The 576,716-nt window shown below is 47.6% G+C and overlaps 1 protein-coding gene, 1 long non-coding RNA gene and 2 pseudogenes across 2 annotated transcripts; 2 read left to right on the top strand and 2 right to left on the bottom strand.

Moving 5' to 3' along the window:
• Window positions 1-112,638: 112,638 nt before the first annotated feature.
• LOC146172006 (uncharacterized) lies at window positions 112,639-114,714 on the top strand. Its single transcript, XR_014702694.1, has 4 exons — window positions 112,639-112,825; window positions 112,926-113,021; window positions 114,002-114,145; window positions 114,249-114,714. It is a non-coding gene; the product is annotated as an uncharacterized LOC146172006 (long non-coding RNA).
• A 21,872-nt stretch (window positions 114,715-136,586) lies between these two features.
• On the top strand, window positions 136,587-139,435 carry LOC146172007 (uncharacterized; annotated as a pseudogene).
• Window positions 139,436-157,707: 18,272 nt separating this feature from the next.
• Window positions 157,708-475,031, bottom strand: LOC146172008 (ADP-ribose pyrophosphatase-like). Its single transcript, XM_084586232.1, has 8 exons — window positions 474,835-475,031; window positions 467,926-467,941; window positions 389,191-389,201; window positions 380,883-381,011; window positions 318,088-318,174; window positions 289,656-289,749; window positions 241,791-241,889; window positions 157,708-157,914 (listed from the first exon to the last, which is right to left on the bottom strand). Exons 1-8 carry the CDS (start codon window positions 475,029-475,031, stop codon window positions 157,708-157,710), a joined length of 840 nt encoding a protein of 279 aa, XP_084442358.1.
• A 44,892-nt stretch (window positions 475,032-519,923) lies between these two features.
• Window positions 519,924-576,716, bottom strand: part of LOC146172009 (transient receptor potential cation channel subfamily M member-like 2) — a 765,506-nt pseudogene continuing 708,713 nt past the window's right edge.

The following is a 576,716-nucleotide window of genomic DNA, read 5'->3' on the forward strand; positions in this document are numbered from 1 at the left end:
CATGGAGGCTAACCAAGAGAGTTCTACTTAAGTTGAGGACAACCCAGAGGGCTATGGAACGAAAAATGGTAGGGGTAACATTAAGAGATAGGAAGCGTGCACAGTGGGCCAGAGAAATAACTCAAGTTACCGCATTCTAGTGGAAATTAAGAAGAAGAAATGGACATGGGCAGGACATGTAGTGCGAAGCGAGAATAACCGATGGTCGCTGGGGGTAACAAACTGGGCTCCAAGGGAAGGAAAGCCTAGCAGGTGGCGGCAGAGTTAGGTGGGCCGATGAGACTAAGAAGTTCGCAGGGGTCAAGTGGATGCAACTAGCACAGAACCGGGTTAAGTGGAGAAATATGGGAGAGGCCTTCGCTGTGCAGTGGGTATAGTCAGGTTGATGACGATGATGACGAAAAGTTACGACGTCATGTAACGGTTTGTCGCTCTGCCAGTGAAGAGAGGATTGCACCTTTAGCCGCGCGTGTCGTCATTGAAGGTCTTTTGTACAGTGTCGAGTTCGTAGTTTTGTCGTCTTGTTCCCACGACGTGATCCTCGGATGGGACTTTTGTCTAAAAATAACGCCGTGATTGATTGCACCCGAGCTGAAGTGGAATTTTCTGCACTGTGCGACACACTGCCCGACGACAACCGTTCAGTGTGTCCTCAAAAGCTCACAAATGCTGATGATGTCGACGTAGCACCAGAGGCTTGTGCCCTTGTGCCTCTTTCGTGGCCTGCTGTGTCAGCCGTTAGTGTTTTATTTACGCCGTCTGCATCCTTCATCCGCCGCAAGCACCTGCCGCTGCCGTCTGCTGTTCTGGATGTTCCAGGTCGATTCACGAATCTACCCATCTACAATCAGTCTCCGCGCCCGATTACCCTGCTCCGTGAGGAATCTCCAGGTTCTAACAACCAGCCAACCTTCTCTCTGACCTGGACGCCTCCGAGACCTACCACAGTAACTACATCGATGTTCTGCAGTCCGATATGACATCTGATTCGTTGCCAGACGACTTCTTCCGAACCGCCATCGATGACGCTCTTCCTTCCACTTACCGGACGCAGCTTGTGGCCCTTTTACAGACGTTTAGCTTCGCCTTCGACGCCGCCCACACTCCTCTCGGCCGCACTTCCACCGTCGCGCATCACATTCACACCGCCTCCAACTCGCCTTTTCTACAGCGCCCCTATCGTGTGTCAGCGGCAGAGCGTCGCGGGATCAATGAGCAAGTTCAGGACATGCTACAACGTGGTGTAATCAGTCGATCTCAAAGCCACTGGTCTTCACCAGTGGTGCTAGTAAAGAAGAAAGATTGTTCGTTTGGTTTTTGTATTGATTACCGGCGCCTCAACAAAATTACCCACAAGGACAATTATCCCCTACCGCGTATAGACGACGCTCTTGATTGCCTCCAAGGTGCAGAGTACTTTTTCTCTCTTGATTTACGTTCCGGTTACTGGCAAGTGCCAATGGCCGCCTGTGACAGAGAGAAGACCGCATTTGTGACGCCGGATGGCCTCTATGAATTTAATGTGATGCCCTTCGGTCTGTGCATTGCGCCCGCCACATTCGAGAGGATGATATATAACATCTTGCGGAAGTTGAAGTGGCACATCTGCCTCTGCTACTTGGACGACATTGTTGTCTTTCCCGCCGACTTCCCTGCGCACCTAGAGCGCTTGCGGCAAATTTTGGTTTGTCTTTCTGACGCTGGCCTACAACTGAATCTTAAGAAGTGCCACTTCGGTGCCAGGCAGTTGACAATTATGGGTCACATTGTCTCTAAGGAAGGCGTTCTTCCTAATCCGGCCAAGCTGCGAGCGGTGGCAGAGTTTCCTAAGCCGGTCTCACTCAAGCACCTCCAAAGCTTCATAGGTCTGTGCTGGTATTTTCGGCGCTTCGTACGGAATTTCGCTTCTATTATTGCACCCCTCACGAAGCTACTAGGGGGAAACAGTGACTTAACTGCTTGGTCGGCGGATTGCGACGAAGCGTTTACCGCATTGCGCCATCTTTTGACATAGCCGCCAATCCTTCGAAACTACGACCTGACAGCACGCAGGGAGGTCCATACTGATGCGAGCGGCGCTGGCCTCGGAGCTGTCTTGGCACAACGGAAAAACGGCTTTCATGAATACTTCCTCGCGTTAGCGAGTCTTGTCCTCTCTAAAGCTGAATGCATCTACTCAGTTACGGAAAAGGAGTGTTTGGAAATTGTGTGGGCACTAAAGAAATTCCGACCCTACCTGTACGGTCGCCAGTTTGACGAAGTCACGGACCACCACGCGTTATGTTGGCTGTCCTCTCTTAAAGACCCGTCCGGCCGCCTCGGATGATGGGCTCTCCGCCTTCAGGAATTTGACATCCGCGTTATATATCGCTCTGGCCGTAAACGCATGGACGCCGACACTCTGTCTCGTTCTCCCCTCTCCAACGAACCTGCTTGCTCTACGGCGGCTGATCCCATCCTCGCGTCTCTAACAATCGCTGATATGCCTGCGGAGCAGCGCAAAGACCCTTGGCTCGCGCCTCTTATCGACATCGTGTCCACTTCTAACGCTGCTGCGCCTTCTCGAACTTTACGCCGTCAAGCTCCCCCCTTTGCCCTACGAGACGGTCTTGTCTACCGCCGCAATTATATGCCTGATGGTCGACGGTGGCTTCTCGTCATTCCTCGCCATTTACGGCATGAAATTTGTGCCTCTTTTCATGCCGACCCTCAGTGTGCCCATCCTGGTGTAGTCAAGACGTTTCAAAGAATTTCTCAACGCTACTATTGGCGTGGCATGTACGGTTATATTCGCAAATACGTCCGCTCCTGCATCGCCTGTCAGCGCCGCAAGTCATCCACAGTAAGATGTGTTGTCGGCCTAGTTGGTGCAGTACTTCAGACATCTTATAGTAGCGCGAACAAAAACACACACAAGACAGGGTACAGGACGAGCGCTAACTGCCAACTGTTTATTGGAAGGAAAGAGGAACGTATATTTAAACCCTCGCACCCTCGCATTTAATCGCACTCACCCCGGGGTGGGGTGAGTGCGATTGGGGCTATGAACACCTGAGTGGCCGAGGGTTTAAATATACGTTCCTCTTTCCTTGCAATAAACAGTTGGCAGTTAGCGCTCGTCCTGTACCCTGTCTTGTGTGTGTTTTTGTTCGCGCTACTATAAGATGTCTGAAGTCATCCACACCTTGTGCTTCTGGCCCTTTACAACCCCTTCCATGCCCAGCCCGTCCTTTTGATCGCGTTGGCGTTGATCTTTACGGGCCACTTCCCTGCACGGTCTCTGGGAACCACTGGATTATCGTCGGCATTGACCATTTCACCCGATATGCGGAGACCGCCGCCCTACCTGCCGCTACTGCCCGTGAAGTTGCCCTGTTTTTGCTTCATGATTTTGTTCTTCGCCACGGCGCGCCGCGTGAGCTACTGAGTGACAGAGGCCGAGTCTTCCTTTCCAACGTCGTTGAAGCTCTACTGGCCAAATGTCGAATCATACATCGAACCACCACAGCCTATCACCCTCTAACTAACGGGCTGACTGAGTGCGTCAATCGTACTCTCGGAAATATGCTCACGATGTACGTTGCCGCCGATCAGACTAACTGGGACCCTGTACTTCCTTTCGGGACGTATGCTTGCAACACCGCCACGCAGTCAACTACCGGATTTAGCCCTTTCTTCCTCCTTTATGGCCGTGAGGCATCGTACATGATGGACACTATATTACCATATCGTCCCGACTCCTCCGAGTGGACTCCTTTTTCCGACGTTGCAAAGCACGCGGAGGAATGTCGCTAGCTGGCCCGCAGTTTAACATCGGAATCTCAAGGGCGCAAAAGCATCGTCACGACAGAGATCAGACGTCACATGTTTTCCCTACAGGATCCCTCGTTTGGCTCTGGGTTTCTGGCACCCTACGGGGTGGTCATCGAAATTTCGAACTGAGTACTACGGCCCATACCGTATCGTTCACCAAACCTCCCCTGTAAATTATTATCGTGGAGCCACTCCCTTCCTCTTCGGACATGCGTCATCGCGGCCGCGAAACTGTGCATGTGAGCCGCCTCAAAACGTACTACAATTCCCTCGTCTTGTTCTCGCCATAGGTTGCCAGGGTGGCTCCTCTTCACTCCAGGGGGAAATTGTAGTGAACGAAGAGCGGTTTCACGAAGACGAGGAAAAGAACGGCGAAGTGCCGCTGCGCTGCTCGAGCTCGCTGGGTTTGTGCCTTGACGGATTGTGTTCTTGTGCTGTTCGCCGTGCAGTTTACAGAGGGCTATATTCCCTGTTGAACCCCCAGTAAAAACCCTTTCAGTTGTTACATGTTTTTTACCCAGAAAGGAAGACCGGTGATCAGTTTAGTGACACGCGGCCGTTTTGATTGAATGTGTGCAGAATTTTGAATGTACAGATTCTCTTTGATGTGATTCGGACGTTAAGATTTGGTGCCAAAATAAACGAGCGTGGCAGCGGTCACCGGTCTCCCTTTGCCATGTATAGGTTCGAAAGGACAGGAGCCAGGCGAGGAGGCATTTGTATCGGGTCGTGCCTGGCTCCTGTCTTTTCGAACCTATACATGGCAAAGGGGTCCGCAGCCTAAAACCTGAACTGGATAGCAGGAATGTTGTAGCATGCTTTTGATACGTAGATTAATTTTTGCTTTGTTTTAGTACAGAAAGATCTGGTACTGTCGACGCGGATATGATGGTCGCGCTTTTCAAGTGCAAGTTCAATGGGCTTGACTTTACCTACGAAGTACCCTATAAAGGGATGATTAGGTACCTTGATCTACAAATACAGGAGACCCCCATGCACACATGCTAGTGGTATCATACCAAAAACAAAAAAAAAATCCTCATGAGATTCGAGTCCAGCTAGTCCAAGCTTGTTAAAAGGACTGTTGCCCACTCGTACATGTGCAGAGCATTAAGAAATCCTGCGATCTCAAAATGACAAAAAGCATCGGCATCCAAATAACCCGGCTGAAAGCCAGTGGTTTTCCAGATAGTGTCATTTCGTCTGTGGCAGAAAAGCGGCTGAAAAACATAACGAAGAAATCGCAGGTTCAGAGAGAAGAGGGCAACAGAGAGCGATGTGTTGTAACAGCGTATATACATAAAGTGTCACATGGATTTAAGAAGGTAGCAAACAAACATAATGGGAAGGTGATATTTAAGGCGCCAAAAAAGTTTATAAGCCTCTGTAATGCAGTAAATGAGCATGACAAGCATGGCAAGAGGAAGGAATGGGAAATTGCACACCAAAACAGGTTCATACCTTGCCAGGATGAAATCATTTACAAGATACCGATTTCGTGCGGAAAACAATAGATCGGACAAACGGGAAGATGTGTTAATAAGAGGCTCCTGGAACATAATAATGACTGTGGGAAAATCAGCCACCCTGGAAATCTTGCGCAACATTGCTTGCGGTGCGAAACTGGCCGCAAACCATTATTCCACAAGATTGAAATTGTAAGCAAACAAAAAGAAAGAATTGAAAGAGAAATCGTAGAAGCCTTCTTAATTGAGTCAGCAGAAAAAGATACGTGCGTTAATACATCATCTGTGCCTCTCACAACAGATATGATCTAGATATGATAGCTGCGCAGATGCGGAGTTGTGGTCGAAGTGATAACGTGTAATACGTACGTGATAATACGTACGTGTTTTGTTGATAAAAATAAACAGTTGTAAGTTTGCGCTTCGTTCGTGTGCCGTCTTTCACTTGTCTCTGTATATCAAGTAGCGCAGTATTCCCCAGTAGTAACCGTTCTTCTAGCCGGGGAACATTCTGTCACTACCTATGTTGCTGTCGAGACCCTGAGAACAATATTAGACACCTCGTACGAGTTCCCAAACACCACTTGACAAATCTCCCAGTAACTATACCATGTACTGCCTTTTCGAAAACCATTGAAGCTCGCCGCACTTATTTTCCCTTGCAATTCACCCCTGCTTCAAGACCATGCACGTGTGCACCCGTATGGAGCCTACATGAACCTCAGATTCACATATCCATTCCTGGCATAAAGAAGAAAGCTGGGGTATAAATGCTTGCCTTGCAACAAATGAGCGCTGGATCACATTCACTCTAAGCACAATCGCCGAATACATGTGTACACGGATGGCTCAGTTACGTCAGCTAGCTCCGCGGATTCAGGGGTAGTGCCGGAAGGTCCGTCTTGACAAAGCTAAAGACTACACATCTCACGTCTTCGACTGGAGCGGAAGTAGATGCCCTGCGGGCTGCAGTCGATTACATCAGCCAGGAACCCCCCAAGAATTGTCAGTTTTCACTGACTCCAAAGTAGCGCTTCAAGGCATGCAAGCGACACTACGCCATGGCTCAAATCAAAAACTAATTGCAGAGATCCACACGCTGCACCACGCCGCGATATCAAAAGGCCACGACATCATTTACCAGTGGTTGCCAGGACACTGTGGCATTGCAGGAAATAACCAGGCGGACGACGCTGCCCGTTCTGCCTACAAAGACGGACTTCCAGTCCAAATTCGGTTAACGAGAGCCGACGCAGCGATCGGGCTTCGCTGTTTGGCTGTGGAGCTGACACATTCAGCGTGGAATACTGGAGAGTTCTCCAACCGTCGCCTCAAGGCATTGGACCCCGGACTGCGCCTGCGTATTCCCCACCACACAACACGCAGTGAAACAACGTTAATGTGCCGCCTATGGCTTGGCGTTGCTTTCGCAAACAAATACGCCTTCCTGATCTGGATGGCTCACAGCCCTGCTTGTGAAAGAAGTGGAGTTGATGAAACGATTGAACACGTCCATTGTGATTGCCCTGTTTTTGCAACTGAACGACATACGCTGCGTACTGCATTGGATTGTCTGGACGCTCACCCCTTAACGGAAGGGAAGATCTTCGGACCATGGCCACAAAGTCATGTGCGCTCAAAGCCTACAAGGCACTTCTTCACTTTTTAAGAGAGTTTAGCCTGGTTGACAGACTGTGAATTTCTCACATCCTTTCATCTTCTACCCTACCCTTTTAATCCCCCATTCCCCTTCGCCAGTGCAGGATAACCAATCAGAATTCATTCTTTCTGGTTAACATCCCTGCCTTCCAACCCCCTTTTATCCTCCTCGTCCACCTAAATGCTAGATCATTCAGCAATAAGCGCGATGAATTATCTATCTTATTAAGCAGCTTTGCTTTTTATTTTGATGCAGTTATGCTTTCGGAGACCTGGCTGACTGACAGTGATAATTTTGAGCTGCCCTTGTTTTCAACATTGCTTTCAACGTACGTGCTTGTTGGTGCACACTTACAATGTGAAATTATTCCCGAATTGTGTTACATGCAGGATGATGTTGAAATTGTTTCAGTTATATGGGCGAACACCTTACTGACTGTGGTTTATAGGCCACTGTCGGGTAATTTGGGATCATTTCTTGAAACCATGGAGTCTTATTTAAATATTGTAATGAGAAATAAGGTTGACGTTTTACTCAGATGTTATTGTGTTAAAATATGATGACCAATGCAACTCGTATAACCGCCGGCTCTCAAACAGGTATTGATCTGTTTCTCACTAACATTGACTCTTCACTCGTTCACTCATGAGTTGCATGCCGCGACATCAGTGAACATATGGGTATTTATCTATTTTGCAAGAAGGTGGTACCGAAGCAAGGCCTTCGTGAGAAAGTTATAGTCCAATGTGTACCAGAAAGTCCTCTAGAAAGATTTCGTTCCAATGTTCTCTTTGTTGACTGGTCAGAAATATACAAGGCACTTTGTACGAATAGTGCCTACATTTATTTTTTCCCAAGTTAATTCATATTTATAACATGGATTTTACTCCAAAGCTGAAGACCATAAGATCTGGTACCATAAGAAGTCTTCAATATCGCATGAATTGTACTCGCATAATAAGGAAAGGACAAATTATATCAGCTATTTACTAAAACCAAAGATGTGTTTGTTTTTCAACGCTTTAAGAAGTATATAAATTGAATTCCGACATTGCCTGAATGCACCTCAACGGCAGCAACTGTTCTTCCAGCCGGAGAACATCCTGTCACTACCTATGTTACTGTCGAGACCCTGAGAAAATATATCAGACCCTGAAAACACAAAATTACTTTCAAACTGCATCAAATCGACCTGATAAACTCTGGCGCAAGTTTCGCTCACTCGACTCTGCCATCTCGCAAGTTAACAACCCGAGTACGATAACTAACAATGGCATAGAATATTCAGGTAATCATCTCGCAGGAGAACTAAACAAGTTTTACACACACGTTGAATTCCTTAACCCATTCACCTAACCTAGCAATAGACATATGCTCTTTATCTTTGTTTCTAGAACCTGTCTCCTCACATGAAAGTTTGTCAATGGTTAGAGACCTGAAGAACAGTACCTCGTGTGATACGGATAATATCCAGATACGTCCAGTTAAGCACGTCATCAACATTATTGCTAAGCCATTAGAACACATATGTAACTCATGTATTGAAACTGCCACTTTTCCCTCGAGGATATAGGTTGCTAGAGTGGCAGTCGTATACAAAAAAGGGGATAAAATAATTTTGGGAACTATCGACGAATTAGTATTTTGCCTGGCCTCTCAAAAGTGCTGGAGAAACTGATCTTTAAATGAGTAGAAAGTTGTTTAAACAAACGCTGTGTAATCACTGACTGCCAATATGGCTTCAGTAAAAACCGTTCAAAAGAACCGGCCCTTCTGCACCAGAAGGAATATAGATTGTTACGACGTTTATTTACACAGATGGTAGGATACGCTGGAGATTAGCACACCACAGCGGACAGACCCAGATTCCTCGTCCTCTTCTCCTTATTCCGCCAAACCTCATCTTCCTTCAATAAGGACCGCGGGAAGTGCGTGGCACTGCCCCCTTCGCAGACGATGCATGCCGGGCGAGTCGAGGTTCGTCACGTTGATAGAAGGGCTTCATACGGGCCACGTGGACTACTTGAGTCTTCCGAGAACGACGTCCTTGGGTGGTCACGCGAGAGACTACAAAGTTTACTGCGCTGAGGCGTTCCAATACAACGAAAGGGCCAGTATAGTGGTGCAACAGTTTCTGGCACAAGCCGCGCTTACGCAACGGCGTCCAAAGCCACACCAAATCACCAGGGACATAATTAACATCTTGATGACGCTTGTCGTAGCGTTGCTTGTAGCGTTCCTGGGAGGCTGGAGTGCGAAGTCTAGCGAGTCGACGAGCTTCTTCGGCCAAAGAGAGAGTATGCGCTAGTGAAGTTTCAGCAGGGAGTGAGAAAGGGAGAAACGTGTCCAAAGTGCTTCGTGGAGGTCGCGCATAGAGAAGAAAAAACGGACTGTAGCCTGTCGTTTCGTGCTTAGCAGTGTTAAATGCATATGTTATAAACGGAAGGACTTCATCCCAGTTTTTGTGGCGGGAGTCGACATACATTGCGAGCATGTTGCTAAGCGTCCGATTGGTGCGTTCGGTAAGACCGTTTGTTTGTGGGTGGTAAGGAGTTGAATGGCGAAAATGGGATGAGCAGAGGCGAAGAAGTTCTTCTACAACTTCTGCCGTAAACTGTCGGCCACGATCGCTTATTAACGCACGAGGAGGCCCATGTCGAAGAATTATGGACCGTAGGAGGAACGCCGAGACATCAGAAGCAGTGGCTGACGGTATAGCAGCAGTTTCACAGTACCGCGTAAGATAGTCTACGCACACTATGACCCAGCGGTTGCCGTTGGAGGAACGGGGAAACGGTCCTAGAAGATCAATTCCCGCCTGTTCGAATGGGGTCCGTGGTGGCGTTATAGGCTGAAGATGACCCGGCGGTGAGCAGGTTGGGTGCTTGAAACGCTGGCACTGGAGGCAGCTGGCCACATAACGTTGGGTAGTTTGACGCATCTTCGGCCAATAAAAACGTTCCTTAGTCCTGTGCAATGTTCTTGAGAAACCCAAGTGTCCAGCTGTGGCATCGTCGTGCATTACCCGAAGAACCTGACACCTAAGGCTTGTAGGAACTACCAGAAGAAGCCGCGCACCTACTGACGAGTAGTTCTTCCTGTATAGTACACCGTCACGAATGCAGAATGAGGTCGTAGGGTTCCGGGAACTTGCTGCCTCAAAAAGCGGCGCCAACTCGTTGTCGTGCCTCTGCGCAATCTTGAATTCACCAACATCAGGGAAACTTCTGGAGATAGCAGCTATATATTCATCCAAGACCTCATTGTCGCAATCAGTAGTTTCAAGTGGCAACCGTGACAAGCAGTCAGCATCACCGTGCTTACGACCACTCTTGAAAGACACAGTAAAATTGAATTCTTGAAGGCGCAAAGCCCACCGCGCAAGGCGTCCACAGGGGTCACGAAGGTTTACAAGCCAACATAAGGAATGATGGTCCGTCACAATTTTAAATGCACATCCATAAAGATATGACCTAAACCGTTGCACACCGAATACAACAGCTAAGCATTCCTGTTCAGTTACAGTGTAATTACGCTCAGCCTTGCTCAAAGAACGGCTTGCATACGCAACGACATGTTCATCGCCATTATGGCGCTGTATGAGCACAGCACCAATTCCAACTGCGCTGGCGTCAGTGTGAAGTTCTGTTGGAGCTGATGGACAGAAGTGGCGTAGTACTGGTCCTGATGTCAAAATAAACTTTAACTGACGAAAGGCGGAGTCACAACCGGCAGTCCACTTGAAAGGCACATCTTTTTGCAGAAGACAAGTAAGGGGATATGCTAGATCAGCAAACTTCGGAACAAAACGCCGAAAATAGGAGCAAAGGCCCAAAAAACTCCTGAGCTGTTTTAACGATTTCGGCGGTTTAAAACAAGTGACAGCTTCGATCTTTTTCGGATCAGGCCTGATTCCATCCTTGTCTATAAGATGTCCAAGTACCACAGTCTGGCGTTCTCCAAAACGACATTTCTTGGAATTGAGTACCAGACCAGCTTTCTCGATACACTCCAAGACAATCTCTAATCGACTGTTGTGTTCATGGAAAGTTGTCCCGAATATCACTACATCATCCAAATAACACATACAAATGTGCCGCTTCAGCCCGCGCAAAACTGTATCCATGAATCTTTCGAACGTGGCTGGAGCGTTACATAATCCAAACGGCATCACATTAAATTCGTACAGCCCGTCTGGGGTGATGAATGCCGTCTTTTCTTTATCTTCCGGGTGCATGGGGATCTGCCAATAGCCTGATCGCAGGTCAACTGAGGAAAAATAGGAGGCGGAAGGTAAGCAATCAATGGCGTCATCAATACGTGGCAGGGGATACACGTCCTTCTTGGTAACAGTATTCAAACGTCGATAATCAACACAAAATCGCCATGTGCCATCTTTCTTTTTGACTAGAATCACAGGGGCAGCCCACGGACTAGACGATTCTTGAATGATGCCCTTATGCAGCATGTCACGAACTTGTTCTTCGATTGTTTGGCGCTCTGATGGGGATACACGATAAGGCTTCTGGCGGATTGGATCAGCAGTTCCTGTATTGATTCGGTGCTGAGTACGGGACATGGGGATCCGTGGTGGCGAGTCCCGAGAGAAATCGAAAGCCGCAGTATGTTTCGCCAGAACTTCCACTAAACTGTGACAGTCACTTGTTGGCAGGGATTTGTTAATCATGGCAAGAAATTTTGTCTCATCTTCTTCTGAGCATGCGGTAGGCTGGGAATTGTCTGTGCTGAGCACGGCCACTGGTTTAAAAGTGTCTTCGTCAAAGTTGGCTAGTTTTAGACCACGTGGTAATACAACAGGTTCGTTAGAGCAGTTAGTCGTCCACAAAGAAGAATGGCCATTAATGACTGAGATGATGAAGCGGGGAATCAGAATACTTTTCTTCGCGCAGTTGAGGGTGAGTGGTTCAACCACAGCGTCGAACGCATCACTGGCACAGCTGGAACTAACAACTCGTATTAACTCTGCTGACATTGCAGGAATGACTACGTCTTCCGAAACCGAAAGCGTGCTAGGATGGGTCCGCGAGTTTTCACGCAAAGCAGATTCAATTCGAGTGCTCACAGAAATGTCTCCATTGCGAAAGTCGAGAGTGGCCCCACATTGCTCCAGAAAATCGAGTCCAAGAATTACGTCATGCGTTGATCGAGTAAGTACTGCGAATTCAGTTCGGAATGTGTGGCCGGCGATAACAAGATTCACGGAACAGACTCCAAGTGGGTTAAGCGGTTCGCCACCAACACCACATAATGTTGTCGTACTATCCCAAGCAAACATAATTTTACGACCAAGGCAGTTTTTAAAAGCGAGACTTATAATAGAAATAGTTGCACCTGTGTCCAACAACGCCATAGCACGTACACCGTCCACAAACACTTCAATTCTGTTCTTTAACATCGAAACGGGCAGAGGTATGGGTAAGCTGGAATCATTTGCGACCTCACCTCCATCGGCCGCACTCACTAGTTTCCCGGAGGTGGCGAACGTCGTCGGGGAGAAGGGGATTGTCGTAGGCGCCGAGATGGTGGTGTCAGGCTACGGTCAGAGGCCGGTGATTCGTTTCGGTTCAGCACCATTCTGCGTTCTTGTCGGCTCGCTGTTGATCTGTACTCATTCCGGCCAGGTGTTCTTCTATATGAATCATCATTTTCAGCAGGAAGCCTTGTACGGGAGTTCACCCACTGTCGGCGATACTGCTGGTACGGACGACGGTTGCGGCAAAAGCGGGAAATGTGGCCGATCATCCCACAGGCATAACACACTGGCGGCTCACGTTCATTGGATGAATAAGGTTCGTCGTCGCTTGTATTAAACGTTTCAAGCTCTGGATGTGGTCGACGAGGAGGACGAGAGTGCTCGCTGTTGTAGGCGTTGATGTTGAGAGGCTGGGTGTTCGGGCGATGAGCAGCAGAGCATCGGGTGTCCGAAGGAGACGTAGCAGAGGGATCATAACAGGTAGAAGATGGGCTGTCAGACGAAGAGGTGCTCCTGTAGACGGGTGTGACGTGGCCCCCAATACCTTGATGCCTCCGAAGCTCTTCGCGGACGATCTGGCGAATTGTATCTGCCAGGCTTGTCGTTTCAGACACATCCACACTAGCGACAGTTGTCACATTAGGCAGCCGACCAAACTTCGGAATGATACGGCGTCGCTTCAAAGATTCAAACGTGCGGCAGTGTCGTCTTACATCAGCGGTGGTATTCAAATCGTCCTTGCAGATAAGAAAGTTGTACACGTCTTGTGCTATTCCTTTCAGGAGATGACCCACTCTGTCTTCCTCAGTCATCCGAACATCAACTATTCTGCACAGCTTGAGGACTTCTTCTATGTAAGTTGTGCAGGTCTCCCCCGGTACTTGCGCTCGTTGAGCCAGAGTCTGTTCGGCGCTTTTTTTTCGAGCATCGACATCACCAAATCCCGCTCTCATTTCTTCCATGAAGCAATCCCAGGTGGTAAGAGATGCTTCATGATTGTCAAACCATGTTAGCGCAGTTTCTTCAAGAAAAAATACCGGATTCGCTAACTTGGTAGTCGCATCCCAGCGGTTGTATTTGCTCACCCGATTGTAGTGGGTGAGCCAGTCATCCACGTCTTCCCCGGGCTTGCCATAGAAGTGCCGGGTTCCCGATAAGGCTGTGCGGTGGTCGGATGAGCTGCTGGCGTGTGCTGCGTTGAACATTCTGCTTGCGCCATCTACGTCCGAAGGGGGGGGGGGGGGGTAGCCCAGTAATTCTTCTGCTCCGGCGAAGTAGGAGAGGTTCCGTGGTAATCTGTACCCCGCACCTCCACCACACTTGTTACGACGTTTATTTACACAGATGGTAGGACACGCTGGAGATTAGCACACCACAGCGGACACACCCAGCTTCCTCGTCCTCTTCTCCTTATTCCGCCAAACCTCATCTTCCTTCAATAAGGACCGCGGGAAGTGCGTGACAATATATATATTAAGTTTGAAAATAGGAAACTTTGGAAACTTGGGAATTTTGCTAGAATATAGCAAAGCATTTGACCGCATAAATCACAGCATCCTGTATCAAAAGCTTTAATGTTGTGGAATAAGAGGAAAAGCATTACTTTTAATTAAATCATATTTAGCATTTAGAAAACAGTACGACCAAATAAATGAATACCAATCACCTCCGCGAATAGTGTTCTACGGGGTACAGCAAGGGGGTATCCTGGGGTATTGCTACTTGCAAGGGGGTATTGCTACTTGCCCTATACATTAATGATATTATCAGGTGCTTCGGGGCGTCAGGAAAGGAAGAAGAGGCTGGAGAGAAGAAGATTGCGGCTGTAAAACAGGTTACAGCCGCAACCTTCTGAGGATCCGGCCGAACACCATCTTTATCGACTGAGTGACCAAGAACAATTGTTTGGCGTTCGCCAAAGTGGCACTTCTTAGAGTTGAGGACGAGGCCTGCTCTCTCAATGTAATCAAGAACGATAGCGAGGCGGCTATTGTGTTCCTGAAAGGTCTTGCCGAAGATCACAACGTCGTACAAATAGCACAAAGAAATTTTTCACTTCAGTCCGCGCAGAATGGTGTCCATGAATCGTTCGAACGTGGCAGGCGTATTGCCCAATCCAAAAGGCATTACGTTGATCTCATAGAGACCATCGGGTGTCACAAATGCCGTCTTTTCTTTGTCGCTTGGGTTCATCGGTATCTGCCAGTTCCCCGATCTCAAGTTTACTGAGCAGAAGTATGACGCCGAATGAAGACAGAACCGGGTTAAATGGAAAAATATGGGAGAGGCCTTAGCCCTGCAGTGGGTATAGTCAGGCTGATGGTGATGATGATGAAGACAGTCGATTGCATCGTCAATGCGTGGAAGCGGATATACATCTTTTTTGGTGACGGCGTTAAGGCGACGATAGTCCACACAGAAACGCCATGTGTTTTTTTTTAGCGAGAATAACTGGAGCCGCCCAAGGACTTGAATATTCCTGGATAACGCCACGTTGGAGCATGTCATAAACTTGTTCGCCGTTAAGCTGACGTTCGGTCGGAGACACACGATATGGCTTCTGTCTTATCGAACGAGAGATTCTAGTATCAATCGAATGAAGGTTGCGAGAATTTGGAATCGGTGGCTGATGATCTCTGGCGAAGTCGAAAACCGAAACATGCTTGGAAAGCCGGTCAGTGAAAATTCGGCGCTCCTGTGCTCCCAAATATGTGTTTATCATTGCCTGGGTTCGAGACTCTGCAAAATGCGATGTTTTCTCTTCAGCAGCATGGTTACTTAGTGCTGCCACGTAATTCGACACACCATCCTCGTAATGAGTGAGCCTCATGCCACGAGGCAACAAGGCTGGCTCGTCTGAACAGTTTACAGTCCACAGGAAGGTGTAGCCTCTGGCGAATGAAGCTATGCAACAAGGCACCAAGACACTCTTCTTTGCACAGGCCAGTGTTGTAGGTTCCACTACGGCGTCGAAATCCTCGCACAAATTCATAGATAAAATAACTTGAATTAATTCTCCGGACATCGCAGGTACAAATGTATCTTAAGACACAGAAAACGCTCCTAAATCAGGCGACGAGGTTTCTACAAGACCCGACATCAACGCTGCATTAAGCGAGATCTGTCCACTACGGCAGTCAACTTTGCACCACACTGTTGCAAAAAGTTTATACCTAGAATTACTTCATGCGTGGAACGAGGCAACACTGTGAATTTGGTTTCAAACACTTGGCCACCAATCACAACTCTCGCATAGCACACACCCAGAGGCACCAATGATTCACCGCCAACACCACGGAGTACCACAGCTTGATTCACGCTAAACATCACTTTATGTCCTAATCGATTCTTGAATGCTAAACTTATAATAGAGACTGCTGCTCCAGTGTCAATTAGTGCTATGGTGTGGATGCCGTCAATGGATACTTCGAGTTTGTTCTTTAACATAAATACAGGCAGAGGTATTGGGAACATTGATGTTCCGGCGACCTCACCTCCATCGGCTGCGCGTTCTAGTTTCCCGAAGGGGAAGAACGGCGCCGAAGAGACGGTGATTGTCGCTGTCTTTGGGTGGCGGCGTCAAGCTGAGGTTCGAAGCAGGCGATCCGCTTCTTATCTGTGCCGGGCCGTATGTATCCAGAGTCAGTGTCGGATAAAATTCAGTGTCGAAATGATCAGAAACGTTGGGCAGCGGGCGATGATCTTGTGATAGCAGGCCCCGCTGACGGCAATACCAGGAGATGTGTCCAGTCATTCCACCACTATAACATACAGGTTGCTGGCGCCACCGGTCCGAGTAAATGCGGGCGGAACTCGTTCTGGTTGGCGGTAGTAATCGGGACGGCGTTGCTGACGAACCACATGGCACGTGTAGGTGGTTCTACGGTCCATCTGTGTCTGAGAAGTGCTTGAATCGTTATGCTGTCTGCTCTCGTCAAAGCGTGACGCATTTAAGGCTGGAGACCAGGAAGTTGATGGGGTCGCGAGTTCTGCTTGCAGCGCGCAACCGTTATACTGGTGTTCGTCCCGGCACGAAGAATCTTTGTCACGCAGGAATTCTTCCCGCACGATCCGGCATATCAGATCAGCTATGCACTGTAGAGGGGGATAATATGGCTTGAGGCTGGCCACGTGCACTATTTCGGAGTAGAAGCGTGGGCGAGTTGGTGATGGTTCGATTGGTGCATAGCGCTATAAAGACAAGGACACAGCGAGACACACAGGACGGGCGCTACACAGGACGGGCGCCCGTCCTGTGTGTCTCGCTGTGTCCTTGTCTTTATAGCGCTATGCACCAATCGATCTATTTCGGAAGTGGGTGTAGCGGACGGTGACTTTGAGTGGAGCGGCGTAATCTCAGATGTTACGTCAGTCATTAGGCGTAATACACGATACGGACCTGCGTAGTGGGGCAGAAGTCTTTCGCACAACCCCACACGGCGGGACGGGAGCCAGAGCAATACCACAGATCCGGGAGAATAATGAACATTACGGTGGTAAGCCTCGTAGTGGCGTTTTTATGCTTCTTGGGAGGCAGAGAGCTTTCGACGAGCAATCTGCCGTGCGGCATCGGCTCGGGCGATGGTATCGCGGGTATAAGTAGTGACGGCTCCAGTTGAGGGAAGCAGTCGAAGGGCAGTAAAGGGTCTTTTTCAAACAGAAGATAGAATGGCGAGTATACAGCAGTATCATGGCGTGAAGAGTTGTATGGGAAGGTTACAAATCGCAATCTAATGTCCCAGTCACGGCGACCTTCGGAGACATAGATGTCGAGCATGTCGGTGAGTGTGCGTTTAAGACGTTCCATAAGGCCGTTCGTCTGAGGGTGATATGCGGTCGTGAATTTGTGACGAACGAAGCATGAACGAAGTATTTCGTCAACAACTCGGGAAAAGAAGCAGCGGCCACGGTCGGTAAGTAGTGGACGGGGAGCGCCATGGTGAAGTATGATGTCGTGCTGAAGGAAGTCAGCAACGTCAGTGGCGCAGCTGGTTGGAATAGCGCGAGTTACAACTTACTGCGTGGCATAATCGGTGGCCCCAGCGATCCATTTGTTTCCTGACAAGGATTCCGGGAAGGGTCCTAGGAAGTCGAGGCCAACACAAGGAAACGGCTCAGTCGGGATGTCAATTGGCTGTAGATGTCCAGGAGGCAGAACAGGGGATTTCTTCCGGCTTTGAGAGAGATCGGAAGCGGCTACATAACGTTGGACGGATCGATAGAGGCCAGGCCAGAAGAAACGCCGGCGCACGTGATCGTATGTGCGTGAGAGGCCAAGAGGACCAGCAGCAGGAACATCATGAATTTGCTCGGCAACATGCAGAGCGAAGGTGCTGGGAAATGACCAGCAAGTGCAGAGCACCATCAGTTCGCATGTTGCGGTGGTACAGCGTGTTCTCATGCAGCAAGAGCATGACGAGGGAAGAGTCACGGCTTTCTGCGCGGAGGCGGTCGATGATAGAGTGAAGGTTTGGGTCCAAGCGCTGCTCGCCGGCGATGTGGGAGAAGTCGGATATAGAGAAGATACAGATGTCCGACTCATGGTCTGTAGAAGAAGGGGGATCGACGGGATAACGTGACAGGCAGTCTGCATCCTAGTGGAGCCGACCGGATTTGTGCACAACGGAAAAGGTGTACTCCTGCAAGCCTAGTGCCCAGCGGCCGAGGCGGCCAGCAGGATGTGAGGGAAGATAGCCAACAAAAGGCGTGGTGGTCGGTAATAACAGTGAAGGCTCGGCCAACAAATAGGGGCGGAATTTTACAAGGGCCCAAACGAGAGCCAGGTACTCCCGTTCCGTAATAGAATAGTTCTGCTCCGCTGAAGAAAGGAGGTGGCCGGCGTACGCAATCACGCAGTGTTGGCCGTGTTGTCGCTGTGCAAGAATGGCACCAATCCGGCGGCCGTTGGCGTCGGTGCGTAATTCCGTCGGGGCAGACGGGTTGAAATGGGCGAACACAGGAGGATTGGTAAGAACAGTGATGAGGCTGCAGAATGTGTTAGCCTGTTTTGGTCCCCAAGAAAAAGGAACGCCTTTCTAAAGCAGATTTGTGAGAGGGCGAGAGACAGCTGCAAAGTTCGGGACAAGCCGGCGAAGATATGAACACAGTCCTGAAACACTGCGGACATCACGGGGTGAGCGGGGAGAAGGAAAGCGCGAACAGCGCGAACTTTGTCAGGAACGGCGGACTGGCTGGGAAGGAGAGCGACTGGACACCGGAGGAAGCGGAGTGGTCTCGGTGCGGGGCGGGGCGGCTCACAACGAGGTGAGAAATGGCGGTGGCCGTAGTCGGAGTAGCGGTCAACGTAAGTGAAATGTCGAGGTGGGGAAGACCAGCGGCCGCGGCAGTGGCGAGAGATGTGACCGATACGCGAGCACGTGAAACAGATCGGCCTATCGTCAGGAGTGCGACACTCATCAGGATTGCGGTATCGGTAGCGTGGCGTGTAGGCGTTGCGTGGCGTAGCGGAGGTGGTCATGGAGGGACGGGGCTTGAACTCTGGTGTTCCACGGTGCGGTTACAGGGTTTGCCCAAGTTGGCAACCTCTTGACGGACGACGGCTGGAATGAGAGATATCGTCGCTAAGTTGCTGTCCGAGGAGGGCAGATGAGATGCACCAGGAGCTAGCGCTTCCAGTTTACGACGCACGATGCGAGGGACGTTTTCAGTGTTGGAAGGCTGCCTTAGGGTCGGCTGATCCTCGCGCGTGAAGCTAGGGGTGGTGTTTGGGAGCCGGTCTAAGCGATGTGAATGCGTCGCTGTTTGGCCTGTTCAAAACGTCGACAAACCTGCAGAACGGAGTCAACCGTAGAACAGTCCCGACAGAGTAAAAGATTCAAGGCATTGTAGGCTTTGCCTTTGAGGATGTGCCCCACCTTATCAGGTTCTGATTTCTTTATCAACCTTTCGGCACAGGGTCAATACGTCTTGGATATATGTGATATAACGCTCGGTAGATGTCTGGGTCCGAGGGACGAGGTCCCTCTTGGCGGCAATTTGACGGCCAACAGGATTTCCAAACATTCCAGGAGGCAATATCTGCTTCGTGCGTTTCGAACCACACGAGTGCCGTGCTTGTGAGGTAGAAGATGACATTGACCAGCATCAGTGTGGCGTCCCACCTGTTGTGCTGGCTAACACGCTCATAAAGCGACAGCCAGTCCTCGACATCCACCTCATCTGTGCCGCAGAATGAGCTAGGGTCTCGGGGGTGGGCCACGACGACAGTGGGCGTTGTAGAGATATCTGGAGCTACGTCGGTAGTCACTATGACAATTCCGAGGTAATGACTGCTAAAGAGATCCAGCCAGGAGTCGTCTCAAACCCTCGACCTCCACCAAAGATTTTACGGGGGTGTATTAGGTAGGACTTGCGCTGAGAAGGGCAGAACTCGGCGCATAGACTTCAAGAGCCGTTGAGCCTTCCCACTGTCTGCGTCGTCGTCTTCTGGAACCGCTCTTTATCTTTCGCGCGCTCCTCGGTGGTCGTCGTCGTCGTCTGCGATCACACCCCTTCGTCGTCCACACATTCTCCGGTAACAATGTTGAGGGACGACCACATAACCCATGTTGCCTAAAAGCATCTAGAGTCATTGGATTTATTTCGCGTTTCAGAAGTTGTCTCCCGCAACAGGTAAAACTAGCTGCTTTTCCATGCATTATTTCGCCCACATTCAAACTATTGTGGGGAACCGCGACACATACCAGTCTGAAAAAACAAACTCTTCTTGAAAAGCGTACTCAGGGTTGTTTACAATCTGTCAAATAACGTTTTCAATAAATAATAATTTTCCAGGAATAAGTTTATTGATGTTTTCAGTATTCATGATTGCAGAATGCTGCGCACATATATGATAGAGAAGCGAAAATGCATAACAAATATATCAGACATAGCCAACATTGTCATTTCAAAGTACATATCCCCGCCGTTACAGTCCACATTGGGTATTGCCGCCCACGAGAACAAATTATGGAGGCCAAATGACTGCATTCTAACTCCTAATTGATGCGAATATAACAATAGAGTGCATTAGCTACACTAACCTCCTCGACGTCTTTCTCCGTGAAACTTTCTTTTCTTAGTGTCCATTCATAATGCATGTGTAAACGTTCATTTGTATAATTATTGGTTTACAAACGTGGTTTTAGTTGCAATAATTGGTGTTGTTTTGATGTCCGTGTTCTGTTTTTAAGCGAACTGCTTTTTCATGCTTACATTGAAGTGAACTTTGTTTTTATTTAGCACTCACTCTGCTATTTTATATAAGTGTCGTCGCATGCCACTGCTCACTTTATGTAAAGGGGTGGGAACGTTGTCAAGCGTTAATCGCTTTTATTCCCACCTCCTCCATCAACTTACGGTGATGGAAATAAAAATTATGATAATAATAATTATTACTATTATTCGAGGTCACTCGTTCGCGTCCTCGTATTGCATGTTGGCTTCGGTGTTCGGTCTCCGCTTCGTCTTATGCTGAGGCCGCGACCGGGGCACATCACTGTCACTTCGCTGGGCGGCAGTGTTGGCTTGGAGCCTGGTCGCGTCGTCTTGGATGCTGACATCGTGCGGAGCGGCTGGGCCACTTTGAAGTCTGAGCGCGTCGAGGGCGTCTTCATAAGTGATGTCTGTGTCATAGCGTTGTCATCGTTACTCGTCGTCGGCGGCGGAGGATCTTCTTTAGTTCGCCGTATAGCAACCTCACCTCCAAAGGTTGCTACCTTTAGTTTCCCCTACGGGGGCTTGGGGACCTTCCTCGCACATTGTCATCGTAGCTACGGCCTGGAGACAAAACGCGGGCCCGGTACGGTGATGGGGACCTAAACCGACGGCGGGGTGAGGAAAACTCACCGCCACGCAGGTAGTTCTTGATTTCGTGTGGTCGTTCACCGGGGTGGGGGCGTGGGGCGTCTACTGCAAATCCTCGGAGGCCCATACGTCGGTACGGGCAGTGGTGTAGAATGTCGCCGGCCTCCCCGCAGTGGAAGCATAATGGCCTGTTCGCAGTCCTCCAGGCGTCGCATTTCCTGGGGCTGGGAGATCGTTGGTAGGCTTGACGGGCGGGGGCCAAGGGGCGGCTTTCAGGAAGAGGACGGTAGAGACGAGGGCTTGGAAAATCACGTCGGGGCGCAGGTCTACGTAATGCTGCAGCGTAATCCATCGCCGTCGGTTCTTGTGCTGGTGTTGTCGGTGCTGTCGCTTTAGGAATGCACAGCGCCTGCTTGACTTCTTTACGGACGACGTCCTAGGGCGTTGCCACCTGGGGTAATGGGGATGATGGCAGCAATCGGCGGAGCTCCTCTCGCAAGATCTCCAGCATGAGCTCCCGAAGGCTTTCTCCGCTTGTAGATGCGCTGCTGTAGGGGCTTGCGCTGATATTTTGCAGTCGTCGATCATTGTGGCGCATCCGGGTGTCCATCGTCTTCTCGATGGTCGACGCTTCACTTCCAAATTCGTCCACAGGTTTCGGTGGATTCCGGACAAGTCCGACTCTTTAAAACCTCGCATTAAAAATTTTATTCTCTCACCTTCGGTCATGTTAGGGTCGGTGCGGCGAAACAGGCGCTTCATCTCCTCAAAGTAAACCAGAACCGGCTCATTTGGGACTTGAAGCCTTGATTGAAGTATGGCCTTGGCCCTTTCCTTTCGAACGACACTTGCAAAGGCAATCAAAAAATCTTTCTTGAAAATATCCCAGTCCTTCAAAGCTGCCTCGTGATTTTCAAACCATATACGGGAAGATCCTTGAAGAGCAAAATAGACTTGCCTTACCTTCGCTTCGTCGTTCTAGCCGTTGAATTCTGCGACACGGTCGAAAAGGTCCATCGAGTCTTCCACATCTTCAGTGGGATGTCCTTGGAAGATGGGGGTCTCCCGGGGCTGCACGAAGACAACCAGTGCTGTTGACTGGACCATTTTCAAAGTTGGTGCCTTCCCTTGTCGAACGGGGTCAGGCAGCAGACCGTGTTCGGGTTGTAGCCCTTGAGGTCGCCGGCTGGCTCGCTGACCTGTAGGCGGGGCCCCAGCGCTGCAGGAAAAAGGCTGGGGTCTTGGCTTAAAGGATCGAAGGCAGCACCTCCACCAGATGTATCGTGGTGGTGACAAGGTCCATGAGACTAATGAAGAGTTGGTGATTGCACTGAAGAAACTTTATTGGGCTGACTTGCGCCCGCAAAAGAACTAAGCGATTCGGTGGTGGCGATGGTAACAATTGTGCTCGTTGATCGGCGAACTAAGAATGCCAGTTTCGCTTGTCAGCACTGCATTTAAAGGCGACGAGAAAATATCTAGATAATGCCGCAAACGGTACTTATAATGCCGCAAACGGTACTAGTATAGCCTGGAACAGCCCCGCCGTGGTGGCGCAGTGGTAAGACGCCCGACTACTGTCCGGAGTTCCCGGGTTCGAGCTTGACCACGGCGGCTGCGTTTCGATGGAGGCGAAACGAAGTGGCGTCCGTGTGCTGTTCGATGACAGCGCACGTTAAAGATCCCCAGGTGGTCGAAATTACACCATAGCCCTCCACTACGGCTCCCTTTTCTCTCCTTCCACTTTCACTCCCACCTTCCTTCCCTCCTTTACGGCGCGGTTCAAGTGTCCCCATGCAAGTGTGACAGATACTGCGCCTGTCCCTTCCTGTGAACCAATTAATATTATTATTATGACCTGGAACATTGTAGAAACACACGCGGGCGGCTGGAGTCTTCGAGACATGTCCCCACGCATCTTTCGCGATAAAGAAAATGATAACGCGTCGCATCACGACAACGAGCTTGAAGAAACACGGAATACAGAATTGATAAGCGCACCAGACTGGGTGGTGGTAATAACTTTATTAAAACAGAGGAGTTTGGGGTATGCATTCCCCTGGGCCACCGCACGGCCCCACTACACTCAAACGTTCATGTTCCTATGGTTCATGACGTCGGCAGCCCAGTCTGTGGCGATCTTCTGTCGAACCGGGTCCTCAGAGTGCAGCAGGGTCTCCCAGTTCTTCCAGGTGGTAAGGTGCTCTAGACCCCGCGGGGGAGGATCCGCCGGGCATTGGAACAGGATGTGGGCGAGGGTGGCGATGGGGTTGTTGCAAAGGGTGCAGGAGGGATTGGTGAGGGTATGGTGGTAGCGAGACGCACTATAAAGGGACGGGAGGGTGCGTGTTTGTAGTCGTCGCCAGAGCGTCTGGTGGTAGTTGTCTAAAGATGGGTGAGGTGGAGGATTGAGTAGTCGCTCGGCCCGATAGGCCTGCGTTAGCTCACTGAAGGAGTGCATGCGATCGCGCGTGAATCCCGGATCGGAGGCCGCCGGCGCCCGGTTTAAAGAACCTCGGGCTAACGCATTGGCGGTCTCGTTACCGGGATTACCGGAGTGCGCAGGCACCCATATAAGCTCCACATAGTGGGGTGGGTTAGTGGCGGGCGAGCTCAATATGCTGAACGCAGAAATGTGAACGCTATCACGCGCAAAATTTAGTAGCGCAGTTTTCGAATCGGAAATTATGTAGCGTGCTTCCGTGTGTGCAAGCGCGTAGGCGATGGCTGCTTTCTCGGCTGCCTCCGAGGAGGTGACCGAGGGGAGGGGAAGAGTAGCAACAGGCTGCAGGAAGGAATTTGTGACGGCCAATACCGCTCCCTCATTCGTGCATGCGGCGTCCACCCACAAGGCGTCAGTTTCGGAGCCGTAGTACTTGTGGAGCGCCGCTGCTCGGGCTCGGTGGCGTTACTCGTGATAGTGGGGGTGCATGTTGCGAGGGAGAGGCTTGATGAGAAGGTCTTGGTGGGTAGGGTCATTCGCTGGGACACGAATGTTTAAAGGCTCCAGGATATGGCGACCGGTGGAGGTCTTAGTGAGACGCAAGTATTGGGCTTGACGATGGGCCTCCACAAGCTCCTCAATTGTGTTGTAGAGGCCAAGCTGTAGAAGGCGTTCTGTGGAAGTATTAATTGGTAAATGTAGGGCCGTCTTGAAAGCGGTGTGCAACATGACGTCCAAGGCGTCCGTTTCCTGCCTGTTGAGTCGGAGATAGGGGACTGTATATAAGAAACGGCTGAGGACGAAGGCGTGAATTAAACGACATAGGTCGTTCTCCTTCATGCCTCTGTGATGGCCCGAAACTCGTCGGATGAGGTGCAATATCGCGTCTGCCACCCGCTTTAGTTTCTTGAGAGTTAAGGTGTTTTTGCCATTGTTCTGGATGTGAAGTCCCAGAACCCGGAGCGTATTCACCTCTGGGACGGGACGGCCATCGACTTCGATGACAATCGGTGTGGTGGGGCATCAGCGGGTCGTAGGGCGAAGTATAAGTAGCTCGTGTACTTGCGTGAGGAATGCGGCGCTTTGCAAGGTACCCTCTATGTTGCCATCACTACCAGACTAACAATGGTAATGCCACATGCCAGCGGCTGCCGAAAGAGAAAAAAATAAAGACTTAAAGAATTCGCGGCAATATTGCTGCCAGTGTGAAGAAGAGAAGGAAGAGAGGCAGAAGACGACGAAGTTCCCGTTTCGCGCTCGCATCGTTCATCCCTGGACCGGCTCTGCGGCCTTCACACGCCCTTTTGCTACATGACATCTGGTGGAGGTGCTGGGTAGATCTTTCATGTCGAACACTCCTTTCAAGCCGCGACTGCAGCCAAGGATGCACTCCTAGGGTAGAAACGCCTGTTTACTAGGGCAGCCGGCGACTACGTGGCCTATCTCCCGAATTCGGTCCGCTTCCTGCCCTACGGTCCACAAGTACACAGACTATGAGCACACAAGAGATTCCTGCCAATGTCCTGCTTCACAGGCGAGACCGCCCTAGCTTTCATGCTCTTTCTCATGAAGACGCCGAGGACTGACTGCACCAGTTCGACCGGGTGGCCACCTTTAATGCCTGGGACGCGCACGCGAAGATGCGCCATGTCTACTTTTCTCTGGAGGACTCGGTGAGGATCTGGTACGTCAATCATGAATCTCGTCTGCGCAAACATGGGAAACTTTCAAAGCAGAAGTTCTTCAGGAATTTATAAGCACATTTCGTAAAGAAAAGGCCGATCTTCTACTTCAGAATCACATCCAGCATCCGAATGAAAGCGTGATGGTGTACGCGGAGGAAATGAAGCTCTTGTTCAGCCGCGCAAATCCCAACATGTCGGAAGAGTGGAAAGTGCGATTATTGAATAGAGGTGTGAAAGAATAGCTCTTCTCCGGCCTCGTTCGCAGTCCGCCAGTGACCGTAGATGCTTTTGTCACGGAAGCTACGTCCATTGAGAGAGCGCTTGACATTCTTGCACGTCAGTACGAGCGCACGACCGTGTCGATGCTGTCAACATATGCTGAGAGGTCCACCGACCATTCGAGCCATTGTGCGCGAAGAACAGGCGAAACTTTTGCCTACGCCGGCGCAGCCGCAAGTTGCATCAGTCACCGATATTGTTCGCGAAGTGCAACAAGCTTTGGTTGCTGCGCCGCTTCTTGCAAGCCTCCACAACCACCTACAATGAGTTACGCCGCCGTCGCAAGCCGTTTTCTGCCGCCTGCAACACCCCATTACGAAGCGCCTACGCCGCTTGCTCCCCAAATGCCACTGCTACCTTCCCAGCCAACTTTCCTCCAACGACCGAGGCGCCGCCGAACTGACATCTGGCGAACCGCGGACTACCGGCCGCTGTGCTGCCATTGTGGCGAAGCTGGGCATGTCTGGCGTCGCTGCCAGTACAAAGAGATGGGTCTTCACTGGTTCCCCTTCGGTGCTCGCTGTCCGCAGCCGGGAGAGCGCCCACAGGAGATTGCCGACTACCTTTCTAACCCAGACTCAGTTCAGCGCCACCGATCACATTCGCCCCGCCGCTACAATTCCTCAATTCCTCTAAGCAGCGGGAACAGTCAGAAATCCTGATGCTGAGAAAACTGTTGCCATCGCAAATTTTCTACCGCCATGAGACCAGAAGGAACTTCGGTGCTTCCTCGCGTTATGTGCGTACTACCGTCGCTTTGTGCCAAATGTCTCCAAGATCGCCGCGCCCCTTACGTACCTCACCAATACAGATGTACAGTTTTAATGGGAAACACCGAAGCAGGCATTTCAGGACCTTCAACGCCGCCTTCAGTCACCACCCGTTCTAGCGCACTTTGATGAACAGGCTGATACGGGGGTACACACCGATGCGGGTAATTTTGGTTTGGGCGCTATTCTAGTTCAGATCCAAAAGGGTCAACAACGTGTACTGGCGTACGGAAGTCGTTCGTTATCGGAGACTGAGGGCCATTATTCTGCCACTGAAAAAGAGTGCCTCGCCATTGTGTGGGCAATTATGAAGTTCAGACCATACCTGTATGGGAGACCTTTCAAAGTAGTGAGGGATCATCACGCACTTTGCTGGTTAGCCAGTATCAAGGATCCGTCAGGGCGCCTTGCACGAAGGAGTCTCCGCCTACAAGAATATGACATCACAGTGTCCTACACATCTGGTAGTAAATATTTGGATGCAGATTGTCTTTCCCGGTGTCACGAAATCGGCGCACATTTTCATCATGCCGGTACGGCGCGAGGCCCGCACGGCGTCGCGTGGAAGGCGTGGAGAGAAAAGCCTCCTTCACCGCGCGGGAGAGCGCGTAGCTTTGTACGCGTTGCCGTGACCCTCTTTCCCATTGCCCTGGGAGGACGGTGGTTCATCGGCCTGGAATGTGCCAGGCCTTTCGAGAGCTTTCTATGGGACCTGGCCAATGACGACATGCGGCTCGATTGGAGGAAGAGAGGGCGCTATAACCAGCGAAGCTAAGTGTGTGTGCGCGCTAGCTTTGGTGCGTGCTAACAGACAGACGCGGCGCGCCCTATTTAAAGAGGCCGCGCCGCTTGTGAGTCAGTCAGTCAGACAATTCGTCAGTGTTTGCGACGTGTTCGCCTGTGCTTCGGCTGGACTCCCGGGGATCACCCGCTGCTGGCAAGCCCACGTACCTACAAGGGAGCGGCGCTCGTCTCGTATGGCGGCCACATCGTGACTCTTGAGGCGTCGGACTGCAACAGTGCCCGGTGAACAATTTGGTGTTTGTTTATGTAACTCTCTCGTGTTTCATCTGTTGTAAAGCCTCTATGTTATTGAATACCTGTGTAATTGCATGCTTAGCGTTTGTTATTCTGTGAACCTCTCGCCTTTGCATTTCAAGTTATCTTGTGTGTTCCTTTGTATCGTCTCTTGCTGTGCATAAATTGTGTTTTGTTTGTTACTTCTGACTCCGATCCTTACTCTGGTTTGAACCGGCGACCGCTGGGCACCAAACGACCACCCCCTTCTGTCACTACAAGGTAGTTGAATTCCGGCTGAGCTTGCCACGCAGGTCGAGGGCATCTCCTTTGCGACCGGAACCGCTACCCCCACTCACTCTAAGGGTGTCTGGGAGTGTGCGCACCGGTAAGGGCGCATCGTTAATAATACCCCATAATTATTAACGGGTGACACCCGGGCTCCCGGCGATCCTGCCCCAACTGACGACTTCGTCAACGCAGTAAGCTCTACAGACTTCGGCGTGCAACAACGCACCGATCCTGATCTTCAGGCAATAACTGATTATCTGCGAAGTTCTAGCGGCAGAGTTCCTGTAGCTTACCGGCGCGCTTTACCATCTCTCTGCCTACGCGGCGACGTGATGTTCAAAAACAATTTTGCCGCCAACAGTCGACATTACTTGCTTGTCGTTCCTACGAATCTACGCAACGAAATTTTGCATGCCTGCCACGACGAACCAGCTTCCGGCCACCTTGGAATCATTAGAACGCAAGCCAGAATAACAGAAAAATACTACTGGCCTCATTTGGGACATGACGTTACGAATTATGTTCGCATTTGCCGTGACTGTCAGCGCCGAAAGATTCCTCCTGTCAAGCCAGCCGGTTTCCTAAAACCCATAGAGCCTCCTTCACAGCCGTTCCAACAAATCGGCATGGATGTGTTAGGACTATTCCGCACCTCAAGCTCCGGGGAAAAGTGGATAATTGTCGCCACCGACTACCTGATACGTTACGCGGAGACAGCGGCTCTTTCGAGTGGAACCGCCTTAGAAGTTGCAAAATTTTTCTTAATGCAAATCGTCCTGCGCCACGGTGCTCCCCGGGTTGTGACCCCGGGCCGAGGTGCTGCCTTGTCTGCTGAGCTTATGCAGCATATTCTTGACTTAAGTCACACAAGTCACCGCAGGACTACTTCCTACCATGCACAAAGCAACGGATTAACCGAACGTTTAAACAGAACGCTTGCCGACATGCTTTCAATGTATGTGGATGTTGAGCACAAAACGTGGGATGCAGTCCTACCTTACGTACCTTTCGCAGTACAATACAGCCATCCAAGAAACGACCAATATGACGCCGTTTAACCTTGTTTATGGCCGCCAAGTCACCACAACACTCGCCGCTCAGCTGCCTCATATCGACGACCATCCCAATGATGACGTTGGGTACTTTTTGTAGGGTATACTGCTGGGCTAGTTGGTGGTGGTTATCAAACATTATGGTGTCGCAGCGCTAGCAGACAAGGACAAAGGACTAGGGACACACACAACTGCGCTGAACTTAAAACTTTATTTTGGACGCTTTTGGTCCGCGCATTTATAATTGACGGAAGGAACTGGACACGCTAGCGCACGCACAAGACAGATATAGCTATCTCAGTAGAAGTATTGTAATATCTCGCAATCTCAGATACCGAATCGCAATCCCAGTAGCCGTATCACAATCTCAGTACGAGAAGGCCGCCCCCCAAAAAATGACCGTGGTGCAAAAAACACAGAAGAGGCTATAAAAACAAGGCATAGAAGCAAGAAAAAAACACAATGCAGATGATAAATGAAAAGTGACATGGAAGAGCCAACCATAAACGAGGCAAAATTATGAAAATGTGAAGATGCATGAAAAACGGCCAACAAAAAACATGCCAGAAACTGCAATCTGGCGAAAGATAAAAATAGATAAAATTTCATCAAAGAGGCAACAATTAACAGCCAAAAATTCAATGAGAGTAAAACAAGGTGAAAAGAAGACGTCAGTGAGGTAAGAATTACCAAAATGAGGTAACAATTAACAGCAAAACCTCAATGAGTAGCTAAAATCAGGTGCATGGATATCGTAAATGAGGCGAAATCAGCAGGTCAAAAAACGAAAGAGAGGAGAAAAGTCTTTTGCATGGCTGAGATACAGAGCACTCATAAAGAACCGGACAAGAAAGCGATCTCTTTCTAGGACGGCTACTGAAGGCACGCTAACGCAATCTGCTTTCAGGTTGTTAATGAAGGCGGCTTCAATTATTTCTCGCGTCAGCTGATTCTTGTTTTTTGCCAAGATTCTGGCGTTCGCAAATTTTGGAGGGTCGCTCTTACAGGGTGAGCAGTCTCGACAGTACATAGCCAGGTTGCTTGATTTCTTGTCTTTTACGTTCAATTTATGCTCCTGTAGTCTTTTATTCACACAGCGACTGGTCTGCCCAACATATTCTTTGCCGCAGGAAAGAGGAATAGAATGAACAACTCCTGTGGCACATGAGTCAAACGGTTCTTTATGCTTTACCCGCCGGGGTGGCGCACAGGTTACGGCGCTCGACTGCTGTTCCCAAGGACGCGGGATCGAGTCCCGGCCCCGGCGGCTACTTTTCGATGGAGGCGAAAAGCAAGGTGCCCGTGTGCTGTGCGATGTCAGTGCACGTTAAAGAACCCCAGGTGGTCGAAATTTCCGGAGTCCTCCACTAAGGCGTCTCTCATAGCCTGAGTTGCTTTGGGACGTTAAACCCCACAAACCAAACCAAACCAAATCTTTATGCTTTGTTGTGCATTCTTTCCTTCTCCCGGCTAGCTCGTTAACGCGCTTACAAAATCTGGAAAGGCGGTCAGGGGCAGAAAAGACTACCTCTACTCCAAATTTTTTCCCAATTCTTTTCAAATTGTGGGATACCTGATGAATGTACGGAATGACGGTGAATTTCTTGTTCCGATCTTTTTCTTTCGATTAAATGGATTTTTTGTTTTGCATGACGCTGAGCATTTTCTTGGCTATTGAAGAAAGACATGTTGCCGGGTATCCGGATTGAAGCAATCTCTGGGCTTGGTTTTGAAAAATGTCTTCTAAAGAGTGCTCACAGGACTTAGTTAACGCGTTATTAAAGGCGGCTTGCACAATGTTTCTCATGATTAACTTGGAATGCGCGGGATCGTAAGATAAGACCGGCTTGTTGGCTCTTGGCTCAAAGGACCAGCACACACTTTCTGGAGAAAACCGCAACCTGAGCTCAAGAAAGCGAATGAAGCCGTCCTCCGGGATTTCAGGCGTTAAAGAAAATGGATATAAGCATTGACTAAAATTTTTCAAAACACTGCCAACCTGGGGCAAGAATTCATCCTCGTGGTTGTCTAAAACTACTAGGTAATCATCCATGTATCTGAAGATTTTGAGAACCTGTGAATTATCTAGCTTTGTGCTTGGCAAGGTACAGATCGCTCAAGATGGGGGCGATACAGATACCCTGTTTTTGTATGAAGAGTGAGCCCTTCCACTCAGTGCGGGTGGAGATAATTAAACAGTAGTTCGAGAAAGCCGCTAACTGAAAGGCCATTCTGAAAAGCTACGCAGCTATGCTGGTCGACGCACTCGGTAACACATTGGAGCAATTCAGCATGACGGATTGAAGATATTTTACGTCGACAAGGAACCCCAGAACTCAGGAAGAGAATGACGTCTTTTGAATTTTTAACAAGAAACGGCTCATCTGTGGCCAGCAGCTTTAGTTTTTCTGGTAGAAATAAGGCTACAGATTTTTGCCAAGTATCTTTTTCTGAGGCAAGCACTCGGAACGGGCATTCATCTTTGTGCATTTTTGCTGTGAAAAACATATCGAGGGATAACTTGCTGCTTTTACTGATGGAGCGAGAGAGCCTGTCTAAGTTTAAGCGCTCACACAGCTTTTTAACTATACACTTCTGACTTTAGATAGATGAACATCTCATTTCTTGAAAGAAGAATCAATTGCTGCGCTAGCATGTACTGTCGAGACTGCTGACCCTGTAAGAGCGACCCTCCAAAATTTGCGGACGCCAAAATCTTGACAAAAAACAAGAATCAGCTGACGCGAGAAATAATTGAAGCCGCCTTCATTGACAACCTGAAAGGAGACTGCGTCAGCGTGCGTTCAGTAGCCGTCCTAGAAAAAGAGATCGCTTTCTTGTCCGGTTCTTTGAGTGCTCTGTATCCCAGCCATGCAAAATACTTTTCTCCTCTCTTTCGTTTTCTGACCTGCTGATTTCGCCTCATTTACGATATCCATGCACCTGATTTTAGCTACTCATTGAGGTTTTGCTGTTAATTGTTACCTCATTTTGTTAATTCTTACCTCACTGACGTCTTCTTTTCACCTTATTTTAGCTCTCATTGAATTTTTGGCTGTTAATTGTTGCCTCTTTGATGAAATTCTTACCTGTTTTTATCTTTCACCTCATGGAATTTTTTTGACGTGTTTTTTTTTTGTTGCCGTTTTTCATGCATCTTCACATTTTCATGATTCTGCCTCCTTTATGGTTGGCTCTTCCATGCCACTTTTCATTTATCATCTGCATTTTGTTTTTTCTTGCTTCTATGCCTTGTTTTTTATAGCCTCTTCTGTGTTTGTTGCACCACGGTCGTTTTTTTGTGGGGCGGCCTTCTCGTACTGAGATTGTGACACGGCCACTGGGTTTGCGATTGGGTATGTGAGATTGCGAGATATTGCAATGCTGCTACTGAGATTGCTATATCTGTCTTGTGAGTGCGCTTGCGTGTCCAGTTCGTTCTGTCAATTATAAATGCGCGGATCAAAAGCATCCAATATAAAGTTGTAAGTTCAGCGCAGTTGTGTCTGTCCCTAGTCCTTTTGTCCTTGTCTGCCAGCGCTGCGACACCATAATAAGCGTATTTTTTGCAACGTGCCGAAGAAGCCCGCCAGCTCGCTAAGCTGCCCATCTGTGAGCAGCAGGTGAAGGATGCGCGGCGCTACAACCTGCGGCACCGCGAGGTTGAATATCAGACGGGTGATCTTGTCTGGGTTTGGTCTCCGATTCAACGACGCGGACTTAGCGAAAAGCTCTTGCGTCGCTACTTCCGTCCTTACCGAATTCTGCGCCGCTAGAATAGCAGCTTGGGCATGTTGGTTATGCATCTTAATTGAGGTAACAGCGCAAAACGTGCCGCGTCGGCGCTCTCAACTACGAAGTTGTTCCCCACGAGGCCACACGATCAAGTCGTGCCGCTCGTGCAGAGATGGTCCACGTCGTTCGCCTCAAACCTTATCACGCGAGGACGCCCTGCCTGTGAGTCTGTGACTTGCCTCGCGCATCGGGTCGGTGCTTCCTCACCGGAGGAGCTAAGGCTGCCAGTGTGAAGAAGGGAAGGAAGAGAGGCAGAAGACGACGCGTTTCGCACTCGCATCATTCATCCCTGGGCTTCGTCAACACCGAGCTCTCTGTCTTAGCGGCTCTGCGGCCTTCACATGCCCTTTTGCTACGTGACAATATGTTCAAGCGTCTTGGCATAGGAGTATAGTAAAGAAATGTGCCTGTAAGAACCAAGAAGTGAGGCGTTCGATGATTTAGGTATAGGTGTTATTTTTCCAGTCTTTTGGAATGTTCGCTCGCACTAACGTTTCATTAAACAACACGCACAGGTATTTGAAACACCATTCAGCTTATCTGATAAGGAAGGCGGCAGGTATGCCATCTATAGCTGATGATTTTTTTTTCATCTATTTTTAACTGAAGCGAACACACGCCTTTCTGAGATATTGTAACATCATAAATCGGAGGGGGGGGGGGGGTAATATTCAGATCGAAACTTGGCCTTCTACCGTCATTGTCCGTAAACACAGAACAAACAAACTCGTTAAACGAATCTGCGACTACAGAATGGTCAGTTACAGTTATGCCATTGGTGCTAAGGCTTAATGCTGGCTTCTTGTTAGTCCTGAAGTGCCGCTAAAATTTTGCTGGCGACGATAGAAAAAAATGTTTCGTTGACACATTATGGTAGTACTCTTTGGCGTTTTTTATAGACTGCTTTAGCTGCATTCGTATCTCAGCAAGTTTGCAAGCATTATGCGCGAACTGAAGCTTCTAGTGCGGCTTTCTTATCTTTTACATCTTTCAGCCCAACCTCACGACTTCCTTCGTTATCCACGGGTTTTTGGTTCGCAGTATCTTGTGCTTCAAGGGAACAAAAATTTTAAAACACTTCAAGACAAGATTTCTAAAAAAAAACAACACCATAAACCATACACTGATATTCTGCTAGAATGGGAAAGGGCAACAAAATCAGTAAAAGATATGACAAGATCGTCCGAATTGCGACATCATCAGCACGTGTAAACACAGGTACCGTGCGTTGCTCTGGGTTGTTTTTCTTCACGCATTTACGAGGCACGGTCATATATACCATAGTGTGGTCAGATATGCCTTTAAAAATATTTGCTTCTGGGTCGCGATGAAAAATCCTGTTACTAACCAGGAAAAGGTGCAGATTAACCCGGGTAGGTTCCCTCACCAGTTGTGTGAAGTTGTGAAAAAACAAAATATCAAGAAAAGCTTCCGCCGCAGTACAGAGTGGGTTGGGAAATTTCTTGTCCCATTCAATTGATGGAACATTAAAATCACCGCCGAGTACAATGTTGCTAGTATTTGTCATAAGAATTTAATAATCCTACCAAAAAACGCAATCGGCGGCCAGTAAAACCCACCAGGCTGAGCTCGTGTTTATTGTCTACAACGCAGCACTCGCCATAAATGTATATCAGGCAGTCCAATAACTTGCAGTGATTCCCGGGCCATTATCGCGACCCCACCTCCTCGGGAATTTGTATCGTTACGGTAGACGCTGTAGCCAGGTGGCGTTATTTCGTCGTCGCTAATGTCGGAGTGGAGCCAGGCTTCGGTAACTATCAAAATGTGTGGCTTGAGCGTTGTGGCAATGCTTTCTATTTTCTCTGATTTATTTACAATGCTGCGAGCATTCAGGTTAAGGCACCGGAATTCCAGCACCTGCCTCGATACATTATGTGTGACTACCGGCCTTTTTTGTTACAGGAATTCATTCATTTTGGTCGTCATTCCATTCAAAAAGCGCGCCGTCCACTTTTATTTGGTCCTAAGCAAGGTGAGCTTTACCTCCTGCCAGCCTAATTGCGGAAGTGCTGTCCCAAAGATTCTTTCGTCTTTGTCTGATTGTTGCCTAAAGGTCTTCAGACACTGAAATAATTTCGCCTTTTAACTTGCGATAGTTTTTTAAATATTCTGAAGAGGGGTTTATTGGGAGTTATTCGGAGGACTGGACACAAGGCGATCGTAGAGCGAGGCACAATATCGTCCGAACAAAATGGTCCGAGCTCTCAGTGCGCGCGCGAGCTGATCGGCTTCTGCATTGTCGTTAGCTTCGGCGCTGTATCATCTTCTTCCTTACAATTGCCCGGCGGAAAGAGGGAGCCATCCTGGCGACTTTGGGCGAGGGTATGACAAGGGGGTATGGGGTAGCATGGCTTAAGTCGACTGACGTGAACAACTTCTCGACCCCGGCGACGGTGGTCTGAAGAAGGCGTTGCCGGCTCCACGACGTAGCTAACTGGTGATGTACGCTCTAATACACGATAAGGGTCATTACACTTTGCAGAGAATTTTGAATCAGCCGGAACACGCACCCAAACGAGGGTGCTGGTACGAAAGCCAGCAGCGGGTTTTCCGCGATCGCTCTCATGTCGGCGAAGATCTTGAATGTCCGACGTGAATGAGCGCGCCAGCTGACGGCACTGCTCAGCAATACGGGCAACAGAAGAAGGAGAACTGTACTCTGAACTGTCGGGATGGTAAGGAAGTATGGTGTCCAGTAGACAGGAAGGCTCACGGCCGTAGAGGAGAAAGAATGGGGAAAATCCAGTCGTTGCCTGAGACGCTGTGTTGTAGGCATATGTGATGTATGGAAGCACCTCATCCCAATTAGACGCGTCAGAAGAAACGTACATGGCGAGCATGTCACCAAGCGTTCGGTTAAACCTTTCTGTGAGGCCGTTGATTTGAGGATGATAAGCTGTGGTGGTTCGATGTATTGTTTAGCAAGCTTCCAACAGCTCGCTGACCACTTGAGATAGGAAGACGCGGCCGCGGTCACTGAGAAGTTCAGGAGGAGCCCCGTGACGTAGAACGAAATGACGCAGGATGAAGGAGGCGACGTCACGAGCACTAGCCGTAGGCAGGGCTGCAGTCTCCGCATAGCGAGTTAGGTGGTCCATGGCGACTATTATCCAGCGGTTGCCTGATGTCGAAGATGGAAGGGGACCATAGAGGTCGATGCCGACACGATCAAAGGGTCGCGCTGGACAAGGCAAAGGCTGTAATGGGCCGGCACAGGGGCGCGGAGTCGACTTCCGCTGCTGACAAGGAGTACAGGACCGAATATAGCGGCGGACAAAGTTCTACATTCCCCGCCAGTAGTACCGCTGGCGAAGACGCTCGTATGTCTTCAACAGGCCAGCATGCGCGCTTTGCGGGTCGGCATGGTGATGGGCCCAAATTTCTGTGCCAAGATGGCGGGGAATGACCAAGAGCCATTTGTGACCATCCGGGCGATAGCTTTTGCGATACAGAAGACCACCCCGGATCGTAAAATGGGAAGCTTGGCGACGAAGGGCTCGCGGGAATAAAGACGTTGAGGAGGCGATGAGGACGCCTAGGAGCAAAGATATCCAGGGATCCTGGCGTTGTTCAAAAGGCAAGTCGCCGGAGGTGAGAGCTGCAACTGAGGGTTCGGATATCGATTGCGAGGGTGCAGGAGAAGGCAGCATCGAGCGCGACAAGGCGTCAGCGTCGGAGTGTTTGCGTCCCGATCGATATATCACTTCAAAGTCAAAGTCTTGAAGGCGAAGAGCCCAGCGGCCGAGGCGCCCAGAAGGGTCTTTCAGGGAAGCCAACCAGCAGAGAGCATGGTGGTCGGTGATGACGTTGAAGCGGCGGCCATATAAGGACGAAACTTCGTTAAGGCCCACACAATTGCAAGACACTACTTTTCTGTGACGGTGTAGTTAGATTCAGCTTTCGTTCGCGCTCGGCTAGCGTAAGTCAAGCACATATTCGGAAAAACCTTGCTTGCGTTGAGCGAGGACAGCACCGAGGCCGATGCCGCTGGCGTCAGTGTGCACCTCTTTAGGAGCGGATGGGTCGTAATGGCGGAGAATGGGCGGTGAATTGAGTAGACGTCGGAGCGCAGTGAAAGCATCGTCGCAGAGTGGGGTCCATGTAGACAAGTCGGCGGGACCATTCAGCAATTTTGTAAGCGTTGCAATGATGGTAGCGAAATTGCGGAGAAAACGGCGAAAATATGAGCATAGGCCGACGAAGCTTCGCAGCTCTTTAGCAGACGTCGGTTTCGGGAATTCAGTGACCGCACGTAGTTTGTCAGGATCGGGCAGGACGCCATCTTTGGACACGACATGACCCAGTATTGCCAGCTTGCGGGCGCCAAAACGACATTTCTTCAAGTTAAGTTCGAGACCGGCGCCAGTGAGACAGCTCAGGAGTTGGTGCAAGCGCACGAAGTGATTCAGAAAATTGGGAGAGAAAACGACGATGTCATCTAAATAACAAAAACAAATCTTCCACTTGAGGCCGCGTAATATGTGGTCCATCATTCGCTCAAACGTAGCATTAGCGTTGCAACGACCAAACTGCATCACAGTGAACTCATATAGTCCATCAGGGGTAACAAAGGCGGTCTTGGGTCGGTCAGACTCAGCCATAGGGACTTGCCAATAGCCAGAACGAAGGTCCAGGGACGAAAAGAACTCGGCTCCTTGTAAACAATCGATGGCGTCGTCAATGCGGGATAGTGGGTATACGTCTTTACGAGTAATTTTGTTACGACGGCGGTAGTCAACGCAAAATCTTATGGAGCCATTCTTCTTTTTCACAAGTACCACAGGAGACGACCACGGACTAGATGAAGGCTGAATTACACCACGTTGTAGCATGTCGTAGACTTGGTCAGCAATAACACGGCGCTCCGTAGGCGAAACACGGTAAGGGGGCTGGCGAAGAGGGGCATGACTGCCGGTGTCGATGTGGTGAACAACCTCAGTCGCACGGCCCAAGAAAGTCGTCTGAGCATCAAACGAAGAACGGAACTGGTTGAGGAGAGCAAACAGTTGTTCACGGTGAGTCGGGTCGAGGTCAGTGGCCACAGACGATTGAAAAAGGTTCCAACTTGGTATATCGGAAGACTCGGTAATCGGCGTTACGGAGACTACGTGGGCACTCTGTGGTAGATGCCCATCAACCTCAAACTGCGAGATGAGGGCAGCAACTTCAACATGACCAAGGCATTCTCCACGAAGTAGCGAGACCACAGCGGTGGAGGCATTCGCAACAACTATGTCAGCGGCACCGCAGTTAATATCAATGATAGCAAAGGGAAGAAGGAGGTGACGGCGAGAGGCGAACATGGGAGAAGGCGAAAAAAGAACAGTCGCATCGAAAGAAAACGGTACACACACGGGAACAATCACAGCACAGTTGGGCGGAATGTCAGTGTCGTCGGCGACAAGTTTGGCGCAAGAAAAAGATTGCTAATGGTCAGGAACCGCATCACAGAGCGAAGAGAAGGCGACGTGGGCGCGGGCGCAGTCAATAACAGCATTGTGGCGGGAAAGGAAATCCCAGCCAAGAATTAAGTCATGCGAGCATGACGCAAGCACTAAAAACTCGGCGACGTATAAGACGTCCGCGATAGCTACACGCGCTGTGCAAGCAGCAGACGGACGAACGGAATCGGCGCTGGTGGTGCGAAGAGAAAGTCCAGAAGGCGGGGTGGTGACTTAATGAAGCGAGCGGCAAAAACTTTCGCTAATGACTGACAGAGTGTCCTCGGTATGGACGAGTGCAAGGGCACGAATACCGTCGACAAAAACTTCGAGAATGTTCGACGGAGACAGACGAGGACTTGTGGTAGGCGAAATGTGCGCAGTTCGTGCCCCAGGAACTGCAGCTGCTAGTTTTCCGAGTCTTGTGTCACGCTGCGACGCCGCATTGGCGAAAGGACCGACGGCGAGGGGACGGCGAGCGGTGCAATAGAATGTGCTGGCGGCCCGATGAGCTGTGCGGCTGCCCTGGAGACGTCCCCGAAGGTGGGCGTAAAGGGTCGTACTGGTAATTGCTGTCAGCCATAGTGCGCGCAGGGGCAGAACGCAGAGTACGACGGCACAGGCGGGCGACGTGTACCTGGAATACCGCAGGCATAGCAGATAGGCCAGTTGTCGTTCGTGCGCCATGGATTGTAGGGAGGCGTCGTTGATAGGTACCGTGGAGCGACAGTCGGTGGCGCCATAGTCGGCACGTACGCTGCTGTTCATGCTTTATATTGCTACGAAGATAACGAAGCGGGCAGTGGCGCGAGGCGGGGCGCTCGCGCCAGGCCCGCTGGCCATTAAAGCATATTTCATCGTCATGTCATCACGTCGTTCTGTTTCTGTTGTGTCGCCGTGTTCCATCGCTTGTCATGCCACCCCGTAACAATATGATAAACCTGGAACGGAGGATACAAGAGAGTAACCTAGGTTTTAAACTATCAAATAGATTAGGTGGAAAGGCGGTAGAGCAGCGCCTCCACGGTTTGATGTATGCAGACGATATTGTGCTGCTAGCTGAGAGTCTGGAAGAATTGCAAACTCTAGTTAATTATTGCGGAGACAAAGGGGGCGCTCTAGGCTTCAGTGTCAGCGCAGTTAAGTCGGGTCTGATGATTTTCAACGGCTCAACTGACCAGGGTCTTAAAATACAAGTCCATGAAATACCTAGAGTAGCAGAATATAAATATCTGGGGGTATGGGTAAACGAAGGATTGGCATACATTGGAAAGCATGAGCAATCACTTAAGGCCAAAGGGCGAAGGAATGCCGAGATAATAAAGCATAAGGCATTGTGGGAATACAATAAGTATGAGGTTTTGTGGGGTACTTGGAAAGGAATTATGGTGCCTGGACTTACTTTCGGAAATGCGGTTTTGTGCTTAAAATCAGAGGTACAGTCGACATTCGAAATAAATCAGAGATCCGTTGGACGATTAGCACTTGGTGCCCACGGCAAAACTACAAATGAGGCGGTACAGGGAGAAGTGGGCTGGGCATCTTTCAAAGTACGGGAAGCTCAGAGTAAAATATTATATGAGGAACGCCTGAGGAAATTGGACAGTAACAGATGGGCAGCTAAAGTATTTAAATACCTGTACTTAAAACGCGTTGACTCACAAAGGAGGAAAAGAACTAGGAAACTAACTAGTAAGTATGCTAGTCACAAGGACGGAGAAATAAAAAGCATTAAGCAACAGGTGAAAAACACAGAATGTAAAAATTGGATAAATTCGATGAAAAAAAAAAAAAAAAACAATGTGTGGAATTATGCCGAAAGTGGAAAATGCAGATCAGGAAGGAAGATATGTTTGATAACTCAAGAGGCAGTGCCCTACTTTTTGATGCTAGATCAGGGTGCCTTAGAACACGCCGCTACAAAAAGAAATTTAACAATGCAGATGACGCATGTGCTGTATGTGGAAACTCCAGTGAAACAATTGACCATATTATACTCGAATATAATGGTATCCATCCGGAAGTTGATGCAGGCGCAATCACTGTTCCTGAAGCTCTGGGGCTTAGCGATAACAGTGGCCGGGTGAATAAACCGGCGGTGGAAACTTGCAAAAAACGACTGGAAGATTGGAAGACCCCGTTTCAAAGGAGACGCTCCTATATTCCATCCATTCATCCAACCTAGTTGACAGTTGACAGCCGTGTGATGGGGACGTGTGTCCCATCGCTCTCCCGATTGCGCGTGGCTACCGGAAAGCGGACGAACTGGCGACAGCAGGAGCTTCCGAAAGCGTCAAATAAATGAGTTCTTTCTTTTATTAACTTTATTTCTTTTTCAGGTAGTTAGTTTAGGTGCAGCTTAAAGAATATAGTTTAGCTCTTTTCCTAGCGGCCTGGTTTTTTGTGCCGTCAGCTAGGTTTTCTCGGCGTTCATTCTTTAACTATTTTGTTTAGATAAATATTCTTTTTTTCTAGGCTATTGGCATTCGCAGAATTAATTTATCGCGTGTTTGCTAGTAATTTTTGTATCTTCCTTTGCAGTTTGTATATTCTGAGAATTCGTAGTCGAAATAGTTCAGTTGACACATGCTTAAGATGTGGAATCAAAAGAAGGTAAAGTTTACTCAGTGTGAGGCGCGTATAATCTCAAGGAAACCCGCTTTGACTCTGTAGATGAAGCGGAAGGCAGTGATTTGTTGTGTCCGTGTTCCGTTCTGAGTGCGTGCCTAGATAGATTTGAACGAGAAAAGGACGGTTTAGTGTCCCGTGTGGATGCGTTAGAAAATGAGGACACAGATAACCGAAAGCAGGAGCCAACAGTTGGGAGAGAGAGAGCGAATGCCCCGGTGCTTATCGCCGGAGATTCCAACACGAGCAGATGCAAACGAGATATCATGGAACGAGTAAAGGGTGATAAGAGAGTGTTAGTTGGAACCTTCCCAGGGATGACACAATGAGGGCAGTGCTGAAAGGGAGCAAAATAGGCTGTTGAAAATTTCGGCAGAGCTCAATATGGTGATAGTAGCCGCGGGGCTAAACGATGTTCGAAATGGTAACACCGCAGGAGGGGTGGGAAGTTTAGCCAAGGGAGTTGACGATATCAGGGAGATAGCACAGCAAGCGCAGATAGTTGTATGCACAGTACCGGAGGAGGTAGGATCGAACGGAAATCTTGAAAAGGACGTGGTGACAGTTAATCAGGACGTAAGAGAATTACTTAGCCTGGAGAAGAGCTTCGAAGTCGTTGAGGTAAACAAGGAGGTGCATAAAGCAGGTTTTGGCATTGCTTTGCAGCGAGATGGCACCCATTTTAACAGAAGGGGGAGCAGAGACCGGCTGGCGACTGGCAGGCAGGGCTGAGCTTTTTTAGGGGGTCCGCGAAGGCTCCGTGCACAGGAGAAGTTAAAGTGAAGCAGATGAAAGCGTAATAACGGCGGCTGAGCCACAAAAAATGGAAAGGAGGAGGTCGAGAAAGAAAAGCACAAAAAAGAGTTTTAACACTAGCATCAGCTACATAAACATGCAAGGAGGTGAAAATAGAGCGAAATGGCTAGATATAGAACAGCAGTTGAAGGATGACAAAGTAGTTGCGCACGCTCTATGCGAGACTCATCTCAACGATGTAGAAGATACGCCGGTTATAGAAGGCTACGTCTGGGAGGGGTGCAACAGAACGAGAACAGAAAAAGAGGGTGGAGGGGTATTTATGTTGATACACCAGGGACCAAATTGGCAAAGGATAAAATCATCTTGTAAAGAACATATCTCGGTATCAGGAACAATTGCCCGCATAAGGACATTGATAGGGGTACGTAGTTTATTTGGGAAAAGGACACCAATGCAGGCAAGAAAACAAGGATCTCGTTGAATGTCTCAGTGACGATATAAGCCTGTTTGGAGACGGGGTCGATATTATTCTGCTGGGGGACATGAACGGCCAAATTGACGATCTGGATGGATACACGGATTGTAACGGGAAGCTAATGCAAGATTTCTGTGAGCGACACGATCTAGTTATAGTAAACAGAGGAACAAAATGTGAAGGCCAAATCGCGTGGGAATTCCGCAACAGGCAGGCGACCATTGAATACTGTCTAATGCCATAGGACATTTATAGCAAGGTCACAAAAATGGAAATAGACGAAGAAGGGGAGTGTAGTCTGGGAAGTGATCATAACCTTTTAGTCTGCAGATGGGGACCTTGATGGAAAATGAAATAGAACTTAGTCAAAAAGTAAACGCAAAATTAAACAACGATCAAATAGCGCAGATAGCAGCAAACATAGAGGAAGCAAAGAAAAAAGCCCCATGGAAGACTGGGATTATGAAAAGGTAGATCTACTCATAAGAAGGAAAATTAAGGAGGTTAAAGTAGCAATCCGCTGGAATGGAAAGAGGAAGCCACGGAGCTGGTGGAATAAGGAAACCAGGGCAACCATTGAACAACGGCAGGCTGCTTCAAGGGAACACTGAGAGGCAAAGAAAGCACCGGTATCTCAGGAGGAAATCGACCAAAAATGGGAATCATATCGACAAAAGAAACTTAATTTACAGACCCTCGTCCAAAGTAAAATAAAGCAGTCCACCGATCGCTGGATGGCTGACATACGCGCTGCCACAAGAGGCGGACCAAGAAAATTCTGGAACCATATAAGCTGGCTAGGGAAGAAGAATCAAAGAAAGCAGAACCGGATTCATGATAAAGAGGGAAATTGTTTAAAGGGAGACAACGCGCTGAACTACATAACATTAGTTATAGCCGAGTCATTTAAAAGCGACGATAGGGTGATCTTCGCCAATCAGGAAGCAAAGCAGCTTAGAACTGACCAATCTAAACCAGAAAAAGGCAGAAAAAAATATACCTAAAAACACATTACAGAAATAGATGGAATTCCGATCAAGCTGATTAATGAACTTGGTCCAAGAAGTAAGGAAACTTCGCTAAAGCTTTGCAAACAGTCATAAAGTATAAGCAAATTTCAGACAGCTGGCGGCAGAGTAAAATAAATTTGATTTATAAAGGGAAAGGAGACAGGATGCACATAAAATCCTACAGGCCGATTACCATAACATGTGTTACGTACATGTTGGCCATGAAGGCGATGAAATGAAAGGTGCAATCATTGGTAAAAAGTAACAAGATACTCGGAGAACCTCAGAACGGCTTTAGAAATGGGAGGCGTTTAGAAGATCGCCTGTTCGTGCTTACCCAATGCATCGAAATATCTAGAGTGGAAAATAGACCTTTGTATTTGGCATTCCTGGACATAAACAAGGCGTACAACGTCGTGAACAGGGAACTCCTCTTGAACATATTAGAAGAAGAAGGTGTCGGTTGTGAGATCACAGAGTTCCTGCTGGAAATATACCGGGATAACGAAGTAGAAATTACATGGGAAAAGATAAGAAGTACGGAAGTTGTTAAGGTATGCAAAGTATTAAGACAAGGTTGTCCTCTATCACCGCTGCTGTTCATGCTTTATATGATAAACCTGTAACGGAGGATACAAGACAGTAACCTAGGTTTTAACCTGTCATACAGATTAGGTGGAACGGCGGTAGAGCAGCGCCTCCCCGGTTTGATGTGTACAGACGATATTGTGCTGCTAGCTGAGAGTCAGGAAGAATTGCAAAGTCTTGTTAAGTATTACGGAGACGAAGGGGACGCTCTAGGCTTCAGTTTCAGCGCAGTTAAGTCGGGTCTGATGATTTTCAACGGCCTAGCTGATCAGGGTCTTAAAATACAAGGCCATGAAATACCCAGAGCAGCAAAATATAAATATCTGGGGGTATGGGTAAACAAAGGATTGACATACATTGGAAAGCATGAGCAATCTCTTAATGCCAGAAGAATTCCGGGGTAATGAAGCATAGGGCATTGTGGGGATACAACAGGTAGGAGGTTTTGAGGGATATTTGGAAAGGAATTATGGTACACGGACTTACTTTCGGAAATGCGGTTTTGTGCCTAAAATCAGAGGTACAATCGAATTTAGTAACATATCAGAGATCCGTTGGACGATTAGCACTATAGGTGCCCACGGCAAAACCACAAATGAGGCGGTACAGGGAGATTTGAGCTGGACATCTTTCGAAGTACTCGAAGCTCAGAGTAAAATATTATATCAGGAACGCCTGAGGAAATTGGACAGTAACAGATGGGCAGCTAAAGTATTTAAATACCTGTACTTAAAAAGCGTTGACTCAAAATGGAGGAAAAGAACTAGGAAACTAACTAATAAGTATGCTAGTCACAAGGACGGAGAAATAAAGAGCATTAAGCAACAGGTGAAAAACACAGAAGGTAAAAATTGGATAAATTCGATGGAAAAGAAACAGAGTGTGGAATTATACCGAAAGTGGAAAATGCAGATCAGGAAGGAAGATTTCTTTGATAACTCAAGAGGCAGTGCCCTACTTTTTAAAGCTAGACCAGGGTCCCTTAGAACACGGAGGTACAAAAAGAAATTTACCAATGGAGATGACGCATGTGCTGTATGTGGTAACTCCAGTGAAACAATTTACCATATTATACTCGAATGTAATGGTATCCATCCGGAAGTTGATGCAGACGCAGTAACTGTTCCTGAAGCTCTGGGGTTTAGAGATACCAGTGGCCGGGTGAATAAACCGGCGGTGGAAACTAGCAAAAAACGACTGGGAGATTGGAGGCTTAAAAGCAGAGAAGTGACATAATGTTTGTATTGTAGAAAAATAATAATAATTAGAATGATGGTTTAGTTAACCAATATAAATCAATAACTAAGATATAGGTCGAAAAATGAGTAAGATAGCTACTGCTACCACCCTGTTTCAAAGGACGCTCCTATATTGCATCCATCCTCCCATTCTAGGACTGCGCGCGCGCCCGAAGAGGGAAGTCAAGGCTTTGCGCTCCGTGCCCATTCTTGCAGTTTTGTTCTGGTATTTTCACTTGCGCCTTGCATCACTGCAACTATGACATCTCTTCGAAAGCGCCATGTGCAGTTCGAAATGAACAGGATGAAAACCAACTCGCAGTGTTTAGTTCCGAGATGCCGAAGCGCTGCTAACCGGATGCTCCCTAGTCATCTTTGTTTGCTGCTCCGAGGCACAAAAAACATCGCAGAAAGTAGGAACGAAGCTTGCTAGAGGGGAGAAGCCTCTCACGAAACATCGCCAGTGTGAGCACCATTGCGAGCCGGATCTCATCCTGCGCGACTATGCGCATATGATCAACGGCAGAAGTGCGGATGCCACGTAAAAGCCATGCCTGGCACCGGTTGTCCGGCATATCTTTCCGTCAAGCCCGTGAAGACAAGCCTGGATGTGGGCATTAATAATGCTGCAGAGCTGTTCTCAGTGCTTTCTGGCCATTCAGTCTGCATTGTGGCTAAAATGATAGCTAACTGATATTTTTGACCGCCTTTCCAGGCTAACTTCAGCCAGGGGCTGAAAAATATAGCTTTCGAGGCAGGCGAGAGAAACTACTTGTATAAAGCTGCCAGCCATCTGGCGCACCGCAGGCAATTTTTGTTTTCCAAATATCTAATTAGTATATAAGATAGTTTTAATTTACTATGAAAACTGCTTTTAGAAAATAAATTTCAACTGCAGAGTTAGACAGCACCTTCTGAAACCCCCCTTCCATATATTTCCGATAAAGAAAACTTCGCATGCATTGTCTTTCCAAGCTCTATAGAAAGCCCGCAAAAAAAAAAAAAAGAACGTACGTCACTAACGCATTTATGCGCCACGATTGTGGTGCTCTGCAGTCGTACGCGCTTTGAGTGACCGAAATTAGCAGCGGCTGTGACTCAACATCCCATTCCCAGCGGTAGGCTGATAATTTTTTGTATTTCATGGGCTGAAAAACGGTGAAGATTTCTTTATCGAAAATAAATGTAATGAAGGTTTTAGAAGGCGCTCTCCAACATTGCAAATCCACTTACTGTCTAAAAGCAATATTTAGTAAATTATAAAAATAATTTTATTAATACTTTCCTAATCGCAAAACAAATATTGCCTGTGGTGCGCCAGATGGCTGGCAGCTGTATACATGTAGTTTCTCTAGCCTATCTCAAATGTTTCATTTCTTAACTCTTGGCTAAAGGTAGCTGGACACCTTGTATAGGAAATGCATCCGTGTGAGAAATGCTTTAATCTCCTTTTGAACAGCAAAGTAAATCACAGGTATTAAACTTGTCTAATTTTACTCATCTGAAGGACAACGGAGGCTTTTTGTACCCTTCGAGTGATACCAGTTTGTGGCTGACCTTGAGAATGCGTTTATAACCTGCTTCAGCCTAAATTCATGCAAACAGTGTTTTGAATCTACTCAGCGTGCTCCATAGCAAACCTTTCCCTGACCACTTTCAAAGGGTAGCAGCTTAAATAACTGGTTCCTACCTAACTACAAGCATGCACGTTTTCATAAAATGTATTAGCCAGAGCAGCGACAAGAGACATAGAGCTGCAAAGCGCCTGAAGTTAAAAGGGGTCAGATGGATGTTTTGTGTTTTAAATTCAGGAAAGCTTTCGATAAGGTTATCACAGAAAACATCTAATAAGTTAAAAGCTATTCTTGGCAATAACTGCGTAGTTGACTGGGTGGAGGACTTTCTCAGCAATCGCAAGCAGTATGTTAGCAGTGGAGAGAACAAGTCAGGGTTATGTGAAGTTACGTCTGGTGTGCCCCAGGGGTCAATTCTTGGGCCGCTTTTATTCCTGATATATATAAATGAATGACCTGATTCAAGATTCGCCATTAAAAGTAAGGCTATTCGCAGACGACTGCATTATCTACAGTGAAATCAAATCTGCTAGGGACCAAGTCAACCTTATAATTTTTCATTTCAAATAGAGAACTGGTGTACAGAATGGAAGATGAGCTTAAGCCCGTAAAAGACAGTATGCATGAATATTACTCACAAGGCTGAGCCGCTTCACTATGTATATAGTGCTCAGTTATCGCCACTACTTCCGTGTGAGCGAGAGAGCGAATGATGACTTCTTTTATGCTGTTCACCGCGATCCTGTTGATTATAAGCAGATGCCACCGATTGCAAGTAGAGCTGACGGATACTCCTTCCGGTCATGCCGGTTCTCGACTACGGTGCGGGGGGGGGGGGGGCGACAGAGGGAATATAAAAGCTGCAGCTTTTGCAGCTGCACTGCAAATATGCAGCTGCACTGGACGGCGATCTGCATCAAAGAGAGAGCAAGCGCTTGGAATGTGTTCAGTTGTCGCCACCCCTGCCACATGAGCCAGCCAGAGATTGACTAAACAAAAAGCGCACTGGAAACACACACAAGAGAAGCAGACACAGGACACTTGGTCTTTAAGGGGTGGAAGGACAAATTGCAGCAGCACATTGCGCGGACTGCACTGCGTGCGAGCCGCGACTGGGAGATATTAAGATTCTGAGCAGAGGCCGGGATAAGACAGCGCGTGAACTTTTGGAGGCATTTCGTATCGGGAAAAGGGGTTTTTTTGAGGAGGTTAAGCTCAAGGAAACGCGTTTTGACTCTGTAGGTGAAGCGGAAGGCAGCGACTTTTCGTGTCGGTGTTGCGTGCTGAGTGCGCGTCTAGATAGATTTGATCAAGAAAGGGGCAATTGGATGGATGATTTAGAAAATGAAGTACGTTTGTTAAGGGCAGAAAATCAGAAACTGCTTAGACAGCTTCCTCAAATGAAAAAAAAAAGTGGCCAACTTTATCCTTGGAACCAACGAGGACGAACATTCCAGTGCGGCCCACGTGGCTGGGACCAGCACTGGTATGGAAGGCATAAGCAAAGTAGGTCAGGCGGATCTGAACCGACAGAGTTATTTAGGAGCAGCTACTAAGAAGCCGGAAAAAAAGGAAGAAGTAAAGAAGAATGAAAATCCCAGAGAGATGGACACAGATAACCTAAAGCAGGAGCCAACAGTTGGGAGAGGGAGAGAGAAGGCCCAGGTGCTTATCGCCAGAGATTCTAACATGGAGCAGGTGCTAGCGAGATATCTTGGGACGTGTAAAGGATGATAAGCGAGTGTTGAAGCCTTCCCAGGGAGCACAATGAGGACAGTGCTGGAAGAGAGTAAAAATAGGCTGTTGAAAAATTCTACAGAGCGCAGTAGGGTGATAGTAGCCGCGGGGCTAAACGATGTCCTAAATGGTGACGCTGCAGAAGTGGTGGTAAGTTTAGCTAAGGGAGTTGACGATATCAGGGAGATAGCACAGCAAGCGCAGATAGTTGTATGCACAGTACCAGAGGTGCTATGGATTGAACGGAAAGCTGGAAAAGGACGTGGTGACAGTTAATCAGGATACAAGAATGTTAAGTCTGGAGAAGCGTTTCGAAGTGTTTGAGGTAAACAGGGAGGTACATAAAGCAGGTTTTGGTAGGGCTTTTCAGCGAATGGCATTCATTTTAACAGAAGGGTGGGAGCAGAGATCGGCTGGCGCCTGGCATGCAGGGCTGTAGCTTTTTTAGGGGGTCCGCAAGGACATCGTGCACCAAGGTAGTTAGAAGTGAAGCAGAAGAAAGTGTAATAACGAAGGCTTAGCCCCAAAAAATGACAAGGAGGAGGACGAGAAAGAAAAGTACAAAAAAGAAATTCAACTCTAGGATCAGCTACATAAACATGCAACGAGGTAGAAAAAGAGCGAAATGGCTAGAGATAGAACAGCAGTTGAAGGATGACAAAATAGGTGTGTACGCTCTTTGCGAGACTCACCTCAGGGATATAGAAGATCCGCCGTTTACAGGAGGCTACGTCTGGGCAGGGTGCAACAGAACGAGAACGGAAAAAAAGAGTGGAGGGGTAGGTATGTTGATACACCAGGGAACAATGCTCTTAACTAGGCTAGTTGGTGAACGAATTCAGGCATGGTGCTGAGTTGTTACTCAGAGGTTGGCGCGTGAATAATAGCTGTACACGATTTCCGTGGTTGCATTAAACGAACTTATTCAAAATAACTGTTTATGATAAAAGAATCTGCCGAGACGGTGGTGATGTCTCGTGCCTCGGCGGACCCAGCGGCATAATCTGAATTACCCTCGCTGGCGTTCTTTAATTATCGTTTTTCTGCACATTTCATAATGCATTGCTAGAATAAGCTTGCTCATCTAGCACTTTATAGCACTTACAGTGCTGGAACAGAACTTTAAATAACGCATATCAGGCCTGAGTGGATAGGCAACATCGGATATAAGAACTGCTAAAACATTCTTTTTGCTTTCGTTGGGTTATTCATGAGCTTACAGAGATGATTATGATCGGCTTTGTAGATGCTTACTACCCGCCATATATTGCTAGCAGCAAAGGCCAGTTTAATGTATGCGCATTCAGTTGTCACTTCAGATGTTGTGCAGTGTGACATGATTTTTTCTTAATTGCTTCTAATGCGTCATGCAGCTTCCTGAACAAGCCGGAGTTCTGGCACCAGGAAAATTCCCAGCCTTGAAAGAAAGTACTAGCTGATTCGAGAGCGTAACCAGAACTTCAGCAGTGCATACATGGGAACCATCGAGTTGCTTAGTTATTTTCAGGGCATACGTCAGTCGAATAAAGAGTTAATTGAACTTGAGTCTCACTGGTTGTTTCTTTTGACTTTGTCACCACCACATTAGAACATAGCTGTAGGAGTTGCAATAAAATGGCGATAAAAACTAACTGAAATGGCGATTTGTAGCTATATTTATATAACACAAATGCTAGCTCCGCTAGCTTCCTCCGTCGCCGTCACGTGGCAAGAGCATTGAGCTGGACCTGGATTTATGTATCCAAAACTGACTTTTCATTCTGCAGTCAATGATCTTGAGTGAAGACATCCTGTAAAAGAAGAAAAGAAGGCATTGCTGACAGCTTCTCTTTCATCACTCTCTCCTGCATGTTAGAGATTTATACTCACGTGTTCCTAAAACGTAAACATGTTTTGGCAGTTCCAAACCTCATTAAGCAAGTTGCTGTGGCCAGAAGGAAGCTTGAGAAAGAGATCATCAGTCACATGCCTCCACACAACATTTGGCTGCAAAGGAAAGAAAATGCACATTTCAGTTAAGAGTTTGTCATCGCCAGCCAAGCCAAAATAACATGTTCATAGCACTAAAACAAAAATGTATTACCAGCGACTCGCAATAAAGGTGTGCACATGTAAACCGTTTTCCATGACACATATTAAACGGTTGCGTATGTCTGTCTTCTGAAAATACTGTCCAACAATTTCAGCTTTTACTGTACTTGTAAACAACCAAATTGTGCAGAGACACGTTGTCGTAAGAAATAAAAATTCGAGGGCACTTTGGCGAATGAAGCGATAAAAGGCGGAAGCCTGAATGATGCATCCTGCTACGCGACTGTTGCGCATGTAGCGCTGAATGCTGCTACGAGTCAAGCGAGCAACTACTTTTTCACATCTGCGAGTGCATATGTATTCAGTCAATTCTGCTTGGCAGCGACGAGATCACGCTCCTCGTAACTTCGCAGTTCTACGTTTACTTTTGTGTGGTTGATTTTACCGGGTGTGCGGCATTATTGAATAATTGATTATTTACTCATGTGTGACTAATTAGCAGGTACTAATTATTAGTCGTTAATAATTATTCAGTATATAATGACTTAGGCATTAATTAGTAATCAGTGTTGAGAGGGCACGGCGGCTTTCTTCAGGGCAGCATGGCTAATCTTGCCTGGCTTGTTGTGCAGGTTAGTTTATACAGTCCATATCGTTCCCTCCGTTCTAGCGATTATGCACTTAGGGTCCTGCCGTGCCCTCGGAAGTGTCTATTTATGCTTGTTGACTGTTGGTCCGTTCTCCTACTTCTCATGTGCGGGGATGCTGAGGCCAACCCCGGTCCATCGCAAAGGGAGCAACTGGAGACTATTCTGGCTGAGCTCAAAGAGATTAAAGAAACTAATAAGTCTCATGATTCAACACTCTCCGCGATAAACTCAAAACTATCAAAATTGGACGAGGTTCTGGAATTGTGCAAAGTTAACAAAGAAAGGATAAGGCAACTTGAAGAAAATGTGAAATGTTTGGAAAAAGCCCTGGCTGCGCAAGACAAAAAAATGACAGAGTACGAGGATCGCGCACGCCGGAATAACGTCATAGTGTTCGGTGTAAAATAAAGTCCAAACAAATCAAGAGCTGATTTAGAGGAAAAGATAATCCAGGAAATATGCCATGAAAAACGGCGTGTCGGTTAGCTCGGTCGAACGTATACATCGAAGCCTCACAGGGATCGACTTCGGCCAATCATTATTCGCTTTTTTAATTACAACGAAAAACTTGCAATTTTCCAAAACTGTTCCAAACTGAAGGATTCTGGGGTGTGCGTGTCTCATGATTACTCATACGCCACACTGCAAAAAAGGAAAAGACTATGGCAATCCGTTGAAGCCGATGGCCAACCTGGCGATAAAGGAAAGTTAGTCCACGACAAACTACTGATAAGCGACTAACTGTATGCCTGGAAGGATGCTAAGAACTGCAGAGTGCTGTTGCGCAGAAAGAAACAGCAGAAGGAACCATGACGCCGTTACGCTGAAGGAAGTCGTCGGTGAAAAAGATTTTCGATTTCTTTGTCTAAATGCGCGAGGTGTGTGCAATAAACAGGAAGAGATTGAACATGCTTTACTTTCCTACGATCCTCACGTGGTGGTACTCTCTGAAACATGGCTACAGCCTGATATACCTGACTTGTATTTTTCCGCCTTCATATACTTGCCACCGCAAGGAGCGCTTGTCGAAGCGAGGCGGTGTTGCGATTTTAGTTAAAAGCGGATTGTCATCTCACGTACTCCCATCAATCGACAGTGATTGTGAAAGCGTGTTGTGCCGAATCGACTTTTACGGTAACACCATCGTTATAGATGGTGTCTACAGGCCTCATTGGAGTTCCCCATGGCTTTACGTTAAAACAGTAGATGAGCTAGAAAGATACAGAAGGCATAAAATGATAATAGCTATCGAGTTTAATCTACCAGATATCAATTGGAAATCGCTGGCACCAGGCGGACGTGAAGTACAGAGTGCAGAAACCCTGCTCGACTAGCGTATAATTTAAACAGGTTGTTTTACTCCTCACTCGTGTAACCGAATCAACGGCGTCAGTGTTAGACTTAATCCGTTGTTCAAGTGACATAACAAATTATGCCACTGAAGTGCATCATGGAATATCTGACCATAAACTAGTAGTTTTCAGTCTTTCCCTCCCGCGCAGCGCTGAGACGATTGCTTCCAAGTTTCTAACAGTAAAAAATGCTGCCTTAGCGGATCATCCAAGTATTGTTTCCTATTTAGAAGACTCGCTACAATCATTTGACACCGGGGATGGTAACACACTTTGGGCAAAGTTTAAGTCTCTATGCCAATGTTGCCTTCACAACTTCGTTCCAGACAATAAAGAGAGGGTAGACAGAATGAACCCGTGGATAACAAGAGAAATAATCCACATCAAACGTAAACGTAAACGTTGCAGAAAAAAAAGCTGCCCACCACTTCCATCATTACCAGCCTAAAAGCTACACTTTCAGCAAACTTACGTGCATCTAGAGAGCGCTACTTTAACCAGACACTTACCCGTTTTGTTACCGAACATCCCAGTAAATTTCAGCAGTTTCTCTCGAACAAAGCAGATCGAAAATTTGACAAAATAGTAGTCAATGACTCCCCTGTTACAGACAAAAAGCAGATCGCAGATGCTTTCAATACGTATTTCCAAAGCGTCTTTACTAAACCTAATGAAGCGTTCGACCACCGATCCTCCAATGACTCTCAAACGGCTATAACTATTAGCATGGCAGAAATCCTAGAACTGCTATTGCGCTTAGACCCAAAGAAATCAGCTGGTCCCGTTAACATTCCTACTGCTTTTCTCAAAACTTACGCTCAAATAATAGCGCAGTTCTTAGTAATAATATTTAACAAGTCTCTTGAATCTGGCATTGTGCCAGATGAATGGAAAATATCCCGTGTGGTTCCGATTTTTAAAAGTGGTAGCCGAATTACCGCCCTATTTCTATAATTTCTTCTTGCTGCAAATTACTCGAACACGTTTACAACCTACCTGAACAACTCCTTAGAGCAATCAAGGATTCTAACTAATACTCAACATGGCTTCCGACGAGGATTTTCAACTACAACCCAACTGGTGGTCACTGTAGATGAACTTGCTGAAGTACTTGATAGTGGGGGTCAGGTGGACATGATTTTTTTAGACTATTCTAAGGCCTTCGATAGAGTTCCCCATAATAAGCTGATAACTAAAATGAAAACGATAGGCGTCTGTCATCCGTTAATAATTAAGGGGTATTATTAACGATGCGCCCTTAACGGTGCGCACACTCCCAGACACCCTAGAGTGAGGGGGGGTAGCTGTTCCTGTCGCAAAGGAGATGCCCTCGACTTGCGTGACAAGCTCAGCCGGAATTCAACTACCTTGTAGTGATAGAAGGGGGTGGCCGTTTGGTGCCCAGCTGTCGCCGGTTCAAGCCAGAGTAAGGTTCGGAGTGAAAAGTAACAAACAAAACACAATTTATGTACAGCAAGAGACGATACAAAGGAATACACAAGATCACTTGAAATATATAGACGAGAGGTTCACAGAATACAAACGCTAAGCATGCAACTACAGAGGTATTTAATAACACAGAGGCTTTACAACAGATCAAACACGAGAGCGTTACATAAACAAACGCCAAATTGTTCACCGGGCACTGTTGCAGTCCGACGCCTCAAGAGTCACAATGTGGCCGCCATACGAGACGAGCGCCGCTCTCTTGCAGGTCCGTGAGCTTGCCAGCAGCGGGTGATCCCCGGGAGTCCAGCCGAAGCACTGGCGAACACGCCGCAACCACTGACGAACTTACTGACTGACTGACTGACTACACAAGCGGCGCGGTCTCTTTAAATAGGGCGCGCCGCGTGTGTCTGTTAACACGCGCCAAAGCTAGCGCGCACACACACTTAGCTTCGCTGGTTAGAGCGCTCCCTTCTTCTCCCATCGAGCCGAGCGTCGTCATTGGACAGGTCCCATAGAAGATTCTCGACTTTTCTGGCGCATTCCAGACCGATGAACCACCATCCTCCCCGGGCAATGGGAAAGAGGGTGACGGCAACGCGTACAAAGCTACGCGCTCTCCCACGCGGGGAAGGGGGCTTTTCTCTCCATGCTTTCCACGCGACGCCGCGCGGGCCTAGCGCCGTACCGGCTTGATGAAAATGTGCGCCGATTTTGTGGCACTGCTCCTCCCTTAAAGAATATTGTCCCACAATATTCACAACAACCACGAACATCGCGCGCACATGCATGCGCTCACAAGTATATGGGGCAAATGTCCAACTCACGCACATACATTGCACAAATTTCACGAACTGCAATCACAAATACAATGCACACATCAGAAGTCTCACAAGTTTCTCTGACTCTGATGACAATTTTTTTTTTCACACTTCAGTACCTGATATTCACAAACATAACAACGCACTGTTGTCGGATACACATAGGAATCAACCATACAAAAACACACAGTTATTCAAATGTGAAACGCACGAACTCAAGGCATGCTTTCGACTATATTTCCAAAAACCCAAAAACGGCTTGTGGCTCTTCCTTGGAATAGGTGAGCTCTTCTCAAACTACCTAGCGCGCCAGTTCTCTTTCTTACGAAGCACTGGTACTTCTTTCTTACGCGTGTCCTGGCTCTTTTTCTGCTTCTAATGATACTTCTCATTTGCGATTTTATCTCGCTCCTCCCTCTACTCTTGAGTTCTGCTTTCCGATCGGAAGCTTGGCCAGAACTAGCGCTAACATGCCTAGGACCGCTTCCATTAGGCAGTCTCATTCCTTCTCGGCTTCTGATACATTCTTTGCGCTTGCGCTTCCAGTCCTTCCTGAACTTCTTCCTTGTTTTTCTTTGGGACTCTACCCGCTTGACTTTGCCTACATCCGTAGTGTTGAGTTTTCTTTTCTTTCTTACTTTCGCCCGTACGGCTGACCGAGGCAGATTTGCTCCGGTTTCCCTCGCATAGTCAGGACATTGTTGTCTCGACGGAGCTTCTCGTTGAGAATCAATTGGTTCTGCCTTAATTATTTCCATTTTCTTCCTTTTCTTTACGACCTTCAGTCGTAACGTCTTAGAGCAGGGCTCCTTTTCTACCGGGAGGTCATTCTCCTCACAATTTTTTACTTCTTGTTCCTCAAAATTTTCTTTGAATTCTTTCATCGCAGTGCAGTCCTCGATTTCTTCCATATCTGAATCCTCAAGGTTAGGATCTGTAGTGCCACCTTCATCCAAGCTTTCGTGCTCACTGCTATTCGAAAGCTCCTCATCCCGGTCACTCATGCACTCAGCCATCGTGTCATTTAATAAGGAGCTACAATCCTGCCCTTGTTCATCTTCAGGCGTTGAAAACATGAAAGAGGTTTCTGGCTCGATAACTACCTTCACAGTTTCGCCGCAACCTGTCATTTTGGAGGGGACAATCTCACTTTCCTGAGAAATTTTAGTTCCAGTAAAGTCTTTTCTTTCTGAACTTTCTGTTGCGGGAGCGGACTGTCCCACAACCTTATTTTGGCTGCTAGATCTAGTTCCTACAGCACCGGTGGCTGTCAACGAATCGGTTGTTTCACTGTACCTCCTAATATAAGGAAAGGTAACCTCCAGAGGCTCGGTGATGCCTTTCAACTGCTGAACTTCAGCCAGATTCTTCAGAAGCATATTTATTTCTTTTAAGTATTCTCTTTCTTTCTCAAGCCTACGCTTGTTCCATTCTCTCTCTTTTTCGGCCTGCTTCTGCAGCCATTCCTTCTCTCTTTCTGCTTGTTCCCTGAGCCATTCTTTTTCTCTTTCGGCTCGCTTCCTGAGGCATTCTTTCTCTCTTTTAGCTCTCTTTCTGAGCCATTCTTTTGCTCTTTCTTCTTCTTGTCTCTTTGCCTCTGCTTGTTTCCTTTGCCATTCTCTCTCTCGTTCTTCTCTTTGCCTCTCTCTTTCTTTCTCAGCTTCTTCTAGAACCTCCCTTTCTTTTCGGTCCACCCATTCTTGCAGTTCAGCTCCTTTAAGACCTTCCTCTAGGCCCAACGCAATAATCTCTTTGAGATTCGTCTTCGATCTGAACTGCCTAATGCTAACACATAGCACTCTCAATGGACCTTACACAACCGCTCCAGCGCGGTACCTCTCGTTATCGCTCTGCCGTTACACTGTTTACGACCTCTTCGTAAACTCTTCTAACTCGTTCTTCGTCCTCTGAGCTTGAATGCACCAAACGTCCTGTCGCGGACGCCAGAATAATTGTCACCCGTTAATAATTAGGGGGTATTATTAACGATGCGCCCTTAACGGTGCGCACACTCCCAGACACCCTTAGAGTGAGTGGGGGTAGCTGTTCCGGTCGCAAAGGAGATGCCCTCGACTTGTGTGGCAAGCTCAGCCGGAATTCAACTACCTTGTAGTGACAGAAGGGGGTGGCCGTTTGGTGCCCAGCTGTCGCCGGTTCAAGCCAGAGTAATGTTCGGAGTCAGAAGTAACAAACAAAACACAATTTATGTACAGCAAGAGACGATACAAAGGAATACACAAGATCACTTGAAATGCACAGACGAGAGGTTCACAGAAAAACAAACGCTAAGCATGCAACTACAGAGGTATTCAATAACACAGAGGCTTTACAACAGATCAAACACGAGAGCGTTACATAAACAAACACCAAATTGTTCACCGGGCACTGTTGCAGTCCGACGCCTCAAGAGTCACGATGGGGACGCCATACGAGACGAGCGCCGCTCCCTTGCAGGTCCGCGGGCTTGCCAGCAGCGGGTGATCCCCGGGAGTCCATCCGAAGCACTGGCGAACACGCCGCAACCACTGGCGAACTGACTGACTGACTGACTGACTACGCAAGCGGCGCGGTCTCTTTAAATAGGGCGCGCCGCGTCTGTCTGTTAACACGCGCCAAAGCTAGCGCGCACACACACTTAGCTTCGCTGGTTAGAGCGCTCCCTTCTTCTCCCGCCGAGCCGCGCGTCGTCATTGGCCAGGTCCCATAGAAGATTCTCGATTTTTCTAGCGCATTTCAGACCGATGAACCACTGTCCTCCCCGGGCAATGGGAAAGAGGGTGACGGCAACGCGCACAAAGCTCCGCGCTCTCCCGCGCAAGAAGGGGGCTTTCCTCTCCATGCTTTCCACGCGACGCCGCGCAGGCCTCGCGCCGTACCGGCTTGATGAAAATGTGCGCCGATTTCGTGACACTGTCCCGCCCCAAATAAATAAATGGATTACATCATACTTAGCAAACCGGAAGCAGTTTGTTGACATCGATGGGCCCAATTCTCGCTTCTTAGAGGTCTACTCAGGTGTGCCTCAGGGATCGGTCTTGGGTCCAGTACTGTTCAATATTTATATAAATGAGCTCGTTAAAGCTCTAGAACCGTCGTTGTGCGTTAAGTTGTTTGCTGATGGCTGTATTCGTTTTAAATCAATCAAAACAGGTGATGATCAGTTCGTTTTGAACTCTAACCTACAGCTGTTAGCAAATTGGATCGACAAATGGGAAATGGTTATCAACTTCGATAAAACTGTTGCTATCCTTGTGAGTAAAAAATTAACCAATTAAAGTTTGAATACCATATCAATAATAATGCAATCAAAGAGGTTAACGAGTATAAGTATCTAGGTGCCACAATATCCTCCTGCATGAAATGGACAAATCACATGGACAATAGATATGTTCCTCCGCCCGTAGGAAGCTTTGTTTTTTCAAGTCTCGTATGGCCAGCTGTACTAGTGCATTGAGGTTGAAAGCATACAAATCTATAGTAAGGCCGAGCCTTGAATATGCTTGCATCGCATGGGACCCCTATACAACAGACGACGTCCAAAAACTCGAAAAAATACAACGCCTTGCAGCTCGCTGTATCTTCAATCGGTATAGGCGCCTCGACTCTCCCTTTCCGCTATGTTGTAGCTTGCATAATTGGAACCACTGGTAGATAGAAGAAAGAAAGCACGTCTCAGATTCCTGCAGTCACTATATTTCTCTCGACTAGGTATCCGACCCGAAAACTATATCGCCACAGATTCCACGCGACCCTCACGCCATAAGCACAGCTTCTGTCTAGCACCCATTTTTGCGCGCACCGACACATATAAATACTCTTTTTTTCCACGAACAGTGTTTGAATGGAATGCTCTACCCCCAAGTTCTGAATTCTTTCACCCTTCTTGATTGATGTACTGTAGCTGTTTGGCGCTGTGCATTTTGTTATTTTATCTCATTGGATCATGTACTTGCTGTGTTATTCGAAATTAATGCATATATTGTATAACTGCTTGCTCTTGCTGGCCTTTTTGCGCTTGCTGGTGTCTGATATACTGTAACTTATATACCCTTCCTCTCCTGCTTGGACATGCGACATGTTCGCAGTATTTCATAAATAAATAAAATAAATAAATAGTGCTTAAATAATTATTAGTTCCATAATTGGTAATTGATCATTGATTGGAATATGGCCAATAAGGCACGCATTCGCGCATACTGTGGTGGTGCTCTGTGATTGATCGATACCTCCATGACGCCACCCCGTCTCGACCAATCAGTGCCGCAGCAAAAACGTGGCACTTTTGCTGACGACAAAGATGAGGCAATAAAGGCTTTTGCCTTAAAAAGATTACGCTCGCGCAAAATGAGTAATCGGAGTACAGGTGCACTCCTTGTTTTGCAGTTTTTAGTAATAGCCTCATTAAATTTCTAGCGCCTGTTTACGCTTACCAGCTTAAAAGTATTGTTCCCTCACATAACCACATATTTGTAGGTGTCATCGATGTTAAGGCAAGCGCAAAATGCAGCCGTTATTATCTTTCACTTTGAAGTCGCTTAGAGTGCTTATTTTCGGCCTTCCTTTTCAAGGTGCTGCCACGAGAGTTCATTTCCTTATGCAAAACCCATAGGAGGATATGTACTGTATACATTTTATTTACTGATTTGGCTGTGGCAGCCGCGGCGGTCCATGTTAAAGAAGCGACACGACCTAGTTGTAGTAAATAGCGGAACAAAATGCGAAGGACAAACCACGTGGGAATTGCGCAACAGGCAGACGACTATTGACTACGCAGGGAATTTATAGCAAGGCCATAAAAATGGAAATAGACGAAGAAGGGGAGTGTAGTCTGGGAACTGATCATAAACGTATTAGTCTGCAGATGGGGCCCTTAATGAAAAGAGAAATGGAACTTAGTCAAAAGGTAAACGCAAAATTAAACGACGATAATACAGCGCAGATAGCAGCAGACGTAGAGGAAGCAATAGAGAAAAGCCCCATGGAAGACTGGGATTATCAACAGGTCGATCTACTCATAAGGAGGAAAATTAAGGAGGTTAAAATAGCAAACCGCTGGAATGGAAAGAGAAAGTCACGCAGCTGGTGGAATAAGGAAATTAGTGAAGCCATTGAACAACGACGGGCCCCTTCAAGGGAACACCGAGAGGCAAAGAAAGCACAGGTATCTCAGGAGGAAATCGACCAAAAATGGGAATCATATCGACAAAAGAAACTTGATGTACGGACCCTCGTCCAAAGTAAAATAAGGCAGTCCACCGATCGCTGGATGTCTGACATACACGATGCCACTAGAGGCGGACCAAGAAAATTCTGGAACCATACAAGAGGGCTAGGTAAAAAGAATCAAAGAAAGAAGAACCGTATTCAAGATAACGAGGGAAATTCTTTAAAGGGAGACAACGCACTGAACTACATTACATCCGTTACAGCCGAGTCATTTAAAAGCGACGGGAGACAACGCACTGAACTACATTACATCCGTTATAGTCGAGTCATTTAAGAGCGACGATAGGGAAATATCCGCAAATCATTAAAAAATACGATAGCAGAATACAAACCAGCTTAGAACTGACCAATCTAAACCGGAAAAAGGCAGAAAAAAATATTCCTAGAAACACATCTGCAGGAATAGATGGAACTCCGATCAAGCTGATTAATAAACTTGGTCCAAGAAGCAAGGAAACGTTGTTAGAAGTTTTGGAAAGTCATAAAGACTAAGCAAATTTCGGACAGCTGGCGGCAGAGTAAAATGAATTTGGTTTATAAAAGGAAAGAGAAAGGAAGCACATAAAATCTAACAGGCCGATTACCATAACATCTGTTATGTACAGGTTGGACATGCAGGCGGTGAAATTAAAGGTGCAAGCATGGGTAGAAAGTAACAAAATACTCGGAGAACTTCAGAACGGCTTTAGAAATGGTAGGCGCTTAAATGATAGCCTGTTCGTGCTTACCCAGAGCATCGAAATATCTAAAGTGGAAAATAGACCTTTGTATTTGGCCTTCCTGGACGTAAGCGGGGCGTACGAGAACGTAAACAGGAAACTCCTGTAGAACATATTAAAAGAAGAAGGTATCGGTTGTGAGATCACAGAGTTCCCACAGGAAATATACCGGGATAACAAAGTTAACAAAGTAGAAATTACATAGGAAGGAATAAGAAGTATGGAAGCTGTTAAGGTATGCAAAGGATTAAGACAAGGTTGCCCTCTATCACCGCTGCTGTTCATGCTTTATATGATAACCCTGGAACGGAGGATACAAGAAATTAACCTAGGTTTTAAACTGTCATATAGATTAGGTGGAAAAACGGTAGAGCAGTGCCTCTCCTGTTTGATGTATCCAGACAATATTGTGCTGCTAGCTGAGAGTCGGGAAGAATTGCAAACTCTAGTTAAGTATTGCGGAGGCTTCAGTTTTAGCGCAGTTAAGTCGGGTCTGATGATTTTCAACGGCTCACATGATCAGGGTCCTAAAATACAAGGCCATGAAATACCCAGAGTAGCGGAATATAAATATCTCGAGGTATGGGAAACGAAGGATTGACATACATTGAAAAGCATGAGCAATAACTTAAGGCCAAAGGGCGTAGGAATGCCGGGATAATGAAGCATAAGGCATTGTGGGGATACAATAGGTATGAGGTTTTGAGGGGTATTTAGAAAGGAATTATGGTGCCCGGGCTTACTACTGAAAATGCGGTTTTGTGCCTAAAATCAGAGGTACAGTCGACATTAGAATTAAATCAGAGAGCCGCCGGCCAATTATCACTAGGTGCCACGGCAAAACTACAAATGAGGCGGTACAGGGAGATATGGACTGGACATCTTTCTAAGTACGGGAAGCTCAGAGTAAAATATTATATGAGGAACGCCTGAGAAAATTGGGCAGTAATAGATGGGCAGCTAAAGTATTTAAATACGTATACCTAACAAGCTTTGACTCACAATGGAGGAAAAGAACTAGGAAACTAACTAGTAAGTATGCTAGTCACAAGGACGAAGAAATAAAGAGCGTTAAGCAACAGGTGAAAAACACAGAAGGTAAAATTGGATAAATTATGAAAACGAAACAGAGTTTGAATTATACCGAAAGTGGAAAAGGAAGATGATGAAGGAAGGTTTCTTTGATAACTCAAGAGGCACTGCCCTACTTTTTGAAGCTAAATCAGTGTGCCTTAGAACAGTTCAGTTCGGTCGTTCAGTCGTGTCCGACTCTTCGTGACCTTATGGACCATGTCACGCCACGCTTTCCGGTCTCTCACTATCTTCCTAACATCCCATAACTTCATCTGCAGTGCCTCGATGATGCCATCTAACCATCGCGTTCGCTGCCTACCCCTTCTCCGGCGACCCTCAACCTTTCCCAACATCAAATCTTGGGAACGGTTGAGGGTCGCCGGAGAAGGAGTAGGCAGCGAAGGGTAGGCAGTGCCTTAGAACACGCAGCTACAAAAAGAAATTTAACAATGAAGACATGGTTTAAATGTGCCAGAAGCGCACTACGCCTCAGTGGGTACAACAATTATTTTATTAACCGGCCAAACAGACAAGATGGCAGTTTTGCCGCATGCATCGGAAACGTCAATGCGATCCTTTCCGGAGGTCGGCCTTTCATCTAGTGATTATGGAATGTTGACCTTGAAATGTCACTTATAAGTGATAACAGTAGTATACCGGTCTTCTAGTGGCAGTATTTTTTGCTTCCTAGACTTCTTTGAAAAATGCTAAGGCTTGTTAGCGCAAAGAAGTTTCGCCTCATGGATGGATGGATGGATAGAATATAGGAGCATCCCCTTTGAAACGGGGTGGTAGCAGTAGCTATTATGCTCGTTTTTCTCCCTATATCTGAATTATTGATTTAGATTGGTTAACTAAACCATCAGTCTATTTATTAAATTTTTTATTTATTTTTTTTATTTATTGATACCTCAAAGGCCCCATTTAAGGGGTATTACATGAGGGAGTGGTTGATGAGTACATGAATCATTCGATGGATGATCTGAAGGTTGATGGGTCGGTATGAAGTACGACGGTGTTTGGCAAGTCATTCCAGTCCCGTGGGGTGCGAACAAAAAAAGATGACAGATGCGCAGATGTCCGGGCAGGTGAAGGGTAAACGGTCTTTTCATGGTGCGTGCGGCTGGATGTATGGCGGGCAGGGCTGATGACAGACTTGAGCAGGGGGTGATGATAAAACTTGTGAAAAAGGCAAAGTCTAGCAGTTTTGCGTCTGTGCGCTAAGTTAGTAAGGTGAGCATTTTGTTTTAGTTCAGTGACACTTACATGATAAGAATAAGCCGAGTATATGAATCTTGCCGCGCGATTTTGTGTTGCTTCTAGTATATATGCTGGAAAGGTTATTTTGGTAAGGATCCCAGACAGCGCATGCATACTCTAGTTTGGGGCGAATAAATGTTAGATAAGCTAGTAACGTAACTTAACTGATGGGGGAGTTGCGCGCAGTGTTCGCCGAAAAAAGCCGAGCATGCGATTAGCATCGTTTGTTACCTGCGTTATATGATAGACCAATTTAGATCGCGGGTTAAATAAATGCCTAGTTATTTATACGTTGATAAAGCGGCGATTTCGGTGTTGGAGATAAAGTATTTTGATGATGGCAGGGAGCGACGACAGTGGAAAGATAGTAATGATGTTTTCTTCGTGTTTAATGACATTAACCAATTATTGCACCAGGTTGTTACGCTTTCGTTGTCCAGTTGAAGAGTTTGGGGGTCATTGCTATTAATTATAGGACGGTAAATAACGCAGTCGTCTGCAAACATCCGGATGTTAGAGCGCATGTTAGATGGGAAGTCATTTATATAAATAAGAAAAAGCAGAGGCCCCAGGACGGTGCCCTGGGGAACGCCGGACATAACTGATGTACGTGAAGATGAATATTTATTCGCTAGAACAAATTGCTGCCGGTTAGTGAGGAAGTTGCCAATCCATTCTAAAACAAAGGAATTAAGGTTCAGGCGGGTAAGTTTTATTAAAAGCCGTTTGTGAGGAACTTTGTCGAATGCCTTTTTAAAGTCTAGGAACAGGGCATCAACAGGAATGTTAAGATCAATGTTAGAGCTTAGGTCGTTAATGAACAATGCTGAGTGTCGAAGGATAAACCTTTGAGAAAGCCGTGTTGACTGGGGTGAAAAAAGTTGACCGATACTAGGAAATTCATAATATGAGAAAAGAGGACATGTTCCATCAACTTTGAAGGAATGTTAGTGATAGATATGGGTCGGTAATTATGACGTGAAGATGAAGAACCCTTTTTCGGAACTGGAATGACTTTGCCTACTTTGCAGTCTTGTGGTACAACCCCTGATGAAAAGATTGTTGAAAAATATGAGACAGTATGATACTAGTAGTGTGCTTCGTGTTTTTCAATACCTTTGCATTGATTCCGTCAGTGCCTGCTGGACTGACGGCAATTTTTGTTTCTACATTACTAACATTATGTCACTTCTCTGCTTTTAAGCCACCAATTTCCAGTCGTTTTTGCTAGTTTCCACCGCCGGTTTATTCACCCGGCCACTGGTATCTCTAAACCCCAGAGCTTCAGGAACAGTGATTGCGCCTGCATCAACTTCCGGATGGATACCATTACATTCGAATATAATATGGTCAATTGTTTCACTGCAGTTACCACATACAGCACATGCGTCATCTCCATTGTTAAATTTCTTTTTGTAGCTGCGTGTTCTAAGGCACCCTGATCTAGCTTCTATCATTTTATCTTTCTTCCCTTTTATAGACTTCAACGGTAAACCTTTCATACAAAAGACGGGGGTCTGCATTGGTTCTTGCATTGCGCCTGTTTTAAGCACCATTTTTTAGCCCAGTGTGACAAGCGTATTGACATGTGCATTGACGCAGCTATTATAGCTAAGATTTTCAGATATGTTGACGACTACCTAGTAGTTATCAGGGCAAGCAAGTTTCAGTGTAGGGAGGCCGTGGTAAAAACAGTCCTTGACGTGTTTGAGGTTTGCTCGAAAGGGCTTCGTTTTACTTTTGAATTGCCAGAGGACACCGGACTTCAGTTTTTGGATGTGCGTTTGATCTTTAGGGAGGCGAATGTGTGTTGGAGCTACAGGCCGCGGTCGAAAAAAGAAGTGTTGAGGTATGATTCGGCCCACTCAAAATTGGTAAAAAGAGGGATCGTTGTTAATTCTCTACGTGCTGCTCTCGCAAAGTCGTGTGCACACTTTATGACCATCAGCGTGCAGGGCCAGATCGAACGCCTGAAAGCCGCCGGCTACCCGAATGAACTCCTGGCTTCGGTAGCGAATAAGCTGTTGCGGGAAGTGGAGAGTGAGGAACGAGGGCGATCACAACAATCCAGACGCCAGGAAGCAAGGCCTGTTGCCGTTCCTTACATTCATGGTTTCTCCCACCGTCTGAAGAAGGTTGCAGGGAAGTGCGGCGTCCCTGTCGTATTCTCTGCTCCTGAAAAGTTGTCGCGGCTTTGCCCTAAAATGAATGGGCATAAGAGTGGCATTGATGCATGCACGAAGAAGCATGACACCTGCTTCGTCCCCTGTAGAACGGGGGTAGTCTACAAGATTTCTCTGTCATGTGGGAAAACCTACGTCGGACAGACGGGCAGGTGCATAAACGACAGATTGCGAGAGCACCGAAGAGCAGTAGGATCCCTTGCAAAGAGCAGTCATTTAGCCTTGCACTGCAGCCGCTGCCCTAGCCCCACCAGTCCATCATGCACCCCTGCGTTCAGCGACACACGTGTGCTGCGCAGCTTCAAGCAGCAGTTGAGCAGGGAGATATTTGAGGCCCTTGAGATTCACAACCAAGGTGATAATTGTGTTAGCAGTAGCTCAGTTATGCTGTCACCCAAAGAGCTGGAATTTTTAAAGAGGAGAATGACACGTGGCCATAGGTGATGAGGCTCTAATCTGTTCGATAATGCAGAGGCGAAGGCTTGGGAGCATGCGCTCAAGTGATTGCGTTGAAAAACTTTTTGTGTATATTGATGTTACGTCCATTAAACTATCAGTTGAAGTTCAGCGTTTGTCCCTTGTCTTTCTCCTTTAGTCGTGTCTTTAATTTTACGCTGCCAAAATATGCACTCTACTTATCAAGTCCAACTAGCCCGTCTTTCTACGTTAACCTTAGATAGATAGATAGATGGATTTATTGATAGGAAAAGGCAGAGAGGTTGGCCCGAATAATTCAAATCTGGCCTGCTACTCTGCACTGGGGAAGGGGAAGGAGAGAAGAAAGAAGGTCATGAGGGGTGACGATGTGGGAGAAGGCATATGAAATATATATACAGACACAGCAGCTTGCTTTACAAACGTGAATCAAGTCCACTGGCGCTCAAATAACGGCAAAGAGCGCGCACTGCCTGGATGCCCTTCCCCTTGTCCTGCCAAGCGCCCAGCAGCAGTTCCTCCGACAGAGGCCTCTTGTCTAAACGCTTCAAGGAAGCAGCTAGCACATTTCTTTCGTTCGCATACTCTGGGCACACCAATAATACATGGTCCACAGTCTCTGGGATGCCACAAGTTAAACATTCCGGTGAGTCCATCTGTCCAATTAAATGTAAGTACTTGCGCGTGAAAGCCACGTTTAAACGAAGTCGATGTATCAAGCATGCCTGATGACGCGGAATATCACGCGGAACAGTAAATTTAAATGTTCGATCAAGCTTTCTTAGACGCATGTGTCGGGCGTCTGGTTGAGCCCAGTAAGTCGCTGTAGCAATATTCATACAACTCTTTAGAAGACACGTCGTATCCGCTCTTGAAAAAGGCACAGCTGTTTGGAAGCCATTGATGAGAGCGCTTTTCGCTTCAACATCGGCCTGCTCATTCCCATGGAGGCCGCAGTGGGCAGGAATCCATTGAAACATTATCATGTGGCCTTGCAGTTGGGCAGATGTGATGAGCTCCGTAATGTTTAGTGCCAGGGACTGATAGGCAGTGTGGCGTAAGAAGTTTTCCAAAATTTGTAATGCAGTCTTCGAGTCCGTGAATATACACCATTTTTGAGGTGGTTCCCTTGTAATGTTTTTATTCCAGGGCACCCAATCAGTGATCTTTCCTTGTCGATATTCAATAGGGTGAAGAGCTGTGCCAGTAGGTACATATTGGCAAAGATTCAAACCAGCGAAAAAACGCATATAGAGAGAGAGCCACACAACACAGCGCTGGACTGACAACTGAGTTATACCTAAGAAATTGACATTGATACAGTCACGTGGTGGTGACAACGCCGTAGAAACCAAAAGAGCGCAAAAGAACCAAGCAACTCGGCGACGGCGATAGCAACAAAAGTGCTAGTCAATCGTCGAACGAAGAATGCCTATCGCACACATCAACGCTCAATTTGAAGGCGGCTCAGAAACGTCTAGAAAACGTCAAAAACTGTCTCTAGCCCGACCTGGAACATCGTAGAAACATCCGCCAGTGGTCGGAATCTTCGAGATAGATCTCGGCGTATCTTGAGCAACAAAGAAACTGATCAGGTGCGTCTCGTGACATCGAGAATTAGCAAACAAAATATACAGAATTGGTATGGGTGCCGAAATCACAGTGATAATGGCCGCATGCCGCTGGCTGCTAAAAAACAACAAATACAGTTTTGAAGAATTCGCGGCACCACTCGCACCCCCCCCCCCCCACCCCACCAAAAAAACAAAAAAGCATCCCACCTCGATGTTCCAAAATAACAAAGCAACTTAACAAAAACATTACAAAGTTTAAACACCATGGATTTATTTAATGCGCGTAATAAGGCTTCAGACGAACAACATAAACGATGTCTGGGTGCGCGCATGGCCGTTGTGATACTGTCGTACCGTCAGGAAGGACTTCATAGTCGGGTTGTCCGATGCGGCAAAGGATTTGGTATGGCGAGAGTATCGACGCAGTAATTTTGCACCTAGTCCATGGCGGCGCATTGGAGTCCAATCCCACACTTGGTCTCCTGGATTGTACTCTGCGTGGCGTCGTCGTAAGTTGTATCGTCGGATATCGGTGCGCTGTTGGTCTTTAATACGCTCCTGTGCGAGTCGTCGGGCTTCCTCTGCACGCTGCCGGCAGGCGGCGACGTCAAAGGTGTCCTCGTTGGTTACGTGCGGCAGCATTGCGTCCAGCGTCGTCGTGGGCTGCCTTGAATGAGGTCACTCTGGTCGTCTCTTGGCCTGCAGTGTTATATGCGAACATCACGTACGGCAAGTTCGCGTCCAAGGTCTTGTGTTCAGCCTCGACATACATGGCGATTATGCCAGCGATAGTTTTGATCAGGCGCTCCGTGGGTCCATTGGTCTGGGGTTGGTACGCAGTTGTTCGTCGATTGCTTGTATGACTGTATTCGAAGATGGCTTCCGTCAACTCTGCCGTAAGCGCCATTCCCCTGTACGTGATGATCACTTCTGGGGCGTCTTGTCGCAAGAGAACTTGTTCGACAAAAAATTTGGCCACTTCTGCCGTGGTACCATTGTGTAATGCGTTTGCTTGGGCGTAACGGTTAAGGTAGTCGGCGGCCACGATGATCCACTTGTTACCCTTAGATGAAGATGGAAAGGGGCCAAGGCGATCTGTCCCAATTTGTTGAAAGGGCAGGGTTCGGGGCGGAATCGGGTTCACTAGTCCCGCTGGTCTGATCGGCGGCGACTTGCGTCGTTGGCACTCACGATACGTCTTTATGTAGTGGGCAACCTTGGCCGTCAGTCGCGGCTAGTAGTATAGTGTTCTAGAATTGGGAAGTGTGCCGTCTTCGGCGCGCGGCAATGGGAGCGACGTGGTCGCCAGAGCTATGAAAAGCGTAGGTGGCGCTGTCAGCCGTAGGAGCGCCACCTACGGAAATCGGACAGTAACAGATGGGCAGCTAAAGTATTTAAATACCTGTACCTAAAAAGCGTTGACTCACAATGGAGGAAAAGAACTAGGAAACTAAGTAGTAAGTATGCTAGTAACAAGGACGGAGAAATAAAGAGCATTAAGCAACAGGTGAAAAACACAGAAGGTAAAAATTGGATAAATTCGATGGAAAAGAAACAGAGTGTGGAATTATACCGAAAGTGGAAAATGCAGATCAGGAAGGAAGATTTTTTTGATAACTGAACACGCAGCTGCAAAAAGAAATTTGACAATGGAGATGACGCATCTGCTGTATGTGGCAACTCTAGTGAAAAAATTGACCATATTATACTCGAATGTAATGGTATCCATCCGGAAGTTCATGCAGGCGTAATCACTGTTCCTGAAGCTCTGGGGGTTAGAGATAACAGTGGCCGGGTGAATAAACCGGCGGTGGAAACTAGCAAAAAACGACTGGGAGATTGGTGTCTTAAAAGCAGAGAAGTGACATAATGTTAGTAATGTAGAAACAAAAAATTTAAGAAATAGAATGATGGTTTAGTTAACCATTCTAAATCAATAATTAAGTTATAGGGAGAAAAATGAGCATGATAGCTACTGCTACCACCCCGTTTCAAAGGGGACGCTCCTATATTCCATCCCATTTGTAGTAGTTCCGTAGTAGCACAGTAGTAGTTCCGTCCGTCTCGTATGACTTTCTCCCCCCCCCCCCCCCCTTTTTTTACTGAATGCTCTTTTCCTTCCTTTCGTTCTTTCTTCTTGCTCATTGCGCACTCTTTCTGCTGCTTTCCCTATTCGAACCCTTCCCTTCTCGAAATACACTCAAAGCATGGTTTCCTAAGCAACAGCACCGCGGAAGGCCTTCGGGTAACTTTGCAGTCCATAGTCGACCTCATTGACTACTTATCTGCAAAATGCGGTTTTACATACGTTATCACATCGGGAATAAGCCAAGACCAACTAGAAAACCTCTTCGGCATCGTGAGGCAATTTAATGGCTGCAACGATCATCCCACACCGGCTCAATTTTTAGGGACAGTTAATATCTTGGCATTTTACAACTTAGCGAAGCCCCCAAAGACGGGATATTGTAATGCTGAAATTGCAAACTGCCTTACTTGGAATTAGCCGTACAAGCGAGAAACCTATCTAGCTTCTTTCAAATCCTATTGATGAGCTTGGCCGTTTGGTTGATGAGGGAAGGCTCGAGGACGTCGAAGCTACTTTTAATTCCCTTCCTTCAGATTACCACAGATACGTCAATAGGCACAGTTCTAGCCGTCTCATAGCTTATATTGCAGGATATGTCGCTAGAAAGTTCATGAAGAAGTCAAAATGCAGTACTTGCTCCGCTTATCTCATTTCAAGCATATCGTGCGCGGCACAAAAAGAAGAAAATCAATTTATCTCAAACTTCGACCACGGAGGTCTTCTTTATCCGTCCTTGGAGCTTGCAAAGCTCGTGCACACGCTGGAAGAGTCTTTCACGTTTTTTTTTTAGTTCAGGAAAGATTAACGCAAATGGCATGCGTGAATTTGCTTTGTTTTTGTAAAGCGCAGAGGTTTCCAAGTTTGGTTGCCCTACTCATGACAAAGAAATTACACTTAACATGGTGAAGTTCTACGTCCTCATGCGATTGCGTTTTTATGCCAAGTTGCTAAACCAAGAGCACACCTCTAAAGCAGAGCAGGTAAAGCAATTAAAGCTGAGGAGGTGCAAGTAATCGTGTTTGAGGACTTTAATCATTCTGCCTTTCTCGTGTGTTTTCAAATTTAGCAGCTTAATTTATTCACGGCCTAGTACAGTTTATTAATATTCTCATATAGTTTTGTACAGTTTTATACGTTTGTACCATATTCTTGCACTAAGTCGCGATTTTTTTTTTCACGTCGTCCATTATGTGGTTTCGTTCATTGCTATGTGCTCTCATTCATTCATTTCGTTTTGAGTAGGACTGCCAGTTCATATGTATTCGCCCACATTTAAATAATGTCATCAGTAAGCGCTGGCATAATTTCTGTCTTCAAGCAATCTTCGCATACCTCTATTTACACGTGGCGCAAAAAGTACGCTAGCCTAGCCTAAAACACCATTCACTGCGTTTTCAGTACGTGCGAGCGTCGATGGAAGACTTCAGTCTAGCCCGCATGAACCGGTGCGTCCAATATTAAAAATTTACATGATCATAGAAATACGTTAGACATTCGTCATTGAACCTCCCGCTAGTGTTCGAGAAATAAAGCATCCAATACGTTCAGGAAATATATCTTGCCGTTGCTTGTCAGTTCGTCGGCAATCTGTATCTTACATTGCCTGTATTTGTATTGCCGTTCCCTGACGACGGCCGCTTATTTCACAGGGAACTAGTTGTTTGGTTCATGAACATAACATGAACAAACATTTAGACAAGCGTGTGGGAGCTAAAGCGCCTTCGGAGTCCGATGGAACTAGCGGCGACGGTTCACCCAGCTGTCTGCTCCGCGCTCACTGCGCTCCTCCTGCACACAGCGCCCTCTCTCCTGTCATCGCTGAAACGACCAGCTCGCCGGCGGCAGACGGCACACTTCTCAATTCTAGAACACTATACTAGTAATGCTTCTCCTATATTCGACGCAATGTGCGCGCAAACCGGAGATGGCCTGCTGTGGGCTCATCGTCCAACGACTGCAGACTTTCCTGCCAAAGGCTTTTAGGCACAACGGGAAGCTACGCGCTCCTGTTGGGTGCGAAGTTCTCCACGAGAGGGCCATTTCTTATTGCGAGCGATGATAAATGACACCTGAATACAGCAGGAGGGGAAGCGGTCTTTCCTTCTGAGTAATCGGCTAACGCTTTGAGCTTAGGGTTTGGTCAGTGTTGTTGTGCGAAACTGCTGGCGCTTACCGGTCCCAAAGAGGCGTCTTCGTCGTCTTGTTTCACCGGCGCATTAACGGGGGCTCGCAAGAAGCAGTCTGCATCAAAGTACCTGTGACCTGACTTGTAGACGGCTGCGATGTCGAATTTCTGAAGACGCAGGCTCCATCGAGCAAGGCGGCCGGAGGGGTCTTTCAAATTTGCCAGCCAGCATAGCGCGTGCTGATCGCTTGAAGCGGGCCAGATGATCGCGAGGCACTCCTTCTCGGTCGCCGAGTAAATGGCTTCGGCTTTCGAGGGGACCTGGTAGAGTAGGCGATTACGTTATCTTGTTCGGCATTCTTCGGAATGAGAATGGCGCCTAGTCCCACACTGCTCGCATCGGTATGTATCTCGGTCTCGGCGTTGTTGTCAAAGTGGCCTAGCACAGGAGGGGACTGTAGGCGGCGGGTACGTTCCTCGAAGGATTCCGCTTGCCGTGCTTCACATTGAAATGGCACATCGTCCCTTGTAAGCTGCGTAAAAGGTTGGCGAGGTGCGAAGAGTTCTTGACGAATCTCCGGTAATGCGCGCACAGTGCGAGAAATCGGCGCTCAGCTTTGTTGTCACCTGGCAGGGGAAACTGCGCTCGCAGCTGTTTTATGTGGGTCGGTGCGAACTCTCTCCTTACTGAGGATATGACCCAAAATCATCTCTTCATAGGCGAAGGGACACTTCTCTGCTTTCAACGTTAAACCTGAGGACTCGACTCCGTGAAGTACTGTTCGAAGCCTTCTGAGATGGTGTTCAAATTTCGAAGAGAAGACGACAACGTCGTCTAAGTAGACTAGACAAAATTGCCACTTCAAGTTAGCCAATACGGTATCCATTACACACTTGAACATCGGTGGTGCAGAGCAGAGGCCGAATAGCATTGCCTTGATGTCACGCGTTAATAATTAGGAGGGATTATTAACAATGAGGCCTTAATGGTGCGCACACTCACAGACACCATTAGCGCGAGTGGGGGTAGCTGTTCCGGTCGCAAAGGAGATTCCCTCGACTTTCGTGGCAAGCTCAGCCGGAATTCAACTACCTTGAAGTGACAGAAGGGGGTAGCCGTTTGGTGCCCAGCTTTCGCCGGTTCAAGCCAGAGTAAGGGTTGGAGTCAGAAGTAACAAACAAAACAAACTTTATACACAGCAAGAGACGATACAGAGGAATACGCAGAGAACACTTAAAATCCACAAACGAGAGACTCACAGAAAAACAAAAGCTAAGCATGCAACTACACAGGTATTCAATAACACAGAGGCTTTAAAAAACAGATCAAACACGAGGGTCACCATAAACAAACAACAAATTGTTCACCGGGCACTGTTGCAGTCCGACGCCGCGAGAGTCACGATGTGGCCGCTGTTACATTTGGGCGCGCGAGTGCCGGGGTAGCGTACCGCTGCGGCGCGCGGCCTCTCGGTAGCGTTGGCCTGGCGGCTCCGTGGACGGCGGACGGCATCAAAGGTGCCAGCAAAGACGAGGCGTCTTTTAACGAAACAACCTTTACTGTAACATCAGGAAGAAACGGGCACTGAAGCTGACCCGGAGAGATTACAGACACTCTCACACAGCTGGTGTCTAGCGTCGTGCCAACGGCGCGTCAAAGTAGTCTCTCTCTCAGCGGAGTCGGCCGCTGCTTTTTATAGTTTTTCCAGTTCACAGGGAAAGGGTAAACCCTCACAGGAAAGGGAGAGCCAAACATGTTGGTTCACGACGAATGACTCAATCGCAGATGTTCCGACCTCATCTCCTCCACCTCCTGCAGACAGGAGAGGGCGACGCACTTTCCCTCGATCTCCAGGCTTGGCCAGCTTGTGCACACACACGCACGCACACACATTTGGCGCGTGGCAGGAACACGCTGAGACTTGTCGGCGGGAGGAAGCGTTGCGCGGCCGATGAACGGCGTCGAAATGGCCGATCCGCTCGCGGTTCTGCCTGTTGCTATGCGGTGGCCGCGTCAGCTGTCCCACTTCTCGGGGGAGAAACGTAACACCGCCATGCAAGACGAGCGCCGCTCCCCCACGCTCCGTGGGCTTGCCAGCAGCGGGTGATCCCCAGGAGCCCAGTTGTCGCACTTGCGAACATGCCGCAACCACTGACTGACTGACTGACTATACAAGCGGCGCGCCGCATCTGTCTGTTAAGAGGCGCCAAAACTAGCGCGCACACACACTTAGCTTGGCTGGTTAGAGCGCTCCCTTTTCCTCCCGTCGAGCCGCGCGTCGTCATTGGCTAGGACCGGTAGAAATTTCTGAATATCTCTGGCATATTCCAGACTGATGAGTCACCGTCATCGCCGGGTGACGAGAAAGAGGGCGACGGCGACGCGTAAAAGCTACGCGCTCTCTCGCGCGGGGAAGGAGTTTTTTCTCGAACTTTCCATGCGACGCCGGGCGGGACTCGCGGAGCACCGGCTTAATAAAATGTGCGCCGATTTCGTGACACTTGTTTTCCCTTAAAGAATATTGTCCTACAATATTCGCAACAGCCACGAACATCGCGCACACATGCATGCGCTCACAAACTACATTGGGCAAATGTCCACGTCACGCACATAAATTGCACATATTTCACAAATTTCAATAACACATTTAAAATTCAGACATCAATGCCATGATGTTCACAAACATAATTCACTGTTGTCAATATACATGCCAAACATCAGCAACCTAGAAACACACAAATATTCAAATGCGAAGCACACAAACCTAATCCATGCTTCCGCCTATATTTCCAAAAGCGGTCGGCGCCTCCGCTCTTTGACAGATTAGTTACTCTCGAACTATCAGACACGCCAGTTTTCTTTCTTACAAGGCACTGCCTTTTCTTTCTTTCACGCGTCTTGCTTCCCTTTTAGTCTCTTCTGAGTTTCTCTTACGGGCGCTGTTCCCAATTCTCCTGCTGTACACACCTAAATATGATTTCCGACTGAGGGTTTGGCATTGATCTCTCATAACGCCCTGGGATTGTTGCTCTCTGTCAGCGCAGGTCATTTTACGCTTACGTTTCCAATCCATCAAAAACTTCTTCCTTGTCCTTTTTGGCAAATCTTCCTGCTCGACTTCACCTGCTTTGGCCGATTAGGCTTCTTTTCTCTTCATTTTTTATTTCTTTCTTACTTTCGCCCTCACAGCTGGCGGAGGCGCGTTTGTTCCTGTTTTACTGGCATAATCAGAACATGGTTTGTTGGAAAAAGCGTCTTTTTGAGAACTTTGTCCTGCCTCAGTCGTTTTAATTTTCTTTCTTTTCTGTACGACCTTCAGCCGTACCTTCTTAGAGTAGTGCTCATTTTCAACTGGAGACTCATTCTCATTTTTTATTATTTCTTGTTCCTCAAAGGTTTCGTTGAATTCCTTCATCGCAGTGCAGTCCTCGATGTCTTCCATTTCTGAATCTTCCAGTCTGGGATCTGCACTGGCGGTCTCCTCTGAGAAAAAGGCTTTCTCATCTTCCTCAGTGGGAAGAACCTCCACGGTATTCGAGCCAGCGCTCGAAACCGGCTCTTGAATTTTTGGAAGAGTTCTTCCTCTGGGTCACTCACGTACTCAGACGTGGTGCAATTTATAGTGGAGCTAGATTCCTGCCCTTTCTCTTCAGGCGAAGAGTAAATGAATGAGCATTCTGGCTCAACAACAACCTCTGCAGCATCTGTGCAGCCTGTTGCCTCGCAGGGCACATTCTCTCCTTCCTGAGACATCCGAACTCCAGTTAAGTCCTCACCTTTTGAAATTTCAGTTAAAGGTACAGACTGTTCTGCAACCTTACTCGGACTTCTGGAGCTGGTTTCACAGCACCTGTAGCCTGTCAACGAATCACTCGTTTCGCTGTACTTCACAATAAAGGGAAAGGTAACCTCCAGAGGCTCGATGATGCCTTTCAACCACTGAACGTCAGCCAGCTTCTTCAGAAGGATATCTCTCTCTCTTTTAAGCATTCGTTTTCTTCCTCAAGCCTACGCTTGTTCTATTGCAAAGGCCGGTTATCGGGGGTCGGTTATTAATGAGGCCAGTTGCCGGGTACTGAAAAGCCTTAAAAGAACGCACAGACTGAAATCCCTGCCCAGCATTTGTGAGAGAAAGAGGAACGTTGCGGTGGTACCATATGTGCACAGAATTTCACATGGCCTCAAAAATGTAGGCACGAGGTATGGTGTTGACGTCGTATTGATCGGCCCGTTCAAGGTGAAGAGGATTTGCCCGGCTATTCAAAGGGAAAGAGAAGCGAAGAAACAAGAATGTGGGGTGCAACATAGAAACCCATTTGTTGGATGCAAGACAGGTGTTGTGTACAGGCTTCCCCTCTCTTGTGGAGCCTGTTATATAGGACAAACAGGACGATGTATTAATTAGAGACTACAGGGACACCGGAACAACTTGGAAAGTGGAAAGGACAAAACTTTTCTGGTATCACATTGCCATTCATGTGAAACAATGACGAAGCAGAAGAAGTGCACTCCTAAGTTTGACAATTGGTTAGGATTTTGTATCGCGACAAAGAGAATATGACGAGAGAGATAGTGGAGTCAAATTTTATTTTCACGGACAATAAGTGAGTCAGCATGACGTCTCTGGCTTTTTCAAGCAAAGAGGTGTCTTTTTTGAGTGCTTTTTTTGTGCAGCAGGTGAACCCAGGGGTTGTTTCACGTGATTGTTTCGTTTTCTTCATGTTTGTTTTTTCTGGGCCCTGGAGAGTCAGCGCTTGTACTTTGGCTTTCTTTACCTTGTTCTTTGTCTTCGTGCTCGCACTGTTTAAATTAATAATGAATAAGCTTGATCCATCCTCTTTTTCTGCCTGCTTCCGGAGCCATTCTTTTTCTCTTTCGGCTCACTTCCTGAGCCATTCTTTCTCTCTTTCTTCTTCTTGACTCTTTGCCTCTGCTATTCTCTCTTTCTTTCTCAGCCTCTTCTCTTTCCTTCTTAGCATGTTCTAGAACCTCCCTTCCTTTCGGTCCACTCATTCACGCCATTCAACTCCTTTAAGACCTTTCTCTAGGCCCAACGCAATAATCTCCTTGAGATTCATGTTCAATCTGAACCGCCTAATGCTAACACATAGCACTGCTTAATGGACCTTCACAACCGCTTCAGCGCGGTACCTCTCGCTACAGCTCTGCTGTTACAGTGTTTACGACTTCTTCGTAAGCTCTTCAAACTCGTTCTCCGCCCTCTGAGCTTGAGTGCACTAAACGTCATATCGCGGACGCCAGATTAATTGTCACCGATTAATAATTAGGAGGGATTGTTAACGATGCGCACTTAATGGTGCGCACACTCCCAGACACCCTTAGAGTGAGGGGGGTAGCTGTTCCGGTTACAAAGGAGATGCCCTCGACGCGTGGCAAGCTCAGCCGGAATTCATCTACCTAGTAGTGACAGAAGGGGGTGGCAGTTCGGTGCCCAGCTTTCGCCGGTTAAAGCCAGAGTAAGGGTTGGAGTCAGAAGTAAGAAACAAAACAAACTTTATATACAGCAAGAGTCGATAGAGAGGAATACACAGGAACACTTAAAATCCACAAACAGAAGTTCACAGAAAAACAAACGCTAAGCATGCAACTACAGAGGTATTAACTAACATAGATGCTTTAGAACACAGATAAAACACGAGAAAGTCACATAAACAAACACCAAATTGTTCACCGGGCACTGTTTCCGTCCGACGCCTCGAGGGTCACATTGTGGTCGCCGTGCAAGACGAGGCACTCGTCTTGCATGGCGGCTCCGTAGGCTTAACAGCTCCGTGGGCTTGCCAGTAGCGGGTGATCCCCGGGAGTTCAGTTGTGTTCGGTGTGTCGTCGATGCGGGGAAGCGGGTAGACATCCTCCTTCGTTATGCTATTAAAGCGGCGTTAATCAACGCAGAAGCGAAGTTCGCCGTCTTTCTTCTTCACCAAAACGACTGGTGCCGCCCAGGGGCTGTTCGATGCTTGATCACGTCATCCCGCAGCATTTCCTCAAATTGATCTCGTATGGCCTGGCGTTGTAGCGGCGATACACTGTAGAGGCTTTGACGTAGCTGTCGAGCGTGTTAGTTCGTGATGATGCTATGCTTTGCCAGCGGAGTTTGCCGCACTTTAGAGCTGAAGAAAAGCCCTTGCTGTAGCTTTCAAAAAAGAGTACGAATCCGGTCTTGCGTGTCTCGGGCAAGCGCTGGGTTGATGTCGAAATTGGGCTGCTTCGCTCGGTTGGGTGCATCGTCTTCAAGTTGGTTGGGGAGGGCGAAGGCTTCTCGGGTGTCCGCTAACTCGTCCAGGAAAGCAATTGTCATGCCCTTGTTCAGGTGCCGGTATTTGTCGATGAAGTTTGTGACGAGCACTTGAGCTTGCCGATGACGGAAACGGGCGACGCCTCTTGATTATTAATATAAACAGCGCGAACACGAAGACACAGGACAAGATAAAAGACGCCACATCAGTCGACACGTCCCTTCAGGATCATGTGGTACCGGACGCCGAGGATTTCGTTATCTGGCGAAACACTTAGATAATGAAATTCAAAAGCACAAATAAAAACGCCATAAAACAGCGTAAAGAAATAAATATTTTAATGCCACGTTTTATAAAATAGGTAAACTATTTCAGCGAAACATTACGCCGCATTTTTAATTTTTTGCAACGTTCTTGTTACGCCCCCTGTTGATGAGTGTGCGGTGCACTTGCAGCTTGACTTTGCAGGCCTTGTTTCGGCACCCGGCCACAGTGTTCGCGGGAGCTAACGAAGCGGTTTCTTATCGCCAGCTGTCTGCAATAGCGCGCCTGATAAAGCTTATAAGTTTAGCTCGCCGGTCTCGAAATGCCCCCTTTGCGAAGTTTTCGTCGTCCTTGCGTATCGTTTCTCTGTCACCGTTTTGTAAAATTTGCACCCCGCCGCACCGCTGCGGCAGTTTTCTCGGTTTTGTCGTTTCCTTCGACGTGCGGCCAGTCTTTGCACGCTTTTTCCGTCTTTTCCGTCTCTGCACGCTTCGCGCTGTTCTTTTGAAGCGCATAGCGCTTTGTTTCAAGATGAGCTTGCGGCGTGTGAAGAAACGATGCGCCGTGGCACATTGCGACAGCATGGACAGTACCGTCCGTGTCAAGCTACACCGCTTCCCGGTGGACTTTCACAGGTGAGCTCTTGTCAGTGTCGTCTGCTCTAGGTATGCTCCGAATGCTTTCGTTGGGCTGTTCGCTTCTGTTTCTGTAACCAGTTCGTGCGCACGTGGCTTCATTTTTTCGGGGATATTTATGTACTGCACTACAGGGCACTTTAAGTGCTGAGCTGTGTGAAAGAGGCCCACCAATTGTCTGATTTATGGTGAGTTTCATGCAGCGTTAACTTGATACCGGGCTCTCAGGAGCAACCACGCGCATGCCACTGACCGGAAGGCCAATTTAAAACCAATTGTGCTGCCTGACAAGTCTGAGCACAACACTGTTTAGTTTTCCAACACCGCGAAGCCATTTGACCCTCGCAACTGGTAGTATCAAAATTCAGCCACGTGTATATGCGCAGCCTTAAGGGTGCTTTGACCGAATTCACTCAGCAGGAGTTACTGCCTGTCTTGTTATTGCTATTCTGCATATGCATGACCGTTAGGGTAACTTTAAACGCACTTCATTCCTTCATTCTCGTCAATCTTAACCATAGAAAAGTATAGCTACCCGCATGGCATGAGGACGAGCGTACGTAATCGCACTCTTGGGCGCTGAGAGCTTGGGGCGAGCATTTACTACCATAGTTCAGATATAATGGAAGTATATTGCACTGCAGTTAGCATTGAATGGAGAATGACTCATTGGCGTTTGGAGTATGCAGTATTCCTTACGGCGCAATTGTGAAAACGTGCACGTGCATCACGTCCAGGTGCCGAGCGTGGGTGCAGTTCTGCCACAACGTCAGCCTAGAGAAGACACCATGGCAGCTGCGAGACTTGCGGGTTTGTTCCAAGCACTTCGAACCGTCTGCGTATCTGTCGTCAAAAAGGCTGCGACCCGTGTTGATGCGCCTACTTATGTCATGTCATGTTTGCCTCAATTGAAGCTGTCTTAGCACTGTCTTCTATTCTTTTCAATTTCCTACCTGGCAAAGTTCGTGGAACTGCAGGGCTTTTTTCTATCCGCAGTGTGACCATTGAAATGAATAGCCAGCTTAAAGAAACTACTGCTTGGGCTGCCTGTGGCGCGTATTTTTTGTTGGTGTGCATTATCACTGTGACTGGCCATAGGGTTTTCTTGGCAGGAAATACTGGAGTGGGTTGCCATTACCTTCTCCAGTGAATCACATTTTGTCAGAACTCTCTGCCGTGACCTGTCTATATACCATTATCGATATGGCTCCGGAAGATGAGCCCCCCAGGTTGGAAGGCGTCCCACATGTTACTGGGGATGAACAAAGGGCGATTCCTAGTAGCTCCAGGACGAATGAAGCAGCTGGGCTAAAGCCAAAAGGACGCTCAGTTGTGGATGTGTCGGGAAGCGACCGGAAAGTCCGATGTTGCAAGGAGATATATCACATAGCAACATGGAATGTAAGATCTATGGCGCGCATTCTCGAGGCATTGCAGATGAAGCTATGTGATGTTAAGAAGATAGTGAGAGACCGGAAAGCGTGGCGTGACATGGTCCATAGGGTCACGAAGAGTCGGACACGACTGAACGCCTGAACTGACTGATTATCACTGTATTTGTTTGGTTGCTGTAATAAACCATGAATATGAAAACCATACTTGCCGTACACTGTATTGCAAACTGTGCACTTGAGCCTGTGTTTTGTGCATCATACCTTGTACTAAAATGTACTAGCACCAGTATTTCCACCAAGGTTTCCACTACGAATCATGCATGATTGCATGCTGAGCCAGCCAAGGTAAGCCAGCGTCTTAAAGTGTTGCTGCCTTTCTATGCTGCCTTCTTTGCTAGTCACTTTCATTGGGTTCCGATTTGCACATTAACAAGGCCATAACTAGCAGGAACTCGAGCACATTTGACTGGCAAAGGTTGGCGCGCACTGAAAGGCAACCTTCATGAGATACCGGCTTGAAAATGCGGGTTCTATAAAAAGACCTGCAAACCCAACATAAGACGGTTGTGATCACTGATCTTGAGCCGGGCATCCTGATCAGTGAAGTTGAATGGGCCTCCTGAACAGTGAAGTTGAATGGGCCTTAGCCAGCCTTGCTAAGAACAAAGCTAGCGGAATTGACAGCATTCCAGCTGAGTTGCTTCAAAACCTCAGCCATGACGCTGTTAACATTCTGCATACATTACGTCAGAAGATTTGGACAACCCTGCAGTGGCCACAGGATTGGAGGAGGTCAGTTTACATCCCCATTCCAAAGAAAGGCAGTGCCAAAGATTGTTCCAACTACCGCACGATCGCGCTCATTTCGCATGCTAGCAAGGTGATGTTGAAAATCCTCCAAGGCAGGCTGCAGCAGTATGTGGATCGGGAGCTTCCGGACGTGCAAGCTGGGTTTCGCAAGGGCAGAGGAACTAGAGACCAAGTTGCCAACCTTCGCTGGATCATGGAAAAAGCAAGAGAGTTCCAGAAACCTATCTACTTCTGCTTTATTGATTATGCGAAAGCGTTTGACTGCGTAAATCACAGCAGATTGTGGCAAGCTCTCCAAGAGATGGGAGTTCCAATTCACCTCATCTGTCTCCTCAGGAACCTGTATGAAGGGCAAGAGGCCACAGTCAGAACTGGGCATGGTCTTACTGATTGGTTTCCGATTGAGAAAGGAGTGAGGCAAGGCTGCATACTGTCGCCCTGCCTATTTAACCTATATGCAGAGTGCATCATGAGGAAGGCTGGTCTGGACGAGTCTTCAGCTGGAGTGAAGATTGCTGGAAAACGTATCAACAACCTTAGATGTGCGGATGATACCACTTTAACGGCAGAAAGTGAAGCGGAACTCGAGAGACTTCTGATGCGCGTAGATGAAGAGAGTGAGAAGTTTGGGCTTAAACTGAACATTAAAAAGACAAAGATCATGGCGTCTTGCCCTATCATGTCCTGGAGCATCAAGGGACAAGAAGTGGAAGCTGTGACAGATTTTCTCTTCTTGGGCTCCAAGATTACCTCAGAAGGAGACCGCAGCCATGAAATTAGGAGACGCCTGCTTCTGGGAAAGAGAGCAATGGTTAGCCTTGACCGCCTAGTAAAGAGCAGAGACATTAGTCTGCCAACCAAGATCCGTATAACTCGTGCTATGGTCTTTCCAGTTGTAATGTATGGAGGCGAGAGTTGGACTGTGAAAAAGGCTGACCGCCGAAGAATTGACGCGTTTGAATTGTGGTGCTGGCGAAGACTCTTGAGAGTTCCTTGGACTGCCAGAAGATCAAATCAGTCAATATTGTCGACCATAAACTCTGACTGCTCATTGGAGGGTCAAATTCTAAAGTTAAAGCTCAGCTACTTTGGTCATCTGATGAGAAGAGAGGAGTCGCTGGAGAAAGATTTGATGTTGGGAAAGGTTGAGGGTCGCCGGAGAAGGGGTAGGCAGCGAACGCGATGGTTAGATGGCATCCTCGAGGCACTGCAGATGAAGTTATGTGATCGTTAGGAAGATAGTGAGAGACCGGAAAGCATGGCGTGACATGGTCAATAGGGTCACGAAGAGTCGGACACGACTGAACGACTGAACTGAACTGATAAAAAGACCACTTTAAAATTCGCGCTAAAAACATGTATGCGTAACGTCATTCAACGTCACTCATACGTATTGCCCCCAATATGGCGGTGCCCATGAGCCGCCATTTTTTGGACCAATGGGCGTCTATGGAGCCTTCGCTACCATGGTATATCTACCTTGGTTATTCCACTACATTTAGAAGTGACTGCCGCGGACTTTTGGTCCTGCCGTGCCCACAGCGCTGCGTTAGCATTGTCAAAGATGGGTTTTGTGTTTGCACGCTACTCTTATGTGGCGATATTGAACCAAGCCCTGGACCCGATTATTCCAATGGAAACGCTTCAGAACTACTAAAGCAGTAAGTCACAGCACATACTAAGTCAACGGCCGAGATTGTAGCCCTCAGAGCGCAGCAAGGGAATTTAGAGAAAATATCAGACTTGAGTACGCGCTTTGCTGATTTCGAAAAACAAACTGAGCGAATCGATCACATGGAACGCGCTATTCAAGACTTAAAATCAAAACTGGTTCATATGGAAGATTACAGTAGGCATTCCAACTTGGTCGTTTTCGGAGTATGTGAGGAGCCAAATGAGACAGATTCTGACCTAAAACAGAAAGTCCTGACTTGGTATCAATTACCCGGTATCAATTTGGATCTAGCTTCTGCTGTCTCACGCCACTGCGCACATTTTGGCCATTTGTTTGATATCATGCTGTGTATCAATTTAAAACAAATAGTAGGACAAGCTACACGTATTCATGGTTCATCTAATTCCGTTCTTGACTTGATTTTTGTGAGCCGTTCTCTTGAAACATTTACCGTTTCGATCCATCAAGGATTGTCTCATCATAAGATGGTGTATTTTACTTGTGATTTTGTTGCTGATAAACTTGCCGGACAGTCGAAAACCGTACTTGTAAAAGATTTCTCGCGTGCCAGGGATGAGACCGTGCTAGAATATTTAGATCTGTGTCTTAGCAGCTTTGAAGGAAGTGACCCGTCTGTTCTGTGGTCTAAATTTAAACACATGGCCACACATTGTATCAATCAATTTATTCCATCAAGAATAAAGAGAACTGGCAAATCTAATCCCTGGATTACGCGGGATATCTTGCATCAAAAAAGAAGACTCAAACGCTTAAGAAGAGCACGTGTTCCCCGCAGCACCATCGAAATGAAGCAGGTTTCTTTGACTAAAGCAGTACCAGCGCCTAAGCGCCATTACTTTCAAACTATTTTGCCGAAGTTTATACATAATGCCCCTCAGAAATTATGGAATTTTCTCAGCAAACAGAAGAAATTCCTACCTTCGATGAGCACAAGGGGGCGCTGCTCAGCAACAAGACAGATATTGCTGTAAAGTTTAATTTACATTTTCACAGCGTGTTTTCCACACCTGCAGATAATTTTGTAACTCCTGTTTCTTGTTCACAGCCCATACATGATCTTGTGTCTCAACCTGGTGTGTTTGCAATGTTGTTGAATCTTAAAACAAAAGCAAGTCCTGGCCCTGATAATTTACCTAATGCTTTTTTACATCGTTATGCTGAAATGATTTCTCATTTTCTTACGATGATTTTTCGAGCGTCTCTCTTGTCTTCAAGTCTGCCTTCTGACTGGAGGATGGCTCGTGTAGTACCCATACATAAGAAAGGTGATGCTGCATTGTTTAATACTTATCGCCCCATATCGTTGACCTCTTCATGCTGCAAACTTCTTGAACATATTATAGATAATTACATAAAAACCTTTCTTGACGACAACAACATATTATCGCCATTCCAGCATGGATTTCGAAAAGGCTTTTCCACAGTCACCCAGCTTACATCTGTCAATCACGATTTTGCTCAGGTTCTTGACCATTCCGGCCAAGTAGACGTCATATTTCTAGATTTTAAGAAAGCCTTTGGTTTAGTTCCCCACAGTAAACTTATCCATAAACTAGAAACAATTGGTCTCCCTTCATTTATTATTAACTGGGTTTCAGCTTATTTATCCGACCGATTTCAATATGTCAGTATCGATGGTCACTGTTCCAGCCAACTTCCAGTAACCTCCGGTGTCCCGCAGGGCAGTGTCCTTTCTTATCTATACTAATGATATTGTGTGCCAGCTGGTTCTGGAATAGAACAGACGTTTTGTGCCCATATCTTGGATGCAAGACAGGTGTTGTGTACAGGCTTCCACTCTCTTGTGGAGCCAGTTATATAGGACAAACAGGACGATGTATTTAATAAGAGACTACAGGAACACCAAAACAACTTGGAAAGTGGAAAGGGCAAAACGTTTCTGGTATCACATTGCCATTCATGTGAAACAATGAAGGAGAAGAAGTGCACTCCTAAGTTTGACAAGGTTAGGATTTTGTATCGCCACAAAGAGAAGATGACCAGAGAGATAGTGGAATCATATTTTATTTCAACGGACAATAAGTGTGTCAGCAAGACTTATCTTGCTCTTTCAAGCAAAGAGGTGTCTTTTTTAAGTGATTTTTTGTGCAGCAGGTGAACCCAGGGGCTGTTTCACGTGACTGTTTCGTTTTCTTCATGTTTGTTTTTTCTGGGCCTTGGAGTAAAGGGCTTAGGCATAGTTGTGAGTCAGCGCTTGTACTGTGAATTTCTTTTATCTTCTCCTGTGTCTTCGTGTTCGCGCTGTTTATATTAATAATGAATAAGTACCAACTCGCCCAACAAAGTATCTTTGACGCCTCTTGAAACTTCTAGTCCTCTATCCAGTAACAGCCAGAGGTGGGCAAATGCCCTCATTTTGGCCTTTCCTTCCTCGCCCTCAATTTCCAATCGGCAGCCCTCCCTCACCCTCAATTTAAAAACATTTTTGCCCTCCCTCGCGCTCATCCTCACTTAAAAATATGGCTGGTCCGCACTCACCCTCACCCACATCTCATTTGCCCTCCCTCAACCTTGTTATTTTTCATTGTTTTCGATATATGACAACGTTACAGTGAGTCAAAGTAGGCGCAAACTATTCTTATCTGCGTCTGTTTTCGGCAGTGGCAAGCCGCGTTGATCATTTAGCAATCCGAATTTCTCGAAAATAACAATAGACCTAAGTAAATGACGTGGCTACGTTCATGCTGTAGCGTATCACTGTCAAGAGCCATCTGGTACTTGTTCCGACAGTTGCTGAGAGTAAGATATACACTGCACATAGAAACCAGAGGCTGTGAAAAGTCCTAAGAATAATTCTGGCAGTGCCCTAAGCATGCCAATCAAAGGCGAAACTTCGAAGAGGAAGGAAAATAACAACTGCCATAGTTTACCGGCCAATCCTGCCCACCGGTTCACACGTCATCTGATTGAAGGAAATAGAGTGACGAAATACGTTTGCACCGCGCTTGAGTAAGGAGGAGGTTCTCACTTCTGACCAGCCGCAGATGGAAGGCATGAGGCGTATACGGCATATTAGACACAGAAAAATGTAATCTGATTCAAGTGACTGAAAAACGCTATCACATCGAAGCGTAAATTTCAGGGGAGTCAGGGGGTGATGACCCTCGATCGCTTTGCAAAGGGATTTGGATGGGGGGACATAGGAGGCGAGCCCGGGGCCAAGCGCGACAATTTAAGACATGTACATGTAGTGTCATTTGGGAAACGCCGCGTAAAAAGCGGTCGTTAGGACACGGCGCCGTAAATGCTACCGACGATGTGCCCCGACCACGTCCAGCCTTCCAAGAACAAACCGAAAACGCAAAGTGAAACACGTAACTGTATTGCGCTTCTGGTTTTCACGAACGGCGCCTCGTGTTGCGTAAAATCGTTTTTTTTTTTTTTCAGTTTCTCTTAAAGGTATACGAGAACAGGACGAGACATAGCCTAACTAGAGCAGTATACAATGTGCAAAGTGAGCAGGCCATAAGGTTTGATTATGCTTCCTGAATAGTGTGCTTTAATCTAGGATCACTTACGAAAAAAGCAGTGCTTATAGAACGGGAACAGAAGGGTAACATATATGCTCCAACTAGCCGGAATCAGCACTCTGCATCAGTTCGCCTAAGTTCACATCTCCTAGTTGATTTGCTTCATTCCGGACAGAACCCGCATTATGCAAAAGCCGGAGAATGGACTGTCTGCACTATGAAGGCAAGAGCGGCAAAAGAATGAAACTCACCTGAAAACTGCGTGACGTCATACACACCTTTCACTTGGACCGCACATTTCCCCATAATATCCGAGGACACTGCCATAATGGAAACTTATTCGCGCACATAGTACACGGACGTCCTTGAGCATATTAGAATTTGCAATAGCGCACCAAAGGGTTATTTCAACAAGCGCCAACAACTTGAGTGGTCCGATCGGAAGGACCCAGTAACACAAACTGAAGGGACTGAAGGGCTTGCTCAGCCGTTCCTGCCTTTCGCTGTTTCTTTTTTCTTTTTTGAAGGGGGGGGGGGGGACTGAGCTGAAGGAAGACCCTTTCTTTGAACAGAGAGAGCGAGAAAGGAACGCATGCTGGTGGACGCGTGTGTATCCTTCTGAGAGAAATGCTGCCATGTCTCTTCACGGTGCCGCTCGGATATTTTTTTTTCTTTTTCGAACAGCTTTCCTAATGACCGCTCCCTCGCTGGGAAGGGGGGGGGGGGGGGATTGAAGCGCCTTTCGTCGGCGCATTGCCACAAGGTGCGAAGCCAGGCGCACACCGATTGTTTTGTGTGTTATCTGTTGCCCTCCCGAGCGGTCTTCACACGAAACGCCACCAACTAAAGCTCTCGAGCATGCAGGCTGAGGTGCGTCCCGGCTAAGTCCGTTCCAGCTTACAGCCTTGTAGTACACTGTAGCCCGCCGAACACTTCCCGCGGCCTAGTACGAGTAGTGGCGTTCGTTGCTTCATTTTTAGTTTGCAACACACACATGATATACGCGTGTGTTTGGCACAAGACAGAAAACGTAGCAGGCATCTCGCTGATCATTCCACTGCTTCACAGGAGATGCGATCAACCGCTTGCACAACAACACGGGAAATCCGCGGAAGAGATGAGGCCTCTTTCTTTCCAGAGAAATGGCTAAGCACAATCAGGTCTACAAAAATCAGTGCTGTCATAGTTTCAACCTGCCAGCTGGAGATCCTAGGACATACCATGACTACAAAGAATTGGGTTTATTTTCTCAGCTGTCTGCTTTATTAATATTGAGTCAATCTTAGAGTGAATGTGGGGCGCTGAAGCTGATGTGGTGTTGCGCGTTCGAGAGCAGGTATCACGCAAACCCTTGAAGCCGTCTTTCCTGAAGCCTTCTTCTTGAGACCCGGCAGACGTTTTAACCGTCTGCGAGAGAGGTGCTTTCTGGTGCGACTCTAGCCTTAGCGGCATGCATAAAGGTACTTCACCTCAGCATATGTTAAGAAAATGTCAGGATACTTATTAAAACGTTCTCATAAAGCCCGAAGCTACAATTACAGCCCGCTTCAATTAAACCCAACAAATGTACCTGCGTAGCTTTGGGGCAACGGGTCTTACTTGAGGTCTAAGTGTCCTGAAGGGCTGGACTTCGACGTCACCCTCTCATCTCATACTTCAAAAACACTCAGTGCGGACCTCTATAATTTAATGTGAATTGATCTTTTGTAGCTTTCCTAGAATCTAAACCCTGCTTTGCGTCAGTTAAAATTCCAGTTTAGCGGTTGCCCTATTCTGCAGCATTGAGCCTACATCACTTTTTCGCTTTATATCGTGACGTACCAAGCACAGGAAACCATGCTTTGGATAAGAAGCTGTTGAAAGCCAACATAAACGTGATCCATAAAAGTGAAGCTGATCTTGGCAAAATAAGAACACTGGCACGTTGCCGTACGTGCGACTCCTTAAGTTATCGGATAAGGCCACGGAGGATTCAATTCCTACAACAAGTGGTGAATTACATCTTGCTTCGTATACTTTTCTGCTGAGTTGGAACGCGAAGTTCTTCAAGATTGTTGTTTCACAGAATCGAGGAGCACGCCTTTGGAACAGAACCACGACACTGACGACGTAGACGGCCAGTTCCCCGCCACTCCGCCAGTGCGTCTACTGCGTGGGGCTCTGAAGTGGGATGTTTCTACAACATCCAATTTGTTCTGTGTAGCTTCTGATATGGTAAACGACGGCACTCTACCTCGGGACGAACCTGCCTAAGTGTTTGACACTGCATCCTTAGCTGCCTGTGTTTTCCTCGCACTATATTGCACAAGCTAGCCAGTTTTTCGGGTACAGTGATGACTACCAATACGTCACCTTTCTGAGTCACGTTTTTTATGCGGTGGGAGATTTGATAGTTCTATGGAATGACAGCGGATCTTGTACCTTGCGCTTCTTCAGCCCAGCGATGCTGCTCTACATCCATAGGATCCCTAGCACGGTCCTCTAAAACTGAGGTGACCACCTCAGAGGGAAATCCTGCCCTGGTCAGTGTTTGCAGCCAGACATACACGCTATACGTGTCATTTCACGTAAGCAGGATTTGTCAAGAGCGGCATGCAGGTAGTTTTTAGCAATGCTCTTGGGAACCTTGGAATGAGCTAACTGGGGGCTTAAAATACCTTCTTTTTTTATAGCGAGGCTGATACCTCCAGCACGCTTTGATTTTGCAAACAGCAACACATGTATCTAAGAACTGCCAGTGCCCTCGCGCACAAAACCCGAAAGCCCAATCGGCAAAAAATTAAACCAGGTATAGCATTCTCATGCGTGAGTCTCTGAAAACATACGGCCTTACGATCGTCGGGTATTCGTCGGGTATTCCGATGCTTTAACTTATTCTGAATACAAAACAGACGCTAATATAAAAGAATAATAAAGAACCTTACTCTGGTACAGGACTTCAGCAGGTTAACACGAAATGAGAACACTCTATAGATTTTGGATACTGCAAATAAAACAACTTTTTCGCGAAATTGCGCTCAATGCTCACACGCTGTATATATTACTTTGAAATCGATGTTATGTTAAAACCCATCTCAAGAAAATCGTCTTAAGAAAAGAGAAAAAGTAAAACGTAATGCTATAGAAATTGCAGAAAAAACAATGAGCTGTAATTACAAGCCGCACGTATTAATGCACGATATGACAATTTCACTAATTCAAAACAAAGCGAAAATGATAAAATAAATAAGAAATACTTCTTATTTCTGCAAACACATGACTAAGATTACAACGGATATTGAACTGCGGTTTATTTTATTGCAGCTATTATCAACACGAATTGACTGCTGTTTGGTTATTTTCCTTTGGTTTTGTTGCAAATTGTAATTTACGCCGCTTATGAAAGTTTTATGTAAAACCTTGCTAACCAAACTGTCAAGTAACACTGTCAAGGCGCAAGTCGCATGCGTCGGCTACTGATGCAAGCTATCTGGACGAGAAAAAAAAAAAAAAAAACATGTGGCAGGGTCCCAGCAGATAAGGTCTTTTGTGTTAAACGTTTCTCTGCGCGTCCCCTCTATTTTAGACGAGCTTGTTTTTCTGAGCTTGATTTTTCCTAAATGGCAAAGAAACGTTAGCAGCTAGAAACGGTGGTCCTGTGTATTTTGCCGGTCCCGGGGTTATTTTGACACTTTTCTTCACCGCGAGCGTCGGGGCAATTTTGTGGCTTTCATTCCTGCTCCTTATATAGCTGCAGCGCCTGTGTCCCGTTCCATTACATCTGTTTTTTATACAACACATGCCCAGTGGAGGAAAACGTGTATTGTCACTCATGCCTTTCGGGTTGTCGCGTGTTTTTTCTTACTGCAGAAACTACGCTTTTCTTGGAACATTTGCCCTCACCCCTCAAACTCTATATCTTTCCCTCCCTCACCCTCTCCTCGCCACCTCTGGCCTCCCTCACCCTCGTCCTCAGGAGTTTTTCAGAGCCAATCCTCCCTCGCCCTCACCTCACTGAGTTAGATCCTCACGAAGTGAGGGTGAGGACGCCCTCCTGAGGATTCACCCTCGGGAGGATGCCCATGTCTGGTAACAGCTGAGTGTTTCCTATGACAACCCCTTCCACGAGTACGACTTCGTTTGTACACACAGGGACGAGGTTGCTTGATCGGGGTGGTACGGTCAATTCTCCGTCGAGGCCCTTGAGAGCAACATAATGCGTCTAAGTGGTCGTAGCAGGTATGGCTTTTTCCGTCGAGAGCTTGAACTTGTATCGGCGATCAATGATCGCCCGATGTTCGTTCAGAAAATCCATGCTCAGAATAATGTCACGGGAACACTGCTGTAGGACGACAAAGTTGGCAGGGTAGGTACTTTCATTTACCGTTAACCTTGCTGTACATCTTCCGGACGGTGTAATAAGGTTACCATCAGCGGTGCGGACTAGCGGGCCATCCCAAGTAGTTGGCACTTTCTTGAGCTGGGCGGCGAAAGATCCACTGATGACAGAGTAGTCGGCACAGGTATCCACTAGGGCGGTAACCGTGCGTTGGTCGACAGCAATGGGAAGCTCATTTGTGCGTTTCCTTTTACTGCATGTTGGCTTCAGTGTTCGATCTCTACTCCGTCGTTCGCTCAGGTCGCGGTAAAGGCACACTATTGTCCCTTTACTGGGCGTCCGTGTTAGTTTAACATGTGGTCGCGTGGTTGTCGGTGTCCTCGTCATGCGTAACGGCGGGGTATTGGTTGATGCATCGTCACTACCTTTCTAGAAAGGTAGGCCTGAAAATCAATGTGCGGAAGACTAAGGTAATGTTCAACAGCTTCGAGAAGGAACAGCAGTTTACGTTAGGTAGCGAAGCACTGGAAGTAGTAGGTAAATATGTCTACTTAGGACAGGTAGTAACCGGAAATCTGGACCATGAAAAGGAAATAACAAGAAGAATAAGATTGGGACGGAGCGCATTTGGCAAGCACTCGCAGATTATGACTAGCAGCTTACCGGTATCGCTCAGGAGGAAAGTATACAACAGTTGGATCTTACCTGTACTCATTTATGGGGCTTAAACGTGGAGGCTATCCGAGAGATTTCTACTTAAGTTGAGGACAACGCAGAGGGCTACGGAACGCAAAATGGTAGGGGTAACATTAAGAGATAGGAAGTGTGCAGTGTGGGTCAGAGAAATAACTCAAGTTACTGACTTTCAAGTGGAAATCAAGAAGAAGAAATGGGCATGGGCAGGACATGTGGTGCGAAGAGAGGAGAACCGATGGTCGCTTAGTGTAACAAGCTGGATTTCAAGGGATGGAAAGTGGGCGGCAGAAAGTTAGGTAGGCGGATGAGGTTAAGAAGTTCGCAGGGGTCAAGTGGATGCAACTAGCACGAAACCGGGTTAATTGGAGAAATATGGGAGAAGCCTTCGCCCTGCAGTGGGTATAATCAAGCTGATGGTGATGAGCCATGCAGTGGTGGCGTAGCGGTAGAAAAGCCGCCTCGCATGCAAGAGGACCGGGTCTCAAATCCCGGTACCGCTCAATTCTACACCGGATAAAAACCCGCGTGTCGATGGAATCGCATAAACAGGCATGGGGTGCGACCTGATGCCGGTGAACACCTCCGACAACGCATTCCCTCACCAGAACAGCAGTCGGGTACCCTGGTGCAGTAATTGGCCGCAACCTCTCATGATTAATTCCATAAAACCCCGGCTCTCAGTAACCAGCGCCTGCCGAACAACTGACCACGGCGGCAGTCAGACCCGTGACGCAGCAGGGGGTGCTAAGAATTCCTGGCTCCGCTGGACAGGCCGCCATTGGAAACTGACCCTGGCAACGTTTAACGCTGGAACCCTAGCTAGTGAAGCTAGTTTAGCAGTGCTGTTAGGTGAACTAGAGGGTAGAGGAAATGAGATATCATAGGGCTTAGTGAGGTTAGGAGGCCGAATGAGGCATATACTCTACTGAAGGATGGGCATGTACTGCGTTATCGAGGTTTACCAGATAGGCGACAGCTAGGAGTAGGTTTCCTTGTCAATAATTAAATAGCGGGCAATATAGATCAACTCTATATTATTAATGAGAGGGTGGCAGGCATCGTAAGTAGGCCTAATAAGCGGTATAAACTGAAGGTAGCACAGGCCTATGCACCTACATGTACTTATGAGGACCAGGCAGTTGAAAGCTTCTACGAAGATGTACAATCGGCAATGCGAAAAGGTAAGACGCAGAATACTGTACTAATGGGCGACTTCAATGCCAAGGTAAACCCCGCCGGGGTGGCGCAGTGGTTACGGCGCTCGACTACTGTTCCCAAGGACGCGGGATCGAATCCCGGCCTCGGCGGCAGCTTTTCGATGGAGGCGAAAAGCAAGGCGCCCGTGTGCTGTGCGATGTCAGTGCACGTTAAAGAACCCCAGGTGGTCGAAATTTCCGGAGTCCTCCACTACGGCGTCTCTCATAGCCTGAGTTGCTTTGGGACGTTAAACCCCACAAACCAACCAACCAACCAACCAATGCCAAGGTAAGGAAAAAGCAGGCAGGAGACCAGGCAGCAGGTGACTATAGCATTGGTTCTAGGAATAGCAAGGGGGAGTTACTAGTTGAGTTTGCAGAGCGTAATAAGTTAAAAATCATGAATACATTCTTCAGCAAACGAAAGAACCGGAAATGGATATGGAAAAGTCCTAACAGGGAAACTAAAAATGAAATTGAGTTCATACTGTATTCAACCCCCCGCCATTATGCAAAAGTAGAGGTAATCGGGAAAGTGCGATGCAGTGACCACAGGACGGTGCGGTCCCGAATTAGCCTAAATCTGAAGAAGGAACGCAGCAGATTAGTAAGAAAGAAACCCATCAACGAATTAGCGGTGAGGGGGAGGGCAGAAGAACTCAGGATCTCGCTACAGAATACATATTCAGCTCTAACCGAGGAAGGCAACATTACCCTAGAAGCAATGAACAATAATTTCAGAGATATCATTACTGAGTGTGCTGTAGAAGTAGGCGGTAGGATAGTTAGAGAGGATACCGGTAAGCTGTCTAAGGAGAAGAAATATTTTATTAAGAAATGACAGAGTATGAAAGCTTCCAATCCAATAGACCAGATGGAATTGGCCGAGATATCAATGCTAATCAATAAGTGCAAGGAGGCCGATATAAAGAAGTATAACATGGAGAAAATTGAGCATGCTGTAAAGAACGGGGGATGCCTTAAAACGGTAAAGAAGTATTTGGGCATTGGCAAAAACCAGATGTATGCGATAAGGGACAAGGCGGGCAACGTCATCACGAATATGGACAAGATAGTCAATGTAGCCGAGGAGTTCTGTACAGATCTCTACAGTAGTCAAAGTAGTCAGGACCGTAATAAGATTGGCGGTATGGGAAAATAGTCAGATGTTCCACTAGTGACGAAGGATGATGTCAAGAAAGCATTGAAAACTATGAAAAGGGGGAAATGAGCTGGAAAGGATCAGTTAACTGCAGATTTGTTGAAGGACGGGGGGGGGGGGGGGGGGAGGGGGATATTGTGCAAGAAAAACTGGCCACCCTGTATGCGCAGTGCCTGATGTCATCGACGGTACCGGAACCATGGAAGAATGTAAACATTATCCTCATTCATAAAAAAGGGAAGTCTAAGGACCTTAAAAATTACAGACCAAAAAGCTTACTGTCTGTTACGTATAAGGTATTTACTAAGGTAATCGCTAAAAGAATCAGGACAACCTTAGACTGCAATCAAGCAAAGGATCAAGCAGGTTTTAGGAAACAGTACTCTACTATGGATCATATCCATACCATCAACCAGGTGATAGAAAAATGCTCCGAATATAACCAGCCCTTATACATAGCAATACATTGATTACGAAAAAGTATTTGACTCAGTAGAAACCTCGGCGGTGATGCAGGAATTGCGAAATCAGGCGGTAGACGTGCCGTACGTGAAAGTGCTGGAAGATAGGTATATAGTGGTGCACAGCAACCATAGTTCTGCATAAAGGAAGTAACAACATTTCCATAAAGAAAGATGTTAGGCAAGGAGACACGATCTCCCGAGTACTATTCACAGCTTGCTTAGAGGAAGTATTCAGAGACTTGGAATGGGAGCAGTTAGGGATAAGGGTAGATGGAGAATAGGCCAGTAATCTGCGATTTGCTGATGACATTGCCTTGCTATGTTACTCGGGGGATGAACTGCAAATAATGATTAATGACCTAGACAGGAAAAGTAGAAAGGTAGGCTTGAAAATCAATATGCAGGAGACTAAGGTAATGTTCAACAGCCTCGGGAAGGAACAGAAGTATACGTTAGGTAGCGAAGCACTGGAAGTAGTAGGTGAATATGTCTACTTAGGACAGGTAGTAACCGCAGATCCGGACTATGAAAAAAAGGAAATAACAAGAAGAATAAGATTGGGATGGAGCGCGTTCGGCAAGCGTTCGCAGATTATGACTAGCAGCTTACCGTTATCGCTCAAGAGGGAAGTATACAACAGTTGCATCTTACCTGTACTCACTTATGGGGCTGAAACTTGGAGGCTTACCAAGAGAGTTCTACTTAAGTTGAGGACAACGCAGAGGACTATTGAACGAAAAATGGTAAGGGGTAATATTAGAAGATAGGAAGCGGGCAGATTCAGTCAGAGAAACAACTCAAGTTACCGACATTCTAGTGAAAATTAAGAAGAAGAAATGGACAAGGGCAGGACATGTAGTGCGAAGAGAGGATAACCGATTGTCACTTAGGGTAACAAACTGGATTACAAGGAAAGGAAAGCGTAGTGGGGGGCGGCAGAAAGTTAGGTGGGCGGATGAGATTAAGACGTTTGCAGGGGTCAAGTGGATGCAGCTAGCACAGAACCGGGTTAATTGGAGATATATGGGAGAGGCCTTCGCCCTGCAGTGGGTAGTCAGGCTGATGATGATGATCGTCACTCGTCGTCGACGGTGGAGGATCGTCATTACTTTGTCGTTTAGCATCCTCACCTCCAAAGATTGCTGCCTTTAGTTTCCCCTACTCAGGCTAGGGGACCGTGCTTGCACTTACCGGGGCCCGGCGATGCAAATCGCGCATTGTACGGCAATGGGGAGCGTAACAGACGTCTCTGCGACAGGTGTTTTCCACTGCGCACGAAATCGTCGATTTCCTGTGGTCGCGCGCCAGGACGGGGCCGTGGGTTGTTGACATCAAAACCATGGAGGTCAATCCGTCTGTACGGGCAGTGACGGAGGATGTGTACTGCCTCAACGCAATGGAAGCAGAGCGATCGGTTATTAGACGTCCTGCAGGCGTCGCATTTCATGGGGCTTGCAGATCGTTGGTAGACTTGGCGGTCGGGGGCTAAGCACGATGGTAGCTACGAGTCGCGTCGGGGTGCAGGACAACGTAATGCAGCAGCATTGTTCTTCGCTTCTGTTTCTAGCACCAGAGCCATCGTTGTCGCCGCTTGTTGAACGCCCAGTGCCTGCTGAACTTCTTGACGGACAACGGTTTGTTGAGATGATGGCAGCAATCGGCGAAACTCCTCTCGCACAATCACCTGGATGAGGTCCAGAAGCTTCTCTCCACTTGAAGATGCACTGGGGTAGCGGCATGAGTCGTCCGATTGGAGTGGTCGTTCGTAATGGCGCATCCAGGCGTCCAACGTCTTCTCGATAGTAGCGGTTCGTCTTCAAATTGCGCCACAGGTTTTGGCGGATTTCGGACAAGACCTGCAAAACCGACTATTTAATGGGTCGCAATTAAAAATTTGACTCTTTCACCTTCGGTCATGTTAGGGTCAGCGCGGCGAAAGAGGTGCTTCATCTCCTCAACGTAAACCAAGGACAGGCTCATTCTGGAGCTGAAGTCTTGAATGAAGAATGGGCAGGGCTCGTTCCTCGCGGATGACACTTGCAAAGGCCGTCAAAAATTTAGTCCTGAAAATCTCCCTAACTTTCAAAGCTGCCTTGGGATTTTCAAACCATATACGGGCAGATCCTTCAAACGAAATTATACTTTCCTTAGCTTCGCTTCGTTGTTCCAGGCGTTGAGCTTTGCCACGCGTTCGAACCGGTCGAGCCAGTCTTCTGCATCATCGACCGGTGGACCATGGAAGTATGGGGGCTCACGGGGCTGGACGAAAACCAAGTGTGGTTTCTACTCATGATTACTGGGAGGCTTAGCGCGGAACAGACAAGGACAAGAGGGGCACACAGGACGAGCGCTAACTTACAAGTGAAAATTCGAAGGGGAAAGTGTACGAACTCGAGGAAAAATATATGTGCGCATGCTCTATAAAGCGCTGACTTTGCAAGACTGGAAAGATAATTTGAGATAATCTAGGGCCATCCAAAGGCAGATAAAACAGAACAAATAGAGAAGAGAAATACCGGAAGCCTAAAAAAAGACACTTACACAGCATTTAAAAACGATGCTTCCTTTTTCAACGGAACAACCGACGTTTCACTTAGCAGTTATCGGTTCCTAGTCTATGGATGAATGACGCCTCAAGAAGCTCTCTTGCTAATTGCACCTTAGACCGACAAAGAACTTTTGTTTGCCCAAAAAGTGGATGGCATTTGCAACTTAAACAATGCCTAGGCAGGTTATTAAATTGGGACGATTTAAACGATGCAGCATGTTCCCTTAAGCGCTCATTTAGACATCGGCCAGTCTGGCCTATATAGGCGCGGCCACAGCTTAGAGGGACTTCATACACAACACCCACCTTAGAGGCAACGAACTTAGTTACATGCTTTACACTACATGCCGGTTTCTGGTGGCTTAGGCTTGTCAGAGCGCACATACTAGACAGTTTTCGAGGTGCCGTGGAAACAACGTCTACACCGAACTTTCCCGCTATTCTCTTTAGGTTGTGCGTTACACGGTGAACGTAAGGCACCACCACCTATTTCTTTTTCTGTCTAATATCAGAGGCAGTGCTGACAGAAAAAGAAATATTCATATCATAAAATAGTTCGCATAATTTATGATAATGTACAAGAAACTATGAGGTGTAATGCAATTATATGCTATTTGTATGTGATTTCTTATGCGAATTGAGTGAGATTGTGTGAGAAAATGTGAGGTTATTGCCTGATAAAATTTTTCAGTAGGGTGTGCATGAGTAAATGAACTAGTTCCCTATAAAAGCCGCCGTCGACGGGGAACTTGTGTATAAGCGGCGAGACATATACCTCCAAGGCCTCTTCTCTCCCACACAAATGACTTGTCTTAGGGAAAATCAGGTGTTGAAAAAAAAATGTGCTGTGTTAGGCGGAGATCCAGGCGCTGGTAGCGGGCACTGGTAGCGAGCAGAACCGCAGCGGTGGCGCTTAACTATGCGTCAGCTGGTCCGCAAAAGCCTTTCTCTTCCTCTTTCTCAGCTATCTGTCCGCTTAATCGGAACTTCTTCTTTACAATCTGGCCTCCGCAGAAAAGAGGAACATCCTGGCGACTCAAAGAGACAAAATGATAGCAGGATCGTAATAAGGCTTTAAGCGGTCGACATGAACAATCTCACACCCACGGCGGCGAAGGTCAGTAGAAGCGGCTAGCGGTTCAACTAGGTAATTGACGGGAGAAGTCTGTTGGAGCACTAGATAGTAAATATGCTGTTCAGACCTGGTGGTGTCGATGGGACCCAGAGCCATACGTGGGAACCGGGAGAGAATTGGTGGACAGAGTGGCTGCTGTCGCTGTGCGCTTTCTTCTGGGCTTGCTCGTCCGAAGTAAGCGAGCGAGCTACCTTGCGACATTTTTCAGTGTGCCTGGCAGCTGCTGAAAGTGATGTATACTGTGAGATTCAGGACGGTAGGGGAGGATGGTATCGAGTGGAGACGAACGGTCGAGCCCGTACAGTAGAAAAAATGGCGAAAATCCGGTAGTTGCTTGAACGGCGGTGTTGTAGGCGTATGTTATAAATGGGAGAATGTTGTCCCAATCGGAGTGGTCGGAGGCGATGTACTCGGACATCATGTCACCGAGTGTGAGGTTGAAGCGCTCTGTGGCCGTTGGTTTGAGGGTGCTACGCGCTGGCTGTCCGGCGGATGGTCTGACATTCACGTAGGAGCGCTTCGACAACCTCGGATATGAAAGGTTGGCCTCGATCGCTTAGAAGTTCACGAGGGGCCCCGTGCCGCAGAATGAAATGATGAAGAAAGGACGCGATATTAGTTCCGGTGGCATCCTGAAGTGCTGCTGTCTCCGCATAGCGAGTAAGGTAATCGACGGCCACGATGATCCAACAATTCCCTGTAGGAGTATATGGCAGAGGTCCATACAAATCGATTCCAACACGATAGAATGGTCGGTGTGGGCACGGAAGATGCTGTAATGGAGCCGGCTGATAGATAGGAGGAGGCTTGCGATGCTGTCAATCGATGCACGAACGCACATAGTTACTGACGAAGGTATACATACTGCGCCAGTAGAAGCGCTACAACCATCGGGACTTCATCCGGGAGATCGTGCGAGAGGAGCTCCGCCGATTGCTGCCACTATCACAACAACCCCAGGTGGCGACGCTCGCGGACGTCGTCCGTCAAGAAGTCCAGCAGGCGCTGGGCGTCCCTCAAGCGACGACTCCAATAGCTCGAGTGCATGAATCACAAGCGATGAACTATGCTGCTGCAGTACGTCGTCCTGCACCCCGAGGCGACCTCCCAAGCCGACGGTACCTCCCAAGCCCTCGTTGCTACTATCCTGCCCCCGAAAGCCGCCAATTGGACCCTGCTCGCCAAGTCGACCAACGATCTCCAAGCCTCAGAAAATCCGACGCCTGGAGGACATCTAACAACCGACCACTCTGTTTCCATTGTGGTGAGGCAGGGCACACCCTTCGTCACAGCCCATACAGGCCGACCGGCCTCCGTGGTTTCGCTGTCGACGCTCCCGCCCTGGTGAGCTACCACAGGAAATCAACGACTTCCTACGCAGCGGAGAGCACTCGTCGCCAAGGCGTCACTCCCCATCACCGCACAATGCCCTATTTGCGTGGCCGGGCCGCGGTTACGTGCAAGGACGGTTTCCTAGCCATCGTAGGTGGTGGTGGAAAGCATTTATTACAAAATGAGAGCTTGCTTGGTCAGCCATCCATAGTGGGCCGCTCCACTTGCAATACTAGGTGAAGTCCCTTATTCCTGGACTCCATTGGTCTGGGGAAAGTAAAGGCAGCAACCTTTGGATGTGAGGTTGCTCAACGGCGAAAAGATGAAGATCCTCCGCCGCCGACGATCACTAACGACGACGCAGCCATTTCACCGCCGCTCCACACGAAGACATCGACGACAACACGACCAAAGTGCAAACCAACCCCGCCGCCCAGCGAAGTAACAATGGTATGCACCGGCCATGACCTGAAGAAACGACGGAGCCTAGATCGAACACCAAGGCCACCGTGCAATGCGAGGACGCGAACAAGTGACCTTGACGTTGAAGTAAACTTTTACAGAGTCACTGTCCTAGTAGATACCGTAGCTGACAATTCAGTTCTCATTGGACCGTTAGCCTCTCAGCTCAGGAAAGTTACGACCGCTTGGGATGGCCGGCTGATTCGCACCGCAGGTGGCAACCTGATTAATCCGTCTGGACGATGCACTGCAACAGTAACCGTAAATAGGCCTACTTACCCCACCAGCTTTGTAGTCATGCAGGAGTGCTCTCGCGACGTGATTTTAGGCATGAACTTCCTAAATGAACATACGGCTATCATCGACCTGCGATCCAAGTTCATCAAGCTCTCTGCAGACAAAGCCATACCTGCTACGACGACTTCGACGCAACACGTCGCTCTAAACGTCTTCGATGGAGAATTGACCATGCCGCCCCGATCAAGCGTCGCAGTCTGCGTAGGTAGCGCAAACATCGAAACCGCTGGAGGCACCGTCGAGATGGCTTATAGTCTAACTTGTAATATGTATTAGTCATTCATAATTCAAATAGAAATAATACAGGTTTTCATCACAACTGCGAATTCTCTCCTGTGAAGGATTATTAGCATTGTAAGTACAATCAAAAGCACTTTTAAGAGACCCCTGCCATCACATGCTTACCACGTCGTATTGCATACAAGAGTCACCTGATGAAGCACTGGTAATGTCAAGATTGGTGAAGTGTGCCATTTGACTAAGCACCCTGCTGCAGTGGACCAGCAGTGCTTTATTAGATGGCTCTTGCAGACAGCTTGGTGGGGTTCAGCATGTGCTGGCAAGGGGTCTCTCAACCTTCTCATGCATGCTAGTACCTAACATGTTCTTAATGTCTGGAATATATAAATCTGAGACTGCTTCAAAAGAAAAATTTGTCATATTGGCTTATCCTACAGGCTTCTGAAGGTGGGTAATGCAGTTTAATAGTGCTTTAAAAATTGCTGTAATTTGCTAGCCAAGTTTGAAATGATGTAATAATTTTAATGCTTCTGAAATTAGATTTACCACGTTGGTTTGGAGAAAATACTGCTGTGTTTCAAGGTTCATGCTGTGTAAATGTAATGCCTTCAGCTACAGATGCTAACGTTTCATGCATTAAACATGTGGCACTGTCAGTAGACACTCTCATTCATAGTAGACATTCTGAATAAATCCAAATTCTTATTTTTGCATTTCAACTTAGCCAATATATTTTTAGTATTCGGATCTTTAGCAATTCAAAGTGCTCAGACTGCCTGCCGCTATAACAATTACAACTTCTTGAACACTTGAGCTTTCTGCCGCCGCTTGAGGCTCGCCACTGATGTTCTGGATATATACGCATACAATGTGCTATGCGTGGAAAATGTTTTAACATGCCATGCCTCAGTGCTCACATTTTTGGAGCTTCTGCTGTTTGGTTGTTTGGTAATGCTCTGCTGTTGCACACGTAAATGTCGCCTAAGTCAAAGCTCCAGTGTGCACTTTTAATGAATAATGTGTGATGAAGTTTCAGAACTGCCACATAGAGCAGCGTGAACAGTTTTTCCTTGTAACTAAAACCTAAATGTAAACAGTTTTTCCTTGTAACTAAAACCTAAATGTAAACACTTCAGGAAGCATGCGATGACCTAGGGCTCGGCTGGTTCATACTTACCACAAGGAGTGAAAAAGTTCAGAAACGCATTATGAGTTATATATTACACGCACTTTGTTTTGTTTTTTTTTTGTAGTGCCCCATCGCTATGTACGCTCTTTCCATATTTTTTTGTTTGGTTCTGCAGGATCTACTTGGCCAGCGCAGGGTATGCTGCAGGCCTTGTGTGTGAAGCCTTTAATTGAGATAACCTATTATTATTTTAGTAGTAAACACTGTGTTCCAGTGCTGTCAACAAATCCTTACAAATTTTGAAGGTAGCTTATAACTAATTTCTTTTTCAGTTGCAAGCTATTCATCATCATCATCATCAGCCTGATTATACCCACTGCAGGGCGAAGGCCTCTCCCATATTTCTCCACTTAACCCGGTTCTGTGCTAGCTGCATCCACTTGACCCCTGCGAACTTCTTAATCTCATCCGCCCACCTAACTTTCTGCCGCCCCCTGCTACGCTTTCCTTCCCTTGGAATCCAGTTTGTTACCCTCAGCGACCATCGGTTATCCTCCCTTCGCACTACATGTCCTGCCCATGTCCATTTCTTCTTCTTAATTTCTACTAGAATGTCGGTAACTTGAGTTATTTCTCTGACCCACTCTGCACGCTTTCTATCGCTTAATGTTACCCCTAGCATTTTTCGTTCCATAGCCCTCTGGGTTGTCCTCAACTTAAGTAGAACTCTCTTGGTTAGCCTCCATGTTTCAGCCCAGCTATTCACCAGTGAGTAATGTGAGGATCAAAACTGCACCGATCGTGGTTGCTTATGAAAGATGCCCTCCCATTAATGCTAGAAAAAAGAAACTGCCTTAATTTTATAGTCAAGTGCACATTGAGTTCCAAGAAAACAGTGCTTACTGGGGCACTGTTATTCATTTACCCCATTTCTCTGCCCATTTCTAAAATGATACTGGGACCAGTGCAGCCTCAGCATTCATTCAGCAATTGTTTCAGTGGATTGTGGGATACCAGCAATGCCCTGCGTCGTTGTAAAGTAAATGTCAGTATTTTGTCCCATCATACAAGTGCAACTTGTGTCTTCGCGTCACAGCTTCGATGAATCTTGCAGGCCACCAGCGTACCCAACAGAAATGTGTGAAAAAGAATTGGTTTCGCACTAGAAGGTGCTGGTTTTTGTAATAGGGTTGTTCAATTTACAAATGCTGGTAAACCCTCATGTAAAATACAAGGCAGTATTTTGCCTTTTGGCCTGCATTACGAATTAAGAATATTTTAATTTGTTATCATTTTTGAAAAAAATTTTTTCCGGTTGAAACAATTCGAATGCTGTTAGGGGTGATAGAAATCCAGCTAGTATTTTTTCCTTCTGCACACTTTAACAAGCTATTGGTTATTTACACTTTTAACTATGATATTAAGCATTCCAGTTCATGAGAAATGAAAAGTTCATGGGGCAGCATGGAATTTATCTAACCCAGGTGCTTTTGATGAGTGTAGTCATTTTTATTTGACAAAATAGGTTGCATAATCTAAAACTACCATGCAACAGCATGCTGCATAAATAAAAATTGGTTGATCTTACGTACTCTCATTTATGACTTGATCAAGGACTGCCAGCTTTGTGCCTCCTGAACCAACCGTAACATTATACTCTGCATTGTTAATTGTGAGATAACCACCAGATGTTTCCGATGGGGCCCTTTTCCAGCACACTGCTGTACACTAATGGGGCATTGGTGCATTCTAAATATAGAGTAGAAAATGTGTTGAATTTGCTTTTTGCCAGGCACAGTCCACATTTATACAGCTGCTGTCTTATGCACTGCTTACACAATTTTATCAAGGAACAGGAATAAAGGCATGCCACGCCGTGCGTCGGATATACTGGGAGCAGCATCAAAAAAGCTGAAGAGCATTTCGCCCTCATTGAGCAGCGGAAGCTTCTTCGAGTCATCCACTCTACTTAGGGTATTGGTTCAATAATGGATGGATTTTGGCTGTTCAATATGCCATATGAAAGGGGTCCGATAATTTGTGCTCCTTTATAGAGCACCTCTTTTTGGGCGTCTGTGTGTCGAATCCAAGGTGCGCTGCACGACGCTTTATTTCATCGCACAGGACCGAATTTTATGCAAGTGCGCGCTTTGACACTGCCAAAGCGTAGGAATAATATTGTGTACTCCGATTATTGTTGCATACGACTAAAAGGTTTGTTGTTGTTTTTTAAGAAATGCCACCATGCTGTTTTGTGCATTGTTCGGTTTTGTTTTTCACAAAGATTGTATACTTTGTTGTCTGCATTTGTTGGAACTGTTTTGCTTCTTTCATTTTTTAGGTATTTACGTACATAACATGTATGTTTTTGCCCGTCTGCTAGGCTCGCGTTTGAGAGCGGCATTATTGTTAAATAAATCAGGTTCCATAGCGCTCATCAGTGAAGGAACAGAACACAAGGGCCCCCCTGACTCCCCCCCCCCCCCCCCCCCCAATAGCACCCGAGCACCCACTAGCCTGAACCCTGACCCTTCTATGCCGAATAAAAGACTTCCAGTTTCCTTCTGTGTCTGAAGCTGTGACATTTTTTCGTAACATGCTCTGTGAATTTGAGAAAACAATCATACTGGTATGGGCCATTCCAGATGTCAAAATAATGGCATGCAGCATCTCTTTACCTGCTCATGTGGCATTACACGTTGGTACCAGGTATACCAGTAAGCTTGATTGCAAATGTCCACATAGGAAAAGCATTAAAGAACGTGTAGTGGCAAAAGTAATTCCTAATTAAGGAGTGCAATATATGCAGGTTATCCGCACTGATTTTTTTCAAGGGGTGCAAGGGTGCAATGCCACTACTCCCACCCTGCAATAGGATGTAAAGGTGATGAAAACACCCCAGTGCATTGGCCCCATAGAAGGGTGTTATGACCAACCCAATCACCATCTCTGAGGGTGCACTGGCAGTCTGAAGCCACTTTTTTCAAGGGTGCATGGTTGTTAGTTATAGACATGCGAAAACACCTAATAAGCTGTTTTTGTTTTTACTGTGTAGCTACATTCGATCCCGACCGCCGGTGGCTTCGTTTTAATGGAGGCGAAACGAAGAGGCATACGTGTACTGTGTGTGCTCAGGATACGTTAAAGATCTCCAGTGGTCGAAATTACTCCGGAGATTTCCACTACGGCAACTCTTCCTCTCTTTTCACTTTTAATCCCACCTTTCTTTTGTAACATTACTGTGTGGTGCAGGTGCGCACAGAAACCAGTGCGACAGATAATGCGCCTTTCCTTTCCTTTATTATTGAGAAAAAGTTTTGAAAGAAGCACGGACTGAAAATCCGGTGCTACCGAAGCTATCGCTTCAACGATTAAAACTTTCGCTATTCCAATCTTTTCAAGCTGTGATTTAACTCTCACAATTTTTTGTGTTTAATTTTGGCGACATTTTAAAATTAATAAGTATTGCTTTGTACATATGTGCATTAGTAACTTACCTGGAACTTATCTCCAAGAGTTTCGTTGGTATTGTAATGAATTTTCCAGAGTTCAACCTCCCTCCAGCAGTTGTCCGTGTTCATCGGGTCGTCCATGTAGCCGCGTCGTATAATAGAACATTCCAGCGCTGAGTTCGAACCGCTCCTCTCATCCGGTTCCTTGTGGATGCACGCCGAGAAGTACTGCAATAGATTCTCTTGTTTCATCACTGACTGTTGCATTGCATCGGGTTGGGGTAAGGTTAATTGGATTGAGCGAGACCTCGAGGATTCAGGCATGCTCGTTAAGCCGTTATGTTTGTTCTACATAGATGCCAACACAAACATTCATATTGGACAACAAATTAAAATACACTACTTTATCCTCCTTGGGAGAAGTTCATTGAACGACCACATAATGGCTACTAAAACTCAAGAGAAAAACGAAATTAGCTTTCTGCTCAAAGCTTGTGAATGTCTCACCACTCAAAAAGTCATGTAATGAAGTAAAAAAGATGGCTTGTGGGTTTTCTGTTTCTCTGGGTCACTATGTATTGCGGAACTCTGGAGCAAAACAGATGGTGCAGGATCTGAATTGAGGTAGGGCTATAAACTTTAGTTGATGGCTGTATGATGTCGTCACAGTTGTTCTGGCTTGCTTAAGGATGGACGCATCTTTCAAAAAGCTTCAGTGGCGCATTATTACTTTATATGTTCTCGATGCCATGATTTGTGACTCAAGCATGCTGTCAACACTACACGGGTCTAGATCAGAGTACGGGGTGAATTTGTAATGTTTGTCTTGGTTCGACAAGACTCTGGCCGATATAAAGGAAAGCCAACAGTCGGCGAGGCCAAGGAAAGCATTGGGGATTGTATTTTATGTCTATTTTTTAATTTTTACCTAATCAAATAAATCACAGAATTTAGAAACGTAATTTGCTTAGGGGAAGATAATTAAACACAAAGTAGAAGAAAAAACAACGTGCCGATGGTGGGAACCGAACCCACGACCTCCGAATATCGCGTTCGGTGCTCTTCCAACTGAGCTACATCGGCCGCTGTTCCCCCTGCTACTTTCTTGGGTATTATTGTTGTCTGTATACGAACCTTGAGAGGGTTCACTAGCGCCACCCTCAACCATAGCGGCGGACGTGTAACGTCCTGTGCTACCGCCAGCGTCCGTAGAACGTGATAAAGAGCGAGGGCGAAAGCTGTGCTAGAACCCTCTTACGCTACCTATGGCTTCAAGACTGCCAGAACCGAGACCCCCGTAAGCTACAAGCAGATAAATGAAGGGAAATGAGGGTGCTCGCAATACTACATGAAGGAAAGCCAACAGTCGGCGAGGCCAAGGAAAGCATCTACATAAAATGCAATACAATCCCCAATGCTTTCCTTGGCCTCGCTGACTGTTGGCTTTCCTTCATGTATTATAACGAGCACCCTCATTTCCCCTTCATTTATCTGCTTTGGTCGACATAAGTACGATCACGTTGAGTATGCCTGCGTGCTCCGTGAGGTGTTTGTTCTGGGCGTTCTCGTCGAGCACGGTTGCTTTCAACCGTGTTAGGTCCTTTGTTGTTAAATGATCCTAAGTGTTTCATGGCAGGAGGTTTTTCATTGGTCTACCGAACAGCCTTTCATATGGTGAGCTTTCTTTAGGTGCTTTTGTCTACTACAGAACATCAGATATGTGTCGAGTTTTAATTTTATATCAGTTTTGGCAAGTTGATTCGAATGCACATGCTTCTTCAATGTTTTCACGAACCCCATTACCTTGAGGCCATACAGGTAGGCAAGGAGGCCATACAGGTAGGCCATACAGGGCAGCGGTGGCGTAGCGGGGCAGCGGTGGCGTAGCGGGGCAGCGGTGGCGTAGCGGGGCAGCGGTGGCGTAGCGGTAGAACATCCGCCTCGCATGCAAGAGGACCGGGTTTCAAATCCCGGTGCCGCGCAATTCTCCACCGGATTTAAAAAAAATATCCGCGTGTCGATGGAATTGCATAAACAGGTTTAGGGCGCGTCCTGATGCCGGTGAACACCTCCGGCAACGCACTCCCTCACCAGAACAGGAGTTGGCCACCCTGGTGCAGTAATTGGCCGCAACCTCCTATGATAAGCTCCATAAAACCCCGGCCCCCAGTCACCAGCGGCTGCGGAACAACTGACCACGGCGGCGGTCAGATCTGTGACGCAGCAAGGGGTGCTAAGAATACCTGGCTCCGCTGGCCAGGCCGCCATTGGAAACTGACCCTGGAAACATTTAACGCTAGAACCCTAGCTAGTGAAGCTAGTTTAGCAGTGCTGTTAGAGGAACTAGAGGGTATGAAATGGGATATCATAGGGCTTAGTGAGGTTAGGAGGCCGAACGAGGCATATACTGTACTGAAGGCTGGGCATGCACTGTGTTATCGAGGTTTACCATAGAGGCGACAAGAGTAGGTTTCCCTATCAATAAGTACATAACGGGTAATATAGATGACTTCTATAGTATTAATGGGAATGTGGCAGGCAACGTTATTAGGCTTAAAAAGCGATATAAACAGAAGGTTGTACAGGCCTATGCACCTACATGTAGTTATGATGACCAGGCAGTTGAAAGCTTCTACGAAGGTGTAGAATCGGCAATGCGAAAAGTAAAGACGCTGTATACTAACGGGCGACTTCAATGCCAAGGTAGGGAAAAAGCAGGCAGGAGACCAGGCAGTAGGTGACTATGGCATTGGTTCTAGGAATAGCAAGGTGGAGTTACTAGTTGAGTTTGCAGAGCGTAATAAGTTAAAAATCATGAGCACCTTCTTCAGCAAACGAAAGAACCGGAAATGGATATGGAAAAGTCCTAACAGGGAAACTAAAAATGAAATTGACTTCATACTGTATTCAACCCCCCGCCATTATGCAAAAGTAGAGGTAATCGGGAAAGTGCGATGCAGTGACCACAGGACGGTGCGGTCCCGAATTAGCCTAAATCTGAAGAAGGAACGCAACAGATTAGTAAGAAAGAAACCCATCAACGAATCAGCGGTGAGGGGGAGGGCAGAAGAGCTCAGGATCTCGCTACAGAATACATATTCAGCTCTAACCGAGGAAGGCAACATTACCCTAGAAGCAATGAAGAATAATTTCAGAGATATCATTACTGAGTGTGCTGTAGAAGTAGGCGGTAGGATAGTTGGAGAGGATACCGGTAAGCTGTCTAAGGAGAAGAAATATTTGATTAAGAAATGCCAGAGTATGAAAGCTTCCAATCCAATAGACCAGATGGAATTGGCCGAAATATCAATGCTAATCAATAAGTGCAAGGTGGCCGATATAAGGAAGTATAACATGGAGAAAATTGAGCATGCTATAAAGGACGGGCGAAGCCTTAAAGCGGTAAAGAAGAAATTGGGCATAGGCAAAAACCAGATGTATGCGATGAGGGACAAGGAGGGCAACGTCATCACGAATATGGACAAGATAGTCAAAGTAGCCGAGGAGTTCTATACAGATCTCTACAGTAGCCAAAGTAGTCAGGACCGTAATGAGATTTGCGGCAGGGAAAAACAGTCAGACGTTCCACCAGTTACGAAGGACGAGGTCAAGAAAGCATTAGAAACTATGAAAATGGCGAAATCAGCTGGAGAGGATCAGATAACTACAGATCTGCTGAAGGACGGGGGGATATCGTGTTAGAAAAGCTGGCCACCCTGTATACGCAGTGCCTGATGTCATCGACGGTACCGGAATCATGGAAGAATGCAAACATTATCCTCATTCATAAGAAAGAGGACTCTAAGGACCTTAAAATTACAGACCAATCAGCTTACTGTCTGTTACGTATAAGGTATACACTGTGGGGCCTCACAGCCCCTTTTAGCGTTTCGAACCGCGCACGCTTTTTTCTGTTTGTGTTGGTGTCCGCCCGGGCAGCGCGAGTACGCATGAGCGAGCTGCTCGGAGCGGGGGCGGCATGTCATCGGCGCGAGAGAGAGGGTAGATAAGCGCGTTGGAAGCAGGGCTCGGGGCTTTTTCGTCGGGCGGCCGGAAAGAGCAGGGCGGCGTGGCAGCGTCCCAAGCCCGCGGGATGTACACGGACGACGGAGCGGAGTCCTGCGAGGCGAAGACGGAAGCGGCGCCTTCAAGGAAGCCTTAGGAGTGTTAGCGTGAGTGCTACCACGCGAGTAGCAATGTTTTTGTACCGTGATCAACGCTTTGGCCCTATTACTCGCCCTATCCGCGCCGCAGTGTGTTTTGTGTTGTTGCGGTGAAGCCCTGACCCATCCCAGGCAGCACATTTCATCGGCCCAATAATGGGGATTGATTGGGGATTACTGGCCCACAAGTGGCCCAATGGTGCCATTGAGCTACCAATAATGTGCAGCCACGCTATACTATAATCATTACTGGCCCAGTGAACTTCACCCATATCCGTTATTGGCATTCAACCGGCTAAGAGCGGTCAATAATGCCCATTCATATTGAACAGTTTGCCATTATTGTATACACAATGAGGCAGCCTGGTCATTATTGGCCAACCAGCTGCAATTGTTTGCCAATATCTTCCACACCATGGTATAACCTGGTAAATATTGTCCGGTCAATAACAACGGCTTCTCAATATTGAATATATCTAGGCATACAGTGGTCAATAATGTCCAACCAACTTTGGCGGCTTCCTAACATTGTAATATCTTGGTTTCTAGTGGTCGATATTGTCTAATGAGCCTTGATGGCTGACCAGCATTGCACATATCATGGCATAGCTTGGCTAATATTGTCCGGCCGTTATGGTTGCCTCGTCAACATTGAATATATCTTGGTATACATTGGTCAATATTGCCCCACCAGCTTTGGTGGCATCCTAACATTGTATATATCTTGTATTATAGCGGTCAATATTGCCTAATGAGGTCTGATGGCTGGCCAGCATTGCACATATAATGGCATAAATAGGTTAATATTGTCCGGCCATTATGGTTGTCTTGTCAGCAATAAATAAATCATGGCATATATTGGTCAATATTGACCCGCCTGTCATGGCGGCCTGCCAACAATGTATACATATGCAATATATTGTTCAATATTGTTCGATGGACTGTGATGGCTAGCCAGCATTGCACCCTAATGGCATAGGTTGGGCAATAATGTTCTGCCAATATGGATGGCTTGTCAACATTGCATATATCTTGACATAGATTGGTCAATATTGTCCCATCAGCTTTGATGGCATCCCAACATTGTATATATCATGGTTTCTAGTGGCCGATATTGTCTAACGAGCTTTGATGGCTGGCCACCTTTGCACATTTCAGGTTGCGGCGGCGCTAAAAAAACAGTACAAGCAGCTCTGACCGACAGAGACATTTCTAATACTTGCATCTCAATATGACAGAGTGTTGGGGCTAATTTCGTCGCAACTAAATTTTTCGCTGTCCCGGACGTCAGTTTACGTTGAACTGTAGAAGATATTCATATGCCATACGTAATTTGGGCCACCATCTATATAATGTTTATTGGGATTAATGTATAGAATGTATAGATTGTCCTAAAATTGTTTGACTGAGTTGACCAGGCAAAATGAACAGAAGTGCCTATCACGGAAAATGTAGAATATATTTTTCTGAGTACATTTTTCGTGATTCGCTAATTGTTGTGGATGATCTGCGATTATACTTGACAATTTTGGTAGAGAACTCTTTTATTTACGACTTTAGGCACGATTAATTGTTATGTAAAATTCTGCATATAATATCTTCGAGACAATTCATGCAGACTAGAGGCCCGGATGTCGATCACGCGTGGACGTAGCTAACACAGATAGCGTTCCAAACTTTAGCCAAGTGTTGAAAAAATTCTGACAGCACGTGGAATCTACACTGCAGAAATTAGCGAAGGCGAGATTAATGCTACTGCATACGGTGCATTAGGTATCATTATCGTTATCAACTAAACGCAGCGTCATTACCATTGATTCTGTCATCATTGTCATTTTCACTAATTGTAGCGTCATTCTCGTCGCTATCCTCACGGTAGACAATGAGAATTACGTATGGTGCTAGTTTCGCGATCCAGGGTTTAGCGCAGTTGGTTAAAGCGTTAACTAGGCTAGGAATTCGATTCCCGGGGGAGACGATTTGTTTTTTTGATCTCGTCAAATCAGGATGATTGAAAGTGATTGACACATCAATGCACAGATCCGATGCACAGATATATCCATGCACAGATCTCGAACACATCTCGCGCACAACTCTCGCGCACGGGATTTCGTTCCATGGGCCTATTTATACGCATACGAGTACAAGCATATGCGCGCGCTCGAGCACACATCTGATCTGACAAGCAAATGTTTAATAGATGCGTGTCCGCGAAAAAAATCCTGCGCAGTCAAGAAACGCAAGGTACTCAAATGCAAAGAACGCAACAGAACGTGTGTGTCGCTTGAACAAACACCAGGGGTTACGTTTGGATAGTAAACGCAGAAACGATCGAATATATCCGGTGAATCCAGATCCTATAAACGTTTTTCCATGATTGGAAACACGCACGCGTAGCATCATTATTTCCGCCTTTTTTTTACGTGATGGAAAGAAACCGAACATGTTCAAGCTAAGCAGAGGTGGGAGAGATCGATCGCGCTAGCCAATCAAACACGCACTGCATGATTCGCCATTACCCTAGCTGTTTCCGGCATTCAGCATAAGCACCGACTATACCACGCCTCAGTACTAGCTGTTCTTATAGACAGATATGTTGGGCTGCTTTCAGGGCCTTCGAGTTCTAATATCTACTAAACACAAATTTGTACTGTACTCTTTTGCGCTCCGCTGCGGGCTTCAGCAACAAAGACTGAACGACTTTGGCCATCGGTGCAGCAGCGCATAAAATATTTCAGCTCAAAGAAAAAATACAAGCAACATATATTCTACGTTTTGTCTAGCTAATTCACTTGACAAGAAAACAAATCTGAACTGTCCTGGAATGGTTCGTATTCTAATGCGACGTAAATCGCACACTGCCAAAAAGTAGTGTACATGTAAAAGATAATAAAAAAAATCAACAGCACTGCATGGGGCAAGGCAAAGGAAAAAAAATTAAAACAATTACCTACAGTGTAATGAATGCGCGCACATGTGTCGCCAGCATATATGGTAACAAAATTGAAATTGCATAATAACGATGTTCTTTACGGAAGTTATTTTTGTTCGAAAGCTGTAATATATGGCTCATAATGATGCATTTGACCACAGCGTTTGACAGCGCTCTCCTAAACATTGTTCAGAAACTATTCTTCAAACATTCATTGCCTTATTATCCAACCATATAATCACTGCACCGAAGGCGTTTCCCTTCAGAGAACTAAATAATTCTATCCCATCATGTCAACCAGGCAGCTAATTGCAATTCATATATATTAAAAGTAATGCGAGTGCGTTACTTTAGCAGTTTTGAGGCATTTTTAGAGAACACCACTCTCGAAGAATTTAACACATGATTGAGAATTACGGTTCCTTTGTGAAATATTCTGCCGCTTTCACAAGTGCTGCTTCCGCGGGCTGAAAGATGATTATACCGCTCTTCTTTCTGAGGACAACCTTGTCCCAAGTTCGTAGATATAGTTTCAATGTTGACCCTTGCTTTCTTTCTATTTTTTCTTTACTGCAAATTTAGTTCTTCAGATCTTAGCTCGTCGAGTATTTTGTATTTCTTGATATGCCCACGGTTAGTTCTACGCGGATTTTTTCTTGCTCTAAATGTCCACCTGATTTGAAAAAAAAAAAATGAATAACATGGGAATTTTTAACCTTGAAGTGCTCGTAGTTATGGTCGTTTTCGCTTTTCTTTTCCTTAATAGGAATACAGCAAGTATACGGGCTGTTGAATCGCTCAGTTGCGCGTGATGACGTTTCAAGAGCACTCCGTCATGAACAGCGACCTGTGTGTCATCTTTAATAAAAAAAGATATGTCCATTTGTTCGAACCGAGGACGATTCCGTGAAAACTGAAGATTGTTTTACGTATGTGATTATTATTTGAAACTATGAGGTAAAACGTATTTTGCATTAACAAAAAAATATAGCGAAATTATCATTCCACTGAAAATGTTACCGAGCCAACAGTCGAGGCGACCAAAGAGTTCCGAACGCACTCCTCGTTGTTTTAGCGAAGCCAAGGGTAAAACTGCGCATTCCTCCTCACATGCTTGGCGCAAAGAACATATGGTTTTCATTCTCTCGTCCTTTTGTCGCCTCTTCGCCCGAGGGCCTTGACTAAAGCAATTCTCAAACCGTTTTCAACTTCCCGTCTTGTAGCCTTTTCTCCCCGTAAAACAGTCATCGCGGAGGGGCAGCGACCTTCACTGCCCTCTCTTTCCTCCCGGCTAGGCAGGCGTTGCTCACAATGCCCCCCACTCTACTCCTCCTCACTCTTCCCTTCCTTCCCGCCAACTTTCCTGGCCGGCAGCCTTCTGGGCTCACGTGGTCCTGCGGGACCTGTTTCATTTCTCTCACCCCCTTTCGAGCTTTATGCCTACTCTTTCGACAGATCTCAAGCAAAAAAAAAAAAAAAGAGGCAGAGAAAACACAACCATCTTCTGCCCTCTTCCAACCGTGCCTCAAAACTCGACACAAGCCGCTGATTCAGAGGCGTCTGGTCGGCCGCACAATCCCCACCCGCTCGAGCTCCCGCAGCTTTGGACAGCAGAACCGAAAAACCAAGCCTTGTGAAAGTTCCGATTCGTCTTAATGGCCATGCCTGAAAGAGGATATTTCGATTCGTCTTAATGGCCATGCCTGAAAGAAGATATTTGTGAGTACCACCGGCATTTTAAGTTGTTTGTTCATAACTGAGCTCTCTGAGATTATTTCTTGCTTTGTCTCCTTGTAAGATCGCTATTTTTTCTTACCAGGTGTATAAAGCATCAGATCCCTGGGATGTACTTTGCGTGGCAGCATTCATTTTGGATTGTTGCAACTGAGGTCTGCAAATCTGCGCTAGCCGTATGGTAAGATACTTTTTTTTGCATTATTTGGTGCAGTATGTTGTCAGCCTTGATCATCATGTCAATAACCGATATGCTTGCGAGAACGGAAAGTCATTTATTTCGACCGCACCACGCCAGTCAGTTCTGAACTGTATTTTCAGCGCACTATTTTGTATGCATAAACTCTGGTCATAATGACAAAATTTACGGCGCAGAGGTGGCCAATTTGTATTGCAAAAGAAAAACGTGGTCCTGTAAAACATGACGCGTGTTTTGTGTGATTTTCAGGTTACAACTTCATCGCGCGTGTGTTGTGTGTCTGAAGTGGTAATTTTCTTTTAAAAACTGTATTCAAAACTCAGAGTTAAGTCTAGCTTTCTGGGACATGATTTTTAGTTGCGAGCGAATATTTAATATTGTAATTTGCCGTTATGAATGCGCTATTGGAATGGTCTAAACGACGCGTTGCTTATTCACGTGTTTGATCTTTCTCTTGCGCTAATTCCGAGTAGTAGAAGTGTCATAAAATAGCCGCTTAAAATAGGTTATTTACAGTTGCTACCACAGTTCTTATACTTTAACACACGTACAAAGTTGTTCCCACAACAAACGTGATGCTAAGTTACGGATTTCTTTATTTTTTTCAGTTCGAGTGTATCATACAAACCCCAAAGCATCTGTGTCGTACGTTGTTTTGGCTGCAGCTTTGACAACTTTTAAAACGATCTGTTTGCAGTAATGATGCGGTGCACACTAAATTTAGTAGCCGCGGTCGGAGTGCGACTGCCATTTTTTGTGTCTGTTTTTTCCTTTGTAGTTACTTTTTAGTTCTTGCGGCAATCTATTCAAAGGAAAGCTATTGATTTGAAGCTTCCAGTTATGACGACGTCTTTCTTCTACAGGTGTTCGATCACAAAGGCACTACAAGTATAAGGGGGCAAGCACTGACTACCGTTTAACGAATATATAACGGCAAATGTCATTTTGTTTTATGTTTCCAGCGTCAACAACGCATCCACGTGGGAAGCCGTGCACTGCCAGATGTGCAAACCAATGTAACCAAGTTAATATGGCCGGCCTCACTGAGCATGCAGCTTATTTCAACCTGAGTAAATCAGACAAGAAAGTTGCCTGAGGGCCAACAGGTAGTGCTTTATTTTGCATTTTTACTCCACGGTCTAGCTGCACTTCCACTTTCCAAAAGTTTTCTGTCTTAATGGGATTTATGAATGTTGCTTTTATTTCCAGGTGCCATCTGCGAAAGGAAATACATTGTTATGCACGCTGCTCAAGTCCATATCTTTCAAGGCTGCATGGAGCTGCTGCCCCTACAACCGACCACAAAAGAAGCTGCGATGAACGCAGCGCCTTCCTCCAACCTGGGACCTGAGAACACCTTGCCAAGGGACACAAAGACAGGAGGAGCACTGAAGTCTAAGAGTTCTGCCTAAATGTTTCCATGCCCTGTAACACGTGCACACCTAATAAATCACCATGCAGTGAACCTTTCAGCTGTATTATTTTCTGTGCATGGATATTCTCAGCATGCTTTATTTAAATGAAAAGCTGCATGAAAAATATCTTCACTGCATAAGTAGGGGATGGCTTTGCAGGTGCCTATTAGTCATAGCACGAAAAAGCAACTAGCCGGATTGCCAATTGCTCTGGCTGGATGCCAATAATGCAAAACCACTGGGCAAGATTGGATTGGAAATATTGGGTAGCCGATAAATCTGGCTGGATGCCAATTGTGAATATCCAGTGGATAAGCATGGATACAAGATATTGGATGGCCAGTGAGCTTGGCGGGATGGCCGTGATATAACAACCAGTGAGTGAGCTTGGGTGGAAGATATTGAGTAGCCATTGAGTGCCGTTGAATGCCAGTAAACAAGGTAGTATGCCAATACTGGTTTTGATAGGAGAGCCGATCAAATTGGTTGGCATATATCTTGGCTCTTTGTACGCCCCAATCAGATGCCAATATTGACCAATATTGGGACCAATATATCCCAATATTGGACCATTGGCGGTCCATTGACGGCGTGCTGCTTGGGATGTTCCGTTTTATTCTGCATAGTCCATTGTCGCGAACTTCGACGGCATGTTTCCAGCGCAGTTTTGACCAATGCTGTTTCTTTTCTATTTTATACTTTTCTGTTGATCCGGAATAAACCGGTGTGTTTTTAAGAAAGACTTGGTTTTCACTCGTCGGGCGAGACCATCGCTCGCGAACCCGTATTCAAGAAGGCGGAGCCTTCATTTGGCGCCCAACGTGATTTCTACTCGAGCTTTGGCTTGCCCCGCGAGTGTACCAATTTGAGGTTCATGCAGTTTCGTGCGTAGCGATGTCGGACTTACCGGGTGCAAGCGCCCAGTTAACGGAGACAGTTCGGCCTCCCACACGGGCGGGTTCGGAGCATGAGCACTCAGAAGAGAGGAAAAGCAAACCGTCGGACATTTGTAGCGGAATTCTTGGCCTCCTGAACGAGCTACTGGAATCAAAGGCACATTTCAGAGAAATGGTAGGAAGCGAGGCAGTTTCGTTAACGCCCACTCCCTATCGCGATAATCAGCTGCGGCTGAATTTGGCCATGCCAAGGTTTAAAGGATACGCCGATAAGAAATCTGTGTGCGATTTTCTGTATGAAATCGACGATTATCAGATGGCAATGGCAATTTCGGACAGCGCTCTGGTCACGCGTGTGGTTCCCGTAGCTTTGGTAGGTTCCGCAGCAACCTGGAGGCATAGACAGCTGCCGTTCACAACAAAGCAGGATTTTATAGACCGTTTTCGAGAAGAGTTTTTGCCGCCTGACTATGACATCCGTATGAAAGACGAGCTTTGCACCAGGACGCAAGGCGAAAGCGAGGGTTTGCTAGAGTTTTTGCGCAGTTTTCAAGAGCTGCATGAGCGGGCAGATCCTGCAGTTCTGGAATCAGAGAAGGTGGCTTATGCTATACATCGGTGCCATCCAAGGTACCAGCCATATCTCCGGCGTCGCCAGTTCGCGGACTTCGATGACATGGCTGGGGAAGCATCCCGCACCGAGGCATCTTTCCTGGCGGAGCTCCAGTACAAACCACCTCCCCCTGCAGAGACTTGCCTTGAGCCGTCCTGTGCGTGGCCTGGATCATCGGCAGCACGCAGCCTGGAGACGCCAGGCTGCTGTACGGGGGCTGGCGACTTGCACGGAGTCACAAGCCCTGATGCGTCTACTCAGGTGACGAGCCGATTTCATGGGGCGACAGGTCAGACGGGGCCCCGTGTGTTCTTGCCATACGCAGGCGCTGTTACCCCGTGTGTGGCAGCAGTTGGGACACCCCACGTCAGAGCGCGCAAATCCCGGAGATCTCCTACAGCGGCTGCCGGCTACCATTCACCTACGGGTGCAGCGTGGGTGTCACCATCGGGTGCAGCGTGGGTGTCACCATCGGGTGCAACGTGGACGTCACCTACGGGTGCAGCGTGGGTGTCACCACCGGGTGCAACGCGGACGTCACCGCCGGGTGCAACGTGGGTGTCACCACCGGGTGCAACGTGGGTGTCACCACCGGGTGCAACGTGGGTGTCACCACCGGGTGCAACGTGGGTGTCACCACCGGGTGCAACGTGGGTGTCGCCATCAGGTGAGAAGCGGGCGTCGCCCCCGGGCACAACTTGTCCTCCGATTCGCAGATCCAGGACAACACAGGGGAGGTTGTTTTGGTCATCGCACCATCCAGCGGCCAGGCCGCACAGACGTGGCCAACCACCGGGAGAGCTGATCCTGTCGCTACCTTTCCTGCCTGAATCGAACCAGGTGCCACCGACCCAGGTGTCTTCGACACAGGTACCATTGTCACCACCTGCTATGCATGAGGCAGACCCCGAGAAGCCCTACAAACACTCGGTGAGTGCAGTCCCGTCAACTTCTTTTGAGGAAAGCCAACCAGACAAGACCCCGCTGGTCTTGGTCAAAATGGCCGGACTGGAGCTTCCAGCCCTTTTAGACACAAAGTCTACAGTGTCAGTCTTCGGCGATCAGGTGAAAAATTCATGCGAGACAAAATGTGTCCGGTTGCGGAGTGTAAACACTAACCTTCGTATGGCGTCGACTCACATAGTACCCGCAACATCAGCAGCCCGCCTAACAGTTGCTATAAATGGTCGAAAGATTAGACAGCGTTTCTTACACCTCCCCGGACTATCCTGGCCAGTCATACTAGGCCGTAACTTCATAGTGAAGGCAGGAATCGTGATGGATCTCAGTAAGGGAACCTACCGGTATGGCACCGGTACAGAAGCATTTCAGTTCAAGACTAAGGCCGCTGAGCCACAGCCACAGTTGCTTGCCACGAACGGCCATTCGGCCAATATCACAGGCTGTGGTATTCTAACCGTTTTGAATTCCTTCACGGGGTCACCAGCGGAAAAAAGCAGAATCGAGACAATGCTAAGGCCCTTTGCAGCAATGTTAACGGAGGCTCCGGGGAAGGCCAACGTACTAACCCACAGGATTGACACCAGCGATGCTCGTCCTATAAGATTCAATCCAAGACCCTTGAGTGTCCACAAGCGAGCGCTGCTGGATGAGGCCCTCGACGAAATAGTGGCTACCGGTGCGGTGAGACCATCAAAAAGCCCCTGGGCGTTTCCTGTTGTTCTCGCGCCTAAGAAGGATGGAACAACACGGTTGTGCGTCGATTATCGACGTCTGAATGCTGTGACAGTGCGAGACTCTTACCCTGTCCCGTCTGTTGACTCTGTCATGTACTCCCTTGGGTCAGCAAAAATTTTCACAACTCTTGACTGCAGTAGGGGATTTCTGCAAATCCCGATTGACCCCTGCGACATTGAGAAAACGGCTTTCACTTGCCACCGGGGACTGTTCGAATTTGTGCGCTTGCCTTTCGGGTTGTGCAATTCACCTGCTACTTTTCAATCGGTAATGGATATTGTGCTCGGAGACGCTAAATTTAACTACGCTATGGCCTACATGGATGACGTAGTAGTGTTCTCAGAAAGCTTAGAAGAGCACCTCCGTCATCTAACGAATGTCCTTCAACGAATACAGAAGGCGGGCATCACCATTAACCCCGGCAAGGTTCAGTTGGTGACAAGCACAATCAATCTTCTTGGGTTCATTGTGGAACAGGGCACAGTTCGCCCGGATGAAGAGAAGCTTCAAGCCATTCTGCAGCTCCCCCCACCAAACAACATAAAGAGCCTCCAGCGTTTCTTGGGCATGGTGGGATTCTACCGCCACTTCATCCCGAACTGCGCTGACCTGGCGCGACCCCTCCATCAGCTCCTCCGGAAGGGTGCCCGCTGGTCATGGACAGAAGCCGTGCAGGGATCATTCCGTTCACTGTCTGCAGCCATCGCGGATACTGCACGCCTGCGGCTTCCAGACCTTAACCGGCCATTCACGGTACAAATGGGTGCAAGTGAGTACGGAATTGGGGCGGTATTGCTTCAAGAACATCAAGGAAAGCTTTGCCCATTGGCGTTTGCTAGTCATACACTGACGGCACCGGAAAGGAACTATACTGTGACAGAGAAAGAGTGTCTCGCGATTGCGTTTGCCCTCAAGAAATTTGACATGTATTTGGATGGCGTAGAATTCACTATTCAGACCGACCACCAGGCACTATCGTGGCTTTCGAGGTTGTAAAATCCAGCTGGCCGTCTGGCCCGCTGGTCACTCGCTCTCCAAAAGTATAATTACAGGGTAGAATACAGAAGAGGCACTTTCAACAAAGTGGCCGATGTCCTGTCACGAGATCCACTTCCGGGCGAGGGAGAGCGAGCACCCGTGGTCCATGCTGTGACAGCTCCTGCCGACACCTGGGGCACACTGGTGTCCCGTCAACAGCTCCTTGACGCTCAGCTTTCAGACGACCAGTGCAACCAGATACGCCAAAGCCTGAACAGCGCCAGCCCTGCAGGGAGCCGGGCGCTTAACGGAAGCTATGACTGCTACGTGGAAGCAGAAGATGGTTTGATCCTGCGGTATATACCTGCTGCAGACACCGACAGTGGTGAGTCCGCATTTCGTGTGGTCGTTCCTACGTAAGCATTTTCTAGAGTACTTCCACGATACACGCCTCGCAGGTCACAGCGATGGCAAGAAAACATATGACAAATTGTGTCGCGTTGCAACATGGCCCCGCATGAGAAGGGATGTCCTGACATTCGTCCGCACTTGTCATACCTGCCAGACCGCGAAGCCAAGGGGAGGAAAACCACCGGGCCTCATGCAACCTGTAGAGAGCCGATACACATGGAAAATTGTAGCTTGCGACATAATGGGTCCCTATCCCAGATCAGTGAAAGAGAATCGCTACTTGTTAGCAATTACTGATCTTTTCCCGAAATGGGTAGAATTGTATCCCCTGAGTAGGCTAGACTCGAAAATAATTTGGGATAAGCTACTAGAAACATTCACTCGCTTTGGTTTCCCAGCTCAGCTTATCACTGATAATGCCACGTATTTCACCGGTAGGATATTCTCTGCCACTTGCAAAGTTCTTGGCGTGCAGCACAAAAAGACCACACTCTACCATCCTCAAGCAAACATTACAGAGCGAGTGAATCGAAATCTCAAGACTATGATGGTGGCATTCACGGAGCGGCACAAGGACTGGGACGCTCGTATCCAGGAGATAGCCTTCGCCACAAGAACCACGGTAAACCGGTCAACAGGTTTTACGCCAGCGGCCATTCTCCTTGGTCGTGAGCTCAGGTTCCCTATTGAGCATGCTCTGAATGGCTCTGATTTACCGGGTCTTAGCCATTCTAAATTTGCTCATGATCTTTTCAGCCGCTTGGCCGAGACTCTGAAGGAGGCAAGGGAAAACCTGGACCTTGCCCGCCTGGAACACTGTAACCAGTACAACAAGGGAAGGCGACCTTTGGAATTCACAGTCGGCGACAAAGTTCTTCGCCGCACGCACCCACTAAGTGATGCAGCAAAAGGGTTTGCTGCTTCTCTCGCTCCACGATAGACTGGCCCTTACACGATAACAAAGCGCGCGTCTCGGCTTTCTTACTTTATTCGCCATGTACAGGGTGGTCGAGAAGCCGGACCAGTCAACGTGGCTGATCTCCGAGCTTACCACGGCCGTCCACTAGCCACATAGAACCACTTGACCTACCAGGCGCTACAGCTACCCACGCTCGGCGGATACCTCCAAGCATGCGCCCCGCCAGCAGCAGTACCAGTTCCGTCCTTATCCCGCGTTATTGTTGTTTTACACGTCGGGAGGTGTCCCGTCTTGAGAGGGGTGAGTGTGGGGCCCCACAGCCCCTTTTAGCGTTTCGAACCGCGCGCGCTTTTTTCTGTTTGTGTTGGTGTCCGCCCGGGCAGCGCGAGTACGCATGAGCGAGCTGCCCGGAGCGGGGGCGGCATGTTATCGGCGCGAGACAGAGGGTAGATAAGCGCGTTGGAAGCAGGGCTCGGGGCTTTTTCGTCGGGCGGCCGGAAACAGCAGGGCGGCGTGGCAGCGTCCCAAGCCGGCGGGATGTACACGGACGATGGAGCGGAGTCCTGCGAGGCGAAGACGGAAGCGGCGCCTTCAAGGAAGCCTTAGGAGTGTTAGCGTGAGTGCTACCACGCGAGTAGCAATGTTTTTGTACCGTGATCAACGCTTTGGCCCTATTACTCGCCCTATCCGCGCCGCAGTGTGTTTTGTGTTGTCGCGGTGAAGCCCTGACCCATGTTCCGTTTTATTCTGCATAGTCCATTGTCGCGAACTTCGACGGCATGTTTCCAGCGCAGTTTTGACCAATGCTGTTTCTTTTCTATTTTATACTTTTCTGTTAATCCGGAATAAACCGGTGTTTTTAAGAAAGACTTGGTTTTCAGTCGTCGGGCGAGACCATCGCTCGCGAACCCGTATTCTAGAAGGCGGAGCCTTCAACATTAAGGTAATCGCTAATAGAATCAGGAAAACCTTAAACTGCAATCAAGCAAAGGATCAAACAGGTTTTCGGAAACGGTACTCTACTACGATCATATCCATACCATCAATCAGGTGATAGAAAAATGCTCGGAATATACCCAGCCCTTATACATAGCATTCATTGATTACGAAAAAGCATTTGACACAGTTGAAACCTCGGCGGTGATGCAGGCAGTGCGAAACCAGGGGGTAGACGAACCGCACGTGAAAGTGCTGGAAGATATATATAGCGGCTGCACAGCAACCATAGTTCTGCATAAAGAAAGTAACAAAATTTCTATAAAGAAAGGTGTTAAGCAAGGAGACACATTCTCCCCAGTACTATTCACAGCTTGCTTAGGGAAGTATTCAGAGACTTGGAATGGGAGCAGTTAGGGATAAGGGTAGATGGAGAATACCTCAGTAATCTGCGATTTTCTGATGACATTGCCTTGCTAAGCAATTCGGGGGATGAACTGCAAATAATGATTGATGACCTAGACAGGAAAAGTAGAAATGTAGGATTGAAAATCAATATGCAGAAGCCTAAGGTAATGATCAACAGCCTCCGAAAGCAACAGCAGTTTGCATCAGGTTGCGAAGTACTGGAAGTAGTAGGCGAATATATCTACTTAGGACAGGTAATAACCGCAGATGCGAACCATGAAAAAGAAATAACAAGAAGAATATGATTGGGATGGAGCGCATTTGACAAGCACTCACAGATTATGACTAGCAGCTTACCGGTATCGCTGAAGAGGATAGTATATAACAGTTGAATCTTACCTGTACTCACCTATGGGGCTGAAACGTGGAGGCTAACCTAGAGAGTTCTACTTAAGTTGAGGACAACGCAGAGGGCTATTGAACGAAAAATTGTAGGGGTAACATTAAGAGATAGGAAGCGGGCAGATTCGGTCAGAGAAACAACTCAAGTTACCGACATTCTAGTGGAAATTAAGAAGAAAAAATGGACAAGGGCAGGACATGTATTGCGAAGAGAGGATAACCGATTGTCACTTAGGGTAACAAACTGGATTCCAAGGGAAGGAAAATGTAGCAGGGGGCGGCAGAAAGTTAGGTGGGCGGATGAGGTTAAGAAGTTCGCAGGGGTCAAGTGGATGCAGCTAGCACAGAACCGGGTTAAGTGGAGAAATATGGGAGAGGCCTTCGCCCTGCAGTGGGTATAATTGTCACTTAGGGTAACAAACTGGATTCCAAGGGAAGGAAAATGTAGCAGGGGGCGGCAGAAAGTTAGGTGGGCGGATGAGGTTAAGAAGTTCGCAGGGGTCAAGTGGATGCAGCTAGCACAGAACCGGGTTAAGTGGAGAAATATGGGAGAGGCCTTCGCCCTGCAGTGGGTATAGTCAGGCTGATGATGATGATGATGATACAGGTAGGATACTAGACTGCTGAATGGCAAAGCGGGCGAGTTGGTGATATATGGCTTAAAAAATAAAACAGCGCAAAACACACAGACGAAAGAATAGAAACAGACACCACAAGCACTGATAGCGCTCGTGGTGTCTGTTTCTATTCTTTCGTCTGTGTGTTTTGCGCTGTTTTATTTTTATCGACTGCTGAATCCCAACTCGTTTGAGAGTGAAGCAAATACTTTGCCTTGCAATGACAGTTGCTTTCTGTCTTTACCTAGGCAGGGATTCGAAAATTGGCAAAGCAGCTGCCGCAAGGAGGGAAGCACCATATTCGCACATGTGAAGTTTATGCTTTGTATCACTTGGTATCAGAGAAGCTATTTATTATCACCATAGGATATCACCCATTTGGGAAAAGCATTGGGTGGTTCAGCTATAACAAGTAGTTCTTGCTTGACTTAGGAAACCGCTGCTTGATATGGTAGGTGTTAAGAACCTGTGTGTGGTTAGGAACCACCACACTAGGCAGCACACCAACATTGCACCAACCCCAGCCCAACGTCGAAAAAAATTGGTACCAACAATGGCGTAACACTGGTTTTTTGAGAAATTACTACATTTTTCTATATTGGTCCAGCTTATGTGTCAACATTGCACCTGTCTTGGCACTGCCAACATAGGCGATCAGCTGGCCGCGCCGCTAGTGTCACATATTGGCATGCCACTAGTATTTATTGGCACACGTAGCATTTGCAATAAGCCGGCCGTGCCACTAGTATCACATATTGGTATTTATTGGCATGCAGCAAGTATTCATCGGCACACGTGGCATTTGCACTGCCACTGTTACGCCACCTTTAGCCATGCAGTTATTTCACCCTTACCCTTACTGCTGCCATTTGCTTAACTGTCAGTCTGACAATTGTGGTTTTCTTATGCAGTCATTTCCCAATACAATCTTGCATGTCATCTCTTTAAGGAGCCATAAAAACCATGCAATTAAATGAGACAAGCAAAACATTTTCCAAAAACATTTTATTGAGAGGTCATATGTATAAACATGCCACAAGGACATCAGAGGGCCAAAATGCACTGCAGGAGGCATTGGGTATAAGGTTAATATGGGAGGGGCTAGTAAGTGGAGTTGGAAACAGAGCACTAAGCAGCACATGACCAGGTAGTGCAGGGAGAGGTGATGGGGTGTAGTATGCATTTGGTCATGATGGAAGGAGCTGGACATGGGGAGCAGGGTTAATGCACTATAGCACTGTAGTGCGAGAGGTGTTGCAGGAATAGGAGGCTGAGCATGGGTGCAATCCAGGCAGTGTCCATCATGGAGGGAAAATGGCAGTGGACTGTGTTGAGCATGGTAGTAGTGAAGGGTCGATGAATCAAGTGATGACTTTGAGGGGCGAGGGAAGCGCATGGCCCAGGCAGTAAGCTGGACACCCCACAGGAAACAACCATTTAGGAGCAGTTTGTTAGGAGATTCAGACGTGGGTCTAATTGCAAATGGCATCTGCACATAAAAGAAACATATATCGCCATAAGATTCAAACTCACCTTCTCAACACTTATCTAAACACATATTTGAACTCTGGGTCCCTATACGACTGAGTACAAAATACAGAACCCCGCTATAGTAAACTCGGATATAGTAAAAACTGATATAGTAAGTCAAACTGAAGTCCCAGTTCATCTACCATAGGCAACTGTACATTTTTCCCCCTTTATAGTAAAGGTGTTCTTGGTAAAAATCGGTTAAAGTACTTCTGGCCACGCCGACTCCCTCGATGATATCGCCATCCACGCACTATCTAGAATCGCGAGATCAAGGCTTTTTGTATTTGAAAACAGGGAAATAACCCCGAGTGTTCGTTTAAGTGGCTTTACCTCTAGGCTGAGCAGCAGTCAGAAGAAGCCTACGTTACAGAAGCATTTGTCTGTGCGGGAAAGCGCACAGCACGAAGAAAAAAAAAGTAAAGCTGTCTACAAACATAGCAAGGAGGCGGCGTGGTCCATACACAAAGTAAAGGAGAGTAAAAATGAAGCAAGAAATAGGGAAGGGGAAGAAATTTGTGAACATTCCCTGCAATGTGCAGCACAAAGCATGAATCAGCGGAGGCAGAAAGTGGAGGTGCAGATATTACAGACTTACAGCAATTGAGTGCCACCTGCATTCATCATTTATTTCCTTTTAAAAGACAAATAGCAAAAAGGGGCACCATGTTCATGCAGAGCTTTGGTTTTCACATTATATCGAACTTGGTTACATTCGCAATCATGTTGTCCTCATGCTTAAGAGGTACTTCCACAAGATGTAGAGAAATTTTATAATGAAAAACTCACACAAAGACGTGATAAAAGCGAGATGGAAGGTATTTCGTTTTTTTTTTTCATTAAGCAACAAGACGTGTTCATTAAGTGCCTATTTAACTACTAGACAACATTTTTAGGACCAAGTCATCACAGACCACAGATATAGTAGTAAAGACCCTTATGTAGCAAATATTTTTGCTGGCCCCAGTGGCTTTACTATAAAAGGGTTCTACTGTATATATTTAAGGCCTATTGCCACACATTCTTCTTTTAGAGAAATTTGCGACAGGTCTCTGGGCCTGCAAGGACATGCAGCATCTTATAATGTAGGGATGATAAAAATACATGCAAAATAATATGCATCCCACCTACAAAACAAAGATATTTGGAAGAAAACACCTGCTTTCGGCAAACCGATAACTTCAGGTGGATGCATAGTGTTCATATAGAATTACAGTCCCTGCAAATATGACGGCTCAGGCTCCAGAAGTTATCAATTGTTAAAAAATGCTTAAAACATCCTACAATAAACATTATAGATTACTAAGCGTGCAAAACCGGATAATAATAAAGAACACATTAAAGAATATGTTTCTGCAGTACACCAGTTACAGGCACACATAGATTACTGCGGCCAGAATAAAGAAAATATTGCCCTGCCAGAATCAATCAAACTACCTTCAATCAGCTAACTGAGGGAGATGTGTACATTACACATATTCTCAAGGCCATATATGCATATCATATTCTCAAGACCAGTGATGAATGAGACACGCCTGTTTGGTTTACAAGAACCATACCATTTCAAGTTCCGGCTTTTTAGTTTTCACAGCTTTTATTGCATGCTGCATTCTACTATAAACAATTGCCTTACTTGTAGTGTATCAAAAAATAGTTTTCATACAGTGCTCATTATACATTAAAGGAACCAGAAAAACATGCACGCACAAAAGAAAAGAACGGCACAGAGCGCCACTCACAACTGATTTATTGAGAAGAATAAAGTGCATATATATTTCACTGCCGGCGCATGCGCAAGGAACACGTTCTGCATGATGTAGTCTAAGATATGTTCAAGAAACGCTTTCTCATCATTATACAGATTGACCGACGTATCACTGACGCACAAATTACCTTTCTTTCCAATATAAAACGGTTCAATTTGCTCCCTGGCAATCGCATTGCCACTCCTTGCAAGAATGCGCAATTCAGAAAAACATGGTTCACAAGTGTCTGAGGGGCAGGATCTGATATGCTTCGGAATATTAGGGCCATCTTTATTTTGCTCTGTTACGTTCATGTTCCTGGATTCGCTCATTAACACATCAGCTGGTTTGTCCGATGTAGGCGCAACTACAAGAGAGGGGAACTTCATACACAACCCCTTCGGCCCATTTTATGATTTGTCGTCCATGCCTCATACCATAGCCTCTTTCTCTGAGAAAGCGTTCTTATCTTAAACTACATGATGCTGAATGTGTTCCTTGCGCATGTGACGGCAGTGAGATATATATGTACTTTGTTCTGCACAATAAATCAGTTGTAAGTGGCACTCTGTCCCTTTCTTCTTTTGTTGTGTGTTTGCGTGTTGTTTTGGCACCTTTAATTTATAATGAATAAACACGAACAAGCCAAACAAGAAGTTCTCTTAATCATACAGTGCATGCTTGTTCAGCTAAAACTATTACAGTCAGCCTGCAATGAGCAATTGAGCAAGTACTAGAAATTTACTTTGCATAGGCAGGAAAATGCTATGCTAGATCTTAGTACAATGATATCGTACTTCCTTATCAGCTAGCAGCCTACCAGGTATGCATTTTCCCTCATCACAGATAGTCAGATGGCCATACCATCGGCAACCTTCCACGTGCAAGATTATTTTCAGTTAGGAATGCATAGGTGATTTTATGGCCAGGTACCAGGTGTGGTGTTCGGGCATCTGATTTCTTCAAACCAATTCATTGCAGTTGTAGGTACAGAGAACAGTAATCTGCCTGAATATCTGAGGCGAAATATTATTTTCATTGCTTAAGCAAACCTCAAATACAATGCTTTATGTGACTATGGGATCACAAAAAAAAAGATACATCTAGCATGACAGTGTTTTTTCATTTTCACCCTATCACAAGTTACTTGAAACACCAGTTCAATCCAGAGCTGAAAAGTTGTTTCGCACACATTTTATATTTCAATATATATTGCTACGAAGATGACGAAGCGGGCAGTGGCGCGGGGCGGAGCGCTCGCGCCAGGCCCGCTGGCCATTAGAGCATATTTCATCGTCATTTCATCACGTCGTTCTGTTTCTGTTGTATCGCCGTGTTCCATTGCTTCGTCATGCCACCACGTAACATTTGGTTGGAGGTGCGGTTCATCCCCATCCTCGCCTTGCACCGTCGAAGCCAACCGTACGCCGGGTCCATCGGCCGAGAGCCCGTGGAGATCGCCGCCCAGCTTTGTCTCAGCCCTTTGTGTTCAGACCAGACCAGCCGCTCTCCCCAGCCCCGTCCCCAGCCCTGACCATAACACACGACTACCAGCAAGAGCCCAAAGCTGACTCGACCGACCCCACGACGAAGCGACCTCACGACCACTAGAGCGAAGACAGCACCCCCGCCCAAGCCGTTCGGCGTGTCCATGAGACTTGGCCTTCGGCAAACGGTGGCGATTGGACCTGATGCTCCGGGGCAACCAGTCATCCCATCTTTGCATTCATTGTGGTGTCCAGCGTTTCATGTCCTAATCCTGTGTCTGTGTTCATCGTCACTTCATGCAATAGATTTCTAGCAATCGATCGGGACGATCGCTCGGTGGCCCCGGGTAGTGCTACGAAGATGACGAAGCGGGCAGTGGCGCGGGGCGGAACGCTCGCGCCAGGCCCGCTGGCCATTAGAGCATATTTCATCGTCATTTCATCACGTCGTTCTGTTTCTGTTGTATCGCCGTGTTCCATAGCTTCGTCATGCCACCACGTAACAATATAAAATGTTGCTATTTATTTCGAAATCAAATTTTCTTAGCAGCCTCACAATTTTTTTTCAAAAATTGACAATATTTTGTACTCAAACTAAAAATAAGATTGTCTGGAGAAATAGCATTGTTTGCAGAACAAAACAGCACATATTCAAAAAAGCACCGACATCGCTCAAATGTAATGTGCAATGCATGAACTGCGAGTTCACCCGGAGTTCACCTAAAGTTACAAGTACAATAGCCTTGTATACATGGACTCGTTAGCACCGGGTCGAATCAGCGTTGTGTAAGCAAGGTCACCATTACTCGACCCGGTTGGTGTCTACATCGCGCTTTCTAGTAAGTAAGTATCGCAGCAGAGCGTAGCGTCGAGATTCGAAGTTATTGTTCGAGTTTCTTACTCGCGTTTGATCACATTCCTTTTTACTATCGAGAGCTTCGATTATTTTTTATCGTTGATGAGCGCTGAAAAGCATTCAATTTCACTGACGTTCGTCACCGCTCCAGAGGCCTTTTCATATTCCAGAGTTCCCCATACTCAACTCCCTGTTCATTCTAAAACAGCGCAAAAGAACAGGGACGAGAGAACGAAACGTACAACACGAGCGCTGACTTAGAACTCAGCTCGTGTTGTACGTTTCGTTCTCTCGTCCCTGTTCTTTTGCGCTGTTTTAGAATGTATACATACCAACTCGCCCAGGCTTCTATTTTGGCTATTTTGTCAACTCCTTCACTGGACATCGTCTACATGCCTTTAGATAAGCGGCTCAAGCGAATTAACCTACCCCCTGCAAGCGAGTTAACGCGAACCGCTCTGCCGCCTATTTTACTCGACCTGACTGTGTATACATGAACCCCACACTGATTTTTTACTCGACAGACGTATTCGACCCAATTCTGCCGAGTTCATGCATACAGGGGTGGCACGCACGTGTAACAAGTAACAATGCAGCTAAGGATCCAATCTATTGCATGCACGTGTAACAAGTAACAATGCAGCTAAGGATCCAATCTATTGTCTTCTGGCTCATCCAGTTTTCTAAAAAAATATCTTGTCTGACAAAGGAGAATATTTGGAGTTAAGCAGTTGAGCAACACAAGATCCATATGCGTGCTCCAAGGCATGACTCCTGCTTGGTCATGTGGCAGTTCACTAAACCGTCTGACTAGACATGACAATTGAAAAAGGAATCGGGGGATGATTTCTACTTTTATTAAGACATACAAAAGCCGTCTGGCATGGTTTTTGTTGTTGGCATGCCATTCAGAGACTGCGGGAGTTCAGCAAAGTTTTATACGTCTTATTTCGTTTGGCAGTAGCAAGTGGATGCAGAAAAATAAATATGAGTAGGGAATATAAGGGGTGGCAACATGAAGAAAACATCTCGAGCTAGTTGGTTCATCACAGAGCAAAACAGCGCAAACTTCACAATGGACAGAGAAGGGCAGACGAGACACAGGCGCTGTGTCCCGACAACATCCCGAAATTTACCTAATGGACCAGTGATGCACACTGCGTATCTTAAATGGCGTCACTGGCCACATCAAACACAGAAAATCGCACTTGAGTATGACAAATTTGAAGCCCAGGAGGGGGGCTGGTTGTGGGCAGGTAGTTGGAAATGGGCAGTCCCCCTGAGAAGTGGGCGGCAGGATCACTGCCACCCATTATGGGGAAAGCCCTAGCAAGCATTCAGGCAAAGCTGCACATATATAAGAACAATAAAAGCACAAGCAATGCACCCCTGAATGAGCAGCTGCACTAATAATTTTCTTTTGTCTTCAGCCCACCCCTCCTGCACTGTAAGCAAGTCTGCTCAGTTTTCCCGAACTCAGAAGAATATGTAAAAACAAACACTGTTCTCTAAAATTTACAAAATTTGAACGAGTACTTCATGATGATCTCCTTTCTGTAAATATCTTCCTCTAGGGTGAAACAATAAACTCGTTGCAGCCGAATAAAGCGAGTTGGGAGCTAATGGTAAATCTCAATGGTTTGTAGTGAGAACTATTTATAATTGTCGTTTTGAGCAAAGTAAGTAGCCTGGTTTATATCAAAGTAATATTACATCTACATGCCTGAAGCCGGTATAGGCAACCAGCAATTAACAACCAATCAGTAACTGCATATCTGTATGAACATATACATACAGTGCATGCAGCAGTAATGAAGGGAGAGTGGAAGGCAAATAACCTGAGCAATACTGAATGGGTCTTCTTCCTTGCAACCTGAATACATGCTTCCTGCGAATTCTTGTAATGCAAACATAATCAAGTATGCTAAATATTCCATCGCTTAAAGCACCTGCACTTCCCAAGTCGAAAGTTACGAAAATGACAACTACTTTGTCATTTCAATAAGCTATGTCTGTTATTGTGCTATTACACCACAGGTTCACTCAATCTTGCCTCAACTTGATATAGTCACATACTGTTTAAATAAAGCAGCGAAATATAGCTCCAGCTATTAAAGCATTGCCAAGGACACGAAAGATATTATTTTCTGCATACTATGGGCAAGACTCCTGAACAAGTCGAGCTAAAAAGCCAGAAAAAGTCATAGAGCACGCAATCATACAGCAAAACGCCAGCAGAGCATTTAAAGCCAATATATGAATGCAAAAGAAAGGCAACATGTCATACGTACCTACCGAGGCAATGTTTCCTTACACGCAGCATGTTTCATGGCAAGGCTCCCAAAGTTGTTGACAGGTTATGCAGCACCAAAATGATGATGATGTTGTCTGCCTCACATTCAGGCAGCACCCCTTTGATGGCGGATGATTGCTGGTGCAAAAGCAGTGCGATAGTACAAGTGGAGCAACTGTACTGCGGGCGTTATAGAGCAACGAGCCCTAAATGCAAGGAAAGAAAGTCTCCATTAAATCGATGCCTCTAAAACATGATAACAGCATACCACGGCTCTTCTCTGTTTATTTAACCTGTAATTGCCATTTAAAGCTGCGTCAAAAAATGGACTACTCGCAACTCTATGTTACACATGGTATAACATAGCTGTGCCAGGCCGGTGGGGCGATCAGTTAGCATAACGACCGGAAAATGCATACTGATGTTCCATGCAGTCTTGACGCTGAAGCATTGTCACGGTGCGAAGAACAAAAATAAAAGCAGGCATGGGAGCCAAACGTGCGCCACACAACCGACGCGACTACAGGTGTGCACGGGCATAAATTTCGAGCCCGACGCGGGCCTCATGCCACAAATCCGAGCCCGACCTGGCACTGAAATTGCCTGAGCCCACCCGGCGCTCACACTTAAGGCTCTGGTCCTGCTCAACATGCTATAGTAGACGAGTTGCAAAACCTACAAATCGGCTTCCCTGTAAGACAGGAATTCATGCCCAGTGGCGACAGAACCAGATTCAGGAATAATAGGTGCAGTACATTCATCTACCACAGTCCACGCTGCTTGGGATGCAGTTCCCCACGCACAGGCCATTGTCAGAGAAAGGTTTTCGGGCATCTTAACGCTGGAATAAAGGGGGGAGCACTGTCACCCTCGGGGTGAAGAAAGAAGATTTAGAAAAGGGACACTAACCGGAGAGGGTAATAGTGGGGCGACAATGCGCACGCGAAGAATGCTGTGACCAATGGGAAAGAGGTGCGGGAATTGCACTAATCGCCAGGCGATGTGCTAGCACTGTGCCCAACTATTACCCCAAAGTTTATGCCGCCATTGTGCAGAACGTTTTGCCGCACAGGGAAGCTGACGTGTAGGTTTTGCAACTGGTCTATTGCAGCTGAAGCAACGATACAGAAAGAAAAAATAGACGACAATTCCTGGCGATGCATGGCGCGACGACGACGCCAACGCCTGTCGCTGCCGCTGGTGCACATTGCACAGAGCGAAGGACCTCAGCGACAGAGACGCTTTTTCAGCCTTGCTTTGTTAGCGCCGCCTCTTCGTTTGGTAATTGAGTACAGTCACGCTATATCCAGTTTCTTGCACTAAACAGCAACACTGATAAAATTTCTTGAAACGCGTCGCGTCCAAAAAGAAAAGGTCCCAGCTCAGCGGCGCGTTACTATATTGTGATGCAGACATGATTGCAAGCAGCGACTTTCTCCTGCAACTTTCGAAAATTAGCAATATCTAGCCACACTGGCCTTTTTTTTGCATTACTGCCCTACCAATCTTTTACTAAACCGTCTCGACGCGCTCATATATGCACGGATCAGACGAAATGAGCGTCTGCAGGTTCTTCGCTCATGCCAGACTAGGGAAACAAACTTTGCATGCAAAAAAAAAAAAAAAAACGAAGGTGAGTACCCCGAAGCCTTTTGCGATTGGCTGTCTCGCGAGCTGGTTCCGGCCACATGAGAAATTTTCTAAAAACCCAGAACCTGGGCGACAGCGACGAGCGGTCCTCAGCCCACCGCGCATCGTGCGTGCTGCAGCGCGACTCATGCGGTTAGCGCTTTATCGCACCATGACCGCATCCGCGCCTTTGCAAAAGTTGCATGATCTCGGAATAGGGGCGCCCGGCTGAGCCCAACCGACACGAGAAAATATGCTTTTGCCCGGACTCCGCCGACTCCGCCCGAGGTCACCCGAGGGAAACCGAGCAGCCGAGCCACGCGAGCTTTTAGGGCTACGATGCCACGCAGTCGTTTACTTTAAGAAATTAGTACTCAGCAAAACAGTAACGATTTAAATTGAAATAAGCTGCAAAATGATCGGAATCAAGTCGCGGACACTTAGAACCCCTTTTTAAAAATGAACAACGTAAGAAAGATGCTAAAAGAAGACAAATCTCCCTAGCACATTGCTGGCGCAGCCTGCAGCAGCAATGAAATGTAAGACAACGCTTGTAACTTAAAAAATGCTAAATCTAAGAGGTTAATATTTTGCTCCAATATACACAAAGGCTTTATAAAATCTGCATGAAAAATTTCAAAACTTACATGGAATATTTCCTGAAGAAAAGTCTTTTCCGTGCGCGGTGCCACCGAGCGTCTAGTCGAGCGTACGAGCGGTCGTTGGATGGATGGATGGAATGGATGGATGGAATATAGGAGCGTCCCCTTTGAAACGGGTGGTAGCAGTAGCTATCATGCTCATTTTTCTCCCTATATCTTAATATCTATATCTTAGAATGGTTAACTAAACCATCATTCTATTTATTAAATTTTTGTTCCTACAATACTAACATTATGTCATTTCTCTGCTTTTAAACTACCAATCTTCCAGTCGTTTTTTGCTAGTTTCCACCGCCGGTTTATTCACCCGGCCACTGTTATCTCTAAACCACAGAGCTTCAGGAACAGTGATTGCGCCTGCATCAACTTCCGGATGGATACCATTACATTCGAGGATAGTATGGTCAATTCTTTCACTGGAGTTTCCACATACAGCACATGCGTCATCTCCATTGTTAAATTTCTTTTTGTAGCTGCGTGTTCTAAGGCACCCTGATCTAGCTTCAAAAAGTAGGGCACTGCCCCTTGAGTTATCAAAGAAATCTTCCTTTCAGATCTGCATTTTCCACTTTCGGTATAATTCCACACTCTGTTTCTTTTCCATCGAATTTATCCATTTTTTACCTTCTGTTTTTTTTACCTGTTGCATAATGCTCTTTATTTCTCCGTCCTTGTGACTAGCATACTTACTAGTTAGTTTCTTAGTTCTTTTCCTCCATTGTGAGCCAACGCTTTTTAAGTACAGGGATGGACGAAACAACGGAGCGCCCTCTGAAACAAAATGGCAACTGTCGCCGTCATGCCGGCAAAGCGATTGTCGCTTCATTATTCGGGCTTTGCAGTAATCGCTTTTTCAGCAGCTCTGCGACCTCGGTTTTGTACCTTCCGTTTAGCAAGCGTTTCCTAGATGGTAGGACTTGAATCATCCTTGAACGATGCGCTGCTACTGCTGCTCATCTATGAAGGGCTCTGGGCCAGCAGCGAAGCGCATCGTCGCCCCGGAGAGGCGCCTAGCTGTTTTGGTTTACAACACCCAAGCCTGTTCAAGTTGTATTTTGTGAATGCTGTGTTCTACTACGAATATTTTGCTCACTTGTAGCATACTAACGAAAATGTTTTCATACAGTAGTGCTCAATCGAGCGCAATATTTCAGTCACCCTGAAATCAGGATTTGAAGCAAATTTGTTGAAAATTATTGAGCTAAACATCTCAGTACCACGACTTGCCACCTCCTCATAAGCTAGTTGCCTACAATCTTACATTTTATCTCATAACGGTTAGTTCTCTATCCGCACCGTCATCATCATTCTATCTGCTAGATTAGTCGTTTGTTGGGCCGATTCATTAGGCACTTGTTTCTTTCTCAGAGTTTAGTTTCTTGCGTATATTGTATTGGCCATGAAAATGCACTAAAAGCACATTTCTCTATGCAACCTGTTTTGAGAACTCGAAAATGTTTGAAGGAAGTCTCCAGTCTGTTAGCGATCGTCTTTTTATTACTACGCAATTCCTTCCCCTGGGCGGCGGCCGTCCGGCCCTTGGACCTTGAGTGGTGCGTCGACCCGACCACCGCTTTGGCGCACGTGTGTGGATTTCGACGCGCGCTTGCAACCTCAGACCTTGCTTGCATCACACGCGTTGAGAGAGTGCTATCCGGGGAACGCCAGGAGTGCGAAGTGCGCGAGGATGGGGTTGAGCGGTGCGTCAGCACGGAGAGCGGGCGCTGAAAAACTGTGCGCGAACGAGTGTGTGCGAAACAAAGGTATATAATTGTAATCCTGTTAATTGCACAAACATACAATTACCCATTGTACTTTTTCGTATGATATTTGTGTGTCCAGTCTTTTCTTTCACTTTTTTTCGTTCTAATGCTAACAAGTCAGTTTACATGGGTGTCTTCTCTCCATGCCCAATAATTAAAAAAACAACTACCTTCCACGCGCACGCCTTTAACTGTTCCACTAGAGAGGTAGTTAGAAAATAAATAAGCTTTGAAAGCGAATTAAGCATAATTTATTTTTGAACTCCTTCCTTCTTGCCATACTATGTAGCGCAAGCATTGTATTGTAGTGAACGACGACGGAATCTCAAAATTGGGCGGCTGAAGAAAAGTGGAGAAACGTTACAGACTTCTTTTTGGCACTTGTACAAAAAAAGCAGAAATTCTAAAATTATGCTATCCATACACTTGGCATGCCGTCGAATCAGAAGTTGTTCTGATGAGCTGCCGTTCTTATATACTGGCTGCTACAGGAAGCTATTTTGTCTTCATATGAAATTCAGTGGGACAAAGCCCCACGCGGATATATTTCGCGTTTCAAGCTCTTGTAAAATATGGAAGCCGGCCTGCCACCGTGCCTCTGGCGATTCTAGCTGGCTCTGCGATCATTTTTGCCACTGCAGTGATTTGAATATTCGCGGCTTGTTTAGCAAATAACTGACGTACTCGTTTGCAATATGAGTGTTTCTAGATCATCATAAAGTTTTTACAAGCACCGTATGCGCGCGATATTTTATCAGTGATTAATGCGCCATGGTCATTGCAGTCGTACTTTCGATTATACACGTACACGATGGTCCAATCGCTTCCAAAGCCTAAGACGTACGTTACGCGAGCTCTACGTTTGTCAAGTATGTATATGAAAGAAATAGCGCCTTAAAGTATAGCGGCTGATGCACTACGTTGTAAGCACCCGCCTGAACGGCGGCCGTGTGCACCTGGAACCACACGTGGAGCGTCAGGGCCTGCGTCTTGGATTGCATTGCGCAACATGTAACCCGACAACCCCACCTGCAGAGCGCATCCACTCGGGCAACTCGGCGCCGCTGTTGCTGGCTCCCTGCTGTTCATGTTTGTATTCCTTTGTAATGTTTTCAACGGGCCTAGTAAGCAGCGAACAGAGCGTCCATATTTCGGCGCGAGTGTGTGCGATCACTGGACTCGAACAGAAGTGCGCAATGTCTCCTCAGCAAGAGCGGACTCTTGAGAAAAAAAAATTGCGAACGAGTGGGATGAAGAAAAGTGAAACCGTAACCGAGTTAATTTTTTTGCAGCATAACCTTATTATTATTCAGATTGTGATTGTACGTGAAGTGTTTTCTCTCCATTTTATTTTATCTAATACTTCTTCGAGCGACAACGAAGCAGGAAGCGTCGATACGATTTGCCATAAGTGGGAACGTCCATGCATGTGCGGACCGACATTTAATTTACCACTAGTATCCCAGCTTTAATTCAGATCACCAATGGTAAATCGTTTAAGCGAAAGTATGTGCTGCGACGCTTCGTATTCGTATAGCTTAAACGGCCTAGTTTATTTTTAAAGTGTATTTCGATGGAAGCGCGCCCTCCATAGTCGATCTGAGTCGCGCATGAGTATTAACAGGCCGACGCTTATCGCTCAATAATTACATCGCACCGCATGCGCATCCTGCGGTAATCGTCTGTTTCAAGCCACTGATGTTAAAACTAATACGCTCGGTGGCAAAAAAATTTGCTAAAACTTTCGGAATTCTCTTCATCTGAGCAGCAGGAATCACCACGGGAGCAGCCACGGAAGAACCTGGAGCATTGCCGAATAGAATACAAAAAATAGCAACCATGGCCTATGCACGATATATAACATGTCGTTTTAATTATTTCTAATCTCCCGGTGGGCGTGCAGCTAGTTATCGCCGCCACCGCCCTGACGGGCCAGCGAACTATTGTGATCTTATTGATAGGTGACGCCGTCGACCAATCGTCGGTCTCATCCAAATTCGTCACAGTATACATGTGGATTGATTACAGTGCCAGATTAAGTCAATGAAGATCTATAATACAACACGGTGTAATCCCAAGCGACATCAACTACAGCTAGGTGGGAATAAAGCAAACATGACGGAAACCAGCATCGCGGAACGATAATTACTTGGACACAAATTTAGACACAATACCGGAGCAGAGCAGTACTAAAGTCAGGAAACATACGTGGATCGATTGGTCTGCTTTCAGAGATAACAGAAATCAGGAAGCGGAAGAGACCGAAACCGACGACACCGACGCGTGGACCAACAAGATCCTCCAAGATGTTCGAAACTCAACCAAAGACATAGTAACAGACTTCGAAACGAACAGAATGGATAGCCGACTGGCCCACCTTATCGAGGCCGAGCAGTCCATTCTCAACAGATGGAAACAACAACGCCTTAATCGTAGGCTACGAAAGAAAGTCGCAGAACTCAACAGAGCAATCGAGGACCACTGTCGAACGCTATGTGCGCAACAGTGGAACGAGATATGCAACGCTGCTGACGGCCAGATGCACAACGGGAAAACATGCAAACTTGCTGAAACATCTGCTCGACGAAACCAAGACTAAGTCACCCCAAAGGGACCGACTGGCGAAACTCATCCATCGAGAAGTCACTAAACACGGCGCCGATAAGGTGACGAAACGCATCAGTGACAGATACCTGCCGACTACGCCCACGGAGTGCCATGGGCCGTACGGGGGGCTGCCCAACGCCCGTCTCGACAGAGATATAGAAGTAGAAGTTCGCACGGCACTGCAGGACCTCAACAGCAGGTCGGCGGCCGGGCTGGACCGCATCACCAGCAAGGCGCTTAAGAACCTCGACGACAAATCCATAGAAAGCCTCACGAGTTATTACAACAAATGCTGGAAAACGGGAACGCTGCCGACGCAGCGGAAGAAGGCCAAGATCATCCTAATCCCCAAGCCGGGCAAGCCATCCGACATGGATAACCTCCGACCCATATCGCTCACATCTTGCGTGGGCAAGGTGTTGGAGCACGCCCTGCTCAACAGGTGGCAAGAATACCTCGAGAAAGAAGATCTCTACCCGGAAACGATCATTGGCTTCAGGCAGCATCTAAGTACCCAAGACGCCATGATACAGCTCAAGCACCAGATCATCGACGTCAAAACTGGCGACAACAAAGCAGTACTGGGACTCGACCTACAGAGCCCCTTCGACAAGGTGAAGCACTCAGCGATCCTATCCCAAGTCTCGAAACTCAACATGGGAGAGAGATCATACAAAAACATCAAAGACTTCCTCACGGACAGAACGGCCGAGCTCAGAGCGGGGGACCTCCAAGCACAGGAGAAGAAGCTGGGAAGCACAGGCACACCTCAGGGATCGGTCATCTTGCCGGTGCTTTTCAATCTCGTGATGATAGGAGTGGCCGAACGGCTCAGGAACGTCAAGGAAGTCCGAAATACGATATACGCGGTTGACATAACGCTGTGGGTGGAAGGGGGCAGCGATGCCCACATCGAACCCACCCTACAGGCGGCTGTTGATACAATCGAAGACCAACTCGCCGGAACGGGGCTCAGATGCTCGCCGAGCAAGTCGGAGCTCCTCGTCTACCCGCCCGTCAAGCACCGCAAACCTAAGAGCAGCCCGAGAGAGTACGAGGCAATCAAAGTCAAGAACAGAGAGGGAAACGCGATCCCAAGAGTCAACAAGATCAGAGTGTTGGGGATGACGATCGAGACGCACGGTAGAAACGGCGAGTCCGTCACCCGGCTCATTGCGAAAGCGGCGAACGCCACTAGACTACTCAAACGAGTCACGAACAAGAAAAGTGGAATGAAGGAAGAGAGCCTGATCAGACTGATCCACTCGTTCGTCATATGTCACGTAGCGTACGTGGCGGCGTACCACAAGTGGAACAAGAGCGAGAGAAACAAGATAGATTTACTCATCCGCAGAGCCTGCAAGACGGCACTGGGACTGTTCGAAACAACGAGCACCAAACGCCTCCTGCAGCCAGGGGTGCACAACATGCTGGAGGAGATAGCGGAGGCCCAACGTGCCGCACAGCTCGAAAGACTGTCTACGACCAAGGCCGGCCGGAAAATCCTGGACAACCTGGGAATTGGATATCAAGGCAGGGAGCAGACGCAGCTCTCCGTCCCCGATGAGATCAGGCGCAACATCAGAGTGGACTCGGTACCGAAGAACATGCACCCGGAGTATAACAAAGGGAGGAGAGCAGCGAGAGCCAAGGCGCTGATAGACCAGCACGCGGCCGACACACACGCACGCTACGTTGACGCGGCTGAGTATGCCAAGATACACGGGTTCACGACGGTCGTCGTCGACGCGACCGGCACCGTTCGCACGACCGCCAGCACGAGATGCACCAAGGCAGAGCAAGCGGAGGAGGTGGCCATCGTCCTGGCCATCGGCGACCGCGACTGCCACACAGTGCTATGCGACTCGAGGCAGGCGGTGAGAAATTACGCCAAAGGCAGGATAGCGAAAGAAGCTGTGCGCATACTGCAGGCAACCAAAAACGACGATGACAGCAGACAAGTGAGAATCAAGTGGTTCCCGGCGCACACGGGCGAGGCGTCAGACCGCAACGCCAACCACAACGAGACGGCACACGCCGAGGCGCGCGCGCTAACGGACCGCGCCTCGGTTGACTGGCCGCTGTGGTTCAGCACCAAAGACCGAATGACGGACTACAACGAAATAACCAAGGTGTTCCGCCTAGCCCGCAGAACTCTTCCACCCCCTTGCTCGGGGTTCAGTCGAGAGCAAGCCATTTTATTCAGACAGCTACAGACGGGCTCACTCCCCAGTCCGTTGCTGATGCATAGAATGTACCCCGAGACGCACCCGACAGACAAATGCAGAGTCTGCCGAACGGAGACTGCCGGCTTCGCACACATGCTGTGGAATTGTACCCAGTACCAGGAAGAAGCTAAGTCTGGGAGGATCCCGCCGCGACTGGAAGCAGCCGCAGGGAGCGACAATCAAGAGGAGCAACTCTAGGCCGTCCAGCAGGTCATCAAGGCGCTGGCCCGGCAGGGAACCAGCGAGCCGGCCACGGCGAGCGGGGACCCAGGCCGCGCGGCCGGTGCCCAGAGGACGACGTAGGCCCCGTCCGGAGCGCGCACGCGCAAGCGCGCGTTCTACTGCAGGCCCTGAATAAACGTTTTACCAATCCAATTAGACACAAGATTTCCGAAGCATTTAAAATTGCAAAGGTAACTTCAAAGCACCGATTAAAACAGCACAGCTAAGAATCCAAATAATAAATGAGCCTGCTAACCGCAAAAGCACGTTAATGCGGTTTCCCACAGAATAACACCAGCCACATGCTAGTTTGCACAAAATATTCACTAGTAGCTGAAATAGAAAAGACAATGTTGACTAAAGTATATGCTAATGCATCTGACTTTGGCGGGGCATGATAAAAGAACTGACAGTATTGTCCAGTGTATGCCATATATTGGCCAACATCAGTGGAGTAACGGCTAACACTGATGGCTATAGCCATCCTTATGAAATGGCAATGCCAATACAGGTGACAAGTAAGGTATGCCAGTGTATATCTGACATTATCGGGCCATTGTAACAGAGCTGACATTATTGTCCAGCATATGTCATATATTGGCCAACGTCAGTGGACTGACGCATAACACTGTCCGTTATAGCCATCCTTATAAAATGGCAAAGCCAGCACCGGTGATACGCTTGATATCCAGGCCCATCATAGCCATCCGTCCATAATGGCACCACCGATATCGGGAGAACATCCGATATGACGGGCCAATGTTGCTATCTTATAAATAGGTACGACCAATATTGTTTACCAATGGAGTTCTTAGGGCCAGTCTTGGATGTGTTATAGATAGGCACAACCAATACCAGCCATAAAATGGCAGCGCTGGGCCTACATAGGGCTGATCTCTACCAGCTCACTGACAATATTGGCCCAGGCTCTTGTGCTGCCTGGGACTGGCCTGAACGTTTCACGTACGGCCGCCGACCTCCGACTTAGCGACCTCCGGGTTTCGGTTTTGAATCAGGGCCTCGGCGACAGTAAGAGCGACAAAGGGAAATCTGCTGCCAAAAGCCGGTACACCTGATTGTCAAAACTTGCCTGCATGTTATGCATAGACAATTTTTTGAGAGCTGCATCCATGAATGAAGAAGCTATTCCTCTTTTCACTATTTTCGACTGTGCAGACTTGAACGGAAGCAGTTTATTGTTTCTTGGGAACACCAAACATGCGCAGAAAAAGAACTGCAATTCAAGTCTGCTCATTCCAAAACAGTGAAGAATAAATAGAGTCTTCATGCATGGAATTTGCTGCATGGAGTGTGTCGAAAAGGCGGTTTCTGCCTCTTTAATTAGACATTAACTATGACAGGTATCAACGTCTTACAATGGAATTGCTGCTGAGTACTCTCTTCTGTACCGAATCTAGCTAAAACTGCTTATTCACTAACATAACCATAATATCGTAATGTTATAAGAAACTGGGTTATCACACTGTAAATTATTTTCAAGGAGAAATTTCGAGATCTGAGTAGATCAGGGAAGGCGGACTGGTAATAATGCTATCTAAAATGTTCTGTAATGAGATATCTATATATAAGAAAATTGAGCTTTCTGTCTGCGAGATTTTGGCGATTGACAGTCACTTCCGCAGTTTGCTGATGTGACCGTAGCTAATGTCTATTCTCCTTTAGGTGTGCACTGCGCGGTCTGTTAAGATAGCTTACTCCTTGGCGTAAGAAATGTAGAAACCGCAGGACATTTGAACTCCCACCATAGCGACTGGAGCGTTCTTACTGATTCCTGTGGCCCAACTACTCTGGTCGCGGCTATCTGAAAATGATGTACGCTGCTGTTTTTCAGGAGAAATCTCATTTATGTGAGATATCACTCGCTCAGTAACTGATATAACAGTATAGAAGCAGATAGACTAGAGGTAAATGATTGGTCTACAGATGATTCGGCCACATATAGTGACCACTTTCCTTCGATTGTTTATTCCATACACTTTGAAAGACGTCTGTTTTGTTCTTCCGTCAGTCCTGGGTCCATTTTGTCTGGGTCCCTGAACATGCAGGTATTTGTTCAAAGAAAGTGGCTAATTTCTTAGCAAGATCGAGTCCTAATGAGCTAGTGACATATCCCGTCCTTCAGCCTTGGTGGAATATGCAGCCGAATAGACGGCAATGCACAGAAGGGACGCACACCCCGCCAGCTCAACGTTCTACTGTATGACTTCAGCCTGTTGGTGATTTGCCTGCATTACTTCAGCCTGTAGGGGTGCAGTGGTGAGGTAAGAGTAGGCCATCCCCCTCGCATGCAAGAGAACCGTGGTTCGAATCACAGTGCCTAGCAATTCTGCACCGGAATAAAAAATCCGCGTGTCGACGGAATTGCATTAACAAGTTTGGGGTGGAACCTAATGCAGGTGAACACTTCCGACAACGCACTCTCTCAGCAGAACAGGAGTTGGCCCTCCTAGTGCCTTAATCGGCCACAAACTCTCATGAATGGTCCAATACAAGCCCGGTCGTCAGTCGCCAGCACCTGAGCAGCAACTGACCACGGCGGTGGTCAGATCTGTGACACAGTGGAGGGTGCTAAGAATTTCTGGCTCCGAACAGGCCGTCATTGGAAAGTGAGCCTGACAACGTTTAATACTAAAGCCCTAGCTATTGAAGCTAGTTTAGCAGTGCTGTTAGAGGAACTAGAGGGTATGAAGTGGGATAGCATAAGTCTCAGTGAGGACGACAAATGAGGCATATACTGTACAATCGGCGTTACCCTTGTGTAGAGCGCTCGGGAGACATATGTCCTTGCAAATAAGGCCAGATATCGCCGCAGCTGGTAGGTTCTTTTGGCAGCAATTGAGTGACCCAGATTGCCTCAACCAAGCACCCAGCTGAGAAGTCTGGAGCTGGAGTCTATTTTTGGCTTTTGTAGCCCAATATGTCTTCTCGAGCGCTCTACACAAGGGTGATTCGATTTTACTGAAGGGAGTGCATGTACTTTGTTATCGAGGATTACGGGAGAGACAACTGAGAGTAGTTCTACTTGTCAATAAGGATTCTTAACTCTAACATTCAGAAGAATCACTCATGGTGCAGTCGATATGACATGAAACTTAAAAATGGCAAAACAGTCTTTATGAAAGTGACAAAAAAACGAAATAACATATCATTTCCGTATGCCCTTGCAAATCATCCACTTGAAGTCAGCGAATATAAATACCTAGGTGCTACCTTATCCAATAATCTGAGTAGGAATAAGGATATAACGAACTTATGTACGCCATCCTTTCGGAAACCGCTTCCTTAGGCATAGATTAAAATGTGCCTCTTCTCATGAAAACGTTTAGCCCACACATATCTCATCAGAGCAAAATTTGAATATGCAGGTACCGTTTGGGACCCTCACACAAAACATAACATCGAGGCACTAGAAATGATCCAGAGAAAATCTGTACGATTCAATTTCAATAAACATTTTCCTACGGACTCTCCAACCACCTTATGCCACAACACAATATACAGACATTACAAACACTAAGCAAAGTTCAAAAATGGGAACTTCTTTTCTTGCTCAAAAATAACAAACTCTATATGAGCCCTGATTTATTTTTTTAAACCACTCACAACGCGACTAACACGAAATCGTCACACGGAATCAGACACCGTACAACGCTAGAATCAATGCCTTTAAATACTCTTTTTTCCCCCACACAATAACTGAATAGAATGAACTCAAGCCAGAGGTCGTAAACAGTCTCGATGCTATTGCGAAATTGCTTATTGATAGTTACCGAATTATGTTTTCTTGTTTTTTTGCTATGTCCTATTACTCATGTTTTCTGGGATGTAATTTGCCGCATTTCTTTTATGCTTTTTGCCCATACTGCTTGAACCCATTTCAGCGTCTGCAATTGTATAAATAAATAAATATAGCTCGTAATATAGACGAATTTTATAGCTATAATGAGAAGGTGGCAGGCATTGTAACTAGGCGTAATGAGCGGTATAAACTGAGGGTTGCACAAGCATATGCGCCTACATGTATTCATGATGACCAGGAAGTCGAAAACGTCTATGAAGATATAGAGTCAGCAATGGGGAAAGTAAAAACACGGTACTCATGTACTGATGGGCGGCTTCAATGCCACCGTAGGCAGAAAGCAAGCCGAAAACAAGGCAACCAACACATATGCCATTGGATTAAGGAATAGCAGAGAGGACGCATTAATTGAGACTGCAGAACGCAATAGCTTAATTACGTATCATGAATACCTTTCTCAGCGAACGGAAGAACGGGAAGTGGACATGGAAAAGCCCTAACAGGGAGACTAAGAATAAAATTGACTTCATATTGTATTACAAAGTGCAGCGGTGTCGTAGCTATAGAACATCCGCCTCGCATGCAAGAGGACCGGGGTTCAAATCCCGGTGCCGCGCAATTCTCCACCGGATGAAAAAAAAAATCCGTGTGTCGATAGAATTGCATAAACAGGTTTGGGGTGCGACACGATGCCGGTGAACACCTCCGGCAACGGACTCCCTCACCAGAACAGGAGTTGGCCACCCTGGTGCAGTAATTGGCCACAACCTCCTATGATAAGCTCCATAAAACCCCGGCCCTCAGTCACCAGCGGCTGCGGAGCAACTGACCGCGGCGGCGGTCAGACCTGTGACGCAGCAGGGGGTGCTAAGAAAGCCTGGCTCCGCTAGACAGGCCGCCATTGGAAACTGACCCTGGCAACGTTGAATGCTAGAACCCTAGCTAATGAAGCTAGTTTAGCAGTGCTGTTAGAGGAACTAGAGGGCATGAAATGGGATGTCATAGGGCTTAGTGAGGTTAGGAGGCGGAATGAGGCATATACTGTACTGAAGGATGGGCATGTACTGTGTTATCGAGGTTTACCAGAGAGGCGACAACTAGGAGTAGGTTTCCTTGTCAATAAGTATATAGCGGGTAATATAGATGAATTCTATAGTATTAATGAGAGGGTTGCTGGCATCGTAATTAGGCTTAATAAGCGGTATAAACTGAAGGTTGTACAGGCCTATGCACCTACATGTACTTATGATGACCAGGCAGTTGAAAGCTTCTATGAAGATGTAGAATCGGCAATGCGAAAAGTAAAGACGCAGTATACTGTACTAATGGGCGACTTCAATGCCAAGGTAGGGAAAAAACAGGCAGGAGACAAGGCAGTTGGTGACTATGGCATTGGTTCGAGGAATAGCAGGGGGGAGTTACTAGTTGAGTTTGCAGAGCGCAATAACTTACGAATCATGAATAGCTTCTTCAGCAAACGGAATAACCGGAAATGGACATGGAAAAGTCCTAACGGGGAGACTAAAAATGAAATCGACTTCATAATGTGTTCGACCCCCGCCATTGTGCAGGATGTAGGGGTAATCGGGAAAGTGCGATGCAGAGACCACAGGATGGTGAGGTCCCGAATTAGCCTAAATCTGAAGAAGGAACGCAACAGATTAGTAAGAAAGAAACCCATAAACGAATTAGCGGTGAGGGGGAGGGCAGAAGAGTTCAGGATCTCGCCACAGAATAGGTATTCAGCTCTAACTTAGGATGGCGACATTCCCATAGAGGCAAGGAACAATAATTTCAGAGATATCATTACTGAGTGCGCGGTAGAAGTAGGCGGTATAATAGTTAGAGAGGATACCGGTAAGCTGTCTAAGGAGACGAATGATTTGATTAAGAAACGCCAGAGTATAAAAGCTTCAAATCCAACAGACCAGATCGAATTGGCCGAGATATCAAAGCTAATCAATAAGCGCAAGGTGGCCAATATAAGGAAGTATAACATGGAGAAAATTGAGCATGCTGTAAGGAACGGGGAAGCCTTAAAGCGGTAAAGAAGAAATTGGGCATAGGGAAAAACCAGATGTATGCGATAAGGGACAAGGCGGGCAATGTCATCACTAATATGGACAAGATAGTTAAAGTAGCCGAGGAGTTCTATACCGATCTCTACAGTAGCCAAAGTAGTCAGGACCGTAATGAGATTGGCGGTAGGGAAAAACAGTCAGACGTTCCACCAGTGACGAAAGACGAGGTCAAGAAAGCACTAGAAACTATGAAAAGGGGGAAATCAGCTGGAGAGGATCAGATAACTACAGATTTGCTTAATGACGGGGGGGATATCGTGCTAGAAAAACTGGCCAACCTGTGTACGCAGTGCCTGGTGTCATCGACGGTACCGGAACCAGGGAAGAATGCAAACATTATCCTCATTCACAAGAAAGGGGACCCTAAGGACCTTAAAAATTACAGACCAATCAGCTTACTGTCTGTTACGTATAAGGTATTCACTAAGGTAATCGCTATTAGAATCAGGATAACCTTAGACTGCAATCAAACAAAGGATCAAGCAGGGTTTCGGAAACGGTACTCTACTATCGATCATATCCATACCATCAATCAAGTGATAGAAAAATGCTCGGAATATAACCAGCCCTTATACATAGCATTCATTGATTACGAAAAAAGCATTTGACTCAGTTGAAACCTCGGCGGTGATGCAGGCGTTGCGAAATCAGGGGGTAGACGAGCCGCACGTGAAAGTGCTGCAAGATATATATAGTGGCTGCACAGCAACCATAGTTCTGCATAAAGAAAGTAACAAAATTCCCATAAAGAAAGGTGTTAGGCAAGGAGACACAATCTCCCCAGTACTATTCACAGCTTGTTTAGAGGAAGTATTCAGAGACTTGGAATGGGAGCAGTTAGGGATAAGGGTAGATGGAGAATACCTCAGTAATCTGCGATTGCTGATGACATTGCCTTGCTAAGCAACTCGGGGGATGAACTGCAAATAATGATTGATGACCTAGACAGAAAAAGTAGAAAGGTAGGCTTGAAAATCAATATGCAGAAGACCAAGGTAATGTTCAACAGCCTCGGGAAGGAACAGCAGTTTGCATTAGGTAGCGAAATACTGGAAGTAGTAGGCGAATATGTCTACTTAGGACAGGTAGTAACCGCAGATCCGGACCATGAAAAGGAAATAACAAGAAGACTAAGATTGGGATGGAGCGCATTTGGCAAGCACTCGCAGATTATGACTAGCAGCTTACCGGTATCGCTCAAGAGGAAAGTATACAACAGTTGCATCTTGCCTGTACTCACCTATGGGGCTGAAACGTGGAGGCTAACTAAGAGAGTTCTACTTAAGTTGAGGATAACCCAGAGGGCTATGGACTTTAAAAATGGTAGGAGTAACATTGAGAGATAGAAAGCGTGCAGAGTGGGTCAGAGAAATAACTCAAGTTACCGACATTCTAGTGGAAATTAAGAAGAAGAAATGGACATGGGCAGGACATGTAGTGCGAAGAGAGGATAACCGATGGTCGCTGAGGGTAACAAACTGGATTCCAAGGGAAGGAAAGCGTAGCAGGGGGCGGCAGAAAGTTAGGTGGGCGGATGAGATTAAGAAGGTCGCAGGGGTCAAGTGGATGCAGCTAGCACGGAACCGGGTTAAGTGGAGAAATATGGGAGAGGCCTTCGCCCTGCAGTGGGTATAATCAGGCTGATGATGATGATGATGATGTATTACAAATCTGAATTGTTCAGGATGTAGAGGTAAGTGGAAAGGATTGATGCATTGATAACAGTATGGTAAGGTCTCTAAATAATCTGGGTTTGAAGAGGGAAAGGAAGAGATTAGTGAGGAAGAAGTGCATCAACAAATTAGCGGTAAGGGAAAAATTAGAATTCAGGCTCTCACAGCAGAATGGATACTCAGTACTCACCGAAAAAGTCGACATTAGCCTAGAAGCAATGAACCATAATTTCGGGAATAGCATTACTGAGTGCGCGGTATAAATAGGCGGCAGAATGCCTAGAGGGGATACCGGTGAAATATCCAAAGAGGCGAAAGATTTGATCAAGAAACGTTGAAGTATGAAAGCCTCAAACCCAATAGACATGTAGAATTGGCAGGGATATCCAAGCTAATCAATAAGCGTAGAATGGTCGACATGGGAAAATTAAGCATGCTCTAAAGAACGGCTGCAGCCTTGAAGGGATGAAGATGAAATTGGGCATTCGTAAAAATCAGATGTAAGGTCAAGGCGCGCAATGTCATCACGTATATGGACAGGATAGTCAAAGTATCCTAGGAGTTATATACTAATCTATTCTGTAGCCGATGACAGGGCAATAATGAGATAGGCAGAAGTGAAAAGCAGTCAGACTTTGCGCCAGTGACGAAGGTGAGGTTAAGAAAGCTTTAGAAAAGATGAAAAAGAGGAACAGAGCTGGCAAGAATCAGGTAAAAAAAGGTTTGTTGAAGGACGGGCGGGTATCGTGCTATAAAAACTGGCCACCCTGTATACGTAAGGCATGGTGTCATCGAGGATACCGGAATCATGGAAGTACGCTCACATTATCTTAATCCACAAAGCTGGGGACGCTAAGGACTTAAATTACTGACCAATCAGCTTACCCCCCGCAACGTACAATGTACTTACTAAAGTTATCGCTACTACGATCAGCACAACCTTAGACATAATCAATTAAAGGACCAAGCAGGTTTCCGGAAAGGGTACCCTACAATCAATCATATCCATGCTATCAACGAGGTGATAGAAAAATGCTCGTAATGTAACAAGGCCCTACACATACGTTCACTGACTACCAGAAAGCATTTTACTTAGTCGAAACCTCAGCAATCATTCAGGAACTGCGAGATCAGGGTATAGGTAACGCATATGTGAAAGTACTGGATGATATCCATAGTGGCTGCACAGAAACCGTGGTTCAGCATAAATAAATTATTAAAATTACAAATAGAAAGGTTTTAGGCAAGGAGACTCAATCTACCCAGTACTATTTACAGCTTGCTTGCAGGGCGTATTCAAATAGATGAAATGGGAGCAGTTAGGCACCAGGGTTGATGGAGAATATGTCAGTAATCGGTGATTCGCTGATGATATTGCCTTGTTGGGTAACTATGGGAACCAACTGCAACTAGTGAATAATGATCTAGACTGGAGAAACAGAAAGGTAGGCCTAAGGATTAGCATTGTAATGGGCAGTAAAGAAGAAGATGCGCTAGGGAAGTAGAAAGAGGAAGTGGTGCGCATGCTGAGCCACAGATGACTGACTGCGGGCGATGTCGGTCGTACCCAGCAAGCCTCCACGAAGTCAGCTTGAAAGCCTTCGTGGAAGATGGGTCTTCAGGAACACGGGTCAGCAGTCAGTCATATCTGGCTCAGAGCGCGCACCACTTCCTTTTTCTTATTCCCTACCACATCTTTATTTTATTTGCGGCCAGTTAGAAGTGGGACGCGAATGCCCAACTTGCCAACGTGGTGTTCGCGCTCACAGGCACTGCTCTTACGGGCTACGAGAACCACGAAGACTCTTTCATGTCTTGGTTGCGTTTTGTAGAAGAGCTTAGCAAGTGCTTCGGTAACTCCGCTGCAACGAAGTGCGCAGGACAGACACTGGTTCACCGAGCTCAGATTCCTGGAGAGACCTGCATCAAGGACATAGACGCCGTCCTGAAGCTTTGCAAAGTCGCTTCCCCTCGCATGTCGGACAGGACAATGTCGGTCATTTGCTGAAAAGCTTCGCCAAGGACATTTACCTGATCAGTAAAAAAAGCCTAGCATCATTGTCGAACGTGACTGAGCATTGCCGACCTTTGAAAACTATAAGATGCGTATTACTTCCAAGTTTGGTCGCTTGGCTACTGTTTCTACGGTGGCAGCCATTGAGTCCACATTCACAAGTGACATTGCCGCTACCATTCGCCAGATTGTGCGCGACGAACTCATCCGCTGGCAAGATCCGACGTGCGGTGATATTCAACAACCATATACGTATTCGCTGGCTCAGCCCCTGTCTGTTAAGGCAGCAGACTATTTTGGGTACCAGGTGCACCAGTAGTACCAACACTGCCTAGACTGTCATTCCCGACGATCGCACTAAGAAGCACGCGGGGGCTCGAACGAACCGCCGCGAGTCAATTTCGAGGAGGATGTGACATCTGATGCCTTCCATTAGGATCGTGGCCGCGATGATGTCTTCACGAGGAGCACTTATGTCCGCCCCTCCTTGGTTTGCTACCAGTGTGGTAATCCTGGCCACGGTTTTGTCATTGTCTCTGGTCACCTCGCCACGGTACCACTACCTATACTGCAGAGCCAGCTACCGCAGGAGTGTGATCCCCACCGTCCACCTTTCAACTCACCCGCTGATCCGAACCATTTCCAGGCCAGCATGAGGACCCCTTCACTGGCATCGGATCCAAGCGTTACTCCTCCTCCAGAGTTTCGCACACGCCGGTCTCCATTGCCACGCGGGCGCTCATCACCTCATCCGAAAAACATCAGCGCAACCGATGGAGGTGAGGCAGCTGAAAATTGTACCTAGCGTACCTCCACCTGCTTAATGCTCTAAAACAATGTTAAGGTGTCTTTGGAGGGTGTAGTCACATCGACTCTTGTGGATACCGGTGCTACTGTTTGAGTAATTTGTTTAGGATTTAAACAGTTGTTAGGGCACAAAGTGATGCTTCAGAGTGCCCATACGTCAACATTTTGTGGATCAAGCGGTGACTCTTTTGCAGCCTTTTGGAGTGTGTTCTTAAAATCTTGAACTGGGCGGATCAGTTGTTCAAGCGAAATTTATCGTTATTGTCCGTTCCTTCCATGATGTGATTTTCGGCTAGGACTTCTGAAAATGTGTGACTCTACACCGTTGACTGTCGAAGTGGGGAGGTCTATTTCGAGCAGACACTTGGGCCTAAACTCTTAGAACGTTTGTGCGACGCGGAAGTTGTATTTAGTGTCTCCTGACACAGTCGTACCATCGTGGGCTGCAGTGTGTGTCCCAATGCAGTTCACCCATCACATCATAATCATCGCATCATCGCTCCAGTTTTAGTGCGCTTCCTTTCGGCGGGCATACGTGACAGCTGGCTGGCAAAGCGAAAGAATCTGGAATCTCTGGCGAAGGAAAATGAGCCCTCGGTTTTCTTTGTCGAAAACTTGACGAAATACAACAAAGAACTGTTCTGGGAGACAAAGACGAAGGCCAAGGAAGCCGAATTCAAGTTCGTATGGGTGAAACATGGCAAAATTTATGCCCGTAAGAAGGAGGGCGACCCAGTTGTGCGCATAATGAGCCCTTGTGACTTGTCTCGGCTAGTCTGACCTCTTCTATTCCCTGCTTTGTCTGTTGTAATCTTTTTCCTTGATTCATGGCTTCGTGCGAACAATTTCGAGACTTTCCTTCTTTTTCTGTTCTTTTAAAACCAGGTGGAGGCACATTTACTGTTTTTCCTGTAAACGTGCGTAGTATTTGCAAGCACTGGAATGAAATTTGTGTCCACGCTGGTGCAGTACGTGATATAGCTGATGTTTTCGTCTTAACTGAAATTAATATTGGGCAGGAACATACTGGTTTCTTTCAACTCCAAGGTTATCACAATCATTTTTTGACGCGCAAGGACGGCCGTGGCGGTGGAATTATTGCCATTTTCATTAAAAATGGTTGGATTTCCAGTCCTCTAAACATAATTTTCACAACTGCTGAATCGCTAGCCCTTCGTATTCACACACAATCTTTTGCCATCACATTGATCGCTATTTATAGGCCGCCAAATCAAAGTGTCAGAAAGTTTGTGGACGAATTGCGTCTAATTGCTTTTCCATCTGGTCACGTGTGCATGATAGGTGATGTTAACATTGACGTGCTGAAAAAAGAACGACACATTGTAGCTGATTACTTGAACACGCTTGCTGACGTTGAGATAGAATCTATTATCAACCTTCCCACACGTGTCGAAATTTTGGGTACATCACTTGTGTCTTCATGCATAGATCACGTCAACGTTCGCACTGAGAACGACCAGGTATTTCCGTTTATTATTGAGCAAAAGCTATCCGATCACTTCTATGTTGGGTGTAGCTTTCGATCGTCTCAGCATGCTGCGGCTAACAACCCAGTATCGCAGATAGAGGTTGTTGATAAAAGAAAGCTGGACTCGTTGTTGCAACGCTACGAATGGAAATCTTTCCTAGCAGAAGTTCCTGCCAGTCACCTCTATAAATCTTTTATTGCCGTTTATACGCAGACAGTGCACTCTTGCAAAAACGTAGTCGTCGTAAAGCAACGAAAGCCGGGATGCCCGTGGATAAATGGAAATGCTCTAACCGCGATAGCTGAAAAAGAACTAGCCTGGGCGCGTTGTCGTCGCTCACCTAATAATCAGTATCTTCGTGAAGCTTATAAAATGGCTCGCAATAAAGTCACTGCTGTGCTTAGGGGTGCCAAGCGACAACACTTCCAAGATAAATTTTCTGAATTTAGAAATAACCCGTCCAAGGTTTGGTCCGTGGCTAACGAATTAAAGGGTCGTCCCCGGAAAGGCGCATACCAAACTATTGCCAAGAATTTCGGTCCACCATCTATAACGTTAGCAGACCAATTTAATTCCTTTTTCTCGTCTACTGCAGCAAGTTTGTCCGGTAATACGGCTAGTTATTGTATGCCACAATCGGTAGTTGAGTCTGCCTTCCTGCCTGAGTGTACCGAGGATGATATTCGCTATATTTTATTTAACTTAAAACAGCTCAAGTCGGTTGGATTAAATGGTGTGTCTGTGGACGTCCTCCGCAGAAATTTCGAGGCCCTGAAGAATGTTCTTTTAGCAATTATAAATAACATTATAACCACGCAAGAAATTCCACCTGGCCTCAAGGAAGCGCTTGTAGTTCCTCTCTTCAAAAGCGGACAGGTCAATGTTGTCACAAACTACAGGCCAATTTCGATACTTTCGTGCATTGCTGTTATACTTGAAATGCATATTTTTTCACGTAATGCAGAGCTTTATTGATGCGCACAACATACTGTCGCCTAATCAGCACGGATTTACTTGTGGGCGTGGCACTAGCATAGCATTAGATGAATTAACCGATTACCTTAACAGTACTCTTGAAATTAGTGCATTCGCTTGTGCATTATTTCTAGATATATCAAAAGCTTTTGACTCCGTAAACCATAAAATTTTACTTCGTAAACTTCATAGCTATGGCTTCCGAGGGCCTTTCCTAACTTTCCTTGAGAATTATTTGCACGGTCGAATCCAAGTAGTAGTTCTCGGAAACATTAAAAGCAAACCTAGACACTTGAGCGCTGGAGTACCCCAGGGGTCGATTTTAGCTCCCCTTTTATTCAACTTGTACGTTAATGATCTCATTCAAGCAACTTTTCACTGTCGGGTGTTTCAATATGCAGATGACACGCTTTTAGTATCTCGTCATACTAATTACCATCAAGCCGTGGCTGAATTACAAACTGACACTACAAATGTTATCAGTTGGTACCGTAATAACTTAATTTCTATTAACGAAAATAAAACTAAATTAGTATGTTTTCACGATCCGCTGAAATCTATTCCTGTCATCACTCCAGTGTTTCTTGATTCTCCTCTGTGTAAAATTGTTCTTGCTCTCCTATTCCATACCTCTTAAGTGTCAATTATCTCGGTGTTCATTTCGATTCTAACATGTCCTGGAACACTCACTTGGCTAACGTTTGTGAAAGGCTGCGCAAAATAGCCTGCCTGCTGTATTCTATTAAAGCACTATGCCCAATTTACGTAAAGAAAACAATAGCACATGCATTGGCGTACAGTGTGCTGAGATATGGAATTTGTTCTTTTTATTTCTGTTCAGTGTTTTGGCGCAATAAAGTTTATTCTTTACTAAAACCCATAATTCGGGCGGTGATGTGTGGTGTGCACATTACTAACAATCCCGGTCTTTTTTCATGCTCGCACATGCCCTCGTTCAGGCTGTTATTCAAAGAAACAGTAATCCTTTCCTATATATGGAACAATGAGTTCTGCCTCCCGTATGTCCCCGCCAGAACATTACGTCTACGCGACCGCTTTTCCTTACCAATTACGGACAAGATACGGGAAACGTGTCCGTGCCTGCTATGTACCTGATGTGTTGAACGACCTGCCAGATAATGTTTTATCTTCCAGCACGCGGAAAGAAGTAAAATCTTATATCTTTGATCTGTATGTGTAATTTTGTTTCTTTTCTTTCTTTCTTTGTTTTTTATTTGTTTTTTATTTTATTTTCTTCCCCGTCATTTCTTCCTGCCTTTCTTTAGTTTTTAGTTTGAGGCTTGTGCAATTGACTTACTGTGCCGCCCCTGGGCTTGCTCCATTCTGCCGAGCGCTGCCCCACAAGCCCATTGTTGGCTTGGGCAGGCTCGTATTTGTATGTAATTTTTTGAAATAAATAAATAATTTATATATATATATATATATGACACCTTTCAAGCTCTAATACAGCCTATTTATTCAACATGTGTTAAGAGGAATGTACTTGTGCCTGATTATTTAACTTCTGTGGTGAACAGTCGTACGTGGGTGTGGACAATCACTTTCCTCCGCTGGGCCTGCTGTTCTGCCAGATGGATTGAAACTTGCCTTCTGTGGACATTAATTGCCCTCCGCTATGGCATCGGTCAGAGTTGCTTCAACTGAACATCTTCCGCCTTCGTCACCGGAGTCGACAATCGCTCGTATGATGAACTCCCGTTTCAGAAGTACTGAACGCAAAGCCCCGGTGAACCTCCTACTGCAATGCTCAACTGTTTTCGAATTCGCCCAGCCCTCTGGACCTGCTTCTATCCCTGATTGTCGCATTCGTCACATGTACGACACTGGTTCTTCCCACCCGCTCTGCCAGAAATTTTATGAGTATCAGCCTCCGAGCGCAAGATCATCAATGAACAAGTCCGAAAAAAGGGTCATTCATGAGTCTTGGAGTCCATTGGCGGGGACTGTAATTATTTTGTGCAAGAAGGACGGTAGGTGGTAGCTCTGTGTGATTTATTGACGTCTGAACGCCACTACCAGGAAAGACTTATCCCCTCTCTCGCATCGATGACGCCATAGATTGACTTTCTGCCGCCTCTTACTTTTCTTGCGTCGATTTATTATCCGATTACTGGCAGATTCCAATGCACTCGGATGATGAGGCAAAAACGGAATTGGTAACTCCAGGCGGTCTTTTTGAATTCAGTGTTACGACCTTCGGATTTTGCAACGCGCCTGCAACTTTTGAAAGGTTATGGACACGGTGCATCGGGGTTTAAAATGGGACATTTGTATATTTTACCTACATGATGTAGTTATTTCTGGAAAAACTTTTAGCGAGCACCACGAAAGCCTAGCTGTTGTCCTGGCCTTATTCTTATTTCCAAGAAGTTCCGGCTTGGCGACCGGCAGGCACTGGTACTCGGGCATCCTGCTGATCTCCTGATCTCGTAAAAACGGAGGCTGTCGAATCGTTTAAGCTACTCCAGGCTGTCAAAAAGCTTTGCAGCTTTTCGGGGTTATGTCATTTTTATCGTTTTGTACACCGTTTTCCTGATATCGCCGCCCCGCTGATGAGCCTGTTACACACAAAGGCGCTTCTTTGGAATGTACCTTCGAATGTGAAGCCGTCTTACGTCAGCTGAAGGTTCTGTTAAGGCAGCATGCCGGTGGCTGTAAAACAAAACAACCAATACAGTTTTGAAGGTTTCGCGGCAATATTCTAAACTACTTCGATCCTGCAGCGCCGAAAGAAATCCACACGGATGCGAGTGGTATTGGCATTGGAGCTATTTTGATTCAGCGCTGCAATGAGCAAGAACATGTTATTGCATACGTAAGCAGATGTTTAGCAAGCCCGAGCGGAACTACACATTACTGAGGAGGTATGCCTAGCAGTCGTCTTCAGCATCCAGCGGTTTCTGTCGTACTTACATGGCCACCCATTCAGAATTGTAACCAACCATCACTCTCGGCTGGCTTGCCAACTTTCATAATCCCAATGGTCGTCTCGCCCTAGGGGCTTTTGCCTCCAGGGGAGTACCCTCAAGGTGGTCTATAAGAGCGGCCGTACGCTAAGCCGACGCAGACCGTATAACACCTCTTCCCTCAGCCACCACTGAGTGTGACGCCGACATCTTTGATGATTACATTTTGGTTGTGATTGCAGTTTCCGGACCTTCAAGTCTTTAAACCGGAGCAGCAAAAGATCCGGACCTCACGCTTCTCTACAACGCCGCGTAGACTCAAGGCCGCTTTTGTGTGCTCGATGGTACCCTGCGGAAAAAACAATTATTCTTCTGCGGGCCCACGTTTACTGCTTTTAGTTGCCCAAAGCCACTATGTATCGGTTTTGCGTGTACTGCACGATGATCCCACACCCGGTGATCTCTGATCGGCTCGGGTGCTCAGCTGTGCCGAAGAACGCTTTTATTGGCCTAAAATGCGATCGACCATTGAGAGTTGTGTGACCAGTTGCAAACAATGTCAGCAGGTGCTCTCGCCGGGCTGTTGCACCCTGTGCCAACTCCCAGCGTGCCATTTGAGCAAGTTGGTATCTATTTGCTGCGTCCATTTCCAAAGGCTTGCTTTGGCAACCGCTGGATTGTCGTTTGCGCCAATCATCTTACTCGGTTCTGCGAAACAGCGGGTATCCCTTAAGCATGTGTTTATTACAAATAAACTGCTGTTTTTTAGTACGGGGTAAGGCAACGACAAGAAACGTTAGAAAACTGGCAGAAATGCAAAATAGGGAATCCGGATTAATACAAATTCCAAACCAGACTGTTCCGCAGATAGTTTGCTCAAGAAATTTAGACTAATTAACATGTTGATCCTGTTGCGAATTTGCAGGGTCGCAGCGGAGCAAGATGACCAGCGTGGCAGGCTTCTCATTCTCAACCGCTCGTGCCGTGCTTTCGCTACAAGCACGCGCTGTACATCTTTGTTTTCCTCTAACACGGGCTGGTAATGCTGATCTCGGAGCCTCCGCTTTATAGCGTCGGTGGGTGCTGTAGGGCCCCCCGCCTAGACGGAACGGCGAAATCTACGCGCCGACGGGGTAGATATGGGGGTGCCACGGCGGCAAGCAGGTCTGCAGATAAGCCGGGAACATCTTAGGGGAGCTCCTGAGGACGTGTCGCGAGGTACGCGGGTTTGAGGATATCTAGAGAGACGACCTCTTCGACCATCCAGCAGGATTGTCGCTGACTTTGTCGCCCTGTGGAGGACGCGGTATGGGCTGTCGTATGAGGGGGTAAGAGGCGCTTTACAGCGTCTCGCCTGAGAAACACATGCGTCGAGGAAGCAAGGTCTGGGTGCACAAAGACTTGATGGGCAGATGAGCGAGGCGGCACTGAGCGCAGATGCTGAAGACAGTCTTGTAGGCGATGAAGGTATTGTAGAGGCTGGGACGAGGGAGTGGAAGGTACGAAGAAGTCTCCGGGAAGCCGCAGGGATGTACCGAAGGCGCGTTAAGCCGCCGCACAGCCAAGGTCACGACGCAGGACGGCACGTAGGCATAGGAACACCATAGGGAGGTGGTCGACCCAGTGCTCGCGATGCAGGCGCGCAGTGAGGGCAGCCTTGAGCTGGCGATGGAGTCGCTCGACCATACCATTGGCACAGGGATGGTATGATGTGGTGCGGCAGTGTTTAGTGCTGAGTAGCCGTGTGAGCGAAGTGAAGAGGGCACATTCGAACTGGCTGCCGGGATCCGTGGTAACGATGCCGGGGCCGCCGAAGCGGGAAACCCAAGCTGAACCGAAAGCTCTGGCAACTGTTTGCGCAGTAATGTCCGGATTTAACACGGCTTCGGGCCAACAGGTGAAGCGGTCAACCATCGTCAGAATATACGTGTACCTCTGGGAGGGGGGAAGCGGTCCAACCAGGTCAAGATGAATATGGTCAAAGAGCGATCCAGGCAGCAGGGAAGACTGAGGGGGAGTCTTGGTAAGGCATGTCACTTTGGCGGACTGGCAAACAAGGCACAAGCGGGCCGGGCCCGCTGGCGAACGTCGGTGTTAATGTTCGGCCAAACGTACCGCTGGGTAACAAGGCGCTGCGTGGCTCGAATGTTAGGATGGCAGATGTCTAGAAGGGAATGGAAAATGGCCCGACGAAAGGCGCCCGGTATGAAAGGTCGCGGTAGAGCCGATGATATGTCGCACCAGAGCGATCCGGGTACAAACAGATGAGGCAGGAGCTGCTGACGAGCTGCAGCTACACGGGGTGGGCACGCAGGGCTTCCAGCTCAGGGTCTTCAAGCTGCGCCCGGGCCAGAGATTGCCAGTCCACAGCAGGTAAAGACACGCCGATTGTGAAAATGCGTGAAAGTGCGTCAGTTGCCTCGTTGTCGGTGCCTTTGATATGTCGAATATCGCTTGTGAACTCCGATATGTAAGCCAGCTGACGAAGTTCACGAGCGACGTACTTCGAAGAGTTCGTACGGAACACATACACCAGAGGCTTATGGTCCGTGAGAACGTAAAATGGCTAGCCCTCCAAGAAGTGGCGATAGGGCTGAATGGTGGAGTAGACTGCAAGCAGCTCACGGCCAAATACGCTGTAGTGAGTCTCGGCAGGCTGGAGCTTCCGAGATAGGAAATCCAGTAGGTGCCACTCGGAGTCGACCTGCTGCTGGAGAACCGCACCAATGGCCACGCTAGAAGCATCCACCATGTGCGAGTGGGCGCGGACGTCCTGGGGTGGATGAGGGCGACTGAATTGGCGAGGGCTTGTTTTGCAGCCGTGAACGCGGCCTGAGCTTCGGGAGACCAGGAAATCGCGGAGGATGAGGACTTGGTGGTGCGGAGAAGGTCAGTAAGGGGAGAAAAGCTCGGCGCATTGCGGAATAAAGCGCCGTGAAACATTCACTAGGCCCAAGAACTCACGGAGCTTGCGTAGGGTAGTGGATGCTGGAAAGTCCTTAACAGCCTGGACGTGAGAAGGAAATGGACGAATTCCCAGCGCCGAGATGTGGTGCTCCAAGAACTTGAGCTCAGAATAGCCGAAAACACAATTCTGGCCATTGACGACCAAGCCAAACTCTTGGAGGCGTTGAAAGAGTTCCCGGAGGTGACGGTAGGGATCCTGTGGAGAACGGCTCGCAACGAGGATATCGTCGATGTAGGCAAATACCAAAGGGAGTCCCCGCGTCACTTCAGCCATGAATCTTTGGAAAGTTTGAGCTGCGTTGCGTAGCCCAAATGGCATGCGCACGTACTCAAACAGTCCGAAGAGTGTAGTGATGGCCGTCTTCGGAATATCGGCCTGCTCAACAGGGATTTGGTGGTACGCCTTGACAAGGTCGACTTTGTTAAAAATCTTGGAGCCTTCCAGATGTCCAGTGAAGTCTTGGGTGTTGGGTATGGAAGGGGATAGCTGTCGTGGGCCGTGTGAGCGTTGAGAGCTCGGTAGTCGCCGCGCGGACGCCGGTCACCCGGTTCTTTCTTGGGCACCAGATGGAGTGGTGAGGTCCAAGCGCTGGATGAAGGGCGAATAATACCCAGCTGGAGCATGTGGTCGAATTATTGTTTTGTAATAGCCAGACATTCACCGAAGAGGTGGCGCGGACGAGCTGCGACAAGTGGACCACGCGAGGACATGTGGTGGGTTATAACGTGCTTGGGTGGCTGATGGAGATTACAAGGCCTCGTAACCTCGGGAAAGTCTGCGAGGACTTGGGCGTACGGGTATGACGGAATCAGAGTTCGGATGCCAGTGGAAGCGACAGCAGATATAACGCCAGTGATGGAAAGGCGCGTCTTGCTGTCGATGAGTCGACGGCGACGCATGCTGACGTCCAGATCAAGAAGTCGGATCCGAGGATGGGTTGATATACATCAGCGACGATGAAGACCAATCGAAATGTGCGCCGCAGGCCAATGTCCAGAGTGGGGGATCGGAGACCATACGTTGCGATGGAGGTTGAGTTGGCGTCATGGAGAATAGGTCCATGTGACTTGGAAGCATTTTCAGCCTTGGAGGACGGCAGTACGCTGACTTCAGCACCAGTGTCAACGAGGAAGCGCAGGCCAGAAATGCGATCCAGGACGAGGAAAAGGCGGCCAGGCTGGAGAGCGAGGTCACACGCCGCCGTCAGTGATCTCGCGCCGCATTTCCTGACGAGTTGCATGGTGGAGCGCAGTGGCGGGCGCGGTGCTGGAAAGTGCGGTGATACCAGCAGAGACGCGGACTGCGAGGACTGCACGTGTAGGGACCGCTCGGCGAAGACGAACGGCGCAGAGGTTTCGAGAAGAAACCTTGCTCGGCATGAGAGGACGTCCGAAGGCCATTGATAGAAGCGGCCAGCTGATCGATCCGGGCCTCTAACCGTGAAATGACGGTGGTCTCCGGTGGAGAAGAGAGGGCTGCGACGGAAGAAGAATTCGCGTCGTGGACTCGATCAACAAGCTGGGTGAGGCGGTCAAGGATCAAGTCCCCCGCAGCAGCCAAGATGAGGCGGGTGGACTGCGGCCAGCGTTGAAGGAAGAGCTGCCTCAACAGTGCTCCATTCGAGTCGGCGTTGCTTTCGCCCAGGAGCTGCCGCATGCTAGTGAGTAGCTGGGAGGGGCGGCGGTCTCGAAGCTCTTTGTAGGTGAGCAGCTGCTGGAGGCGCGCACTCTCGGACGCCGTGGTGCGGTCCAGAAGGCCCTACTTTAGTCGCTGGTACAGGGCATCGCCCAAGGGTCCAGCGATAGTATCCGCCACCTCTTGAGCCACTTCAGGAGGCAGGTTGGAAAGTAAATGACGAAACCGAGATGCCTCCGAGGTGAGGTGGTGCAGATGGAAGATGGCTTCCACTTGGGCGAACCAGATCTGCGGAAACTTGGGCCAGAATGCTGGTAGGCGGAGCTGGAGAGCTACAACGTCCCGTTGGGGCACGGTAGCGTCAGGCGAAAGGTCGCCTGAGGGCGGTAGGTTGCTGGGGTCTTTCATTTCTTAGACCGGAGTCATCACTGTTGCGTATTTGCAAGGTGGCAGCGGAGCAAGATGACCAGCGTGGCAGGATTCTCATTCTCAACCGCTCGTACCGTGCTTTCACTCCAAGCACGTGCTGTACATCTTTATTATCCTCTAACACGGGCTGGTAACGCTGATCAAAGCGCCTCCGCTTTATAGCGTCGGTAGGCGCTATATTCCTATATAACTATCGCCTTTGTAAAATGCTAAGAGATGAAACAAAACAGAACGTTAATCTTATCACTAATCTGGCAAACTTACGAAGAAACAGGCATTTTTTATACAACTAGGCATCTTGAGCCCTGGGTAGTGCGGCTCAGCCGAAGTAACTATGGCGACCGAATGCAACGGCAGACAATGTTTCAAAATCAGTGCTAAGAGATTTATTCCTTCGGTAAACATTTCTGTAGTTGTTCGTAGTCGTGTTATGTGCGCACGATACTTCAGGAACGTTTTTTTTCTGTTCTGACTTTTGTATTGAAAGGAAGTGAATTTATTCTGCTCAAATATGTTTTGTTTTTCTATTGTTGTATTATGCTCTGAAATGACAGGGTCATGTTGAGCGTGAATGTATGCTGTTTGCATGTGGGTTTCTCGGAGGTTATTGTTAATTCTCATTGCTTAAGTACCGTATAGTTTTATCACTGTATGATTTCTGTATGAATGATCTGTATGGGCACGTCTTTTGTGCGCTCTGCTGCTGTCTGTGTGAATACGAGGAGTGAGAGATTATCAAGCTGCTACCCAGCAGCTTTTTCTTTCATCTGCCCATGTTTTGGAAAAATATGAAATAAACAGTATCTATCTATCTATTGTTTATTTCATATTTTTCCAAAACATGGGCAGATGAAAGAAAAAGCTGCTGGGAAGCAGCTTGATGAGTGGCTGCCCAGCATCTTTCTATCTATAACTAACAGTATATATCTATCTACAAGTGCAGCGGCGGCGTAGCGGTAGAACGTCCGCCTCACATGCAAGAAGACCGGGGCTCAAATCCCGGTGCCGCGCGATTCTCCACGGGATTAAAAGAAAAAAGAATCCGCGTGCCGATGGAATTGCATAAACAAGTTTGGGGTACGACCTCATGCCGGTGAACACCTTCGGCAACGCACTCCCTCACCAGAACAGGAGTTGGCCACCCTGGTGCAGTAATTGGCCGCAACCTCTCATGATAAGCTCCATAAAACCCCGGCACTCAGTCACCAGCGGCTGCGGAACAACTGACCACGGCGGCGGTCATACCTGTGACGCAGCAGGGGGTGCTAAGAAAGCCTGGCTCCGCTTGACAGGCCGCCATTGGAAACTGACCCTGGCAACATTTAATGCTAGAACCCTAGCTAGTGAAGCTAGTTTAGCAGTGCTGTTAGAGGAACTAGAGAGTATGAAATGGGATGTCATAGGGCTTAGTGAGGTTAGGAGGCCGGATGAGGCATATACTGTACTGAAGGATGGGCATGTACTGTGTTATCGAGGTTTACTAGAGAGGCGACAACTCGGAGTAGGTTTCCTTGTCAATAAGTACATAGCGAGTAATATAGATGAACTCTATAGTATTAATGAGAGGGTGGCAAGCATCGTAATTAGGCTTAATAAGAGGTATAAACTGAAGGTTGTACAGACCTATGCACCTATATGTAGTTATGATGACCAGGCAGTTGAAAGCTTCTACGAAGATGTAGAACCGGCAATGCGAAAAGTAAAGACTCAGTATACTGTACTAATGGGCGGCTTCAATGCCAAGGTAGAGAAAAAGCAGGCAGGAGGACACCAGGCAGTAGGTGACTAGGGCATTGGTTCTAGGAATAGCAGGGGGGAGTTAATAGTTGCGTTTGAACAGCGCAATAACTTAAGAATCATGTATACCTTCTTCAGCAAACAGAAGAACCGGAAAAGAACATGAAAAAGTACTAGCGGGGAGACTAAAAATGAAATTGACTTCATAATGTATTCAACCCCCTGCCATTATGCAAGATGTAGAGGTAATGGTCCCGAATTAGCCTAAATCTGAAGAAGGAACGCAACAGATTAGTGAGAAAGAAACCAATCCACGAATTAGCAATGAGGAGGAGGGCAGAAGAGTTGAGGGTCTCGCTACAGAATAGGTATTCAGCTCTAACCGCGGATGGCGACATTATCCTAGAAGCAATGAACAATAATTTCAGAGATATCGTTGCTCAGTGCGTTGTAGAAGTAGGCGGTAGGATGGTCAGAGAGGATACCGGTAAGTTGTCCAAGGAGACGACAGATTTGATTAACAAACGGCAAAGTATGAAAGCTTCGAATCCAACAGACCAGATCGAATTGACCGAGATATCGAAGCTAATCAATAAGCACAACGAGGCAGATATAAGGAAGTATAAAATGAAGAAAATTGGCCATGCTGTAAAGGACGGGGGAAGCCACAAAACGGTAAAGAAGAAATTCAGCGTAGGCAAAAACCAGATGAATGCGATAAGGGACCAGGCGGGCAACGTCATCATGAATATGGACAAGATAGTGAAAGTAGCCGAGGAGTTCTATACAGATCTGTACAGTAGCCAAAGTAGTCAGCACCGTAATGAGGTTGGCGGTAGGGAAAAAGCGTCAGACGTTCCACCAGTAACAAAGGACGAGTCCAAGAAAGCATTGGAAAATATGAAAAGTGGGAAACCAGCTGGAGAGCTTCAGATAATTACCGATTTGTTGAAGACGGGGGGGGGGGGGGGGGGGGGGGGGATATCGTGCTCGAAAAACTGGCCACCGTGTATACGCAGTGCCTGGTGTCATCGACGGTACCGGAACCATGGACGAATGCAAACATTATCCTCATTCATAAGGAAAGGGAATCTAAGGACCTAAGGTATTTACTAACGTATTCGCTTATAAAATCAAGACAACCTTAGACTGCTATAGAGCAAACGATCAAGCAGGTTTCCGGAAACGCTACTCTGCTATCGATCATACCCATACCATCAATCAGGTGACAGAAAAATACTCGGAATATAACCAGCCCTTATACATAGGATTCATTGATCACGAAAAAGCATTTTACTCAGTTGAAACCTCGGCGGTGATGCAGGCATTGCGAAATCAGGGGGTAGACGAGCCGTACGTGAAAGTGCTGGAAGATATATATAGTGGCTGCACAGCAACCATAGTTCTGCATAAAGAAAGGAACAAAATTCCCATAAAGAAAGCTGTTAGGCAAGGAGACACAATCTGCCCAGTACTATTCACAGCTTGCTTAGAGGAAGTATTCAGAGACTTGGAATGGGAGCAGTTAGGGATAAGCGTAGATAGAGAATACCTCAGTAATCTGCGATTTTCTGACGACATTGCCTTGCTAAGCAACTCGGGGGACGAACTCCAAATAATGCTTGATGACCTAGACAGGAAAAATAAAATAGTAGTCTTGAAAATCAATATGCAGAAGACTAAGGTAATGTTTAACAGCCTCGGAAGGAGCGGCAGTTTACATTAGGTAGCGAAATACTGGAAGTAGCAGGCGAATACGTCTACTTAGGACAGGTAGTAACCGTAGATCCGGACCATGAAAAGGAAATAACAAGAAGAGTAAGATTGGAATGGAGCGCATCTGGCAAGCACTCGCAGATTATGACTAGCAGCTTACCGGTGTCGCTCAAGAGGAAAGTATACAACAGTTGCATCTTGCCTGTACTCACCTATGGGGCTGAAACGTGGAGGCTAACCAAGACAGTTCTACTTAAGTTGAGGACATCCCAGAGGGCTATGGAACGAAAAATGGTAGGAGTAACATTAAGAGATAGGAAGCGCGCCGAGTGGGTCAGAGAAATAACTCAAGTTACCGACATTCTAGTGGAAATTAAGATGAAGAAATGGACATGGGCCGGACATGTAGTGCGAAGAGAGGATAACCGATGGTCGCTGAGGCTAACAAACTGGATTCCAAGGGAAGGAAAGCGTAGCAGGGGGGCGGCAGAAAGTTAGGTGGGCGGATGAGATTAAGAAGTTCGCAGGGGTCAAGTGGATGCAGCTAGCACCAGAGGTGGGCAACCTCATGAGGTTTCGACCTCATGAGGTCGACCTCAACCTCAAAATGACCTCAACCTCACGGAGTGAGGTGAGGTTGAGGTGAGGTCGGTGACAGCTCGAAATTTTTTGAGTGAGGTCACGAAATTGGACCTCAACCTCACGCGTGAGTTTGAGGTTGAGTGAGGTCGTCATTGTGTGAGGTCGAAATTGTGAGGTCCAGGCTTTTTGCTGTTGCCGCGGCTTTCTTCGAAGAGCGCCCCTTTCGACGCGGAGCTCGAGCGTACTGCCGCGGTGTGCCCGCCGGCTCTCGGTGTTTGGTTACCCCCTGTTCGGACGACCGGATGCCGTAGCCCCTGCCCCAGCTTTCGGCATTCCACCGTAATGTCCGCAGCCCGAGGACGCTTCCCTCTGGTCTTCTTGGAAGGAGATATTTTTTTTTGTTTACTTCACGAACTCCCCATGCCCCCCGCCCGCCACCCCAGTTTCCTCTGACTTGTTTTTGCCGATGCTTGCCGCCGGCTCGAACACCCAGGAGCGCGCAAAGCACATAACTCACGTTGACCTGCGGTGCTTTTGTCGGATGCCGCAAAGAAACAAGCAAACTGTCTTTGCGCAGACGGCGCGGAGCAGAACTGTTTGTCGTGTGCATGCCCGTTTCCAGGCGCTAACGTCACGGCTGCTGCCTTGCATTCGATAAAGGACCCCGCTGTACATTACACGGAAACTTAACAGAAAATGGTGCAGCGAAATTGTTAGAGCACGTGATACTGACAGATAAAAAAAAGGAAAACATGAACAAACCAGGAAAACAGGCACAATACCATCTGAGCATTTTATCGAAGTCCTCCCTTTCTAATTGTACGCCATCGTTCTATATTCCGGTCCTGTAAATTTATATTCTTGTATTCTCCAAAACAACCTCGCTTTGGTCTTGTGCTGCTTGTTCCTTCTAACAGATTCACAGGTGGCCCCGAACAACTGCAATGGGATGAAGGTGCTAGCGTTCCGTATATAACCAATATAGCGGTAAAACATGCAAGAGGATGAAACGGACGGCACATCTTATAAGACGCAGTGGCATACAGGAAAGAAGCCTGCACATGTTAACTATTTGCCGAGATAGAAGAGACAAAAAAAATATATGGGGCTTGCATACAGTGAAGCCCATTAAAAAAAAAATGATTTCGCTCCGCTAAGGCCCCTTGTTTCTCTCTCAAATTCTAGTGAAATCAAGCAATGCAGGAGAAAGGAGGAGAATAAGGGATTCTTAACTTCATAATATCAGGTTTCTCTTGAAATCTCTTATTCAGGCGCAGAAAACAAAAAGAAAAGAGAAAAAGCGTTCTCCTACATGTTTTTGTGAGCTAGAAAGTATTGAGATGGTTTCCGGCTAGACATTTTGGTGTCTAGACGGAATTGGTGAAGCGAACTGAGCGTGTCTCTTTTGTGCTCCCGTCTGCTCCAGACGGACAAATCAATCGGATGAAAATTTTTGTGGCCAGATGTCGGAATAATTTCTTCAGACACTTGTCTCTTTCTTTAAAAATCAATTTAGATATACGTGAATGAGGCCAATTACATGCTAGCACTGAGGAATGCAGTACTAAGTCGATGTCTCAAACCTTCTATACGCTCTGGGAAGCGCAGTTCTCTTCTGTGTTTAGTGTGCGACATTTGTTATTACTTTCATCAACATGGTATTTCTTCATATATATTTTCTTGTATGTCAATTAAGTTCGTACACTGCCGAAAAGAGAACAGGCTTCTTCCCTCACATTTCGCTCTTTCTTTGGCATCTATTCAGAGGCCCATAGCACAACCCTCCTTTCCACTTACCGGCGCTGTCATTTGGTTTTTTTCTTTTTGCAAGTATTGAAAAGCGCGATGCAGTCTCTGGAAGCGGAGCTGACACACATACCCCACTGCCTTTGGTGTGTATTGGTGACAGTTCGGCATTCACTGCATGAGCAAAACCAGATGCCATGGAGACGGACTGCGAAGGGAGGAGCGCGTGCACAGCAGGGAGCGCGGTCCCTCCGGGCTGCTTGCTGGCCTCCTTTCTGTTGGCCTTTCTTTATTTTACGTTTATGTGCTGTAACTATACGACACTAACGGGGAAACGGTTTCTCTAGATTCACGTACGGTGTATGCGGCGAAGCAGCTTCGGAGACACCGCCGTGCAATTTATTAGTTTAGTCTTTAAAGGAAAACAGGTGAATACTAGAAAGAAGCTCGTCTCAGAATTGTTGGCGAAATGGCATCCAGTATTAAGTTAAGACGTACAAGTATTTATATCATGTTTTTTTTTTCTTTTTTCCTTTTTTTTTTTTTTTTTTTTTAAGGCGGGTACGAGTTGGACATTTGCACCGGCGAAATTTGACGGGCGAGCCAATGTTCGCGACAGCAAAGTGGTTCACATATAACCCTTTTTCCTAGCAATTCCGACCCTTGTAATTCTTTAATGTAAGCGTGGTGTTCGAAGAAGCAATTCCGCCAATTCTTGCAATACGCCACGGGATCACAGAATTATAAACAAACGTCCAGGAGTGGCTGGTTGGGACCTCATAAGATAAACAGCATTCCTCTTGGAAATTTTCTGACGGTTTATTCGGCGTTGGCCGAGTTTTATGATTAATTGGTGTTTTGCTGTCTTTTCCTCTTTTGTTTGTTTTGTTGGCGATTTAGTCTTCATAAGTCGTTTCATGAGTGGCTATTGTGAAAAATTTGTGCCCCGTTAATATGACATCCGTTAATATGGAGGACCCGAATTATGGACAGTTTTCTGGGGCGAAGATTTTTCAATGTATTTATGCCTCGTTAATATATAAACTCGCTCTCTGAACAATGGACAGGGGATGAATGCACACAGCCTATTCGGCCCATGTATTTTTATCGCGTTAATATGGACATCGTTTGAAAAAATCAGGGGAGTCCGAACGCAAGTTAAAGAAGGGTGCGCAGGCCGGGAACCTATGCGACAGCCGATACGGTCGGATGCCTGAACGAGTCCTGTGGAGTTGGAAAGAACCAAAGCGGGCGTGTCGTCGTATTAGGAAGGGGGGGGGGGGGGGGGGGGGGCAAGAGCGGAAAGCAAGGGAGGAGGCGGAGGAGAAAAGGAGGGTGGATGGCAGGGATCGTACACAGCAAACCGGGGGTCAGCTAACTAAGAAAGACCCCAAAAGGAGGGAACCGGGAGATTTCTGGGTGCAGCGGCAGCGCCGCAACTAAAGGCCGCAGTCGGGAAAATAGCAACATGTAGTCGCAATAAATTCTGCTGAACGTGAACAGAAGAGAGGCTGGTAAAAGCGTAAGAAAGAAATAATAAAAAGAAAGACAAGCGCCAAAATTGGTGGTGGGAACTGAAGTTTTTCTATCCCAGAACACAAAGTGTGTTCCATGAAGCCGTTAACGCTTTTCGGTCAGGGTTAAGACACACTCACGAAGTAGAGCGACGAAAGAAAGGCGACGAGCAAGCAACCAGGACCGGGCGTCCTATCCTGGAGGCCCTTCCTTCTCATGCTCCTGGTTTTCGTCACTGTTAGGCTGCCGAACTGCCCCATTTTGCACCCCGGGAGGTCCGCATGTCGGCTTCGCCTTGAGTCAACGATGCGGCCTTGACAAGGTCTGAGCTCTTCGTAGTCGGCTAGCCGTCGTTCTAAACTGTACTTCAGCTTGCAGTGTTTGTTTCATAGGAACACATACAAACGGCACTGGAAAGGGCTGTTTGATAGCCCTCTGTATAGTAGCCTGCCAACTTGACTCCCTCGCTTCCTTACGGAAACAGTACAAGGCAAGAAAGAGAATCAGAAGAACGGAGTCAGGGAGGTTAACTAGGGAAAAAGAGTGCGAAGAAGCAGGAGCCTGTAACTTTCAACTTTAGTCTGATTTTTGGCATGGCGGGAGTTAAACGCAAAAGAATGGAGCTGAACTTAGGCGCGAAGCGGGAAATCTGAATACAAGCGGCAAAAGCCATCTCAGTCAATCCAAGCCATGATAGACTGGACCCAAGTTCAACTAGGCCTCAGCCTCGCCAAGTCGACGGTATACCATCTATATATACACTACAGGACTCCGATAAATGACTCAACGTCGGCATCGCAGCGAAAGCCACAGTCCGACAGCGCCAAGCACAGTTCGAAGAAATGGATTCAGCCTTGTTAATGTGGTTCGGGAATGTGCTCGCGAATGGCGCTGTCGTGAGCGACGAAATGCTTCAAAAGAAGGCTCGCTGCCTCGGCAACATTATGAGTGCTTCTTCTCCTCCGTCTTGATAGGTTTTACCTGTGATGACTTACGGAATATTTGTTCAGTAAAACAGTGGGATGTTTACTGAGAAATATTATTCTACGCTCTGTCTAGGCGTTACTGACTTCAGCTACTCAAGAGGATGGCTGACAAGGTTTAAGAACAGACATGACGTTTCGGGTCGACGGATCTATGGAGAAGAGGGTAGCATCGACATCTCGGCTGTGTTTATATACCCAAATTAATTAAAACAGCAGCCATTAATGATAAATTTTTTCTCAATTATATACTTTTCGTTTTTATTCATGAGTCGTTATTATGGATGACTCGCTTTATGGACAGCTTTGGTCGGAAACCAAAGCATCCGTACTAACGAGGCACGAATGTATTCCTATTTTTTCCTAATTTAATGTATTCTGTCACAAAACAATGTACAGTGTATTAAAAAAAAGCTCGGCAATCATCAATTTTTTTTTTTCGGATTAAGAAAAAGAGCAAGAATGGAAGCTTGGGCGAGTTGGTGCCGGCTTTCTTGCCTCATAGCGCTAAACAGACAGGGACACAGCCAGACATACTGGACAGGCGATAAAAAAAAGCGCCCGTCCCGTATGTCTCGCTGTGTCCCTGTCTGTTTAGCGCTATGTGGCAAGAAAAGAAAAAGAGCATATCGTCATTGTTGTCGTCGTCACTAGGGTCAACAGCGTTTGTCTTTTCAGTTTATAGTAAGAACTGGCTTGTTTTATTTATAATACGAATCTTATTCACGTGGGTCAGATGGGATAAACTCTTTGTATTGCGTTATGGGCCTATGCGTAGTAACGTGGTACCCATGTAGGCCTTAGAATGAAACTGACCACAAAATGGTAGGCGAGGAGGGATATATGATTGCCACTTTTGTGCAGAGTTAGACATGCAGTCACCGGAGCTTTTCTGCTTTTATCCGGGATATTAATTGTTGTATAAAATTAAAAGCAAAAAAAAAGCCTTCATACGACAAAGTTCTTGCTTGCCTATATATCCCAGGATTACCAAGAAATGTATATTTGGTTTGTGTTACGGTTTAATTTAATGATTTTTTTTTTTGAGGTCGAGCGCCCGACCTCAACCTCACATTTTGAGTTTGAGGTGAGGTTGAGTGAGGTCGCCAATGGTCACCTGAAAAGTGAGGTGAGGTTGCCTGGGGGACCTCAACCTCAATTTATGAGGTTGAGGTTGAGTGAGGTCGCCAAATATTTTTTGAGTTTGAGGTGAGGTCGAGGTTTTTGAGGTCAAATGCCCACCTCTGGCTAGCACAGAACCGGGTTAAGTGGAGAAATATGGGAGAGGTGTTCGCCCTGCAGTGGGTATAGTCAGGCTGATGATGATGATGAATCGAAACAGGGGCGTTTTGGAGGAAGCGAAAAGAGATGGATGTGATGCGCCCTTTCGCAAAATTGCGAATGGCTGTTTTAGAATCGCTGAATATAATAATAGCGGACGTGTTTTGCTGGAAGGAGGTGGTTTCGATCGATGCTGCCGCCAACAAAGAACAGTTCCCATTCACCGCGACCAGTTCGAGCTCGTGTCTCCAGGTTTGCCGATATTCAGCCGCATCCGCGTACGCTAGTGTTGGCGTGTTGGCCGTATTCGGCTTGCGGGGCGCGAGCCCTCACCATGTGCCGTCCTACTTGGTGCACGAGGTGCATATTCTTATGTAGGTGTTTACTTAATAGACACAGGGCCATTCTACACAGACTAAACACAAGTTTAGTCTGTATAGGATGACTTTTCCTGTGTTCGTGCGAGTGAGGCGTCCGAGATGGAAAACAAGGTGCGCCTCACAAAGCTCCGAGAGAGTGTTGTGAACCCCAAGGGCCAGCCACTGTTCCGTGGATATGATATGCTGTGCGGGAGCCCAAGGGCCGCCTTGTCTTCCTGAAGGATTAGTTCTCGACCTTGATTCTCTCTGTGATTTGCAGTTGCAGGTACGGGTGGGAGTAGATTACCCTATTGGTTTCACCGCGCTAACACATTGAACAACAGAAAAGACAAACACCACGCGCTCCGTGGTGTTTGTCTTTTCTGTCGTTCAATGTGTTAGCGCGGTGAAACCAATATGAATAACCAACTAGGCCCAATTCTCGCCATTTTAGATTACCCTGATCGACACAAAAGCTTGGACGAGTCGACAGAGATTTTTACATTTTGTCGTTTGTTGGTGATCCTTATGATGAACTGTACTTTTTGACTGGCCGTGATGTGAGTTTTGTTGATTGTTTCGGTGTTTTTCTAATTGTTCTGTATGTACATGCATAGTATGCTTATGGTTTGGATCTCCGTGATCGGTAGTCCTCTCACACATTCATTCAGGGGGCTCGGCGGGGTCTGATTTGCGTTCTTACCGCGCGGCTTAGTCCTGAAAACCAGCCGTTCCGATTTTGGGTGATAGCATTCAAAGCCCACCCCCGACGACTTAGTTTCGATGATGTGAATAGCTTGCTGGAGTGTATCCGCTATTTGGCCATCATTCCTTGTTGCTTACCACAGGGTAATATCATCCGCGTAGGTGCGCTGTAGCCCCGGCAGGGGGGGGGGGGGCGAGCTGGGAGGAAGTGTAACGCGTTGAACGAGAGGACAGGCGAGAGCACGGAGCCTTGTGGCGTGTCTCAGCTACCCAGACGAATTGGGTCCGATTTGAGGCTACCTAAAGTGAGGCCTGCAGTCCGCATGGATAGGTATCATCGGGCGTAATAGAACACCCGCTCTCCCGAGGCCAATTTAGAGAGATCTGTGAGCATAGCCTCATGCGAGCACCGTCTTCGTTCCGACTCCGGCATTCCTTTTTTAAGCTGGAGCATAACGTCCTGCGTGGACAAGTTTGTCCTAAAGCCAATAATTGTTAGATGAAGTAGGTTGTGCTCTTTCGCTTAATTTTGCAGTTGGCTAAGGATGGCATATTTCGTTTCATGTGTTGAAATTTTCGTTTCTGCCTAAACAGGCATTAAATAGAATAACCTTCACCAACGCGTATTTGAAAAAAGCTTGTTCTTTGGAAACTTTTGAAGAAGTGTTGGAAATTTGTCATCATCATCATCATCGTCAGCCTGATTATACCCACTGCAGGGCGAAGGCCTCTCCCATATTTCTCCACTTAACTCGGTTCTGTGCTAGCTGCACCCACTTGACCCCTGCGAAATTCTTAATCTCATCCGCCCACCTAACTTTCTGCCTCCCCCTGCTACGCTTTCCTTCCCTTGGAATCCAGTTTGTTACCCTAAGCGACCATCGGTTATCCTCTCTTCGCACTACATGTCCTGCCCATGTCCATTTCTTCTTCTTAATTTCCACTAGAATGTCGGTAACTTGAGTTATTTCTCTGACCCACTCTGCCCGCTTTCTATCTCTTAATGTTACCCCTACCATTTTTCGTTCCATAGCCCTCTGGGTTGTCCTCAACTTAAGTAGAACTCTCTTGGTTAGCCTCCATGTTTCAGCCCCATAGGTGAGTACAGGCAAGATGCAACTGTTGTATACTTTCCTCTTGAGCGATACCGGTAAGCTGCTAGTCATAATCTGCGAGTGCTTGCCAAATGCGCTCCATCCCAATCTTATTCTTCTTGATATTTCCTTTTCATGGTCCGGATCTGCGGTTACTATCTGTCCTAAGTACACATATTCGCCTACTATTTCCAGTATTTCGCTACCTAATGTAAACTGCTGTTCCTTCCCGAGGCTGTTGAACATTACCTTAGTCTTCTGCATATTGATTTTCAAGCCTACCTTTCTACTTTTTCTGTCAAGGTCATCAATCATTATTTGCAGTTCATCCCCCGAGTTGCTTAGCAAGGCAATGTCATCAGCAAATCGCAGATTACTGAGGTATTCTCCATCTACCCTTATCCCTAACTGCTCCCATTGCAAGTCTCTGAATACTTCCTCTAAACAAGCTGTGAATAGTACTGGGGAGATTGTGTCTCCTTGCCTAACACCTTTCTGTATGGGAATTTTGTTGCTTTCTTTATGTAGAACTATGGTTGCTGTGCAGCCACTATATATATCTTCCAGCACTTTCACGTACGGCTCGTCTACCCCCTGATTTCGCAATGCCTGCATCACCGCCGAGGTTTCAACTGAGTCAAATGCTTTTTCGTAATCAATGAATGCTATGTATAAGGGCTGGTTATATTCCGAGCATTTTCCGAGCATTTTTTCGGAAATTTGTAGCACTGTTTAAATGTAACTTGCTCACCCTGTATACCTGTATGAAGTAGGATGGACAGTTGGGCGAGTTGGTACAATTGCATAGTGGGTGGAACAACGCGAAAAGACGAAACACACAAGAAGAGACGTCCACACACTATATACCTGTATGAGCCCGACAGGGCTAACAGTATTTAAAAAAAAATGAGTAAAATTAGTTTTCGAAAGCAAGACGTGAAGGAGATGGGCCGCAGATCCTCGATCGAGAGCTGCTTGCCTGTTGCTTGCTGTTGAGAACTGCTTGCCAAATGCCTGTTATTTTTGATGGCCATGATTAGCTATACTTCCGTTTTTTTTTTGGCGTCCTTTCCGCACCCATCGCGGCGAAGCGAGCATCTGTCTCATTGAACTTGATAGTGAACACATTTAGAGACGCTTTGATTGCCGCAAATTTTGCAGCTCTCTCCTAAAATCATTCATCGAGTTTCTGATTTACCTTCTGGTCGATAATTCTACTGACACCCTTTAACGTTATGTTTTGATCCTTCAATACTTCCGCCTTCCTCTTAGCTGGAGGCGGGGCATTCTGTCTCCTATCCTGCTTCGCTTTGGCGTTCAAGCTAACCTGCGTTCCAAATACTCTGTTGATGTGCTTTAGCGTTCAAGCTAACCTGGATCCCAACTGCGCTTTTTTGCTTTCTAGTTTTTCAACCTTTTTTTTTTAAGATTCCCGCTTTCCTTGAGTAGCCTGTTTATCAACTGCCTAAGTTTTGTGAGGTCTTCGGTATGCTGTTTATTCTTTAGGGAGACTATCTGCCAAGCTCACCTCATTATCATTTGCGTTTCCGGTGGTTCCCGGCCCCTGGATTGAGTCCTAGATCTTGTGCGACCCCCCGGATCCGTTGCTGGAACTCGACCAGCCCTTATTTGGTTCCTCCGGTCCCCGAAACCGGATCTTGATCGGGATACACTCCTCCCTAGTTTCGGGAAAGCGCTCGAGTCTGAACGGCTGTTATGCGTCCGCGAGTTATCGATCTGCTTTGTTGGCTCGCCAACGTCACTGATGTCTTCTTTGATTATTCTTCCTTGGCTTGCAGTTTCACCTCCCATTGTCATTTCTTGATGATGTAGGGGGTTCGGTAGTGTTAATTGCTGTTCTTGGCGCCGCTCAGATACCCCTTGCCTCACAGCTGAAACTTTGCGTCCCACCGGTGTTCCTCGAGAGGGTTCTGTAGGCCACATACTAGGCATACAGGGTTGTTCGGATCCGTGCAGACGTAAGCTTGGTGGCCAAAGCTTCCGCAGATACGACAAACTTCATACTTCATATATAGTACGCTGCGGTGTGGCACGTACGAGTAAATCACGTACAGTGACACCGTATCCGTCACAGAAAGTGCGATTACGGATTCCGCCTTACCCATACGTCTAGTGCCGGGAATCTCTGGTTTTCTGTCGTGTTGAAAACGTCTTTCGATTTCTTCCTGCTGTGGTCTACCTGAACGCAGTGGATGACTCCTTTGCCGCAGTTCTCCGAAGCGGTGAGATACGATGACAACTCGTAGCCCTCTTTTTCGCCCTTAACTTCTTTGATCAGCAAATAGCGGTCTGCTCTTTTCCTAGTGGGCGTGCTAACCAGAATGGCGTTTTGATTCTCATTCTTGCAAATGGTGTCTGCCTGCATTTCTTCGGCACAGAGCGCAGCGGCGTTCCATATGGCCTCTTGAATTCGCGCTCCTGTAAGGAGCACGAGATGTAGTACACCTTTCGGGAGAACAACGACTTTATAGTCTTCTGTAGGCAAACGAAGCTTTTATTATGTTACCGAGCGTTCTGCTATCTTCCTCCCGACTCGGAGAGCATCTTGGTTTCCTCGCTGCCTGCCTCACCTCCATCTTGACTTCCTTGGTTATCTCCGCTGACGTGCTACTTCCTCGCATTCTGGCTCGCGTCAATCCCTTCTGCGGTACTAGCTCTTCTGGCGAGATGTCCTCGCCATTCACTTCGACGATATTCATCCCAGGGCGAGACACGGCCGAGCGGGGGCCCAAGCGACTGCGATCGTCCAATGGTGGCTGCCGCGGCAGCCGGAGTGCTAGAGACACAGTTTCTGAAAAAGTGCCCAAAATTGGCTCACTTGCCATATCCTGATGTTCGTGGAGGTCAAGGGGAAGAGGCATGTGCAGGGCGGCTCGAACGGCACGAGTCACGAGAACAAATGAGCGGAGGTACTGGAGAACAGGCGGAGGTCTGGCAGAGCGTGTTCTACGACCAGAGTGACCAGACCTGGGGCCTGTCTCCTGCCCTGGTCCTGGGAGTGGCTGACTGTTCCCTGACTACAATTCTTCGGTACCGTGCTGGGCTCAGGTGCGCCAGGAAGCCTGACGCAATTTGAGGCCTAACTCGACCCTTTCTTGTGGCCAATGCGCCTGCTTACCTCTCCGACCGTGCGTATCTCGCCGACCCTCTACACCCGACTGGGAGCCTCTGCAAAGTCCCCTTTCTCCTCCTATAGCACCCATTGACGTTCCACAATTGGTGTTTCATCTTAGTGTTAGAGGTTAGTCTCACTCTTGTCCCGTGAATGTGTGTCGATAAAAATATTTATTGCTAGCTTGGTTGGTCTGGTCGTGTGTTTTGATTCGTACTACCGAGGAAGGCACTGAAGTAGGCGGTAAATATGTATTAAAAAGAACCTCCGCACAGTAGAAAACATTTATTCAATGTTTTTATAACGTTATCCATGCCAGGAAACTAGACCGTTTCTCGTTTAACGATCCCTTGATGATTCTTCAAAGCGAGTAGCCCTGCTCGTTTCTGCAGGAAAGAGCGAGGCGAGTTCCTCGAAGGAAAATTCTCTCAGGTGTTGTCAATTCTTTCGTAATTGATGTGTTTGTTTATCTTAATACCTACGGTGCCGCAAGGGCATTACAGTGGGGGGAACAAAATACCATTTATATCACAAACATGTAGAAAACAAAAAAGAACAGAATCCAAACGCAACAGGCCGTACATCTCATGAATAAAATATTTAGAGTATCAGCAAAAGATTCACTGGAGATAATTAAAACTACTTCTTCAGACATCCTATTCCGGTGTCTGATCTGTCGTGGGAAAAATGAAAAATTATATATATCAGGTTTACAGTCAATTTCATAGACCTTTAATTGATGGTTAAGCCGTCAAGATATATAAGAACACGAATAAACAAGTCACGGTTAAGGCCAGTCGCCCTGTGATAAATACAATGAAAAATTTTAGGCATCACGTATATCGGCGTTTAACTAGCGTGTGCCATCTCAAAGGGTATTTCGCGTCTGAAAGACTGAGGTGTCCGCTGTAATCATCGAATACATATCGCACACCAAGAATTTGTACCACTTCAGTATGTCTATATCTAGCTTAAGCCAAGGGTCCCCACACCGATCATGCGTACTCTAATACTGAATGGACGTTAGCCTTGAATAGCAGTTCGTTGACGCTGAAGGAAATGTTTGGTGTTACGCCTGAGGAAACGAAGAACCTGGCAAGCTTTTCCAGTCACGTAGTCAACATGGCGTCGTCAAGTCATATTGGAAGTTATGTATACGCCCAAGTATTTGTATTCGGATACCAATGAAATATGAATTCTATCGATATGATAAAGAAATTCACGTCATTTTGTTTCCATTTTTTTACGCAAATATATACAAATTTTTGCATTTTTATCGCATCCCCCATTTTTGTTCCAATCGGCAATTCTGTTTAAATCATCCTGTAATACATCTCATTAATTCTGACAGCTAGTAATTTATTAAAAGGCTAAAGTTCAACTGATGTCCAAATAGTGAGTATGGGTTAATGGGTAGGACTAAGTATTTGTAGCTGATGGTCGGCCTTGCTTTCATCAGCGGCTTCTTGAACCGAGCAGGCTTTTGGAATACTGTGACGCATTAATACCGTTTCTTGGGCTAGTTGGTCCATTCTTGTACTGTGAAAACCGCGCCGAACGTAACACACCACAAGAAAGAAGACGAGACAAAGGCGCTTGTCTCGTCTTCTTTCTTGTGGTGTGTTACGTTCGGGGCAGTTTTCCCACTACGAATACTGTGACGGTTGAGGAAGCTAACAAACTCATTTGGCACTTTGTTGATGCGGGCGGGTATTTTCATCTCAGGAACTGCATGTCTGGAAAAGTCATCGGCAGTATTGCTACTTCCTTTTCTGTGTTGTACGTGATAATTAAGCTGCAGAATGCGTAGAGGTATGCGCTCGATACTGGCGGATGGTGATGATCTTGGGTATCCCAGTCTGCTCAATGATGGCTTGCGATCAGTCAGCAAAGATAACGACAAAAGAATTCCGAAGCCCATACAGCTGCGAGCATTTCTCGTTCTGTTTGCGAGTAGCGGCTTTCACTAATGTAAGTGCTCTACTTGCATAAGCTGTAACTGCAATGCAATGTGCTCAGGAAACTCTGTTTGAGGAAGACACTCAGTTTATGTGAAGTTGCATCTTCCACCAGTCATATTGGTTTTACGGGCTCAAAGTAGGCAAGGGAGAAGATATCGTGCGAGGCAACCAACGTGCTTACTCGGCTTACTAGATAGAAGGCGGACGATTGAGAGAAAACATTTGCTGGGGGAAGCCACGTAAGTTGCGAAAGGAATAATAGCATGGCTACGCTATAGTTCCGTTGCCGTTCTTCTGTTTCCTGAACGCGAAGGGTCGAAAATGGGAGCAGTATTGCTTTCGCAATAAAAAAGGCAACATTGCTGAAGTACTGGCCCCCGGCCGACACCTTCCGTCGACGGCTCAGGAAAGCAGGGCAGTGGCCTGTCGACTTTTTTCCGGAGTTTTCTAATAATCTGAAGGCATAATCGTCAGGACTATACCAACTACAGGGCAAAAACACCTGCCATATTCTTCCAATTAACCTGGTCCTGTGCTACATGCATCCACTTGGTCCCTAGAAATTTCTTAACTTTATCCGCCCATCTAACTTTCTGTTCCCCCCTGCTACACTTGCCTTCCCTCGGAATCGAATTTGTTGCCCAAAGCGACCATCGATTATCGTCTCTTCGCACTACACGCCCTGCCAAAGCCCATTTCCTTTTCTTGATTTCCACTAGAACGTCATTGACTTGAGCTATTTCTGTGAAACACTCTGGATGCTTCCTCACTCTTAACGTTACACTTGAGATATTTCGCAAGATTACTGCGTTGTCCTCATTTTAAGTAGAACCCTTCTCGTTAGCCTCTCAGTTTCAACCCCAAAGGTGAGTACATGAAAGATGCGACTGTTATACTTTCCTCTTCAGCGATATCTGTAAGATGCTAGATATAACATGCGAGTACTTGCTAAATGCGCTCCATCCCAATAATATTCTCCCAGTTATTTCCCTTTCATGGTCTGTATCGGCGGTTACTACATTTTTACGGTTTTTAGACTGCCGGACAGTAATGTAAGAGCGCAACAAAAACGTGACAAAGAGGAGAAGTGGATGACGACTGCGCATATTTTTTTGGACAACTAATTTAATGAAAGAACGCAAGACCATATATACACACATACCTGGTGGACGCACATGCGCATAGTCAAAATTTGAAAATACAAAAGTACATATAAAACGCCCCCACACGCGCACTTGGTGAAACCTGCCAACACACTATCCATTGTGAAGCATGGTCATCTCTTTTTCTGTCAACGCAACGGACGTTTTACGCACACAAACAGTTGGCTTAATTCATGTTATTATGGAAAGCCTCGGCGAATTCTCGAGTAGTCTGGTCATTGTGAAGGAATAGTATGTTAGCTTCAACAAAGAAAGGTACGCACTCCCACGCGTCACAATGTTTTGTCAAGTTAGTTTTTCTTTTTTAAAGACTGTGCATGCTCCATCAGTTTTATGTTGATGTAACGGCCTGTCTGCCCAATATACATACGGCCACAGGACAATGGGATTTGGTACACTACACCGATTCTACAGCTATCAAAACTCTTGGCGTGATTTACCTGGCATCTGTTCTTCGGTTCAGTCGTTCAGTCATGTCCGACTCTTCGTTACCCTGTGGATCATATCACGACACTCTTTCCGGTCTCTCACTATCTTCCTAACATCACATAACTTCATGTGCAGCGCCTCGAGGATGCCATCTAACCATCGCGTTCGCTGACTACCCCTTCTCCGGTGACCCTCCCCCTTTCCCAACATCAAAGTTTTCTCAAGCGACTCCTCTCTTCTCATCAGATGACCAAAGTAGCTTAGCTTTAACTTTAGAATTTGACCCTCAAATGAGCAGTCAGGGTTTATGGTTGACAATATCGGTTGATTTGATCGTCAGGAAGTCGAAGGAACTCTCAAGAGTCTCCGCCAGCACCACGATTCAAACGCGTCAACTCTTCGGCGGTCAGCCTTCTTCACAGTCCAACTCTCGCATCTATACATCACAACTGGAAATACCATAGCACGAGTTATACGAATCTTGGTTGGCAGTCTGATGTCTCTGCTCTTTACAAGGCGGTCAAAGCTGGCCATGGCTCTCTTTCCCAGAGCCATGACGTATTCTTGCAGAATGATGGGACGTTTTTTTGTCGGGTGATTCTATTCAGTGTAAGTTGTAGCTCTGTCCTGTCCTCGTCTCCCTTGTCCCGTGAATATGCTAGTTGTTTCACTGAACTAAAGTCACTACTTTGTCCCATGTAGGCATATTTGCCTACCACTTCCATTGCATCGCTACCTATTGTAAACTACTGTTCCTTCCGAATCTGTTGAACATTACATCAGTGTTCTGCACTTTGATTTTAAAGCTTATATTTCTGCTTTTCCTGTCTAGGTTATCAATCATTCTTTGTAGTTCGCCCCCTGAGTTAGATAGCAAGGTAATATCGTCAGGAATTTCTGATAAGTGAGGTATTCTCCATCAACCTTTATCCCTAACTGCTCCCATTCCAAGCCTCTAAAGAGTCTATCTAAGCAAGCTGTGAATAGCACTGGGGAAATCGTGTCTCTTTGCCTAGCACCTTTCATCACTGGAATTTTGCTACTTTCTTTATGCAGAACTATGGTTGCTGTGCAGCCACTATATATATCTTCCAATACTTTCTTGTACGGCTCGTCTACACCCTGATTTAGCAATATCTGTATGACCGCCGTGGTTTCTCTGAGTCAAAAGGCTTTTTCGTAATCAACGAATGGTATATGTAAGGGCTGGTTATATTCCGAGCATTATTCTATCACCTGGTTGATGGTATGCATATGATCGATACTAGAGTACCCTGTCCAAATACCTGCTTGATCTTTTGTTTGATTGAAGTCTATGATTTTCAGCATTCTGTTAGCGATTGCCTTAGGAAATACCTTATACGTAACAGATACTAAGCTGAGTGGTCGGCAAATTTTCAAGACCTAAGCGACCCTTTCTTATGAATTGAAATAATGTTAGCCTGCTTCCATGATTGGCATCATGCATTGTTTATACAGGGTGGCCAGTTTTCCAAGAAAGATATCCTCTTTCCTTCAACAAATCTGTAGTTACCTGATCCTCCCGATATGCCTTTCACCTTTTCTTCGCCCATATGGCTGTGTTATGCGTATAAAATGCAGGGTGTGGTGCAATAAATTTGAGCTGATATTTGCGCCAGTCTCGTTTATTTACGTGACTTTTTCTCCCTGTTTCATTCGAGCAGGATCTATGATTCTGATGTGGAGGAAGTTATCGCTTATGCTAGCAGGCCTCCCTCAAAAGCCGAAACAAATTACTGACCACTAAAAAGGAGTGCTTCACGATGATTTGGGCCACGTACAAGTTATGTCAGTACCCATATAGTCGACCATTCAAGGTAGTAGGCGATCACCATGCGCTCTGCTGGCTCACCAATTGGAAGCAGCCTTGTGGCCGCCTTGCCTGATGGCGTCTGCGTCAAGAAGTTGACGTGACTGCAGTCTATAAATCGGACCGAAAGCCTTTCGACGCACACTGCTGATTCCATGCCCCGTCGACACTCTCCCGAAAGACGACGACGCCTACTTGGGACCGGTAAGCGCCAGCAGTTTCGCGCAGCATCAGTGCTTGGACCTGAAAGATAATTGCATGGAAGACCGCATCTCCTCCTGCTGTGTTCAGGCGTCATTTGTCGTCATTCGCATTAAGCAATGACGTTCTCTCGAAGAACTCTGCTCCAAACAGGAATGGGCAGCTAAAAACCTCTGGCAGGAAATTCTGCTGCACGATGAACTGAAATCAGGGCATTTTGGATTTGTGCGGACATTGCCGCGAATTCAGGAGATGTACTACTGGCCACGAGTACCTGCAGAAGTTGCTCATTGCGTGAAAACATGCCGTGAGTTTCAGTGATGCAAGACGCCCCTGATCAGACCTGCCGGCTACAGAATCCCATACAACCTTCGCATAGGGCATTTCAGCAGATTGAGATGGATCTCTTTGGCACGTTTCCATCTTGATCCATAGGTAATAAGTGAATCATCGTGGTTACCGACTACCTTACCCGCTACACCGAAGCGAAAGCCCTGTCTAGTGGCACCGCGGCTGAAGTCGCCATGTTCTTCGTCGAACGCATTCTACTGCGCGACAGCGCCACCTAAGTGCGCATCACAGACAGGAGAATATCATTTACGGCAGAGCTCACTCAGCCATCTTGACTGGTCATACATGTCGCCGACGTACAGTGTCAATCACACTTAGCATGAACACGGCTCCACGTGGCACCGCGTTTCGCGCAACGCCCGCTGTTGGTGGCGGCGGCACCTCGCGCAGCGGCAGAGAGAAGAGAGTTCAATCGGCGAAACCACCAGCTCGTCGTCTGTTGCCATGAGCAGCGTCGCCGCGAAACTCGTTTGCCTCATGCGTTGAGAGGAAACCGTCGACTGCTTAAGATAGATCAAAACGATTGTTACGCGTCACACGGTTCTATAAAACGGCAGCTCAAAATTACTAAAGCTCTTCCGGCGTGTAACAAGGCAGTAGCAGCGCACTAACTTCATTCTGCAGAAATGCAAAATGGTTGGTGAATGGCAGTCGCAACTGAAGGCCGCTTTCGCTTTTCCGCAAAAAAGCAGCGAAGGAGAAAAAAAAAGATATCGGGCATTGCTGCAAGCACCTACGCCGAGGCATGGTAATTTATTTATTTGCAACAAAAAGAATGCATGACGCTGTAACACGAACAAAACTCGTTCCATGACGAAGGATAGCTCAAAGTGGGCAATTAAAAAAACCTTATCGATGTCGATAGTGGAAACGATGGCGATTCGTTTCACCTTAATATTTCGTCATGTCGCCGTTTGCTTTGATGACGGCCCTGATTTTGAATGGCAGGGAAGTATACAAAGATGCACAAAACACAGTGTCTTTCTTCAAGCGCTCCCATTCTGCGACGATAATATCCCTGAGGAGGTCTGCTGAGAGGCCATGTGTGGAATAGCGCGTAAAGCGATGCCTTCACCAAGGCCCTTACGTTCTCAGTTATGTTGAGGTCCGGAGACTGTGGTGGCCAATCAAGCAATATAACGGCGCGCTCCTCAAGATTATCCTGCACAACGCGTGCGGTGGGAATTGGGCACTTGTCTTGTTGAAAGATGGAATCGGCTTCCGCAAACTGGCCGTTCTGAACGTGGGGAAACTTTACATCATCGATAATCGCGCACTATCTCTGCGCGGTGAACATCCCCTTAATTTTATCTCAAGGTCGTCCTTGGTCACACATCCCCAGACGCTAACAGCTGAGTGCCCTATCGGTGCTACTCTTCGGAGGTGTTCAGGGTGGTAGCTGGGGGAATAAGAGTTAACAATATTTATTCAGCGATCAATATATTGAAGTAGTGACTAAAACGGATAAAATTTCAATGGCAACGAATTAGTCACTGAAGTATTTCTGAATGATTAAAGGACTGCTATTGCTCACAAGCAGATCACAAAGCTGCCTTTCGAGCCTCTTTGCTGATGGGAGTTTTCTGAATGTAAATTATTGCCACGTTCCTAGCGCCGCGCGACAGCCGTGTTTGGTGCCGACGACGACGAAGCGGTGGTTGGCACAAGCGGCGCGCTGGTGCTGGATTCTGTGACTGTGTTCGGAACTACAAGCCGAACTTATTCTCGGGTCCTCGGCTACGTGTACTTTCACGGCTCCCTCTGACTTCAGTCGTGACACTGGTGGAGGTGCCATCGATGATCCCTTCTCCTGCGGACGACCCTACGCAGCCGCCTCTCGTGACCACTCCTGTTCATCGTACCAGCCGACGGCTCTGAGGCTTGTCCCCCGAGGCCTTCCCTCTTGACGAAGAGACTCTGGCTGTGGCAACGACACCGCCCGCCCGTACCATGACTGTCCCTTCCACCCCTTCGTCCTGTTGTCTCATCCTTCAGACCCCACGTACCCCCAAACCATTTCACGGTGAGCAGTTTGAAGACGCCGAGGACTGGCTAGCTCACTATGAAAGGGTCGCGACGTTTAACGGCTGGGACGACGCTTCGAAAATGCGGAACGTCTACTTCAGCCTTGAAGATGCTGCTCGGACATGGTTCGAGAACCGCGAGGCCACATTCTCTACGTGGCCGGCCTTCCGAAGTCAGCTCCTCGGTACGTACGCCAACAGTGACCGCCGAGAGAATGCCGAGCGTGCCCTGACCTCTTGGGTCAGCGTCAGAACGAGGGGGTCGCAATGTACGTTGAAGACGTCATGTGCCTTTGCCATCGCGCCGACCCGTCCATGAGTGAGGAGAAGAAGGTGCGGCACCTGATGCACGGCGTCAAAGAACAGCTTTTTTCCGGCCTCGGGCGGAACCCGCCCACCACCGTCGCGGCGTTTCTGGCTGAAGCTGTGACCATGGAGAAACTGCTACAGCAGCGATGCAGCCGATGCACACTACCGCCGTCTGACCGAACCGACTAAAATCCCGGGGCGGATATGAGCTCCCTTCGCGACCTGATTCGCACCGTGGTTCGCGAGGAGCTCCAGCAACTTCATGGATCATTTACTCCTGGCGCAGCTTCCCTGGCCAGCATCTTCCGTGAGGAGGTCCAGAACGCACTCACGCCACCGACAAGTACAGTCGTTCCACCACCACCCCCGGGCCCCACCCAGCGGATGACTTATGCTGATGTCACACGCCGCCCAGCCCTGCTACCTGCCCCTTCGCCTTACACGCAACCTCAGGTCGCTGTGCACGCTGCGGCACCGCTGCCCCTTTGGGCAGATCGTCGCCAGGCGCCCCGGAAGACTGATCTCTGGCGCGCTCCAGATAACCGCCCTCTCTGCTACCACTGTGGCGAGGCAGGTCACCTCTACCGGCAGTACCCTTATTGTCAGATGGGCCTTAGGGGATTTTCTCCCGACAGCCCTCGTCCACGGCCTGGTCAGCGGCCTCAGGACATCGCCGAGTACGTCACCCGCCAGCGTACGTCAACCGCCAGTCTGCCACATTCTCGTCGCGAGTCGCGCTCGCCTTCGCCTTGCCGCTCTTCGCCCTCTGGGCCACGGTATACCGCTGGACGCCATGGTTCCTCGAGCCCTCATCGGGGAAACTAGCTCCGGCGACATTTGAGGGTGAGGCCGCCGCACACCGATTCGCCGTAAAGCTTCCACCGCCGCACCGCTCGATTCGCCCCGACGTCGAACGCTGAATCCCTGTCCAGTTTTCGCCGCACAGACCAGATCGCCCCGACGTCGTCCGCATCTCCGACCAGTTATCACCGCCGTGTCGCTTAAATCGCCCCGACGCAGACCACACAACTGCCGCCCAGCTTCCGTCGCCGCACCGCTTGCTTCACTCCGACCTGCCGTCGACATTGAATTGTCCCGACGCCGACCACCCAACCGCCGTCCAGCTTCCGCCACCACACCGCTCACTTCACTCCGAACCGACGTCGACAGGCCCTGGTCTTGGCCGGGTCTCCCTGGACATCCCTATTATCGTCGACACGAAGGAGGTCAGCGCTTTAGTTGATACGGGAGCCGATTATTCTATCCTTAGCGGGTGGCTTACAAGGACACTGAAAAAGGTGATGACGCCATGGAACGGACCAGACATACGTACGGCAGGCGGACATGTGGTTGCACCACTGGGTATGTGTACAGCCCGGGTTACGGTGCGAGGCTGCACATTTGTTGCGACTTTTCTTGTTCTACGCGAATGTTCTCGTGATGTTATTCTTGGCATCGACTTCCTTCGTGAGCACGGTGCCACTATAGATCTACCGAACCGCTTGGTGACGTTTTCCGCCAAACTGGCCACTGAAAAGCATGAGTACCGCGGGTCTCACTCCACGCTGCGAGTCGCCGATGATAGCCTCACAGTGCCACCACGCGCCAGCATGCTCGCCAGAGTTACTTGCGACGAGCCACATCACGGCCTCCGAGTTGTTGAGCCTAATGTCTCCCTCTCACTCGCCTTGGGAGTTTCTGTGGCAAGAGGTCTTTGTTTCCTTCGTGGAAGAGAGACGGAGGTACTTGTCACCAATTTCTCCAATGAATATCGACATCTGTTCCGTGGCACTGTCATTGCTTACGTCGATCATCTGCACGAAGTCGCCGAATGTTTTGCTTCAGAGGAAGCTACGCCTAGCACTGAACCGGATGATGCCGTACACGCTGTCGACATCAATTCTAGCCTTTCCTTCATTGAAAAGAGGCAACTCCAAGATCTATTGCTGGAGTTTCGTGTGTGCCTCACGTCTTCATCTAAAGTGCAGCAAACGTCGGTCATTAAACACCGGATTATCACGCATGAAGGCACTCGACCCATCCATCAGCAGCCCTATCGTGTGTCTCCTCGGGAGAGAGACGCTATCCAACAGCAAGTCAAGGAGATGCTCGCCGATGGCGTCATTCAACCTTCAAGCAGCCCATGGTCGTCGCCTGTAGTCCTCGTTAAAAAGAAAGACGGAGCACTTCGTTTCTGCGTTGACTATCGGAAATTTAGCAGTATGACAAAGAAGGACGTCTATCCGCTGCCACGGATTGATGACTCTCTCGACCGCCTTCGCCGAGCCAAGTACTTCTCCTGCATTGACCTCAGGAGTGGTTATTGGCAAATTGAAGTTGATGAGAGGGACCGTGAAAAAAACTTCCTTCGTAAACCAGATGGGCTCTATGAATTCCGCGTCCTCTCATTCGGGCTCTGCTGTGCTCCCGCCGCCTTCCAGCGGATGATGGACACTGTGCTCACAGGTCTTAAGTGGCAGACACGCCTTGTTTATATCGACGACGTGATAATTTTTTCACCGACGATCACGGAACACCTGCGCCGCCTGAGAACTGTTCTCGAAGCTGTCCGGTCTGCCAACCTTTCTCTCAAGCTTCAAAAGTGCCACTTCGGGTTCACCGAATTGAAGTTTTTGGGCACATCGTGAGTGCTGATGGCATCCGAGCTGACCCTGAGAAACTTGCTGCCGTTGCTGCCTTTCCCGTCCCCGCCCACAAAAAAGCCGTCCGACGGTTTTGGGGGCTGTGCTCCTATTATCGTCGCTTTATCAAAAACTTTGCACAGATGGCCAGACCTCTGACTCTCCTGACTCGGGATGACGCATCAGCTTCCTGGGGCGCCGAGAAGCAGATGGCTTTCGACGAGTTACGACGCCGGCTCCAGTCATCCCCGATCCTGGCACATTTCGACGATGATGCCGACACAGAATTGCACACGGATGCGAGCAACGTCGGCCTTGCTGCCGTTCTAGTTCAGCACCAAGACGGGGTCGAGAGAGTAATTGCCTACGCCAGCCGTGCACTTTACCGTGCTGAGTGTAACTATTCCACCACTGAAAAAGAATGTTTGGCGGTAGTATGGGCCGCTGCCAAGTTCCGCCCGTACTTTTATGGCCGACGGTTTCGCGTCATCACTGACCATCACTCGTTGTGTTGGCTGAAAAACTGAAAGGGTCCTTGTGGCCACTTAGCACGTTGGGCATTGCGCCTACAGGAGTTCGATTTCGATGTTATTTATAAGTCTGGCCGGAAGCACACCGATGCTGATAGCCTGTCCCGCGCGCCCGTCGGCCCTCCTTCGTCAGATGCCACCGACGACGATAGCTTCCTCGGAGCAGTCACTATGTTCGATCTCGCCTCCAAACAGCGTGCTGACGGCGACCTGCGACTGATTTTTGACCATCTTGAAGGTGGGCATCCTGCAATACCCCGGTACCTTGCTCGGGGGCTATCGTCGTATTGCCTCCGCAATGGGGTGCTTTATAAGAAGAATTCTACGTCGAGTGCGAAAACATACCTGCTAGTCATACTGGCTGATCTAAGGCACGAAATCCTCTGGCCTGCCACGACGAACCAACTTCAGGGCATCTTGGCTTTACACGCACCCTAAACCGAGTCCGGCAGAACTACTACTGGCCACATCTTTCTCCGAGCGTTAGACGTTACATGCAGACTTGACGACAATGCCAGCGGCGAAAAAAAACCACGCTCAAGCCATCCGGTATGTTACAATCTATTGAACCACCCCTCACACCCTTCGAGCAAGTGGGCATGGACCTTTGAGGCCCATTTCCTTTATCCTCGAACGGACACAAGTGGATCGTAGTCGCCACAGACTACTTAACACGCTACGTTGAAACGAAGGCCCTTGCCCGATGTACTGCCGGCGAAGTTGCTCGATTCTTTAAGAACGACATTGTGCTCAGACACTGTGCACCGTCGACCATCATTACTGACCGAGGAAAGGCATTTACAGCTCGGCTACTGCGGGACACCTTAACTCCCAGCCATACCGAGCATCGCAAAACAACAACGTATCACCCTCAGACAAATGGATTAACGGAACGACTAAACAAAACTTTGGCGGACATGATCTCAATGTACATCGACGTTGAGCATAAAATGTGGGACGAGATCCTGCCGTATGTCACCTTCGCCTACAATACGGCGCCGCAGGAAACCACGAAGTTTACGCCGTTCCGTCTCGTATATGGCAGAGAGGCCCGCACGATGTTGGACGCGATGCTCCCGTGCGGAGAAGAAGCGGTCGAACCCGACGCCGCCCATTTCGCAGAACAGGCCGAGCAAGCCCGTCAGCTGGCCCGCTTGTACATCAAGGAGCAGCATGCCACCGACGCTCGACACTATAACCTTCGGCACAGGAAGTCCACTACGAACCAGGGGACTTAGTGTGGGTGTGGATCCCCGTGCGCCACAAAGGCTTGAGCGAGAAACTACTCCACCGCTATTTCGGACCCTATAAAGTCCTGCGCCGCTTAAACAACGTTAATTACGAAGTCATTCCGGATGGAACTGTGACCGTCAGAGTTCGTCGCCAGCGGCCTGAAATTGTGCATGTGGTGCGCTTAAAGCCGTACTTTTCGCGTGACTGAGCGTTCCCTGCAAGTGAAACCTTGCGTTATTGTACAGTTTACCTCACGCCTAATTTCGTTTCTTCTCTCACCTTGTCATCGGGACGATGTTTTCTTTCACGGGGGGGAATAATGCCACGTGCCTAGCGCCGAGAGACAGCCGTGTTTGGTGCCGACGACGACGAAGCGGTGGTTGGCACGAGCGGCGCGCTGGGGCTGGACTCTGTGACTCTGTGTTCGGAACTACAAGCCGACCTTATTCTCGGGTCCTCGGCTACGTGTACTTTCACGGCTCCCTCTGACTTCAGTCGTGACAATATTAACGTTACCTATTCTACTACATACCGGGCGTATTTCTTTATAAGCCAACTCTAAAGCCAGTTATCCTTCCCATAGCCTCCTTTATACTCTCTGTGCCTGTCAACGCGGCGAGCGAACAATAGAGTGGCGCCGTCCAATAAAGTTGCGCGGCGCAGCCGCTCCCCTCGCTGAGGGCGCCACTGACGTAGTGATCGAGGCGCACAGGTACGAACATCGGCGCGGGGCGGGAGCGCTGTTATTCGCAAGCGGGATAACTGTTCCTAAGCATGAATCGTGCCTATTCAACATATTTACTTTTAAGGCCAACATCCACTAAGCATAACAAGTGATCATGATACTTGTTAGGCAATAACACCAACGCTATATGACATTTTATGTGAGGCAGTTTCAAGAAATTGCGCATGGCTCGAAAACCTGCATGACTGCTCCACAAGCACACATGCTAATAGAAAAATTACAATGCTAGTCTATGCTGCAATAAAACAAAATTTAATAAGAAAGGCACCAGCATTTATTTGCACATTTCACAACAGCAATTGTGCTACAAGAGTACGATGTAGAAGTGGTGTGATGAATAGTTGCCGCAAGTAGAGAAAAATGTTCATGGTGCCTGCTGTCACTGATAGCACTTCAGAAGCCAGCTTGATTTACAGATGCCTGGAACCACTGCATCGCAGTATGCCATTGAGATCTGTAAGGAGACCAATTTTGGTATCAGCTGTTAAATTCAATGATTCAGCATATCGTACAAACTTTTTTTTACTTGAAAAGCAAGGAAAGACAAATATACGCGTTGCATCTTTCTGTTTCGATCACTCCAAAATAATCGTCACAAGAGGCAAAGATCGTGTTTTTATTTTTTCACAGAATTGCGCAGTTAGCGAAACAAAAAAATACTGCGCTGGAGCACATGTAACCTACTACACAGACGGGCTAACCAGGGAGGAAGTTAGCATCGCAGTCCAGAAAATACACGTGCACATTTAATATTATTATTACCTTACTGACGCGTAATAAACACACTTCTGGTGCTGTCATTATTTCTCACAGGCCGTAATGCGGTTGGGTACGAGTTTTGCGGTTTCCGATGCTAGAGAGGGACAGCGATTTAGTTGAGAAGTAAAACTAATATACGCTTTGCATGATTTGGTTTAACTCACATTAAAGTAGTCATCTCCACAATAGGTAAATCTTGTGTTTCTGTTTTATCTCAAAATGTCGTAATTAGCGCATACTGCAACAAAAAAATGTTCGCAGGTGCACATCTAACACACTACGCAGACGAGCTAGGCAGGGAAGCAATTAGCATTGCAGTCCAGAAAGCACAAGTGCGCATCTAGCATTACTATTGCAATATTGACGCTTAATAAACACAGGTTTTGGTGCTGTCACTATTTTTTACATGCCTCAAAGCAGCTGAATACTACGCAGTGATCGCCGGAAGGGCAAAGCAAAGCTGGCACTTACCAGTTGGTGCAACGCTGTATTCCTACAGCACCCGAAGGCCGATTGAAGTAGAAGCATGACCTTGCACACTGAAAAAGTCCACGAAACAGCGATATAGCGGCAGCGCGTGGCTATCCGAACCGCTTTGCAACACGGCGCGCCCGGCACTCGCCTGGCGAGCGTGACCCTACGTCGCTGTCGCCATCTCTCGGCAGCCAGCGGCGTCACTTGTCAACGGAGGAGGAGCGGCGGCGACGGCCGCGGAGCGCGGAGTTGCCAGGCACACAGCGTATAAAGGAGGCTATGTCCTTCTTTAAAAATTTGGGCCGAAATTTTTAAATAAGGGTACCCGGCTTTACAGGTACCTTATCCCTGGGACTGCATTGAGCATTACGGCCATGAGGTAAGAAGCAGAATACTTCAGTAAGTTCGGGAGTTACGTTACTTAGCTGCTTAAATTTTATTCTAGCCACTATGCTGTATTTCTAGAATTCTAGCTCGCAATTGCAATAATATAGCCGACAAAGTTAGTGCACTACAAATGTCCTCTGATAATCAGCTTCACATCTAACACGACCCGCGTGAGGCTCTGCCTAGAGATTTCATCATTGTGCTTTCATCACCTGCTGGCCAGACGGGCCCTTGTAAGTTTCACTTCGGCCTCCTTGATAAGCGTCGATGCTCAATGTGCGCAGTGATTGCAGTCCGGCCTCAACGCGCTAATGTTGGTTGGTTGGTTTGTGGGGTTTAACATCCCAAAGCGACTTAGGCTATGAGAGACGCCGTAGTGGAAGACGCCGAAAATTTCGACTGCCTGGGGTTCTTTAACGTCCACTGACATCGTACAGCACACGGGCGCCTTGCTTTTTGCCTCCATCAAAAACCTGCCGCCGAGGCCGGGATTCGATCCCGCGCCCTTGGGAGCGCCGTAACCACTGCGCCACCCCGGCGGGGTACAACGCGCTAATGTGGAGCGACCTGTGCTGTTGTGCGTCGATATCAGGCTGATATCTCTGAGCCCCGCAACGCGTGCTAGTTTAAGATCATTCTCCTCTATAGTATTCACAGCACGAGCTCTACTTCTACAAATAGACACCAAAAGAGAAAATCAAGAAATCCATTTGTCTTCAGTTAAAGAACCAACCGAAGCGGCTTTCTCTTACCTGATGTCCGTTGTAGCTAAAAGTATATTTCTATAGCCAGGGCTAAAATACATCTATAGGTAGTTGCTTCTAATTAAAAGGTATTGACGTTAAAAACAAAAAGAAAAAAAAAAACATTCGGTATATTGAAATATACTGGTAGTCATTGGTGATGAGGCCGAACATTGCACAACTACATATATTTAACGTACTTAGTTGGGGAAGACATTTTGCCACTTGTTCTAAAGAGAGCAGCGGAATATATTGCCGCGTGCCTCTCTGAAAAGAGGACAAAGAGGAAGAGAGGACAAAGAGGACGAAACTGAATGTAGTACGTGGAACTGTTCCGATCAGTGATCGATGCCTTGTACTCGTTACATTTTCTGGTGAAGCAGCCGGGTACGATTTCCCTTTTCGCTGAGTTCTACTCCTCAAGGGCAACCGAGAGCCACCACGGATTTGACACCGGTCTATCGCAGTTGCAGCCGCCGCCTTCGAGGTCAGTCGCCAGAGTTCGGGCCTCTTGCCTGCACGCGTGATTCCGTTCTCTCAACGGTAGGGTCCTCTGAGCGGCGTCACCTGGCGACAGATAGCGGAAATATTGTAAAAATGAATAAGAGCGCATTTAAAGCCTGCTGTACTCGTTGCCTCAGTGGCGCAATGGATTAACATTACTTACCGGGCCTGAGCTTTTAGCGAATAACATATAGTTCGAATGCGTGTATGTAAATTTTTTTTCAATTTGTTTTTTAAATTGCAACATTATTATAAGCTATCAATATCTTTTCTGGGGGGGGGGGTGTTCCCCTTTAGGTTGCATCATGTGATGTTTTTATTCCTTAATAGCCACAAAACCAGCCGTGAACACAGCCACGAGACAACAGCATGACAACGCTAACACTAATTATTTTCACTGTAATCATTTCCTGCCTTTATAGAGTGAGTGTATGTTACCTTTAGGTTGCGTTCAGACACACCTCTCGGTAACAATCGCTCGGTAAGACACACCTCTCGGTAACAAAGAGGCAACCAGTGACGAGAAAGAAGTAGCGGGACCCTACCGTTGAGGAGACGGAATTACGCTTCCTGCACGCCTGTCGCCAACATGCATAGATCTAACATGAACACGAGCAGCTAACGGAGAGTCTTCACCCAAGTTCGTTGTCCTCCAGTCTCGAACGCAACCGTCCTTCCATGGCGAGCTTTATGAGGACGCTGAAGATTGGCTGGGCCAATTCGAACGGGTCGCCAAATACAACGGCTGGGATGAGCAAAGGAAGCTTTATAATGTGTACTTTGCTCTGGAAGATTCAGCGAGGACGTGGTTCGTGAACCACGAAACGACACTGTCATCATGGGACCTCTTTCGTCGCCAGCTGTTGGCTACCTACAACGCCAACGACCGAAGAGAGCGTGCGGAGTCGGCGCAGCAATCTCGCGTCCAAGCCCCTAACGAAAGTATTGGAATGTACTACGAGGACATGATCCGCCTTTTTAGGCGTGCTGATCCAAATATGTCAGAGGAGAAAAAAGTGCGCCACCTAATGCGCCGGGTGAAACAAGAACTATGTGCTGGCTTATGCGCAATCCACCTGGCACAGCAACATATTTTCTAACGGAGGCCACCATGATAGAACAAACACTTCGACACAGGGCTCAGCACTATTACCGTAACGTGTCCGCCATGTCACCGATCGTCTACGGTTCCGGCGTCAACGGTTGTGATGATGCTTTAAGGGAGCTTATTCGATCTGTGGTCAAAAAAGAGCTGAGACACATTCAGCTACAGGGTCTAACGTCGTCGTCGAGGCTTCCATCACTCGCGGAGGTCGTTCGCGAAGAAGTTAGGCAAGCCGTCCCGGAACCGTCTGTGCCTGGTGCGCCCCCACCACCACCGAGTGTGCCAACGTACGCGTCCGTGCTTCAGCAGCACACCCTCTGCGATCCTCCAAAAGTGAACCCCACTGTGCCTCATCCCAACCAGCATCATAGTGGGTACGATTCTCCCAGAGCCATCGTGGACACCCCTACTCGTGATCCAAGCCCGCGCCGTTCTCCTCTTCTAGCCGAGGCACGGTTTCGGAGGACTGACGTCTGGCGTGCCTCTGACAATCGGCCCCTTTGTTACCACTGTGGTGAGGCCGGTCACATGTTAAGGTTCAGTCCGTACCGCCACGCCGGACTTCGTGGCTTCCATCCGCATGCACGATGTCCTCGGAGTGGTGAGCGACCACCCGAAATCGAGGAGTACCTGGCGACGCATACGAATCCTCCAGGCTTCCTACAATACGGGTCCCGCGTCATTACCCCTTCCCGTTATCATTCTCCAAGCCGCTCGCCGAGCCCCCGTTCCCTGAGCCGTCGGGAAAACTAAGAACCGCGACCTGCGGAGGTGAGGCCGCTGATGAGTGAAGTGTCGAACATCCTTCATCAAGTTTAGTACAAGATAACGGCTATCAGACGGCGTCATGTAACCATGAACCTGAGTGCGTAGCTTCGGACATACCGGCTTCTATCGACGATTTGCTCATTACAGCGTTAGTTGATACGGGGCTGGACTGTTCAGTTATGAACAGTGGGTTAGACAGGAAATTGAAGAATGTTTTAACCGAGTGGACTGGGCCTCAGATCCGCGCTGCAGGGGGACACCTTATTATCCCGGCTGGAAGATGCGTTGCGAGAGTTGAAATTAACGGATTTGTTTATGTTGGCGACCTTGTTGTACTTACCCACTGTTTGCGAGACGTCAAACTCGGCTTGCACTTCTTACAGGCTAACGGTGCGATAATTAATTTGCGAGAATCACATGTGGTGTTTTGGCCGAGCCAAGCCATTGCGAGATCTAGCGTCGACGGTTCATCAGCGCCCGCCTTACGTATTACAGCTTCTGACGTTATGGTCACGCCAAGGAGCAGCATTATGGTCTTGGTAGAAAGTGACTCACCATGCGACTGCGACGTACTGGCCGAGAGGAACGTGGGCATGCTTCTTGAGAAAGGGATCTGCACTGAAAGAGGACTGGTTCGCTTGCGGGACGGTTGTGCGAAGCTCTGGATTACAAATTTCGGGACCGAGTTTCAGCACATTGCGAAAGGAACGGCCATCGCGTATGTTGCCGAATTTATTGCAACAGCGAACATCTGTACTCTGGCGCCGCCGTCGCCAGCCGGATGCGATGTAGCGACATTTTATCAACTGTAGACATTAATCCCAATCTGTCGGTAGTTGAGAGGCGGTGACTCTTAGAGTTCCTTCAGGATTTTGCTGGATGCTTTGCAACGTCTTCGAAAGTTGGGCGCAACCCAGTAGCCAAACACCGCATTATGGGTAACGCGGAGACCAAGCCGATTTCACAACACCCATACCGCGTGTCGCCAACGGAACAAGAGGCTATTCGGAACCAGGTGCAAGAAATGCTTACTTACGACGTGGTACAGCCGTCTACCAGCCCCTGGGCTTCGCCTGTACTGTTAGTGAAGAAAAAAGACAACACCTTCCGATTTTGCGTCGATTATCGTAAGTTAAATCAGGTAACGAAACGGGACGTATACCCGCTCCCACGTATCGACGACGCATTGGACTGGTTACGCAACGCCAAATATTTCTCGTCGCTTCACCTCAAGAATGGCTACTGGCAGATAGAAGTGGACGGAGAGAAAACAGCATTCGTCACCCCTGATGGCTTTTATGAATTTAAAGTGCTTCCTTTCCGTCTCTGTTCTGCGCCAGCAACCTTCCAATGAATGATGGACACCGTTCTCTCTGGACTGAAGTGGCGAGCGTGCCTAGTGTATCTTGACGATGTCGTCATTTTCGCGTCTAGTTTTGAGGAGCACCTCAAGCGGCTACGAATGGCACTACAGGCGATGCGTTCAGCCCAGCTGACGATAAAAGCAGAGAAATTTCATTTCGAATTCCAGGAGCTCCGCTTTCTTGGCCATGTTATTAGTACTGAGGGCGTGAAACCGGATCGCTACAAGACTGCTGCTGTGAAAAACGTCCCGCGCCCAACCGACAAAAAGTTCGTTAGAAGGTTTTTGGGGCTAAGTGCCTATTACAGGCGTTTCGTCGAGAATTTTTCAGCGATTGCCGAGCCCCGTACGCCTCTTACCCGAGACAATGTTTCTTTTGCGTGGCAAGATGATCAAGAGGGTGTCTTCAACGAGTTACATTGACGACTGCAGACCGCCCCGATACTTGCCTACGGATATTCATGCCGATGCCAGTAATTTTGGACTCGGTGCCGTTCTGATTCAGTGGCAAAATGGCACTGAGAAAGTTATCGCTGACGCGAGTCGCTCTCTTTCAAAAGCAGAGGCAGAGACGGAAAAGGAATGTCTCGCGATAGTTTGGACGATAACTAAGTTCCGACCCTATCTTTACGGCCACCTTTTTAGGGCTGTCAGCGACCACCATTCGTTATGCTGGCTAGCCAACCTCAAATACCCCTCTGGACGGCTTGCAAGGTGGAGCCTCTGTCTCCAAGAATACGACATTACGGTTGTATACAAGAGCGGCCATAAGCACAGCGACGCCGATTGCTTGTCTCGTGCACCAGTTGATGCGGCCCCTCTCGACAGAGAAGACGATGACTTCCCGTTTCTTGCTGTCGTCACGACCACCGAGATGGCCCAGCGTCAACGGGCTGACCCCGGTTTACGCCCGCTTATTGAGCATCTCGAAGGCCTTGATGTAGCTGTCCCACGTGCATTTTCACGGGGTTTATCCCCGTACAGCATTCGCAATCGCGTCCTATATAAGAGAAACTTTCAGCACAACAAGGAAACCTTTCTTCTCGTTGTGCCATCCGACTTCCGGCCAGAAATCTTGCACGCATGCCACGATGAGCTTTCGGCTGGTCATTCAGCAGTCACGCGAACATTAGCACGCATTCGGCAAAAGTACTATTGGCCTAAGTTGCTGCCTTCAGTCCAGCACTACGTGAGAACTTGCCGAGATTGCCAGCGGCGAAAGACACCTCCGCTGAAGCCTGCAGGACATCTTCAGCTGATCCCTCCACCAACAGAGCCTTTCCAGCAAGTGGGCATGGATCCTCTGGGCCCTTTCCCAACGTCTGCATCAGGGAACAGATGGATAGTAGTGGCGACGGACTACTTAACACGATATGCCAAGACACAGCCACTTTCCAGTGCAACTGCTGCTCAAGTAGCCCAGTTTTTTCTCAAGGCCATCGTACTGAGCCACGGTGCCCCGTCGTTTATTATTACTGACCGCTGTACAGCCTTTACGGCCGAACTAATGCAGGCCCTCTTTAGTCTTACCCGCACAAGTCATCGTAGGACTACTGCTTACCATCCGCAAACAAACGGACTGACTGAACGCCTCAATAGAACGCTTGCAGACATGATTTCCATGTACGTCGACGTTGAGCATCGCACGTGGGATGAAGTCCGTCCGTATGCAACTTTTGCACACAATACGGCTGAACAGGAGACTTGCGCTATTCCAGCTAGTCTACGGTCGTGCCGTCACCACAATGTTGGACGCTATGCTACCCATACGTCATAGCGACGATGTCACCAGCGCCTATGCAGACGTCGACATATTGCCGCGAAACCTGCAAAACAGTATTTGTTGTTTTTTAACAGCCGCCGGCATACAGGCTTATCACTCTGATTCTGGACCGCGTATCAGTTCTGTAATCTTTGTTTGTTACTGCTCGATGTCGCGAGTCACACCTTTATCAGTTTTGTCGTAGCGCAAGACGCACCGAGATCTGTCTGGAAGGTTCCGGCCACTCGGGTGTCTTTCCACAATGTTCCAGCCCGTGCTGGTAGCTGTTTGCGACGTTATCTAGATTGTTCTGTGCAGCCTTTAAATTGAGCGCTGCCGAGTGTGACGGGCATTCTTTGTTCGACGATCGACGAGCACGTTTGTTTCTATCGCCGCCGCCGAGTTGCTTAGTTCTTTTGCGGGCGCAAGTCAGCCCAAATAAAGAGTTTCTTTAGTGCAATTATCGACTCCTTCATTTGTGTCGTCGACCTCGTCACTACTACGTGACATCTGGTGGAGGTGCTGCCTTTGATCCTTCAAGCGAAGACCCAAGCCGTGTTCCTGTCGCCCTGGAAAACCATCCTACAGGTCAACGAGCCAGCCGCCGACTTCAAGGCCTACAACCCGAACACGGTCTGCTGCCTGACCCCACTCGATCTCGGAAGACATCGACGCTCACAATGGCCCAGCCTACAGCACCGGTTGTTTTCGTTCAATCCCGTGAGCCCCCCTGCTTCCATGGACGACCGGATGAAGATGCAGAAGACTGGGTGGACCTTTTCGACCGTGTGGCTGAATTCAATGGCTGGAACGACGCCACGAAACTCAGGCAAGTCTACTTCGTTCTTCAAGGACATGCCCGAGTTTGGTTCGAAAATCATGAGGCAGCTATGAAGGATTGGGACATTTTTAAGGAAGCGTTTTTGACTGCCTTTTCAAGCGTCGTCCGAAAAGAAAGAGCCCAGGACCTCCTTCAGTCAAGACTTCAACTTCCTAACGAGCCTGTGCTGGCGTACGTTGAAGAGATGAAGCGCCTCTTTCGCCGCGCTAACCCTAACATGACTGAAGCTGAGAAAGTCAAATTTTTAATGCGAGGCGTCAAAGAATCGCTTTTTGCAAATCTTGTCCGAAATCCGCCAACAACAGTGGCGGAATTTGAAACGGAAGCGTCTGCCATCGAGAAGACGTTGTACACCCGGATGCGCCACTACGAGCGACCACTTCAACCAGACTACTCATGCCACTACCCCAGCGCATCTGCAAGCGGAGAGAACCTTCGGGACATCATCCGGGAGATCGTGCGAGAAGAGCTCCGCAGAATGCAGCCATCATCGCAACAACCCCAGGTGGCGACACTCGCGGACGTCGTCCGTGAAGAAGTCCAGCAGGCGCTGGGCGTTCCTGAAGCGACGGCTGCGACTTTTCCAGCACAAGAGGCAACAGCGATGAACTACGCTGGTGCATTACGTCGTCCTCCGCCCCGACGTGATGACTTTCCGAGCCCTCGCCGCTACCGGCCTGTTCCTGAAAACCGTCCCTTGGCTCCCGCCCGCCAAGCCTACCAACGACCAACAAGCCCCAGGAAGTGCGACGCATGGAGGACAGCGAACAACCGCCCATTATGCTTCCACTGCGGTGAGGCCGGCCACATTCTGCGGCACTGCCCGTACCGACGAATCGGTCTCCGCGGATTTGCAGTCGACGCTCCACGACCACGCCCAGGTGAACGACCGCAAGAAATCGACAACTATCTGCGTAGCGGTGAGATTGCGCCACCAAGCCGTCGATTCAGGTCTCCATCGCCGTACAGGGCCCGCTTTGCGTCGCCAGGACGTAACTATGATGGTAGTGTGCGCGGAAGGTCTCCAAGCCCCCGTAGGGGAAACTAAAGGCAGCAACCTTTGGAGGTAAGGTTGCTCAACGGCGAAAAGAAGAAGATCCTCCGCCGCCGACGACCACTAACGACGACGCAACCATTTCATCACCGCTCCACACGACGACATCGCCGACAACACGACCAGAGTGCAAGCAGACACCGCCGCCCAGCGAAGTAACAACGGTATGCCCCGGCCATGACCTGAAGAAACGACGAAGCCGAGATCGGACACTAAGGCCCACGTGCAATGCGAGGACGCGAACAAGTGACCTTGAAGTTGATATCGACGGTCGCAGAGTCACTGCCCTAGTAGACACCGGAGCTGACTATTCAGTCATTAGTGGACCGTTAGCCTCTCAGCTCAGAAAAGTTACCACCGCTTGGAATGGCCCGCTGATTCGCACCGCAGGTGGCAACCTGATTACTCCATCGGGACGATGCACTGCAAGAATAACCGTAAATGGGCGTACTTACCCCACCAGCTTTGTGGTCTTGCAGCAGTGCTCCCGCGACGTGATTTTAGGTATAGACTTCCTAAATGAACATAGGGCTATCATCGACCTGCGATCCAAGCTCATCAAGCTCTCTGCAGACAAAGCCATTCCTGCTACGACGACGTCGATGCAACACATCGCTCTAAACGTCCTCGATGAAGAATTGACCGTCCCGCCCCGATCAAGCATCGCATAATAACGGACGAACACGCCCGACCTCTGCGCCAAAGCCCTTATCGTGTATCGCCGCGAGAACGCCAGGCCATTCGCGATCAAGTTGAGGAAATGCTGCGTGATGACGTAATCCAGCCATCGAACAGCCCCTGGGCGGCACCAGTCGTTTTGGTCAAGAAGAAAGACAGCACACTTCGCTTCTGCGTTGATTATCGCCGCTTGAATAGCATAACGAAGAAGGATGTCTACCCGCTTCCCCGCATCGACGACACTCTCGACCGGCTCTGCAATGCAAGGTACTTCTCATCGATGGACCTGAAGAGCGGATATTGGCAAATTGAGGTCGACGAAAGTGATCGCGAAAAGACCGCATTCATCACACCGGACGGCCTTTATGAGTTCAAGGTGATGCCATTTGGGCTCTGCTCCGCACCAGCCACGTTTCAACGAGTAATGGACACAGTCCTGGCAGGCTTGAAGTGGCAAATTTGTTTGGTGTATTTGGACGACGTTGTTGTCTTCTCGTCAAACTTTGAAGACCACCTAAAACGACTACAGACAGTGCTGGAAGCCATCAAGTCATCGGGACTAACGCTAAAAGCAGAGAAGTGTCACTTCGCCTACGAAGAACTCCGGTTCCTAGGTCACATCGTTAGCAAGGACGGTATTCGCCCAGACCCGGAGAAAACAGCTGCAATCGCACAATTCCCACCGCCTGCCGACAAGAAAGCTGTGCGCCGATTCCTTGGGCTGTGCGCTTATTATCGACGATTTGTCAGAAACTTTTCGCGGATCGCCGAACCGTTGACGCAGCTTACAAAGGCTGACGTACCTTTTAAATGGGAAGCGCCGCAAGGAGAAGCCTTCGACGAACTTAAGCGCCGCCTGCAATGCCCTCCTGTACTTGGCCACTTTGATGAAAACGCCGAGACCGAAATTCACACCGACGCGAGCAGTGTGGGCCTAGGCGCCGTTCTTGTCCAGAAGAGTGCCGGACAGGAGAAAGTAATCGCCTACGCTAGCAGATCCCTCACAAAAGCCGAAGTCAATTACTCGACGACCGAGAAGGAGTGCCTTGCAATCATCTGGGCCACTTCTAAGTTTCGTCCATACCTATACGGCCGACCATTCAAGGTGGTAAGCGACCATCACGCGCTCTGCTGGCTGGCTAATTTGAAAGATCCTTCCGGCCGCCTTGCCAGATGGAGCCTACGACTTCAAGAATTTGACATGACTGTAATCTATAAGTCGGGCCGGAAGCATTCAGACGCAGACTGCTTATCCCGCGCTCCGGTCGATGCTCCCCCGAAGGACGATGACGACGACGCCTTTTTGGGACCGGTAAGCGCCAGCAGTTTCGCAGAACAACAGCGATCAGACCCTGAGCTGAAAGCGCTAGCCGATTACTTGGAAGGAAAGACCGCTTCCCCTCCTGGTGTGTTCAGACGACATTTATCATCCTTCACGTTAAGCAATGGCCTCCTCGTGAAGAAGAACTTCGCACCTAACAAGACCGCGCAGCTTCTCGTAGTGCCTAAAACCCTTCGGCAAGAAATTCTGCAGGCGTTGCACGATGAGCCAACAGCAGGCCACCTCGGATTTGCGCGCACGTTGCGTCGAATCCAGGAGAAGTATTACTGGCCGCGACTGCCTGCCGAAGTTGCCCACTACGTGAAGACGTGTCGTGAGTGCCAACGACGCAAGACGCCGCCGAACAGACCAGCAGGACTACTAAACCCGATTCCGCCCCCAATCCTGCCCTTTCAACAAATTGGGATGGATCTCCTCGGCCCCTTTCCATCTTCGTCTATGGGTAACAAGTGGATCATCGTGGCCACTGACTACCTTACCCGTTACGCCGAAGCAAGAGCACTACCAAATGGTACCGCGGCAGAAGTCGCCAAATTTTTTGTCGAACAAATTCTCTTGCGACACGGCGCCCCAGAAGTGCTCATCACGGACAGGGGAACGGCGTTTACGGCAGAGTTGACGCAAGCCATCCTGGAATACAGTCACACAAGCCATCGACGAACAACTGCGTACCATCCCCAGACCAATGGCCTTACGGAGCGCCTGAACAAAACGATCGCGGACATGATCGCTATGTACGTCGACGCTGAACACAAGACCTGGGACGCCATCTTGCCGTACGTGATCTTCGCGTATAACACGGCAGTCCAGGAGACGACCAGAGCGACCCCGTTTAAGCTTGTGTACGGCAGGGAGCCCACGACGACGCTCGACGCAATGCTGCCGCACGTAACCAGCGAAGACAACCTTGACGTCGCCGCCTACCTGCAGCGTGCAGAGGAAGCCCGACGACTCGCACGGCTGCGTATTAAAGACCAACAGCGCACCGACAGCCGACGATACAATTTACGACGACGCCACGCAGAGTACAATCCAGGAGACCAAGTGTGGGTTTGGACACCAATTCGCCGTCGCGGATTAAGTGAAAAGTTGTTGCGTCGATACTTTGGGCCATATAAAATCCTTCGCCGCGTCGGACCCCTGGACTATGAAGTCATTCCCGACGGAACATCAGCATCACAACGGCGACGCGCACGCCCAGAAATTGTACATGTTGTACGACTGAAGCCATATTACGCGCGTTAAAGAATCTGTGGTGTTTATACTTTGCAGTGTTTATGTTTAAGTTTCTTTGTTTTGAAACATCGAGGCGATGTTTTTTTAAGGGGGGAGTAATGCCGCGAAACCTGCAAAACAGTATTTGTTGTTTTTTAACAGCCGCCGGCATACAGGCTTATCACTCTGATTCTGGACCGCGTATCAGTTCTGTAATCTTTGTTTGTTACTGCTCGATGTCGCGAGTCACACCTTTATCAGTTTTGTCGTAGCGCAAGACGCACCGAGATCTGTCTGGAAGGTTCCGGCCACTCGGGTGTCTTTCCACAATGTTCCAGCCCGTGCTGGTAGCTGTTTGCGACGTTATCTAGATTGTTCTGTGCAGCCTTTAAATTGAGCGCTGCCGAGTGTGACGGGCATTCTTTGTTCGACGATCGACGAGCACGTTTGTTTCTATCGCCGCCGCCGAGTTGCTTAGTTCTTTTGCGGGCGCAAGTCAGCCCAAATAAAGAGTTTCTTTAGTGCAATTATCGACTCCTTCATTTGTGTCGTCGACCTCGTCACTACTACGTGACATCTGGTGGAGGTGCTGCCTTTGATCCTTCAAGCGAAGACCCAAGCCGTGTTCCTGTCGCCCTGGAAAACCATCCTACAGGTCAACGAGCCAGCCGCCGACTTCAAGGCCTACAACCCGAACACGGTCTGCTGCCTGACCCCACTCGATCTCGGAAGACATCGACGCTCACAATGGCCCAGCCTACAGCACCGGTTGTTTTCGTTCAATCCCGTGAGCCCCCCTGCTTCCATGGACGACCGGATGAAGATGCAGAAGACTGGGTGGACCTTTTCGACCGTGTGGCTGAATTCAATGGCTGGAACGACGCCACGAAACTCAGGCAAGTCTACTTCGTTCTTCAAGGACATGCCCGAGTTTGGTTCGAAAATCATGAGGCAGCTATGAAGGATTGGGACATTTTTAAGGAAGCGTTTTTGACTGCCTTTTCAAGCGTCGTCCGAAAAGAAAGAGCCCAGGACCTCCTTCAGTCAAGACTTCAACTTCCTAACGAGCCTGTGCTGGCGTACGTTGAAGAGATGAAGCGCCTCTTTCGCCGCGCTAACCCTAACATGACTGAAGCTGAGAAAGTCAAATTTTTAATGCGAGGCGTCAAAGAATCGCTTTTTGCAAATCTTGTCCGAAATCCGCCAACAACAGTGGCGGAATTTGAAACGGAAGCGTCTGCCATCGAGAAGACGTTGTACACCCGGATGCGCCACTACGAGCGACCACTTCAACCAGACTACTCATGCCACTACCCCAGCGCATCTGCAAGCGGAGAGAACCTTCGGGACATCATCCGGGAGATCGTGCGAGAAGAGCTCCGCAGAATGCAGCCATCATCGCAACAACCCCAGGTGGCGACACTCGCGGACGTCGTCCGTGAAGAAGTCCAGCAGGCGCTGGGCGTTCCTGAAGCGACGGCTGCGACTTTTCCAGCACAAGAGGCAACAGCGATGAACTACGCTGGTGCATTACGTCGTCCTCCGCCCCGACGTGATGACTTTCCGAGCCCTCGCCGCTACCGGCCTGTTCCTGAAAACCGTCCCTTGGCTCCCGCCCGCCAAGCCTACCAACGACCAACAAGCCCCAGGAAGTGCGACGCATGGAGGACAGCGAACAACCGCCCATTATGCTTCCACTGCGGTGAGGCCGGCCACACTCTGCGGCACTGCCCGTACCGACGAATCGGTCTCCGCGGATTTGCAGTCGACGCTCCACGACCTTGTACTCGTTACATTTTCTGGTGAAGCAGCCGGGTACGATTTCCCTTTTCGCTGAGTTCTACTCCTCAAGGGCAACCGAGAGCCACCACGGATTTGACACCGGTCTATCGCAGTTGCAGCCGCCGCCTTCGAGGTCAGTCGCCAGAGTTCGGGCCTCTTGCCTGCACGCGTGATTCCGTTCTCTCAACGGTAGGGTCCTCTGAGCGGCGTCACCTGGCGACAGATAGCGGAAATATTGTAAAAATGAATAAGAGCGCATTTAAAGCCTGCTGTACTCGTTGCCTCAGTGGCGCAATGGATTAACATTACTTACCGGGCCTGAGCTTTTAGCGAATAACATATAGTTCGAATGCGTGTATGTAAATTTTTTTTCAATTTGTTTTTTAAATTGCAACATTATTATAAGCTATCAATATCTTTTCTGGGGGGGGGGGGGGTGTTCCCCTTTAGGTTGCATCATGTGATGTTTTTATTCCTTAATAGCCACAAAACCAGCCGTGAACACAGCCACGAGACAACAGCATGACAACGCTAACACTAATTAGTTTCACTGTAATCATTTCCTGCCTTTATAGAGTGAGTGTATGTTACCTTTAGGTTGCGTTCAGACACACCTCTCGGTAACAATCGCTCGGTAAGACACACCTCTCGGTAACAAAGAGGCAACCAGTGACGAGAAAGAAGTAGCGGGACCCTACCGTTGAGGAGACGGAATTACGCTTCCTGCACGCCTGTCGCCAACATGCATAGATCTAACATGAACACGAGCAGCTAACGGAGAGTCTTCACCCAAGTTCGTTGTCCTCCAGTCTCGAACGCAACCGTCCTTCCATGGCGAGCTTTATGAGGACGCTGAAGATTGGCTGGGCCAATTCGAACGGGTCGCCAAATACAACGGCTGGGATGAGCAAAGGAAGCTTTATAATGTGTACTTTGCTCTGGAAGATTCAGCGAGGACGTGGTTCGTGAACCACGAAACGACACTGTCATCATGGGACCTCTTTCGTCGCCAGCTGTTGGCTACCTACAACGCCAACGACCGAAGAGAGCGTGCGGAGTCGGCGCAGCAATCTCGCGTCCAAGCCCCTAACGAAAGTATTGGAATGTACTACGAGGACATGATCCGCCTTTTTAGGCGTGCTGATCCAAATATGTCAGAGGAGAAAAAAGTGCGCCACCTAATGCGCCGGGTGAAACAAGAACTATGTGCTGGCTTATGCGCAATCCACCTGGCACAGCAACATATTTTCTAACGGAGGCCACCATGATAGAACAAACACTTCGACACAGGGCTCAGCACTATTACCGTAACGTGTCCGCCATGTCACCGATCGTCTACGGTTCCGGCGTCAACGGTTGTGATGATGCTTTAAGGGAGCTTATTCGATCTGTGGTCAAAAAAGAGCTGAGACACATTCAGCTACAGGGTCTAACGTCGTCGTCGAGGCTTCCATCACTCGCGGAGGTCGTTCGCGAAGAAGTTAGGCAAGCCGTCCCGGAACCGTCTGTGCCTGGTGCGCCCCCACCACCACCGAGTGTGCCAACGTACGCGTCCGTGCTTCAGCAGCACACCCTCTGCGATCCTCCAAAAGTGAACCCCACTGTGCCTCATCCCAACCAGCATCATAGTGGGTACGATTCTCCCAGAGCCATCGTGGACACCCCTACTCGTGATCCAAGCCCGCGCCGTTCTCCTCTTCTAGCCGAGGCACGGTTTCGGAGGACTGACGTCTGGCGTGCCTCTGACAATCGGCCCCTTTGTTACCACTGTGGTGAGGCCGGTCACATGTTAAGGTTCAGTCCGTACCGCCACGCCGGACTTCGTGGCTTCCATCCGCATGCACGATGTCCTCGGAGTGGTGAGCGACCACCCGAAATCGAGGAGTACCTGGCGACGCATACGAATCCTCCAGGCTTCCTACAATACGGGTCCCGCGTCATTACCCCTTCCCGTTATCATTCTCCAAGCCGCTCGCCGAGCCCCCGTTCCCTGAGCCGTCGGGAAAACTAAGAACCGCGACCTGCGGAGGTGAGGCCGCTGATGAGTGAAGTGTCGAACATCCTTCATCAAGTTTAGTACAAGATAACGGCTATCAGACGGCGTCATGTAACCATGAACCTGAGTGCGTAGCTTCGGACATACCGGCTTCTATCGACGATTTGCTCATTACAGCGTTAGTTGATACGGGGCTGGACTGTTCAGTTATGAACAGTGGGTTAGACAGGAAATTGAAGAATGTTTTAACCGAGTGGACTGGGCCTCAGATCCGCGCTGCAGGGGGACACCTTATTATCCCGGCTGGAAGATGCGTTGCGAGAGTTGAAATTAACGGATTTGTTTATGTTGGCGACCTTGTTGTACTTACCCACTGTTTGCGAGACGTCAAACTCGGCTTGCACTTCTTACAGGCTAACGGTGCGATAATTAATTTGCGAGAATCACATGTGGTGTTTTGGCCGAGCCAAGCCATTGCGAGATCTAGCGTCGACGGTTCATCAGCGCCCGCCTTACGTATTACAGCTTCTGACGTTATGGTCACGCCAAGGAGCAGCATTATGGTCTTGGTAGAAAGTGACTCACCATGCGACTGCGACGTACTGGCCGAGAGGAACGTGGGCATGCTTCTTGAGAAAGGGATCTGCACTGAAAGAGGACTGGTTCGCTTGCGGGACGGTTGTGCGAAGCTCTGGATTACAAATTTCGGGACCGAGTTTCAGCACATTGCGAAAGGAACGGCCATCGCGTATGTTGCCGAATTTATTGCAACAGCGAACATCTGTACTCTGGCGCCGCCGTCGCCAGCCGGATGCGATGTAGCGACATTTTATCAACTGTAGACATTAATCCCAATCTGTCGGTAGTTGAGAGGCGGTGACTCTTAGAGTTCCTTCAGGATTTTGCTGGATGCTTTGCAACGTCTTCGAAAGTTGGGCGCAACCCAGTAGCCAAACACCGCATTATGGGTAACGCGGAGACCAAGCCGATTTCACAACACCCATACCGCGTGTCGCCAACGGAACAAGAGGCTATTCGGAACCAGGTGCAAGAAATGCTTACTTACGACGTGGTACAGCCGTCTACCAGCCCCTGGGCTTCGCCTGTACTGTTAGTGAAGAAAAAAGACAACACCTTCCGATTTTGCGTCGATTATCGTAAGTTAAATCAGGTAACGAAACGGGACGTATACCCGCTCCCACGTATCGACGACGCATTGGACTGGTTACGCAACGCCAAATATTTCTCGTCGCTTCACCTCAAGAATGGCTACTGGCAGATAGAAGTGGACGGAGAGAAAACAGCATTCGTCACCCCTGATGGCTTTTATGAATTTAAAGTGCTTCCTTTCCGTCTCTGTTCTGCGCCAGCAACCTTCCAATGAATGATGGACACCGTTCTCTCTGGACTGAAGTGGCGAGCGTGCCTAGTGTATCTTGACGATGTCGTCATTTTCGCGTCTAGTTTTGAGGAGCACCTCAAGCGGCTACGAATGGCACTACAGGCGATGCGTTCAGCCCAGCTGACGATAAAAGCAGAGAAATTTCATTTCGAATTCCAGGAGCTCCGCTTTCTTGGCCATGTTATTAGTACTGAGGGCGTGAAACCGGATCGCTACAAGACTGCTGCTGTGAAAAACGTCCCGCGCCCAACCGACAAAAAGTTCGTTAGAAGGTTTTTGGGGCTAAGTGCCTATTACAGGCGTTTCGTCGAGAATTTTTCAGCGATTGCCGAGCCCCGTACGCCTCTTACCCGAGACAATGTTTCTTTTGCGTGGCAAGATGATCAAGAGGGTGTCTTCAACGAGTTACATTGACGACTGCAGACCGCCCCGATACTTGCCTACGGATATTCATGCCGATGCCAGTAATTTTGGACTCGGTGCCGTTCTGATTCAGTGGCAAAATGGCACTGAGAAAGTTATCGCTGACGCGAGTCGCTCTCTTTCAAAAGCAGAGGCAGAGACGGAAAAGGAATGTCTCGCGATAGTTTGGACGATAACTAAGTTCCGACCCTATCTTTACGGCCACCTTTTTAGGGCTGTCAGCGACCACCATTCGTTATGCTGGCTAGCCAACCTCAAATACCCCTCTGGACGGCTTGCAAGGTGGAGCCTCTGTCTCCAAGAATACGACATTACGGTTGTATACAAGAGCGGCCATAAGCACAGCGACGCCGATTGCTTGTCTCGTGCACCAGTTGATGCGGCCCCTCTCGACAGAGAAGACGATGACTTCCCGTTTCTTGCTGTCGTCACGACCACCGAGATGGCCCAGCGTCAACGGGCTGACCCCGGTTTACGCCCGCTTATTGAGCATCTCGAAGGCCTTGATGTAGCTGTCCCACGTGCATTTTCACGGGGTTTATCCCCGTACAGCATTCGCAATCGCGTCCTATATAAGAGAAACTTTCAGCACAACAAGGAAACCTTTCTTCTCGTTGTGCCATCCGACTTCCGGCCAGAAATCTTGCACGCATGCCACGATGAGCTTTCGGCTGGTCATTCAGCAGTCACGCGAACATTAGCACGCATTCGGCAAAAGTACTATTGGCCTAAGTTGCTGCCTTCAGTCCAGCACTACGTGAGAACTTGCCGAGATTGCCAGCGGCGAAAGACACCTCCGCTGAAGCCTGCAGGACATCTTCAGCTGATCCCTCCACCAACAGAGCCTTTCCAGCAAGTGGGCATGGATCCTCTGGGCCCTTTCCCAACGTCTGCATCAGGGAACAGATGGATAGTAGTGGCGACGGACTACTTAACACGATATGCCAAGACACAGCCACTTTCCAGTGCAACTGCTGCTCAAGTAGCCCAGTTTTTTCTCAAGGCCATCGTACTGAGCCACGGTGCCCCGTCGTTTATTATTACTGACCGCTGTACAGCCTTTACGGCCGAACTAATGCAGGCCCTCTTTAGTCTTACCCGCACAAGTCATCGTAGGACTACTGCTTACCATCCGCAAACAAACGGACTGACTGAACGCCTCAATAGAACGCTTGCAGACATGATTTCCATGTACGTCGACGTTGAGCATCGCACGTGGGATGAAGTCCGTCCGTATGCAACTTTTGCACACAATACGGCTGAACAGGAGACTTGCGCTATTCCAGCTAGTCTACGGTCGTGCCGTCACCACAATGTTGGACGCTATGCTACCCATACGTCATAGCGACGATGTCACCAGCGCCTATGCAGACGTCGACATATTTCTACAGCGGGCCGAAGAAGCGCGCCAGCTCGCACGATGCCGTATTCATCATCAACAACATCGCGATGCCAGTCGGTTTAACCTCCGACACCGAGACGTTCACTACCAACCTGGCGATCCTGTACGGGTGTGGACACCAGTGCGCCGTAGAGGACTCTCCGAGAAACTACTTCGCCGTTACTTTGGGCCATACGAGGTCATTCGGCGTCTTAGTAACGTGACTTACGAAGTTGTTGCTCGGGGCCAACGACCTTCAACACGGCGGCGCTCAAGTGCTGAAACTGTTCACGTAGTGCGGATGAAACCGTATTATGAGAGGCAGTGATCTTTTGCGCGTGTGCAGCTTTGTGTTCCCTACTTCTCCTGTGTGCATAATTTGAGGACACTCCCAGCGTCGAGTCGCCGATTTGAAGAGGGGGGGGGGGTAATGCCGCGTGCCTCTCTGAAAAGAGGACAAAGAGGAACAGAGGACAAAGAGGACGAAACTGAGTGTAGTGCGTGGAACTGTTCCATCGCTGCCGCTGCCTTGTACTCGTTACAATAATATGTTTTCCGCTCTATGGTTACTAGGCTGAATTGAAGCATTTGCAAAACACACAGGAAGAAAAAAGCAAGCCTGGTGTCTTACTGTGTTCTGTACGGGCGCCAAACTTGTGCTCTTTGGTCACACTTGGTAGTAAACGTCGATTCATAGCTTAACAAGATTTTCTTCTAATTTTCAGTGCTCCAGGGTTCGGGCTCGTATAAGCAAACTGCAGCCTTTTTTGTCTGTTTTCTTCCCGCAAGAGCAGTTTTTTGCAGCTTTACAACTTTTAGGACCCGCTTCATGTAGTCGCCTCCTCACAGTTACCATTGAAGCCTTGAGATGGAGAGATTCTTTGACCTACCCTGCACGCGGGTCATCAGCTACCGCACCAACAATGGTCTTCTTCCACTGTTGTAGCCCTCTGTGGTCTCTCGCGAGGAGCATCCTTGATACGCTTTCCTTCACGATATGCTGAATCATCCTATTCATACTTTTGAGTAGGCTTCCTGGGATTCTTAAAATGGCTCGCTTAAAGTAGCCCTTTAAGTTAAACTGCACAATTTAAACTCTTCGCTCCTTAGGGACACGAGACATTCTGCTCAAAGACGGCTGCTACATTTGGCTGCTGCCGTTCCTGACTGAAAGCAACCAGTGATAAGCCATATTTCTGGACCATTCCACTGCGCTGACTCGGTTACCAGCGGCGTTGAGGCCAGATCAGTGGACTATTTGTAGTGCCTTCATTTGAAAAACTTATTATCTCTTATGTGCAGGTGCACTGTACACAATGCCACTGCGGCTTTTGCAGTGATCTCCATCGGTTTCGACCGAGACGGTGCAGACACGTGATGACAGCCGCGGTGATTTTGGGCATGTTTCATTCATTCATTTTCTTGTCTTCCGTGGCTTCGTGTCCGGAATCGCATGACGACGAATAAACTCGCGTATATTGAGCACTGAGATGCAGTAGCGCAACACCGAGATACATATGCTTCGAGTTTGTTCGTGTTGCAATTTCATGCACCGTTCTCGTTCGAAATGGATTACTGTGGATCAGCATATGTGACTGAAGCAAAGCTACGATCTGCTTTTTTTTCGTCGCTGCTTTTGAAAGAGATGCGAGTAAAGGAGCACAGCTTTCGGTTGCGCCGGCCGTTCATCAGCCATTTTGCATTCCAGCAGTATGAATTAGAGATTGCAATTGCCTTTTTACATGCTGCAAAAGTTTTATTCATCTACCATTTTATAAAAGCGCATAACGCGAATAACCGTATTATTCGGTCTGAAAGAGTCAGCGAATTCCTATCAATGCTTGAGACAACCGCCTTTCGCAGCAAGGCTGCTCACGGCCGTAAACGACGCTCTGGTGTCCCCGCCACTCTGGGCTGCGCGAGATTCTGTCTGAAGTGAGCCAAGGTGATAATCGAGAAGATGAGGCAAATATGTCTGTAAGTAGTATGAAGTAGAATGCACAGTTGGGCGAGTCGGTAACAGTTCATAGTGGGTTGTACAGTACAGTCCACTTTATAACAATAAACTCAATTTGGATTCCGGCTTGTACTTGCGGCCGCCTGGGAGACTGTCATCTCGCACTAATCATCCATTTGCAGTGATGTCGTATGTGCCAAGAGTTGAAGTATTTAAATTTCCGTTTCTGCCTAAAACAATCATTGAATGAAACAACCTTGACCGAAGCGTATTTGAAAAAACTTGTTCTTTAGAAACTTTTGAGAAAGAGTTGGAAATTTGTTGTGCCGCTTAAATGTACATTGCCCACCCTGTAACAGCCCGAAAGGGCTTACAGTACTTGCAGATAAATAAATAAAATAAAAAGACACGAAGGAAAAAAAACGGCAAACACAACAAACGAGCGCTGACTCGCAACTAACTTTTTATAATGAGGAAAGCGGATTCCTATACAAAAAGATCACATGACGCGACCAAGAATAAAACCTTCGGACAGGCAAATTCAGGAAGCATCTTTTTCTCTCATTAGCCACGTGGGAAGCCCTATCAAGCAAAAAAAACAGACACACAAGCCTCTCCCTCGCAATGGCCCGTCTACGCCAAGGCAAAACAATCTCCAAAAATTGTCCACAAAAGAAACTGCTTTATCAACAAGCAAAAGTAAGGCTGGCTGACACACTGCGACTGCTTCTTGCTGATGTAATAAGCCTCAGTTATATTTCTGGTCGTTATATGCCTGTGGCGAAACAAAATCTTTGTTTTAAAACCAAGGGGCGGCAACTTTTCTTTCTATTTTTTCCTTCTTTCCCGCAAGCACTGCAATAAGCTTTCAGGTGAGAATATCGGATATCCGACAGCGAATTGAAATGTTCACACAAACGAATGTTTATACCTATGTATATATCTCGAAAATTGAAAAAAATGGAATTGCCAGTACTTGAATTCACTCAAACGTACTGAGCCATCATTGCATTCATGATAGTGTATTGCTACAAGTTCGCAGGACTCCCTATTTGGTTATCGTTGCAACATGTGAAAATCCAGTGTGAATGGTAAGGAAAAAAGGAAGAACGCACAAGAAGAAAACATTAGCAGTTATTCTCTACATTGATAAGAAAACTGTAGCAGGTTGATTTGAAGAAATGTTTTTACGGCACCGTGTAAGTTGGGCGGGCTCTGCTGTGTTATTAGAAACCGCCAAGAGAAGCTAACGAACAGTAAGACATTTACGTGCCAGGTTTCGCACAGGTCGAAATTGGTAGATTGCACCTGCGCTGTTGTCCATGAAATTCCACTGTCATGCAATAAGCTATACATAGGTCAAATTAGTCGGTGTATAAGCATTCGTCTGCGTGGACACCTCCATTCGCCGTCGAATACTCAATATTCTTACTTGAAAGATAAATTCAGTACTTTCAGTATTTCAGTAATTTCAGTACCCTTCATGAATTTATCCGAATAGAGGAGATTTCGTCAAACCTTTGATTTCAGCCGGCTTTCATTCAAGGTGAACACACAGGCCGGTACCTTCATTTTAATTCCGTTAATCCTGCTTGACACAAGCGCTCTGTCGTTGCTTCCCTGGTCCGAAGTGCAGAAAGAATCTGATCGAGACCTGAAGATAAGGCCTCTGACATTCGCCGCGTGCGCCGCGAGCTCAACGAGTGCGGCTACCACAAGCACTTCGGGGATGCCGTGACCCGGCCGTCATCGAGGCCATCTGAACCCGTTCGTCCTTTTTGCCGTGCCAGAGCTGCCATCCCTTATGTGCCTGGTATGAGTGAGTCTTTGGCGCGTGTTCTTCACACATATGATGTGCAAGTGGCTCACGTTTAGTAGTAAAGCGGTAAGCTGAGCTAGTTAGTTAACATTAGTCTTTTCCACGAAGGGGTTACTGCGCTAAAAAATACACGGACAAAAGAAGAAGGGGACAGAACGTGCGCAGTCCTGTCCACTTCTTGCTCACGTTCCCGCGTGCAAACTAAGTCACCAGTTGGTGGTCCTCAAAGACAGGACAGATAACGAAAAGTTTCCCAGCGTCCTCTATGAAATCTCTTGTGCAGAGTGCGATTACTCATATTGTCACGTCCTAGCCAAAGGATGGGACAATGACCGCGACCGCAGGTCAGCAGGACGGCAGCAGGAACCAGCGCGATGGCGAGAATACCCAGAACACTGAATTGATCGCCCCGCATCAGCGTCTTCTTTCTTCATGGAACGATCGCACTTCCTCTTCTTCGGCTACACTGCCTCCTTCCTAAAAGAAGCATCGTCCTGATGCTAAACATAAAATCATTTACCCGCTGCGCAGAAGCACACATGGTCTCGGAAAGTTTGCTAGTAGAATGAAGGGTTTTCGGTGATACTGGTAATACGGCTCAAGCCGCACTACGTGCACAATGTCAGGACGCGAGGAAAGGCGTGACGACGGTTGCATTACACAGGGCAGCACCTCGAAATTAAGTTCACCAACACGACGAACAACTGTGCATGCTCCGAAATACCGCTTTATAAATTTTTCTGAAAGCCCTCGACGGCGAACCGGAGTCCCCACCCACACCTTATCTCAGGGACGGAAATAGACGTCACGTCTCCGGAGGTTGTAGTGGCGAGCATCGGCACGCTGTTGCTGTCGTATGTGGAGTCTGGCCAGTAGCCGAGCCTCCTCCCCGCGTTCGTATTCTTGCCGGGCATCATCAGCTACGTCGTCTGGCGGTGCGTGAGGCAGCATAGCGTCAAGCGTGGTGGTGACTTGCCTTCCATGGACTAGCTTGAAGGGGGAATTACGAGTGGTCTCCTGGACTGCGGTATTAGAAGCGAACGTGGCATATAGGGCAGTACCTCGTCCCAGTTCCTATGGTCGACGTCCACGTACATGGCGATCATATCGACTATAGTTCTGTTGAGCCTCTCTGTCAGTTCATTAGTTTTGCGGATGATAAGCTGTGGCTCGGCGGTGGCTGGTGCAGCTTAGGCGCAAGATCTCCTGAATAAGTTGCGCCACAAACGCGGCGCCACGGTCAGTAATCAGCAGTAAGATTTGTTGTCGGCCTAGTTGGTGCAGTACTTCAGACATCTTAAAGTTGCGCGAACAAAGACACTCACAAGACAGGGTACAGGACGAGCGCAAACTGCCAACTCTTTATTGGATGGAGAAAGGAGCGTATATTTAAACCCTCGGCCACTCAGGCATTCATAGCCCAATCGCACTGACCCCACCCGGTATCGAAGTTCATCAATGACAAGCCTAGGCATGTATGAATAAACACAACAAGGTTAACGATAAATAAACGATACAGATCTTAGCATCAGTCAATCGTAGCAAAGCAGTGTCAAGACTTCGAAGAAAAAGTGGTCAAAACCAAACAACGTAAAAAAAAAATAAGAACACATAACAAGGTAAAAAACAGAGGTAACTAGCAAAAAAGCAATAGCAGTCAATCCCTCGCAGCATAGCGAAGCAAAAGCAGTCTAACAAAAAGCCGTAAAAAACAAGAACAAAACAAAACAAGAACAAAAAACAAGAACAAGGCAAAACTAAGGTAGAAACCAAATCCAAGGGTAACTAACAAAATATTCTAGCAATAGCAGTCAATCTCTCGTAGCAAAGGCATTGTCATGTATACGAACCAACAGCAGTCAAAACCTAAAATAATAATCAAGGTAAGAGAAAAAATAAAAATTATAAAAAAATTATAAAAACTATAAAAAATATAAAAAGCCACTGCCACCAAAGTCAGGTCGTCAGAAGCAGGTTACAAGCAGTAGACACTGGGACACTCAATTCAGATCATTTTATCGAGGAAAGATCTCACGGCTGTACAGCGCAACAGAAGACTCACTGATACAGTCAGTCCCTCATAAAATACGCTTCCATGATCTCGCGTGCAATCCGTGAGTTATCGTTCCTCGATAAAATGATCTGAATTGAGTGTCCCAGTGTCTACTGTTTGTAACCTGCTTCTAATGACCGGTCTTTGGGGGTAGTGGCTTTTTAAATTTTTTATAATGTTTTATAATTTTTATTTTTTATCTTACCTTGTTTAATATTTTGGGTTTTGACTGCTTTTGCTTCGTATACATGACACTGCCTTTGCTACGAGAGATTGACTGCTATTGCTACAATTTTTTTGTTAGCTACACTTGGGTTTGGTTTTTGCCTTGGTTTTTACCTTGTTGTTCTTGCTTTTACGGCTCTTTTGTTAGACTGCTTTTGTTAAATTGTTGTTCGTTCTTGTTTTTTACGGCTTTTTGTTAGACTGCGTTTGCTTTGTTATGTGATACTGCTTTTGCTACGAGGGATTGACTGCTATTGCTTTTTCGCTAGTTACCTTTGGTTTTTACCTTGTTATGTGTTCTTATTTGTTTTACGTTGTTTGGTTTTGACTGCTTTTGCTTCGAAGTCTCGACACTGCTTTGCTACGATTGACTGTTGTCGCTAAGATCTGTATCGTTTATTTATAGTTAACCTTGTTGTGTTTAGTCATACATGCCTTGGCTTGTCATTGATGAATTTTGATACCGGGGGGGGGGGTGATTGCGATTGGTCTATGAACGCCTGAGTGGCCGAGGTTTTAAATGTGCGTTCCGTTTTTCTTCAAATAATCAGTTTGCAGTTTGCGCTCGTACTGTACCCTGTCTTGTGTCTGTCTTTGTTCGCGCAACTATAAGATGTCTGCAGTAATCAGCACTGCTGGGGCACCATGCCGGAGGACAATGCTCTCGGTGAAAAACTTGCCTGCCTAAGCAGCCGTTTCCGGCGGAAGTGCGCGGGACTCCTCATAGCACGTTAGATAGTCCGTCGCTATGATAATATACTTGTTGTCTGATTGCCACTTCAGAAATGGGCCCAAAAAATCCATTCCAATCGTATGAAACAGAGCACTCGCTGGCTCGATTGGCTGGAGAAGACCCATAGGAGGTGTTTTTTGCCTTTGGCACTCGCGATAGGTTCCTATATATTGACGTACTTAGTTTGCGAGTTTCGGTCAGTAATATGTTTCTAGAATACGCGAATGGGTTCTGGTGTATCCTAGATGACCAGCGGTAGGATTGTCGTGGCAGCTTCAGTGACCTCACTGCGCAGGTCTTCCGGCACGACAAGAAGCCACGATTTCTGGCTGCTGTCGAATTCTTCTTGTACAGACACCATTCCGGATCTGAAATTCAGGGAGGATACGTAGGAAATCCCTAGGTACTGCATCTTCGTCTTCTGCGAGATGCGCCAACAATTGAAGCTGTGGATCATGTCGTTGATGATCTGCAATATCGTCAGGCTTCAAGGCACCAAGGAAGCTGTCTTCCTCATCTGCGCCTCCTGGCGGTGGTCGCGTGGATGCCCGAGACAAGCAGTCAGCATCATGATGTTTTCTGCCGGATTTATGCACGATCGTGACTTCGTCCTCGTGGAACTTGCAAGTCGGCCCGCAGGATCCTTAAGATTGGCCAGCCAGCAGAAGGAATGGTGGTCGGTGACCACACGAAACGGGCGGCCGTACAAATAAGGCCGAAACTTGATTATGGCCCAGATGACAGCGAGGCACTCTTTTCTGTTGTCGAGTAATTTCCTTCCACCTTGGAAAGGGTTCGGCTTGCGTACGCAATAACCAGCTCAGCGCCATCCTGGATTTGTACAAGCACTGCCCCTAGACCTTTGTTGCTGGCGTCCGTGTGGAGTTCATTGTCGGCATTTTGATCTAAGTGGCCTAATATAAGTGGTGACAAAAGGGCTTGCTTTAGTTTCCTGAATGCTAACTCTTGCTTTTCATTCCACACAAGTCGACGCTGTTTTTCGTAAGGTGGATTAGCGGCGCTGCGATCTGGGCTAAGTTGCAAACGAAACGTCTGAAGTAAGCGCAGAGACCAAGAAAGCTTTTGACAGTTTTCGAGCCCGATGGTGGTGGGATGGATGCCACGGCCGGTGTTTTCTCGGGATCTGGTTTCACGCCTATGTGGCTGACTATATGCCTAAGAAACTTCTGCTCACCATATGTGAACCGGCATTTCGAAGACTTGAGTGTGAGTCCGGCGTTCTGTATAGTACGAAGAACCACTTCGAGGCGTACAAGATGGTCAGCGAAGGTGCTTCAAAAGATAACAATGGCATCCCGATAAACTAGACACGTCTGCCACTTCATTCTGGCGAGCACAGTATCCAAGACGCGTTGAAATGTCGCGGGCTCTGTACATAAGTCAAACGGCATCACCTTGAACTCATTAAAGGCTGTCCGGTGTTATAAACGCGGTCTTCTCTCGGCCTCACTCATACTATTGATCTGCCAGTATCCACATTTACAATCATCATTATCATAATCATCATCATCATCATTATCATCATCATCAGCCTGATTATACCCACTGCAGGGCGAAGTCCTCTCCCATATTTCTCCACTTAACCCGGTTCGGTGCTAGCTGCATCCACTTAGCCCCTGCGAACTTCTTAATCTCATCCGCCCACCTAACTTTCTGCCGTCCCCTGCTACGCTTTCCTTCCCTTGGAATCCAGTTTGTTACCCTCAGCGACCATCGGTTATCCTCTCTTCGCACTACATGTCCTGCCCATGTCCATTTCTTCTTAATTTCTACTAGAATGTCGGTAACTTGAGTTATTTCACTGACCCACTCTGCACGCTTTCTATCTCTTAATGTTACCCCTACCATTTTTCGTTCCATAGCCCTCTGGGTTGTCCTCAACTTAAGTAGGACTCTCTTAGTTATCCTCCACGTTTCAGCCCCATTTACAATCATCATCATCATCATCATCATCAGCCTGATTATACCCACTGCAGGGCGAAGGCCTCTCCCATATTTCTCCACTTAACCCGGTTCTGTGCTAGCTGCATCCACTTGACCCCTGCGAACTTCTTAATCTCATCCGCCCACCTAACATTCTGCCGCCCCCTGCTACGCTTTCCTTCCCTTGGAATCCAGTTTGTTACCCTCAGCGACCATCGGTTATCCTCTCTTCGCACTACATGTCCTGCCCATGTCCATTTCTTCTTCTTAATTTCCACTAGAATGTCGGTAACTTGAGTTATTTCTCTGACCCACTCTGCACGCTTCGTATCTCTTAATGTTACCCCTACCATTTTTCGTTCCATAGCCCTCTGGGTTGTCCTCAACTTAAGTAGAACTCTCTTGGTTAGCCTCCATGTTTCAGCCCCATAGTTGAGTACAGGCAAGATGCAACTGTTGTATACTTTCCTCTTGAGCGATACCGGTAAGCTGCCAGTCATAATCTGCGAGTGCTTGCCAAGTGCGCTCCATCCCAATCTTATCCTTCTTATTTCCTTTTCATGGTCCGGATCTGCGATTACTACATGTCCTAAGTAGACATATTCGCCTACTACTTCCAGTATTTCGTTACCTAATGTAAACTGCTGTTCCTTCCCGAGGCTGTTGAACATTACCTTAGTCTTCTGCATATTGATTTTCAAGCCTACATTTACAATCAATAGACGTAAAATAGCGGGCGTGACGGAGCCGATCAAGTGTGTCTTCGATTCGGGGCAGTGGATATACATCCTTCTTTGTCACCTACTTGAGTCGCCTGTAGTCCACACAGAACCGAACCGTCCCGTCTGTTTTCTTTACCAGCACAACAGGTGCGGCCCACGGACTGTTTGAAGACTGGATGACATCGTCATGTAGCATTTCCCGCAATTGTTCCTGTATTGCTTCTCTTTCCTTCTTGAAAACTCAGTACGGTGGTTGGCGAATCGGGTGGGCCGCGCCATCGACAATAATTGTATGTTTCGCGAAGGGCGTCTGGCGAACCCTTGATGTTGTTGAAAAACACCCGCGTTAACGATACAAAAGTTCGAGTAATTCGCTTGTCTGGGACGACTCAAGGTTTTCTCGATGACAAGTTGCAAGGGTTTTTCCTTGTGCTGTTCGGGGGGAATATCCCTCTCAGGCAACGCAACAATCTCACGAGCGTCGCTTATCTCTTCTATATGGGCTATAACTGCCCCTTCTGTCACGTGCTGCGGCTCGTTCCTAAAGGTCGTCACGAAGATGTTGGCACGTCCTTCCTGAACATCAGCTATTCCTCTCGCAACACCAATTTCCTTCGAAAGCAACATTGGTACATTTCCTTTCAGGAGGCCTTCGCCACATGCGGAGGTCTCGGCCCGAACAAGTAGAAATACTGTCGAGAGCGGTGGCAAGTTCACATGCTCGGTATCAACTTTAAGCGCAACTGGGGTGGCTCTACGGAACCTCTGCGATGGAGAACGTGCTCCGAGGGTCAACTTATTCTGCCCTACATTGATAACTGCACCATATTCACGGAGAAAGTCTATTCCGAGAATAAAATCCTTGGAGCAATCCTTTAGGATCAAACCTTTAGCGGGGCATGTCTCACCATGAATTTCTACGCGTGGCGGTGCATTTCCCAGCCGGCATTATGAGGTGACCTCCCGCGGTTCGTATCGGAGGCCCATTCCACTGGGAGGTCACCTTGCGAAGTCGGCGACGTAACATTCCGCTGAAAACCGAGTAATCGGTGCCAGTGTCAACGAGTGCAATGACCGCGTGACTGTCGATTATAACGCTTACATTACTAGGGGCCGCAAAACCGTTTTCGTTTCCGCGTGTGCCGTTGTCCGCGGCGTCAGATGTTACCGTACGTGGAGGCTCTTCCTTTGGCCGATTTCGACAACGCCACCTCAAGGCGTCGCCGTACTCAGTTTTCCCGACGAGGAACAGGAGACAAGTTCTCACGGCGAGACCCCTGAGGAGGCGTGGAAGGGCGGCGTGACGGCTCAACTGATCAGGGTCTTAAAATACAAGACCATGAAATACCCTTAGTAGCAGAAAATAAATATCTCGGGGTATGGGTAAACGAACGATTGGCATACATTGTAAAGCATGAGCAATCACTTAAGGCAAAAGGGCGAAGAAATGCCGGGATAATGAAGCATAGGGCATTTGGTTATACAACAGGTATAAGGTTTTGAGGGGTATTTGGAAAGGAATTATGGTGCCCGGGGTTACTTTCAGAAATGCGGTTTTGTGCCTAAAATCAGAGGTACAGTCGACATTAGAAATAAATCAGAGACCCATCGGACGATTAGCACTGGGTGCCCCAGGCAAAACCACAAATGAGGAGCTACATGGAGATATGGGCTGGGCATCTTTCGAAGTACGGGAAGCTCAGAGTAAAATATATGAGAAACGCCTGAGGAAATTGAACAGTACAAGATGGGCAGCTAAAGTATTTCGATACCTATACCTAAAAAGCGTTGACTCACAATGGAGGAAAAGAACTAGGAAACTAACCAGAAAGTATGCTGGTCACAAGGACAAAGAACTAAACAGCGTTAAGCAACAGGTGAAAAACACAGAAGGTAAAATTGGATAAATTCGATGGAAAAGAAACAGAGCGTGGATTTGTACCGAAAGTGGAAAAGGCAGATCAGGACGGAAACTTTCTTTGATAACTCAAGAGGCAGTGCCTTACTGTTTGGAGCTTGGTCAGGGTGTCTTAGAACGGGCAGCTACAAAAAGAAATTTAATAATGAAGATGACACATGTGCAGTACATGGTAAATCCAGAGAAACAATTAACCATATTATATTCGAAAGTAATGGTATCCATCTGGAAGTCGATGCAGGCGCAGTCGCTCTTCTTGAAGCTCTGGGGTTTAGAGATACCAATGGCCGGGTGAATGGACCTGCGGTGAAGCTAGCAAAAAATGTTTGGAAGATTGGTGGCTTAAAAGCAGAAAAGTGACAATGTCAGTAATGTATAAAGAAAAAATCAAAAAATAAAATGATGGTATAGTTAACCAATCTAAAATAATAATTAAAATATAGAGGGAAAAATGAGCACGATAGCAAATGCTACCACCCCGCTTCAAAGGGGACGCTCCTATATGTCATCCATCCATCCATCCATCCAGCGAGTGCGAGCGGGATACGCGGCCATCAGTGTGCATCGGCGATGAAAAGCGTGGAAGATATTCACAGTCATCGGTTCGCATCAGGGATGAATGCGTCGAAGATCCTCCTGGATATCTTAGGTTGTTCACCGTAAAGAGGTAGCCGGTCGCCCCGCCTGAATCCTCGCCGGCCGAGATCTCGGTATTCGCAGCGGCGGTACATGTGATCAGGTTCACTACAGTGGAAACACAACGGTCGGCTGTCCGCAGTCCTCCATATGTCGGCTTTTCGTCGTCTCCGCGGCTCCGAGTGTGTGTCATGCTGCGCAAGGAATTCACGGCGTCGAGGCCCAGAATCCGTAATCCTTTGGTACTGGTGAGGCCCGGGCGGACGCCGACGGAGAACGGCAGCATAACTTTTAGCCGGCTGTTTTTCTGCAGCAGCAACCATTGGCCCAGTAGAGATGGCTTTCAGTGTGAGCACCTGTCGTACTTCCTCACGAACGGCTGTAGCAATGGATACTGGTGAGGCTGCTTAGAATTTGGGAAAAACCTCCTGAGCTCTTCGCGCATGACTTCGCGAATGATTTCGCGGATGTCGGTGAGGCCAGCACCACTAGGTCCAGACGAGGTGTCATCCCTAATAATTAAAGGGTATTATTAACGATGCGCCCTTAATGGTGCGCACACTCCCAGACACCCTTAGAGTGAGTGGGGGTAGCTGTGCCGGTCGCGAAGGAGATGCTCTCGACCTGCGTGGCAAGCTCAGCCGGAATTCAACTACCCTGTAGTGACAGAAGGGGGTGGCCGTTTGGTGCCCAGCTGTCGCCGGTTCAAACCAGAGCAAGGATCGGAGTCAAAAGTAACAAACAAAACACAATTTATGCACAGCAAGAGACGATACAAAGGAATACACAAGACAACTTGAAATACACAGACGAGAGGTTCACAGAATACCAAACGCTAAGCATGCAATTACAGATGTATTCAATAACTTAGAGGCTTTACAACACAGGGGAAACACGAGAGAGTTACATAAACAAACACCAAATTGTTCACCGGGCACTGTTGCAGTCCGACGCCTTAAGAGTCACGATGTGGCCGCCATACAAGACGAGCGCCGCTTCCTTGCAGGTCCGTGGGCTTGCCAGCAGCGGGCGATCCCCGGGGGTCCAGCCAAAGCACTGGCGAACACGCCGCAACCACTGGCTGACTGACTGATTGACTGCACAAGCGGCGTGGTCTCTTTAAATAGGGCGCGCCACGTCTGTCTGTTAACCCGTGCCAAAGCTAGCGCGCACGCACACTTAGTTTCGTTGGTTAGAGCGCTCCCTTCTCCTCCAGTCGAGCCGCGCGTCGTCATTGGCTAGGTCCCATAGAAGGTTCTCGATTTTTCTGGCATATTCCAGCTTGATGAGTCCGCGTGATCGCCGGGTGATGTGAAAGAGGGCGGCGGCGACGCGTACAAAGCTACGCGCTCTCTCTCGCGGGGAAGGAGGCTTTTCTCGGGCTTTCCAAGCGACGCCGCGCGGGCATCGCGCCGTGCCGGCTTAATAAAAATGTGCGCCGATTTCGTGACACTGCCCCTCCCTTAAAGAATATTGTCCTACAATATTCACAACAACCACGAACATCGCGCGCACATGCATGCGCTCACAAATTATATGGGGCAAATGTCCGTATCACACACATTGCACAAATTTCGCAAACTGCAATAACACATTACAAAATTCACACATCAATGCCATGAAATTCACAAACATAGCACCACACTGTTGTCAGAAACACATAGCAATCAACTACACAGAAACGCACAGTTATCCCAATGTGAAGCGCACAAACGCAAGACATGCTTTCGCCTATATTTCCAAAAACGGCTTGTGGCTCTTCCTTGGAATAGGTGAGCTCTTCTCAAACTACCTAGCGCGCCAGTTCTCTTTCTTACGAAGCACTGGTACTTCTTTCTTACGCGTGTCCTGGCTCTTTTTCTGCTTCTAATGATACTTCTCATTTGCGATTTTATCTCGCTCCTCCCTCTACTCTTGAGTTCTGCTTCCCGATCGGAAGTTAGGCCAGATTTAACTCTACCTTGCCTAGCGGCGCTTCGAGCAGGCCGTCTCATTCTTTCTCGGTCGGGGCGGCTCTCCGTGCGCTTGCGCGTCCAGTCGATCAGCCGCTTCTTCCTTCTTTTTCTATGGGGCATTTCCCTGTCGACTTTGCCTGACTTGGCAGGTTTGGATTTGTTTCTTTTTGTTTCCACTTTTATTCGCACCTTTGGCCGAGGAACGTTTGATCCAGTTTTACCCGCATAATCATAACATTGTTGTCTGAAAGGAACGTCTTTTTGAGAACTTTGTTCTCCCTCAATCCTTTTCATTTTCTTTCTTTTCTTTACGACCTTCAGTCGTACCTTCTTGAAGCAGAGCTCATTTGCAACTGGAGACTCATTCTCTGCACTTTTGGTTACATCCTGTTCTTGAATTCCTGGAAGAATGCTGTCTTCAGTTTCAGCTCTATCTGAGCTTTCGGGCTCGCAGTTATTTGACAGCTCTTCCTCTAGGTCACTCAGGCACTCAGGCATGCTGCAATCTGACGTGGAGCTAGAATTCTCTTGAGGCGAAGAGCACATGCATGAGCCTTCTGGCTCGACAACTGCCTTTGCAGCTTGCATGCAACCTGTCATTTCGGAGGGGACAATCTCACTTTTCTGAGAAATCTTGGCTCCAGAAAAGTCTTTTCTTTCTGGACTTTCTGTTGCGGGAACGGACTGTTCCACAACCTTACTCTGAACCCTGCAGCTAGTCTCACCCTCTTCAGTGGTTGTAAGGGAGGCAGTCGGTGCCCTTTCAAACAATGTAGCCGCATCCAGCGGCGGTTCCGCAGCCGGGCAGTAAGCAGTAGAGCACTTAGCAACATTTTCTAGTTCGTCAACCTCTATAGTGATGCACATTTTCTCTCCATAGTCAGATAGTTGGAACTTTGTGTCCTGAGACTTCACTTCTGTCTTTGTAGGCATACCTAGTGTACACCACTTATCTGGCAGCGCTTGTTTTGCTTTGGGAGGAACCATTTCTTCAGCCTCGTCGGCGTGACAAATTTCAGGTGATCCCGCGTCCTTAATTCTACCCAAGATTAGATATCGCAGTCACAACGCTCACAACGCCGGTGAAAATCGGAGTCTTCACATGCACTTTGGCTTCAGGAAACAGTTTAGCGGAACCATCGAGGAAAAGCACGAGTCATTTCTCCGGTAAGCTCTTCATCAAGAACTAATTCTCTTTTGATAAACACTGCAGTGCTCCCTGTACTTGTCAGTACAGAAATCGATTTGTCTCGAATGTTTCCACTGAGAACCGGAATTCCAGCACTCTTGGACCCCGGCGCGGTGCACGCAACTCTGCATAGTACTGGAGGTTTCTCCAAGCTCTTTTGTTGCACGTTGTCCAAGTGTCGCAGACGCATGACGGCTGTAGTAATGGCTTCCTTGGACAATGCACTGCTTTATGTCCCTTACCACCACAACTAAAACAATTACCTATTCCTTTGTGCACAAGGTTGCAACGGCAATATAAGGCATAGTGCCCTACCATATTGCACCTGTAGCATTTCACTTGGGGCCGGAATAATTTCTCACTATCGCCTCTTCCTTTGCCTAGCGCTGGCTGCTGCCTCTCACTCTTCATAGGCGCTTCGTTGACGTTTAAAGGAAGCATTTTCTCCTGCTGGTCAAATTTTGTTTCTTGCGCCCTTTGATATTGCACTGCCCTTCCTCGGGTGCGTTCGTTTTCTTGTCCCAAAATGGGTTCTTTCGGTGACTTCTCGGGCTCTTGCCCTTTCTTTTTCTCTTGGCGCCCCTAATCGGGAGCTACTCGAGCGCTCTCTGCCTTGTATCATTTCCTCTGTTCTTCATTCGCAGAGGCTTCTACATAAATCGGCCTTTGCCTTTCATTTTCTTTTCGCTGACTCTCTTTCCTTCTCAGCCTCTTCTAGAATCTCCCTTTCTTTTCGGTTCACCCCTTCTCGTAGTTCAACTCCTTTAAGACCTTTCCCTCGGCCCAAAGTAATAACCTCCCTGAGATTCATCTTCAATCTAACCTGCCTAATGCTAACTCATACCACTGCTTAATGGACCTCCACAACCGCTCCAGCGCGCTACCTCTCGCTGTCGCTCTGCTGCTACACTGTCTACGACCTCTTCGTAAACTCTTCCAACTCGTTCTTCGTCCTCTGTGCTTGATTGCATCAAACGTCCTGTCGCGGACGCCAGAATAATTGTCACCCGTTAATAATTAGGGGGTATAATTAACGATGCGCCCTTAATGGTGCGCACACTCCCAGAAACCCTTAGAGTGAGGGAGGGTAGCTGTGCAGGTCGCGAAGGAGATGCTCTCGACCTGCGTGGCAAGCTCAGCCGGAATTCAACTACCCTGTAGTGACAGAAGGGGGTGGCCGTTTGGTGCCCAGCTGTCGCCGGTTCAAACCAGAGAAAGTATCGGAGTCAGAAGTAACAAACAAAACACAATTTATGCACAGCAGGAGACGATACAAAGGAATACACAAGATCACTTGAAATACACAGACGAGAGGTTCACAGAATAACAAACGCTAAGCATACAATTACAGATGTATTCAATAAATTAGAGCCTTTACAACACAGGTGAAACACGACAGAGTTACATAAACAAACACCAAATTGTTCACCGGGCACTGTTGCAGTCCGACGCCTCAAGAGTCACGATGTGGCCGCCATACAAGACGAGCGCCGCTCCCTTGCAGGTCCGTGGGCTTGCCAGCAGCGGGTGATCCCCGGGAGTCCAGCCGAAGCACTGGCGAACACGCCGCAACCACTGACTGACTGACTGACTGCACAATCGACGCGGTCTCTTTAAATAGGGCGCGCCGCGTCTGTCTGTTAACCCGCGCCAAAGCTAGAGCGCACACACACTTAGTTGCGCTGGTTAGAGCGCTCCCTTCTCCTCCCGTCGAGCCGCGCGTCGTCATTAGCTAGGACACATATAAGGTTCTCGAATTTTCTGTCGTATTCCAGCTTGATGAGTCCGCGTGATCGCCGGGTGATGGGAAAGAGGGCGGCGGCGACGCGTACAAAGCTACGCGCTCTCTCGCGGGGGGAAGGAGGCTTTTCTCGGGCTTTCCAAGCGACGCCGCGCGGGCCTCGCGCCGTGCCGGCTTGCTCAAAATGTGCGCCGATTTCGTGACACGACGTAAGGCTCGATACGTTAGGGTAGGTTCCCAGTCGCTGATAGTGGTTTTTTCGCGTGGCCAATGCGCGCACAATGTTAGTCGCTTCGGCCACAAGACTGGCTACTGTAATCGGCGGATCGCGTATAAGTCCGCCAGAGATCTCGTTTCGGACGCCCTGCCTCAAGGCACGCACTTGTTTTTACTCCGTAGCCTGTGGGTCCGCGCGAGCACCTAGGCCCAGCACGTCTTCTACAAAGCTTCCCGCAATTTTGGTAGGGTCCTGAATTCGAGCTTGGAGATCTTCGGCGTGCTGTTGCCGGTGCTGGTTCGCAAAAGTGCGCACCAAATCGATCTTGCAGAGCTCCCAAGAGGTCAACGAGGCCTCGTGGTTCTCGAACCAGTACCGTGCCGTTGCCTCCAGAAAGAAGTAGATATTCTGAAAGCACTGCTCGGGGGTCCACTCTTTGTGGCGCGCAATCCGCTCGTAATGTTAACCCAATCTTCAATATCGTCCAAGCCATCGCCAAGAAATGGGGTAACAGTCCGAGGGGTCACCGGCACGTAGATGATCCGCGCAGCATCCGCACTGTAGGTTTTCTGCGGCGGGAAGGCCATGGTGATGTTAACCCTGGCGATCTTCCCCTCGGGAAAGAGTCCGAATCCCGGAGCCTGGCTTTGTTGACGTCGACTGGCGCGGCTTTCAGGTGCTGTAGCAGACTAAGCAAATTCGGCGGCCTGGACGTAAGACCGGGCTCTAATTACACGTAGAGCTGCGCTGCATGGGATTCGTACCTCGCACCCCAACCAAATGTCATGTCCTAGCCAAAGGACCGGACGATGACAGCGACCACAGATCAGCAGGGCGGCAGCAGGAACCAGCGTGATGGCGGGGATACCCAGAGCACCGAAAGGATCGCCCGCATCAGCGTCTTCTTTCTTCAAGGAACGCTCGAACTTCCTCTTCTTTGGCTAGAATATATAGAGGAGGGCGGGAACTTTGTAAGGCGATAACGACGTCAGAAACGAGAAAGTCCGTTCTAACGCTCTTGCGGAACACGTGGAAGCAACGCAGCATAAGATCGCTTGGAACGATGCTTCAATCATCGGCAAAGAAAAGAGCTGCTCATCACGCCAATATCTTCAATCCCTGATGCTGCAAACGATGAAACACATGCTTAATCGCTACACCGGTAATCATCCGCCCATGTACGCGAGATGCCTGGGACGATTAGTGCGACGGACTTAAGCTTCGTGCTTTGAACGTTCCATCCAGTGAATAAGGCTTCCATCTTGTTTTTTGAAATTTACCTTTGTGGTCGGCGCCCGTAAACTCTTGATGAATTTTAGTACTTGTAGGAAGGAAGGAAAAAATAAAAAGAAAAGTTTCTCCATATCTACAGCGCGGTAAGCAAGACAAGAGAGAAAACATATGACAACAAACACATTCTCTTGTCTCGTTTATCGCCCTATAGACATAAAACATTGTCACCAACTCGCCCAACAACTGACCTTGTCGAAAGGTTGCTCCCCCTTGGTTCCTAAAACAAAGATTTTGTTTCGCCATAGCGATATAACTGCGAGAAATAACTAAGGCTTATATATCAGCAAAAGCAGTCGCAGTGTGTCAGCCAGCCTTACTTATTGCTTGTTGATAAAGAAGTTTCTTTTGTGGACAATTTTTGGAGATCGTTTTGACTTGGTGTAGACGAGCCGTTGGGGGGGGGGGGGGGGAGGCATGTATGTCTATTTTGTTTTACTTGACAGGGCTTTCCACATGGCTAATGAGAGAAAAAGATGCTTCCTGAATTTGCCTGTCCAAAGGCAAATTCATAATTCATAATTCATTCACGTAATGTGATCTTTTTGTATAAGAATCATCTTTCTTCTATATAAAAATTTAGTTCCGAGTCACCGTTCGTCTGTCTCGTTTCTCTTTCTTCTCCTTCACGTCTTCACGCTGCACCACCCACTATGTAAGCACTGTAAGATGGAGAGGAAATTGGCAATGCTGTGCCAGCGCAAGATCTTGTCAGAACGTTTTCGGCAGTTGGAAAAACAAATGCAGACTGAGAATGATGAGAGAGCTACGGTTGAACTGATTTTAAGAAAGTCGAGGTCAAGTTAGCCGGACATGCTGTTTGGTTCCGAAATGGAAGAAAATGGAAGCAGAACAGCGAATTTTCCGCCTTCGGCAAGCCTGAACAAACAGGACAATCAAGAATCTTTCCCTGGGCTAGTTGGTTGGTGGCTAAATGGTGAAAGAACACCGGAAATAAACGACGACGAAGAAACACTTGAACACTAGACGGGTGCTGACTACCAACCGTTTATTTTCTAAAATCAACCAAGGTAAATAATACACTAGACCACGAAATAGGCCACATGAAAAGTTCAAAGGCGATACCACATGCAAAATTTAAGAACGCCATTTCAAGGGGTGCAAAACAAATTTACATCGGCTCATGTTCGCTCCAACCGTAGAAGGAATGATGAATCAAAAAGGAGCACAAAGCCTAAGGAAAGAAAAACCAGAAAAAAAAAATGGCTGAGGCTTGGCTTGGTTAAGCCTGGTCAGATGCGAAGCATATTGATTGCTAAACTCGGCTTTCCATGGTTACACTTGGCTAAACTTTTCTTTCCTTGGTTTAAACGGTTTAAACTTGGAATGCACAATGTTTTCCCATCGCATAAAACTAGGAAATAGCATGAGCGCAATCGTCTCCCCTTTATATATAAACCTGCGCTATGCCACGTGGTCCGCACAGCGCACAACCGCAGCCGACGCCGCGAGCCGGTCCCCGTCTCTCCTCTGTCGTGACGTAAGCGTATCACGTGGTGTGACATCACCATACCACGTGGTCCGCACGGCGTGCAACCGCGGCCGATGGCGCGAGCCGGTTCCCCGTCTCTCCTCTGTCGTGACGTCAGCGTATCACGTGCTGTGACGTCACCAGACCACGTGGTCCGCACGGCGTGCAACCGCAGCCGACGGCGCGAGCCGGTCCCGCGTCTCTCCTCTGTCGTGACGTCAGCGTATCACGTGGTGTGACGTCACCATACCACGTGGTCCGCACGGCGTGGAACCGCAGCCGACGGCGCGAGCTGGACCCCTGTCCCTCCTCTGTCGTGACGTCAGCGTATCACGTGGCGTGACGTAGCATTCCACATTCTTTGCACGGCGTGTAACCGCCACGAAAAACTGTGGTTTACCTCTAGCAATATGCTTCGCATAAAAGGAATGTACTAAACCATCGCAGCAAAAAGCCGAGTCAGAAAAGTAAATATATTAAAAACCGTAGCAGCAAAAGGAGTAGTCAATCTACTAAACAGCCAACCAAGAACACAGTGAAAACATAGATAAAACAAAAATAAATATATAATAAATAGACTGACAGCCACAGTTAACACGGCAACACAACGAAAAAAAAACAAGAAATCAGCGCGGGAGCTTCGAAAAAAAAATTGTTTTGTCAACGTTTTGCGCCGGGTTCCTTGTTGGCTGTTGCTGCGAAGGCTTTAAGTCCGCGCATATTTTTGACTCGGCCCTTTGCTGCGATGGTTTTAGTCAATTCAATTTTCTTTCTTTTTTCCTGTTTTTCTTTCCTTCGGCTTTGCGCCTTTTTCAGTATTCATTGTGCCTGACTTTAGAAAATAAATAGTTTGTAGTCAGCGCCCGTCTTTGAATCCACGTGTTTTTTCGTCCTCGTTTACTTCGCGCTGTTTTTTCAGCATTTAAAAAGGGCAAGGCGATAAGGAGAGCGAGCTGAAAAGTAGTCGCGAGGACAAGCCAGGGCGAGGGCAAATGACCCACATAAGACAGGAGAGCACCTGAAGGAGGATGACTCACAGTAAGTAGGTCAGGAGACCGGAAACGGCTATGCCATTGTCGTGGGCGATTCCAATATGCTCAGATGTAAATCAACTATAAAGAATAACTGCCTGGGGGGCGAGTTGGTGCATGATGGAATTGAACGGCGGCGCAACACGGAAACGGACACAAAGAAGGGGACACCACATGCGCACACTACCAACTATTTATTAAACGGAAAGGTGGCATATTTATATGTCCATCTCAAGCATCACACTCATCGCCACAGTCCGCTCCAAACCCAACACGTGAACTCCGGGCAGCACCAACAGGAAATCAGACAAGATATTTCTAACCTCAGTAGATAAACTATCAAAAACGGGAGAAAAAAAAAAAAAAAAAAAAAAAAAAAAAAAAAAACTTTTTTTTTTCTCATTTTTTTTTTTTTTTTTTTTTTTTAAAGGAAGGCAGGCCATATCTCATAGCAAATGCATTCTGGACCGAAAACAGCAGAGTAAGACATTAGAAGCGACCAGCCCGAACCCTAACAAATAAAAAATAAAGCGATAAAACAATCGTAGCAAAAGCAGAGTCAAAACAGTTAAGCAAAAGCAGTCAGAACCCTAAGCCAACAACAAAAGATGATCGTAGCGAAAGCAGAGTCAAAACAAATGAAGCAACAGTAAAAGAAACTAGGCCAACAACAACAAAAGACGATCATAGCAAAGGCCGAGTCAAACAAAGGAAGCAAAAGCAGTCAAAAACCTAAAGCAACCCCAACATTTGTAGCTCAAGGAGAGTCAAAGAAATGAAGCAAAAGCAGTCAAACAAAATCGTATACCAAAGGCATAGTCAAAAAAAAAAAAAGGGGGGAGCAAAAACAGTCAAGAACCTAAAAGCAACTAAAAACGATCGTAGCAAAAGCAGAGTCAAAACAAAAGAAAACAACAGCGGTCAAACCTAAAACAACAGCAACAAAAAGACTGGTAGCAAATGCAGAATCAAACGGGCGACGAAATTAACAGCCCGCCTAACTAAACATCACAAGGCCGGTAAAAAAATTTCGGGCTTAAAGTCGCACAGTGCATGCCGTCACAAAAAATTATCAAGGAATGAAACTTCATTTCTACGGAGGGATACAGACGAGTCGCTAACACAAATGCTACCCTTCTTTTTGATCATGAAGGCTTCAAGAATTTCCCGTGCCACCTGATCGCGACTCCTGCCCAGAATCCTTATACCGTTAAGCATTGGCTCACAGTTACAATCTTTGCAATGGGTAGACAAATTTAACCCGCCTCCGTTTTCTAACGATTTCTCATGCTCCCGTGCTCTGTCGTTAATACAGCGACCCGTCTGGCCTATATAGACCCCTCCACACGTCAGTGGGATTTCGTAGACCACTCCGACGGCACAGGAACAGTAAAGCTTGCCGTGCCTCTTTTCGCACAGGGGTTTCTTCTTCTGCCCGATTTTCGAGCACAAACCGCTCAGCTTTTTGGGCGCGGAGAAAACGACAGGTACGTCGTACCGGCCGGCGACTTTCTTCAAGTTATGTGCCACTCGGTGAATATAGGGGACCACTTGTGGTCGCCTGGTTTGACCGCTGGTTTGAGGTTTGACCGCTGTTGTTTTCTTTTGTTTTGACTCTGCTTTTGCTACGATCGTTTTTAGTTGCTTTTAGGTTCTTGACTGTTTTTGCTCCCCCTTTTTTTTTTTTTGACTATGCCTTTGGTATACGATTTTGTTTGACTGCTTTTGCTTCATTTCTTTGACTCTCCTTGAGCTACAAATGTTGGGGTTGCTTTAGGTTTTTGACTGCTTTTGCTTCCTTTGTTTGACTCGGCCTTTGCTATGATCGTCTTTTGTTGTTGTTGGCCTAGTTTCTTTTACTGTTGCTTCATTTGTTTTGACTCTGCTTTCGCTACGATCATCTTTTGTTGTTGGCTTAGGGTTCTGACTGCTTTTGCTTAACTGTTTTGACTCTGCTTTTGCTACGATTGTTTTATCGCTTTATTTTTTATTTGTTAGGGTTCGGGCTGGTCGCTTCTAATGTCTTACTCTGCTGTTTTCGGTCCAGAATGCATTTGCTATGAGATATGGCCTGCCTTCCTTTAAAAAAAAAAAAAAAAAAAAAAATGGAAAAAAAAAAGTTTTTTTTTTTTTTTTTTTTTTTTTCTCCCGTTTTTGATAGTTTATCTACTGAGGTTAGAAATATCTTGTCTGATTTCCTGTTGGTGCTGCCCGGAGTTCACGTGTTGGGTTTGGAGCGGACTGTGGCGATGAGTGTGATGCTTGAGATGGACATATAAATATGCCACCTTTCCGTTTAATAAATAGTTGGTAGTGTGCGCATGTGGTGTCCCCTTCTTTGTGTCCGTTTCCGTGTTGCGCCGCCGTTCAATTCCTTCAACTATAAAGAAACGACTGAAAGAATATGCTCGCGTCAAGGTCACAGCCCTTTCAGGCGAGACCGCAGGAGCAATCATGACCCATGTAAGCTGTATGATAAGAAAGGTTGTAACCTTGTAGTTTCCGCAGAGTTAAATGTTCTTCGTGGGAAAGCTGGCGGGCTGGTAAAGCAGATAGCGAAGGGAGTTGAAGACCTCCGAGAGATGGCTCCACGGGTGACAATCGCCGCGTGCACACTAACAGAAGTTACCCTGGCGTCAACGTGGAAAACGCGATTTTGGCTGCAATACGAGATATTCCGAACTTTGCATGTGCATTGCGGTTTGAGGTGGTAAAACCAACAAGTGCTGTGCCGGACGCAAAAATATTGTTACGAGGTGAATGAAGCCTTCATAGAGGACGGGGAAGCGCCAAACGTTGGTCTCGTTCCGCACAGCACTTCCACTTCTTTCACCACGCACACCTCTGTCCTTCCGCCCCACCGGGGTCGCGCAGTGGTTACGGCGCTCGACTACTGTTCCCAAGGACGCGAGATCGAATCCCGGCCTCGGCGGCCGCTTTTCGATGGAGGCGAAAAGCAAGGCGCCCGTATGCTGTGCGATGTCAGTGCACGCTAAAGAACCACAGGTGGTCGAAATTTCCGGAGTCCTCCACTACGGCGTCTCTTATAGCCCGATTCGCTTTGGCACGTTAAACCCCCTCTGTCCTTCCACTGCTTCGTCTTGTTCCTCCGGGACAATTTCCCCGAAATGCTGCCTCCCGAGAGTGGCACGGCTTCAGGCAACTGACGTGCGACAGTTACGGTTTTGAGAAACTGCGACCTAGTTGAGGTAACGCGTGCTGTTTCATAGCTGATATTACTAATTCTGGCCTTTATCACCTAAGGGCCATCATAGTGGGCGAATAGCTTTTGATGAAAGCCGCGACACCGGAGGGGATAGCGTGGCAGACGAGCATACAAGAGGTACAATGGCCTGTATCCGGTGGTTTCATGAGTTGCAGTATTGAAATCGTATGTGATATAGGGTGGTATGGTATCCAAGTTCTTATGCTCTGAGTCCACATACATGGCAAGCATATTGGTCAGTGTTCTGTTGGAGCATTGAGTCAAACTGTTTGTCTGTGGGTGACATTGCTGCGAACTGTGTAAATCTTTATTTGTTCCTGTTCGACAGCCGCTGGCATGCGGCCTTATCATTGTTATTCTGGCGCGCTTATCAATTCTGTATCCCGTGTTTGTTCATGCTCGGTATCGCGATTCGACCCGTTATTATTTTCTTTGTTGCAAACGATGCGCCTAGATCTGTCTCGAAGATTCCGATCACTCGAGTGTGTTTCTACAATGTTGCAGGTTGTGCTACTAGCAGTTTGCGACGCTATCTAGAGTGTTCTGAGGAGCCTTTAAATTGAGCGTTGACGAGTAGGACGGGCAGTCTTTCTTCGACGATCGATGAGCACGTTTGTTGCTATCGCCGCCGCCGAGTTGCTTAGTTCTCTTGCGGGCGCAAGTCAGCCTAATAAAGAGTTTCTTCAGTGCAATCACCGACTCTTCTTTTGTGTCATCGACCTTGTCACCACCACGTGACAATACGGTGTTGAGTGCCTGTAGGTGACTGCATAGACGTAGGAGCTCTTCAACGACATCGGCAGTGAAAATTGGCGGCCTCGACCACTGATTACTACACGGTGCTATCCATGCCACAGGAGGATCGAGTTCAAAAGGAACAGCGACACTTGATCCCTAGCGAAAAAACAGTATGAGTCACAATAACCTCATACAGGCTTCTCATACGAAACTCATACTAACCTCATACAACTATCATATATTCTCATATATTTCTCATAAATTGAATGCTATTTGTATGAGTTTGCGTTGTAGAATGCGCTGTAGCCGATGATAGAGGAGCTGCTTCACAATAGCGAATAAGGTAGTCGGAAGATATCACAATCCACCAATTGCCGTTTGGAGATTTGGGAAAAGGTCGGAACAGATCAATTACAACCTGCTCAAACATACTCCTGGGAGGTGCCACAGGATGAAGTAGACCACGTGTATCGGATGTAGGACGTTTCTGACGCTGGCGCTGCGTGCAGAAGGCTGCATATTGTTTATTTGCAGAACGTATTCTCGGCCAGTAAAACCACTCTTGAACTCGACGGAGTACGAGCCGATCCCAGATGTCCAGATGCGGGGTCGTCATGCATCACACGTAAAACAGAGGAGCACAGAGCCTTTGGAAAAACAAGCAGATATTGTTGGCCCATAGGAGAGTATTTCTTTTTCCACAAGAGATCATCACGGATACAGAAACGGCCGTTAACTCCATGGTTGCGTGCGGTGGCAAACAAAGCCTGTAGAGCAGGATCTTCGCGCTGCTCACTCTTAGATACCTAAACGCCAGGGAAGTCTGGGACGATGGCGGAAATGTAGTGGTCGAAATTGTCACTATCATACTCTGTTGATGGCAGCGGCATTCGCGAGACACAGTCTGCATAGGCATGTCGGCGCCCACTCTTGTAGACAACATTGAAGTTATACTCCTATAGACCAGCGCGAGAGGCGGCCGCATGGATCTCGAAGATTTACGAGCGATGGTCAGTCGCAATGGTGAATGGGCGCCCATACCACTACACCGGAACCTCTGTACAGCGAAGATCACAGCAAGGCATTCTTGTTCTGTGCCGGTATAGTTGCGCTCTGGCTTGCTGAGGGAGCGGCTCGCATATGCAATAACGTGCTCCTAATCATCTCTGCGTTCAGACAAAACAGCCCCGATGCCAACACCATAGCATCAGTATGAACTTCAGTTGGTGCGGAGTGGTCGAAATGCCGGATAATGGGATATGAGGTCAGTAGAAACTTCAGCCGGCGGAATGCGGCATCGCACTCAGCAGTTAATTCAAATGAAACTTCTTTGTGAAGAAGGCTCGTCAGCGGGTAGGCGATATCTGCAAAGCGATGAATAAAACACCGGACATAACCCCAAAAAACTGCGGACCTCTGTCCATGGTGCTTGACCTCTGTCCATGGTGCTGTCCATGGAGCTTGGTGCTGTCCATGGAGACCCACAGTTTTCTGTGGGTCTCCCGCCCTCCTCATCAACGAGATGGCTGAGCACCAACGCTTGACGCTCGCCGATGCGGCACTTCTTGGAATTGAGGACTAATCAGGCGTTATGCAAATAGTCTAATACGCGCGCTAAACGCTTGTTATACTCTTTGAACGTTTTACCAAAAAATACGACGTCATGAAGAGAGCATAGACATTTGTCCTATTTCATGCCGCTCAAAACAGTGTCCATAAATCTCTCAAACGTCGCAAGCGCACTGGAAAGCCAAAACGGCATCATATTAAATTCAAATAGAGCATGGGCGGAACAATAGGATAATTAAAAGTTGCTGTTGGTTGAGTTGGTTCATACTGGACAGAAAAAAAGAATATGCAAAAGGGACGATAACTTAAAAGGACAACACAGGACAGGCAGTCTGTGCCTGTCCTGTGTTCTTCTCTTAAGCGATTGTCCTTTTTGCGCATATAATTTCTCTGTCCGGAACAATTGGATGGCGTTTTGCGGGTACAGCTGTAGGTTCTTTCGGGGAACCGAGCACGCTTATAAAAAGGTGTAAAGTTAGACTGACAGCTTCTTGCACCTAAGGGCTACACTGAAGACAATTTCGCTGAGCACACAAGATGCACTGAAGAACCATGCAACCACAATGAGGCTGAGTCGAGTCGTAAGAAAAGAGTGAGGAAGTAGAATAAAGCCAACTATATCACTTACTTATTTAAGGAATAACAGCGCTGAGACGAAGGACAAGAAAGAAAACACCTGCGTTGTGTTGTCTGTTATTCCTTAAACATGTACCAACTGCTCAACTCTCCGTTTTATAAATATCACTTACATAAATATGCGAGGAGGAAGATCAGAAGTAAAGTGGCTTGAAATCAAGCAGCAGATAGAAGCAGAGGGTATTGCAATGTATGGATTTACAGAAACGCACCTTGGTGTAAGGTAAGGTAGGCTTGAAAATCAATATGCAGAAGACTAAGGTAATGTTCAACAGCCTCGGGAAGAAACAGCAGTTTACAGTAGGTAGCGAAGCACTGTAAATAGCAGGCGAATATGTCGGCTTAGGACAGGTAGGAACTGCAGATCCGGACCATGAAAGGGAAATAACAAGGTAGGGGAACATTAAGATATATAGGAGGCGTGCACAATGGGTCAGAGAAAAAAATGAGAAGGGTTCAACGCTGCTGAAGCGAATATGCAGCGAAAGAATTAGCTGCAGGTGATCTAGCGTTCTTCTTCGCCAGCCCACTTATAAAGCCCCGCTTTAACCAAGCCACATGAACATGCCTTAGCGGCCTGTAGGGGTAACGTGATTGCCAGGGTCATAGTATGCTCATTCTAGCATAGCCGTCTCATGTGAAACGAGAGACCCAAGTTGGCAGCTCCTGCCAGGGGACCACCGACACGTACACGGGCACGGACTCGGCACACAACGACGAGCGGTTAGTTCTGGCGTAATATCGCTTTCGCAAAAATAACGCAAGTTACTGATGTTCTAGTACAAATCAAGAAGAAATGAGCATTGGCAGGCCAGGTAGAGCAAAAAGATAATAACCGATGGCCTCTTATGGTAATAAACTAGATTCCAAGGGAAGGAAGGCGTAGCAGGGGGCGGCAGCAGGTAGGTGGGCGGATTAGGTTAATAAGTTCGCATTGATCAAGTAGATGCAGCTCGCACGGGACCGGTTAAATTGGAGTAATATGGGAGAAACCTTCGCCCTGCAGCTGGTATATTCAGCTGATGATGGTGATGGCGATGATGATGATGATGACCTTTGGGATCTGCAAGAAGCTCCACTTATCCCAGGTTTGTGAAAGTTGTATTAGACAGGGTGGAGAACGCAAAGTTGGTGGCGAGGAGTGGTAATTAGACATGCAATTACTTGGCAGCGAGTAAACAAAGGGTGTGAGGAGGATGCTTTAGGATGAGTTTGTGTGCGTCCTGTCTTTCCTTCGTCTTATTAGCGCAGCTTTTTATTGCATTGATGTGAGGAGCATGTGTTGGTTAATGGTAACGTGGCTGGAAAAGAGGTAGTGTACTTGTAGACAGGAACAGCACGTTGAGAAAAGAAGCTTTTGAAATGTCTATTGGAAAATATCAGGCTAATGCGAGGCAAAGGGGAGGCACCATACTAGGAGATATGAATGCTCATATAGAAGAATTGGATCGATTTGTAGACTGCTTCGGAAAATTGGTTAGCAATATGTGAGCAGCACGACCTTGGTATCGTAAACAGAGCAGCAAAATGTAATGGCATAATCACGTGGAAATCTGGCGTTTCCCACTGCAGTATTGACTACTGCATAATGCCGGGAGATTTATATTAAAGACTTAATGCGATGAAAATTGACGAGTCAAACATAAATAGTATTTGGAGCGACCATAAATGGTTAATAGTAAGGTTTGGGCATAGCGGGAAGGGTAACGCTGGACCGCGGATGCGCGTCGTCCAGTGCGGATTTCGGTATGTGAACGACCCACATTTGATGGCCATATGAAAAACAAAAAACAAACACATAAAAAATGAGTAAATATGTCATGGACGTATATTGAAGTGGTGGAGGTAATTCAGATGGAAGTAGATTTGGTGCTAAAGAAAAAACAGTGGAGAAACAAAAAGAAACCAAAATGTTAATGAGACATAGATGTTAAAGAGGCAATAGGAAGCCGCCAAGCAGCTTTCAGGGCCCATCGAAAATCAAAAGAGGAAACTTGACCCTTGCCTGAACTTCAGCAGATATGGGACGAATACAAAAAACAAAAGAGCCATGCCCCTTTTTGGTACAAGAGGGAATTAATGCTATATGGACACGTGGATGGCAGATATTTGAAAAACAATAAACAGGCACCTAGAAATTCTGAAACCATCTGAAGGCACTTGGCGAGAAATCAGAAGAGACGCGCTGCCATATAAAGGGCGATAATGATAATGTACTGGAAAATGGAAGAGGCCCATGCAGTTCGGTTGCGAGCAGCTAGAAGAGGCTTTTAAAGGATATGTCGATGGCAATGTTATTAACTTTGATGTGGGTCATTACAAAGAGGAATTATTTAACATCTACATTGACAAATTGGATTTCGAAAGAGCGGTTGAACGAAATGACAATGAAACAAATTACAGCGTTAGGTAAAAAAAAAAAACGACCTTGTATGCTGCTCTAAGTGACGCACTAAATAATAAAGATATCCCAGCAAGCTGGCGAGAGAGCAGAATTTGAGCCTTTTATACAAAGGCGAAAAAGATTGCATCAAACCTTATAGGCCGTTAACAGTGACATCGGTATTGCATAGAATAGCAATGCAGGCAATAAAAGATCAATTACAAAGTTGGACTGAGGAGGGGAAGATAATAGAACTGCAGAACGGCTTCAGACATTGTCCGAGACTAGACGGTCATTTTTTTGCAGCCACACAATGCGTTGAAATCGCGGCAATTGAAGAATAACCACTAGAGACGGATGGCGTTTTTAGATATCTTAATGGGCTTACGATAATGTAAATCACGCTCTGATGTGGCAAATTCTGGAAAAGGAGAGTATGGGCAAGGTAGCGATAGGTTCATTGAAATATATTTACATCGAAAAGAACATAATAGTGATGTGGCAGGCCATGGGTGGTGCAAAAAGAGTTGCTGTTAAAATGGGACTTGGGCATTATCACCACTTCTATTCATGGTCTACATTAGAGGGATAGAATTTAAAGTTTGAATCGAATAGATTGTGTTTCACGATGTCATGGCGGAAGGGGGGAGAATTGAAAACTAGCTGCTTACCAGGATTGATATATGCAGATTACATTAATCTTGTAGCAGATAGCCAGAAAGGCCTGCAAGTTTTGGCAGACAGTTGTGGAAGATAGACAGATGATCTGAGAATAAAATTTACCGCTGAGAAATAAGGAGTCACAGTTTTTAATGATGAGCTCGGAAAAATCACGTACAGAACTTAGAGTTACCTATGGTTAAAGCGTACAAGTACATGGTATTTGGATAAGAGACGACACAAACTACTTACGGGAATACAGAGAGGAAATCGTAAAGAAAGCAAAAAGAAACACTGCTGCCATGAGAAAATGCAGGGTGTGGAAATATAATAATTATGAAGTTTTAGAGGAATCTGGACAGGCGCAATGGTATCAGACTTGACATTTACAAACGCTTTGCTGTGTTTGGATCTGCCACAACTTCGGCGCTTGGAATAAAGTAGAGAATGGTCGGCATACTTGCGTTGGGTGCACATGGAACCACCACTGAGACAGTTGAATGTGATATGAGATGGTCGACGTTCGGAGCACGGGAGGCGAAATGTAAGGTGCACTATGAAGAACGGTTGAGGTAAAAAATGACTAGAGCTAAGCGCAAAGATTTTCTGCTACCTGTACCGGTGCAGTATTGATACGACATAGAGGCGAAGAACTGGATGATTGCAAATGAATAAAAATGCGATGGGAAAGAAAACAATAGAAAAATCACCTTGAAGCAAAAAGTAAAATCCTCGGAAAAGTCCCACTGCAAAAGAGAATGCTGAACAAACCGACTATGGAGCTTTATAGTACGGCTAAGACGAAAATCAAAAGGAAACTTTTTTGACAATTCCAAAGGGGTGATTTACTTTTCGAGGCAAGGGCTGGGTGCTTGAGGACGAAATTCTGCCGGTCAAAATTTGACAACACAGATGACATTTGCTGCTGCCCCATGCAAATCAGAGAAACGATTGAGCATATTGTAAGGACGGGCTTGATAGTCCAGGCTTATAGAGACCTGAAGCCCTGGTCGCACACCAAAGCGAATCACACTACGCGATGACGATGGATCTCTTCTAGAGAAGGATAAAGATGAAGCAGCACGTGCACTGCAGTGAAAGGTGGAGAGCCATACAGCGCTCACACTATTTCCCCCGCGGTGGTTGAAGCGGCCAGCCTGGCCGCATTTAGTCCACAGTATTGCGCCGAATAAAAAGCTTCATGCGTGAAACGTGTACAACTTCAGTTCCAAAGTAACGGCTGTCCGGAGGATCGCAAAAGGGAAAACACGATAATTGACGGAGGAGGTTTGTCCAATAACTGCGTACGGATCGATGAAACGGCGCTGGAACTTATCCCAATGGCCAGGAGTACGTAATGGTGTCCAAAGTAATCCCTCGTTGCCGGGACGGAAAAAACTTGGCGATGAGTCGCATCGTAGCGATACTTGCGGTCTACCTGATTGTCTTCAGTGTTGAGGCGAGCAAGTCGGCGACATCTGGCCACTCGGGAAATGAACTGCTCAGGAAGAGACGACGAGGAGCTCGGAATATAACCAGCCCTTATACATAGCATTCATTGATTACGAAAAAGCATTTCACTCAGTTGAAACCTCGGCGGTGATGCAGGCATTGCGAAATCAGGGGGTAGACGAGCCGTACGTGAAAGTGCTGGAAGATATATATAGTGGCTGCACAGCAACCATAGTTCTGCATAAAGCAAGTAACAAAATTCCCATAAGAAAGGTGTTAGGCAAGGAGACACAATCTCCCCAGTACTATTCACAGCTTGTTTAGAATAAGTATTCAGAGACGGAATGGGAGTAGTTAGGGATAAGGGTAGATGGAGAATACCTCAGTAATCTGCGATTTGCCGATGACATTGCCTTGCTAAGCAATTCGGGGGATGAACTGCAAATAATGATTGATGACCTAGACAGGAAAAGTAGAAAGGTAGGCTTGAAAATCAATATGCAGAAGACTAAGGTAATGTTCAACAGCCTCGGGAAGGAACAGCAGTTTACATTAGGTAGCAAAGTACTGGAAGTAGTAGGTGATTATGTCTACTTAGGACAGGTAGTAACCGCAGATCCGGACCATGAAAAGGAAATAACAAGAAGAATAACACTAGGATGGAGCGCATTTGGCAAGCACTCGCAGATTATATTTAGCAGCTTACTGGTATCGCTCAAGAGGAAAGTATACAACAGTTGCATCTTGCCTGTACTCACCTATGGGGATGAAACGTGGAGGCTAACTAAGAGAGTTTTACTTAAGTTGAGGACAACCCAGAGGGCTATGGAACGAAAAATGGTAGGGGTAACATTAAGAGATAGAAAGCGTGCGGAGTGGGTCAGAGAAGTAACTCAAGTTACGGACATTCTAGTGGAAATTAAGAAGAAGAAATGGACATGGGCAGGACATGTAGTGCGAAGAGAGGATAACCGATGGTCGCTGAGGGTAACAAACTGGATTCCAAGGGAAGGAAAGCGTAGCAGGGGGCGGCAGAAAATTAGGCGGGCGGATGAGATTAAGAAGTTCGCAGGGGTCAAGTGGATGCAGCTAGCACAGAACCGGGTTAAGTGGAGACACATGGGAGAGGCCTTCGCCCTGAAGTGGGTATAATCAGGCTGATGATGATGATGATCGCCGCCGTCCATCCGCTTACTTCTTTTGCGGGCGCAAGTCAGCCCAACTAAGAGTTTCATTCAAGTGCTGCCAGTGTCTTGATTTGTGGCTACCTGGCTTGTCACCACTACGTGTCAATATGCATGCAATTTTTGCTCGTAGGCTGCTTCAACGACGCAGTGCAAAAGAAGCGCTTTCCTTCGTGCATATGGCGCAATATCATAGGCCGAACCACTTGGTCCATGCGTGACTGCTGTCTTCAGTAGTGCGATCGAGGTTCAAAACTGAGGATTCGCTGTTGCCCGCGTGCCATACTGAATGGCTGCTGAAGGACGATACGAACGATGGACTTGGTACTCACACATGGTAAAAAACCACTTCTGACACCACGGTGGATTCTGATGGGTAACATTTGTGTTGTTAATTAGGGCGCCCTTTTTGTTCCACATAGTTGCTAACACAACACTAATATTGGACTACCTGTGGACATACGACACGAAGGTGAAAAATAATCGCGGGGTAGTGAGATACTGTGGCGGTGTAGAGTGTCGAAGGCAATACCGAGAATCACTTTCTCGTTCTTCACTAGGGAAGTTCGCGAGCTGCACAAGTAGTGCGAGCGCTTACCGCTTTCACCTTGTCCTCTGTCGTCACCGTAACACCGTCGTTAATACTGAAGCACACTCGCATGGCGCTGTCATATTTCTGCTCTCCAGGAACAAAATCCTGCCAGCAAAAAAAAAAGAAATGCACAACAGTGTAAACTGGTCTGTGGAACGAACGTCAGCCACATCAACGCACATATCATTACGCCCGCAGAATAGCGACCCCCCCCCCCCCCCCCCATAGCGTTACTATCGTGTACAAATGCTGCCCAAGTAAACTAACAAATTTTCTCTGCACGCTGGTTTCTCACTTGCAGGGTCTCTAAGCAGATCACCATCTTTTGAAATTTATGCATGAAGAATGTTTTAACGCATTAAAAGGGTGCCGTGACGTTCGCCAGACCACTAATTCCAGCCGGCCTCTACAGTTCATTACACCTTTCCGATACCCCAAAGCCCTCCCATAACGGCGAAATTGTAGCGCCCAATATTTTAATCCGCTTCAATAATCAGCATTTTGGCCCTGATGTGAGCGACACACGACAGCGAAGTTCGTTAACGAATATGACGTTTCCTTCTCTCTTAGGCGCTGCTTCGCTGATTGGTTGGGCACGCACTTTATATTTTACACTATAATGTTCATAAAGTTACTATGCAGGAAGTAAATATAAGGTATTTTAATTCCGCGTGTGTTCGTGGAGTGCTTGTTTAAAAATGAGGACATTAAACTCAGGTGTTGTCAACAACCCCTTCATGGATCACTGCCTTGTCGTGGCGGAGGGGCTTGCGAAACTCGATGAAGTCGTGAGCTCTGCTGTGTAGGGCCACCCAAGATAGACAGGTCACGGCAGAGAGTTCTGACGAAATGTGATTCACTGGAGAAGGTAATGGCAACCTACTCGAGTATTTCCTGCCAAAAAACCCTATGGCTAGTCACAATAGCAATAATGATATGGCGCCGGAAGATGAGCCCCCCAGGTTGGAAGGCATCCCACATGTTACTGGGGATGAACAAAGGGCGATTCATAGTAGATTCAGGATGAATGAAGCGGCTGGGCTAAAGCCAAAAGGACGCTCAGTTGTGGATGTGCCGGGAGGCGACCGGAAAGTCCAATGTTGCAAGGAGATATATCACATAGCAACATGGAATGTAAGATCTATAATGCAAGGTAAACTGGATGTCGTCAAGCGAGAAATGAACAGATTGAACATTGATATCTTGGGTGTCAGCGAGCTCAAGTGGACCGGAATGGGAGAATTTAATTCCGGCGGCCATTATGTCTTTTATTGTGGCCACGAATCCAGGAGAAGGAATTGGGTCGCTCTTATAGTAAACAGAAGAATGGGCAAAGCAGTGCTAGGGTACAACTCCAGAAACGATCGAATGATTTCACTTCGGATCCAAGGTCACCCTTTCAACATAACAGTTATCCAAGTCTATGCTCCAACCACTACTGCTGAAGAAGCTGACGTTGAGAGATATTATGCTGACCTGCAATGCCTTTTAGACCGCACTCCATCATCAGACGTCTTTTTTCTCATGGGAGACTGGAATGCTAAGTTGGGGAGAGAAGAAATATCCGGAATATCAGGCAAGTTCGGTCTTGGTGAGCCAAATGAAGCTGGGCAGAGGCTAGTAGAGTTTTGTCAAGAAACCATCCTGACCATAGCGAATACTCATTTTCAACCGCACAAGAGGCGCCTGTATACATGGACTTCACCGGACGGTCTGTACAGGAATCAGATTTCTTATATTATTTGCCGGCAGAAATGGAGAAGCGCTATACAAGCAGTAGAAAAGAGCCTGGGGCCGATTGTGGCCCCGATCATCAGCTTCTTGTTGCCAAATTTAGTCTTCGAATGAAGAAAACGTAGAAAATTAGAGGGCCTTTCAGGTATGATTTGGATCAAGTTCCATCAGAATATGCTATGGAAGTGAGGAAACGATTTCACAAATAATATCTAGAAGACAGAGAGCCTGAAGAGATGTGGACTGATGTTCGTGATATAATACAAGAAGTTGCTACTAAGGTAGTTCCAAAGCAAAAGAAATGCAAGAAAGCAAACTGGGTGTCTGAAGAGGCTTTGCAAATAGCCGAGGAAAGGAGGATGGCAAAAGTTATGGGGGAAAGGAAAAGATAAAAGGTTCTCAATGCGGAGTTTCAGAAAATAGCAAGGAGAGATAAGAATGCCTTCCTGAACATACAGTGCCAAGCAGTTGAGGACAACAGCCAATGGAGGAACACAAGAGCTCTGTATAAAACAATAAAAGTTATCAAAGGAAGCTTCTGTGCAAAGCTGGGCATGATAAAGGACAAACGAGGCAGGGACCTCACGGAAGCCTCAGAGATAAAGAAGAGGTGGCAGGAATACACAGAAGAACTGTACAAGAAGGACCCGGATGTGCAAACCCAACATAAGACGACTGTGATTACTGATCTCGAGCCGGGCATCCTGAAGAGAGACGTTGAATGGGCCTTAGCCAGCCTTGCTAAGAACAAAGCTAGCGGAATTGATGGCATTCCAGCTGAGTTGCTTCAAAACCTCAATCATGACGGCGCTGTTAACCTTCTGTATACATAATGTCAGCAAATTTGGACAACTCTGCAGTGGCCACAGGATTGGAGGAGGTCAGTTTACATATCCCCATTCCAAAGAAAGCAAGTGCCAAAGATTGTTCCAACTACCACGCGATCGCGCTTATTTCGCATGCTAGCAAGGTGATGTTGAAAATACTCCAAGGTAGGCTGCAGCAGTACGTAGATCGGGAGCTTCCGGACGTGCAAGCTGGGTTTCTCAAGGGCAGAGGAACTAAAGACCAGATTGCCAGCCTTCGCGTGATCATGTAAAAAGCAAGAGAATTCCAGAAACCCATCGATTTCTGCTTTATTGATTATGCGAAAGCGTTTGACTGCGTAGATTACAGCAGATTGTGGTAAGCTCTCCAAGAGATGGAAGTTCTAATTCACCTCATCTGTCTTCTCAGGAACCTGTATGAAGGGCAAGAGGCCACAGTCAGAACTGGGCATGATCTTAGTGATTGGTTTGCGATTGAGAAAGAAGTGAGACGAGGCTGCATACTGTCGCCCTGCCTATTTAGCCTATATGCTGAGTGCATCATGAGGAAGGCCGTTCTGGACAAGTCTTCAGCTGGAGTGAAGATTGCTGGAAAAGGTATCAACGACCTTAGATATGCGGATGATAACACTTTAATGGCAGAAAGTGAAGTGGAATTCAAGAGACTTCTGAGGCGCGTACAAGAAGAGAGTGAGAAGTTTGGGCTTAAACTGAACATTAAAAAGACAAAGATCATGGCGTCTTGCTCTATCATGTCCTAGAGCATCAAGGGACAAGAAGTGGAAGCTGTGACAGATGTTCTCTTCTTGGGCTCCAAGATTCACAACTTTCGCACAAGCAGCGCTCGAGTGATCCGTGTCAGCAACAGCGATGGACGCAACATCAAAACGGTGACGCAGATTTGCTGACTGTCGGGTCCACTTCGTCGACCCCAATTGGATTGGAAAACATTATTGTCAGCACTGGACGATATGTCAGCACTACACTTAGATGACAAAGATAGTTTGGAGCAGCGTTTGGTGGGTCTAGCCTTGAGCGGACGAAGAAGCCGGTCCTCATAGCTGTGCTTCGCAGCGTTGTTACCATGGTAATGACGCTGCCAAAAAGTGCTGCTGCAGGTTGGGTTGGACAGGCAACCATGGTGGGTAGCTTTAGATACGTGAGCAGAAAGCTGCGTTTCTCATAGGCTCCACCCATGTCGAGCGCTGGGCGAGCGAAATGGGAGAGGGGCTTCCTCTCGCACCAGCTCAGACGCGCTGTTTTCTTTATCTTGTATTTAGAATTTTATAAACCCAATACCTTTTGTTTCCGTGCGCCGAGTTTTGTAATTCTTTTTTTACTGACATCAGCACGGCAAAAAGAACCTAGAGGTTGGATGGAATTAACGGCTTTACGCACGTCACTGTGCCCCTTTAATACCCCTGTGCTAGCACAAACTTTATGAAGGCGTTGAGAGTGTGAAGCCTCACGAGCAAGCCTCTAACCTGGAAGACATTTCGACAGTTATAAGACATGCCGTGGTCTCTAAGAAAAGTGCATCTGCACAATAGCATGTACGATAACTTAATTATGTGGCCTGTCTGGTATATTCTGTAAAAGTCACGTTATCTATAAAATCTGGCGTTGTCGACGTTAGCATTGTGAGAGAAAGAACGTAGCGTAGTTTCAAAGCAGTAAAATGCTGCGCTATCGGGACAAGGACGAAGAAACGGCAAGGCGATCACAAATGCAGACTTGCGTTGTTCCTTGTATCGCTTTGTTTAGTTTTTTTTTGTTTTTTAGTTTTGGTTCTGGTTGAATTTTGATTTTATTCTGACTAGGTCCTTTTTTCACTCTATCTGTTATTTCTGACGAGGTTTTGCTGGGTTGTGGCATGGTTTTATTCGCTTTTTTTCTTTGACGTAGCTTGGTGATGATGTTCCGTTTTACCTTGCTTGTTTTTTTGTGTCTTGTCCTGCTTTACAGATTTTTAATCGTGCATAACAGCTTTCCCCTTTTCAATGGTTGTTACTCTTCATCGTGAGATTGGACGAGTTTATAGATTCCTCTTACTTAGTGAGCCGGCCCTGGTTAATACTATCTTCTTTGCCATATAATTTTGTTCTTTCGTGTGCTGGTTTCATTTGACGATAAGATTGTAGCGGAGATCACGTATATATGCCTTGAATTTTTTCATGTAGTAGATTTGTTAGCCCGACTTTGCGTGCGTCTTGCCTTTCTTTCTCCTTGTCTCGATAGCCCAGCTTTCCATTGCATCCAATTATGAAGCAACTAGCCCGACAGGTTCTAGCGTAGTGTATAGGCAGGATATAGATAAGTGACGGCTAAATGGATGCTACACTTGCAACAGAAACAAAATGCTTGCGACCAGTGGCAGACGATTTGACTTCACCAACCGACGTATTTTTGCTCGAAAGCGCCAATATCGCGACTGTTTATTCACATCTTAGGACTTTCCGAACTAATGTTTGGGCGAGGCAAAGTTCCATAGTCTCTCAGTTTAACAAAGTGTGGATGACGATACATGCAAAGCACATTCTCGAGTGCGGCAGTAAAATGCACGGGGTTCTTACGAAAAATACCTGGCTCCGACGGGTCTAACTTTTGTTTGACGGCGCCTACGAGAACCTTACAAGATGGCTTTAGGCTATAGCGAGGTTAAGATGGCTACAGGGTATAAAAGAGCACTGAATAACAGGGAAAGCCTCAGTTCCCAGGTCGAGCAATGTTTTGACAAGTGGACTTGTCAGGCGGGGACAAGACAAAGACGCCCAGACGAAGACAAGTCCACTTGTCGAAACGTTGGCTCGACCTAGGAATACTGAGGGTTCCTCCCCTCCAGCCTTGTTTAGTGCTCTTTTATAAGGTGGCTTTTAGGACGAGGAGTCAAACCTGAATCACGATTTAGTACCTGGCGCTGTGTAGTGTGCACGCACGCCCCCCCCCCCCCCCCCCCCGCCCCCGCACACACACACACACACGGATCGCGATAACCAAATCTGACGGTCTACCAATGAAAGAAAAAGATAATTAAAGTGCAAGAAGGCTCTCATTTGAGATTATATCGGTACGTTTAACAAAGTTCTAGAATTCGAATATAAAAAGAAAACGTACTGATACACTCATTGCCTACGCATTTCGTGATTTAATGGGCTGCCAATATTTCTTTTGCAAAACGATTCTGCCACGCCCTGAAAGCCGAGCGTTATACAAAAAAAGCCCCTGCAATACACCGTTGGTGTTCAGTGCTTTTATGCGAATGGACGAGGCATGCTTTTTTGCCTTGCTTTGAGGAATTTGCGAGGCACATATCGCCGCCAGCGCGGTTAACAGGAACGTTCAAAAGCGCGGCCGAATTTTAAAGTCCCTCAGCGCTTGCCGATGATGCGACATCATGTTAGGGCGGGCACCCGCTATCATCCCCTGCCACGAACACATCATCTTGTTCTGACATTGAAGCTTTTGGAAGTTAGTACTGTGTGTGTGTGTCCTCTGGCTCTGTTGCACTACAAGTAAACACCATGGTCTCGACCACTCCTCTTGCTGGCTGTACACGCTGACGGAGTGTGCATGTATGCCCCTGGCGTAGGAAGGCTTACCCAATCCGTTGTGCTGAATTGTTCACCCTGTCGTTGTCTGCAGAGAATTTAAAGCTTGAGGGGCGCAGGAAAGTTCACATCCACTCCAAATTTTGTGGCCACAATTTTAAAGCGCGCGGAAGCTTGTGTGCATAAGGCTCGAACGTTTTGTTCTGCTCTCTGCTGGCACGCTTGGTGCTGAGCGAGTTCTTTACGCCACTTTTTGTTGCCTGCGACTATTGCAAAAACATCGACGGCGAACCTTCTAAAATGCTCAGAGTCGTGAGGCTGCAGCGTGTTGTTCTAACCATGCTCGCTTGTTCATCAAGCTTGGCCCGCTCTCTGCTGGTGTTCATTGAGTGTTTAGGGAAAGTAATTCATAGGTTTCATTTGGAATGAGCTGGAGAGAAAATGGAAGCCCTTCTAACAATCTGACATCTGCTGATGGCCGCTCAATACCAAGGCAAGAATCGCAACGCAGCGCATGTTTGTTTGCGTTTGTGCTTCCTCGTGTCACTGTTTCCCGTGCCTTGCGCTGTTCCTTCTCTTTTTATTCGCTTTGAATGCTTTCTTTCTCCCGCCGCGGTGCCCTCTGGCTCGTTGCTATTGGCGATCAGCGTCACGTGGGGCAAACCAGTAAGGGCGCGCCTTTTTTGGTTTGTGTTTTGTTTCTGCCAGCCAAAAAAGCCTAACTCGCAACCTCAACGCCATCTAAGCTGATCCAGAAAGAAGCTGCGACGGCGTGAGCTATTTGCGTGCGCGTACTGAACAGTGTGCTGAACAAAAATTGCTTTGGCGAGGGGTTTGAGCTTTTGCGAACGTGTATCTAGGCGGCGGTCAGCTGCTTCTGTGGGATTGCTTTTTGTTTTTGTTTCAACGCCTGGTAAACGCCCCTCAAGCTTACGGAGTTTTAGAGACTTCCTAAGTTGCCGCTGTTCAACTTGGGTTTTGTTTTCTGGACGCATTTTCATTCGATCGTTAGTCCTTGCTAGATTCGTCGCCTCGCTTGTGCATCTTATGGGCTAAGCTGTCCAAGCAGTTTTTTCATAAGCGCTCTGCGGAGAGACAATTCGTGCTGTGGTTCGCCTCTGTGTAGTCGTATGTGTGCCTCTCCGTTTTGAACTCACGCAGATGGGTCTTTATTTTGTCAATCTTTGCGCGAGTATATGATACGCTGCATTCAGAAAGACAGCAAAGCTTCAGCGCACGGTCACATTTACGAGGTCTGTCTGTGGTTATGTCGGCCAGTGGCCGTGCGGGACCTGTGAGAAATATCCATTCTTATGAAGTCTATTGAAAGGCTTCCTTTTGATTTCTATCTACAGGCGAAACAGTTTTTTGTGACAGAACTCAGCCGAAACTCCTGCACCTACGACTGAATGCAAGTGCGAAAACTCTTGTAAATACCGCCAAAAATACACCATCAACTTTATTGACGGTTGTCGTCTGCTACAGCTGCATCAACGGAATAAAGAAAATGAGGAAGGAGAGGAGCTGGACAGAGAGTCCAGAACAACGCCTTTTAAGGCCAAAGCCTGTCTAGGCTACGGAATGAAATCTCATGTGCGAGACCTGTGTGCGAGATTTCGCGAGATGTGTTCTTGTCTAGTGTTCCTGCCATCTGCAATTCCACATTTGAACGCGCGCCCAGGAACGCCACGCGACAGGATCGAGGGAGTACCAACCAAACTCAAACTTGCAGTAGAAAGTATGACAGATAGTGCGCCTTTCTTTTCCTGTAAAGCAATTGTTAATTATATTTAGCACTGAAACTAACGCCGATACGAGGCAATTTATAGGAGAGGAAGGGTCGGCTTTCGCCAGTTGGTGCATGACTTTGCTGTTAATCACGAGTTGCGAACATATAAAAGACAAGCACAGGAAGAGAACGATGGAAATGGAAGTAGCGCTCTTTTTTAATCCATTGTTCTCTCTCTGTGTTTACCTTTTATGTGTGCGCAACGCATCGTTACCAACGTAGCGCATAGCTGCCGCTACTTTACGAAGTTCGAGGGACTTTATGTGTATTATGTGTAAGTGTTACTGAGACGAAAGCTAACGTAATGTTCAACAGTCCTGACGGGGAAAAGTATTGCTGTACTCAAAACGGCACAAATAAATACATCAATCTATATGGCACGCAATGGGCGCAGACCTGGAAAAAAAACTTGTGAGATATGAGGCCGAGAGTCTGGTATTTTTACGTGTATTTCTCACAAGCAAATCTGGATATCGGTCGAAAGTGGGACTTCGGAAATTGGAGGCTAACAGCAGCAGTTTAAACGGAAGAGTGCGCAATAACCTTGGCTGACTACACGTAACTGCGAACTTTGCGCGCAGCAGTCGTGAGTAGGTCGCAGGGAACACGCAGTGCCAAGTGGGCGCAAAGTTCTTCAGCGCAGCACCGCTCTCACCATCCTTTTCAGCTTCCCTTCCTCACCCTCTCCTCAACATTGTCGTAGCTCCATCCTCGGCTGTCTCTGTGTCGGGATATTGGCTTTGAGTTCGGGAACGTGGGCCTAAGGGCTGCGCTCTAGGTGAATGATTCTGATACTATAGGACACGGGTTAATTTAGCAAGCTTGCTGCTGGCGTTAGACAAGGCTGATTAGGAAAGGCCAGCCATGGACGACCTTAGGTTGACGCTAGCTTTCTCCTCTCGGTCTCATTTGTCCTCCCTATCTTCCTGCTGTGCTACCTCGGCCGTCCAAGGAGAGAGAGGCCGTCGCCCATCTCTGAGATTTCCTGCTGTTTTACCTTAACGAAATGCGATCCAACAACGTTGTTATTGAGTTGAGCGAATCTATATTAAAATTGATTTACATCTAATTTCCATCAGAACTTGTTGTTGGGCGATATTTTTACAGTGCATGCTTAATATTTAAAGGCGCGAGAAACGCTGGACGAAGCGCCACTTCGAACTTGCTGACTGTGCATAGGAAGCGTGTTTTATTTTAACATGCGCAGACACGTCCCCTAAAGAGCATGTATAATAAGATAACACACAGATGTTTTGTTCGTGCTTGCTAGTATCAATTTCTTGAAAACATAGAGCGAATATAGGCAACGGTGACACAGATGTAGACGGGACAGGCGCTAATTTGGAAATTTATTTTGGAAAAAATATCCCGTGCAATATATACGAGCCAATGCCGCTATCAGCCGGTGGAAGAGTGCGCAATAACCTTGGCTGACTACACGTAACTGCGAACTTTGCGCGCAGCAGTCGTGAGTAGGTCGCAGGGAACACGCAGTGCCAAGTGGGCGCAAAGTTCTTCAGCGCAGCACCGCTCTCACCATCCTTTTCAGCTTCCCTTCCTAATCAAGATAATAATTGGTGGAAAACTTTAAACGAAATAGAATACGAATGCACGATGCCAGGGGTCACGAAGGAAAAGGCGACAAACCTTGTTAAACGAATCACATTTAAAAGCCCTTGATCCTAAATGTCGTCCCTAACCAGCAAAACGCAACAATTAACACTTTTGAAACAAAACAAAAAACAGAATGAGGATGAGGTGAAAAGAAGAAAGAGGAAAAGATTGTGCAAGTCTCCTATGCCAAAACAATCATAAAGTGTAAACTATACCCAGCAAAAGAAGAAAAAGGCAAGATATACAATCAAATAAAAGAGGAGTGAACGAGGCTCCATGCTAAGACAAGGACAAAATATGAAGGGACAAAAGATGGCAAAATGGAGCATAAAAGCCGTGCACACTCTTTAATCTCATTACTTTTCAGCTATCCTCACATTGTTTGTTTGCTTCGCTTCACCCGTGCTAATAGTTCGTTTTTGTTATTTCGTGGGCAACATTTACGATCAAGGGCTTTTAAATGTGATTCGTTTAACAAGGCTTGGTTCCTTTCTGTTTGTCACCCCGGCAGCGCGAATTTATATTCTATTTCATGTTCTTTTTCCTTCAAGATTTATCTTGACTGTGCTCTTCTGTGCGCATGCTCACCGACAGATAGAGGCAACTGCTCCTATACAGGGTGTCCAAGCTAACTTTCATCATCATCATCCTCATCACCCTGACTATACCCAATGCAGAGCGAAGGCCTCTCCCATATTTCTCCAATTAACCCGGTTCTGTGCTAGCTGCATCCACTTGACCCCTGCGAACGTCTTAACCTCCCTATGGGGCTGAAACGTGGAGGCTAACGAAAAGGGTTCTACTTAAGTTGAGGACAACGCAGAGGGCTATGGAACGAAAAATGGTAGGGGTAATATTAAGAGATAGGAAGCGTGCAGAGTGGGTCAGAGAAATAACTCGTTACTGACATTCTAGTGGAAATCAAAAAGAAGCTAACTTTAGCTAAGAGTTAATAAATGAAACATTTGAGATAGGACAGAGAAACCACCTGCGCACAGCTCTCAGCCATCTGGCGCGCCACGGGAAATTTTTGTTCCACAATTAACCAATCAGTAACTAAAATAATTTTTGTAATTTATTCATTATTGCCTTTGCACAATAAATTTGAATTGCAAAGTTGGATAGCACCTTCTGAAACCCCTATTCCATTTATTTCCGACAAAGAAAATCTCACGTGTGTCGTATTTCCATACTCTTTAGAAAGCCCGCGAAATAAAGAATATATCACGTGACTAACGAATTCGTGCGCCGCGATTGTGGTGCACTCAATCGTGGCTTGAGTGAACGAAAATAGCTACGGCTGTGGCTCGACAGCCCAGTCCCAGTGGTAGGCTGTAAAGATGCCTCGATAATTTGAAAGAAGCGACACTCTCCTCCCCTCTGGCACTTTCCTCCTCGAATATCCTCGCCCGCCGGCTGCGCGCGCTGCACACGGAACACTTTTCGGGCAGAGCTCCTTCGCCGTCCGGGAAATTGGATGGCACGCGCGCGCACTCTTGAGTTTGTACTTTTTCCACGCTCTGTTATCGAATAAAGACACGATTAAGGCATGCGACTCGCTTGACTGTACCGCGAGTCACTTAAGTTAGCGTCTTGTACGCGCAATATAAGTGCAGACTACAAACGCTCTCCGCATGAACAAAAACCGCTTGCTGCATACACCTCACATTCCTTTTGACTTTTCAATACCGTGTCTCTCAACACGGCATAATATATTAATTATGTGAAGAGGAAGAAGTACACGAGTGGATGAATGAAAACTTTATTGAATATTTCAAGGGTTTCGCGGTTGTGAAGTCTCCGTCGTCTTCTCTGGCGCTGGCGACTTGAGGCTTCTCGTCAGCAAGGGTGGACCTCTATTTCAAGGCTCCACTGAGTCGTGCTGCATCAGTCGCGTGCTGCACTAAGGCCCTTTGGGTCGCGAGCTCGCCACTGGTGAGCCGACCCTCCCATTGCTCCGCACTCGGGTCTTCGTGTTGGTGGAATGCTTTGTTGCGTTCGCATTCCCACGTGATATGATAAAGTGTAGGTGTGGCATCGCACCAAGGGCAGGTGGCTCTGTATTGTGTCGGGAACATTTTATTAGGTATGTGTAGGTTAGGAAAGGAGTTGGTCTGTTATATGCGCCAGCCGGTCGCTTCCTCCTTTGTTAGGGCTTTGTGTGGTGGTGGATATCTTATTCTAGCTCCCCTATGCAAGTGCAAGATCTCTGCGTATCCCCCCTCGCAAGCCTGAAGGCGGAGCTCCGTAGCATTTGACTGCCCTGCTCGGAATGCGTTACCTAGAGCTAGGCTGTCTGCCCTTTCGTTCCCCCCTATGCCCGTGTGGCCCGGGATACAGATTAGGTTATGCCTGGGTTTCTCCTGGGCGGAGGTTACCCTGCTGAGTATTTTAAGGGCTGTTCTGCTGACCCTGCCCTCGTGTAGTTCCTGCACGTCTCCTTCAAGTCCGTCAGTATGTTGAGAGATCGGCCCGTTCTGTAGCCTTCTGTTGCCGCCAGCGCAACGGCAATTTCTTCGGCCTCCGCTGTGCCGGCGACCTTTGCCGTCGCACACGTGATCATGTTTCCTTCCTTGTTTACCACTACCGTCGCGGCTACGCGTTCTCTCTAGCGCGGATATACGGCAGCGTCCGTGTATACGGTGTTGTCTAACTGGGCTAGCGTTCTCTCAACGTACCCGGCCCTCGCTTTTCGTCTGTTTTCGTGAAGATTGGGGTCCATGTTTTTCGGCAATGGTCCCACGTTAATGGTTTTCCTAAGGTGGTCCGGTACGTCCGCGTATCTGTCTACCAGTCCGCTCGTGTCCCGACCCAACCTTCTTAGGAGCACTCGTCCCGTGGGGGTGCCTCTGAGTCTCGTGATTTGCATTCCCAGCAGAGCTTCGGCGAGCTCGCTGAAGGTGTTGCTGATGCCTAGCTGGAGCAACTTTTCGTTCGACGTGTGCCTGGGTAGGTGCAGAGCAGTCCTGTACGCCTTCCTGAGAATGATGTCGGCTTGCTCTCTTTCTGCCTTGGTCGTCGCGTGGTACGGCAGGGAGTACGTGACTCGGCTGACCATTAGGCTGTTAACTAGCTTGAGAGTGTCTCCTTCTCTCATTCCATATCTCTTTTGGGAGACTCTGTTGATTATACGGCCCACCTGCTCTGCCGCCTTACTCAGCAGGCTGATGGTGTGGCTTCATTTCCGGCTTCCTTGCAACCACATGCCCAGGATCTTTATCATGTTCTTTTCTGGGATGTTCTGTCCCTCGAGAATGACCTCCAGTGTCGCTTGGGTGGGATGCTTGCCGACCCTGAGGAGTTCCGACTTCTCCGTCGAGCATCTTAGGCTCCTCTCTCCGGTGTAAGTTTCTACGCAAGTTTCCTCTTCCTGTAGTTTTTCTTGCTTCTCCCCGAGTGATCCTTGGGTGACCCATATCGTGATGTCATCGGCGTACATCGCGTGTTGGATGCCCTGGATCTTCTTGAGCCGTCTTGCAAGTCCAATCATTGCCACGTTGACGAGGACGGGCGATATGACGGATCCTCGGGGTGTGCCTTTGCACGGCGTGGGGAAGACGTCGCTTCTCAGCTCGCCCAGCCCCACGGTCGCCGTTCTGTCGCTCAGGAAAGCTCTGACGTAATCGTGCGTTCTCCTCCCGCAGTTGGTGTTGTTGATGCCTTCCATGATGGCCGCGTGGCTTACGTTGTCGAAAGCCCCCTTTATGTCGAGGGCCATGACGACGTTTTCGCCTGCCTTCAGCATCGCCTCGAGCACTTCCTCCTTGAGTTGGAGCAGCACGTCTTGCATAGAGGTTGGCTCTGAACCCGTACGTGCTGTCCGGGTACCATTGTTCGTTTTCCAGGTGCGACTGGATTCTTTTCGTGATCACTTTCTCGTACAGCTTGCCCAGGCACGACGTTAGAGATATCGGCCTGAGGTTCTCGATCTGCAGCTTTTTGCCTGGCTTCGGAATCATCACGACGACGGCGTGTTTCCACTCCGCCGGCACTCTTCCCTCTTGCCAGAGCTTGTTGAGGTAGGTCGTAAGCTGATCTATCGCCTCGTCACTGAGGTTCCTTATTAGCGAGTTCCGGATCTTGTCCGCCCCCGCCGTCGTGTTCTTCGTGGCCGATCGTATCGCCTCGACAACCTCCTCTCTCGTGATGGGTCGGTCCATGACCGGGTTCTCCTCGCCACGGTATTCTTCTCGGTAGCTCTCGACCTGATCTTTGCCGTAGCATTTGATCCGGACCTCTTCGAGTAGTTGTTCGTCCGTGCCTTCGTATTGGTGCACCAGCCTCTGTAACGACTTGCTGCCTTCGGGTTTGTTTTTGCTCGGCTCCAGGAGGGCCTTGAGGATCTGCCACGTTCTGGCTGTGCTGAGGGTGCCGTTCAGCGAGTTGCTGAATTGCTGCCACCCCTGCCTGGCCAGCTGCGTCGCGTACTGCTCCGTTTGCTTGGTTATGTCGGCAATTTTCCCTCTTTAGCTTCCTGTTGAGTTTTTGTCTCTTCCACCGCTTGGTGAGCCCGCGTCTCGCCTCCCATAGCTTGAGGAGCCGCTTGTCCACCTCCGGCGTTTGTTCCGTTCTGTCTACTTCTTTCGTGTATAGGTCTTGGATTCGTTTGAGTTGTTGGCTCCACTCTTCCGCAGAACCGATGTCGCCGTCGAGCTGCTTGCAGTGCGCTCTGAAGGCGTCCCAGTCCGTCAGCCGAGCCGTGCCAATCTTCCTCCTGACGTTGTCCGCCACTGTGCAGATTCTTATTATGTGGTGGTCGCTTCCAATGTTCTCGAGTAGGTTTTCCCACTCCGCTTGTTTGGCGCCCCTTATGGAGGTTAGGTCGGGACTCGTGTCTGGACTGACGCTGTTCCCCTGCCTAGTCGGTTGATTCTCGTCGGTTAACAGCTCGCATCCTACGTTCTCTGCCGCTGTGCAGATGCTGCGCCCCTTTTTGTCCTGTCTGTTATAGCCCCATCTCGGACTCTTGGCGTTAAAATCGCCCGCTATGATTAAGGTGTTTTGTCCCGCCAACTTTTTCGCCTCCGCAAAGAGCCTAATAAAGTTCCCATTTGTTTGCTTGGGTGGGCTGTATAGATTTACGATATAGGTGCTTTTGGAATTTGTTTTCTTTTTGGGAATTATCTCTGTAATTACGTGTTCGACCTGGGTGTCCTCTATTTCTTTGTGTGCTATGGCTACTACTTGTTTGCTTATGAGGGTCGCAGTGCGTCCGCTTTCCTGACACATGTAGCCCCTGAGTGTTGGGGTGTTGTCTGTTTCTTGTAACATAATTACATCCGGTGGGGTTCCTCTGGTGTATATGAACTGCTGCAGGAGGCCTTGCTTACGCTTGTACCCCCTGCAGTTCCATTGCCAAAGTTCTAGTTGTCGGTGGCGTTCTGCCATGTCTTGTTATTGTTGTTTGTGGGGTCTCTGCGCCAAACCTGCGTTCGTTGTATAGTCTGTCTCTGGCGTCGTTGGTGGTTCTTTGCGTGGTGTTGTTTTTACATAGGTTCTAAAGTTCTGTTCTTGCAGGGCAAACTTTTGTTGTGCCTGTTGCAGTTCACTTTGCATTTGCTGCATCTGTCCCTGTAGAGCCATTATGAGGTTTTTTATATCATCAATTGGGTTTCCCCCTTCGTGGTTTTGTTGCGCCGTGTCCAGCGCCTGAGGTGGTGGAGTCGGCGTTCTAGCCGGCGAATAACCCGCCCTCATTTCTTGTTTCTCTCTGATGAGGAAAATTCCAGGCAGTGACATCGTGATCGCTGCGCGTGTTGGACCTGACGGTGTTCGCGTCACTGTGCTCACCGCTGATCTGCCCAGTCTTGCTGATCGAGTTCTGCTGATCTGCTCAATAAACCCCCATCTTACATTTGGTGGAGGTGCTGGGTGAGATCTACTTTCTCGCCCTGAAACTCCGCAGCCGCACATTACTACCTCCTGCGATGCCTGAGGACGTTAACCACCAAGCCGTACAAGTTGGCTCGGCCGTCATCTGTCCCGGCTCCCTCCTCCAGCGAGACCCCGCCATCTTCAGCGGAACGGAAGACCATGACGTTGAGGACTGGCTCACATCCTATGAGCGAGTGAGCGCTTAAAACAAATGGGACGCGGAAACGAAGTTAAGCAACGTGATTTTCTATCTCAACGGCGTTGCAAATCTATGGTTTAGGAACCGTGAAGCGGACATTCCATCATGGTCCGTGTTCAAAGCCAGCTTCTCTGAAGTTTTCGGCCATCTGGCTGTGAGCAAACTCCGCGCTGAACAGCGCTTGCGTGCGCGGTCTGAGCAGGTTGGCGAGAATTTCACGAGTTGGTTGGTTGGGAACTTTGGGATATTCACGGGGGGTGGGGTGGAACCGGACACGGGTTATGCCGGCCTAATGTCGCGGCGGCACTCTTGGTGTCCGGGGGATGGGGAAGTGGGATGTTGGGAGGGGTGGGGGGGGGAGATCGCCTTGTCGTCGTGGCCCGCACCAAGCAAATAGCCCGGTGAGCATCGGCAGGTCGGTGGTCCGGTGCGCAGCCTCCGGTGCAGCAGCGCTTCTGGTTGTTCCAGACGAAGCCTGGTACTGCGCCTCTGCGAGGCACAGGAAGGACTGCTGGTGACAGCAGGACGCCACGGCGATTGGGGCAACCGCCGCAGCAGGAGGGGACCGCGATAGACTGCTGCCAAGGCAGCAGTGCGGCGGGTGGCGCTGAGGTGACCGTCAGTAGACAGCGCGCCGAGGCCCGCGAGCAGGGAGCCCATGGGGAGCTGTCCCGGAGTATCCAGGTAGCAGCAGAGGGGGTGCCAGGATTCACGAGAACACATGGTCCATGGCGGCGAGGTGGAGCCGCCTCGGTGCACACAAGTGGTGCTGCGAGGACGGCGGGTGGCTTGCACGTGGCAAGCATGCTGGCTTGGCTGGAAGCGCGAGCGCAGCGAGGACTGCGGCATCACAAAGATGTCAGCAGGGAGTCACCGCGACGACGAAGTCGGGCGGCAACTGGGCAGGCCGCCGGGAACTGCTGCAGCAGCAGCAGCAGCGCGGCGGGTAGGTCGCCGGATCCACAGCAACACGTGGTCCGTGGCGATGGGGGAGGCAGGGTTCTCGCGCCACGAGGGTGCAGCGAGAGTTAGCCAGGGTGCGTCCCAGATCCAAGGAGCTGCAGGAAGCCGCTGGCGGTTCTGCAGGCTGCTGTCCATGAAGTAGGGGGGGGGGGCCGCCGCCGCCGCAGCAAACGACGGCGGCCCCGAAGAAATCCTTTTTCGAGGAGTAGGGCGCCGCGGCCGCCGAAGCGGCCCGCCGAGCTAGGCCTCTAGGAGAGGTAGCGAGTGGCCGCTGACGCGGCCGACTGCTGGGAAGACCTGCTAGTAGAAGGAACTCGCCGGCGCTGGGGAGCGCGCGACGAGCGAGGACGTACGCCTGCCTCTACGGACGGTAGCGGGCGAAGGCGAACCCAGGTAGCACAGAATGTGGGGCCCCAGTAGGTCCGATGTAGGCAAGTGGGGCTGGGGCAACCATCATAAAACCTGCATCGGTCCCCGATGGGGCTAATGTGGGCAAGTCCCATTTGGGCTTGCCCCTACTCCTCCTGCATGGGTCCCATAGCGGCGTTTCTTGGGCTAATGCAGAGCACATTCCTGCATCCAGACCACAAGGGTCCCTTGCTGGATATTTGAGGGCTATCCAACCTAAATGTGGGCTTTTTATGGGAAAGCCCTCATAGATCCGAAGTGAGGCCGCCCCCATTAAATCTTTGTGGGACCAACATCGGCCGTAGTGGGGCAAGAAAACGGACATACCCACATGCTGCCCAAATCGGCCCCTTGTGGGTTACTTGAGGGCAGGTGAAATATGAATAAGGGCTCAATTTGGGCAAGCCCTCGTGAAGCCCAAATGAGGCAGCCTTAGCTAAACCGCTTTAGGTCCCACATAGGCTGTAATGGGGCTGGAAGGCGGGCGTGTCTCATGGTACCAAAATCGGTCCTTTGTGGGGGCTTTGAAGGCCCGTGCAACAGCAGGTGGGCTCTAGGTTGAAAAACAACGTCCAGCCCAATTGGGGCTGCCCACACAAAACCGCTGTAGGTCCCACATCGGCCGTAATGGGGCTAGAAGGCGTGCGTGCAATTGCGTAATCATTGTTTCCAACTTTTATTTGCATTAGATGTTGCCTTAAAAAACTGTCATAGATGATTTGTATAACAGTTGTGGCCATGTTTAGTCGATTAGAAATTTACATGGATTTAGTTCTCGCGCTCGTGCAAATTGCGCTACATATACTAAAACAAACTGATTGCTAACTGTTGCCTCTTATGTGGTTGCTTTGGACAGCCTGCAACTCGCAGTACAATATTACTGTTCAGAACACACCTCTCCATAGCCAGAACAAGATGTACATGAAGTCATTTCGGCTAGATGAATGTTATGAATTATTGTAAAATTTAATATTGTGGCTGTTTAGAAAGTGCAGACATGTATAAAGTAATTACTTAATTATGTGCCTAAATATTGATTGGGAAAACTTGGACTAGGGCTTTCCATCAATTTCCTACGTCGGACACTTATTAGAATAATGTGGGCAAGCCCAAGTGTGGCTAGCGCTATAGAACCCGCATTGGTCCTATGTCATTTTCTGAGGGGCTAACTGAAATAAAAAAAAATGTTCCTCCAAAGCGGGTGCCCAAATCGGTCCAAAGTAGGACCATCGCGGGGAGTTGGCGGGATGTGCCCTTTTAACAATGCCGGGAAAATGTGGGCAGCCCCGCAAGGGCTGCCTGCATCGGCCCCTAGTGGGGCCAATTGGGGCTTTGTCGACAGCCCGCTTCGGGCCTACGTCGGCCCCTCTTGCAGCACCCACATTGAGCCCACCGGGGCTGTCCTGCATTGCCTACATCGGGCCCACCGGGGTCCACCCTTCATAGCCCACTTTGTGATGTTACACGGTGGACCAAACCATGGTTACACCACTAACCGCGGTTATCGCAAACCGAGCTTGACGACCTCGGTTTGCGTCGTTAACCGAGGTTATGGCGGCATCTGTTGACGGAGGCTACTCGCCGGCGCCCGAATGCGCGAAACATATGAGCGGGTCTGCTTCACAAAGTTATTCGTTTGCCAACTGTATCACGTTTAAAGATCGGTGTATGGAATATGGTGCCGCCCGACGTCTTCGATTACGGCCGACAGCGCAGCGACTGCGTACTGAATCCTTGTCTTGCCTGCAGTATCGTTTGAACGGCTTGGTGCTGAGCAGAAAGTCAAAAAATGCACGGCCTTAGCTATGAAAGTACACTAGTTCGCAACGCTTGCAGCACGGGATGCCGCGAGCAGGCTGATGTACGTTACACAATTACCGCGGGGGTGGGGCGCGCGAGCGCGGCGAACGACGGCGCCGTGCGTGACCGTCCCTAGTCGTCGCTAGGCCTGAATTGTTTGGCTTCGAAGCCGCGGCGGTCGGCGCTTTGGACCTGATCAACGCTGTCGTAAATCGCCTACTTATGAAACTGCCTTATGTGAATCCTGCCATAGTAAAATAATTATAGGATTAACTCTGGCGACGCATTAATCGCTGAACTACTACACGAGCAGATCGGATGAGCCGAAATGCACCAGCGACAGCTGGCTTGAGCAGAAACTTGCTTGTATCACGGCTATCGCTCTTACCAGCAATTTGCTGCTGGTCAGCGATCCGCACGAGTGCTTCATACTTGATATTCGGCTCAGTATTCCAGACGCCAACAAATTTTAGCACGCTTTATTTCGGACATCGGTGCTAACGATCTGCCGTGTCGTTCGCGAACGGTATGCGGGAGGAGGGGCCACAGCGGCGGTGTTTACGGTGGTCGAGAAGGTGCTGCCATCGTGCGGTGCTTGACCGTGCTATTGACGTTTCGTCGGACGCACTCCGGTACTCTTGAAACCACGTTATATAAATAAGATATTTGTAAATGCAGCTTCGTTCATCCGATCACTGCGTCGCTTCGGTTGTTGTACGTGATGGGCAATGGCCGCCTAACCGATAAGGGCGGCGAGCTGTGTAACAACCGCCCGCACATAGTTCGAGCAGCGCACGACCAGACGACTTTCGCAGCTACCCGAAGTGTGTCCGTGACGTCATGACTGCAGTGGCCGCAGCGAATGGCAGCTTCTAGCAAGCCTTGCCAGTCAACTCACCCTTGACGTCAAGGTTTGAGGAAATAGTTCCATGCGACACCGCCAAGTGAAGACCTAAACGATGTTTTTAAAAATTAATAATAAATTGCTGGCTTTGTTCCAAGGAGTTATACTTTGGGTTAATGCTCAAAAGGATTTGTTCTACACACTGAACACATTTATCAGTGGCTTCTTGGTGGCCGTTTCAGGGGACCTTTAAGCACATTCGGCAAGGCACTGATGATGACGCCTTCCAGATGCTGACTGCTCGAGATATCCGCACCGTTGCAGAATTGGCTGCACTGTGTCAAAGTTATGATGAACTGCGGAAAAAAAGGGCATTAACTCGCGCAAACACCATGCACTCTGAGTCTCTTGCTGCCTGACAGATGCAGGCGGACCGTCGGCGCTCCTGCCACAAATTAAGAGCTCCATTCGGGAAGCAGTTGCTCGATAGCTCTCCCTTATGTCCTGCCATCAAGAACCTTCCTCACACCTAGCTCCCGGTTTGCGCCAGATTATTCAAGAACAAGTAACTGAATCTCTTCCCCAACCCCTCAATCCATGTCTGTCGCAGCCCGGTTGACATTGGCGGCTGTTGCCGCCCGACTACCACCTACACATGCTCCGCCGCAACCTGCCTACTTTCAGTCACCTCCTGGTCCTGGTCCTGCTCGAGAACCTGCACAGTTCATTCGGCCGGCTCCAAGACCGCGCAATTCCTGGCGCACGACAGATAACCGGCCAATTTATTACACATGCGTGCTGGCTGGATATATTTCTCGTTATTGTCGAAACCGTGTTTCAGTGTCGGCCCCACTTACTCATGGCTCTGGGTACTGGTCTTCGACGCCTCAGTATTCCGCACCTACTGAGCCTCCAGCGAGCCGTCATTTCTCCCTAGACTGCTCAGCCATGTCCGACCGCCGTTCACCGTCGCCGCGACGCCGCTCTATCTCTCCGATGCGACGTCGACAGAACGCTTCTCGTGAGGAAAACTAGAGGCCGCAGTTACTGAGGCGAGAACTGCGACCCCGTCGAACTTGCCAAGTCTTCCATCTGTCGCTGGCAAATCTAAGTGAAGTTTTCGTCGAGGGTGTTGCTGTTATGGCTGTAACTGACACTTGTGCTGCGATTTCGGTAATGGACGCAAAACTATGTAGCACTTTAAAGAAATTGAAGACGCCAATTGCGAGACTTTCGTTGCGAACGGCCAGCGCTCAGCATATCAAGCCCTTAGCAGCGTGCACCGCTCAAGTAGTTATCCAGAATTGCCTTTATACGATTGAGGATTCAGGTAGAATGAAAGGAAGAAGATGGTTTGCACGGTATAAAAAAGAAGAACCGAACAAGGGTAAATAGGGTACGCCTCAGGTCGCAGATGAGCCAACGTTTCGACAAGTGGACTTGTCTTCGTCTGGGCATAGCGATCATCACTGGCAGGGGTTTAAATACGCTTTTGCTTCCGAAGAAGAAAAGCTGGGGAGGGGAAAGTGGGTGCGAAATAGTGGGGAGGAGAGGATGGGTGAGAAGAAAGTGGGTCATGAAGTAGAAAAAAAAAGAAAAAAAAAAAAATCTTGAGTATGTAGTACTTATCAGCCATAGAGCCAGGGATTCTGTAGCCTGCAAAAGAAGTAACAGCGGCAGTACCAGGAAGAAAAAAAAAAGAAAAAAAAAGGACTACTATGCTGGTTAGGTCATTAGTCTCCACTAAAGACGGTTTGGTGAAGATACACCTTACAAAGGGAGGCTATGCAAAGGGCCCTGATAAGGCATATATCTAGGGGGACAATTCTTAAAAGGAGGGGGTAGGGCGGGGAGTACATGGTCCCAGGAATAATCCCAGAGTAAAAAATAATAATAACCTTGAGTGTTTAGCTCAACCTGGAACCAGAGATCCCGAGGCCTACAAAAGAAGTAAAAGCGGCAGTACCAGGAAAAAAAAATCATAGCACAGGGTAGATGATTAGTCACCACTTAGGCGGGTTTGGTGCAGATACACCTTACAAAGGGAGGGTTTGCGAAGGGCCCTGATAAGGCATATATCTAAGGAGGACAATTCTTAGAACTTTCTGCAAAGGGGGGGATACAGTCACAGGATAATAAGCGCCCAGGGAACCAACACTGACATGAGAGAAAAAAACAGGAGAGAAAAACAATAATGATAATAAAAAAAAAAGTTCGTCGTGCTGCCAAGTTGCTCACAAGCTGTAATTTTAGGCTTGGATTTCCTGTCGCGTCACGCTGCTATTATCGGCTGTGCTCGAGCTGAAGTGGGGTTCTCGACTTTGCCCGATGCCTTACCAGACGCTGATCCGTGAAATTCCTGTGCTAAAGCCCTCGTCGCTGAAGATATCGACTTTCCTCCCTGCTCTTCTGTGCTTGTTCGTGTCGCTTGTGCCTCTGTTAGCGATGTGACCGTTCTCTTCACACCAGCCCACACTTTCTTGCGCCGCAAGTGTCTTCCATTGCCCTACGCTGTGCTCGCTATTTCCGCTGGTCTTTCCATGGTATGGGTCTCTAACCCATTTAACTCCCCTACTGCTTTGTGCCATGGTGAATGGCTCGGCAGGATCCAGCCAATCGCATCTCTTCTGATCTCTGAAGAACCTGACGAAGCGTCGCACTCTGCGGTGACTGCGCTCAAGACCCCCTTCACCTGCGCCTTCTCCCCCCTCTAATACTTGTTCCTTCGTTCCATCGACGCCGATCTTCCTCCAGCGCAGCGCACTCAGCTTTTGAGCCTACTACATCAATTTCGCTCCTCCTTCGACTCTCATCAAAGTTCTTTGGGTCAAACCTCTACAGTGACTCATCGCATCGACACCGGCAACCACGCACCACTGCGACAGCGACCCTATCATGTGTCTGCAACCGAACGCCAGGCTATTGAAGAGCAAGTCGACCTAATGATTTAGAATGGCGTGATTCAGCCAGCAAGCAGCCCTTGGGTGTCACCTGTAGTCCTCGTAAAAACGAAAGATGGTTCTATCGCCGCCTGAATAATATTACGCGAAAGGACGTCTACCCTCTCCCCTGCATTGACGACGGTCTCGATTGTTTGCAAGGCGCCGAGCTCTTTTCTTCCCTCGATTTACGTTCCGGGTACTGGCACGTTCCCCTGGAAGCGGCTGATCGCCCCCAAAACTGCCTTTGTAACTCCCGACGGCTTGTACGAATTTACAGTTATGCCGTTTGGCCTTTGTAATGCTCCGGCAACATTTCAGCGGATGATGGACACCATTTCGCGTAGCCTGAAGTGGAAGACGTGCCTCTGCTACTTCGACGACATTGTCGTCTTTTCCCCTGACTTTGACACACACCTCTACCGTCTGAAGCACGTTTTTACCTACCTATCTGATGCCGGACTGCAGCTGAATTTGAAAAAATGTCGTTCTGTCGCACGCCAGCTCCCCATTCTTGGCCACGTTGTCTCCAAAGAAGTTGTATCTTCAGATTCTGCCAAACTTCGTGCCGTAGCACCTTTCCCAAACCGACTTCCATCAAAGATCTGCGTAGCTTCCTCGGGCTGTGCTCTTACTTTCGCCGCTTCATTCGAAACTTTGCTTCAATTGCTGATCCCTTGACAGACCTGTCCGGCAGTTCCGACCTTTCGTCGTGGTCGGAAACGTGCGACGATGCCTGCAATTCCTTACGCCGCATCCTCACGGCACCGCTTGTCCTACGCCACTTCGACCCCACAACGCCTACTGAGGTCCACACGGACTCCAGTGGTATTGGTCTCGGCGCTGTGCTCGCTAAGCGCAAATCAGGTTACACTGAATACGTGGTCGCCTATGCTAGCCGTACACTCACGAAGGCTGAATCACATTACTGTGTCACTAAAAAAGAGTGCTTAGCGATTATTTGGGCTCTTATTAATTTCCACCATCACCTCGATGGCCACCATTTTGACTTAGTGAGGGACCACCATGCGCTTTGCGCTTTCCTCCCTGAAACACCCGCCCGGCAAACTGGCAAGATGGGCTCTTCGCCTTCAGAAATATGATGTACACTTTGTTTACCGCTCCGGCCGCAAGCATCACGACGCCGATGCCCTTCCCCGCTGCTCCCTTACAGTTGAGGTCGCGAGCCTTTCCTCTTCCGACAATTCCTCGCAATCGCTTCACATCAATTAACTGCCGTCAGCGCAGCGGCAAGATCCTTGGATAAATTCTCTCTTCGATTTTATCTCCAATCCTACAGCTGCTTCTCCATCACGTGCTCTCCGCCGCCATGCTTCCCAATTCGCCAATCGTTATAACCTCCTCTACCGCCGCAACTACTGCGCAGATGGCCGCAAGTGGTTGCTAGTTATTCCCCGGCGGCTACGTTCGCAAATCTGTGACTATTTCCAACTGACCTACAATCCAGTCACGCGGGCGTCTTCAAGACATACACTCGTCTCCGGCTGCGTTACTACTGGCGGGGCATGTACACCTTCGTACTCAAGTACGTCCGCTCATGCTTAATCTGTCAACGTCGCAATCCATCTCCTCAACGGTCCGCTGGAGAGTTGCTGCCATTACCCAGCCCACCACGCCCTTTCGACCGCGTCGGCATTGATTTGTACGGGCCGCTTCCCTACACTGCAGCCGGCAACCGCTGGGCTATCGTAGCCATTGATCATCTGACGAGGTATGCAGAAACCGCCGCACTTCCATCTGCCGCAACGTCAGAAGTAGCTTCCTTCAGTTTGCAGCGATTTGTTCTTCGCCACGGCTCGCCTCTAGATCTGCTCAGCGACAAAGGACGCGTTTTCTTGAATGACGTTGTGATAGCAATGCTCACGAAGTGCAACATTATTCATAGAACCACCTCCGCCTATCAACCCCAGACTTATGGGCTCACTGAGCGTTTCAGTCGTACCATTGGCGACATGCTCTCTATATACGTCTCCTCTGACCACTCAAAATCGGACCTCGTCCTTCCGTATGTCACTTACGCTTATAATACAGCAACGCAGTCTACTTCTGGCTTCTCTGCTTTTTTCTCCTCTACGGCCGTCACCCCTCTGCCCCAATCGACCCAATACTCCCGTATCAGCCAGACATATCAGAGTATACTCCTGCGTCTCAAGCAGTCCAGCATGCGGAAGACTGTCGACAAATTTCCCGCGCACTCACGGCTAACAGCCAGTACCGCCATAAATCCAACCATGATAACCAACACTCGACCCAGGACTTCTCGTCTGGCGCTCTTGAGTGGCTGTGGATACCTTCCAATGCCCCTGGACTGTCTTCCAAATTTCTTGCTAAATACCATGGCTCATACCGAGTTCTGGAGCGCACCTCTCAGGTTAATTATCTGGTGGAACCTCTTGCGCCGTCTCATGATATACGCTGGCGTGGACGCGAGATTATTCACGTCCAGCGCCTTAAACCCTATTACGACCCTGCCGTCTTGCTCACGCCGTAAGTCGCCAGGATGTCTCCTCTTCGTCCCGCGGGTAATTGCGAAGAGGAAGAAGTACACGAGGAACATTCCAGGCAGTGACGTCGTGATCGCTGCGCGTGTTGGACCTGACGTTGTTCGCTGTCGCTGTGCTCGCCGCTGATCTGTCCAGTCCTGCTGATCGAGTTCTGCTGATCTGCTCAATACACCCCCCTCTTACAATCATAATATTTACTATATATTGTTGAAGAAGGCCAGGTCGAGACGGCAAGGTCGAGATGACCAGGAAAGGGATGCCGTGTCTGGCGTTTATTCCGATGTACAACCGAGGCGCGCGCCATCGGTGGCGCCGCGGGAAGATGAAGATGATGATGGTATGTACACGTGAAAGAAGAAGATCCTTGGAAGGCTCACCCAATTTCCCCGGGAGGTCGGAAGCGGCCAGCCTGGCCGCTCCTAAGCAACTGCTGTATCGCGGCACACAAATGGCTTTAAACGATGCACATGAACTATCTCAACGCCACGGTGACATCGATCGGCCTGGGGATTATTAGATGTCACTTTGTAGTTCACTGGGGAAGTTTGGACGATGACTGTGTATGGACCAAGGTAGCGGTGATGAAATTTATTACTAAGGTCAGAGGTACGGAGAGGTGCGTAAAGTAGTACTTCGTCACCAGGACGGGAGGAGACCTCACGATGAGTTGAATCGTAGCGATTCTTGCGATCTTCCAGGCAGGCCTCTGTGTTGAGGCGAGCAAGGTGACGGCATCTGGCCACACGGGATACGAACTGAGCAGGTACTGATGTGGAGGAACAGTCGGACGTAGAGAAGGATGAACTGTCGAGAGTTGTGGTGGGAGGGCCACCATAAACGAGGAAAAATGGAGAGTAACCCGTTGTCCATTGTACTGCTGTATTATAGGCGAATATGACGAATGGTAAAATAGTGCCCCAATTTCGATGAACCGGTGTGATGTACATTGAGATCATATCCGATAAAGTGCAATGAAATCGTTCCGTCAGACCGTTAGTCTGAGGATGGTAGCTTGAAGTGTTCTTGTGAAGGGTGGATGATGCGTGGAGAACTTCGGCAACCACTGTCGATAAGAAGATCGTTCCGCGGTCACCTAGGAGCACCCGTGGAGCGCCATGCCGCAATACAATATATTGGAAAAAAAATTTGCAACTTCTTGAGCTGAGCCAATGGGCACAGGTGCTGTCTCCGCGTAGCGCGTCAGGTGATCCACAGCCGTGATGATCCAGTGGTTTCGGCGATCAAAGAGAGGCAGGGGTCCATATAAGTCGATGCCGACTACTTCGAATGGTGCAGCTGGACAGGGAAGAGGTTGTAGGAGGCCAGCAGGTAGGAGGACCCAGCACGTCCACCACTTGTGGAAGAAGGCCAGGTGGAGACGGCAAGGTCGAGATGGAAAGGCAAGGGATGCCGTGTCTGGCGTTTATTATGATGGACAACCGAGGCGCGCGCCCCCGGTGGCGCCACGGGAGGATGAAGACGATGATAGTATGTACACGTGAAAGAAGAAGATTTTTGGAAGGCTCACAATATTTCAACATTCCTGAATACTCTCAGCATACCCATGCTCAGTTAAATTTAGATTCACCTCAAACTAATTTAGCGGAAGTAAAGTTTATGCAGCTGTTAACGAGAGGAGTTTCATTAATGCGATGGCTGCTAGCAACAGGCTGGAACAAATGCTTTGATGGTCATCCTAAAAGTTTTCCATTACGTTTAGACTGAGTTTGGTACCGCGCAGTGAACATGCGGCTGCTTTGTTGTTTTCGTAGTTAAGAATTTTCGCGGCTGCTTGAAAACGATCGAATATCAACTTTTTTCTGTTAAGCATGAAACGGATCTTGCTCCTGCTGTCGACGGCCTTGAAGTGACATCGAAACGAAACCAAGAGCCAAGATCAAAGCACCGATTTCCCGTTGTCCATACCCCAAAATTCGGCCCCCTCGAATTTGGCCAGCGATACTTGACCTTGCCGGATGTTCGTTCACATTGGTGTCAACCCTAATTTTCGTATGACCAATATTTTTTTTTCTTTTGCTTTGTCTAGACTAAAGAAACGTGACCCAGAACCCTTAACTTTTTTAGTAACAAAATTTGCAATAGGTACAGGCCTTATGTCGATAACTGCGACAAGGGCGCACGTACAAAATACTCCTATATTAACTCAAGACCAAACAGCATTGTTTCTTTGTACACACTAGATATCTCGGGTCCAAGGCCGACGGCTGCTCTACGCTTCGAAAATGGACATGACGCCCATTAACTATAGTTAATGGGCGTCATTCCGTTACAATAGCGCTATTGTAACGGAAATGGCCTTCGATGTCTTTGTCATTTCGACAACTGCGCGCGAACACATCATCGTCGGTATATTTAGATTTTTTCGCTATATCTGCCATAACCATACCTGGCATAGCCGCAACCATATCATGCACCCTCGACGCCGAAGGCAACAATGCGATAGACCTCGAAGAAGAAGGGCAGACCTCAACTGGAAAGGGCGGAAACTTCCGTCATAAATTACAGCAAGTCGCCGACCACGGCATGGCTGCGTGTCTTCGCTTGAAAAAGACGGCCACGGTAAATGGCGAAGAACACAGCATGTCGTTTAGTTGCTGCCTTTTTTTGCCGATTTCGGACGGCTCACCGACGCCGTTTGGGGGCGACTTCCAAGCAGACGTTCCAGGAACGATTGGTGTCGATGAGAACGTGGGGCTAAGACAATATTCGTCAAGAGAGGAAGACTAGCGGGCGGTGAGCATGGTGGCAACGCGTCTACAGGGAGGAAGAGCTGAGTTTGAAGACTGACTAGCGTTTCCTCCTGCGAAACGATGAGATGCCTGCATGGTCGATAAGTGACAGAAGTCCGCGCAGCCGCCGCGGCGATCCGAGAAGCGAGAAGGGCCTGTCTTTATATTTCTTTAGACCAACAGGAATCCGCCAGTCGGAGGTATAGCGCACAACCAAAAGCTAAAGAAGCAAAAAAAAGGAAGAATGTTGCGAGAGGAAGAATCTGGGAATTGTCTTTTCTGATTTTTGTTTTTTTTTCTTAAGAGGAAAGGGGGGGGGGGGGAGGGTGACGACTGGCCGTGCCGCAGAAAAGCCGCCGGTTGTGAGTAAACGCGGGTGCACAAACGCGAGAGGGGGCACTGGTAAGTGACCACACAAAACGAAAACAAGAAGTGAGGAAAAATAGAGGTAGTGCAAGTGTACTGAAAAACTAACGAGAAGAGGGGACGCAGATCATCACTCGCGCATTCACACGCTCGAGCACCGCGCACACAACTCGCTCTCTCGCCCACACTGCCACTGTCCTTTTAACTATCGGCCCCGTTGACAGAAACGCACTTACAAATACCTAAAACTCACAAACTCCCAGAGGCGCGCGTATGTGCAGTGGCTTACTTTCCAAGAAATGCCGAGGCGTTCCCGGGTCCGCGCTTTGTCCGCTAGTTGAGATCGGACACCGGTTGCGAAGCCGAAAGAGCAGAAGCCAGCTTACGAACAAAGGCGCGTCCGCCACTTTGGCTGCAAGCTGTAAAACGGAGGGGAGGCCCTCGATAAACAAACATTATATGTAAAAGGCGCAAGCTCATGTAGGGTATGAGAAAGGAATGACTGCAAGCAGTCGTCAGTCACCTGTCTGTTCTTCAAAGATTCTTCGAGAAGGGCGCATTAAATTTATATTTTTATGTATGGGTTAATTTAATGTCTAGTGACTAATAATAATAATAATAATAATAATAATAATAATAATAATAATAATAATAATAATAAAAGAGTGGATTGCACTGATACAACTACGATCTACCGTCCTATTGCTTTCTTTCGCTTTAACTCGTACCATAATGCCGCATGCCTCTCTGAAAAGAGGGCAAAGAAGAACAGAGGACAGAAGAGGACGAAACTGAGGAAGCGCGTGAAACGGTTATAGTGCTGAGCCATGTGTCGAAGTGTTTGTTCTATCGTGGTGGCCTCCGCTAGAAACTCTGATGCCGTTCCAGGTGGACTGCGCACAAGCCCAGCAAATAGTTCTTGCTTCACCCCGCGCATTAGGTGGCGCACTTTCGTCTCCTCTGACATATTTGGATCAGAACGCCTAAAAAGGTGGATCATGTCCTCGTAGAACATTCGAATGCTCTCGTTTGGGGCTTGGATACGAGATTTCAGCGCCGACTCCGCACGCTCTCTTCGGTCGTTGGCGGAGTAGGTCGCCAACAGCTGGCGACGAAAGAGGTCCCATGTTCATAGTGTCGTTTCGTGGTTCACGAACCACGTCCGCGCTGAATCTTCAAGAGCAAAGTAGACATTATAGAGCTTCCTTTGCTCATCCCAGCCGTTGTAATTGGCGACCCGTTCGAATTGGTCCAGCCAGTCTTCAGCGTCCTCATAAAGCTCGCCATGGAAGGACGGTGGCGTTCGAGACTGGAGGACGACGAAATGGGGTGAAGACTCTCCGTTAGCAGCAATGTTCGTGTTGGATCTATGCATGTTGGCCACAGGCGTGCAGGAAAGAGGCCCGAACTCTGGCGACTGACCTCGAAGGCGGCGGCTGCAACTGCGATGGACTGGTGTCAAATCCGTGGTGGCTCTCGGTTGCCCTTGAGGGGTTGCACTCAGCAAAAAGGGAAATCGTACCCGGCTGCTCCACCAGAAAATGTAACGAGTACAAGGCAGCGATCACTGATCGGAACCGGGTGTGGACACCAGTGCACCGTCGAGGACTCTCCGAGAAACTACTTCGCCGTTACTTTGGGTGCCTTTTCTGATTGGTGTGCGAAGAATCGCCTTACCCGCAATTCTACCAAAACTTGGGTTGTCTCATTTACTCGTAAACCGCACAGCTTTCTCTGCCATTATTGTGTGAATTCTGTGCTGTTGGACAGGGTTGATGAAATTAATGACCTTGGTGTACTTTTTGACCGCACCCTCAGCTTCTCCTCTCATACTGAACGCATTGCTCAGCGGGCTATGCGCACATTTGGATTCGTTTGCAGACTTTCGAGTGAGTTCCGTACACCCCTTCCGTTCCTAAAGCTGTACCTGTCCATATGCTTGCCGCTCTTGGAGTACGCGTCAGTTGTTTGGAATGGCACTTTCAAATCGAACATTGACAAGGTTGACAGAAAAAGCTTTTACGGATAATTCGATATCGCTTTCCTTGCGCAACTTCCTCCTCTCGCTCCACCAGGAGCACCCAACTGAATCTTCCTTCTCTTCACTGCCGTCGTGTCAGAGTAGATATCATATTTCCGTACAAACTCCTTCATGGCCACCTTATGTGCCCTCACCTCTTAGAGTGCATCCTACTGCGCGTTCCGCGAAAGAACATGACGGAATTCAGACCATTTCAAGTTTCTCCGTCTCTTCATTCCCATTCCCCTCTGGACAGAATGCAGTGGTTATTTCTCTTTTTGCCCTCACATTGACATCTTTCAAAACTCGCTCTGTTCATTAATATTGGATGTTCCTTGCGTTGTATTCTAAACAGTACTTTATCACATATAACTCCCACTTTCGAGCCTAAAATATTGTATTTGCTTTACTTTTTTGCTTTTTCTCCTGTTCAATGCTGTCTGTATCTTGAACTGCTTGTTACCCGTTCCTTATTTATATTTTAACTTTAAACTCGAATCTTACTGTCCCGCGTTCTATTTCTTTATTATATTTCCCTGTATTTCTAGCCTGTGTTTTAAGTACCACGCACTTGTTGCGCCTGGAATGGTTGTTTATTTTATGTATATTTCTATATTACTATAATCAATGTCAGTTATTGATTTTTTTTTCTTTCTCTATCTATCGTTTTTTTTTTGTCTTTTTTTTTCGTTATGGGCTCAAACGTTCTCTCACTGTGTATATAAGACATGTTACTCATTGATTTCTTTTTTTTCCGTGACACTTTCCGTCTCAGTTTCATTTCATGTGTTATTTTGTTTTTTTCTTTTGTGTTCTATCTGTGTGTGTAAACCTTGTGTGTGCATTTTCATTTTTTTTATTGTGCTGCAGCACGAAGACTACATTGTTTTTCCTGCGCACATTAAATAAAGATTGATTGATTGAATATTATTATAACTGGGAAACAGCTGGGAAACTGATCCAAGCATTTTATATCAAAAAGAAAGTCAGCTCGTGCATAAGTGATACATCAGTTGCTTTGTACAGCAACGAAAGCAAATTTCTTGAGCGTGTGTAATCACTTTCTAGAAAAAATAGGGCAAATATAGACAATCACGACACAGGTGTAGACGGGACAGGCGCGAACTGGCAACTTTATGAATATACAGGGTTTCCAAGCTAACTTTAGCCAAGGGTTAAAAATGAAACATTTGAGATTGGCCAGAGAAGCCACCTGTATACAGCTTCCAGCCATCTGGCGCACCACAGGCAATTTATTGTTTTGAAATTCACTAATTATTAGTTAAGATAATTTGTCTAATTTTATTGCGAAATCAATACTGATCTAGGTTTCGAGCCTTCAGCGCAGCGCGGCGGTAGCCACGTCTTACCCACGTGCCGCTGTGACATCACACCCCACGTGACACAAAAGCGAGAGATGGGCTCCCAACTCGAGAGGTCCACGTGGCGCGGTCGGAGCCGCAGCTCAGTTGGCAGGAGCTGCCAACTTGGGTCTCTCGTTTCACATGGCACGGTTATGTCAGAATCAGCCCTGGCATATACCCCTATAGGCCACTAAGGCACGTTCATGCGGCTTGGTTAAAGCAGGGCTTTATATGTGGGTTGGCAGGAGCTGCCAACTTGGGTCTCTCGTTTCACATGGGACGGTTATGTCAGAATCAGCCCTGGCATATACCCCTATAGGCCACTAAGGCACGTTCATGCGGCTTGGTTAAAGCGGGGCTTTATATGTGGGTTGGCAGGAGCTGCCAACTTGGGTCTCTCGTTTCACATGGGACGGTTATGTCAGAATCAGCCCTGGCATTCACGTTACCCCTATAGGCCACTAAGGCACGTTCATACGGTTTGGTTAAAGCGGGGTATTATATGTGGGCTGAGGAAGAAGAAAAAGAGAAGAAGAACGCTCGGTCACCCGCAGCTAATGATTTCGCTCAATATTCGGTTCAGTAGTGTTGAACTCTTGTAATTTTACTATTGCCTTTAGGCAATAAATGTGATTTGCAAAGTTGGAGAGCTCCGTCTGAAACCCCCATTCCATTTATTCCCGATAAAAAAAATCTCACATGTGTCGTTTATCCATACTCTAAGAAAGCCCGCGAAATGCAAGAAGTATCACGTGACTGACGCATTCGTGCGCCGCGATTGTGGTGCTCCCAACCTGGGCTTCAGTGAATGAAATCAGCTGCAGCCTTAGATCCATGACCTCGTTGAGCAGCAGGCCGATACGCCTGCGATGGTTTTTCCCTTCGCTTCAGCCAGTCGGGGCACGTGACGACAGCCTAAAGTCCCTTGATAATACGAAAGTAGCGACTTTCTGTGAACTTCGCCGCCGCTCCGCTCCTCCTCGCAGGTCCTCCTCTCTCAACTGTCCCATCGGCGCTCTACTCAACGGTGATTGGCTCCGAGGGCCGTCGCCGGGAAAAGCGCGCGAAAACTTCGCTCTTCTTGTGTTTTCATTTTCTTTCAGCGCCATTTTTTAGGGAGCCGCCGTTTGTAGGAGCGAGCTCCCTAGCATTCCGCGCTTTCACTTCGCGCTATTCGCGCTGTTTTAATGCAGAGCTATGCCGAGCTGCTGCATGTGTGACTGCACAAGCTGTCGTGAAAAAGGCTTCATTCTTTTAGCAATTCCGAACGAGAAGAAAGACACCATTCGAATACAAAAGTGGTTCAGCAACATGGGCCGTAAGAACTTCACCCCGACAAAGACTAGTCATCTCTGCTGCCTCTGCGACGTACTCTGCATTTGTTCCAAGCGACATGAAACTGCTTGCAAGCGCATCATAAAGCTGATAATCTCACTTAATTCACTGATCATTTTTCGCCGTTATGCGCGTTATTGTTTTGACTTCATGGTTCCGCTCAACGTGCTATATAATAGCGACTGTAGATGCATACAATGCGCATAAAATAGCCTCATTAATTACTGATCTAAAGGTCTCGCTTACAACGCTAACACGTGCAATGAGGGAGATTCTTAATTCATAATAGGCTTAAGTCGCAGGAGCTTGTAGAGGACTCTTCCGCAGAACTTGTGCACAGAGTGTATATATATATCCGCCCATCAAAATTTTGTGTCTTTAGGCTCTCGAAATCAGACCTCGTCCTAATCTGACGAAAATTGGTGTCCAACCTAATTTGAATATGGCGAATTTACTGGTTACTTCCAAATTTCGGTGGGCCTCCCTCAGAATGTAGCCCCAGGAAGCCGTTAAATTTGACCTCATTCAAAGGTGGCAAAATTGGTGGCCAACCTCATTTGCCTATGCTGAATTCAGGGGTTACCTCCAAATCTCGGTGGCCTATTCCCAAAATTTACCTCTCTGGACCCCCGAAATTTGCCCTCGTCCGAATTTGACCAAAATTGGTGTCCGATCTATTTGAGTATAGGGAATTCATTGGTAATCTCCGAATGTAGTAGGGCCACCCCCGAAATGTGGCCCTCTGAATCTCCAAAATGTGACTTGGTCCGAGCCTGACCGAAAATTAGTATCTATAAACTAATTTGGGTATGGCCAACTCACTCTTGACTTCCCAATGTAGGTGGGCCTCCCTAATTATTTTTCTACCCTAGTGAAAAACACCGTATGAGTCACAATAACCTCATACAGATTTCTCATACTAAACTCATACATATCTCATTAATTCTCATATATTTTTCATACGATGAATGAGTTTAGTATGAGATTATATGAGAATAGTATGAGATTAGTATGTTTAGTATGATAATTTGTATGAGGTTATTGTGACTCATAGGGTTTTTTCACTAGGGCACGCAAAAGAAACGAAAAGCACTGTAAACTTGGAATGCATTCACTGCGACAAGAAACTGTGTGGACAAGGAAACCAGCTTTTGAGCTTCTCTCGGCATCTCAAGGCAATGTGCGAATTATCCCAAATCCAACGTATTATTTCTTTAACTTACATCAATGATAAAAGGAATGTTTTGGGGCTGCAAATTCACCGTTACTTGTTATGAGTAGAAGGGAGGGTAATCTTTCCAATAATTTGTCACGGCGTTTGTTCTATACAGCACAACCCACTCGTCAGGATTATCGAAAGTAGCGCAATGTCAAAAGTCAAGCACGCTTCACCCTTTCGTAACTAAGCGTCTCTGCATATGGCAACATTTTGTTCTGTCCACCTCTTGTGATAAATCCCACGTCAGAAGTCAGTTCGATAAAAGAATGTTATGGTACTACAACTTCCATATATACGTAAGTGGCCGATCTACTTTTTTTTTTGTAACAGAGACGTTACACTGAAGAAACATTAGATTGTTTGTGATTTTGTCATCCGATTCGATTTCAAATCGCAGGAAAATGTCTTCACCAAGAAATTATGACTTGCTTGTCATGAGGAAACACTGTTTGACGGTCACAGATATGTGCGACGTTTCACTGCAGACCTTCGGGAGTTCGCATCCAGCAGCACCAAGGACACATAAGCATTACAGCGGGAATTATGTCAAAAGTCACCCTATCAAAACAAAAAATAAAATTTGAAGAGTTGAAACTGACCAATTATACTGCCGTTATTAGGTCAGCCTGCTATGAATCAGTAGCCCCGCTGGCAAATATTCATTAGAATGTTTTTTACTTTACAAGTAAGCCTCATCATATTCAATTTTGTTTAAATTTGTCTTCATTCTGGCGTGTCACCGCACAGGACTTGTGCCATGACGTTTTATAGTTAGTGTTCTGAAGTGAAAAACCTTTTATTTTATTTTTTTTTCGGTCGACTGACCGACCTCAAACTCACAGTTTGAGTTTGAGGTGAGGTTGAGTGAGGTAGGTGGTGGCATCAGAAAAATTGAGATGAGGTCACCTGGTCGAACCTCAACCTCAAAGCATGAGGTTGAGGTTGAGTGAGGTCAGGAAATTTTTATTGAGGTTGAGGTGAGGTTGCACTTTTTGAGGTCAAATGCCCACCTCTGGTAGAAGGTGAGGCAGAGACAGCAGTAGTAGCTAGAAGCGGAGGGTGGAATTTGTCACAGCGAGTCAGCGGTATGTCTATCTCGAGACTCGAACACTTTCAAAATTCGATGTATAGATGTCAAGAATATTACCATAGCAGTTTTCAATGAAATTGTGTTGCTGCAAAGAGTGAAAGGCTATAAAATCAATTAGAGTGTTACACTTACTTAATTTGTAACGATTCTTGTGAGAATAAGTAAATGTGTTCCAGTTGATACCTGGAGTATTAAAATCGCCTAAAATGAGAAGTGTGTGTTTGCTATGGCGAATTATAACTTGTTTGATTGAGAGCAGAACATCATCATAGGCTGGAGGAGGAAAATTCGGAGGAATGTAGAAAGCTGCAAGTAAAAGTTTTCATGTCGATTTAAAGTTAGCTCAAGCCAGACACATTTTCTACAGTTTCCAGATCGGAACGTCGAACACACTTCACAGAACTGTCAATAGCAATGAGCACTCCACCTCCTCTTTGTTTGAGTCCTATTTCAGGGCGGTTGCTACGAAAAACAGAGTAATTATTAGGAAAGAAATCACTGGAAGGGACATCGTTTGGCAGCCAGGGTTCAGTAACTACAACTGCGGTATAACAACAGGACAAAACGCTAGAAAAAAATTCAGATCCCTTAGTCCGAAGACCTTGGGCATTTTGATAACATATGTCCAAATTAGAAGCCACTGCAATTTAGCGTCAGTTCTGAGGGATGCAGCATATCGTCATGAAGCTTCCCACGAAAGTCCTTGTAAATGCAATCCATCGGGCACATCGAAGGCTCAAAAGCTCACTGTACGATTCTTCGTGAACTGTAATATGGAAGGACGAGTAGCAGTCGTACCTTGTTTTTAGCTGCCAGCAGGAAATGGGGGCAACATTGATTGACTTCAGATGGTTAATAAGGTCTACCGATGTTGTTTCGGGACAGAGCTTTTAGACGAAAATATTCTTCGGACGCTTCTTTTGGTAGGCAACGTTAAGGACGGATGAGCTCGATGCGCCAGTGATGGCTGGACTTCGGTGCTTCTTCATTGCACTGGGAGGGTTAACCGCACGGGGAAGAGCAGAGGCAGAAGATGGACCGGAAACATTGCCGAGAGTCATCCCTCGATGAAGAGCGGCAGAGTTGTCCACAGACAGCTGCTCATCCTGGGTAGGATTGCCCATGGACTCGGCGAGAGGAGTCTCACACTGCGAAGCAGCGCGCCGCACAAGTTCCTGGCGTAGGCCGCGAACGTCGGCACGTAGAGAGGCAATGACCTCGGCTTGTTGTGCTAAGGCCCGTGAGTTCTCCCCACGAAGGCGCTCATTCTCATCCCGCAGCTGGGCAACCTCATCGCTTAGAAAAGAGATCCCCTCAAGCGCGTCTAGGAGGAGAACCCGTAGCGAGGCAAACTCACCGCCATACTCGCCGGTCGGGGTTGATGGGGGAAAACCGGTCGGGTGGTTGGACAGGAGCGGGGCGACGGAAGAAAGGAGCGTAGCTGCTGGCGCACCACCGTCGCTAAGTCTAGCACTGTCACACGACGACACACACAAATTTCACACGAATGGCCGTGAGCCAGACTTCAAGAGTTGTAGCTCATCATCCGCCCAAGTAGCCATGTTTACACGAAGGTGACAGTATTGCATCGCATCGCATCGAATTTCGTAGCGCCTCAAGGTAATGCGATGCGACAGCGTTTACATGTAGCGCATCATTTCTAGCGCGGTGGTGGCGGAACGCGGTGTCGCCTATTGAGATTGAGAGGCGTAAGTTGACTTACCCCTCTAAATACAGCCCTGCTTGGCTCATTCATGTGATGCGCTTCACTAGCGCATTACCCTTGTTTACATGAATGCGATGCGCTAGGAATCGGTTGCGATACGATGCGATGCGCTAGCTGTCGCATTCATGTAAACACGGCTAGTGACGCACTTCGAGTGAACACGTTTCGCACAATCGGCACAGCGTAAAACTGCTGCTTGCCAAAGAACGGGCGAGAGCACAGCTCACATGCTTCCTTACTGGGCGCCATCTTAGTGCCAATAATAATAACAATAATAATAATAATAATATTAATAATAATGATAATAAGCTTTATTTCCATCGCGATGATGGAGGAGGTTGTGGGTAAAAGCTGCTCCTAAACTTCAGCTTGACAAGGCCCACAGCCTCCCTCCAAGGACAACAACAACAACAAAGCACGAAAAGATGCACACAAGTACACATATAAGCCCTTCGCAATTTAGGAGTTCCAAAATAAAATACAGTAGAATCAAAGAAAATAAAACAACAATAGAATAATTACAGAGGATACAAAGCAGTACAATTAAATGTACATATCACAGGAACAGAGGTATAGATTTTAAGGATGTATGCAGTGAAGCTTTCGTAATTCTTTTGATATTTTCAACAGGTCCGTCCACGATCTCTTATAGTTGTTTAATAGTGCTGGCAGGGCAAAGGATAATTTTTCCATTGCGTAGTTGGTTCTAGGAGTTGGTACAATCTACTCCTCTTTATGGCGGTAGGGCAAGACACAGAGCTTTTTTCCCAGTAACGACAACTCATGCAAAGATTCGAGATGGTATTTTAATTCGCACTGGAAAGCAAGTGCTAGCTTATAATTTTAAAGACTGAATACTGGTATTATGTTTGTTTTGGGGAAACGACTTTTGTATGGTAGATTGAAAAGTATTCTGATAAAGTTTTTTCAAGTATTACATCTTTTGCAAATTTGTATACGTGGTTGTGACCCAGATCAGGAAACAGCAATTAAAATGAGGTTAAAGCAGAACATTATGAAGCAGAATTTTTACTTGATATTCGAGATATCCTCTGCAACGGTAAATAATGCCAACTGCTCGAGACAACTTTCTTAAAGCAACATCAATGTGACTATCCCATAGCGTAAACCAAGAATGCTAACGTCAGAATAATAAGGCTCACAATCGCAGGATGAGCAATCCCTATGATGTTGATGCCATCACCTGCCCGTCAAGTTTTGTCAACAGTTTAAATATGCACTTCATAAATATCATGTAGGCAATCATATTCAATCAATGTTTGTACTCCCACCCCTTATGGAATACCCCCAATGGGGGGTCTTTAAGGTAATAAAGTGAAGTGAAGTAATGTGCTTCCGTAAATGTGTGCCTTCCTTCATTTTTTTCCGCATTTCGTTCGTGCTCCCTCGTTCGTTCATTGACATACCGGCCAGTCTGTCCTATGTAGGAGCGACTGTAATACAGGGGTATCGCGCATAGCACCAACATACCCGACCACCACAAAACTCAATGTTGATGTCTAAAAACTGCAATGAGCTCTTATCAGGAACTTCATGTGTAAATTACAGGCCTTTTCCATGCTCACTGAATAGCGATAAAACGCTGTCCACAGTTTGCTTAAAGCTGGAACTTCCGTTTTTGGTTAACAAAATATTAAAATCATTAATATATAATAAAGCTCCTGCTGCAATCTTTCAAGAATTAAAGCACGCGTTAGCACGAAAGTTAATGATGGCAAAGAATCATTACTACAAAGTTATTCTTCCTTCATATTTAAATACTAATCCTAGCAGATTTTGGAGGCATCTAAGTAAGAGAAAGGAAGTGATAGATAGAGTGAAAACGGATGAAACCGTGTCACTTGATAGCCAGAAAATTGCGGATTCTTTTAATCATTACTTTCAAAGGGCTTTCACATTGAAACCTGTCCTTACTAAGCCGAAAGAATGTATAGATCCTAGTAGTATTCCTTCCATCTCCACAGAAAGCGTATTATCATTGCTACGCCAGCTTGACACAAAGAAAGGCTGTGGAATGAACGGCATTCCAAACACTTTTTTAAAACGCTAAGCTTCACAGATTGCTGAGTATTTAGCCAACATGTTTGCGGTTTCATTCCGTACAAGTGATTTACCTTTTCACTGGAAATTAGCACGTGTATTGCCTATTCATAAATCAGGTGATCGATCAGTACTATCCAATTACCATCCTGTATCAATAACTAGCAGCTGTTGCAAAATTATAGAACACATTCTGGAGGGTATCGTTGGGGCTTTTCTCAGTGACAAGAACATTTTATCAGCTTTTAAACATGGATTCCGAAAAGGAATTTCAACAGTTACCCAACCTGTGTCAACTGTTCATGAATTATCCTCTGCTTTTGACAATTCCGGCCAAGTGGACATATTGTTCTTGGATTTTGCCAAGGCCTTCGATACGGTCCCACACAATAAACTTATTCATAAATTAGAGCTAATATGTTTTTGACAATATATAGTTCAATGGATAGATTCATACTTAGAAAAGCGGAGTCAGTTTGTTGAGGTGAATGGTGCCGTTTCCAAATCACTGTGTGTCACTTCGGGTGTACCGCAGAGAAGCGTGTTGGGTCCATTACTGTTTCTTATATATATAAATGATTTGCCTGATGTTATTCCAAATTCTGTATCTATATGATTATTTGCAGATGATTGCATAGTGTTTAAGCAGATAAGGGAAACTTCAGATCATGGTATTCTTCAAGCTTCTATGACAGCTATTGACAAATGTTGTGTGGAATGCAGCCTTAAAGTTAATATCAAGAAAACTGTACTCCTACGTGTAACAAGGAAAAAACATTTTAGCCCATTCACTTATTACCTGCAGGGATGGCAATATTAAAGAAGTAGCAAGCCATACTTATTTAGGGTTGACGCTTACCAATCAATTGGACTGGTCACCGCATATCTCACAAATTTGTTCTTCGGCATTCTCGACACTCTGCTTCCTAAAACGAAAACTTAATCATGCCCCCTCTAATATAAAGCTTTTGGCATTCAACGCATTCATCCTGACTAAACTTGACCACGCCTCTATCATTTGGGACCCTCACACAAAAAAGAACATAACTGCTCTTGGAATGATACAAAGGAAAGCAGTCAGGTTTATTTTCCACAAGTGCAGCAGATCTGATTCTCCCACACAGCTGATAGATGAAAATGACATGCCTCTCCTTTCAGTCCGCCGCAAAATGAACAGAATTTTGTTTCTTCGTAAGATTCTGTTGCAGGAAATTAATATTCCATTACCTAACTTTGTCCAACCTTCTACTGCAAGACGAACACGACACACTAGGGAACACATGCTGCAACCTGTCTTCGCCCTAACAAATTCAATGAAGTACAGTTTTTTCCCTCGGACCATCTCTGATTGGAATTTGCTTCGAGAATGTCTTTTCCAAAGCAGTAATTTTAACAAGGCATTGGAAGGTCATTAGTTTAGTTAGGTTGCTCAACTTTTTAGTACTTTTTATCTGTTTCCTTTGTTCATGCCGAATTGTGGTGTGTGTTATTGTCTATATTTATTTGTTCGACTATCAAATGTTTTAATAATTACTATTACTATTATGATTCCTTTCCTCTCGCCGAATTGTGTGTACTGTATTTTTTGTTTTTCTGCGTTTGATTGTTACCTGGTATGCCCCTCCTGCTTGGGCCATAAGGAAATAAATAAATAAATAAATAAATAAATAAATAAATAAATAAATAAATAGAAAACAATAATAACCATGTTTTGGCTAAAACCTGCTGCAGGACTTGGCCAATCTGTGATAGAGCACAGGTGCCATGGCGAGAACAAGGCGCTATGAGAAACGGAGTGGAATAAATCTACAATGAAAAGTCACCTCAGGGTAATATGGCCACAAAATTGCCATTTTAAGCCTGTACAGGTTTTTCCACAACATGGCTTGCCAAAAAGAACTTCCCTCCCTTTTACAAGCTGGCTTCTCAGATGAGTGAACAGCAGCAGTGCTCAATAGATTATTAAGGAATTGAAAATATGAAAAGAGAAAGAAAGGTTTGGTGATAGTGGATGACAATCAGCTGCCTGAGAAGGTGAAGTGGGTTCTGGAAAAAAGGCCAAAATGTGAATTAGGACCAAAAGTATCGCCTCATATACATTTGGTCATCAATCGGCGAACTGCAAGGAAAACCACTTGAAAGGAGCAAGGAATGTGCCTTCTCAAGTCTGGTTAACCGAAGACCACGTGGAGCCTGGAATCTACTCGTTTTGGTTTGATTCATTTGGTTTAACGTCCCAAAGCGACTCAAGCTATGAGTGACGCCGTCTTGGAGGACTCCGGAAATTTCGACCACCTGAGTTGCGTGATATCGCACAGCACACTTTGCTTTTCGCCTCCATCGAAAAGGGACTAAAAACTGCACCATAACGGCGAGGCTGAAACGTCTACTGGAGTCAACGCGTCGTACTGTAAGAATAATCCCCTGCGACTCTTGCAAAGAGGTTAGTTTTGTAATTATTTCGGGTGATAACTTCTCAGCAACGGCAGCTCAGGCCATTAGAAAGCAATTTGTTCCTATAACTGTGAAAACTACAAATATGAAAGCCACCGCTCTGGCTTTGTGTAATCGCCTGGGTTTAAATGCCCTTGTTAAACAAATTGGCAGTAGTAATTAAAAAGCACTGAAAGTTTTCTTTGCTGTAAAAACCAACAAGCAGTATATGATTTCCAACTAATGTGACCGAGAAGGGTTCGTGGCAGAAACAGATCAGCCTATATTTGTGTAAGTATTTGTCTAAGCTGTATGCAAATGATCCGTTTTTGATCGAATGAAATTAGTAACCTTCTCGAAGGTCGGTAGTGACTTTTCAGCAGGCATTGTAGATTTGTTTTACTTTATACTTCATGAAGCCTTGTTCTCGATGGCCAGGGATTGCATGGAAGAAAACGACCCGATTTCATTTCTGAACGCAACTCGTCTATCTACGGATGAATTTTTAATTTTGTCACACCTTTATTTAGAATCCACTTCTATCCATTTTACACCAGCGGTTTTTTGCAAAGAGCAGACACTGCGGCTGGGGTGGCATCTGTGCTCTATTTCAGATTGACCAAGTCCTGCAGCAGGTTTTGCCAAATAATAAGTTTTTTAAAGTTTTTAGATATGTAATAAGGGATTAATTACTCATTGCTATCTACCCAAAGCAGAGCCATATGGATAAAAGGGAAAGATAGCTTCCTCAGAAGTTTCGTAGTTAAGGGAAAAGTTTGCCCTGGGGCCCGGAGACTGAACCCGGGACTGCTCCCTTCACAGGGCAGTCGCTCTACAAACTGAGCTAACTGGGATAGTCGACAGACCAGACTGTAGGGCGAGAGTGAATTGATCAATAACTCGAAGTGGGAATGGTCTTGATCGAAAATTTCAATTTGAGATATGTCGATGATTTCATTATTTTGTTAACCCAAAAGGACGTTCCAGCTTTAGCAAACTGTGGACACTATTGTATCGTTATGCAAAGATCATTGAAATGGCCTGAGTGTACATATGAACTTCCTGATACGATTTCATTACAGCTTTTAGACCTGAAAATCGAGTTTTGTGGAGATCGGCTGTGGTTGTGCCCGACATATGCGAAGAACCAGCCGCTTCCCTTTGATTCCTCGCATTTGTAAAAAGAGGAATCGCTTCACTATGCCTTGAATCCGCGCTCGGCAAGTCATGTCCTCACAGTAAATGGTATTGGCAGCCGGTTTTCATAGTTCGCCCGTGGCCTTCTACAAAAAGAAGGAAACGTAGTGGTAGAGCTAAGCCAGACGTTCATTGTGAAGATGTTATAGCTGTCGTGGTGCCTTGAAATGTTTCCTGACCGCCGACGAGTACCGGTGGTTTTTTTTAGCACCAAGATAGCTCGGAGGGCTCCCGAATAAGAAAGGAAGGAATGAGGCTGCGAGAAGGGAACACAGGAAACCCTATGTGAAATGCGCTGAAGGTATGGTGCACGTAATACGCCTGTACTGCGGCCCCTCCTATACATAGGACGGTGTGTCAGTGAGCGAACGAAAGAACATGAACGAAATGAAAGAAGGCACGCATTTGCCGAATCACATTACAGAGTGCCCGTCTTGTGATTGTAAGCCATGCTATTGTGACGTGAGCATTCTGGGTAAAAGCAGAGACAAGACTGCTATTGAACTGATCGGAACATTTTATATCAAAAGTAAAGCCAGCTCGTGGATAAGTGATACATTGCATGCTCTGTTCGCTGCGGAAAAGAAATTCATTGAGCGTGTGTTACCCAAGTAAATCTGATCTTCCGATGGGACGATAAAATCTGTATATTGTCACGTAGTGGTGACGAGGTCGACGACACAATTTAAGGGTCGATGATTGCACTAAAGAAACTTTATTTGGGCTGACTTGCGCAGCAAAAGAACTAAGCAACTCGGCGGCGGCGATAGAAACAAACGTGCTCGTCGATCGTCGAACAAAGAATACCCGTCACACTCAGCAACGCTCAACTTAAAGGCTGCACAGAACAATCTAGATAACGTCGCAAGCAGCTACCAGCACGGGCTGGAACATTGTGGAAAGACACCCGAGTGGCCGGAACCTTCGAGACAGATCTCGGTGCATCTTGTGCTACAACAAAACTGATAAAGGTGTGACTCGCGGCATCGAGCATTAACAAACAAAGATTACGGAACTGATACGCGGTCCAGAATCAGAGTGATAAACCTGTATGCCGGCGGCTGTTAAAAAAACAACAAATACTGTTTTGAAGGTTTCGTGGCATTACTCCCCCCTTAAAAAAAAACATCGCCTCGATGTTCCAAAACAAAGCAACTAAACATAAGCACTGCAAATTTTAAACACCACACATTATTTAACGCGCGTAATATGGCTTCAGTCGTACAACATGTACAATTTTGTGGCGTGAGCGTCGCTGTTGTGATGCTGACATTCCGTCGGGAATGACTTCATAGTCCAGTGGGCCGACGCGGCGAATGATTTTGTACGGCCCAAAGTATCGACGCAACAACTTTTCACTTAATCCGCGACGGCGAACAGGTGTCCAAACCCACACTTGGTCTCCTGGATTGTACTCTTGTAATGTGGCCGGCCTCACCGCAGTGGAAGCATAATGGCCGGTTGTTCGCTGTCCTCCATGCGTCGCACTTCTTGGGGCTTGTTGGTCGTTGGTAGGCTTGGCGGGCGGGAGCCAAGGGGCGGTTTTCTGGAACAGGCCGGTAGCGGCGAGGGCTCGGAAAGTCATCACGTCGGGGCGGAGGGCGACGTAATGCACCAGCGTAGTTCGTCGCTGTTGCCTCTTGTGCTGGAACAGTCGCAGCCGTCGCTTCAGGAACGTCCAGCGCCTGCTGGACTTCTTCACGGATGACGTCCGCGAGCGTCGCCACCTGGGGTTGTTGCAATGATGGCTGCATTCGGCGGAGCTCTTCTCGCACGATCACCCGGATGAGGTCACGAAGGTTCTCTCCACTTGCAGATGCGCTGGGGTAGTGGCTTGAGTAGTCTGGCTGAAGTGGCCGCTCGTAGTGGCGCATCCGGGTGTACAACGTCTTCTCGATGGCAGACGCTTCCGTTTCAAATTCCGCCACTGTTTTTGGCGGATTTCGGACAAGATTTCCAAAAAGCGATTCTTTGACGCCTCGCATTAAAAGTTTGACTCTCTCACCTTCAGTCATGTTAGGGTCGGCGCGGCGAAAGAGGCGCTTCATCTCCTCAACGTACGCCAGGACAGACTCGTTAGGAAGTTGCAGTCTTGACTGAAGGAGGGCCTGGGCTCTTTCCTTTCGGGCGATGCTTGAAAAGGCAGTCATAAACACTTCCTTGAAAGTCTCCCAATCCTTTATAGTTGCCTCATGATTTTCGAACCAAACTCGGGCATGTCCTTGAAGAACAAAGTAGACTTGCCTAAGTTTCGCGGCGTCATTGCAGCTTTTGAAATCTGCCACACGGTCGAAAAGGTCCATCCAATCTCCCGCATCTTCATCCGGTAGTCCATGGAAGCAGGGGGGCTCCCGGGGTTGAAAGAAAATAACCGGTGCTGTAGGCTGGGCCATTGTCAGCGTCGATGCCTTCCGAGATCGAATGGGGTCAAGCAACATACCGTGTTCGGGTTGTAGGCCTTGAAGTCGGCGGCTGGCTCGGTGACCTGTAGGCTGGTCTTCCAGGGTGACAGGAACACGGCTTGGGTCTTCGCTTGAAGGATCAAAGGCAGCACCTCCACCAGATGTCACGTAGTGGTGACGAGGTTGACGACGCAATTGAAGGGTCGATGATTGCACTAAAAAAACTGTTTATTTGGGCTGACTTGCGCAGCAAAAGAACTAAGCAACTCCGCGGCGGCGATAGAAACAAACGTGCTCGTCGATCGTCGAACAAAGAATACCCGTCACACTCAGCAACGCTCCACTTAAAGGCTGCACAGAACAATCTAGATAACGTCGCAAGCAGCTACCAGCACGGGCTGGAACATTGTGGAAAGACACCCGAGTGGTCGGAACCTTCGAGACAGATCTCGGTGCATCTTGTGCTACAACAAAACTGATAAAGGTGTGACTCGCGGCATCGAGCATTAACAAACAAAGATTACGGAACTGATACGCGGTCCAGAATCAGAGTGATAAACCTGTATGCCGGCGGCTGTTAAAAAAACAACAAATACTGTTTTGAAGGTTTCGTGGCATTACTCCCCCCTTAAAAAAAAACATCGCCTCGATGTTCCAAAACAAAGCAACTAAACATAAGCACTGCAAATTTTAAACACCACACATTATTTAACGCGCGTAATATGGCTTCAGTCGTACAACATGTACAATTTTGTGGCGTGAGCGTCGCTGTTGTGATGCTGACATTCCGTCGGGAATGACTTCATAGTCCAGTGGGCCGACGCGGCGAATGATTTTGTACGGCCCAAAGTATCGACGCAACAACTTTTCACTTAATCCGCGACGGCGAACAGGTGTCCAAACCCACACTTGGTCTCCTGGATTGTACTCTTGTAATGTGGCCGGCCTCACCGCAGTGGAAGCATAATGGCCGGTTGTTCGCTGTCCTCCATGCGTCGCACTTCTTGGGGCTTGTTGGTCGTTGGTAGGCTTGGCGGGCGGGAGCCAAGGGGCGGTTTTCTGGAACAGGCCGGTAGCGGCGAGGGCTCGGAAAGTCATCACGTCGGGGCGGAGGGCGACGTAATGCACCAGCGTAGTTCGTCGCTGTTGCCTCTTGTGCTGGAACAGTCGCAGCCGTCGCTTCAGGAACGTCCAGCGCCTGCTGGACTTCTTCACGGATGACGTCCGCGAGCGTCGCCACCTGGGGTTGTTGCAATGATGGCTGCATTCGGCGGAGCTCTTCTCGCACGATCACCCGGATGAGGTCACGAAGGTTCTCTCCACTTGCAGATGCGCTGGGGTAGTGGCTTGAGTAGTCTGGCTGAAGTGGCCGCTCGTAGTGGCGCATCCGGGTGTACAACGTCTTCTCGATGGCAGACGCTTCCGTTTCAAATTCCGCCACTGTTTTTGGCGGATTTCGGACAAGATTTCCAAAAAGCGATTCTTTGACGCCTCGCATTAAAAGTTTGACTCTCTCACCTTCAGTCATGTTAGGGTCGGCGCGGCGAAAGAGGCGCTTCATCTCCTCAACGTACGCCAGGACAGACTCGTTAGGAAGTTGCAGTCTTGACTGAAGGAGGGCCTGGGCTCTTTCCTTTCGGGCGATGCTTGAAAAGGCAGTCATAAACACTTCCTTGAAAGTCTCCCAATCCTTTATAGTTGCCTCATGATTTTCGAACCAAACTCGGGCATGTCCTTGAAGAACAAAGTAGACTTGCCTAAGTTTCGCGGCGTCATTCCAGCCGTTGAAATCTGCCACACGGTCGAAAAGGTCCATCCAATCTCCCGCATCTTCATCCGGTAGTCCATGGAAGCAGGGGGGCTCCCGGGGTTGAAAGAAAATAACCGGTGCTGTAGGCTGGGCCATTGTCAGCGTCGATGCCTTCCGAGATCGAATGGGGTCAAGCAACAGACCGTGTTCGGGTTGTAGGCCTTGAAGTCGGCGGCTGGCTCGGTGACCTGTAGGCTGGTCTTCCAGGGTGACAGGAACACGGCTTGGGTCTTCGCTTGAAGGATCAAAGGCAGCACCTCCACCAGATGTCACGTAGTGGTGACGAGGTCGACGACGCAATTGAAGGGTCGATGATTGCACTAAAAAAACTGTTTATTTGGGCTGACTTGCGCAGCAAAAGAACTAAGCAACTCGGCGGCGGCGATAGAAACAAACGTGCTCGTCGATCGTCGAACAAAGAATACCCGTCACACTCAGCAACGCTCCACTTAAAGGCTGCACAGAACAATCTAGATAACGTCGCAAGCAGCTACCAGCACGGGCTGGAACATTGTGGAAAGACACCCGAGTGGTCGGAACCTTCGAGACAGATCTCGGTGCATCTTGTGCTACAACAAAACTGATAAAGGTGTGACTCGCGGCATCGAGCATTAACAAACAAAGATTACGGAACTGATACGCGGTCCAGAATCAGAGTGATAAACCTGTATGCCGGCGGCTGTTAAAAAAACAGCAAATACTGTTTTGAAGGTTTCGCGGCAATATGTATGTTTCGTATGTGCTAACTAGTGGAAGTAGACTAAGCGCCACTTCCAACTAGTTCGAAGTGGTGCTTAATCCAGTTGTGTCTTCATTGTGTTTGTCCCGTGATTATTGTGCTTTTAAATATCAATCATCTAATTTCCAGTTAGAAAGTTATAATGAAGCGGATTGACAACAAATGTCACTGTTGAAGACAACTATTTTTTTTTTTTTACAGCACAATTTTATCTTTGGATATGAGATGACAAATAACTCATTCAAGAATATGCTCGTCAGAATACGAGCAATGCGAAATAAGGTTCGTCGCTTACTCCTGGCAAGACGAATTGGTCCGTCCGGAAGATCTTCATCAAAGCGATTTCCAAACCTCTTCCTTGGACCAAGGATATCCGTGATGTTCGATACCTTCGAGGTAATACATAATAAATTAGGTTTTAAATCAAACCGGGGAATGAAGCATGCTCTGGACCCTAAGAGCTATTCCTCATAAAAAAATTAAAGTGTGGAAGTTGATAAAAAGGATAAAATAAATCCCAACTGAAGCGAAGAGCGATCAGGTTTCGCACTCACATAAGTGGAACCATTTCAAAACATTCAGTGCAGTGGCCTCATTAGGAAAGCACGGAGTGCAAGCGGGTGCAATGCGGAGTGACGTTCACCTGCTTCGAGGAGAGGGTGCCGAGAAGGCTTGTTAAGCGAAGTTATAAGATAACGGCCCTTACTACATAATGTAAATTGATTTAGGACGTCCGCACTCAGAATCCCAGGCGGCACCGGCACAACATATGACCAGCTCATTGCTAACACAGTATCCACGTTTGGCCAGAGGTTTGTGCCGCTTGGGATCAACATTTTATAGAAATATTTAGGTTTGTTTTAAAATTGGTATGCAGAAGGAGGTGCCCCAGCATGCGGCTGGAAGGGGCCTTCTGTACAGAAGAGTCATATAATATGTAGAACAAAGAGCGTCATATCAATGTTAAACGTAAGTGTTGCACATAACATGTAAAAAGATAAGGATACTGAAATTCAGCCCGGAAAAGAGCGCCATAACATCGAAAAATATTCAAAAGTGCTAATATAAATCTGGAAACAGCGAGTTACAGTGAGGTTGAGAAGATTAGCATAGTAAATAATTACATCGTTGCTAATGCTTTTTAGGTGACTTCGTCTAAATTTATTTGCGCAAATTTTTGCCCCTAAAGGTTTAGGGTGTTGCATAATCTGCTACGGAAAATTTAACAGTACCCTTGCGTAGAAGGCTCACACGTTTGGTAAGAGTAAATGCTTGTGGAAAGAAAATATTTTGGTGTTGGAATTTGTAAATTTAGGTAACGTGAATGTAACCGATGGTATATTTTGTTTGATGAACTTGCAGAGAAATATGTCCAAGTTAAATTTAAAATCACTAAAGAGAAATTAACCTAGGCGATCACTTTGTTTTGCTAATTAGCACAAGTGGTCTCTGTGCCGCTTCTGCGTATGTTGCGTAACATATATGTAATGCTTCGGCGTTGTAAATATTGCTTCAATGACCGAGAAACACCGTGCATAATTCTCTCCTGGAAATAAAGAGGAGATTATCTGCAAATTATAAAACGTCTAGAACGAATTCTTGTATTTCATAATGGAAACTTAAAAAAAACGTTTTCATGAAAAATGCAAGAATTCTTGGATTTGTGAACAGTGTTCTCATAGGAATATTGGAAGACGTTTTAATATGGTGTCAAAACCAATTAAGTAGGCGCGACTTGGGGAATGATGCATTTTCTTAGCTATTCTGTAGTTCGGCAACAAAGAAAAAAGATCTGAAATAGTTTCTTTTGGTTAACTAGACAGGACATATTTAAAGAAAAGTTCCAATTCTTAAATACCACATTTGACTAAGGTCGAACGAATTTATTTGGGCCCCTTCCCAAACATGGGCGCTTAAAATGTAAAACTGAACAATGTATCAGCGATAGTTGACAACGGCAGCGACAAAATCTCAAAATATATGCTACCGATCGACAGTCGACCGGTGCCATCAGATAGAAGAATGTGCGCTCCGAACGTCATCATGGGCGGAGTGTCTCGAAGTGCCAAGCAGACACGCGCTGCTTGTGCCACAGTCGGCCTGTCCATCACTAAACTTGCGTATAAGAGCCTCTCGCTGCAAACAACAAAAATCTGGCCCGCAGACATCCACTGGGTTTCAGGAGCATGTGAATGTGCACGGCAAAAAACACGACCGCTAGCTACCGTTTCATGTACACCTCATAAAGGATGAACAGGTTGCACCGACAAACAGAGCGGCATTTCAGATCTTGGGCTTATTCCTTATGCGTCATTTCAGCACGTGGGGTTCTCAGACACACTTGTTAAACACATAAAGGTGCAGGAATTTCGAATTAAGTGGGCAGAATCGAATATGGCTTTCTTTGCAAAGCAAGCAGCTACCGCGCGCAGCATGACACGATAAAACAAAATACGTTGGTGAAATGTATTTAAAAAATTTTCCAGGCAGCACTTTGGGCATACCACGGTATGGCAGTCATCGTAATTAAGTTTAATGAGGGGCATAGGTTGAAGGTTGTACAAGCATACACGACTACATGTAAGCTACCAGGCAGATGACCAGGCAGTCTGAAACTTCAACTAAGATATAGAGTAGGCAATGGGGAAAGTAAAAATACAGTATACTGTACTAATGGCGACTTTAGTGCCAATGTAGGCAGAAAGAATGCTGGATACCAGACAGTTTGTAACCATGGCATTGGGTAAAGAATAGCAGGGAGAGGTATTAGTTGACTGTGTGTGAGGAGGTTCTTTAAAACCCAGCAATCCAAGGGCTTATTTACTGGGATCAAACACATCATCAGAGTGGTCAAGCTAGTAACATATCCTTTTATACAAACACGTTAGGCTAGACGAAAAACTATAAATAACAAATAGCGAGACGAAGACGAATACAAACTAATAACAGTAACCGGACGCTAGAAGAGGGAAGTTCATGCGGACGCGCCCGATATTTGCTTGTGCTCGGATTGCAAGGAAGACCCGGTGTCCACAGGCGCTTGGGTCAAGCCGGCAGGTGGCTTGGCGGCGGAAGACGCTCGGCAGAGCCGACAGGCCTCAGGGTGCCGTCACGCGACAGACACCCTACTTCCAGGTGCGTCTATCCAGTGCACCCAGCACGGCACCGATATTGCGTGCTGGCTAAGTGCTCCAGGAGCACAACAGGAGTCGGCCACACCCAGGTCTGGTCACTGGGATCATAGGATAGGTGGAACGAGACCTGCAGGAGCTCCACGGCCTCTGCCAAGTCTGGTATCCCGGGTTGTATGCCAGGCGGGACGCGATCAGCCGCACCTTCTTGTCTTGTCAGATGCAAGGGAGGATGCACCAGGTGCAGTTCTCCTGTTAGGGTACAGACTACCAGCGACCATCATCATCCTACGCCCACCCCAGGCAAGGCCTCCCGCACCACAGGGGTGGGAGGGGGGAGTTGTTTCGGGGAGCGGGCTTTTCTCAGCCAAGGAGCTCATGCGATCTGGCGTATTCCCGCCGGGGTGGCGTCGCAGTGCCAGTGCACTACGTTCGCCCCACCCCCGCGGGTCAAAGCCTGACGCGAGCAAATCTTCTGATATTTCACTTTGAACTTTCCATTCTCTTTGAAAATTATAATGGGGTGGCCCTATTTTTTAAAGAACGTTTTCTTTCCGAACTGGCGTCTTTCGCGTTCAAGGTGGAGCCACAGCTCCTTACTAATTTTCTTCATCACCTCGAGGAGACAGGGTGTTTTCGCGCTGTAGACTGCTCGGCATCTAGCGATCCACATTTTATAATTTATTTCAGCGAGAGACAGCACGAACTGCTTTCGTGCTTCGCTGGGCAGCGGGGTGAGGTACCTGACGGTGGCGTATGGTACTCCTGGCAGCTCAAACAGTACTTTCAGGCGATCCAGGAGTGAGGCAGGGAGGATACACTAAAGAAAAATCTGTTCCGCGGTCTCCCACACTCTACAGAAAGGACATGCATCGATGGATCCGGACAATGCTGAAGCAAAGGCTCGGCGGCGGATCGGTAAAATGCCGCGAGCGTAGCGCCACATGACTGGTGCACGGCGTGCATCCAGGAAGTGCGCAGAGATGTATTTCAACATGGGACGCTCGGCGCACATTAGATCTTTGTGTAGATAGTTCGGTAGAGGTGGGGTCAATAGGTCTAGTACGGTCTTCAGTTGCGCACTCTGAGCCTCTTCCTTTAACTCCTCTCTCAGCAGTAGTAAATCCTTCTCAGCCATACGATAATACGTGAGCAGCGTCCCAGCGTGAGGGGAGGTATGCGAGAGGGGCTCCCTGGCAAAGGCTGTGAGCCTGGTTGACAAGAAGTAGGTGGTGAACATCCTTGTCAGTGGTATGTCGCACTGTACTGCTCGTGCTACCCATATGATGTGCAACTCTCTAGCCAGGGCAGTGAGGTCTGGGACGCCGAGATCTCCTCTATGTCTTTATTGGCGAGCACAGGGCGCCTTACTTTGTCTAGGGCGCCTTCTAGCTGCCACAGAAATAAGAAAATGGTTCCGTCCATCGTCTTTTTCGTACTTGCAGGCATGTCAAGAATGCTAGAAGTGAAGCTAATTGTACTGATGAGGAGGGTATGGATGATAGTTGCCTGTACTGTGAGAGGGAAGAGTAGTAAACACAAGTCCGTGACCTTCCTGGCGAGTTTGTTTTCGGTTGCTTCCCAGTTCATTGTTGAGGGCCCGTTCTGGTCAAAGAAGAACCCAAGCATCCCAGCTTCACGTACTACAGGGATGTCTGCGACCTCCTTGACCACCCATCCTCCAGCCACGCCGCTCCAGCGATCTCTGTATTACGTGGCACTACCACACACGCGCCACATACTTACGTCGTCTCTGTCCTACATGTCCCGCACGCGCCACATACTTGCGTCGTCTTCTTCCTCAGTTAACCCTCGTACCGAGAGTTGCAAACACCGTGCGGCGCTAGATCCTTACAAATGCCCCCCCTTCGAGTTCCTTCTAGGGTCGGAAAAACTCGCCCACCAACTCGCCCACCAGTTGATGTTGTGCAATCTTATTAAGTAGTCTACGTCATCTATGCATAGTGTTCTGAAATCATTAATAATCCCCCTAATTATTGGTGACAATTATTTTGGCATCTGCGACAGGGCTCGAACCTGCAATATTCTGGTCCGAAAGCAGAATAATTGTCACCCGTTACTAATTAGGGGGATTATTAACGATGCGCCCTTAACGGTGCGCACACTCCTAAACACCCTTAGAGTGATTGGGGGTAGCTATTCCGGTCTCAAAGGAGATGCCCTCGACTTGAGTGGCAAGCTCAGCCGGAATTGAACTACCTTGTAGTGACAAAAGGTTTGGTGCCCAGCTGTCGCCGGTTCAAGCCAGAGTAAGGTTGGGAGTCAGAAGTAACAAACAAAACAGAATTTATGCACAGCAAGAGACAATACAAAGGAATACACAAGAATACTCGGAATGCACAGACGAGGTTCACAGAATACAAACGCTAAGCATGCAACTACGGAGGTATTCAATAACACAGAGGCTTTCAACACAGATCAAACACGAGAGAGTCACATAAACAAACACCAAATTGTTCACCGGGCACTGTTGCAGTCCGACGCCTCGAGAGTCACGATGTGGCCGCCATGCAAGACGTGCGCCGGTCCATCGCAGGTCCATGGGCTTGCCAGCAGCGGGTGATCCTCGGGAGTTCAGTTGTCGCACTTGCGAACCCGCCGCAACCACCGACCGACTGACTGACTACACTAGCGGCGCGGCCTCAATAAATAGGGCGCGCCGCGTTTGTCTGTTAAGGGGCGCTAAGGCTAGCGCGCACACACACTTAGCTTCGCTGGTTAGAACACTGCCTTTTCTTTTCGTCGAGCCGCGCGCCGTCATTGGCTAGGACCCGTAGAAAATTCTGGAGAGCTCTGGCATATTCCAGACTGATCAATCACCGTCATCGCGGGGTGATCAGAAAGAGGGTGACGGCTACGCGTACAAAGCTACGCGCTCTCTCGCGCGGGGAAGGAGGCGTTTCTCGAACTTTGTGGAAACTTCCATGCTGCGCCGCGGGGGCCTCGGGCCGCACCGGCTTGATAAAAATGTGAGCCGATTTCGTGACACCAGCCCCTCCCTTAAAGAATATTGTCCTACAATATTCACAATATACACGAACAACGGGCGCACATGCATGCGCTCACAAATTATATGGGGCAAATGTCCACATCACACACATACATTGCATAAATTTCACAAACTGCAATAACACATTACACAATTCACACATCAATGCCATGATGTTCACAAACATAGCAACACACTATCGTCGGATACACATAGGAATCAACACAGACACATAACTTTTTTTTTCCTCAATGAGCATTCCTCAAACTCAAGGCACACTTTCGCCTATATTTCCCCACTCGGAATGCACCTCCTCCTTGGAACGTATCAGTTCCTCTCCATCTTTCAGACACTCCAGTCTTCTTTCTCACAAAGAAGTGACTTTTCTTTCTCACGCGCGTCCTGCTGTGTTTCCTTATTCGCGTTTTGATCTTTATTATACTCTCCGATTTCAGATCAGAAGTTTGGCCCCTGTATCTGAGGCCCCCAGCAGGACGCTCGCGGAGAGAAATGGTGTCTGCCGGCCTAATATTATTCCGTGCCGGCTGCCCAGTTTCTTCTCTGTTTGAGCTGTTCTCCTTGCGCTTCAAGTCCTTCAGCAACTTCTTCCTTTTCGTTCTTCTTGACGTTTCCGGCTCCACTTCACCTGACTTGGCAGGTCTGAATTTGTTTCTTTTCATTTCCACTTTTATTCGCGCCTTTGGCCGAGGAACGTTTGATCCGGTTTTATCCGCATAATCAGAACGTTGTTGTCTGAAAAGAGCGTCTTTTTGAGAACTTTGTTCTCTCTCAATCTGTCTGTGGAATACTGCGCTACTTGATAGACAGAGACAAGTGGAGGACGACACACGAATGAAGCGCAATGTCTCTGTCTATCAAGTAGCGCAGTATTCCACAGTATGATTAACCAACTGGCCCCCGTGTTTGCATTGTTGGCTCTCTCAATCCTTTTAATTTTCATTCTTTTCTTTAGGACCTTCAGTCGTACCTTCTTGAAGCAGAGCTCATTTGCAACTGGAGACTTGTTCTCTTCACTTTTAGTTACATCCCGTTCCTTAAACTTTCCCTTAAATTCTTTCATCGCAGTGCAGCCCACGCTTTCTTCCATTTCTGAATCTCCCAGTCTAGGATCTGTGCTGACGCTCTCCTGTGTGAAGAAAGTTCCTCATCTTCCTCAGCGGCAATAACCTCATCGGTATTCGAGCCGTCCTTCAAGACCGGTTCTTAGATTTCTGGAAGATTGTTGTCTTGAGTTTCAGCTCCATCTGAGCTTTCGGGCTGGCTGTTATTCGACAGCTCTTCCTCTCCGTCAGTCATGCACTCAGACTTGGTGCAATTTATTATGGAGCTACCATCTTGTCCTTCTACCTCTTGAGGCGAAGAGCACATTAGGGAGCCTTCTGGCTCGGCAACTGCGTTTGCAGCTTCTGTGCAACCTGTCGTCTCGGAAGACACATTCCCAATTTCCTGAGAAATATTAGCTCCGGTCACGTTTTCTCCTGGAATTTCTGTTGCAGAAACAGGTAGTTCCACAACCTTACTCTGATCCCTGGTGCTAGTCTCACCCTCTTCAGAGGCTGTCAGGGAGCCAGTCGCTACCTTTTCAAACAATATAGCCGCATGCAGTGGCGGTTCCGCAGCCGGGCAGTAAGCAGTAGAGCGCTTAGCAACATTTTCAATTTCGTCAACCTCGACAGTCATGCACATTTTCTCTCCAGAGTCAGATAGTTGGAATTTTGTGTCCTGAGCCTTCACTTCTGTCTGTGTAGACATAGCTAGTGTACACCATTCACCTGGCCGCGTTTGTTTTGCTTTGGGAGCAACCACCTCTTCAGCCTCGTCGGCGTCACAGATTTCGGGATTTGGTGATCCCGCGTCCTTGATGCTACCCAAGATGAGATCGTGCACTAGGTGTTGCATGCATACTGCAGTCACAACGCTGGTGAAGATCGGAGTCTTCACATGCACTTTGGCTTCAGGAAACAGTTTAGCGGAACCATCGAGGAATAGCACAGGAGTCATTTCTCCAGTAAGTTCTTCATCACGAACTAATTCTCTTTTTATAAACACTCCGGGGCTTTCTGTGCTTGTCAGTAAAGAAATCGATTTGCGTCGAATATTTCCGCTGAGAACAGGCATTCCAGCGCTCATGTACCCCGGCGCAGTGCACGCAACCGTGTATAATACTGGAGTTTTCTCCCAGCTCTTCTGTTGCGCGTGGTCGGCAATATGAGGCATAGTGCCCCACCTTATTGCACCTGTAGCATTTCACTTGGGGCCGGAATAATTTCTCAATATTGCTCCTTCCTTTGGCTAGCGCTGGCTGCTGCCTCTCACTCTTCATAGGCGCTTCGTTGACTTTCAAACGAAGCATTTTCTCCTGGTGGTCAAATTTTGTTTCATACGCCCTTTGATATTTAACCGCATTTCCTCGGGCGATTTCTTTTTCTTCTGCCCCAAAATGGGTTCTTTCGGTTACTTCTCGGGCTCTTGCCCTTTCTCTTGGTGCCCCTAATCGGGCTTTCTGAGCAGCTACTCGAGAGCTCTCTGCCTTGTATCTTTTCCTCTGTTCATCATTCGCAGAGGCTTCTATATAAATCGGCCTATGCCTTTCGTTTTCTTTTCGCTGACTCTCTCTTTCCTTCTCAGCCTCTTCTTTTTCCTTCTTAGCCTCTTCTAGAACCTCCCTTTTTTTTCGGTCCACCCATTCTCGCAGTACAGCTCCTTTAATACCTTTCTCTAGGCCCATTGCCATAATCTCCTTGAGATTCATCTTCAATTTGAACTTATTAATGCTAACACATAGCACTGCTCAATGGACCTTCACAACCGCTTTCGCGCGGTACCTCTCGCTATCGCTCTGCTGCTGCCCTGTTTACGACCTCTTCATAAACTCTTCCTACTCGTTATTCGTCCTCTGAGCTTGATTGCACCAAACGTCTTGTTGCGGACGCCATAATAATTGTCACACGTTAATAATTAGAGGTATGATTAAATAATTACCTTCATTGGTGCGCACTATCCTAGACACCCTTAGAGTGAGTGGGGGTATCTGTTCCGGTCGCAAAGGAGAAGCCCTCGACTTGCGTGGCAAGCTTAGCCGGAATTCAACTACCTTGTAGTGACAGAATGGGGCGGCCGTTTGGTGCCGAGATGTCGCCAGTTCAAGCCAGAGTAAGGTTCAGAGTCAGGAGTAACAAACAAAACACAATTTATGCACAGCAAGAGACAATACAAAGGAATAGCCAATAACACTTGAAATTCACAGACGAGAGGTTCACAGAATACAATTGCTAAGCATGAAACTACAGAGGTATTCAATAACACAGAGGCTTTCAACACAGATCAAACACGAGAGAGTCACATAAACAAACACCAAATTGTTCACCGGGCACTGTTGCAGTCCGACGCCTCGAGAGTCACGATGTGGCAGCCATGCAAGACGTGCGCCGGTCCATCGCAGGTCCATGGGCTTGCCAGCAGCGGGTGATCCTCGGGAGTCCAGTTGTCGCACTTGCGAACCCGCCGCAACCACCGACCGACTGACTGACTACACTAGCGGCGCGGCCTTAATAAATAGGGCGCGCCGCGTTTGTCTGTTAAGGCGCGCTAAGGCTAGCGCGCACACACACTTAGCTTCGCTGGTTAGAGCGCTCCCTTTTCCTCCCATCGAGCCGCGCGTCGTCATTGGCTAGGACACGTACAAAATTCTGGAGAGCTCTGGCATATTCCAGACTGATGAATCACCGTCATCGCCGGGTGATGAGAAAGAGGGTGACGGCGGCGCCTACAAAGCTACGCGGGAAGGAGGCTTTTCTCGAACTTTGTGGAAACTTCCATGCGGAGCCGCGGGGGTCTCGCGCCACGCCGGCTTGATAAAAATGCGCGCCGATGTCGTGACAGCCACCTTCGGTTAGCCTTACTTGAAACTTCAAATTCTCGTGCCCTAACTCCTTTACAATTTCTCCTTTACAACTTCGCGCTTAGCAAATCTGTCTCCTCGCGCCTTCTGAATTTCTTGCACCTACTGTCGCAATGAGTATAATAGGCCAGAGCTGGCGCGTATTGGTGAAAAACTGCGCCAAGCGAAACACACCACAAGAACAAAGACAAGACACAGGCGCTTTGTCTTCTTTCTTGTGGTGTGTTTCGTTCGGCGCGGTTTTTTCCTAATACAAGTATGCACCAACTAGCCCAAGAAGTGGTTTTAATGAAGTCGAAAGCACCACAAGGCGTTTGGAACTGTTGGTACGAGAGTTAACCGAGGAAAAAAACGACGCAGGTATATGGTGCGAGCGGGGGAGTTACACGTAAGACATAGACGATGCAGTATGTGGCGCGTACGGAGAAGTGACACGAAAGGCAGAGATCGGCGGAGTAGCGTATCTGGAGGACGGGTGGTCAAGGAGGTACGGCTGATCGCGTCCCTCCTGGCCTACGACCCGGAATACTAGACCTGGGAGTGGCCACGGAGCTCCTGCAGATCGCGTTCCACCTGTTCTTTATAACCAGGGTCACCACAGCTGGCAGTGGTCGACTCCTGTTGTGCTTCTGGAGCTCGTAGCCAGCAGGCACGTTCGGCGTAGGGCTGGGTGCACTGAATAGAACACCTGGAAATCGGGCATCTCTGCCCTGTGGCGGCAACCTGAGGCCTCTTGCCTCGGCCGAGTGCCTCCCGTCGCCAAAGCACCTGCTGGCCCGACCCAAGCGCCTGTAGACACCGGGCATTCCTTGCACTTCGAGCCAAAGCAACCGGTAGCGTTACCATGGAATTCCTTCTAGCGTCCTGTGATTATTATTAATTTGTAGTGGTCTTCGTGTCATTTCTTAAGCTCGTTATTTGTTATTTGTTGTTTTTGTCTAGTCTAATGTGTTTGTATTTTTAAATAGTTATGTTCCTGGTTTGACCGGTCTCGTAGTGTGTTCGTTTGATCCCCTCAAATCAGTCCTTTGATTGGCGAGTTTCGAAGAACCTCATAACAATTTTGGCGTCTAACGGTAGACCGGTAGAGACCGGTAGAACCAAGCCGGTCTCTAGGTTACACAATGAAAGGATTTCTGGAGGCAATATGAGCACTCCGGAGTTCGTCGCTGTAGGCGCGCGCATGGGATTGAAGGATGCCGAGTAGCTAGAGTTGAAAGCATCCTGTGGCGCTACCTCCTTACATTGTGCTGAACGCAATAATACACGAATCATAAATATCTCCTTCAGCAAAAGGGACATGGAAAAACCCTAATGGGGAGACTGAGAATGAAATTGACATTGTGCGGCGTTCTATGCATACAATTGTGCAGGAGATAGTGGTAAGCGGAAAGATTCGATGGAGTAACCACAGGATGGTAAGGTCTCGCATTAATCTGGATTTGAAGAGGAAAGGAACACACTAGTGAGGAAGAACTCCATCAATGAATTAGGTTTGGTTTGTATGGTTTAACGTCCCAGAGCGACTCAGGCTATGAGAGACGCCGTACTGGAGGACTCCGGAAATTTCGGCAATTTGGGGTTCTTTAACGTGCACTGACCTCGCACAGCACACGGGCACCTTGCTTTTCGCCTGTATCAAAAACAGGTCGCCGAGGCCAGAATTCGATCCCGCGTCCTTGGGAATAGTAGTCGAGTGCCTTAACCACTGCGCCACCCCGACGTTTTTTTTTCTTTATTGCCTGACTTCGGCACAATACACAAAACCACTTACAGGGCACAATGAGCATTCATTCATACAACAATCAGCCAGGTAGGTTGTGGCGTCGTCATGCTAAAATTCTCTTAGGGTCACGTATGGCTGAGCCAATCGGGAGCTTCAGGAGCAAGTTTCTGAATTTCAATATATCTATTCATGCCTTCCCGAAAATAGATCAGTACTGGCCGTGCATCAGGATCGCAATGGTATCTTGCCATTCTCGAGCGCCAAATACAGTGGAGGGCCCTTAGCATAATAAGGTCAAATGGCACCCCATCCTCATTCTCTACTGGCAAGTACCTAATACCGTGCGAGTCTAATGGAAATTCCTTTTTTAAAGTCCTTTGTAAAATATCCCAAAAGTATACCCCGTCCCAACAATGTAGGAAAACGTGGTCTATAGTTTCTGGCTGTTTACAAATTAGGCAATGCGAACCCAAAGGTAAAAATAATTTCTTCCCTTCCAAGAACTTCTTTACTGGCAGTGTTTCCGTGTGTAACTTAAAGAAAAAAGTTTTTGCATTTGACGGCACCTGCATCGCCTTCACCCGCTTAAGTACGTCGCGTCCTGGTCCTCCACTGTATAAGGCCCTGTACATTCGCACGGCCGCTCGATGGAAGCGCACTAGGTGCGGCCTGCTACGTCGCCCGAAACCGGCGGGAGGCACCTACTTCCCGTCGCCACCGCCGCGCCGCCACCGTTCGGGGACAAATGAGGCGGTACAGGGAGATTTGAGCTGGACATCTTTCGAAGTACTCGAAGCTCAGAGTAAAATATTATATGAGGAACGCCTGAGGAAATTGGACAGTAACAGATGGGCAGCTAAAGTATTTAAATACCTGTACCTAAAAGGCGTTGACTCACAATGGAGGAAAAGAACTAGGAAACTAACTAGTAAGTATGTTAGTAACAAGGACGGAGAAATAAAGAGCATTAAACAACAGGTGAAAAACACAGAAGGTAAAAATTGGATAAATTCGATGGAAAAGAAACAGAGTGTGGAATTATAACGAAAGTGGAAAATGCAGATCAGGAAGGAAGATTTCTTTGATAACTCAAGAGGCAGTGCCCTACTTTTTTAAGCTGGATCAGGGTGCCTTAGAACACGCAGCTACAAAAAGAAATTTAACAATGAAGATGACGTATGTGCTGTATGTGGAAACTCCAGTGAAACAATTCACCATATTATACTCGAATGTAATGGTATCCATCCTGAAGTTGGTGCAGGCGCAATCACTGTTCCTGAAGCTCTGGGGTTTAGAGATAACAGTGGCCGGGTGAATAAACCGGCGGTGGAAACTAGCAAAAAACGACTGGAAGATTGGTGGCTTAAAAGCAGAGAAGTGACATAATGTTAGTAATGTAGGAACAAAATTTTATAAATAGAATGATGGTTTAGTTAACCATTCTAAATCAATACTTAAGATATAGGGAGAAAAATGAGCATGATAGCTACTGCTATCACCCCGTTTCAAAGGGGACGATCCTATATTCCATCCATCCATCCATTCCATCCATCCATCCAGCCGCGCTCGGAGAGCTGCGCCTGGCTGCGCTTTCATGGAGGCGTCGGCGTGTTAGAGGCCTTTTATTTTAAGGATATAAGTGCTCCGCTTCACACAATTTGGCAACACGAATTAGTATATACTGCCATGTCTAGTGTGACCATGCCAGCACTACGCGCTAGCTCGGCAAAGATGTATACTGGAATCTACCCCGAAAAACTTAATCTGACGGTGGGTCAAGGCCACTAGATTAGAGAGCTCGCATTACCGTAATGTTGCATTCGGATCAAGTTGTTTGTGACACGATAATTTCACCCGGCTGTGAACAATTCGAAGCTGTTCAGCTGTCATTGTAGCCTAATGCATAACCACTTAACTATGTTGCGAATTCCGTGTGTCATTTAGATACCATTTACTCATTCCTGCATACAGCTTTTATACACATATTGATGTCAACCTGTTCTAAGCTGACAGCGCTATCCAATAAAAATATATTGTCCTACTGCGAGCAACCTCTGTGAAAATGCGACATGTAACCAACCTTTCTCTCATTCTGACAAATGTTAAGTTGGAAATATGAAGATGTTTATTAGGTTAAATCTACATGATAACCTAGGATCTTCGACTCAGTTGGAGACCTTAGACCTTTTACGCCGAAAGGCTATCCGTCATGGCTTCCCGCATTGTGCATTACCGAACTAAGCTCGCTCATAGAGCACCTATATGCTCCGAAAGCTTTTATTACTATTTTTATTGGCTGCTCGCAAACCCGTACAATTTTTGCCTGTTTGTAATTTTCAATGAAAGAACGTGCATCGAGTGTTCCTGTTGTGAAACTCTTAGCTGCGATCACAACAATGTTCACGCTTCAGAGCGCAACTGCAGCCGAGGTTCAGCGAGCAGCCGAGTACGCTTATTAGATGACCACACAAAAAAAGGAAGGAAATTACCAATCGCAGATGGAAAACGTTTCATAAGAGAGGTTTATGCCATTGCCATAAATGTCGCTCCACTGTTGAGTTGACATTTCCAGCCCAGCTCGCTATCAGCGGGTGCCGCAACTTAACAATATCTTGCATAGCGCCTCAGCATGGGCACGATCATTGTTTTCATACCATTAGCTACAAGTACTGTATACAGTGAGAAAACAATGATGAAATCAAAAGTTTACACAAGTACTGTATACAGTGAGAAAACAATGATGAAATCAAAAGTTTACACAGCTTGCTACTTGGCCAGACCTCTTGAGACTTCATCATCCTGTTAATGAAGGTGCTCGTAAGCTGACAAAGCTTGATTACTTCCTTTGCGGGGTACATCAAGCCTCCATTGTCCTTGGTTTTCATCAACCTGTAACTGGTCGAGTTGACTCATATTTCCTGCAACAGGCTTTTGCACGACTGACACGTCGCCTCAAAAGCATTACCAAATATCGCATAAATTAAGCAAAAACCTGAGTGATAAACAAAACTTGGGGTTATTAAATCTCCTTGCAGAGGTTAGAGTATCCGCTCTTTGCTACCTGCTTATTCACCGTATCCCGTAATAGCTGCCTCTGTCGCATATCATTAGAATGCAGTCTTAAGCCCCCGCATTATATGAAATGCACCCTACACATAGCTATATAAAGCCCCTCTTTACTGCACAGCAACCATAGTTCTACATAAAGAAAGCAACAAAATTCCCATAAAGAAAGGTGTTAGGCAAGGAGACACAATCTCCCCAGTACTATTCACAGCTTGTTTAGAGGAAGTATTCAGAGACTTGGAATGGGAGCAGTTAGGGATAAGGGTAGATGGAGAATACCTCAGTAATCTGCGATTTGCTGATGACATTGCCTTGCTAAGCAACTCGGGGGATGAACTGCAAATAATGATTGATGACCTAGACAGAAAAAGTAGAATGGTAGGCTTGAAAATCAATATGCAGAAGACTAAGGTAATGTTCGACAGCCTCGGGAAGGAACAGCATTTTAATTAGGTAGCGAAATACTGGAAATAGTAGGCGAATATGTCTACTTAGGACAGGTAGTAACCGCAGATCCGGACCATGAAAAGGAAATATCAAGAAGAATAAGATTGGGATGGAGCGCATTTGGCAAGCACTCGCAGATTATGACTAGCAGCTTACCGGTATCGCTCAAGAGGAAAGTATACAACAGTTGCATCTTGCCTGTACTCACCTATGGGGCTGTAACCAAGAGAGTTCTACTTAAGTTGAGGACAACCCAGAGGGCTATGGAATGAAAAATGGTAGGGGTTACATTAAGAGATAGAAAGCGTGCAGAGTGGGTCAGAGAAATAACTCAAGTTAATGACATTCTAGTGGAAATTAGGAAGAAGAAATGGACATGGGCAGGACATGTAGTGCGAAGAGAGGATAACCGTTTGTCGCTGAGGGTAACAAACTGGATTCCAAGGGAAGGAAAGCGTAGCGGGGGGCGGCAGAAAGTTAGGTGGGCGGATGAGATTAAGAAGTTCGCAGGGGTGAAGTGGATGCAGCTAGCACAGAACCGGGTTAAGTGGAGAAATATGGGAGAGGCCTTCGCCCTGCAGTGGGTATAATCAGGCTGATGATGATGACGATGATTACTGAAACCGTACGAACGGGCCCTATAGGAGTATAGCGTGCCTGACTTCGGATCTAAGGGTCCCACTATCAATAATTCCCCATTTCACCCTCACATCTTACTGACTCTCTCTGATTTGGCAGCTCCTGCCACATTGAACATGTCATGTGTTCTCATTGTGCAAAAGGTGTCTAGCCATATCACAAACGAACGTGCCTCTTACCAGATAGGTATCTCTCCGACTTTCCGTCGACAGAGCGGTCGCCGGATTTTCTGTGGAACGTGGCTTTTCAGTTTATCGCATCGACTTAAACAGTCTCAAGAGTATAAACAAATGTTGTATGCACGGACTTCTTTGCTTGCAAGGCCAACATAACCGCGAGAAAAGCTTCTGGTGCTACCTTATCGTGTTCATCTGCTTCACAACACATCTTTAAAAATCCTAGTTCACTGGCCAGCTCCCTGGTAACTAAATAGGTTAAACAACGTGACAGGAACAAAGGAAAAGAGGACCACACAACTAGCGCGGTTGTGCCGTCCTCTTATGTGTTCCCATCACGTTGTTTGCACTGTTAACCTATAATTAATCACCGACAAGTCCAATATGCTGTCCCTTGTAGCAAATTCAATGGCAGCTGATAGGGCATTATGCTTCAGCATCTGGACTTAACCTCAGCGCCGCTTTCATTTCAGAGGAAGCGAGTGCATTTCCACTCCTCGCTGCTGCCTTTGTCGGAAGCGAGCTCAGAAGATAGTTTGAGGGTCTCTTAGATGTCTCTTAAGCAAAGGACGGCGAAAGCCTACCCTTGTCCTATCATTTGCCTCGCATCTTTTGTCACAGTTCGTCATTTTAAGTCGTCGTTTGATATATTGATCGTTTCCCAGTCATGATGAGTATGCCTGCTTAGTCATTGTAGCCCTATACCACTCATAACTAAGCATGCTACTCATTTAGAATCAGCAGTGGTCATTACACGTCATCCTTTCACATATTCGTCATTTCGTAGACATTAGCAGTAATGATGAGTTATGCCTATTATAGCCATTACCACATATCGCTAAGCACTTGTACTCATTTCTAATCAATTGCGGTCATTACATGTCATAGTTTGATATACTGGTCATTACAAATCATTTTAATAATTATTAACCATTATTAGTCATTAGCATTAGTCATTACCTCTATCAATGTCTATTTATAACTTTTATTGATTACCTATCACCATCAATCATTTTCATTCTTAATCTCCCTCCTTGCACGTCCGCTTTTGCGACTGACACACCAGTGCACAGATGCGACGCATAGATTACAGCCACAGCTTCTGCGCACAGATTTTCGCTCTATGAGCCTAGAACGGCTTTCGCCTTAAAGAACAAACGCATCCCGTCTCAACGTTAACGTGCTTGCACATGTGCGCACAAAAAGGTTTGCGTTTACCACGCAGACACGAGGCGAACGCGTAAAGAAAGGAAGCAAACCGCGCGCTCAGAGCCGGCGACCCCGGCGGCGACGTGTCCCCGAACAGTGGCGCCCTCAGCAGAAATAGCGGGCGCAACTGTAAACTCCCCAAGGGCGCGCTTGCCCATTGACGGCGGCGCGACGCAGCAGGCCGCACCCAGTGCGCTTCCATCGAGCGGCCGTGACATTGGTATGGGAAGAACTACGTCACACAAATCATTGTACAGCTTCTTCCTGCTAACACAAAATAAATATTCATAAGAAAATCGAACAGACAGGAATCGCACACTAGCGACAACTTCTCTAAAATACCCAAAAATGCGTCCCGATACACTTTCGGTCGAGACAACACAGTCCGGCAGTGCTTTTCCGAGCCTTAATTGGCACACAGTCCGCAAAAATGGATCTTTTACATCGCGAACAAAAAGAACTCTGCTGACAATCTGTCGTAGAAATAATTGCCCCAAACCCAGTCCACCGTCCTTCACCCGCCTAAACAAACTGGTCCGGCTACATCGTTCCCATTCTGCTGCCCACACAAGAATGGCAAATATCCGGTGCAACCTCTGTACGTTCATCCTTGCACGATGCAACAATTGCATCACGTACCACAGCTTCGACATAAAAAACATATCCGTCAACGAATTAGCGGTTAGGGAAAAGGAGCAGAATTTAGGCTCTCGATGCAGAATTCAGTTCTAACCGACGAAGCCGACCTTAGCCTAGACGCATTGAACAATAATTGCCGAGCTATCATTACTGTATAAGTAGGCGTAAGAATGATTATATAGGATACCTGTAAAATATCTAAGCAGACGAAAGACGTGATTAAGAAACGCAAAAGTATGAAAGCCTCCAACCCAACAGATCGGATAGAACTGGCTGGGATATCAAAGCCTAACAATAAGCGCAATATGGCCGATATAAGGAAGTATAACATGGGGCAAAATGAGCATGCTCTAAAGAACGATCGTGGCCGGAAAGCGGTAAAGAGAAAATTAGGCATAGGTGAAAATCAGTAGTATGCACAGAGTTACAAGGCGGGCAGTGTCATTACTAACATGTACAGGATAATCAAGATAAATGGGGAGTTCTATACGGACCTCTACAGTAGTCAAAGTAGTCAGGACAGAAATGAGATTGGCTGTAGTTAGGCGCAACTAGACATTTGATTAGTAATGAAGTACGAAGCTAAGAAAGCCTTAGAGGCCATAAAAAGGGGGGAAAGCATCTGGGGAGGTTAAGGTAACTACAGATTTGTTGATCGACGGAGGGGATTATCGCAGCAGAAAAACTTGCCACCCTATATACGCAATGCCTGATGACACGAAATACCGAAATCATGGGAGAACGCTAAAAGTGTCTTACTTCATATGAAAGGGGACGCTAAGTACTTGAAAAATTGCAAATCAATTGAGCTTACTATCGGTTTCGTAGAAGGGAAAGTAGAAAGGTAATCGCTTATAGGATGAGGACAACCTTCAACTTTATAAAACAAATTATCAAGCACGTTTTCAACCAGGCTGCTGTGCCATTCATCAGACCCATACCTCCAATCACGTGATAGACAAGAGCAGGGAATGTAACCAGCCCTTATACATAGCATTAATTGACTACGCGAAAGCATTTGAATTGGCTCAATATCAGCAGTCATTGCGAGATGAGGGTGTAGATAAATCATGTGAGAAAGTACTGGACGATATCTATAGTGGCTGCATAGCAATCCTGGTTCTGCATAAAGAAAGTGGTAAAATTCCAATTAAGAAAGGCGTTAGGCAAGGAGACACGATCCAACTGTGCCATTAAAAGCTTGCTTAGAGGGTGTATTCAAAGACATGGAATGACAGCAGTTAGACATCACGGTCGATGGAAAAATTTTTTCGCTTATGATATGGCCTTGTTAAGTAACTCAGAGAACCTAATGAAACTAATCATTAATGATCTAAACAGGAGAAGCGGAACGGTAGGCACAAATATTACTATTGTCAAGGGACAACGATGACAAATTGCTGTGCTCGCGTGTGGAATGTAGGGAACGCGAGGACGACAAAGTGTGTGGGTGGTTCGTGCTAGACGCCGCTGCCCTGAAGTACGTCTATGGTCAGCGACCCATTTGTAAGTACTTTTAATACATTCCCTCTCTGTGTGCGTTTATCTACGTTACATTACGTTGCACAAAACTAAGGAAACGTTGAACAGCCTGGAAAAGGAACAGCAGTTTCAAATAGGTGGCGAAACGCTCAGATTGGTAGATGAATATTAAAATTTGAAATTTGAAATTTGAAATTTTATTCCACAACAAAACGATGCTGCGAGGAGGACAGGAAAAAGCTGTGTGAACAGCTTGAAAAGTCCTGACCCCCTAGAACACGGGGTAGGACAGAAGCGTGCGGCAAGAGAACACAGTCGCATATGAAAACATCGTTAAAAAAAGTAAGTATAAAACAGGCAAGAAAAACAAGACAATCATATGACAACAGTATACAAACCATAAACGCAGCTCTTTTGGTGGATCCGATATGTCACAGTTAGCATCCTTTATCATGTGATTCAGAAGTGTAGGCAATTTAAATTTTAACATTTGATTTCCATAATTGGTTCTACAATTTGGAACATACCACACCTCAGAATGGCGCACATTATAAGCATTTAGGACAAGTAGTAACCGCAGATCCGCACTACAAAAGGGAGCTAACTAGTAAATAAGATTGGCATGGAGCGCATTTGGAAGTTGCTCAAACAGTGTGAATAGCAGCTTAGCGGTATCACTGAAGAGGAAAGTGTACTACAGTTTAGCAGGACAGATGTGTAGGCCAGTTGGTGAGACATAAGAAAATTAAAACCGCAGCAGGCACAGGACGGAGGGTGGAGACAACAAAGGTCGGTACTGGCAACTGAAAATTTAATTGAAAAAACAAGGGCTTTTAAAAACAGATGGCACATGTGACCTTACAATTAGGTAAAGTAGAATGAAACATGAAAACCAAACAAGATCTTTGGCGAAACTTGAAAGACAACAATCAGCATGATTAAAAATAAACTATGTATGTCTATTTTTATTGAAATGAAAACAAATTATATTAGCTTTATAACACGTACCTAAATAGATCTACTGGCTACAGCTTGCTTCAGACTTCAGTTGTGGTAAATAGGCGATCGTACTATCCACGGAGCACAATCAATGGAGCACCACATCATGTTGTGTAATTCTCATCCATTTGCAATGCATGTTGCTAAAAACAGCTTTACGCCCAGGGGTTTTAAACGCATCTGTTCATCTTTCCGTTGTGCATAAAGCTATGTCCTAGACGACAAAATGCTTACTTCTAGTTCCGTTGGATGTGCTGTTAAGTTTACGATTCGAACAGCCCTTCTGAATTGCATTTATATATCAGTTTTGTATATGATTTAGTGAGTATTATTTCTCTTATCTGTATCCATTCACAAAAACTGTCCTTGATGTGTCTATTGAGTAAATGATGGCGAAGATAGCGTTTCCTTGTTGTGTAACGCAATATTGCTCCTGCTGCTGTACCCAGGCGAGGTCAAAACCCTGCCAGGAAGTTCAACACCTCCTTTTCTCTTGCCTCGTTGATAATACCTGTATGTTGCCAGAAGGAGAAGGAGAAAAAATGTTTGACATAGCTTTAAGAAATAGAAAGCGCGCAGAGTGGGTCAGAAAAGTAACTCAAGGTATTGATTCATAGTTGAAATTAAGGTGCAATGGGCACGGGCAGGACATGTAGTGCGAAGAAAGGATAACCGATGGTCTAAGAATAACGAGTTGGATTCCAAGAAAAGCGTAGCATCGGGCGGCAGAAAATTAGATAGGTGCATGAGGTTAATATGTTCGCAGGTGTCAAGTGCATGCAGCTAGCACATTACCGGGTTAATGGGAGGAAAATGGGAGAGGCCTTCGCCCTTCAGTGAGTGTAGTCCGGCTGGTGGCGATGATCAGGATTGTAACAATGGCGCGCAAATTTTGAGCCCATTATTCGGGTGCATACGGATCTAAAGTTTTGAACGCACTATTGTACTATCCCTCCCTATCTTACCTTCCGGTAGAAAAAATAAAGAATTCACGAAACTTGTGGTTTATTTTCGAATACACCAAAAGGTAGTGTTATCTTCCAGTCCTCGGAATATCTTGGGCTAACCAGTGCTTCGTGTCCGGTTAATGCGGACCAGATGCTGATCACAAGTGTGGCCTGATCACAACCGTGACATGGAAAAGTCCTAACGGGAAGACTAAAAATGAAATTGACTTCATAATGTGTTCAACCCCCGCCATTGTGCAAGATGTAGAGGTAATCGGGAAAGTGCGATGCAGTGACCAGAGGATGGTGAGGTCCCGAATTAGCCTAAATCTGAAGAAGGAACGCTACAGATTAGTAAGAAAGAAACCAATCAACGAATTAGCGGTGAGGGGGAGGGCAGAAGAATTCAGGATCTCGCTAGAGAATACATATTCAGCTCTAACCGAGGATGGCGACATTACCTAGAAGCAATGAACAATAATTTCAGAGATATCATTACTGAGTGTGCGGTCGAAGTAGGCGGTAGGATAGTTAGAGAGGATGCCGGTAAGCTGTCTAAGGAGACGAAAGATTTGATTAAGAAACGCCAGAGTATGAAAGCTTCCAATCCAACAGACCAGATCGAATTAGCCCAAATATCAAAGCTAATCAATAAGCGCAATGTGGCCGATATAGGAAAGTATAACATGGAAAAAATTATGCATGCTGTAAAGAATGGGGGAAGCCTTAAAGCGCTAATGAAGAAATTGGGCATAGGCAAAAACCAGATGTATGCGATAAGGGACAAGGCAGGCAACGTCAACGCGCATATGGACAAGATAGTCAAAGTAGCCGAGGAGTTCTATACAGATCTCTACAGTAGCCAAAGTAGTCAGGACCGTAATGAGATTGGCGGTAGGGAAAAACAGACAGACGTTCCACCAGTGACGAAGGTCGAGGCCATGAAAGCATTAGAAACTATGAAAAGGGAGAAATCGGCTGGAGAGGTTCAGATAACTACAGATTTGCTAAAGGACGGGGGGGGGGGGGGGTTATCGTGCTAGAAAAACTGGCCACCCTGTATACGCAGTGCCTGGTGTCATCGACGGTACCGGAATTATGGAAGAATGCAAACATTGTCCTCATTCATAGGAAAGGGGACTCTAAGGACCTCAAAAATTACAGACCAATCAGCCTACTGTCTGTTACGTATAAGGTATTTACTAAGGTAATCGCTAATAGAATCAGGACAACCTTAGACTGCAATCAAGCAAAGGATCAAGCAGGTTTTCGGAAACGGCACTCTACTATCGATCATATCCATACCATCAATCAGGTGATAGAAAAATGCTCGGAATATAACCAGCCCTTATACATAGCATTCATAAATTAAGAAAAAGCATTTGACTAAGTTGAAACCTCGGCGGTAATGCAGGCATTGCGAAATCAGGGAGTAGACGAGCCGTACGTGAACGTGCTGGAAGATATATATATAGTGGCTGCACAGAAACCATAGTTCTGCAGAAAGAAAGTAACAAAATTCCCATAAAGAAAGGTGTTATGCAAGGAGACACAATCTCCCCAGTACTATTCACAGCTTTCTTAGAGGCAGTATTCAGAGACTTGGAATGGCAACAGTTAGGGATAAGGGCAGATGGAGAATATCTCAGTAATCTGCGATTTGCCGATGACATTACTTTGCTAAGCAACTCGGGGAATGAACTGCAAATAATGATTGATGGCCTAGACAGGAAAAGTAGAAAGGCAGGCTTGAAAATCAATATTTAGAAGACTAAGGTAATGTTCAACAGCCTCGGGAAGGAACAGCAGTTTACATTAGGTAGCGAAGTAATGGTAGTAGTAGGCGAATATGTCTATTTAGGACAGGTAGTAACCGCAGATCCGGACCATAAAAAGGAAATAACAAGAAGAATAAGATTGGAATGGAGCGCATTTGGCAACCACTCGCAGATTATGACTAGCAGCTTACCGGTATCGCTCAAGAGGAAAGTATAGAACAGTTGCATCTTACCTGTACTCACCTATGGGGCTGAAACGTGGAGGCTAACCACGAGAGTTCTACTTAAGTTGAGGACGACCCAGAGGGGTATCGAACAAAAAATGGTAGGGGTAACATTAATAGATAGGAAGCGTGCAGAGAGTGGGTCAGAGAAAAACCTCATGTTACCGACATTCTAGTGGAAATTGGGAAGTAGAAATGGGCATCGGTCGGACTTGTAGGGCGAAGAGAGGATAACCGATGGTCGCTTAGGGTAACAAACTGGATTCGAAGGGAAGGAATGCGTAGCAGGAGGCGGCAGAAAATTAGGGGGGCGGATGAGGTTAAGAAGTCCGCAGGGGTCCAATGTATACAGCTTGCACAGAATCGAGTTAAGTGGAGAAATATTGGAGAGGGCTTCGCCCTGCAGTGGGTATAGTCAGGCTGATGATGATGATGATGTCGAATTGGATTGAAAAACAATTATTTCGTCAATGCAGATGCAGACGGTCCGCTCTAGATGGCCTTCAGTGCATGGCTGGCGGCGACCTTAGTGGCCCACTCAGTGGCCAAGGCTTGAATGCCCGGGTCCGAGCTGACCAGAACTACCTCCCATCGCTCAAGAGAAGGAATTTGTACTAGATCTTCCGGTGGAGGTTCTTCTTTACATTGCCATAGTGTGTGATCAAACGTGGCTGTTTCGCCACAGAACCTGCATGCGGGGTTAAAGTCATCAGGATACATTTTTGCTAATAGGTAAGGGCTTAGGAAGGATCTCGTCTGGAGTCTCCTCCAAGCGGTCTCCTGTGCCTTATCCAACGTTTTATCAGGTGGTGTAAATTTGCGCCGTTCCCATCTGTAATGACCTGTGATATCGTGAAAAGATACCAGCCCCTCCTTGGAGTAACCCATGGGTACGAAGGACCCTCCGACTCGGTTGACGAAACCTCGAGCCATGTTGTGGGCCGCCACATTTCCCGGATTCCCCGAGTGAGCCGGAACCCATATCACCTCAATTTCTCTGTATGGTTGCCTGGTCAGTTTCAGTATTTTCTGCACTGCAGTTGAGATTCTGCCCCCCGCAAAGCTACGGACAGCAAATTTAGAATCGGAGAAGATTGTTTCCGCTTCGGTGCTAGCTATGGCTAGTGCCACAGCTGCCTCTTCCGCGGTTCCCGAAGATTTTGTCACTACCGACCCTGATGCCTGCAGACGCCCGTGAACGTCCACCACCGCCAGTGCGAACGCTCCTCTTGTTGCGTATTCTGCCGCGTCAACATAGACAGCTCCTTCGCTCGTTGCGTATTTGTCGTGTAGAGCTATTGCCCTAGCTTTCCTCCTTCCTTCGTTGTAAGAAGGGTGCATATTCTTTGGTAGTGGTTTGATCTTCAGTCGCTTGCATAGGAGTTTGGGTAGAAAAAATAGAAAAGGAGACACAAGAAGAAAGCGTTCCTAATGTGTGCACATGTATGAAATGGCACGTATCCCAGGATTGCGATTGCAGCTTCAAAAGCAATGCTCCTCACTTGTGGCAGAGAAATAATAAATTTAGATTATACACAGCATGGTATATCCACATACTTCTCAGTGGTATTGCTGACAGTATATAAAGCGTACACCGTTTTTGCTTTTCATTTGTAGTTTCTGCTGTCCGAGTATTCAAGCTACTTCATACCAGTCATCAGCTACCGGGCTATGCCCACTGCAGGGCGAAGGCCTCTCCTATTTTCCTCCAATTAACCCGGTGCTTTTAGAGCTCCATTCCCTTGCAATTTTCTTAATCTCCTTCACCAATAAAATTCCTTTCGCCCTCTGCTACGCATACCTTCATTTGGGATCAAATTGGCTTCTCTTTAAGACCATCGGTTATCCTCTCTTCAAACTACATGTCTTGCTCTTGCCCGTTTCTTCCTAGTTTCGACTATAATCTCAGTAACTTGAGTAATTTCTGTGACACACTCTACATGCTTTCTATCTCTTAATGTTCCACCTACCATTTTCCGTTCCATGGGCCTCTTCCCTGTCTTCTGCTGAACTACAACCCTTTTCGTTAACCTCAATGTTTCAGGTTCATAGGTCAGTGCAGGCAAGATGCAACTGTTATACACTTTCCTGTGGGGTGATATCGGTAAGCTGCTAGTAATAATGTTAGAGTGGCTACTAAATGCGCTGCATCCTAGTCTTATTTTCCTAGTTAATTTCATTTAGTGGTCCGGATCTTCAGTCACTACTTGTCATAAGTGTCCTAAGTGTCCTTCGGTCATTACCTGTCCTAAGACATTCGCCTACCATTTTCAACTCTTTGCTACCTGTTCAGCATTCCCATAATCTTTAGGCCTACCCTTCTGCTTCTTCTGTCTAGATCATTTAATATTACTTGCAGTTGGTCCCATGAGTTATTTAACAAGGCAATGTCATCAGCATATCGCAGATTACTGAGATTATCTCTATCAACACTGATGTCTAACTAGTCCCATTCCATGCCTTCTGATCTCTCTAAACAAGCTGTAAATATTACTGAGGAGAACGTGTCTCGTTGACTAACACCTACCCTATATCAATATTGTATCACTTTCTTAATGCAGAACTATGGTTGCTGTGCTGAAAGTATAGATATCTTCCAGTACTTTCACATACGGGTCACCTGATCTTGCAATGCCTGCATGACCGCTGAGGTTTCGACCGAGTCAAATGGTTTCTCGTAGTTAATCAATTCTATGTATATAGGCTAGTTATATTCCGAGCACCTTTCTATTGCCTGGTTTATAGTGTGAATATGATCATTTCTGAAACCCTGCTTGATCCTTTGGTTGATGAAAGTCTAAGGTTGTCCTGATGCTATTACCGATTACCTTGGTAAATGCCTGGTACGTAACTGATAGTAAGCTGATTGGTTTGTAATTTTTTATGTCCTTAGCGTACCCTGTGGTATTAACGCAAAAGCGTAACTTCGCTGTGTCCGCAGACTGCGTCTGCAAAATCGTGTCCGCAGCAGTTGCGGCTAATTGCGAGGTGGTAGAGGTTAATGAGTGACGTCAATCGATAGAGGCTGACGTACGATTTCTGCAGAAAAATAATTAGGCCAATAGGTTATTTAGGTAATTATTTAGAATAACTGATTCATAGGATAGGAAAGGCGCAGTATCTGTCGAAATTGTTATGTGGACACCTGAACCGCGCCGTAAGAGAAGGGAAGAAGCTGGGAGTGAAAGCGGAAAGAAAAAAACGGGTGCAGTAGTAGATATGACATCATGGATGTGACGTCCCGCAACCGAAAGTAGAGCCGAAAAAAAGGGCATAGGAAGGGATTGGCGCGTAATTTGAAAGTACCAAAAAATAAATGGGCAAACAAGAAGCGAATTAAGCTACTAGAAGTAGCCAGAAGCAACCGACAGCAGCATCCGTGCTTTCGCATTACTCCAATGTAGATTCTGCAGTGCTCTTTTTTATTTTGAATTATTATAATGTTAGCGTTATTCCATAATTCAAGGTATTTTCGATGTCATCAGGCATTGCGTATACAGGGTGGCTAGTTTTTCGAGCATGATATCCCCTCCGTCCTTCAAGAAGTCTGTTGTTACCTGATCCTCTCCAGCTGCTTTCTCCCTTCCCATAGCTTCTAAGGCATTCTTAACCTCATAATTCGTTACTAAAGGTACGTCTGATTGCTCTTCATTACAGACACTTTCATTCTTGTCCTGACTACTACGACTACTGTATAGGTGGGTACAGAGCTGCTCGGCTACCTTGATTATCTTGCCCATGTTAGTAATGGCATTACCCGCCTTGTCCCTCAGTGTGTAAACCTGATTTTTGCCTATGCCTAATTTCCTCTTTACGGCTTTCAGGCTACGACCGTTCTTTAGAGCATGCTCAATTGCCCTCATGTTATACTTCCTTATGTTGGCTACCATGCGCCTATTGATAAGCTTATGTGCCAGTTCTGTCCAGTCTGCTGGGTTGGAGGCTTTCATACTTGGGCTCTTCTTAATCAAATATTTCGTCTCCTTAGGCAGTTTACCTCTATACTCTCTAACCATTCTGCAGCCTACTTTTACTGCGCACTCAGTAATGATATCTCAGAAAATATTGTTGACTACTTGTGGGCTGAGGTCAGTTTTCTGGGTCAGCACTAAGTATCTATTCTACGGCGACAGCCTCAATGTTTTCTGCTTTTCCCCTTACCGCTTATTTGCTGATGGACTTCTTCCTCACTAATAAGTTCCGCAATCTTTTACTATCCACATAAATTTGAGACCTTACTATCCTGTTGTAACTACGTCACAACTTTCTGATTGCCTCTAAATTCTGCACATGGTAGTGTGAGAACGCAGTATGAAACCAACTTTATTTTTATTCTCCCCGTCAGGGCTTTCGTTTGTCCGCTTCCCGTTCTTCCGTTTGCTGAAGACGGTATTCATGGTATTCAGTAACTCCCCCATCCTATTTCTTAATCCAATGCCGTAGTTGCACGCTGCGTGGTCTCCAGCTTGCTTTCTACCTACTTTGGCGTCGAATTCGCCCATCAGTGCAGTATACTGCATTTTTATTTCCCCCATGGTGTCCCTACATCTTTGTAGAAGCTTTCCACTATCTGGTCATCATGACTACATTTAGGTGCGTATGCCTGCACAAGCCGCAGCTATACCGCTTACTTAGCTTAATTACGATGCCGGCTACACCTCTCATTAATGCTATAGAACTCATTTATATCGCCAGCTATGCCCTTATTGATGAGGAAACCTACTCCTAGTTCTCGTCTCTGCCGTACATTTCGATAACACTGTACGTTCCCGTCCGTCACTACAGTATATGCCTCATTTGCCCTCCTCACCTCTCTAAGCCCTATAACATCTCTGTGCATGCCTTCTAGTTCCCCTAACAGCACTGCCAAACTAGCTTTACTAGCTAAGGTTCTAGCCTTAAACGTTGCAAGGGTCAGCTTTCCAATGGCGGCCTGTCCACGGAGCCAAACATTCTTCGCATCCCCTGCTGCGTCACAGGTCTGACCGCCGCCATGGCCAGTTCGTCCGCAGCCGCTGGTTACTGAGGGCTGGAGTTTTGTATGACTAATCGTGGTAGGTTGTGGCCAACTACTGCAGGAGGGTGGGCAACTCCTGATGTGGTGAGGGAGTGCGTTGCTGGAGGCGTTCACCGGAATCAGGTTGAACCCCAAACCTGTTTCTATGCAGTTCTATCAATATGCATTCTTTTAAAACCCGGTGGAGAATTGCGCGGCACCGGAATTCAACTGCATGCGAGGCGGATGCTTTGCCTCTACGCCACCGCTGCTCCCAGTGGCGATGAGAAATTAATATCGTATTATAGAATATTAATTGCAGAAAGTGACACTAACCGGCTTATGATGAACAGGACGTAGTGGTTGGGGCCCCAACGTGGCAGTGCGCCCTTTCCCTTAAGGCCTGTCCTGCCAGCGGGATTCCTGCGAATGTGATTTAAAAATTTGGAGGACGCTTAAGCTTCGCCTTCAAGAGTGGAACGCGATAGCGTTATTGCACCTCGTCGAGAAAACTTATTAAAAGCAAGGGTATTGTGGCATCCTCGCAACGGTACCCGCGCGGCCCGAAGGGGAGAAGCGGGTGAGCGAAGATAGTGTTCTAAAGAAAGGAAAGACGCTTGATTCTACAATTCGTGAGGGTGCACGGCGAAACTTCAGGGGCGAGTGGCGCTCCACGTGTCGGGGCAGCGCCGCACGTTGCGAGGAGGGGTTCTTCTGTGTTTGCCGCAAGATGGCTCTGCATGTGCGCAGAGCGCAGAAGAAATGTAGCGGAAACGTACTTCGCTACTCGTGTAACTGCGACTTCTGTAAGTAACATGCTCATAATTACCGATATACACCGCAGTATAACGTTCTACGGCACGTTTCTAAGGCAACACCGCATTCACTAGAAGCGCTTTTGTACCGCTTTCAAGCATCGAACTCGTGGCTGAGTGGTAGCATCTCCGTCTCACACTCCGGAGACCCTGGTTCGATTTCCACCCAGCGCATCTTGGCAGTTGCTTTTTATTTATGAAGTGCATGTTTATTTATGAAGTGCATGCCGGGATTTATCGCTCACGGCCAACTCCGCCGACGACACCGACGACACGAGCTCCTTAACGCTCCCGCGTTAAAATTCGGGAAAAAGACAGATCAGCGAAAATATTATTATTGAAACAGTGTGAAAACAAGCCATCCTCCTACCATTTTTCATTCGGCAAATAAGGTAACCAGAGAACCGCTCCTAACTAAAGAACAGCATCCTCGGGCTTAATATAGGCGCGTGTGCGGATAGATAATAGTGAAAATCAGCCTTTTCCAGAGCTCCTGGTAGTGCAGTTTATCTGCCTCGAAATTCGTGCAGGGTGATCCATCTTAGTTTGAACACGGTCACCGTCATCAAAGTGCCGTCGAGTCCGACCTGGCGGCTCAGTCGAGTTAAGTGGCAGGCCATACAAAGAACCGCCTCTCTGTGTTCGTGTCACTTTGCTTCGATATGCGGCCCTGTCTTAGGCAGGGGTATTTTGCAGGAAAAGACAATGTTCGAACTGCGGCCATGGCAGGCCCACCACAGCAACGCTGATACCAGGGTTTATACTTTCCGTCAGACGACTGACGCGCTGGTGCCGCTGAATGAATGGTGCTTTTAGAGCGCAGCACTTATGCACCCTGGGTGCCGTTGATCAGCGAGTGACAAGAGTGTTATGAGCTACTTATGAGAAGGAGAGACACGAGTTCTCTGGCAAAAATAGAGCGCTTTCATTTCGTTCGGGTTGTGGCGTTGAACGTCCCATAGCGACCCAGGCTATGAGAGGCGCTGCAGTGGAGGGATCTGGAAATTTCGACCTACTGGGGCTCTTTAACGTGCTCTGACATTGCAACTGCACATACATACATACATACATACATACATACATACATACATACATACATACATACATACATACATACATACATACATACATACATACATACATACATACATACATACATACATACATACATACATACATACATACATACATACATACATACATACATACATACATACATACATACATACATACATACATACATACATACATACATACATACATACATACATACATACATACATACATACATACATACATACATACATACATACATACATACATACATACATGAGACGCTGTAAGTGCTGAGCGAAGTTTGACGAGAAGACAATGATTTGGTCGAGATAACATAGGCATGTTTTACATTTCATGCCGCGAAGCACGGTATCAATCATGCGCTCAAAGGTGGCCGGCGCATTGCAGAGTCCGAAAGGCATCACGTTAAATTCGTAGAGACCGTCGGGGGTAGAAAAGGCAGTCTTGTCCTTGTCTGCATCGTGCATAGGAATTTGCCAGTATCACGAGCGGAGGTCGAGACTGGAGAAATACTCAGCGCCTTGGAGACAGTCTAATGCGTCATCAATACGAGGCAAAAGTAAACATCGTTCTGCGTGATCTTGTTAAGTGCCCGGTAATCCACGCAGAAGCGGACTGAGCCATCGTTTTTTCGAACGAGAACCACAAGTGAGGAACAAGAGCTCGTGGATGGCCGGATGACATTTCGAGCAAGCATGTCAGCAACTTGCTCCTCAATGACTTTGCGTTCTGCTGCTGAAACGCGATACAGCCGTCGTCGAACAATAGCAGAGCCGTCCGTCTTTATGCGATGAGAGGTGACGGAGGTCTTCCCCAACGCTGAGGCGCACACATCAAAAGACTGTCGGTGTCGCAATAGGACGTCTAGCAGAGCTGTGGACTGCTCGGATGTAAAGTCAGGGCTGATGGCGGCTGCGAGCGCAGAGGATGTCGGAAATGGAGGCTTGGCAGCAGGCGGTGGTGCGCTGGAAAATGTGTTGAGGGGAACGGGATCGCAGTCAAAAATAAACCCAATTGTGGCTCTTCTTGGCAGTAAGAACGGCTGGAGAGTTGTATTGAGGGCCGCAACCACCGCGCAACCACGGGTGAAGGAGGTGAAGCACGAGGCAAGAGCTAGGGCGTCGGAGGTCCACCGAGGAGCGGGCATAACGAAGGCCTCGCCATCGAGAGGGTAGTCCAATGCCACGATGATCAGCTGCTCGCGTCCTGGGGCAAAACGAAATCAACTGCTGCGAACACGTGTGGTGGTGAACAATCAGAAGTCGGTAATATATAGGGGTCCGCAAGATGAATAAGGCGCTCACGGCAAGAGATGAGGGCGGACGCCGACGATAGGAAATCCCACCCCAAGATCATAAGATGAACGCACGTGGGGAGCACAATACATTCAATATGATGCCGCTGGTTATTGATGAGGACACGTGCTGTGCATTGGCCGGTGGGTTTCATAAGAGTTCCATTAGCTCCACGAAGTGGCGGACTGATGTATGGCGTTAGAACTTTGCGCAGATGAGAACTCAGAGAGAAATGCATGACGGAATAAGCGGCGCCGGTGTCGATGAGGGCCTCAACGTACAATCCTTCAACAATCACTACTAACATACTCGACGGTCGCCCAGGAGGAATTGTAGATTTCGAACTCGAAGCAGCTTTCCCTCCAAAAACTGCTTCGGCTAGTTTTTCGTTATAGGTTGGAAGGGTTGCGAGGCAGGACGAAGCGGTGACGTGCGGCGAAAAGGCGAAGGGGATCGGCGTCGGGAAGGACGCGAAAGCCGTGAAACATCAGTGGAATTCGGAGGAGAGGAAGAACGCCGGTAAAAGTCTGAGTAGGGCAATGTAGAATCATCAGGCTGGCGCACGCGGGCACGTTCGAAGGGAGCATAACCGCGTTGCTCCTCTTGCTGGCGGCGGCGACAGACACGGGCAATGTGGCCACGTATCCCACAATAGTAGCACACAGGGCGGGAGGGGCGCCAGGCTGTAACAGGACGGTGCACTGTAGGATATGGTGCCATGGCAGCGGCGTGACCGCACACGGGTGCCGAACAAGTCGGGGAAGGCGGGGTGGGTTGACGTGAAGTAATCTCGGCATAGGTTGGCAAGGGATTTTGGGAGGCGATGGGAGGCGGCGAGGGAGGTTGGGAGGCAACGGGAGGTGGGGCAGGTGCCAGAGTGCAGTTGAAATTCGTCAGTTCATCTTTGATGATGCTGCGAAAATTCACCGTTGCTGGCGGAAGAGTTGGAGATACAGCAGAGGGGTTGGTGAGGCCGTAGAGCTCCTCTCGGATCATGGTGCGTATTAGGGACCGCAAATTTCCATATATGAGGGAGCCGCCATCACTGGGGTCTTGCATGAGGCGGCACGACTGTAGCTGGTCCAGACGTTGACATGTGGATGTGATGTCAGACACGGACGACAGATTTTTAACCACAAAGGCATTCAAAGCAGTAATGTTTATGCCCTTAATTAAGTGGCGAACACGCTCAGATTCAGGCATAGCAGCGTCGATACGGCGACAAAGGGCCAAAACGTCCTCGATATACGACGTATAGGACTCGCCGGGCTGCTGGAGACGAGCTTCAAGTTTTTCTTTGCCTGCTCTGAGCGACCCGCCGGAGTGCCGAAAATTTTCTTTAGCTGGTCCGTGAATGTAGGCCAATCAGCGATGTCATCCTCATGATTGAGGAACCAGGTTTTGGCGACGTCAGCCAAGTAGAAGACGACGATGAGCAGTTTATGAGCATCATTCCAGCGGTTAAATGTACTGACCCTGTTGTAGTTGTCGAGCCAGTCGTCGACATCTGCCCCGCGAAAGCAAGCAAAGATTTGGGGATCGCGCTGGCGGCTGGTGACTGTCCAGGCAGGGGCAGCAGCAGTAGGAACAGGAGACGCCGGGGGTGAGCGAGCACCGTCGCCCTCATCCATAGCACAGGGCCGTTGATGCAAGCGAAGGCCTGAACGGAGCTCCAGGGAGAACGGTAGGTGGGCCTAAGCGAGAGGTAGAGAATACGAATCGCACCTCCACCACTTGTGGGACAGCACTTGCACAAACGTCTGTTCTTTTCCAGAACCAGCTGGCAGACAGCGCGCGACGCTCCGAGCAGCCGTCAGCGATGATGATGATGATGATGGATCTATACAGATGAAAGAGGTGAAAGTTCACGCGCTGCGCTCACAATATTGATTTATTGGCAACAAATTTACAAGATATTACCAGCCCGTTTAAGCAAACATGCTTGTGAACGGAGTTGGGCAATACAGCGTCATTGCATACGTGCCGAGCCATGCACACAACAAAAAAAAAATGTGGCTGATTTGCATAGTCAATAAAATGCGAAGTAGCACAGCTTAGGCGCGGAAGTAAGCACGACGCGGCGAGCGGCTCGGAGCGGCTCGGGTCCAGGGAGCACCGCGCGTGCACGTCTGCTGTCCGTGAAGGCTGAGGAGAGACTGATGCGAGGGCACTGATTCCGAAGTTGAGGACGCGCGAGCGATACACGGATGCTCACTTCGGGGCAACACACGCTTGTGCAACGCTGTCCAGTGACGGCCGCCACGTCCGCAACTACCACGCTCCTCTCTCACTGTCTCACTCTCTCACTGGGTGCATTTATGCGGCCGCTCCTCCCTCCCAGTGTTAAGTCGCGTGATGCGTGCGTCGCCACTTCCCCTTCCGGATGTTTGAAGTTTATTCTCAGTTTCCTTATACAGAAACTAAAGGACCCTGTACAAAAGTTGCGTCCTTGCAGCTGACTAGGCTCAGAGCCCCATACAATTTGTACACGGGGGAAACAGCGCGGTAAAGATGAAATTGTTTTCTCCTCTCAAAGATGCAAATTACCAATGCAAAAATACAACAGTAAGAAGCACTCAAAAAGCTGAAAAAAAAGAAAACAGCAGTAACAGGCCCTCAAAAAGCTAAAAATTTTTGACATCATCGACAATTTTAATTACAACCCTTAGTTGCACATCTCGTTCTGTGCACGTTTAAATAGACCAAGTGATGCATGCCGTTCACTAGCGGTAACAAGATCCTTATTTTCTTTCAAAAGCATGGGCACTTGGGATTGCAGGCTTTGCCCATCGTAATTTGTTCTCAGCTTTGGTAGTCTGTACTGTTTTTCCTGAGGCCAAATTTTGATATGGGTTCATATATGTGTGTGCAAAAATGTTACGGTGTTTTCTGATTTCATTGTATACATAAATCACAAGTTTATTTTCATAAAGTTTATCCGCCCTCACTACTCCATAACTGCAACGAAAAGCATGCGTGCTTTCGCTGTACTTCAAACCTTCTGGGGCACGGATCGGTTTCTTCTGTGTAATAAATATGTTTGCCGAATTGGTAGCAGTAGTTGTGTGGTAGCAGTAATTGTTTGGTTTTGCTTGTGTAAGCTCGAATTCATTTGCAGTTTCAGACAGTTCACATAGCCATCAAAATTTGCCTCTATTTCTAGTTAGAGAGACTGGGGCCAGAAAAGAAGACATTTGTGTCATCTGCATAAAGAAGCAATTCTTGTGTGAATCGAATACTGGCTATAACATTTATGTATAACAGAAAAAGCAATGGCTCAAGAATTGAGCCCTGGAACACACATGTTAAAATTGGTTCTAATGTTGAAGAGATTGTATTATATATTGTCACATAGTGGTGACAAGCCCGTTGACACCAAAAGAAGGCAAAGGCTTTATGGTACTGAAAAAAACTCTTATTGGGCTGACATGCGCCCGCAAAATAACTAAGCAACTCGGCGGTGGCGATAGCAACAAACGTGCTCGTCGATCGTCGAACAAAGAATGCTCGTCACACTCGTCAACACTCAATTTAAAGGCTGCTCAGAACAATCTAGATAACGTCGAAAACTGCTATTAGCACAACGTGTAACATTGTCCAAACATAGGCAAGTGATCGGAATCTTCGATACAGATCTCGGCGCATCGTTCGCGACAAAGAAAATGGTAACGCGTCGTTATAGCGACAACGAGCATGAACAAACACGGGATACAGAATTGATACGCGTGCCAGGATCATAGTGATAAATCCGCATGCTCGTGGCTGTTAAAAAACAACAAATATAGTTTTGAAGGTTTCGCGGCATTACTCACCCCTTAAAAAACATCGCCTTGATGTTCTAAAATATACAAAGCAACTTAAATAGAAACATTACAAAGTTTAAACACAATGGATTCTTCAACGCGCGTAATAAGTGTTCAGACGAACAACATGTACGATTTCTGGGCGCGCGCATCAGCCGTAGTGATACTGTCGTACCGTCGGGAATGACTTCATAGTCCAGTTGCCCGACGCGTCGAAGGAATTTGTCTAGCCCAAAGTATCGAGCAGCAGCTTTCCACCTAGTCCACAGCAGCGAATTGGAGTCCAAACCCACACTTAGTCACCTGGGTTGTACTCTGCGTGGCGTCGTCGTAAGTTGTATCGTCGGGTTTCGGTGTGCTTTTGGTCTTTAATACGCAGCCGTGCGAGTCGTCGGGCTTCCTCTGCACGCTGCAGGTAGGCGGCGAAGTCAAGGTTGTCCCCATTGGTTACGTGCGGCAGCATTGCGTCGAGCGTCGTCGTGGCCTCCCTGCCGCACACAAGTTTGAACGGGGTCGCTCTGGTCGTCTCCTGGGCTGCCGTGTTATACGCGAAGATCACTTACGGTAAGATGGCGCCCCAGGTATTGTGTTCAGCGTCGACATACATGGCGATCATGTCCACGATCGTTTCGTTCAGGCGCTCCGTAAGGCCATTGGTCTGGAGATGGTATGCAGTTGTTCGTCGATGGCAGTATGACTGTATTCCAGGATGACTTGCGTAAACTCTGCCGTAAATGCCGTTCCCCTGTCCGTCATGAGCCCTTCTGGGGTGCCGTGTCGCAAGCGAATATGCTAAAAAAAAACTTGGTAACTTCTGTCACGGTACCATTGGGCAGTGCTTTTGCTTCGGCGTAACGGGTAAGGTAGTCAGTGGCCACGCTGATTCACTTGTTACCCATAGACGAAGCTGGAAAGGGGCCGAGAAGATCCATCCCAATTAGTTGAAAGGGCAGGTATGGGGGCGGAATCGGGTTTAGTAGTCCTGCAGGTCTGATAGGCTGCGTCTTGCGTCGTTGGCACTCACGACATGTCTTCGCGTTGTAGGCAACTTCGGCAGGCAGTCGCGGCCAGTAGTACTTCTCTTGGACTCGACGCGACGTGCGTGCAACCCAAGATGGCCTGCTGCGGGCTCATCGTGCAACGTTTGCAGAATTTCCTGCCGGAGGTTTTTAGGCACAACAAGAAGCTGCGTGGTAGGTGTGAAGTTCTTAACGATGAGGCCATTGCTTAACGCGAACGATGATAAATGTCGATTGAATACAGCAGGATGGGAAGCGGTTTTTTCTTGTAAGTAATGGGCTAGCGCTTTCAGCTCAGGGTCTCATCACTTGTTCTGCGAAACTGCTGGCGTTTACCGGTCCCAAAAAGGCGTCTTCGTCGTCTTCTTTCGCCGGCGCTTCAACGGGGGCTCGTGACAAGCAGTCTGCATCGGAGTGCTTGCGGCCTGACGTGTAGACAACTGGGATGTCGAATTCTTGAAGACGTAGGCAACATCGGGCAAAGCGGCCGGAGGGGTCTTTCAAATTAGCCAGCCAGTAGAGCGCGTGGTGGTCGCTTACCATCTTGAATGGTCGACCGTATAGGCATGGACGAAACTTAGAAAAGGCCCAGATGATCGCGAGGCACTCTTTCTCTGTCGTTGAGTAATTGACTTCGGCTTTTGTGAGGAACCTGCTAGCATAGACGATTACTTTTTCCCTGTCCGGCTCTCTTCTGGACGAGAACGGCTCCTAGGCCCACACTGCTCGCGTCAGTATTAATTTCAGTCTCAGCGTTTTCATCAAAGTTGCCAAGTACCGGAAGGCACTGCAGACGGCGCTTAAGTTCGTCGAAGGCTTCTTCTTGCGGCGCTTCCCCATTTAAAAGGTACGTCCGCTTTTGTGAGCGATGCGCGAATAGTCGCTACAAATCGTCGATAATAAGCGCATAGCCCAAGGAACCTGCGCACGGCTTTCTTGTCAGCAGGCGGGGGAAATTGTGCGATTGCAGCTGTTTTCTCTGGGTCTGGCCGAACACCATCCTTGCTAACGATGTGACCCTTGAACCGCAGTTCCTCGTAGGCGAAGTGGCACTTCTCCGGTTTTAACCCAGTCGAAAAAAACTACAGAAAAGTTTCTGATGTTACGCCAGAATTTCTGTGCGGTTTTTGATGGGAAACCTGTTGTGACAACAAAACATTCTGTAGTAACATCAGAAATTTCTGTAGTTACAACAGGAAAGTGCTACAGAACTACAGACAACAGAAATATACTACAGAAAAACTACAGAACTACAGAAAAGTACTACAGAACTACAGAAAAATCTGATGGTTACAACAGAACTACAGGATATTTTGTCGTATTTTTGACACAGTTCTGTAGTTTTTTTCGACTGGGAACGTTAGCCCTGATGAATTAATGGCTTCCAACACTATATGCAGCCGTTTCACGTGGTTCAAAGTTTGACGAGAAGACAACGGCATCATCCAAGTATACCAGGCAAATCTGCCACTTCAAGCCCGCCAGCACAGTGTCCATTACTCGTTGAAACGTCGCTGGTTCGGAGCAGATGCCAAATGGCTTCACCTTGAACTCGAAAGGGCCGTCCGGTGTGATGAATGCTGTCTTTTCGCGATCTCTTTCGTCGACCTCAATTTGCCAATATCTGCTTTTCAGGTCCATCGATGAGAAGTAACTTGCATTGCAGAGCCGGTCCAGTGTGTCGTTGATGCGGGGAAGTGCGTAGACTTCCTTTTTAGTTATGCTATTCAAGCGGCGGAAATCGACGCAGAAGCGAAGTGTGCCGTCTTTCTTCTTCACCAAAACGACTGGTATCGCCCAGGGGCTGTAGGATGGCTGGATCCCATCTTCACGCAGCATTTCCTCAACTTGATCGCATATGGCCTGGCGTTCTCGTGGCGATACATGGTAGGGGCTTTGACGTAGTGGTCGAGTGTTTTCGTCCGTGATGATGTGATGCTTTGCCAATGGAGTTTCCCGCACCTTCGACGATGAAGAAAAGCACTCGCTGTAGTTTTCAAAAAGAGTGCGAATCCAGTCTTGTCTGTCTCAGGGGAGCGCTGGAATAATGGGGAAATTGGGCTGCTTGGCTCGGTTGGGTGCATCGTCTTCAAGTTGGCTGGGGAGCGCGAATACTTCTAGGGTGGCCGCTAGCTCGTTAAGAAAAGCAATCGTCATGCACTTGCTCAGGTGCCGGTATTCGTCGGTGAAGTTCGTGACCAGCACATCAGCTTGTCATTGACGGAAACGGACGATGCCTCTTGCGATGCCAAGTCCTCTATCTAGTAACAACTGAGTGCTTCCGTCGAGAACCACTTCCGTGATTTCGATTTCTGTTGTAACCACAGGGATGATGACGCTTGATCAGGGCGGTAAGGTCAATTCTCCGTCGAGGACGTTGAGAGCGACGTGATGTGTCGAAGTTCTCGGAGCAGGTATGGCTTTGTCGGTCGAGAGCTTGATGAGTTTGGATCGGAGGTCGATGATTGCTCGGTGTTTGTTCAGAAAATCCATGCCCAGGATCACACCATGCCCAGCTTTCCGGGACACGGGTCTTTAGTTCGGCAAACTGACACCACGCGGCGTACCACCGTGAACTCCTCATTTCCCTTTTCTTCTGCCCTATCCCTCTCTCGCCTAAGGGAGGACACGAGTAGCGGCCAGAGCTGCCGGGCCAAGCGGTGGGGCTTTTTTACGTCGCTTCGCAAACGGGAGGGCGGCGAGAATAGGAGACTGTGTACCACGCACTTATTATTTTTTTTCGCGCCCCCCCCCCCTTTTTTTTGGATGCTGGACCACCGACAACCACCACCACAGGGGGTGGGGATGTATGGGCACGGGGAGACGAAGCTCACGCGCGGGCACCAGTCCCTCGCTTTCTCGCCACTCGCATCGTCGCGCGCTTGCTCGCCGCAGCAGTCTCCACTGTCAGAACAGAGCAGCGAGGAAGTCGAGTCGGCAAGAAGGCTGGCACAACGACGATCGCGTCAGCGCTGCACTGGCACGTTGTATGTACAGTCCCAGCCATAATAATATGGAGCATACCTCGGTGATAAAAACTCTCGCCACGCGTAACCTAGCGAATATTAGGAGGTATACAATTGCATATATTAGTACATGCCGCCGATGCATACACGGAAAAATTGCGTTTCAAAAGGAATAAAAAAAAATACCAATTACGACTCCGAAAATTATTCACAATAAATTACAATTACTTCCGATATGTAATTCATTTAGTCTCAGATTACTTTCCAGTTATACATAAAAAACCAAAACGAAAACTAAGTGAACGAAACTACAACTACAACCGCATTTATTACTACTTTATTTAAGAAAAGCACAGTAGAGGCTTTTAAAACGTGCGTGAGGTGTGGAAAACTGCAGTAAGATATTTTCCGTAACGGCAACGAGCCGCCGAATCCATACTGCGCCGCAATATTAAAAATGTAATTCCAATTCAATAATGCCGCTCGATGTCCCAAGAATGCGTCTAATTTCTACTTCTAGCTTGAAATTTAGAGCTCACTGTTTCGAATTCCACAGCTTCCATACGTTTTTTTTCTTCATATTTATAATAAGTTTTCCAATGACAATGCATTATTTATTTCGCATTGATGAACTCACCCCCCACCCAAAAAAACACACACACATACCCCTTATTTTCATTTGTGTGGGTAGTGGCGGTTGGCTCCCCTTTTATGTATCTCATTGCGAGCCCCTCATTGTGCTTTAATTTTCATCGGCGCACCATTGCATACAAACAAACCGGCTCTGTCTGGAGCTCCACCTGGAACCGAACTGCCATGACACTTTTTGTTGGGATACTATATGAGCAGTGGGTTCTCGTTTAATTTTGCTGCCCTTTATCGTGAACCGCTGGTATCTGAGTGCTGGGCACTACTTTTTTTTTTGCCAACTTTGAGCCATAGGCCTAGAGTGCTGCGGACCAGGCTGAGCACATAGGGTGCCTGTTTGGAGCACAACCTAGCGAACCAACAAACAAACGAAACAAGTTGAGTCGCGTACGCAGAACTCCTTGTCAGTACGCCCCGCGAAGATAACCGCAAGGCGAAAAGGGGTGGGAGGGGGGTAGAGAACGTAAGCAAATAAACGAAAAACGAACAAACAATTAAGCAATGAAGAGAAGCGGACGCCACGCACGCGGAGTGCGCGTGGGAAAAAAAAGAAAAAAGTACAGAAGAAATGAAACTGTTTGGGCGGCCATCAACACACGAAGGGCGCGCGGCGGATGTGTGTGCACGCACATTCCTGCGGTGTTCATAGAGACGATCATTAGGGCTCTACACACTTTTTCCACAATATATCGGCATGCTATATGCCTCTGTGACCTGAAACAAATTGTTGCGAGTTAGCGCTCGTGTGTATCCTGTCCTTTCTGGTCCTCACCTGGATGTGCGCTTATGATTCCATATCATGTATTAAAAGCAAGCCCAAACTGATACTCTCAAGAAGGCACCGAGCCCATCCCGGAGCCCCTAACCATTTCATGCCTACATTTACTGTCGATTATAGGAGAGGCAGATAATTGTTGACGTCATCGTTCACATAATGTTGATTTTATACAGTCGAACCCCGTCATAAAAGGCATGGATATAACAGGTAGTCGGATATAACAAACACCGTTCACCCAAATGAATGGCACCCATATGAAATTTATTAATTGGACCTTTGCTTTATTAGACATTCGATGTAGAAGACAGTCGGCTATAAAGGACAAGTTAGCCTTGAATTTTGGTATACTCAGTCTCGCTTGTAACCGACATTTTTACATTAGGTGCGGCACCATCGATCGCCAGGTTCAGTTACAGCTATAGTGAAAACAGAAAAGAGAGAGACGCTTGCGCCATCACAATTAATTACAACTTCAGTAAAAAAAAAAAAAGAGCAAGTTAGTCGCCTTTCAAATGACTAAAAGAAGCACCTGCAGTGGGAATGCAACGTAGATGAGCTCCTCAGGCTTGCCGCGAGGAGCACAAGCGCGACTGCACATGCGAGCTTCTGTGCGAGCTTACCGGGAGTGCCGTTGGGTTCTCCAATTATTGGAGCTTCCTATCAGGGATATACCGTAGATGTTGTGTCCGCTAGTTAGAAGAATACAGCGGGAATTGTCAATTACGTTGACTTTCAGTATAAACAACAATCTATCCGAAGAAGGCTAGACAAGTGGGTATTGGTTCACATTGGAAAGGTGCAGCGCAAAAATATACAAGGCGAAAAGAAGACGGATAGACGTACGCTGACTCGCAACTAAATTTATTGGAAAGAAACGCATTTTTATACGTCTTTCAAGCGATTACAAGAAGCCTATAGCACTTGCGCGAAGCCCATTGCAAGGGGTCAAAACATATCATACGTCATAAACACCGGATGATAGTATTTTGGGGGATGTTTCCTTCCATCTCCCGTGAAAACTAAAGCCAAGATTATGAATTATCCAGGAACAACACCTCCTTATCTACTAATATAACCGAAGGCTGGCTTAAACATTGCGACTGTCTTTTTCGGATCAAGTAGGCTTCCATCAGCTCTCTTGTTGTTTTATCTCGGTGTCGAAATAAAATCTTAGTGCTCGCAACTAAAGGGCGGCAGTTGTTTTGTTTTCTTGCTCTTGCTCTTTTCACCTTTTACACAGTTGCGACAGTTCGTCTTGTGTCTTTTTGCGCTGTACCTTTCCAATATGAGCAATCTATCCGGTAAAGGCGAATAAAGCGATGAGCTGGTGCTGCTGACGTAGACACACCATTGTGACTAGAAAGCAAGACATAGCCAAGCCAAATAAACAAGACAAATAAACTGGTCTGGTTACTACTCTACCATGGTTTCAACTTCACTCAGAAATGTCCTGTAAGTTTTTTATTTATTTTTCATCTCAGTAGCGACATTCACAAGTTTTTTACTCACAGCCGATTTTACCCGTTGACAAACAAGCAAAACCTTCCGAGTGATATTTCTGCTGGTGATGTTTTATAGTTCCGGCTACTTCTAGCTCCTTGGTGGTAAGCTGGCTACATTCACAATAACTTGGCGCTTTTTTTTTACTTGAGTTCGTGTAGTGTTACGAGACACAAAACTTTTTCCGGAGTTTGGAATCGCTAGCTGCAGTGCCACGTCACATCGTGATGGCACTTTGCAATCGCTGCAAACGCCTTTCGCAAATAATACAAGAAAGTTGCGAGGTGTGTTCAGTGTGTGGTGGTCCATCAGGGAAATGCAGTATGTAAATGAAAGCGATAATAACGCTTGTGCTAAAGGATATATATTTCCTTTTTGCCATTTTACCCGTAGGATGCCTAGGTCGAAATAAGGTCTGGTTAGAAAATGGGATTGTATACCCTGCTTATAAGGGACCTCTGATATTGGAGATATTGCACTCCTCCCCAGTGCAAGTATCCTATAAAAGGGTTGTAAGATTTGCAAAAGGAGTCTTCGAGAGGTTGCGAAGTGATGCACCCCGGGAAAGAAGGGCGCAGTGACACACAGTGTGCCATGTCTCCTCACGCAGGGGCGTATATTTTCGTTGCGTAATACCAACTAGCCCAAACGCGCCACTTTAGTAAACTCAGATTAACACCCGTGATCAGAAGCCAAATTGAAGTTTATAAAATGAATTATGCAGTCAATTATGCTGAAAGCAGGGATACCGAGTGTTTGGGGAAGCATCTTTGGGTGAAGGAAATGAGGGCGACTAACGGACCAAAATCAAAAATGATTCAGGGGAGCTGCAGGTTGCCGCTAATATTCTATAATTGCTTTCACCTGCCTTTGCTGTGGCTATGTGAACTAGATGTTTTATCGATGTAATGCTAGTACGGGTTTCGTGTCTGGAACTTATCTGATATGAACCAGCCATGACGGATAGCTGCGCTCTTCACGAATTTTGTGACGGGGGTGAGACACCCCGGTACAAGCTGAAGAAGCAGCGTTTTGTTAGACAATGTCTCTCGCTTTGTGCACGCTGAGCGTTCGTGAAATGAGCGGCCAGCAGTGACAAAAAACACTCTAGAAGTTTTTCGTGAACTTTGGCTTTAGCGGACTGTGGTAGAAACACGACCTCTAAGTTTAAGAACTCAGGTTGCGGAATTGCCGACAGACCAGAGTAAGGATAATCCCCCCATAGACACCACCACCACTGCTCTCGCAAAAAGCTGCACAGAGCACGAGTAGGATTATTTCTTGGTTCTTTTACATAGTTGTCAAACAGACACATGTACCATTGCTTGAGTTCGATTGTTCAATTTTAATTTAATTGCTCCAACGACAACATAAGCATGTAAACTTAATTCACTATTCCCGTACGACAGACATTACGTCATTGCTCTGTTCCGCTGAAACAAAACATGTCGTCTGTTTAAAATATAAGCTGCACTTTTCATAACTTCAGTGCTGTGTAGTCTTAAATTTACAATACAATGTTTTTCTGAAGTTGACCGCAATGCTGCGTGGTGCTAGAAGTAATTTTGACACTGTGTCGCCGGTTGAGAGAAAAGGAGGGGAAACTTCTGGCGTCGGGGTACAAATGTCTTCCCTTCCGAGCGCGCCGTCTTTCTTCCCCTTCTCTGTGTTTATAAGCGCCTCATCCCTGCCGAGTCGGTCTGCAGATGTTCCGGCCTTGAGCGCGAGAAGCATCCAACAAAGGGAGCGAACAGAAAAAAAAAACAAAAAAAACATAGACGAAAACCTGCGAGCAATGTTTCGGAATGTACGCTCGCTGGCAAGTGCTAGTTTGTTTTCTCGCGGATCCTAACTGTTCGGCGTAAGCCTGGTGGGAGGAGGGTTAGTGTTTTCGTAGTTTTATTTTTGGCCGTTTTTGTAAAATGGAGTCTCACATTTCAGCGGGTTCGCAGTGGGCGGTGAATTGACTTCTATTTTCAATATTTAGAATCTTGTTCGAATATTGTTTGATATGGCTGTCGCTGGTCTCAGTGCCCGTTTGCCTCAGGGTTTGAGCATGTTCTCCGGGGTATGTATTGCGTTTTGGACGAGGTTGGTGCAATGGCTGTACTGCGTGGCCGAGAACGATTCCGTCAGATAGATAACGTAGCCCTGACGAACTTTTCTTGAGCTTTGACGTTGGTCACCTTACATGAACTTCTGGTTTTGCGCGAGTCTGACAGTATACAAGCTTTAATTCGGCTTTGCATGCACGAGTTGGAATAGGTCCTATTTTGAGCAATTCCTGTCATGTTATCGTTATGTTGACAATGTTGTACAGCTTGAAGTGATGGTTGCATAGTGTTTTGTGAATGTTAGTCGAAGTAACTGTCATGCGAGTGTCATTGAGAACGGAGGCAAGGCGGCAAGGCTCATTGCTGCATCTAGTGCAGTGAGTGTTGTGCTGTCTTTAACGACCGTTGCTGTGCTTATTAACACACGAAGAATTTACGAAGTGGAGCATGAGACCATATTCTGCTTGATTGAGAGCATAAGTGCGTGGTGAATTCTGAATGTGTGCCTTGAGCTTGCTCTCCGCCCTCAACTCTCGCGGTGTGGGTAAAAAGCATTTTCACCTGCGTGCGCGCTCATTGCCATCAGGCCGGTGCATTCCCAATCTAAAGGGGTCTTGTTCTTGACTAATGAGATTTGTCCCCTGCTTTCTCATATCTATAATCTGGCACTTGAATCCGGGGTTTTTCCCAACGGAATGAAAACTGCAAAAGTGTCAGTAATTTATAAAGGGGGCGACCGAAACTTACCAGGAAACTATAGGCCGATTTCGGTGCTCCCCGTGTTTTCTAAGGGACTGGAAAAGGTTATCTCTTCAAGAATAACGAAGTTTTTTGATAAACATAAGGTAATATCTGAGTCGCAGTTTGGTTTCAGAACAGGCAAATCAACAGAAACAGCCTTATTAGCAATGAAAGAAATTATCTTGAACATTATTAATGACAACTTGTATACGGTGGGCCTTTTCCTTGATTTTAGTAAGGCATTTGACTGCTTAAATCATGCGATCCTTGCTTATAAACTTCAAATGTACGGAATCCGTGGTAAACCACTCAGACTGCTTGAAGATTACCTCCAAAACAGAAGCCAGTCAGTATCTGTAGATAATGAACTTTCATCCCCTTTACCTATTAGCTGTGGTGTCCCGCAAGGGAGCGTACTTGGACCCCTTTTGTTTAATGCCTATATAATTGACATTGTAACTATAGATCCTTCTATTCATTTTGTAATTTACGCCGATGATAGCACATTACTTCTTTCAGGCCATAATCTCAATGATGTAATAGCGAAAGGTAACGACCTACTGGATAGATTATCTAGGTGGTCAATGATGAATAAATTAAAGATAAATCCTACAAAATCGAAGGCTGTAATATTTCGCGCAAGAAATAAGCCGACAACACCAAACTGTGTACTGAAGTTTGAAAACCAACAAATAGAAATTGTTGAGGAACATAAATCCCTTGGTGTATATTTTTCATCTCATTTAAACTGGAATGCTCACGTTGAACATATCTGCAAAAAACTCTCTTCTGCCTGTGGGGCCCTCTCGCGATGTCGTGCAACTGTACCTATGAAGTGTAAACTACAAGTTTATTACGCATTATTTTTTTCTCACCTTAACTACTGTAGTTTAGTGTGGGCCACAATGACCAAGACAAACATAAATAAGCTTCTCGTATTGCAAAAGAAAATTGTTAGAATAATAGCTAATGTTGATTATGCGACCACCTCCAAATATGCATTCCAAGCTCATAATATTATCCGTGTTGATCAATTGTATAATTATAGGTTACTACAAATCATGTATTTTTCGAAGGCATCCGTTGCCGAATATTATTCTTCCTTAGCATCTTTGGAGACGCATCGTGCTAACATGCACACAACAAGTACTAATGCATGGAATGTACCACGTTTTCGCACTGATTATAAATTACAAATGCTGTCTGACATCCTGCCCCATGTTTTAAACACTTATCAAAGTACAATAGGATACACAAAAGCCGAGCTGCGAAAATATTTTGTTGAAATGTGATTTTATGCTCCTGTTTGTAGATTGCTGAATGTTTGCCCACTTTACATTTTTCCCTTAAAAACTGCGCATTTTCAACTGTTTTTCTCTTTGTGCCATTTACTTTAAAGCTTATTGTGAATTTCCGTGTGTGTTTTGTTATTTGAATGTGACTACTGTATATATGACAGATTTGGAGGTTTCTTTCACCACTCGTCTGCTGCTGCTTGTAAGGGTTTCCTGGACACTGTCAAGCTGCGAAGGCAGCTTTTATCCTGGAAATCCTCCAGTTGAACCTGGAAATAAACTTATTATTGTATTATTGTATGTAGTCGCAAAGTGGCGGATGCCTATGCTGCTTTCCGAGAACCAAACGGGAAAAATAATAGTGAAAAAGGAAAAAGTAAAGATTTCTAGTGCGGTGCTGTGAGCTCGGCAGGCACAGGAAAGGCAAACTGAGGACTATACAGGCCTATTTGTGGCCGCCAAGTGGATGTTGGCCGTCTACGTGGATTTTCGGTGTGGCGCCCAGGGACCCCTTCAGCGGGCAGCTTTCTTCCATTCTGTTCATTACTCGTTAGAGCCTGCCCTGCGAGACTCTCTTACACGATGGTTATCGCGCGTAATTTTTCAGGGCTGTCTTTCCTGACAATTACCACGGCGAAAACCATGCCATTTTCAAGCGTAAGCAACGTAATCTGAACGCAAATACCTCCATAATACAGCTCGTCAGAGTGCTGTTAATACTTAGTGAGCTCTACCGGTCTAGTAGATCTCATTACGCCTTAAAAGATGCTACATACAGTCTACCTCAGGGGTCTTTTCTGGCATCTTTATTGTTATTAATACATAGCAACACTATTGTTCATAAACTGTCACGCACGCGTCAAGACTGCATCATGTGCAGCCCGACACTCAACGAATACAACATTTGCGCTATACAGTAAACGATCTAGACAGCTTCCACCAATTGACGCATCACGGGGTAATGGACGTTCAATTGAAATAAATGCAATTATACTCAACTGACAAGAAAACGTACATCAAGAAGCTCAACATACGGTTTAAATTCAAATCCTTTGGAAAAAGCTTCCGAATCTAAATTAATGGGCGTGCATACTAAAATATGGCATTTCATGAATAACTCATGTCGAATATTTAAATAGCAAAGCATACAGGATATTGAATTTCTCGGCAAAAAATTTCACACAGCCTGAGATGTAAAAGAGCTGCTGTACCTCCCACACCGTGTAGCCGTTTGTTTTTTTTTTTTTTTTTTTTGTTAATGGCTACAATTTTCAACACAACGTTTCAGCAGTGATGGAATCTTTTGGCTGGAAATTTTATAGTACTGCTATTAGTAGGTGGATCTGTTGTGTTTTGATAAAACTGGGATTGATAAAGCTGTGTAGGCTGCTGCTAGATCTACTAAGAAACTCCCAGCCAAACTTCTGAAACGCTTTGCTGAAAATTGTAGAACAAAGCCGGTTACGCGGTTTACGCGTTCTAAGATATTTGATAATGTAGCCATACGTGAATTCCACACGGCGCTGACATATTCAACAATCGATGTAATATATGTGTGAGGTGCAGCAGATATTTTACATGTGAGGCTGTGTGAAGTTTTCGTCAAGATATTCAATACCATGTGTGCTTTGCTAGTTGCATATTCTATATGAGTTCTCCATGAAATGTACTCTCTAATATACACTCTAGGGCATTTCAATTCGTTAGATTTTTCAAAGAAATTGGAATTTAAACAGTATGCCGAGCTTCTTGGATTACGTTTTTTAGTCAGTGGAGCATATTTGCATTCATTTCAATTGAGCGCCCATTTCTCCGTAATGCGTCATTGGTGATGCTTTCTAGATTGTACAGATCTGTAGAGCTCAGTAAATAACAATAGCGCTCTGATGAGTTGTATTATGAAGGCATTTGTTTTCAGCTTACGTTCCTTACGCTTGAAAATGGCGTGGTTTTTCATTGTGGTAATTGTCAGGAAAGACAACTGTATAAATGACGCGCTGGGGCCGTTTAAGCGAGTCACGCAGGGCAGGCTGTGAGTAATAATGAAAAAAAAAATGAAACAAAGCTTCCCGCTGAAGATGTCTCTGGGCGCCGCGCTAAAAAATCAACGTGGAGAGCCAACATCCACTTGGATACCAAAGATAGGCCGGCATGCAGTCCTCAGTTCGCCTCTTCTGTGCGGCCCGGCTGCCCACCACACTGCACTAAAAAAGTTTGCTTCTTCCTTTTTTCGCCATTATTTTTTCCGTTTCTTACTAGGAAAGTAGCACGGCCATCGGACACTTTCTTACCGCATGAACCTCACAGGTCAAGAACAAGATACTGTTATATTGAGAATACACCGGCTTGATGTTGATGATGAGCGCCTCGCAGGTGTAAGTGCTTTTTACTCACGCAGCGAAGGTTCGGGGTGGAGCGTGCCCAAGGCACACAGTAAGAATTCTCCACGCACTTACACTCTCAATCAAGCGGACAATGTCCGCATGTTCCATGTTTTAAATTCTCTGCGAGTTAGAAAGCACAGCGACAGTGATTAAAGATAGCACAACAGTCGCTGCACTCGCTGCTCATGGATGCAGCAATGAGTCTTGCCGCCTAGCCTATTACCTGTTCCAAATCACACCCTCTTGGCACTTTTTCGACTTAGTGCTAATATTTACAAAACACTCAGGCCTTACAACGCTGCCAACATGTTGATAACATGAGATGATTATTCAAAATAGAAATGCGTGGATCGAAAACGAGAACTAAACATTCTAACTGTATATGCAAAGCCGAAGTCAAGCTTTGACAGTGTCGGACTCGCGCATGACCAGAAGCTCATGAAAGGTGACCAGCGTCAAACTTCAAGAAAAGTTCCTCAGGTCTACGTAATATATATATGACGGAATCGTTCTCAATCACGCATTACAGCCATTGCACCAACCTCGTCCAGCACGCACTGCGCACACCATGCAAGGAGCACGTGCGCAAGCCCTGGGGCAAGAAGGTGAGACCAGCGACAGCCATCACAAACAAAATTCGAACAGTACTCTAGATATTGAAAGTAGCAGCCAACTGACCGCCTACTGTGCGCCCACTGAAGAGCAAGACTCTACAAAAAAGAACAAAAGTAAAATAACGAAAACACCGACCCTCGCCCACCAGTATGATTCGCTTGAAAACAAACGTGCCCTTCCCAACATGCGCATATTCCGAAACCCTGCTCGCAGGTTTCCCTCTCTCTGTTTTTTTCGCCCCCTCTGGGGGATGCCTCTCGCGCACAAAGCCTGAGCATCTGTAGACCGACCCGGCAGGAACAAGGCGCTCGCAAGCCAAGAAAGACAGCGCGCTCGGAAGAAAAGAGCTTTGTACTCCGACTCAAGTAGCTCCCCCTACTTTTCCCAGAAACAAGGGACCCCCGGACGACACTTGAAGAGAGGGAAAATTACTTCTATAGCCTCACGCAGCTTTGGCATTAACTTCACTGTAACCTTGTATTGTAAATTTAGGACTACATACCACTGGAGTCATGAAACGTGCAGCCTACATTTATACAAGCGACATGCTTTGATTCAGCGGAACATAGAAATGACGTAATGTCGTAGGGGAATACTGAATTAAGTTTACATGCTTATGTTGTCATTGGAACCGTCAAATTAAAATTGAACAATTGAACGCAAGCAAGAGCATGCATCTGTTTGACAACTATGTAAAAGAACTAAGGAATAATCCTACTCGTGCTCTGTGCAGCTTTCTGCGAAAGCAGTGCTGGTGGTGTCTATGGGGGGGGGGGGGGGGGGGGGGGATTATCCGTACTCTGGTTTGTCGGCTATTCCGCGACCTGAGTACTTAAACTTGAAGATCGTGTTTCTACCACAGTCCGCTAAAGCCAAAGTGCCATCGCGATGTGACGTGGCACCGCAGCTAGCGATTCCCAACTACGGAAAAAGTTGTGTGTCTCGTAACACTACACGAACTCAAGTAAAAAAAAAAGCGCCACGATATTGTGAATGTAACCAGCTTACCACAAGGTTCTAGAAGCAGCCAAAACTATAAAACATCACCAGCAGAATTATCACTCGGAAAGTTTTGCATTTCCGTCAAAAGGTAACATCGGCTTTGAGTAACAAACTTGTGAATGTCGCTACTGAGACGAAAAATAAATAAAAAGCCAACAGGGCATTTCTGAGTGAAGTTCAAATCATGGTTGTATAGCAATCAGAGAAGTATAATTGTTTTGGCTAGAACAGAACCACTTCTGATATGTTGTTTGTTTTGGTCTTGGCTTTGCTATGTCTTGCTTTCTAGTCACAATGGTCTGTTTACGTCAGCAGGACCAGCTGATCGCTTTCTTCGCATTTACCGGATAGATTGTAGTTTATACTGAAATGCAACGTAATTGACCATTCCCGCTGTATTTGTTCTTCTAACTAGCGGACACGACATCTACGGTACGCCCTAGTAGGCAGCTCCAATAAAAATTAAAAAAAATTGCGGTTTAGCTCTAGTTAACCCTAGTTGAATCGCGAAAGCAACGGCGGAAGTTTCTTTTGCCAGCTACATTATTTGCCTATCACGATTTGTAAGTGTAAGGTGCTACATTATTGGGGACGCTTAAGCTCATTCTTTAAGGGTATGAATGAGCTCTGAGTGAGCTCTGAATTTCACGTTCGAAGTAGAAATTAGACGAATTCTTGGAAAGTCGACATTTATGCACTCTCTGTACCGTCGTACAGATTCCATATCTGCTCTGATGGCGTCCAACAACATTCACGCGCTCCACTCAAGGCGAAAGTTCTTACGGCAAAAAAGTTTTGTACTTGCTATAGAATCAGGTAACAGCGCAAAAAACATGGACGGCACACAAGAGCAAAAACACACAACAAGAGCTGCTGTGTGTTCTTGCTCACGTGTTCCGTCCATGTTTTTTGCGCTGTTACCTGAAGATGCGGGCCTGGCCGGGCTCTGGCTTTCGGGTAAGCCCGAGCATGTGCAGTGCTCGAAACCCCCCATCCGCGTGGAACAGGAATGCGAACACAGTGTGCGGGTGGCATTCTTCGCTTGTTCTTGTTTCTTGCACATAGTTTTGAATAACGTAATTAGTGCATATAGTTCTTGCTTTTATCCGTGTTATTCTCCTACTAACCTCTTCAGTCCCTATTATTTACCATTCACCGCAGCTCAGGTGCTTACGGAGTAAAACAGCAGCTTCTACGGTCGACAAACACATTTTTGTTTTTCATGTTTATCTTTCTGTGTAACAGCCGCTTCAGAACCTGCAGCGGCTCCTTTGGAGGCTTTCAGTGCCGTGAGTGCATTGCCGGCGCAATGACTGTCAGTCACCAATTAAGCTCCTGTTTTAAGCAAAGCTTTCCACTGAAAATGTACTCTGCTTTCCGCTTGTAAAAAGCGAATGTCTGGACCGGTCCTCTTTGGGTTGTCGCGACTGCTTCTGAACAAACAGATTCTCCCATTGTTCAGCACTAGAACAAAGATGCAGGCCGGCCGCTCTCTACAAACGGTCGTACCCTCTTTTTGCCTGACTATTCTTTGCACTTGTGGGACCCCAGTCGCCCGCTAAGTGTGAAGAGGCCGGGGGGGACAGAAAGAGAAAGAAATGGGGAGTCTTCTTACTAAAGGAGCTTCGCTGCTTGTATTTTTTGTGCCCATTGGCTCTGTGCGGGACCAAGCTTTCGCCACTGACTCCTTTCCGCTGGTCTGCGCCCCTCGTGTGTCCTACAAAGGAAGAAAGCATTTGCAGCCGAGACAGGCAATAAAACTGACGTCTCTTGATTTAAAGCCCAGCTTGTCGCTCGCCTGACGAGCCTGAAACATCAGAAGCCCAAGTAAAGAATGTGGGGCCGAAACGTCTGCGCTTGACCTGAAGCTACAGAACTGGTGTACAAACTTCCTCCTTGCAGCTACCAAGAATTCGAGCACGCGACGAGCTGCAGAAAGAAGTCGCGTGCATTTCCTTAACTTCACGAAGGCTATATTAAAAAAAAAACGAAAAAAAAAACACGGAGATGTCTGTCTCCGCAAAGTGGGGTTCGGACACTTGGGCCACTGCGGGCAGGGGAATTGCTTTTTTCTTGGAAGCGTATTCGCACATTCTGAGATTCTCTGCTGAACGCATGATAAAGGGGCTTATCCTCGGGTCTTGGTTTATTCTTTTTTGTTTTCACTTTAAAACCCAGCTACGCCCGTCACAGGCACCAGAACAAAGAGCACCATATATACCGTCGCTTTTTTCTTCCCTGCATCGCCATTCGTTTTATCAGTTCTATGTGACTGACATGGCTGCCTGACTTGGCCTTCCCGATGACATATTGATGTATGACACCAAGAGTCAGGGCAAATGCGCGAAGAGAACGAAGGGGGCAGCATTCGAGTGCTTTAAGTAGGCGCGATTTACTGCGCAGTTTTTATGGGTGAAGAGGGGCGCTTCATGTACAGGGTCGTCCACTTCTAGCTATAGGCACCGTGCAGAAACCCAGGGGGCAGCACTGGCGGCTAACAGGCAGCGCCACGAGTGAGCGCCGGAACAGTTTGGTAGGGAGACGCGCGGCCGCCTGGGCAGGGCGCGCGCTTGAAAAAGGCGGCCTGCGCAGCGAAATGGTAGCAGTTTCGTCCAGCTCGAGCGACGCAGCGAAGCACGAACAATGCGAGAGCCACACGACACAAGACGAAGAGACAGGGACGAGCCCTGGCCGCCCGTTGGGCGTTTATTTCTAGGCTAGAAACACGCGAAACGGAAGACGACAGGAGAAGCGCGCGCAGTTGGAAAAGGCCGAGCAAAAAATGAAGTGGGTGGGTGGGGGGCGTAAAAAATACGATAAAAATGTAGACAAATACAAAAAAAAAACATTTGTGGCGAACGCCCCTCCTCCCATGTGTGGTACAGCTTCACAAAGGCCAGCTCGAATGCCCCAAGCGGGGGTGGGTGAGAAAAAAAAAAAATCTGCGGGGAATCGAGCGGCCGAGAAGGACTGAACGAGTATGGGAGAAGAATAGGAATGAATGAAGCTGTAGTCGGAGAAGAGAAAAAAGCCTAAAAAATAAAAAGCGAAAAGCCTGAAAACTCTAGAACGCGATTACGGGGGCCTGAAAATGCCGCAGGCACTTATATTGCGCAGACGGATTTTGAAGTGCTTTAGCTGTTTTCTGGTGAGGCGGTTGCCATTTTTCTCGACGATAAAGGAAAGGATGGCAGATAGCACGCGGTCGCTGATAAAGCGACACAGCTATGAGAATGAAAACTCCCTTACAGCACTGCATAAACGCTCTACAGTTTCCAATACACATGCATGTCTTCCTCTCTGTCACATGTCAGAATTGTAGCATGCTTAATTTTCTTTTTCGTCGAAAGAACGTCCTGCCTCATCCCGACTTGAATGCTAGTTTTCTTTTGTTTAGTTTTTTAACGATCCTTAATGCCTCTTTAACGGCTCTTTCAAGTCCTCTGCCACAAAATTAAGTTTTGACAGGGGAAGGTAACAGGTGGCAGTCAGCCGCTCGACAACTTGTTTGAAGCAGGATGGCATGTAATAAATGCCAGATCTGTTCAGAGTGTCCACAAATAAGTAAAAAAAAAAATACATTCATTTTTGTTTTACTTATTTACAACTACAGTCTCGATTGAGCAGTATCGCATGAGAAACAGCTTATCATTCGAGGTTCAACAGCTAAGTAGACATCGAAATGTCATTAACACAAGTAAATGAATAAAGCGTATGGAATGACATCTCCTGAATCACATCTACAGAGGAGGACGAAGCGGACAGCGAAGGAAAAGAAAAAAAGGAACGAGCTGAGAGGGAGGAAAAAAGTAATGAAAGCAAGCAAGCAAGCAAAAAAAAAAAATGTTGGCAAGGTACATTCGCGAAACTAATGCGCAAGACAGTAAATGCGCCATTAAAACGCTCCATTCTTGTTGATTACTCTCTGCATTGTACTGGTGCTTATGCAAGCTGTCGTAGACAGGGAAATATAGACCACAGGACAGCATACATAAAAATTATGCGATGAACAACTGCATTCACGAGCGCGGCCCACTGGGCGCGCACGGCGGTCCCAGTAGCACTGATGCGAGTTGCCAAATTTCTTTAAATATTATTTTTTTTTGCAGGTTGAGAAAGGATGCTAATGCAGGTGAAGGTATAGTGTGTCCTCTTTCGAAAAAAATGCTTCGAGGTAATACCCGGGCGTGATTGCCAGCTCACTGCTCGTTGGAATTAAGGCAGCGATTCGCACTTAGCGTCTCTTCGCGTCGTAAAGCTTATTCGGTGACGCGAAAAATATGTTATCAGGCCAGTGAAAGTGTGTGCAACAGCAGCAATGCAAGGACTGCAACCTAGGAATTCATTTGTAACCATAGAATGCCGCGAATCGAAAGAACGAACGGCAAATGCGCCCCACGCTCAGCAGATCCGCCGCGTCTCCGCTGCACGGCCGGGCGCACGTCTCCCTACCAAACTGTTCTTCCCGCCGCGAGGGGCGCGCGCGTCGCACCGCGAGTTACTCCTGCACGGTGCCTATAACACGGTCACTGCTTTCAAAGCAACATTGCGCCTGACGTAGGCATATATCGATGCAAAGCGATGCAAGCACAGAAGGACCTGGGCGTGTTGCTTCCCATGGCCTGCCACTAAGCTATATTGCTTGGCCGAGTCGGACGCAATGACGCTTTGAAAGCAGTGACCGTGTTATAGCTAGAAGTGGACGAGGCTGTACACATACGGAGAAACGAAATGGGACATGGGGCTGAATCGTGCTTTTGGGAGTAGCGAACGTGCAGTGTGTATATTTAGATCCTCCAAAGAAGCATTCTAAGCTACACACGCCTGTCCTCCTTGCTCATAGCGTAGCACAGGCGGCGCACTAAATTTGAGACCAAGAAGAAAACTCTCTATCGTCTGTGCAGTGGATAAATAAACATATACATATATTAGGCTCCAGGGCCGCGCGACACACACACACACACACACACACACACACACACACACACACACACACACACACACACACACACACACACACACACACACACACACACACACACACACACACACACACACACACACACACACACTTGCGATGCCGATAGCTAAATACCTAAAGTAAGTGAGACTGCGGAGACGTCTCCGGCGAGGGAAAATACACCAATCAGGTACAGCAGGACAGAAGATAGAAGAAAGCACTCCTGTCCGCAAAAGAGGCGCCAAAACTACGCCCGAGGTTATTTAAGAGGGCCTGACGTCTTTGTCCGCTTATTCCTGCATGTGATAGTCTGCCGTTCTGTGCCGCTGTTTCTGCACCATCTGGGGAGCTCGAGCCACAACATTTGAAACTCTCAAGGATATTGCTACATTGCCTGACATAAGCTGCATTGCCTGTATAAACCGTGAGCATGTTTATATTCAAATTACGTCACCTTTTGCGGACTGATATTCTTTGCTAACCGACGAGAAGTTTGCCTTCCTTTTTTTTCTTAAAGCATTGCTTCTTTTATGTGTCCTGTCTGTTGTGAAATGTTTTTAGCTACATTCACATTATAGCGACATCTGTAGTGGACTGTTTAGGTTGTATATGTAACAGCAATACATTGTAATGACGCGGTGATTCTGACTGCACAAATTTTGTTTCCGATTGTTGCGTAGGACAGTGTGTAACAAAATATTTTATGTCGCACTACTATATTGCCTTTTTCAATACGAACTGCCTTTTTTTAGTAAAGCTAGCAGCTAGCGTAACAGGGGCGATGCGGTTGACTGCGACGGCATGGACAGAGACCTATTTCACTGCTTCTAGTGCCTCCTGTAAAGGGTATACAGTAAAAGTAAATGTAACTTTCAGAGCTTGAAATGTTTGTAAATCATAATTATGTGCGTTTTATTTATAATAAATAATCTATATGCGCACTCATTTCAAACATGTTTGTTTTATTTGCATGAAAAAGTTTAAAAGTTGTGCGTCAAGAACTTTAATTTTTACAAATTTGATTGTGCGGCTAGGTCTCGCTCCGTTTGCTAACGGCGGCCACGTTGGAAAATGTTTTTCCGCTCAAACAAGGCCAGGGTAATATTCATCACAGTAATACAACAGGCCATAATTTTTTCAAAAGAAATCGAAGATGGTCGAGCGCAAAGTCTGGATGAGTTGGCTTGGAATGACCCCGTAGACACTACAACCCGCATTGCGTACTGAGCCTTGCGCATGGACCTCATTAAAGAAGCCGTAACTATTAGCGCAATGAAATTAGGCAATAAGTTTTTAGTGATTATGAAAGCTGATGTAGAGAATAATATGTGGACAAATTTAAAGAAATACAAAGTATTTTCATTGTTGTCCGAATTTTCCATTGCGCAGCGTTTGTTGAAGTTAGCCCGATCATAACGCTTAATCGGAAACGTTACACAGGAGCGCTGGCAGTTTGATAGATAAGTTTCCATGAAACATAATGCGCATTACTGCTGCTTTGTAGTAACTTTTTTTTATTTAGATACGCAAAATTGCAAACAAAAAGTCGTTTCCTTGGGCCGATGTTTCGTTAAACATTTCGCTATAAAAAACAAAAATAAAATTAACTGAGCGGAAATAAAAACATTTTGATATGTAGTCGAACGATTTTATTTACATAACTTTAACATTGTAGTGTCATTCATAAAAACTTAACCAAACAGCAGAGCATTTAATTGCGGCGCTAGACCTCTTGGCCATTAATTATACCCGGCGCTTATAGAAAACAAAAATGGGTTAAAACCAGTTGAATATATTTTTTTCTTTAAACATCAAGAAACAACACATAAAAATTTCGACAAGTCACGCTTTCATCCATCTTATGTGGAATCACCCAACCATCACTTCTGCGTAACTGCCCACTGCAGGCGCCGTGTTTCATATGTGAGGCGACATCAGGTTGCACATAAAACGGCCCCAGGAAGCTGCATGATTAAATCTGTGCCAGATCGACGCAAACCATTTTAATCAGCATATGTTAGGGTACCTAAAACCGGGAATCATTTTCGATATCTATCCGCGTTACGGCGCTATACAGTTTCAAAGTCTGAAAAAGAGGGAAATTTTGGTGCCTTGCCATAGGAAGCAATGAATAATATTCAGACGCGCTGGGAAGCTCGTGTAATAAGAGCACAGAGCTGAAACTTCTGCACAATCTTCGGCTAACTATATGTTATATAAATCCCGGAATCATTTTGCGTACGTGCTTTTGTTCACGTTTTACGGATTTTTTTGTGCCCGTTCCCATTAAGTAACGCACCCTGTCGCCACCACCTTCCGGTAGATGGCGTGAGTAGTACATGTCCCAGAAAGCTGGGCATTCGCGGGAACAGTGCTGTAGGATGACGAAGCTGGTATGGTAGGTACGTCCATTTACTGTAACCCTTGCGGTGCATCGCCCCCACGGCAATAAGGTTACCACAAGCAGTGCGGATTAGCGGGCCACCCCAGTGGTTGTCACTTTCTTGAGCTGGGCGGCGAAAGCTCCACTGATGACAGTGTAGCCGGCTCCGGTGTCCACTAGGGCGGTAACCGTGAGTCCGTCGACAGCAACCTCAAGGTCGCTTGTTCGCGTCCTAGTATTGCAAGTTGGCTTCGGTGTTCGATCTCTGCTTCGTCTTGTGCTGGGGTCGCGGACTGGGCGCACTGTCGTAACGTCTCTGGGCGGCGATGTCAAGTCTGGTCGTTATCTCGTCGACGTCGTCTTGTGGACCGGCGATTTAATGGCTGCGTCGTCGTCACTTATCGTCGGCGATGGAGGCTCTTCGTGCTTTCGCCGTGAAGCAACCTCACCTCCAAAGGTTGCTCTATTTAGTTTCCCCTGAGCGGGCTTGGGGACCTTCCGCGCACACTCTAATCGTAGTTACGGCCTGTGACGCAAAGCGGCCCTGTATGGCGATGGGGACCTAAACCGACGGCTTGGTGGCGCATTCTCACCGCTAGGCGGATAGTTGACCATTTCTTGCGGTCGCTCACCTGGGCGTGGTCGTGGAGCGTCGACTGCAAATCCGCGGAGACCGATTCGTCGGTACGGGCAGTGGCGCAGATTGTGGCCGGCCTCCCCGCAGTGAAGCATCATGGCTGGTGTTTTCTGTCCTCCCGGCGTCGCACTTCCTGGGGCTTGGGGGTCCTTTGTAGACTTGGCCAGCGGGGGCCAAGGGGCGGCTTTCAGGAACAGTGCGGTTGCGGCGAGGGCTTGGAAGGTCATCACGTCGGGGTGGAGGGCGACGTAATGCAGCAGCGTAGGTCATCGCTGTTGCCTCTTGTTGTGGAACTGTCGCAGAAGTCGCTTTAGGAACGCCCAGGGCCTGCTGGACTTCTTCACGGACGACGTCTGCGAGTGTCGCCACTTGGGGTTGTTGCGATGATGGCAGCAATCGGTGGAGCTCTTCTCGCACGATCTCCCGGATGAGGTCCCGAAGGTTCTCTCCACGTGCAGATGCGCTGGGGTAGTGGCTTGAGTAGTCCGGTTGAAGTGGTCGCTTGTAGTGGCGCATCCGGGTGTCCAATGTCTTCTCGATGGTCGATGCTTCCCTTTTATATTCGTCTACAGTTTTCGGCGGGTTCCAGACAAGTCCTGCAAAAAGCGACTCTTTAACCCCTCGCATTACCTATTTCACTCTCACCTTCGGTCATGCTAGGGTCAGCGGAGCGAAACAGGTGCTTCATCTCCTCTACGTATACCAGGGAGGGCTCGTTTGGGACTTGAAGTCTTGATTGGAGGAGGGCCTGATCTCTTTCCTTTAGGACAGAACTTGTAAAGTACATCAAAATCTCTGCTTTGAATATCTCCTAATCCTTTAAAGAAGTCTCGTGATTTTCGAACCATACTCGGGCATGTCCTTGAAGAGCAAAGTAGACTTGCCTGAGTTTTGCAGCATCCTTCCAGCCGTTGAATTCTGCCACATGGTCGAAAAGGTCCATCCAGTCTTCCGCATCTTCGTCCAGTCGTCCATGGAAGCAGGGGGGCTCACGGGGTTGGACGAAAACAACCGGTGCTGTAGGCTGGGCCGTTGTCAGTGTCGATGCCTTCCGAGATCGAATGGGGTCCGGCAGCAGACCATGTTCAGGTTGGAGCCCTTGAAGCCGGCGACTAGTTCGGTGGCCTGTTGGCTGGGCCTCCAGGGTAACAGAAACGAGGCTGTGGTCTTGACTTGAAGGATCAAAGGCAGCACCTTCACCATATGTCACGTAGTGGTAAACGGAGACACAGGCTGGATGGTACTGAAATTAACTCTTTGTTGGGCTGACTTGCGCCCGCAAAATAACTAAGCAGGTCGGCGGCGGCGATAGCAACAAACGTGCTCGTCGATCGTCGAACAAAGAACGCTCGTCGCACTCGTCAACGCTCAATATAAAGGCTGCTCAGAACAATCTAGATAATGTCGCAAACAGCTAATGGCACAACCTGGAACATTCTAGAAACATACGCAAGTGATCGGAATCTTCGAGAAAGATCTCGGTGCATCTTCCGCTACAACGAAACTGATAAAGGTGCGACTCGCGACATCGAGCATTAACAAACAAAGAATGCAGAACTGATACGCCATCTAGAATCAGAGTGATGAGGCCGTACGCCGGCGGCTAATAAAAAACAACAAATACAATTTTGAACGTTTCGCGGCAATACTATTATAAACCTCTCATATATTCCTTTATTGTAGTTATAAAATTTTTATTCCTAAACTTACGTCATATTTCTGAGTTTCAGCCACCAATATTCGAATTGTGTTTTGCTAATTTGCACCCCTCAGATTCATTCGCCCAACTACTGGTGTCTATAAGGTCTAAGGCATCAGGTAGATAGATACGGCACCTTCTGTCATTCTAGTATGAGACGTTCAGTTGTTTCTACGGATTTACCACACAATGCACATGTGTCACCTTCTTTAAATTTCATTTTGAAGCCGCGCGTTATAGGGATAGTGCTTCAAAAATTAGGGCACTGTTATTGTGCTATCAAAGGAGGGTTCCTTCCTGATTTGCCTTTTCCGGTTTCGATATATTTCTACACTCTGCTTCTTTTCGTATAATTTATCCATTTTTACCTTCTGTGTATTTACCTGCTGTTTATCACGCTTTATTTTTGGAGCAAGTCACCTGATAGAGGCTTGTCACAATGTGGGTGCCAGGCCTATCTCTGTAGTAGCGCTCTCTGCAGGATGCCTCCCGTGAGCAAGTTAGAAATTAGATAGCCACGAATTTCAATCACATTCCGGAGTGTCCAGTTCAGGCTTTCAGTCGTGTTCGACTCTTCGTGACCCTATGGACCATGTCACGCCACGCTTTCCGGTCTCTCACTATCTTCTTAACATCACATAGCTTCATCTGCAATGCCTCGAGAATGCCATCTAACCATCGCGCTCGCTGCCTACCCCTTCTCCGGCGACCCTCAACCTTTCCCAACATCAAATCTTTCTCCAGCGACTCCTCTCTTCTCATCAGATGACCAAAGTAGCTGAGCTTTAACTTTAGAATTTGACCCTCCAATGAGCAGTCAGGGTTTATGGTCGACAATATCGACTGATTTGATCTTCTGGCAGTCCAAGGAACTCTTAAGAGTCTTCGCCAGCACCACAATTCAAACGCGTCAATTCTTCGGCGGTCAGCCTTTTTCACAGTCCAACTCGCATCCATACATCACAACTGGAAAGACCATAGCACGGGTTATACGGATCTTGGTTGGCAGACTAATGTCTCTGCTCTTTACTAGGCGGTCAAGGCTAACCATTGCTCTCTTTCCCAGAAGCAGGCGTCTCCTAATTTCATGGCTGCAGTCTCCTTCCGAGGTAATCTTGGCGCCCAAGAACAGAAAATCTGTCACAGCTTCCACTTCTTGTCCATTGATGCTCCAGGACTTGATAGGGCAAGACGCCATGATCTTCGTCTTTTTAATGTTCAGTTTAAGCCCAAACTTCTCACTCTCTTCTTGTACGCGCATCAGAAGTCTCTTGAGTTCCACTTCACTTTCTGCCATTAAAGTGGTATCATCCGCATATCTAAGGTTGTTGATACGTTTTCCAGCAATCTTCACTCCAGGTGAAGACTCGTCTAGACCGGCCTTCCTCATGATGCACTCTGCATATAGGTTAAATAGGCAGGGCGACAGTATGCAGCCTTGCCTCACCCCTTTCTCAATCGGAAACCAATCAGTAAGACCATGCCCAGTTCTGACTGTGGCCTCTTGCCCTTCATAAAGGTTCCTGAGGAGACAGATGAGGTGAATTGGAACTCCCATCTCTTGGAGAGCTTGCCACAATCTGCTGTGATCTACGCAGTCAAACGCTTTCGCATAATCAATAAAGCAGAAGTAAATGGGTTTCTGGAACTCTCTTGCTTTTTCCATGATCCAGCGAAGGTTGGCAATTTGTTCTCTAGTTCCTCTGCCCTTGCGAAACCCAGCTTGCACGTCCGGAAGCTCCCGATCCCCATACTGCTGCAGCCTACCTTGCAGGATTTTTAACGTCACCTTGCTAGCATGCGAAATAAGCGTGATCGTGCGGTAGTTGGAACAATCTTTGGCACTGCCTTTCTTTGGAATGGGGATGTAAACTGACCTCCTCCAATCCTGTGGCCACTGCAGGGTTGTCCAAATCTTTTGACATAATGTATGCAGTGTGTTAACAGCGTCGTGGTTGAGGTTTTGAAGCAACTCAGCTGGAATACCATCCATTCCGGTAGCTTTGTTCTTAGCAAGGCTGGCTAGGGCCCATTCAACTTCACTCTTCAGGATGCCCGGCTCGAGATCAGTAATCACAACCGTCCTATGTTGGGTTTGCACATCCGGGTCCTTCTTGTACAGTTCTTCTGTGTATTCCTCCCACCTCTTCTTTATTTCTGAGGCTTGAGTGAGGTCCTTGCCTCGTTTGTCCTTTATCACGCCCAGCTTAGCACAGAATCTTCCTTTGATATCCTTGATTGTCTTATACAGAGCTCTTGTGTTCCTTAATTGGCTGTTGTCCTCAACTGCTTGACACTGTATGTTCAGGAAGGCATTCTTATCTCTCCTTGCTATTTTCTGAAAATCCGCATTGAGAACCTTGTATCTTTCTCTTTCCCCCATACCTTTTGCCATCCTCCTTTTCTCAGCTATTTGCAAAGCCTCTTCAGATAACCAGTTTGCTTTTTTGCATTTCTTTTGCTTTGGAACTACCTTAGTAGCAACTTCTTGTATTATATCACGAACATCAGTCCACATCTCTTCGGGCTCTTTGTCTTCTAGATCTAATTCTTGAAATCGATTCCTCACTTCCACAGCATATTCTAATGGAATCTGATCCAGATCATACCTGAAAGGCCTTCTAGTTTTCTGCGTTTTCCTCAATCGAAGCTTAATTTTGGCAACAAGAAGCTGATGATCGGTGCCACAATCGGCCCCAGGCCTTGTTTTTACTGCTTGTATAGCGCTTCTCCATCTTTGCCGGCAAATAATATAATCGATCTGATTCCTGTACAGACCGTCTGGTGAAATCCATGTGTACAGGCGCCTCTTGTGCTGTTGAAAATGAGTATTCTCTATGGTCAGGTTGTTTTCTTGACAGAACTCTACTAGCCTCTGCCCAGCTTCACTTGGCTCACCAAGACCGAACTTGCCTGTAATTCCGGATATTTCTTCACTCCCGACCTTAGCATTCCAGTCTCCTATGAGAAAAACGACGTCTGATGATGGGGTGTGGTCTAAAAGGCATTGTAGGTCCGCATAAAACCTCGCAACGTCAGCTTCTTCAGCAGCAGTGGTCGGTGCATAGACTTGGATAACTGTTATGTTGAAAGGGTGACCTTGGATCCGAAGTGAAATCATTCGGTCGTTTTTGGGGTTGTACCCTAGCACTGCTTTGCCCATTCTTCTGTTTACTATGAGAGCGACCCCATTCCTTCTCTTGGATTCGTGCCCACAATAAAAGACATAATGGTCGCCGGAGTTAAATTCTCCCATTCCGGTCCACTTGAGCTCGCTGATACCCAAGATATCAATGTTCAATCTGTCCATTTCTCGCTTGACGATATCCAGTTTACCTTGCGCCATAGATCTTACATTCCATGTTGCTATGTGATATATCTCCTTGCAACATCGGACTTTCCGGTCGCTTCCCGACACATCGACAACTGAGCGTCCTTTTGGCTTTAGCCCAGCCGCTTCATTCGTCCTGGAGCTACTAGGAATCGCCCTTTGTTCATCCCCAGTAACATGTGGGACGCCTTCCAACCTGGGGGGCTCATCTTCCAGCGCCATATCGATAATGGTATTGTGACTGGCCATAGGGTTTTCTTGGCAGGAAATACTGGAGTGGGTTGCCATTACCTTCTCCAGTGAATTACATTTTGTCAGAACTCTCTGCCGTGACCTGTCTATCTTGGGTGGCCCTACACAGCAGAGCTCACGACTTCCCCCACGACAAGGCAGTGATCCATCCGCGGAGTGTAGGTAACCAAATTTTGGGAGTGGCCCACCTAAATTTGTAACTCACTACTAAGTTGGCCATATGCAAAATGGGCGCTACTCCTTTTTATTCGAACTCTGGCGAAGTAAAAATCGGGTGACCAGTGGAGCAGAATTTTGGGGATGGCCCGCCTAACTGCAAGCCAGCACTGACTTGCCCATACTCAAATGGGTTCGCCAAAACATTTGGTCAAATTCTGACGAAGTCAAGTTTTGGGGAATATAGGGAATATATATTTGGACGTGGGCTCATCCCAAATTGGAGGTGGCCATACTCGAACAAGGTTTAGCATCAATTTTGGCGAAATTCTGAAAGGGGAAATTTCGGGGAGCACAAGAGGCTTAAGGGGGCGACGTGATTATTTTAACTGAAACTTGGTTGTCAGGCAGAATTTATGATTCTGAACTGTTTGATTGTGAGCGGCATTACACTGTTTATAGACAAGAACGTCACGGGCACTCAGGTTTGCGGGATTTTGATAGCGGTTGCGGATGATTTATTTTCTTATGACGTCATCATACCATTGAATTTATTTGCACATGTATCAAGGTAAACCAAGAAGAGGCTGTTTTTTGTGTGTGTTACTGGCCTTCGCAATCATCAAGTAGCTTTTGTGGTGACCTTTATCACTGCATTAACAAAATCATTATTAGATTTCTAAAAGCGCTACTTTTTGTTTTAGGTGACTGTAAGGTCGCGGTCGCCTATTCGCCAATGTTTCGGCGCGCGCGCCGCAGAAAGCGGCGATGGAACTTTCGACAAGCTTCGAGAACGCGACGCGACCGATAACGTAATCTCTGCCAACGCGCTGCGCCTCTTCGCCCTCGTCGTCATGGGCGGAGTCACGCGTGCATTCCCCCGCACGGTCCCGGCCCTCCTCCTCGCTTCGCGCAGGAAGGCCGTGCGTGCTGACCATGTTCGAGTTAATTCGAGACCTCTCCAGAGGGCGGAGGGAAGAGGCATAGCTTTGGCAGCGCTAAGCTGTTTTCCACTCCTCCTCCGCACCTAGAAGCTTCTGCGCTGGCTATTTAAGAGCGCGCCGCGCAGCCATCGACGGTTCTGGTTCTTATGCTGAGGCTAGTCATCGACAAAGACCGCGTAGCAGGCAGGCCCAGACTGAGATGTAAAAAGAGCTATGCGCTTGTTTTGCAGTTAGTTTTTCGCTCAGTCTCTTTGGTAAAGTGTGTCGCCTCTCTGTCTCGTGTAAATAAGTTTTCTGTATCTTGTGTTTGTGTCGTATAAAGGTAATTTTCGTTTTGTTACTGCGAGTTCGTCGTCCTACGTCTCATTGTGTGTTCATGTGGGAACTGCACGTCGTCTGCCGAATCGAAGAGCACCTTGAGGAGGTGCGGAAGATTCGAAGAAAACAAGAAGAACCTGCCGTTTACTGTGACTTGAATTTCCCAGCCATATCCCGTTTGGACGCTTGCCCTACGGTTTTGACTCTGAAGACCTCTAGCGCTGCATAGTTGCACACAAACACAACACACATACAAGAGATCACTGCAATACGTTTACGCCGATGATGCGCTCCCTACCAACTGGCTGTTATTTGTGATACGAAGAAGAAAGGATTACAAAAACACGTAGGGTACAATAACAAGAAGAAAACAAAATTCAGGAAAAATGCAAAGAAACATTTTGAAGGAAAAATAAAACGAAAATAACAACGAATTCCGTTTATATTCTTGTCATATTGTCCGAACGAAGCAGTATCACTTCCTTCTAAGCGCCACCGACGAAACACTCACGCATTCCCCTTCTTCATCCGAAATCATCTTAAATGCTTCGATAATCTGTCTTTTCAAAGTCCGATGCTAGCACCTTGGCGTCCGTCAACACAATGTTTACCCCTCGAGTCCTGTTGAGCGTCTTCCGTTCCACAACGAGAGCAATAGGTCGCCAGGTCTCCCGGAGCCGACAACGCGGCGCACACATTTCTGTGTTCCCTTAACCTCTCATTAATGCATCGGCCTGTATGCATCACATAGGCCTTCCTAGATTTTAGGGGAATCCTTGTACACAACAGCTTCACGGCAGTTGACAAAGCGCTCCCTGTGCAGCACGCCGCATCCTTCCTTGGTCTCACTCGTTCTCTCACCTCCCTGCACATACTCTTTAACTTATTCTGTGTATCTAGCACGACCCAAATTTCGAATCAGCTCGCGATCTTTTGCCATTATTTTCGTTTTATTTTTCCTTGAGAATTTTTCGCATCTTTCCTGATTTTTTGTTTTTCTTCTTATTGTACCCTTACGTCTTTTTATAAGGCTTGTAAGAATCTGTAGCTTTCATCGACTTATGTTTAACCTTCAACTTTTCGCAGCTTGTAAAAGAGCCAACTAGTGTTACAGTATCAACTGCCAACATCTTAGACCTTGTTTTACAACCTGCCCTTTATTCTGTTTCATCTCTCACACTTCTACCACGACTAAGTTACCATTCAGTTATCACTTGCACTATGCAGTATCGCTCACCTTACCCAGTCAAACATCATAAAATAATTCCGCATTACAAAAGCGGAGATTACGCGGCAATTAACAATGAACTAGACCAGTTTGCTGACGGGTTCTTCTCCAGATTTTGGGAACGTTCACCGCACGGTAACTGCTCTCTTTTTGAACTACAAGCCCTAACTTTAAAATGCACTTCTCTTCGTGGAATAACGTGCACTAAACATTCACCATGGTTCAACATTTCCTTGAAACGACTCCGGACAAAAAAAAAAAAAACGAATCTTTCGTCGCTGCACAGTATCCAACTCTTGTGATATGCGTATCGTGGTAAATCATCGTAGTATAAGAATGATGTATCTAGTGCAAAAGGAAATTTTTTCAAGATACTTTGCCTGGATTACTGATCACTATCCCGCGCAAGTTCTGGGTAGTTGTTGACGTGAATCCCAAAAATCCCATTCTACTGAAAAATAACCGATGTGGTCTCATCCCATCGAACCAATGTGGCACGTTATTCAAATATGAGTTTTCTTCACGTTTCATGAGAGCTACGCCGGCTAGCCTTCCTGACGTATCTTCCTCTAGCTTTCCGTTGATGGCTGCTATTAACATGGAGTGGGAGGGCATTTACAAACTTATTGATAATGTTAAAGTGTCGTAATTTGCAGGCATTGACGGTATCAGCAACAAGTTGTTGAAAATCACTGTTACATATTCTCACTTATGTTGTCAGAAATGTTTACCCAATTTTTGCAGTGCGGCATGCTCCCTGATTACTTGAAGAGGGGTTAATGTGGTTCCGGTGCACACGTCTGCTGATATTCACGGCCCCTAAATTATAGACTAAATTCGATAACATCTATACCATAAAAATTACTTGAACATGTTATCTATTCTGCCCTCTGTGAATCAACTTGACTCCAATTCCTTTCTTACAGCCAATAAGCATGGTTGCCGACGTAATCACTTCTGTGAAACAATTAATCGCTTTGACTATTGACCTTTTTGCAGATTTGGATCATTCCTCGGTCATTGATTACATTTTCATAGATTTCACATCCTCTGCTGCTCCAAAAACTTTGTAAACTTAACATACATATTGACGTGTTAAATTGAATTGAATGTTTAGGAGGTCGTACCCAATACATGACAGCTAATGCCCATAACTCCAGTCTTTCTTCAGTAACATCGGGCGTGCCCCAAGGTTAGATATTATGATCTCTCCTCTTTCTAATCTATATTAATGACCTTCCTGACCGTGTAACTTCATCCATCCGGCTCTTCGCTGATGACTATTTTATATATAGGGAAATTCCTAACCCATCTGGTCCTGCAGCGCAACAATAACAACATTTCTGGATAGTGTGAAACATGGCTAATGAAACTTAACGTGATAAATGCAAATAAATGAAAGTATGACGATTTCCTAACAAAGCTAATCCGCATCCATACGTTCTTAATGGCTTTCCTTTAGGCTTTGTTTCAGTATATAAGTATCTTGACGTATATATCAGCAGTGAGCTCTCATAGAAAAGTCATATCGAACATTTAAGTAACGACGTTAGTCGCATGCTGGCTTCATTCGGCGTAACTTTTCACTTCCTCCGGTTGCTTTAAAATTACTCCTGTACAAAACACTCGTTCGTAGTAAAATGGAATACGCGTCTTCAATATGGAATACTAACATCAAGTCACTTATTAATATCTTAGAATCTGTCCAGAATCGTCGAGCCCTTTTATTTTGAATAACTACTCCCGTTCATCTAGTGCCACACTCACGAAAAGGAACTTAAATCTCCCAGATCTTTTTGTGCGGTATCATTTTTCTAGATTTTCATGATTCCATAAAATATATCACACAAATGAATCATTGAAACTAAGTTTTTTCACTTCTGTGAGTTACGTATCACCCAGCATTGATCATCGTTTCAAAGTTACTGTTCCAAATTGCAGGCCTAAGCAGTATTTTTACTCTTTCCTCCCCAAGACCAGCTAAGACTGTAACCATCTGCTCGCCTGCATCGTGTCCATTTCTTAACCCGAAGCATTTAAATCTGCGCTTCTTCATCACGTATGGTAAAAATTCTTATTTTTAATTTTGTATAAGTAGTTACCACTCCTATCTGTAACGCCTCAACGGCCCTGTTAGCAACCAAATAAATAAATTTTGGGTATGGCCCACCCATCCCAATTTGGAGTTGGCCGTACTTGAACTAGGTTCTACGTATATTTTGGTGAAATTCTAAAGAGGTGAAATTTTAGGGGTGCAAAGGGCTACTATTGAGGGTGGCCTGCCCATCCCAATTTGAAGTTGGTATTCGAATTAGCTTCAACATCTGTTTGGTCAAATTTCGACGAGGTGAAATATTGGGTGCCTAGTGGCACCAAATGTTGGGGACGGCCAATCTAAATCTGCAAGTCAGGACTGAATTGTCCCAAATCAGATTAGACCGCACTCAAGCGGTGGCGGAGGAAGCTTTCATACAGCGTGCGCACTGGCTTTGAATACAATGGGAGCTCTTCTAGTCGAGTTTCGCTCTCTGCCGCATCGGCGAACATACCCCAACTTGGACGCTCGCTTCTGTGGCGGCGGCAGGTGCGGGCTTGGTCTTCCGTTTTCAAGCGATAGTTCGGGAAGTTCAGGGTGCCGAAATAAAACAAAATGCGGAGAATTTATGTACTTCGTGCATTTTAAACACGACAGAAGTTTCTGCGAGGCTATTACAAAATAAAAAATGGGGAATGGTCCTCCACTACTGCAGGACTAGAACAAATATTGCAGCATAGAAGCAGACGCCGATGAGGACGATTGGGACTACGAGCGGGAGCATGGAAGAGACGGAAGTTTCAACGCAGGACTCTTTCCGGTTGACGATTAAGCCGTTTTATCTTTAGGCCCTCCTAGGGGTTCTATCAAGGTGCGACACTGGTGGAGCGTACTGGATATGCATAGGACTCCTTCCGGCAGTCCACAGCGGTACACGGCCGTTGACACGCCTGTCCAGAGAGCTGGCCGCCGCCTTGTAGTCCTAGACCCGGAGTACAACCATCTTCCGGGCGGGTCTTCAAACGTCCAAGTTCGCCAGGTCTCTCAAGGCATAGCATATTCCACTGTTGGCATGCGCGAGGAATGCAGAGACGAGGCGCAAGGATTGGAGTGTTAACCGTTTTTTTTTTGGTAAGCGTATAACTGTAGCTCCGTTCAACTATGTTTCTTCGCTACACCTGTGTAAGCATTCATATATGCGCATATATTTTTTTCTTTTCTTCGTATTTCTGTACATTTAACCGAAACAAGAGAGAAAGAATCCTTGCTGTATGCTACGCCGCCATGTAATACAGGGTCGTGGACTTCATGAAGCCCATTCAGCGGCTTTTTGTCTTTGTCTACTGCCCTCAGCATCACTGATGTTGGAATAGAGATTTGATTTTATTTGAAATATTTTCTTTTATGTGCAGTCCCCTTCCGGGCTGACGTCCGTCATATACGGTTGGCTACGCTTGGCTAGCAGCGCCGTTGCCTAGCTGTGGCGAATTTTGTGTTCACCACAGTGTTCCAGCCCTAAAAAGAGCAAACACTCAATTCAGTTGTCGGGGAAACCTTTCAACTATTCCGCTGCTCATTGGGTGGTCGGCCGTAGTCCTGATGCGTTAGGGGCTGACGCATTTTGGCAAACTGGCTAGCAACGCGAACTCAAATTGGCTTCCTCTCTCCGTTGTAATAGAGGAAGGAGCATGAAAATGGCATATCCAGTGGCCCACAAAGTTTGGCTGCAATAACTGGAATGGGAATAGCCACCGCCGAGTGCGTGAAACGGTCGGCACAAGTATGTTTGGCCCTGGCAAGTTATCATCTGTCGACTATGTCCACATGAACGGGGTCGAATCTTGCAGCCGGTCCTGGGAACTCCAATGGTGTCACAGTGTGAGTTTGAACCTTGAAATGTTGACATGCAAGACACTCGCGTGTCCACTGTCGGGAATAGCTGTTGATGCCAGGCCATACAAAGCGTGCCATGAGAAGCGTTTGTGTTGATAAAATTTCTGGATGTGAAAGCTCGTGTAGCGATTCGTACAATTCACGATGAAGGCAAGCAAGCACGAATGGTCGAGGTTACCTGTGGATGTGTCACCACAAATGTCTCCTGCCCCAGGCATAGGGAACCACTGCTGGATGAGTGACGTCGATGCTTCCTTCAGGCGACTAGCCTCATTGGCTATCGATTCAAACATCTGTGTGTAAATTTTGTTGCGGAAGCAACACTACGCTAGTCGCTGAGCCACTTGACGGAGCCCCCGATGAGCGAAGCTGCGCTTGCACGAGGAGCAGGTGACGTCACACGGAGCCCAGTTGGAGAGCCGCATCGGAGCCGGCGCCGACTCCTCCGTTGCGCGGGTGACTCAGATGCGCCTAGGCGCGTCTAAAACCCCTCAATAAACTAAAAGTAGCGCCAACATGTGAAGTTTGCCGCCCGCCTCCTCTCCTGCGCTCTCCTTCGTCGTTCCACCCTCTCATTGGCCGAGCGCCGTCACGTGCGCGCGCGCGCTTTTTTTTGCTGGGCGTGCAGCTTCCTCCTTTCCAGCGGGGAAGGGCGGCGCGCGCGCGGCACATATCGCCGTGTGTTTTGCTGCCACGCGGACTGCTACTAAATCGTTCCCGCTGGCTATTTAATTTTTTTTTCAAGCATATGTTGCCCTCTTTGGCCGGCGGCTGATAGAAGCACGGTGGTGAAGGCGATTTCAACCAACGCAGACATCGCGTACAAATGGTGTCACGCACTGACAGTTGAAAACGGAGCCGTTTCAGCGCAAACTATATAAAAAAAGCTGCTTCCACGCTTCTCAAATTTCACGGTAGCTTACAATTCTGTCAAACCTGCAAAGAAACCACACAGACTGCAGCTTCCGCAGCCTAGTTAATTTTTTTTCAAGCATGTTGCGCACTTTTGTCAACGGCTGACAGACTCAAGGAGGTGAAGGCGAGTTAAATCGACGCCAAAATTGGGTACGTATGGTGACACACCATGGCAGCTGAACACGGCACCGTCTCAACGCCAAATATAAAAAAAAAATAACTGCTACCTCCCTCCCCAAGTATACCGGTAGCTCACAAGTCAATCAAAGCTGCAAAGACTCCACACAGACTGCAGCTTCCGCCGCCTATAGTTAATTTGATCTGCAGCTGAAGTTGAAAATACATGGAAGACAGCTGCTGCCACACTTCTCAAGTTTACCGGCAGCTCGCAATCCAGTCAACGCTGCAAAGAAACCATACACAAACTGTTCCAAAATTGTTCCTGTCCGCCGCCTAGTTACAAATTTTATAAAGCATGCCGCTGAGTGGCCAAATGTGACGCACTACGGACACACGGAGATGAGGGCGAGTTGAACCAACGCCGAAATCGCGTATATGTGGTGTATGACACAGCTGAAACTATTCTGGAGGGAAATTCCTGTCAACATTCGGCAATTATGTTTCAGCAGTGAGTAATATTTTAACCTGAACACATTGCGACAAAATGCAAGGCTCTGGTAAGACCCGGCGCCCGGCCGCCTCGATCGGCGCGCGCGCGCGGCGCTGATCGAGACGGCTGTGAAGGGCGCCTGCTCCGGAGAGCCCGCGCTAGTCGCGCACCCCGTAGGTGGAGCCACGGTCGAAATGCGCGAGGAGGAGCGGCGCCGCCGGAGGAGGAGAGAGGAGATGGCGCTACTTTTAGTTTATTGAGGGGTTTTAGACGCGCCTAAAGTCCCTTGATAATTTGAAAGTAGCGACACTCTCCTCCGCGCCGCGCTTTCCTCCTCGATTCTCCTCGCGCGGCGGCGGCGAGCGCTGCGCACGACACGCTTTTTCCCCCTGACGCCCGCCGGCCGGCCGCAGCAGTGAGTGAAGCGCGAGCTTTTGGGCCAGGTCTGCGCTCCAGGAGTGCACAAAATTTTTGAAAAATTGCGAGAAAAGCATTGAGAATGCCGATAGTAAAGTTCATGAATTGATTGGTTTCTTCTTAGAACTGTTTGAATGGGGAATACTGATAAACAAAGCTTTCAGGCGAGTTCTGGGCTACAGACACTTTTTAAGTCTCATGATAAGGTTTTACTTTGTGCACTTAATCTAGTACTGCCTCTGACTTCGTGTTTGTTTTTTTTTAGAGCGTGAAATCTGTCACCGCGGTAAAACTTCAGAAAACGATCCAGGCTGGTGCTTTGAACTTCAAGATTAGAGAAGGTTAAAGCAGGACTTAGTCTCTTTCGCTACTGTCAAGCTATCTCTCTCAGCACAGTATATGTCACGTGATCAACCATGAGATTGGATTATTGGTTAATTGTACATGTATTTCAATCAATTACTGGGCCAAATTAATTGATATTTAGTAAATTGCAATTAAAATCTAAATTTTAGCTGCAACACAGAACCGTATACCGTTGGAAAGCTTACGCCAAGTGTAATGGCACTGTGCTAGTTAGCGATCCGCGATAATCTGCGTTCATTAGTTAATTTTGTATAAAATCAAATTTTGAGCTGTTCCTTGCTGCTTCGAGGCAAGGAACAGGTTTGCCACGGCAGTCTTGATATGATGCTGATGGAGGAATTAAATAATTTTATGAGTACGTGGCCCCTCACTGACTTCGCGTATGGTTAAAAGACAGCAGGGTACACTGGGAGAAGTGGTGGGCCCTATTGCCGATACACTGAAGTTCTGGGGCAAGCATGCTGTGGTCTCATGCGCTGTGTAAAAGAGCTTGATTTCATTGAACGCAACAATCAAATAAAAAAATTACAAGGTGCACATAGGTCTTCAACGTGCGGAAATGAGAAAGCGTATAACTGCCAATTCATTAACTATCGCTATCCTATCTATCACTATATCTACTAATGCCAGAGACCTATCGTAACTGTCACTATCCGCAACGAACACTATCACCTCACTATCCGGGCCTATTACTATAATTTACTATTATTATTCGTAACAGTCACTATCATTACCTATCACTATTCATAACCATCACTATTTAATCTGATGCCGTCCCATGACCCATTGATATACTTCAATTTTCATTGACTTACGTTGTCAGTCATATCTCTGTAATCTCATAATATCTGACGAGACAACTATACATTGACTTTTAATTCTTATACTTTCTTGTTTTCTCATAAATGGAGGTGGGAAAAGAGCAAGCCACAGAAATAACTGACTACTATCAGCGCGAGGTTCATGTCTCTGTCGAGGAGGCTTCCTTTACTTCAGGACAGGTCAGTGAGAGAAAATTGATGGAACTGCTTTTGGTCTGTTTTTTTTTTCGAGTTCGTGTAATATTGGCGGCTCAAACTGGTCTTCAGTGAAATGTAGCTAGAACATAGAGCGATGAGATAATTACTCAGGCTAGGTGAAAAAAAAAAATCTTGCATACAATTGAAAGGAGTAATATGTTACAGTGTTAAGAATTGTTGCTCGCAAAATGTTCCCCTATTTTTACATAATAACTATAATCATAATTGATTGTTTAAGTTTCGTAAATACAAAAAATTGACGTAATGATTCCGGCTGATTTGACATCGATGGGATAACTTTTCTCGCAATAAATGAATACGCGGAATCGCGCTTTTAGAGCTCCAGCTTTCAAAGAGAAGGTAACCTGCCAACGCCTAGTAGTCATGGTCAAAGTGAAGCGTGTGTGATCATAAGAACACCTCCTGCACATTGGCCGTATCCCTGATAAAACGAACGCATATTTTTTAACCCACGCGTGCGTCGAAGCATGGCAAAGACACATTCAAGAATTGAAAAAAAAAAAATGCCATACGACCTAACTAGTGCAGATTACCCGCAATACCTCGGGTTTACTTGCCAAATAGTTTTTCAGGGCCAGCATTCATTGCTCCCGAGTAACCGACGCACACTACAAGTAAAAGCTGGAAAGGCTAGCTCCTCTACAAGCCCGAATTTTGATTTTTAGTGAAGGAGGCCAGGGATCCTAGCATAATCGCGACAAATGCAATCGAGAGACTGTAATTTTCCAGTTATTTCTGACAGCAAAAAGCAGATTATAGCGCCCTGTTTCTGACTGTACAGAAGTCGAAGCGTGTTAAATGATGGAGCCTTGGAGCCTCGCAGAATATTCAGCATGCTGTAGAGGACAACCTTATTTTTATACAATGAACATGCTGCCGCCGCAAAAATATTGAGCAGCAAGCAGGAATAAAAAACGCAGCGTCAGGTGACGCGTTATTACGGGGAGTGAGAAAGGCACTCGACGTCGCAAACAACTCTGTTGTTTCTAGGAATAAACGTCTTTCGACTAATCTTGTGAATCCATTGACTCGTGCGCAAGCCGTCACGCTTGCCTTGAGATATCATGAATACCGCATAACCATCTTCAGGTCGCTTGCTGCAGTTGTACGCGCAACAGCACGGCATAGAGCTTGCACGCTGCAATAAAAGCACAGCGCGCAATATTCGCTCGCAGAGACTAGGGGAAAAATGGCGCGAAGGAAAAAGAAAACACAAGGAAAACGTCGGACGCGCGTCGGTTTCCAATGACAACGGCAGGGAGACCAATCGTCGCTCAGGAAATCGGGCGGAGAGCCGGCCTTCAGCGAAGGGGCGCGCAAGGGGCGAGGAGGAGGCGAGGAGGTAGCGCGGCGGCGGCAAAGTTCAATCGTTGGCGTAACTTTCAAAGTATCAAGGGGTTTTAGGCGCGCCACCGCCGAAGTGCCATCTGTGCATGTGCCAGGAGGAAGTGACGTCACACGGTCAACAGCTGGCGTGCGCTGGGGCCACCACCGACTCCGCGGTGCGCTGACTCAGAGGTGCCGCCACCGCCGCGTTCGCCGCAGATGTTGCTTCCGCAATTCTACTCTGGATGGCCATTGGTCAGACCGCAGCCAATTTATTTTTGTATAATTGAATAATAACTTCTTGATTTTTAATTGAATTTGCCATCATCGCATTGAGCGCAGGCATTTTTAAGGTCTAATCCCAAGTCACAAGAGACAAGGTTGCATTCGTGGGGCTGCGCAACAGAGCATCGGCAACAGAGTTGTCGACTCCTTTGATGTGGCGGACGTCGGTGGTGAATTGCGATATGTGGGACGTCTGCAGCAGTTCGCGAGCCGTGGGAGCGTCACCAGCGGAATTGAGGGACGGTAAAGCGCACGCGAGGGCCTTGTGATCTGCCAAGAGAATGAAATCAATCCTTTCTAAGTAATGATGAAAGTACCGGATTCCAGAGTAGGCGGCCAACAGTTCTCGACCGAAAACGCTATAACGTTGTTCGGTGGGTGTCAGTTTCCGATAAAATAAAGCGATAGGCCACCATACTCCTCTGCTAAGTTGTTGAAGGACGGACCCGACAGCGGCGTCCGAAGCGTCGGATGACGCACTATGGAATTCCTGGTTGCGGGTAGGCAAGAAGTGCAGCATTACGGAAGGCACCTCCTTGATCCATTTAAAAACCGACTTGGCGTCGTCCGTCCAGAGTAGGTCATAATTAGCACCTTCGTGGCATGAAAGTAGGAGATGGAGACGTTGTAGAAGGGCCGCGCCCTGAGGTACGAAACATCGGTAGAGGTTTACGGGACCAGGAAACTCGCGGCGCTGGTCCTTAGTGGTGGGTTGTGCAAACTTCGACAGCTCTAACCTTGTCTGGGTGGGATTGAATTCCGGAGCTTGAAAAAATATGGCCAAGAAAGTCAGCTTCTGGATACCCGGATCGCACTTGGCCGTGTTCACTATGCCGTGCTCAGCCTGGCGCTAAAATGCGGATCACAAGTGAGCATTATTCTCGTCCGATGAACTGCTTGCGATGAGCAGGTCGTCTAGATATGCATGGCAGAAGTCGAGGCCGTGAAAACACCTCTGGAATGCTTGCACGACATTTCTCAGGCTGAAAGGATGCGGAGTAATTCAAACAGGCATTGCTATCGCCGTCTTCAGGTCGTCTTTTGGAGCCACTGGTATCGATAGTAGGCTCGCACGAGGTGAACTTTAAAGAAAATCATCGCACCCTCTAGGCTTGCTGTGACATGAACGTGAGAAACCGGATAGCGGTGGGGCACTGTTGCTCGAATGAAGGCTTGATGATCCACGCAGGCTCGGCAGCCTACTCGTGTAGACATTAGGTGATGCCTAGGGCCTGGCGGACGGGAGGAGCTCGAGCATGTGGTCACACTCCTGTCGTGCTACTTGCATCTTTCGGGGAGATAGAGGTCGTGGCCGTGCTTAAACTGGTGGGCATGTGGTGGTGATGTGGTGTGCATACATTGTGCTTGATGGCAGTGCCTGCCTGCCGCGGCCGCATCAGTTCGCGGAAAACACGGAGGATGCCGGCGAATTGGTCAGTGACCGGTGGTGCTACAAGCGTGGGACTGAGGGCGGATGCTTGGATGGCTTTCCGTGTAGCTCTGCTTGTGAGAGGGGTTCTGGAAAGGATTGTTACGGACGTCGACAAGCGGTTCAAAGCTTCGCACATAGTCCGCTCCTAACGTAAGTTTTGGAAGCACTGAGGCAGACACACGAGAGAAGTGGACGGGAAAAACGTTTTGTCAGGTTCACTTCTCTCGCGTATGTCTGCCTCGTCGTGTATGTCTGAGTTCTTCAAGGCCGCTAGAGCTATTGAGCGAGCCCTCCAATAACGGTGCCACCAGTACGACCGACCGTTCAACGGTGCACCTACGACTGCGGCGGCGCTGACTGCAAACGATAGGAGTCTTCGAGAATTCATTCGAGAAATTTTCCATGAGGAGCTGCAGCGCATTACTGCTACGGACGCTCAGTCGCCTGAGGCCGTCACAGAAGCTGCGACGAACGAACTTCGGTGCGCCCTGTCACCGTCTGCACCGAACCTGGAGTCTCATCAGTTCTAATGCGGCCACTATTTTCGAGCCATACCACGCGCCACAACCCTGCAGCTACACGGCCGCCATTTCGGCCCCTTACCAAGAGTCGCAACACGCGAGCTATGCAACACTCTTTCATCGCCCGCTGCCAGACGACATCTATACCGAACTAACCGAGCCATTTAGGCGCCTTCCAGGCGCTCTCAACCGCGCCGAACTGACATGTGGCGCTCTTATGACAGCCGATCACTCTGCTTCTACTGCGGACAACCTGACCATGTGTATCGGTACTGCCGCTAGCGTGAAGAGGGGCAGGCCTTTCAGTCTGCTTCTGCTCGCCGCTTATTCAACGCTGGCTCAGCCCATCTCGAGGAACTTCCGCTCGGCCGGTCAGCTGACGTACCGGGCTTCCGCCGCCGCTCTCCGTCTCTATTTTGTTATTCTTCGCCGAGGCACCATAGCGTTACTGACGTTAGAGGACGGTGGACGCCGAGCCCTCGCCGGGGAAACAGACAGCCGGAACCTCACGAGGGGATGTTGCAACTACTCGAAAAATGTCTAAGTCCCCACTACCGCCCCAAACTACCAAGTGCGACCGATGACTCCGATGACGCTTGACATTAACGCGAAAAATGCCATCTACATTACCGTCGAAAATTCCGCACCAAATGAGTAGCTGCGCCGACCAAATTTACAGCGCTGACATTGCCGTACTTCCGCGGCAAATGCTGAAAGAGACGAGCAACACAGACGACCTTGATAGCGCTGACCTCTCCGTTTCAACTGATGGGCTGGAGGTACACGCTTTGGTGGACACCGGGGCGGATTGTCCAGTGCTTAGCCGAAAACTGGCTAACACGCTGCGCAGAGTAAAAACCGAATGGAATAGGCCAGTAAAAAGAAGCGCTGGTGGTCAGCTACTGGCAACGACTGCAAAGCGCCCTACCCAGATAGGAACAGGAAATCCAGTCTTCGTTGGCAGCTAGCTTCGTTATTCTCCCTGACTGTTGCAAAGGCCATTCTTGAACATGGACATTCTGTGTTTTCACGGTGCTTTCACAACAAAGCAAGGAGACCTGGTTATGCAGAAGTGCCAATGATACCCTCAGTCGTGGCCTATGAGATGGTGAAAACACCTCCGCGTTTATGCTGTCTTGTTGAAGTCAAGTGCGAGGTGGCGAATACCGGCGATAGTGTCGCCGAAAGGGCAGTTACCCTGATACTCAGCCGAGGCGTTTCAGTGTGCAAGGCGACCACAAGCATCGGGGATGTGAGCCCAGATTTGTCGTCTTCAGAAATGGAACACCATTTGTATCTCATAGATCAGTTTCAAGTGCGTTTAGCTTCAGAATCGCCGATCGGCCAAAACGACTTTGACAAAACAGCTAATTATTATGGATGACGCGATTCGCTCGGTTGAACAAAATCCTAACCGTATGGCTCCGAAAGAACGTGAAGCCATTCAGCGCCAGGTGGCCGAAATGCTTAGAGACGACGTTATTAAGCCATCACACAGTCCCTGTGCTTCCCCGTGCCACGTTTTAAAAAAAGGACGGAAGCTTAAGGTTTTGCATAAACGGTTTTGCAAGCCCAACTAAGTGACCAAAAAGACGTGTGCCATCTCTCTCGCATCGACAATTTCCTTGCTCAGCTACGAAATGCACGTTACTTCATAGCAATGGCAAATCGGAGAAGATGACCGGCACCGGAAGAAGCCGGAACTAATCATTCCCGACAACGAAAATCGCAGGGGTGCCAGCGGAAACACAAAGGTGCGTACACAAGAACAAGGATGTAGACACGGACGGATGCTGGACTATTAACTGTGGTTTACTGCCGCACAAACATTGCCGCCCAAAAACATACAACCGACGCATGCGCCACCTATGACACGTGTGTTGATGTCATTTCAGTGGCACTTTTATCTAACGGTTAGGTAAACGCGTCCCTTGTTAATTAAACACCACGACATATCACTTATACAATTTCCTTCCTGGTTGCCAATATGAAAAGCTTCCAAGATACTTCAGGTTGCGGGACGTCAGAATAATTCACTTCTTGTTTATTCATTTTAGCCTTTGGCACTTCTAAACTGCGCGCCAATCCCTTCTATGCCCTTTTTCGGCTATAGTTCCTGTTGCGGGACGTCAGAATAATTCACTTCTTGTTTATTCATTTTAGCCTTTGGCACTTCTAAACTGCGCGCCAATCCCTTCTATGCCCTTTTTCGGCTATAGTTCCTGTTGCGGGACGTCACATCTCCTAAGTCACAGTAATCCACTTCTTGTTTATTCATTTCAGTCATTGGTACTTTAAAATTGCGCGTCAATCCTATACCCTTTTTCGGCTCTACTTACGGTTGCGCGACATCGCATCCTTGACGTCACATTATTTCACTTCTTGCTTACCCGTTTTAGTCATCGGTACTTTCAAATTGCACGCCAATCTCTTCCTATGCCCTTTTCCGGCTCTACATCCGGCTGCGTGACGTCACATCCTTGACGTCACATTAATTCACTTCTTGTTTAACCAACCAACCAACCAATTTTAGTCTTCAGTACTTTTAAATTGGGCGCCTATCCCTTTCTATACCTTTTTTCGGCTCTATTTCCGGTTGCGTGACGTCACATCCTTGACGTCACATTATTTAACTTCTTTTTTGCTCTTTTTTTTGCCTTCGATACTTTCAATTGCGCGCCAATCCCTTCCTATGCCCTTTTTCGGCTCTATTTCCTTCGAGGCTCGAAAGCACTAACCGCATGAGGCGACAATTAATGGCGACATGCCGCGCGACGCAGTCACGCGACGAGCTGAGGGCCGCCAAAGCATTGCCTCTCGTCGCTGTAGCTCAGTTTCTGGGTTTTTAGAAAACTTCGCGTGTACCCGGAAGTGACTCGCAAGGCAGCCAATCGCAGAACGCTTTGGGTTGCTCAACTTCCGTTCTGGCTTTTTTTTTTCTTTTGCTTTTGCGTGTGAAGTTTGTTTTCCTAGTCCGGTTTGGGCGAAGAACATGGTGCCTTTACGCGCTCACTTCGTCTGGTCCGTGTATATTATAGTGCATCGAGACAATTGAGTAAAAGCTTGGAAGGGCAGTAAAAGAAAAAAAAAGGATAGTGTGGCTGAATATTGTTGATTGTCGAAAGGAGCAGGAGAAAGTCACTGCTTGCAATGCAAGTCTGCATTGCAGTGTAGTAGCGCGCCGCTGCGCTGTGACCCTTTAAAATGCGATGCGTTACAAGAAATTCCATCACTGTTTTATCGTACTTCACGCTGTTTAGTGTTAGAAACGGGATATAGCGTAATTTCACTCCCCTTGATCGAATGACGAGGCGGCGGTAACACAGCAAAGTTGAAAACGCGCCTCTGTAGCTGAGCCCCGTTGCTCCGTGCGGTATGCACCAGCGACGACAGGCATTGGCGGCGGCGGCGCGCGACGGATCGCTAGGGGCTGTCGTCTCATGCTGTTACCGCATAGAACTTAGAGTTTATGTTAAAAACAAAGTCGAAGTTTTCTTTGACGGTATCCGCACCATGGAACAAAAGACTGGAGCAACAGTCTCTGTTTTGAGTTCAGCTTTCAAGAATCGTTTAGGACGTAAAGTTGTGCTTAGCGTGAATCAAGCTGTGGTATTCCGTGGTGCTGGCGGTGAATCATTGGTGCCTTTGGGTGTGTGCTGTGCGCATGTTGTGACTGGCGGCCAAGCGTTTCGAACCGAATTCACAGTGTTGCCTCGTTCCACGCATGAAGTAATTCTAGGTATAGACTTTTTGCAACAGTGTGTGCAACGTTAGACTGCCGTAGTGGAGAGATCTCGCTGAATGCTACGTTGATGCCAGCTCTTGTAGAAACCTCGTCGCTCGATTGAGGAGCGTTTTCTGGGTTTGAAGTTACAGTTGTACCGGCGATGTGCGCAGAGTTCATCCAAGTTATTTCATCTACAAACTTTTGCGAGGATATCGACGTCGTAGTGGAACCTACAACTTCTTCCTGTGCAAAGAAGAGTGTCCTGGTATCTCGTTGCATAGTTTCAGTAACCAGAGGCCACACCTTGTTGTGGACTTTGAACTATTCAGACGAGCCAGCCGTGTTGCCTCGTGGCATAAGGCCCATTCATTACAAGGAAGGTGTTTCGAATTCCGTGCGGGCACTAAGTGACTGTGCTCTTGAAAAGAAAACAGACCCTTTTGCAGAGCGTCGAATCCAGGCATGATAAACACATCTTTGGGAACACAGGAGCGCCGAATTTTGACTGGCCTGCTTTCCAAGCATGTTTCGGTTTTCGACTTCGCCAGAGATCATCCGCCACCGATTCCAAATTCTCGCATTTATTCGATTGATAATGAAACCTCTCGGCCGATCAGACAGAAGCCCTACCGTATGTCGCCGAGCGAACGTAAGCTTATTGACGAACAAGTTCGCGACATGCTTCAACGTGGCGTTATCCTCGAATCTTCAGGTCCTTGAGCGGCTCCAGTTATCCTCGTTAAAAAAAGGCAACATGACATTTTTGTGTGGACTATCGTCGCCTTAATGCCGTAAACAAACAAGACGTGTATTCGCTTCCACGACTGTCTTCATTCGGCGTCACACTTGTCCTCGGTAGACTTGAGATCTGGGTACTAGCAGATACCGATGAACCCGAGCGAATAAGAAAAGACGGCATTTGTGACACCCGATGGTCTCTATGAGCTCAACGTTGTGCCCTTGGGATTGTGCAATGCGTCTGTCACCTTTGAAAAAATTATGGACACCATTCTGCGCGGACTCAAGTGGAAAATTTGTTATTGCTATTTGGACGATGTTGTGATCTTCGGCAAGACCTTTCAGGAGCCCAATAGCCGCTTTGCCATCGTTCTTGGCTGCATTGGGAGAGCAGGCCTCGTCCTCAACTCCAAGAAGTTCCACTTTGGTGTACGTCAAACAATTGTTCTTGGTCACTTGACCGATAAGGATGATGTTCGGCCGGATCCTCAGAAGATTTTTGCTGTAACCAACTTTACAGCGCCAAAATCGGTGAATGAGCTTAGGGGTTTTTACGACTATACTTTCGGCGTTTTGTGCCCAGATTCGCTGACATCGCCTACTTTCTCACGTGTTTTTTCACAAAAATTCCCCGTTCATTTGGAATAGTGACAGTGATTCTACCTTCCGCCATCTCAAATTTCTTTTAACATCGGCACCTATTCTACGCCATTTCTGCCCTTCTTCCCTTACGAAATTCACACCGAAGCTCACAGCATGGGCGTTGGCGCTGTGCTCATCAAGCGCCATGGCAGTGAGCAGCCCGTGATACCTTATGAAAGTTACACTGTTACTGAACAAGAGGGCCTTGTAGTCGTTTGCGCGCAAACCGGCTTTCGCCTTAATAAAAGCCTTTTGAAGGTATCTGAAACCTCATTCACGAAATTAGCGACGGCAATAAACCACAAAAGGGCACCGCCTAATTTAGCTTTATTGAAGCACATGATGTAATTTTGCATTCCTTACATTATAAAGCTGCTTCACTTGATAATTTCTGTCGCGTATCTCTCAGGAAAATAATAGAGGGTCTCCTAGATGTCTCTTAATAGGAGAATGGCGAAAGCCTACCCTTCTCCTATTCGCCTCTTACCGTTTGCCTCTCATAGGCGTTCGAATTACAGTGCTACATATCAGTATAATTGGCTTACAGGAAAGAAAAGGCGCAATATCTGTTGCAATGTCTCCAGCAAGTGTGCGTTTGAACGCTAACCACACCTCATGTCGCGTGGCGTTCCTTGGCGCGCTTTCAAGTGTGGGATTGCAGATGGCAGGAACGCTAGACTAGAACACATCTCGCGGAATCTCGTGGGGTATGACATATCTCGCGTACAAATCATGGTTCGAGGCAATATGAAAAACTTGTGAGAAAATTTGATAAAAACAGGTTCACAGCTGCAGTATTTGAATACCTCTACGAAAAATATGCGTTTTCTTACAATGACAGAAAAAGACCAGGAAGCTAACCAGTAAGTACGCAGGACACATGAACGGCAAAATAAAGTGCTTCAAATGACAGGTAAAAACACAGACGGTCAAAACAGGATTAATTCAATGAATCAGGAAGGAATCGTAAATAAACAAGCAGTGCCTTGCAGTTGGAAGCTTGAGCCTTAGAACGTGCAGCTACAGAAATAAATTTCCCTTTAACACATGTGCGATGATGCAAAAAATTGAACAGCGTAATTAGTCTTATGTATCAGCTACTGGCCATTCTAAATTTCTGCTCACCAACAAAAATATGGTAGATTTGAAAAAGTTACAAACTCGACTTCATCATCATCATCATCAGCCTGACTATACCCACTGCAGGGCGAAGGCCTCTCCCATATTTCTCCACTTAACCCGGTTTTGTGCTAGCTGCATCCACTTGACCCCTGCGAACTTCTTTATCTCATCCGCCCACCTAAATTTCTGCCGCCGCCTGCTACGCTTTCCTTCCCTTGGAATCCAGTTTTTTACCCTCAGCGACCATCGGTTATCCTCTCTTCACACTACATGTCCTGCCCATGCCCATTTCTTCTTCTTAATTTCCACTAGAATGTCGCTAACTTCCCGAGGCTGTTGAACATTACCTTAGTGTTCTGCATATTGATTTTCAAGCCTACCTTTCTACTTTTCCTGTCGAGGTCATCAATCATTATTTGCAGTTTATCCCCCGAGTTGCTTAGCAAGGCAATGTCATCAGCAAATCGCAGATTACTGAGGTATTCTGCATCTACCCTTATCCCTAACTGCTCCCATTCCAAGTCCATGAATACTTCCTCTAAACAAGCTGTGAACAGTACTGGGGAGATTGTGTCTGCTTGCCTACCACCTTTCTTTATGGGAATTTTGTTACTTTCTTTATGCAGAACTATGGTTGCTGTGCAGCCACTATATATATCTTCCAGTACTTTCACGTACGGCTCGTCTACCCCCTGATTTCGCAATGCCTGCATCACCGCCGAGGTTTCAACTGAGTCAAATGCTTTTTCGTAATCAATGAATGCTATGTATAAGGGCTGGTTATATTCCGAGCGTTTTTCTATCACCTGATTGACGGTATGGATACGATCGATTTAGAGTACCGTTTCCGAAACCCTGCTTGATCCTTTGCTTGATTGCAGTCTAAGGTTGTCCTGATTCTATTAGCGATTACCTTAGTAAATACCTTATACGTAACAGACAGTAAGCTGATTGGTCTGTAATTTTTAAGGTCCTTAGAGTCCCCTTTCTTGTGAATGAGGATAATGTTTGCATTCTTCTATGGTTCCGGTACCGTCGATGACACCATGGCACTGTTTTTACAGGGTGGCCAGTTTTTCTAGCACGAAATCCCCCCCGTCCTTCAGCAAATGTGTAGTTATCTGATCCTCTCCAGCTGATTTCCCCCTTTTCATAGTTTCTAGTGCTTTCTTGACCTCGTCCATCGTCACTGGTGGAACGTCTGTCTGTTTTTCCCTATACCGCCAATCTCATTACGGTCCTGACTACTTTGGCTACTGTAGAGATCTGTATAGAACTCCTCGGCTACTTTGACTATCCTGTCCATATTAGAGCTGACGTTGCCCGCCTTCTCCTTTATCGCATACATTAGGGTTTTGCCTATGCCCAATTTCTTCTTTACATCTTTAAGGCTTCCCCCAGTCTTTACAGCATGCTCAATTTTCTCCATGTTATACTTCCTTATATCGGCCACCTCGTGCTTTGATTAGTTTTGATATCTCAGCCAATTCGGTCTGGTCTGTTGGAGTGGAAGCTTTCATACTCTGGTGTTTCTTAATCAAATTTTTCGTCTCCTGAGACAGCTTACCGGTATCCTCTCTAACTATCCTGCCGCCTACTTTTACCGCGCACTCAGTAATGATATCTCTGAAAAATTGTTCCTTGCCTCTAGGGTAATGTCGCCATCCTCAGTTAGAGCTGAATATCTATTCTGTAGTGACTTGCTTTAGTATGAATAACTCCACTTACTTTAGTGTAAATAACTAGTCGTGACCGACACATTACTAGTCTTTGAGCTGGTTATGTACCATATCGTTTATGCTACTGTACTTTATCATGTTATTCGTAGCTTCTGTATCTCGTATCGTTCAACTCCTCTTTCGCATTTTATAGTTATGTGCCACGAGGCCCATTGACGCTTGCTACTGCCCACTGTAAAGGGAGTGAGAGCATTGTCAAGCGCTCGTCTCTTTTGTTGCGAAAGCGACATCACGCAAGGTTTCACCTCGTCGGGTTGTCGGTGGCTGGCGGGCACGAAAGGCCTTGAACTGCCGGCGCCTAGCAATCGTTTCAGCCGCGCTCCGCCAGGTGGCGTCGCCGCCGTTGGCGCCACTGCCGCTCGTTCCCGCCAGCTGTATTTGAATTCACGTTACCTCTATGCCACGGGCAGGAGCTGCCAACTCGGGTCGCTCCTTTCATATGGGAGGATGATATCAGAATGAGACTGCGAGAACCATTTGCACTCTCGTTAGCCCTACAACACGCAGACACGTCCATACGGCTTATTTGAAGCTTGACTTTATATATAGACTGGTAGCTTGCGCTCTTAAAGGATGAGGATAATTGTCCCCAATAATGTAGCACGTTACACTAATAGGGCGTGATAGGGGAATAGTGTAGCCGGCAAAAGAAGCGTCCGCCGTTTTTTTCGCAATTCAACTAGGGTTAACCAGAGCTAAGCCACAACTAATTTTTTTCTCACCTACTCCGTTACCTAGTATTGATAGGAATAAAGGCTATTGGGAAGAAGAAGTGCACGCGGAACATTCCAGTCAGTGGCATCGTGATCGCTGCGCGTGACTGAGTTCGCTATCGCTGTGTTCGCCGCTGATCTGCTCAGTCTTGCTGATCGAGTCATGCTGATGTGCTGAATAAACACCTCAGCTTACATTTGGTCGCGGTGCTGGGTAAGATATATCCTCTCGCCCTGGAACTCCGCAGCCGCACATTACCACCTCCTGCTGTGCCTGAGGACGTTAACCACCAAGCCGTACAAGTTGGATGGCCATCATCTGTCCCGGCGTAATCCGCCAGCGAGACCCCGCCTTCTTCAGCGGCACTGACGACCACGACGTCGAGGACTGGCTCACATCCTATGAGTGAGTGAGCGCCTACAACAAATGGGACGCGGAAACGAAGTTAAGAAAAGTGATTTTCTCTCTCACCGGCGTAGCAAATCTATGGTTTCGAAACCACAAAGCGGACATTCCATCATGGTCCGCGTTTAAAGCCAGCCTTTCTGAAGTTTTCGGCTGTCCGACTGTGAGGAAACTCCGCTCTGAACAGCGCTTGCGTGCGCGGTCTCAGCAGGTTGGCGAGAATTTCACGAGTTATATCGAGGACGTCGTCGACTTCTGCAAGCGCGTTAGCGCACAGATGTCAGAGGCCGACAAGATCAAGCACATTCTGCAAGGCATCGATGACGACGCCTTTCAGATGCTGTCGGCTCGAGATATCCGCACCGTCGCGGAAGTGGTCACAGTGTGTCAAAGGTATTATGAACTGCGGAAACAAAGGGCATTAACTCGCGCAAACACCGTGCACTCTGAGTCTCTTGCTGGCCTGACAGATGCAGGCGGACAGTCGGCGCTCCTGCCACATATTAAGAGCTTCATTCGGGAAGCAGTTGCTCGATAGCTCTCCCTTATGTCCTGCCATCAAGAACCTTCCTCACACCTAGCTCCCGGTTTGCGCCAAATTACTCAAGAACAGGTAGCTGGATCTCTTCCTCCAGCCCCTCAACCCATGCCTGTCGCAGCGCCGTTAACATATGCGGCTGTTGCTGCCCGACCACCACCTACATATGCTCCGACGTCACCTGCCTACGTTCAGCCGCCTCCTGCGCCTGCGCGAGAACCCGCGGAGTTTATTCGACCGGCTCCAAGATCACGTAATCCCTGGCGCATGACTGATAACCGGCCAATTTGTTACACTTGTGGGATTGCCGGACACATTTCTCGTTATCGCCGCAACCGTCTCCCAGTGTCGGCACCACCTACTTATGGTTCTGCATACTGGTCTCCGACGCCTCAGTATTCCGCGCCTACTGAGCCTCCAGCCCGCCCTCAGTTCTCCCCAGACCGCTCAGCCATGTCCGACCGCCGTTCACCGTCGCCGCGACGCCGCTCTATTTCTCCGATGCAACGTCGACAGAACGCTTCACGTGAGGAAAACTAGAGGCCGCAGTTCCTGAGGCGAGAACTGCGACCCAGTCGAACTTCCCAAGTCCTCATCTGTCGCCGGCAAATCTAATTGAAGTTTTCGTCGAGGGTGTTGCTGTCATGGCTGTAATTGACACTGGTGCTGCGATTTCGGTAATGGACGCCAAACTATGCAGCACTTTAAAGAAAGTGAAGACGCCATTTCGAACGACCAGCGCTCAGCATATCAAGCCTTTAGCAGCGTGCACCGCTCGAGTAGTTATCCAGAAGTGCCTTTATACGATTGAGTTCGTCGTGCTGCAAAGTTGCTCACACGCTGTAATTTTAGGCTAGGATTTCCTGTCGCGTCCCGCTGCTATTATCGATTTTGCTCGCCCTGAAGTGGGGTTCTCGACTGTGCCCGATGCCTTACCAGACGCTGATCAATCAAATTACTGTGCTAAAGCCCTCTTCGCCGAAGATATCGACTTTCCTCCCTGCTCTTCTGTGCTTGTTCGTGTCGCTTTTGCCTCTGTTAGCGATGGCACCGTTCTCTTCACACCAGCCCATACTTTCCTGCGCCGCAAGTGTCTTCCATTGCCCTATGCAGTGCTCGCTATTTCCGCTGGCCTTTCCATGTTATGGGTCTCTAACCTATTTAACTCCCCTACTGTTTTGCGCCATGGTGAATGCCTCGGAAGTACCAAGCCAATCGCATCTCTTCTGATCTCTGCGGAACCTGACGACGCGCCGCACTCTGCCGTGACTGCGCTCAGCCCCCCTTCACCTGCGCCCGCTCCCCCCTCTACAGACTTGTTCCTCCGTTCCATCGACGCCGATCTTCCTCCAGAGCCGCGCACTTGGCTTTTCAACCTACTACATCCCTTTCGTGTGTCTGCAACCGAACGCCAGGCTATTGAAAAGCAAGCCGACCTAATGATCCAGAATTGCGTGATTCAGCCCTCAAGCAGCCCTTGGTCGTCACCTGTTTTCCTCGTAAAAAAGAAAGATGGTTCTATCCGCTTCTGTGTCGTTTATCGCCGCCTTAATAAAATTACGCGAAAGGACGTCTATCCTCTCCCGCGCATCGACGACGCTCTCGATTGTTTGCAAGACGCAGAGCTGTTTACTTCCCTAGATTTACGTTCCAGGTACTGGCAAGTTCCCTTGGAAGCGGCTGATCGCCCCAAAACTGTCTTTGTAACTCCCGACGGCATGTACAAATTTACAGTTATGCCGTTTGGCCTTTTTAATGCTCCGGCAACATTTGAGTGGATGATGGACACCATTTTGCGTGGCATAAAGTGGAAGACGTGCCTCTGCTACCTCGACGACATTGTCGTCTTATCTCCTGACTTTGACACACACTTCTACCGTCTGAAGCATGTTTTGACCTGCCTATCGGATGCCGGATTGCAGCTGAATTTGAAAAGAAAATGTTGTTTTGCCGCCTGCCGGCTCACAATTCTCGGCAACGTTGTTTCCAAAGAAGGTGCATCTCCAGACCTCTGCCAAACTTCCTGCCGTAGCAGCCTTTCCCAAACCGACTTCCATCAAAGATCTACGTAGCTTCCTCGGGCTGTGATCTTACTTTCATTGCTGCTCCCTTGACAGAACTTCTGTCCGGCAGTTCCGACCTTTCGTCGTGGTCACCAGCGTGCGACGATGCCTACAATGCTTTACGTCACATCCTCACGGCACCGCCTGTCCTACGTCACTTCGACCCCACAGCGCCTACTGAGGTCCACACAGACGCCAGTGGTATTGGTCTCGGCGCTGTGCTCGCTTAGCGAAAATCAGGTTATGCTGAATACGTGATCGCTTGTGCTAGCTGTGCAGTAACAAAGGCTGAATCTAATTACTCTGTCTCTGAAAAAGAGTGCTTAGCGGTTATTTGGGCTCTTACTAAATTCCGTCCTTACCTTTATGGTCGCCTTTTTGACGTAGTGACGGACCACCATGCACTTTGCTGGCTTTCCTCACTGAAAGACCCGTCCGGCAGACTGGCAAGATGGGCTCTTCGCCTTCAGGAATATGATGTCCGTGTTGTTTACCGCTCCAGCCGCAAGCGTCACGATGCCGATGCACTTTCCCGCTGCCCCCTTACAGCTGAGGTCGCGAGCCTTTCCTCTTCCGACGATTCCCCGCCATCGCTTCACATCAATGACATGCCGTCAGCGCAGCGATAAGATCCTTGGATAAATTCTATCCTCGATTTTATCTCCAATCCTACAGCTGCTTCTCCATCGCGTGCTCTCCGCCGCCATGCTTCCCACTTCGCCATTCGTGATAACCTCCTCTACCGCCGCAACTACTGCGCAGATGGCCGCAAGTGGTTGCTAGTTATTACCCGGCAGCTACGTTCGCAAGTCTGTGACTATTTACACGCTGACCTGCAATCCGGTCACGCGGGCGTCTTCAAGACATACACTCGTCTCCGGCTGCGTTACTACTGGCGGGGCTTGTACACCTTCGTACTCAAGTACGTCCGCTCATGCTTAACCTGTCAACGTCGCAAACCATCTCCTCAACGTTCTGCTCTAGAGTTGCTGCCGTTACCCAGCCCACCACGCCCTTTCGACTGCGTCGGCATTGATTTGTACGGGCCGCTTCCCTACACTGCTGCCGGCAACCGCTGGGCTATCGTAGCCGTTGGTCATCAGACGAGGTATGCAGAAACCGCCGCACTGCCATCTGCCACAGCGTCAAAAGTAGCTTCCTTCATTTTGCAGCGATTTGTTCTTCGCTATGACACACCTCGAGAGCTGCTCAGCGACAGAGGACGCGTTTTATTGAGCGACGTTGTGAAAGCCTTGCTCACCAAGTGCAACATTATTCATAGAACCACCTCCGCCTATCATCCCTAGACTAATGGCCTCACTGAGCGTTTCAATCGTACCATTGGCGACATGCTCTCTATATACGTCTCCTCCAACCACTCAAACTGGGACCTCGTCCTTGCGTATGTCACGTACGCATACATTACCGCAACGCAGTCTACTACTTGCTCCTCTCCTTTTTTTGTCGTCTACGGCCGTCACCCCTCTGCTACAATCGACACCATACTCCCGTATCAGCCAGACATATCAGAGTATACTCCTGCGTCTCAAGCAGCCCAGTATTCGGAAGACTGTCGACAAATTGCCCGCACAGTCACTGCTAACACCCAGTACCGCCATAAATCCAACCATGACAGCCAACACTCGACACCTGACTTCTCGTCTGGCGCTCTTGTGTGGCTGTGGATACCTTCCAATGCTCCTGGACTGTCTTCAAAATTTCTTGCTAAATACCATGGCCCATACCGAGTTTTGGAGCGCACGTCTCCGGTTAATTATGTGGTGGAACCTGTTACGCCGTCCCATGATCTACGGCAGCGCGGACGCGAGATTGTTCACGTCCAGTGCCTCAAACCCTATTACGATCCTGCCGTCTTGCTCACGCGTAAGTCGCCAGGATGTCTCCTCTTCGTCCCGCGGGTAATTGTGAAGAGGAAGAAGTGCACAAGGACATGCCAGTCAGTAGCATCGTGACTGTTTTCGCTGTCGCTGTGTTCGCCGCTGATCTGCCCAGTCCTGCTGATCGAGTCCTGCTGATCTGCTGAACAAACCCCGCATCTTACAGTATACACAATATTAAACTCGAATGTGACGCTTTACATCCGGAAGCAGGTGCCCGCACAATCTGTCTTCTAGCGTCAGTGTTTAGAGATAAGAGTGGTTAGGTGAATGAGTCCGCGATGGAAATTAGCAAAAAGGGATTCAGAGTTTGGTGGCTGAGACGCAAAAAGGTAACATAAGGTTAGGTTTGTAGTAATAGCAACGTAATAAACAAAATTAAATTACTGACCGATATATGAAAAATAATGTAAAAAAAAAAGCCGATCACTGTGGTAACTTTTACCTTGATAGTGCTAGATCCATGCACTGTGTCTTGGCTGTCGATCTGAGAGCATTCCATCTCCGAATATGAACATCGCTACAGCACAGATGCAACGGATGTCATACTTTTAGCGAGAATATTTACCATGATATAATTTTTTAACCTACTGCTCTAATAACTTGTATGAGATACCTGATTGTTTGCCTCGGACATGTAATTATTACTTTTGGATGTTCTGGGATATCTAACTAGAAACCAGTGCGCCATTGTGGATAAACCTAAAGACAAGACATGAGGCCTTTCACATTTTGTACGACATTGACACGTTGATATGCCGCTAACATTACGGCAGCAGTACATGCAAAAAAGTCGAAAATTTACCTTGGCACTCCTTCGCTCTCCAAGACATAAATAACATTCGTGCCGTCGATGTCTTCAATCCAAGATCTGCGGTCGATGCTGATGCCAGCCGGAGATGTGGAGAGGCAGTTCCATTTTAGCGAGGGCAAGCTTTGAACGTTTTCATCTGTACATAACCTGTGGTGTGAAAATTACAACGCGCTAAGATTCTTCTGTACTTTTTGGTCTCCAATAGAAACATGAGCTTATTGTGTAGGCAAAGTTCATTTCATTTATTTATACTGCAGGAAGAAAGCTGTCCCAAGCAGGACGGCAATACAATAAAAAGCGTGACAATGCACATCGCAATAGAAACCCATGAAAAGGATGCAGGCTGTAGCAGTGTCAAATGAAATGTTGCCTTAGCTCAGTAACTAACGAAACAAAACAAAAAAAACGCACATATGAATTTAGAAACAGAGGAGCACATTGCGGTGCCAGACAACAGAAAGTTTAAAAATATCACATTGTAAAGGAATTTCAAATACAAAAAATAAAGTGGATTAGAAACACTGCTATATTTGGGCTAGCGTATGGGAGAAAAATCTCCTCCAAATCTGCTGTAAGGTTCTTTGACTGTAATACCTCCACGGGAATAGAGTTCCATTCGTTTATGGTACCGGGGGGGGGGGGGGGGGGGGAGAGAGTAAGTATTCACATGGGATTTTGTTTTATAAAATATTGGTGTAAGGGACAGGTTATGTCTGCGTCGTGATTCGCGTGCACTTAGAAGCTTTACGTAATGAGGGAGCTGTAGACGAATTTTTCCATTTAGAAGGCTGTGTAGAAGCTGGAGATGACATGTGCTATATTGCTGTGATTTTATTAGTATGCATTAGTGAAGAAGAGGGTCCGTCCTTTTATATTTTCCATTGAAAAATCTGATAGACTTTCTTTGAACACGCTCTAACTTCGTTATATGCTCTTTGCTATGAGAATCCAATAAAACCGCTGCATATTCCAATTTTGATCGGACAAATGCGTTATAAGCTTAAATATCGGTATTTTCAGGTGCGTTTTTAAGCTTCGTTTCCAGGAACCCCAACTTGCGCAGCCCTGCTGCACACGTAATGTAAATATGGCTTGACCATCAGAGCTTGTTATTGAATTTTACGCTCAATTACTTTTATTTTAAGTTGTGTTGTCCTGAGAGGTTATTGTGCTGTGCCCACGGATACACGTTTAAATCGCTGATGAATGTTTTAAGTAATGAAATTACTTCCCATAGCCGATTTCTGGTGAAACATTGGGCTCGCAATTGATAAAATGTTAGCAAGCAGAGAGAAAGGCCAATCATTCCCACTAGCAGAAGTCGTCACCATCAGCAATCGCCCGTATAAACGAAGCAAACACTGACTCCTTTAAATGACCGATTGCACAAGCAGGTAAACTGCTCCTTGAAATTTAAGACAAGCGTGGACAAGTAGAACCACATCAAAATTGCGTCCGCGTCCTAACGAGCTTGACACACTGACAACCCTTGCCAATGATACGGCTTTCGCTAATCATCATCATCATCATCATCAGCCTGACTATACCCAATGCAGGGCGAAGGCCTCTCCCATATTTCTCCACTTAACCCGGTTCTGTGCTAGCTGCATCCACTTGACCCTTGCGAACTTCTTAACCTCATCCGCGCACCTAACTTTATGCCGCCCCCTGCTACGCTTTCCTTCCCTTGGAATCCAGTTTGTTACCCTAAGCGACAATCGGTTATCCTCTCTTCGCAATATATGTCCTGCCCTCGTCCATTTGTTCTTAATTTCCGCTAGAATGTCGGTAACTTGAGTTATTTCTCTGACCCACTCTGCACGCTTCATATGTCTTAATGTTACCCCTACCATTTGTTGTTCCATAGCCCTCTGCGTTGTACCCAGCTTAAGAAGAACTCTCTTGGTTCGCCTCCACGTTTCAGCCCCATAGGTGAGTACAGGTAAGATGCAATGTTGTATACTTTCCATTTGAGCGTTACCGGTAAGCTGCTAATCATAATCTGCGAGTACTTGCCAAATGCGCTTCATCCCAATCTTATTTTTCTTGTCGATTCCTTTTCATAGTCAGGGTCGGCGGTTACTACCTGTCTTCAGTAGACATATTGGCCTACTACTTCCAGTACTTCGCTACCTAATGTAAACTGCTGCTCCTTCCCGAGGCTGTTGAACATTATCTTAGTCTTCTGCATATTGATTTTCAAGCCTACCTTTCTACTTTTCCTGTCTAGGTCATCAATCATTATTTGCAGTTCATCCCCCGAGTTGCTTAGCAAGGCAATGTCATCAGCAAATCGCAGACTACTGAGGTATTCTCCATCTACACTTATCCCTAACTGCTCCCATTCCAAGTCTCTGAATACTTCCTCTAAGCAAGCTGTGAATATCACTGGGAGATTGTGTCTCCTTGCCTAACACCTTTCTTTATGGGAATTTTATTACTTTATGCAGAACTATGGTTGCTGTGCAGCCACTATATATATCTTCCAGAACTTTCATGTGCGGCTCGTCTACCCCCTGATTTCGCAATGCCTGCACCACCGCCGAGGTATCAACTGAGTCAAATACTTTTTCGTAATGAATGAATGCTATGTATAAGGGCTGTTTATATTCCGAGCATTTTTATATCACTTGTGCTGCGAACTGCTAAATGCGTCGGCAGCGCCACGTGTGCCCGCCTCCGCTCTGCTCGTCATCACCAAGCATCCCGGCAGCCTCTGCTTGCAGCTTTCCTTTCGTTCTTCTTTTTCTTTGGCTTTCTATAAAAACCCAAGCCACACAATAAACCCAGTTCTTTCTGCCCCAGCCATCAGTCTCGTTGGGCTCTAACGGGTTCGCCGCCGCCGACCCGTTGGCAGGCGAACGCCGGCCGCTGGCGTTTGCAACAGTGGCGACGAGGATTCCCATAACACAAGGGTCTGTCGATAGTATCCAGGCCTCGGACCTTCCTGCAGCCATGGGCCACCACCTGCCTGAGTTCGACGACGTGAAAGATAAGTGGCAATCGTACCTCGTCAAAGTTGAAGCCTATTTCGAAGCTAACCAAGTAACTGACGATGCCAAGAAAAGAGCCTTGCTAGTCGCCGCGCTTGGGTCAAGAACCATTGATATTCTTTGCGGACAAGTCGCCCCACAGAAGCCAAACTCTTTGAGCTATCAGTCAGTAGTAGACGAGTTAAGCAAGTACTACGACCCTACGCCGAACGAGATTTCCGAAAGCTTCAAGTTCTTTTACCGGCAACAGCACGAAGGGGAGTCAGCACAAGATTTTATTGTCGAAATACGACGAATTGCTCAGAACTGCAACTTTGCAACAATGCTCGACAGGATGTTGAGAGACCGCACCGTATGTGGCGTCCGTTCGAAGAACTTGCAAAAACAATTGCTAGCAAAAAAAGATCTTACCTTAGCTGAAGCGACAGCACTTGCGATAGCATCCGAGCATGCAGAGCTTGATTCGCAGAAGATAAGCCACGAAGAAGCCTCCTCTGACTTGCTAGCATTAAAGATGCCGCGGCGTTGGCGCGCGAAGCGGAACGCGAGTGACAAGCAGTGCGAGCGTTGTGGAAACAGCGGTCATGATAATGCCGCCTGCTCGATGCGTCATCGACGCTGTTACAGTTGTGGCACACAAGGCCACTTGGCTCGAATGTGCCGAAAGGAAAGAAACCATTCGGTGAACGTCACAGCGCATAGAGAGAGCGATAGCGAAACTAGTGCAGCCCAGCTATAGTCAGTGACTACAAACGAACTGTTGGTGCCACCAATTAGAAAAACTTTCAGCTGGAATGGCATCAAGCTGTTAATCGATGTAGTTACCGGATCGCCAGTGTGTGTCATTCCTAGGACAACCTACGAAGCACACAGTAATCAATGGCCAGAGTTGCAGAAACCGACGATTAAATTGTCTTGCTATCTGGGGAGACTGCCGGTACTCGGAGTGTTGCCTATGCGGGTGCGCTATAAGACTGCAGCTGTCGATTGCAACCTCATCGTCTTAGATTGCGAATGACCCCTACTTTGTGGCCGGGATTTGCTGCAGAAACTCGAAACCAAAGAAGCAGCTGTGCTACATGTTCTGCGTTCGCCACAGGACCGCAGCTTGATCCCTGCTGTACAGACTGCCGTTCTGAAGGACTGCGCAGACTTATTCACGAAGGCCCTGGGAAGCATGACAGGTCCACCAGTGCACCTGCAGGTCAAGCCACAAGCACAGCCGAAGTTCTGCAAGGCAAGAAAAGTACCCTTCGCTCTACGCGATAAAGTTTCAGAGGAATTGGACAGGCTTGTGGCAGCTGGCATAATATCACCGGTCACTCACGCAGAATGGGCCACACCTATTGTACCAGTTCGCAAGAAAGATGGGCGAGTGCGCATATGTGGAGATTTTAAGGTTACGCTGAACTTAGTGTGTGAAATGGAACAGTACCCGCTGCCAGTTATAGATGATATTTTTGCTCAGTTGGGAGGAGGGCAGCGATTCAGCGTATTGGACTTGAGGGATGCCTACAATCAGATTGAGCTAGACGAAGAATCCCGCCAGTTGGCCGTAATCAACACCCACAAAGGGTTGTTTTGTTTCAATCGCTTGCCTTTTGGAATTGCTTCTGCACCGGCCATATTCCAGAGGCGTATCGAAACTGTTCTGCAAGGCTTGCCCGGGGTACAAGCATACCTCGATGACGTTCTGATTGCGGAAAACCACGATGGCGAAAGCAATCACCTCAGGGCGGTTCTTCAGCGCTTTCGTGAGCATCGCATCAAGCTGCGTGCTGACAAGTGTCGATTTCACGAGACGTCTGTCACTTATCTCGGTCACCGTATTGATGCGGACGGACTGCATCCGACTGAAAAAGCTGTTGATGCCATCAAATCAGCCCCCTCCCCCCAAAATGTGAGCGAGCTGCGCTCGTTTCTGGGCATGGTAACGTTCTACAACAAGTTTTTGCCTGACATGGCTACGTTGCTAGCCCCCCTGTACCGGTTGCTCGAAAAGGGTGTTAAGTGGGTGTGGAGTTCTAAGGAAGAAGATGCATTTTCCTTAGCGAAGGAGGCGCTGTCCACGGCCCCGGTGCTCACGCACTTCGACCCGAAACAAGAGCTATTTTTAGAATGCGATGAATCACCCTATGGTGTTGGGGCCACGCTTCCCCATCGCATAGATGGCGAACATCGTCCGATCGGATTTCGCTCGCGCTCGTTAAACGCCGCTGAAAGGAATTATTCTCACATTGAGCGGGAGGCCCTGGCTTTAGTTTTCGGTGTGCAGCGTTTTCGAGACTATCTACTCGGGCGGGAGTTCACGCTCATTACAGACCATAAGCCCTTGTTGGGTCTCCTAAAGCATGACAGGCAAACGTCCGTCATGGCAGCTGCTCGAATACAGAGATAGGCCATTCTGCTTGGCGCATACAATTATAAGTTACAGTACAAGCCTGGTGAGCACATGTTCGTCGCGGATGCCTTAAGCCGCCTACCGCTACCATCTCAGCAGGTTCCCGAGGATTCGGAGGACGAGGCAGAGTACGTGCTGACCTTGGACGCCTGGGACCAGCCTGCCGTGCCCCTAAAGGAGTTGCAAGTGCTCACGCAAGCAGACGCAGTGCTCTCGAAGGTCTGTAGGTGTGTCTTGGAGGGTTGGCCGAGGCACTTGGTTATGGAAGGGAGGGAGATGACGGAATACTCGAAAAGGCGACACGAGCTGTCCGTTAGTCAGAACCTGCTCTACTGGGGCCACCGTGTTGTGATTCCGGTAGCAGCCAGAGGAAGATTTTTGAAGTTATTACACGCAGCACACCAAGGGGCTTCTTCCATGAAGACCGTTTCGCGGTCTACTTTCTGGTGGCCCAGTCTCGACACAAATATTAAACGGGTGGCTGCTGGGTGTCAAACCTGCGTTCAAGCGCTTCCAATGCCGCCTACCCACGCACCTGTTAGCTGGCCAGAGACGCAGGAAAGATGGTCGCGGTTGCACATTGATTTTGCGGGACCTATTCAAAATAAGATGATCCTGGTCATCGTAGACTCGCATAGCAAGTGGATTGAGGCCATACCCCTATCCAACGCCACTTCCTGCACCACAGTCAAGGCCCTCCGGACAATTTTCAGTCAGTTTGGTCTACCCCGCACAGTTGTCTCTGACAATGGGACGCCTTTTATCGGTTGGGAATTTGCCCAATTTATGGAGCAGAACGGCGTGACACACATTCGAACACCGCCGTATCACCCACAAAGCAATGGTTTGGCTGAACGCGCTGTACGAACCATTAAAGATGGACTTAAAAGGTGCTCAGAAGGGGATATAACGAAGGCCCTGGCAAGAATATTGTGCAGCTATAGAAGCACGCCGCTACCCTCAGGGCGCTCGCCATCCGAATTGTTGCTCGGGTACAGATTGCGCACGAGACTAGATATGTGCTTCCCGCCCAGGTGCAAGACAGTCGACCAGGCCCAGTCACGGGAAGACGCCGGCTGGAGCTTTGCCCCAGGAGATCCGGTATACATCCGCAACTGTAGCAGCGGCGAGAAATGGACGCCGGGCAAGGTCAAGGAAACCACGGGCTCGCGTGTCGTGAAAGTGGAGACAGGCAACGGGGTTGTTCACCGTCACATGGACCAGCTCCGCAGAAGAAGCACCGATGCACCCATTGCTGCTTCAACTCCCCCTGCTTGCCCTGGAGTACCTGTGGATCACTCAGACGTGGAGCTGGAGAGAACGGAGGCTCCCACAGCCAGCGACATCGACGGTCCGGTGCTGCGGCGGTCAACACGTGTCAGGAGGCCCGTAGTCAGATATGGATTCCAAGAAAAGGGGGATGCTGCGAACTGCTAAATGCGTCGGCAGCGCCACGTGTGCCCGCCTCCGCTCTGCTCGTCATCACCAGCGTCACGGCAGCCTCTGCTTGCAGCTTTCCTGTCGTTCTTGTTTTTCTATGGCTGGTATAAAAACCCAAGCCACACAATAAACCCAGTTCTTTCTGCCCCAGCCATCAGTCTCGTTGGGCTCTAACGGGTTCGCCGCCGCCGACCCGTTGGCAGGCGAACGCCGGCCGCTGGCGTTTGCAACAACTTGATTGATGGTATGGATATGATCGATAGTAGAGTACCATTTCCGAAAACCTGCTTGATCCTTTGCTTGATTGCAGTCTAAGGTTGTCCTGATTCTATTAGCGATTACCTTAGTAAATACCTTATACGTAACATAGAGTAAGCTTATTGGTCTGCAATTTTTAACGCCCTTAGAGTCCCCTTTCTTATTAATGAGGATAATGTTTAAATTATTCCATGGTTACGGTACCGTCAGACACCAGGCACTGCGTATACAGGGTGGCCAGTTTTTCTAGCACGACATCCCCCCCGTCCTTCAGCAAATCTTTATAGTTATCTGATCCTGTCCAGCTGATTTCCACCTTTTCATAGTTTCTAGTGCTTTCTTTACCTCGTTCTTCGTCACTGGAGGAACGTCTGACTGTTTTTCCTTACCGCCAATCTCATTACGGTCCTGAACACTTTGGCTGCTGTAGAGATCTGTATAGAACTCCTCGGCTACTTTGACTATCTTGTCCATATTCGTGATGACGTAGCCCTCATTGTCCCTTATCGCATACATTTTGTTTTTGCCTATGCCCAATTTCTTTTTTACGGCTTTAAGGCTTTCCCCGTTCTTTACAGCATGGTCAATTTTCTCCATGTTATACTTCCTTACATCGGCCACCTTGAGCTTATTGATTAGCTTTGATATCTTGGCCAATTCGATATGGTCTGTTGGATTGGAAGCTTTCATAGTCTGGCGTTTCTTAATCAAATCTTTCGTCTCCTTAGACAGCTTACCGGTATCCTCTCTAACTATCCTACCGCATACTTCTACCGCGCACTCAGTAATGATATCTGAAATTATTGTTCATTGCTTCTAGGGCAATGTCGCCATCCTCGGTTAGAGCTGAATACCTATTCTGTAGCGAGATCCTGAACTCTTCTCCCTCCCCCTCACCACTAGTTCGTTGATGGGTTTCTTTCTTACTAATCTGTTGCGTTCTTCAGATTAAGGCTAATTCGGGACTTATCCTGTTGTCACTGCATCGCACTTTCCCGATTATCTCTACATCTTGCATAATGGCGGGGGTTGAACACGTTATGAAGTCGATTTCATTTTTAGTCTCCCGGTTAGGACTTTTCCATGTCCATTTCCGGTTCTTTCGTTTGCTAAAGAAGGTATTCATAAATCGTAAATTATTGCGCTCTGCAAACTCAATTAGTAACTCCCCCCTGCTATTCCTAGAACCAATGCCATAGTCACCTACGGCCTGGTCTCCTGCCTGCTTTTTTCGTACCTTGGCATTGAAGTTGCCCATTAGTACAGTATACTGCGTCTTTACATTTCGCATTGCCGATTCTGCATCTTCGTAGAAGCTTTCAACTGCCTGGTCATCATAACTACATGTAGGTGCATAGGCCTGTACAACCTTTAGTTTATACCGCTTATTAGGCCTAATTACGATGCCTGCCACCCTCTCATTAATACTATAGGATTCATCTATATTGCCCGCTATATACTTATTGACAAGGAAACCTACTCCTAGTTGTCGCCTCTCTGGTAAACCTCGATAACACAGTGCATGCCTATCCCTCCGTATAGTATATGCCTCATTCGGCCTCCTAACCTCACTAAGCCCTACGATATCCCATTTCATACCCTCTAGTTCCTCTAACAGTACTGCTAAACTAGCTTCACTAGCTAGGGTTCTAGCGTTAAACGTTGCCAGAGTCAGTTTCCAGTGGCGGCCTGTCCAGCGGAGCAAGGCTTTCTTAGCACCCCCTGCTGCGTCACAGGTCTGACCGCCGCCGTGGTCAGTTGTTCTGCAGCCACTGGGGACTGAGGGCTGGGGTTTTATGGAGCTTATTATGAGAGGTTGCGGCCAGTTACTGCACCAGGGTGGCCAACTCCTGTTCTGGTGAGGGAGTGCGTTGCCGGAGGTGTTCACCGGCATCAGGTCGCACCCCAAACCTGTGTATGCAATTCCATTGAAACGCGGATTTGTTTTTTTTTTAGATCCGATGGAGAAATGCGCGGCACCGGGATTTGAACCCCGGTCCTCTTGCATGCCAGGCGGATGTTATGCCGCTACGCCACCGCTGCATCATTGCTAATCAAAGTTGCAAATGATTACTTGACGCAACGAATACTGACTAAAAAAAACAAATTTGGCCAGTTACAGTTGATGAAGTACCTGCGACATCGTATGTGCAATCTCTCGTTTGCATCATATGGATTGTGGATTGTTGGAATATTATGTGGATTGTGAATAAGCGAATTGTTCTGTCATTGCACATTTTACGTTTGCAATTGACAGTAGCCTGCCCCATGTATTAAAAACGTTAAAGACAAATTGAAGACGTCCTAAGGTTCCTGTGTAAGCATGACCTTTCTTTTGGCCGCCTCAGATGTCGCGAGCTTATAACAGCCGCCTGTGTTCCCAATGAACATAAATTCCTGCGATGGCGCGTGAATATTGCAAGCATACAAACATTATCTTAATCGGGGGATAAAAAAGTTGATGTGAAGGAATAAAAATTACTGTGAGCTACATAGAGGGCATTTGCAAAAGTACTAGCTAATATCACTACATCAACCTTAGACTACAATCACCAAATGATCAGGCAGGATTCTATCAAGGCGGAATTATAGGCATAGGTAACGAAAGCAAGAATGGTATTCCAGTTCTTATGGTCAGGACTGACGTACATGGATATCATTTCGGACAAGGGGCGGTGAAAGCGCTCAATAAGGTTATTAATCTGAGGAGAAGATGATATCTAGAAGATGTCTTGTGGACTCTGTTGACAGAGCGGAGTACTTCCGCCAGAACTTAGGGAAGAAATGGCTTCCCAAGGTCGCTAATCAAGATTCGGGGAGTCCCATGGCGCAAGATGATCGCCGACAGAAATAACTCAGCAACTTCAGAAGTGGAACCGTAGCAAAGAGGGGCTGTTTCAGCGTACTGCGTCAGATGGTCGATAGCGATTACAACCCATTGGTTACAAGCGGGTGTGAGAGGTAGGAGGCCGAATAAGACAATGGCGACAGAATCGAAAGGCACCGATGGGCAAGGAATAGTTTGCAGGGGACCGGAAGGAAGAGATGTTGGCCGCTTTCGACGCTCACAAGGCGCATATGATGATATGTATTTTGCAACACTGGTAGAAAGCCGGGGCCAAAATTAGCGGCTTTTTGTACGGTCGCGCGGCTTGTGCTGCCTGTGCTGTGCTTGTCTACATGAGGTGATTGTAAATGAGCGCGACCCAATTAAATTCAAAACCCTGCTTTTATTTATCTTCTTCCTTAGTCGCACTTTTGAGTACCACCTCTGCACGTGTTTTATTTGTTTTTTTTTGTTTTTGTTTTTTAATATTGTTGAATCTTTGCATGCAAAACAGTGTTCCTATTTTCTTCTTCATATAGCGCGATGGCCTCAATGCATCTATGATTGTTCACTTTCGTTTTATAATGCTCTTTTAAGAATTGTTTGCTTTCTTCACTGCTATATGTCAAATGTTCCTTTTGTTTGTGATTTCGTTTCTTTGTTCCCCCCTTATGTAATGCCCCGCCTAGGGGTATTTAAGGGAAAATAAATGATGATGATGATGATAATGATGATGAATAGACCATAAGAAAAGCGTGTCAGAAAGGGGCCGCTATATAAGCAAAGTTTCAGATAAAACGTCGGAAGTACGACGCTTACTCGATGAAGCTGCGGAGTTCTTGCTGGCGTTCGGGCTGAGGAAAGTTGTTTACAGCTGCATTATTGTCGGGATCGGGCTGTGTGCCCACCTTGCTAACGACACGGCTGACCACTTTGATGGTTTCAAGAGAACTTCTTGTTGGGCTACTTGGTGTCTATTCATTATAAGTAAAGACACCAAAACAACACGCACACACACAAGAAGACCAGAGCGCCTCCCGAGGCGCTCTGTCCCGTTCTTCTTTTCTTGCGTGTGTGCGTGTTGTGTTGGCGCCTTTAACTTATAATGATTTGATGGTTTTGCTGGCGAAGTGGCATATTTTAGGGTTGAGCTGGAGCTCGGCTTGTGCCAGACATGTGAGACCTTCTGCAATACGGTACACGTGTCGGGCGAAGTCCGACGAAAAGATGATAATATCGTCTAGATAACACAAGCGCGTCTTCCATTTAATTCCTCGAAGCACTGTGTCGATCATTCGCTCGAAGGTGGCTGGAGCATTACATATGCATAAAGGCATAAATTCATAAAGACCATCCAGAGTAGCAAATGCTGTCTTATTCTTGTCGGATTCATGCATGGGAATTTGCCAATATCCCGAGCGCAAGTCGAGACTTGAGAAATACTCTGCTCCCTGAAGGCGGTCCAGTGCATCATCGATGCGTGGTAGCGGGTAAACCTCTTTGCGGGTTATCTTAAGGGCCCGGTAATCCACGCGTAACCGCACAGAACCATATTTTTTCTTGACGAGAAGAACAGGAGAGGACCAGGGGCTGCCCTATGGCCGGATGATATTTCGCGCGAGCATGTCGGTAACTTTGTCCTCAATCATTTTGCGTTCCAATGAGCAAACGCGATATGGGCGGCGACGAAGAATGGTTGATCTCTCAGTATATATGTGGTGGGAAGTGAAACAAGTTTGGCACAAATATTAGGCACGCAGATCAAAAGAATCTTTGTGCAAGATGTAGAGGTATTCGGGAAAGTGCGATGCAGGTCCCGAATTAGCCTAAATCTGAAGAAGGAACGCGACAGATTAGTAAGAAAGACACCCATCAACGAATTAGCGGTGAGGGGGAGGGCAGAAGAGTTCATGATCTCGCTACAGAATAGATATTCAGCTCTAACCGAGGGTGGCGACATTACCCTAGAAGCAATGAATTATAATTTCAGAGATATCATTACTGAGTGCGCGGTAGAAATAATCGGTAGGATAGTTAGAGAGGACACCGGTAAGGTGTCTAAGAAGATGAAATATTTGATTAAGAAACACCAGAGTATGAAAGCTTCCAATCCAACAGAGCAGATCGAATTGGCCGAGATATCAAAATTAATCAATAAGCGCAAGATGGCAGATATAAGGAAGTATAACTTGGAGAAAATTGACCATGCTGTAAAGAACGGGGGAAGCCTTAAAGCGGTAAAGAAGAAACTGGGCATAGGAAGAAACCAGATGTATGCTATAAGGGACAAGGCGGGCAACGTCATCACGAATATGGACAAGATAGTCAAAGTAGCCGAGGAGTTCTATTCAGATTTCTACAGTAGCCAAAGTAGTCAGGACCGTAATGAGATTGGCGGTAGAGAAAAACAGTCAGACTTTCTACCAGGGACGAAGGACGAGGTCAAGAAAGCATTAGAAACTAGGAAAACGTGGAAATCAACTGGAGAGGATCAGATAACTACAGATTTGCTAAAGGACAGGGAAGGGGGGGGGGGGGATTTCATGCTAGAAAAACTGGCCACACTGTATAAGCAGTGCCTGGTGTCATCGACGGTACCGGAACCATACAAGAATGCAAACTTTATCCTCATTCACAAGAAAGGGGACTCTAAGGACCTTAAAAATTAGACCAATCAGCTTACTGTCTGTTACGTATAAGGTATTTACTAACGTAATCGCTAATAAATCAGGACAACCTTAGACTGCAATCAAGCAAAGGATCAAGCAGGTTTTCGGAAACGATACTCTACTATCGATCATATCCATACCATCAATCAGGTGATAGCAAAATGCTCGGAATATAACCAGCCATTATGTATAGCATTCATTGATTGCGAAAAGCATTTGACTACGTTGAAACAGCGGTGGTGATGCAGGCATAGCGAAATCAGAGGGTAGACAAGCCGTAGGTGAAAGTGCTGGGATATCTATATAGTGGCAGCATATGCATATGCATATGCATATGCATAGTGGCAGTAGTTATGCATAAAGAAAGTAACAAAATTTTCATAAAGAAAGATGTTAGACAAGGAGACACAATCTCCCCAGTACTATTCACAGCTTGCTTAGAGGAAGTATTCAGAGACTTGAAATGCGAGCAGTTAGGGATAAGGGTAGATGGAGAATACCTCCGTAACCTGCGATTTGCTGATGACATTGCCTTGCTAAGCTACTCGGGGGATGAAATGCAAATAATGATTGATGACCTAGACAGGAAAAGTAGAAAGGTAGGCTTGAAAATCAATATGCAGAAGACTAAGTTAATGTTCAACAGCCTCGGGAAGGAACAGCAGTTTACATTAGGTAGCGAAGTACTGGAAAAAGTAGGCCAATATGTCTACTTGGGACAGGTAGTAACTGAAGATCTGGACCATGAAAAGGAAATAACGAGAAGAATAAGACTGGGATGGAGCGCATTTGGCAAGCGCTCGCAGATTATGACTAGCAGCTTACCAGTATAGCTCAAGAGGAAAGTATACAACAGTTGCATCTTACCTGTACTCACCTATGGGGCTAAAACACGGAGGCTAACCAAGATAGTTCTACTTAAGTCGAGGATAACCCAGAGAGCTATGGAACGAAAAATGGTAGAGGTAACATTGAGATAGGAAGCGTGCAGAGTTGCTCAGAGAAATAACACAGGTTACCGACATTCTAGTGGAAATTAAGAAGAAGAAATGGACATGGGCAGGACATGTAGTGTGAAGAGAGGATAACCGATGGTCGCTTAGGGTAACAAACTGGATTCCAAGGGAAGGAAAGCGTATCAGGGGGCGGCAGAAAGTTAGGTTTGCGGATGAGGTTAAGAAGTCCGCAGAGGTAGAAGTGGATGCGAATAGCACCGAACCGGGTTAAGTGGAGAAATATGGGAGAGGTCTTCGCCCGGCTGTGGGTATAGTCAGGCTGATCAAAAAAAAATTAAAAAATTTTGGCCAACTCATTAGCGAAAGTATACGCAGGCTTCGTAAGCTTCCCGTTTTAACTGACTGCCATGCGTGCGCAGCAAATTGCGCGTCCCGAACAGAGGAATGCATCCACGCCTAGTTACGCGTTTTACAAGATTGATAGCTTCGCTAGTCCTCACGTCATTCGCGTGCTCTCCTAATCTGGCATTTTTGCATGGCCCAGTCTGTTCAAGGTATGAGCCCAATTCATCAGCGAAGGTATACGAAGGCTTCGTAAACTTCCTGTTTTAACTGGCTGCTATACGTGCGTAGCACATTGCACTTCCCGAACTGAGAAATGCACCTATGCGTAGTTACTTGTTTTACAAGAGTGATACCTTTGCTAGTCCTCACGTCACGCACGTGCTCTCAATCTGTCATTTATGCGTCGCCCAGTCCGGTCGAGGTATATGGCCATATAATCAGCGAATGTTTACGAAGGATACGTAAAGCTCCGCGCTAACTGGCTGATATATGTGCGTAGCACATCGCACTTCCCGAAACTGAGAAATGCACTCACGCATAGTGACGTGTTTTGCAAGAGTGATAGCTGTGCTAGTCTTCACATGATTCGCATGCTCTCTTAATCTGTCATTTTTGCTTCGCCCAGTCTGGTCGAGGTATGTGGCGAAATCATCAGCGAAGGCTTTACGAAGGCTTCTTAAAGCTGATGTTTAACTGGCTGCTATATGTGCATAGCAAATTTCACTTCCTGAAGTGAGGAATGCACCCACGCGTAGTTACGTGTTTTACAAGAGTGATATCTTTGCTAGTGCTCCCGTCAATAGCGTGCTCTCCTAATCGGTCATTTATGCATCGCCCAGTCCTGTCGAGGTATGTGGCCAAATCATCAGCGAAGGTATGCGAAGGCTTCGTAAAGGTTCAGTTCTAATTGGCTGCTATAGGTGCGTAGCACATTGCACTTCCCGAACGGAGAAATGCATCCGCGCGGAGTCACGCGTTTTGTAAGAGTCTTAGCTTTGCTAGTCCTCACGTCGTGCACGTGCTCTCTTAATCTGTCATTTATGCTTCGCCAAATCTGGTCGAGGTACGTGATCAAATAAGAACGAATGTTGACGAAGGGTTTATAAAACTGCCGTTTTAACTGGCTGCTATGTGTGCTCAGCAAATTGCACTTCCTGAGCAGAGGAATGCACCTACGCGTAGTTACGTGTTTTACAACAAAGATAGCTTTGCTTGTCCTCACGTCATTCGCTTGCTCTGTTAATCTGTCATTTATGCATCACCCATTTAGGTCGAGGTATGTGGCCAAATCATCAGCGAAGGCTTTACGAAAGCTTTGTAAAGGACATTTTTTAACTGGCTACTATACCTGCGCTCCTATTTGCACTTCCTGAACTCAGAAATAGATCCGCGTGGAGTTACGTATTTTGCAAGAGTGTTAGCTTTGCTAGTCCTCACGTCATGCACGTGCTCTCTTAATCTTTCACTTATGCCTCGCCCAGTATGGTCGGGCAATGTGGCCAAATAATCAGCGAAGGTACATGAAGGCTTCGTAAAGCTTCGTTTTAACAGGCTGCCATGCGTGCGTAGCACTTTGCCTTTCCCGAACTGAGAAATGCACTCACGCATAGTCACGCGTTTTGCAAGAGTGCTAGCTTTGCTAGTCCTCACGTCATGCACGTGCTCTCTTAATCTGTAACTTATGCACCGCCCAGTCTGCTCGGGGTATTGGGAACCCAAGCTCAAGTTTCGCCGCACGATGGCAGCGCCGCATTCCTGGCATGGTGGCGAAATGTGAAATGATGGGACGTGACCGGAGCAGACGCTGCGCTAGCTTCCTGTGCACGTGTGGCGATCGAGTTGCGCCTGGCGGTTATTTGGCGATACAAAAACGCTTCCGCTAATGCGAAACAGAGGTACTAAGTAGCATTGTGTCATGGGTAGCCACAATAGTAGGCGAAGCACCAAAAGACGAGGCTCACGTGTGGAAGTTTGCACATTTCATTGCAAGCGTTTCCACAAGGCTTGTTTTGCAACCGCATGACAGCATTCTGAGAAGTCTCGCGTTCTTTGTGGAAACGAAAAGGGCCAATTTTCCCCTTCTCCATAAACTCAGATGTGTTCGACAGTTGACAAATACGTCATAGAGAGGCATCAAAAGAGTACAGTGGTTTAACACTATGTATACGAAGTTAAGGTGGTGGAGGATTATCCTGCTCTTCGCTCCGCGCGTGTCTTGCTTTGCCGATTTTCTGTGCTCTCTCCCTGCTTTGCGAGTGCTCTGAAAGCAACCAAGTCAACAGATATCCAGCGTGCGACGTTCGCGATCGACAATGATGTGTGAATGTGCCCTACGGCCAAGAAAATATCTAGGAACGAGGCCTTTTGTGTGTGTGTGTGTGGGAGGGAGTTGGAAAACATGCTTGGCTGAGCCGTTTTTACAGATTTCCGCAAAGTGGCCAATAAATGAACCAACATTATTATTATTCCCGCCGGGGTGGCGCAGTGGTTACGGCGCTCGACCACTGTTCCCAATGACGCGGGATCGAATCCCGGCCTCGGCGGCCGCTTTTCAATGGAGCCGAAAAGGAAGGCGCCCGTGTGCTGTGCGATGTCAGTGCACGTTAAAGAACCCGAGGTGGTCGAAATTTCCGGAGTTCTCCACTACGGCATCTCTCATAGCCTGAGTCGCTTTGCGACGTTAAACCCCACAAACCAAACCAAACCATCATAACAAAAATATGTTGGAAGTGCAATACAAAAGCGATCCTAGGTATGGCTCGATTGACACTACTCGCACGGAGCACCCTATTCGCGTCACAGGTTTCGTAAACGCAAACCAATTATAAATGAAGCACAACCATTTAGTAAGGACCGAAATGAAGCACGATTGTAGTACAAGCTTGGATTTCACCTTCCTTCCGAGCCAGTGAGCTGGGTATGTCGCGTGCAGCGCGAGGAGCAAGCATGTGCTTTTGAGACTGCTAGCGTTCGTGCCTTTGAAGAAACATCTCGTTCGAACTATAGCTTATTCTTCTACTGCAAAATTTGCTTTAGTAACGTCGTAATAATAAAAACAAAACCGTATATAGATCTCATGCTACAGGCCAAAACGATGATCAACAATCGAACAGCTTTATTTCAGAGTACTGATAATACTTCCGCAGTTTTTAAACATATTATAATATAGCGTGTGAAACAGCCGCCGCTATGCGGCTGCTCATCGAGATTCTCGTGCGCGGACTCGTTGAAGTGGCCCCGTGGCGTTCGATGAGAAGAAGCTGAAGACGGCTGCTGTCACTGGGTGCTCTCGACCTGCTCTCCTGTGCCTGCTAGATCAACCGCCTATTAAAAACCAACCTTCTGGTTGCGGGCCTAAACGGCTACGTGACAATATACGACAATATAGTTACATAGTCGACTTACCTCAAGATAAACTTCCTACGTTTTCGCTAATGTGGGAAACGCATTCACAATCAAAATTTACTCATCGCCGTCTGTCGTCTGCTCTACAGTGCAGAGGTGAATAAAAATTTTCTCGCCTATAATTACGTTTCCTCCATGAAAATACGCGGCAGGTTGTCCAATCATCAAGACGGAATGCAGGCGGCATGTCGCGATGCGCCTGCGGGGGCGCGTCAGGGCACGTGCTCGTTCGAAAGCGCGCGGCGAAAGCCGCGAAGGCAGCGAGCCGAGCCGGCGGCGTCCCAGTGTATGTTTTTCTGCCACAGATGGAGTTGCCCATCAGGAGCCGCAGCGCCGCCCAGCGATGCTTTGGGGGCCTATGTGGCCAATCATCAGCGAATGTTTACGAAAGCTTCGTAAAGCTCCCGCTTTACCTGGCTGCTATAAGCGCGCAGCAAATTCGCACTTCCTGAACTCAGGAATGCAGCTACGCGTTGTAACGTGTTTTAAAAGAGTGATAGCTTTGCTAGTCCTCACGTCATTTGCGTGCTCTCCTAACCTGCATATCTTGCACGGCCCAGTCTGGTCAAGGTATGTGCCCAAATCATCAGCGAAGGTTTACGAAGGCTTCGTAAACTTCCCGTTTTAACTGGCTGCTATGCGTGCGTAGCACATTGCACTTGCCGAACTGAGAAATGCACCCATGCGTAGTTACGCGTTTTACAAGAGTGATATCTTTGCTAGTCCTCACGTCATGCACGTGCTCTCAATTTGTCATTTATGCATCGCCCAGTCCGGTCGAGGTATGTGGCCTAATAATCAGCGAAGGTATACGAAGGGTTCGTAAAGCTCCGCTTTAACTGGCTGCTATGCGTGCGTTAGATGGCATCCTCGAGGCACTGCAGATGAAGTTATGTGATGTTAGGAAGATAGTGAGAGACCGGAAAGCGTGGCGTGATATGGTCCATAGGGTCACGAAGAGTCGGACACGACTGAACGACTGAACTGAACTGATACGTGCGTAGCACATTGCACTTCCCGAAACTTCCCGTTTTAACTGGCTGGTCCACGTGCGTAGCACATTGCACTTCCCGAACTGAGAAATGCACCCACTCGGAGTTGAGTGTTTTGTAAGAGTGTTAGCTTAGCTAATCCTCATGTCATGCACGTGCCGCAATCCAGAACTCGCTGAGCAGTACGACGACACCATCAAGGCAGAGCATGCGGAGCATGTGACAGAAGTAGTGTCTGGGAAAGTTTATTACATGCCACATCAGCCAGTCGTACGTAGTGAGGCAGCTACAACGAAGCTGCGTGTCGTGTTCGACGCATCATCACACGCTCCGAGGAAACGGTCACTCAACGACCACTTGGAAAAGGGACCTAACCTCGTCAGCGATTTGGTGCAGATTCTCTTGCGGTTCCGCCTACATAAGGTCGCTCTCGTAGCAGACATCGAGAAAGCATTTCTGCAGATAAGCGCGGCCTGAGGATAGAGACGCCCTGCGGTTCTTCTGGTACAGTAGCCCACCGTTTGACCCGTTAGCATTGCCGGATATCGAAGAATGGAGAAAGACCCGGGTACCGTTCGGTACGACAGCCAGCTCATATTTGCTGATCGCTACCCTCCTCCACCACCTTGAATGCACGACAAAGGAAGTTTCGAAAACGGCGAGAATCATGAAGGACTCCTTTTACGTGGACGATCTGGTGACGGGGGCGGCTACAGTAAACTAGGCGTTGAGAATAGCCACTGAAGCCACTGACATAATGAGCGCCGCCGGCATACGCTTAAGGAAATGGTCCTCGAATTCCGATGCAGTCCGCGCGGCGCTTGGGGACGACGAAACTACACCTTCGAACGGTGAACAGAAGCTCCTGGGAATGAAATGAAACGCAGCTGACGACAAGATAGCAATATCCCTGGCCAGTGTGATCAGCTCATTAACTAGCGGAGCTGCGTCGAAGCGCGCTGGGCTGCAGGCGTCGGCAAGAATATTCGACCCCTTCGGCCTCGTCGCACCGTTCGTGGTGCGGGCAAAGATACTTTTTACCTAGCGCCTTGGAGGCGGAATGGAGAAGTTGGTTTTTAGACCTCGCCAATCTGAGACAACTTTCCTTCCCACGTTGCATCGTACAGAACGACCAAGTTTCCGGGCAGCTCCACATTTTTTGCGACGCATGTCCGACGGCGTACGGGTGCTGTGCCTACCTCCACATCTGAGAAGACAACGAAACGGTGAGCGTCAACCTCACACTTGCCAAGTCACGCGTGGCGCCTCTGAAGGCGTTGTCGCTGCCTCGGTTGGAGCTGATGGCGGCTGTAATGGATCACGTATGGCCACCTACTTTCAAGGAGCAATTGATCACCAAAGGAATGTATTCTATTGGTGATTACTCGATGACTACGCGCCTCTATCCCTTGGTAACGCGCATAAAATGAGTTGCACTCATTTTGGGGGGGAGTATGTAAAGAATATATAAAGAAAAAGAAGAACCGACAATACCGTAGCTCGACTTCAGAAACAAAAAAGGGCCATAAATGTGAGCACAAAGGAGAAAAGAAATGCCGAGCACTTGCTCCCGAAAGAGTAGCCAGCAAAAGTAAGAGCGTTCCTAGGTTTTAAGTTACAAACCGAAGACGGCATGGTCTACTTTCCCGGAACGACCGGGGAACGCGCGATTGGAGACAAGGGTCGGCGTGCCACCCCGCTGAGGAGAAGGAGGGCCTGCGCTGACGACGAGGAGGCTGTGCGCACGTGCGGGGTGCGAGTGCTGCTCTGAACGACTGGCCGAGAGAGAGAGAGTGAGAGAAGAGCGGACGGGAGAATGCGGAACGCACCCTTCGTCGGAGAAAGACGCGTGTAAACTTTGCTGAATATATCCAGTGTTTTTGTTACCGTAAAACAGTTTGTCCGCGTGTGATTTTTTCACTTTTATTCGAATCTCTTAAAGTCCAAAGTTGTAGTAACAATTAAAGTTCAGTCTAATATCACATCAACAACTACTACACTCCTAATCTGTCATTTATGCATCGCCCAGTCTGGTCGAGGTATGTGGCCCAATCATCAGCGAAGGTATAAGAAGGCTTCGTAAACTTCCCGTTTTAACTGGCTGCTATGCGTGCGTAGCACATTGCACTTTCCGAACGAACAAATGCATTGGCGCGGAGTCACGTGTTTTGCAAGAGTGTTAGCTTTTCTAGTCCTCACGTCATGCACGTGCTCTCTTAGTCTGTCATTTATGCACCGCCAAGTCTGGTTGAAGTATGTGGCCAAATAATAAGGGAATGTTTACGAAGGCTTGGTAAAGCTTCCGGTTTAACTGGCTGCTATATGTGCGCACCAAATTTCACTCCCTGAACTGAGGAATGCACCCACGCGTAGTTAAGTGTTTTACAAGAGTGATAGCTTTGCTAGTCCTCAAGTAATTTGCGTCCTCTCCTAATCTGTGATTTATTCATCGCCCAGTCTGGTCGGGGTATGTGGTAAATTCTTCAGCGAAGGTATACAAAGTCTTCAGAAACTTCCAGCTTTAACTGGCTGCTATACGTGCGTAGCACATTGCACTTCCCGAACTGAGAAATGCACCCACACGTAGTTACGTGTTTTACATGAGTGATAGCTTTGCTAGTGCTCACGTCAATCACGTGCTCTCCTAATAGGTGAGCACCACATCAAGGCGGCCGACCTGCTCATCGGGGACTTCACAGTAAACACCGAGAAGGGGTCGATCCCGCTTCGGGGTTACCTGAGACAAGACGGCGGCAACATATGCCACGGCGTGATCGTGGTCCGTAACTCGGACACCACAGAAACTCTCCAAGACCGAGTGTGCTGGCGCGCCGGCACCATCCTGGAAATCCGGAAGTTAAGAACATCCAACAAGGCACGCATCACTTTCGCGGGTAAAGAGAAGCCCCGTTACGTGCACTATGACAACATGGTCGTCTCTGTGCGAAACTATTACAAAACTATTCCTGCGTGCGGCCAGTGTGGGGCCGTCGGGCATCGCGCGGATGCATGTCCAAACTTGCAGTCTGACACCTGGGGACTCTGCGGATTCCAAGCTCCGCTAGTGGAGGGGGTGCGGGCTCCTCACAACTGTGTTCCGCGGTGTTCTGTGTGCGGTGGCTCCCATGTCACCAACTCTCGCGACTGTGCGGCAAAATTCCACACACCCAAGATAAAAAAGAAAAAAATGGCGCCCAAGAAGAAACGCCGCCATGTTAGGCCTCCCGGCGATCAGCCTCGTCAGGAAATCACCAACATCGAGAACCCACCTACAGGAGGTGCTGAAAAACGACCATCGAAGGTGTCGCCACCACACGGCGGACTGGCGAAACAAACGATGGAAACGCGCGGTGATACCAGGGCCTGGGTCAACGCAGTCAAAAACGGACCCCAGGTGAGCGGTTCGGGTGGGGCTGCTTCTCTCTCCCCCCTTTCCACTCTCTTCCCAAGGGCGCGTAGCGCCGAGCAAGGTCAAATAGCAGCACTCAGGGCCCAAAACGAGATGCTGCTTAAGAAAATTAACGAATTGGAATCCAAAATTAACCAGTCTTCTCCGCCCTCGCCTCCTGCGGCTGAGGTTATGGAGAGTGAGCTCGTGGTGCCAAAGGCGGTAACAAGCTTGGAGGCAGCATTCGAGGCCCGATTCGGGGCCACGGAGGCACGATTCATTGCCATAGAAAATCAAATTTCAATGATGGTCAACGCCATCTCCAAATTGCAAGAGACAATCCCCGCGATGATTTCCAAACAAATTACGCATTCCTTACGCTCCTCGCGCAGGCCCGGCGGTCCCTTACCCGGCCGTCCTAACAAAACTTCTAGACGCACCCCTGAGGTAGACGATGACGACAACTGCTCGCTCTCCGGTATGAAGGATGCCCCCCTCCCCGCGAGTGTTGGCACCGGAGCAGTGTCAATACAACCCCTCCTCAGCCTAAATGAAATTTGCAAGAGTGGAAGCGTGGGCGAGTTGGTGATGGTTCGATTGGTGCATAGCGCTAAAAAGACAAGGACACAGCGAGACACACAGGACGGGCGCTAACTTACAACTGATTTTTTATTGCAAAACCAGGCAATATAAGCACTTTTTTGACAAAGAAGAGGGGGAGACATAAAAGCCTTAAAATATAGGAAGCAATCAAACAGCGTTATCGTCAAACACGTTCACAGATTAGCAGACAGGTATTGCATTTCTTTGTCAGATAAAAACACTGAGGCAGCACTGATGCACATATCTTTTTGCAATGAAATGTTGAACGCCTCAATGATTTCCCTTGTAAGCTGATCTTTGTGGCAATCAATGACGTCCGACCTTTTAAAATCGGGATAACAACTGGGACATTTCTTGGTTTTTCCATCTATTTCTTTTTCATTAATGTGGCAAGCAAGATGCCCTTTGACACCACTCCTGACATCATTGTTATGTTCGCGTAACCTGTCATTAAGGCATCTGCCGGTCTGCCCTATATATTTCCGGCCGCATTTCAGTGGTATAGAATAAATTACATTATTTTTACAGGAGACATATTGGTTCTTATGATTCTTTCCACATTTTTTGGCTTTATTAGCACGAGGGTTCACGCGGTTACATAGGTTTGATAATTTGTCAGGAGCGGAGAACACCACCCGCACTTTGGCTCGGCTCATTATCCTCTTTAGATTGTGGGAAAGGGTGTGGCAATATGGGATAACTGTAACTTTCTGTTGGTTTTTCTTTTCATTCTGTGGAATAAGTTCATTAGGATCAGCCTTTCCCGAATGAGATAGTGTATGCTTCAGCAATTTCTGAGCGACGGATACCAGAAGATAGGGCGGGTAACCTGCTTCTTTTAGCCTATTGCACTGCTTAAGAAAACTGTTGTGTTCCAAGTGCTGTGCTCGTCCGTTCCGCTGTGAATAGAGCAGTGCGCGCTAATGAACAGACCCGCACCCCTCTTTGCGCTTCGCCGGGAGGACTCGCCGCCTGCCTGCGCTCAGCGGGACGCCCCCCACGGTGGGCTCCCTCGCCCTCCTCTGGTTCTGGGAAGCAAGCCCCATCCCCGGCCTCCGTTCCCTCCGTTCTTCGCCCGGCAGTTCGGCCTACGCCTCGGCCGACGCTGGTCGCACCCTCTTATCTAGTAATAAACGAAGTTAACAGTTTAACAGTAGCGCGTATGTCTTTTCTCCATCGACGACGCGCAAACACGACAGTGGCGACGAGGAAGTGGATTTGACCCGCGCTACGCAACGCACCGGTGCAGCGGTGGCGTAGCGGTAGAACATCCGCCTCGCATGCAAGAGGACCGGGGTTCAAATCCCGGTGCCGCGCAATTCTCCACCGGATGACAAAAAAAAAAAAAAAGAAAAAAAAATCTGCGTGTTGATGGAATTGCATATACAGGTTTGGGGTGCGACCTGATGCCGGTGAACACCTCCGGCAACGCACTCCCTCACCAGAACAGGAGTTGGCCACCCTGGTGCAGTAATTGGCCACAACCTCCTATGATAAGCTCCATAAAACCCCGGCCCTCAGTCACCAGCGGCTGCGGAACAACTGATCACGGCGGCGGTCAGACCTGTGACGCAGCAGGGGGTGCTAAGAAAGCCTGGCTCCGCTGGACAGGCCGCCATTGGAAACTGACCCTGGCAACGTTTAATGCTAGAACCCTAGCTAGTGAAGCTAGTTTAGCAGTGCTGTTAGAGGAACTAGAGGGCATGAAATGGGATGTCATAGGGCTTAGTGAGGTTAGGAGGCCGAATGAGGCATATACTGTACTGAAGGATGGGCATGTACTGTGTTATAGAGGTTTACCAGAGAGGCGACAACTAGGAGTAGGTTTCCTTGTCAATAAGTATATAGCGGGTAATATAGATGAATTCTATAGTATTAATGAGAGGGTTGCAGGCATCGTAATTAGGCTTAATAAGCGGTATAAACTGAAGGTTGTACAGGCCTATGCACCTACATGTAGTTCTGATGACCAGGCCGTTGAAAGCTTCTATGAAGATGTAGAATCGGCAATGCGAAAAGTAAAGACGCAGTATACTGTACTAATGGGCGACTTCAATGCCAAGGTAGGGAAAAAACAGGCAGGAGGCAAGGCAGTAGGTGACTATGGCATTGGTTCTAGGAATAGCAGGGGGGAGTTACTAGTTGAGTTTGCAGAGCGCAATAACTTACGAATCATGAATACCTTCTTCGGCAAACGTAAGAACCGAAAATGGACATGGAAAAGTCCTAACGGAGAGACTAAAAATGAAATCGACTTCATAATGTGTTCAACCCCCGCCATTGTGCAGGATGTAGAGGTAATCGGGAAAGTTCGATGTAGTGACCACAGGATGGTGAGGTCCCGAATTAGCCTAAATCTGAAGAAGGAACGCAATAGATTAGTAAGAAAGAAACCCATCAACGAATTAGCGGTGAGGGGGAGGGCAGAAGAGTTCAGGATCTCGCTACAGAATAGGTATTCAGCTCTAACTGAGGATGGCGACATTACCCTAGAGGCAAGGAACAATAATTTCAGAGATATCATTACTGAGTGCGCGGTAGAAGTAGGCGGTAGGATAGTTAGAGAGGATACCGGTAAGCTGTCTAAGGAGACGAAAGATTTGATTAAGAAACGGCAGAGTATGAAAGCTTCCAATCCAACAGACCAGATCGAATTGGCCGAGATATCAAAGCTAATCAATAAGCGCAAGGTGGCCGATATAAGGAAGTATAACATGGAGAAAATTGAGCATGCTGTAAAGAACGGGGGAAGCCTTAAAGCGGTAAAGAAGAAATTGGGCATAGGCAAAAACCATATGTATGCGATAAGGGACAAGGCGGGCAACGTCATCACTAATATGGACAAGATAGTCAAAGTAGCCGAGGAGTTCTATACAGATCTCTACAGTAGCCAAAGTAGTCAGGACCATAATGAGATTGGCGGTAGGGAAAAACGGTCAGACGTTCCACCAGTGACGAAGGACGAGGTCAAGAAAGCACTAGAAACTATGAAAAGGGGGAAATCAGCTGGAGAGGATCAGATAACTACAGATTTGCTGAAGGATGGGGGGGATATCGTGCTAGAAAAACTGGCCACCCTGTATACGCAGTGCCTGGTGTCATCGACGGTACCGGAAGCATGGAAGAATGCAAACATTATCCTCATTCACAAGAAAGGGGACTCTAAGGACCTTAAAAATTACAGACCAATCAGCTTACTGTCTGTTACGTATAAGGTATTTACTAAGGTAATCGCTAATAGAATCAGGACAACCTTAGACTGCAATCAAGCAAAGGATCAAGCAGGGTTTCGGAAACGGTACTCTACTATCGATCATATCCATACCATCAATCAGGTGATAGAAAAATGCGCGGAATATAACCAGCCCTTATACATAGCATTCATTGATTACGAAAAAGCATTTGACTCAGTTGAAACCTCGGCGGTGATGCAGGCATTGCGAAATCAGGGGGTAGACGAGCCGTACGTGAAAGTGCTGGAAGATATATATAGTGGCTGCACAGCAACCATAGTTCTGCATAAAGAAAGTAACAAAATTCCTATAAAGAAAGGTGTTAGGCAAGGAGACACAATCTCCCCAGTACTATTCACAGCTTGTTTAGAGGAAGTATTCAGAGACTTGGAGTGGGAGCAGTTAGGGATAAGGCTAGATGGAGAATATCTCAATAATCTGCGATTTGCTGATGACATTGTCTTGCTAAGCAACTCGGGAGATGAACTGCAAATAATGATTGATGACCTAGACAGGAAAAGTAGAAAGGTAGGCTTGAAAATCAATATGCAGAAGACTAAGGTAATGTTCAACAGCCTCGGGAAGGAACAGGAGTTTACATTAGGTAGCGAAATACTGGAAGTAGTAGGCGAATATATCTACTTAGGACAGGTAGTAACCGCAGATCCGGACCATGAAAAGGAAATAACAAGAAGAATAAGATTGGGATGGAGCGCATTTGGCAAGCACTCGCAGATTATGACTAGCAGCTTACCGGTATCGCTCAAGAGGAAAGTATACAACAGTTGCATCTTACCTGTACTCACCTATGGGGCTGAAACGTGGAGGCTAACCAAGAGAGTTCTACTTAAGTTGAGGACAACCCAGAGGGCTATGGAACGAAAAATGGTAGGGGTAACATTAAGAGATAGAAAGCGTGCCGAGTGGGTCAGAGAAATAACCCAAGTTAACGACATTCTAGTGGAAATTAAGAAGAAGAAATGGACATGGGCAGGACATGTAGTGCGAAGAGAGGATAACCGATGGTCGCTGAGGGTAACAAACTGGATTCCAAGGGAAGGAAAGCGTAGCAGGGGGCGGCAGAAAGTTAGGTGGGCGGATGAGATTAAGAAGTTCGCAGGGGTCAAGTGGATGCAGCTAGCACAGAACCGGGTTAAGTGGAGAGATATGGGAGAGGCCTTCGCCCTGCAGTGGGTATAATCAGGCTGATGATGATGATGATGACGCAACGCTATTGACAAGCCATGGCTACGCGAGGGTTAATACCAGAATTCAACGGCTCATCTTGGTCATCGTGGGTTGGACGCCTCCAGTTCTACTTCGAGGCTAACAACATCACAGACCCAGCCTTGAAGAGGGCCAACCTGCTAACGCTGTGCGGGGAGCAGACTTACGACACTGTCTGCGCCCTTATTCAGCCAAGCACACCAGCGGAAGTGCCTTACGAAGAAATCGTTGCAGCCCTTCAAAAGCACTACGACCCGAGGCCATCTGAAGTTTACAGCCGAGCCCGCTTCCAGCGACGAGATCAGCTGGAAGGCGAAACTGTGAGCGCCTACGTAGCAGCGCTCAAGAAGCTTGCAGCTGACTGCAATTTTGGGACGCTGACCACAGCCAGGACAGCTACCGGGCAGCATGAAGACACAGCATCTGCTAACACCACCATGCTTCCATTGGACGTCATGTTACGTGACAGATTTGTGTGTGGACTGAGTGACGAGTCACTACAGCAGCGCCTATTCGCTGAGAGAGACCTCACGTATAACAAAGCTTACGACATCGCCGTGCGAGCGGAGAGCGCCGGTCACCAGCAGAGAGAGATGCGCCGGAACACCGAGCCGGTACATCAAACAAGCAACCAGGTACGCAGACCTTCTGTTGTTGCAAAATCGGTCAAAAATGTACAACGCTGCTGGCGGTGTGACGGCCAACACAACGCCCAGGAATGCCGATTCCAGTCAGCCACGTGTAATTTTTGCCACAAGCAAGGGCATATTGAGAAAGCATGCATTACGAAGCGGAAGCTTGCCAAGATAAAGTCGCCTTCTCAGCCTAACCACAGCGTAGACGCCTCAGAGAATAGGCCGCCATCTGATGCCCACGGAGCAACATCAGCAGTATCATCAGTGTTGTACGACCTGAACACCGTGAATCTCGGCACGCGTCCGAAGATTTTTACCGAAGTTACAGTACACCACAAACTGATTAAGTTCGAGGTGGACTCAGGCGCAGCCTGTACTCTGATCAGTGAGGCCACATTCCGAACTTCGTGGCCATCAGACGCACCACCCTTGCAACAAGACGACACGCACCTGCGAACGTGGTCAGGACAGAACTTGCCACTATTGGGATCTGCCAACGTGCGGGTTTGTTACAACGGCCAGACCCATACGCTACCTCTCCTTGTTGTGAAGGGCTCAGGATCAAGCCTTCTAGGGAGAAACTGGTTTTCTCCATTAGGGGTGACGATATGCGGCATACACCAAACGCCGAGCCACAACGTCATTGAGCAATTGCAGGAGAAATACGAAAGAGTATTCTCTGAAGAGATTCCAGGAAATGAAGGGCCACCAGTCACACTGGAGTTGTTAAGCGGCGCGCAACCGAAGTTTTTGAAGGCCAGGCCAGTACCCTTTGCTCTCAGAGCTTCCGTTGAAAGGGAGTTAGACAAACTGGAGCAGCAAGGTGTCATCGAGCCGGCACAACATTCGCAATGGGCCACACCAATGGTTGTTGTTCGCAAGAAGAACGGAACCATACGCCTCTGCGGAGACTACCGGAGCACCGTAAATCTTGCGACTAAAGCGTCGTCTTACCCTCTGCCAACACCTGGAGAAGTGTTCAGTGTACTACGCGGCGCAAGAGTCTTCAGCACTCTAGACCTCACCCAGGCCTATCAACAACTGAAGGTGAGCGAACCGACGTCAGAATTACTGACAATCAACACACTGAAAGGCCTGTACAAGGTCAAGAGATTGCCCTTTGGTGTAGCTGCAGCCCCGGCCATATTTCAGAAGTTCATGGAGACAGTACTTCAAGGAATCCCAGGAGTTTGTGTCTACCTGGACGATGTAATAATCAGTGGCGCTTCCACGGAAGAGCATGCAGCGCGCCTAGAGCACGTTCTTGAAAGGCTAGCGAACGCAAATTTGCGTTTAAGCAAAGAAAAATGCTGTTTTGCGGTGTCAGAGGTGCAATTTCTAGGACACCGAATCGATGCAGAAGGCATCCACCCGACCGAAGACAAAGTGCGTGCGATCACCGAAGCACGGGCACCAACAAACAAGCAGGAGCTACAGGCGTTTCTCGGACTCTTAACGTTCTACGACCGTTTCTTAGAACAAAGAGCTACTGTGGCCAACGACTTATACCAGCTGCTCCGGAAAGATGTGAAATGGACATGGTCGCCACGCCATCAGCAAGCATTCGACGCCCTGAAACACCTGCTTCGAAGGTGTACAGTCCTCAGCCACTACGACGAAAGGAAGCCACTGCTTTTGTCTTGCGACGCATCTCCGTACGGAGTCGGCGCGGTTCTTTCGCAGACTGACGACCAAGGAAGGGAGGCCCCGATTGCCTTCGCCTCACGTACGTTGTCACAAGCGGAACGCAACTACGCGCAACTGGACAAAGAGGGGCTGGCCATCGTCTACGCGGCAACACATTTTCACCAGTACATTGCCGGCCGAAAGGTGATATTTATAACGGATCACCGACCGCTACTGGGCATTCTGGGGCCACAAAAGCCCATGCCACCGACATTGTCTCCGCGAATGACACGTTGGTGCATCAAGCTCTCAGCGTACGACTACGATCTGGTCTACCGCAATAGGACTAAACATCAGAATGCCGACGCGCTCAGCCGCCTGCCACTGAACGAAACAGTTGACGAACCGCCTCCGCCCGGAGACGTTCTTATGTTCGAAGCACTGCCAGAACCTCCGCTTACAGCAGGCACAGTTGCAGCATCTACGCAGAAATGCGCAACTCTACGCCAAGTTTACACAGCTGTTCAACAAGGCAACGTGCACAAACTCAAAGGGGACAACTTCGACGCTTACCGCAGGCGAGCTACAGAGTTGAGCACCCACCGCGACTGCATCCTATTAGGATCCCGAGTTGTGATTCCGAGAGAGCTACGCGCGCAAGCTATCTCTCTCATCCACGCCGGACACAGGGGCATCGTTGCCATGAAAGCGTGTGCCAGAAGCTATATGTGGTGGCCTAACATTGACCACGACATTGAAACAACAGTCCGAAACTGCAAGCCTTGCCAAAGCAGCCGGAGCAATCCGCCGAAAGCTCCTCTCCCAGAATGGGAAAAGCCACACACACCTTGGCACACCTTGCACATTGATTTTGCTGGCCCAATTGAAGGCTGCACTTTCCTTGTGCTCGTAGATGCTTACACCAAATGGCTTGAAATAAGGGAAATGCGACAGACCACTTCGGCAGCAGTCATTGACAACCTCCGATCACTGTTCGCAACGTTCGGAATTCCCCGCAAGGTAGTGTCGGACAACGGAACACCGTTTGTATCTGCAGAGATTCTCAAGTTTTATCGCGACAACGGGATCTCATCAGTCACATCGGCCCCCTACCACCCAGCGACAAACGGACAAGTCGAGCGCTACGTGGCCGAGCTAAAACGTGCCCTTGAGAGAGACCAGACAGGGTCGCTGCAGCGCCGCCTTGCACGTTTTCTTTTCAAGCAGCACACAACTGTACAAAACACGACAGGCCAGACCCCAGCGAAAATGATGTTCGAGCGCGAAATGCGGACGCAGCTCACAGCTATTCTCCCCGAGCCAGAAACAGAGACGACCCGGGAAGAAAAACCGATTCCGCGCTGCGGGACACTTGTTGAGGGGCAGCGCGTCCTTGCCCGCCAGTTTCTCAGAAAACCACGCTGGGAGGAAGCTACTGTTGTGCGACGCATAGGCCTGCGCTCTTGGCTTGTCAGCATACATGGAACGGTGGTACGCCGACACCTCAACCAGCTGCGTGGATTTACGACGCCTTCCGAGAGCGATCCGGCAGCAGCGAGGACATCTGAGCCATCCTCCCACATAGCCTGGCATCTTTCCACAGAAGAAAAGACTGCACCCAGGGCAGACTGTTACGACCAAGCATCCGCATTTGCGCGCTCTATTGTTCGCCTGTGGGCATGGAAAAGTTTTGTGAATATGTGGTGATGGTCCATTGGCTCTAAGTGAGCCTGTTTCCAGGAATCCTGTTTTGTAAGCATGTTTTGCTTTGTGGACAACCTGCAAATGCCAAATTGGCCCTGTCAAGAGAACGTCTGGAAAAACACAAAGAAACGTCCCCCTGCGGGAAATAGCAGGAAGTGCTTTCTTTTGTTCACCCTTCCAGTCGAGAAGTGCTATCCTCCAGTGATGAATGCCTCCTATCCAAAGGAGACGACAGAGTGACATGTCCGCTGACGTGCAGGACAAGAGAAGAGCATGACTCATACGGCCATTAAGTGATTTCCCGGGAATGCAGGAAAGATTTGCAATTGTCGAAAAGGGACCATGTTGGGAGCCCTATGCGGCGCCACGTGCACTCGGGTTTCTGAGAAGTAAAACCCCCAGAACCAGCCTGTGGTTTCTTTGCTGAAGAATAGAAATGTACCTCCTCTCCTCGCCGTTCCCAAGCTTTTCCCGCCAACAAGTGATCACGCCCAACGAATGAATGCCGGACCAGTCAGTGCTTCAGACCATCAGTGCAGTGATGTGTTCGATTGGATGCCGATACCTGAGGGGCGTGCCCTGGATTTGGTTGGTCAGCATCTTCAGAGAGGGGCTGGACATAGGGGGTTTTTAAGGACGCTGCAGAGCACGAAATGTCGCTCTGGGCCCTGGGTAAACGGCTCATCCAGTCGCTTCTCGCTAAGAACTCTTAACGCTTGTCATTTTGCTGATGTACCCTTCTTTTTCATGTAAATATTCTTGTAAATACGTTTTCTCAAAGTGCCAGTAAACCTGCTTGTACATATTTCACCAACTTAGAAGATTCAGTCCTTCTTCAACCCCGAGTCTCTGCACGCTACCAAGTGAAGGCCGGGTCGACGTAGCCCCAGCGTCACGACAACTGGTGGCAGCGGTGGGATCTGAATCTACAAGCCACAACATCTGATGACTGGAGGTGGGATCTGGATCTACAAGCTACAACATCTTGTGATCGGAGGTGGCATCTCAAGCAACAAGCAGGAGCAACAATCGGCCAACAAGAGGGCAGCTCGGAACATCGATCGCATGTGTGGGTGAGTGCTTGGCTTTTCTTCTGATGTGGACCAGGTTCTAGAACAGGGTTAGATTTTAGAACTGGTAAAGAGAGTGTGGAAACGCCTTTAGGTTTGGTAGTTTGCACAGTTGTTTTGGAAGTAGCCGACACTCGGAGCGATCATGGACCTACAAAAGCTGCAGAAACCGGAACTGTTGCTATTGTGTGAGGAATTGGGAATTAATACAAGTGGTTTGGCACGAAAACCCTTGATTATAAAGGCAATCACTGATCTGGGAACCGATGATGAGGAGCTCAGTGAAGCATGGAACCTCATCGGGCAAAAAAAGGAACAGCTCAGACAGCAGAAAGAGGAAAGGGAGCGCGAACGTCAGAGGGAAAAAGAGGAAAGAGAGCGTGAACTTGAGAGGGAAAAAGAGGAAAGGGAGCACGAACGTGAGAAGCTTGAAAGAGAAGCAAAAAAGCTGGACCAAGAAATTGAGCTCCGGAAATTAGAACTAGAGTTGAGCAAGAGGTCGGGCGATTGTCCCCAGCTAGCGGTACCTCGTCTCAACAAGGAGGCAGATTTCAAGATGTCAAAGTACATGCAGCCATATGTGATATCAGGGGATATCGGTCTGTATCTGGCTAACTTTGAGCGAACCTGCGAAAAACTGTCCTTCCAGCGAGACACTTGGTCTCAGAGATTATTGACGGTTCTGCCCAGCGAGGCAGCGGAGGTTGTCGCGCGGCTAAGCAAGGAGGACGCGGACAACTACGAGAAGGTCAAAGCTTGCCTTCTGAGAAAGTATAGGCTTAGCGCCGAGGCGTTCAGACAACGTTTTCGGAACGCTACTAAGTCCAGGGACGAGAGTTACCCTGAATTCCTGTACAATTTAAGAGTAAATTTGGGCGAGTGGCTAAAGAGCACAGATTCCTACAGTGATAGGGACGCTGTAGTCGAGCGAATTCTTTTGGAGCAGTTTTATAACTGCCTCCCAGAAAAAGAAAGAAATTGGTTACAGGACAGAGGCGAAATTAAGTCGGCAACTGAAGCTGCCGAACTTATTGAGGAGTATGCTTCGCGCCGACAATTCAGCAACCCAGCAGTGGATAGGCCCCGCAATCCCAAGTTCAGTGTGAAAAACCGTCAGGAAAGGCACTTTGCTAGAGTTGGAAACGAAGAAATGAAGGTTTCTTCAGGCAAATTCCCTAGAAAGGACGGCAGTGAGAAAAGTGGGGAAGTGACCAACGTGCAGAACACAAAGAATAAGCTTGAGGCTAGGAAGCCGCTCACATGCTTTAGGTGTAATGAGCAGGGTCACATTGCCGTCAACTGCCGGAAAGAAAAGATTGCTTTCTCGTATGTCAGGGACTGCGATGAAAATATGCAGCTTTTAGAACCCTACCTGCATGACCTAGTAGTCAACGGGAAGCCTTGCAAGGTACTGCGCGATTCGGCCGCAACGATGGATGTTGTCCATCCGGCGTATGTATCGCCTTCCGACTATACAGGACAGTGTGCATGGATCCGACAGGTAGTTGAGGAACAGAGTGTGTGCTTGCCGATCGCGAACGTGGTCATCGAGGGCCCTTTCGGCGAATTAACAACCGAGGCTGCCGTTTCAGGAAAGCTTCCTAAGTGCTATCCGTATTTGTTCTCCAACAAATCGGACATGCTGCTGCGAAAGAGGGGCATCCTTTTCGGAGACAGAGTTGTGCAAGCCTTAACACGTTCAAAGGCGCGAGAACTAGCTACACTGCTCATACCAGAAAATTCCACAGCGGAAGAAACGGCAGTTAAAACAGTGGTCGATGTGGAAGATAGCAGGTCAGAAAACTTTGAGAGCGAGGCATCTCAGATATGTCAACTTGAAAGTGAGCTTGATGAGACGCGGAATGAGGACGTTCTTGAGAGTAACCTCTTGCCGCCAGTGTCTAGTAATCTCACGAGACTTTTAAGTGGAACCCGAGAGGACTTAGCTATAGAGCAAGCCAATGATCCCAAGATACAGGAGATAAGGGAGCGCCACCGCGCCACTAAGACAGCAAACAATATTTCTTTCGAGATGAGAAAGGGAGTGCTGTATCGCTTATTCAAGGATAAGCGCGGAGTAGAGCGGGACCAATTAGTTGTTCCCCAAAAGTACCGCGGAGACTTACTGCGACTTTCCCATGGCAGCTCGTGGTCATGTCACCTTGGAATAAAGAAAACAAAGCAGAGGCTGTTGCAAGAATACTATTGGCCTGGATGTTTTAAGGACACGGAAAATTTTGTACGGTCATGCGACACGTGCCAGCGGGTTGGAAAGGCGCAAGATAAGTGGAAAGCGCCGATGGTGTTAGTACCAATCATTACCGAGCCGTTTCACCGGTTAGTAATAGATGTAGTTGGGCCACTTCCTGTGACAGAGTCAGGGTACCGTTATATCCTCACTATGTTATGCCCAGCCACAAAGTTTCCAGAGGCTGTTCCGCTGCGCGAGGTGACGTCCGAGAGTGTAGTGGATTCGCTGCTGTCAGTGTTTGCACGAGTTGGATTCCCTTCCGAGGTCCAAAGTGATCAGGGTAGCGTTTTCACGAGTGTCCTCACCACCTCATTTCTCGAGCGATGCGGCATTAAGGTAGTGCATAGCTCGATCCATCATCCGCAGAGCAACAGCGTAGAAAGATGGCACTCTGTTCTCAAACGAGTCCTGAGGGGACTGTGCTATGAAAACAAGCGCGAATGGGATACCTGCCTGCCTGCAGCGCTTTTCGCTTTGCGGTCAGTGCCGCACGAATCCACTGGATTTAGCCCAGCCGAGTTGGTGTACGGAAGGTCACTGCGCTCACCTTTGCGAATGGTGCGCGAAGCCTGGGAGGGGCGCGGAGAAGACCCAACAGTAGTAGAATTCATTCTGAACCTCTTGAATCGCTTACATAACACTAAGGAACTCGTTGAGGCCAGCATGAAGTCAGCCCAGGCTCGTTCCAAGGTGTACTATGATAAGACAGCCCGTCAAAGGACGTTTGGTATCGGGGACCAGGTGATGTTGCTGAGAAGTTCAAGGCAGAATAAGCTCGAAGTACAGTGGGAAGGACCGGCTGAAGTCGTTGCAAAGCTTTCTAACACTAACTACGCAGTGAAAATTCCCGGTAGGCGTAAAGAAGTGCGCATTTATCATTGCAATCTTATGAAGCCTTATGTGCATAGGGAAGCCGTGGTAAATCTAACGTTAAACCTTCCCGAGGAGATGGGGGACAACTTGATTTGCCTCAGCGGAAAAGGAAGCAACGCTCAGGAGCTTCTCAAAAAGACGGAGCAGAGAGGAGAACTAAAGAAATCCCAGCTGTCCGATCTGGGCGAGATAATAACAGAGTTTGAGGCCTGCTTCGTGGACAGGCCAGGGAGAACTGATTTGACTGAGCACGATATTGAGCTGACTTCAGACGTGCCAGTGCGATCAAGGTGCTACCGATTTTCTCCAAGGCAAAGAGAAATTCTGGATAGGGAAGTAACTCGCATGCTGGAATTGGGAGTAATAAAACCTTCGGAAAGCGATTATGCTTCGCCTATGATCTTAGTAGAAGCTCCAGGTAAAGACCCTAGGCCTGTGGTAGACTACCGAAAGCTAAATTCTCTCACCAGGGATCAAGTGTATCCTATTCCGAATATTGAGGAGAGAGTAGAACAGGTCAGTAGAGCGGCATATGTGACTACGCTGGACCTTACTCGAGGATACTGGCAAGTACCGCTCACTGAACGCGCCAGCAGATACGCGGCTTTCGTCACTCCGACGGGCAGCTACCAGCCAACAATGATGAGTTTCGGGCTCAAAAATGCTCCATTTTGTTTTTCCCGACTCATGGATAGGGTTTTAAAGGGGTGTGAAACATTCGCGGTGCCTTATTTAGACGACATTGCGGTTTTTTCCGACTCATGGGCGGACCATATGGTACATCTAAGAGCTGTACTGAGCCTTTTGCGTCAAGCTGGACTAACCGTAAAGGCCGAGAAATGTTGCCTGGCAAGGGCGACCGTGGACTACTTGGGTCACAATGTAGGTCAAGGTTTCAGGAAACCCAGCGAGATTAAGATTTCTGCGGTAGCAGACTACCCGCGGCCGAGCACGAAGACGGAAATTCGAGCATTCCTGGGTCTGACTGGGTACTACAATCACTACATCCCTAACTATTCAGCTTTGGCTAGCCCTCTGACCGACGCTCTCCGCAAGACAGAACCGACAAATGTAGTCTGGGACGAACAAAAGGAAGCCTCCTTCGTAAACCTGAAGGCTGTGCTGATTAGCCGTCCGGTATTGCGAGCTCCAGACTATGGCCGAGAATTCACGGTCCAGTGTGATGCCAGTGATCGAGGGTTAGGTGCTGTTCTCTGCCAGAGAGATGACGACGGTAATGAGCACCCCGTGCTCTACTTGAGCAGAAAACTGAGTTCTAGAGAGAGGGCTTATTGCGCGTCAGAGAAGGAATGCGCTTGCATTGTATGGGCCATTCAAAAATTGCAGTGCTATCTTGGAGGGGCCAAATTCACCGTAGAGACGGACCATTGTCCCCTGGCTTGGCTGCAAACTGCGACATCGAAGAACAGTCGCCTTCTTAGGTGGAGCTTGATTTTACAGCAGTACAATTTTGAAATAAGATACAAAAAGGGGAAGTTAAATGGGAATGCGGACGCGCTTAGCCGCTCTTTCTAAGCGGTCCGAGATGTTCCTCACCATGTATCCAAATTGATAATCAGGTTTTTTTTTTTTTTCGTGCGCTTGAATATAGATGACTATGTAAAGCAGCACGTTTGGTTTTCGAGGCATACGTGGGTCCTGAACGTCTTGAGAGTGGGCTTTTCTCGAACAACAATGGCAGTTTTCTTTTGACCTGGTCTCTTCAGACGGGAGCCGAGTGCTTGCTTCGACATGTGGTTGAGTTTCAGATAGCTCAAGCAATTTGGCCTACAACAATCAAGACAACGCGACAAGCAACAGCGAGCTTCAAGCGTTCACGTGCAGGCCATTAAGTCGTCTCTTCATGCAGCAGCTGCGGCTGCTGCCCTCCGAGTCTCTTCTGGCGGGGGAGGAGGCTGTTACGACCAAGCATCCGCATTTGCGCGCTCTATTGTTCGCCTGTGGGCATGGAAAAGTTTTGTGAATATGTGGTGATGGTCCATTGGCTCTAAGTGAGCCTGTTTCCAGGAATCCTGTTTTGTAAGCATGTTTTGCTTTGTGGACAACCTGCAAATGCCAAATTGGCCCTGTCAAGAGAACGTCTGGAAAAACACAAAGAAACGTCCCCCTGCGGGAAATAGCAGGAAGTGCTTTCTTTTGTTCACCCTTCCAGTCGAGAAGTGCTATCCTCCAGTGATGAATGCCTCCTATCCAAAGGAGACGACAGAGTGACATGTCCGCTGACGTGCAGGACAAGAGAAGAGCATGACTCATACGGCCATTAAGTGATTTCCCGGGAATGCAGGAAAGATTTGCAATTGTCGAAAAGGGACCATGTTGGGAGCCCTATGCGGCGCCACGTGCACTCGGGTTTCTGAGAAGTAAAACCCCCAGAACCAGCCTGTGGTTTCTTTGCTGAAGAATAGAAATGTACCTCCTCTCCTCGCCGTTCCCAAGCTTTTCCCGCCAACAAGTGATCACGCCCAACGAATGAATGCCGGACCAGTCAGTGCTTCAGACCATCAGTGCAGTGATGTGTTCGATTGGATGCCGATACCTGAGGGGCGTGCCCTGGATTTGGTTGGTCAGCATCTTCAGAGAGGGGCTGGACATAGGGGGTTTTTAAGGACGCTGCAGAGCACGAAATGTCGCTCTGGGCCCTGGGTAAACGGCTCATCCAGTCGCTTCTCGCTAAGAACTCTTAACGCTTGTCATTTTGCTGATGTACCCTTCTTTTTCATGTAAATATTCTTGTAAATACGTTTTCTCAAAGTGCCAGTAAACCTGCTTGTACATATTTCACCAACTTAGAAGATTCAGTCCTTCTTCAACCCCGAGTCTCTGCACGCTACCAAGTGAAGGCCGGGTCGACGTAGCCCCAGCGTCACGACAAGACCTACAAAGCACAGCGGGCAACATTCAGCCTACAAGTGGTCCTTCCCTGTGCGCACAGAGCCAGCGTGTCTCCACGCGTCCTCGCCGCCCCCCTGCACGCTATCAGGCAACTTTTTAAGGGGGAAGGAAGTGTTGTGTTCCAAGTGCTGTGCTCGTCCGTTCCGCTGTGAATAGAGCAGTGCGCGCTAATGAACAGACCCGCACCCCTCTTTGCGCTTCGCCGGGAGGACTCGCCGCCTGCCTGCGCTCAGCGGGACGCCCCCCACGGTGGGCTCCCTCGCCCTCCTCTGGTTCTGGGAAGCAAGCCCCATCCCCGGCCTCCGTTCCCTCCGTTCTTCGCCCGGCAGTTCGGCCTACGCCTCGGCCGACGCTGGTCGCACCCTCTTATCTAGTAATAAACGAAGTTAACAGTTTAACAGTAGCGCGTATGTCTTTTCTCCATCGACGACGCGCAAACACGACAAAAACTAAACTCAGTATGGTGTGTACAAGTCTCTTTGAGCGCGTTGGAGAGGCATAGATTAGCAATGGCACGTTTCACCGCTTTTGAATGAGCAGAATGGAACGGAAGGACCGGTTTTTTGCTTCGTGGTTCATAGGACCAGCAGGTGTGACGTGCTTGTAGGTGCAGTTTTATGTCCAGAAATTGAATAGAAGGATCATCAGGCATCTCATGAGTAATGGTTAAGGGAGATAAGGCGATGTTAAAGCATTTTAAGATTTGTTGTGCGGTGGCGTGACCGTCCGGTCTGCCTACACTCGTCAAAACCAAATAGTCGTCTACGTAACGAAAAATTTTTATGACAGGAAAACCATCCAGAATCTGATCTAACTGTCTGTCCACTGATGCCAGAAAGATATCGCTTAAAATTGGTGCGATGCAAGAGCCTATAGGAACTCCCGTTTTTTGAAGATAAACGGTACTATTCCAGGAACAAAACGTTGAGGAACGGTACATCGTTAACAGTTCTAGGAACCCTTGCACCGACACCCCTGAGGCGTTTTGGAAAGCTGTGGCGCCATAATGGTCAATGCACTCTTCAACGCTTGAAAGTAGCTTGTCTTGGGGTATAGAATAATACAAGTCTTTGACGTCAATAGAAAAGGCACTTAACCCACCACTTCGAGTTTAAAAAAAATTAACTACATCTAAGGAAGTTTTTGTCTGATACGGGTCTTCAATTTCAAGCATCATCAATTGGGTCTTCAGAAAGTTCGATATCGATTTTGGCCATGACCCCTTTTCAGATACAATTACTCGAAGAGGGCATTCAACCTTATGGGTTTTAGCGGCGAAGAACATATTCAGTGTATCGTTTTCACTTTTTTCTATACTCTTTCGAAGACCACTTAGGTTCAACTTGGAGCATAACTGCATCGCTGTTTTTTTCACAGACGCTATAGAGACATTTTTTCTATCAAAGACAGAATTTATGGCCGAAGAGGCTTTGGAGTCAAACGTGGCTTTTGGTAGGACGGCAAACCCTCCCTGTTTGTCTGACAATAACAACCAAAGCGAGTTCTCTCTTAAATATGATATCGTACGGCTAATTGGAATATTGCATCTGGACTGCTCGTACCTCCTCACAGCGTCCATACCTTCAGAAATGCATCTGTCTTTTTCCGGGTCGGCAGCAAAACGGGAGGCATGGTGAATCATTGCGACCAGTTCTGGGGCTGTTTTCTTGGGCGGAACGGCGAACTTTGGTCCTAATTCAAGCACACAGGACACAGCACGAGGAAGGGAAATTCCGTCTGTGCAGTAGACGTTGCTCACCGCTGTGCATGTCTTCTTTGGGAGCAGAGACCTCAGAGCAGGCAGGGTCTGTTGCCAGATGAATTCAGTCGACTTTCTAGCGATGACAAGGTGTTCCCTGAAGGCCTGCATGCTTCGAGAAGGTCCACACGCCGCTAGAAGTCGAAGGAGTAGAGCGTTTTTGTGAAGGCGGGTTAAGTCCTGCCATTCTGACCTCATGATCCTATAAAAATAAAAATTTTTCGTTACGTAGACGACTATTTGGTTTTGACGAGTGTAGGCAGACCGGACGGTCACGCCACCGCACAACAAATCTTAAAATGCTTTAACATCGCCTTATCTCCCTTAACCATTACTCATGAGATGCCTGATGATCCTTCTATTCAATTTCTGGACATAAAACTGCACCTACAAGCACGTCACACCTGCTGGTCCTATGAACCACGAAGCAAAAAACCGGTCCTTCCGTTCCATTCTGCTCATTCAAAAACGGTGAAACGTGCCATTGCTAATCTATGCCTCTCCAACGCGCTCAAAAAGACTTGTACACACCATACTGAGTTTAGTTTTCTTAAACAGTGCAATAGGCTAAAAGAAGCAGGTTACCCGCCCTATCTTCTGGTATCCGTCGCTCAGAAATTGCTGAAGCATACACTATCTCATTTGGGAAAGGCTGATCCTAATGAACTTATTCCACAGAATGAAAAGAAAAACCAACAGAAAGTTACAGTTATCCCATATTGCCACACCCTTTCCCACAATCTAAAGAGGATAATGAGCCGAGCCAAAGTGCGGGTGGTGTTCTCCGCTCCTGACAAATTATCAAACCTATGTAACCGCGTGAACCCTCGTGCTAATAAAGCCAAAAAATGTGGAAAGAATCATAAGAACCAATATGTCTCCTGTAAAAATAATGTAATTTATTCTCTACCACTGAAATGCGGCCGGAAATATATAGGGCAGACCGGCAGATGCCTAAATGACAAGTTACGCGAACATAACAATGATGTCAGGAATGGTGTCAAAGGGCATCTTGCTTGCCACATTAATGAAAAAGAAATAGATGGAAAAACCAAGAAATGTCCCAGTTGTTATCCCGATTTGAAAAGGTCGGACGTCATTGATTGCCACAAAGATCAGCTTACAAGGGAAATCATTGAGGCGTTCAACATTTCATTACAAAAAGATATGTGCATCAGTGCTGCCTCAGTGTTTTTATCTGACAAAGAAATGCAATACCTGTCTGCTAATCTGTGAACGTGTTTGACGATAACGCTGTTTGATTGCTTCCTATATTTTAACGCTTTTATGTCTCCCCCTCTTCTTTGTCAAGAAAGTGCTTATATTGCCTGGTCTTGCAATAAAAGTTCAGTTGTAAGTTAGCGCCCGTCCTGTGTGTCTCGCTGTGCCCTTGTCTTTTTAGCGCTATGCACCAATCGAGCCTAAATGACCATGGCGAGCAGCCCTAAGATCAGGCGCTCCCCAAGAACCAATTCGGCCACCCCCGTCCAAATTGTCCAATGGAACTGTCGGGGCTTCCGTTCCCGCGCAAAGAGGGTGGATCTCCGACTTTACCTTTCAACTTTCGACTCTCTCCCCGCGGTGGTTGCCCTCCAGAGCCAGGGAGTGGCGTCACCCTCACAAATTACATCACCTTTCAGCAGGACCCCTCTTCCTGCGTCTGCGTGCATAAAAATTATACGGCTACTCTAGTTGACTTAGAACTTGACACTGAATATTCCTACGTGATGGTGACACTTCTTCCGCTCAAGAAACAAGATGCGCCACTCCACGTACTCAACATCTACTGCTCCCCCAGACTCAAAAATGTAACGTTCGCAGCACTCTTTAGCCGCGCTCTAAAGGCTGCGGGCAGGGACTCCTTGGTGATTGTGGGTGATTTCAACGCCCACAGTACACTCTGGGGATACGTGCGTGAAGAGAAGCGGGACGCAAGCTAGCGGAACTCGCGCCCATGCTGGGCCTGACTCTTCACACTGACCTTGCATATCCAACGCGGATGGGTAAATCAGTGACCCGGGATACATGCCCGGATCTCACCTTTACCAAAAACATTTTACACGCAGAATGAATCAACACCGAGGAAACCCTCGGTAGTGACCACTGCCTTATCAATACCACTGTAAGAACTAAACCATTGGCAAGAAGACCCCACGCACAAGCTCGGCTACCCGACTGGAATAAGTTTCGGCAAAGCTACAAGCTCGGCTACCCGACTGGAATAAGTTTCGGCAAAGCTACATCAATTCGGCCTCTATCCACGAACAAGGATACCACGCGTGGGCACAAGGATTGGTTACACATCTTCGTTCGGTGGAAACACAAATTCAGCTCTCGGAGGCCACTCCAGAGGTGGACAACCACCTTCTGCACCTTTGGGAAGCGCGGCACAGCCTCGTCCGCAGATGGCGCCGCCAAAAACATAACAGAAAGGTCAAAATTCGTATCGCCGAGCTCACTCAGCGAGCGGCAGAGTACGCGGCCCAACTCGCCGACTCAAACTGGGTAGACCGCTGCAACACGGCGGCCAGACAAATGTCGAGCCGGAGCACGTGGCGCCTTTTCCGTGCCCTAATTGACCCGACTCAAACCCGCGCCGAGACACAAAAACATCTCCAACGAGCTATTCATAGCTTCGATGGAAATACGTCAAAATTAGCATGCAAACTGCGCGACCAGTATCTTTGCACTAAGCAGGACCCCGGAGGACCCGCGTACTCGTATGCAGGTTCAGAGAACGCGGATCTGGATCAACCGTTCCAGTTGCATGATCTGAAGGCGGCCCTGGCTAAAATGAAACGAGCAACGGCACCGGGCCGGGACAAGATAACTGTGAAACTGCTTGCCAATCTTCCCGACCCCGCCTACGAAACCCTCCTCACTTTCATCAACTCGATCTGGCTTGGTGAGGCACCTCTACCAATTGAATGGAAGACCGCCCTGGTAACTTTCATTCCGAAAGCCGGCAAAGCCATAAACACAGACAACCTCCGCCCCATCTCCCTCACGTCTTGTGCGGGAAAGCTGATGGAGACTATGGTGCGGGACAGGCTGTCTGGGTTTCTGGAAAATAAAAATACATTCGCAGACACCATGTTCGGTTTCCGCCCGCAAAGGTCTGCTCAGGATGTTCTGCTTCAACTCGACCGAGAAATTCTCAACCCTGTCGAATATCCCTTCAACGATAAGGCAGTACTCGCCCTTGACTTGAAGGGGGCTTTCGACAATGTCACACACGAAATCATACTGCAACATCTCTCCCAGACGAACTGTGGACATAACACATTTCAGTACATCAAGCAATTTCTCTCACATCGGCAGTCTTTCATCCGAATACAAGACGAAGAACACGGCACATATAAACTGGGAACGAGAGGCACCCCACAGGGCGCGGTCCTCTCGCCATTACTTTTCAATCTGGCCATGATGAAACTCCCGGCTCAGTTGGCGACGGTTGAAGGCATCCAGCATGCGCTGTACGCCGACGACATAACCATCTGGGCCAAACACGGATCGGTTGGAGACATTGAGGCCAACCTGCAGCAAGCGCCGCAGATCGTAGACGCTTACGCCCGCCGCTGCGGCCTTCAATGCTCACCGTCCAAATCCGAATTTGTGCACATTCTCCCGTCGCCTAAGTGCACCACAAAAATGGAACTATCCCTGGCCAGCGGTCCAATACCCGAACACGATGAGATTAGAGTACTTGGTCTCCTTAACCACAAACATCGACGGGCTGATACAACACTAGCAAAACTGCGCAAGGTGGGGGGCCAGGTGGGCCGGATGGTGCGCCGGGTTTCCAACAAACGCGGGGGGTCACGGTGCACAGACGCTTTGCGGCTGGCGCATGCATTCGTGACCAGTCGAGTACTCTACTCGACTCCTTACCTCCACCTGCGCAGATTTGACGAGAACGCTCTCGAAGTGATTCTCAGAAAGATGTACAAGCGTGCCCTCGATCTCCCGATCAACACATCCAACCAGCGTCTTATGGGTCTGGGGATGATAAACACATTCGCGGAGCTCCGAGAGGCGCACTTGACTAATCAATACACAAGACTTTCAAAAACGCCGTCGGGACGCCGCCTATTAGCCCGACTACACATCCACCACCCAACATTTACGGAAGAGCGCTTACGCATTCCTGAAATCTGGAGATACGCCCTGCACGTACGCCCTCTTCCGGCCAACATGACACGTGACGACCACAGTGGCAGGCGCCTTGCGCGGGCGGAAGCACTGGCCCGTCACTATGGGAACAAACACGGAATTTTCTACGTGGACGCCTCCGGCCCACACCATGGGGGGTGGTACACAGCCGCAGTCATCCATCAAAATATCACGGTGAATGGCCTAACGTTCCGAGCTCAAGACATAACACATGCGGAAGAAGTTGCCATCGCGTTAGCCGCCGCAGACAACAAGGACTCACGAGTCATCATCACCGACTCGAGAGGGGCCTGCAGAAATATTAAACAGGGGTACATTCCTCTCTTTGCGCACCGCATCCTTCAAAACAGTGACTACCTCGGGGCCTCTCGAACGATTGTATGGGCTCCAGCTCACATGGGCCTCGAAGGCAATGAAACGGCCGACGCCGCCGCCCGCGCGCTCACTCTCCGGGCAACGCCTTCAGACCCTTATGATACGGATCTCGAACCCAATCCGGCTCTCACTTTTCGAGAAATTATTGAATTATTTCAATTCGGCCATGCAATTTATCCTAAGCCTTGTAAGGGTCTTACAAAGGTGGAGGAACGCACACTCCTCCGCCTTTACACCAAAACGCTGCTGTGCCCGGCAGTTTTAAAACACTTTGATCCTGCCTGTACAGGAAAGTGCCCGCACTGTGCGGAGAAGTCTTCGGACATCTTCTATATGGTGTGGGCATGCCTGTCAACCCCGAACCTCACCCCCAAACCCAACCACACCCGGGAGGACTGGGAGGCAGCCCTGCTCGGCTGCTCCGATCTGGCAAGCCAGAAGGCCCTGGTTCGCCGAGCCCGAGCCGCAGCGGTCGCCAATGGGCTCCTGTAATGAGGAGCCCACCTAGTGTTTGCGTGAGGTTGCTCCGGCTACCTCAAGCTTCCTCCGAATAAAGGTTTTACACACACACACACACACACCTAATAGGTCATTTATGCATTGCCCAGTCTGGTCGAGGTATGTGGCCAAATCATCGGCGAAGGTATACGAAGGCTTTGTAAAGCTCCAGTTTTAACTGGCTGCTGTATGTGCGCAGCAAATTTCACTTCCTGAACTGACGAATGCACCCACGCGTAGTTATGTGTTTTACAAGAGTGATGGCTTTGCTAGTCCTCACGTCACATGCGTCCTCTCCTAATCTGTCATTTATTCATCGCCCTGTCTGGTCGAGGTATGTGGCCAATTCTTCAGCGAAGGTATAGGAAGTCTCCAGAAACTTCCCGTTTTAACTGGCTGCTATACGTGCGTAGCACATTGCATATCCCGAACTGAGAAATGCACCCACGTGTAATTACGTGTTTTACAAGAGTGATAGCTTTAATGGTGCTCACGTCAATCGCGTGCTCTCCTAATCTGTCATTTGTGCATGACCCAGTCTTGTCGAGGTATGTGCTCAAATCATCAGCGAAGGTATACGAAGGCTTCGTAAACTTCCCGTTTTAACTGGCTGCTATGCGTGCGTAGCTCATTGCTCTTCGCGAACTGAGAAATGCACCCATGCGTAGTTACTTGTTTTACAAGAGTGTTAGCTTTGCTAGTTCTCATGTCGTTCGCGTGCTCTCCTTGTAAAGAATATATAAAGAAAAAGAAGAACCGACAATCCCGTATCTCGACTTCAGAAACGAAAAAGGGCCATACATCTGAGCACCAAGCAGAGAAGAAATGCCGAGCTCTTGCTCCCGAAAGAGCAGCCAGCAAAAGTCAGCACGCTCCTAGGCTTTAGGTTACAAACCGAAGACGGCATGGTCCAGTTTCCTGGAACGACCGGGGAACGTGCGATTGGAAACAAGGGTCGGCGTGGCACCCCGCTGAGGAGAAGGAGTGGCCAGGGCTGGCGACAAGGAGGCTGTGCGCACGTGCGGGGTGTGAGTGCTGCTCTGAACGACTTGCTGAGAGAGAGGGAGTGAGGGAAGAGCGGACGGGACTGTGCGGAACGCACCCTTCGTCGGAGGAAGATGCGTGTAAACTTTGCTGAATATATCCAGTGTTTTTGTTACCATAAACATTTTGTCCGCTTGTGATTTCTTCACTTTTATTCGAATCTCCTAAAGTTCAAAGTTGTTGTAACGAAGTTCAGTCTAATATCAAATCAAACATACTACATGGTGCCGAAACTCGGGATGAGAGGATAGTGGCGAAATCCGAAAAGACCACGACGGACCCAAAATGGAAAACCTCAAGGCGAGGAGGCGAAGTCGACGATGGCAGAACACCATTATCATCAACGAGGCCACAACAGTACTGCCGACAGCCAACGTCCAACAGGTGACAGCTCTGCTTCACAGACTGGAAGTCAGCAATGATGAGCTGCGGAAGATCAACGATGAGTTGGAGAGCTATCTACCGGAGGAAGCATTCGAGACCGAGTTTACAGAAAGCGTCGAATACGACGACCGGGCCATAAACCTCATCGGCCAACTGAGGGCTCGGATCGCAGCTTCACAACAGACTGCGTCAGAACAGAACGCCGAATCGACGCAAGCGTCCGTGCCGACGCCGAGACTCACTGCAATCAGGCTTCCGAAGCTGCAGCTCCAGTCTTTCAATGGTGAGCTTGCCAACTGACAGTCTTTGTGGGAATGTTTCCGCGAAGCGGTGTATGATAATCAGGCCCTCTCCAAAGCGGATAAATTTCATTACTTAAAGAGCCTCCTCACCGGGCCTGCCGCATCGGCAGTAAAAGGATTGCAGGCAACTGAGGCCTGCTATGACGACGCGGTACTGATGCTGCAGCGCCGTTTCGGCGAAAAGGGGCTAATCGAACAAGAACACCTGACCAAACTAAGGACGCTACCGCCAGTGTCGTCATCAGGAGATGTCAGAGGACTCCGCCGGCTCTACGATCAAGTTCAAGACCACATTTGCGGGTTAACGGCTCTCGGAGTGACCAAGCATGCTTACTGCGCAATGCTTTTCGGTATTATCCTGACGGCGCTGCCGCGAGACATGGCCGAGCGACCAAGACAGATGTATTGTCGCCGCCCGATAGTAGTGCCGCGTCACCAGCGCAGCCTTCCTCCGCCTCGACGCGGGCAGCAGACAGATCAGAGAGAAGGCTAGAGGAGGTACTACATTTTCTGCTGGTAGAAACAGAGTGTCGAGAGCGATGTAGGCAAGGTCCCGCCTTTGAGAAGCCTTCTTACAAAGAAAACCTCGGCAAACGCGCCAGTCAGCCGACTCCGAGTGCCGCTGTTCTTTATGCGCAAACAGAGAAGACATAAAAATGCGCATTCTGCGATTCGAACAGGCACGGCACAGAGATCTGCACGGCTGCACTGACGAACGAAGAAAATACAGAACATCTTCCCAAGGCGAAAAGGTGCTTTCGATGCACAAGGTGGGGACACCGAGCAAAAGACTGTAGGCGAAAGATAAAATGCGGGAATTGCGAGAAAAGGCACGCTACCTCAGTGTGCAACCCCAAATGGGCAGCGATCAAAACTGACGTGCCAACAGAGATCACCGCCACTAATGTGCATGCAGAAGCCAAAACAGAAGAAACGCAAGAGACGGCACTCCAGACTTTCCGTGCCTTTGTGTTGGGGAGCACCAAATATGGCTACATCCGGGGCGTAATGGACGGTGGAAGTCAAAAAACGTTCATTCGAGCAGATAGCTCAAAAACACACACTTGATTTGAAGGTTTTAGGAAAGGCCGACTTCCACCTAAACACCTTTGGTGCTGCGGCCGCGCAAGTCCAAAGCTGCCGGCTGGTAGAAGTTCGCCTTCGGAGCCAATACGGAGATCACGAAATAGCAATCGAGGCACTGAGGTGCCCTTCATATGCAAGGACGTCAGGCAGGTGCCCACAGATCACAGTTTTGTGCAAAAGATGGAATTTCGAGGAGCATTGCTCGCAGACAGACTGATCCATCCGGGCATGTCTTCAGTGCCAGGTATTGGATTACTAATTGGAGCCGACCACATTTGGAAATTTCAACGAGAGAGGTGCAAAGATGCAACGAAAATGAAGGATTAGAAGCGGTGAATACAAAGTTTGGTTGGACGATTCAGGGACCGATCAGTGTGACTTCAAGCCTCGCAATCGCAAACAATGTTTGCATACTAAGAATATGCTTAGAAACTGCCGACCAGGTCCACACTACGCTGCAGAATTTCTGGGAACTAGACGCCATCGGCATAAAAGATCCCCCAGAGACACACGACGAAAGAGCACTGAGCCAGGTAAAGTTGGAAAACAAAGCTCAGCGCTATGAAGTTGCCTTGCCATGGAAAGACGCATCCAAAAACCCGACGACAACAAAAATATGGCAATTCGGCGACTCGACAACCAGACAAAGCGACTGTGCCGCAATCCAAACTCGCTGAGCAATACGAGGACGCCATCAAGGCAGGGCATGCGGAGCAGGTGACAGAAGTAGTGTCTGGGAAAGTTTATTACATGCCACATCAGCCAGTCGTACGTAGTGAGGCAACTACAACGAAGCTGCGTGTCGTGTTCGACGCATCATCACACGCTCCGAGGAAACGGTCACTCAACGACCACTTGGAAGAAGGACCTAACCTCGTCAGTGATTTGGTGCAGATTCACTTGCGGTTCCGCCTACACAAGGTCGCTCTCGTAGCAGACATCGAGAAAGCATTTCTGCAGAAAAGCGTGCGGCCTGAGGATAGAGACGCCCTGCGGTTCTTCTGGTACAGTAGCCCGCCGCTTGATCCGCCAGCATTGCCGGATATCGAAGAATGGAGAATGACTCGGGTACCGTTCGGTACGACAGACAGCCCGCATTTGCTGACCGCTACCCTCCTCCACCACCTTGAATGCACGACAAAGGAAGTTTTGAAAACGGCGAGCCTCATGGACTCCTTTTACGTGGACGATCTGGTGACGGGGGCGGCTACAGTAAACGAGGCGTTGAGGATAGCCACTGAAGCCACCGACATAATGAGCGACGCCGCAATACGCTTAAGGAAATGGTCCTGACCTGACGTTAATTCTGGGTAACCTCGACGTTATTTGGCGTACCACGGGTGAAAATCTTGGCTCAGATCACGACATCATTCGTGTAACCCTCGGGGGGACCGACATCAAGGCGCAACTGGGTCAAGCCAACATCACAGACTGGGACCGGTTACGTAGAAGCGCAGCCAGTGAAGGCGAGGACGAGGAAGAAGACACCAATACGTATGAGGCGTGGGCCAAAAAACAACGCGAGTTTGTAAAGAAATTTACGCAGAAGATTACTACGACAACGAAGGTTCCCTTCGCAGACAGCAGGCTTAGACACATGTGGGCGGCCAGGCACGGTCTTACTCGCAGGTGGAAGAGACAAAGACATAACAAGAAGCTTCGCACAACAGACGCCCAACAAGGAGGCAGCCGCGTATGCGGAGCAGTTATGCAGAGAAAATTGGATGAAGATCTGTGACGACCTGCAAGGCACACTGTCTACAAAGAAGACCTGGAAGCTCTTGCGGCTCCTCATAGATCCGTTAAAAAGCAAGGGCGCATGCGCTCGAGGCCTCGCAAGAACGATCTACAGTTACGACGGGGACGGGGAGAAGCTCATTCGTGAACTCACAAGTAAATACCTCAAGACCGAGAAGAGCGGTAACCCGACACCCGAGTATGAAGGGGATAGCAACGTCGAGATGGACGAAGCCTCCACCTAGCTGGAGCTGGTTGCGGCCATCGATGAAAGTAATCAAGGCAGCGCACCGGGCATTGACGGCATTACATACAAGATGCTAAAAAATATCAGCGACAAAAGCCGAGCTGAACTGCTAAAGCTCGCCAACGCGGCCTGGGAGAAGGGTTCCTTACCAAAAGAATGGAAAGAAGCGGTGATACGTTTTATTCCAAAGACCGGGAAACCACCCCACGTCGACAACCTGCGCCCCATCACCCTCACGTCGTGTGTGGGGAAGGTGGTCGAGCGCATGGTTTTCGAGACTACAGAGACATTTGGACGTCACTGATCAGATGCCACCGACTATGTACGGATTCTGAAGGCACCTGAGCACGCAAGACGTCTTGGTGCAACTACACGAGCTAGTTATCAAGCACGCGAAGCCTCACACGCCAATAGCTGTCCTGGCGTTCGATCTTCAGGGAGCCTTCGATAACGTTACACACGAAAGTATCCTCCGTACCCTACGCCAAACGGGGTGCGGAAAGCGCACCTTCAATTATGTGCAGGATTTCTTAAGCAACAGAACGGCAACAATCAAAATTGGAGACAAGTCGAAACCAATAACCCTGGAAGATAGAGGCACCCCGCAATGGTCGGTTCTTTCGCCGCTTCTCTTCAACCTGGCTCTCCTCCCTCTCCCGACTTTGCTTCAAGACATAGAGGGCACAAATCACGCACTTTACGCAGACGATATCACTGTGTGGACGTCGAGGGCGGGGTCGGAGAGTTGGATGGAGGAGACCCTTCGGAGAGTGGCAAAGACCGTGCACGAGTTCGCTCAATCGTGCGGCCTTAGATGCTCGCCCCAGAAGTCGGAGTTACTTGTCATCAAACCAAGAAGAAAGAAAGGAGACCAAGAAAACGTCCGCATCACCATCGACGGCGCGAACATAACACCAACCACGCAAGCACGTATTCTGGGTGTCATCTTCCAGAACAACGGCAAGGCGGGGGCATCGCTCGCCAAGATCAAGGTTTCAACGGAACAAATTTCGTATATGATCAGAAGAGTAACGAACAGAAAAAGAGGATTCAAGGAGGACGATGCACTGACGCTCGTCCAGGCCTTCGTGACGTCGCGCATCGTTTACGCGGCGCCGTACCTGAAGTTACTCAAGAAAGAGAGGGACCAGTTGAACCTCATTATACGCAAGGCAACCGAGATGGCGCTGGGCATACCGACGTATTCGACCGACAAGCTTCTCGGCATGGCCAAGCACAGCGACGTTGAAGAGTTAATAGAAGCTCATCTGTCTAATCAAAGAGTCCGGCTCAGTCAAACTACGGCGGGACGTCGCGTTCTTGCCAAGTTGGGCTGGCAAGAGGCAGACCGGAAGGAAACGGGACCGTTACCCAGGTTGTGGGCGCATAAAATTGTGAGAAAGCGGCTGCCTCGAAACATGAGGCCGGGTCGTAACGACGGCCGCAGAACGGCTCGCATAGCGGCCTTGACGGATACATTAGAGAAAATAGAAGAAGAGGAACAGGGTGCCACTCTCTTCACAGACGCTTCGTTACCCATGTTTTCATCGAAAGCCACGCTGGTAGTTACGACGCAAAATATGCTCGTGAGCTGCGTCTCTATTGAGACGTCTTTTCCAGAGGTGGCAGAAGAGGCCGCGATAGCGCTTGCACTCGCGCAGCCCAAATTGGGAAGAATTGTCACCGACTCGCAAAAGGCATATAACAATTACAGAAAGGGATGGGTGTCTCTAGCGGCGCTAAGAATTCTCAAAAGTAAACGCGACTTTCCTGAAAGCAAAGTTGAGTTTATAAGGACACCGGCTCACTGTGGGCTGGAGGGCAACGAGCTTGCCCACCAGTTCGCCCGAGAGATGGAACACCGGGCAGAGGAAGGTGAGCCACAGTCCATTAGTAGTTATAAGGAAATTGCGAACTATTACAAGACGGAGAGGCGACGTTACCCCGACCCTCACAAATCGCTTACCAGAGAACAGCAAGCGATCTACAGGCAATACAGGCAGGATCCTTCCCGCACCCTTACTTTCAACACAAGATGTGCCCGGAAAGGTACCAGAAGGAATGTGATTTCTGCAAGACTGAGATAGGCACGCTCCAACATGTCATTGGAGTATGCAACTTCATCAAGAAAATCCCCCCACCTCTTACCTGCCCCACTACCCAGCCACCCCATCCCTCATCCTCTATTACCGAGCGATGGGAGACCTTGCTAACCAGCCCTGCCGTAGAAGTCCAGCTTGTCCTGATCTCCAGGGGCCAGGCGGCCAGGGATGCATATGGGTCCCGTGAAGAAGGAACCGCTCCCATCGACGGCGTCTAAGCAGACGTCGTATTTAGCTCGAGCAAATAAAGTTGTTTCTCTCCCTCTCCTCGAATTCCGGTGCAGTCCGCGCGGCGCTTGGGGACGACGAAACTACACCTTCGAACGGTGAACAGAAGATCCTGGGAATGAAATGAAACGCAGCTGGCGACCAGATGGCAATATCCCTGGCCAGTGTGATCAGGTCATTAACTAGAGGAGCTGCGTCGAAGCGCGCGGTTCTGCATGCGTTGGCAAGAATATTCGACCCCTTGGGCCTCGTCGCACCGTTCGTGGTGCGGGCAAAGATACTTTTTCAAAGGCTATGGGAGAGAGGTATCGAGTGGGACGACCAGTTGCCGAGCGACTTGGAGGCGGAATGGAGAAGTTGGTGTTTAGACCTCGCCAATCTGAGACAACTTTTCTTCCGACGTTGCATCGTACAGAACGACCAAGTTTCCGAGCAGCTCCACATTTTTTGCGACGCAAGTCCGACGGCGTACAGGTGTTCTGCCTACCTCCACATCGGAGTAGACAACGAAACGGTGAGCGTCAACCTCATCCTTGCCAAGTCACTCGTGGCGCCTCTGAAGGCCTTGTCGCTGCCTCGGTTGGAGCTGATGGGGGCTGTAATTGGATCACGCATGGCCACCTACTTTCAAGGAGCAATTGATCACCAAATGAATGTATTCTATTGGACTGACTCGATGATTACGCGTCTCTATCCCTTGGAAACGCGCATAAAATGAGTTGCACTCATTTTTTTGAGGGGGGGGAGGATGTAAAGAATATTGTTACTGAGCGGTATTCGCTGGCGGTGCTGACGAAAAAGAAGTGCGACAGACTCCCAGAAGAAGAAGACAAAGACGAGTGCTGTGCTGTGATCATCTTCAGTGGTGTGGACAACTGCCGTACTGTGAATATTTCCCGTAACATCTCTTGGTGGAGGTGAATCTTTCGATCCCCGTCACAAGCTGTATCTCCGCAGCGGCCGACGCATCATTACCACCACTATGACTACTGACGCCGCTACATCTACTGCCGCCGCACCTGCTGTCGTCATGGCCCATCTCCATGACCCCGGAACCTTCTGTGGGACCGACAACGTTGATGTCGACGACTGGCTGGCCCTATACGAACGAGTCAGCAAACACAACAGGCGGGATCCCACACTTATGCTCGCTAATATCATCTTTTACGTGACTGGGACAGCGCGGGTGTGGTTTGAGACCCATGAAGAGGAAATCACATCTTGGGATATCTGTAAGCAGAGGCTCCACGACCTCTTCGGACAGCCCATTGGCCGTCACCTCGCCGCCAAAAAGGCGCTCGCTTCTCGCGCGCAAACGTCCACAGTCTTACATCACTTATATACAGGACGTCCTATCCTTGTGCCGCAAAGTCGACCACGCCATGCCTGAGGAGGATAAAGTCGGCCACATAGTAAAGGGCATGGCGACGATGCTTTCAACCTCCTTTTATGCAGGGATTGTTCCACCGTGGACTCCGTGCTACAAGTGTGCCGACGTTTCGAACAAGCGAAACAGAGGCGCATATCCCATCGTTTCGACCGTCTACCGAACATGGCTGCCAGCTCTTCCTGTGTCGATCTTCCGCCTCCTCGACCGCCAACTAATGACACTACTTTGACCCGCATAGTCTGCCATGAGCTCGAGGCAATGACTCCTGCAGCTTCACTCTCGCATACCCTCGACAATACCATGGCTACAATATCACTCATTCAGGCTGTTGTTCGCCAAGAGGTTGCCAATATGGGTCTTCCTTCTACCTGCCGCACCGACACCGTGGATTCAGGACCTGCCCCTCCAGTAATTGCAGCTGCCTCACCCACCGCCGGTTTCTCGCCCCGATATCGGTACCGCAATCCGCATAAGTGGCGTACCCATGACAATCGTCCCATCTGCTTTACTTGTTCCCGCGTTGGCCACATTTCCCGTCACTGCCGTAGCCGTTGGTACACGCCATCTCTTCAATTCACCTACGTCGACCGCCGCGGAGACTATGCCCCTCGATACCTCACCTCGCCCCGACCAGACCACTGTTGACCCCGGTGTCCCTGCTCGTGCTGCCAACCGTTCACCATCCCCGCAGACCCGACGCTCGTGTTCTCCTCTTCCTCGCCGCCGTTTGTCCCCGTCCTATTCCAGCCACATACCGGAAAACTAGCCGATGCAGCTCCCGGAGGTGACGCTGCATTTGTGACCCGAACTGAAAAACGTCTGCTGTCCCCTGGCCTACAAAATAATCGCATCGCCGTCCTTGTGGATGGTGTTCCCGTTTCTGCTCTTATTGATACCGGCGCCCAACTATCCGTTCTCAGCTCCTCATTTTGCCGTCGCCTCAAAAAAGTCCTTATTCCAGCAGTCTCGCCCACAGTTCACGTCGCCAATGGAAGCCCTGCTGCCGTGGTTGGCATGTGCACAGCGCGAGTTACCATTGGTGGTCGTCATGCTCCAGTGTTGTTCACCGTCCTCCAAGAATGCCCCCAAGAAGTTATCCTTGGCATTGACTTTTCAACAGCCCACTCTGCCCTCATTGACTGCTCTACCAACCTACTTCGCTTGGACCTTCCGCTCTGCTCTGAAGACCCCTCCTGCTCACCCCTTCTTCGATCAGCACAGTTCTGCCACCTTCCTCCTGAAGCTGTCGTCTACATCCCTATGTCACCATTCCCACCCGTCCCAGACGGCGACTATCTCGCGTGTCCCATTACTGATGTCATCTTGCAGCGGCATGTCACCCTTCCTCATCTGATTGTGCATATCTGCCAGAACCGTACCACTCTCCCGGGCCTTAAGTTCAGCTTATCAACTCAAGTTCTGCCCGAGGGAGTTTCACTAGCAGAGCTGTCGCCGATGACCGATTGTGCCATTTCAGCTCTGACTACCGATAATCCAAATGCCGTCCCTGCAACACCTCCCTCGTCCTCTATATCGCGCCCTGATCCTGTTAAAAGCATGGTTGCAGCTGATCTCCAGCCTGAGTTCGCCGCAGAGTTAAAACAGCTTTTGCTCACCTACAGTGACCTTTTTAACTTCGGTACCCGCCTATTGGGTCAAACCACAGTTGTCAGTCACCGCATTGACACCGGTACGCCAGTCCTATTCACGGGCGGCCCTATCGTGTTTCGCTTGCCGAGCGACGCGTCATCCAAACAGAGGTCGACAAAATGTTGGATAATGACATAATTGAGCCTTCCAGTAGTCCCTGGGCATCCCCTGTAGTGTTAGTCAAAAAGAAAGATAACAGTTGAATTCTGCGTTGACTATCGTCATTTAAATAAGATAACCAGAAAAGATGTGTATCCTCTTCTGCGTATAGACGACGCGCTTGATACTTTGCACGGAGCCAGCTACTTTTCATCCATCGACCTTCGTTCCGGCTACTAGCAGATCTCTGTCGACGAGAGAGACCGTGAAAAAACAGCGTTCATCACCCCTGGCGGCCTTTATCAATTCAAAGTCATGTCTTTTGGCCTTTGCAATGCCCCAGCAACCTTCCAACGTATGATGGGCTCTTTGCTTCGAGGCTTCAAGTGGACCACTTGTTTGTGTTATCTTGACGATGTAATAGTTTTCTCGTCTGCATTTGAAAGCCATCTCCGTCGCCTTTCTACAATTCTAGCGATTTTCGCCGCGCCGGACTGCAACTAAACTCCAAAAAGTGCAGCTTTGGTCACCGACAAATCAAAGCCCTTGGTCACTTGATCAATGCTGCCGGCGTTCAGCCTGACCCCGACAAGATTCGTGCCGTCAATTATTTTCCCACTCCACGTTCATCCAGTGATGTTCGAAGCTTTATTGGCCTATGTTCTTATTTCCGACGATTCGTCCCGAATTTCGCAGCGCTAGCTCGTCCTCTCACCAATCTCTTAAAGAAAGACGTTTCATTCTCCTGGGGGCTGAACAAGTTGCAGTTTTCTCGGAACTTACTGTGCTCTCACAACTCCACCCGTCTTGGCCCATTTCAACCCATCTGCCAATACTGAACTTCGCACCGACGCAAGTGGCCATGGCATTGGAGCTGTACTTGCCCAGCGACAACACGGCCACACAAGAGTGATTGCGTATGCCAGCCGCCTCTTATCTACGTCCGAACAAAATTTGTCACAGAGCGAGAGTGCCTGCCACGTGTTTGGGCTATTACAAAATTCCGCCCTTATTTGTTTGGCCGGCATTTTACTGTTATAACAGACCATCATGCCTTGTGTTGGCTTTCCTCCTTCAAAGACACTACAGGCAGTTTGGGGCGCTGGGCACTTCGATTACAAGAGTATACATTTTCCGTCGTGTACAAGTCCGGCCGGCTTCACCAAGATGCAGACTGCTTGTCCCGTCATCCCGTCGACTCCCCTAGTCCTACCGACTCTGACGGTGACGCCTGTGTCTTGTCTGTGTCGACCTTTTCTAACATTGCCGACGAACAACACTTAGATCCTTTGCTTCATTCCATTATCCTTCTTCTGTCCTGCGACCGACCTGATCCATCTCTTGCCTTATATGTACTCCACGAGAACACCCTATACCGACGCAATATGCGACCAGACGGCGCAGACCTTTTGCTCGTCGTTCCTCAACATCTGCGTTCCACCGTCCTTGACCAGTTTCATGATGCTCCAACAGCTGGCCACCTGGGTGTATCTCGCACATACGACAGCCTGCGCCGACGCTTCTACTGGCCGGGGCTCTACCGCTCTGTCCAGCAATATACTGCCGCATGTGAATTGTGTCAGCGTCGAAAGAAGCCCACAATTTTGACTTCAGGTCATTTGCAGCTGATCCCCATACCCACTGACCCGTTTTCCCGTGTAGGTGTTGACCTTCTTGGGCCCTTTCCAGTTTCCGCCTCAGGGAACAAATGGATCGCCGTCGCCACCGATTATGTTACGCGGTATGCTATTACCAGAGGCACCCCGACCAGCTGCGCCACAGACGTCGCTGACTTCCTAGAAAACGTGATTCTACATCATGGTGCCTCTCGTGAACTACTAACTGACCGTGGCCGCTGCTTTCTGTCGCGAGTGGTTGACGAAATTCTCCGTTCGTGCGGCAGATATCCACCACCACACAAAGCCCTAACAAAGGAGGAAGCGACCGGCTGGCGCAGATTACAGGCCAACTCCTTTCCTAACCTACACATACTTAATAAAATGTTCCCGACACAATACAGAGCCACCCGCCCTTGGTGCGATGCCACACCTACACTTTATCATATCACGTGGAAATGCGAATGCAACAAAGCATTCCACCAACACGAAGACCCGAGTGCGGAGCAATGGGAGAGTCGGCTCACCAGCGGCGAGCTGGCGACCCAAAGGGCCTTAGTGCAGCACGCGACTGATGCAGCACGACTCAGTGGAGCCTTGTAATAGGGGCCCACCCTTACTGACGAGAAGTCTCAAGTCGCCAGCGCCAGAGAAGACGACGGAGACTTCACAACCGCGAAACCCTTGAAATATCCAATAAAGTTTTCACTCTCACTCACTCACTCCGTCCGTCACAAATTCACTACAGGCTATCACCCCCAGACCAACGGCCTCACGGAACGCCTAAACCGTACCCTCACAGACATGCTGTCCATGTATGTGTCTGACGACCACCAGGATTGGGAAGTTCATCTACCCTTTGTGACATTCGCCTACAATTCATCAGTACATTCTATCACTGGATACTCCCCAATTTATCTGTTATTTGGCCGACACCCGTTACTGCCCTTCGACACCTCACTACCCGCGGCAGACGCCACCAGTACTTATGCCAGTGATGCCGTAGCCCGCGCTTATGATGCCCGCCGTATAGCTCATGCCAGGCTCTCTGCATCCCAAGACTCTCAAAAGTTCCGGTACGACAGTCGCCACCGTGATGTCCACTACACTCCTGGGTCACTCGTCGTGCTGTGGCTCCCGTGCCGTCGCTTGGGCTTGTCTTAAAAACTTTTGCCCCGTTACACAGGCCCTTACCGTGTTTTGCGCCCCGTGACAGACGTCACATACGAAGTTGAATCTGTGCCTCCGAAATCCTCGTCCAGAGCGCCATCCTCTGAAATAGTGCATGTGTCCCGCCTGAAACCACGCACGTTCTGTTTCACAAACGTAGAACACACCGGGACTGTTCTTTTCCCGGAGGGGGGTAGTGTTACTGAGCGGTATTCGCTGGCCGTGCTGACGAAAAAGAAGTGCGACATACTCCCAGAAGAAGACACAGACGAGTGATGTGCTGTGCGAGTGCTGTGCTGTGATCATCCTCAGTGGTGTGGACAACTGCCGTACTGTGAATATTTCCCGTAACATTATATATAGAAAAAGAAGAACCGCAAATCCCGTAGCTCGAGTTCAGAAACGAAAAAGGGCCATAAATCTGAGCACAAAGGAGAAAAGAAATGCCGAGCACTTGCTCCCGAAAGAGTAGCCAGCAAAAGTAAGCGCGTTCCTAGGTTTTAAGTTACAAACCGAAGACGGCATGGTCCACTTTCCCGGAACGACTGGGGAACGCGCGATTGGAAACAAGGATCGGCGTGGCACCCCGCTGAGGAGGAGCGGCCTGGGCTGGCGACGAGGAGGCTGTGCGGGGTGCGAGTGCTGCTCTGAACGACTGGCCGAGAGAGAGAGAGTGAGGGAAGAGCGGACGGGACAGTGCGGAACGCACCCTTCGTCGGAGATAGACGCGTGTAAACTTTGCTGAATATATCCACTGTTTTTGTTACCGTAAAACAGTTTGTCCGTGCGTGCTTTCCTCACTTTTATTCGAATCTCCTAAAGTTTAAAGTTGTAGTAACAAAGTTCAGTCTAAAATCAAATCTAAAACTACTACACTCCTAATCTGTCATTTATGCATCCCGCAGTCTGGTCGAAGTATGTGGCCAAATCATCAGCGAGGGTATACGAAGGCTTCGTAAAGCTCCAGTTTTAACTGGCTGCTATAGGTGCGTGGCACGTTGCATTTCCTGAACGGAGAAATGCACCCACGCGAAGTCACTTGTTTTGCAAGATTGTTAGCTTTTCTAGTGCTCACGTCGTGCACGTCCTCTCTTAATCTGTAATTTATGCCCCGCCCAGTCTGGTCGAGGTACGTGGTCAAATAAAGAACGAATGTTTACGAAGGGTTTGTAAAACTCCCGTTTAAACTGGCTGCTATGTGTGCGTAGGAAATTGCACTTCCTGAACTAGGGAATGCACCTACGCGTTGTTGCGTGTTTTAAAAACAGTGATAGCTTTGCTTGTCCTCACGTCATTCGCGTGCTCTCCTAACCTGTCATGTATGCATCGCCCAGTCTGGTCGAAGTATGTGGCCAAATCATTAGCGAAGGTATACGAGGGCTTCGTAAAGCTACAGTTTTAAATGGCCGCTATACGTGCGTAGTACATTGCACTTCCTGAAGGAATAAATGCATCCGCGCGGAGTCACGTGTTTTGCAAGAGTGTTAGCTTTGCTAGTCCTCACGTCGTGCACGTGCTCTCTTAATCTGTAATTTATGCACCGCCCAGCCTGGGCGTGGCATGTGACTAAATAATCAGCGAATGTTTACGAAGGCTTCGTAAAGCTCCCGTTTTACCTGGGTGCTATACGTGCGCAGCAAATTGCACTTCCTGAACTAGGGAATGCACCCACGCGTAGTTGCGTGTTTTACAACAGTGATAGCTTTGCTAGTCCTCACGTCATTCGCGTGCTCTCCTAACCTGTCACGTATGCATCGCCCAGTATGATCGAGGTATGAGGCCAAATCATCAGCGAAGGTGTATGAAGGCTTGGTAAAGGTCCAGTTTTAACTGGCTGCTAAACGTGCGCAGCACATTGCACTTCTCGAACTGAGAAATATACTCACGCATAGTGACGTGTTTTGCAAGAGTGTTAGCTTTGGTAGTCCTCACATCATTAACGTGCTCTCTTAATCTGTCCTTTATGCACCGCCGAGTCTGGTCGCGTTATGTGCCAAATAATCAGCGAATGTTTACGAAGGCTTCGTAAAGCTCCAGTTTTAACTGGCTGCTATGTGTGCACAGCAAATTGCACTTCCTGAACTGCGGAATGCACCCACGCGTAGTTGCGTGTTTTACAACAGTGATAGCTTTGCTAGTCCTCATGTCATTCGCGTGCTCTCCTAACCTGTCATGTCTGCATCGCCCAGTCTGGTCGAGGTATGAGGCCAAATCATCAGCGAAGGTGTACTAAGGCTTGGTAAAGCTCCAGTTTAACTGGCTGCTAAACGTGCGCAGCACATTGCACTTCACGAACTGAGAAATGTACTCACGCATAGTGACGTGTTTTGCAATAGTGTTAGCTTCGTTTGTCCTCACGCCATGCACGCGCTCCCTTAATCTGTCATTTATGCACGCCTATCTTCTCGATTTATGTTTACAAATCATCAGCGTAGGTATACGAAGGCTTCGTAATCTTCCGTTTTAACTGGCTGCCATAAGTGCGTAGCAGATTGCACTTCCTGACTGAGAAATGCATTCAAGCACAGTGACGTGTTTTGTAAGTGTTAGCTTTGCTAGGTCTCACGTCATGCACGTGCTCTCTTAATCTGGGATTTATGCACCGCCCAGTCTGGTCGAGATTCGTGGCCAAATAATCAGCGAATGTCTACGAAGGCATCGTAAATCTCTGTTTTAACTGGCTGCTATACGTGCGGAGCACATTGCACTTCCCGAACTTAGGAATGCACCAAAGCGTAGTTACGTGTTTTACAAGAGAGACAGCTTTGCTAGTCCTCACGTCATTCGCGTGCTCTCCTAATCTGTCATTTATGCATTGCCCAGTCTGGTCGAAGTATGTGGCCAAATCTTTAGCGAAGGTATACGAGGGCTTCGTAAAGCTACAGTTTTAACAGGTTGCTATATGCCCGTAGCACATTGCACTTCCCGAACGAACAAATGCATCCGCGCGGAGTCACGTGTTTGTAAGTGATAGCTTTGCTAGTCCTCAAGTCATGCACGTGCTCTCTTAATCTGTCATTTATGCACCGCCCAGTCTGGTCGAGTGATGTGGCCAAATAATCAGCGAATGTTTGCGAAGGCTTCCTAAAGGTCCAGTTTTTACTGGCTGCTGTATGTGCGCAGCAAATTTCACTTCCTGAACTGACGAATGTACCCACGCGTAGTTACGTGTTTTATAAGAGTGATAGCTTCACTAGTCCTCACGTCATTTGCGTCCTCTCCTAATCTGTCATTTATTCATCGCCCATTCTGGTCTAGGTATGAGAGCAAATCATCAGCGAAGGTGTACGAAGGCTTCGTAAAGCTCCAAACTGGCTGCTGAACGTGTGCAGCACATTGCACTTCATAGAAATGAGAAATGCATCCGCGCGGAGTTACGTGTTGTGCAAGAGTGTTAGCTTTGCTAGTCCTCACGTGATTCGCTAGGTCTGTCGATCTGTCATTTATGCATCACCCAGTTTGGTCGAGGTATGTGGCCAAATAATCAGCGAATGCTTACGAATGCTTCGAAATGCTCCCGTTTTAACTGGCTGCTCTATGTGCGCAGCCAATTGCACTTCCTGAACTGATAAATGCACCTACGCGTAGTGACGTGTTTTACAAGAGGAATAGCTTTGCTAGTCCTCACGTCATTCGTGTCATATTTAATCTGTCATTTATGCATCGCCCAGTCTGGTCGAGGTATGTGGCCAAATCATCTGCGAAGGTACTCGAAGGCTTCGTAAAGCTCCCGACATCACGGAACCTTTGTGCAATTCCGTTATTCCGGCATTACCTAGGAGAAAGTACGACGAAACCCGAGGTAACGTCATCATCCTTGGGGATATGGAAATTCCGAACGAGCACAGGGATATGCTCATCATCATCATCAGCCTGATTATACCCACTGCAGGGCGAAGGCCTCTCCCATATTTCTCCACTTAACCCGGTTCTGTGCTAGCTGCATCCACTTGACCCCTGCGAACTTCTTAATCTCGTCCGCCCACCTAACTTTCTGCCGCCCCCTGCTACGCTTTCCTTCCCTTGGAATCCAGTTTGTTACCCTCAGCGACCATCGGTTATCCTCCCTTCGCACTACATGTCCTGCCCATGTCCATTTCTTCTTCTTAATTTAAACTAGAATGTCGGTAACTTGAGTTATTTCTCTGACCCACTCTGCACGCTTTCTATCTCTTAATGTTACCCGTACCATTTTTCGTTCCATAGCCCTCAGGGTTGTCCTCAACTTAAGTAGAACTCTCTTGGTTAGCCTCCACGTTTCAGCCCCATAGGTGAGCACAGGCAAAATGCAACTGTTGTATACTTTCCTCTTGAACGATACCAGTAAGCTGCTAGTCATAATCTGCGAGTGCTTGCCAAATGCACTCCATCCCAATCTTATTCTTCTTGTTATTTCCTTTTCATGGTCCAGATCTGCGGTTACTACCTGTCCTAAGTAGACATATTCGCCTACTACTTCCAGTATTTCGCTACCTAATGTAAACTGCTGTTGCTTCCCGAGGCTGTTGAACATTACCTTAGTCTTCTGCATATTGATTTTCAAGCCTACCTTTCTACTTTTTCTGTCTAGGTCATCAATCTTTATTTGCATTTCATCCCCCGAGTTGCTTGGCAAGGCAATGTCATCAGCAAATCGCAGATTACTGAGGTATTCTCCATCTACCCTTATCCCTAACTGCTCCCATTCCAAGTCTCTGAATGCTTCCTCTAAACAAGCTGTGAATAGTACTGGGGCGATTGTGTCTCCTTGCCTAACACCTTGCTTTATGGGAATTTTGTTACTTTCTTTATGCAGAACTATGGTTGCTGTGCAGCCACTATATATATCTTCTAGCACTTTCACGTACGGCACTTCTACCCCCTGATTTCGCAATGCCTGCATCACTGCCGAGGTTTCAACTGAGTCAAATGCTTTTTCGTAATCAATGAATGCAATGTATAAGGGCTGGTTATATTCCGAGCATTTTTCTATCACCTGATTGATGGTATGGATATGATCCATAGTAGAGTACCGTTTCCGAAACCCTGCTTTATCCTTTGATTGATTGCAGTCTCAGGTTGTCCTGATTCTATTAGCGATTACCTTAGTAAATACCTTGTACGTAACAGACAGTAAGCTGATTGGTCTGTAATTTTTAAGGTCCTTAGAGTCCCCTTTCTTGTGAATGAGGATAATGTTTGCATTCTTCCATGGTTCCGGTACCGTCGATGATACCAGGCACTGCGTATACAGGGTGGCCAGTTTTTCTAGCACGACATCCCCCCCGTCCTTCAGCAAATCTGTAGTTATCCGATCCTCTCCAGCTGATTTCCCCCTTTTCATAGTTTCTAGTGCTTTCTTGACCTCGTCCTTCGTCACTGGTGGAACGTCTGACTGTTTTTCCCTACCGCCAATCTCATTACGGTCCTGGCTACTTTGGCTACTGTAGAGATCTGCATAGAACTCCTCGGCTACTTTGACTATCTTGTCCATATTAGTGATGACGTTGCCAGCCTTCTCGCTTATCGCATACATCTGGTTTTTGCCTATGCCCAATTTCTTCTTTAACGCTTTAAGGCTTCCCCCGTTCTTTACAGCATGCTCAATTTTCTCCATGTTATACTTCCTTATATCGGCCACCTTGCGCTTATTGATTAGCTTTGATATCTCGGCCAATTCGATCTGGTCTGTTGGATTGGAGGCTTTCATACTCTGGCGTTTCTTAATCAAAACTTTCGTCTCCTTAGACAGCTTGCCGGTATCCTCTCCAACTATCCTACCGCCTACTTCTACCGCGCACTAAGTAATGATATCTCTGAAATTATTGTTCCCTGCCTCTAGGGTAATGTTGCCATCCTCAGTTAGAGCTGAATACCTATTCTGTATCGAGATCCTGAACTCTTCTGCCCTCCCCCTCACCGCTAATTCGTTGATAGATTTCTTTCTTACTAATCTATCGCGTTCCTTCTTCAGATTTAGGCTAATTCAGGACCTAACCATCCCGTAGTCACTGCATCGCACTTTCCCGATTACCTCTACATCCTGCACAATGGCGGGGGTTGAACACATTATGAAGTCGATTTCATTTTAGTTTCTCCGTTAGGACTTTTCCATGTCCATTTCCGGTTCTTCCGTTTGCTGAAGAAGGTATTCACGATTCATAAGTTATTGCGCTCTGCAAACTCAACTAGTAACTCCCCCCTTCTATTCCTAGAACCAATGCCATAGTCACCTACAGCCTTGTCTCCTGCCTGTTTTTTCCCTACCTTGGCATTGAAGTCGCCCATTAGTACAGTATACTGCGTCTTTACTTTTCGCATTGCCGATTCTACATCTTCATAAAAGCTTTCAACTGCCTGGTCATCATAACTACATGTAGGTGCATAGGCCTGTACAACCTTAACTTTATACCGCTTATTAAGCCTAATTACGATGCCTGCAACCCTCTCATTAATAGTATAGAATTCATCTATATTACCCGCTATATAGTTATTGACAAGGAAGCCTACAGCTAGTTGTCGCCTCTCTGGTAAACCTCGATAACACAGTACATGCCCATCCTTCAGTACAGTATATGCCTCATTCGGCCTCCTAACCTCACTAAGCCCAATGACATCCCATTTCATGCCCTCTAATTCCTCTAACAGCACTGCTATACTAGCTTCACTAGCTAGGGTTCTAGCATTAAACGTTGCCAGGGTCAGTTTCCATTGGCGGCCTGTCCAGCGGAGCCATGCTTTCTTAGCACCCCCCCCTGCGTCACAGGTCTGACCGCCGCCGTGGTCAGTTGTTCCGCAGCCGCTGGTGACTGAGGGCCGGGGTTTTATGGAGCTTATCATAGGAGGCTGTGGCCAATTACTGCACCAGGGTGGCCAACTCCTGTTCTGGTGAGGGAGTGCGTTGCCGGAGGTGTTCACCGGCATCAGGTCGCACCCCAAACCTGTGTATGCAATTCCATCGACACGTGGATTTTTTATTTTTTTTTATTCGGTGGAGAATTGCGCGCACTGGGATTTGAACGCCGGTCCTCTTGCATGCAAGGCGGATGTTCTAACTCTACGCCACCGCTGCGATATGCTCAAACTTGGACCAAAATTCGGCTTTGAGAGCGTCCTCATGCCTGCCGAAAAGTTGGCAGCAGCCAAGTCTGTCTCCCGTCTCTCCCGCGTTGATGTTCTCCCTAGGTGCGTGGAAGAATGCGTCGGTGTCCTCGAGCAGACGAAAGGCAGGCAAAGAAAGGTAAAGAGCACCAGTTCTCTCGTCGATTTCCTTGTCTTGAATGACCTGAGAGTAGTATGCGCCGACAAGGAGGGTTGTTTTGTGGTGATGCCAGATAGCACTTTTGGGGAAAAGGCTGCCGATGCCATCGAGAAGAACTTTAAAAGGATCGTGTTCAAGGGCAAGAGAGTTCAAGAAAACGCTGTTTACTTGCTCCGAAGCCACAACTTGGAAAAGCTGACGAACTCCGTGAAGAAAGCAGACGCTGGGCAGTTGATGTTGTTTTTCACAGCTAAGTCCCACAAAACCGGCATGCCTTTCCGTTCTATTGTTTCTGAGCGTCACACTTGGCAACACTCGGTCGCCCTTACCTGCAGAAGCATCTGACATCATTGAACGTGCTGGATCTATTCGTCATCCCAAATTTGGAAGCGCTGATTGACTTTCTGAGGACCAAGAACCTAGGGCAGTGTGGTGTTTTTAGCATTGATGTCGAAGATTTGTGTTATTCTATGCCTCATGATGACTTAATGAAAAGTGTTAAGGGTTGTATCATGAATGATAACGATGAACTTGCCTTTGTGAACAGTTGCGGTGTGTCTGTAGACTCATTCATGGAAATTCTGTCCTTTTATCTATCATCTACAGTTATCGGTTGGGAAAGAAGCTGCTACATTCAACGCACTGGTGTTTGTATCGGTTCGTGCGTTGCCCCCATACTAAGCAGTATTTTTCTCGCGCAGGTGGAAAGGAACATTCTTCGTAATTCAGTTGGACTGGCTTATAATATTTGCAGATATGTGGATGACTACCTAGTGTTTACTGTTCAGTCTGATCTAAGTCATAGCATTCCTGACATTTTGAAGGTTTTTATAGATTGCAGCTCAGGCTTGAAGTTCACCGTTGAGCAGACTAAAGATTTGGCCCTACGGTTCCTCGACTTATCCTTGTCCGTATGCCGGGATCATGTTTGTTGGGCTTACAGCCCCAGATCTGCCAAAGCACTTCTTAATTTTGCCTCTGGACATTCAAAAAGTATTAAGAATGGTATCGCGACGTCCTGTCTCAAAGCAGCAATCACAAAATCCTGTATTCATTCCTTACAAAAGAGCGTCTTTGCACAGGTCAGCAGGTTGAAGGAATCTGGCTATCCTATGCATGTTATTAAGATGACTTGTGGAAAACTGGTGCATTGGATTAAGGCTGGTCATAAGTCGAAACTTCTTACACGGGAGCGTCAAAAGGTTGGCGTCGTGCCGTATGTCCATGGTGTTTCCGCTATGGTGTTTCCGTGGTTTTTTCTGGACCGACAAAGTTGAGCAGTTCGTGCTCACATTATTCGAAATCGGCAGAAAACTGGCGGCGACGAGAAAAAGAGGCGTGGTTGCTCCGTTAAGCACCGCTCGCCGTTAGTACCCTGTGGGATCGGCGTAGTGTATAAGCTGCCTTTGTCTTCCGGAGGTGTTTACATAGGTCAAACGGGGCGGTGTCTCAACGTTAGGCTAGGGGAACACCACAACTCCTTAAAAGAACAGTCTGGGAATCTTCCGGAGCATTGCCGCGCTTGTAGCTATAAAGAGAACCTTAAGGTGAAACAAAAGTGCATTCCACTTTTTTTATGGCCACCGTTGTATTTAGACATCGCGACAAGCTGGTCCGTGAAGTTATGGAGGCCTATAATTTTAAAAAATGTCAAAATTTGTGTCAGCGAGCCGTCGGTTAACTTGGTAGGTCGCGAATTTGATTTCTTAGCCTCTACTTTACATTGACTACCTATCTATACAAAGATGTATCTTCCCTTTTTTTTTTCTTCCCACCCCAGCAAAGAGTGGCACGTGTCACTGTGTGTTACTACCTATGTTATGACCTAGCTTCCCATTTAGGAGGCTGCTTCTCTCTTCTCTCTCCTTTTGTTTTTTCTGTTATTTTTTTCATGTGACCTGTATTTATTGCGTGCTTCAGCAATACACCCTGCAGTTGCGAGTTAGCGCTTGTCCGTGTCTTACTTCGTTCCGTCCTTCGTGTACGTTCGCGCTATTTTCCATCATCCCGTTTTAATTGGCTGCTATATGTGCGCCGCAAATTTCACTTCCTGAACTGAGGAATGCACCCACGCCGAGTTACGCGTTTGGCAAGAGTATTAGCTTTGCTAGTCCTCATGTCACTCGCGTACTCTCTTATTCTGTCATTTACGCATCGCCCAGTCTGGTCGAGGTATGTGGCCAAATAATCAGCGAAGGAATAAGAAGGCCTCGTAAACTTCCCGTTTTAACTGGCTCCAATACGTGCGTAGCACATTGCACTTCGCGAACTGAGAAATGCACCCATGTGTGCACCCTGTTTTAAAAGAGTGATAGCCTTGCTAGTCCTCACGTCATTCGCGTGCTCTCCTAACCAGTCTGGTCGAGGTATGTGGCCATAATCAGCGAAGGTTTACGAAGGCTTCGTAAAACTCCCGTTTTAACTGGCTGCTATACGTGCGCAGCACATTGCACTTCGCGAACCAAGAAATGCACCCACGCGTAGTTACGTGTTTTACAAGTGTGTTAGCTTTGCGCTAGTCCTCACGTCATTCGCGTGCTCTCCTAATCAGTCATTTATGCATCGCCCAGTCTGGTCGAGCTATGTGGCCAAATCAAACACGAAGGTATACGAAGGCTTCGAAAAGATCCTTTTTTATTTGGCTACTATACCTGCGCTCCACTTTGCACTTCCCGAACCAAGAAATGCACCCTCGCGTAGTTACGTGTTTTACAAGTGTGATAGCTTTGCGCTAGTCCTCACGTCATTCGCGTGCTCTCCTAATCTGTCATTTATGCATCGCCCAGTCTGGTCAAGTTATGTTGCCGAATCATCAGCGAAAGTATACATAGGGTTCGCAAAGCTCCCGTTTTAACTGGCTGCTACACGTGCACAGCACATTGCACTTCCCGAACTGAGAAATGCATCCGCGCGGACTTACGTGTTTTGCAAGAGTGTTAGCTTTCGTAGTCCTCACGTCATGCACGTGCTCTCCTAATCTGTCGTTTATGCATCGCCCAGCCTGATCGAGTTATGTGGCCAAATGATCAACGAAGGTATACGAAGGCTTCGTAAAGTTCCAGTTTTAACTGGCTGCTATGCATTACACTTCCCGAACGGAGAAATGCATTGGCTCGGATTCACGTGTTTTGCAATAGTGTTAGCTTTGCTAGTCCTCACGTCATTCGCTTGCTCTGTCAATCTGTCAATTATGCATCATCCAGTTCTGTCGACGTATGTGATCAAATCATCAGCGAAGGCTATACGAAGGCTTCGTAAAGATCCTTTTTTAACTGGCTACTATACCTGCGCTCCACTTTGCACTTCCCGAACTGAAAAATGCACCGACGCATAGTTACGTATTTCTCAAGAGTGAAAGCTTTGCTAGTCTACGTGTCATTCGCGTGCTCTCCTAATCTGTCAATTATTCATAGCCCAGTCTGCTCAAGGTATGCGGCCAATTCATCAGCAAAGGTACACGAAGGCTTTGGAAACTTCCTGTTTTAACTGGCTGCTATACGTGCGTAGCACATTGCAATTCCCGAGCTAAGAAATGCAAACACGTGTAGTTACGTGTTATACAATAGTGACAGATTTGCTAGTCCTTACATCATTCGCGTACTCTCCTAATTAGTCATTTATGCATCGCCTAGTCTGGTCGAGATATGTGGCCGAATAATCAGCGAAGGTATACGAAGGCTTCGTAGAGCTCCAGTTTTAACTGGCTGCTATACGTGCGTAGCACGTTGCAATTCCCGAACTGAGAAATGCATCCGCGCGGAGTTACGTGTTTTGCAAGAGTGTGATCTTTGCTAGTCCTCACTTTATGCACGTGTTCTCTTAATATGTCATTTATGCATCGCCCAGTCTGGTCGAGGTATGTGGCCAAATAATCAGCGAAGGTATACGAAGGCTTCACAAATCTCCGTTTTAACTGGCTGCTATACGTTCGTAGCTCATTGCACTTCCCGAAATGAGAAATGCATTCGGATATAGTCACGCGTTTTGAGAGTGATAGCTTCGCTAGTCCTCACGTCATGCACGTGCTCTCCTAATCTGTCATTTATGCATCGCAAGCCTGATCGAGTTATGTTGCCGAATCATCAGCGAAGGTATACGAAGGCTACGGAAACTTCCCGCTTTAACTGGCTGCTATCCGTGCGTAGCACATTGCATTTCCCGACCTGAGAATTGCACCCACGCGTAGTTACGGGCGTTACAAGAGTGATAGCTTTGCTAGTCCTCACACCATTCGCGTGCTCTCCTAATCTGTCAGTTATGCATCGCCCAGTCTGGTCGAGGTATGTGGCAGAATCACCAGCAAAGGTATACGAAGGCTTCGTAAAGCTCCCGTTTTAGCTGGCTGCTATATGTGCGCAGCAAATTGCACTTCCTGAACTGTGGAATGCACCCACGCGTAGAAACGTGTTTTACAAGAGTGTTAGGTTTGCTAGTCCGTACCTCATTCGCTTGCTCAGTCAATCTGTCATTTACGCATCACCCAGTTTCGTCGAGGTATGTGGCCAAATCATCAGCGAAGGCTATATGAAGGCTTCGTAAAGATCCTTTTGGCTGCTATACTGGCTGCTATACCTGCGCTCCACGTTGCACTTCCCGATCTGAGAAATGCACCCACGCGTAGTTACGTGTTTTACTAGAGTGATAGCTTTGCTAGCCCTCATATCATTCACGTGCTCCCCTAATCTGTCATTTATTCCTCGCCCAGTCTGGTGGAGGTATGCGGCCAAATAATCAGAGAATGTTTACGAAGGCTTCGTAAAGGTACCGTTTTAACTGGCTGCTATATGTGCGCAGCCAATTGCACTTCCTGAACTGAGGAATACACCTACGCGTCGTAACGTGTTTTAGAAGACTGTTAGCTTTGCTATTCCTCCCGTCATGCGCGTGCATGCACGTGCTCTCTTAATCTGTATTTAATGCATCGCCCAGTCTGGTCGAGGTATGTGGTCAAATAATCAGCGAAGGTATGTTCGATTTTGCTGTTTGGTTGGTTATCATACCGACGACGGATGGAAATATCACTGAGGTGATGTATTGAATCGATCCAATTTCCCCATTTCTCACTCACACTTTGCGGTAGGTCAAATATTTAGAGGAATCCCCCAAGGTGGAGTAGATTTGTAAAAAGGGAGTAATTACTCATTGCATCCACCCAAGCGCAGCCATACGGCTGCAAAGGAAAGCTATACAGCTTTCCTTTGTAGCCGTATGGCTGCGCTTGGGTGGATGCAATGAGTAATTACTCCCTTATTACACTTTGCGGTAGTGGCTCATCCCAATCTAACCAAGTTCCCAAAGTTCTTGAAACAGCATTTTCGCTGTTATCGTCACTGGGCTGAGGAGACCGAGTGGATCGAAGATTCTCGCTGAGGCTTGGGGCACGAAGCGTTTAGTGTTCCTGTTGACAGTAAGAAGCTACAGCGCCGTTTTCAGGGAATACTTCAGCTCGTCGTTTCCTCTGTCCCACTCGAGTCTCAACATTCTTGCTATGGCTAAAGTCGTCGTCGCAGTGTCAGCGCAGTCATTTTCCACGCCGTCAGCATCGAACCGTTGTTGTAGGAGTTCGTTGTTATTACTCCACTTTCGCAGTGTCATTCCTGCTGAGCTCATTGTTTGCTTTGCCTCCTCATAAAATTTCGTCGCCTTTTCCGTGTTGCTGACTCCGGTTATCAAATCGTCGACGTACTGGCAGCTGCCTAAGATTTGTGCGGATTGAGAGAGGTCCTCAGAGACGTTAGCCAGATGATGTCATGTGGTGGCAGCCAACATAATGGGAGTACTTGTGGCGCCAAAAGGCCCTCTTGTCATGCGCCAGACCTCTATATCATTCTCTGATCAGCCCTCACATGACGCATATGAATACCAGAGGAATAGCAGTGCGTTGCGGTCCTCACTTATAATACCAATCTGAAGAAAGGCCTTCTCGATGTCCGCGGTCATTGCAATTTTGTGGCATCAAAATTCGGTATAAGCCGCAGCAGGTCGGGGTTCAGGTTTGGGCCGGTGCTGAGGGCATCGTTAAGTGACAAGCAGCCTTGTGGTTTCGAAGATGCATCGAACACTATGCGAACTTTGGTGGCAGAGCTCTCTGAACGGAAAACAGCACGATAAGGCATATAATACAGTCGAGACGAGGTGCTGTCGATTTCGTCTGCTGGAACCTTTTCAGCAAAACGTTTATCTAGGTAGTCACGGATGGATGCATCATAGACTATTAGCCTGCTCTTGTTGGGTCTCAGACGCCGCATCAACCTGGCCAGGCGTTCTCTGGCTACAACTTCGTTGCTGGCTAGCCTTTGGTCAAGTGCCTTCCACGGGAGGCTCGCCTCGTATCGCCCATCGGTCAAAGTCAGAGAACGAGAAAAGTCTTCTCTCACCTGCTGCTCCTTTCTTCGAAGTAGGCAGCTGTTTGAGGAGATACCGAGGCTCTCCAGCTCCCAGAACGCTGGAAGATCGTCTGGCAGGTCGGCGTTCCTGTCACAGACGCTGGTGCACAGAACGGCAACGGTGGAACACTACACACCTGAAGCAGACAGTGGTATTGGCCCTTGCAAGGTCCAGCCGAAGTCAGTCTTGAGCACAACCGAGGCCCCTTGCACTTTCCTTACTTTTGCGCGCACAAGTGTCCAATAATAATCAGCCTATTAGAATTTCGATGCCTTGTGTGAATAGGCGAGTTGGTGAGATGGTGAGATCCGCTAATTTTAAATCAGACACCTCACTAATCTCAACAGCGTTTTCTGGAAGCAGCAGTTTATCGGAGCAGACTTCTTCAATTTCGAGAGCTTCGATGCTGTGCTCCTTGCGGTCGTACTGGCTTCGTAGCCGGAGCTTCACTCGGCGTCGTTTTTTCTTCATAACGTTGGTCGAGTCGCCGAAAGGGTAAATGGTCACTTCCTCTTCACCGGTCACCTCAAGATCCAGTATTCGCGAGACCTTCTCTGTTATAAACGAACGTTGACTGCCTCCGTCAAAAAGACAGCGAGCGAGCTGTTTTCTTTTCGGTTCGTTGACCCACACCTGTGCCGTCTGCAACAGCACGGCGGTTTTATTGCTTTTGCTAAGGAAAGCTTTTGACTGCAACCCTAGCGGTCTCGCCCTCGGCGTTCGGTGCCGCTGGATCACAAAGCGAGGTGATGTGTCGTCGGCCACACTTCGCGCAACGTAGTGCCCAATTCTTACACCCTTTCGTCATGTGCCCCTTCTTCACGCATCGGTAGCACCTCCCTTCCTTTCGCAGTTTTCTTTTCTTCTCATCAATTGATATCGGAGCATTGCAATCTGCAACCTCATGCCTCTCTGAAGTGCAGAAAGGGTATCTTTCCTTGCTCAATTTGGCACCCTCCTGGATGCTGGCCGCTGAGCCCTTGCCGTAGACGCTTTTGGGACGCCGTTCATTGGCTCGGTCAGGTCGCGGTTGCTGAGGAGCGTTCGTGCTTCCTCCGTATACCTTTTCCCTGCTCTCCACTTCCAGGCGAACGGATTGCAAAGTGGCTTGGAGACTCGAGTTGTCGAGCACGTCCTTGTCTGCACTGTGGGCCTTATGGTACTCAACAGCCCATTCGGCCGGCAATACCCGAAGCAAAGCCGCGCACAGCATCGCACCATAGCTGTCCGATTTGACGCCTAAAGTTTCAAGTCCTGCGATGTTTCGCTGAACATGATCATGGAGGCGTCGAAGCGCGTTCACGTCACTGAGAGCTCTAACCTGTGGAAGGTTTAACAGCTGCGAAAGGTGTTCTTGCACGAGCTCGCCCTGACGCCAGAAACGCTCTTGGAGTGTCTTTACAGCGTAGTCGTAATTCTTCTCCGTCGCCTGGACGCCGGTCAAAGCTGCCGCCGCATTTCCTGTCAACGCTGTCCGCAGGTACAAGAACTTTTCTATGCTGGTCAAGCCGTTATTCTCGTGGACTGCTTGCCGGAATTGTTGCCAGAACGGTTGTCAGTCGAGCTTGTTGCCGCTGAATTTCTGAAGCTCCAGCTTAGACAACCTCAGTTGTCGCGAACGGGCAGCAGGTAGTCTGGACGCGGTTTCTTCTGCATTCAATGTGCTTGTTGCACCGCTAGAATTTGTTTCACTGAAACGCCGAAGCTTTGTCCGCATTCTGTCATGAGAGCTTGGCATTGACGAACAACTTTGTATTCTTCCGCCAGGCCTTCGTCACACACATGCGGCTCAATCAAGGCATCTACCTGTTTCAAATCTCTCGAAACAATGTCCAACTCATCTGATATTTCCGCGAGGGGGTCTCGTTGCTGGGGGCCGAAGTCATCCGCCGTCGTTAGTCGCTCAAGCACGTCGTTGAGTCGGTTCATTTCGGCATGCGTAACTTCTCTCTTTGTTTGGAGGCGCTCTATCGCTGTCGTTTGTTCCAGTTGGAACGCTGGTTTCAAGTAGCAGTTGTTCTTCGCTTACTCCCAGGTTTCGGCACCAAACAATATGTTCGTTATTCAAAGACGTTAGGGAGACGCTCTCCGACAAGTGTCGTAGTGAGTGCCGTTTGGAGAATTAAAATTCATGTTGTTGTTTTAAAAGTTCTCCCTAACGTCTTTGAACAACGAACAAGGTATACGAAGGCTTCGTAAAGCTCCGTTTTACCTGCCTGCTATACGTGCGTAGCACATTGCACTTCCAGAACTGAGAAATGCACCCACGCATAGTTACGTGTTTTAAAAGAGTGATAGCTTTGCGAGTTCTCACGTCGTTCGCGTGCTCTCCTAATCTATCAAATATTCTTCGCCCAGTCTGGTCGAGATATGCGGCTAATTCATCAGCGAAGGCTTCAAAACTTCCCGTTTTAACTGGCTGCTATACGTGCGTGGCACATTGCACTTCCCGAACTGAGAAATGCAACCACACGTAGTTACGTGCTTTAAAAAAGTGATAGCTTTGCTAGTCCTCACGTCATTCGCTTGCTCTGTCAATCTATCATTTATGCATCACCCAGTTTCGTCGAGGCATGTGGCCAAATCATCAGCGAAGGCTAAAGGAAGGCTTCGTAAAGATCCTTTTTTAACTGGCTACTATACCTGCGCTCCACTTTGCACTTCCCGAACTGAGAAATGCACCCACGCGTAGTTACGTGTTTTACAAAAGTGACAGCTTTGCTAGTCCTCATGTCATTCGCGTGCTCTCCTAATCTGTCATTTATTCCTCGCCCAGTCTGGTCGAGGTATGTGGCCAAATAATCACCGAATGTTTATGAAGGTTTCGTAAAGCTCCCGTTTTAACTGGCTGCTATACGTGCGTAGCACATTGCACTTCCCGAACTGAGAAATGCATCCGCGCGGAGTCACGGGTTTTGCAAGAGTGTTAGCTTTGCTAGTCCTCCCGTCATTCGCTTGCTCTGTTAATCGGTCGTTTATGCATCACCAAGTTTGGATGAGATATGTGGCCAAATCAAACACGAAGGTATACGAAGGCTTTGTTAAGCTCCCGTTTTAACTGGCTGCTATATGTGCGCAGCAAATTGCACTTCCCGAACTGAGAAATTCACTCACGCATAGTCACGCGTTTTGCAAGAGTGTTAGCTTTGCATGTCCTCAGGTCATGCACGTGCTCTCTTAATCTGTAACTTATGCACCGCCCAGTCTGGTCGAGGTATGTGGCCAAATATTCAGCAAATGTTTACGAAGGCTTCGTAAAGCTCCCGTTTTAACTGGCCGCTATATGTGCGCAGCGAATTGCACTTCCTGAACTGAGGATTGCACCCACGCGTAGTAACGTGTTTTACAAGAGGGATAGCATTGCTAGTCCTCACATCATTCGCGTGCTCTCCTAATCTGTCATTTATGCATCGCCCAGTCTGGTCGAGGTATGTGGCCAAATCATCAGCGAAGGTATACGAAGGCTTCCTAAAGCTCCTGTTTTAACTGGCTGCTATATGTGCGCAGCAAATTGCACGTCCTGAACTGAGGAATGCACCTAAGCGGAGTCGCGTGTTTTACAAGAGTGATAACTTTGCTAGTCCTCACGTCATGCTCGTGCTTTCCTAATCTGTCATTTATGCTCTGCCCAGTCGGGTCGAGGTATGCGGCCAATTCATCAGCGAAGGTATAGGAAGGCTTCGGAAACTATCCGTCTTCTGCTATACATGCGTAGCACTTGCACTTCCCGAACTATGAAATGCACTCACGCGCAGGTATGTATTTTACAAGAGTGATAGCTTTGCTAGTCCTCACGTCATTCGCGTGCTCTCCTAATCTATCATTTATGCATAGCCCTGTCTGGTCGAGTTATGTGGCCGAATCATCATCGGAGGTATACGAAAGCTTCGTAAAGCTCCAGCTTGAGCTGGCTGCTATACGTGCGAAGCACATTGCACTTCCCGAAAGGAGAAGTGCATCCACGCGGAGTCACGTGTTTTGCAAGAGTGTTAGCTTTGCTTATCCTCACTTCAAGCACGTGCTCTCTTAATCTGTAATTTATGCATGGCCGAGTCTGGTAGATGTTGTGGGGCCCCACAGGCCCTTTTAGCGTTTCGAACCGCGCGCGCTTTTTCTTTTTGTGTTGGTGTCCGCCCGGGCAGTGCGAGTACGCATGAGCGAGCTGCCCGGAGCGGGGGCGGCATGTTATCGGCGCGAGACAGAGGGTAGATAAGCGCGTCGGAAGCATGGCTCGGGCTCTTTGGCCGGGCGGCTGGCCAGAGAAGGGGGGCGTGGCAACGTCCGAAGCCGGCGTGATGTACACGGACGACGGAGCGGAGTCCCGCGAGGCGAAGACGGAAGCGGCGCCTACAAGAAAGCCTTAGGAGTGTTAGCGTGAGTGCTGCCACGCGAGTAGCAATGCTTTTGTACCGTAATCAACGCTTTGTACTCGCCCTATCCGCGCCGCAGTGTGTTTTGTGTTGTCGCGATGAAGCCCTGGCCTATGTTTTGTTTTATTCTGCATAGTCCATTGTCGCGCACTTCGACGGCATGTTTCCAGCGCAGCTGTGACCAACGCTGTTTCTTTTCTATTTTATACTTTTCTGTTGATCCGGAATAAACCGGTGTGTTTTTAAGAAAGACTTGGTTTTCACTCGTCGGGCGAGACCATCGCTCGCGGACCCGTATTCTAGAATGCGGAGCCTTCATTTGGCGCCCAACGTGCTTTCTGCTCGAGCTTTGGCCCTCCCCGCGAGTGTAGCAATTTCAGATTCATGCAGTTTCGTGCGTAGCGATGTCGGAGTTACAGGGTGCAAGCGCCTAGTTAACAGAGCCAGTTCGGCCTCCCACACAGGCGGGTTCCGGGCATGAGCAATCAGAAGACAGGAAAAGCGAACCGTCGGACATTTGTAGCGGAATTCTTGGCCTCCTGTTCGAGCTGCTTGAATCAAAGGCACATTTCAGAGAAATGGTAGGAAGCGAGGCAGTTTCGTTAACGCTCACACCCTTGTATCGCGATAATCAGCTGCGGCTGAATTTGGCCGTGCCAAGGTTTGAAGGATACGCCGACAAGAAATCTGTTTGCGATTTTCTTTATGAGATCGACGATTATCGGATGGCAATTGCAATTTCGGACAGCGCTCTGGTCACGGGTGTGCTTCCCGTAGCTTTGGTAGGTTCCGCAGCAACCTGGAGGCGTAGACAGCGGCCGTTCACAACAAAGCAGGATTTTATAGACCGTTTTCGAGAAGAGTTTTTGCCACCTGATTTTGACATCCGCATGAAAGATGAGCTTTGCACCAGGACGCAAGGCGAAAACGAGGGTCTGCTAGAGTTTTTGCGCAGTTTTCAAGAGCTGCATGAGCGGGCAGATCCTGCAGTTCCGGAACCAGAGAAGGTAGCTCATGCTATACATCTTCTTGCCATACGCAGGCGCTGGGACCCGTTGTGTGGCAGCAGTTGGGACACCCGACGTCGAAGCGCGCAAACCCCGGACATCACCTGCAGCGGCTGCCGGCTACCATTCACCTATGGGTGCAGCGTGGGTGTCGCCACCGGGCGCAGCGTGGACGTCACCTACGGGTGCAGCGTGGGTGTCACCACTGGGTGCAACGTTGATGTCACCTACGGGTGCAGCGTGGGTGTCACCACCGGGTGCAACGTTGACGTCACCTACGGGTGCAGCGTGGGTGTCACCACCAGGTGCAACGTTGACGTCACCTACGGGTGCAGCGTGGGTGTCACCACCGGGTGCAACGTTGACGTCACCTACGGGTGCAACGTGGTTGTCACCAGCGGGTGCAACGGTGTCGCCATCAGGTGAGAAGTGGGTGTCGCCCCCGGGCACAACTTGTCCTACCACTCGCAGATTCAGGACAACACAGGGGAGGGTGTTTTGGTCATCACACCATCCAGCGGCCGGGCCGCACAGACGTGGCCAACCACCGGGAGAGCTGATCCAGTCGCTACCTTTCCGGCCTGAACGGACCCAGGGGCCTTCGACCCAGGTGCCATTGATGCAGGTGCCATCATCACCACCTGCTACGCATGAGACAGACCCCGAGAAACCCTACAAACACTCGGTGAGTGCAGTCCCGTCAACTTCTTTTGAGTAAAGCCAACCAGACAAGACCCCGCTGGTCTTGGTCAAAATGGCCGGACTAGAACTTCCAGCCCTTTTAGACACAGGGTCTACGGTGTCAGTCTTCGGCGATCAGGTGAAGAATTCCTGTGAGACAAAACGTGTCCGGTTGCGGAGTGTAAACACTAACCTTCGTATGGCGTCGACTCACATAGTACCCGCAACCTCAGCAGCCCGCCTAACAGTTCCTATAAATGGTCGAAAGATTAGACAGCGTTTCTTACACCTCCCCGGACTATCCTGGCCAGTCATACTAGGCCGTAACTTCATAGTGAAGGCAGGAATCGTGATGGATCTCAGTAAGGGAACCTACCGGTATGGCACCGGTACAGAAGCACTTCAGTTCAAGACAAAGGCCGCTGAGCCAGAGTCACAGTTGCTTACCGCGAATGGCCATTCGGCCAATATCACAGGAAGTGGTATTCTAACCGTTATGAATTCCTTTACGTGGTCACCAGCGGAAAAAAACAGAATCGAGACAATGCTCAGGCCCTTTGCAGCAATGTTCACGGAGGCTCCGGGGCTCCGGGGAAGGCCAACGTACTAACCCACAGCATTCACACCGGCGATGCTCGTCCTATCAGATTCAATCCAAGGCCCTTGAGTGTCCAGAAGCGAGCGCTGCTGGATGGGGCCCTCGACGAAATGGTGGCTACCGGTGCGGTGAGACCATCAAAAAGCCACTGGGCGTTTCCTGTTGTTCTCGCGCCTAAGAAGGATGGAACAGCATGGTTGTGTGTCGATTATCGACGTCTGAATGCTGTGACAGTGCGGGACTCTTACCCTTTCCCGTCTGTTGACTCTGTCATGTACTCACTTGGGTCAGCAAACTTTTTTGCAACTCTTGACTACAGTAGATGATTTCTGCAAATCCCGATTGACCGCTGCGACATTGAGAAAACGGCTTTCACTTGCCACCGGGGACTGTTCGAATTTGTGCGATTGCCTTTCGGGTTGTGCAATTCACCTGCTACTTTTCAACGGGTAATAGATATTGTGCTCGGAGACGCTAAATTTAACTACGCTATGGCCTACATGGATGACGTAGTAGTGTTCTCAGAAAGCTTAGAAGAGCACCTCTTTCATCTAACGAATGTCCTTCAACGAATGCAGAAGGCGGGCATCACCATTAACCCCGGCTAGGTTCAATTGGTGACAAGCACAATCAACCTTCTTGGGTTCATTGTGGAACAGGGCACAGTTCGCCCGGATGAAGAGAAGCTTCAAGCCATTCTGCAGCTCCCCCCACCAACCAACATAAAGAGCCTCCAGCGTTTGCTGGGCATGGTGGGATTCTACCGCCACTTCATCCCGAACTGCGCTGACCTGGCGCGACCCCTCCATCAGCTCCTCCGGAAGGGTGCCCGCTGGTCATGGACAGAAGCCGAGCAGGGATCACTCCGTTCACTGTCTGCAGCCATCGCGGATACTGGACGCCTGCGGCTTCCAGAAGTTTTCTCTTGCCGCGAGCGATGGTCTCGCCCGACGAGTGAAAACCAAGTCTTTCTTAAAAACATTGGTTTATTCCGGATCAACAGAAAAGTATAAAATAGAAAAGAAACAGCATTGGTCAAAGCTGCGCTGGAAATATGCCGTCGAAGTGCGCGACAATGGACTATGCAGAATAAAACGGAACATGGGTCAGGGCTTCATCGCGCCAACACAAAACACACGGCGACGCGGATAGGGCGAGTACAAAGCGTTGATTACGGTACAAAAGCAATGCTACTCGCGTGGCAGCACTCACGCTAACACTCCTAAGGCTTTCTTGTAGGCGCCGCTTCCGTCTTCGCCTCGCAGGACTCCGCTACGTCGTCCGTGTACATCCCGCCGGCTTGGGACACTGCCACGCCGCTCTTCTCTGGCCGGCCGCCCGGCGAAAAAGCCCCGAGCCATGCTTCCGACGCGCTTATCTACCCTCTGTCTCGAGCCGATAACATGCCGCCCCCGCTCCGGGCAGCTCGCTCATGCGTACTCGCACTGCCCGGGCGGACACCAACACAAACCGAAAAAAGCGCGCGCGGTTCGAAACGCTAAAAGGGGCTGTGGGGCCCCACAAGGTATGTGACCAATTCATCAGCGATGATATACGAAGGCTTCGGAGGCTTCCCGTTTTAACTGGCTGCTATACGTGCGTTGGATTGGAAGCTTTCATACTCTGGCGATTCTTAATCAAATCTTTCGTCTCCTTAGACAGCTTGCCGGTATCCTCTCTAACTATCCTACTGCCTACTTCTACCGCGCACTCAGTAATGATATCTCTGAAATTATTGTTCCTTGCCTCTAGGGTAATGTCGCCATACTCAGTTCGTGCTGAAAACCTATTCTGTAGCGAGATCCTGAACTCTTCTGCTCTCCCCCTCACCGCTAATTCGTTGATGGGTTTCTTTCTTACTAATCTGTTGCGCTCCTTCTTGAGATTTAGGCTAATTCGGGACCTCACCATCCTGTGGTCACTGCATCACACTTTCCCGATTACCTCTACATCTTGCATAATGGCGGGGGTTCAACAAATTATGAAGTTGATTTCATTTTCAGTCTCTCCGTTAGGACTTTTCCATGTCCATTTTCGGTTCTTCAGTTTGCTGAAGAAGGTATTCATGATTCGTAAGTTATTGCGCTCTGCAAACTCAACTAGTAACTCCCCCCTGCTATTCCTAGAACTAATGCCATAGTCACCTACTGCCTTGTCTCCTGCCTGTTTTTTCCATACCTTGTCATTGAAATCGCCCATCAGTACAGTATACTGAGTCTTTACTTTTCGCATTGCTGATTCTACATCTTCATAGAAGCTTTCAACTGCCTGGTCATCATAACTACATGTAGGTGCATAGGCCTGTACAACCTTCAGTTTATGCCGCTTATTAAGCCTAATTACGATGCCTGCAACCCTCTCATTAATACTATAGAATTCATCTATATTACCCGCTATATACTTATTGACAAGGAAACCTACTCCTAGTTGTCGCCTCTCTGGTAAGCCTCGATAACACAGTACATGCCCATCCTTCAGTACAGTATATGCCTCATTCGGCCTCCTAACCTCACTAAGCCCTATGACATCCCATTTCATGCCCTCTAGTTCCTCTAACAGCACTGCTAAGCTGGCTTCACTAGCTCGGGCTCTAGCATTAAACGTTGCCAGGGTCAGTTTCCAATGGCGGCCTGTCCAGCGGAGCCAGACTTTCTTAGCACCCTCTACGGCGTCACAGGTCTGACCGCCGCCGTGGTCCGTTGTTCCGCAGCCGCTGGTGACTGAGGGCCGGGGTTTTATAGAGCTTATCATAGGAGGTTGCGGCCAATTACTGCACCAGGGTGGCCAACTCCTGTTCTGGTGAGGGAGTGCGTTGCTGGAGGTGTTCACCGACCAGAACGAATTGGCCGAGATATCAAAGCTAATCAATAAGCGCAAGGTGGCCGATATAAGGAAGTATAATATGGAGAAAATCGAGCATGCTGTAAAGAACGGGGGAAGCCTTAAAGCGGTAAAGAAGAAATTGGGCATAGGCAAAAACCAGATGTATGCGATAAGGGACAAGGCGGGCAACGTCATCACTAATATGGAAAAGGTAGTCAAAGTAGCCGAGGAGTTCTATTCAGACCTCTACAGTAGCCAAAGTAGTCAGGACCGTAATGAGATTGGCGGTAGGGAAAAACAATCAGACGTTCCACCAGGGACGAAGGACGAGGTCAAGAAAGCACTAGAAACTATGAAAAGGCAGAAATCAGCTGGAGAGGATAAGATAACTACAGATTTGCTAAAGGACGGGGGGGATTATTGGGCTAGAAAAACTGGCCACCCTGTATACGCAGCGCCCGGTGTCAACAACGGTACCGGAACCATGGAAGAGTGCAAACATTATCCTCATCCACAAGAAAGGGGACTCTAAGGACCTTAAAAATTACAGACCAATCAGCTTACTGTCTGTTACGTATAAGGTATTTACTAAGGTAATCGCTAATAGAATCAGGACAACCGTAGACTGCAATCAAGCAAAGGATCAAACAGGGTTTCGGAAACGGTACTCTACTATCGATCATATCCATACCATCAATCAGGTGATAGAAAAATGCTCGGAATGGAACCAGCCCTTATACTTAGCATTCATGGATTACGAAAAAGCATTTGACTCAGTTGAAACCTCGGCAGTGATGCAGGCATTGCGATATCAGGGGGTAGACGAGCCGTACGCGAAAGTGCTGGAAGATATATATGGTGGCTGCACAGCTACTATAGTTCTGCATAAAGAAAGTAACAAAATTCCCATAAAGAAAGGTGTTAGGCAAGGAGACACAATCTCCCCAGTACTATTCACAGCTTGTTTAGAGGAAGTATTCGGAGACTTGGAATGGGAGCAGTTAGGGATAAGGGTAGATGGAGAATACCTCAGTAATCTGAGATTTGCTGATGACATTGCCTTGCTAAGCAATTTGGGGGATGAACTGCAAATCATCAGCTAAGGTATACGAAGGCTTCGTAAAGCTCCAGTTTTAACTGGCTGCTATACGTTCGTAGCACATTGCATTTCCCGAACTGAGAAATACTTCCGTGCGGAGTCATGTGTTTTGCCAGAGTGTTAGCTTTGCTAGTCCTCACGTCATTCGCGTTCTCTCCTAACGTGTCATTTATGCACCGCCCAGTCTGGTCGAGGTATGTGGCCAAATAATCAGTGAATGTTTACGAAGGCTTCGTAAAGCTCCCGTTTTAACTTGCTGCTATACTTGCGTAGCACATTGCACTTCCCGAACTGAGAAATGCATGCGTGCGGATTCACGTGTTTTGCAAGAGTGTTGCTTGTCCTCACGTCATGCACGTGCTCTCCTAATCTGTCATTTATGCAACGGCCAGTCTGGTCGAGGTATGTGGCCAAATCAAACACGAAGGTATACGAATCTGGCCTACTTTGCCAAATCTAAGGTGAAATTTTCCTTGCGCTACAAAACCCTCTATGTATGCACCAAACGCTATTTTTTCGACGAGACTGAGCAGACAGTAAAATAAATCTGGCAGATTACGACGAAAGCAATCAGAAGAGCAACGTCCCCGAACATGTCATTGTCCTAATTATACGTTTTCTGCAACCTTTACTAACATACGCAGCTTCATTCCAAAGCGGGAGCTCGTGTTAAACTTGGTGCTATCATCGAATAGTAACTTGCTTGTTTTTTACCTAAACGTGTCTGAAAGATAACATTGGTGATGATGAGGTGCTTGGTGATCTGCCGCATCTCACTCTCTTACGTTCAGACCGTACATATGCACTAGGGGAGGCGTTTTGATAGTGGTGAGTAATCGTTTATCATGCACTAATATTTCACGGTATTGGCGACTAGGGCTAGGTTATCAGAGCCGGTGCAGGTGTAATTACACGGTCCAAGCTTTTGGTACGTCCTGCGAGTCCGGAGCCGATTCACTTCGTCCATTTTCTCCTAGCGCCACTTCAACGTCTTTCGCTCCGAGCGCCCCCTGGCAATATAAATACTTCATCCTACCTCGAAGTAATTTGGCTCATTTGCCGAGCAGCACCACACTCAGTGTTGCTGGGTGTCTGCTGCAGACCACCGCACAAGCAATCCCATTTTCGCCATCAGCTAAATATCCTATTAGCTACATTACACATTATCCTTTTCGGGGATTTCAATTACCCGCCGATAAACTGGAATAACCTGGCTCATTATATAGATAATAGAGTGGACACTAAGGAATTCACCGATATTTGTACTAATTTTTATCTTACCCAACTAGTATTAGAACCTACGCGTGTAGTAAATGAGATGGCAAACGTTCTATTTTATACTAACAAGTCATCCCGAAAGCTGTTCGTCCATTACTTACTTACGCGCAATTATTGACTATAAATTTATCCACACAGAATTTAATTTTATTCCTACTCTACGCCCCAATCAGGGAAAGATTGTTGGAATCATTTTGTAGCGGTAAAAGCACGGACACAAAGAACACGAAACACAAGGGACTCCCACTAATGTTTTTTGTGTCCGTGGTTTTACCGCTACAAAATGATTCCAAAACAGAAATTACCAACTAGCCCAACTTGATGTTTTAACGAAGTTTTTAGGGAAAGATTATCCGGTTATATGATAGGCAATTACGAAGCACTGCGCAGCGAGCTCAGCACCTGTTCCCCATCTTATAAAGTAGCCTTTGATAGCTGATCTCTTCAGGAAAACTGTTCATTATTCCGACAAAGGCTTAACTTCCTCGCAGACAAATATATCCCGAAAACTACATTCCATGATAATCAAAACCAGCCGTGGTTCACAAAATGCCTTAAAGAACATGAGAATAAGAAGCGGCTATTCCGGGCGGCTAGAAAGAATCCTAGCAATTGCGCACGGGATGAATTCTATGCCGCCGAAAATTCGTACTTGTCAGCAGTCAAAAACGCTAAGCGATCCCTCCATCATGATGACTTGATCAAATTCCTAAAATATATCCCAAAATGTTTTGGCAAATCTTTCACCCTAACAGCATGCGCTCAATTACACTCAATAATGACTCAGGAGAACCATTTAGTGATACTGAATGTGCTAACATCTTTTCAACTGCGTTTTCTTCCATTTTCACCAGCGAGCCTGATTTGCCCCTACCCTTTCTACCTACTATTATTGCTCACACAATGCCTATCGCGATTATTTCTGTTATCGGAATGCTTTGTGTCATAAATAGAATTAATGTTTCGTCATCAGCAGGCACTAATGAAATAAACTCTAAACTTTTAAAGAATACCAAGCATGTTTCTGCCGAATAATGATCACTACTGTTTGCTCAGTCTCTTTCCACAGGCATCATACCAGATGATTGGAAGAAGGGAAAGGTCGTTCCAGTATACAAATCTGGTAAAAAAGATTCACAATTAAATTATCGTCCTATCTCGCTCACTAGTGTACCATGAAAAATCATGGAGCGTATTATCTACTCCAAAATCATGCACTTTCTGGATGCTAACAATTGCCATCCCCATGCGCAATATGGATTTCGTAAAACCTATTCCTGCATTGCACAGCTCGCAGTATTCCTCCATGACCTACAGGCAAACCTTGACTTGAATATTCAGACTGTTGCCTTATTCCTAGATTTTGTGAAAGCATTCGATAAAATCTCCCATCGACGCTTACTGCTCAAACTTTCACAACTGTACCTGCGCCCCAACATTTTAAAACGGATCCAGGAATTCCTTGCGTATCGCTCCCAGACAGTGTCTATTAATAACTTCTAATTCCGTCACCGTAACCACAATCGTACCCCAGGTCTCTGTCCTAGGCACTCCCCTCTTCTTTATATAAACGATTTAGCAGAGCTCCTTTCATGTAATATCCGTCTATTTGCGGACGACTGCGTGATCTACCACTCAATAAAAAACATCTCTGAAAAATGGTGCGATGATTGGCTAATGACCCTTAACCCAAACAAATGCAAACTAATTTCGTTTCACCGCAAACATCAAACCGTTTTCTTTCTCTTACAGGCTTGCTAATACTTCATTCGACCTAATCCACTCATATAAATACCTGGGTATCGTTTTAAGCCATGACATGTTGGCGCGAACACGTTACTAACATAATTTTTTCTGCGAATAAAACCCTAGGTAACGTAGAACGACGGGCTAGTTGGTCTTGATAAGTAGAGTGCATATTTTGGCAGCGTAAAATTAAAGACACGACTAAAGGAGAAAGACAAGGGACAAACGCTGAACTTCAACTGATAGTTGAATGGACGTAACATCAATATACACAAAAAGTTTTTCAACGCAATCACTTGAGCGCATGCTCCCAAGCCTTCGCCTCTGCATTATCGAACAGATTAGAGCCTCATCACCTATGGCCACGTGTCATTCTCCTCTTTAAAAATTCGAGCTCTTTGGGTGACAGCATAACTGAGCTACTGCTAACACAATTATCACCTTGGTTGTGAATCTCAAGGGCCTCAAATATCTCCCTGCTCAACTGCTGCTTGAAGCTGCGCAGCACACGAGTGTCGCTGAACGCAGGGGTGCATGATGGACTGGTGGGGCTAGGGCAGCGGCTGCAGTGCAAGGCTAAATGACTGCTCTTTACAAGGGATCCTACTGCTCTTCGGTGCTCTCGCAATCTGTCGTTTATGCACCTGCCCGTCTGTCCGACGTAGGTTTTCCCACATGACAGAGGAATCTTGTAGACTACCCCCGTTCTACAGGGGACGAAGCAGGTGTCATGCTTCTTCGTGCATGCATCAATGCCACTCTTTTGCCCATTCACTTTAGGGCAAAGCCGCGACAACTTTTCAGGAGCAGAGAAGACGACAGGGACGCCGCACTTCCCTGCAACCTTCTTCAGACGGTGGGAGAAATCATGAATGTAAGGAACGGCAACAGGCCTTGCTTCCTGGCGTCTGGATTGTTGTGATCGCCCTCGTTTTTCACTCTCCACTTCCCGCAACAGCTTATTCGGGAAGTGGAGAGTGAGGAACGAGGACGATCACAACAATCCAGACGCCAGGAAACAGGGCCTGTTGCCGTTCCTTACATTCATGATTTCTCCCACCGTCTGAAGAAGGTTGCAGGGAAGTGCGGCGTCCCTGTCGTCTTCTCTGCTCCTGAAAAGTTGTCGAGGCTTTGCCCTAAAGTGAATGGGCAAAAGAGTGGCATTGATGCATGCACGAAGAAGCATGACACCTGCTTCGTCCCCTGTAGAACGGGGGTAGTCTACAAGATTCCTCTGTCATGTGGGAAAACCTACGTCGGACAGACGGGCAGGTGCATAAACGACAGATTGCGAGAGCACCGAAGAGCAGTAGGATCCCTTGTAAAGAGCAGTCATTTAGCCTTGCACTGCAGCCGCTGCCCTAGCCCCACCAGTCCATCATGCACCCCTGCGTTCAGCGACACATGTGTGCTGCGCAGCTTCAAGCAGCAGTTGAGCAGGGAGATATTTGAGGCCCTTGAGATTCACAACCAAGGTGATAATTGTGTTAGCAGTAGCTCAGTTATGCTGTCACCCAAAGAGCTCGAATTTTTAAAGAGGAGAATGACACGTGGCCATAGGTGATGAGGCTCTAATCTGTTCGATAATGCAGAGGCGAAGGTTTGGGGGCATGTGCTCAAGTGATGGCGTTGAAAAACCTTTTGTGTATATTGATGTTACGTCCATTAAACTATCAGTTGAAGTTCAGCGTTTGTCCCTTGTCTTTCTCCTTTAGTCCTGTCTTTAATTTTACGCTGCCAAAATATGCACTCAAAACCCTAGGATTTCTCAAGCGTCATTTACGTCATGCATCTACAGATGTAAGATTATTCGGCTAGAACACACTGGTAGGACCTAAACTTGAATATGCATCCCCCATTTGGAGCCTCCAACAAGGATAACTCATCGATGCACTTGAAGCCATCCAAATTCGCGTAGCTCGTTTCATTCACTCGCAGTATTCGTACGAAGTCAGTCTATCATCCTAGAAATCGCAGTCTAACTTACCAAATCTTTCTTTCCCTCGCCGCACCGCCGCACTATCTCTTCGACAAATTCTGTTACAGCTCACTCCGCCAAGAACCATACATCTGCGAACCTCCGCCCCGCATGAAGTGGGTGGCATACCGGCCACCAACTTCACGTCACTCGTCCACGCCCCCGTACCGTAACCTTTCTCTTCCTTTTTTCCACGAGCTGCGTCAGACTGGAATGACCTATCCCACTCCGTCGCTGCCATCACCTCCCCTCCCCTTATGTAATACCTCGAAAGGGGTCTTTAAGGTTAATAAATGAAATGAAAATAGAAAGTGAGGCATTCGATGAATTAGGTATATGTATTATTTTGCATACTACAATTATTTTGGAATGTTGGCTCGCAATAACGTTTCATCAAAGTACACGCACAGAAATTTGGAACACCATTCAGCATGTCTGACAAAGAAGGCAATGGGTACGCATTTTTACCAGAAGCAATCTGAAGAAGGCGTTTCTTCAGATATGTATTGTCATTGATGGGAGGGGATGATTATGGTGTTCGGAACTTGGCCTTCTACCGTTATTGTCCCTGAACACAGAAAAAAACTCATTTAACGAATCTGCGATTACAAAATAGTCGGTTGAAATTATTCCATCCTACAGTAGCACTCTTGATCTCTTTTTACTGACTACTGCAGCTGCACTCGTATGCCAGTCAGTTTGCAAGCGTTATGAGCGAATGGAAGCTTCTGGTGCTGCTTTCTTAACTTCTTCGTCTTTCGTCCCAACCGCACTTCTTTCGTTATCCACGGATTTGTGCCTCACAAAACTTTGCGCTTCAAGGGAAGAAAGTGTCTAACACACTTCCAGAGAAGATTTCTAAAAAAAAAAACATACGTCGTGAACCGATATTTTGTTACAATGGAAAAAGGAAACAAAATCAGAAAAAGTAATGTGAAGCTCGCCCAAAATGACAACGTCATCGTGTACACACTGGTACCATGCGTTCCTCTGGGTTCTTTTTCGCGACAAATTTCAGTAGCAAAGTCAGATATAACGTAGTGTAGTCAGATATGTCTTTAAGGAAATTTATTTTGGAGTCGCAATAAAGAACGTTCTCACTAACCAGGTAAAGGTCTAGAATAGGCACTGTTTCATTTTGAACTCAGGTAGCTTCCTTCACTAATTGTGTGAATTTGCGAAAACCCAAAATATCGCAACAAGCTTCCGCCGCAGTACAGAGTGGGTTGAGGAATTTGTCCTATTCAATCGATGGCACGTTAAAATCACCACGAGCCCAATGTTGCTGGTATTCTTATGTGTGCATAAGAAGTATTGTCCTATCAAAAAACTCATTGTCGGTGTTCAGCGGCCGGTAAAACCTACCTACGACCAGGCTGAGCTCGTGTAGAACTACCTTACAACGCCGCACTCCACATAAGGTATATCAGGCAGTCTTATAACTTGCAGCGATTCTCGGGCCAGTATCGCGACCCTGCCTCCTCGTGAATGTCTATTCTAGCGGCAGGCTTTGTCGTCAGGTGGGGTTATTTCTTCACCGCTAATGTCCGAGTGGAGCCAGGTTTCGGTAACTATCAAAATGTACGGCTTGAATGTTATGGCAAAGTTTTCTATGTCCTCTGATTTATTTACAATGCTGCGAGAATTTAGGTTAAGACAGATTTCCGGCAACTGCCACGATTATTTCAGTGCGACAACCGGGCTTTTTTTTACATTGAAATGACGTCTAGCGCTTCCAGTACTTCGGACCCAGCAGAGTAGGGCACATCTTCAGAGTGAGAAATGGCCGCCGTAGACAAATGATGCTGCGGCGCTGTCTTGTCTTTGTCTTCCTTACAATGCCCCCGTGTGAAGTAGCAATCCTGGCGATTCACGGAGAAGAGACAAGAGCGTTACGGCTTGAGTGGTCTAACTTGTGCAACCGGACTGGCTCGATGACGTAATTGACAGTAGAGGTGCGTTTCAAGGTGCGATAATGTCCATGGTAATTGGTTTCAAATTTGCTGGTGGCCGGAAAGCATAGCCAAACGAAGCTGTCAGCGAGGAACGGCGGAGCAGGCGGGTTGCTATTATGCTGATCTTTGGTATAGCCTTGAGTGTTGGAGGTAAATCTACGAGCCAATTGACGGCAGTCCTCGGCCTTCAGGCATCTGGATGGCGTGGCAAAATCGTGTCGAGGGTACAGGATGATTCATGGCCGTGTGAGAGAAAGAAGGACGTAAAAGCAATTGTTGCTTGAGTGGCAGTGTTGTACTCGATCGTTACAAACAGCAATACCTGGTCCCCCGTTTGAGCTCCCAGAGGCAGAAGTAACAAACATTGCGAGCCCGTCCCCAAGCGTACAGTTAAACCGCTCCGTGAGACCGTTCATCTGCGGTTGGTACGCGGCTGTAGCACGAGATATCGATTTGCAAGTAGACAATAACTCTTGGACTACTTCGGACCGAAAAACATTACCTCTGTCACTCAGTAGCTCGCGAGGGACACCGTGTCGAAGAACGAAGTGATGCAGAAGAAAACGGGTACATCTCGAGCTGTCGCCGCGTGAAGTACGGTGGCGTCCGCGTAGCGGGTCAGGTGATCGACGGCGACGATGGCCCATCGATTACCAGCGGCACTGCATGGTACCGGACCATAAAGGTCTATTCCCATGACATGAAACATGCCAGCTGCACACGGCTGCAGATGGCCAGCGGGGTGGCAAGACGTCTTCCGCTGTTGATAGGTGGTACAAGAGCGAATGTAACGAAGTACGAAATTGTAAATTTCCCGCCAGTAATACCTCTGACGAATTCGATCGTAGGTTTCCTGAACACCAGTATGAACGCTTTGCGGTCAGTGTTATGATGGACAAAAACGTGGGACCGGAGGTGGCGCGGAATAGCAAGGATCCATTTTCTACAGTCTGAGTTGTAGTTCCTTCGGTACACGCTTTATCTGGTTCCACGTAGGTTCCTGCTATAAGTGGAACTTTTTAAAAAGTTCCGCAAGTGGAAGATTTCAAAAGTTAAACTTATAACTGGAAAGGCCGTCCCGAATGGTGAAATGAGAGGATTGTCGGCGGAGTGTCCGAGGTTGCGTAGCCGCGGAAGTGGTACCAAGTATATTTAGCAGGTCACTATTGCGAAACAGAACTGCACAAAAGAGGGACGGGACAGGAGAAGAACACCGGATGAGCGCAGTCTACGCTCGTCCTGTGATCACCTTTCGGAGGGAGCGGCAGAGTTTTTGGCACTGGTGTCGACTAGCCCAAGAGTATGAACACGTTCAACGATGGCAGGAATAACATTCGCGGGAGGAAGACGAGTATTTGAAGTTCTGTCGAATACGCAGTTCGTGCCGTGCGAACTTCGGCGGTAAGCTTATCGGCTGGATAGCGGGTCGTCGGCGCATCAGCGAAATATAGCGGCGACGTGGTGATGGCGAACGGCGAGGTAGGATGTCCGTATTATCAGGGCTTCTGTTGTAGGACCCGATGGACCAGGAACGAGGAGGAGGGCCGCAAATAAGGGGGCGCAGGCCGTGCAGCAATGACCATAGGTAAGCGGCACCGGCAGTAGCGTGCAGTGTGCCCAGGGATGGCGCAGGCATAACAGATAGGCCTGTTGTCGGAGATGCGCCATGGCGGTGAGGTCCGAGGCAAAGGAGGAACAAAAGCTGTTGGTGCAGAACGCACCTGGGGCAAAGCATAGTGTATGAGGTGGACTTGGAGCGACTTCGGCATACGTGCGACGCAGTACCGGAACAGGAGACGGCGCGAATGCTGGCGCGTAACTCGGGGGTGTAACGCCACAAGATGCAATTGTAGGCGCAGTGAGGTTGCAACCGGAGCTATTTAAGGACCGCAATTAGGCACGAATTCTGAGATAGGTTGCTGGATTGCACGGCAAAGCTTCGGAGCAAGGCCAGTTTGTGACTCCGTAACAGGCGGCAGCAGAGATAGTTGTCGCACGACCTACTCGCGTACAAAAGCCTTGATTTCTGCGGCCAGCCCAGCTAGCGAAGCGTCTGCCCGTCAGCGATTCAAGCCATGCGCTTTGCGGAGCTCGTCATAGCTTCGGCAGAGGTCGTAGACTTCCTTGACCGTATGGGACCCTTGGCGATGAGCATATTGAAGACATCTTCAACAATTTCCGTAAGGACATGACATATTCATAGGCCTCTGTCATGGTAGGATTAACGCGGTGACAGAAGTCAACAATGTCGTCAGTGTAACTGATAGACTTTGCTCCGGTCAGCCGCGCTCGCGGCCAAAAACACGGTTGGAGACGGTTGGGTTTGAAGTTATCCCAGGTGGTAATGTCCGACATGCGATTTCGAAACCACACATTAACTACGTTGCTCAAGTAAAAGAGGACATTGTTTAGCTTACTGCTGTCGCCCCAGTTATTGTGACGGCTCGCACTTTAGTAAGCGGACAGCCAATCGTCGACGCCATCATCACTGCATCCACGCAAGGTAACGGGGTCCTATTTACGAAGGGTACCAGTGCAGGTGACGGGGGGAGCTGGTAGCAGTGCAGTCGCCTCCGTCTGTGGGGTAGTCAGAATTCGGCTGCAAAGCTCCAGGGGGAGATGGGCGCTAGAAACCTCGGATGTACCTCCACCAAATGATGAGGATTCATTACCTTGGTCCGATGTCTAGCGCTGGCAGTACGTCGGACACAGCAGGGTAGAATTGCCAGCCGCAGGGCACAGCTTCAGCGCGAGAGACAGGCGCCGGAGACAAGCGATGGCGACAGCGATGCTGCGGCGCTGACTGTTGTTTGTCTTCTTTGCAATAGGAAATATTACATTCTGGTCGTCATCGCACTCAAAAAGCATGCGATACAATTTATTTTTGTCGTACCCCAGTCTAATTAAAGAGGTGCTGTCCCAAACTTGATTCGTCTTTGTCTGGTTGTTGTAGAAAAGTGAGCGCACACTCAAACTTTTTCGCCTCTTAACTTGCGAGAGTTCTTTACGATATTCACTTCTCATGGGAATCTAACAATTTCACAATAACTGCTCATGTTTTATTGGGTTGCTTGTGACCAATTCTGTGCACACGTTCAGTTGAGGTAACAGGAACAGCAAGCGTTTTTGTAAATACGCCTTTAGTCAAACTTTCTGTCAAGTCATCGTGTGTCTCCTCGTCTTTCTCGGCTACGCCAAAATCAATGATGCTTCTTCTAGAGCCGTCCTCTAGCTCAACGGTCTTTCCTTCAAAGCATTCGATGCTTTTTTCTACTTTCGATAATCTGGCATCAATTCTTTGAAGGGTAGATGCAGCCTTTTTAAGCACTTTCACCTTTCGAGTCTATTTGGCCCAGTTGTTAAAAAAAATGTTCTTCTGAGCCTCAAATAATTGCGCGAGTAGTTATTCAGTGGATGGGCCAGGATTAGGTTCCACGTCTCCGCGAAACATCAGTAAGGATAAGACAAAGTTCAGAATACCTAGAGTGAGCATATAGGCACTATATGGGCACGTCAGCTGGACAAGACATCTGTCACCTGATTTTATAGTCGATGTTTTGTTACTAACCAGTACGAAAGACTTGGAGCGGATTATCCATGGGGCTAACGGGAGGCCAGCTGACGTGCCCACTAGCTAGCTTGCAGATAACGTTTTTTTGTCGAGGAATAGTGATGCCGATGAGGATGGCCGTGATGTCGTCCAAGTATTGTCGTAGATAGGCGGGGAAGGTGCACATTCTTTAGCGGGGGCTTGAGTTGGGATAGTGCCCAACGTTTTAGGGTGCCATGCACTGACCTGTGCCTTCGACCTAAGCAGGAATGACTGCACGAAAAGCAGGTGCGGATTAGTCATGGTGCTAACGGGGGGCTGGCTGGCGTGTTGAATGGCGTAGATTTCAGATCTCAGGCTTTTTATATTGAGGAATAATGATGTCGATGAGGTTGGTCGTGAGCTCGTCCAAGGATCGTCGTAGGTAGGCGGCGTGTGTGCACCTTCTGAGATGGGGGCATGAGCTGTGATAGCGTCCAGAGCTGTAGCATGCCATGCGCTGAACTGTGCTGTCGATCGAAGAAGGAATAACTGCTCAAAAAGGGGAGCGGATTAGCTATGGTGATGTCTGGAGCTGACGCGCCCACCCATCCGCAACGTCTGTAACATTAGCGGTTGAAAACGACCGAAGGTCATCATTAGACATTATTTTGCAACGTGGACTACAACATACACGGTTCTTGATGTTGGTGTGCAGCTTACGGCATTAAATAACATTACGACCACATCAAGTACGTGCAATCAGAGGAGACAGTATATAAATTTATATCACACGTTTTGTGTTGAAGGTAGTGTAGGCGCATTTTAAACGTGGTCCGCTTTCAGTCATTCAGTAGTATGTGCTCGGAAAGTATATAAGGAACTTTCAGCACTTGTTTAATTTTAAAGAATGCTGCAACATTTGTTTACTAGCTTCAGCTTCCCACAACACCTCGTGTTTTGCTTTATATGAACAAATTACGATCTTGTAGCAGAAGGCGCTCTTTCTATACCTTTTCTTTCCTGTGATCATGTCCTTGCGCTGTGCTATTAGGTAATTACAATCTCAACAATAAATGGTATTGAGGAGAGCGGGGAGAGAGTTGGGTTCGTTAAATCTTTCTATGCGAAGTATTGTTCCTGTGTTCTCGATGTATTATTTTTAAATATCATTTCTCAAAGGCCAGCAGTAACAAATGCCTTTAGATTAAAATGAGTCTTCTAATTGGTCCAGTAATTGCTCATTGCGGAATGTGTTTAGTTTTTTCATGCTTGGTGTAAGCAAAATTTTAGAAATTTTTGTAACACGCTTTACTGAGGCGTGTTATAATAATATTATAATGAACTATAATATTATTTTAATTGATAATAATATGAATTATAATGAACTATTACGTGCTCCTGACTCTCATAAGCTATGAGGCTAATCTAATAGGCGGGCTAGGCGATAAAGAAATAATCAGGAAATAATCAGGAAATAATCAGCACGAAATCAGGCTATAGCGCTTCTTTACCATATTCTCTGCTAGAGGAAAAGATACTTTTCGAAAACTGATAAAAGGAACCTTCGAAGGCACACTTACATGAGTATGTCCTCGTCCACGTAAGCCTGCAGAGGTCCCGGAAACTGGGATCGAGGCCTGGTGTACGTCACAGGGTCGTAGTCGAGCCACATGGTATCCCAAGAAACATACTTATCAGGTACAGGGAAGCGCTGTATCTTTGTACCCGGGTACGGCGACTGCCTCGAGATGCAGTGCACCGCCGGCTGAGGCTGCATGGCAGTACTCTGTGGCGCCTGATCTGGAAACAGGAAACAAAACTATCGATAGCTTCGCGCCAGCCGAGAACACACACACACACACACACACACACACACACACACACACACACACACACACACACACACACACACACACACACACACACACACACACACACACACACACACACACACACACACACACACACACACACACACACACACACACACACACACACACACACACACACACACACACACAACAACACACAAACCCAAGATAAAAGTGAGCAACCTCGGGCCGCATCCGTTACGCAAAACAAAGGAGTAATCGCCATGGTGGAGGCAGCGACACCCATGCCAGCACTTCGGCTCCCCTGCCAACCAAGCTCAAAACTAACGCTGGAAGCACGAAGCTATATCTATGTTGGAATGGGCAGACGTTGTCGCTATAAAGCTAAAGTAAACTCTCGAGACATCGCATCAAACAGCGCGAAAAAAGACGAGGACTAAGAAAGGACGACACAAGAGGACCGCTCAAGGTCTGAAAAATATGGCTAAGTGATGTCAGGCAGATCTGTTTCTATCCGCTCCGATGAAATTAGCACGCATATGCTCATTAGTGCATCGCAAGCTCGAAGCTTCGAACCATGGTGGCAGTAACTAACGGCTGGATTACACGGAATGAAGAAGCCCATGTTGAATGTGTCGGAGTTAAGACGAGGAATAACCAGCTCCGATAGCGTTCGGGTTCTGTTTTTTTATGGCGCTGCTCACGCTGAGGCGCCTTGTGCCAACATCTTTGTCCAGCGCGATGCAGCGACTTATAATAAGAGCGCGGGCCGAGGGGTGCTACAGGGCTCCCCCGTAGAGCAGAAGCCACACGATCTTCCCATGCAGCGGACGAGTATGGTGGCAGAGTGGACAGAGACAAAAGGTGCCGTTTATCAGTTCAACCTCTCATACATAAGACGGAAAAGACACACGCCTTCAAATATCAGTAATATGACAAGAATTCCCGCTTCAGGGCCCATTATCTCACGTCCAAGGGCTGCTCACATTTGTTCAGATCTACAGGACACAGGCAGCACAAGTCAGTGGGCCAATATAAAAAGTTCATCGGCAAACGAGTGTGTTACAAAGGTTCACGATTGCCGACGCCTGCCCAACATAGGTTCAGCCAGTAGACACCACATCCAATGATGGACTAATTCACGTGCTCCCCCATGTTGTCACCGCCATTTTGAAATACGAGCAACATTGGACCAATTCATCCTGTGTTGCCCCAATACAATGCCCAAATGCCCCAATGGAGCGCATTTGGCAAGCACTCGCAGATTATGACTAGCAGCTTACCGGTATCGCTCAAGAGGAAAGTATACAACAGTTGCATCTTGCCTGCACTCACCTATGGGGCTGAAACGTGGAGGCTAACCAAGAGAGTTCTACTTAAGTTGAGGACAACCCAGAGGGCTATGGAACGAAAAATGGTAGGGGTAACATTAAGAGATAGAAAGCGTGCAGAGTGGGTCAGAGAAATAACTCAAGTTAACGACACTCTAGTGGAAATTAAGAAGAAGAAATGGACATGGGCAGGACATGTAGTGCGAAGAGAGGATAACCGATGGTCGCTGAGGGTAACAAACTGGATTCCAAGGGAAGGAAAGCGTAGCAGGGGGCGACAGAAAGTTAGGTGGGCGGATGAGATTAAGAAGTTCGCAGGGGTCAAGTGGATGCAGCTAGCACAGAACCGGGTTAAGTGGAGAGATATGGGAGAGGCCTTCGCCCTGCAGTGGGTATAATCAGGCTGATGATGATGATGATGATGCCCCAATACTGGATTAACCGTATTTACAATATCGCACCATTCGACCAGTTTGTCAGGTGCCCTCCCGATATTGGACTAGCCGTAACGTTGGACCATTTCGTCCTGTGCCCTCCCGATATTGGACTAGCGTATTTAGAAACTTGCAACACCGGACCAATTTTTACTCTGTCCTCCCGATAATGAACTAGCCGTATTTAAAAAAACTGACAACGCAGGACCATTTTGTCCTGTGTCCGCCCGATATCAGAGGAGCCGCTTCAGAAACGGATGACATTGGACCAACCTGATTCGTGTTCTCGCGATATCGGTTAAGCGGTTTCTAGAACGGGCTACGTTAGAACAGTTTGAATCGTGTTCTACTGATACCGACCATGCTGTTTTAAAAACCCGCAGATGATGGACAAAAATGTCCCCTATTGTAATCACCATGTTAGAATCCCGACTATGACTGGTTAAAAATAAATATTGTGTAATGATTTTAGCGTGCATCTAGAAGCCACTGCACATTTGTGACATTAGTATTTGAGGTGAATGGCATTCAAAATCCCATTCACACCATCGCTGTACATGATGAGCTTCGGTTCTGCCGTCCGCTAATTTGTTGTAGAGCTGATAGTCATATATGCTTGCTTAATATATTACACTTTGGTTCCTGAGAAAAGCGCGCAGATCGTCTGTAAATCAAATTACGAAAAATAGTAATAAAAGAAGATATTGCCACGTTGCAAAAAGGCGTGTGAAGGCCGCAGAGCCGGTAACACAGAGAGCCCAGTGTTGGTGAAGTTCAGGGACAAACGGTGCTATCGCAAAACGGTAGCTTCGTCGTCTTCTGTTTCTCTTCCTTGTCTCCTTCACACTGGCAGCATTAGGTCCCCCGGTGAGAAAGCATCAACCCGATGCTCGAGGCAAGTGACGCTCTCACAGGAAGGGCGTCCTCGCGTGATAAGGTTTGAGGCGAACGTCGTGCACCATCTCTTGGCGTGCGGCACGACTTGATCATGGGGCCTCGTGGGGCCTGCGCTAACGCGGCGCAGAATTCGGTAAGGACCGAAGTAGCGACGCAGGAGCTTTTCGCTAAGTCCACGTCGTTGAATCGGAGACCAAACTCAGACAAGATCACCCGTCTGATATTCAACCTCGCGGTGCCGCAGGTTGTAGCGTCGCGCATTCTTCACCTGCTGCTCACAGATGCGCAGCTTAGCGAGCTGGCGGGCTTCTTCGGCACGTTGCAAAAGTACGCAACGTCATCATTGGGGTGGTCGTCGACATGAGGCAGCTGGGCGGCGAGTGTTGTGTTGACTTGGCGGCATTGAATAAGGCTAAACGGCATCATATTGGTCGTTTCTTGGATGGCTGTATTGTACGCGAACGTTACGTAATGAGGATTGCATCCCACGTTTTGTGCTGAACGTCCACATACATTGAAACCATGTCGGCAAGCGTTCTGTTTAAACGTTCGGTTAATCCGTTTGTTTGGGGATGGTAGGAAGAAGTTCTGCGGTGACTTGTGTGACTTAAGTCAAGAATTTTCATGTCACAGTGATGCATTTAAACATTCTTTCTTCCAGTTGGCAACAAGCGAATGGAATTGCCTGCACTCATCTGTTACTAACGCTGACTAATTTTCAAGTTTTTGTTCCAAACTACAGGCCACGGTGTGAGCTGACATTGTTCGGTCACAAATTTCGCTTTCTTTTTTCGTTCGCTTGTTTACCGCAGTCGACAGCCTGTTATCCCACTGTTTCGTTTTTGAACTTGTATGTGTTCTTTATTTCTGAGCTGTTTGTGCGAATTTGATAACACATTTTCAGTTTTTTGTGCTTTAAGAATTGCCTAATGCTGTATTTTTGTAGAGCTGCTTTATTTCTTGTCATCATCATTTTGTCGATATTATGAATGTAATGCCCACCTGCTATGGTCTCAACTAGAGACCGGCAGTATTGCAAATAATAATAATAATAATACTAATAATAATATGCTGCATAAGCTCAGCAGACAAGGCAGCACCTCGGTCAGTGATCACAACCCGGGGAGCACCGTGGCGCAGGACGGTTTGCAGTACAAAGAATTTTGCAACTTCTATAGCGCTGTCTCCGCGTAACGCGTCAGGTAGTCGGTGGCGACTATTATCCACTTTTGTCTGGAGCTTGAGGGGGGTATGGTCCTAACAAATCCATCCCGATTTGTTGAAACGGCTGTGAAGGAGGCTCTATGTGTTTTAGGAGACCGGCTGGCTTGACAGGAGGAATCTTTCGGCGTTGACAGTCAGGGCAAGTGCGATTATAATCATAACGTCATGTTCCAAACGAGGCCGTTAGTATTTTCTGTTATTCTGGCTTGCGTTCTAGCGATTCCAAGGTGGCCAGAAGCTGGTTCGTCGTGGCAGGCATGCAAAATTTTGTTGCGTAGATTCGTAGGAACGACAAGCAAGTAACGTCGACTGTTGAGGGCAAAATTATTTTTGAGCAGCACATCGTCGCGTAGGCAGACAGATGGTAAAACGCGCCGGTGAACTACAGGAACTCTGCTGCAAGCACTTTGCAGATAAAAAATTATTGCCGCAAGATCAGGATCGGTGCGTTGTTGCGCGCCGAAGTCTGTAGAGCTTACTGCGTTGACGAAGGCGTCGTCTTCGCGTTGGGGCAGGCTCGTCGGTAGCCCAGGAAAGACAATCTGCGCCCAAATGTTTACGACCAGATGTGTAGGTCACTGTGATGTGCAATCGTGCAAGGCGCCCTGACGGATCCTTGATACTGGCTAACCAGCAAAGTGCGGGATGATCCGTCACTACTTTGAAAGGTCTCCCGTACATGTATGGCCTGAACTTCATAATTGCCCACATGATGGCGAGGCACTCTTTCTCAGTGGCAGAATAATTGCCCTCAGTCGTCGACAACCAGCGACTTGCGTACGCCAGTACACGCTGTTCACCCTTTTGGACCTGAACTAGAATAGCGCCCAAACCAAAATTACTCGCATCGGTGTGTACCTCCGTATCAATGTGTTCATCAAAGTGCGCCAGAACGGGCGGTTACTGAAGGCGGCGTTGAAAGTCCTGAAATGCCTGCTGCTGCAGTGTTTCTCATTGGAACTGTACATCTCCCTTGGTGAGATACGTAAGCGGCACGGCGATTTTGGAGAAATTTGGCACAAAGCGACGGTAGTACGCACATAACCCGAGGAAGCGCTGAAATTCCTTCTGGTCTCGTGGTGGTGCGAAATTCGCGATGGCAACAGGTTTCTCGGGATAAGGAAGGACCCCTTCCTTGTTGACGACGTGGCCTAAAAATTTCAATTCTTCGTAGGCACAGTCACATTTTTCTGTCTTTAATGTAAGACCGGAGGACTTTATAGCTTGTAGTACCGCCTCGATGCGACAAATGTGCTTTGAAAAACTTGGGGCGAAGAAGATCACATCGTCCAGGTATACAAGATAAATTTGCCATTTCAGGTCCGGGAGGACGCTGTCCAGAAGTCTTTGAAAAGTCGCTGGAGCGGAGCAAAGACCGGCCGGCATAACCTTCAACTCGTACAGCCCGTCTGGAGTGATAACTATCGTCTTCTCGCGGTCCCTCTCGTCTACCTCGATTTGCCGTACCCAGATTTGAGGTCCATGGAAGAGATATACTTGGTGCTGCATAGGCGATCTAAAGTGTCATCGATTCTGGGCAGGGGGTAAACATCCTTCTTAGTTACCTTGTTCAATCGTCGGTAGTCAACACAAAACCGTAGCGGATAGCGCTTGTCCGTGTCTTACTTCCTTTCGTCCTTCGTGTACTTTCGCGCTATTTTCCATCATGACCGTAATGTGCCGTCTTTCTTCTTGACAATTACAACAGGTGCTGCACAGAGCTCTGAGATGGTCGAATAACGTCGTGATCAAGCATTTCCTTAACTTGAGTGGTAATTGCGGCACGTTCTTTTGACGAAACACGATAGGGTGACTGTCGGAGTGGTTGTACTCTATCGTCCGTAATGATGCGATGTTTTATAAGGTTTGTGCGACCGACGCGCGGCAGCCAAGCGAACACAGTTATGTTGCGATTGACGTTCCTCAAGATAGCATGATCCGTCTGCGGTAGTGCCGTGTTGATGTCGTACTTTAGGCCGGCGACTTCCTTTTGTTCCGGTCGAGAATCACAAGTTAAACTGTGCACGCAGCTAGTTTCAGCGATGGCATCAATATAAGCGACCGTTGTTCTCATATTGAGATACCGATGTTTGTTAGTGGAATTGGTGAGAAGTAAGTCGACTTTGCCATCTTCGAGGATGACAACCGCCCGAGCAACAGCAACGCCGTGGTCGAGAAGCAAAGGTGGTTTACTCTCGGCGACACCTTCCACTCCCCGGAGGGTGTGCGCACCGACGGTCACCATCACACTCGAGCGGGGAGGAACAGCCACGTGCTCGTCGAGAGTGTGGAGCGGCGCCGGCAGAACACAGTTAACTTCGAGGGCATTCTCTGTCGAAACTGAACCGACTGAGATTGCAGGTCGATGATGGCACCGCTTTCCGTCACGAAGTCCATACCGAGTATAACGTCTCTGGAGCAATCCGCTAGCACAACAAACGTTGCCGGGAAGGTTCGCCCTTGAACTTTGACTCGCGCTGTGCACGTTCCTCTAGGTGTAATAACATGTCCTCCAGCGGTACGTATCTGAGGGCCGTCCCAAGCTGCCGTAACCTTCTTGAGTGCCGCGGCGAATGATCTACTGAGTATGTAATAATCGGCTCCAGTATCCGCCAAAGCGGTTACGGTGATGCCGTCAACTGAAAGGTCTATGTCGGCTGGCGGTGACCTCTCGCTGCGGTAATGTCGAGGTGTCCGGTCTCGGCTCCGGTGCTTCGAAGAGGTGCGGTGTTGTAGAGAAGGAGTCGGGCTATGCGGTTGGTGAGGTTGTTGACTTGCCGTTAGCTTGGGCGGCTCGGCAATCGTCGTCGTATCTCTAAGTTGTTCGGCGTCGGCGAAATGGTTTGCGCCGCTGGAGGGTCTTGTACATTTCTTCGTCGAGCAGCCACATCTCCAGAGGCTGCTGCGTCTAGTTTCCCCTACGGGGATTCCTAGACTGTTCCCGCGGCTCGGAGGAATCATAGCGGCGGGGTGATCGGTGGCGCTGAACTGAGTCAGGGTTAGAAAGGCAGTCGGCAATATCCCGTGGGCGCTCTCCCGGCTGCGGACAGCGAGCTCCGAAGGGGAACCCGCGAAGACTCATCTCTTTGTACGAGCAGCGACGCAAGACATGCCCAGCGAACAATGGTAGCACAGCGGCCGGTAGTCCGCGGTTCGCCAGATGTCAGTTCGGCGGCGCCTGAGTCGATGGAGGAAAGTCGGCTGGGAAGGTGGCAGTGGCATTTGGGGAGCGACCGGCGCAGGCAGCGGTGGCGTAGCGGTTGAACATCCGCCTCGCATGCAAGAGGACCGGGGTTCAAATCCCGGAGCCGCGCAATTCTCCACCGGATGAACAAAAAAATCCGCGTGTCGATGGAGTTGCATAAACAAGTTCGGAATGACCTGACGCCGGTGAACACCTCCGGCAACGCACTCCCTCACTAGAACAGGAGTTCGTCACCCTGGTGTAGTAATTAGCCGTAACCTCTCATGATAAGCTCCACAAAAACCCGGCCCTCAGTCACCAGCGGCTGCGGAACAGCTGACCACGGCGGCGGTCAGACCTGTGACGCACCAGAGGGTGCTAAGATTCTCCGGCTCCGCTGGACAGGCCGCCGTTGGAAACTGACCCTGGTAACGTTTAATGCTAGAACCCCAACAAGTGAAGCTAGTTTAGCAGTGCTGTTTGAGGAACTGGAGCGTATGAAATGGGATGTCGTAGGGCTTAGTGAGTTTAGGAGGCCAAAAGAGGCATATGCTGTACTGAAGGATGGACATGTACTGTGTTATTGAGGTTTACCAGAGAGGCGACAACTAGGAGTAGGTTTCCTTGTCAATAAGTATATAGCGTGCAATATAGATGAATTCTATAGTAATGATGAGAGGGTAGTAGGCATCGCAATTAGGATTAATAAGCGGTATAAACTGAAGGTTGTACAGGCCGGTGCACCTACATGTAGTTGTGAAGACCCGACAGTTGAAAGCTTCTACGAAGATGTAGAATCAGCAATGCGAAAAGTAAAGACACAGTATACTGTACTAATGGGCGACTTCAATGCCAAGGTAGGCAAAAAGCAGGCAGGACACCAGGCTGTAGGTGACTATAGCATTAGTTCTAGGAATAGCAGGGGGGAGTTACTAGTTGAGTTTGCAGAGCGCAATAACTTACGAATCATGAATACCTTCTTCAGCAAACGGAAAAACCGGAAATGGACATGGAAAAGTCCTAACGGGGAGACTAAAAATGAAAACGACTTCATAATGTGTTTAACCCCCGCCGTTATGCAAGATGTAGAGGTAATCGGGAAAGTGCGATGCAGTGACCACAGGATGGTGAGGTCCCGAATTAGCATAAATCTGAAGAAGGAACGCAACAAATTAGTAAGAAAGAAACCCATACGAATTAGCAGTGAGGTGGGGGGGGGGGGGCGAAGAGTTCAGGATCTCGTTGCAGAATAGGTATTCAGCTCTAACCGAGGATGGCGACATTACCCTAGAAGCAATTAATAATAATTTCAGAGATATCATTACTGAGTGCACAGTAGAAGTAGGCGGTAGGATAGTTAGAGAGGATACCGGTAAGCTTTCTAAGGAGCCGAAAGATTTGATTAAGAAACGCCAGAGTATGAAAGCTTCCAATCCAACAGACCAGCTCGAATTGACAGAGATATCAAAGCTAATCAATAAGCGCAAGGTTGCCGATATAAGGACGTACAACATGGAGAAAATTGAGCATGCTGTAAAGAACGGGGGAAGCCTTAAAGCGCTAATGAAGAAATTGGGCATAGGCAAAAACCAGATGTATGCGATAAGGGACAAGGCAGGCAACGTCAACGCGAATATGGACAATATAGTCAAAGTAGCCGAGGAGTTCTATACAGATCTCTACAGTAGCCAAAGTAGTCAGGACCGTAATGAGATTGCGATAGGGAAAAACAGTCAGACGTTCTATCAGTGACGAAGGACGAGGTCAAGAAAGCAGTAGAAACTATGAAAAGCGGGAAATCAGTTGGAGAGGATCAGATAACTACATATTTGCTGAAGGACGGAGGGATATCGTGCTATAAAAACTGCCCAACCTGTATACGCAGTGCCTGGTGTCATCGACAGTACCGGAACCATGAAAGAATGCAAACATTATCCTCATTCAAAAGAATGGGGACTCTAAGGATATGAAAAATTACAGACCAATAAGCTTACTGTCTGTTACTTATAAGGCGTTTACTAAGGTAATCAATAATAGAATCAGGATAACCTTAGACTGCAATCAAGCAAAGGATCAAGCAGGGTTTCGGAAAAATACCTGGAATATAACCAGGCCTTATACATAGCATTCATTGATTACGAAAAAGCATTTTACTCATTTGAAACCTCGGCGGTGATGCAGGCATTGCGGAATCAGGGGGTAGACGAGCCGTACGTGAAAGTGCTCGAAGATATGTATAGTGGCTGCAGACCACCATAGTTCTGCATAAAGAAAGTAACAAAATTCGATAAAGAAAGGTGTTAGGCAAGGAGACACAACCTCCCCAGTACTATTCACAGCTTGCTTAGAGCAAGTATTCAGAGACTTGGAATGGGAGCAGTTAGGGATAAGGGTAGATGGAGAATACCTCAGTAATCTGCGATTTGCTGATGACATTGCCTTGCTAAGCAACTCGGGGGATGAACTGCAAATAATGATTGATGACCTAGACTGGAAAAGTAGAAAGGTAGGCTTGAAAATCATTATGCAGAAGACTAAGGTAATGTTCAACAGCCTCGGGAAGGAACAGCAGTTTACATTAGGTAGCGAAGTACTGGAAGTAGTAGGCGAATATGTCTACTTAGGACTGGTAGTAACCGCGGATCCGCTCCATGAAAAGGAAATAACAAGAAGAATAAGATTGGGATGAAGCGCATTTGGCAAGCACTCGCAGATTATGACCAGCAGCTTACCGGTATCGCTCAAAAGGATGGTATACAATAGTTGCATCTTGCCTGTACTCACCTATGGGGCTGAAACTTGGAGGATAACCAAGAGAGTTTTACTTAAGTTGAGGACAACACAGAGGGCTATGGAACGAAAAATGGTAGGGGTAACATTAAGAGATAGGAAGCATGCACAGTGGGTCAGAGAAATAAATCAAGTTACCGACATTCTAGTGGAAATTGGGAAGAAGAAATGGACATGGGCAGGACATGTAGTGCGAAGAGAGGATAACCGATGGTCGCTTAGGGTAACAAACTGGATTCCAAAGGAAGGAAAGCGTAGCAGGAGGCGGCAGAAAGTTATGTGCGCGGATGAGATCAAGAAGTTTGCAGGGGTCAAGTGGATGCAACTAGCACAGAACCGGGTTAAGTGGAGAAATATGGCAGAGGCCTTCGCCCTGCAGTGGGTATAGTCAGGCTGACGATGATGATGTAATGACGGCGCAGGCGCTTTGTAACCGGGTGTTTCAGGCGGCAGAAAACGGCTTGCGACGGCGGCGTAACTCATTGTAGGTGGTTGTGGAGGCTTGCAAGAAGCGGCGCAGCAACCAAAGCTTGTTGCACTTCGCGAACAATATCGGTGACTGATGCAACTTGCGGCTGCGCCGGCGTAGGCAAAAGTTTCGCCTGTTCTTCGCGCACAATGGCTCGAATGGTCGGTGGACCTCTCAGCATATGTTGACAGCATCGACACGGTCGTGCGCTCGTACTGACGTGCAAGAATGTCAAGCGCTCTCTCAATGGACGTAGCTTCCGTAACAAAAGCATCTGCGGTCACTGGCAGGCTGCGAACAAGGCTGGCGAAGAGCTGTTCTTTCACACCTCTAATCAATAATCGCACTTTCCGCTCTTCCGACATGTTTGAGTCTGCGCGGCGGAAGAAGAGCTTCATTTCCTCCGCGTACGCTATCGCGCTTTCGTTCGGATGCGATTCTGAAGTAGAAGATTGGCCTTTTCTACAAAATGTGCTTATAAATTCTGCTTTGAATGTGTTCCATGTTTGCAGCCGAGATTCATGATTGACGTACCAGGTCCTCGCTGAGGCTTCCAGGGCAAAGTAGACATGGCGCATCTTCACGTGCGTGTCCCAGGCATTAAAGGTGGCCACTCAGTCGATCTGGTCCAGCCAGTCCTCGGTGTCTTCATGGAGAAGACCATGAACGTGAGGGGGGTCTCGCTGGTGAAGCAGGACATTGGCAGGTATCTCTTGCACACGCATAGTGATAGTATGTGTACTTGTACACCGTAGATCAGGAAGCGGACCGAATTCGGGAGATAGGCCAGGTAGTCGCCGGCTGCCATGGTGAACAGGCGTTTCTACCCTGGGAGTGCGTCTTTGGCTGCAGTCGCGGCATGAAAGGGGCGTCCGGTACATGAGAGATCCACCCAACACCTCCACCAGATGTCACGTTGCAAAAAGGCGTGTGAAGGCTGCAGAGCCGGTAACACAGAGAGCCCGGTGTTTGTGAAGTCCAGGGACGAACAGTAAGAGCGCGAAACGGGAGCTTTGTCGTCTTCTGCTTCTCTTTCTTGTCTTATGAACCACTTCCTGATAGCATATTTGCACGTCCGAAAATAGAGACAAGAGCAGCTAGTGCCAAACATTTCAGCTTGCCAGTGTGTGGCATGTTATTGGTAACGTCTAATCGAGTTCAGTGGAGCTTTGATTTGGAATGGCATTTCTAATAAAATTAAAATGCGGACAAAGTTTGTGCGAACTCTGAAAATGTTCCTGATGAATATGTGAAGTTATGGCGTGAATTGCGTTTTTTGTTTGAAGATAAGTGTATTGTGTTCGCTTCATCTGTTGCGAATTTCTGACATTTATTTCACGAATGGAATGTGTTCGTCTTCCCGTGCTGCAGTTATGTTGCATTGTATTGTATTGTTTACGGACTCGACACTAGCCATTGGCTATGGTCCAAAATCTTTGTGCATATGCTAGTGTAAAGTTATTGTTTCAAATAAAAACAAGTAGAAATCTGGCTGTTTAAATTGACAGGCATAGAAAGCAAAAAATTGACATCATAGGTATACGTGTAATTACGATTAATCCCGTTCTGCAGGCATCGCGCAGTAGTAAAATATAAATTTTAAAAGATGACAAAGATCACCTCATGAGAAACTGCGTAAGCCTGGCTTGAGAGGGATACCAGTTCAGCGAATGGCATGTACCTGCCGCCCTCTTGATGTTACGAATGTACCTGGCAACCGTTTCCGGATGAAATTCTGGGACTCAAAAACAGCCATTTCTGCGTTCTCGCATAGCACGTGTATAAAAAACACAAACCAAATATCAGGCACTAAGTAGAAATCAAGTTGATTGTTCTAGCAGACATGCATAGAAAGCCAAAGAAAGGACAGCTACGAATACGTGTCATTGCGCAAAATTAATCCCTTACTGCAAGGTACAGTACTCAAATATAAATTTTAAAAGATGACCGAGGCCACCCTATGACAAACTGCTTTGAGCTATTACAAAGGAACCGCGGTGACCATCAATAATTTAGACGGTTGCGCTGGTTTGGTATGTAGTAATTTAAAGACGTCGAGGCAACATATTGTATATACAGGCGGCTGGCAGGTGCAATGCAATCGGCTACAGCGCCTTGTCAACACATGAACTGAAATGACTTGAAAGCTTTTTCTCTGCTTGAAGAGTATCCGTTCATTCACTGTTATATAGTGTTGCGAAAAATACGAGAAGAAAAAAAAAACATATTCCAGCAATACATGTGAAATGCTATAAAAAGTGAAAATTTCATGCCAGTTTCGGAATTCAAACATATGGCAGCCAAATACAATATACTTTTGTCTTGTACCTAATTACTGTGATTTGAAATCCTAATGAGCCGTGTCACACGACCAAATTAACATATTCAATACCAAATGCCATATTTACGCTTCTCTAAATTATTACGCATTTTTACCACATATAGATATGACATATTTTATTTTCTTTGAAATATTTCCTATTAATTCCATGCAAATACGCCAGTACGGATTCTAAATATGCTGAATGCATGAACTGGGGAGTTGATTTGTTTTCTGTAGCATAACTGAAAGTAAACAGTATAGTTGCGTTCCTCCGCATGGTGTACAATGGTACAGTATAACTGGAAGAAGACAGTCAGGGAAAACAGCAGCCGAATTATCTGCAACCAGAAATTGCGTACTGAAGGAATTTATGTACGCCAAAAAGTCAGCATGCAAAAAAGGAACCACATGAAAGCATTAAACTCTTCCTTAAGGCTATTTCACATGCAAGTGAACACGCTCGCCATTTCTGCCGCTATGCCGCCAAAAATTATTCCTAGTGGTTGCAGCGATTCAAGCTGAAAAAACTACGATGTTCATACAAGTTTGAAATATTTTGCTGTATCGGTGTCGGTTGTTGCGAACTTTGCCCTATTGCCTGTGACCTAGACATTACTGAGTTATATAGGAAGCGCTTGTTATTTCCCTCGTGAACGAACGGTAGATCAACAACGTGCACAAAAGATGGCAAACGACATGGTAAAAGTGGTCAAAGTTTCGAGGGTCAATATCACCAAAGCTGACCGATGAAATTCTTACCACTCATTCGGGCACCGCTGCTTTGCGCATGACGTCAAGATAAAAAAATCGCAAAAAGTGCTGCTATTGAAAGATTGGATATATTTTTGCCTCATTCTCTACTCGTGCCGAACAAAAGCCATTGCATATAGACTACGTTAATTTCCGAACGACAGGCAACGTAAAATTACGAACGGAAGGTGTTACTCACTAACAGGGACTTGCAATCTGGGTTTCTGAGGTACGCTGGAGCTGTCACGAAGTGTCAAATGTGGCTTTTGCTTCCACAGACTACGAACAGCTTCATATATGCTGAGCTGAATCGTGCGACCATGAATCTTGTAGGAAGTTGCACTGACGACACGGAGACGGGCTCGTTAACACGAAGAAAGCAAACGTTTTAATTGCAGAAGGGGCGGTTGGCCAAAGACACGAACGGGCTCCTTCTGTCGAAAACCCCCGACTGTTGGTTGGAGCTTCGAGGAGCAAGGGAGGGCTGCACTATCAACTCAATTTCTCTTTCTCTCTACCACCGCAGGCAGCAGAGATAAGAGATAAATAGCAATGACTAAAAGAATAATTGAAATGCAGCCCCTTTGATAACTATGACGTCACACACTGAAAGAAAAAACATGTCAGTCTATTCGTTTTCTTCCAGCTCGACGAAATTCGTTACGCAAATTGTTGTGCGGGACGGCTGAGTATACGACAATGTGGCCCGTCTATTGGCGATCGAGGCTACCTAGAAATAAGGCGAATTGCTGTACACGGCGTTAATTCTACAAGCGCTGCAATGCCACGCAAGAATAAGCAAAAACAAACTAAAATTACTAGAATTATAACTGATAACTACTTCACATTCTTTATTCAATAATTACCTTCTGTACAAATCAAGTATTTCACAAAAAGGAAAAAAGATACACGCAATGCTATATTAATAAATCTTTCGCAAGAGTGCAATGATCTACGCAGAAAACAAGATTTACTACATCTCATCAATGAACGCAGCAATATGCGGTGTTATATACTGCGTAGCCTGGATCAAATATTTATCACGTCACTGATCCGGCGCAGAATTTTCCGTGCCTATATGAGCATTGCACGAATGGTGGCAGTATATAACTCGCTCTGTAATTTGAGCAATGTAGAACTCTAAATAAAGGCACTGTCAACCGACCGAATGCTGATGTCATATATTGCGTGCGCAACGCGTTGTTCCAATTGACAGCTCATTTCAGTCCAATATGTATTTCAGACCCGGTTAATAGTCTTGTAGATCTAAAAATTGTAATATAAATTTTGCTGGCCACCAGTATGCAAAAAACACCAAATCATAGCATGTTTTAAAACTATTTTTTGCGAGTGGGTATCCAGACGACTTGCACGCTTTCCTCAGGAACCAAAGTGTAATATATTAAGGTAGCATATCAATATCAGCTGTACAGAAAATTAGCGGACGGCAGAACCGAAGATCCGCGAGCACAGCAATGCTTTCAATGCGTTTGAATGCCATTGACCTCAAATATTATTGTCACAAATGTGCAATCGCTTCTAGATGCATGTTAAAATCATTACAAAATATACATTTTGTAACCAGTCATAGTCAGGTCTTTAAGGCGGTGCTTACAATAGGGTGCGAACTTGGTCCATCGTCTGCAGTATTTTAAAACAGCATGATCGGTAAGAACACGAGACGAACTGCTCTAATGTATCTTGTTTTTAGACACGGCATAAACGATATCGGGAGAACACGAGACAGGGTGGTGCAAAATCACCAATTTCTAAAGCGGCTCTTCTGATATCGGAGAAACTGGACCGGTGCTGACAGTTTCCAAATACGGCTAGTACAATAATGAGAGGACAAAGGACAAAAAGGTCCGGTGTTGCCAGTTTCTAAATACGGCTAGTTCAATATCGCGAGGGCATAGGACTAGCTGCGCCAGCATCGCCAGTTTTGAAATACGGCTGGTCCAGTATCGGAAGGACACAGGACAAACTGGTCCAATGGTGCAGTTTCTGAATGTGGTTTGTCCAACATCGGTACAACGCAGGGCAAATCGATCCAATGTTGACCGTAACGGCGAAGCCAAAATTGAATGCTCTCGCGAAACTTGGTCCATTATTAGATCCGTTGTGAACTGACTGAATCTATGCTGGGGAACTGCCGGAAATCCTAGACCATATTGCCGTATTGTCTTCTGCTGCCACGGTATGACACAGTGTCAGACAGACAACTGCCTCTATTTTTTAATCTTCCTTCATTCGCTTTTAAAATGGCCTTAAAACGAAAATAAAGCAACCAAAGACGGCACTGCTATCGGCAGTGCTGCTAAGGGCGAAAACAGTTGCTCATATCTTCGTTACTTATTACTTATTACTGGCTTTATTGAGTTTATTTATTAATTTATTTCTTTGTAAAGTTATCCTAGTGTGCTCAAATAAAGTTTCAACAAAATCTGTGATTATTAGCTAATCACGTGATCTCCACAGCACTTTGCCGGCGCGGCACTCATATTAATAGAACTGCATAGAGTTAGTCGATTAACTTCATGTCGTGTCAGCGACGTCTGAGTTTGCACACGCCGTAGACCACTGACATCACGAAGCTACTATATTTAAAAATTAAGTTTTAAATTATTCTGCCGGGTTTCGCGGTCCACAGCCTGGTAATCTGGAATTTTGTGACAGAGCTTTAAAATTAGGGAAGAAACAATGTTGAAAAATCAGTAGACTTGATTAAAACGTGCCATGAGCAATAACGGTGACATCACAAAAGCTAGCGTAGCTGCAGTAATCAGTAGGGCGGCGATGGTCCAACGCTGGTCCGTTGTTGAGCCCGCTGGAAATGCTATCCATCGACGAAAGCCCTGACGCTACTGTGGCAGCCAGCGGATTACCAGTTCTGGTTTCATGGCCCCTCATCATTAGAGCTCTGCCAATACGAGGTAACAACAACGAGAGTGACAGTTGCGATACCGCCTTTAATGTGCATGTTCTCAAGCACGCGCGCCAGTGGGCGTGGGAGAGCAGGAAGGATGCAGAAGCTGCTTAAACCGTTAAAATTTCTTATACAGTTGCTGGTCGTCGCCTTTCCGTGGTATACTGCCTCATGCAATTTCTCTTGGAAACACTGGTACTGCAATCCATCGACGAAAGACCTGACGCTGCCCAGCAGCCTGCGGATTACTAGTTTTGGTTTCAACACCACTCATTGTGGGAGCAAAACCAGTGCTCTGCCAGAACAAGATAACGGCATTGAGAGTGACAACGGCGACACCACCTTTAAATTCTCTATTCGGAAGCCGGCGCGCCATTGGGCGCGGGGGAGCAGCAAATATGGCAGACGATGTTTAAACGGTTCTTTTTCCTTACTTTGGCGGGTCGTCACCTTTCTTTGGCATGCTGCCCTTGGAAACGCCGGAATTTCTACCGATCGACGAAATCCATGACGGTGCTGTAGCTGTCTGCGGATTTCCAGTTCAGGTTTTACCGCTTCTCATAGTTGCCGCGAAACCAGTGCTCTTCCAGTACAAGATAACCGCATCGAAGGTGACAGCGACGAAAACTCTCAAACTCGCGCGCCAGTGGGCGTGGGAGGGCAGCAAGGATGCAGAAGCTGCTTAAACCATTCCTTTTTCACACCCAGTTGCAGGTTCTCACATTTCCGTGGTATGCTGCCTTCCAGCAAATGCACTTGGAAACCTCGGCACTGCTATCCATCTACGAAATCTCTGACGCTGCGGTAGCAGCCTGCGGATTACCAGTTCTAGTTGCAACCCTCTGATCGTTGGAGTAAATACACTGCTCTGCCAGTACAAGATACCCGCATTGAGTATGACAGCGACACAGCGCCGACACTACCTTCCTGCAAGTGCCCTTGGAAATGCCGGGACTGCTAACCATCAACGAAAACCCTGACGGTTCCTTAGGTGAATGCGGATTACCAGTTTTGGTATCACGGCCCCTCAGAGTTGGAGGAAAACTAGCGTTCTGCCAGTACATTATTACTGCAGTGAGAGTGACAGCGGCAGCTCCACCTTTAAATTCCCTGTACTCAAGCGCACGCACCAGTGGGCGTGGGAGAGCAGCAAGAATGCAAGCGCTGCTTAAATTGTTCCTTTTCCTTGCCTAGTTGCCGGTCCCAGCCTTGCCGTTGTATGCTGCCTTCCTGCTAATTCTAATGGAAACGCCGGCGCTTCTATCCATCACCGAAAGCCCTAAAACTGCCCTCTCTTCCCGTATACATCAGCAGTGACCTCTCACGAAAAACGCAAATCGAACATATAAGTAACAACGCTAATCGCATGCTTGGCTTCCTTCGCCGTAGCTTTTCTCTTCCTTCGGTTGCTTTAAAGCTACTGTTGTACATAACGGTCATTCGTAATAAGATGGAATACGCGTATTCCATATGGGATCCTAGCATCAAGTCTCCTATTAATATTATAGAAAAGAAATACTCCCGTTCATCTAGTGTCACACTCATGAAAAGAACCCTAGATCCCCCGGATCTTCCCCCGCGCGGAGTCATCTCTGTAGACCTTCCGCATTGCATAAAATATATTACACAAGTGAATCATTGAAACTGTCTTTGCACTGCTCCGTGCTACGTATCCTCCCGCATTGATCATTGTTTCAAAGCTAACGTTCCAATTGGCACGACTAACCAGTATGTCTCCTCTTTGTTCCACCAGACCAGCTCAAACTGGAACCACCTGCCCGCCTGTATCGTCTCCATTCCTGAACCCAAAGCATTCACATCTGCGCTTCTTCATCACCTATGTTAAATACTCTTCTTATATTTGCTTTTGTATAATTAATTAGAACTCCTATCAGTAATGCCTCAAAAGCCCTGATAGTAACTAATAAAATAATAAATAAATAAACAAGATTAAGTTGTTGACTAGCTTTGCTCACGTCCTCACCTGCTCTTGAGACAACTTGCTTGAGCGGCTCAAGGTATGTCAGTGAAAGAGAGATTTTTCGTTGAACCTCTTGGACTTGGCCTTTAAGTTGGTCGAGAACAGCGCGCTGGTAGTCAATGTCCTCCAGCATCAAAGTCAACCTATAGAGAGATTATTGATAATTTTACTCCGCGAGCGGATCTTAAAACAAGTAAAAAAGTTTTGGGTGGTTTTTAAAATACTCTTTTTCGGCATGCCATTGATCGACGACTACCGACATAAGTGGACGTTTTGAGGCTGGAAAAGATGTTTTACTGTATGAGAGAGCATTCAGATGAAACCTGAATGCAAGAAAGAACGAACATGTGATGCGTGGAGAGAGTGGAGTGCGAAACACAAGAGTAAACCTGAATGGCGATTTAACAAGGAACGTTTTAATGAATGCCTTACAGAGGACCCATCATTTAAAAAAAAAACGTCTCTGTGGGACACCTGCCTTAGCGTTGTACACAGCAAGCCCCTCGGATGAGCACATGCATCACAAGTGCATCTGCACAGACAAGTTAAGGCACTTCTGTGTTTTGGGAACACAGGTGATTTGCGCCAACACGGTGCTGTGGGACTGCAAAGGACCGCAAGAGAACACGTGCTACTTCTACTATCAGGGTCCTGTTTCCTTTTCTACACTTCTGTTTCTATGACAGAACACGTAATAACTTCCATGATTGACAGCGCTTAGCCACACGGACAAAGAAAGGAAGACAAAAAGAAAGACGACACAGGTGCTGAGACAAGCAGGTGTTGAGGTTGTCTTTTCTGCCCCCCGAATGCCTATCGCAGCTTTGTCGGATTGTAAATGAAAAAGAAAAACGACACAGAGGCTGCACCACGCGGTACAGAAAACCCTTAGCAGGATGTGCGAAAGGCGTTGTGTACTCCATCCCTTTGTCTAGTAGTGAGGTATATATCGGTCAAACGGGCCGATGCATCAATGAAAGTCTAATGGAGCATAAAAATGACATCAGGACCCTTCAGGAATCTGCCTGTGCACTGCCGGAACTGTGACTCGAAGCCATGCCACCCAATATTCGAAAAACCACAGTGTTCAAAAGGCACCGAAAATAGTGGAAGCCGCCAAGATATTGAGGCTCAAGGATGATTGTGTAAGCACCCCCCCCCCCCTCCCCCAACTCAGAAAAAGAGATTGTCTTCCTTTCTGGATGTTTTTGATCTAGCGTGGTTTTATTTTTGTTGATTCGATTGTTGATATTTTATCTTTCCCGTTCCTTTTCATGCACCTCATCTGCATCCTTTAGCTATGGTAATTGTTGACTTCATTCTTGTTGCTCGTGCGATTTCCTTCTCTTGATTTGTTTTAGTTGTGTAGTGCTCTTCTTCGTTTAGCGATGGTATTTGTTGGCCTCATATCTTTATTGTTCATGAGTCTTTCTTTCAGTTTTTCGTGCGCTTCATCTCATGACTAGCTGTGTTATTTGTTTTCCACTTTTTTTCTTAGAGTACTAAAACCGTGCTTGGTTGTGTGTTCATTGATTTTAGATATGTTCCCGGTTCAGTTTAGACAAATTCCTTTGACAGTATTTTTCTACTCTTCCATGTGTTGGCGGCTTAAAAAATGATTTGTCTATTTTTTCTCAAACTTTCTCCATGTTTGTCGGTTCCTGTAGTATCTTTGAATTTTATTTTTTATTTTTGCCATGTCACGTTTTTGTTGACACGAGTGTCAAAACTCGCCACTAGTGTATGCTTTTGTGGGTACATAAGCCGATGTATCGGTGATTACAGAATAATTTTGAAGTTCAGCGCCTGTGTCGCCGTTCTTTTTATCTTCCTTTCTTTGTCCGTGTGGCTAAGTGCTGTCAATAATAGATCAATACCAACTAGCCCGGTAGCTTGTCTTATTCACGTAAGAAACTTGCCCGGCTTTCAATCCTTATAGCAATCAGGGAGAAACGTCAGGCTGCCGTCACCAAGAAATAAAGGTAATTCTGCTGTGTAAGTCTACTAAACCCTAAATTTAAATCGTCACATATGTCCGATTTTTTTCAGTACATTTTCTTAGCCATACATTTTTGTTGATTTCAATCTCGCAATTTCTGACGATGTGCCTTTCTTCTGTATTTCCTTCTCCAGTTCCTCTGCAAAGTATGACGACACCTCCAGAACCTTGTGCGTTGTTTTCTTACGATTCCCCCTAGCGACTGCGCGGTACCCATCCTCCTCTTTTCTGTCTGCATATTGTGTTAATTTATGTCAATATCGTCAGGGCAACATGGAGTATGTATGTAATGCGTAATAAATTATTAATCCTGGGAAAATATATACAGAGGTCTCAGAGGACTTAAACATTGGGTTAACTGAGGAAGCATACAGCGAGTAGAACACAGGACAAGGGCTATGCTTCCTGAGTTACGATGACTTACATACAAGTCCAAGCCCTTCTTAAAATTAATGGTAGCGTGTCAATCATTTTTCAGACGCACCTTTTAGAGTAATAAGCATGGATTTTATGGCAATACCACATCCCGGAGATGCCAGAAAATAATTGAATCTTGTTACATGATAAGCCGGTAAATACATTTGGAATAGTTATTGTCTTAGAGCAAAGTAAGGCACCTGGCGGCAATCAAACATTTGTTGCTGACGACGTATGATAGCAGTACAAGCGCTACGGCTCAATAACTTCTACAAATCGTAAAATTAAAGTGACATAGGAATCGTGAATACTTCCTCACCAAAAGTAAAACCGGACGTAGACAAGGAAAATTATTAATGAAGAGACTAAAAATAAAATTGACTTCATTATGCGTTTTAAAGGCCCACTGTCCACCCTCCGGTCGAAAATATTTTCTTCCCCGGTGACAGTGTGACTTCGCCCCTAGAACGCAAGGCCGCAAAATGTTTTTGAAAAGAGTAACTAATAACGCAGTTACAGCCACCGCAATCACCCGATTCTATCATGCCTCTCTCCTTCCGTTCCCTCGCAAAGGATTTTCACTCTCCTGCCCGAGGTCGTCTAGCCTCCGCAAGACAAATTCCCCTTCCTCCTCCGCGTTTGGCGGGAGGTGGGGCGTGGCTCTCAGCGAGCGCGAAAAAAAAAAAAAACGGTCGAGGGAGCGCGCGCCGCTGGATTCAGTCTGGTCGTGGCGAGGGAAAAGCGCGCTGCGAGCGGTAGACACCCATCCTTCTCCCGTCAGTCAGCGAGACGGACCAATGAACATCGTTCGCGGTACGTACGTCATTGCTGTGGCCCGTCGGGCCAGCGCAGGAAACGGGGAAGCTGGCTTCCCAGAGGAGAGCATGGGAGAGCTTTGAATTGTATTTTCGATGCTTTGCGGCGCGCGTGTCACTGTAGCATTTTGCACAGACTATCTCCGGTACCTGATCGAAACACTGGGCTCCTTTGCTTAAAAGGGCCTTCCCTGGACAGTGGCCCTTTAACCCTGGAATTGTGTAGGAGTTAGGCATTATGCATTGTAACATTAAACTTGTGCCGAATTTAGTCACAATAGGAAAGCTTTCATGCAGTGGTCACATGATATGGTCTCGAAGTTAATCCAGATTTGAAGAGGGAATGGCACAGCTTACTCGGAACGAAGTCCGTTAGAGACTTAGCGGTGCGAGGGAAGCTAGAAGAATTTACTACCTTGGTACAGAATAGATATTCAGCTTCAACCGAGGAAGACGACCTTAGTGTACAAGGAATGAACGATTACTTCAGAAATACCATTACTGAGCGCAAGGTAAAAGTAGGCGATTGGACAGCCATATAATGCATATTGCAACCGTGCCAAGCGACGAAAAAAGAACAGGACAAAACACGGGACTTCAACGAAGTTTACTACAAGGAAAATCCCATGTATACAGGATTCGCAACGACACCTGATAAACAGCATACATCATCATGTCATACAGGCACGGGGACATACGTGGCGCAAGTTAGCATCCAGATAGTATAATTCGATTTTCTATGGGGATACTAAGTGGTGCTTATGACACGGTCATTCGATTGTTTATGCTGCAGGCTTCCAAAAACTCCTTGCTAAGAGGGGTTGGTAATTTTTTTCAGGACAACTGTGCCACGGAACCTGGGCTTGCGGTTACGGCAATGGAGTCCATTTTTTGCCAGTTAACCACCCCCCGCAAATGATTCAACGGCTGCGTGGCGCGATTACCATGTACCATCTCATCCAAAATTTGTATCCACCCCTTATGTAAGGCCCCCCAAAGGGGTCTTTAAGGAAATAAAAATGAAATGAAACGAAGTAAAGCGACATCCAGTTTGCCCTATGTAGCAATTTCCACATGCGAGTGGTATTTGGTACACCACCCCTTTTTTGCAGGGAATAAACTGTTTACGTGCTTAGTGCGGCACTCGTCCATTTTTGTTTTTCATTTCCCTGCACCATATTGCACATGACCGAAAGCTTTTTGGGCGCCGTGAAAACCACCGGGTCATTACATTTCTTGGCCACTTTTTTGAGGCGATGGGAAATCTGGTGTAAGTAGGGTAAAGCCACATGCCTCCGGCGTTGCGGATGGGTGGTGCTTCGGTAGGCATCGATCTTCTTTAGCTTCTGCCACCGAGTTGACCAGATGACCAGCACTATTCTGTCATTGTGACTGAAACTGCATGCATTTCAGGTGGGTAGAAATTATCAAGAGCGGCGCGCAGGCAGTTTTTTGCTATTCCTCTAAGCTTTGAATGTGCTGACTAGTGGTTTAGAATGCGTTTTTTGAGCGAGGCTGGTACCACCTGCACACCTGGGTTCCACTAATACGAGTAACAATACAGATGTCCAAGAACTACAAGCACACTTGCGACGGTAACTGATAGGTGAAACTCAACCCAAAGGCACACTCTGAAGATTTCAAGTATTCATTTCACTACTGTAATAGCCACTTCTCTCGATACCCCTTTCAAGAAAATGGCACAATCGTCTACGTATCTAAAAGTCTTAGCCGAATGGACTGTGTCCAGGCTTGAAGCAATCTGCTTGTCAAAACAGGATAAACATATGTCGCTTAACAATGAGGTCATACATGAACCGACACCTACACCATGCTTCTGGATGAAATTCTTTCCCTTCAAATTAACCATGGTCGAAGCACGATAAAAACGAAGCATCTCTACAACGTCATCCACACTCATGCCACATGCGTTTTCAAAAGCAACTGAGCCGTAGTCATCTATGGTATTCTTAAGAGCAGTTTGATGGAATGAAATAAAAAAGGTCAACATCTTCAATAGGAAAAGGAAACGATTCGCCTCTGTCATCTTGGTCCGTAAGAATTATGATGAGCTCTTCAGAATTCCTAATCAAGAACGGGTCCTCAAAAGTGAGCATGCGTGGTTGTTTCTGAAGAAACCTTGAGAGTGCACGTATCACGTTCAGATACAATGGCTCGAAAAGGAACAGACTGTTTTGTCGTTTTTGCGGAAAAGAAAAGCCAAGTGATCCGCTGGACGCACCTTTGACAGGTGAACAGAGCCTCTCCAGATCACGCCTTTGACACAAACCTATCGCTAGTGTCTTCAGCTTAGCGGCACTGGAATTCGAGGGAGAGAAGTTTTTGAAAGGGTTTCTTCCGCTTTTTGACGATATACCCAATTAAGCAGAACAGCAAAACTACCCTACCTATAATAGATCATCAGGTCAAGATCATTATGCTTAAGGTACTCAACAGTCTTTTTTACATCGTTTTTGTTTCGTTTGCGACCGCTTTGTCACAAGGAAATTAACACCTCCTCTGGGGCACGTCTAGCGATACTTTTAACAAGCGACAACAGCTCTAGCGGCGAGCCCTCAGGTTCCGTGCTGAACTCTTCACAACACCACATCAACCCAATTGAGCGCAGGAAGTCATAGGGACCACAGTAGTTCAGTGATAAAGCTACACTCACGATAGTACCTGCTATACACGGCATCTCAGTTCTCTGCTCCCCCAACTTTGGATGCCGCGAGGACCCGTTAGGCAACCATAAAGATGCCGGACTTACCTCCATAATTCGGACCGACTCATCATCCTGGTAGAATGTCGCTACGAGGGGACACACTGGGATAAGAGGTGAATGACCTCTGGAGGGACGAGCCGGAGGTTCAAGGCGAAGGTCCACACGTGCGCTCAACAGGTGATGATGACCGTTAAGTTGAAAATTGTAACGGCATAATTCCCGCATAGAAAGGAAGATACAAGCCAGCCCATTGAACTAGAAAGTAGCACATGTAACAAGCGAAGCCGCGCTGGTTGGTGGTTGACTATGGAATGCATATTGCAAGCGCGCGAAATACAGGAACGAAGTGAAGAAAGCACAGGACAAAACGCATTACTTCAGCTTAGGTTTACTACAAGAAGCAAAGCGGAAATTTGGGCGAGTTCGTACATATTTATTTCGCCCACAGTGCGCTAACGCAGAACTAAACGGAGAATGAAACACAAACAAGCGCTGTACGTTGTGTTTCATTCTCCGTTTAGGCCTGTCTTAGCGCGCTGCGAGTGAAATGAATTACTACAAGGAATGCAGCATTTAACAAGATTCGTAACCGCACCCGATAAACAGCATACACCATGCCATACAGGGGCGGGGACGCGCGTGGCTTAAGTTGGCGTCTAGATGAATTCTTTGTTTGAATAGAGATACTCAAGTGGTGCTTATTCAACGGTCATTCTCTTTTTTATGGTGTAGACTTCAGACATTTTTTCCTGCTAAGCTGGTTCGTAATTTCTTCAGGAGGGTTGTGTCATGGAACCTGGGAGTGCACTTGTGGCAAAGCGGTCGAAACAGAAACAAAAACTTTATGTTAAAGACTATTAGTACCTTAAGCATAATGATATTGCCCAGATGATTTCTGATGAGGGTAGTTTGCTGTTTTGCCCAATTCGGTATATCTTTAAAAAGCGAGAGAAACCGTTTCTAAAAACTTCTCCCCCTCGAAGTCCATCGCCGCTAAGCTGAGGAAACTAGCGATAGGTTTTTGTGAAAGATGTAATCTGGAGAGTCTGTTCGCCTGTCAAAGGTGCGTCCAGCGGATCACTTAGGTTTTTCTTTTCCGCAAGAGCCCACAAACAGGGTGTTCCTTTTTGAGCCATTGTGTCCGAACGTGATACGTGCAGTCTCAAAGTTTCTTCAGAAACACCTACAAACGCTCAGCTTTTAGGACCCATTCTTGATTAAGAATTCTGAAGATCTCATCATACTTCTTCGGGACCAAGAACGCACATGTGAATCATTTCCTTTTTCTGTTGACGATGTTGACCTTTTTTATTCCATGCCACAGGACGAACTGCTTTGTGCTCTTAAGGATACCATAGATGACTACGGCTCAGTGGCTTTTCAGAACGCATCTGGCATGAGTGTAGATAACTTTTGAAGGCCCCACCTTCTAGGAAACGGGTCCCCGAGAAATGGTCTCGCCCGACGAGTCACTAATCCACAGTTAGTATAACAAACACCGGTGTATAATAGGTCAACAAAAAGGCACTTCGGAACGATACATCGAATGACATGTAGGGTGAAATAAACATTCCAGGCCTGTTGCAGCGCAGTGCAATGATGAAAAAAGGTCGACTGTGCTTTCACATGGCGCGGCTGGGACAGCATGGCCGCGTCCCAGCAAGTGCCCCGCTAGGGGGCCAAGAAGAGCGGACGAACCTCAGCACGGCTCCGCAAACCTACGGAATTGAAAGACCAAGTACGCACGTGAATTAGCACCACTGCGAACAGAAGGTGAGTGGGTTACCCCCACCAATTTTGGTTCCCCTAGCTGCAGTCAAAATATCCAGAACAGACCGAAAAAGGCTCAAGAGGCACTGCCGCCGCGCTAAGCCTAGCGCTCGGCATAACAATCGTATCGCCGTGCACAATGCAGGTGCAGGTTGAGGGTGAGACCCTCAAAACCAAAGACTTCAATCCTTCAGAATGGACTAATGTGTTCAATACCTACCGGAAAAAGGAAACATCAGGAAGCCAAGAATACAATGCAGTACCTGCGTTGCAGTCGGCGTCCGCGTGGAGACCGACGTACAAGCCTAACGGAACGCAGCTGCGCGCCACAAGAAATGTTGAACGCCGTTACCGATAAACAGCACCACTTCCTCATGAAGCATACAAGGTGATTTTTTTGCTCACAAGGGGGGTTGTATCTCCCACAAGTGCAGCCACAGGAACTGATCCGAAGCATTTGCGCAGCAGCCAACACACTACTGGGAGATCACGTCCAGCTACGCATCCATCCAAGCAATAACACCTGCAAGATGGCAACAACAAGCAAAGAGACGGCACTTCAACTGGCCCAGGTGAAGAGCATCACGCACGCTAGCAGAGAGTACGCAGTCACCGCATACATAGCGCCAGTATCGGACGCTGTTCGAGGCGTCATCACGAACGCCTTTTGGAATGAATCAGACCAAGAAATTGTTCGACTTTCAAAGACGAAATCCAGACGCGGACATTGTGGTCGTTCGCCGCATGGGACGCACTAAATCTATCCTGGTGATTTTTGCCCAAGGCCCAGTTCCCCGGAAATTAATTTACTTCGGAGGTGTTCACCTGTGTACAGCTTACCGTTCAAGACCAGAGGGCTGCACCAACTGCTGCCAACCGCGTCATCGTTGCAATGTTTACCCGCATCCAAAACAATCGAAATGCCCATGGTGTGGCGTCGACCATGGAGCGGACCACGAGGGACTGTGTATACCCCAGTGTATACTGTGCGGTGGTGAACACTTAACTGAACAGGATGGTGCAAGGCGAAACAACGAGTAACACGACCCCAGCACAGAGATTCCGGTCGACAGCCTCGCCGCAGCAGAAGCGCCTCCATAGAGCCCTCTTCACGACAGACGCGTAAAGACAACGTGATTGACGACAAGCGCACGGAACTCACGTGGGCAGAGAGGGCCGCCCGCACTCCAGACCTTCATGCGGAGGAGATGGCCCGGCTCAGGGAGGAGGTAAGATGCCTACAGCAACACCTCTCCCCATCATCCTCGACCTTATCTTCACCATTTCACCTCCTCCCACCAATCCTCCAAACTCCATCCCCTCCTACTACCCCGCCTGCAAAGAAAGAAACAGCGACACCAACCCCCTAGCTGAATTGGAATCCCGAATAGAGGCGAAATTTCAGGCATAATTCGAGCTCTTCCATCAAAGAATGGAGGAACGATTCTAAACCCTAGAGGTCTGGCTATAGGCGCGGCTAAGCACATTATGTGACCCTCTAACTATTAAAGTAGAAATGATGCGGCAATTACCCGTATAATGCACGTGGGTGACGGCAAATTGGCTACACTCCCCCCAACCATCCCCCACTTCTCTCTTCCCAAGCCATCCCTCTATCCAACCACCAATACCCCCCTCCATAGCACCCCAATTGCAGCATGATGGCCGCTCATCCTCGGATTCATAACGGCAACAACCCACTAATAGTCGGGCACTGGAACTGTCGGAGCATTACGCGGAAGCGGACCCCCAGACCTTATACTACTACAAGAAACTCGTACAGCCCTTAACATACCAGGATACACAGCATATCATGCACCGAGCGTGGTCAAGCCCGTGGTTATAACCTACATCAGGCGCACACTCCGACACAATACACGACTAACACACGAGGTAGCACACGATACCGGAGAAATCATACCGAATGATGTTACTAAAGAATATTATTAGTCTATAATATATACAACCCCCCTAGCAGCCCCGCATCCCGTTGCGCGAATCTAATTAGGACAATAGCACAGGAGGCCAAGAAAACGCCTTTAATGAGAGCGGGGGACCTAAACTGCGCACACGCTGATTGGGGATACAGCCGTACAAACAACAAAAGAGAGGTTCTGTCCTATCAGATACAGCAATCCCAGCTACGCGTATATAATGATTTCGACATGCCCACCAGACAGGGTACGGTTGGAATGATGGATACAAGCCCAGATCTCACGCTCGGCAGAAACATCCCGCACCTGAGGTGGGAACGAACCGGACACACATTCGGCAGCGATCATTATAGCCCAGCCGTAACCCTTGAGGGACCACACTGCACGCCAAAGTCATATAAGCATCGTTTGGTGAACTGGGAAAAATTCCGACAGCGTCAAAACACCCCTGCTGAAGACCACATAAAATTAGGGCTATGGGTGAAACAACTCCTACAGGACCAGGAGAATAATACGCAGATCTTTGATACAAACGAAAAGGTGCCAATGCTAGATGCCAGAATGGCCCACTTACTTGAAGCTCGCCGCAGCTTAACTAAACAATATGCCACACTGAAACACAACCGCAAACTTAAGCAGAAGAATATTGATCTGGCCACCTAAATTGAAGACCATGGAGCGCAACTGTTCTAGCAGAATTGGACACAAATATGGTAACAGCGAAAAGGAAATCTTACCACAAAGCGTGCATGGCACCTACTTCGGCACCTTCTGGACCCAACCCAGAGCAATACATACACACGAAGCATAATAGCAAGGATAACCCATAAAAGCAAACATGACCGAGATGCTCTTCTGGTTACTCTAAAGCGCATGCACACCACCCCGGGAAACCCTCAATCCCTTCCCTCCTATGCAGGAGGATCAAATGATGTATTAGATGCTGCAATAACGACATCAGAAATACGGGCAGCACTTCACAAGCTCAAGAGCACAACGCCAGCCGAAGACCAGGTTTCAAATGCGGCGCTAAGAAATCTGGATGATAAATCATTGGAGCAACTAACGGACATCCATAACAAACACTGGGAGGAAGGGACACTCCCAGCAGAATGGACACACGGGAAAGTAATTCTGATACAAAAACCCAACAAGCCAACATCCGCGGCGAATATGCGCCCAATATTGCTCACCTACAACTAAGGAAAACTCTTTGAACAGGTTATACTAGCTCAGCTAACTGCGTAAATGGATGACACAGACCAATACCCGCATTCCATGGTCGGTTTCCGGCCCCGTTTATCTACGCAGGACGCTATGCTGGAGCTAACAACAGCGGTGCTCGACCCACATATACTAACGCGTACTAAGGCGATCCTAGTTATACATCTCAAAAACGGTTTTGATAATGTAGAACACACAGCAATCCTACAGGCACTCACAGTTACGTTTGCGGGCTTCGCACGGAAGCGAGATTCCGAAGGGGCGACCAAGGTCAAGGGGCAACTAGACGCGGGCTGATTTATGACGGTAGCGCAGGCGACCGCTTCTCGGAAGTGAGCCCAGAACACATGGCAGCGGTCGACGCTGCCGGCTCTGTCCGCCCGTGCCGCGAGGGAGGCAGGGCAGTGCAGTTAAACTATTCGGGTGAAGGCTTGGGGAATAGATGGGCTTCCCTATACAGCAGGTGTTTCTTGCTGTTTCTTCTGCTGCCTTCGTTCGTGCCGAGTGGTGTTGGTGACCACCGCTGCGTCCGTGTCTCAGCGACACATTGCGGTGCGGAGATGAGGACTTCCCTTCTCGACTGTACACATGTAATTACACTTGTTTCCAAACTATTTACAATAACGTCGTCAGATGCGACATCAAAACATAGAGGGCTTACTGCAACCGGGTGTACGATCGGAGGTCAGAGGCTAGCAGAATCAGGCCTTCTGCTACACTTTAGGCCGGAGTCCCTTGAGCCCTCCGTCAGCCTAGCCTCCCTCCTCGAACAACCCGTCTGCTCTCGACTCTCGTCCGAGCCCAACTGTCCTCCGAGCCCGACCGTCTGAACGCTCCTTCCTTAGCGCCCAAAATTCGAGTATAGTCCGTTGACCAATCAACAACTAGTCACTCTGTGGCCAATAACATGCAGTGCTTCAAAATGAACTGGCCAATCCCTATGCCACGTATACCCCTCTCCTACGCATGTCAAATAAAACACGCACAACGAAAGCACTCAGCAGCGAGTGGTTGCTCACACAAGCACATACATCTGCGATTTACTCCCTCTCCAAAATCCTCCTGCGCAAGAGACGCCAAGCATTCGCAAAGAGAGAATGGCTGAAGCAGCCCATGCCGCGGATCAGCGAGGTGAGCAAATGCAACAGTTATACACTGATAGGTACAACCTCAGGGCTACGCCGAAATCATTTGAGTTGGGCGAACAATAATGTTCCTAGAAACAGGACAGGTGGCGAAAATGCAGCCCAAATGAATCGGACCTGCCGAAGTAAAACAGCAGGCGAGGCCAGACAGCTATATCGTCCAGCTCCCGGGAGAAGCAGAAAAATGGGTGCACGCGAACCGCCTCAGGAAGTACTACGCTCGTGCGAATTACGTAGGCATAGTCTTTGAATCAGACGAAGAATTTGGCGAGATTGAAACAACCCCGCAATTTAGTGAAAATGTGAGGACAGTGGCTGCACTACTAGGGGAAAGCACGCCTTTCTCAAACCGACGGTTGACGGAGCTAGGTCACCTGCTGAGACGGTACGGCAGTGCATTTTCTGAAAGGCCAGGAAAGTGTAACGTTGGTGAGCACAAAATCATCTTGCTTCAAGGAGCAAAAGCTACTAAGGCTTACCCCTATCGTGTGCCGATAGCACTGAGAGAAGAGGTAGAACGGCAGGTGGAGCAATTGAAAGAATGGGGGACTCATATATCCCGTAGAAAGTAGCTTCGCGCATCCGGTTGTGTGTGTTGCTAAAAAGGATGGCACAATAAGAATGTGCATTGACTTCCGTCGCTTGAACGCTGTCACTGAAGCGGATAGCTTCCCGATGGGAAAACCCAGTGAGCTGCTTTACAAGGTAGCCAGGGCCCGATACACCTCCATTCTAGATATGACGAGAGGTTACTGGCAAATCGCGATTGAACCAGGCTCTCAGAAGCATACCGCATTTGCGACCACCAGTGGTCTTCACGTTTGAGAGTGATGCCGTACGGACTTCGTAACTCGGCGGCAACGTTTCAGAGGATCATGAACGAGATCCTGCGAAAGCACCGAGACTATTCGTGCGCCTACATAGATAATGTAGGCGCACGCGGGCTGATTTATGACGGTCGCGCAGGCGACCGCTTCTCGGAAGTGAGCCCAGAACACATGGCAGCGGGCGACGCTGCCGGCTCTGTCCGCCCGTGCCGCGAGAGAGGCAGGGCAGTGCAGTTAGAGCGCACAGCGTAAGCGCAGTGGTTGTGGGTTCGGCGCTAACTGCTGTGTCTCCCGGTTCGAGTGGAGAGGGCGCGGAGGCCACAAATCCCGAAACGCGGCGTAGCACGGGCCCGGGGAGAACTCGCGGCAGAGGGAGCCGCTGTCTTCCCGAAAAGACGTCTGTACGTCCCTTTGAATCCGCCGCCCGCGCTCGCAACCGACCAAGGGCAGGGATCGGAATGTTTGGGCCTGAGGTTTGCGTGTGTGTGTTTATATGTGTGCGTTTTCGGAAGTGTGACCGTCGACGCCGTATGTCTTTGCGACTGCTTGGCGCCTCTTGCACGGGAGGATTTTGGAGAGGGAGTAAATCGCAGATGTATGTGCTTGCGTGCGCAAGCACTCGCTGCTGAGTGCTTTAGTTGTGCGTGTTTTATTTGACATGCGTAGGAGAGGTGTATACGTAGCATAGGGATTGGCCAGTTCATTTTGAAGCACGGCATGTTATTGGCCACAGAGTGACTAGTTGTTGATTGGTCAACGGACTATACTCGAATTTTGGGCGCTAAGGAAGGAGCGTTCAGACGGTTGGGCTCGGAGGACAGTTGGGCTCGGACGAGAGTCGAGAGCAGACGGGTTGTTCGAGGAGAGAGGCTAGGCTGACGGAGGGCTCAAGGGACTCCGGCCTAAAGTGTAGCAGAAGGCCTGATTCTGCTAGCCTCTGACCTCCAATCGTACACCCGGTTGCAGTTAGCCCTCTATGTTTTGATGTCGCATCTGACGACGTTATTGTAAATAGTTTGTAAACAAGTGTAAATAAATGTGTACAGTCGAGAAGGGAGTACTCCTCTCCACACCGCAATGTGTCGCTGAGCCACGGACGCAGCGGTGGTCACCAACACCACTCGGCACGAGCGAAGGCAGCAGAAGAAACAGCAAGAAACACCTGCTATATAGGGACGCCCATCTATTCCCCAAGCCTTCGCCCGAATAGTTTAACTCTCACGAACATTCAAAGGGGCATTAGGGTCTACAACTACATAAGAGCCTTCCTCCAGCATAGGACAGCCACGCGTCACATCGACCATCTCCACACCACATCTTACACACTTGCCAACGTGGGCACGCCGCAAGGCTCCGTTATTTCCCCCTTTATGTTCAACATCACCTTTATCCCCTCAACCACAGAACTACAGAAAATCCCTTACCTCGGTCACAGTCTATACGCCGATGACATCACACTCTGGACAACATACGGATCAGACGCTCAAATCGAAGACACGTTACAAACGGCAGCAGATACGATAATTAGGCTCATCGCAGCAATTGGACTACAGTGCTCGCCAGAAAAATCGGAAACACTAGTTATACCCCCTGAAGGACGGACCTGCAAAGCGCCATAGAAATCCGAATTCAGGGAAGACAGATACCACAAGTCCGTACATTCCGCATTCTAGGACTATACCTGCAACAGGATAGAAAAAACGTAGACACAATGAAGCGGCTCAAAAAGGCAGTTGCGCACACCACGCAACTCATAAAAACGGTGACGACGCGCACATAGTCTCCGAGAGGAGGACACGCTGCGCGTAGTGCACGCCTATACCCTTAGCCGAATTCTTTATGCTACACCATACCTCAAAATATCATGCAATGAGGTCCAGCAAATAGACTCCTTAATTCGGCAAGCAACAAAGGCAGCACTTAAATTACCGAAAAGCACTAGCAACGAGAGACTACTCGAACTCGGAGTCCATAACACAATACATGAGCTTCGAGAGGCCTACTTACAAGCACAACACCTCAGATTGGCCGCTACAACTACCGGACAACACATTCTCAGTAAGCTAGGCATCACTATTCCCGCAAGCGATGCGTTCCTAAGAACACTCCCTACCCACATTTACACCTCAATCTATGCCATGCCATTACCACGGAACATGGACCCCCACCATGACCAAGGTCGCAGGAAGGCGCGCGCGTCAGCGCTCCGCAAATGGTACGGGAATGAGCCCGATGCAGTTTTGGTGAATGCCACCGGCGATGAGAACTGAGCCACGGCGGTTGTACATAACCCCCCCATTTCCCCCTAAATTTCGAGCTTCCTTCAGGCACCACTCCTGAGGAAGCCGAGGAGACCGCTATAGCTATTGCTCTGGCATACACAGATGCCGGTTATGTACTTAGTGATTCAAAAACTGCCATTCTAAACTATGCCAGGGGCCGGATTCATCCTCCGGCGCACCGCCTGCTGCACATGTACACCCCTACCTCCCCCGACGTGTTGAGCTCATCTGGGTGCCTGCGCATTCGGGAAATCCCGGCAACGAGGCCGCCGACTCCTTAACCCGAGGGTCTAGAAACCGGGCACAGGCGGACCTCGTGGGGGATTTCTCGAATGAGCGTATGCACTCGTTTGCTGAGTTCACTGCGAACTCGCGCTGAGCGCCTCATCTATCTATTACCCCACGCATCCCTAAATACCAGAGAACAGTCAATCTGGCGTCGCCTGCAGACGCGAACGCTGCCGACACCAGCTCTACTTTCCAAATTTAAGCCGGTATCCCCCATATGCACTTTGTGTTCCCACCCCAAGGCCACTCTTACTCACACTCTTTTATCCGGCCCAACGTCTCCCCCCGCTGGGCCGGTGCCTCTCCGAACCTGGGAGGACTGGGAGACTTCACTGCGGTCAGCGGACCCGGTCAGGCAGACGGTCGTCGTCAGCCGGGCAGCATACGTCATGGATCACCATGACATGAACGTTTAGATCGCGAGTGGGGTCGTGCGGACACCCAGGAGGTCAGCGTGCCTCGAATGCTTCCCCTAATAAAGTTTTCCTTCTCCTCCGCGTCCCAGCTGTGAATGTCACGGAATCCCCCCACCTTGGTTATCCGGTATCCTTATTAAGACTCACTCTCAAGCCGTGCACATTTCACTCCCCGTGATAAAGCCTGCACATGCGCAGTTACACTACCTCCGCGCGCATCACGACGAAGTGGAAGGAGCGCACGTAGTTCAAAGGTCCACGATGCCAGCTCTCAAGCCGAGCACATGCCATGCCCCGCGATAATGTCTGCACATGCGCAGTTGCGCTACCTCTGCGCGCATCATAACGAAGTGGAAGGAGCGCGCGTAGTCCAAAGGCCATGATGCTCGCACTCAAGCCGAGCACATGTCACGCCCCGCGATAGTCTGCACATGTGAGTTGCGCTACTTCCGCGCGCATCATGACGAAGTGCAAGGAGCGCGCGTAGTTTAAAAGTCCACAATGCTCACTCTCAAGCTGAGCCCCGGCCCCGAGGTGCATGTCGGTGTAAATAAAGTCTTCTCACTCACTCACTCAAGCCGAGCACATGCCACGCCCCGCGATAATGTCTGCACATGCGCAGTTGCGCTACCTCCGCGCGCATTATGACGAAGTGGAAGGAGCGCGCGTAATCCAAAGGCCACGATGCTCCCTCTTAAGCCGAGCATATGTCACGCCCCGCGATAAAGTCTGCACATGCGAGTTGCGCTACTTCCGCGCGCATCATGACGAAGTGCAAGGAGCGCGCGTAGTTCAGAAGAACACAATGGTCACTTTCAAGCCGAGCATATGTCACGCCTCGCGATAAAGGCTGCACATGCGCAGTTGCGATACCTCCGCACGCACCACGACAGAAAGTAAGGAGAGCGCGTGGTTCAAAAGGCTATGAGAGCGCGGGAGCCCCACACTTTGTAGAAATGCTTAGTTTTTATCTTGCCTCGACCATAGTTACTTTTGAAGGAAATAATTTCATTCAGAAGCATTGTGTACGTATCGGTTCATGTATTGCCCTATTGTTAACCGACATCTTTTTATCCTATTGTGACAAGCGAATCGCTGCAAACCTGGACACAGCCCATCCGGCGAAGATGTTTAGAAGATATGTAGACAATGATGCCATTTTCTTAAATGGGCTATTACAGTAGCGAACCGAATTCTTGAAATCTTCAAAAAGTGCGCCTTTGGGTTGAGCTTTACCTATGAGTTGCCGTCACAAGGGTGCTTGCTGTTCTTTGACATTTGTATTGCTATTTGTACAAGTGGAACCCAGGTGTGCTGGAGGTACCAGCCTCGAATCAAAAGAAGGGATTCTAAATCACCAGTCAGCACATTCAAGCTTATAAAAAGGGGAATAGCAAAACCCTGCCTGCGCGCCGTTCTTGACAAGTCTTACCCACAGAAATCCAGCATAGCGTCCAATCTCAGTTACAACTACTGAATAGTGCTAAACCAGCACAATTCATATGGTCACTTCAGTGATAGAAGCCCTTGCCAAGGAAGCTCGATGCCCTCCTACGAACCGCCCATGTCGTGAACCGCAACGGTGGAGACCTGTGGCGTTGCCGTACTTACGCCAGATCTCCAATCGCCTGAAACAAGTTGCCATGAAATGTGATGTCCCGGTGGCCTCACGGCGCCCAAAAAGCTTTCAGACATGTGCAATATTGTAACGAAGTGTTCGCACGTTGAACTTTCTTGACGGCACGACGGCTCCGCCGCATTGAAGAAAGGGACCAGGCGATTTCGTTTGATAACACAAGTTAACTGAATTTAATAAAGATGAACTCAAACAATAATTAAAGCGAATCCAGTAGTACCAAATAAACAACTAATTCAAATTAACAACACATCAGTCCGCAAACGCGACATCTTTCGAGCAGGGGTCCCGAGCAGCAGCTCGGATGGTCGCCGTCCTCCCTTACTTGCCGCCAAAACCCCTCTGTCCAACGTTGCTCAGGATTCTCCAGGCAGTGTTTGTTACCAGGCGGAAATGCGCTTATCGGAGCCAATGAGACGACTTTCTTTACAGCTGAGAAACCAATAGGACGCCGGTGCCCGCGAGGTTGTTTCCTGGCGAGCCCCGCGTGAATTTCTAGAAGACGCGGCGCATCTCCGCCTGGCACCCAAACACACAAAAGGTAAACCAAAAACACATGGGCCGCAAGGACGCAGACGGCACAAAACACAAAGCTCCGTCCGTGCTCTCAGCCGTCGCCCCCAAGCCCTCAGGCGTTAACCGGTTGGGACGCCAGCTTTCAACAGCTCGCCTCCTTCACAGCCGTTAACCATTTTCCGAACGGCGTACATCGTGAATACCCCCCCAAGAAGAAGGGGAAAGCACAGCGACGCCGTGCAAAAGAAAAAAAGGACCGCTCCCCGGCTGTGCACGGGTCCGGAAAACGGCGCGCGACATAGGCATAGCTCGCTATGCGACACCTCCCCCCTATGAAAAAGAGTGTCCCACTCGGTCACAATCATGCCCGTACAAATAAACCGCAAGGAAATGCTATGAATAACTATGTACAAGGTTCAAAAATGAATTACGTCTACTGGATAGGACCACACAACAATACCAAAAATGAATAAAATATACGCAATGCCGAAAAAACGAGAAAATATAAATGTCAGGTGAAACAGATTACAACCAGGAAGGTAGAGAAGAACACTTACACGCAATAAAACATTGGCATATCAGTCAAAATGTTACAGGGCACACTCAAAATGTCCACTTGCACGTATTCACACAAAACACAAAACATTCGGGAGTATATACAAAGTCACGGCGGATTAATTAACACTTCCGTCCGCGCTGTAATACATCTCGGTATCACTGTCATAATCGGTCCTTACTCCTTTGGGGTTGGTGCGAGTTCCCGTGGGTCTACACTGAAATGTTGATTCGGAGTATGAATATGTCTCAGTCGCACTTCCAGCAGAGGTACCGCGATCACTGTTTTTCAGGGTCGAGGCCGCTACACGTTTTGGCCTTGCGGAGACACTAACACAGCGCTCAAACGCATGCACACCATCACCACGATCACCGTTTGCTGACTCGTCGTCGGCGTCCTCATCAGAAGCAAGCCGTGGGTGGTAGTGTTTCAGACGTTCAGCGTTGACGACATCCCGCTTTCGGCCGGTGCGATCGATGACCTCCCAGTTATTTTCTGATACCTTCCGGAGCAGACGGAACGGCCCGTGGTATCTGTGGAGCAGTTTGGTGGTCTTTCCTTTCGATCGAGAAGGCGTCCACAGGTACACAAGGTCTCCCGGATAGAAAACAGCATCCCGTCGTTTGGAGTCGTATGCCCTTTTGTTCTTTTCTTGCCGGTCTTTCTCACGCTGAGCTACGACTTGGCGCGCCTGGCGAAGCCGGTGCACCACCTTGTGAGCATCCACTTCGTCACAGTCGTCCTGCGCGACACCGAGGGCCACCTCAACAGGAGGTGTTGGCTCGTGTCCGTGAAGAAGAAAAAACGATGAAAAACCTGTCGTTTCGTGTTGCGACGAATTATAGGCGAAAAGAACATAAGGCAGGAATTCGTCCCAGTCCCGATGATGCGAGGAGACATACATGCTGAGCATGTCGGCAAGCGTGCGGTTGAAACGTTCGCACAAGCCATTGGTTTGCGGGTGGTACGCTGTTGTTTTCACGTGGTCTGTACCCATGGCTTTAAATATTTCCTCAATCAAGGAAGCAACAAAATGTTGTCCGCGGTCCGTAATGATGCGGCCTGGTGCCCCGTGGCGTAGGACGATCTCTCGCACAAAGCCCTGCGCGGCCTCAGCAGCTGTAGCCGCCGGGCATGCTACTGCTTCGACCCACTTCGTGTGGTAATCAGTCATCACGAGGATGTAGCGGTTTCCGGATTGACTCTTCGTAAATGGTCCCAAAAAGTCCATTCCAACCTGTTTAAAAGGCATTCCCACCGGTGGAAGAGGCTGGAGAAACCCGATTGGTTTGCCCGGTGGGGCTTTGCGCGTCTGGCAGTCAGGGCAAGACAGCACGTAGTTTGACACCTGCGCGAACATCTTAGGCCAGAAGTAACGCCTACGTATCTTCTCCCATGTGCGCTTGACCCCGAGGTGTCCCGCCGTGAGATCATCGTGGCAGCCCCTTAGCACCTCTGACCGCAAACATTTTGGTACAACCAGTGCGTCGTAGTCTGACTCGAAACCTTTCGCTCGCCTGTGCAACACACCGTTGATCATTCGAAAACACCGTGCCGTTTTTTTTCAGTGTTCTGGCAACGGGTGAATCCGGGTTCTCCAGGTGTCCTATCACTTCCCTCATCCAAGGGTCTTCCCTCTGCTTCATGCCTACATCCACGCGACCTAGCACAAGCAGCGGTGCAAAGTTATCTTCACTAACCGGTGCCGGCTCGCGTGGCAGGCGAGAAAGGGTGTCTGCGTCTGCGTTCTTCAAACCTGGGCAGTGTTTGAGAGTCAGGTCAAACTCTTGCAACAGCAGGGACCATCTCATGAGGCGTTCATTCGGATTCTTGACATTCATCAGCCATGCGAGGCTGGCTTGATCTGTGATCACGGTGAAGTTACTGCCGAATATATAAGGTCGAAACTGCCTACAGGCGTAAACGACAGCCAGACATTCCTTTTCTGTGGTGCTGTAATTAGCTTCCGCTTTGTTGAGATGACGGTTGGCGTAGGCGATGACATGTTCCCGACCCTCGTCTTTTTGAACCAGCACAGCACCAAGACCGTAGTCACAGGCATCCGTATGGATTTCGATGGGCTTGCCTGGCTCGAATTGACGCAGAACTGGCGCCGTAGTCAGCTTCTCTTTGAGCGCTTGCATGGCCGCCTCGCATGCCGTGTCCCACTCAAACGAAACATTCTTTCTTGTCAAATTAGTCAAAGGTCGGGAGATTAGGGAGAAATCCTTGATGAAACGCCGATAATAATTGCAGATTCCCAGGAAACTCTGAACTCCTTTCTTGTTTTTTGGCGCTGGGAGCTTTTCGATCGCGGCTATTTTGTCCGGATCTGGTCTGATGTTCTCTCCAGTCAGCACGTGCCCGAGATACCTGATTTCTTGTTGCGCGAAGCTGCATTTTTCCGGCTTCAGACGCAAGTTGGCTTCATCAAGAGCGCTTAACACCTTTTCCAAGTCCTCTAGGTGAGTTTTCATGGTCTTCGAGAAAATGACGATGTCATCCAAATAGGCCAAACACACTCTCCAGAGAAGACCACTCAAAACTTTGTTGATCATCCTCTGGAATGTCGCGGGGGCATTGCACAGACCGAAAGGAACGACATTGAACTCGTACAGACCGGAGCCGCATGCGAATGCTGTCTTCGACTTGTCCTCTTCGCGGATTCCTACCTGCCAATAGCCTGAAGTGAGGTCAAGCGTCGTGAAATATCGAGAACCCTGCAGCAGATCCAAAATGTCATCGATTCGCGGTAATGGGTGCACGTCTTTCTCGGTAACCGCGTTCACCCTTCGGAAATCAACGCAGAAACGCCAACCTCCCTGCGGCTTTTTCACGAGAACGACAGGCGATGACCAGGGGCTGTGCGACTCTCTGATCACTCCGTCACGAAGCATTTCTTCCACCTGCGCTTTAATGACTTCCCTCTCGAAGGGTGAGTGGCGGTACGGATGTTGACAAATGGGTGCTGAGCTGCCCGTGTTTATAGTATGCTCCGTTACGTGAGTGCGCTGAATCGGATTGTGCTCGCCGGTAAACAGGTGACCAAACTTATGAATAACGGACAAGAGCTCATCCCTCTCAGATGACGTCAGGTGTGGCCCAGTTTGGACGTCGAAGTCCTCTGTCGCAGTGGGGTCGTGTGGCACGGCGAGTCCGAGTTGCGCCTCATGAAGTGATGTGGCCCAGCCGATTTTCGCGTCGCGATGTACCACGATCGGCAGCAAGGTAGGGTTTGCAACACGGACGATTCCGATCCCACCAACTACGTTCACGACGGTCCGCGCCACCTGCAGTCCACTTCTAAGGGTTGACTTTGGCTCGACAAGCTGAATTCCGTCTCTCGGTATGTGTACCCTTAAAATGGCTTCCGTACGAGGCTCGATAGAAACTTGGTCTTTACTTCGTGCAGTGACCATATTTGACTGCGATTGCACGCTAGCATCTAGGTGTAGCTGGTACACTTCACTCCCTATTTTTAGTTGTTTACGGAGGAAGTCAATCAGCAGGTTTGCCTGCCGGCAAAATGGGAGCCCCCCTATCAACTCATAAGGGCAGTCCTTGAGGACAATGAATCTTACGCTGAATCTGGTCGATCCGAATTGAAGCACTACTTCTGTTTCTCCTACAGGTGCTAATAAGTCTCCGCTGATTCCTTTGATGAAAGCAGTGCCCTCAGTTAGTTCGACTTTTGAAGCAATTTTAGCCGCGAAGCTGGAAGAAATGATGTTTACGGAGGCGCCAGTGTCGATGAGAAGGGTGGTCTTCAAATTATTTGCCTCGACTTGGACCGTGAGGAGTTGGTCTTCGGTCATCACGCTCACAGATCGGCCAGGCTGACCACCTAAGCCCGGCCGTTCCCGTTTCCCGGATTGGGAGCCTGCTCGTCGCGCGCATTTCTCTGTTCGCGGTCCTCGTCTCTCCATCGCTGGCGACAATTTCGAGCTATGTGACCGCTTCGGTTACAGTAGTGGCATCGCGGCCGTCCGTCGTCGTCACGCGAGGTTCTCTGGGGCCATGGCGCGTGCCTACGAAAAATGTCTTCTTCCATTGCCTTTAAACATCCGGATAATGATTCTAGAGAGGTGGCGATCGCCTTGAAATCTTGCTCACCTGCGAGCCTTTGTTGTTGACCATGGGAGGTAGCAGTGTAGGTGGGAAGTAGATGGTGCTGCCCAGATCCCGGCGCAGTCAACGGACGAGGCTCGTTGTTAGCGCTGCCAGCTGTTGGCAAGATGTCCGAACTACAAACACAGGGTCCCGTTGCCAGGTAGGTGGTGTTTGCTGCGGTGGCCGGCAGCACCCGGGAAGTGAAACCCATCATCGCGGCCCGACTGAGGCGTTGCAGTGTCTGCAGGAAGTCGGCGCAGCTGGACGGATCGGATATTATCATCTTCTCCATTGTCGCCGGTTGCAGGCCCCGCAGCAGATGACGCAATTTGTCTTCTTCCGGCATTTTGCGGTCGACCCTGGCGCACAACTGCAGCACATCATAAAAATATTGCTCCGGAGATTCCGACGGCAGGTGTATTCGATTCTGCAGCCGAAGGTGAGCGATTTCCGTCGCGTGGCGGCTGCTGAAGCAGGTCTTGAGCTTCGCCGCCCAGTCACTCCACGAAATCGGTGCACCGGTAAGCAGCTGTGTGGTGTGCCACTTCTTCGCATCGCCCTCAAGGGCAAGGTACAAAAATTTCACCTTTTTGTCGTCGTCCCAAGCGTTCAACGATGATACGTGCTCGTAGCAGGTCAGCCATTCCGCCACGGACTCCTCAGGGGTTCCCTTAAAAACAGGAGGGGGGATGGACATCCTCTGTTGAGAGCTCGTCATCGTAGCGAAGTCAGCTGTCGCCTGCATGTCCGGATCACTCCTGAGATGGGGGCGCATCTCCGGTAGAGCGGGGTCGTCGTTACCACGCACCTTCCACCACTTGTAACGAAGTGTTCGCACGTTGAACTTTCTTAACGGCATGACGGCTCCGCCGCATTGAAGAAAGGGACCAGGCGATTTCGTTTGATAACACAAGTTAACTGAATTTAATAAAGATGAACTCAAACAATAATTAAAGCGAATCCAGTAGTACCAAATAAACAACTAATTCAAATTAACAACACATCAGTCCGCAAACGCGACATCTTCCGAGCAGGGGTCCCGAGCAGCAGCTCGGATGGTCGCCGTCCTCCCTTACTTGCCACCAAAACCCCTCTGTCCAACGTTGCTCAGGATTCTCCAGGCAGTGTTTGTTACCAGGCGGAAATGCGCTTATCGGAGCCAATGAGACGACTTTCTTTACAGCTGAGAAACCAATAGGACGCCGGTGCCCGCGAGGTTGTTTCCTGGCGAGCACCGCGTGAATTTCTAGAAGACGCGGCGCATCTCCGCCTGGCACCCAAACACACAAAAGGTAAACCAAAAACACATGGGCCGCAAGGACGCAGACGGCACAAAACACAAAGCTCCGTCCGTGCTCTCAGCCGTCGCCCCCAAGCCCTCAGCCGTTAACCGGTTGGGACGCCAGCTTTCAACAGCTCGCCTCCTTCACAGCCGTTAACCATTTTCCGAACGGCGTACATCGTGAATACCCCCCCCAAGAAGAAGGGGAAAGCACAGCGACGCCGTGCAAAACAAAAAAGGACCGCTCCCCGGCTGTGCACGGGTCCGGAAAACGGCGCGCGACATAGGCATAGCTCGCTATGCGACAATATGTTTTAAGGAAATTAGAAAAAAAATTGAGTGTGGGGGGGGGGGGGGGGCGGATATCAGAGGCGAAAAGCTTCAGCGACGCCATGTATTAGCTTGCGGTTCCTTGGCATATATAGTTGTAGCTTACCTTACTGTTCACGTTTGCACTTTATAGATATTCCATGGCTTATCACCACGGTGAAGCATTGATTACAGCCGTATATCACATACAATTAAACCTTATTCCGATTCCACATCATCATCACCGTTATACTTATGTGTAGACATGAACACAGCCCGGTGAAAGCGCGCGGCGGCGGCTAAAGGTCAACCGGCGTAGTCGCGGCTGCAGTTGCAGCGGCAGCGGCGGTTCCAACCACCTGCGCCTCTCCTGTGACGTCACGTGGAGTCGCCACTGTCGTGTTTGCGCGTCGTCGATGGAGAAAAGACATACGCGCTACTGTTAAACTGTTAACTTCGTTTATTACTAGATAAGAGGGTGCGACCAGCGTCGGCCGAGGCGTAGGCCGAACTGCCGGGCGAAGAACGGAGGGAACGGAGGCCGGGGATGGGGCTTGCTTCCCAGAACCAGAGGAGGGCGAGGGAGCCCACCGTGGGGGGCGTCCCGCTGAGCGCAGGCAGGCGGCCAGTCCTCCCGGCGAAGCGCAGAGGGGTGCGGGCCTGTTCATTAGCGCGCACTGCTCCATTCACAACGGAACGGACGAGCACAGCACTTGGAACACAACAATATTATCCACTGTGTCGCTCAGGAGAGCCTTCCGTTCTACATGACGGTTAACATAATCAAATAAATCGCTTGTCTACCGTTTCTCCGAGGAGGAACTCGGAAAATAGCCCAATAGATGCTTGCTCACTTTCTCAATTGGGCGTCTATAGGCACATACTGTGAAAACCGCCGGGTTGAAAAGTGGTGCTTTTTTGTCCATGGAAATGGTGACAAGCGCGAACATATAGTGCTGCAATGTCGCTGGAGCCTTCGGTATGCAAGCCAGAATGCATGTTGAAACAACGGCGTCTCGGAGAGGCGCGACGAGGAGCATGTCGTGGACACGTACTGAGGGACGGTTAAAGTTCCACCTAAGCAACGCTTAAGAGCTGCGGTTCGGACTCCATGGTACATCCGTTGTATGGATAGTGGGAGTCGTCCAGAGTCCTCTGCATTACGTGACCAAGAAATAACGCGACAGTCTGCGAAAAGCTACCGCCATCGAAAAACTAAGGCTGTCCAAATGAAGCCAAAAATTAGCGGGCAAGTTCCTGTAACGGGGGCATATGCATAAATAAAAGGAACAATTGATCAAATAAATGTTTGACCTGTAAGGTTCGAACACAGCTGGTCAAGAGACGGGTAGCCCACGAAGGGACGTCACGGTGAAAGCGCTGTGGTGCTTATGACGCAGGTGTGTCATAGGTGTATTGATATTACATTAGGCGCTGCCTGACATATTGGCGCTGTGACGTCGTCTGGATCGCGCTCGGATCAAAATCTTTATTTCAAATAAGTTCTCAGTGGAAATGGTAAAGCTGGGATCATCGCTCACTAGATAGTGCAGGTTTTCATCGGGTCGTGTCCTGTGACGGCAGTCGTCGGCGATAGCCCGGTTAAGCCTAGCTGCGGGCCACTGCATTCAGCGTTCGGGGTTCAGAATTTGCTGGAAACGGGTCCGCCTGGTCAGGAACCTGGCTTCCCAGCAGTGTTCATATTTTGTCAGGTGCAAGCTGTCAATGCCGATGTCGGCTGCACGAAGGCGGGCAACTGGCGCTTGCGGGGTCATCGTGAAGTATTCTGAAAGGACTGGCTGTGCGCGGTCTGCTTGCTCCTGTCTTCGTGTTTTTTTTAATTTTTGGATGACCCTTACTCACAGGGCACCACAGAGAGTCCTACCTCAGCGATATTCAGGTCCACTGGTCTTTTCGTGCGCAGTCGGCCAGCCATCTCTTTTTCTCATGCAAGGACACCCATTTTTGTTTTGATTTCGTTTAAATGAACGGCGATAATTTTGGTTGATTGTTCTGCTATGCACAATCGAACCGCATTGTGTCACCCCAATTACATTTATTTTTTACCGTATAGATCAACAGCTTTGTGAAAGCGCTTCTCAAGGTTTCGAAAATATATATGTACACACTAGTTGTATTTTGTTTTCCTAAATATTGATAAAAGCGATGGCATTAATACTTTCAGTTGGGGCTAGGCACTCACGGTACACAAATAGCGACACAAAGTGCAGAGTGAAGAGACGGTCGCAGTTGAAAAAGCGCTAGAAAATAGTAAAGCTACGCGGCAGGTCGAGTGAACTTGTCCACAAGGTACGCGCTGTATAACGCCGGAAGCAGGGTCAGGGAAATGTTTGTTTCGTGGTGAGAGACGCACTTTTCTGCTTGCTTCTGCGGAGCGTTTTCGTCCGCAAAATCCAAGCTCTTGCTGTACTCGAGTGCCTTCTGCCGCCAGTAGTGGAAGTCCCTCTCAGACAACTTCTGCCCTTTCGCCATGCCGACGACCGTGAAATGGAGATGCCGGCCCTGCGAAAGGACAGGACTGTAAGCACCAGATTAAGTGTAAAGTTGTTTGCGACCTCTCAGGCTTGTCTGCGCTTCTCTTCCTTCAGTAGTCCTAAAGTTTAGCGAGTTCGGTTCCGCATTCACTTGGATACGACTCCTTGGAACTGAAGGTACTAAGTAATGATAAGGTTAGCCGGTACTTGCGAACCAATGTTGCCGCCACCCACCGCTCGAGCGCTTACTGCGAATGCGACTTCTCTGTCTCCAAAATAAAATTGTCCAAGATCTCAAAATTACAGGATTGCACTTAGCTTCACTTAAGAGCTGAATGGCGAAAGCCTTTTCCGCGTATTGCTTCTCTTTTACATTTTCTCTTATACCTCTGTTTCCTCTTTTGTACATGTTATATTTCCTTTATTTCTTCACTCACCTTATCAATTGGGACCTCGCATTTAAGGGAGTCAAGCCCTCGTCACCACCTACCACTAGCGCTCACTGTCATTAACTACTACGATTGGCCACAGTCACTGTCCATCCCTATCACTTTCATTAGCATTAGTCACCAACAATCACTAACCTTCATTTTCATTACACATCACTATTTCGTATTTATTATTTTTTTACTAAATACTGCCAATTGCCTCTTGGCAGTCAGAGCAGGAGTGGTTGCGATGTTCTTGAAACCGTGCCGAGTTGCATTTTGATGGCAGGAAAACAAAACATATAGTTGACAAACGAAATGCATGGAAAGAAAATCCAAATTTCGAAATGCGCCTAGATGGCGAAGAAAAATGGAGCATCGTTACAAAGAAATGCTTGCCGCGGCAATTACAAAAGATTCAACGGTAGACGCATCGTTCTTAGGTAAGGCGTTCCACTCGGCAATAATTTTAGGAAGGAAAGAAAAGCCGTAAGCATTGGTTTAAACTTGCGGCATTACAGTTGTTTTACTGTGCTTTCTGCTCAGTTTTCATAAATATGATTCTGACATGTTTGTTGCTAATATTGCACATCATTTGTAGGCGGTGTAGTTTACGGTGCATTTATAGAATTGGGCGCACAGCTGGTATTCTAAGTTCTGTAAAAGAAACACTTCTATTGTACGCGTTGTCGATGAATCCTAGCCCCCTTTTCTGCATCTATTAACTTTTATTTATGTTTTTTCTTGGTGTGAGGGCCCCACACAGTGCCTGCGTAGTCGAATAATGGCCTGACGAGCGTCGTGAAGGCCGCAAGTTTTGTTGCAGTGGTTCCGTGCTTCATACTGTGTTTTAGTAGCCAAGGCTTTTCTCTGACGCCAAAACAACATAGTAAACATGTGCATTCCACGTTAACTTTGAGTGAACTGGTCAACTTGTCTAACATCAATATTATTAACTTTGCAGGTATATAATAACGTTTCTTTATTTCTTGTGACTATCATATGAGCACATTTTGAGGCATTCAAGTTCATACACAAGATTTTCACTATAATTGCCGAAGATCATCACAAAGGGCAGTCTGATCGTGCACTGATTCAATATTCTGGTACGCAGTCATTATCAGAGAACCAGCAATGTACAGAGGATTTCAAATACAGATCATTTAAATAAATAAAAAAAGAAGAGGGCCAAGGACAGAACCTTGCGGTACTCCGGCTAATACAGGAGGAGATAAAGAATTCTAGTTTCCTTAATAGACATACTCTTTTCGGTGGGATAAATACAAATCAAGTCAACTCAAAATTTTTCATTTTGTAGTATACTTTCTAACCTCAGTATTAGCCTCCTGCGACAAACCCAATCAAATGCTTTTTTGAAGTCGAGCAAAAGTACATCGAATTTCCCACCCCCGTCCAAAGAGTAATAAGATCATTGGTAGTGTCAAATTGAATGGAGCAATGACGCGACCACAGGAAAAACACCACCTTTTATACGCCAGTGTACATCACATATATGATATTGCAAGAAACTAAAAAAAAAACTGTATAATATTAAGCCATATATTGTAGCGCCCGAAGAAACGCGATTGCTTCGACAAAGACGAAGCTAGTGTTGTGACGCGTGCTAGTTCCGCTGCTGTTGTGCTGCACTGTGCCGTTGCCCTGTTGACCCCAAGTCTCTGCTGCTGTCGTGTCCCTGTGCGCCAGGACGTGACATTGGTGCTGGTTATTGATTCTCATGCAGTGCACCCCAACGCGAAATTCGACCCAGTATTAACTCTTGGCCGCCGGATTTTCTTGAGTCGCAGCTGCACCTGAGATCCCCGCTACTCGCCGTCAGCAAGGCCAAGCGCCAGAATTTGGAACGTCATTATGGCCTTCCAGTCGCAACTGCCTGACAATGCAATTGCGACACGGATAGTCTACGTGCCTATAACACTAGACTGTCTCCTCGTTTCGTGGCGATGGTTTGGATGACATTGAATACTTGGTACAACATTATGAACAGGTCACTCGCCATTGGGTTGACACCAGATCAGTGCCTGCAGAACATTTGTTTCTCACTGCAGGCGCCGGCGAATTACCAAAGTACTGGTTCGAGAATCATGAAGCTTCGCTGACGCCTTGGGAGACGTGCAAGAGCGAACTGATACACACGTTTACGAACCAATACCGACGACAGCATGCTGAATAACTACTGCAAACCCGTATTCAGGGCCCAGCGGAGAGCGTCAGAAGCTTCGTCGATGACGTTCTGCGTTTAATTTCTCGCGCTGACTCTAGGGCTACAGAGGAGAAAAAGGTAAGCGCGTTGATGCTAGACATACGAAATGAAATTTTTTGTTGACTTATACGAATTCCATCTACTACAGTAGCGAGGTTTGTCACCGAAGCGACTACTATCGAGCGGACGTTAGCCACAACGAACACGCACTATCAGCGATTGGGCAACAACTTCCCGATCTTGTCCAGCCTTAACTCTTCTGGTCCAGGAGGTTTTGGCATCGCCGATATTCGCGATATCCGCGAAATCGTGCACACAAGAGCTCAAGAGGGTTTTTCGTGCTTCAGAGCATTGTTCCCTAGCAGAAATTACTTTCAGCCGTTCCGGAAGAAGTGCAACAGGCTTCACAAGGAGTACCAGCTGTTGCTCTAGACACACAACCGACGGTGAGCTATGCTGCTATTGCCCGTCGTCCGCCTCCCGCCACTCGCCAGTACACCAGTGCTGAGGATCTCGGCGTCGCGAATATATGCCCCGGTATGAAGCACCCATGGAGCCACGATGGCGAAGTCGAAAGACAGACTCCTCCCGCCGTTGTGTTATTACTGCGGTGAGCCGGACGACATGCATCGTCGTTGCCCTTATCGAGAACTCAGCCTTCGACGGTTCAGCCGACGTGATCCGCGCCCCCGGTACTGTTAACAGCCGCAGGAGATCCAGGAGTATCTTCCATGTTTTCCATAGTCAGCAGTGCAAGCTTCACGTCCATCGCGCTCCCCGTCTCCACCTCGCCAAGTTTCCCCTCCCCGCGGCTCTCGCCGTCAGGGTCTGTCCCCTTTTCCTCGTGGGGAAAACTAAGTACGGCGACACCTGGAGGCGGCGCTGCCGAAGTCGGCCGAAACAAAGGGCCTCCATGTACGCTACAACGTAGCGCGCAACGAACGATTGCACCCTTGGCGACAGAAACGGATATGAAGTTTCCAGTAACGTCAAGATAATAATCGATGGTCACGAAGTTGCCGCGCCCGTTGACACCGGTGCTGATTTTTCGGTATTTAGTGGAGAATTTTGCCGCCGAATGCGAAAAGTGACTACCCCGTTAGATGGCCCTGCAATACGAACCGCGGGAGGTCACCTAGTATACTCATAGGGAAAATGCATCACCCGCATTGAAATTCATGATGAGACCTGCCCAGCGAAATTTGTAATTGTAGAGCATTGCTCTCAAGCTATTTTGGGAATTGACTTTTTTCGCGAGTATAGCCATACAAGTACTTTGTCGTGTACTTTTTACCAAATCTCTCATGGACCACCCACATAAAAAAATTACTGCCAAAGGTAACCGTACATTAGGTTATTTAAAACGTAACCTCAGAGGTGCACTTTCTTCCACGCGGCAGCTGGCATATGAAACATTTGTCCGCCCTCAACTTGAATACGCATCTTCCTTTTGGTCACCCCACCAACATTACTTAATTCTTTCCCTAGAGCGCGTAAAAATCGTGCCGCTCATTTCATTTCTCGCAACTATTGCCGACATTCCAGCATAACTAACATTAAGACGTCGTTATCCCTTCCATCCTTAGAATCTCGCAGAACAATAGCACTTATCTGTCTCTTTCATAAAATTGTTTATAGCCATCATTTCTTTACACTACCTCTCACAAAACTGGCCCGCACATGTCACCGATTGCATAATCACCCCAGTTTTAAACGCCTTTCGGGAAGAACCACTGCATTCAACTCATCAGCCCTGCATCGTGCAATCATTTATTGGAATAGTCTTCTTGACAACATTGTTCACAATTCAGATTATGTTATTTTCAAAAAAAAAATAAGCAGCATTTTGTTCTGAAGTGCGTTCTATAGCGTGCTTTTCAAATTTTGTTCTCTTTTCTTGTGTTTGCCATTGTATAACGATAACGTTTTGAAACTAACGATGTTATAATAACAATCTTCACTTGCTACGGTTTCGCAACCAGGTTATGTAACCCCCCTCACATAATACTCAAATCGGAGCCCGTGAGGTATTTGAATAAATAAATAGCTCAGCAGAAGAAGGAACTGATGGTGGGCAGGTTAATCTGGTCTTTGATAAGCTAAACGTTAAAGTCACGTTGTACGGATCGGATGAGGCGAAGGGTGAGCGTTTTATTATTGCAGGCAAGAAGGCGTGACCTGTAAAATCGCGTAAGCGTGACATAACCATCCTCAATGTTAACTGCCGTAGCGTTGTCGATAAAAACGAGTGTTTAGAAGCGTTGTTCACCTGTCATAATCCTGATCTAGTTGTATTAACGGAAACATGGATGAGTGAAGGAGTTTTTGACAGTGAGTTCGTGCCAAGAAACTACAATACTTTTAGGAAAGATTGTGACCGAAGAGGAGGCAGTGTACCAGTTCTTTTTAAATCCTATTTACACGTTATAGCAATGCCTGACGTAACTGGCGTGAAAAGTATTTTTTTGTAAAGTTTAGTAAATGAAGTCCGTTACCTCCTGGGAGCAGCTTACAGGCCTCCGAATTCATCTGTCATTGTAATAGAGCAGCAGAATCAATATACGCATCGTCACATAAGGTCTGCGGAGAGAGTTATTCTGGCAGGTGATTTCAACCTTCCTAGTCTTGACTGGAACAAATTCTCGATATCCACTGCCAAGAGTGTCAGAACGAAATGTTAGATATTGTGCTTAATTATGATCTTTTGCAAGCTGTCAATGAACCAACCAGAATTCAAAACAGTTCCGAGTCAGTCCTTGATCTGTTTTTTTTTTTAAGTGGTAGTATTAAGGACAACGTTCTTTGCAGTGTCAACTGTGGCGTTTTAGATCATAAAGCAGTAGTGTTGGTAAGTATTAAAACCAGCGGAAAGACGCAGAGAAGGAGAGAAGCACACAACACAACGCTGGACTGACAACTAAGTTTATTGCTAAGAAACTAGCATTCATATACACCCTTCAGCGAAGAAGCCACACATTGCGCATGTGGCAAGAGAAATAATAAGAATGATAATCACAGGGAAAATTACCTTATCAGCACGCTATCTATGTGCGCTGTAAAGAGCTTAGGAACTGAAATTATCTACCGTACAAGGTAACAAAGTTTAGCTAACACAAGTCTCATCATTTTTGATAATGTGACAAGCTTCCAGGATTTCGCGTTGGCTCATTGTTTTACCCCGCCCCAGGATGATTGTTTCCTTAAGCAGCGGCCTGAATTTATGCTTCCGGCAGTGTTTCGGCAAATTGGCCCGATCATCGGAAAGTAGGGATCTTTCATGCTCACGAAGTCGGGCGTTTAAACACTGACCTGTCTGCCCGACGTACATATTCCCGCATGATAACAGAATACAATAAACTTGAGTTGCACAGGTTACAAACTTCGTCTCATGGTTCACCGTGCATGTGACTTTACCTTATTGCTAATTCTCCTTCTTCCTTAACGTGGAGCAGAAAAAACCACTTGCACTCTATTAGGTTTGGGTCGCGCGCCTGGATATCATACCGCTGCCACCAGTTATTAGGTTTGGGTTTGCGTGCGCCTGCGTATCGCACCGCTGCCACCAGTTATTACATTTGGCTCGCGGCCCCTCAGTAGCGTTGGCCTGGCGTCTCCGTGGCTCGGCGGACGGCATCAACGGTCCCACCAAAGACGAGGTGTCTTCTAACGAAACAACCTTTACAACAACATCATGAAGAAACGGGCAGAGAAGCTGACCCGGAGAGAATACAGACACGCTCACACAGCTGGTGGCTAGCGTCGTTACAGCGACGCCTTCCAAAGTAATATCTGTCGCAGCGGGGTCTGCCGCTACTTTTCATGGGCCTGCCGGTTCACAAGGAAAGGGAGAGAGCCCTGCATGTTCAGACAAGGGGATGACTCAATCGCAGGTCGCGCGACCACATCTCCTCCACCTCCTGCAGACGGGCGAGGGCGACGCACTCTCCCTCGAGCTCCGGGCTTGGCCAGGGTTTGCACACACACGCACGCACACACATTTGGCGCGTGGCAAGATCACGTCGAGATTTGCCCTCGGGAGGAAGCATTGGGCGGCCGATGGACGGCACAGAAATGGCCGTACCGCTCGCTGTTCTGCCTGTGCGGTGGCCGCGTCAGCCGTCCAACTTGTCAGTGGCGAAACGTAACAACACTTTAGCGATTGGCGACCTTTTTTATGTTGTGTGAAAGCGTGTGCACGTAAGGCATTACTTCGATCTTTCTTTTTTCATTTTATCTGTCAGCTTCTTTGTTTCGCCTTTACTGCCTTCAGCGGTTTTTCAGATTTCTTTAATCACATGCACAGAAAACCTCGACACTATTAAATGTTTCTCTTGTTGCAGAAAGCTATCTTGCACGGTGTGAAAGCAGCTTTTCTGCAACGAGTTCTTGAGACACAGGTTAGCTTACTCCTTTTAGTTAATTTAGAATGGCATGGGCAGTAAGGTAGCAAGGCCTTTTTTTTTTTGTACGGGGAGCATAGGTCCAGCAAAGATGCCCGTTGTCATGATACGTCAGAACAATGTCTAAAAACCCTCGAGGAAGGCGATCCGGTCGGTCTCCCGCACACTAGGCGCACGTGTAGGACGTGGGAACGCGTCCATAATGCAAGAAGCAAACAGGCGGTGACGGCATGTAAACGAGCTCCTGGAAGTGATCGAGCGGCGGACTTATATTGGCTATATTATCTTTTGCTCATTATAGCGACGCCGGATTATCTGGAAAACGGGGCGTTAACACACAATGGCGGCGACCGCATAAGGTGGATTCTGACTAGTGTTGCAGATATCTGCGTGTATGGGCAGCCAGTAGGTGGTATACATACCCACTTATTGACCCGGCGCGTGCACAGGTGCAGGAGCCAAGATGCGAGGAGCCACGTATATGTGAGCACGTTCAGCGGGGGTGGCAGGCAGCGACGCATTGCAAAGTCCATGACCAACTCGTAGCGCTGAAACTTCCATATAGCATCCGAAACCGGGTCAACGTCCGCCGCTGTATTGCTACGGGAACAGGAAGCACATTTGGAAATATGTTTGAGTACATGTGACCACATGTGTTTGCTTCATCTATTTTTTTATCTACGGACTACGGTGCAACAATAGCACCGTTGGAGGAATGAACCTTATGCCACAATGAATAATAACTTTTCAAGCGTTTAGGCAAGACAGATTACGAAATGAAAACTCAGAAGTGCGACGGACTACGACGCAGCATTATTTAGCTTTCGCGGTAATTTAATACAAATAGTTTAAGTTGCGAATCGTTATCAATCGAATATTTAAGACCAACCCACAAGGTGAAGTAGATTAGTAAAAGGGAGTAATTACGCATTGACATCGTCCCAAGCGCAGCCAAACGGCTACAAAGCAAAACTATACAGCATTCTCAGACACTTGGTAGTTAAAGAAAAATTCGTCCTGAGTCGGCGATCCAACCCAGGACCACCGTCTATCCGGGGCAGTCACGCTACCAACTGTGCTAATCAGGACGGTCAGCAGAGCAGGTGGTAGGGCGAGAGCGAATTGATCGATGATTCGAAATGGGAACGATGTCATTCGAATATTTAGGGGAATACCCCAAGCTAGGGTAGATTTGTAATAAAGAAGCTATTACTCACTGACCTCCACCAAAGCGCAGCCAAACGGCTACAAAACAAATCTATAAGCATTCTGAGATTCTTCGCAGTTAAAGAAAAAAGAAAACCTCATCCTGATACGGGGAACAAAGCCGGGCCCACCGCCTATCCGGGACAGTTGCTCTACACACGGAGCTAACCAGGACGGTCAGCAGAGCCGGTGTTAGGGCGAGTGAGCATTGACCAGTAACTCGAAGTGAGAACAGTGTTATTGAATATTTAGGGGGAACCGCCAAGGTGGAGTAGATTCGTAATGAGGGAGCAATTACTAATTGGCATCCACCCAAGCGCAGCCAAACGGCTACAAAGCAAATCTGTGCAGCATTCTGAGATTCTTCGCGGTTAATGAGAAAAGAAAAACTCATCATGAACGGGCATCAAAGCCGGAACCACCGCCTATCCCGGACAGTGGCTCTACACACTTAGCTAATCAGGACTGTCAGCAGAGCCGGTGTTAGGTCGAGAGTGCATTGACCAGTAACTCGAAGCGAGAATGGTGTTATTTGACCATTTTAAGGGAACCGCCAAGGTTGAGTAGATTCCTTAATGAGCGAGCAATTACTAATTGGCATCCACCCAAGCGCAGCCAAACGGCTACAAAGCAAATCTACACAGTATTCTGAGATACTTCGTAGTTGAAGAAAAAAGAAAAACTCATCCTGATGCGGGGATCAAAGCCGGGACCACCGCGTATCCGGGACAGTCGCTCTACACACTGAGCCAACCAGGACGGTCACAGAGCTGGTGTTAGGGCGAGAGTGCATTGACCAGTAACTGGAAGTGGAAACGGTGTTATTCGAATATTTAAGGGGAATCTCCAAGGTGGAGTAGATTCGTAATTAGGGACCAATTACTAATTGGAATCAACCCAAGCGCAGCCAAACGGCTACAAAGCAAATCTACACAGTATTCTGAGATACATCGTAGTTGAAGAAAAAAGAAAAACTCATCCTGATGCGGGGATGAAAACCGGGGCCACCGCCAATCCGGGACAACCGTTATACACACTGAGCTAACCAGGACGGTCACAGAGCTGGTGTTAGGGCGAGAGTGCATCGACCAGTAACTGGAAGTGGAAACAGTGTTATTCGAGTATTTAGAAATATTTAGGGGGACCGCCAATGTGGAGAAGATTCGTAAGGAGGGAGCAATTACTAACTGGCATCCCCCAAGCGCAGCTAGGGTTCTTGGTAATGCTAGAACCCTAGCTAGTGAAGCTAGTTTAGCAGTGCTGTTAGAGGAACTAGAGGGCATGAAATGGGATGTCATAGGGCTTAGTGAGGTTAGGAGGCCGAATGAGGCATATAGTGTACTGAAGGATGGGCATGTACTGTGTTATCGAGGTTTACCAGAGAGGCGACAACTAGGAGTAGGTTTCCTTGTCAATAAGTATATAGCGGGTAATATAGATGAATTCTATAGTATTAATGAGAGGGTTGCAGGCATCATAATTAGGCTTAATAATCGGTATAAACTGAAGGTTGTACAGGCCTATGCACCTACATGTAGTCATGATGACCAGGCAGTTGAAAGCTTCTATGAAGATGTAGAATCGGCAATCCGAAAAGTAAAGACGCAGTATACTGTACTAATGGGTGACTTCAATGCCAAGGTAGGGAAAAAACAGGCAGGAGACAAGGCAGTAGGTGACTATGGCATTGGTTCTAGGAATAGCAGGGGGGAGTTACTAGTTGAGTTTGCAGAGCGCAATAACTTACGAATCATGAATACCTTCTTCAGCAAACGGAAGAACCGGAAATGGACATGGAAAAGTCCTAACGGAGAGACTAAAAATGAAATCGACTTCATAATGTGTTCAACCCCCGCCATTGTGCAAGATGTAAAGGTTATCGGGAAAGTGCGATGCAGTGACCACAGGATGGTGAGGTCCCGAATTAGCCTGAATCTGAAGAAGGAACGCAACAGATTAGTAAGAAAGAAACCCATCAACGAATTAGCAGTGAGGGGAGGGCAGAAGAGTTCAGGATCTCGTTACAGAATAGGTATTCAGCTCTAACTGAGGATGGAGACATTACCCTAGAGGCAAGGAACAATAATTTCAGAGATATCATTACTGAGTGCGCGGTAGAAGTAGGCGGTAGGATAGTTAGAGAGGATACCGGTAAGCTGTCTAAGGAGACAAAAGATTTGATTAAGAAACGCCAGAGTATGAAAGCTTCCAATCCAACAGAGCAGATCGAATTGGCCGAGATATCAAAGCTAATCAATAAGCGCAAGGTGGCCGATATAAGGAAGTATAACATGGAGAAAATTGAGGATGCTGTAAAGAACGGGGGAAGCCTTAAAGCGGTAAAGAAGAAATTGGGCATAGGCAATAACCAGATGTATGCGATAAGGGACAAGGCGGGCAACGTCATCACTAATATGGACAAGATAGTCAAAGTAGTCGAGGAGTTCTATACAGATCTCTACAGTAGCCAAAGTAGTCAAGAACGTAACGAGATTGGCGGTAGGGAAAAACAGTCAGACGTTCCACCAGTGACGAAGGACGAGGTCAAGAAAGCACTAGAAACTATGAAAAGGGGGAAATCAGCTGGAGAGGATCACATAACTACAGATTTGCTGAAGGACGGGGGGGATATCGTGCTTGAAAAACTGGCCACCCTGTATACGCAGTGCCTGGTGTCATCGACGGTACCGGAACCATGGAAGAATGCAAACATTATCCTCATTCACAAGAAAGGGGACTCTAAGGACCTTAAAAATTACAGACCAATCAGCTTACTGTCTGTTACGCACAAGGTATTTTCTAAGGTAATCGCTAATAGAATCAGGACAACCTTAGACTGCAATCAAGCAAAGGATCAAACAGGGTTTCGGAAACGGTACTCTACTATCGATCATATCCATACCATCAATCAGGTGATAGAAAAATGCTCGGAATATAACAAGCCCTTATACATAGCATTCATTGATTACGAAAAAGCATTTGACTCAGTTGAAACCTCGGCGGTGATGCAGGCATTGCGAAATCAGGGGGTAGACGAGCCGTACGTGAAAGTGCTGGAAGATATATATAGTGGCTGCACAGCAACCATAGTTCTGCATAAGGAAAGTAACAAAATTCCCATAAAGAAAGGTGTTAGGCAAGGAGACACAATCTCCCCAGTACTATTCACAGCTTGCTTAGAGGAGGTATTCAGAGACTTGGAATGGGAGCAGTTAGGGATAAGGGTAGATGGAGAATACCTCAGTAATCTGCGATTTGCTGATGACATTGCCTTGCTAAGCAACTCGGGGGATGAACTGCAAATAATGATTGATGACCTAGACAGAAAAAGTAGAAAGGTAGGCTAGAAAATCAATATGCAGAAGACTAAGGTAATGTTCAACAGCCTCGGGAAGAAACAACAGTTTACATTAGGTAGCGAAATACTGGAAGTAGTAGGCGAATATGTCTACTTAGGACAGGTAGTAACCGCAGATCCGGACCATGAAAATGAAGTAACAAGAAGAATAAGATTGGGATGGAGCGCATTTGGCAAGCACTCGCAGATTATGACTAGCAGCTTACCGGTATCGCTCAAGAGGAAAGTATACAACAGTTGCATCTTGCCTGTACTCACTTATGGAGCTGAAACGTGGAGGCTAACCAAGAGAGTTCTACTTAAGTTGAGGACAATGCAGAGGGCTATGGAACGAAAAATGGTAGGGGTAACATTAAGAGATAGAAAGCGTGGAGAGTGGGTCAGAGAAATAACTCACGTTACCGACATTCTAGTGGAAATTAAGAAGAAATGGACATGGGCAGGACATGTAGTGCGAAGAGAGGATAACCGATGGTCACTGAGAGTAACAAATTGGATTCCAAGGGAAGGAAAGCGTAACAGGGGGCGGCAGAAATTTAGGTGGGCGGATGAGATTAAGAAGTTCGCAGGGGTCAAGTGGATGCAGCTAGCTCAGAACCGGGTTAGGTGGAGAAATATGGGAGAGGCCTCCGCCCTGCAGTGGGTATAATCAGGCTGATGATGATGATGATGAAGCGCAGCCAAATGGCTAAAAAGCAAATTTTTAAAACATTTTGAGATTCTTCGCAGTAAAGAAAAAAGAAAAACTCATCCTGATTCGGGGATCAAAGCCGTGACCACCGCCTATCTGGGACAGTCGCTATAAACACAGAGCTAACCAGGGGTTAGCAGAGCCGGTGTTAGGGCGAGAGTGCATTGACCAGTAACTGGCAGTGGAAACGGTGTTATTCGAATATTTAGGGGGAACCGCCAAGGTAGAGTAGACTCGTAAAGAGGGAGTAATTACTAATTGGCATCCACCCAAGCGCAGCCATGCGGATAGAAAAGAAAGCTATGCAGTATTATGAGTTACTTCGTAGTTGAAGATATCCGGAACAGTCGCTCTACACACTGAGCTAATCAGAACGGCCAGCAGAGCCGGTGTTAATGCGAGAGTGCATTGACCAGTATCTCGAAGTGAGAACGGTGTTACTAGAATATTTAGAGGGAACCGTCAAGGTGGAGTAGATTCGTAAAGAGGGGGCAATTACTAATTGGCATCCACCCAAGCGCAGCCATGCGGATAGAAAAGAGAGCTATGCAGTATTATGAGTTACTTCGTAGTTGAAGAAAAAAGAAAAACTCATTCTGATACGGGGATCAAAGCCGGGACCCCCGCCTATCCGGAACATTCGCTCTACACACTGAGCTAATCAGGACGGTCAGCAGAGCCGGTGTTAGGGCGAGAGTGCATTGACCAGTATTTCGAAGTGAGAACGGTGTTACTCGAATATTTCGAGGGAACCGCCAAGGTGGGGTAGATTCGTAATGAGGGGGCAATTACTAATTGGCATCCACCCAAGCGCAGCGATGCGGATAGAAAAGAGAGCTATGCAGTATTATGAGTTACTTCGTAGTTGAAGAAAAAAGAAAAACTCATTCTGATACGGGGATCGAAGCCGGGACCCCCGCCTATCCGGGACAGTCGCTCTACACACTGAGCTAATCAGGACGCTCAGCAGAACCGGTGTTAGGGCGTAAGTGCATTGACTAGTATCTCGAAGTGAGAACGGTGTTACTCGAATATTTAGAGGGAACCGCCAAGGTGGAGTAGATTCGTAAAGAGGGGGCAATTACTAATTGGCATCCACCCAAGCGCAGCCATGCGGATAGAAAAGAGAGCTATGCAGTATTATGAGTTACTTCGTAGTTCAAGAAAAAAGAAAAACTCATTCTGATACGGGGATCAAAGCCGGGACCCCCGCCTATCCGGAACAGTCGCTCTACACAATGAGCTAATCAGGACGGTCAGCAGAGCCGGTGTTAATGCGAGAGTGCATTGACCAGTATCTCGAAGTGAGAACGGTGTTACTCGAATATTTAGAGGGAACCGCCAAGGTGGGGTAGATTCGTAATGAGAGGGCAATTACTAATTGGCATCCACCCAAGCGCAGCGATGCGGATAGAAAAGAGAGCTATGCAGTATTATGAGTTAGTTCGTAGTTGAAGAAAAAAGAAAAACTTATTCTGATACGGGGATCGAAGCCGGGACCCCCGCCTATCCGGGACAGTCGCTCTACACACTGAGCTAATCAGGACGCTCAGCAGAACCGGTGTTAGGGCGTAAGTGCATTGACCAGTATCTCGAAGTGAGAACGGTGTTACTCGAATATTTCGAGGGAACCGCCAAGGTGGGGTGATTCGTAATGAGGGGGCAATTACTAATTGGCATCCACCCAAGCGCAGCCAAACGGCTACAAAGCAAATCTACACAGCATTCTGAGACACTTCGTAGTTGAAGAAAAAAGAAAAAACTCATCCTGATACGAGGATCAAAGCCGGGACCACCGCCTATTCGGGATAGTCGCTCTACACACAGAGCTAACCAAGACGGTCAGAAGGCTGGTGTGAGGGCGAGAGTGCAATGACCAGTAACTGGAAGTGGAAACGGTGTTATTCGAATATTTAAGGGGAATCTCTAAGGTGGAGTAGATTCGTAATTATGGAGCAATTACTAATTGGCATCAACCCAAGCGCAGCCAAACGGCTACAAAGCAAATCTACACAGCATTCGGAGATTCTTCGTAGTTGAAGAAAAAAGAAAATCTCATCTTGATAGGGGGATCAAAGCAGGGACCACCGCCTATCCGGAACAATTTTTCTACACACTGAGCTAACCAGGGCATAAGGTAAGGTGGAGTCCAAAATCAGACTCCGCCCGCACCACTAATGTATCGCGGGGAGAGAAAGTTCCGCAATTCTAAAAATAAATGAATATGTCAATGAGACAAAAGTTTTTGTTTTGAAGTTATTAAATAAAAGGGGGATGTGCTACTAAAGCGACCCACAGCCGAGGAAGCGGGCCCGGGGAGACCCCACGTATCTCTCCTGGGAAGTAGCGGAAGGGATGGGTTGTAGGGTAATAGGAAATAGGAATTAGGATAGGGTTATGGGAAGTTGGAGGGGAATGTGGGCAGCGCAGGATTTGACTGTCAGACAATTCGAGTCGAGCTCCTATATGGGACTCCGTAGAGCGCGAGCACTCGCTCTTAGCCGAATATGCGGCCCTCGGCCCTTGGATCATTCCTCCACCGCAATGCGTTTGCCGGGTCTCCGGCTTCTGAGACAGGTTCCCTACTTGAAGCCGCTTTTGAGGTTCCCCGTCCCCCCAGCTCAGTTCCCCCACCCAGACTCTAGTTGAAGTACTGAGAGATAGATTTTGCAACGTTCATGCCTACTTCAAGGTACTCGGCAAGTGGCCAGACTTTAATCTGGCGCACACTGATGGATACTCTCACGGTTTTCGCTCGGCAGGGCATGTTGGAAGGTACATTTCATCAACGTCCTTGGACAGAGGAAACGCTTTAATCCCATCAAATGCTTATGTACGCTCTAGTGCTGGAGGTCCTTGTATCCTACAGAGGATACTTCCCTCGTGAGCATTTGGCGACTTGTTCACCGGCTACTAACCGTTTCCGAGGTCGGCTTTCACACCGTTCCTGCACCCTTCAGGGTGTGTACTAAGCCTTTAGGCCTTTCCGTACTAGGTGCTTCCACCTGTGTTCTACCAGTCTTTTCCCAAGTTTCAGCATTACTAGCTTATAGCTACTCTCCATCTCCTTTCCACTCTTTCAAGCCAAAGGTGAGTTCCCCAGAACGCGAGCTAGGTTCGCCCCAGCCGCCAGGCTTTCGTCGAGGCCCCGTTCCCTTCGGCAACGGAAACCAACGCGTTTGCAGCTGGGAATACCTTTAGGCACAAGGGGAATTTTTGGTCCAACATACAGAGTCAGCTAGCTGTGTTTCCTAACCGTACTCAACAGCTACGCCACCGTTCCCTAGGCAGCGGGCCTGCCAACCGCTCTCCATGTTGGTCTTTGTTCAGCATTCAAACTTAGCTAACTGCGTTTCCTGACCGTACTCCGCAGCTACGCCGCCGTTCCTTTGGCAGCGGGCAGGGGTTTCCCTTGGCCTGCCGACCAACCTGGATGCTGAAAGAGAGCCCAGCATGAAATCAGCTAGCCGCGTTTCCGCAGCTACGCCGCCGTTCCCTTGGCAGCGCGCAGGGCGTTCCCTTGGCCTGCCAACCGACTCCAAACTGGACTCTTTTCCGAATTACACGCGCCCTGCCCAGACCCACTCTGGACCTGCCGCCGCTCCGGCAACGGGCTAACGTGTGCATGGCACGCTTGCAATGCCAAGGGAGTACGCTGGAAACTCCCCGGGGATTTGCCACCCCTCAGTATGGGCCCTGGCTGAACCCATACCGACCGCTGGCTGTCAGTCATTGAGCAAAGCCAGGCAGCCGAAAACACCTTGGCCCACTCAACGTGCAGGGGGGACCACGAGCAGGTCGCCAGATCGGAGCTAATCAGGACGGTCAGCAGAGCCGGTGTTAGGGCGAGAGTGCATTGACCAGTATCTCAAAGTGAGAACGGTGTTACTCAAACATTTAGAGGGAACCGCCAAGGTGGAGTAGATTCGTAATGAGGGGGCAATTACTAATTGGCATCCACCCAAGCGCAGCCATGCGGATAGAAAAGAGAGCTATGCAGTATTATGAGTTACTTCGTAGTTGAAGAAAAAAGAAAAACTCATTCTGATACGGGGATCAAAGCCGAGACACCCGCCTATCCGGAACAGTCGCTCTACACACTGAGCTAACCAGGACGGTCAGCAGAGCCGGTGTTAGGGCGAGAGTGCATTGACCAGTATCTCGAAGTGAGAACGGTGTTACTCGAATATTTAGAGGGAACCGCCAAGGTGGGGTAGACTCGTAAAGAGGGAACAATTACTAATTGGCATCCACCCAAGCGCAGCCATACGGCTAGAAAGGAAAGCTATACAGTATTCTGAGATACTTCGTAGTTGATGGAAAAAGAAAAACTCATCAATGATACGGGGATCAAAGCCGGGACCACCACCTATCGGGACAGACGCTACACACACTGAGCTAACCAGGACGGTCAGGAGAGTCGATGTTAGGACGAGAGTGCATTGACCAGTAACTCGAAGTGGAAACGGTGTTATTCGAATATTTAGGGGAACCGCCAAGGTGGAGTAGATACGTAATGAGGGGGCAATTACTAATTGGCATCCACCCAAGCGCAGCCATACGGCTAGAAAGGAAAGCTATACAGTATTCTGAAATACTTCGTAGTTGAAGAAAAATTTGTCTTGATTAGACGATCCAACCCGTGACCACCACCAATCCGGGACAGCTGCTCTAGAAACTGAGCTAACCAGGAGGGTCAGCAGTGCCGGTGGTAGGCAGAGAGCGAATTGATCAATAACTCGAAGTGGGAACGGTGTTATTCGAATATTTAGGCCGAACCACACGAGGTGGAGTAGATTAGTAATTAGGGAACAGTTACTCATTGACATCCACCCAAGCGCAGCCAAACGGCTACAAATCAAAACTATACAGCATTCTCAAAAATTCGTTACTACGAAGTTTTTGAGAATCTTTCACAAATCTTTCATTTACTAATGAAAGATTTGTCCTGATCCTGGAATCGAAGCCGGGGCCACTGCTTATCCGGGATTTAGCTCTACACACTAAGCTAACCAGGACGGTCAGCAGAGCCGGTGGTAGGGCGAGAGCGAATCAATAACCTGAAGTGGGAACGGTGTTGTTCGAATATTTATCGGGAACCGCCAACGTGGAGTATATTTGTAATGAGGGAACAATTACTCATTGACGTCCACCCAAGCGCAGTCAAACTGCTACAAAGGAAAGCTATACATCATTCTCAGATTCTTCGTAGGTCAAAATGAAAAGTGCTCAGCGGATCATGAACCCAGTTAGATTTTGCTATTGGTAATCATCGCCTTTGTCTTCAATTGCTGCTATTTATAAAGCGTCATTCAACAAATACAATGCGCACAATGTGCCACAGAAGAGCTAGAAATATGACCATCATAACCGAACTAGGTAGGAAATCTGCCGGACAACGGCCTCCTGCGTTTCGAGGTAACCAAAATTCAGTTCGATTGTTTCATTTCCCTGAAGGGCCCTGTTTCTGAGAATGTTGCCTAAGGAGTGGATCTACACTAGAAATAAGGACGAACGTCGAATACTATTTAGCATTGAAGGTGATCGCTTACATGTTTCATAACGATCATGTTTATTTTATGTTTGGGCTCATGCTTTCTGGGTTCATTTCCATCTCTTCTTTAACCGGCACATTCCATTTTGGACTTCAACGCGATACGTGATTTGGATGCTATTTGAGGCTTTCTGAAGTCACGTCCGATTCAAACCGTCGCAAAGAGGTTTTTTGTTTGTGGCAGTCTGAGCTTGGATGGGACGCTAAGCGATGGAGAATGAGTCCTAGTTCTTAAACCAGGTCGCGGGAGGGAATTGCAAGAGGTTTAGCAAAACATACGAACTATGGATAAGCGCCTTTTCCACACTCTCTAAAGACGCTTTTTTTTACCCTTCTTAAGTGCCTATGCGTGATATTTTTCTCGAAAAGGGTGCAGGATGTGGAAAATATAAACACGCGCAACTTTTGCAGGGTGTCACAGCTAACGTTATCCAATATTTTATTTAGAACGGTAGGTCCTAGTACAGTTAAATCAATTCAGAGCTTTTCAGAGTCGCCTACGCGAGCCAGCAGTATTTTTTCGTTCACTAAAGTTTATTAAGTAATGAAGAGATAATTATCTATGTTTGTAATTATTGGCTTGAGAAAAAAAGTGTCAATGCAAATGTTGTAGATCTCCTCGAAAAACAGATCATGCTACGACTTACGCCGCCCTATTTATAAGCCTTCAAACATTCTGTCATGTGACCAACTGTTACTTTATATCATTTGCCAATTGCGGACAACCAGCTTCATCGTAGAGAGCACGGCTCAGAAAAGCTGATTTTTTTTTCTCTCGGACCGACTCAAGGCTTTAAAGTCACGCCGCAGTTAGGTGTAAGTTATTTTTTTCCGCCAGGCGTCGTTCTCGGCTAGTAAAAATATCAGTTTGCGTAAACACTAGTTGATGGAAACAAATCAGCTACCTGTATTTTACGATCTACATTTTATGCATTGACACTTTTCTCTCAAACCAATAATTGCACATTAGCTAGGTAGTCTTCGCTAATAATCAACTTTAGTGAACGAAAACGTACCTGAGGTTAGCACCAGTGACTCCGAACAGCTTTAAATGTATTGCACTGTGCTAGGGCTAATCGTATTTTTTTTTTTAAATCTTGGTCCAAGCAGCTGGGACACCCTGTATATCTGACAACTTTGAAAGTTCTGTTTTCTTATTTGTGTTCGGGATCTCAAGTTGTGGCATTTATTACCGGATAATTTTTCTTCCTCAATCGCTTGCTAATATCCAGTCTAATGCTGCTTGATTCTCGGCACTCCAATAACGCTTTATCTGAAATTACTTTTAATTCCTCTAACACAAAGGCCATTCTCCTTGATTATAAAGCCGAGAATTGGAATTACGAATTCAAGACCACACTATCGTTAAAGCATCGCACCATTCCAAGCGATGACCGGATAAGCGCCCAATACAAATTTATTTTAATGTCCCCTCACTGCAACTCTGATCTCGTTTTCCGATTATTTCGTTTCCTCAAAGTGCTCGTTATTTGTAAATTACTTGACTTTGCACGAAATAACTTCTCTATGCTATTCTTAAAGCCTACGCCGTAATCGCTCTCAGCGTCGTATCCAGGGGGTTTCTTCCCTACCTTGGCATTTGGAATCAGTACAGTTTTTTATTCTGACACTGCCGATTGCACAAGGTTTCCACTACTTGCTTGTTGTGGCTGGATGCAGGCACGCAGGAGTGTAGCATATTCAATTGGTCAGTACTATGCTAGACCACCTGCCGCCATACAGCTCCACCACGCTAACGTGCAACAGCATGCCGGAAATTAGATATCGAACGTGCTTAATCTTTCCCCACTAAGTTTACGGCAGTCCATTTAAGACTCCCTAATTATTCGAACAATGCTACCAGAATACAATTAATAAGGTTGTAGGTTCAGTTTTCAATGACAGCGTGTCTGGAGCCAGTGATTCTGTGGCAACAGCGGACCACCCATGCGCTCCGTAGCCCATTTGTTATTTGTAGCACCTGGAGGGGATTAATTTATAATGCTACGCAGTTGCCAAACGCTGTTCCGCTGTGAGTGTGCTCTGCCGGTTCATGAACACGTGGTAAGTGAGCAAGCATGCTAGCGCTGTTTAAATCATGCACCAATTGTCCGATATTCGCCCTTTCTGGAATTGATATCGGCTGAAGGATTGCGCCGGCCGTCTTTGATGCTCATCAGGTGAGTTTCCGTTCTTCGGTTAAGCACTTAGTAATGTAGCTTCTACGGAATGGCACGGATAGAGATTGGCTGGCATGCACAAAGGCTGCAGTGTGCCTCTAGGTGCACAGCACATGCATGGCGAATAATGGTGTGTAGATATAGTGCTCCCAATGACAAGAATACTGCTTCATAATCAGTCATTCTTCTACGTCCTGACGACTCACCTGAACAAGGCGAATAGAACTGTCAGCAAAATAAGTTTCAGATGGACAAAGTAAACTACCGCGAACAAGTAGGGCCAGAGTCCAGGGTTCGGGCAAGTTTCATCTGAATCTGAAAAAAAAAAAGCAATAAAAATGCAGTAAACGAATTGGCCCTGAAATTCCTAAAGGGTGACGTGTCAAGAATCGCATTAGTAGTTGGCGTAAGTTCCGGAGTTGCCGTTCCCGGCAACAGTGAGAAGTGGAAACGTGCAAAGTACATCCCTAAGGTTTATTTACGTATTTACAAGATAAGTTACACAGCCAAAGCAATACAGCAGCATATTGGATACAAGTAGGAATAAACTAAATACAAAAATAAAAAGGAAACCATTGAGAATATGATGACAATAGCGAAGCATTTTGATTATCAGAACATGTTACACAAGCCACAATAACAGCACAGTGCAAGAATAATTACAAATTACTAGTGATTTTAATGAAGCATAGAGCCAGTGGTGACCCCGTCGGCTGGTAATGTGTTTTATTCAGATATTGTTTTTTGAAAGTGTAACATAGCCACGGCCGACGGGCTCGTACACGCTGTCGTGACGCTGGGGCTATGTCGACCCGGCCTTCACTTGGTAGCGTGCAGAGACTCCGGGTTGAAGAAGGATTGAATCTTCGAAGTTGGTGAAATATGTACAAGCAGGTTTAATGGCACCTTGAGAAAACTTATTTACAAGATTATTTACAAGAAAAAGAAGGGTACATCAGTAAAATGGCAAGCGTTAAGAGTTCATAGCGAGAAGCGACTGGATGAGCCGTTTACCCAGGGCTCAGAGCGACATTTCGTGCTCTGCAGCGTCCTTAAAACCCCCTATGTCCAGCCCCTCTCTGAAGATGCTGACCAACGAAATCCAGGGCACGCCCCTCAGATATCGGCATCCAATCGAACACATCACTGCACTGATGGTCTGATGCACTGACTGGTCCGGTATTGTTTCGTCGGGCGTGGTCACTTGTTGGCGGGAAAAGCTTGGGAACGGCGGGGAGGTACATTTCTATTCTTCAGCCAAGAATCGATAGGCTGGTTCCGGCAAGTGGATTTACTTCTCAGAAACCCAAGTGCACGTGCGCGCCGCATACGCTTCCAGCATTGTCCCTTTCCGGCAATTGCAAATCTTTCCTGCATTCCCGGGAAATCATCTAATGGCCGTATGCGTCATGCTCCTTTCTTGTCCTGCAAGTCAGCGGACATGTCACTCTGTCGTCTCCTTTAGATAGTAGGCATTCCTCACTGGACAATGGCGCTTCTCGACTGGAAGGGTGAACAAAAGAAAGAAAGCACTTCCGGCTATTTCCCGCAGGGGGACATTTCTTTGTGTTTTTCTAGACGTTCTCTTGACAGGGTCAATTTGGCATTTGCAGGGTGTCCACAAAGCAAAACAGGCTTACAAAACAGGATTCCTGGAAACAGGCTCACTTGGAGCCATTGTACCAACACCACATATCCACAGCACTTATCCATGCCCACAGGCGAACAATAGAGCGCGCAAGTGCGGATGATGCACGGTCGTAACAGCCTCCTCCCCCGCCAGAAGAGTCTCGGAGGGCAGCAGTCGCAGCTGCTGCATGAAGAGACGACTTAATGGCCTGCACATGAACGCTTGAAGCTCGCTGTTGCTTGTCGCGTTGTCTTGATTGTCGTAGGCCAATTTGCTTGAGCTGTCTCTGAAACTCAACCACATGTCGAAGCAAGCACTCGGCTCCCGTCTGAAGAGACCAGGTCAAAAGAAAACTGCCATTGTTGTTCGAGAAAAGCCCACTCTCAAGACGTTCAGGACCCACGTATTCCTAGAAAACCAAACGTGCTGCTTTACATAGTCACACATATACAAGCGCACGGAAAAAAAAACCTGATTATCAATTTGGATACATGGTGAGGAACATCTCGGACCGCTTAGAAAGAGCGGCTAAGCGCGTCCGCATTCCCATTTAGCTTCCCTTTTTTGTATCTTATTTCAAAATTGTACTGCTGTAAAATCAAGCTCCACCTAAGAAGGCGACTGTTCTTCGATGTCGCAGTTTGCAGCCAAGCCAGGGGACAATGGTCCGTCTCTACGGTGAATTTGGCCCCTCCAAGATAGCACTGCAATTTTTGAATGGCCCATACAATGCAAGCGCACTCTTTCTCTGACGCGCAATAAGCTCTCTCTCTAGAACTCAGTTTTCTGCTCAGGTAGAGCACGGGGTGCTCATTACCGTCGTCATCTCTCTGGCAGAGAACTGCACCTAGCCCTCGATCACTGGCATCACACTGGACCGTGAATTCTCGGCCATAGTCTGGAGCTCGCAATACCGGACGGCTAATCAGCACAGCGTTCAGGTTCACGAAGGAGCTTCCTTTTGTTCCTCCCAGACTACATTTGTCGGTTCTGTCTTGCGGAGAGCGTCGGTCAGAGGGCTAGCTAAAGCTGAATAGTTAGGGATGTAGTGATTGTAGTACCCAGTCAGACCCAGGAATGCTCGAATTTCCGTCTTCGTGCTCGGCCGCGGGTAGTCTGCTACCGCAGAAATCTTAATCTCGCTGGGTTTCCTGAAACCTTGACCTACATTTTGACCCAAGTAGTCCACGGTCGCCCTTGCCAGGCAACATTTCTCGGCCTTTACGGTTAGTCCAGCTTGACGCAAAAGGCTCAGTACAGCTCTTAGATGTACCATATCGTCCGCCCATGAGTCGGAAAAAACCGCAATGTCATCTAAATAAGGCACCGCGAATGTTTCACACCCCTTTAAAACCCTATCCATGAGTCGGGAAAAACAAAATGGAGCATTTTTGAGCCCGAAACTCATCATTGTTGGCTGGTAGCTGCCCGTCGGAGTGACGAAAGCCGCGTATCTGCTGGCGCGTTCAGTGAGCGGTACTTGCCAGTATCCTCGAGTAAGGTCCAGCGTAGTCACATATGCCGCTCTACTGACCTGTTCTACTCTCTCCTCAATATTCGGAATAGGATACACTTGATCCCTGGTGAGAGAATTTAGCTTTCGGTAGTCTACCACAGGCCTAGGGTCTTTACCTGGAGCTTCTACTAAGATCATAGGCGAAGCATAATCGCTTTCCGAGGGTTTTATTACTCCCAATTCCAGCATGCGAGTTACTTCCCTATCCAGAATTTCTCTTTGCCTTGGAGAGAATCGGTAGCACCTTGATCGCACTGGCACGTCTGAAGTCAGCTCAATATCGTGCTCAGTCAAATCAGTCCTGCCTGGCCTGTCCACGAAGTAGGCCTCAAACTCTGTTATTATTTCGCCCAGATCGGACAGCTGAGATTTCTTTAGTTCTCCTATCTGCTCCGTCCTTTGGAGAAGCTCCTGTATCTTAGGATCATTGGCTTGCTCCATAGCTAAGTCCTCTCGGGTTCCACTTAAAAGTATCGTGAGATTACTAGACACTGGCGGCAAGAGGTTATTCTCAAGAACGTCCTCATTCCGCGTCTCATCAAGCTCACTTTCAAGTTGACTTATTTGAGATGCCTCGCTCTCAAAGTTTTCTGACCTGCTATCTTCCGCTTCGACCACTGTTTTAACTGCCGTTTCCTCCACTGTGGCTTTTTCTGGAATGAGCAGTGTAGCTAGTTCTCGCGCCTTTGAGCGTGTTAAGGCTTGCACAACTCTGTCTCCGAAAAGGATGCCCCTCTTTCGCAGTAGCATGTCCGATTTGTTGGAAAACAAATACGGATAGCACTTAGGAAGCTTTCCTGAAACGGCAGCCTCGGTTGTTAATTCGCCGAAAGGGCCCTCGATGACCACGTTCGCGATTGGCAAGCACACACTCTGTTCCTCCACTACCTGGCGGATCCATGCACGCTGTCCTGTATAGTCGGAAGGCGACACATATGCCGGATGGACAACATCCATCGTTGCGGCCGAATCGCGCAGTACCTTGCAAGGCTTCCCGTTGACTGCTAGGTCATGCAGGCAGGGTTCCAAAAGCTGCATATTTTCCTCGCAGTCACTGACATACGAGAAAGCAATCTTTTCTTTCCGGCAGTTGACGGCAATGTGACCCTGCTCATTACACCTAGCATGTGAGCGGCTTCCTAGCCCCAAGCTTGTTCTTTGTGTTCTGCGCGTTGGTCACTACCCCACTTTTTTCAATGCCGTCCTTTCTAGGGCGTTTGCCCGAAGAAGCCTTCCTTTCTTCTTTTGCAGATCTAGCAAAGTGCCTTTTCTGACGGTTATTCACACTCAACTTGGGATTGCGGGGCCTATCCACTACTGGGTTGCTGAATTGTCGGCGCGAAGCGTACTCCTCAATGAGTTCGGCAGCTTCAGTTGCCGACTTAATGTCGCATCGGTCCTGTAACCAATTTCTTTCTTTTCCTGGGAGGCAGTTATAAAACTGCTCCAAAAGAATTCGCTCGACTACAGCGTCCCTATCACTGTAGGAATCTGTGCTCTTTAGCCACTCGCCCAAATTGATTCTTAAATTGTACAGGAATTCAGGGTAACTCTCGTCCCTGGACTTAGTAGCGTTCCGAAAACGTTGTCTGAACGCCTCGGCGCTAAGCCTATACTTTCTCAGAAGGCAAGCTTTGACCTTCTCGTAGTTGTCCGCGTCCTCCTTGCTTAGCCGCGCGACAACCTCCGCTGCCTCGCAGGGCAGAACCGTCAATAATCTCTGAGACCAAGTGTCTCGCTGGAAGGACAGTTTTTCGCAGGTTCGCTCAAAGTTAGCCAGATACAGACCAATATCCCCTGATATCACATATGGCTACATGTACTTTGACATCTTGAAATCTGCCTCCTTGTTGAGACGAGGTACCGCTAGCTGGGGACAATCGCCCGACCTCTTGCTCAACTCTAGTTCTAATTTCCGGAGCTCAATGTCTAGCTTCTTTTCCTCTTTTTCCCTCTCACGTTCGCGCTCCTTTTCCTCTTTTTCCCGCTCAAGTTTACGCTCACGCCTCGTTTCCTCTTTTTCCCGCTCTTTCTGCTGTCTGAGTTGTTCCTCCTTTTTTTGTCCGATGAGGTTCCATGCTTCACTGAGCTCCTCATCATCGGCTCCCAAATCTGTGATTGCCTTTATAATCAAAGGTTTTCGTGCCAAACCACTTGTATCAATTCCCAGTTCCTCACATAATAGCAACAGTTCCGGTTTCTGCAGCTTTTGTAGGTCCATGATCGCTCCGAGTGTCGGCTATTTCCAAAACAACTGTGCAAACTACCAAACCTAAAGGCGTTTCCACACTCTCTTTACCAGTTCTAAAATCTAACCCTGTTCTAGAACCTGGTCCACATCAGAAGAAAAGCCAAGCACTCACCCACACATGCGATCGATGTTCCGAGCTGCTCTCTTGTTGGCCGATTGTTGCTCCTGCTTGTTGCTTGAGATGCCACCTCCGATCACCAGATGTTGTGGCTTGTAGATCCAGATCCCACCGCTGCCACCAGTTGTCGTGACGCTGGGGCTATGTCGACCCGGCCTTCACTTGGTAGCGTGCAGAGACTCCGGGTTGAAGAAGGATTGAATCTTCGAAGTTGGTGAAATATGTACAAGCAGGTTTAATGGCACCTTGAGAAAACTTATTTACAAGATTATTTACAAGAAAGAGAAGGGTACATCAGCAAAATGGCAAGCGTTAAGAGTTCATAGCGAGAAGCGACTGGATGAGCCGTTTACCCAGGGCTCAGAGCGACATTTCGTGCTCTGCAGCGTCCTTAAAACCCCCTATGTCCAGCCCCTCTCTGAAGATGCTGACCAACCAAATCCAGGGCACGCCCCTCAGATATCGGCATCCAATCGAACACATCACTGCACTGATGGTCTGAAGCACTGACTGGCCCGGCATTGTTTCGTTGAGCCTGGTCACTTGTTGGCGGGAAAAGCTTGGGAACGGCGAGGAGGTACATTTCTATTCTTCAGCCAAGAATCGATAGGCTGGTTTCGGCAAGTGGATTTACTTCTCAGAAACCCAAGTGCACGTGCGCGCCGCATACGCTTCCAGCATTGTCCCTTTCCGGCAATTGCAAATCTTTCCTGCATTCCCGGGAAATCATCTAATGGCCGTATGCGTCATGCTCCTTTCTTGTCCTGCAAGTCAGCGGACATGTCACTCTGTCGTCTCCTTTAGATAGTAGGCATTCCTCACTGGACAATGGCGCTTCTCGACTGGAAGGGTGAACAAAAGAAAGAAAGCACTTCCGGGTATTTCCCGCAGGGGGACATTTCTTTGTGTTTTTCTAGACGTTCTCTTGACAGGGTCAATTTGGCATTTGCAGGGTGTCCACAAAGCAAAACAGGCTTACAAAACAGAATTCCTGGAAACAGGCTCACTTAGAGCCATTGTACCAACACCACATATCCACAGCACTTATCCATGCCCACAGGCGAACAATAGAGCGCGCAAGTGCGGATGATGCACGGTCGTAACAGCCTCCTCCCCCGCCAGAAGAGTCTCGGAGGGCAGCAGTCGCAGCTGCTGCATGAAGAGACGACTTAATGGCCTGCACATGAACGCTTGAAGCTCGCTGTTGCTTGTCGCGTTGTCTTGATTGTCGTAGGCCAATTTGCTTGAGCTGTCTCTGAAACTCAACCACATGTCGAAGCAAGCACTCGGCTCCCGTCTGAACGGACCAGGTCAAAAGAAAACTGCCATTGTTGTTCGAGAAAAGCCCACTCTCAAGACGTTCAGGACCCACGTATTCCTAGAAAACCAAACGTGCTGCTTTACATAGTCACACATATACAAGCGCACGGAAAAAAAAAAAAAACCTGATTATCAATTTGGATACATGGTGAGGAACATCTCGGACCGCTTAGAAAGAGCGGCTAAGCGCGTCCGCATTCCCATTTAGCTTCCTTTTTTTGTATCTTATTTCAAAATTGTACTGCTGTAAAATCAAGCTCCACCTAAGAAGGCGACTGTTCTTCGATGTCGCAGTTTGCAGCCAAGCCAAGGGACAATGGTCCGTCTCTACGGTGAATTTGGCCCCTCCAAGATAGCACTGCAATTTTTGAATGGCCCATACAATGCAAGCGCACTCTTTCTCTGACGCGCAATAAGCTCTCTCTCTAGAACTCAGTTTTCTGCTCAGGTAGAGCACGGGGTGCTCATTACCGTCGTCATCTCTCTGGCAGAGAACTGCACCTAGCCCTCGATCACTGGCATCACACTGGACCGTGAATTCTCGGCCATAGTCTGGAGCTCGCAATACCGGACGGCTAATCAGCACAGCGTTCAGGTTCACGAAGGAGCTTCCTTTTGTTCCTCCCAGACTACATTTGTCGGTTCTGTCTTACGGAGAGCGTCGGTCAGAGGGCTAGCTAAAGCTGAATAGTTAGGGATGTAGTGATTGTAGTACCCAGTCAGACCCAGGAATGCTCGAATTTCCGTCTTCGTGCTCGGCCGCGGGTAGTCTGCTACCGCAGAAATCTTAATCTCGCTGGGTTTCCTGAAACCTTGACCTACATTGTGACCCAAGTAGTCCACGGTCGCCCTTGCCAGGCAACATTTCTCGGCCTTTACGGTTAGTCCAGCTTGACGCAAAAGGCTCAGTACAGCTCTTAGATGTACCATATGGTCCGCCCATGAGTCGGAAAAAACCGCAATGTCATCTAAATAAGGCACCGCGAATGTTTCACACCCCTTTAAAACCCTATCCATGAGTCGGGAAAAACAAAATGGAGCATTTTTGAGCCCGAAACTCATCATTGTTGGCTGGTAGCTGCCCGTCGGAGTGACGAAAGCCGCGTATCTGCTGGCGCGTTCAGTGAGCGGTACTTGCCAGTATCCTCGAGTAAGGTCCAGCGTAGTCACATATGCCGCTCTACTGACCTGTTCTACTCTCTCCTCAATATTCGGAATAGGATACACTTGATCCCTGGTGAGAGAATTTAGCTTTCGGTAGTCTACCACAGGCCTAGGGTCTTTACCTGGAGCTTCTACTAAGATCATAGGCGAAGCATAATCGCTTTCCGAGGGTTTTATTACTCCCAATTCCAGCATGCGAGTTACTTCCCTATCCAGAATTTCTCTTTGCCTTGGAGAGAATCGGTAGCACCTTGATCGCACTGGCACGTCTGAAGTCAGCTCAATATCGTGCTCAGTCAAATCAGTCCTGCCTGGCCTGTCCACGAAGCAGGCCTCAAACTCTGTTATTATTTCGCCCAGATCGGACAGATGAGATTTCTTTAGTTCTCCTATCTGCTCCGTCCTTTGGAGAAGCTCCTGTATCTTAGGATCATTGGCTTGCTCCATAGCTAAGTCCTCTCGGGTTCCACTTAAAAGTATCGTGAGATTACTAGACACTGGAGGCAAGAGGTTATTCTCAAGAACGTCCTCATTCCGCGTCTCATCAAGCTCACTTTCAAGTTGACTTATTTGAGATGCCTCGCTCTCAAAGTTTTCTGACCTGCTATCTTCCGCTTCGACCACTGTTTTAACTGCCGTTTCCTCCACTGTGGCTTTTTCTGGAATGAGCAGTGTAGCTAGTTCTCGCGCCTTTGAGCGTGTTAAGGCTTGCACAACTCTGTCTCCGAAAAGGATGCCCCTCTTTCGCAGTAGCATGTCCGATTTGTTGGAAAACAAATACGGATAGCACTTAGGAAGCTTTCCTGAAGCGGCAGCCTCGGTTGTTAACTCGCCGAAAGGGCCCTCGATGACCACGTTCGCGATTGGCAAGCACACACTCTGTTCCTCCACTACCTGACGGATCCATGCACGCTGTCCTGTATAGTCGGAAGGCGACACATATGCCGGATGGACAACATCCATCGTTGCGGCCGAATCGCGCAGTACCTTGCAAGGCTTCCCGTTGACTGCTAGGTCATGCAGGCAGGGTTCCAAAAGCTGCATATTTTCCTCGCAGTCACTGACATACGAGAAAGCAATCTTTTCTTTCCGGCAGTTGACGGCAATGTGACCCTGCTCATTACACCTAGCATGTGAGCGGATTCCTAGCCCCAAGCTTGTTCTTTGTGTTCTGCGCGTTGGTCACTACCCCACTTTTTTCACTGCCGTCCTTTCTAGGGCGTTTGCCCGAAGAAGCCTTCCTTTCTTCGTTTGCAGATCTAGCAAAGTGCCTTTTCTGACGGTTATTCACACTCAACTTGGGATTGCGGGGCCTATCCACTACTGGGTTGCTGAATTGTCGGCGCGAAGCGTACTCCTCAATGAGTTCGGCAGCTTCAGTTGCCGACTTAATGTCGCCTCGGTCCTGTAACCAATTTCTTTCTTTTCCTGAGAGGCAGTTATAAAACTGCTCCAAAACAATTCGCTCGACTACAGCGTCCCTATCACTGTAGGAATCTGTGCTCTTTAGCCACTCGCCCAAATTTATTCTTAAATTGTACAGGAATTCAGGGTAACTCTCGTCCCTGGACTTTGTAGCGTTCCGAAAACGTTGTCTGAACGCCTCGGCGCTAAGCCTATACTTTCTCAGAAGGCAAGCTTTGACCTTCTCGTAGTTGTCCGCGTCCTCCTTGCTTAGCCGCTCGACAACCTCCGCTGCCTCGCAGGGCAGAACCGTCAATAATCTCTGAGACCAAGTGTCTCGCTGGAAGGACAGTTTTTCGCAGGTTCGCTCAAAGTTAGCCAGATACAGACCGATATCCCCTGATATCACATATGGCTGCATGTACTTTGACATCTTGAAATCTGCCTCCTTGTTGAGACGAGGTACCGCTAGCTGGGGACAATCGCCCGACCTCTTGCTCAACTCTAGTTCTAATTTCCGGAGCTCAATGTCTAGCTTCTTTTCCTCTTTTTCCCTCTCACGTTCGCGCTCCTTTTCCTCTTTTTCCCGCTCAAGTTTACGCTCATGCCTCGTTTCCTCTTTTTCCCGCTCTTTCTGCTGTCTGAGTTGTTCCTCCTTTTTTTGTCCGATGAGGTTCCATGCTTCACTGAGCTCCTCATCATCGGCTCCCAAATCTGTGATTGTCTTTATAATCAAAGGTTTTCGTGCCAAACCACTTGTATCAATTCCCAGTTCCTCACATAATAGCAACAGTTCCGGTTTCTGCAGCTTTTGTAGGTCCATGATCGCTCCGAGTGTCGGCTATTTCCAAAACAACTGTGCAAACTACCAAACCTAAAGGCGTTTCCACACTCTCTTTACCAGTTCTAAAATCTAACCCTGTTCTAGAACCTGGTCCACATCAGAAGAAAAGCCAAGCACTCACCCACACATGCGATCGATGTTCCGAGCTGCTCTCTTGTTGGCCGATTGTTGCTCCTACTTGTTGCTTGAGATGCCACCTCCGATCACCAGATGTTGTGGCTTGTAGATTCTGATCCACCTCGAATCACCAGATGTTGTAGCTTGTAGATCCAGATCCCACCGCTGCCACCAGTTGTCGTGACGCTGGGGCTATGTCGACCCGGCCTTCACTTGGTAGCGTCCAGAGACTCCGGGTTGAAGAAGGATTGAATCTTCGAAGTTGGTGAAATATGTACAAGCAGGTTTAATGGCACCTTGAGAAAACTTATTTACAAGATTATTTACAAGAAAAAGAAGGGTACATCAGCAAAATGGCAAGCGTTAAGAGTTCATAGCGAGAAGCGACTGGATGAGCCGTTTACCCAGGGCTCAGAGCGACATTTCGTGCTCTGCAGCGTCCTTAAAACCCCCTATGTCCAGCCCCTCTCTGAAGATGCTGACCAACCAAATCCAGGGCACGCCCCTCAGATATCGGCATCCAATCGAACACATCACTGCACTGATGGTCTGAAGCACTGACTGGCCCGGCATTGTTTCGTTGAGCCTGGTCGCTTGTTGGCGGGAAAAGCTTGGGAACGGCGAGGAGGTACATTTCTATTCTTCAGCCAAGAATCGATAGGCTGGTTCCGGCAAGTGGATTTACTTCTCAGAAACCCAAGTGCACGTGCGCGCCGCATACGCTTCCAGCATTGTCCCTTTCCGGCAATTGCAAATCTTTCCTGCATTCCCGGGAAATCATCTAATGGCCGTATGCGTCATGCTCCTTTCTTGTCCTGCAAGTCAGCGGACATGTCACTCTGTCGTCTCCTTTAGATAGTAGACATTCCTCACTGGACGATGGCGCTTCTCGACTGGAAGGGTGAACAAAAGAAAGAAAGCACTTCCGGCTATTTCCCGCAGGGGGACATTTCTTTGTGTTTTTCTAGACGTTCTCTTGACAGGGTCAATTTGGCATTTGCAGGGTGTCCACAAAGCAAAACAGGCTTACAAAACAGGATTCCTGGAAACAGGCTCACTTAGAGCCATTGTACCAACACCACATATCCACAGCACTTATCCATGCCCACAGGCGAACAATAGAGCGCGCAAGTGTGGATGATGCACGGTCGTAACAACGCCTGGGAACGAGGCAGGTAAGACACCGCGTTTATTGCAACAGAGGGTGGTTATATGTAATCCAGGAGAGAGAGGTAATGGAGAGAGGACATGGCGAGTTAGAAAGAAAACTTCACGCTTGTGAGTGTGCGGCCCGCACTATGACACAGCACTGTGACACAACACTTCTTCCTCCTAAAATCGATCAACTGGTTTCCTCGTCCGTGTCTAGCGTCGTAGTACTTGAGCGGGTTCGCTTGGCACGTCTTCCCCGGATGACGGAAGAGCCGGGAAGGCGCCGTCAGCATGATAATCCCCAGGCGGCGAAGCAGATTCTTCCAGTCTCACATCGAGCTGTGATGCGGATTCCTGTGGCCTGAATGTATCTCCGTTCAGGCGCGCGTCTTCCGCAGCATCGGGTGACAGTTTCTGTAGGCCGAAGACGTACTTGGTCCACGTGCCGCCGGACAATTGCTCCAAGCGTTTCTACTGTAACCATTCTGGTCCCATCCATTTGTAGCCTGTTCCATTGCTGCGAACGTGCACACGACTCCTGGCTATCCAATGGTGCGTCTCCGCTGCCCTTCGGGAAACACGTATCCAGGCGCGATCTCATCTGGTATCCTAGAAGTACCTCTGATGGCGACCTCCCGCTCTTCTGGGGCATCTTTCTGTAATTGAGCAGTAGGCGCATAAGTTTGCGCTCCAATGTTCCTGCTCCCAACTTCCGGAGACCATCTTTCACCATTCGGACAGCTCTTTCGGCAGCCCCATTAGACTGCGGGTGGAACGGGGCGGTCCTAACGGGCGACATGTTCTTCTCGACTAGTGAATGGTGCTCCGTTATCAGAAACTATCGTTCCGGGTACGCCAAATCGGCTGAATATGTCTCGGAAACAGTGGATTGTAGCTGTCGTGGTAGCTCGCTTCAGAGGGAGCGCTTCTATCCATTTGGTGTGCGAATCGAGTAGCACAAGCACCATCTTGCGCTTCTATCGGCCCGGCAAAATCCACATGGATGCGTGACCACATCTCAAACGTTTGTGGCCAGCTTGCTGGTGGAGCGGCTGGCGGCAAATTGTAAAAGCAATTCTTGCAATGAGACGACATTTCCTCGAACTCTGGGTTTAGGCCTGGCAACCAAAACAACGATCGTGCAATAGATTTATCGGTGAAGACCCTTGGGGGGATTCATGCAGCAGTTGCAGCAATCATTTTCGCGCACCGGCAGGTATAACTACTCGATGGCCTAATAACTTAACCCTTGTGCCAGGGAAAGCTGCTCAAGTGCACAAGCATGAGTCAAGGTGGCCTTAAAATCCCCGCAAATCCAGACTGTGCTATTTTTTTTTGAGCACTGGTACTATGGGGGTCGCCCAGTCCAAATATTTTGCGGGCGATATTATACCTAGCGTCACTAGCCGATCAAGCTCTTTTGTCACCTTGTCACGGACCGCGTACGGAAGCGGTCTAGCCTTGAAAACGTGCTTCAATACCAAGCTGGCTAGGGATCCCTTAATCAGGCCCAGTTCCCCCAAGAAGACATCCTCGTAGTTACTGCGTAAGGTATTGATGTGGCTGATGGATTCTCCCGCCACCGGCACTTCTCTTTTACTGACTTGCAATACCGGAACTCCAGCCCAATCCAGCAGGGTTGTCTTGCCCGCACAGGCTTGGTCCGGTGCAGTCTAGTACTATGAGTGTGCTTTCAACTGACACACCTTGGTGCGTAACAACTAGCTGAAGATCGCCTAACACAGGCAGCCTTCCAGCGTAACACGAAAGATACGAATGCTTCAATTTCGGCCAGTGTTTGCATGCTTATCCAAAACCTATCGCTCACATACTGGTACCAGTTCTACACCGCCGCAATTAAATGTGCGGCGAATTGGCTGCTCGAGACAGTTCGCGCTGACAGCAAAGTCCAGATATGAGCAATCTTCCGATGAGGTTTCTTCCGCTGTTAAGACGCGGGTGCAGCAGCCCTGAGTTGCTTGTCGTGGAGACTAGGACACATTTTTGCGAGATGTGCACGTTGACCACAGTGATAACAGCGCGATTTGACCCAGCTGCAGCTGTCAGCGTCATGTTTCAGTTCGCGCTGACAGCAAAGTCCAGATATGAGCAATCTTCCGATGAGGTTTCTTCCGCTGTTAAGACGCGGGTGCAGCAGCCCTGAGTTGCTTGTCGTGGAGACTAGGACACATTTTTGCGAGATGTGCACGTTGACCACAGTGATAACAGCGCGATTTGACCCAGCTGCAGCTGTCAGCGTCATGTTTCAAGCTTCTGCAAAGCAGAGATGCTGCATTTTCGGCGCTTTCTCTCGGTGTTGGCCGGCGTCGCGCTTGCATTTTCACTAGTGGTGTTACATCTAACGAACTTGTTTGCGCATCGTTTTCCTCGGCTTCAGCAGCTGTCGCACTGCTTCGGCTTCCTCTAGAGTTAGCCCTTTATTTGTCAGGAGCTGTTTCCGTACTGCACTTGACCGCACACCGCACACAATCCTGTCTATGATCATCCGGTCAAGGCAACTGCCGAAGTTACAGTTGTCTCCGATGCGGCTGATCTCGACGACTAAAGCCTGAATAGATTCTCCTTCCAGTTGACAACGACTGAAGAATTTGTAGCTCTCCGAAATTTGGTTCCGATTAGGGTAATAGTATTCATTCAAGGCTTTGATAACTTCGTCATAACTCTGAGTTTGGCGCCCGGGGAGCCACCCTTCCGCCAAGGATTTGAATAGTCTGCGTGCTCAGTGCCGCCACAAGAAGTTCCCTCTTCTTACTTGACTCAGCGATGCCATTTGCTTCGAAATACGCCTCCACTTTGATTAAGTACGGCTTCCACTTAGCTGTGCTTTCGTCGAAGCTCGGAAGGCCATGGAAGTCACTGGCTGTCTTCAGGGCCGGAGTGTCTGGATCAGCCTTGACCCCATGGGTGTCGTTTTGGCTCATCGCCACTGTAACGCAGCCGCGGCAAGAACGGTACGCACTACACGCCTGGGAACGAGGCAGGTAAGACACTGCGGTTTATTGCAACAGATGGGTGGTTATAAGTAATCCAGAAGAGAGAGGGAATGAAGTGGGGACATTTATTCATTTTTATTTATCACATACTGCGGACCAAACATGGTCCAAGCAGGCGAGAAAGAAAGAAAGCTTCAAGTTTGCATAGTGTGTGGCCCGCACTATGACACAGCACTGTGACACAACAGGAATAATGAAAACTTTATGTAATTCGTATTACATTTTATTCTCTAATTTTATAGTTGTGATCTCTTCTGCTGAAGAGATAGGTCGGTGGGTTGATACAGCTATATTTTGTTATCATTACTGTCATCATAATTCGCGTGACTATACCCACTGCAGGGCAAAGGCCTCTTCCACATTCCTCCAATTAACCCGGTCCTGTGCTAGAAGCATCCGTTTGACCCCTGCAGACTTCTCAACCTCATCCGCCCGCCTACTGTTATGTTGCCCCCTGCTACGCTTGCCTTCCCTTGAAATCCAGCTTGTTACCCTAAGCGACTATAGGCTATCCTCTCTCCGCATTAAATGTCCTGCCCATGCCCATTTTTTCTTCTTGATTTCCACTAGAATGTCAGTAACTTGAGATCTCTGACCTACAATGCACGTTTCCTATCTGTTAATGTTACCCCTACAATTTTTCGTTCGATAGCCCTCTGCGTTGTCCTCAACCCTTTTTGTTAACCTCCACGTTTCAGCCCCATAGGTGGGCACAGGTAAAATGCAACTATTCTATATTTTCCCGTTTAGCGATACCGGTAAGCTGCTATTCATAATCTGCGGTAAGCTGGTAGTCATAAGATGACCCCCTCCCCCTACATTTACTAATTACATGCCAATGCGATCAAATAGCAAAGTTAGTGGTGGTGGCTAAATTATTTACCTGCAGCGCAAGTATGCATATAATATTCTTGGTGAGTGCATAGTGCTGAATAGGAATCTAGAATTCCTAACTGTGGAAACAAGCACGTTTTTAGTTGCTGTTCTGTAGAGGACACCAACTGGATACAAGCTGCGTTTTCTGATAATTGGTTCACAGGAAGGGAAGGGTGCAGTATCTGTCACACTTGCTATGTGGACACCTGAACCGCGCCGTAAGGGAAGGGATGAAGGTGGGAGTGAAAGAGAAAAGAGAGAAAGGGGAGCCGTAGTGGAGGGCTACAAAGTAATTTCGACCACCTGGGGATCTTTAACGTGCGCTGACTTCGCACAGCACACGGACGCCACTTCGTTTCGCCTAACAGTTAGAAAATGTTTCTTCAAGGTATACTGCGCACATACAAAAAACAAGAACGAGAAAGGTACACCCCCCCCCCCCCCCCAACAAGCGCAGACTCGCGACTGAAATTCATATGGAAGGAAACACATCTTATATGCCTTCAAGCGTCATATATTCAAGAAAATGTAATAATATATTGTAGTACTACTAGTCAGCAGTTTTTACTTTTGGGAGAAATAAACATTGACACTAGCTGATGACACTTCTGCGTGGGACTTCATTATTCTCTTATCCTCTTATTCGCGCGAAAATGCTATTACTAAGCCAACCCGAATTACTTCAAACAGTTCTGCTTTTATAGATATATTTGTTCAAAGCCTGAATGTATTGGACTTTAAAGCAGGAGTATTATGCGATATCAGCGACCCTATGCTCATATTTATTGCCACACACCACGACCTAAAGCGTAACTATGAATACAGCAGGCCTGACTATAGGGTGCTGAATGACGCCTCCTTAAGGTATGTTTATTGTTTAATTGAGCGGGATGACCGATCGAACATGTACCTGCAGCAGAATGCAAACACTATATATGAGATTTTTCTTGATGTATTTCGTACTTGCTACAATCGTGCATTTCCGCTAAAGGAGCATAAAAAAATGCAATCGGAAAACTGAGAAGCCCTCGATGGACACCGCATTACTAAAACGCATTAAAAAAGTCATGTTCCATAAATGTTTGCAATACAAAGAAGTCAACTTGTTCACAGAATTTAAAAAGTATCGTAAATTAAATGCTGATATTAAGAAAGCCGAATGTGCATATTACGATGCATTGATTTATAGGATAAGGATGGATCCAGCAAAGATCTGGAGGCAGGTTATTTATTTTACCGGCAGAAACTCCTCAGAGGTTAAGACACCAAATAGTAATCAATTGTTCCATTAGCGGCAAGGAGCTTGCCGATAAAATCAACGAACCTTTCATTAAAGCGGCCGTGCCCCAGCCACCTGTTAAACATGGTGGGGACTACTGACCTTTTCCCCGAGTAAATTCATTCGTATTGGAAGCCGCTACAGAAACAGAAATTAATGATCTTATGATACACCTAAAAAGTATTGTCGCGAGTGGGCATGGTGATCTTAAAGTTTAACCCGTAACGTGGGTGTCATTAATTCTCAGCCTTGTTCTAGCCCACCTCATAAATCTCACATTTTTCATTGGAGTCTTCCTGGACAGACTAAACCTGGCCAATTCAGATACACAAAAGAGGTAGCACTGATGATATTACGAATTACCGGCCCTTCTCAGTGCTACCGATATTTGCTAAGGTTTACGAGCTGTAAAGCAAAATCTCAATTGTTTTAAGTGACCACACATGTCACAGTCTCATGACATACAATGCCACGGAAAAAATCTGAGGCGCAACAATGTAGAAACAATGCCGTGACCCAATACTCGAGGTATGACAGATGACAATACGACAGACAACGTACAACATGCAACATTATTACAGACAACAGGGTCCCATTTTACGACAAACAACACTAAAACTCACTACGGATAACAATACTACAGAGAGCAGGGTTGCACCTTACAACAAAAATAGTACTACAGACAAAAGGGTCCGAGTTTACGACAGGCTTGATTTCTGTTGTAGTTTTCGACTGGGTTGCAATGCATTCTCAAAAACAGCGCAACGTGTGACATACGGACACACAGGAGAAAACGACAGGACATGGCCCTGACTAACTGAAAACTTTATTTCTTAGCGCGTGATATGAGTGACGCCAGACGTGGACGACGAACAAAGAATGTTTGTTGGAAAGCATGCATGAGTATATATAGGCCTGAGCGGTGTGATAACGCAGCAGGGAACCACAGTTGACCAAGTACCACACAATTATGGTTCTTTCAATAGAGTGATCACGTCACAACGCGGTGTCGCACAATCACATTTTCTCCCCCCCCCCCCCCCCCCCCCAGGCTCTACTTAAAGTTCTCGTCTGCACTAGCAGAGGTCGGCACTACGTCATCCATTAGCGAAGGCTAAAGAACGGTCGGACTCTGTTGAGCTTGGGTCTCTTAATTAGGCAGCAGACCGCTGTGTAGAGGCCGATCATTTGATGGTTTGGTTGCAATTGGTGGGGCTGCCATTGGATATCAGGATGGTTTGGGCATAGATGATCGGCGTGGGTTAATCGAAGACGCCCGTGCACTTCCACAACGTACGTACGTCACAGCACTCACAACTTGGTGAATCGCACCTGCCTCCCAAGAGGCACCTTCCCCTCCCACCGCCTTCACGTACACGCGATAACCTTCGCGAAACACGATTAGCCCCAAGCGACACATCCCACTAGTTTTTCATGTCAGCTTGTTTTTGCTGCCTGCCACCGACAAAACTGGCTTGAGCAAAGAAAGTTTCGTGCGTGGTTGACGTCTTAGAAACAACTGTGCTGGTGTTTCCCCCGTCACACTGCTTGGTGTATCCCTGTAGGCGATAAGAAAACTATCGATACATTCCTCAAGCGACCGCACACGAGTGATGTCACGCTCCATGACCTCTTTTAATAGCCCCCATTTATCGTTTGCACGGTGCGCTCCAACGCCCCATTGGACGCTGGGTGATATGGCAGGGTACGGTAATGCTTCACATCATTCCTCTCTAAGAAATCCGAGAACTCAACAGACTTGAACTGAGACCCGTTATCGCTGACTAACGTTTCAGGCAATCCATAGGTGGCAAAGACAGATCTTAGTTTCTCAGCTGTCTTCGTGGTAGACGTTGAGGACACCGGCCAAACTTCTATCCATATAGAAAAAGAATAATCTAAAACAAGGAACGTATTATCATTGTTGCAAGCAAAATCAATGTTTACGCGTTTGCAACACTTTGACGGGTAACTCTACGGATGAAGCGGCACGGGATGGGTCGCTGGCTGGACTGCCTGACAGATTTTGCACTTCCTGACGTACATCTCGATAGCTCGATCCATACCTGGCCACCATACAAAGCTTCTGGCTAGCGTTTTCATGAGAGTGTTGCCTGGATGCTCATCATGAAGCAAGTCCAATAGGCGTTCTCTCAACAGATCCGTTATTACTACCCGAGTACCTCATTTTAGGCATCCTTGCTCGAGTGAGAATTCATAGCGGCGCACGTAACATATCTCCATTTAATAAGGGCATTTGCTTGGTCAACCAATCAGTTTGTATACAGACACACGACCTAAAGTCAAGTTCCGCTTTGTGACCTTAGCAATATCTGCAGCATATAATAGCAGGCGTTCGAACACTGCGAGACATTTCTCTGCTACATAAGTTTCCTTCTCAGCCTGTGGTAATCTGGAGAGCGCGTCCACTACTGCCAGGTTCCTGCTTTTGCGATATTTAAGCCGATAATTGTAGGCAGAAAATATCATGGCCCAACGCTGCACGCGCACTGCGGCCAAAGTAGGGGTCGGTTTGTCCTGGCCAAGGATTCTCAGCAATGGCCGATGGTCGGTGTAAATTGCAAATTATCGGCCGTATAAATACCCATGGAATTTCTTCAACCCAAAAACAAAAGCCAAGGCTTCGCACTCACATTGCGAGTACTTCTGCTCCGCAGCTGTCAGCGTTCGAGAGGCAAAAGCTATGGGACGTTCGCTGCCGTCTGGTGTCGCATGAAAAATAACAGCGCTCAGGCAATAAGACATGCCGATAGGCTTATTGACATCATAGAAGGTTAACACTTTGCTACTTGTGAGCAGCTTTTTTGTCAATCGTAAAGAGTCTGCATTCTTTAGACCATGACCACTTTTGATCTTTTTTTAAAAGCTGACAAAATGGCTCTGCTATACACGTTATACAAGAACTTTGAATAAAAAATCAAAATTACCAGATACGCCTTCAACTCAGAAACTGAACTTGGCTCCGGCGCTTCCAGAATTTCTTTAATTTGGTGTCAGTAGGGTAAATGCCCTCCGCAGCCACTTTGTGACTCAAATCGGTAACCGAGCTTAGAAAAAAAACGACACTTGTCGACATTCAGTGTGATTACCTGACATCCAGTCAGGCAATCTCTACAAGACAGGCTAAAGCGTCTTTTGACAGCTATCATGTCCGACCCTCCCACAATGGCATCATCAATGTAGCAGCCAACTCTTGGAATGCCCTTCAACACTTCATCCATCAGAGCTTGGAAGATGGCAGGGGTGCTCGCCCCACCGTAGGGAATTCAAAAAGACCGAAACTAGTGTTAGTGATCAAACGGGGTCTGGCCTTGGGAGCGAGTGGCACTTGCAGCTATGCAGCAGAAAGGTCGAGCACACAGAAAGTCTTTCCTCTTGCTAGAGTGGAATACAAGTGCTCTGGCCTAGGGTAGTGTTCAGTTTTCAAGAAGGGGTTTATCGTAACTTTATAATCTCTGCATATCCGCAGGCCACCATATTTCTTCTGGACCCCTACAACAGGCGTTGCCCAGTCACTGTTTGGAACTTGCCGAAGCACGCCTGTCTACTATTTCACCGAGTTGTTTTTCTACTCTTTCACGCAGCGCGAAGGGAACTCACCGTGCGCGACTCAAAACCGGAGTAGCATTCTGTTTTAGCACCATTTTTGCCTCGAAATTAGGCACTGCCCCCAAAGTGCTTGAGAACACTGGAGGAAATTTCTCACGCAGTGCTTCGACGCCGCTTCGTCCCGAAATCTGGCCAATATGCTGTCAGTCTAACTGAAGGCGTTCAAGCCAGTTGAGATCTAGCAGTGCTGGCAGCCGCCTCCCGTTATCGTGAGCTCCAAAATGGCCAGATTCATGTTCAGATTGTCGTAGACGACTGATATATTACACTGCAGCCTTTCAAAGACAACTGCTCTCCCGTGTACGTGCGTAATGACATGCTAGTGGGCACGCAGTTTACCTGTGGAAAGACAGAATTCTACACACTCTCAGGAACAGTTGGAAGAGCAGCGCCGGTGTTGATCTGCATTTTGAATAGCTTGCCTTCCACTTTAACTGTTACTTCGTAACTTGATCACATCAAGTTTTTTTAAATGGTGCACATCTAATTCTTCTTACTCGTCCTCAGTGTCATCCACTGTATTCATGAGCTTTGCCTTACGGCAAATTTTCTGCAAGCGACCAACATTTGAACACTTATGGCACCAAACATATTTGTACCAGCACTTCTCCGATTCATGCTTCCTGTCACATTTTTCACAACAGGCGTTCAAAGAAACTTGGTCAGGAGACTTTGCAATTCGTTCCTTGCTCTCCTATTCTTAGCCTGCTATGAATGCAATCATGAGTTTCGTTTTCTTGTTTGCATTATAGCGACATCTTTTGCTGCCAGCTCTCGGTCCAATGCAATTTTGTAGGCCTTCTCAAATGTTAATTCCTCTGCTGCAAAAAACGCGTGTTAGCATTCCTCATTTCGTAAGCCTGCAACTAATCTGTCCCGTAACGCATCCTGCAAGAATGTGCCAAAGACGCATTTCCTGGCCAAGTATTTCAGTTCAACGATACTCTTCCACACCTTCATGCTCTAGTTGTATGCGGCGATTGAACTTGAAACGTTCTGCAATCTAAGAGGTTTTTGGGCAGTAATGGGTTTGAAGCAACTGCATTACCTCTGCACATGTTTGTTCAGCGGCCTTGTCGGAACACTCAAATTCTTCCGCACCGATAACAGTAAAAAATCGTTTTTTTTTTTGCTCAGCGATTTTGCTCGCACCAATAAAAAGTCAGAAATGTTCCACGTATGATTAGAAATTCTGCGTTTAAGCACAAAACTCCGTTATCTTCCTATAAGAAGGCATTTTGACAGTACTCATCACACGTTGAGGCCGTCGGCCCTCCTGCTGGACTATAGGCGATGCTTTCGTTCGCTTCCGTGCTCCTTGAACATGGAAAGCTTATTCGAAGGCCGACGAACATGCTGGGTGCTCTGTCTGGTCCTCCCGCGTAGAACGTCGCGTGCGTGTTGCCAAGCGGGCTCCGCGCGGGCCGAAGTGCCTCGTCACCAAAAGACATTGTTACTTGGCAGGAGGCGTTCACACCACGTAAACACTGACACACAAGCACAAGACGTATCGGACGTCCAAACACCACTGCCAGGGAATCGGGCCCCGAGCATGCGCCAAGCGCACACACCCTTCGTCAGTCTCATCTTCGATGAGTCGACCCGTAGCATAACGACTGACGCCCGACGTGGACGACGAACAAACAACGTTTATTGGAAAGCACGCATGAGTATATATATGCCTGAGCGGCGTGATAACGCAGCAGGGAACCACGGTTAATAACTTAGCACACAAGCATGGTACTTCAGTGGCGCGATCACGTCACAGCGTGGTGTCGCGCTATCACATCGCGACACATGGAAATGTGCATAGAGGGGTGGAGCCAAGGCGCGATCACTGGTATTAGTGGTCACGCCAAAAATAAACAGATAAAAGACGAAAAATCTAAAAACAATAATAATGCGGTGTATATGGCCGGTCAAAATCTAGGATAAAACCGATAAAAGATTGGGTACAGCCAAAACGTCGCGTAAAAGCGATAAAAATAGCGCGGTGGAAAAGCAAAATGAGATTTGCGGCATCAGGCTATTAAAACGCAGTAAAGCAGCCCACATGCACTTTGCTGCTTTTGAGGAGAAAAGTTTCATTAGGCTCTTCAACACCGCGCTTCAGGTGAGCCGAAGCCCCAGATTTGTCACTTCTGCGCATGCGCGAAACCGATTGACCTGCGCCATGCAGGTGGCCGCCGTCGGCGCTGCCGCCGCTGTCTGAAAACGTTGACACACAATGGAGGAAAAGAACTAGGAAACTAACCAGTAAGTATGCTGGTCACAAGGACGAAGAAATAAAGAGCGTTAAGCAAAATGTGAAAAACACAGAATGTAAAAATTGGATAAATTGGATGGAAAAGAAACAGAGTGTGGAACTATACTGAAAGTGGAAAAGGCAGATCAGGAAGGAAGCTTTCTTTGATAACTCAAGAGGGAGTGCCCTACTTTTTGAAGCTAGATCAGGGTGCCTAACCAGAACACGCAGCTACAAAGAAAAATTTAACAATGAAGATGACGCATGTACTGTATGTGGTACCTCCAGTGAAACAATTGACCATATTATACTCGAATGTAATGGTATCCATCAGGAAGTCGATACAGGTGCAGTCGCTCTTCCTGATGCTCTGGGGTTTAGAGATTCCAGTCGCCGGGTGAATAAACCAGCGGTGGAAGCTAGCAAAATATGACTGGAAGATTGGTGGTTTAAAAGCAGAAAAGTGACATAATGTCAGTAATGCGGCAACAAAAATTCAATGAATAGAATGATGGTATAGTTAACCAATCTAAAACAATTTTTAGGATATAGGAGGAAACAGCATGATAGCAACTTCAACCACCCCGTTTCAAAGGGGACGCTCCTATATTTTATCCGTCCGTCCGTCCGTCCGTCCGTCCGTCCGTCCGTCCGTCCGTCCGTCCGTCCGTCCATCCATCCATCCATCCATCCATCCATCCATCCATCCATCCATCCATCCGTTCATCATCATCGTCATCAGCCTTACTATACCAACTGCAGGGCGAAGGCCTCTCCCACATTTCTCCACTTAACCCGGTTCTGTGCTTGCTGCATCCACTTGATCCCTGCGAACTTCTTGACCTCATCCGCCCACCTAACTTTCTGCCGCCCCCTGCAACGCTTTCCTTCCCTTGGAATACAGTTTGATACCCTAAGCGACCATCGGTTATCCTCTATTCGCACTACATGTCCTGCCCATGCGCATTTCTTCTTCTTAATTTCCCCTAGAATATCCGTAACTTGAGTTACTTCTTGACCCACTCTGCACGCTTCCTATCTCTTAATGTTACCCCTACCATTTTTCGCTCCATAGCCTTCTTTGTTGTCCTCAACTTAAGTAGAACTTTCTAAGTTCGCCTCCACGTTTCAGCCCCTTCGGTGAGTACAGGTAAGATGCAACTGTTCATATACTTTCCTCTTTAGCGATTCCAGTAAGCTGCTAGTCATAATCTGTGAGTGCTTGCCAAATGCGCTCTATCCTAATCTTATTCTTCTTGTTATTTCCTTTTAGTGGTCCGGATCTGCAATTACTACCAATCCTAAGTAGACATATTCGCCTACTACTTCCAGTACTTCGCTAACTAATGTAAACTGCTGTTCCTTCCCGAGGCTGTTGCATATTGATTTTCTTCTGCATATTAATTTTCAAGCCTACCTTTCTACTTTTCCTCTCTAGGTCACCATTCATTACTTGCAGTTCATCCCCCGATTTGCTTAGCAAGGCAATGTCATAAGCAAATTGCAGATTACTGAGGTATTCTTCATCTAACCTTATCCCTAACTGCTCCCATTCCAAGCCTCTCAATACTTCCTTTACGCAAGCTGTGAATAGCACTGGAGAGATTGTCTCCTTGCCTAACACCTTTCTTTATGGGAATTTTGTTATTTCTTTATGCAGAACTATGGTTGCTGTGCAGCTACTATATATATCTTTCAGCACTTTCACGTACGGCTCGTCTACCCCCTCATTTCGCAATGCCTGCATCACCGCCGAGGTTTCAACTGAGTCAAATGCTTTATCGTAATCAAGGAATGCTATGTATAAGAGCTGGTCATATTCCGAGTATTTTTCTATCACCTGATTGATGGTATGGATATTATCGATAGTAGAGTACCTTTTCCGAAAACCTGCTTGATCCTTTGCGTGACTGCAGTCTAAGGTTGTCCTGATTCTATTAGCGATTACCTTAGTAAAAAGCTTATACGTAACAGACAGTAAGCTGATTGGTCTGTAATTGTTAGGGTCCTTAGAGTCCCCTTTCTTATGAATGAGGATAATGTTTGCATTGTTCCATTCTTCCAGTACCGTCGACGACACCAGGCACTGCGTATACAGGGTTCCAGTTTTCCAGCTTTTCTAACACAATATCCCCCCTGTCCCTCAGCAAATCTGTAGTTATCTGATCCTCTCCAGCTGATTTCCCCCTTTTCGTAGTTTCTAATACTTTCTTGACCTCGTCCTTCGTCACTGGTGGGACGTCTGACTGTTTTTCCCTACCGCCAATCTCGTTACGGTCCTGACTTCTTTGTCTACTGTAGAGATCTGTATAGAACTGCTCGACTACTTAGACTATCTTGTCCATATTCTGATGACGTTGCCCGCCTTGTCCCTTATCGCATACATCTGGTTTTTGCCTGTGCCCAATTTCTTCTTTGCCACTTGAAGGCTTCCTCCGTTCTTTACAGCATGCTCAATGTTCTCCATGTTATACTTACTTATATCGGTCACCTTGCGCTTATTGATTGATATCTCGGCCAATTCAACCTGGTCTGTTGGATTGGACGCTTTCATACTCTGCCGATTCTTATCAAATCTTTCGTCTCCTTAGACAGCTTCCGGTATCCACTCGAACTATCCTACCGCCTACTTCTACCGCACATTCCATCCATCCATCCATCCACCCATCCATCCATCCATCCACCCATCCATCCATCCACCCGTCCGTCCGTCCGTCCGTCCGTCCGTCCATCCATCCATCCGTCCATCCATCCATCCATCCATCCATCCATCCATCCATCCATCCATCCATCCATCCATCCATCCATCCATCCATCCATCCATCCATCCATCCATCCATCCATCCGTCCGTCCGTCCGTCCATCCATCCATCCATCCATCCATCCATCCATCCATCCATCCATCCATCCATCCATCCATCCATCCATCCATCCATCCATCCATCCATCCATCCATCCATCCATCCATCCATCCATCCATCCATCCATCCATCCATCCGTCCGTCCGTCCGTCCGTCCGTCCGTCCGTCCGTCCGTCCGTCCGTCCGACCGTCCGTCCGTCCGTCCATCCATCCATCCATCCATCCATCCATCCATCCATCCATCCATCCATCCATCCATCCATCCATCCATCCATCCATCCATCCATCCATCCATCCATCCATCCAACCAACCAACCTTTCGCCGAAGCCGTACGCAGTCCGCATTTGTAAGGGGGAGGGGGGGGGGGGTATATGAGGTGAGCTTCATGATAGAATAGGTGAATACAGATCCAGAAGTGGTAGCTTGGGAGGTGGCTAAAAATCTGCGAAGATATAAAAAGCGCAAGGCTAGACGAGCGGTTTTTCGCTTCAGATATCCAGGTGTACCTTAGCTATGCCACATCTAAATTTTAATGGCCGCTGAATCATCATCTATTTATTCACTTTCTTCCGTGAAGCAGAATTGGAAGTGCTGGGACATTACACTTTCTAAAGAGCTTTAGAATCCTGCGAAAATTCAAAAACGAGAAAAGAACATTTCTGAGCTGAACTAAATAAAACGCCCCCTGATAATATATATTAGAATTTTCCAGAAAAATTGGCTTTATTGCGGGAGTATAGCAATAAAAGAGTCTTTTATTATACCGACAAATATGGTCTAAATAAAAATTTACTATGCTTTGCGTATTGCCGTTGCGCGAATGGAATTATGTTGATAAAATGTCCTTGTGGAACCTGCTTTCCTGGCGGTGCGGCAAAAGAACGACTAAGGTGTTGATGGTTACTGGTAGCCTTTTAAAACGGAACGAGTCTAAATTACTGCACCTAACCGACTAGAAGCAGACTCAAAAGCCATATCAGAGAAGAAGAAAGGCCTGTCCCCGAGCCAGCAATGCATTGCGGGTACACAAACCAATAGGCAATAGACAATAGTCTCTCAAGTAATCGTGCGAATTTAGTTTTGTTGCGTAAACCCTACGTCTCCAGCAAAGCTCTACCAAAAGTCACGACCCCCGCCCCGCTGTATCTCAGTGACATGAGAATCGAAGCCCGTTGCTCATGGTATCGTCGTTACCGTAAGAAAGGCGAAATTACAACTGCACTCTACCGACGCGGCTGAATTATAAATGAAACTTGAAAGTTTTGTTTGCTTTTTTGGTGTCATTAGTTAGCTGCGTGATACGGCACCGCCAGCCATCCCTACTAATTTGAGTTCATGTCAGTGTTATATACATACATGAACTTTATTGCGAGAAATATACATGCAATAAATAGCGGGTGCCGGCAGAAGCGCAAGCGCTTGTGGGTGGGCCACGGCAGTCACAGCGGTATGCATTCAATATAATACGCTGATAGTACAAAGTTGTCTGTCAATGCAAAAATAAAAAAATGCTGGTGAATGCATATATAGTTTTCTTAGTACAGTCAATGGATAAAATGCAAAGACACTGAAACATATAGTCAATGAACGTAACAAAATTGGCACAAGAAAAAAAAAAAACAGAACATAAATTACAAAGAAGCTTATTAATATCTTTCTTCGCGACCTACAATCAACGCTTTTAGTGCAGGTTTTGTGGCCTTCATTGAATCGCAACCCAACACATGTGCTGGTAGTTTGTTAAAATAGTAAGGAATATAAAACTGTAGTGTCTGTTTGCCATAATTTGTATAAACTCTTGGTACCTTATAACACACTGTGTGCCTAAGGGACTCTGTTTTTTTTTTTTTCTGGCTGTTTGAACTGGTTTGAAAATTAAATTTCTTAGAACTACCACTTGCGCATACAAGTCATGCCGGGGAATAACACCTGCTTCAACCATCCTGGTGTTGCAGTCAGACTTCTCATAAGCAGTTCCATACAGTAAATTAGTGGAGATTCTACACAGGAACCTATCAACCTTCCTAATCTTACAGGGCGCACACGAACCGTAGACAGAAAAGCCGTATCTAAGGATAGATTCTCTCAAAGATCTATAAACACTCTGACGCAACTTTACAGGTGCAGTGCATTTTATACAATACAGCTTCACAGAAAGCGAACGCTGTCTTTTTAATTAGTGGTCTCGGCCGAGATATTTAACACTGTTCGAGGCGGGCAGCAGCGAACAGTCACAACTGACACAGTCGCTACCATGCAAAAGAATCGACGCGGCAAAATCAACATTCCTGCGCAGATTTCGGAAACATATCAACGTAGTTTTCTTTTTGTTTATGTATATTTGTCTTCCAGAAAACCAATCTACTATTTTGTTGACGTCGTACTGAAGTATTTTCAGTGCCTGTGGGCTTGATTCATGGTATTTTACGAATGCCGTATCATCAGCATACTGAAATAACCTTGCATTTATTTTAAGGCAACCATTTCGTTTACATAAATATTAAACAAAAACGGGTCCCAAAAGAGAACATTGTGGTACGCCGTACTGAATATCAGAAAAGGTACTAAATGATTCTTTAATTTTTACTACTAGTTTACGGTTAGACAAGTAGCTTGCAAAATATTTTTGGTATGAACCACGCAATCGAACACTTTCCAATATTTTTTAACAATACAGAGTGTTCTACTGTATCGAATGCTTTCGATAAATCCAAAAATAACCCACAAAAACCTAAATTCTCATCCAAATTACCATTGATAAAATCGCAGCAATCTTTGAGAAACTCAACTGCACCAATATTACGACGAAAACCATACTGTGTAGTACACAAACATGAATACTTTTCACAAAAAGATGTCATATATTTGTGCGCAATGTTTTTCATCAGGATGCTAATGACCGGCAGTGTGGCAATCGGCCTGTAGTTGGTTGAATCCGACTTTTTTCCCGACTTGTAAATCCGTCGTAAAACTGAGATCTTAAGACCTGGCGGTGTGTCTCCTGTATAAAACAACCACGAGTATATGTAAAAGTACTTCTTAAAGTATGGAGTAATTGCTCCGCAAATCACGCAATCTAATCCTATCGTATCTTGGTGTTTTGCTGTCTGGTAGCGTCCGATTAAGGTTCCACAACTCTTCGTCATCAACAGGTAGAAATGCGGCCGAATTTATTTATTTATTTATTTATTTGTATCCTCAGGGCTTACAAGAAGCGTTATAGAGGGGAGGGGCTTTTGCACATCATTATACAAATGAAATACAAACAAGATGAAGAACTTAATTGCATCGGCAAAATAGAGACAAATGAGTAATATGGCAACTGAACACAATAGATAAACAAAAACAGATAGCTTACAGTATGCGAAAAAAAAAGTTTTCATATAGGAATAAACTCACTTTCTGAAATATTTGTTAGTGCTTTGCGAAAATGATCGGTGTCGGTGATAGCAACTAAATACGCAGGCAGGTGGTTCCAGTCGTGACAGGTCCTTGGCAGGAATGAATATGAGTAGGTGACTGTGCGCTGCGAAGGTACATGAACTTTGGAACGATGATCCACACGTGGGGAGATATAGGACGCTGGTGTAATGAGACGTGACTTAAGTATCTGGTTATGATAGTAGATTTTGTGAAAAAGGGAAAGACGTGGTAGTTTTCTACGGGAAGAAAGAAGGGGAAGGTTAAGCGCAATCTTCATATCAGTAACGCTAGCAGTACGATTATAATTGTTAAGTATAAAACGAACAGAACGATTTTGTACGCTTTCAAGGATTTTTATTAGAGTGGCATATCCTGGGTCCCATATTGAACATGCATATTCAAGGATAGGCCTGACATTTGTGATGTAGAGTTGTTTTTTTAGAGGTACTGGGGCTAGAGAAAAGTTACGTTTGAGATAGCCAATAACGCGGTTAGCTTTCGATGTAATGTATTCAATGTGTTGATTCCATGTGAGATTGTTAGTAATATGTACGCCACGATATTTGTATGAATTAACCTGGTCAAGTAGAGTATTATTAAGTACGTAAGTGGAGCAAGTTGACTGATTTCGAGAGATTCTCATTGTTTTACATTTTGAAGTGTTTAGTTCCATTAGCCAGATCGCGCACCAGTTTACAATGTTATTCAGATCATGCTGAAGTGTTATTTTATCGTTACTGCTTTCGATCTTGTGGTATATGACACAATCGTCAGCAAATAAACAGATGGAACTTGAGATTTGATTAGGAAGGTCATTGATGTAAATTAAGAAAAGCAACAGTGCTAAAACGGATCCTTGAGGTACCCCTGAACCGACTGGTACCTCAGAAGAGTCACTATCCTTAGTGGTAACATACTGCGTGCGGCTAGAAAGAAACTCTCGAATCCAGTTTAAAACCAAAAGATCAATGTTTATTCTGCCGAGTTTTAATAAGAGTAGGTGGTGGTTAATTCTGTCAAATGCTTTCGAAAAATCCAGAAATATACATTCGGTAATAAAGCCAGTGTCCAGAAATGTATTAAGATCATTGCAGAATGGTAATAATTGAGTTTCGCAAGAAAAGGACTTTCGGAACCCATGCTGACTGCTATGATTGTATTCTTGCCTTGGTAGGGGATGGTAGAATAATTAGTTCGCCTTTTCAGCTCCCTAATGGATGATAAAAACGCGTCATTAAAAGAATTCGGAAAGATCGCAGAATCCACTTCTCCGAAAGTACAACGCAACTTCTCATCCAAATTAAATTTTTTCTGTCTAATAGCCCATTTAATAGACTCCAAGTTTTCCTTTTATTCCTGCTACACCTAGAAAACTCCGCAGAAAAATATTGCTTCTTTGCTAGCCTAAGGGCAGCAGTAAGTTTAATACGATGTGCCCTATATTGCTCTTTCAAGGCTAGATTCCCGACATCTTCTTCATACGCACTCCAAAGTTTATCTTTTCAATGAGGTAATTTCAGTATATCATTCGTTTTCCATTTCTTCTCAGGATTCTTTAACCTGATTTTAACCTCCTTTGTGGAGCTGCCATACAGCTCATCAAATTTAGCTACTAAAGAATTATAAGCATCAATGTGACTTTGAGTTAACAGTAACTTCCAGTTAAAAGTTTAAACGAGGTTGTCCAAACACTTGTTATCAATACTTTTTATCGTTCAAACAGTCTGACTTGACGTTTCCCTATCTTGCTTGTGCGCACAAAGCGTAGTGTAATAATAATCCGCCACCTTTCTTCGTGTTACTGCAGCGTTAACGTCATAATTCGCGAGTCTAACTGCTTTATGGTCAATACATGAATGAGTAAGTCTAGTGCCCATTACCTCTTCTCTAGTATAATTACGAATAATATTCTCTATTCCGTATGAGGCAAGTAAGTCTAAATAGCACTCAACACCAGGCTTCCTTGTTTCTGAAATGTCAATATTAAGGTCTCCTGCTATTATCCGATTAATTTGATTGTGTCTAACAATTCTGTAAGTTCAGAAAAACATACGTCGAGTATTGAGTTAGGAGGGCGATATACTGCCAGCGCAAAAGATGTCTCGTCTTTGGAAGTGAGAGAAAGGGCCACCATCTTCGCCGCAGTAGAGGCACAGGATACTCTTTCAACGTGCCAACATTTTTTAACAAATACTAATACACCACCACCTCTACCAGAGTCACGACAATAAGGGAAAGATTCGAAACCCGGAAGAATAAACGTGTCAGACTCATGCTGGTAAACATTAGTTTCAGTCAGAGTCACAATATCAAGGTATCTAGCTGAATCAAGCAAGTAGACATATAATAAATTCCAATGCTTCTTGATGCTCCTTATGTTGATATGGGCAAGATCTACTGCGGCGTTGGGTTGGGAGTTAAACAAACTACTTCTATGTGTATTCCGGTCGGCAAAAGAATCGAAGCCGTCAGTCATGGCCATTCGAGCATATCAATATTAGAAACGCTTTCAATTCTTATAGCTCCAGAGCAATAAACTTTCTTCACAAATGTTTTCCACATTTTCAGCCATAAAAATTTGTATAATGTTTTTTTTGCTTCCTGTTTAGTTTGCCACAGCAACTTCTTTGTCTGAACAGGCAGGTTCTCATTAATGTACACATCTTATCCTTCAGTGCGCAGCGCTTTTTTTTTTATCCACAGTTCACGAGCAGTATGTTGAGTAAATTTGAATAGCACAGCCGGTATCTTCTCCTTTTGGGCAGGTAGTCGGTGCACAACCTCTACGGATTTAAGTGTGGTCTCTGGAATTTCCAAACTACCAGCCAGTGACTTCAATGTAACCTCAAGCTCCTCATTTTGCTCTGGTTTGAGACCATGGATTTCTATGTTGTTACGCCTTGAGTAGGCTTCCAGTTTATTCAAGGCTATGCTAAGATAACTCAGCGTTTAGCCTGCTCCGCAAGGGAACCCGCCAACTCTCCTGACCTCTCTTAATGCAGACACCTCAGAAGAATACGAGCCCCCCCCCCCCCCCCCCCCCCCCACAAACACCTTCATTTATTCATATTTTGAAGCGAGAAGTTCAATAGAGGCCTCAATTCCAGTAATCACCTGTCCTTGTTTCTCAATGTGTTCGAGCACTGAACCACTCTTCAAGCTCTGAGACTGTATAACTTTGTCTAGCTTATCAACTCTGGAACTGCTTTTTGAAATCTTCTCATCTAATGAACGGATAGCTTTCATGAGCGTTGGTTGCTTTCCTTCACCTTCACTATCTGTATCCGAATTTTCTGTATCGCGCTGATGTACAGACTTTGACGACATACATGTTGGCCCAGCCAACCCGATTTTGTTTCGTTTTCAAGGACTTCCCAGAGAACTTTCTAGAGTGACAAGAACTTTTGCAGTCACTGCACTTCAGGCCATTGTCATCAGGCACTAGTTTTGAATAAACACAACAAAAACCAATAGTATTGGAAGACATGGAAGAAAAAGCACTTGCACCAGACACACGCGAACAGAACACGCTAAGAGTACGCTGATCGCAGTCCGACGAAGTGAACACAATTCAACGAGTTTGGTAGTTGCAAAATTGAATTGCTTACCTAGAATAAAGCATGCGTGTTAGCATCTCGTTCCGTACCCCGTCGGACTGCGATCCGTCGAACATCCAAGGCCTCTTAATACAATGAAACATTACTCACACTGGCTTACAAAGCATCCTTCGGTTGAATCTGGTGGCGGGTTGCGGTAGCATTCTCTACTTCCTGCAAAATGAAAAGCAAATAAATACAGGTCTTGCTTAATTGCTTGCTAAGGAAACTAGAATTTTGATTTTGAACTCAAAGCTGATATCAGGATCCCAAATATCCGCCGTCGGTGCCGCCAGTGGATTTAAATATTTTGTAGCGAACCATAAAGGCAACACATGAGAACGACGAATGCTCTGCAGGAGACCACGTCGGCTGCTAGACAGACTGCATTTTGTGTCGCCCACAATTGAGTTTACCCTGTTTCACTGCTGGATCCACCACTTTTCACTTAGTGTACTGACGCCCTGGAGCATCGCAGACGTAACCTACCGATCACAGCTTCTATCCTGCCGCAGCTTGCCCCCTAGCTGGTCAGCCATGATCAAGTCGCAGAAGGCCTTCAATAAGTTTCTTAGGCTGCAATTTAAAGCCCACCTGCTCCGTCCGCTCTTACCTACGCCGCAGTGGCTGCGCGGCCTAAGTGGCAATGTCACCCTCTGAGCCTGACTTGCGCCAAGCACTGCCTCAAGCGGCTAGGCTTCATTCCCCTTCCCCATTGTCACAAACCTCTGAGAATTTACACATGTGCGACTACTGTGGTTTCTCGTACATGTGGCCCGTCACCTTGGTCGTCACATGCTCGCCTCTCCCTGTCTTCTGTCTGGCTCATGTTCTGTTTACATTAAAGAAGTACATATTACGAGGAAATTTTTATTTACTTATTTATAAATAATGCGATCTTGTACACAAGGTCATAGCGGTAGGGAAACGTGTTAAAATATCAAAATGCAAGCGCACGCAAGCAAAACAGAATTGCATAAAAGGGCAAAAAAATACCGCGTCAAGGTTACCAGAATTAATTATTTCAAGCACTCTTAAAACAAATGCAATAATCTCTGCCTCACAACATCATACATAAGATTATTCTAATCAGTGATGGTCCTTGGATAAAAACAATATTTAAAACAATTAACTCGTGAATTTAATGGTGTTAAAGAAAGAGAATGGCGATTTCTAGTTTGATTCCCGGAGGAATAAGTAAGGATGTTGGAGGTGGCAACGTTCAAATGAATAATAATTAACTGAAAGTAAAACATCAAGCTTCATGTGCGATTTCTGTTAGAAACCGAGGGTAAGCCGCTTTATTTGAGGAGGTCACTGACTGATGTTCATCCGTAAGTGCGGTATTTAAACCTTCTGAGGCTGAATATAGCGCTAACAGAGACTAAGCAAAGAGACGCTGACTAACAACCATGTTTTAGAGCAAGTTCGTCGGTTAAATACCTCTCGTTCGTGCAAAAAAGAAGGAAAAAAATCAGAGGGAAGGCGGGATAGACAAGATAACCACAAGCCATGAGATCATTCCTTCATACACACATACACAGATGCACAGATCAAGGCCATATCACAAGAAAAAAAGCGGTATGTAGTAGTTCCGTACATTCATGGTTTTTCATACAACCTCAAGAAGATAGGCGAAAACGTGGGCGTAAAAGTGCTGATGTCAGCACCTAACAAGTTAAAGAGAATGTGTGCCGAGGTCAACAGTGAGCGAACGGGAAGGAAGCAGTGCCAAAGGAAGCACAAGAACATGCACATGAAAAGTACTAAAAACGTAGTGTATCAAATACCATTGCCATGCGGGCGCACCTATATCGGCCAAACAGGGAGCTTTTAAATGAACGACTCCAAGAGAATAAACTATCTTCGAAAGGCGCCATCAGCAGTGAACTGGCAAGACATTGCGGAGGGCATGAATGTGCTTCTAAACTTGGCAACACCACAATCATATCTGCCTGCTTAGACCAACGGACGAGATAAATCGAAGAAGCCATCAACATTCGGCATAGGGTGAAGAGTGCGTCAGCATCGTTTCATAGCACTTCGCGACAGCGAAATTAATTATCTGTGCATGAATGCATAATCGTTTGCCACGTGGTTATCTTATCTACCCCTCCTTCCCTCTTTTTCTTTCCTCTTCCATTCCTTTTTTGCACGAACTATAGGTATTTAACCGATGAACGTGCAATAAAACATGATTGTTAGTTAGCGTCGTGTCCCTCTCTCTGCTTCGACACTGTTAGCGCTGTTTTTAGCCTCAGATCATGCACCAACCAGCCCAAATTACACTTTTTTTTATTTAAACCTTACTGCTTTCTTTAGAATTCTTTCTAGTTTGTTTATGTCCACCTTTGTAAAAGGGTCCCAGATAATTACTACGTAATCCATGATTGGTCTATTATTATTGTTGTAGGCAGGAAGGTGCGTGCCAGAGGCCGCTAACTTCAGCGAGCGTAGTAAGAAAAAACCTTTCGGAGAGCGTTTGCTGAAACATAGTCGAAATGCTTGGTCCAAGAGAGGTTATTAGAAATTAATAGGCGTAGGTATTTATATTCTTTAAATTCATGATGAAAATTATTATTGGCAGCGTAGCGATACAAAAAAGGGTTCGTTTGTGCTTTCTCAAAAATACGGTTTTCTCAAAATTGACATTTGCGACTTCTCACACCTAAGCTGTCTAAGGAGACGAAAGATTTGATTAAGAAACGCCAAATAATAAAATCTTCGAATCCAAGAGAACAGATAAAATTGGCAGAGATATCAAAGCTAATCAATAAGCGCATAGTGGCCGATATAACCAAGTATAACATCGAAAAAATTAGGCATTTTGAAAAGAACAGGGGAAGCCTTTACAGCCAAGACCCACAAGCCAGAACTACCATTCCGAACGATTGTCAGCGAGGGCGGTTCGTGGCAAAAAAACGTTAGCGGCTTTTTGCAGAAGCATCTCAAATCACTTGTTTTGGACGATCCCTTCCTGACAAAAAAATCGATTGATGTTGTTGAGTACCTACAGAGTACTGACGATATTGGCTTTGGGTTTTCAGTCGATGTTAAAGACTTGTTTTACTCTATTCCTCAAGACCAGCTTTTGTTGGCTATAAAGGAGTGCATTGAAGCCAACGGCGACGTGTCTTTTCAGAATTCTTCAGGTTCGTCGGTGGATGATTTCATCAATTTATTGCAATTTTACCTATGTTCTACTTTTATTCTTTTTGACAATCTGCCTTATCTGCAGCGCAATGGTGTCTGTATAGGGTCTTGCGTGGCCCCGGTTCTTTGCGACATCTTTTTAACAAAGATTGACAAATCTTTAGATAAATGTTTGCATGGGGGGTGGTTTTACATGTTTTTAGGTATGTTGACGATTTTTAGTGCTTTTAAAACAGCAGACTTCTATCACCTACCCCTCTACAGTAGGTGATGTTTTAAGTGTTTTTGACAAACATGGACTTGGGCTCTCTTTTACCCATGAACTACCCGACACTAACGTTTCACAGGTTTTAGACCTGAAACTAACCTTCCTTGAAAGACACGTTTGCTGGGGCTATTACCCACGTGCTAAAAAAGATCTTTTGCCTTATGATTCTATGCATTCGAAAACTGTGAAAAGAGCAATAGCTTCGCATTGCTTAGAGTCTTCGCTCAGGAAATCGTGCCCGCATCAGTTGCAAACCAGCTTCCATAATCAGATGAGCCGGCTTTCGGCGGCTGGGTTCCCCTGCTCTGTGTTGGTTGCAGTTTGCGAGACCCTCCTTCAAATGATCAAGAGCGGCACGCGAAGATGTACTGGAGAGGATAGACGGAGAACGCAGAAGCCGCTTGTTGTGCCTTACATGCACAGAACCTCGCACAACCTGAGGAAAGTGGCCAACAGGCATGGCGTGAGCGTCGCTTTTTCGGCTCCTAACAATTTGGGAAAGTTGTGCCCCCGAATTTGCAACCCAAAAAAAGGGGGTTGCCAGATAAAGCACGACTCTCCGTTTACAAAGTGTTCTGTTGGAGTGGTCTATGCTATTCCCTTGACGTGTGGAAAGTTGTACGTAGGCCAAACTGGCCGATGCATCAACGAGCGTTTGGGGGAACATGCACG

The sequence above is a fragment of the Amblyomma maculatum genome, unplaced genomic scaffold, assembly GCF_055883805.1.
Source record: "Amblyomma maculatum isolate TAMU_Amacu unplaced genomic scaffold, ASM5588380v1 scaffold_15, whole genome shotgun sequence".
In the NCBI taxonomy this organism is placed as follows: domain Eukaryota; kingdom Metazoa; phylum Arthropoda; class Arachnida; order Ixodida; family Ixodidae; genus Amblyomma; species Amblyomma maculatum.

Bases quoted from the DNA above. Each gene is read 5' to 3' on its own strand.
- LOC146172008 (XM_084586232.1), bottom strand. From the start codon at position 475,031: ATGCAGCCTCAGCCGGCGGTGCACTGCATCTCGAGGCAGTCGCCGTAC. The intron at 289,750-318,087 runs GTTAGTGTCACT...ATTACCTCGAAG, and splicing joins GTCCTGTTCATCATAAGCCG to GTATCGAACATCACGGATAT. The intron at 157,915-241,790 runs GTAAGCGCTCGC...CATCCACCCCAG, and splicing joins CAGAGGACAAGGTGAAAGCG to GACGTCCGCGCCCACTCGCA.